This window comes from Strigops habroptila, chromosome 16 (genome assembly GCF_004027225.2).
Source record: "Strigops habroptila isolate Jane chromosome 16, bStrHab1.2.pri, whole genome shotgun sequence".
NCBI lineage: Eukaryota > Metazoa > Chordata > Aves > Psittaciformes > Psittacidae > Strigops > Strigops habroptila.
This window is the reverse complement of record NC_044292.2, coordinates 5,626,743-6,127,911: the sequence shown is the minus strand read 5'-3', so window position 1 is coordinate 6,127,911 and position 501,169 is coordinate 5,626,743. Positions and strand designations below refer to the sequence as shown.

General features: G+C 45.6%; 21 protein-coding genes and 1 long non-coding RNA gene across 59 annotated transcripts; 14 read left to right on the top strand and 8 right to left on the bottom strand.

The window, feature by feature from the left end:
- Nucleotides 1–22,316: 22,316 nt before the first annotated feature.
- TMEM88B (transmembrane protein 88B) lies at nucleotides 22,317–27,431 on the bottom strand. Its single transcript, XM_030507752.1, has 2 exons — nucleotides 27,162–27,431; nucleotides 22,317–23,989 (listed from the first exon to the last, which is right to left on the bottom strand). The coding sequence occupies exons 1-2, from the start codon at nucleotides 27,429–27,431 to the stop codon at nucleotides 23,723–23,725; spliced, it is 537 nt and encodes a 178-aa protein (XP_030363612.1). The 3' UTR covers nucleotides 22,317–23,722.
- A 5,145-nt stretch (nucleotides 27,432–32,576) lies between these two features.
- Nucleotides 32,577–36,264, top strand: MRPL20 (mitochondrial ribosomal protein L20). The gene is made up of 4 exons (XM_030507591.1): nucleotides 32,577–32,738; nucleotides 33,857–33,967; nucleotides 34,251–34,328; nucleotides 35,801–36,264. Exons 1-4 carry the CDS (start codon nucleotides 32,652–32,654, stop codon nucleotides 35,975–35,977), a joined length of 453 nt encoding a protein of 150 aa, XP_030363451.1. The 5' UTR covers nucleotides 32,577–32,651; the 3' UTR covers nucleotides 35,978–36,264.
- Nucleotides 36,265–36,493: 229 nt separating this feature from the next.
- Nucleotides 36,494–47,076, top strand: CCNL2 (cyclin L2). Of its 2 annotated transcripts, XM_030507586.1 has the most exons (11): nucleotides 36,494–36,872; nucleotides 37,817–37,891; nucleotides 38,173–38,282; nucleotides 38,559–38,679; nucleotides 39,885–39,949; nucleotides 42,736–42,835; nucleotides 42,920–43,024; nucleotides 43,243–43,384; nucleotides 44,149–44,266; nucleotides 44,351–44,443; nucleotides 45,715–47,076. In XM_030507586.1, exons 1-11 carry the CDS (start codon nucleotides 36,549–36,551, stop codon nucleotides 46,067–46,069), a joined length of 1,608 nt encoding a protein of 535 aa, XP_030363446.1. In that variant the 5' UTR covers nucleotides 36,494–36,548; the 3' UTR covers nucleotides 46,070–47,076. The 2 variants fall into 2 exon arrangements, with proteins under 2 accessions (XP_030363446.1, XP_030363447.1); XM_030507587.1 differs by lacking the exons at nucleotides 36,494–36,872; nucleotides 37,817–37,891; nucleotides 38,173–38,282; nucleotides 38,559–38,679; nucleotides 39,885–39,949 and adding exons at nucleotides 41,194–41,535; nucleotides 42,064–42,392.
- Nucleotides 47,077–50,321: 3,245 nt separating this feature from the next.
- On the top strand, nucleotides 50,322–64,670 carry LOC115617289 (C-factor-like). 3 transcript variants are annotated; one of them, XM_030507590.1, is made up of 8 exons: nucleotides 50,322–50,800; nucleotides 52,291–52,389; nucleotides 60,711–60,953; nucleotides 61,806–61,857; nucleotides 62,140–62,327; nucleotides 62,714–62,869; nucleotides 63,702–63,812; nucleotides 64,022–64,670. In XM_030507590.1, the coding sequence occupies exons 3-8, from the start codon at nucleotides 60,942–60,944 to the stop codon at nucleotides 64,133–64,135; spliced, it is 633 nt and encodes a 210-aa protein (XP_030363450.1). In that variant the 5' UTR covers nucleotides 50,322–50,800; nucleotides 52,291–52,389; nucleotides 60,711–60,941; the 3' UTR covers nucleotides 64,136–64,670. The 3 variants fall into 3 exon arrangements, with proteins under 3 accessions (XP_030363450.1, XP_030363449.1, XP_030363448.1); XM_030507589.1 differs by lacking the exons at nucleotides 50,322–50,800; nucleotides 52,291–52,389; nucleotides 60,711–60,953 and adding an exon at nucleotides 52,405–52,794; XM_030507588.1 differs by lacking the exons at nucleotides 50,322–50,800; nucleotides 52,291–52,389; nucleotides 60,711–60,953 and adding an exon at nucleotides 53,821–54,201.
- Nucleotides 64,671–66,179: 1,509 nt separating this feature from the next.
- AURKAIP1 (aurora kinase A interacting protein 1) lies at nucleotides 66,180–69,565 on the top strand. Of its 3 annotated transcripts, none has more exons than XM_030507583.2 (4): nucleotides 66,180–66,227; nucleotides 66,679–66,767; nucleotides 67,281–67,723; nucleotides 68,633–69,565. In XM_030507583.2, exons 2-4 carry the CDS (start codon nucleotides 66,716–66,718, stop codon nucleotides 68,738–68,740), a joined length of 603 nt encoding a protein of 200 aa, XP_030363443.1. In that variant the 5' UTR covers nucleotides 66,180–66,227; nucleotides 66,679–66,715; the 3' UTR covers nucleotides 68,741–69,565. The 3 variants fall into 3 exon arrangements, with proteins under 3 accessions (XP_030363443.1, XP_030363445.1, XP_030363444.1); XM_030507585.2 differs by lacking the exon at nucleotides 66,180–66,227 and adding an exon at nucleotides 66,274–66,595; XM_030507584.2 differs by lacking the exon at nucleotides 66,180–66,227 and adding an exon at nucleotides 66,281–66,580.
- MXRA8 (matrix remodeling associated 8) lies at nucleotides 69,471–99,456 on the top strand. 6 transcript variants are annotated; one of them, XM_032920317.1, is made up of 13 exons: nucleotides 69,471–69,562; nucleotides 69,648–70,338; nucleotides 72,407–73,144; nucleotides 82,125–82,257; nucleotides 82,636–82,716; nucleotides 88,995–89,015; nucleotides 89,414–89,725; nucleotides 90,224–90,325; nucleotides 91,542–92,000; nucleotides 96,174–96,332; nucleotides 96,714–96,744; nucleotides 97,575–97,651; nucleotides 98,115–99,456. In XM_032920317.1, exons 4-13 carry the CDS (start codon nucleotides 82,161–82,163, stop codon nucleotides 98,309–98,311), a joined length of 1,536 nt encoding a protein of 511 aa, XP_032776208.1. In that variant the 5' UTR covers nucleotides 69,471–69,562; nucleotides 69,648–70,338; nucleotides 72,407–73,144; nucleotides 82,125–82,160; the 3' UTR covers nucleotides 98,312–99,456. The 6 variants fall into 6 exon arrangements, with proteins under 6 accessions (XP_032776208.1, XP_032776210.1, XP_032776211.1 ...); XM_032920319.1 differs by lacking the exon at nucleotides 69,471–69,562 and having other exon boundaries at nucleotides 69,658–69,798; nucleotides 70,199–70,338; XM_032920320.1 differs by lacking the exon at nucleotides 69,471–69,562 and having other exon boundaries at nucleotides 69,658–70,338; nucleotides 98,115–98,192; nucleotides 99,070–99,456.
- Nucleotides 99,457–109,506: 10,050 nt separating this feature from the next.
- Nucleotides 109,507–186,356, top strand: DVL1 (dishevelled segment polarity protein 1). 6 transcript variants are annotated; one of them, XM_030508275.1, is made up of 16 exons: nucleotides 109,512–109,892; nucleotides 136,978–137,047; nucleotides 148,407–148,528; nucleotides 153,052–153,164; nucleotides 164,091–164,229; nucleotides 169,986–170,079; nucleotides 171,065–171,134; nucleotides 171,888–172,027; nucleotides 172,329–172,405; nucleotides 172,877–172,944; nucleotides 174,229–174,378; nucleotides 177,118–177,249; nucleotides 178,098–178,265; nucleotides 178,741–178,947; nucleotides 180,273–180,319; nucleotides 181,844–186,356. In XM_030508275.1, exons 1-15 carry the CDS (start codon nucleotides 109,723–109,725, stop codon nucleotides 180,281–180,283), a joined length of 1,731 nt encoding a protein of 576 aa, XP_030364135.1. In that variant the 5' UTR covers nucleotides 109,512–109,722; the 3' UTR covers nucleotides 180,284–180,319; nucleotides 181,844–186,356. The 6 variants fall into 6 exon arrangements, with proteins under 6 accessions (XP_030364132.1, XP_030364131.1, XP_030364135.1 ...); XM_030508272.1 differs by lacking the exon at nucleotides 180,273–180,319 and having other exon boundaries at nucleotides 109,507–109,892; nucleotides 174,229–174,306; XM_030508271.1 differs by lacking the exon at nucleotides 180,273–180,319 and having other exon boundaries at nucleotides 109,507–109,892.
- LOC115617579 lies at nucleotides 124,852–131,992 on the top strand. Its single transcript, XR_003994635.1, has 3 exons — nucleotides 124,852–126,334; nucleotides 128,090–128,096; nucleotides 131,982–131,992. It is a non-coding gene; the product is annotated as an uncharacterized LOC115617579 (long non-coding RNA).
- A 4,455-nt stretch (nucleotides 186,357–190,811) lies between the features above and the next one.
- Nucleotides 190,812–216,226, bottom strand: TAS1R3 (taste 1 receptor member 3). 3 transcript variants are annotated; one of them, XM_030508270.1, is made up of 8 exons: nucleotides 216,215–216,226; nucleotides 215,771–215,776; nucleotides 196,377–196,405; nucleotides 195,769–196,069; nucleotides 194,285–195,064; nucleotides 193,657–193,860; nucleotides 193,234–193,354; nucleotides 190,812–192,708 (listed from the first exon to the last, which is right to left on the bottom strand). In XM_030508270.1, coding segments are annotated over exons 3-8 (2,343 nt in total). In that variant the 5' UTR covers nucleotides 196,379–196,405; nucleotides 215,771–215,776; nucleotides 216,215–216,226; the 3' UTR covers nucleotides 190,812–191,773. The 3 variants fall into 3 exon arrangements, with proteins under 3 accessions (XP_030364130.1, XP_030364128.1, XP_030364129.1); XM_030508268.1 differs by lacking the exons at nucleotides 196,377–196,405; nucleotides 215,771–215,776; nucleotides 216,215–216,226 and adding an exon at nucleotides 197,068–197,421; XM_030508269.1 differs by lacking the exons at nucleotides 215,771–215,776; nucleotides 216,215–216,226 and having other exon boundaries at nucleotides 196,377–196,436.
- CPTP (ceramide-1-phosphate transfer protein) lies at nucleotides 199,529–201,794 on the bottom strand. Its single transcript, XM_030508286.1, has 2 exons — nucleotides 201,552–201,794; nucleotides 199,529–201,467 (listed from the first exon to the last, which is right to left on the bottom strand). The coding sequence occupies exons 1-2, from the start codon at nucleotides 201,668–201,670 to the stop codon at nucleotides 200,945–200,947; spliced, it is 642 nt and encodes a 213-aa protein (XP_030364146.1). The 5' UTR covers nucleotides 201,671–201,794; the 3' UTR covers nucleotides 199,529–200,944.
- INTS11 (integrator complex subunit 11) lies at nucleotides 201,691–214,003 on the top strand. The gene is made up of 18 exons (XM_030508278.1): nucleotides 201,691–201,752; nucleotides 202,028–202,208; nucleotides 203,142–203,239; nucleotides 204,167–204,240; nucleotides 204,434–204,662; nucleotides 204,781–204,879; nucleotides 204,966–205,000; nucleotides 205,641–205,779; nucleotides 206,366–206,430; nucleotides 207,063–207,252; nucleotides 207,618–207,701; nucleotides 209,524–209,613; nucleotides 210,230–210,392; nucleotides 211,262–211,369; nucleotides 211,972–212,033; nucleotides 212,307–212,449; nucleotides 213,108–213,237; nucleotides 213,823–214,003. Exons 2-18 carry the CDS (start codon nucleotides 202,181–202,183, stop codon nucleotides 213,886–213,888), a joined length of 1,803 nt encoding a protein of 600 aa, XP_030364138.1. The 5' UTR covers nucleotides 201,691–201,752; nucleotides 202,028–202,180; the 3' UTR covers nucleotides 213,889–214,003.
- LOC115617576 (lysophosphatidic acid receptor 6-like) lies at nucleotides 213,957–221,546 on the bottom strand. The gene is made up of 5 exons (XM_030508279.1): nucleotides 220,539–221,546; nucleotides 220,131–220,375; nucleotides 219,539–219,702; nucleotides 216,319–217,575; nucleotides 213,957–215,588 (listed from the first exon to the last, which is right to left on the bottom strand). Exon 4 carries the CDS (start codon nucleotides 217,386–217,388, stop codon nucleotides 216,345–216,347), a length of 1,044 nt encoding a protein of 347 aa, XP_030364139.1. The 5' UTR covers nucleotides 217,389–217,575; nucleotides 219,539–219,702; nucleotides 220,131–220,375; nucleotides 220,539–221,546; the 3' UTR covers nucleotides 213,957–215,588; nucleotides 216,319–216,344.
- A 94-nt stretch (nucleotides 221,547–221,640) lies between these two features.
- PUSL1 (pseudouridine synthase like 1) lies at nucleotides 221,641–250,455 on the bottom strand. Of its 7 annotated transcripts, none has more exons than XM_030508280.1 (8): nucleotides 249,205–250,438; nucleotides 246,585–246,642; nucleotides 239,436–239,623; nucleotides 232,972–233,121; nucleotides 230,622–230,795; nucleotides 226,030–226,084; nucleotides 222,343–222,505; nucleotides 221,641–221,779 (listed from the first exon to the last, which is right to left on the bottom strand). In XM_030508280.1, exons 1-8 carry the CDS (start codon nucleotides 249,369–249,371, stop codon nucleotides 221,748–221,750), a joined length of 987 nt encoding a protein of 328 aa, XP_030364140.1. In that variant the 5' UTR covers nucleotides 249,372–250,438; the 3' UTR covers nucleotides 221,641–221,747. The 7 variants fall into 7 exon arrangements, 5 of the variants coding, with proteins under 5 accessions (XP_030364140.1, XP_030364141.1, XP_030364143.1 ...); XM_030508281.1 differs by lacking the exon at nucleotides 249,205–250,438 and adding an exon at nucleotides 247,840–248,003; XM_030508283.1 differs by lacking the exon at nucleotides 249,205–250,438 and adding an exon at nucleotides 247,879–247,982.
- Nucleotides 250,456–250,560: 105 nt separating this feature from the next.
- ACAP3 (ArfGAP with coiled-coil, ankyrin repeat and PH domains 3) lies at nucleotides 250,561–329,570 on the top strand. 5 transcript variants are annotated; one of them, XM_030507729.1, is made up of 26 exons: nucleotides 250,561–250,787; nucleotides 285,542–285,599; nucleotides 289,213–289,332; nucleotides 289,827–289,880; nucleotides 297,449–297,507; nucleotides 298,959–299,142; nucleotides 299,753–299,797; nucleotides 300,241–300,336; nucleotides 300,667–300,741; nucleotides 301,225–301,236; nucleotides 308,696–308,808; nucleotides 310,883–310,934; nucleotides 311,403–311,503; nucleotides 311,583–311,694; nucleotides 312,260–312,468; nucleotides 312,780–312,849; nucleotides 312,983–313,077; nucleotides 313,457–313,671; nucleotides 314,255–314,359; nucleotides 314,756–314,857; nucleotides 317,440–317,532; nucleotides 317,679–317,899; nucleotides 318,049–318,158; nucleotides 318,516–318,626; nucleotides 318,731–318,792; nucleotides 328,173–329,570. In XM_030507729.1, exons 1-26 carry the CDS (start codon nucleotides 250,741–250,743, stop codon nucleotides 328,277–328,279), a joined length of 2,628 nt encoding a protein of 875 aa, XP_030363589.1. In that variant the 5' UTR covers nucleotides 250,561–250,740; the 3' UTR covers nucleotides 328,280–329,570. The 5 variants fall into 5 exon arrangements, with proteins under 5 accessions (XP_030363589.1, XP_030363591.1, XP_030363590.1 ...); XM_030507731.1 differs by lacking the exon at nucleotides 314,756–314,857; XM_030507730.1 differs by lacking the exon at nucleotides 314,756–314,857 and having other exon boundaries at nucleotides 317,431–317,532.
- Nucleotides 329,571–331,404: 1,834 nt separating this feature from the next.
- On the bottom strand, nucleotides 331,405–358,683 carry SCNN1D (sodium channel epithelial 1 subunit delta). 4 transcript variants are annotated; one of them, XM_030507845.1, is made up of 15 exons: nucleotides 358,297–358,683; nucleotides 357,090–357,276; nucleotides 340,788–341,119; nucleotides 339,737–339,989; nucleotides 338,375–338,568; nucleotides 337,493–337,596; nucleotides 336,943–337,106; nucleotides 336,231–336,329; nucleotides 335,500–335,617; nucleotides 334,895–334,973; nucleotides 334,188–334,245; nucleotides 333,362–333,417; nucleotides 332,990–333,065; nucleotides 332,682–332,725; nucleotides 331,405–332,594 (listed from the first exon to the last, which is right to left on the bottom strand). In XM_030507845.1, exons 3-15 carry the CDS (start codon nucleotides 341,102–341,104, stop codon nucleotides 332,315–332,317), a joined length of 1,842 nt encoding a protein of 613 aa, XP_030363705.1. In that variant the 5' UTR covers nucleotides 341,105–341,119; nucleotides 357,090–357,276; nucleotides 358,297–358,683; the 3' UTR covers nucleotides 331,405–332,314. The 4 variants fall into 4 exon arrangements, with proteins under 4 accessions (XP_030363705.1, XP_030363702.1, XP_030363704.1 ...); XM_030507842.1 differs by having other exon boundaries at nucleotides 331,405–332,725; XM_030507846.1 differs by lacking the exon at nucleotides 332,682–332,725 and having other exon boundaries at nucleotides 332,386–332,594.
- A 52-nt stretch (nucleotides 358,684–358,735) lies between these two features.
- On the top strand, nucleotides 358,736–366,173 carry UBE2J2 (ubiquitin conjugating enzyme E2 J2). 2 transcript variants are annotated; one of them, XM_030507738.1, is made up of 7 exons: nucleotides 358,736–358,954; nucleotides 360,599–360,729; nucleotides 360,940–360,980; nucleotides 361,810–361,912; nucleotides 362,027–362,165; nucleotides 362,427–362,507; nucleotides 362,863–366,173. In XM_030507738.1, the coding sequence occupies exons 2-7, from the start codon at nucleotides 360,599–360,601 to the stop codon at nucleotides 363,145–363,147; spliced, it is 780 nt and encodes a 259-aa protein (XP_030363598.1). In that variant the 5' UTR covers nucleotides 358,736–358,954; the 3' UTR covers nucleotides 363,148–366,173. The 2 variants fall into 2 exon arrangements, with proteins under 2 accessions (XP_030363598.1, XP_030363599.1); XM_030507739.1 differs by lacking the exons at nucleotides 360,940–360,980; nucleotides 361,810–361,912.
- A 2,038-nt stretch (nucleotides 366,174–368,211) lies between these two features.
- Nucleotides 368,212–390,394, top strand: C1QTNF12 (C1q and TNF related 12). Of its 6 annotated transcripts, none has more exons than XM_030507787.1 (9): nucleotides 368,212–368,747; nucleotides 368,982–370,225; nucleotides 378,452–378,571; nucleotides 379,647–379,758; nucleotides 379,990–380,219; nucleotides 384,739–384,847; nucleotides 385,468–385,558; nucleotides 387,382–387,460; nucleotides 388,049–390,394. In XM_030507787.1, exons 2-9 carry the CDS (start codon nucleotides 370,055–370,057, stop codon nucleotides 388,145–388,147), a joined length of 1,011 nt encoding a protein of 336 aa, XP_030363647.1. In that variant the 5' UTR covers nucleotides 368,212–368,747; nucleotides 368,982–370,054; the 3' UTR covers nucleotides 388,148–390,394. The 6 variants fall into 6 exon arrangements, with proteins under 6 accessions (XP_030363647.1, XP_030363646.1, XP_030363649.1 ...); XM_030507786.1 differs by having other exon boundaries at nucleotides 368,212–368,775; XM_030507789.1 differs by having other exon boundaries at nucleotides 368,212–370,225; nucleotides 379,990–380,171.
- Nucleotides 390,395–441,416: 51,022 nt separating this feature from the next.
- Nucleotides 441,417–447,885, bottom strand: B3GALT6 (beta-1,3-galactosyltransferase 6). The gene has a single exon (XM_030508255.1). It carries the CDS (start codon nucleotides 447,566–447,568, stop codon nucleotides 446,525–446,527), a length of 1,044 nt encoding a protein of 347 aa, XP_030364115.1. The 5' UTR covers nucleotides 447,569–447,885; the 3' UTR covers nucleotides 441,417–446,524.
- A 987-nt stretch (nucleotides 447,886–448,872) lies between these two features.
- Nucleotides 448,873–462,238, top strand: SDF4 (stromal cell derived factor 4). The gene is made up of 7 exons (XM_030508254.1): nucleotides 448,873–449,123; nucleotides 449,845–450,211; nucleotides 454,991–455,127; nucleotides 455,574–455,687; nucleotides 457,888–458,046; nucleotides 459,122–459,297; nucleotides 460,867–462,238. Exons 2-7 carry the CDS (start codon nucleotides 449,904–449,906, stop codon nucleotides 461,041–461,043), a joined length of 1,071 nt encoding a protein of 356 aa, XP_030364114.1. The 5' UTR covers nucleotides 448,873–449,123; nucleotides 449,845–449,903; the 3' UTR covers nucleotides 461,044–462,238.
- Nucleotides 462,239–462,508: 270 nt separating this feature from the next.
- TNFRSF4 (TNF receptor superfamily member 4) lies at nucleotides 462,509–476,296 on the top strand. Of its 2 annotated transcripts, XM_030508258.1 has the most exons (9): nucleotides 462,509–462,593; nucleotides 463,253–463,312; nucleotides 467,594–467,716; nucleotides 468,057–468,158; nucleotides 468,591–468,657; nucleotides 468,827–469,056; nucleotides 469,362–469,487; nucleotides 470,199–470,281; nucleotides 474,956–476,296. In XM_030508258.1, the coding sequence occupies exons 2-8, from the start codon at nucleotides 463,288–463,290 to the stop codon at nucleotides 470,267–470,269; spliced, it is 744 nt and encodes a 247-aa protein (XP_030364118.1). In that variant the 5' UTR covers nucleotides 462,509–462,593; nucleotides 463,253–463,287; the 3' UTR covers nucleotides 470,270–470,281; nucleotides 474,956–476,296. The 2 variants fall into 2 exon arrangements, with proteins under 2 accessions (XP_030364118.1, XP_030364119.1); XM_030508259.1 differs by lacking the exon at nucleotides 470,199–470,281 and having other exon boundaries at nucleotides 462,509–463,312.
- A 483-nt stretch (nucleotides 476,297–476,779) lies between these two features.
- TNFRSF18 (TNF receptor superfamily member 18) lies at nucleotides 476,780–484,910 on the top strand. Its single transcript, XM_030508256.1, has 6 exons — nucleotides 476,780–477,359; nucleotides 479,379–479,513; nucleotides 480,013–480,100; nucleotides 480,582–480,670; nucleotides 481,611–481,751; nucleotides 481,970–484,910. The coding sequence occupies exons 1-6, from the start codon at nucleotides 477,023–477,025 to the stop codon at nucleotides 482,119–482,121; spliced, it is 942 nt and encodes a 313-aa protein (XP_030364116.1). The 5' UTR covers nucleotides 476,780–477,022; the 3' UTR covers nucleotides 482,122–484,910.
- A 2,328-nt stretch (nucleotides 484,911–487,238) lies between these two features.
- Nucleotides 487,239–500,895, bottom strand: TTLL10 (tubulin tyrosine ligase like 10). The gene is made up of 10 exons (XM_030507987.1): nucleotides 500,875–500,895; nucleotides 499,721–499,874; nucleotides 498,651–498,771; nucleotides 497,959–498,044; nucleotides 497,579–497,750; nucleotides 495,529–495,700; nucleotides 493,760–493,900; nucleotides 492,416–492,532; nucleotides 487,823–487,916; nucleotides 487,239–487,640 (listed from the first exon to the last, which is right to left on the bottom strand). Exons 1-10 carry the CDS (start codon nucleotides 500,893–500,895, stop codon nucleotides 487,414–487,416), a joined length of 1,305 nt encoding a protein of 434 aa, XP_030363847.1. The 3' UTR covers nucleotides 487,239–487,413.
- Nucleotides 500,896–501,169: the final 274 nt, after the last annotated feature.

Here is a 501,169-nt window from a genome sequence, read left to right as displayed (position 1 = left end):
TCTGCATTTCCCTGGATGCAGGAGACTTGCCAGAACAAAAGATGGACCAAACATCATTCCCATTCTCATGGATGTCATAGAATCATAGAATGGTTTGGGTTGGAAAGGACCTTAAGATCATTTAGTTCCAACCCCCTGCCATGGGCAGGGACACCTCACACTAGACCATGTCACCCAAGGCTCTGTCCAGCCTGGCCTTGAACACTGCCAGGGATGGAGCAGTCCTGCTGTCCCTGTATCCACTTTTGGCTCCTACTCATCAGGAAGAGGAGACAATAATCCCTTTCCCATTTTTCCTACTTTAGGCTTTAACAAGTGCTGCTTCTGGACAGATTCAGGCATTACTAGTAGGAAAGTTGCACCCAGTTGTGAAGAGACTAATCCATTGTCCTCTCCCCTAACATAAGGAGTGACAAACAAGATAGGCTAGAATACAGCAAAGGAGGAATGTTTAGAAGCCTGTGGGATTTCTGGAACCTGTGAGCAATATTTCCTCCAATTTGATTCTCTCTCCTGGGAACTGTAAAGAGTGAACCAAGGAGCTGTGCAGGGTGGGGAAAAAGTTGTATCCAAACTCATCAACTGAATGGAAAGTCAGAACAGGTCCAAGAAATCAGATCCCATTGAGAAACCATGGATTCTGTCAGCTCATTAAGCTTCTTGGGCACTTGTCTGGGTTTCCCCTCCCAGGCTGGTACCCAGCTGCATCACCAAGGAGCTTCACAACAGCAGGTTGATACCTCAATGTGATGAAACATAACCCTACATGAGGGACAGCCTCACCCACCCATTCATGCAGGCTGCAATAAGCATTATCCCAGAGAATTAGACACTCTGCTCTCCTACCAAGAGCATGTAACTTGTGAGATCCTCCTCCCTGTCAGAGCCGCGCTGATTTAGCAGCACTCATGGTGAAGTGCAGGTTCTCTGGCAGTGAAGCCCTCAGTTTGGAGTCTCATTTGGCAAGCAAGCTTCCAGGGAAGAGTTACACAGCAAAGCAAAGCACACCATGGTCTAATTCACCAATCTGAGCAAGTCCATTGATTCCCATTGCACAGAATCACATTCCATGCAGCTGCTGCTGTATTGACCATGACAGCAGCCAAGAAGGCAAAAGGCTTTCCAACCCACTGCTGAGTGAAGTGCTTGTTCAGTCACATCCTTGTTCTCTGCTGGCAAATGTGTCCTACTTATTGTTCTCACACTGGTTGTGCTCTGGAGCTGGGATGTGCAAGGGATGGGCTGGAGGAAGCAAGTATTGCCCTACTGCAAACCATCTGCTTCTCACCAACTAACCTAGACCTCCATCTGCTCCTGTCCTGTCCCCCTTCTGCCCCTTTGCCCAACAACCTGTACATGAAATGACAAAGACAGTGAGCTAGAGATGCTACAGGTCTGGTTCCCTGGGCTCACAGATGCATGTTCAGAGCCCCTTGGTGAGGGCTGGTAGGTACACGGAGGTGATTTCCTTCCATTACTCACTTCCCAAGGAAATCTTTCCACGGAAGGGTTGCTCATCTTAGAATAATTCCCTTTTTTGCCAGTTTATCAGTGTGAACACCATTCACACCCTGCAGCCTGCAGACATTTCAGCCTTTATCTCCCTGTGAGCCCTGCTGGGACAGGTGGAAGCAGGAAAAAACAGCCTGGAAAATAATTAGATCTTACACAATTTGGTTTTATTTTTAAGCTTTCCTGTAACTGAGAGATCCTGTTTCCAGTAAGGCTGGTGCATGCACATGCTGACTCTCGCCTAGTGGCATCCTGCACTCTGAAGCCTGCTGTACCACTCCAGGTTTGCTCCTGCTTAGATGGGAGCAGAACCTGGATACGGACCTCAGCTTAGGCTCAGCTCCCTCTCATGTTCTTCACCTTTCATTGCCTTGACTGGAATTCACTCAGGATCTTCATCATCTCACCATGGCCACGTTACAGAACAGCTCAGGAACAATTAAACACCGTAAAAGTAAAACCAAAACTCAAATGAATGCCAGCACTCCCCAATCTACTCTACTTTGAGCGTGATATTACCGAGACTCAGACATGCCCACACGTATCCTGCACAGCACAAGCCTCAGTACCATGGTGCTGAGCTCTGCTGGCATGCTGCAGCTGCCCTGACATTCCGGCGATGTCAACAATACACAGTTTCTGAAGAGATGCAATATCCTCTTGGAGACAAATTCCTGCAGCTGGAACAAAGAGGCTTTTGGGAACACAGCCTTTTTTCAGCTCTACACAACAGTTTTTGTTTGGAGGGGCTATTCTATATATGGCAATTTGGAAAATCCCTGTTTGGAAAGGAAGCAAAGCAACACAGGGAGAATGATGAAGGAAACTCCCCCTTGAACTCCGGGGAAAGTTTGTGCAGCCCAACATGGGTGGGAAGTCCAAGGTGCCTGTAACCCAACTTGAACACATGCACCAGGGTCTTGTGCTGGAAGGCAAGACCCCTGCCAGCTCATGGTGACACAGAAGATGCAGATAGCAACTGAATCATGCAGGTTTTCCTCCAAACACTGACCACGGGTGGCTCATCTGACTGCCCCTCCACGTCACACAGCATTAAACAGCTCCAGGCTGCACGGCTGGAGGGCACGAGCTGCCCTGACTCCAGAAATGCCTCTGTGTAAGTCAGCAGAGAGGATCAGGCCCCGTGTTGTCAGGTCTCAGTTAACAGTGTGTCACGCATCTCCAGCCTCAAGTCAGCTCTTATTTTGGTTTGACTTGGAAGACAAACTACAAAAATAGACATGTTTACTCCCTGCATTCACCAGGTTTGTGTTTCTCAAAAGCTGCCCAATGACTGGGAATGACTCCACACTGAGGTAAGGTCTAGCTTATAGACAATCTCTTGCTGCCCAAAGCATCCTAAAGAGTCATCCAACGCAAACATACAGCCACTGCTGGGGTGCAGTGCAGTAGCTTGCAGCAGTGTTACGCTAAAACTCGGGATATGTGAGGAAAAACTTACTCTGGAGTAATGCAACCACCCAAGCTAGTGTCACTATACTGGGAAAGGCTGCTTCCCATACTAACATTGAAGGAACTGGCTGCAGGATTATCAGGACCCTTTTAAAAATAGCCTGATAACACCCAGCAATAAGAAAATACTTCAGAAACAGTGCCATGGGTGGGCACTCCTCCTGTTTCCCCTCCAGCATGGGGTCATGCCAGCACACAGCATCCTTATGTCTTTGGTACCCATTTGCAGCAGCCTATTTCAAAATGAAGGTGTTTATGTTTGTGTCTACCTGTGTGTTATTTCCATGTCTAATGGACAAGAGGGATGAGGTTCTCTAAGCAGCTGCCTGCTCATGTGAGAGGCTTTAGTTCCCTCTGGCTGTTGGGCAGCAGACAGTTTGCTCCTCAGGTTCTATGAGATCTGGACAACATGTGCTTGATTGAGCTCTGAAGGAGCTTCAAGTGCTGCCTCTTGTGATTTCAAACCTGCGCTGAGTCCGTGGGTAATATTATTGCAGAGAAATAATACCATGCAAAAGGAAATGGTAATAACGCTGAGTCAATTCACCCTGACAATTAGCATCAGTTAAGCTGAGTGGGGAGGGAGCAGTTTGAGCAGGATGCCAGAGAGAATCCTGGTAAATCCAAGGTAAATAGTGTCTCTTCACTGCATGATTCATGCCAGATTTCCCAGCTGTGCAGCTGGCATCGCTCTTGGGACTCAATCCCATTTGTCTGCTCCCTTCCTACATTTTCACCCCTGCTTTGGTTCTGCTAACATTCTAGACAACTATAGCAGCCCACTAGCTCTTCGCAGTGGCATTTAGAAAGAGCATCAGAGAATGACTGAAAGGGCACACATTTGAGTCATAGCCCAGCATTTCAGGAGCGGAGGAGCATTTATAAGTGAAATGCCTTTTCCTTTATAAAAAGAGCCATTTTTTCCACTTTTCACTGGGATTAGGTAGTGGCTGTTCAGCGCTGGAACATGTGAGCAAGCTGCTGCAGAACATCTTGATGTAAAGAGCATCTTGACTGCAAGGGAGTTTTATAGCTGGGGGAGGGCTGGGTGGTGTGTTGATCCCAGCCAGCAGCTGAGCACCCACCAGCAGCAAGGAACTTATGGGTCAAAGTAAGGGCAGTTTAATAAAGCAAAGCAAACTAAGGACCTTATTCACTACTTCCCATCAGCAAACAGATGTTTACCCACTTTCTGGAAAGCAGGGCCTCAACACAAACGTACTTGGGAAGACAAATGTCTTCCCATTTCCATTTTTCCATAGTTTTTATTGCTGAACACATCGTATGTTAAGGAATATCCCTGTTGTCAGCTCAGGCCAGCTGTCCCAGCTGCAGCCCTCCCAGCCTCTTGCACACTCCAGCCTACTCAGTGGAGGGGATAGTGGATATAGATGGAAAAAGAAAGCCTTGACAGTGTGCAAGCAAATCAGGAGATTGCCAAGTGCAATAAAGAGCCTACGCAGGATGTTGAATGGAAGTGATGCCTCTGCACCCTTTTCCTCACAGCATCCAAAGTGTCAGGCAATAAGAGCAGGACTTCAGATCCTATAAGAGCAGTAGTTCAGCAAGAAGACCATCTTCAAGGCAAGTCCAGAGGGAAAGCACTGGACTTGGCTCTCCTCTGTCCATCTAATCACCTGTCCAGGACCAGAATGCTCTGAGCACTGCCTCAAAAGTGGGCTTATGATGCTACAGTTACAGTGAGCACTGCTCCTTTACCACTGTTTTTGTTTGATCACCTTAGTGAATATGAGCAAGAACAACAGGCAGCAAGGTAGGACTGCAAGTAAGAGACAGGGCCAGCTCCAGCTGGTAGGTCTTGGAGCTGCTGCGTTGCTTCAGAGCTGGTGCAGGGTTGTGACTCTGCAAACTCCACCATGTGCTGAAGTTGTCCCAGCACAGCTTGTGGAGCAACGCTGCTGATAGCAGGAAGCTTATCTGCATGCCAGCTCCCATCACCAGTCACTAACATTGTCCCAGGCCTGAGAAAGTGTGCCCTCAATGAGTGCACCATTCCAAGACTGAGCTGCATCTCGTGTAATCCATACAACAGGGCAAGAGATCACATAATTATACTGTAGGATGTACAGGAACCATGCTTTAATGATACAGTGCTCCTATTGTCTTCAGAGCAACTGGCCCAGAACTAACAGCAGCTGCTGCTGCTTTCTCATTTGTAAAGGCATTTAAGAACTGCAGTGATGGGCTGGTATGGGGCTTTGCACTGTTATTTTGAGCCAGATATAAAAGCAGATGTGACTGTTAAGAGCTAATACACACAGTTTGCTCATGTGCTGAAAGGGATGATAGTAGGAGAGAGGCATCTGTACGCAGCTCTTTAAGCTTATGATGTAGCCGTGCAGCAGCCTGACTCTGGACTGCAGCTGGGCCAGTTCTGTTTACAAGCTCACAAACTCCCATGGAGTTCAAGCAGCTTCTTGCTCTCACCTTACCTCTGGGCTCTGAACTGGTTTAAATCTGTAGGAACAAATGAGATCATTTGCAGAGTCCCAGGAGCAGGTCAAAGAGCAACCTGATACAGAGGGGGGGCAAAGCAGGAGGGCTGGATGCCAGCAGTGTAAAGCAGAGCTGTGGCACTCGGGCCTGAGTGGTCTGCCACAGCCCAGCTCACTTACCCATCCGAACCCAGGGTACCACAGGCCCAAAGACTGCATCTTCTCCTTGCTCCTGCCTGTGATTCTCAGCTGAGACGGGTAGTAGTGAAGGGGTAAAAGAGGAGAAACAGAAAAAGACAATGTAAGTGGTTCACTGCTCATTGAGAGGCTTCTGGATTGCTCCTTTTGTCAGGTAGGTCAGACATAGCTAAATCTCTGGCACCTTCTGTCCCAGTTTCTGCAGAGGCTCCTCTTGTGTGCAGCAGGCTGAGTTAATATCTGCTGGCTTGTCATAAAGCATCCTCCATCCCATTGCCAGAGATAGTAGTGGCTGTCCACATGCATCAGCTTCCGTGCCAAGGAACTGCTGACAGAGAGAGCTCTTTGCTTCACTGCTTCAGTCCTGGGCTTTCAGCTCACGTTGGAAATGCCCTTCATTCTAGATCCAGCACTTCCAGTAAGTGGTCCCTGGAGAATAAAGCACCCTCTATATGAAAGTGAAATCTGGTTTTCCCCAAAGCCAAGCTGCACTGCAGCCTTTTGGTCAAATCCAAGCCAGCATCCTTGCCAATGGGACACGCTGACAGAACTGACTGAAGTGCAAACAGGACTTGGGGCTGGTTGTACAGGACTTGCCAGCATGCTCAGACTCAGCTTTACATGTGGAATCACAACCCAGAAGTCTCCAAGACCGGATTCCTGCCTCCTTTTTCCCAGCTGGATCAGACTATAGCACACTTTGCTTGCCAGGAAGCAGAGTAGCTCTGAAAACTGGAGCCACTTCTAAGCAGTACAGACAAGGTCTGGATGTAGTGGTCAGTTTTTAAACCAAAGGATATTCTTTGGAGTGGATCATTTTCCTTATTGCTCTACTTCCATCCGCTATCTCTATCCTGCTAGGAAAGCCCAGACAACTGGGAAAAGCCAAATTTAAGAGAGCTGGCCTGAGGAATTTCCTGAGGAATTTCTAGCTACGCAATAAGCTGCTGTTTTCCATTGAACAGCAAGTCCTCAGCCTCTCCATATACTTTGTAGTCTCTTCGCGTGTCAGCCCAAGAGCAAAGACAACCTGGAGCAGCCTGCAGGCGCACACGGGAGAGCAAGGCACGGCAGAGGAAGCGTTCTGCACGCACACAGAGGAGACTCATGCCTTTGGACAGTCTTCCTGGGCCAGTTTGTCTGCAGGGTGTCTGAGGGAGGAGCCAGTAAAGACACAACCAAGCCAAAGGTTCAGCTTCTCCTCCCCAGGAGGCTATTTTGCTTGTTTCACCTTCTGTACCCAGTGTCTTTGAGTTGCACCAGGAGTTAAGGCAGTTTTACAGCCCAATACCTCATGCAGCTCTGCAGGCTCTGACACTGCTGTGTGGGTTTGTGAAGGTCTGAGTTAACTCTGTCATGACTTATAGCAGCTAACTGGGACAACAGCACTGTTCCATCCATCTCTGGCTCTCATCTCAAACAGTGGCAAGCAGTGGTTGCAAAAGGAGAGGCTATGAGGATAGTAGTCCCCCTCACAAGCTCATGCCCTGCTGAAACCCGTTCATAGTAGGGAATGGAGGGAAACAGCAGCACAGGATGGTTTCTGTTCCCATCAGCAGTGGCTGTATTTCAGGTGTGCTCTATTTTTAGAGGCTTGGCTATATCTTGCCAGGTTCTTAGTTTGGTGGGTGTGGGGAAGCAGGCAAAGATGCTGGTGAGCACCCATCACACCCGTATCCAGTCACAACAGGAAGGGGAAGCAGCACATGGCTTGTAAGTTCCTATCAGGAGAGATGCTGGCCCCCACTTCAGGCACAGCTGCAGGAGTGCTGGCCAAGCCGTGCTCTCTGCTCACAGCCTGGGAGCCAGGCGAGGATGAGGCTCATTTTCCATCAGGCTCAATACCCAGGTGACAGCCAGAGCCTCTCCACTCCCAGCCCTGCAAACCTTCTCTGATGGAGGGAGAGGAACAGAGGTACCAGTCTTTCCACCCTCATGGCAGCAGCCTGGGAGAACAGAGCAGCTTAGTTCCAGAGTGAGTAGTCTGGACACTGGTGTGCTGGGATGGAACAGGTTCAGCATGTCTGTGGCTACAGCCAAAGAGCAAAGCTGGGCCACTCTGGGACAGGGATTTCCAGACTCTCACTGTAGATGTCATTTCTCTGGTCCAGGCTGCCAGTAAGGAACATCAGACCTTCGGTTTTAGGGCTTAGGACTAGACTCTAAAGCTAGACTTTGCTGAGGGCTCATTTTTCATCTGAAGCTTTTCACCCCCTCTCAACAATAAAGCACAAACATGTGAGCAGGAACAAAGCCTCCAGCACAAAACACAATCACCCTTTTTGTGTGAACCCAGCAAAGCAGCTGGAGTGTGAGTGGGAGGGAAGGGAATGAGTCCCTGCACTGCCAGCAGGGCTCCTCCAGCCCAGCTGACCCTGGCGGGTTCACTCTGTGCTCCTCTAACACTTGGAGACTTGTCCCCCCCATGCTGGGTAGTGTCAGAGCAGAGCACGGGATGAGCTCTGAGTCAGGTCCGAGTTTCCCCTTCAGGGCACTGGTTCTTCATTTTCCATGTGTTCAGCAAGTTCTAGAGATGTCCTGCCTTGTGGATCCGGGCTTTGGTGCACGCAAGCCACAGATAGGACAGAACAATCACACTACTCCACACAGTAAATGCTGGAGAAAAGTCTTATCTTCTGTCACATTAAAGCCAACACCACGTTGAGCACATGGGGTTGTTTCTTCAGTCAAGAAAGATGTGATGTGAATGCAGAGTCACATCAGGGGGAGCATCATACACTTGCTCTCTGCAAATGTTTAACCAAAGCTTCTCTTGTTTAGCTCTATCTTTGGAGCTTCACATCTCACACCCCAGCCTGGTCCCTACAGCAAAGACAGCCAGCACAGGGGGCTGGACCACAGGCTTTTCATAAGCCACCAGTCCTGCACAGAGGCCTATGGATGCTGAATTTAAGGGCAGAGGATAACTGTCATTGCTCACCAGTTTTCCTATGGGATGCTTGTAAACACAGGGGCACACATTAACATGAACACTTGGCCATCACATGGCTTGGAAGAACCAGCACTGGGATTGCAATGTGTAGCAGCGAGGACTGTGCCAAGCTTGCTGCTCTCAGCAATGCCAGGAAGTTATTTACCTTTCCAGGGCTTTCTAGTTTAGTTTTTCCTATGGGCAGGGTTATCCAGCCCTAGTCACACCCCTTACATCTATAATCAGACCTTGCATATAGTCAGCTTTAACAGCAACTGACCTAGAGCTCTGCCACAGATAACACTATCTCCATGCCTTGAATTGGGACATGGGGAACTAGAGAAGTGCTGCAGGTATATTTCTCACTAGATTAGTCAGTAAATAGATGCTCAGAGCCACCCCAAATCACCCTGGAATAAGTGTATTTGTCTTGGTAACCTCTCTGGGTGAGCGCTGACTCACTGCTTTAGCCTTTGCAAATAAATACACCTTGCTTTCTACACCATCATCTGCTTAAGTCACCTGGGGACTGCCACTGTCAGCTCCTGTCCCAACAGATGCATCAAGTAGCATCAAGTGGCACTTTAAAGCTGACATCTGGATCTGTGACTACATTCCTCAGAGGAGAAGAAAGAGGAATCGATCAAATAAGAAGCATTACCTGAGTTGGAAAAGCAGGGAAGTCCATTGTGGGGTTTCTAAGCAGGTTAGCCTTAGGGAAATCTGCCACTGCAGCAAATTCCTAGAGAATGGTCCTAGAAATTCCCTAAGAAGGTGACAGGTCACTGGGAATGCCACTAAACTCTCAGAGAACTAGCATACCAGGAACAGCACCAGCTAAACACTGACACAGACCCACATCTCTATACACACTTGTACCAAAGCCTGGTCTTCACTGAAAACATGAATGATCACCATTCCAGCTACTCCTCCCCTTCCCAGCTGCAGACCTGAACCAAGTAAGAAGTGAAGCAACACTTACCACTGCCACAGCTATTTTCATTCCCAGTTCTCAAAGGATGAGGCTAACCAAAGCCGCATATACATATATATAATATATATATGAGATGTAGGGTGGAAAAAAGGGAGGAAGTTCTCACCCTTAGGCACATTCAGCTGGTAACTCGGGTGCTGCTATTGCTGTGCAAGTGGCAGGGAGGTTCTGCTGCCACTGGGCTGCTCTAAGTGTGGGGCCTGCCCTAACCCCTCGACCTGCTTGTCTATGACACAGAGGAAGCCTGGTAGAGCCTGTTCAGCAGTTCTCCCACACACGGGGCTTTTCTGCCTCTGCACCACATCCTGGCACCTGCCAAGGATGTCTCTGTTCTGATACTTCCCCCATGAAAGACACCCAGGAGTCAGTTCAAACTTCTATTTTCATGTGCTCTGTCTCTTCCCTCTGCTCTGTGACTGACGAGCTCTAGAGAGGCCATTGCAAGCTTGTCAGAAATGGAAATGATGCATGAAACACGATGGAGAGGTGTCACAGAAGGGGAAACAAGAAAAACAGATGCAGGATTGAACTGGGAAGCTCAAAAACAGGGGCCTTTTGGGTGCAGCCTCCCCCTGAGGCTGTTTATGTTATCACTTGCATCATTGTGCATGTGGGCAACCTTCTGTCCTTGTACAGAATTCCCTGCACATCTCCAAAGCAGAGGTGAAGTTCTGGGAGCTCTTCACTCTTCTCTCCTGGGCCTTCTGACTATGCCTATGGCTACATGTGAGGAGACACTGCTTCAGTCCTCATCAGCCTTTGCTAGCTGGAGAACACAGCAAAATGCATTCTTTTCACTCCTATATGTTAGACCTCTGACTCCAGCTGGAATCAAACGTCTTCCAGGATTTCAGATCAAAAAGCAGTTTCAGTGCAGTGATTCCTGGGCTCTTTCTTGTTCCAGAAATGCTCATTAATCAGTGATGACAACACTTTCCTGTGTTGCAGTTTTGGAAGGAGCACGAAAGCTGGAGACTGTATGTCATGTATGCTGCAATACGTATCCTAAATCCTTCTGTAGCAGATATAACCGTGCTAAAAAGGGTGCCAGCAGGAATGCAGAGACAGGTACATCCTACGGCAGACCATGGTAAAGCACCCTGCACATGAGGGGGCTCAAGCCCAAAGAGAAAGCTTCTCATTTCTGGTTGTGAATGATGTAGACAGCGGGAGGAACTCCAACAGTGACCTCATGCAAATGTCTTGTGGCAGAGAAACACTTGGCCAGGCTTTGGAGAGCATTTTCTTGTCTCCAGAATGTTCATGGGGTTTTGCTGAGCAGCCCATCTGCAGCAGGATTGACAGAGAGATGGAGCATCTGTTCTGAGCAGCCTCTGTCCTGGGGGACAGAGAGTTACACAGGAGAACAGCCACTGTTTGTGTGAGCCTCAGTCCTGTGGCTTTCTTCTATCCTTCTAGTCTGTCTTGGGACAAGAAAGGGGACTTGCTGCTCTCCTGGTTTTCACAGAATCATGGAATGGTTTGGGTTGGAAGGGACCTTAAAGCTCACCCGGTTCCAACCCCTGCCACGGGCAGGGACACCTTCCACTAGAGCAGGTTGCTCCAAGCCCCTGTGTCCAACCTGGCCTTGAACACTGCCAGGGATGGGGCATTTCCTTCTACCCACTGTTAGTGGGAGCCTGTGGCATGGCTCAGAACATCTCTATTGCTCCAGAGAAGTGTTTCCCTCTTCTGGAAATGGAGTTGTTGTGTTCATAATAACAACCACTGAAGTGCCAGCATCTGCCCCAGCATCCCTCCCAATTCACATTCACAGAGGCAAGAGAACCTGCTGCTGTAGCACTCACAAAGTGCTTGGAATGCTGCAAAACATAGTGTACTGATTCCAGATGAGATTGCCGTGTACCGTATCCTTCTACCAACACCAACAGCCTATAAAGAGAGAAAGCTGAGGACACCAACATTGTTGCCTTGGGATTTGACCTTTATTTAAGCTCACAAATCCACTATAAATGTCCCTTTTTTGCATCCACCCCCTGCATTGAAAAGCCAGCAGCCATGCTGGGATGAGGGTTAACTTTCCCTCATTGGCAGGAGCATGACCCAAAGCATCCTTTCTGGCACCAATGAGGGAATTCTGCTGCTACAACCTTTGTATTCCAAGAAATCTCAAACTGTATGTTTCCAGCTCATGTGTCATAACAAACTTTGTTCTCCATCTGTCTTGATGAGACAACCCCAAAGGTGCATCACACCCTTTGGCAACCACATCTGTGTGGTTAAAACCATGACAAAGAGCAACAAGAAGTTAAATGATCGAGGCAAACACCAAGCACCAAGGCAAGGCCCTCGATGAGAGAAAGCAAGCAGTTGAGGTGAGTTCCACCCGCAGCAAATCCCAAGGAGAGCTGGTTTGCCAAGACAGGAATGGTCTCGCCCATGCAGGCAGGCAGGCACAGAGTCTGGCTGAGAGCACACTGGAAAATAACACAGCTATTTTATCACACCCTTACCCAACTGCCTGACAGCCTTAATTGCAACAAGGCAAAAGGGTTTCTGTCTCGCTCTATTTGTGCAGGCTAGGGAGTATTGTATTATTAATAAGTTAATCAGAAGGTTGAATGAACTCCTTCCCTCTAACCTGAACTAAAAGCCTCTTGCGGTCTGAAGAAGCCTGACTGATTGATTTTCTCTCTATGCTTCTTTTTCCCCTCTGGATTTCTAGGTATCTGGAGGCCAGTTGTGACTAGAAAGCAAATGCCAGAGTGTAGCTCACAGAGTGTCTGCCTGGTGCCTTTGGCTCAGATGGAGTCAGGAAGCAAGAGCAAATTAAATGGCAACTCCATGTCAGCAGCAGCGTGAAGAGCAGCTGGTGCCTGCAGGAAAAGTGGGCTTTGTAAAAGCATCTGGCCCCAAAAGCTGGTACAATTCCACCCTCACTGCCCATGGTTAGGACCTCAAGAGGGGAAAGGCAGTGTGAGAAGGGAAAGAAGAAATAAGAGATAGCAAAAAGCAGGTTGCAGAAAGCTGGTTGGGTCTCTTCCCCCCTTCCCATGTGCTGTTGTGGTAAAGCCGGAGTCTCCGGGAGGAAAATCAGCCCCTGAACGTGGCTGAGCTCATTTCAAGAGATAAGGACATTTATTTTCCAGCTGGACTCAGCTAACACTTGTTCCTTTGACACACTGAGTGCTGTGTGAGCGGAGGGACTCTGTTTACATCCCAGCAGCGGATGATTTAGGAAGGCTTTGGGATCCAGGATGGCTGAAAGGTGGGACTCTAAGGGCCGGTAGCCACCATGGAACCACAGTCACTACAGCTAAAATAGAAAGCAAAAGGCTAAACCCTCCCTGGTAGCAGGCTGGGTCACAGCAGTGTGAGGGCTTCCCAAAGCCATTGGTGTGGAGGGGCTGATCCAGGCCCCAGGTTCTCTTTCAGGACAAGCATTTCTGTGTTCTCCCCAGCTCAGCTGCAGGGGCTTTGAGGAAGTTTCCTTTCGGTCCCCCCCAATGCAGAGCTCCCCCAGGCCTCTGCTCCTCACACGTGCAGTAAAATACTGCTGCAGACCACGCACTGTATTTGGTACTGATAAACTAGTGGGTCATATCAAAACCACATCCAGAAGTTGCTTGACTATCTCCATGTACATCCCCACTCAGAGAGCCACACGCAGCAGGAGTGAGACTTGGAGGAGCCCAGTTTCATGCTCGAGTATATGGCACCAAAGCTTTCAAACTGGACAACAAACACTTCCATAACTCTGCTGATGCCTGTGGGAATGGGCTGTGACCAGTCTGCTCTGGAACACTGGCTCAGCAGGTCTTTCCAAGGCAGACCCCCAGCATCACAACTGGTGCTGAAACAGCCAGGGGGAAGCTGGTGAAGGACTCAGGGGGCCTTTCCAGGAGCCAAGCTATTCTTGGCTTTCAGCAGCAAGATGCTGATGTCTGGGAGGAAGTCTGCTCCCCTGGCTTCTATTTTTACTTCTGTTCATCTGTTTAGGGTCCAGGGCTTGGTTTCCTTAGCTCTCTGCTCTGTACTTGGGAAACAATGAAAGCAGGCGCAAGCGAAACTGGCAGCATGTGAGAGCAGAGAAGCAAACCAGACAGCACCACTTTTCCTGACTGGGTTGTTTGGGATTTGTTGTTTTGGCCTTGCTTCTTATCTCTCCTTGAGCTTCACACAAACCATTGAAAGCCAGGTCCAGCCCTGCACATCCTGTCTGCTTTATACCTGCTGGAGGATTGCCCACCAAGTCTCAGGGGGCAGAAGCACGTCGGTGTCTTCTGGTTTGGCCCAGCAGCCCTTCCCAGTATGGTTTGACCTTTAGGATGCTGAGCCCACCACTTGTGTCGACAATGGAACAAAGTGCTTCATGCAGTGATGTCCTGTCTTACAAAGCAGCCCCAGAGACAGGATGTCAGGACAAACTCCAGCACCTAAAAGGGCTGGGAATGGCTTTTTAGCTCTCCCCTATGTATCCAGTAAGAACTTGTGCCAGTAGATCTGGTCAAAGTCCCAGGTTTCCAGAGCCTGACATGTATATGCTGAAACACCCCAGGAGAAGAAAAAGGACAACTCTGTTTTTCCTTCCTCCTTCCCAAATGTCTGAAACAAGTTACCTTCAGCAGTATTAAAGGTAATTTCAGCAGTATTAAAGGTGGGCAACAAGTAGTCTGTGTCTATGGGGAATCCTCCACAGCCTTTGCTTGTATCCCACGCAGTCTCAGGCCCTGGAGATGGCAGGGATCTGCTAAGCAGGTCACCAGCAGCAAGGCTGTTAGGAACACCAGATCCCAAGCGCAGATTGCTTTCATAGTGACACCCACTAGAGCCAACTGCCTTCCCATGTTTTCTCCTGCAGACAGGGGACTCGGAGCCAGCTCCCTTCACACTCTTGGCCACCATCCCTTTCAGTTCCCAATCCAGGCCCAGTCACTTTCTATTTGCAGTTTTCACTGTGTTATCTAAAACCATCTTCCTTAGGGAGGTTCTCACTCCTTTACGCTCACTGGAGAGGGACGAGGTAGCTGCAGGGGCTTGGAAGTCGTGCTCGCTCCCTTGCACTGGTAATCAGATGGGCAGAACAGTCATAAACAACGTGATGGGGATTGCAACACTTCACAAAGGCTTCAGTGTGCTTCAGCAGCCTCCTGCTTGGTGCCGTGCAGATGGAAGTGTTGATAAAAGAGTAATTTTACCACATTGGGTTATTAACCCTGCTGCTGAAGAGCAGGAACAGAGCAGTGCTTGCAGGTGAGCAGCAGGAATTAACTCTCCTGTTCAGTTCCATGCCTCTGCTGCCATGGAGTTACAGAGCTTCCATGCTGGTTGGCTGGGAAGCTACATACAACCCCTTAAATGCTCCTCAGGTGGCATGGCTCAATGGTGGGATGCTCTGTAAGGGCCAGTGCCCCCTTCAGCAGCTCTCAGTCATCCCACTGAATGCAGGGAATGTCCTGGGCAAACATCTTTTCACTCCTCCTTACAGCTGGCTCAGGAAAGAGGAGTCCTTAGACCTGGGTTCAGGGCAGGAATCCAAGGACAGGTCCCCTGGGCAGCGCTGCCAGCAAACCAGCATTCCTGGAGCACAGCTGGAGGTTGCACTTCATTTGGTGTAACTAATGCAGATGCTGAGTGTCCTCCCTCCATGCTCCTGGTTACAGTCACTCACACCTCTGCTGCATGGCCAGGGAGGAGCTGGCTTGGAAAGCAGCCTGGGATTGAATTGCCGCTGGCATTCCAAGGCACCCACCCACCCCGTGGTCTGGTCCCAACACCCTGCGGGCTGTCCTGCCTGCCCACATCCACTGCCAGCGTTTCCATGAACTCATGTGCTGGCATGAGAGGAGAAATGCAAAGCAAAACCGTGACAGCAACAACAACCCCTGCAGCACTGAGCATCCAACGTGGACAATTCAGGGCTCGTCTCATGAAAAGTGCCTCTTTTGTTGCCCTGATAAATGTCCCTATTTTCCCACTGGGAGCAGGCCCCAGCCAGGGAATGGGGTGTAGATCCTGTGCTTGGGTTGCCACCACACACCCCGGGAGCATTGCCCAGCCTGCCTCTGCACTGCTCTTTCACAAGGGAGTGATGGCAGCGGGTAGGCAGAGGGATTATTGCCCTCGGCAGCTCGGCTCTGTGGGAGTCGGGCTGGTATTCAGAATGTGGTTGGGGTAAGGTCAAAGGGAGAGCAGTGACGAGGCTTGGGAGGTGATTGCCAGCACTGACACAAAATGTGTTCATTGTGCCAGGACACACTGATCCCCTTGAGCTTTCTGTTGTGAAATGACACTAGATTCCAGGAACAGATCATAGGATCATGCCATCATGTATACATATATGGGATATACCATCATATACTCCTTACTTCACCAGCTAAATAGGACCAGATCAGGCCAAAACTCCAGTGAGAGATGCTGTAAACCAGAAGGGATTCAAGCAGAATCAGTGCCCAGGTGCAGGGCTGGAAGGAGAGCCCACAAAGTGGTGATGCTGAGCCAAGGCTTGTATTGAGACACCGATCCAGCCCATGCTCTGTGCTGCTTCCCCCCAACCCCACGGCTTTGTGGGTTCTCAATCTGGGCATGAAACACTCTGAAGCCAATTGTGTCTTGCCTTCTTTGTGCCGGCTGTAGTCACAGGTAACAAAGAGCACAGTGTCCAGGACCGGCTGTCCCAAAGCAAAACGTTTCCCTCGGGATGCACCAGGCACCCCCATGTTCCAGACTCAGCCCCGCAGCACCACCTTGAGGCCTGGGCACACGGGGGAACTGCTCCTCCTGCAGGCATAGAACAAGCCACATCATGCGTTTGCAAACAGTACATGAAATGAGGGGAAATTCCAGCCTGGGAGATGACAGCTAAAGGGGAACCAAAACACCAGAGGCCAATCCAGCTATGAGCTTCCAGGCAGGAACCCAAAACCACCATGGTCCTGGTTGACCCAGTCCTGTCTCCTGGTGCAGCAGCTCACACTCCTCAGGAGGGTTGCTGCGCATGGTTCTGTGGCACAGAACACAGCAGCTAATCTGAAGCTGTGAGGCAAAGTGTCCTTTAAGACAACGCCTAATGGTGCACAATCCCTCCCTCCACAAGAGCTACATAAGCTGATAGATAAACACATATAAATCTGCTTTCCTTGGAAACAATCCGCCTGCTTTCCCCTCGAGAAACAAAGGGGATTTTTCCCCTTTAAGTTTCTTATGATGAACAAACATAGGATGAGAAGTCGAATGGGGACAACTTCCAGTGCACGGAGGTGCCAGGCAATATCCTGGAACACAGCAGAGAGCCCCTGGCATTGCCTGCTTGGCCCTGGGAGCCTGGTTATCAACATGATTCCTCAGATATGGAAACAGAGGTGCTGAGTGACTTGGGGCGACATTTGCTTGCATTTAGTTTCCCAAAGGAAAGGTTTGCTTTTCAGAAACCTGTACATGTTGGTGATGACCTTCTCTAGTCTGTCAGGTTGAAAGTGAAATCTTGATTTCTGGCCATCCCGGACTCCAACAGCCTCTTTTCCCACTTCTTTTCCAGTTTGGTTTTAACATGCAGACCTCTGAACAGAGACAAGTGATGGTAACTGGTCGGGGGGTTCTGAATTGCAGTCTCCAGGTCTCAAAAGGCCTGGGAAGCGCTGTGTACGATGTCAGATGTACCCATCCAACCCTTTGTGTTACTATTGACTTTTTAAATGAAGTATATTTATTTTCACATTCTTCTGCAACTCTAAACCAAGAGGCCCTTTGGCAACGTGCGCCTGGCAGATGGCTTCAGCGTGCTATTAGCATTTAACAAAGCCGGGTGGAAAACACACACAGTTTCCCTGTTTCCTTCAGGACTTCCCAGAACGGGGAGAAACTGTGGGTATTTGTGCTGTGAGGGACTAGTTTGGTGTAGGTTGAGGCTCAGATGTACCAGGTTAAATCACCACTTCATCCCCACCTCTGCCCCTTTCATTTGGACACCAGCTCCCACAGCTCCCCAGGCAAGTCCCGGTATTCCCAGGCCAGGGCTGCAGGCTCTGACCCATTCCACAGGCACTTATGTCCTCAGAGGATGAGCTGACGAGTGAAGGAGCCCTTGGCAGGCACTCCCTGATTATTCTTTCTTTAATCACTTCCATTCATTCTAAGTGAGTTTTCCAGCAGAGCTGGAACAATCCGCAGTGATTTGTTAGCTCGGAGAATGAGAAGGGAGGTGAAGGACTATGGAAATTTCCCTGCAGACATTTAAGTTACAATTAAGCAGTTAGCAACACAAATGTAAAGAGCAAAAGAAATTGTTCATGATATATGTTATTGGAATTATGTTACCATGCAGATCCCTGCCAAATTACCCCAGAGAGTTATTCACCGAACACTAAGCACATGGAGTATTGAACTGCCTGTGGTGAGATTGAGAGGAGTAGCCAACCTAAGAGCACTTTGCAAGAGACGAGTAACTCTTACTCTTAGGAAGACGCAGCGTGAGTACTTGCAATTCACATGGAATTTGGTTCCTTTTAATACATCTTGCTGTGCTCTGGGTGCTGGAGGAACTATCCCAACAAGAGACACAGCCCTGGTCCCTTCTCTTTGCTACATGCTGCATGGCTCTAGCTGGGATCATTCCCACCACCAGACTCTAACATCCCTCCCAGTGCGGGCAGAGCTCCCTTGCGAGCAGGAGGATGCTCAGTTTTGGGTCTCAGACAATAGCCCAGGCAGCAATAACCTTACCCTTGGAGCTAACAGTCTGCATTTGACTTCCCCTCATGTATGTGGAAGGTTCCAGCTTCCTTCCCGCTAGTCTCCCTCAAAGGAGGAATTTAGCATCCTTCCAATAAATGCTGTGTTGTCCTTGGCTCTCAAAAAGATCTTCCTGATTTCAGTTTAGCTTGACAGATGGTTCTTATTTGCTCTACCCCCAGCTGAGCGCTCCAATAACTGAAGGCATCAGAGGACCAATACCCAGCTGAAAGCACTGGGAAATGGCTTCAACATTCCAGCTTCAACTGGCAAAAGCAGGGAGCAGGGAACTGGTTATTCAGTTCCTGGTTTCCTCTGGCTTAGAATTTCCCTGTCATTTACCCCACTGCACATCTAGAGTGTCTCCACTGATTTCAGCAATGCTAAGCCAGATCTATGCTTGTGGGAGAGAAGAGCTTGTTCTTTATTTCAGGAATGCCTTCACTTATTCATCATGAGCTCTTACACAGGACAAATCAGAGAAATTCCTTAGTAGGCCTCTATGCTGAGAGCAGCTCCTCTTCTTACATATTAAATCCATATATAATCTGTATCTAGTTTCCATAAACACATACCCACAGTGATGCTGAGGCCCATGACCAAGTCTGCCCCTGGAAACGGAGGGGTGAGGTGATGAGCTCAGTGTTGTCAGCACTTCCTTGTGAGGAGGAAACTTTCACACACTGGACTCATCCCTCCCTTGCAGCTGCAGTGAATTTCTCTTTCACCTTCCATAAACCTGGCTCAGAGAGGCTGCTTCATATTGTTCATATAAGAATCTATCCTGCTATGGCTTGAGGTGAGTCGCCTGCTTGGCACTTTCAGTTCTTCCTGGGTGATTTTCTACCCAAGGAATTCACAATGAAATGCTGCTGCAGATCCTGGTTCCTTTCACACGGAGCACTGGTCTCAGCATGCCCCTCCGGGTGTTTTTCATAGCCTCGAAGAGCTCTTCATGTCTTACCAGGCATCAGAGGTGATGAAGAACTCTCAAGCTGATGCTTATAACTAAGAGGAGATTTTGTGCTGAGAGTGAATGACTTAATCACTGGGAGGCCAAGCTATGTGCCCTGCAGCAAGGGCCAATTCAAAACCCTGGTACTCTCTCATCACACCAAATATTTGATCAGAAAGAAAGAAAAAAAGGGAAAAACAAAGGGAACATGAAAATCATGTGAGTTAAACTGGAAGGGACCTCAAGAGTCTGCCTCTTAGCACCAGGAGAAACCCTGTGCCACACACAGACACGTATGCTGAGCCCTGGGGTGCTGAGCCTGGGCTGCAGGACTCCTGAAGCCCTGTCTAGGTGTAGGGAAGCTGGTCCTTAGGTGCTCCAGCTGACTGCAGCAAAGCCACTCAGGAGCAGTGTGAGCAGTTGGTACAGAGGAAAGGGATAATAAATGAAATATGAAATACTTGTAACCGAGAATACCTTTCTGTGGTGGAGAAGCCACCCGGGAGGGTGAAAGGAAGGCACATGAGCAGCATCAACACTCCTAAAGAAGCATTAACGAGAGAGACAGGGAAAGCCTGTAAAAAGCTCCTATATTTTGCTCAGCTGCATGATCCCCCCCTTGTGTACATTTGTGTGTGTGTGCATTTAGGAGCCCAGCTCTGTATTAGCACCATGTTCACTGCATGTTCCCAGCCCTGACACAGGAGTGGCCGTGCAACTGTGTCTCTCCTGTTTTCCCCTTTGCCAGAGCAGCTGCTTCCAGCCCTGGTGTGAAGGGTAAGTCATGATTAAACACCCACTGAGACATGGCATCTTCCTCGTGATGCCATCAGCTTTGGATCCGGACCATTCAGTGATGACAGAGGAGCAGGGAAGCACAAATAAACACTGCACCTTGTTGGGTGCAAGTATATTTTAGTGCCTTCTGAGGTACATCAGTACGAGGTTAATGTGATGGCTTTGAATTATGGAGAAGATGCTGCAGGGAAACGAAATCTATACAGAGTTGGACTTTAAAATGAAGATGCATTTCTTTCTGTCCTCCTTCAGCAAAGCAGAGCGATGGGTGAGCTCTGCTCTCAGCTGGGAGCTCACAGGACAAAGCCCTGTGTGTGAGGGCTCAGAAGAGGCAGGCATCACTTGGTAGCACCCTTTTCCCCCAGCATCTGCGGGTGCAGTCCCTGCCTGGCACATCAGCCCTGCAGAAAGCAGCCTGGAGCAGCTGCCCTCGGGATCTGAGCCAAGCATGAGGATATTAAGGATGTCTCTGTACCCTCTGCAGGAAATTTAGGCTCAAGTTCACATCAGAACGACAGCACTGCTTGCAGCGTGTTGTGCACAGGGCAGCCCTGAGGTACAGCCTGAGCCATCTGACAGGAGCTCTGTTGCTGCACACAAGTGTGCTTGCAGGTGGATTCATTTCCCCTTTGTTATTAAAACTCTCTGTAAGGTAAAAGACCAAATTCAATCAATTCTTGTTTATTAGGAAGGCTGTTGCCAATAACTGAATTCTTTCTGCAGAGGCAGCAGTGGGAATGGTTCACCTCGATACTTGCACCACAGGTTTAAGAACACTGTCCTTGGAAAAGCAGTTGGATTAAGTGATAGCTGAGCCAAAGGAGCAGCAGCTCCTGTCAAGTATCTGTAGCCAGGCACCAAGCATCACCTCCAGCAAAGCCTTATTATCCTGCAGCACAATATCTCCTTTTCAGGAAACAGAACTTCCTTCCGGTTTTCCATAGTCCTGTCAGGAACTTCCAGCTCTTTTTCTCCTTTTAACTCTTCAAGATGAGAGACACTGACAGCAGAGGTGCAGGGAGGAAACAGAAGGCCACAGCAGAAGGGAAGAATGGCAGCGAACACAGTTGGCAGATGATCAGTTGCCATCTCTTTCCTTTTGAAGGCTGTTTCACTTCTCATGGGCTGAGGCACGACATGAAATGATCCTGTGCTTCTGACTGTGCTGGCTCTTTATTAAAGGAATGAGTTGAAGGGCTGCTTTAGTAGCCCTATGGACCAGACCAGCTTGCTGATGCCTGCTCCAAATTTATCCCCTCCTGCGTGTGTCTCTCCCACCATATTCCAAGCACATCAAAGGGGAATATAGCTATCTGCCAGGATTTTGTCACTGTAGAGACTCAAATGCAGTGCAAGCAGCTGTTAAAGCACCTTATGGAAGAGCATCACCTAGAGCAAACCCACTCCTGTCACCCAGGGGCTGATCCCAGGCAGATGAGGGCACATCTATCAGATGAGCTGCAGGACAAAGGAAAACCAGCAATGGATATTTGAGCCTGGATCTTTAGTTTTAATGAAGGACAAGCCACAGACAGAACATTTACTGTTTCAGGGACCTTTTAGAGGGTGGTATTTGTAAACACTGGATGCAATAGTCTGCATGATGCTTCAGGAAGCTGTACAGAGGCATGTGTCACCCTCATTGTGGTTTAGGTTGTTTTTGCTAGGAGATAATCAGCTAATCCTGTGTGATCTGTGTCCCAAAATGAAGTGGGAATGCAGAATAGTGCCTTAGCCATCCACTTCAGCTGTCAGCTTCAGAGAATCTACAGAAAAGAACCTTTTTCTTCTTACTGCTTCAAAGCATCCGAAGGTATAACAGTAATCATTAAAGCTTCAGAATAGACATCCTTTACGGAAGGACAGAAGTCTCTAGTTTAAAAGGAAAGCAGCTCAAACCAATTACTTGCTGCACTTTCGTTTCCCTTTTGAAGCCAGGCAGTTCATTATAGTGATATAATGGGCATTCCTGCTCTCCTGAATGGCATCAGAACAATTCAGTCAGCACTGTCACCCTGCAAAATCCTACAGGAAGGGAAAAGTATTAAAATGCAAACTCTACATTCTTTCACCCACTCAGGTTCTGGGATGGAACAATCATGTTCATTCCTCTTTGGTACACAGGAAAAGCAATCCTCAGAAAGAAAACAAGTTACATTTTACCTTACAGTGATATGTAGTGTGGTCCAAGAGACATCACTGGTGCAGCCAGTGCTTCGAGACAGAACAGAAACTCCCTCAGTGGAGATTTTGCATGATCTTTATTTATACATAACATTTAAAGAGGTTATATTTGGGAGCCAGGGGAACAACAGCCAGTGGGAATACACAGCTTGCAGTGACCAGTAGCACAAAGACTCTACCGAGTGAACACTACAGAGACCCACAGTGATTTGAAAGGGGAGAATCATGCATCAAGCTGCCAAATCTTTTCCCTACCTGCCAGACCGTCTCACTGTGCTTTCCACTCAGTTGCAATTTATGGCATGTCGTATGACAGGGGATCTGTGGTGTTTCTTCAAGAGATCACTGAAAGCAAGAGGGAGATCCAGCTGACTCAGCCAAGCATCAGGTCAGGCCCTGTGGGAGCTGTGCAGAGTCACAGGAGGGAACAGAAGTTGGGCTCCCCTGCTCAGCAGGTCCTCAGCAGGTCCCCCCAGCTTTACTGGGGCACCAGTTCATCCACAGTATTCAGAATCCTTTCCAGCTCTCCACTCTTAAACTGCAGCACTAACCCTAAATCTAGGTATCCATGACCCTCAGAAAACAACATTATACACTGTCCTTCACAGGCATAAGCTCTTAGTGCAGATGTGGGAGAACGTGTAGTGCTCAGCAGCCACCATGAGTCTTCAGCTCCTCCTGCCAGGAATCCTACAACTGACTTGAACCCTCAGCCAGACTTAGCCCCAGACAAAACAACCTGACCACAGCCTAAAGGACAAGGAGCTATTTGCTGGTGAACAGCCATCAGCCATCACCAGACAAGCATGTTTCAGCAGCTGGCAGGGAAGAGACCCAAAGATCAGTATTTATTTCCACAGCAAACCCAGTGACCTGAGTCAGGAACAGCAAAAGGAGCATAAACACTGCTACAGGCTATGGGAAAGAGGGATTGCTAAGCAGGGGAAGAATATCTGATGTGGAGGAAAGTGGCGGGTCCCAAAAATCACAGAGGCAATGCCCTACAGACACCTTTGCCAGAGGCTGGAAACATTGGCAGCCCAACACTTGGGAAAACCACAGTTGCTTCCTCTTGGCTGGATGCTTCCCCAAAGGCTGCCTTTCCCAAAGAGACCTCTCCAAGGCACGCAGCAAAGTCAGCAGCTGCTCCCACCACTGTTTAATCCTATGCACGTGGACTCTACATCCCATGTGAGGCAGAACATGCTGTCAAGACTGGAACCAGTGCTGTGCTCTGAAGGCAGCAGGCACTGGGAGCAGTCCCTGTTCTTTTCAGGGCTGAACATTGTTTTTACCATCAAGAACTTGTGTTTTCCATGTTTCCCTCATGGTGGGCAGAGCCCTACCCACTTACAGACAAAGCTGTAGGAGATGGCTCATGGGAAGCTCTCCCTTCCTCTCACATCTAGGTACTACACAGCCCTCATCTGCAGAGACCTCAGGGTGGTGGTTGTGGGAGGTGATGGCGGGGAGGGACAGGGCAAGGAGAAGAGTGTGTTGGCTATGGCAGAACCTCTGGTGCTGCAAACTCATACCCAGGCCTTGACTTGAGTGTTCCAGCCCCTGGCACAGCTGCACAGGCCTCCCTCCTCGTACCAGCACTTCACCCCCTTGTACACAGCCCGGCTGTACGGCTGGAAGCACAGGAAGAGACGGAGGCGCCTTGCCAGGCTGCAGTAGATAGCCATGGCCACCACAATGAGAGGGGACATGATGACAAAGCCAAGGATGATGAGGGCAGAAGAGCTGTTGTCATCCAAGAAGCTTTTGCAGTAGTGGGCAGCTGAATGCAGAACCTGTGGGAAGAGACAGAGCTTATCACACACCTGGTGGTGGATAGGAGAGGTGACCAGAGCACCACTGAGCTGCTTGAGCTTTCACACACGTCTTCCCTCTCTCTGAGCTGAGCTCTTCAGGCTGCACTATGTGACTGATGACACATTTTAATCAAGCTTTCAATTACCAGCATCACTGTGAGACAAGAGCATTGCACACTGATCCTAAAGCAGGAAACACTCATCTTTATTAAGTCATCAGAACAGCACAGCTTAGCTATTTGATAGGCAGAAACCAAATAAAGAAGCCTCCTGCTGCTACATCGATGTGGGTGGCACAAGACACTGCAAATGATAACCAAATCAATAAGATAGAGCAAGATGGTACATCCTGCAGACAGAGGTTGGTCACCCCATAATTACCTGCTGGCTGGAGGCTCTCCAGAGTCCTGCCCTGGCACAGACCCCTCCGTGTTGTGCCTCCTGTGCACACACTGTACTCATTCCTGCCTCTTAGCATCTCTTTGTACTGCAAAAGCAGGAAAGCCCACTCACCCCACGGTGCTGCAAAGCACCCAGCACACTAAATGGTCCTCACTGAGTGGTATTTAAAGCCCTCCCTTCATCCTGGCAGCAGATCTGAGTGGAGCCACTCGGTGGTTCTGCATTAACGAATGCCCCAGGCAGCCTCCATGTCCCCAGGCTTTCCTTCTCCAGATTCTTTCAGCAATACAGCAAACAAGCCATCGTGCTAAAAAAATCCATCTAATGGATGTGCAGTGCAGAAAGCAGCCTCTGGTTACCAGGAAGGCATTGAAAAGCAGTAGCCCAAAGATAAAGGACTGCTTTTGTGAAGCCACATGCCTATTGAAGCAAAGGGTCTGTTAAGACTCCTTACAGCAACAGGGCTGCTTTCACCTCTGATGTACTTGGCTGCACTCAAACCCCTTTTGCATCCTCTCAAAGCCTTTGCCCAGAGAGCACTTTGTGTTCAAGGAGAAGCTGAGGTTTCCCAAGGTGAGGCTCAAGCAGCAGGAGGCTGGAAGGGTGGTTCTGGAGGCAGGCCTCATACTTGTTCCCATTTTAGGTCCAATTTGAAGTCCGTATTTATGACTTTCAAGGAGCAGTTTCAGATCATAGGAAAAATTGATTTAAGGGCTTTACAGGCAATCTCCTATTAAACCTACCCTAAAAAGCCTCTGATCTGTCAGAATCTGCATCCACACTATACTTGTGGAGGCAGAGCAGGCATGTTAACAAAGCAATTAGACTGCACATTCTCCCAAGGAGAATGTATTAGGTTATTTCTTGTTATTTCTTCCTCTTCACTAAACCAAAAGTCATCCTGCACACTTGCCCTTTTGTAAGGGAAAATCCTACCATCTATGGACTGTAAAAGGAGCGTTGCAACCCACAGTGAAGAAGGGTTGTGTGACTATTCAGGTAGATCAGGACCCCTCTGACACACTTTTGCTCTCTGTAGGCCCTCCAGAGCCTCCCTCTTTACCCTGTGAGCATCAAACACACTTGCATCCCATAGTATAATGTTTCCAGAAGGTGTCAGAGCCACAGTGGGAATTGCCTGGCTCAGAAGTACATGATTTCTCTTTGAATTATGCTTCACTCCAAGTAGCAGCAGCACTGCCCTGTTCTACAGAACAATTACCATGACAGATGTCTCCCTGTTCATTAGTCTGCAGGATCAGGAAAAGCTTTTCAGTAACAGCAGTTATGAACTGCCATCATTTCAGGGCAATAAAAAGCCAAGCCAAACTTCTCAGACCAGCAAATACATCAGTACTGAGAAAACAAGAACAGGCCCTTTGTCAGGACCTTTGAGGCTGGGAGCTTGGTGTTAGATAGGGTGCATAGGTTGCATTAAAAGGAAGGGGAAAGCTTTCTCCTCTCAGTATTTCCCAGGTAAATACATCAGTGAGGATATTTAAACTTCCATTAGTTCAGACCCTGTGGGGAGATGAAAAGCATCTGTGTTTTGGGTCCATTCTCCCTGCTGGGAGAAGGTACTACAGTGTGTCGGGGTTTTCCTCAAAGTGGGAATTAAAAGAGCTCTTCTAACTTAGGATAAGCAGCAGGAGGAGTCATATGGAGCTGGTCTGACAGTTCCTGCCTGTGAGGAAATCAGAACTGCTTTTTCACATCCACACTTGGTCAAGTAATTCCAAACACACTTATAGAAACAGACCAAGAAGAAATGTATAAGTAATGAAACATGAAATGCAGAGGACAGCAAAAAACCTGGAACAAACATTACTGACAAAGCAGGCTCATTTGCTGGGGTGAGAAACTGCACAGCACATTTGGGAACACATCTGAATGGGAGATTGGCATAAGAAGGGGATTACATGTTCTGTTAGACTTTACTGGTTCTATAACGAGTCATTAGCAGATCAAATATGACACTCGAGAGGGCTTACTTACAGGAAAGTAACAAACCCTCTGAGAGCCCACGTAGGGCTTATGTGAATTATGGAGGAGTTCAGGTTGGCAGTAATAAAGGTCCCAGAAAAGAGAGAAGTATTGTGACATTAAATGAAAACAGCAGCTCTGTCACACCAGGGAGTGTATTTACCTGACACAGCTGCTTGGTGTTTCCATGGGAATACAACTTTATTGTCCATTCAAGCTTCTATTTCCCCCAATACTGGCAGAAGGGAAGGGTAAAAATCCTTCCTGCCAGCACTCAGGTGTGCCCACGAGGCTGGCATCTCGTGCAATCTGGTTGTGAAGTGGTGTAGCTTTCTCTCTGATCACTCTACACTTGAACAAGCGTACCAAGTGCAGTGTGCAGGGGATCAGGACCAAGGGGTCCCATGCTCCCCGAGGAGCTGAGCAGTCACAGGCAGCTTCTGTCCCTGTTCTCCTCCCCTCTCCCATGAGAGCCTTTCTGTGCTATCCCACTGACACTGAATGCATGGGTGCCAACCAACACTTTAAGACAGTTAGTCCAGAAACCATAAAGCCTGTACTTCCCTAGACAAATGCACATGGCAGTCTTGCCTGTAGCTGTGTCACAGGCACCAAGCAGGAGAGACCACTCCTTTGCACCACCAAGAACCTGCAGGTCAGCATGAACCACCATAAACCTGTTCTTGTGAGCCCACCCATAAACCCTTATGGATGGCCCTGCCTTGGAGGTGGCTGGTAACATCCAAATGGAGCAAGGCTTACTTACTTGAGAGTGGCATTGGAAGCCAAAGTAAACCACCACAATGGTAGGGAGCAGCACGATGGTGAAAATCACAAACATCAGGAGCAGATTCATGAGAAAGACCAAGAGGTTCATGGTGGCAACCAGCAGGGTCCAGGCCAAGCAGCACCAGGCGCTCCGTCGCTCCCTAGGAAGGAGCTGGTCATCCATGTCATATGGTGGGAGGCTCGGAAGCATCCGAGACTTGTCCGAGAGCTTTCCTGCTCCAAAGTCCTCAGTGTCCTGGCCAGACATTCTTCAAGAAGATCACTGATCAACCCACTCTCTTATCCAAAAGGGTTTCTTTGCTTTTGGCCCCAGACCTGGCAAGGAATTTGCAGAGGCTTTTCTTTCCTCTTCCACAAAGGGACAAGAACACTCAACCAGAGCTCATAATGGAGCAAGGAGGAAAAGGCCTCTTTTGGCCACCCGCTTTCCTAGCACCCAGCACAGGTTGTTTCCTTTCAGAATGTTCTCCAGCAGTGTCCCAACCTCAGTTTCAGAGCAGATGTGGCAGCTGGAAGTTTGGTGATAGCTATTATTTTGCTTTCGAATCCATAGTACTACTGAGTTTGTTCTTCTTCCTAGGATTATGATCCCAAGAGGTCCCAAACAGTTGCTGTCTTAGCTTGGATAGGCTGCTCGCTTCCAGAGAGTGCCTAGCTCTAGTATCCTCCTCCACCTCTGAGCATAGCTCTTTGCTAAGAATATCAGGCTTAGGCACTCTCAGACAGTTCTTGGACTTCAAATCATCTTTCCGTGCTCTTCGTCCTGTACCCAAGTAAATATTCCTGCTCAGCTTTCATCCAGGTGAAGTGACCAGTGAAGATGAACAGCTCTTTCTCCACACTTTGCCTTGCTAGAGTCCTCGTCCACACCTTGCAGACCTGGACGCGAAGACTGGAGTGTGTGTGGTTCCAGTGCTCTCAGCTGCCTGCAGTCCCAGCACTCAGACACGAGCAGTCTCTTCCTCTCTGAGCTGGCTCTGAGCTTTGCAACACTGCTTGTTTACAGAGGAGATCCTGAAGCTGCTTTCTGTGCTAGCCAATCCTTTACATCTGTCTCACTGCTGGAGCGATTTAGCACACAGTGCCCAAGAGCCACTCTCAAACCATACATTCCCAGGTCAAGATGGTCCCTTTTCAATTATAATCATTCTGCCTCTGATTAATTTTCTGGTTTCTCTCCAGAGTAAAAAACCTCAGAGCAATGGATACTAATCACAATATACCTCAGAAATCTGCTCTCTGCACTCATCACTGTTATTGTTTGCAGAACAAATGAGTATTCTTGTAGTGAAGGCACAGCAATTATCAATTATTTCATCTGCCTCATGAGCAATATTAGTGAAGAATTTCAGTAATACCTGCACATTTATGTAGCCTTTTAGCTACATTCATCTATGCATGATCATAGTACTGCAGGAGGGAGAAAACTTCCTCATCTCCAGAGGAAACTGAGGTAACATAGGTCTTACCTGAAGGCAGAGCTCACCTATGGCACAAGTCAGGGAAGGAATTCAGGAGTCCTGTGTCCCACTTGATGCTCAGGAAATTCTGCCCTGGAAAAAGGTTATTAGAAAAACAAGGTTCACACAATGCTAAATGTAAAGTGATTTTGTAACACAGACAAATGCTACCGTTCCTTCATTAAATTGTTTAAAGCTGTACATTTTGGGTGCCCATCTCCCTGCTGCTGTTGGGTGTTTTGGTGTGTTTATCTGCCTTATTTACTGGTGGCCCATTAGAAGAGCTCTAGCAGATGATAACTTCGGGCTAGCAGACCACTGGGCAGCTGTATCCAAACACACCATGGCTTAACAACAGCCTCTGACAAAGCCATTTCACTAGCAGGAGGTGATGAGAGCAACATGAAATGCAGGCTCAATATCCATTGCTCATGGGTGAAGAGAGTCCTGAACCATCTGAACCTGCCTCACCAGAGAGAAGTGAAACCAGAAGCACAGAACTGAGCAGAAGGGGTTGAAGGAGCCATGGCATAGGCTGAATTTCCCTGTGGAATACTGCCCTGAGGAGTTCTATTTCCTTGCACTGTGAGATTATTCTTGTGTTTGGTTACCCCACCTAGCTGAGTGCTAAAGAACATCTTGTGTACCACCATGTACTGCACACTCTAATCACAGGGAATAATGGTTTTCCTTGTTCTTCAACCTGAAAAATGTGTCTGAAAATTACTTCTTTAAACTGATTATAAATCCATTTACCACAGCTCTGCATTGTAACAACCGTCTCCCACATATGAAGGTGTCCCTCTACTTTCTCATTTTCAGAGTTCAAGCACTGCAGCATCATTTTTGTGTACTAACTAATCCCAATGTTTACAATTGATTTCAAAAGCCCTTCAGCTGACAGATCCATTTGGGTTTTAACAAGACTGCAAACCCCAGGAGCAGCTCTGCTTGGACAGCCACTTTCCTGGGAGAAAGGGAACAAACTGTGAAAAGGGTTTAGTAATAAATGCATGAGAGAGAGATTTAAAAAGCCAACAAGGAACAACCTCATCAGAGGATGCAAGTCCATTTTCATCTCGTTCCACCCATTTTCTTCAGTGCACTCTCATGCTGAATGGCTCCTAGGGGGGAGTGCAGGGCAGCAGCTTTCTCTCAAGCTGCAAAATCTCTTCACAGATCTATCCAGACATCCAGAGGGAAATAACAATTGAATCTGTCCTGCTTTCAGTTGTTGCCCAGGCCAGTCGCAGTGTTAATAAAGCCCTGAATCCATGCAGGAAAGCAGATGGTGCTGGATGTAATAAATGTGACAAATCGCATGGAGGCTCCTAAAGAGTCTCGGTATTTACTCTGCCTGATTTACCAGTGATTTAAATATGTAATATTTTTCAAGCTTGATTTATATCTTCTAAGTGGAGAAAGGACAACACACACACACCAAAACCAAAACCATAGGAGGTAGAATCAAAGTTAGACTTCAGCTCTATTAAGATTGCTATGTAGGTGCTGGGCAATGAAAAATTCTGCCCAAAATCACTTCACTGTGTTGTGCTGGGGCAGCACACAGCTACTCCAGTTCCACAGAGAGCAGGGTTGGCTGCTGTGTGCAGCTTGCCATCCTGCAGGTCTTTCCTCACACAACATTGTGTTTCTAACCAGAGCCCAAGAGCAGGATCACGTCTGGACTGAATTCAGTGCTGGCATTTAACCTGCACAAGCCTGATGCAAAGGAAGCCAATCCTGAGGGTTCTCTAAGAGCGTGTGCCTGATTCTCACACCCTGAAGGGCACAGAACAACCCAAACTCCTTCCTCCTGGCTGTGTTTTGCCTGCCTGATACCACATAGAAGCTGTGTCAGTCAGCTCTGCGGAGTGAAGCTTCCCTTTGGGAGTCAGAAGTGGTGAAAAGAAGGGATGAAATGTGTGCAGACGACACCTCCTTCCCACATCTGTGCTTCCCCATACCAAAATCATTCTCCAGCACTAAACTCCCACTAAAACAGACAAACAACCCAATAAACCATCAATAACGGCTACTGAAACCAGCTTGGCTTCACCAGGCTGATGGAGCCACATTGATCTGAGGAATGTTTTCCATTCTTTTTAAGCATTTTGCTGCTATTCTGATTCTTTGCAGATCCAGTGTGCTCTGTTCCATGATGTCCATTACAAGCTCTGCCAGTCCCATGGGCTTCCTGCTGATCAGTGCGACTGTTCCAGCTTACAGATAAATGCTTCAGCCAGGAGGAAGGACAGGAAAAGGAAAATGAAACAGTTTGGTACTTGTTGAAACAATATAATATTGAGCCTGTGTTCCTTTCTTTTCCACACAGCTTTTACATTTGAAAGTACTCAAAAATCTGGCTTTTGTCTGCACGTATCAGTATAAAAGCAAACCGTGTGCCCACATGAAAAGAAAATGCAAGTTTATTATCAAAACCTTTCAGAATAATATTAGTTTTAGAATAATACTTGTTTGTATGCAATTAACAACAGTGAGAAGCATAAAAAGATACTAATGCAGACAGATATTCAGGTACTTGTGAGTGCTGATAGTACTAAAGTTGCTAAAGAAGCTGTAAGTAATGCTTAACTCTTCAGTAGCACTTTCATCTCTAGAAGGCAGCCTGGACACATTATTTTACCCACAGCTTCCTTCATGGAAAACCATTGTTTCATTGTCCTTTTGCAGAAAACACACATTCTAATGATTCTAATAACCAACTTAACTTGGTGTCAATCCCGTGACAGTAAGAAATATTCCCAAGGCCTCTAACTGTGTGGAATTCCCATATCCTTTACAAGCACCTGCCCAGAAGTGAGAAGGACATCTTGAGGATGAAGAAGTTATGGACCAATATCTGACAGGAGCATTATTGCTTTGAGATGCTGAAACTAGTAATGATTAAAGATGATCAGGCAAATTCATTGGTTCTCTGATGCCAGGACACTGGCTGCTAAGAAATCATTTTCCTCTGTCTATAATGACAGCACCATCTTGTGGTGTGGTACAGGCCGTAGAATTCCATTTCACATCTCACAATCTCTTGCATCCAGAAGGATGCTGTAAGATTTGCTACCCAGTATGGAATTCTGGTCACTGAAAACAGCACAAGAACTTTTCACGTTGCTTTAGCATTCCTTATTTGAGCACTCCTAGGTGCTGGCATCATGTAACAGGGCTTTAGCCTGCAGACAGGTCACTGCTTATCAATACACCAACAGTTTTACAGGAATATCACAATAACCATTCTCAGCCTAAGCTGTGCCTGGGTTTCTTTGGTTGATATTCACCTCAGCAGTGGATCTAGAGGATTTAGTGGATATATATATCTCCACTATATATATACATTCGGGTATAATGTGCAGTAGTGTTTCTTTGTACTTTATTACCTCATTTTAGAAGGAGGTGTACAGGCTCTAAGAACACAGTCTTTGCTTTCTCTCTTTAGCATGATGCCAAATGCATTTTACCGAGAGACTGAATGAATTGTGGTCACTCTTAGTATTTTCTGTGGTTAACAGTATGTCTTCTATCCACAGAATCACAGACTGGTCTGTGTTGGAAGGGAGCTTAAAGCTCCTCCAGTTCCAATCCCCTGCCACGGGCAGGGACACCTTCCACTAGAGCAGGTTGCCCCAAGCCCCTGCGTCCAACCTGGCCTTGAACACTGCCAGGGATGGGGCAGCCACAGCTTCTCTGGGCACCCTGTGCCAGCGCCTCAGCACCTTCACAGGGAAGAGCTTCTGCCTCAGAGCTCATCTCAATCTCCCCTCTGGCAGGTTAAAGCCATTCCCCTTTTCCTGTCCCTACAGGCCCTTGTCCAAAGCCCCTCTCTAGGTTTCCTGGAGCTCCTTTAGGCACTGGAGCTGCTCTGAGGTCCCCGGGACCCTTCCCTTCCGCTCTCAGCCCGGCTGAGGCCCAGCGGAAGAGCCGTGGCCGCGCCGCCTCCTCCCCGCCCCGGAAGGCGCAGAGCACGGCGCTGCCGCGAGCGGGCCGAGGAGATGGTGGTGCTGAGCGGGGCGCGCTGGCTCCGCTGCCGCCTCACGGACCGCTTCTGGAGGGTGCAGGAGGTGCTCAAGTATGCGCGGGTGAGTGACCGACTGCGGGCGCCCCGCGGGCACGGGCGGCGGTGCCGGTGCGGGGAGCGGGCGAGCGGCCCGTCCCCTCGGTGGGTGCCCACAAGAGCGGGGCCAGGCAGAGAGCGGTCCTTGTCCCTGAAACGCCCCGGGACCGGGAGCTGGCTGTTTAGCCTTATATACGTGTGGAAATCTGTGTTTGATGCCCTGGCAGTGTTCAAGGCCAGGTTGGACACAGGGACTTGGAGCAACCTGCTCTAGTGGAAGGTGTCCTTGCCCGTGGCAGGGGATTGGAACTGGAGGAGCTTTAAGGTCCTTTCCAGCCCAAACCAGTCTGGGATTAAAGCTGGAGGCCATAAACATGTATAGTGTTTGGGGCACAACACAGCACACATGTGCCAATGTGCTTTTAACCTTGGCCTTCACTGAAGTGCATTTTGCAAGGTGAAAGAGGCTGCTTCACAATGGGATTTCAGCTGAAGCTCAAGCTATCAAGCCTGGGCTCATGAAGAACCTTTCTTTTTCAAGGGTAGGCTGTTAGCACCCAGTAGTACATCTTGCTGTTGTATTGAGATGGGAAACGTTGAAGTAAATGACAGTATCTTGGTGGTGTAGTGCCTGAGCTGCCCACAGAACCAGTAGTAGTTACTAATTTCTGTGCAGCACTGGCAACTTCTTCCTGCTTTGTCTTAGATGGATGTCAGTGGATCTCCAGAAACTCCTTTCATTATGCTTTCTGGTGGGGCAACTGCAGTAGTTTTGATGTATCAGAGTGTCCCATCCCTGTGTTCATCCTGTCAAAACTAAGGGAGCAGCTCAGGAATGAGAATAAAAGCATGAGTTTAGGGGTTGGGAAAGCACTGGAGGTGACTTTGTGGTTGCCTCCCCCCCAGCCTAAAACGAGGTCTGGTTTTGGCTCCCTCCTGCTGGACTGAAATGCTCCAACTCCCCAGCTTCAGGAAAGAATATATCCATTGCATGCCAAACTGAAGGCTGGGCTGATGTTTGTGAAGTATTTAGTGATCCTTCTTAGGAAGAGTTGTGGAATGCAAGTCAGCACATATTAAGCATTAAGTATTAAGGTTTTAACAGCTTTAAAGATAACTGAGAACATGTTGGGTTTGTTTCAGCACTTCCGTGGCAGGAAGAACCGCTGCTACAAGCTGGCAGTACGGAGCGTCCGGAGAGCCTTTGTGAAGTCCACCAAGGCCAGGAGAGAGAAGAAGAGATTCCTGAGAGCGGTAAAGAGCAACGTGTTAGATCTATAATGGGGGAAGAGCAGAACTGAAAGAGCTTACTGGGGGGGCCTCTCAAAATGCTTTAATAATGGCTTCAAGATAAGAGTTTGAAGTAAGCATAATCCCTCTGTGGTCTGAAACAGCTCACATTCTGAAGTTCATACATGTAGATGTTGCACTGAGAAGACTGTAGGCCTGAAAATGTTATATGTGAGCAGATTAGCATAACAAAGAATTTCCTTTTAAAGGATTTTATCATCCAAGATGTTAATTTTTACACTTTCAGCTCTGGATCACTAGGATTGGAGCAGCTTCTCTGGAACACGGTTTGAAGTACCCATCGTTCATAAGCAATCTGTTTAAGGTAAGGATGGTGCTTGAACAATAACCACTTTGAAACAACACATTGTCTGATAGAGGTCTGTTGAAGTGCCAGGCAAATGAACTTCCTAAAACTCTGAAATCTTTCAAGTAGATGCAGTCAGGCAAAGCAGATCAAAGGGTTGCTGATTCCTGTGTATGGATTCAACTGCCAAGAATTGCAGCTGCAGCCTCCACTTGCCAGTCTTTGAAGAGCAATGGTGGGGACTTCCTAATAGTGGCACAGGGCATGATGGAGGGATGGAAAAGCTCCTTCTGTCAGACTGAACTTCTGCCAACATTGCCCTGCTTCCTGCTTCTAGTGATGAGTGGCATTCTGCTTAGGAGAGCAGTTTGTTCACTACAGGAACTGAGTTCTGCCCTAAACCTGTGTACAACGTCCTGGTGGACATTGTTGCTTTTGTTCTGTCCTTGTTCTGGACCTTGTTCTGTCCCCAAAACTTTCACTGTGCATCTTAAGAACATGGTTGTAGAATGCTTTTACGCTTGGTGCTACTGCATACGTTAAGGCCTTTCCTTTTACTTCAAGAAATTTAAGCATAGAAAGCTTGGGTTAGCAAAAACAACCCTAAGAAATCCCTATTCCTTTCACTACTGGCTTTGTGTTTTGGTGAGCAGGGGCAATGACTTGGTGCCATTGTCTCTTGTTCTTAAACATGCCAAGGATTGGTTTTAATTTGTTGATACTGGAACTGCAAAATGGCTGTAATAAAAAGGTAAGGTTTGCCCTTAAAGTGGAACTACACATAAATTTATAGCATATTTCAAAACATTTCATCTGTATTTCAAACAAATAGATAACTTTCTAGGGTTTCTGACATGGTTCCTGCAAAGTAATGTGAAATTCATACACTTGTTCTCCTGGTTACTCTTGTCACAGTGTAACTAAAGAATCAAGCACTACTAAAAAGCTAACTTAATTTTTCCTTCTTTCCCCCCCCCTTTTTTTCCCTGTCCCTTTGGTTCTTGTCTCAGAACAATGTATTTTTCCAAAGTTCTCTGTTAAAAGGTCCAAACTGTTTTCAGTAATACCTACCTTTTAGGATATGCACTAACTGGCCAGTATCTAGTGTTGTTAAGGGTATTTGATCGTGCAGTCTGTGTTTCACTGCTCCAGGACACGTTTTAAGGTTCCAAGCAGCTTGCGGACAACAAGTAAACTTGAATATGTCTAAGAACTGAAACAAATGCCATGGATTAACCTGTACCATGTGGCCTGCCACAAAATGAGAGGTTCTTCAGTTCTTGGTTTCTACTTTGAGAAAGTCAGTGAACAAATGTTATGGTTTAATGAGACATCCATGGTTGGGTAGTTATGTGACAGTCTCTAACAGTTCCAAAACTGAACAGCATACAAAAAAGGCCATTTGCCTAAGACCTGAGGTAATCGTTAAGCATTCTAATGTTGTTCCTATAAATTACAGTACTTAACCAACAAATTCTCTTTGTGTTTAGTCCCAGGTGGAGCTGAACAGGAAAGTGATTGCAGATCTGGCTATTTACGAACCAAAGACATTCAAGGCCCTCGCTGCCTTAGCCCAGAGGAGGAGACAAGAAGGCTTCCTCGCCGCCCTGGGAGATGGAAAAGAACCAGAGGGGATCTTTTCACGCATTGTACACCGCCAATATTGATGGGAAAGAGGCTGCAGATACGTGTCATGAACAGGAACTTGTGCTGCAGGGTCAGCTCGCTCGCTGCCCGCTGCTGAGAGCCTGGCTGTGGAGCACAGTCCTCATAGATGGTTCCAGAAGGAGGAGGGGAGGGCCCGGGCGCGCTGTGGTGACTGTCCCCTGTGGTGTTGTGACTGAAACCGCGGTTTGAAGCCAGGGCTGTAGAAATCCCGCTGTTAACGCCGCATACATCGCGCACTTGGCTTTCTGTCCCGTTACGGGCTTAATAAAGGCGGTTTTGGTTAATTCCCAGAGGGAAAGCGGTGACTCGGCCGCCCTCCGGGCGCTCCTTCGCTCCTGAGGGAAGCTGCGCGCACCGGAAGTCCCGCCCGCTCCCCCCTGTTCGAATTTCCAACAGCTGCGTCACGCCGCTACGTTCAGCTCCGGGGCCGTGCGTCAGACGTCGCGGCCGCCGGACCAATGGGTGAGCGCCGCTTCGCTGCGCCCCACCAATAGGCGACGATCGGAGGTGGAAGAAGGGAGGGGGAGCGGGGAAGGAGAGCTCGGCCAGGCGAGGCGGCGGCACCACAAAATGGCGGCGGGGCCGGGGAGCGCGGCGGCGGTGGCGGCAGTGGGAGGCAGCGGCCCCGCGGGGCCTCAGGCCGGCGGCGCCATGGCGTCGGGGTCCGCTTCGGCGGGGAGCGGAGCGCCGGTGCCGGGCCCTGGAGCGGTGCTGATCGGGGACCGGCTGTACTCCGGGGTGCTGATCACGCTGGAGAACTGCCTCCTGCCCGAGCACACGCTGCGCTTCACCCCATCCATGAGCAGCGGCCTCGACCCCGACACCGAGACGGAGTTGCGCGTCACCGGCTGCGAGCTCATCCAGGCGGCCGGCATCCTCCTTCGTCTGCCGCAGGTGGGGCTGGGCCGCGGCCTGGCCGGGCGGGGAGGGGAGGCCTCTCGCCGGGGGAGAGCTTTGTTTGCCGGGCGGAGCCGGCCCTCGCCGCCATCCGCAGCCACGGATGTGGGGGGGAAGGTGGGGGGTTGTCCCTTTGAGCTGGGGTTTGGGGCCGCGGGGCCTGCGGCCTTCCCCGCCCGGCCGGGAGCAGGAAGCGGGTGATGTAACCGCCTTCCTGCGCCGCCTCCCGCGGCCGGCCCGGGCGGTGCCTGCTTAACGCCGGGGCTTGAGGAAAGAGGGAGCTTTTCAGGCTCTTCTGGAGTTGTTGTGGCCTCGGAAACGGTTTGTTTCCTGGCGAACTCCAATGGAAAACAGCCTCGATGCTCTCCGAGTGTAAAACTTTCCAGCTGCTGAGTTTCAGCTGCTTAAATTCGTAGAATCCCAGACTGGGTTGGGCTGAAGGGACCTTAAAGCTCATCCGGTCCCAACCCGCTGCCGCGGGCAGGGACACGTTCCACTAGAGCAGATTGCTCAAAGTGTGTTGTACGTAAACGCTAATCATAATATGATTAGATTTCCCCCCTCCTTCCAAGCCAAAAAAGTAAGGTTTTTGTGGTTACTGCCGTAACTCTCAGTTTAAGTGGGTTCTAATGTTTAGGTTGGTGTTGATTTTTTTTCTTTTTTAGTTATTTGGAACATGTTTTCACCCTTCATAAAAAAAGTTTGCAATTTAATACATGTATTTGACTCACAGGCTATTTGTGGTGTTGATAACATTTTGGGCAACTTACTTCGTTACTGAGGTAGGGTGCTAGTTTCCTTTAGCTACCACTAAACTTGCTCCCATATTAAGTGTAGCTTAGCTAGTCTTCTGGGTCATTGATCTGTTGAAATCATTGTAGGTAATTTCTCTTTGGAACTGGTAGTTTTGTTAATCCCTGTTGTGGTTACTCCTCTTTCAGGTGGCTATGGCTACAGGACAGGTGCTATTTCAACGCTTTTTTTATACCAAGTCTTTTGTGAAGCATTCCATGGAGGTAAGAAAACACTAAAATATATATATATAGCTAAAAATACTACTTTATCTCTGATCTGTTTTGGCAAGTTGTCATCTTAAATGTGATTGGACTGTTAGTAACTAGCTTGTAGCTTTTACTTACTGATCAACATGACTTTACAAAGCTCCATAGCACTGATTTTGCCTAATCTTTAGTATTTATTTGTTTTACTACTACTTGTTATCCCTCCTTAAGCTGTTGGAGGAGATCAGTTCCTGAGTTGAGCAGAACATCAGTATCTTGCAATACTTCTATTTCAGCATGTGTCAATGGCCTGTGTTCACCTGGCATCCAAAATTGAGGAAGCCCCAAGACGCATAAGGGACGTGATTAACGTGTTCCATCGGCTCAGACATATACGGGAAAAAAAGTAAGCTCAGACTTGGACGTAATCTGAAGTGTTTCTGTTGTATTTTAAGTATGAAACTTCCTGGGCTGGTGATAGTATCATTCCCTGTTCCATAAATCAGGGAATGTCTTGAAGAGATCGCTTAAAGGAGAAAAGTGAGATGACCCATGTTATGAGGTGAATATTTTCAGTGTTATGAATACTGGTGTCCCTTACTCTTACATAAACACAACTTAACCTGCTTATGAGCACTCTTTGAGATCAAGATCATCTTCAGTATTTGAAATTATCTTGCAGAAAACCTGTGCCTCTAATACTGGATCAAGAATATGTGAACTTGAAGAATCAGATAATTAAGGCAGAAAGAAGAGTGTTAAAGGAGTTGGGATTTTGTGTTCATGTGAAGCACCCTCATAAGGTTTGTACTGTATAAGTTAACTTTATAATCAATGTTGCATATGCTTATAAAAGCTTTGAATAGCTGCCTAACTGCATGGGAAGTGTATGGTTGCAATGATAAAGCTAGTTAATTCAGTAAAGCTAGCTTCTTATGATCCCAATCTCTTCTTTCTCATTTAAGAGATTCTTACTAATTGGTCTTGTATCACTGCTGAATGACGACTGGAGGTGGATACAGATGTTAAGTATTCCTTGAAGTCAAATCACATAAGTAGGTGTTAGAAAACATCAACTAAACATAGGTTCTTAAGCAGAAAGGAGTTTGGAGACTTAAGGTTGTGATAGTCTGTTAGCCCCTTGGGGAAACATGCTGAGGTTATGAAACCCATATGAGCTACTTAAGTGGTTCTTATGTTCTAAAAAGTTCACTCAGGTGTGAAGGGCTTGATAGAAATGAGACAGTTCTCATACTTAAGTATCACATGTCAGATCAGGATGATAGTTGAGGTGCAACTACTGCAAATGTTTAAGTTGGTGCTTTAGTACCATGAGCATTATGCCTTAAGTAGCTAAGTGGTAAAAGAACCTCCTACTTCTGTGCCAGCAGAACTTGGGTTCTTGCTCTTTCTTCCTCTAAAAACTATCACTGTCCACAGTCATCTTTTTAAACCTACTTGACTTTCAGAATTCACTCATGTTATCAGTACCCCAGAGGACAGTTGTACTGGTTTGCCACTTGGTGTGATTTTTTTGCTGTTAGTCTTTTTATCTGCATCCTTGGTTTCAAACCTAAGAAAAAAGCCTAGAACTGAATAAACCAGTGACGCACAACATGTTAGATCTGTTCTCTGCAAACGCTGTTCTACTTCTTTACTGCTTATTGCAGCTAGCAATACTTTGTCCCAAGTTACAGCTAAAAGGAATCATGAGTTGTATAGGAGAACATACCTAGCTTGAAAACAGTTGAAGAGGAGACATCTAGATGAATAGCATGGTGCCTGAGCACAGAAGATGGAGAGCTAGGAAGGTCAGATCTGGTCGAGTGGCCAGCTTTTGCATTGGAGAGCAGAAGCTGTGTGGAGAAACACTGGGAATGTTGCAAACACACTCATGTGGAGTGTTTTAGAACTTGAAAGAGTTACAGATGCCTCATGGATGTCCCTCTGAAATAAATAGGTGGCTCTCAAGATGCTTGTTAATAACTCGATAACCCATATCTTCCAGATAATCGTTATGTACCTTCAGGTATTAGAATGTGAACGTAACCAACACCTGGTCCAGACATCATGGTAAGTTGATTTTCTTTGTTATAAGAGACCAGCAGGGGCAGTAGCAGAAATATGTCACTTGAGGCACTCTGAGCAGCATTGCTCAGAAATGATTGTGGGCCACACCAGACAGCTCCACTGCTTCTTGGCGTGCCCCAAACTACTACCCAAATGTTGATCGGCCTCTTAAGTTAGAGGTGCTGTTTTAATGGTAAGGTAGCTTTCCACCCTGACTTCTCACTTCCCTCCTCTCTGCTTTCGCTTTTCAGCTGAAGGGAAAAGTGTTGGGTGGGTTGTAGAGTTTCCTTGGGGTTTTTGTTTTCAGACACAACTATGTGTAGTTAAAGTGCTGGGAACTGGCTTTTTCCAGGGCTTGAGCTTGATTACAGGTGTATCAAACACTCAGCACAGATCCATTTCATTAACTATATGGATAATGCAAGATGTCAGCTTCTAAGACTGGATAAACCTTTTCATGTTTGCCAAGAAATATCCTCTGCCTCATTGCTCTCATTACAATAGAGATTTGCTTGGGGATGGGAAGCTTATGTAAAATTCCAGGTCTTAAACTTCACAAGTAATGCTTTTAAACAATAATGCTTTTTAACAATAGTGTGGTTTTAAAAAACCTTTAGTGAATCCAAAGATCATATTTCTGCTGACTGAACTGTCTGGTACTGTAACCTGCGTGTAGAGAACCAGTTTTGACTTTTCTTTTCTGTACTCTTTTAATCAAAGGGTAGCCTCTGAGGGTAAGTGACTAAGACTTCTCCTCTGCTGCCCAAGCGCTATGGTGCAGGGATAGCTGCCGTCTTCAGTCAAACCAAAGCAGGCTCTCCAAAGAGAAGGCTGACTCTAGACAGGTGGTATATACATGATAGTATAGTAACTGGCCAACTGCTTCTTGTGCTTATCCTTTTTAACTTTTATTTTTATTGTGCCTTTTGACTGTTTTGTATATTTTATAACCCAATTGTTGAAGTTCTGAAAAGATATTTAATGTTCTCTTTCGATAACTGTTAAAACGGTGTATTCTTAAAGCAGATTAAGGTGGGATTTAAGTCTTTAAGGGATGAATTAACACAAACTGAAATCTAGTTTCCATTTGTAAACTAGTTAGAAAACATTTGAGTACATGTGTGAAGCTTGGAGTCAAATGTAATACTTGGAGAAACTTCCCACAACCAGATCTCCCAGTACTGCTGCAGGAAGTACTCAATGTGAGTTGTGGACTACTCGTTGCCAGTTTCCTACTTGTTGTGAAAGAAGGGGGTAGGTGAGGAGGGAGGGAGGAAATTACCCCGATTGAGAAATGGCTTAGGTGTTAAAACAATACATTTATGTGCTTATCCTTCCAGTACCTGAGAACTGGTGGGTATCCAGTATCATTGGTTTTTGAAATGTGCTTTTTGACAAATTACCTTTTTTCTTAAACTATTGTGACAAGGATTCATTTCCTCATGTGTCCGAATCTGAGCCCGCAGGGAAGATAAGCAGAGGCCAAACTTGGAAGCAGGCATGTTTTCAGTTTGGCACAATAGAGAGAGGCTCCGTGACTCCCACGTGTTTGAAGTACTACTTTTCTTCATCACTTCTTTTGCCAAAAGGTTTGTGCTCTCTTTGTAGTGGGGGGGGGAAAGTAGGTTTTGAAGTTCCTTTCTCCCAGAAAGATGAGCTGATATTTAACATTGCTTCTCTGGGGCTGCAGTTGTTCTTTGTATAAACAAGAATGTAAGACAACTGGGGCAGGTGGGAGCTTGATACTCTTAAGACAAAAAGAACTTTAATCCTGTCCTGTGTTAAACTAGGTTACAGGTGTCTGCACTGCGGTCTCTAGTTTGGATGTCTTGGAGGATAGTGAATCCTTGTATACTGGGTACCCACGTGGTTAATTACTGCTTCCAGAAAGCATATTATTTTGAGGACTTTCTAATGTGTCTGCTTTTAGCTTTTCCCCATCTGATATTTTGCTTAAGTGCTTGAAAAAAATCTAGATCTCTTTAAGCACATCAGCTGACAGATTCAGAGGAAGTTACTTTGTGTATTTAAGATTTAGAAGAATAATGCTTAATGTTACTGACTGGAATATGTGCAATATTTTACAGTTTTCTCATTCTGTGAACATTCATTTTAAGCAACCTTACTGAAATGGGACAATTTGGAAACCTTATTTCATGTGCCAAAGAGGAGATCTGCCTGAATACTGACTATTCTCCTGAACTGATGTTCCAAGCACCCCGATTTCTTCTGTGGCTGCTTTTTGCATCAAAAAGAACACTGTTCTGGATGGAAAATAATGCTCCTGGAGGAAAAGGGACACCTTAAATCCCCACTGGACCTTGACGTGTGCTGAAGTGGACCACGTTTTCATGGGAGACCTACGCCAGGAGCTGCAGCTTTCAGCAAACCATCTGGGTTCAGCCCTATTGCAGTGAAACATGTGAACCTAAAAATCTATAACTGAGTACTTCAGATTATATTGTATGTTGTCTTGGTGAAATGTTGATTGCATGAGAGCAGGCCAGTAGTGATCCAGAAGGAAAAGTGGAGTTAAAATTGGTTCTCTTTTTCACAACTGAATTTTCAGCAGTCAGTCAATTCAATGTAATTTGTCACACATCCCTCCCCTTGAGGGATTTATATTTTATTTAGTGAAATGATTCAATTTTTCTTTAGATTTACAGGAGTATAATGTTGAAGTCTAGTAACTGCAGACATAAGTAGCCCTTATAGAAGTAAAACCAAAAGAAAACCACCCGAACACCTTTTGCAGTGCCATGCAACTTTGCTGCTATCCTGTCTTTCAGGAATTACATGAATGATAGCCTGAGAACAGATGTCTTTGTAAGATTCCAGCCAGAAAGCATTGCCTGTGCATGTATTTACCTGGCAGCTAGGACACTGGAGGTGAGCACACAGTTCCATTCATGGCAAGTTTGTTAGGTCTTTTATAGAAGCAGAAAACCGAGTGTGTCTTCCCTTCCCTTTCAGATTCCACTTCCTAATCGTCCCCACTGGTTTTTACTCTTTGGAGCAACAGAGGAAGAAATCCAAGAAATCTGCTTAAAAATCTTGCAACTTTATACTCGGAAAAAGGTTTGTTGCTTTTTCATACTTTTCATGAAAGGCTTTGGGTTAGAACATGAGTTCTAAGAGAACGTGGGAAACCTTATCCCGTCCGAAACTAGCTGCAAGCCTGGCACGTTAAGTGGAACAGGATAGTAGTCACAGTGTCTGGGACTCTTTACCCCCTGTGAGTAAGCACAGTTTAGTTGACTTGAGTTTTGTTATAAGTGGTGCTCCTGTGTTCACAGGTTGATTTATCTGACCTGGAAAGTAAAATAGAAAAGAAGAAATTAGCTATCGAAGAGGCAAAGGCGCAAGCGAAAGGTCTAGTGCCTGAGGGAGCCCCAAGTTTGGATAACACAGCAGGATTTTCCCCTATCCCGAAAAATGGTAAATAGTGGATAACTTCTTTTTAATGACTCTTTCTCATCTTAGATGTCTGTTTACCCTTTTGAGGTGCATGTGCAGTGTGGTTTGCTTTTTTGTTTGTTTAAGCTGGCTTCTAGCAGCTATGCAAATGGCAGTTTGAGCAGCAGTATAACTTTGTGATCTCTTGAGACAGATAAAGGTGAAAATCAAATTAGTCTAAACTTAACACTGGTTTAAACTTGTGTAGCACAGGGGCTGGCTTTTATGTGGTTTTGGCAATCAACTTGAACAAATACTTGCAATTGGCATATTATGCTGAAGCAATATTAAAACACAGGTATGACCAGGAGCTCTGGCAGGAGCGGTTTGGGTGTTGGGAGGAATAGTCTCCTCTCTACTTGTTTCCAGTCCAGTGCAAGTCTTGCCTAGAAGATAACTTTAACCATCTTCTTTCTCAGTTTACCTTTAAAAAGATACCGAGTAATTGGCAAGAAGAAGCTGCTGTTCTGCCTTGAAGTGGCTTTGAAAGCAACATGTTCCTATCAGTTAACTCCCTGGGGTTACTTGAGTGTTTTGGCAGAAGTGTTTCAGGTTAACTTCTGCCTTCTGTGAACTTCTTCAGATCTTCTTCTTGTGGCTGGTTGTGTGTGCACACATATGCAAACTGCATGTATACAGTGCTGAGTATTGCAAAGATGATGAGGTGGGGTGAGGGGAGGCTTCAGTCCTCCTTTTGGTCACTACTCATGCCTTCAAAATGAAGTAACAAGAGCTTGTTTTTCCAGAGTCTCCAAAAGAAGTTAAAGGAAATAAACCTTCACCGCTACCTGTTCAGGCAATGAAGAATGCTAAAAGGAAAACAGAGGGAGCAAAAAGAATGAGTTCAAATAGCCCTGTCAATGGGTAAGGCTTTGATCAAGAAGCTTCTTTCTTTTTTCCTTATGACTACTTTAAGCAAAATAACTTATTGTTTGTTGTCCCTTACAGTGTTCAGAAAGGAAGGGAAAGCAGAAGTCGAAGTGGAAGTAGAGATCAGAGTTATTCAAGATCACCATCCAGATCTGCATCCCCTAAGCACAGGTATGCACTCTGTATAAGAGCAGCAAGCTGTGAGGAGCTCCCAGGCTAAAATCTTGCAGACTGAGCTTTGGTAGTTTCTCATCTAAAGGGGCTGTGAAAGAGCATAGCAGTATGTGCTGGTAGCTAAAACTCCAGAAGCCCAGTGGCTGAGAGTTGACCTGTCTTGGCTCACAGGTCAAAGGAGTTGCAGTGTCTGACCTTGTCCTGCCTGTGCCAAACAGACTGAAAAGAGAGTGTAAGCGTTTTGGGACATTTCTGAATGTCAGTGTGCTTGCTGGTGACACTTGTGCCCCCCTAGCAGCAGGGGTGGTTTGTTGGTCTGGAGGCTTTATATTTAAAGTTGAGCGTTTGTGGCTACAACCTTCAATGAGTTCTGTTCTTGCTGAACTGTGCTGGAGTTGGGAAACCATTTTCTGCAGTGGATGAACTCCTACTTCCAGCCTTAGTCCCATTGGCAGTTGTCCCTGCAAAACCTTAACTTATGAAATATGAAATGATCCTGTTTTGTATCTGGTTGAGAGCAGGAGCAGAGATTCATGCCCCTCGGTCAATGCAAGTTTGACTTCTTATTCCACAGTCATGCCATTGGGTTCGGTTGTGAACTGATAAAAGTCTGCCTTTATATTAAAGCGTATGTAGAAAAGACCAAAGCTAAAATCTGCTGATTAAAATTCTTCAGTGTTGAGTTCAAAATTGTGTGTTAGTAATTATGTGAATTTAATGAAACATCTGTAAAATCTGTTTCTGTACTGTCTTTGACTTTGAAGTTCAGCAAATAACTGTGATACCTATAGAGGGGAAAACGGAGCCAGAAAGGAGCATTAACTCCAAACTTGGGTGTTTTGGTGACTGTAGTTCTATAACTGAAGTAGAATAAGTAGTTTTACCTTTTGTCATATTGTTGGCAGCACTTCACGTGTAGTTACTGATGTGTGTTTTCTAAATAGCAAAGGGAAAACCCATAACTCTAAAACTGAGCCGTGATGCTGAACTCCAAATGGATATGGATGTCTAAAAATCACTATTTCTACAGTCACCGGATGTGCTCAAGTCTAGGAGACATTAGTTTTCATGGGATACTGAACAATGGAATACAGAATCAAGGACCTGGTCTCAAACTATGCTTGCACGCCTTGGCTCTATAAGGGAGAAGCATTTGTCTATTGGTAGTTTAAAGTGTGTATTATGACTATATTTAGGTGCTAATAGCAATGTAGAGTAATTCTGTTTAGTATTAAGGAAGTAACGTGTTTTCTCTCCTGTTCCCATAGGAAAAGTGAAAGTTACTCCACATCAAGCGGCTCCAAATCCCACAGCCGTTCCAGGAGCCGCAGTGACTCTCCCCCACGACAGTTCAACCACAGTTCCAGCTACAAAGGTTCTAAGGTGAGAAGTTACAAGAAATCAAAAGACTACAAATACTCGACACACAAGCCCCGGAAAAGCCGCAGCAGGAGCTCGTCACGTTCCCGGAGCCGATCCCGGGAGCGCTCCGACCATTCAGGGAAGTACAAGAAGAAGAGTCACTACTACAGGAACCACAGGCACGAGCGTTCGCGCTCCTACGAGCGAGCAAGTCACCGCTATGAGCGAGAGCACCCTGGCCACAGCAGGCACAGGCGGTGAATAAAGCAAAACCTTCCTTCCTTTGCCATTTAAGCATTTGGTCTTTGCAGTATAGGGTTAACCTGGCTTGTAACCCACCCAGCTTGAGTCATGTCCATTCTGCTGGCAGTTCTGTCCTTCCCGTCATGAATCCAAAGGAAAAAAAAAAACACTTAATGGGACAAGATGATATGAAAGACTTAATCTGGTAAATGTCTTTTGGTGATTGTTCTGCTGGAGTGTCCCCTAAGAACACTGCAGAACCTGTCTCTGGATGCTCCTATGCCTGCTCTTTAGTAATTCCCATACTGTAGTGCAGTGGAGTGTTACTTGGGACTTCCAGTTCTGCAAGCAGGACCTGTGTTGCTCAGTAATTGGAATACTGTGCTGAAGAGTCCTTTCCTGTGGAACTAGAAGGTCCAAGACAGCTCATAAACCCCATTGGAGTGGCTTGGTGCTAACAAAGCTGTCTTTTCATACTGACTCAATTATGTTGTACAAATGTAAGGTGACTTTTTTTAGACCTGTTGCCTATATTAGGTTATATATGTGTATATATATTTTGCAGTGTTACAGTACAGTATGGGAATATGGCCTTACTAAGCCTTTACACTTTATCCACAATGTAAATAAGCATTTGTTTAATACAGGTGGAAGATATATACAGAAAACTCAAAAACTTGAACTCTATCAAAAGACTTGTGTAGAAAATTCTGATAAATGTGAAAGTATTTAGCTCTGTGTATTGAGAGTAGTATATTTTTATCTGTGCAATGCTGTGTGCAGGCCACCAGCTCCTAAGACATTTCCTATATCTACATTTTAAGTGGTTTGGAATTCTTTACTCAGGATCTTTGACACTCTGAAGAATTAGTAGTTTGTCAATCTGCATGCTTGTTGAAGAACAGAGCATTTACAAAACCAATAGCAACCCCCCCCACAGCCCAGTAGTATCAGTTCTAGTGGTATATCTGAGCTGTTACTCTCATGCTCCCTAATTTCATTAAAGTATTTGATTTTCTATTACATTTCCTTGATAGTAGTTTCTTATGAGCTTATACCACTGTGCCTACTCATAAGGAAAGAAATCTGGTGCTGAATGAAGAGATGGTCAAATTGGAGTTAGATTTAAGACTAGCCTAAGCTGTTACACCCTGCGTAGAGGGATAGAAGATGTCATGCTGGGCCCATCCTGGAGGAGCAGACTGGTGCACTGTGTGAAACAGGGTGCTGTTAATGGAGCCTTTAGCTCTGTGAGTAGATCTTGCTAGAACCACTGCCTGCTGCTTAAATTTCCTCTGTCTGCTCTGGGGGAAACGAGATGCCTGAGGGGTTTTGTGGCTGATGTAGGTGCCTCAGTGTGACAGTGACTCCTCTAACACTTCTTTTAAATCCAAACCAATCTCATGGCAACTTCATTTTCCATGGGGGCGAGGCAGCTGGAGGGATTTGCAGTCAGCCTTTAGCCAGCCTCCAGTTCCATTCCTTGAGCTGGAGGCTGAGCAGGGTTATTCTGTGTAATTACCAGAGGGCCTATTTGTGAACTTGCTTCATCTTTCTTTGAATCAAGTGGTGCTTTTGACCTCTGCAGCTCGCTCTGACATTGTGTTGTGTAACAGGAATTACTGCTTTACACAACAGTTACCTGTTCTAAATGCATCACTGCTGGGTAGTTTCACTGGGTGCCCTTGTTTCTTGTGCAGGGGGAAGACTATTATGTCCTGGTCACCTGGCAGTAGTGATTGGTTTGTACTGCTTTAGCATGGTTCTGATTGCATTTCAGTTGAGAAAAGACAACTGATTGGGCCAGGCAGCAGATCCAAGGAGAGCTCCTTGGAGCTTCAGCAGAGCACTGCTATGGAGCGTGAGTTAATCTGTACCAACCTTAACTCAGCCTTTGCACACAAATGGCAACTTCATTATTTCAGACTCGATGTATTAAATAGTTGAGTGCAAGCCAAGGTATTAACACAGCTCACAGAGAATGATACAAAAAGTTACTTTGGTCTGTTAAAATATGAACAACCTGAAGAAATAATGTTCTCTAGATAGCTCCCATTTAGTCTTTCTAATTCTTACTACCTGTGTATTACCTGTAGCAGGTCAACTTCAAATCTCTTTTCTAATTCCAGTTCTCAAAGATAGTCAGTATTTCCCTGTTTAATTACTTTGTTCCGCTCTGCATGCTTTGGAATTGCCTCTTGTCCAGTTCCTAAGATAAGCAACACACGGAGGGACAGGTTTTACAGCTGCAGCCTCCTCCTGGAAGACTTGAAGAGGAATTACCTTAGTTAAGCCTCAGTTCTGCTAGCTACAGATGTGGCCTTCCTCCAGTGCAGGTTGCACAGACAAGGATAAAGGTAAGACCAAGGCTACATTCACTTCTCTGTATGAACATAATGTCACTTGGCATAAAAATAAGCATCTGTTCTATAAACTACTGTGCTCATGTACAGCTCTGAGTAAGGAGTGGTTGCTTTCTAGTACATCTGTTAAAATCTGGAGAGAAAAAACCAAGGGAGGAAGTGTGGATATTTTTACATTAAAGTTGTTCTGTTCCAAAACAAAAGGGATTCTATTGCAGGGTTAAAAGAGATCCTGTTGTAGGAGAGAACAATCTGTCTTTACCAGCAAAAAGCCTGATAGAGCTGCACAGAATGTCTTGGCAGTGAGGTGGGCTGGGGAGAAGATCCTTACAGTAGCTAGGGGGGAGTGTAAGGTGGAACTGCTTGGAATGACTAAGATTGAAGAGCTATTGCATGTGTTTGGTAACTGCGGGGGGATTTACAAACAAGTAGTTGTTCAGCATTTACTGTGCTGAGTGCTAATACTGAGTATCTGTTACGCTTTGCTAAGGAAATAAATGGATCACCATTCTGAAGCAGTCAGCAGAGCCTCGGTTTAAGCCCTTTGCAGCAGTCAGCTTAGGAACCTTTGGATTGAATTCCTTGAAGTCAGGAATCTTGGGCACCTCTCCAGCTGATCCCAAACATAACATCCACCAATCCTCAAAGGTTTTGCGGGCTGGAAGGTGCATTTATCCAACTTAAAACATAGCTGGTGGCTGAATTTCTGGTCCTGTTAACCTGTATGATAATGAACAAACCACAGAGGTGCCAGCTCCAACTGATCGCTGGGAGATCGCAGAGCTGAGGTTCATGAGAAGCTCAGTTCCTTGGCACGTGAACTGAAATGGGCGAGCTGCCAGCTCCTGGGGTGTGAAAATGCTTCCAAATGGATGAACATCTGTGGTGGGTTTGATGTGAGTCAGCCACAGGGAACTGTTGTGACAACTCAGGAAGTGTGTGCTGCTGACAGGCAGCAAGCCACAGGGCCCAGGGATGGAGCAGAGAGATCATTCCCTTCTCTTTGGCACCAGTTAGCACTTGTTCACTTCATCTTTTGTAAGCACTGCTCTTGTGGTAGGTGTCAGGTGGATGATGAGGCCCAATGTGGTGGAAGAGCCTGCAAGAAACAGGAATCAGCCCAGCCTGACAGTGCTAAGTCATTTGGTTGTTCCTCACGTATCCTTGGAGCCCTCTTACACCCCTGCTTTTTGTCTCCACATCTGATTGTTGGTTGCTTTTTCCAGTGCTTCCTACAGAGCTGAAAGGAACAGGGGCTGCCTTGCATCTTGCTAGAAAAGCCTCCTTCACGTTGGGCACATCTGAGGGGGTAGTGATGAAAACCACTGGGGTCTGGCAGGACTGTGGTGCTTTGTGTTGCAGCCTGTGCCCTAACCATGACATAGGAAAGCATCCTGCACAGGAGCCCTTGTGAGCCTATGGTGAAGAACCTGCTTTCTGAACCATTTAGTTCTTTGAGTTCTACTCGTTTTCCTGGTAAGTGGAGCTGAGTGTAGGATAAATGATGTGTGACCCTGCTCAGATACCATTTCATCATGTACCAAAACTGCTCTTTTCTAGATACCATTTGAGCTGGAGGAGCTGGACAAGTGAAGGCCTGTCCTTAAATCCAGACATAGTCTTAAGTTCTTATAGCTAGAAGATCCCACAGCCTCTGACCAGTTCCTCCAGCTGAAGCCTGTGCATCATGGTTGTGCTGTATCCATAGTCTTGAGGACAGTCTTTTTTCTTTGGCTGCCCCCAGCTACCAGCATTTGTGACTGTATCACAGATGATAAAATGTTGAGAGTGTTTCCAACCTGTGTCCTGCTGGGTAAGAAATGGTGAGAGAATCTACGTTTTCTCTTTAAGAAGACAAAAACCTCTAGTTCTGGTGGTTACAGAGATTACAACCCACAGCAATCTGAGTGTATGAGGCTGGAGCTGAGTTTACCTAAATTAAGTTTAAACAGCACCATGTTTTTATGTCTGTGCATGCATATACAAGTCTCAGCTCTTAAGATGAGTTATGACTCCTGTTTTCTGAACACTGCAACGTGGCTCTTACCCATCAGAACATCTCTTGGGTTACTCCTCTGTGATCTCTCTGGTGTTCACATGTAATTCCTTATGGCTGGAGAGAGGTTATCTCGCTTTGAAGGGACAGTGCTTACTGAAAACTCTGACTTAGAACCAGGCTGTGGTTCTCTTTGCTCAGATAAAGCCATCTACCTGTGCTATAACACAGCCTAGTCCTTCCTTCCTTCTGGGAAATAGCCCTCTAGGCTTCCTGGCTAATGTTTCCTCAAAAAAGGACCCCACAGCTATGAATCCAGTGGAAGGTCACACCTTCAGGTCTGCATTTGTATCAGCAGAGGGTCAGCCAACAAAGCTCACCCTTTCTGAGGTGAGAATTACTTCCTCAGATATGGAACAACTTCTAGCACAGCTCATGCCAGGCAGGTGATGCCCAAGAGGGAAAGATCCCCCACTGGGTGAGCCAGAGATGGGAAGCTGGTGGTTCAGGTGCCCAAAGAAGGGTTGGAGTCTCTTGCTACCTCTGATGGAGCCAGGTCTGACGTGCCAGAAGGGCTCATGGCTTTGGCTTATGGCAGAGGCTGCTGTTCTCATGTCCAGCTTCCCAGAGTCTGCTCAGACTGAATCCTGCTGACCCGAACGCTGTGGATTGGTGATTCAAAACCATTTCATTAGAGGGAGTGTCTGGTTTGAACCTTATTCTGCTTGTTTTGCCTACAGCCTATCACTCTAATAGTAATTTATAGTTTTGCAAACACTATATTCTGTGATGTTCTTGGATGGAAGAAGTGCCAGAGACCTGAAAAGATGATAAAAACTAGCTTTGCATCATCTCTGCAGAGACAGACCCCAGCCAAAGAGGGGCTGAATCAAGGGAGCTCCCTCTAGTACGGAAACTCCAAGTAGCAATTACTGGGCATTGCTTCACCCAAGAGGAGTATTCTCTCCATTGTCCTGCTGGGTAACTCCCCTCTGAGAGTTGCTGAGCAACCCTTGTTTTTATTGTCTTGAAATGTGGGTGAGAAATTACTAAGCAAAGCAATTCAGCCTCTGGTACATCCAACTCAACTCGGGTTGAGATAAACAGCACAAGAATTTGGCTTCTTCAAGTGTGGTTAACAGCCTGCTGAAGTCTGGCCTTGACTTCAAGAGTTAGGCACAAGTTGGGCTGGAGGAGCTGTAGTACGCAGGGCTTGGTGCAAAGCTGTGGCAAAGGGAAAGGACATGGTGAGAAGACATGAGTGGGGCTGCCCAGGCTCAGCTCCAGCTGGTGGAAGAGAATCCTCGTCCACTGTACACTGGGCCTGGTTGGTGTTTGCCATCCCCAGCACAGCAAAGCAGCTCTGGGCACTGTTTCTCTCACACATGCCTTGCTATGTGTTTTAACTTGGATGTCTACCTCGTATTACTCAGGAAAAATGCCTTGTTCACCTGATGGAATCTGTGTGACCAGCTCTGTGACCATGGGCTCTATGACTGGACCCTGTCCCAGTTTCCCTGTCTATAAAAGCAGAAGTTGTTCTTCCCTGTGAGGGTGCTGAGGCGCTGGCACAGGGTGCCCAGAGAAGCTGTGGCTGCCCCATCCCTGGCAGTGTTCAAGGCCAGGTTGGACACAGGGGCTGGGAGCAACCTGCTCTAGTGGAAGGTGTCCCTGCCCGTGGCAGGGGGTGGAGCTGGATGAGCTTTAAGCTCCCTTCCAACCCATTCTATGACTCTATGAATAAGAGCTTTTAGGAGAACCTTGGAGCTTTCTAAAGCATTACATGAAATCCCATATGTGTCAGTTCTGCATCTTGTGTATCCAGACAGTAGCAGGGATTTTAGGTTGCTTTATTCACTCAGGAAAGCCTCTTCCTGCAGTTTGTGTTTCTTCCCCTCTGAGGAAACTCCGAATCCCAGTTTGCACTCAGAGCACCAGGCACAACCTGAAGAGCCAAACGGGTGACTCCAGTGTCTTGGGTGAGTTGGTCCGACTGTTGTCCTCCCTCATTGTTGCAGGGTTTGTCCCTCGAAGCCGGGTGTCTGCTGCCAATCCCAGCACTGCTGCTGCTGCGGGCTTAACTCATGCCCAGAATTCCAGCTCCGCTTGGCAGCGCTCGGATGTGCTGACAGCGAGGGCTGAATACATTACAGGCACAAAGAGGTTGACTGAGCAGTCTTATGCCTGACAAGGATTTCTTTCTGGTTTAAATTCTCCCACCCCATCAGGACGTGGTAGGTAACGCACAAAGAACCGCTCTGAACTGAACAGTGTGCGCAGGGGAAGGGAGGTAATGGATGAAACCACTTGGGAAAGAAGAGAGTGTTCGTGTTTGTGAGACAGAGATGGCTGGAACAGAGCTTGCTTTGGAAGAGAAAGCCCAGGTATCAGTGTACAGGGCAGCCCTGCTGCTGGCATGTTGCCACATCCCATCTTTGCACAGTGAGGAGCTTTTCCCATGAGAACAGTGGAATCTAATTGTGTGACTCCACTTGAAACAAAGGGTGATGGATCTGCACGTTCATTCCTACGTATGGCAGAGCAACAATCAGACATGTACTTGGTTGGATGCTCTGGATCCCCTGGGTTTCATTCAGTGAGTTCTGTGTGTGAGCACGAACAGCGTGTGCATGGCTGGATGTGTTAATTCGGGATGTGAAACCGGCCTTTTACCCACAAGGCTGAGCTAAGTGGCAGCAACTGCTCGTTGCCCATCACTGCTGGGAGAAAGGGAGGAACAGACTGGCCCGACTGCACTAACAGTGTGTAAGGAGCAATGAGACTTCAAATTGAATGCAGCTCCTCCAGTGCCAAGGACAGAGAGAATATTTCTATGGGAGTAAATCAGGGAAAGGCAATGGTGTTTTCAGTGTCTCCTCAGCAGACCTAAGACAAAGCCTACTCAAAGCAGAAGGTGCTGCGAGGGCTGGAGCAGCTCTGATCTGGAGCCAGGCTGAGCGAGATGGGCTGGTTCAGCCTGGAGAAGAGAAGGCTCCTGAAGGGGAGACCTTAGAGCAACTCCCAGTGCCTAAAGGGGCTACAGGAAACCTGGAGAGGGGCTTTGGACAAGGGCCTGTAGGGACAGGCCAAGAGGAATGGCTTTAACCTGCCAGAGGGGACATTGAGATGAGCTCTGAGGCAGAAGCTCTTCCCTGTGAGGGTGCTGAGGCGCTGGCACAGGGTGCCCAGAGAAGCTGTGGCTGCCCCATCCCTGGCAGTGTTCAAGGCCAGGTTGGACACAGGGGCTTGGAGCAACCTGCTCTAGTGGAAGGTGTCCCTGCCCGTGGCAGGGGGTTGGAGCTGGAATGAGCTTTAAGGTCCCTTCAACACAAACCAGGCTGGGATTCTGTGATACTGGAGGTGCTGTTGTGACAAGGGGGGTTCTAGTTTTCCCCACAGCACTTTGTGGAGCGGAGCCTCCCGCAGCGCCCGCGCAGGGATCGGCTCAGTTGCGACCTTTGCGAGAGAGGGAGGAACCAACCGATCTCTCCCCGTTTGACCGCCCGTCGGGGCTGCGGGGCCGGGAGGCAGCGGTGGGAGGCGCCGGGCGGGGCGGGACCGGGGCGGTGGTGCCGGGTCCGCGCCGCGCAGGTTGAGAACCGCGTGGGGCAGCGCCGGGAGCGGAGCGGAGCGAACCGAGCCGAGCCAGCATGTCCCAGCCGCGCTGCCGCTCCGTGCTCATCACCGGCTGCAGCCGGGGCATCGGGCTGGGGCTGGTGCGGGGCCTCGCAGCCGCCAGCCCCTCCCCGGACTTTGTCTTTGCGACCTGCCGGTACCCCGAGAAGGCGCAGGTAAGCGGGGTGCGAGCGCCGGGAGGGGTCTGCCGCCTCCCCTCCGCCCTGCGGGGACCAGGTACCGGAGCCCTCCCGCCCTGGAGCGGAGGATGCAGCCCGGGGGCTGAAGTCCTGGCCGCGCCAGGCAGTGGTACCCTGGGCGGGGGGGGAGCAGGTCGAGCATCTCTGGGACCAAGCGCCGGTCCCGGCAGCAAGTGCGGGGATGGATGGATGGGATGAATGGATGGAGCCGGTGCTGTGGGAGCCTCCGAGCTGGTGGGACGCTGCCGCCCGCTCCCGGAGGCAGCAGGAATCCCCGGCCCCGGGCGGGCACCCCAAGGGCTGCTTCTTCCACTCCTCCAGAATCCTTCCCAGCAAAACCCGTCACAGCTTCCATTGTCCCTTCTGCGCGGGGTCTGTGCCCCAGAAGGAGCCGTGCCCTGTCTGACTCTCCCCTTTCTTCGCTGGACTTACAACGAGTGAGAACACCCGAATGAATGACAAGTTAAACACCCTTTTTAGTGTCTTTCTTGGCTGGGCAGGGACCAGAGCCGTCTGCTGAAAGCGTAGTGGCTTTTGTTCCACACTGCTGGTGGATTCACTTGCAGCCCCTTCCCCTTTCATTCTTGCTGCTACAGCACAGCAGTAACGTGTTCGGAGTCCTGCCCCATCCCTAGGCTGTTATAAACGAGTGTCAGACGGATTAGAGGCACTCCCGGAGCCTTTGGGAGGCAAATCAATGAGGGTTATGGGTCTGCTCACTTTGTGGCCACTCGTTTGCTCTGTTACATCTCTAGTGTGAGCCTGACCCTCCTCGGTGAGGCAGGATGGTGCAGGGCAGCACGGCCGTACCCGCAGGTATCACCCTCCTCCTTTCTGAGCAAAGCTCTAGTGCTCCAGAGCCGTAGGAATCTGAGCTCTCAACAATGACTCTCTCAAAGACCCCAAATCCATAGGAATTCAGGAGGAAAATTGATACCAAAAGCCATTAAAGTGAGAATCGATACCAAAAGCTTCTGCATTATTTCAAGCACGGCATGAGGCTGCCTTAGCAGAATTCCCTGGCATGAAGGGATGTAAACAGAGCTTCTCTGTCTGCTCCCTTATGGTGGGTTTTATTCTTTTCAGAATCGCAGTGTGCGATCGCTCCGATCACACCATGCTGGCAAGGGAGAAAACGTGACAACTTTGTTCACTGCTGCACAGAAGTGTTAAGAGATGGTGTGAGGCTCCCCCTTAGAATCACACCATCACAGAGTGCTTTAGGTGGGAAGGGACCTTAAAGCTCATCCAGTTCCACCCCCTGCCACGGGCGGGGACACCTTCCACTAGAGCAGGTTGCTCCAAGCCCCTGTGTCCAACCTGGCCTTGAACACTGCCAGGGATGGGGCAGCCACAGCTTCTCTGGGCACCCTGTGCCAGCGCCTCAGCACCCTCACAGGGAAGAGCTTCTGCCTCAGAGCTCATCTCAGTCTGCCCTCTGGCAGGTTAAAGCCATTCCCCTTGGCCTGTCCCTACAGGCCCTTGTCCAAAGCCCCTCTCCTTCACGGGTTATAGTGCAGGTCATGCCTGTGGTCCCACCACTCCTCCAGCAGCGCTGTGCTGCTCTGCAGGTGCTTACAGAGCTGAAGGGAGAAATCTCTCTGCAGCACAAAGGCACATTTAGGATGTTTCTGAATGGACTTGCTGAGAAACAGCCCAGCAAGACAGAGAGCTGGCGCACAGAGCTGCTGGCTCCGGCAGCCCCCCTCAGCCCCCCTTCTGTGCTACATGAGCCCCTGGACAGGTATTCACCACCATCCTGGTCACTTCTAACTCCTGTTACAAGAGCTGGCATTTGTCCCAGATGTATTTCCTATTAGTGATTGCACAACAGCACGGAGCAGTCGTGCTGCAGGAAACCAGCAGAGACATCTGACCTGTTGTGAGATAGAAATCTCCCTGCTCAGTTGTTTGTTCTGAAGCTGCTTTAGTGCAGAGGGAGGTTCTTTTCCACCAACTGGCCCTTGTGTTCGGCAGTGATTTCTCATTGTAATGGACATGGACCAATGACATAGAGAAGCAAAATAGTTCATAGGATCCTAGACTGGGTTGGGTTGGAAGGGACCTTAAAGCTCATCCAGCTCCAACCCCTGCCACGGGCAGGGACACCTTCCACTAGAGCAGGTTGCTCCAAGCCCCTGTGTCCAACCTGGCCTTGAACACTGCCAGGGATGGGGCAGCCACAGCTTCTCTGGGCACCCTGTGCCAGCGCCTCAGCACCCTCACAGGGAAGAACTTCTGTCTGGTATTTAATCTAAAGAGCTTCCTAGGAAACACTGCATGGGCTTCACGCAATGTTGTGAGGGGTTTCATTGCCAGTGCTTAAAAACCTTGAGCAAAAAGGCTGGCAAACCTGCACAAGAAGCTGAAATAACCTTCAAACAGCTCAGTGTGCTTGGGAAGAGGCTGGGTCACCCCTCGCTAGCAGCAGGAGAAACCTGGAAAGACTCTGGCAGCCGTGTCTCCTGCAGGCAGGAAGCTGGCCAAGAGCCGCATTCCAGTAACCCCAGTGGCGATTCTGCAGGCCACATGGGGTGCATCCCAAAAGGGGTGTTTTTTGGGGGGGATGAGACTTGTCCTTGGTGGATCAGGGTGGGTTTTTGTTCTTTGTAAGGACCTCTAGGCCATGTGCTGCGCTTTGGCAGTACATCAATAGAAACCTCTGCAGCCAGCTGAAAGCATATTTCTAACAGATGGGTTTGGAAGCTCCGCAAGGAAGGGAGATCTTTACTGGAGGTGCTGTGGTTGTCTCGCTGGTGTTATCTGTCCCATCTGCAACGCACAACGTTGGCACATGAATTCCACCTTCTGAGGTGTTTCCACCATGCTGCTAGTCCTTCTAGCTGGCAGAGGGCAAGCACAGGCGTGCTTGAGCCTCTAGCCACGGGAGTCTTAGCACCATATGCAACCACTGTCTCAGAGCTTGGATCCCATCTGGCAATGCTGACTGTGGGATGGTAAAGGAAAGGCAAAGGTTCAGCCATCTTCTTTCTTCTTTCCCTTCACTGACTTCCCAATCAAACCTTGAACCCCCAGAGTTCAGGTTCCTGCCCTCCAAGGCACTGCAGATATGTCTTGGTGCACATGAAATGGGCTTTGCCCATTTAAGACCTGTTTGTTGACCATGCAGACTGGGCTGTAAAGTTGAGGGACTTGTTCTTTCTCTGCACACCTGAGCTGTCAGTGCTGCTTTTGTCTCTTGACAATGATTCAAGCAGTTTAGTTTGGTTTCCTCCCATTTTTCTTTGTGGGAAGTGACCATATATAAAATCCTGCTTAATATGAATGCCCTCTTATTTCTCCTGGATTTGAGGATGAACTTGGAGCACAACAACTTGGGACAGTTCTCTGAAATTCTGCTCTCACCTGGTTTGGTACAACAGCATTTTCCTATTGCAGAACGCAGGGAGGGGGAAAAGGATGGGCAGAACTGAAATGAAAAGCCTTTTACAAGCAGAATTCCAGTTTTTAGAGGGAAAGTGATTAGATATACTTAGCCACTGGCAAACCCAGTGCCCATTGAGGGGACGATAGCAGTAATTCCCTGGTAGCTGAGAGTTATCCAAAGAATCTCAGGGTGTAGCTGTTACACAGATAACGGCATACTTCAGAGTCCTCCAAACAGCGGACAGACAAGAGCCCCTGAGGACGTGACTTCAGGAAGAGATGCTGGACTCTGCTTTCCCCTGCTTACTACGGAAAGCAGCACTCCTGTAACTTGCTAACCCTGGCTAATGCTGAGCAGCTGCAGGCTCTTGCATGTGAGTGTGCTGGCAGGAGTTGCAAAAACTTGACTTCTTGTGCTGAATAGCTCCTAGGTGGCCTCCCCAGAACATTTGCTTAACAAATGGCTTTCAGATCACACGATAACATGCAGCAGGCCTGCGGGCGCATCTAGATAACCGATGCCCCTCCTTGAAAAGTACCATACGAGGCTCCTCCAGCCACTCTTTGATTCTGAGCTGCCTTTGGGCCGCTCCAAGAGAGAGGAAGCAGCTACAAATCTCTTGCAAAATAATCCTGATGTCCTGTCTTTGCACTCCAGATGGACAAAACCACAGCACGGTTATTATTAGGCAGATGGCTCATGGACCCATCTGTATTCTCCCCCCATGCTGCTTTTCTTTCTTGTTCTTTTTCCCCCATCCTGCTTCCCCATAAGTGGGAAAAAACCCTCTGACCTAAAGTCTCAGACTGCACCTGATACACTCTGACTTGCTGAGGTATAAAAGGAAGAGATGGCTTTCGGGGGAAGTCAGGTAGCTGAAGGGATCCAAAAGGCCACAGTGTCAATCTGTTCGCAGTGCTTTGTGTACTCAGCTTGGCTGTGCTGAGAGCTGAACGTGGGACCTCAGGACAGGAGCATCTCTTGTTCCTCCTGCTCTCCCCGCAAGCCCAAGTGTGTTCCCAGGTGAACAAGCAAGCGCTCAGTTCCTCGCTGCTGCAGAGTCCTCTGCTGGGCTCTGGAAAGCTTCCAGGGCTGAATGTGCTGTTTCCCTTCCTCTGAAGTAGGAGATAGTGTTACCAACAGCGCTGTGTCTGTTCCCTTGTCAGCCACAGAGCTCTCACTGAAGTGCTCCTGCACACTCTCAGGTTTTGTTTGTGTCTTTTCTTTCCCACATATTTAAGCCATGTGGCTGCTGTTGGGAAGAGCAATCTCTGGAGCAGCGCTCTAGCGAGATCAATGTGCTGTATCAGGCAAAGGGGGCATTCCTGAGGCACTTCTAATTCTGGGTTATTGCAGTGTTGCTTTGTTGCTTTATTCTGGAAGTGTTTTGCACTTCCTACAGCATTAAGGTCTGGCGCTTCTGGAGTCAGAAAGGGCTGTGGATTTGGGGCAGCCTGCGGCAGCTCGGTGTAAGCTATTACACAGCCAAACAGTGAGTTGGCTGTACACCGTGACACTGAATAGCCTGTCTGAGAGAGACATGAGCAAATATGATACATCTTTGACTTTGTCCAAGCAGGATGATGTGAAGGATACCCAAGTGCCCTCTGTCTGACAAAGCTGCTTATAGGCTCTGTTAGTTTGGCTTGATTGCTTCCAACTGGCCTCATATGGCCAGGTCCTTTCCAAGAGTTGTAACCGAAGTGAATAATGCTTTCAGAAAGAAGACAAAGTAAATCTTGCTAAATGACAAAGACAACATTCCTGCTTGAAATCCAGCAATAAATACCCTGTGTACTGATGGAGCTGTATCTGGGAAAGCCTTGTTTAAAAGTGGAGCAGGCTGGCTGTTTGTTAATCGTAATTAGGATCAGCAAGCAGGAAACAAGAGATGCTAATCAGAGTTTAATGTTTTCTTGGAATCCCTAAGAATGGATTCTCAGGGGTCACTATTCAGGTGCAGAGCACTTGTAGAGCTAAAGATGCTAAACACAGCATTAGGGGGGTTGTTGGTTTTGCCTTGCTTGATTTCAGATTGGTTATCACAGTTCTCCAACTAAAAACGACTCAGCCTGGGATATGTCAGCTGTACTTACTGTCTTTAAATGAAACTGCATAAACTGACATTAAAACACAAGCTGCACCTCAGACAGCAGTGCCAATGAGCTCCCTTATTCTTCTCTATGTGTTGTCATTATGGGCTGCATTGCGTTGCAGTAATATTTTCAGAGCTCTCTGGACACAGGAGGCTTTTGATGTCTTTGATCAGAACTACCTGGGGTGGGGGAAGAGGAGAAGCAGCACACGTGGCTGCGGCTTGAAACAGCTGTATTCAGACATGCTGCATTCATGGCAGTGCAATGTGTCTCAGTGCTCCTCTCTGCATGTTCCTTCTAGGCACAGCAGGGAAAAGAAGAGGCTTTTCTGCAGTGTTTAGGTTTCCTAACTGGATATTCATCTTCTGTTTCCATCAAAATATAAGGCAGCATAATGTTCTCGAAGACCAAAGCTAAGTTAGTTTGATGCCTGGAAGCTGTTTCTGAGAAACTTAAACCACTGAAGTGGGAGTCACTTGTTAACTAAGTAATTAACTGAATGGAAAAATCATTGAATTTTAAAGCTGATTTGCATCCAGCAATTGTAATTTCATGCTGGTTATGTTCTGGAGAATGCTTAATCCTACAGTGTTTGGAGTTGGTAATTGAACATATTGCTTTCTCACTTCAGAAGCCGCTCAGTTGCTGTCACTACACAAAACATCTCTGGCCTTTTAGCAGAAGTTAGTAGCTTGTTTCTGTCAGAGAGTAAAGCAATCTGACTATAAATAAACGAACAAACTTTGAGAAGCCAGAGCACTTCTGGAGTTTCTTATCGAGTAAGTGATGCTGTCAACCTGAAGTCCAGTCCAGAGGCACATAATTATTGCAGGCCTTGACATGGCAGAACTATTTCATGCCTGACTATCAATAAACAAGACAGTGTGTTCTGAGCCTTTCATCTGTTGAAAACTCTCCCATTAAGCCCTATCCAAGGGAAGGAATGTCTTCTGGTTTTGTGCTTCTGACTCGTTCCCCTTCCTTTCCCCTCCCCTTAATAGCCTTAACTGCAGTTGTAGATTGTCCTCAGTGGGAGAACAAATTCTCTAAACAAACCTGGAGAGAATCCTGCAGAGTATGAACTGAGATAAAAGATGTAATGCATTACAGCTTGACAGAGGACACCGAGTCCCTAAGTGTCTCCAAGTGGCAAAGAAGTACTCTTTCAAAACCAGCCCTCCTGACCCCTATTCCCAAAGGGCTCCTAAAGAAATGGATCTGCTTGAGCTGGAATGTTTGGCCAGGTTGCTCAGTCTCCTAAACATAGCTGGGAGTATGTAATCCATCTGTTACATTTGGCTGCACTTCCCACTTGGCTACATGGCACAGAAACTTCAGTATTCCAGCTGGGCTTATAAATCCAATTTGGACACACTTTGTCCAGCAGCAACACCAGGATAGCACTGATTTCCTCCAAGAACACCAGTCATTCCTCTACTAAGAGGTAGTAGGCAGATGAGTGAATTACAGCTATCTGGCAAGGAGAGAATTGTTCTTGTGGACAGTTGCTGTGTATGTAACTGATTTCATGTGTGCTTTACCTTCAGGTACAAGAATTGAAGGTAATGAGAGTGCAGGAAAACAGAATTTCCATGGGAAAACTGCTAGGAAACTTTACTAAATTCCACTAATTTAGTAACACTAATTCCAAATGGCTTTTCTTAAGCATTCCTGTAGCCCCGAACTGATGTCTAGCACGAGCTGAGCTTCAGGAGACTTATGCTTTTCTTAAAGAAGTGAGGAATTACTGTCCTGGAATGCAGCCTGGGCTCTGGGTCTGCTGTAGAACTGGCACTGGTAGCTGCTTGACCAAAGACCTTTGGTTACCCTGCAAGCACACCTTGAGCTCTCCACACTGAGACCTCTCTAATCCAGTGTGCTGCTGTCTTGAGTATGAAGAGTCCAGTTTCTTGAGGCAGTTGATCTTGCTCTCAGGAAAGCTGCTCAGCAGGTTGGAAACAAAGTAGAACCAGTGCCTTTAGTCCATTTATTCTGAAAATAAATGGCAGTTTCAATCTGGAGGTGCAGATTTCAATCTAGTTTATGTAATAGCCATGGATATACAAAAGATAACCCAAAAGATTTCTTCTTTCTAGGAACTCCAGCAGCTCAGCAAGCAGTACAGCAATATCAAGCTCCTCCAACTGGGTGAGTAAATGGCTTATACAGACTTATAGTCAACTAAATCAGGTGAGTGCATCTTAAGGAACTGGTCTCTTGTATGATCAGTTGCTGTACATGACCTCCAGCAGCTAAAAACCATCACCCTCATCTCCAGTAACACTGGGGAAGCATAATCTATGTGAAGTCCTCTGTGCATTGTCATCTCGGTGTGTTGCCTAATGCCTTGGCTTTGGTTTAGTACGTGTTGTATAGCAACAAACAGCATTTGAACCGCACACTGTGGCTGTTCTCGGCTCCTCTGTGCAGATGTGGTCTGTGAAAACAGCATCAAGAAAGTAGTCAAGGAAGTGGAGGAGATTGTGGGCGACAAAGGCCTGAACTGCCTCATTAACAACGCTGGCATCAATGTGCTTGCTTCCTTGGAAGAAGTCACAGCAGAGACAATGCTCACCATTTATGAAACCAATACGGTTGCCCAGCTGATGGTCACCAAGGTAAGAATTGTGAGGAACGTGCTTAATCTATGGTACTATAAGAGACTTTTCCCCTTGTAAACAAAGTATTTGTCACCCTGGGACTGCACAGACTCAGTTCTGATATCAAACTGTGTGCCTAGAGAGCAGCAAGGGATCCTTTTTATTAAGGATCTTTTCATTTAAATCCACCTGATATGAGGTCACTTCAGTGGGTTGGTCGGGTTAGGAGGTGATCAGAAGAGACTGAAGGTCCCTGCTACCTACAGCTGGCTGTTATAGACAGGTTTCCTATGGTCAGCTTATGTGGGGAGCCATCACCATTCTTCATAGAGCAGAACCTGCTAGTTCGGCTCGCCTTGGCCAAGAGCAAGCTGACCAAGTTAAACAAACTCTTGTTTCCACAGGCGTTTCTACCCCTTCTGAGGAAGGCAGCCCAGCTGAGCACAGGAATGGGCTGCCACAGAGCTGCTATTATCAATATGTCCTCTCTTGCTGCCTCCATGCAACTCGTCCAGGCAAATGAGATGTTCCTCAAGGTCTACCCCTACAGGATAGCAAAGGTTTGTGGGCTGTGCTCACTGGGTGAACACGCTGAGCTTAGGACGATGAGGTGAGGTGTGCAGCACCTCCTGGACGGGATGACACAGGAACTGTTCTTTGTTCTTTATGTGGGTGGAAATGTGACCTGTGAAAACCATACATCTGGAGCAAACATGCCAGCTTCTGAAGAACAGGCTCCAAATGCTCCATCATGACTCTGATACAGATCCATTTCAGAGGGACTTGGCATTCAGGGAAGAACTGATGCCATCAGGTGTGTGTCCTATTAGCTGTGTTGCTCTCCAGTCCAAGCAAGATAGCAGGCACGGAACTCAACAAAAGGTGTGCTGACCTCTACCTGGCAATGCTTGTTAAGGAGAGGTGGAGTTTGGAGTTTTGTCACATCCAGGGACTGAGTTTGTACAAATAGCCAAGATCAGACATACAGTTTCTCCTACACCACCTCCTCATAAGCTGTTAGTATGCTTGTTTTCCCTGTTCAGAAGTAAAAACCGGAATGTTTGTGTAGTGATTACTGCAGAAAAACAGAGTCCTTATGTCAATATTATTTTCTCCACAGCTCCTTAGGAGTTTCACATGGTACTTTATCTTCCATCATAACTCAGTTTCATCTTTGGGCAGTAAGCTTATGGCAACAGAGCTTTCACAGTGCTCCTCTTAAAAGGCATCTCTGAGAATGGAGCCCCACCAAGTCTAGATAAATTACTGTGGTACTGTTACTGCCCCTTCCTTTGGCAGGATGGTGGAAGGGAGGTGACAATTAGCTTGGCTTAAGGACTTGCTCAAGGCTTGTAAAACTAGCACACTGATCAATGGTTTCTGCTCCTGTAGACTGCACTGAACATGATCACCAGGTGTCTTGCTGCAGACTTGAAATCGGATGGAATTCTCTGCATTTCTTTGCATCCAGGCTGGCTTCAGACAGACATGGGTGGAAACATGGTAAGTGACATCTGAAATGTGACAGCATGACTCCCTTGTTGTCCCAACCCTTGAGCAAGATCCCTCTGCTCAGTATACACTTCCATGTGCTGCAGAGGCACATGTAACGCATGAAAATACATCCCCCTTGATTCTAGTAACTCCTTAAATGCCTTTGATTTTCTTCTGTAAGATATTCACTGTAACAATCTAAGCTTGATTTGCTGTAGGCTCCCATGCAGGTGCAAGAGGCTATCCCTGGTATCCTCTCTGTTCTGGACCGCCTTGGTGAAAAGGAGAATGGTTCCTTCCTGGACTGGCAAGGGGAAACGCTACCGTGGTAGAAGCGCACAGTCCACTGCAGAAACAGCACATCAGCCACTGTTTAACTGTGCCACTATTGTCTGTGTCTCTAGGGTTTTCTTATACACTAGCTGAAATAGCCAGTTTGATACCAGCCTCTTTCTAGGTGTATTTGGGAAGTGAGGTGGCTGACTCTTCTACTTGGTATTGCTACTGCTCTGTTCTAATGCTTCCTGCAAATACTACTGTGCTCTTAGTGATGGAACCATCTAAAATAGATCGAAGATAAAGCAAGTTAGATCCAGGGGCTGGTTCCTCATCACTTCCAAAACCAAACTCTTTGCAGAAGTAAATGACCTTGACCTCAGAGTAAGGCCAGTGTAAGCTGTCAGATTTCAGGACATACAGTCTGCTGGAGACATGTCCCTGGAAAAGGTTCTTTGGTTTCCTTCAGTCCTAACTGAGCCAAGGCTGAAATCGCCCAGCTCTAAACTACATGAATTTGGTACTTCTATAAATTCCTCAGCAACCTCTGCGTGTCCCCAGATTGACAGCACACACCAGGCACTTGCTTTGTTCCCAGTGGGTGACTAACATCCTGATATGGGGGTGGGAATGTTGTTTTGTACATAAACTTCTAAAGTGTCTTCAATAAAGTCCTGTTTAAACAAATAGTCTGTTTACTGAACCACTTTAGTTAACTTGCCTGTATATAGGTTTCTCTTCCCTGACCAGAGAAATGTACTTGCGCATTGCAGGAAGAAACTCTAACCCCTGCTGGCTGGCAACCCTTGGGGCTAGATGCATTTAACATGGTGGGATGTACTTGAAGCTGAGGCAGACCCTTGTTCTAGTCTAAAATCCCAAAAGCAGCTGGTGAAAAAGCACTCTGTGTTCTGGCTGAGAGTAAGGTATAAAAGCAAAAACTTCTTTGAAGTCTGGGATTGGCTTCAGCATCACTCCCCCCTGCCAGCTGATTAGGCACTTTCATGCTGTGCCAAGGCAGTGGGTTCCTGTACCAGTAAGAGAAGACAAACAACAGGCAGGTAAGTGGGAGAGACAGGCGTGGCTGTTCCTGGACAGCAGCCACCCTCAGACCTGCCCTTGGATGCAGCTGAGGATACATATGGGAGAGGTGTCTATCTGCCTTCCGTGATCCCCGTGTTGCCAGGCATATAAAGTCTCACTAACGACTGCTTGTCACGCCACGCTCCTGCGCTCAGACCTGGGTTTAGTGACGTGCTGCTGTGACTATCAACAGTGCTGTCAACTGACAGCCATGGACTTTCCAGCTCAAAGGGTGCTGTAGGATCAACACAAACCCGGTAAGTAAGGGACAAGCTCTGTTTTGAACAAGTTGAACTGTTCAGTTTGAATTGAATGTCACATGCTGGGTGGGGAAAAGGAGTCACTGTAGAAAGCCAGACTGGTTTGGGTTGGAAAGGACCTTAAAGCTCATCCAGTTTCAACCCGCTGCCACAGGCAGGGACACCTTCCACTAGAGCAGGTTGCTCCAAGCCCTGTCCTTGAACACTGCCAGGGATGGGGCAGCCACAGCTTCTCTGGGCACCCTGTGCCAGCACCTCAGCACCCTCACAGGGAAGAACTTCTGCCTAAGAGCTCATCTCAGTCTCCCCTCTGTGAGATTAAACCCATTCCCCCTTAAATGCCCTCTCCCCATTTCTCATAGCTCTTTTATGTACTGGAAGACTGCTGTATCATCTCTCAGGCTGATCAATGCCCACAGCCGGCTGACAGGAATGCTGATGGGAACACCCCTTGCTCCATGATGCAGATGGATGGGAGCAGGTGAGGACACATGGCTGAGGGGAACGCCATGACCCGTTTGCGAAACCCTTTTAAGCGCTCCTCCTGGTTGCTCCAACGCAACCCGAGCCCTGCTGCCTGCTGTGAGGGCAGGGGGGCTGCGACACCGCCCCGCTCCAGCACCTCCCGCGGGCCCCGGCTGCTCGCACAGCACCGGGAACGCAGCGTGTGTCCGCTCATCCCTCCGCCCCGCTAAATGGCCGCCATACCCGGCCCCGTCCCACAGCGCCTGTGCCGCGGCGGCGGGCGGAAGTTCCGGGGCAGAGGCGGGTGGGAGGGTGAGTGATGGCGGCCGCAGGCTGAAGGGTAGGGCCGGGGCTGGGCGGCGGGAGCTCCGTGCGGGACGTGCCCCGGGAGCGGGGCTGCAGGACGGGCTGAGGAGAGGGAGGTGCGGCCCGCCTCGGTGACGGCCCTTCGCTAGGCCGCGGGGCTGTGCCTCACAGCCTGAGGGCAGCGGGCGCCTCTTTTCCCCCTCCGGTTTCTGGTATGGAAGCAACGTTTCCACACCGAGCCGGGCAGATGTGTGACTTACGGCTGAAATGACCTTATTGTTAAGCCTAGAGCAGCTGAAGCTTTATTAATCATCCCTGCAGCTCGGATATAGTGGTGCTTGTGGGCCAGGTCGCTACAGCAGAACCCAAGAGTGTGTTGGTAAAGCGGTGAGGGTGCTTAAGGTGCCTCAGCCCGTCGTTTGGGGGAGTTGGGGATAATATTTGAACGTATTTACCTCATTGAATAAATGTTTCTATTTTAACAGTCATTACTGGCTCTGACAGTGAACAAAGGGAAGCGATATGTTGATATCACAGGTGGCTTCCCACTTACTGAGGGCTTCACGAACTGCAGGTAAACGGGCATTGTGTGATCTAGTTTTCTCTATTATCTTTGTGTGTTGGTTGTGGGGTTGTTTTGTGTTTGCTCCCAGAGATTCCTTTCCCAGCAAGCAGCACAAGAGTGGTGAGGTGATTGTTGATTCAGTGGTTGTCAGCTGGTATTATGTCTCTGGTCTGTCAGTATTGTGTAGCTCTGATGTGACTTCTTTTAGGTTTAGGAGGCAATTCCTTAGCAGCAGAAAGGCTTAATACAGCAAACTACCCAGTTCTTACCCATTCTGAACTGCATTAACACAGTTTACACAGTAAAATATTGTATAATATAGTTCTAGCAGATGGTATTACAGTGATGCCATAAAATTAGAAGACTTCCTTGCTTTTGTGATGGGAATGCAATTTGAAAGCAGCTTCCTCTATTAGATGATTCTGGCCACAGTTCTCTGATGGTTTTAGAGCTGGACAGAGCTTTTCTTAAGGTACTGTTTGAAAATTCTGCCTTTTAAGTGAAATTCTTTTCTCCTCAAAGGCCACCGTTTGCCAAGGTCAGTGTCTTCCTTTCTTTGCTATCATTCTCCACCTGCACGCTATTGCACGCAGCCATCTAACAAGAGTGGAGCCCAACCTCAGCAGTCGCATGACCCTGAACTGGAAGAGATTCTGATCCCCAGAAAACTTTCCATCAGCCCTTTAGAGAGCTGGCTGACAGTTAGATACTTCCTTCCGAAAGCAGAAGGCCTTAATTCTCAGGAAGAAGCTGGCCAGGAACCCCTCCAGCGATATGACTGTCCCCCATCTGATGAGGGAGGTGATGTGGAGGAAGGAGAAGGAACACCTAACAACAAGGTTCAATGTAAGAACGTTTTGAAGATTCGCAGGAGGAAAATGAATCGGCACAAGTTCAAAAAGCTGCTAAAGAGAAGGAAGTTCATACGGAGGAGGATAAAGGAAGGTCGCAAGAAGAAACGTCAGGTAAGCTCAGGGTAGAGAGAGCTTGACATAAATGTGTCTGCTTCTCAGACTGGTTCAGGTATCAAATGATGGTCTTAAGTGGAATTGATTGAGGGAAAAGTGGCAGCAGCAGCTCAGGAGCCGTAATGAATTCAGCATTTACTGCTACAGTAGCTTTTTCTGGTTAGTGTTTGACGTGCATCTTCAGAAGCTGTAATTCACGCTATGGTTGAAAACACGTATGTGTGATAGTTACTAGGCATAATTTTTCTTCATGACATTAACTTACAAATATGTGGCTAATGGAGAGGAATTTTAGTGTTTGTGTGGAAGATTAATTCATGGGTCTGCATTACATCAGGGAGACCGGTTTAATTTCTGTCCTGTCTTCCCAACATCCTCAAGTGCTTCCTAATGTCTTTTTCTATATAGAAGCCTTTTACTTCCCTTAATAGAAGGGATGAGGGAAGACATAGGACTTCATTCAAGCTGTAGATGTTCTCATTCACCACTCCCTTTCAGCAGTGTGTTAGGTTTGCTGTGATACAGTTTAGTTCATTCTCTGGTAATTTTCACCTTGCCTAGATGCAAATTGGGGTTAATTGTAATTCCATTTCTTCAGGTTTGTAGGTGGCAGTGTTGAACCCTTTATAATGAGGAAATCCTCTTGATTTTCTTAGTTTCATTTTCCATCTTCTCGGTTTTCCTTGCACAGGACTTTTAAAACAATGCTACCAAGATCCTTGTGCATTTCAATGTATTTTCTTACTTAGAAACTTACTTAGAACAACCTGCCTACTAAAAAGCACTTTTCCTTTGTGTGTGTGTTATACCTAGATTCCCCTTGGCACACGTGGGCAATGGCTGAAATCTTGAGTGTTGCTTCTGAGCTATGTTACAATTTTATGTCTGTTTTTATGTTCTGTTTAGGTAAAGTTTGAGAAAGATTTGGAGCGCATCTGGAAACGAGCTGGCTTGAAAAACCCTCCTGCAGGATGGCAAACACCCAAGATATTCCTGAAAAGCTCAAAGCAATAAACACATTTGTAATGAGTGTTCACCTGTAATTGTAATTAAAAAAGGAATATTTAAGTACATGGATTACATTTAACTTTTTTCTGAGTGTGATGAAATTAATAGGAGGAAACTTTCCATCTCAGTGAGCAGTTTTCCAAGGACAAACCTGACAGCAGTATGATTTTCCTCCCCAAGGGAATGGTGTGAGCTCTTGTATAGTGACTGGGCACTGCTGTACAGTCCTGTGCTGCTGCTGCTGCCCCAACTGAGTCTGAGCAAAGGGGTCTGTGACTGCAGCTGGATTTCTGAAGTTCCTATTTACAGTTAGCCTGAAGGATGTACTCCAACAACAAGCAGTTGTGGCAGATGGGATAAAGTGAATTCTTCTGATTATCCATGACACAAGCATTCTACCAAGTTCTTTTCCAAATCTCCTTCTTTCATAGGCTTACTGTAGAAGGCTGGTCTTTAAGAGTTGTGGTGAAATAGGAATTGGATCAGAATATATCTGCAAAAGCTTTAATTCCCCCTTACCTGGAGCCTTGGTGTGCATGTGCCTTGGGTATTGCATGAGCATCCTTAAAGGGCACATTTGTTTGTTCTGTTTTGTGCTAATAAAAATATGGGTTTTGTTTTTTTTTCTACAATTGATTCTTGTCATACAGAACATCCAACATTACCAATACCATGTTGGTAAAAGTTCAGAAGCTAATTATTCATTAACTACAAGACCTGTTTTGTGCCTGAGACAACCTCATTGTAATCAGGTTTTACTGAAGAGAGTCATGAAAGCTGTGAAAGATACAGATGTTTTAAATAAACCCTGGCAAAGGACTTGATAATGTACGTTCTGCTTCTGATTTTTCTGTTTGAGGCAGTTAACTTCTGTTCTATGTGATTTAACTCTTCCTTGTCTGTATTCGAGCAGATAGATGGGGTGGACTGGCCTCTGAGAGAAAGGAAGGAAAAAGAATAGGCCTGTCATTCTGCAGCATACAGGGAAGCTGCCCTGAAAATGCATTCCCTTTTATCTTCAGGAGCGGAACACTTGCCTAAACTGAAAGGGAAGGAAACAAAAGGTAATCTGTGGAACTCGCTGCCACAAGGTACGGTTTAATGTTGCTGCAGGAAGGACGAGGGGCTCCTAGCACAAAGAATGTGCCTGAGGTTCTGGGTATGGCTCATGCTCTTGTCGCTAGATGGCAATAAACTCAAAGCCTCTGGAACTCCTCAGCCACTCGTGTGGAAGTTGGCTGGATCTTTGTGCTGGTATTTTAAGGAAAGAGTACGCCCACATTTAAAAATCCATTAATCTCGTTGGAGAACCGGTGGCATTCTGCGAACTATTGAAGTCCTGTAGAAACATGTGGTTAGCACATTTTTATAGTGCTTTTTTTTTCCCCAAACCATATGTTAACAGTAGGCAACTTTGATCAAATGTATTAAAAATGTGTTCTGTCCTTTTCATGCTTTAAATAGGCAGCAGTTGCTTTTAACCAAGACCAGTAGGACTCTCTCTCAGCCTATTGTCAGGATTTGGAGGAGGAGGAGGATGTCTGGCCATGAGCCTTAGAAACTCACCAAGCAAGAGAAGAATGAGTGTTGATTCTGGCTTCCAGGTTTGTTAAATATGCAGAGTGCATCTGGGTGTTTCTAAAATAGCAATAAGCATTCCTTGCACAAAGATGCACAGATGAAAGGCTGAGGCCTGAGAGGTTTAGCACCTTTGAAGTCAGTTACATGTCTTTTTCCCTCCCTCATCACATTTGTTTTAAGAGTCCGTGCCAGTGTTCCCTATCAGCCCTACAGCTTCTCTTTCTGACTCTCAGGCCAAGCTTGCTGGTTTCCTGTCTAGGGAAGAATGGTAATCAGTTTGCATATTTCCAGGAGATTGCTGGCTGCCGAAGGGCTGGGATGCCTTTGGAATTACACAGAGAAAAAGACTTTATAAAGGACAGCAGTAGCATGCCCTGCTAAATTATCAGTGCTGTAGCTCTGATTCCAGTTTTGAGGCTTATTCTTTGATTTTTGTCTTATTTAATCCTACAGCTTGCATCTCTCTTGTAGATGCTAAGTACATGAACTGCCCAAGGGTACATTACCCATTTTTATCCACTAAGGCTTAGGTTGGTTTTATCTCCCTCTAGTTTGATATAAAACCTCTCTTGCTCTTGGGGACCATGATGATGGGACTGTAGATCACTAGCTTGTCTGTTGTGCGCTGGGATCATGCAGGCAGAGAACTTTGCCACTCTCCTGGATCAGCATCCCCACCTTGCTCTCTAACTTGTTTTTATATTGGGATAGTAACTAGAAAAGAGAATCTTTGAAATGGTGGGAATTGCAAAGCATAATAACTCAGTAGCTTGTGATGTTCCAGTGCAAGTGAACTCTTGTACTATGGCAAGGATCATGTTGTATTAGGGTGCTTGTGTGTTGAATTGCAAGTCTCCATGAAGTAACTTATTAAATGGTATGCTCTCTAAGTAGCAGTACAAATCACAGTCCGCCAAGAGCAGTCATTACTTTCACATCTATTAGACATAATTACACAAGCATGTGTAGAAGTCTGGAACAACTGTGTAATTCACAACAGTGTTTAAAAACCATCCATGTCTCTCCTATAAATGCTATGTTCCTTTTTGCTGAAGTACCTCCAAGCATGTCTCAGGATTCCTATTTTCTTTGTAGCAGGTATTGCACAGACTGTGTCTTACGTGGCACTGATCAGATAATATAAACCAGGGTTGTATCGACTTGCTGTAACTCCCTTGACCACAGGATGCAATTTTAAACTGGCTCACTTGGCTAAAGAGAATCAGATGGCTGAAAGCTGCACCTATTTTTCTATAGGGGGAGCACGAGTACAGAATATACTGTTGACTAAGCTTTATTATGGGATGCTGTTCCTCTCCAAAATAGGTGTATACCAGCGTACCTGCACAGTTAGTAAATGTGTATGTGCAGATGTAGCTGTGGTGTGGGCTGCAAACAGGAAAGGCTTGACTTTTATAACCTCAAAATAGTAAAGACTTGAAGATTTTTCCTTCATCATCTTATTCTGCTGAGAGGAAATGGTTGAAAGTCAGCAAGTGGTTGGTAGGTGAATTCATGCTCTCTATTCCAGAGACTGGAGATACCCAGTGAGATGGAGGCTTATGTTTGAAACTGCCTGATAGTCATTGGGCTGGAAAGGTCCAGTGGAAGTATCCATTCTTGCTTGTCTTTCCTATAAGATAGAGGAACAAAAGTGAAACAAGGAATTCTGTGAGTCAGAGAATTTAAGATGACAATGTGATAGATCACTGCTGTGTCAGTTCCCTGAAATCAGACTGAATTTTTTAGTGTTGCTCACTGCATGGGTACTAATGCAGCTTTCCTTTGTTATGCTAGTTACAAAACGTGTAGGAACTGTGAAACTTGTCCCCTATTCTTGATTGTAGCTGAAAGTGTCTATTGTGTTTCAAAATAATGGGAAGAAGGAGGAGGTTGAATGGACAGTGGGATCATAGAACTGCATGTGCTGTGTTTGCTTAGGAAATGTGGCTAAAATTTTGTTTAAAGTAGAAAATTAACATAAAATATTGATCAAAAATGAGTGTTTTTTCACTTGTTCAATGAACAAGACGTGGTGCTGAGCAGACAGGTCTTGTGCTGAGGGAGTGTTGTTGCCTTTGGTATATATAGGTCTGGAGGAAACACTCCTGGAACCTCTCAGCAGCTGTGCTTCAGAGTCCTACAACCACTTGCAAAGTGATTGGTGCTAAGACAAGGATGTGGAGTCCTGAGTGAGGAGTCAGCACATCAGGTAAAAATCCAATAGCTTGGAATTTATTGGGTTTAAGGGAATTAACAACTCACGGCCGGATGCTTCTGGCTGAGTTTATCACCAGCCAGTAAGGAATTGGTTAAACTTGAGGAATAAGCAGTCACAGAAGAACATGCCAAAGGAAAAAGAAACTGGTAGAAGAAACTACAACAGTTGTAGTCAGCAATGTGACTGTGTGTAAACAGCACCACGTTACTCACCAGCTCCATTCCCTGGGTGCTTTTGAGTCAGAGCCGTTTCCTCCACCGATAAAGGGTTTTCTGCTGTCAGCACTGAGGCAGCGAGTTCCTTAAGGAAGAGCCAGCTGGAGTGTGTTCAGCAGCAGAATCAGCAGGTACCTCCTGAAGGCAGGCTCTGTGGCTGGTCACCCAGGCTTAGCAGGCCTCCTTTTGGCTTCCCTCACCATTCATACTGTTTCAGTTACTGGCCAGAAGATGCTGCTGCATATGGTCTTTTCTTTTGCTTCCCCCAGGTCTGAATGGGCATCCTCCAGGGAATTCCCAGTGCCTCATTTTGCTGTCTGTGATGCAGGAGGATGGCCCATACTAATATCAGCATCCTGCCATCTGTGAGAACTGCTCCAGGCCCATCAGAAGGTAGGACAGAGCCAAATGTGTCCTACTTTCTGATAACATCATCCATCCCTTGGGGAAGGGAAGAGGGTTGTAGCCCTTGGAAAGACAGGAAAGGCTTTCACAAGTAATTGATGTAAAAACCTGGGACTGTGGAAAGAAAGTGAGTGGAAAATAACAATCTTGAGATCTGTGCCTTGGGTGCAACACCTTCTCCTTGGGTGATCTCTGATTGTGGAAAGGAGAGCAGATAAAAACACACATATATAGCTTTCAGTGTAGGGACGGCTACTTCTGGAGTAGGGCTGTAGCAAGCAAGCAGCACTCTGTTTTCTTTAGCTGAAGTTAGGCTTGCCAGAGTCCTCTTGCATTGATCTACAGCACATACACAGTTCCCACAGATTATCCTTAAAAGTTAGCCAGGCTCCATGTTTGTCTAAATTTGGCAGCAGGATTATAGTGCATTATGGAAAGCAACCTCCTTTCCAGCCAAAGGATTTAAATGAAATGGCCTGCAAACCTGAGGAAATAGTAAAACTCTCTGGGAGACAACTTTTGAGCACCCTTTCCAGAGCCAACCTATTCATTTTTCCACTCTTTCCCAGTCATTTCTGATCTCAAGATGCTGTGCCTGCTATCCCACTGCTTCATTATTTTAGGCGGGTGCAACTCATGGGCTGCAATTAGTGTGAGGGATGGAGTGTCCCTTCAAAAGCTCACAGTACCAGAACACTGTTCCCATGTGCAGAGAGTCCAAAAGATGTGGTTTGAGGCACAGTGCTGATGGTCAGAAGGGGGACACTCCCTGAGTATGCTCAGAACTTTTTGGTTCTTTACAGAAAGAAACTGTGCTGTGTGCTTGTGGTTTAAGCTTTTCCCATGTTGGAGAAGCCTGACCTACTGCTGTCTGTGTGCTCTCTGTTCTCATCCTCCTTCAAAGTGCTTTTAGGTTCAGACCTGGAGGTTTTTCTAGTCTCTTGATAAAGGAGAGCAGAAGCACAGGACTTCTCATTGATGTATCTTGCAATCAGGGCCTGAAAGCACTGTAACTTCTGGAGCACCACCAGCCTTGTGTGCAGGGACACCTTCCACTAGAGCAGGTTGCTCCAAGCCCCTGTGTCCAACCTGGCCTTGAACACTGCCAGGGATGGGGCAGCCACAGCTTCTCTGGGCACCCTGTGCCAGCGCCTCAGCACCCTCACAGGGAAGAGCTTCTGCCTGAGATCTCATCTCAATCTCCCCTCTGGCAGGTTAAACCCATTCCCCCTTGTCCTGTCCCTACAGGTCCTTGTCCAAAGCCCCTCTCCAGATTTCCTATAGGCCCCCTTTAGGTGCTGGAAGACTTCCGTGTAAACTGCCTTGAGATCATGAAAAAGCATGCAAAGTGCAGGCCATTTCTTTACAGAGGAGCGTTGCTGAACTGAAAGATGGGACCTGGGTCAGCCTGTCTGGGTGCCTCTTTCTGGGATTTAGAAAGTGGATGAGTAAGAACCTGGTGGGATGGCACAGTGTGAGCTGCTGCCTTCTCTCACATTTCTTAAGGCAAACACACTGGCTGAATAAATGTTCAAAGTGGTGATTTGATCCCTCAATCATTTCCTCCTGAATCTCAGTGCTGTCCACCTCTGCCAAATTGGACCAGTGCTCTGCTTCTATCCCCTAGAGCGGAGCCTAATGGTTTCATCCTGGATTTGAACAAGCTAAGATGCTGTAGAACCACAGCTCCCATGGGAGTGAGTCAGTCCCAGGTCATAGCTTGGCTCCCTTCTGTCTTGGGCACTTGATACTCAGCAGTTAGTATGTGGGGATCATTTGTATGGATGTAGAAGTTTTGGGGTACTCAGTTGCATGTGGTAGCTTGTTAGGAGCCCTGAAAATATCCCCCTGCTTCCTAGGAACACACAGCTGCTGCTGTGACCCTTAGAGGAACACTAATAGATGCATACACATGAATAGAGCAGCTCCTGAAGTTATGATTGATGGTAACTCCAATTCAGATTTGCATATTTTTCCATCCCCTCAGGAGCTTCATGGTTCATGTACTGATTTTGAGCTCATACCTGCATCTTTATTTATTCTTTTAATTCTGTGTGTTGAAGACACTAGTGGCTCTCCGAATAGATTTAGGAGATAATACTTTTACTGGCTTTCAGAAGAGACTGGGAGTTAAGTACTTGATATTTTAGACAAAATACAATTTTAAGGATCATAGAATCCCAGCCTGGTTTGGGTTGGAAGGGGCCTTAAAGCTCATCCAGCTCCAACCCCCTGCCACGGGCAGGGACACCTTCCACTAGAGCAGGTTGCTCCAAGCCCCTGTGTCCAACCTGGCCTTGAACACTGCCAGGGATGGGGCAGCCACAGCTTCTCTGGGCACCCTGTGCCAGCGCCTCAGCACCCTCACAGGGAAGAGCTTCTGCCTCAGAGCTCATCTCAATCTCCCTCCTTCAGTTTAAAGCCATTCTCCTTTGTCCTGTCACTGTGGTGTCCTGAAAAGAAGCAGCAGGTAATGACTCTTGTTTGCCCTAGGGAATGAGAATACTGGGATGCAACAGGCCATTGTAAAGCTAAAAATCAGGGTTCTGTCCAAATGATGCCCCAGCTCCTTCATTCTGGTTCCTTGTCAGCTGTGTGTGCACACTGAGCCTTCACACAGTGCCAGGGCTTCCCAGACTCCCTGAGAGGAGCAGCAGCAGCAGCACAGCCCAGGCAGTAAGGAAGGTGCAGCAGGCTGACGTGCAGCTGGTCTGGGCACTATTCCTAATTCTGCCCCTGATCCGCTGTGTGAGTTTAGGTGAGTCATTTCCTTCTGTGGTGTGTGTCTCCCTCCTGCTCCTGTGTGTTTAGACTACAAACTTTTCCTACCAGAACCTGCTTGTGCTGCATCTAAAACCTGCCTGCGTGCAACAAACACGAGTGTGATGCCACCGATAAAAAGACCCTTGCACATGTGAATGAGGGACCAGAAAAAAACACTTAAGGTGGCTTTAGGTTGTCTATTTTTAAAGGCATTTTAATTGAAACAGTTATGACAAGCTACTTAAATCCTTTTTTACTAAACTGAAATTACTTTTATAGGGAACTGATTTTCCAGATTTCCTTTTCACCTTTGGTTTATGCCAAAGATATTAAACTTAAGAGAAAATTATAAAGTACCTCTCTGCTTTGTGGATGTCAGTGAGGTGCTGCTTCGTCTCTCTTTCCATTCCTGATTTGCTTGCTGCTTGTTTTGGGATTTCTCATTAGTCAGTGTTGTTTGGGGTGAGCACTTTGATCCTGTATGGACCTTCTCTATCACAAAGGATAATGGTTGGTGCTATTGGATATGATATGATATGTGGATAACATGAAATACAATAATAATATTGCTGCTTGATACCTGAGAAAATGCTGGCTGCCCATGTGGAATTCTGTTGCTGTGCTAGCCTAGATGGAAGATCACAGCCTGTTTTTGCTGTCATCTACTGGAAGCACTCCTTTAGCTGTACCAGGAGGCACTGCCACAGTGCAGGGGACTGTAGATTGAAACCCCAAATAAGATTTGTACCTAAAAATGAATTCAAAAGAAATGAGTAAGGAGATAGAGGCCAGTACTCAAGTGTTCCCTGGATCAGGTCTCTACACAAAGTCTTTCCCTGCTGAGATTGAGCAGGTTGTGCTTAAATTAAACACCATTTAGACAAAACCAAGCAAAAAAACCCCAATAAAACCACCTCAGTGAGAACACTTATTGATCTGTTAGGATTTAAACAACTTAAATCTTAGCCTGACTGCATCTGCTTCAGGTCCTTATTTGGAACAACGTGGAATCTGATGCTGATGCAAAAGAACTATCTTTAATATCAAATTGTTATTGATTACAGGGTTTTGACAGTGATTTTCACAGGTTATGAATGGCAGGATACATTTGTGAATAGGCAAATCTGTTCAGCACCAGAAAAACCCTCTGGTGAAGCACAGGTATGTGGGATCCACAGCAAAGACAAGGTGAAGAAGAGTCTCTGCATTCTCTTTTCTTTTAGAGGAACCAACTTCCAGCATTACCTACAGCTGTAGTGGTAGGATACATGATCTGATGGGTATTTGTGGAACACAAGGTTTTATGAGGAAGATTCTTAGCAGGTATAAACTGACATAGTGTAAGTTTGCTGATTTATACCTGCTAAGTGTCTGCATCTGATCTTTAGGGGCACATTTGGCTTTTCTCCCCACACTGAACCCAGCTTTTGGGATGTCATGTTGTGGAAAAATTACCCAAATGCATTTTTTATCTTGGAAAAATACTCTTCAGGCTTCAGTGTGGAGGGGAAAAAAAATCCATGGTGGTTTCCTGGGCAATTCCTCTGTTTTTGTAACTGGTTTCTATTAATGGTTTTGAGATGAATCCCAGGAATCTGAAGCTGACTGCATTCCCACAGAAGGGGGTGTTTAAAGATTGTGCCATGCTAGACCAAGCTGTAGAGATGCCTTAGGGCAAAAGATGCAGACAGAGCTCTCTGACCTGTACAAGGGCAGTGCTGGACGAGCACAGAAACGTTTATGCACACACATTAATGGATTCAGTAGGAGAGCAGGCTCCTTGCATGCTCCAGTTTAACTCCTTTGTGCATGCCTAAGTGTCTCCTAGGCAAGCTGCAAAGCTCAGTGCATTAAGCAGAAGATCAAAACCCTCTTAAGCTTCCATCTAACTAAATATCTGGCATACCTGGACATTGACATTAATTAATTTATGCTTTTGGCACATAGGGAAGCAGAGCCTTCCAGCTGGAGATCAAAGACAGGAAGAAGTTGAGGAATTGCCTGCAAAGGACAGCCCCTAAATAACACCTACTGCTCCTGGGTAGCCCTCTCATTCTGCTTCAGGAGTGCTTGGGCATAGCAGAGCTTACACCACTGCAGTGACTACCACTGTGGGGTGGGTTTGTGGACTTCACCTTTCTCTTTGCTGGAAACAGGTTGTCCCAGGGCTATTATTAACTATTTCCATCATATTATTTTATACATACCTAGTATAAATGGTGCCAGAGATGTGCAGTTCTCATACACTAGGTGTTTTTTCCTTAGCTGTTGGGTTGGTATCTGCATCACAGGCTGGTGGTCACGGTGGACTCCAATGAAATAAAACAAAGCAGAAGAACCTCTGGCCAGCCCCTCAACTTGTCATTCTGAGTTTGTTCTTCAGAGAAGGCACAGCAAGGGCTTTTAGTACTTATGGTGAGGGAACAAACATTGTAATGCTGGGTCTGAAAGAGGGACACAGCTTGTTACATCACTGGGATAATGACAGGCTTCACTTCACAGCTCTGTTATTGTGGTTGGGTCTCAGATTTGTCCTTTCAGTTCACAGCTCTTGCTGCAAGTTGGATTATTTCAGGCTTGCTTCTGGGATTCATTGCAGCTGAAAGATTTATTGTAATGAGAAAAGCTTTGCAACCAAATGAAACCTCCCGGGAAACACATACCCTCTGGTGATCCTCATGGTTCTGTGTTACATTGCTCTTTTCCATCAGCTCTGAAGGCTCCCCTGATCCACACCACCCCTTTCTTAGACAGGGGGAGTGAATATGGGTGCGTGTTTATCCCTCTGAGTGTTACGGGTTGGTCACTATTGGCACAACAAGGGTTATTTGAGCATATAGATAAATGGTGTGAGTATACATCAACCCTGACTTGCAGTACCTCTGCCTTTCTCTCCTGCTGTTCCCCTGCAAAGCTCTATTTCTGCTTGTGTTTTAGCTTTGCAGGATCCTTGCTCCCTTTGCCACTGTACCTGTCAGTTAGCACTCTTTATTCCCAAGTTGTAGCATTCCCTATTCTTTTTCAGTTCTAGGAGTTATCCTTGCTTCTGCTCATGGGTACATATTTTCTCCTTTGATCATGGCAGAGTACTATGGGTCCTGTATGTAAAGAAGATCTGAAGAAGTTGTTGGTAATAAGCATGGAGTGCTGACAGATCCTGTCCATAAGGCCTCGTGCTGTGATTTGTATCTTTGTGTCAACAGAACATTAATCCTGGCATTCCTTTTGAATACATTCCATATATTTAGAGCTCTGAAAATGGGGCAGAAGTGGCCACTTCCACTCCTGCTTCCCAGGGTTAATGGTTCTCAAAATGGCAATAGAGGGATGGCATCAGACCTTCTTCCTAATCTCATACTTGCTTAGTATTTCTATACTGGTAGTTTTCAGTTCAGATTCACAGGGAGGTCTTTCAGTGCAGCCTGCAGCCATGGAAAACAAAAGTGTCAACATGGAAGGGATTGGGAAGAGGAAACTTCCTGGCAGACATGGCTTGCCCATCATTGTTTCCCACAAGCCAAACAATGTTGTGACCCTGCACTGTTTTTGGGCAGGGATGTTTTTCCACCTGAGTCACCAGCATTTCATATCTGAAATAGATATGAAATATCTATTATATGATTATTATCTCTTTCCTATCACCATGTATTTCATACCTGAAACAGGGGTGACTCTGGAAACACGGGAGCCTTTCTTCTCCCTGTTAGCCTGCTCTGTGATGAGCTTGGCAGGTGCAGAGCTCTGGGAAGCAGAACCACTTGGTTGGTGCTGGAAGGTTCCCTCCCCTTGCATGGATGAAGCTGCTTCCTTTGGGCAGGATCTGTGGTCGGGGTGCACAGCTGTATGTGCCGCAATGGGCAGCTGAGAATCCATCCCCAAAGTACCTCAGGGAGTGAGGAAGGAGGAGGGCTGGGGAATGCTGGCCAGGTCTGCCTCTATGGAGAACCTAGTTAGAAATACAGCTCCTGATGGGGCAGTGTTGACACAGCTGCCTGTGCAGGAGCTTTTGGGCTAGCAAAGCTCTAGAAGACAGGGCTGAGTAGAGAGTGTGCATATTCAAAGTGAGGAAGAGGCAAAGATCTATGAGAAAGCCTCCTGTGTCCCTTGCCTCCTCTCCTTCTAAACCCTGAGAAGCTCTTTGCTCTTTCAGTGCATGGTTTTCTTTAGGAGCCTTCAGTGGGTTCAGCCTCAACTTGGCTTCTTTCAGTCAGGAAATAGCCAATTCATGACAGCAGCAACCACAGCAATCTGCATCCATCCCAGAAGTCATGTGAGAAACAGGCTGTAACCTCTGCAGTGCCAAAGCTGGGAGGCAGAAAGGTGGAAAAGCAACCTGGAATTGCAGCCTGGAAGGTTCTGCTTGTGGGTGAGAGAAACCAAGGGCAGGAGAGGGTGCTGTGTGTGCTGCCTGCACAATGGGAACAGCTTCTTGCCCCCAAGCCAAGAGTTTTCCAGCTTCTGCTGACGCAGCTGAACAAAAGGCTGTCAGATTTGAGCCTTTCCTCTGGCTCCATGGCCTGACAGAGAGCAAAGGCTCCTTTTGCCACTAGACTTGTGGCTCAGCACCAGCCCAGCACCTCAGCTGCATTGATCATATTGTCTTTGTTGTGATGGCTGAGAATCTGGCAGCAGGTTTTCAATTGAGGGACACAGTAGGAGCCTTTGCTGCACGCAGGTGTCTGTGGAATTGGGCTAATGCAGATACCTGAGGCTTGCAAAGACAAGCCCATGTTTTGCATTAGGGTTGTAACTGGAGTGGACGTGTGAAGATCCAGGCTGTTGGCATAGCTCAGGTATGTGTGAACTTGGACTGTGAGTGATTGTATCTAAGTACCCACAAACTTCCCTGCTTCATATAAATGCCAGAGTTGAAGTTTGGAGTGAAATTCTGTGGGGTTCTTACCTGGAGATGATTTTAGAGTTTTTGACCAGAAGCAAACAAGCAGTTACTGGATCTGTTCTGGATAGTGTGGAGACCTGCTGGAGCTGACAGCAGGCTTTTGCATGGTCAAATTGTTTAATAATAGCTCCAATGGTTTCTTGGAATTCCTTAGGAAGTGTCTGGTTCTGTCTGCTGTTAACCATAAACAACCATCACTTCACAACAGAATACAAGCAGAAAGCTTTCCCATAGCTCATTTAGTACTAGCAGCAGCTACACTAGTTCCTGACTTTATATTCATCCAATCTTCCTGAAGTCTTGTATTAAAAGACCCCTGGCTAGTTCAGTCACCTACATGGATTAGGCTGTTAGGTCTACACAAGGCTGGATTCAGATGGAGCCCTATTCCAAGTCTAAAGCAACATTTACACCTTTCATACCCATATCCGAAGGCACTTGGACTGCTCTCAGTGTCTTTTACCATTTTGTCCCACTTGAAATAAACTTTTCCAGTGGAAATGAATTGCTCTTTTCAGAACTTGGATTGCTGTGGAAGAGAAATGTCTTAATGCTTATAGTCAGCAGAGGAGGCTAACTTAAACCAGTTCTAAATGGTTTATGAGGCTGAAGCTGCTCCCACTACCTGGGAAGGTTGCTGCCCTCTTTAGGTTAAGCTGGTAAGGTTTCAACTGTTCAAACTGAGCATATACACACAAAGGGGGGGTGTAGATTTGCATTTGTGAAGCAGAAACTTACTGCTGCCTTGTCTGCTGTTTGTCATTGGCTGTTTTCAGTAAGTGACTGCATTAACACTCCTAATCATAGTGGAACGCAGTGCAATGGGTTATATAAACACAGTCAAACACATCAGTTCAGGCTTTAGGAACTGGTAGATGTAATTTAACAAGTATTTCCCTTGAGCAAAGACTGCTGAAGATTCAGTTGTTGGTTGACACTGTTGCTCTGTCTTGGCACTGCTGTCGGGGCAGGTATTATCTTATGAGTATGCAAAGGGGAAGAGCAGCAGTGTATCAGGTCTTGGCTGTTTGTCTTGGTGCCAGCCAAGCAGCTACTCACATAGTTCAGTTCTGTGTGAAGGGCAGGAAGCAGAAGCTCTAAATCTGACCCAGCTTTTCCTCTGTGACAGGGAAACTTGTTCCCCCCATTACAGTATTTTGGGGCTCTTAGTTGCGTTCTAGGCCCTTTTGCCTGCACTGCCCTAAGATCTCACATATCCAGTCTCTGGCATTATTTACCCTTTTGCTGAGAAAGCTGCTATTAAACCCTTGCTTGCAAATCACAGGACAGAGTATTGTTTTCTAGGTTGTCTTTGGTGACTGGAGCTCGAAGTAAAACCATATGAGGAGACAAAGATCAAAAACTGAAGACAGAATCAATCCAGTCTCAGGCAGACAGCTGGAGGAGTGTCAAACAAAGGAAGGAACAGCTGGATCAAGTAAAGCACAAGGAAAATGAGCTCCATCCCTAGGGGGAGGGAGAAGGATTGTTTTGCGAGCCAGAGTTGTGTGGGACCAGCTCTACCCCATCAAACTTCACATCAAAGCCAGGGGCAGATCAGAAGGTCCCAGAGGGAGGGGAAAGAGAAGAGTGGGTGTTTGTAGTAACTGTGTAGTACGCGTTAGGGAGAGGAAGGAGGTGGAGGGGGAGAGCAGAGTGGGGAGGTGGGGAGTTGGGAGTTGGAGGTGGAGTAAGTGCAGAATATGAGCTGCTGTCCCCAGCTTCGGGATGTGAACTGATGAGGTCACAGTGTTTTCAGCTCCCAAAAAAAGAGTTAGGGAAAAAAAAAAAAGAAGCCTTCAACTTGTTTTTCCAGTGAGACGAAAACACGGAGACGCTGCTGGAGAAATGGAGCAGCTCGCAAAACTCCTCCTGTGGCAGATGGTGCTTCAGCAAAGTAAGCTCCTGGTGCTTGGCGTGATGGGCTGGGGTTTATTTCAGCTGCTGGGTTTGAACTGGTGTCTTTGTAAGGGGTTGTGCAGATTTAGGGGAGGGAATCATGGGTTTCTCATGCTTTTTTGGAGAGGAGAGGGGAGAGAATGGAGAAATATTGGAGGTGGTTTAAATATGCTCCAGCATGTTTGTGCAGTCTCTTTTTTCCTGTCAGTTAATTGATCAGCAAACTCAAAAATACTAAGCTTGAATGTGGGTACAGTAAAGCTTCTGTAGTGAGATTTCCATGATCCGGGGTTATTTTACACTTTTGAAGAGGCAGAACCAGCTGATGTGTGTGCGAGTGTTCAGGATGGAGGAAGAAATCAGAATGTGGGTTTTCTGCTTGGTTGGTTTGGCTTTTTTTCTGGTCAGCATAAAGTCAGGAGACATAGGAATTCACTTTGGGGTAAGGTGCAAGAAAGGGATGAGGACAAGCCTGATGAGTAACATAATGAGTCTCGCAGTAACAGAATGGCTTGTACCTTTCCTTTAATCACAGAGTTTTCTGTAAGAGCTGAAAGAAGCTTTAGGGTCCTGAGAGCTTCCCCTCAAGCTAAACAGAGAGACCCCAGTAAGGCTTGGATGGCAGGAGAAGGTTTGAGGATTAATGCCAAACCCCAGCAAATCCACACTTTGGGCTCTAAAGCAGCACCTCTGAGCAAAGGACCAGTTGCAGCTCCAAGAACTGATGGTGGGAAGCAAGGAGCACTGGTGACCCCCCTGCTCTTCCCAGCCCTGCTAATGTAAGCCTGTGGCTGAGCCACCTGAGCCTCTCAGCATTCCTCAGCAGGCAGATGGAGCTGAAGAGTTCCCAGTTTGGTCCCTAATTAGTTTCCATGTCACCACATCATTCCCAGTTTTGCAATGCCTAAGGCAAGGTTTAGCAATTGACAACATATGGGGTCAGTCATAGGGACAGAAGGGTTAAAGTGGCTCAGAAAACTGGTGTGTGGGGCTGGGTTAAGCCTGGAGGAGGAGGAGAGGCCACATACTGTATTTCAGAGGCACCAACCAGTCCAGCTGCTCCCCAGTGTGGTTTAGCACATTGGCAGAGCTTGGGGAGCACCCAGGGCAGGAAGAGCAGGTTGGGTTGCTGTAGAGTAGTGGGGAAGCTGCACAGAGGCAGCAGCATCCCACCCAGGGATGGGTGATCTCTGACAGGCTCTTTTGAGGTGTATTTTAGAGAGAAAGCTGTCTGTATGCCAGGCAGCCCTGATGTTTGAGTGCTGCTATCCCCATACAAGCCAGGTTATAACATAATGAGCGAACACAAAGAGGGGAGAAGGGAGGAAATCTGTGCTGGTCCATATTTGATCCCTTCTGGAGAGAAACCACACCCTCAAGTGTTAATGTCGTGCAGGGAGGAACAGCACTGTGTTTGGAATGGCTCTGCAAACTAGGCTGTGGGCTTCGAGCCAGCATGAAGTACACAAAGTAGAGAAAGGTTTCTGAAGCTGAGCTAATATCTGAACTGTCTGTGAGAAAGTTAGGGCAAAGCTGTGAGGGATCCTGGTGCTGCAGTGGCCAAGATGGAGATTGGTTTCTTGTCCAGGCAGCAGGCTTCCTTTCTGCTGAGGTAGCACATTCTTGCTTTCTGCCAATTCATGGGCATGTTCCTACCTGCACTGAGGTGCTGGAAGTGTGGGGATTAGATGGGTAGTTAAGGGCTCTCCAGTCCTGACATCCTTTATGGAAGCAGAAGACTTGAGAAAGTTGTTCAGGACAAACATAGAGACTTAGATCAAAGCCTGGCTTGACCATCAGTTGGCTTTGTAAGGGAAACCTTGGCTGGAAAGCTTAGTCTTGCAGTCCTAGGCCAGCAGGACTGGTGGTGAGTGAGAGATGTCTCGGTGGAACTGTACTTCTTGCACCTCCCTCCTTTGCCTCTTCGAGATGGGCCCAGATGTTATTCCTGGTTACTGGTCAGTGGGGTTTAAAAACATGCCAATGAGAGGAGAGCTGAGGCCATTTGTGTAGCTGTCACCTTGATGTCACTGCGTCCTGAGCCATTATGGCCTCTTAGATGTGGGGTCAGCTCCCTCAGGAGCCAGCATGGAGCCACTGCCACTCTCCAGAAGTATTTGGAAATAGCTTGGTAGCACAAGCTGCTGGTTTTGCAATAACTGTCTAATGGCTCTACAGAGACCATTAAATCCCCTGAGTAGCTCTCCCATGGGATTTATGGGAAAAATAAAGAATCTGACACAGGTTTTGTGAAGAACATGTTGTTTCTCTAGGACTGGACCGTCCCTCTGTGCCCCTAATGTCAAATGATGTCTCTTCCTTTTTCAGAAGAGGAAAAGAAGTTGAGACAGACCAGGAGGTACCAGAGAAGGTGTGCAAAGGAATAGTGAGCTGAGCTTACTTAGGCAGGCAGCGTCAGCCTCACAGACTGCTCTTTCAGCCCACAGACCTGGTGGGTTATGGCACTCATTTCTCCAGTGCCGCCTTTGTTTTCTTCCCTGCTCTTTGCTACAGTTTGGGCTTCAGTGATGCTTATTGCCTCGCAAGGCTCAGTCCAAGCAGCTTCTCCTTGCTCTGCTGGCATCAGAGGCAAGGATCCTCTTGAGCTCAGCAGGAGCACTCAGGTAGAGCTGGTGCTGAGTCCCCATTGGCACTCAGGCAAGCATTTACAGTGTTTGCACTTCCCTTTTCTGCTCTGGTAGTCTTTCATCCTCTGGTATGAGACAGGAACTTAGTGGTTTCATTAGCACATGCATCTACCTGTGAAGCAGGCTCTCTGCCAGCAGCTCTCTCCAGGAGAAGTGGTGGCATTGTTCAGGCAAGACTCAAGGGACAGTTTTGTGTTTGAGCTGTTCCAAGGACACTGCCTGGAGAGCTTGGATATGTCAGATGTCTTTCAGAGCCTGAGGCTTTTCCTTCTAGTTCTCCTGCAGTTTTTGTGGCTTAATTCTTTACTTGAAAAGTGGATGGGATTCAAGAAGTAAGAGCTGGCTCTGCCTTTTACAAGGGATTAGGAAATGCTTTTGCAAGCTGCTTTCCTCTTCCTATATGGTGGAACCAGCAGAATGCCTCTGGGATCCTGCTGAGAGGCGCGCTGAGTGCACAGAGCATGTCAGAGCACAGCATCTAGATGTCTTTTTGCGGGTACATCACCCAGAGAGGACAAAGTGATTATGCAAAGCTACAGTGAGTTCTGTGCTGGTGACTATTAAGGCATTTGGTGGTTTTGAAGCTCTAGGTCCTGGAGTCTCGTGATTGCAAAACTCTGAGTTTTCACTTGGTTTTACAGTTGCAGGTGACTCACCAGAATAACTGCTTCCAGTTTTCCCCAATCCTGTAGTTCATAAACTGTCAACTTTGCTGGGTTATGGATATAACTCTGCCTTTGTTCTGTAGCTACTGGGTTAGACAAACAATAACTGTAAAAAGCATGGCTGGGGGACATGTCTCCTTTGCTTGTCTCACATAGCAGGGCGAGGCCTCACAGCAGAGAAAGGAGACTGAAAAGGGAAAAAGGCTTATTCCTGCTTTAACCAGTGCTCTGTGTTCAGGTTATTGAAGGTCACTTGTTTTCAATTGCATTTTCTCCAGGCATACATGAGATCCGAGACATTCCAGATTCCTTAGATTTCTAAGTGATCTCATTTACAGCTATGTCAAATAAATTTGAGTCTTACCCATGACCTGATGTATGTGTGCAGATTGCCAGCCCTGCTGGGGAATCAGAACAGTCAGTTCTTCCTTCTTTGTCTTGTGGAGCTCCCATGCCTCTTGTAAAGACTTGTCCTTCCTTTCCTTTCTAGAACTTTGCTTGTTGGCTCCTCTACCACTGTCTTTCTGATATTTGCACCTACCACTATGTCTGAGTCTATGAATGATACCCTAAGGCAGGTTTTAGACCTAAAGCTGTCCAGAATCTGTGTGCGTGCACAGACATGCAGTGAAAACCTCTTTCTCTTCCATCTCTTGTCTCTGAGCTGAAATCCAACACAACACTTGACTACACCTTCACCTTGCATGGGTTTTCTTGTAGTGCATAATGTCACTGTAATCTTGAGCTGTTCACCTTTGTGTGGCAACACTCAGCAAGTCAAAATAGCAGTATGGTAAAATGCAGGCAAGGCATCAACGGTCTCTTCCCTTTTCCCAATGGGAAGCAGCATCATCTGGTCACTGAGGGGCAGACATAGAAGTGTAATTGTCAAGTAAGTGACAGTGCTCCTGCCCTGCTGCTTAGGGAGGGAAAAAGAAGCTGTCAAACCCCACAAGACACAAGCTTTCCTTATCTAAAAGCTGTCACATCAGACAGCTTCACTGCTTCCTTGTTTTACAGGGAGTTGTGTTTGGGAGCTGCTGGAGAAATGCATGTAACTGAGCCAGCCCAGTCTGGCAGAAAGCCCCTGTGGGTGGGATAGGGTTAGGACTGGGTGGTCCTCACCGTGCCAGTGGGGCCAGCTAGAATATATAGATGCAGGGGTTAGTGCTAGTGTTAGTTTAGGGCTGTGACAGGCTGCTGAGCAGAGCATATTGCAAGGCTTAGGTGGATATTTTGGTTGTTAGATTTATGATGCTGCGTTTGGGCTCAATGTTTTTTACATTAACTTCCAAGAGGAAAGGAGGAAAGTGAATGCATTCCTCTGCCCGAGCCAGGAGAGGATGTTTCTGTAGCACCAAATCAGTTTGCTGTTCATGAGCAGCAATGCAGGACTCTGGAAGCTGTGGCTGTGCAGCCAACAGCTCTCACACACCACTCCCTAGCACACACTCACTGCTCGAGTCCTGATAACTGTATTCTTCCCTTGTCACAGGGCAAACACCAGTTCAGACACATTTGTCACACTGATCCAAGTGGATGCTGTTGTGCTGAGAGCTGGTTGTCCTGTTGCAAGTGAGGCTGATTTCTCCTGGAGAAGGGTGGTTTGGTGTTGTGAAAGAGCTGTGTATCATTCCTTCATTGTTCTAAGCTAAATCTAAATCCTGGCTTCCAGAGGCAGAGGTTGGCAGCTTGTATTTTACCATCAGGCATTTTGCAGCCTGTTAGGAGAGACCATCAAATGATGGAATTATAATGTCTTGTGTATGATGTATCTCTCTCTCCTATCCAGAGCAGCACAGACTTTGGCCAAGGTTTTTATTTGTCATGCTGAGATTATAACTCCAGGAAAAAGAACTTCACATTTGGAGCGGCTTTGAACTGGCAGCTCAACAGACAGTGCTGCTCAATTCTGTTCTCTAGTGTCGCTGCCCAGTGCTTTGTGATAGGAAAAGGAGAGGAAACAGGGTTTATTCTCAGCTCGTGCACTGGGGGTGGTGGTTAAAAGAGCCCCAGTTTGGAGTGAATTTATTCTCTTTTGGAATGCCTAAATTCCCGGGTTAAACAAGAAATGCAGCCTTTGTCTGGAGGACACTGTGCCTATGACATTAGCAGGACAAAACATCTAATGATCTTGCTGGAAACCGTTTGGGTTTGACTGGTTAGAGATGAACGATGTCATTGTGTTGGGAATCTGAATTGTGCCCTCAAAGCGTGATGCCAGGAGACCTTGTCACCTCCTCCTACACACAGAGCAGGAGGGACTGGACCAGAGAAGTGCAGAGACAAAGGCATGAGTTCAGTTCTTGCAAAGTTCTTCCTGCGTAGATCCAAGTCACATGAGCTGGAGAGAGTTGCAGTTGCATCCAGAGCATGCTCCATCCCTGGCGGTGTTCAAGGCCAGGTTGGACACAGGGGCTTGGAGCAACCTGCTCTAGTGGAAGGTGTCCCTGCCCGTGGCAGGGAGTTGGAGCTGGATGAGCTTTAAGGTCCCTTCCAACCCAAACCAGTCTGGGATTATAGTGGTAACTGTACAGACCAGGAATGTGAGCAGAAGGGTCTCTGGGGAGGATGCTCCCAAATGAAGGATGTGTTTGCCCAGCATGAGTGTCATGTCATAGTGTGAAGTGAAACAGCCCAGTCATAGCACTCCTCACTTGACTCGGCATACTCCAGAGTTACAGAATTCCCTCAATGCATTAATCCCACCATCAATTTTACAGGAGGTTGGTTTGGAGTCTTGGAGATTAAAGTTGTCTTTTGGCCTTTTCTCACTACAGTGGCTGCTGCAGCATGGGCTAACCAAGATCTGAGCCTCTGGACTTAACCGTGATACGCAGGTTAAGTGTATTAACAGAGAAGAATAGATGGAATAATAACAGGAGGTAGCTGCTGTCTGTGAGGAGATTTGGAGTTTTTCTTCTATTTGTTGTCAGTAACACTCTTTTTTTCTGTTTTGACAGGTTCTGTTTGTTTATACTCAGGTGAGTGACCTCTTTGTAACTTGCCTGGTTTTGTGATCAAGAGGAGAAATGAGGGGACTCTGATTCCATGATATGCAGCGGGGGTTTCACTACTAACGGCATGAATCATGCATCCCATGAACTGGTGTCTCTAAACCTTGATTAAACTGGGGGTGAGCATTAGGAAGGATAGGTCAAATCTACAATCCTGATAGCAGCCATCATAGACATTGCTTTCACTGAATGAAATCAGTGGTTTTAAGTGGCTTTCTATTGTATTTCTCCATGAGACAGCTCTGTGTTGGTCTTGAAAGCTCCTTTCTTTTGGATAGAAGGTGTGCAGCGATTCTAGGACAGGTCTAGTGTTGTCTTCACATGCCATAAATCTGTTAACTCTGGTTTTTACTCCTGGTTTTCAGTCCCAGCTGATGCCTCAAACCCCCAGGACAGTGTTGTAGTGTCAGTGTTGAACATCAGTGCTGCAGTGGGCTCTCAGGCTGTGCTGCCCTGCAAGAGCTACCGCATGGTGTGGACCCAGGATCGCCTCAACGACCGGCAGCGTGTGGTGCACTGGGACGTGTACAGCAGCTACTATGGGGACAACAAGATGGAGAGGCTGTGTGACATGTACTCTGCTGGAGCTCAGCGAGTCTACAGCTCCTACAACCAGGGGAGGATATTCATGCCCCAGAATGCATTTACAGATGGCAACTTCTCCTTGGTGATCAAAGGTATTAAACAGCATCTTTTCTCCTCATGCGATCTGCAGAATGGAGGGTTTGTCACTAAATTAACTTGGGGGCTTTTTAGTGAAAATGGCTATTTTACAGAGCATTTTCTATAAATAAATAAAGGTAAGTAATAAGATTGAGGTTCTCTGAAGCACTGGCAATAGCATTTTATTTCCCTTTGAAACAGTCCCATTTTAAAAGAGAATTGATAACAACTCGTTGCCTGAAAGTTATGTGGGCTTCTCGGGGACCCTTCTCTTTCCATCTATTAATACAAATATGTTCCACAGAAGAGCAAATAACTTGAACAAATTATTATATTAGGTGAGGTGATTCTTCTCTGTTTAGCCCACCCTGCTGATAAGGATGGGTTAGAACTAAGTTACATAAAGGCCCTTTTGCATCCATATAAGCTTTCGAGAAACAGTATAAATGACAAAAGTAATCATTGCCTCAGTATAAAACATCCAACTTCCCCTCTCTTCCCTGTTATGCTAGATGTTGCAGAGAGTGATGCAGGCACCTATTCTTGTAACCTTCACCATCACTACTGCCACTTATATGAAACTGTGAAAATCCGACTAGATATCACCAAGAAAGGTAAGTGTGGCAGACAGCTTGGTGTTCCTTTCTGCAAGGGACTGGCAACTGGAGTCCGGTGGCCACCAGGGCTCTGTTGAATTGAGTTGTAGCTGATTCACAGCAGGCCTTGCATGCTGTTCTCTTCTCTGTGTCAGAGAAGAGCAGTGTGGATGCAGGGTTTTGCCCACCTCAGTTACAGGTTCAGGGCAAAGATGCCTCAGGAGACTTGGAAAGCATTGGAATTGTGGTGTTCACTATGCTGTTTGCTGTCAGATTCCCTGAGTTTCAGAAATGTTATTCAGTGTTTATTCAGTTTATTCCTTTCTTGCCATGTGCCAAACAATGCGTGGAGCCTGGTAAGTTAAATATTTACTCTAAATGTTTACTGCTCCAGCAATAGAACATCCCCAGTAACAATCCATCATCAGTCAGGTTAGCCACAAAGATCTGCTGTGTACATTGGTTGGTGAGCTTACCCTGAGAAGCCCGTAGTTAAAAAGCCTCCTCAAGTTACCACACCTTAACTCCAGCTCTAAGAGTAAGTTTCTAAGGGCTGTTGGCAACTGCCAGTGTGTGCCAGCCATGCCACACGTGCATCACTACCATGCCATTTAAATCTGTATAATGCACAAGAGAAACTCCTGGGGCTGATTGTGCTGGGAAGCTGTTGGAGGGCTGATGGGATGGTAGAGAAATGCATCTCTTCTGCTGTTCTCACAGCTTCTCTGCAGTAAAAACAACCAGACAGGCCTGTGAGCCCCAATCTGCTCATCTGTGTTTTGGTTCTTCTGTTATTCCTTGTCAAGAACAAAGTACTGAACACTGCTTCTTGAACTCCTCCAGTAATTAGGGCATTTGTGGGTAGAGAAGCATTTCCTGCGTGGAGGATTGGGATACAGCATATTGAAGATGAAATCTGTTATTCCTGTTCCCTTCTTAGTCTGCAGAGAGAATATACTTCCTGCTTTCTGAAGCACAGGATTAACTTTCACTTACAAAGAAAAGAAAGTGGTTTTGCTTAATGCATTGACCTAGAATGTAGAAAATAAAGGTGTGTTTCTTTACTGACTGCTGACATAAGTGTGAAAAAGGCACTTCCAAATCTTTGGAGGGGATGTGTTAGAGGATTGAAGGGTCTGAGAGCAATCTTAGGTGAGCTTGGAGGTCCTTAAGAGTAAGACAATCAATAAAGATGCGTGTAGCAAGGTTGCACAAGCTTGTCTTGTCTCCACAGCCAAGGATGCAAACCAGTACTGGGATGGGGAAATGCAAGTGATTGTTGCTCTGGAAGGCAGCACAGTGATGCTGCCCTGTGTGAACCGTAACCACATCTGGACCGAGCGGCACAGCGAGGAGGAGCAGCAAGTGGTGCACTGGGACAGGCAGCCCCCGGGCGTTCCTCACGACCGGGCCGACCGCCTCATTGATCTCTATGCGTCTGGGGAGCGCCGCTCCTACGGGCCTCTCTTCATCCGTCAGAAGATGAACATCACTGACACAGCCTTTGCCCTGGGAGACTTTTCCCTGCGGATTTCACAGCTGGAAAGTGCAGATGAAGGCACTTACTCCTGCCACCTGCACCATCACTACTGTGGCCTGCATGAGCGCAGGATCTACCAAGTCTTTGTGACGGAGCCGGTGAGAGAGAAGAAGGTGGTGAACCTCACAACTCACAACGTTGCCCCAGCCATAGGTAAGTGGCTGCCAGAAGTGGTTCTCCTGACTGAGGAGGAGATAAGTATCTACAGTTGCACCTTTGATCTCTAAAGAGCTCAGTAAGCCACAGGAATATAACACATCACTCCTCATCATCACCTCGAGAGGCCTTTGCTCCAAATGCCAAAGCATCCTTTCCTTTCCTGTACCTCCACAGTGGTCTGCAGGGATCCCTGAGTGCCAGCAGCAGGGAGCATGGTCAAGGCAAACCTCTGCCCTGCAGAAGTGCCACAGACACCTGAGAAGTGAAGGTGCCACTTAGAGCAGCAGTGAGGTTTCCTTTATGAAAGTTTCTCACATTTGAGCCAGGGCTATTCCTACCCTCAGGGTTAGAAGAGTAGGTGAGGTCTTGCCTCCCTCGCTACTAGTGTGTGGGCTTGGTTGTTTCTGAGCTATTTCCATTGCTTTGGTGTAGGAACTGCATGTGTAGGATACTAGTGAGGATCCTGTAGAGCTGCTTTAACACTGCTGCACCAAAGTGGGTGTCAGGGTGTCACCCATCAGGGTTAATTACCTGCAGTGCCATCATGTCCAGCTCCTGTTTTCTTTGCTCCAGGGCAATTCTGCAGCCTGTTCTGCTCCTAATGCTGACATGCCCTAAGGCAAACAAGCTGTTTTTCTAACAGCCTCCTTTTCCTGGTTGCTCTTATGAAGGTGTGGGGCTGGGGGGCCCATTCTGCTTGCCTTTGCTGTTACAACATGCCACTATTCTCACAGGTGTAGATTGTTCCTCTCCCTTTTGCACAGGGTTTAGGCTATGCACGATGCCAGACTGTGCAGAATTGAGCACCAGGAATTCTCCTCCTCCCTTCAGCTTTGCTTAAACCAATTTTCCAGTGCAGTGAACTCTCCTTTGAGCCTGCCCAAGCTCAAACCCATCAGGCTTAGTTAAAGCAGCAAAAAGAAAACAAAGATCCCAAGTTTAAGTCTTTTGGGTATAATTCCTTATTACCATTTTGAAACATTCATTGTGGCTTAATATTTATTGGCTGCTTAATAGAGAATTCTGACTTGCTTCAGACATGTTTAAATAGGTCTATTCTTCTGGAGCAATTGGCTTTCTCAAGCCACAGAAACCTAAACCTGCCCCGTGGGACTGAGCTTGGTGTCCAGAAAAGCCAGGCAGTGCTCAGGGAGGTGGTGCTGGGGCTGGGCTGACATGGGAGCCAGGCCATACAAATACCATTCTCCCTGCCTGCTGCCCAGATCCCATTGTGCAGATGGAAACTAGATCTTGCGTTCAGAGTTGCCCACCCAGGAATTGATTCCTCCCTTTCCTGGCTGTTGTCCTGCTGAATAGTTACCTGCCTGCTCCGAAGTTAGAACCTGCCAGGGCTGTGTTAGGTGGGAGTAGTGCCCTCGGTGCACGAGGAACTTGGTCTTCTTGAGAAAAGCCATTGCCACTGTCAGAAAGAACAGCCTCGGAGAGCTTTGTCCCCTGAGGGCAGTGAACCCTCAGCTGCTCTGAGAGCACCACACACAAGAATGTGCTGAGTCTCTGGGAATGAGAAAGAAGCTGAGACATCCGCAGTGCCTGTTTCCAACCCACTGCTGATGGGGAGCCTGCTGGGACATGTCCTGTTTGTGTATAGCAGAAAGGGCTGAGGTGCTGCCCCGTTCCATGAAACACCATATAGAATGTGGGGATATAACATGAAACCAAAATGAAACATCAGGAGATAACAAAAGCAAAACAAAGAGCTTTTTTCAGCAAGCAGCTATAGCTTTTGGCCTGTCTCCAAGGCCTGGAGCCATTTTCAGACAGGAAACTTCATCCTGTTTTGAATATAAGCACGAGCTCAGTTCTGCTCTCAATCTCAGTGATCTAAATATGGTGTATGTCTACTAATTCAGTGCAGTTTTACTCTGCCTTTGCTCTGGAGCAAGTGATAGGAGAATGGTATCTGTTGTGTCTCATGCCTATTGCTGAAGTATTCTTAATCCTTTGTCAGCCTTGAAGAGAAATTGGGCCACATAGCCAGCATTTGGGAGCTCTCTTGCTGCAGAGCTCTTTACTTTACAGAAGAATCCGACCCTTTACACCTCAGTAATGTTCTTCCCCCCCATTAGAACTTCTTTTCCAGTAGCTAAGCCAGATCCCATGAGTGAACTGGAGGCAGATGGATGTGCTGTGTTGAGATGTACTGGTCAGATCATGGTTACAGAACAAACCTTCATCAGGGTAAGGAGCAGTGTCTGTTGCCTTGGTTATGCTGTTCTAAGCACTGGCAGCTACTGGGAGCAACTCAGTCAACTGCTCCTCAGTGCCTCAGTTTCCCCAGTTATGGGATACATTCTCCTGCCTCCCTGGTGATGCACATTGAAGTGCAGCAGTGATGCCCTGTCAGAACATGAGCATGACATGTATTTTTACTATTACTTGATTGAGTAAACCCAGGAGGCCCAAAGATGTTGAATCTCTGTTTCCACTGTTTGTTGTTACAGTGACCTCTCCAATGTTGACTAAAGTTTAACTCAGCTCCATCCCTATCTTGCAGCATGGTGGGAAAACAAAAAGCCAGGAATAGAATGTATTTGTGTGTGCTGACTTCTGGCTCAAGTGCTGCTCCAGTGGCTGCCATCTCGTTGTGGCAGCTGCTGAAGGAGATCCAGAGGTTTCTTAAAGTAGGACTGTCACATACACTGTTTGCAGCCTTGCGAGTGGGTTTGTTGGTTTGGGATGTTTTTAGCTTAGCAGTGGTGAAAAACACATGCCAGTTTCCAACACTACGGCCAGCAAGCACACAGCATCAAGCAGTCCCAATATAAAGTGGAATATTACTGGAGTGGAGGACTACCAGAGCACAGCATATGTAAAACCTCTCAATGCTCTAGGACTGGTGTTAGCATTAGCAGTTCTGGTTTCAAAGTATGTATTTCAATCCACTATTGTCCTACTTGAGTTTATTGTTGGTGGGTTGGTGTTTTTAAAGGCTGGAAACAAACTACCTGACAAAGTGGAACCAGTCACTCTGCCACGTCAGCATTCCTCCCATTAGGACACATCTGGTAAATGGTACTGTGGGTTTGGGGATATTTCCCCCCATCTTTCCCCTGATTCCCTCTGACCAGTTTACAGGATTGAACTCCCAAGGGAGCGGTAGAACTCCGCACTGGTTCCTGCCTGGTGGTCCGTGACTGGTCCCTGTCATGGGGTGAGGGTGTCACATTCAGCTCTGTTTTGAAGAGCAAAGCACCCCAGCGCAGGGGTTTGTCTGTGCCTGGGCTGGATTTGTCCATTCCTCCGACTGCTGCAGGCAGAGAAGTCGCTTCCTCTTTCTATGTGTAAAACATTGACCTATTTATTTGAGATCTCCAAAAATGTTCCACGTAAAGAGTTTTGAGTTACCCTTTCCTGCGCTGCGGAACTGAAGCGCGGCTGCACCCACAGATGGAATCTTGGCTTTTCTTTGGGGGATTTTATTTATTTTATTGATTTTTTTTTTTTAATATTTTTAATTTTATTTCAAAGGAAACTCATTCTTTGGCATTGAAAATTCCTCCCACTCTGTAAATTATAACCCTTGGCAGGGAGGGGCTGCTTCATACTTCAGCTGTCTGGAGCCCAAGCAACGTGGTGTGTGTGATGTGAGGGACCCAGAGGAGGGTTTTGTTACCCTGCAGAAAGACCTGGGGCTGTTTAGTGTCACTTCTTGCTGGACTTGCCCTCTGCAATGAACAAGGACATGCTCATAGCCAGGCAGCAGGAAGGGAATGTGCAATAGTCACTGTTAGTATTTCATGCTCCTGGGAAGTATAATGTTCCTGCGAAGAGCAGAGACATCTTCTGACAGAGGTGCAGTGTGTTGTGAATTAGGCTGCATTTGCCTTTTTCTTCATGCACTTAACATGCTTTTTAGGTCCTTCAGGGTCACTACAGGTCCTGATAGTGGCAGGACAAGGGGGAATGGTTTTAAACTGACACAGGGGAGATTGAGATGAGCTCTGAGGCAGAAGCTCTTCCCTGTGAGGGTGCTGAGGCGCTGGCACAGGGTGCCCAGAGAAGCTGTGGCTGCCCCATCCCTGGCAGTGTTCAAGTGTTCCATTCCAACCCAAACCATTCCAGGATTCAGGGTCCTGCATGTGCCCATGCTTTGCCTTGGATGCCCATGACAACTATCAGCCTGTTTTCCTTTTCCTCTGCCATCAGATCCAAACGTTGTCAGGGGCCACAATGTGATAAATGTCATCATTCCCGAGAGCCGGCTGCACTTCTTCCAGCAGCTGGGCTACATCCTGGCAACTCTGCTGCTCTTCATCGTCCTCCTCATCATCGTGGTGCTCATCACCCGCAAGCGCCGGCAGAGAGGTGAGTGCTGGAAAACACCAGCCCTGGTGGTGCCTATTGAGATAGCTCCTGGCAGCAGAGCTGGTTCTGCAGTCACTGCACAGCTCAGTGCTGAAGGCAGTGATGCTCTGCTGGAAACCAGCACCATACACACTGGGGAGGCCTTTGCAGGTGCTGGTGCCAAGAGAGATTCATGAGTGTGGTGTAAAACTGCCTGGTGAGTAAAGGGAAGGGTGGTATTGGAACACACGTGAGTTCTTGTTGATTGGAGGGACTGTGGAATCAGCATCACAGATAAGGAGCGTTGTGAATACGTCCTGAGTGTTCTGGTTCTCAGTGCTCTGTGGGAGGGCTTGGTTGGAATGGATGCAACTGCTCATCCTATTTCTTCTCCCTTTTCAGGTTACGAATACAATGTGAAGAAATATGGAGAGTAAGTATAATTACAGCATCTATTATCTAGGCTTAGAGTGCATAGAAATGAACTTTTGGGCCTCAATCCTCAGGTGTCACTTAGAGCCTGAAACAGCTGAGGATCTGGTTAGTAGCCATGTAAAGCACAAGCTGTTTGATAGAGTTTATTCATTGCTTTCCCCCAATTCTTTTGCAGCTTTATACTCCAGTTAGTGTAATATTGCCAGGAATATACACTTGCATGATGATTGCATGTTAGGGAGCAGCTTCCCTGCTGTCAAAGTACTGGAGGGGAGAATGGTTTCTAGGGCTGATTTGGCAATTGCATCTCCTCTTGTCATACTTTGGGAAGTGATTCACAGATGACATTCTGTGAGATGTCATCAGGAGTTAGTGGTGAAGGGGTAATGCACAAATCTACTGTAAACCCTGCTGTGAGATGGTTCCTTTATGTTTTACTGTATATTATTAAAGTGGAAGAGATGGGGAGTTTCCAGTGCATATAGGTTCCTCGTTGTTCTAACCTCTGGACAAACATGTGGGGAAAGAAGAGCCACAGCCAGAGATCTGGAGGTGTTAATAGAAAAGACAGTAAAAGGAAGAGAGAGGAGAACCAGATTCACTAGTAAGCAAAGTGACCTTCTGGAATCTGGCTGATACCTTAAGGGCAAAGGCAGGAAAAGCACCCATGAACAGTGGTTGCCAATGCTGTTATCTATCTGTCATGCTTCAAATAAACACTGTCACTTAAATTCTCTAAAGTAGATTTGGAAAAGCCATTGGTGAAGAAGTGTGAAAGCAGGCAGTTGTTAAAGGATGTGCCCATTTTTCACTGTTATTCCTTTTCAGGAAGGATGTCAATCTGAAAGAGTTTACAGTCGACACAACAGATCTGACTCAAATCAGAAGTGAAGACGTCAGGCTGGGTATGCATCAACCAGCAGCCATTCTCCAAACCAGGTCAAAACTGGTTATAACTGAGGCCCCAGAGGTGTATACAGGATCTGAAGTAAAGAACAAAGGGATTGCAGAGGGTGGGTTGCAGAGGCCAGGACAGCAGCATCCTTGTCTCTGTCTCAGGAGAGCTCCCCTAACCAACTGCATCAGTCACCTTCACCTTCCAGCATTGTGTTACATGCTGGAAGACTCTGTGGTACCTGTGAGGAGCAGGAAGCTGAAGTCTGCATAACTGATTAGTGCCTGGGGCAAAATTAAGTCATAGCAGCTTTCCTTTTCCTGCTGAGTGCCGGAGTAAGTCCATGAGTTACTCCTAGAGATCTGGAGATGCCAGACCCGGAGTACTTCAAGGAAGGACCCATTCACTTGGAAAGTGTTTGGTTGCTTTTAATGTTCTAATGGCTGTGTGAACTATACTCCTCCCTTACACAGATTACAAAAACAACATCCTGAAGGAGAAGGCTGAGCAAGCCAGAAGCTTCCCAGCAAAGAACATTGATTTAGACAAAGGTAATAACGACTTGCTTCGCCCTAATTGGTGGCTGCAGGAACCTTCTGATGGGTTGAAGGAGGGAAGAACACAGTTTTGCAGTGAGCTGACCAAGCCACAGCCGAATGAGGAAGGATAAACATCATGACAGATGGTAGGAGGAATGAGAACCTAGTTGCCTTGCTATCCTTTCATCATGGAGCCACAAGATGCAAGTAGTGATTAGGCTGTTAAAGACTTTTGGCGTGGCATACACAGATTCTTTTCTTTATTGGAAAACGAATGCCTGGAAGGGCTGGAATAGTGCATTCTGTAACCTCAGAGGGAGGTGTAGCTCAAAAATGTCCTGGCATGGTGTTTGAGATGAAAACACTGTGCAAAAGGGAGTGTTTAGAGCTGAAGTAGTTTATGGGTAATGGGCAGGCACTTACTTCATCCAACAATAGCAAACAACTCTCCCTCTCTAGGGGCTGAATCTCCCTTTGCTTATCCAGTATTAATCCTGAGTATTATGCCTCAGTTTGTAGAGTCACACTTACGTCAAACAGTGCTTCTAAGCTGTTGTTCAGTTCCATGACTCTTCTCATATGAATTTAGAATATAATAAATTAGACTGAAATGATATCAAGAAGGGAATGGTGTGGAGAGTCCATGGGTTGCCTTAGACCTTCCTGATGGAGTTCTCATGATATTTTTGCCTATATTCTGCAGAGATGATCTGTGCAATGGTTCTTTCACAGTTAATCTCACTGGGGGCTTTATGAAGAGGGTACTGGGGACATGGTGGACTGCAAATGGTCACTTGTCACTGTGTGGCTGACTCCATATTACAGTGTGCTGCTTTGGATGGTTTGGAATATCTCTCCAGTTACTGACCTCCTTTTCATTTGCTTTCAGATTTCAGGAAGGAATATTGTAAATGAAGACATTCCCAAGCTGCTGGCTGGACCAGAAGCTTCAATCAAAGATAGATAAATGGAAGAGAGATGCCTTTTCTTAATATCGTGTCTCTCCAGTTACCATAGATCTTTTCACATAGACTTCTCCCCACTAAGCACAAGGGTATTTGCAAATGCTTTTTGAAAGAGTTAGACTGTCTTACGTGCACTTACGATGGGTTTGGGTTGCCTTTTCTTCTTCTGTTCTCCCAATCCTCTATTCCCCTTCTTCTTTCCTGATATTATTGTTGGTTTTATGCATCAATGATTTTTATGAGCTGAATCAGCAGACCTTTTGCTTTGATGTTACTGCTTTAAATAAACCAACCTGCATCACTCATCCTGAGCCATCATTGTATCAGGCATTTTTCCAGGCAGTGTATTCATCAGGAAAATAATAGCAAAGCCTGATTGTGATCTCTCATAGGGTGGTATAAATCAGTGTCACATAGCACTTTATATATTCCAGGTCAAGTACAGAGAGTACACCCCTTCATGAATGACAATGTAGATACCTCATTTTGTGAATGGGGAAAAGGGAGGCACACAGATAACCAAGGGTAGGGTTGGGATCAGCTCCAAAGAGCTCTGGAAGCCTCACTCTGTATTGCTCACTCTAAGCTTGTTTGTTGATTTGTTTTTGTTTCAGTGCAAACCAAATCAAATTTGGCATGAGCAGACACACTCAGCTGAAGCTGATGGAGTTACAGTGCTGTAATACCAGTCTCAGTTAGATCAGGACCAGGAATGTTATGGAGAGGGCTAAACTGCCTGTGTGGAAATCTGGGATGTGATTTTCCTGCAGTCCTTGGGTGGATCCAGGCCACACAGAGCTTGTGTGCACATCAAAACCAAGGTATGATTACAGCACAGGTAGACAGGTAAAAGGAATAGCTTCCCATGAGGAGACCATAAGGAAGAAGAGTAACAACACACTCCACTAAATAGCCTGTCAGGAATGTTCATGGGCCAGGGTCTCACAAGGGCAGTTGAGGAGGGAGATGAATTCGTTCTTGTGGATTTTGGCGTTGTTTTGGGGAGCAGATACTCAAGATAGTGGGGCTGTGGGCTGAAGGGGAGTTCTACATCTGAGCACTGTGTCAGGTGGGGATGTCAAAAGATCAGAAGTCAGTAATTCAGTGTTATAATCCCAGCAAGTTAAAGCATCAGGAAAGCTGGAGAGTGTCAACAGTTCTACACAGCTCCTCTGACTACTTGGGATATTCTGTGGCACCATTCCCAAACCAGGCACTCCTGTGGTCCTTGGGGCACAGAACAAAACCTTTTTCCTACTGTTGTGAGCATGATGACAGTGGCTTGTGTTCTTGTTGTGTAAGGGTGAAGGTGGCCAAGGATTGTCACTACTCTGGTGGTCTGAGGAGAATGGCAGAGGGAGGCTGGTGGCTGAATGGGGCTGGGGAGGGTCTCCAGGATAATGTGGGTGGTGGAAGTGCGAAGAGGACCTTATGTGGAACTACTGTGAGGGTGAGGGAGGATGTGAGGGTGATGGTGTGGCTTCAGTGTTGAAGTAGTATCTGGTATCTCAGTGTGATTTCTTCTTGGGGATGGAGAATTCTGAGGTCTTTGCAGATGATGAAGTAGCTGTGGTCCAAGGAAAGCATCCCAGTCTAACAGTTAACAATGAGGAATGTGACCTGCAGCCTGGTATGTGTCTTGGCTGTTGGTCTTAGACACCTAAATCCCATCTCAGACCCCCTCTCCCTCCTCCCCCAAACAGCACTGACCTCAGCTGTTGTGTGACAGGCCTCAGTTACTCTTGGCAACTCAGAGGTTTACTACTGGGTGTGATGGTTGTGAGTTACACTGAAGCTGAGCTCAGCTCCCAGCCATGCCAGAAGCACGGGGTAAGGCCTCCTGTGTACCAGAGGGAACTGAGTTGCCTGTTCAGAAGCTGGGATGTCAGTGCTTCAATGCACACTTTCTACAGGAGTGGAAAATAGACCATGGCATTTTGCATAGATATTAATACTTCTCTCTGTCAAAGAGTAAATATATTGGGGACCCTTATTTTTAATGCCTTCAAATATTACTAACAGAATATAACAGTAGAGGTGGAGGTTCCTTAGCTACAGCTGGGCAGATCCCGATCTTTTAGTTTGCTTTGCTTTTCACTGCTCTCTGGCCAGTTTTTCTGGTTGGTGATTGACTTTCTTTACCTTCACTTATTCACACCTACAGAAGTGCTCAGATTGGGCAGCCCCTTGAGTGATGGAGTGGAAGGTCCATGTCCCTGTTTGCCTGCTCTTCCCCCAGAGCAGACTTCAGGCTGCCTTTGGCTGGATCTGATTGAAATCCCAGCCACATTCCTGCAGGTGTGTAAGGCTGCACTGGTTATTCCATCAGGGTGGCAGAGTCTCAAGTAATTGTCAGTAATATCTTTCCCCCTCCCTTTCATGTCTGCGAGTCAAAGGTTGGAGATCTTCACTTGCCAGTTCACATTGCTTAGCACAGCTCCTATAGACACCAGCTCCAAGTGGGGTTACTCATAAACTCCAGAGGCATTTCAATATTTGATTTGACTTCTAGGCTGCAAAATAGCTTAAGGGGAAAAAAACTAATGTGTTCTCTGAAACAAGTACGAGGAAGAGCTTTATGAGTTCCTCAGCCCTGCTTTGATCCCTGCTTTGAATTTGGGTAATGGTCAGACACGCCAGTATAATCCCAGACTGGTCAAGATGGGAGTCCAAGCTGAGATTATGGCCCTTTCTTCTTCAGGAGAGACATACGTTGTGTGATTGGACTGATGATCAGAACAGTGGTTTTCAGAAGCAGCCTGCCACATCCTGTATGCAATTTAGTATGTTAAAATTGCGGCTGAGAGGCAGGGCTGCTGGAGAGGCAGTTGTGGTTCCAAACTGCTGAAAAGAGAGAGGAAGAAAACTGAACACTAAACTGAAGAGTTTTGTTTGTTTATTTCTTAATACAGAGGAAGTATCAAAGTCTGTTTGCCCTTAGACACAGGTGAGAAGCCATTTAGGTCCTTTACATATGCACTTTGTATTCTGTCAGGCTTTGGCATTGGCATGAAGCTGATCTTGCAGGTGAAAACAGAAGACACAACTTGCAGTTAACCACTAGACTAGGGGCAGGACCCCTCTTTTCTGCTCCCACTCTGCCATAGGCTCAGTGCAAGTCCAGACAGGTTGGTTTTCTCTCCCTTTCTCCCATCTCAGCCTTTCTTTCCTTAACACAGACAGAGGCAATAACGTTGCCTCTCATGGAGTAACAATCTTTAGATACGTGGAGCACTTTGGTAGATGTGCTTTGCTGGGTTATCCAAAGTCATGTTCCCACTGTGCTAATGGAATGCTGCTTCTTGACAGACTTCTTTACCCATCACTTTGCAGGCTCTTGGCAGGCTTTGCCTCATTGTAGTCTCCTTGCTTTCCTGAGACGTGCATTTTATGTTCAGTTAGTTAAAATACTAATAACAAGCCCTAATATTTTCATACCAATTACTTCTCAGTGAGTACTCTGTGGGCAGAGAAATGAAAGTCTCTATTAGGGCAATGCATGGACTGTAAGCTCTTGTTGTGGGACAAGGAAAGAGTGTGTGGAAGTGACCTTAAAAGGGGTTAAAACTGAGACTAGAACTACAGCCCTGTCTTTCCAGCTCTGTGCACACTCTGCTTCCTCTCAAGACTAAGAGGACTTGTTCCATAAGGTTGGGTTTTTTGTTGTAACAGAAATAATCATTATTATTGTTACTTTTACCATTTATCATTGCTGTGTAACTCTCCTGACATTTAAGAAATAAAGGAGACTGAAGTTTCAAGTTAAGGTTGATTCTTCTTTCTTGCTCTAAGCTGTTAGCCAGCATTAGCTAATTCTTCCCAATAGCTGTGCACTGTGTTTCATCTCAGAGCATCCTAAGGTGCTTGATGAAGTGCAGATGGGATGCAGTTGTTCCAGGGATTTCAATATGGTTTCCACATGGGACATCATCATGTGCCTTGGTCATGGGGCTCACAGACAAATTTTAGCCTTCTAAAAGCATCATTTGATGACCAGATCTGCAGCCGTAAATGGAGTTCAATCCATCTATCAGAGATGAAGGATGGCAGCTCCTTCATGGCACCTAATTCTAACTCACAGGTCCAGAAGGAAAGATAACATATCCTGCTGGAATAGTTAACTTCCCAGCCCAAATTCCTCTTTTCCTTGCAGAACTAACACCTTGCTGCACATTCTGCTCTTGGAGGGCTTCCACCCACTAAGTAGTATCCCAGGTGGCATGACAGAGTTCTTCCAGGGACACTGGTGGAAACAGCTTGTATTGCTGCTTGGAGGGACAGTGAAGGTGCAAGAATTTGAAGGATCAAAAGCAGCTTACAAAGCTAAGAAGTGGCAAAGAATAGCATTTAGCAAACTAAGATTATGGACCAGCTTGTCTAGCTCTGCAGAAAGTAGCATTTTCTCTCTTACCTGGTTAGAAATCATCCTACAGCTGGTCTCCTCCTATTTCACACCACTTCTTCACTGAGGTGAACCACCCTGTGGTGGCTGCTTGTGCTTTCTTAGATACCAGAGGGGAAAAAAAGAAAGAAAACCAGGTTAATAGGGTTGGAGTTGAACACTGAGAAGTGGATGGGGAGTAGTTCCTTCTCTTCGGGCTCTGCTGAGAATGAATGATGGGTTCTTGAGCAGATGGGGCCATGTACAATGAAGATCTCATCCAAAGGACCCTTTACTGGTACTGTGGTGGGACTTCACTGGTCTGCCACTGCTATGCCCTCTAAGTGAGATTCCTTACAGTGAGGAGAAGCCAAATGAGAACTACCAAAAAAGATACTTTGGGCAAAGTGAGGTCATCCTGGAGCTGGTGCCAGTCCCACCGGGAACATCTGATGCAACAGCATTTTTCTAAGGTTTAAACTTATCTTTTTTATTCCCCCTTAAACGCCACAGACAAATTAGAGCTGTAAGAAGATAGCATTCAGATTATACTGTTGATGTTGGAGCCAGAGATGCCACCATATTGCTGGACAGTTGTTGGATTGGGTTTCTATATTTGCTCATTGTTGGGAGAATACAGAGCTTGAGTGGAATATTTTAAGGGCTTCATAAAACAAATGCAGTGTGTACATCCTGCTACTTTGTACTTGCAAGGCACTGTGCATGTACAAATTGCTTGGTTCCCTCTTGAACCCAGTTGTCTTGAAGAGTGAGGTGTTCCTGCATAGCTTTAGCTAGTGCTGGGTGTGCTTCATGCTTTAAGCTCTGCTGGTACTGGGCTTTGCTGGCAGGCTCCAGCCCAGAGTTTCTTTTCTCTGTTCCTGTAGGCAATGGATGTGATTTTCCAGGAAGGCAGCTGGGAACAAGGAAAAGCTCATTTAGCAACCACAGGGCCTGCTTTGCACACCACTGAAATCAAATATTTGCGTTGTCTTCAACTAGTCTAAAATGAATCCAGATTGTCCCCGTTTCCTTCAGCCTCCTGCTCTGGGGAGAGTCTTTACCAGGGCAAAAATCTCTCTCTGAAGAACCCATCTACAGCAAATGCATGATGGAGAAAAAGGTAGTTCCATCAAAACCAGCTCGATGCCACTCAGTGATTTGAAATGCTCAACCCCTTGCCTTTTGCAGTAACATTTCCCATCTTTCCAGACTCATCTTTACTGTTTTCATTGTTGCTTTAAAATAGGGTCGAGTGCCAAGATATAGGAGCATTTCAGCAGCTGGGGTAGGGAGGCTGATGCCATTCTGTATGAGTATCTGATCTTCACTTGAGGTTTGCTGTTGCTGGGAGATCTTGAAAGGACAGGAACATGGTTTGTGAATATAAAAGTACTACAGGATCACACTGTAACAGAACTGAGATGCATCAGACTTTGGTAGCAGTAACTGAACAGTCATCAGTAGACTCAAGTTAGATGAAAAAGAGACTGAAATTGGAGGAGACACTCTTCATTCCTATGAATCCCATAAGCTTTGCCCATCTGCTGACAACATTGCTTCATGTTTTCCATTACATTCTTCTAATTTCTTTTTAGCAGTTCCCGTGGAGCACCAACATGAATGTTGTCCTCTATTCTCTATACAGAGCCTCATTCTTACAGGCCTATAGGGCAATATCCCTCCGTAACACACATTCCTCAGTGAAGAGGGGTTTGGAAATGTCACTGAAAATCCCCCCTGCCATTTTCCCCCAGGTTTATCTGTATTTGAATCCAATGGCAATGAAAACCCCCAGGAGGCTGGAGAGCAGATTGCTGCACTGCAAGTCTTTTGCTTCCCTCTAGTGTTTAATGTCTTTATTTTCTTCTAAACTAAGCAGTCTGCGTTCTGCCGTCACCTGACTGTGCCCAAGGGCTGCACAGGGCAAGAATAAAAGGAAATAAACCCTGCAGGTCTTTTAGACCAGATGCATGGGTAGCACAAACTGACTTGGACTGCATCCTGCTGACATGTACCACCTTAGGAGCCAGCCCAGCATCTTAATATTAAGCACATCCAAACTGGGTGGTTGCAGTTCTCTTTCTCTTTTAGGATCATTTCCATGTTTAGCTCTTATTCTGCAGTGATGCTACTCTTGCCTGTGTGAGTTGGTAGAATGAGATGGGATCTTTGCCCCGGGGATGAAGAGTAGCTGCAGAACTTGTTTTTGAATGTGCTGAAAGTCTTCACAGTGTGAGGGAATTTAGGATCTCTGAAGAGGAGGAATAGGCTGGGTAACAGTTCATTTAGACACCAGCTTCTGCTACATCCCTTCAGTGGTAAAAGTCCAAAATCCATTTCTCCTTTCATTTTCAAACGGTGGTTTTGGAAGAAATACTTAAGGAATATAAATTGAACTGATGGGGCTTAATGCTTTGCCAACCCAGATTTTATGTCTCTAGGTTACTTCTGTGATCTCAGCCTGGGAGGAACCTTCCCTGGCTAATGGGTGTTGTCAGTTTAGTTTCTAATACAGCCTTACTGCTGGCTTCCTGGTAGGTACCATCAGTCCTACAAATGGCATGGATAGCTGGCAGTAAAGGGTGGGAAGCTTGCAGTGCTGCTGACCACACTGATCCTGCTGTGTTGCTGAAACAAATGAAAGCAGGTCTTCATTTCCCAGGGTTGAGCATCCAAATGGAAGTACTCCTATCAAACCTGATTGCATTGTCATGAGCAGCAAACCTGCCAGCGACTCACTCTTGAGACAAAATAATCCCCAGAGTGTGATGGGCTGTTTGAATTCACTGAGACAAGCAACAACCATCACTGTAATTCAAAGGATGGTGTTTTAAAAGAGCTTGCTCATTCTCTGTGTGGTAATGAAGTGCACTGCTATATAAATGAAGAAAAGGGTGAGCAGCTTTTATGCCTCAGGACCCTATCTGCTCCCTGCAGGGGTCAGCAAGACTATTTGCTCTGTCGTGGAGAGCACAGCTCTAATAACAAGAGATTTTATGCCTTATATTTATTTTCCACTGAAGTGTTAAGGCTTGAGCTCCACAAGAAGCAAGGTATTAGCCCTGGTGGCCCAGTGAAGGTGGTGTGTTCTGCATTCCCATGTCCACTCTTTAATTGGATTAGCTTGGGGTTTGACTGCAACATGAAAGTGGGTTATCTGCTCTCTTCTGTGCTTTACGGGGACACAGAAAGCTTTTTGTGAGTCAGAGATCCAGTCTTATCATGTCTGTTCCAAGGCAGTCGTCTGACAATTATACAACCCATTATCTTTTCAGTTGTCAAAAGTAAAAGTAGAGCTAATAGAGCAAGAGCAGAGCTCTCTGCAGATTCAGGCTTTGTGTGGCTACCACCTGGGTCCCTGAGGAATTCAGGAGGTCATTAAGTATGAACTGAAGAGACCAAAGGGTTGGATGTTAATATTTTGCCTGAACTTCATACTGCAAAAACTACATAAAGCTCAGTATCTCAGAAAGTACAGCTTGTGCTTGGGTTATCTCATAGTCCTGCCAAAGGAAGCCTTCCCCTTTCTGGCTCAGAGACTGCTGTATGTGGTAGAATTCATGGATTCATGGCATTCTTTCCATACCAAGAGTGCTCTCAGGTGCTTGCAGACCATAACAGGACAAAGTTGAGGGCATGGTTTTACAGAATTCTATGATACTTTATGTCTTACTCTATCAGAATTCCAAAAAGGAAGGAGTGACAATGATTAACCAGTGGCTATTCTTTGAGGTGTACCAAGTTGGTCATTCCTAACTTAAAGCAGTACCAAATCACTAGTTACGTGATGAAGAGTAAGGCCATACCTTTGCTCTGCTCTTGATCTTATCCTGCCTGATGATCACACAAGCATTCAAGTCCAGCAGTGATGTGATGAGTGGTGGGAATGTCAGCAGATGAGCAAATCCGTGGAGTTGGAGAACCCCCAGTGAATGTGATTTTGTAGTTGCTTCTCTATACCAGAAGTGACAGCAGATAGTGGGTGATGTTTTGATTTCTCAGTATTGTTAAGCCTTGTTGAGTTGTGGATTAACTGTGCTACCAGATCTGGTTCTGCATAGAAGAGTTTGGCGCTGGTGGTGGTATCACAGTGTTCATGTGGTAGTGCTGGTAGGACCTGGGCACTGGTAATGATTAAACTTTCAGAAAAGGGATAATTATAATTATAATATTATATATTATATATTATATATTATGTAATTATAATAAGAAATAGCAATAATGAGAACAGACCTTTTGGCAGCCTCTCCCCAGCCAGTTGGCTCCTTTGTTTCATGCTGGTAGAAGAATCATTGAGTGCCACAGGTAATTCAGCCACTGAGCTGTGATTTACCCCTTCACAGAAAGCAGCTCAATATAGAGACTGAACGTCCTCTTTCATTGAAAGGGAAAAAGAATGTCACTAGCTTGGGATTTTCCTGGAGAAGTCTTGTTGAATGAACAAAGGATTCCTTGAGACCTGAGCACTCTGTTCTGAGATCTGCAGTTACTGGTGGGCAGTTTGGGGGATTTCTAGAAAGAAAGGGGAACTCTTCCCAAATACATCACCTGCAGAACATGGTGCTCCAAAGATTTTTCTCTGGACTGTGTGCTCCAAAACGCACCTATCTTACCTGGAATATAGACTCTTGCTGTCTGTGGAGTTCAAGAGGTGACAGGTCTAATGTTTCTCCATGCCATGCACCTCAGCAGGCTGTGCACCAAACAGGCTTCTGCTGCAGCAGTTATTAGAAGCAGTTTCTTCTGAGCCACAGAGGTGTCTCTGCTCCTTCATTAGCACAAGCTGCAAAGCCAACTGCTGTGGAAAATGTCATGATGGGCAGAGAACCCATGAGCTCATTGTGTAGAGAACACATCTGATTCTCATGAAACACAAAGGGCACTGTGGCCACTGGGCCAAGGGAGCCTGAATTCAGGAGGTATCCAAAATACAGTGGTCTGCTCACCAGTAGTCACAACTGCCTGACAGGAGGATGGAACCAGGAGGGGGCTGGTCTCTGCTCCCAAGGGATGGGACAGGAGAAAACAGCCTCAAGCTGCACGGGGGGAGGTTTAGATGGAGCTGAGGAACAATTCCTTCCCCAAAGGGTGCTCAGGCATTGGAACAGGCTGCCCAGGGCAGTGCTGGAGTCACTGTCCCAGCAAGCGTTCACCATGTAGCTAAGGCCCTCGGTGACGTGGGTTAGTGGTGGCCTTGGCAGTGCTGGGGAACGGTTGGACTTGATGAGCTTAAAGGTCTTTTCCAAGCTACTTGATTCTATGATTATAGTAGCAATTAGTGAGTTCTCTGCCCTGCCCATCTCTCATGTAATGCATCGGAAAGAATGTACTTTGCATTGTAGACTGCTGACTTAGACTAGAGAGATTTACTAACAGTGTATGCATAGTAACGTGCCTCCCTTTCCCTGCTGTCATGTGAATAGGGATGCTGAAGGAGTTTGTACGATGCTGAGGGGTCTGCACTGGGAAAGCATTTATTAACTCCTAAAATGAGGAAATCAAGAGAGAGCTGCAGGGGAACAGACGGTGTTTATGTGATGTGCTGGGAATATTGACTGGGATTCTGAGTGTTTTATCTTAAGCCAAAGACTGGGCTGTTCATACAAACGGAGCATCTCGAGTGCTCGGATAAATTACTGCCCCCTCAGAAGCACCCAAACCCTGTTCACCTGCTCGGTTTGGGTGCGAAAGATGGTTTTTAGGGCAAAAAGGAGTGAACATTGAGCCCTTTCGGTCCCGCTGAGCCCCTTCGCCGTTGCGCCGCCGCGCCGGCAGGGGGCAGTGTGCGCGGGGGTCCCGCGGGCAGCGCGGCGGCGGCAGGAGGAGGGCGAGCGCCCCCGCCTCCCCCTTCACTCCCCCGCTCCCGCCGCCTCCTCTCCCTCATCGCGGGGTCCCGGGTTCGCGGCGCTCCGCTGCCGGGCGGCGCGGGGGGGAGCGGCGGCGGCCGGAGGATGCAGGCGGGGCGGGCGGCGGCGGGCTGCCGTTCCCGGGTCGGGCAGCTAGAGAGCAGTGCAGGGAGCGGAATCCCGGCCGAGGAGCCCGTGCGCGGCGGCGGCGGCGGCGGCGGCGGCAGCGGCGGCAGTGGAGCTCCCTTCCTGTCGGGGGCGGCTCTGGGCCGGAGGCCGTGAGAGGAGCCGAGCGGCGGCGGAGGCCCCGGCCGGCTCCCCTCCGCTGCTCCCCTCCTCTTTCTCCCATGGCGGAGACTAAAATCATCTACCACATAGACGAGGAGGAGACGCCGTACCTGGTGAAGCTGCCGGTGCCGCCGGAGAAAGTCACTCTGGCCGATTTCAAGAATGTGCTCAGCAACCGGCCCGTGCACAGCTACAAGTTCTTCTTCAAGTCCATGGACCAGGATTTCGGGTGAGCGGCCCCGCGCCCTGCCCCTCCTCTGCACCCCCCCACTCCCCGGCGCCCCTTCCCGCTGACAGCCCGAGGGGAGGGTCTCTCCGCCTCGCTCGGCCCCGAGCGGGAGGCACCTGCTTCGCTGCCGGCGCCTGGGCTGCAGCGCGGGGCCGGGCGCTGGGCTCGCCCTGCGCGCTCGGCGTTAGGCCCCGCCACCCGGGGAAGCCGGCAGTGCCGCCGCTAACATGGCGGCCCGGCCCGGCCCCTGCCGCCGCCGCACCCCGCGGTAGCCCCGGGAGCTGACAGCGCGGCCGGAGCCCTCCATCCCCGCCTCCCCGAGGTCTCTCTTGTGCGGGCCGGAGGCTGGCAGCGGGCGGGTGAGGCCCGGAGGTGTTTGGGCCGGGAGGGGGTTTGTGGAGAAGCGCTGGAAGGGGAAGCGTTGTGCGGGAGCAGAGAGGCCGGTGTGAGCAGCGGGTTGTTGTGTTGGGTGATCAATGGTCAGAGCCACCACTTCTTGACAGCACCACCGAGGTGTTCTGCTGCAGGGAGAGCAGGAGGACACAAGGGCCAGGCTTTCCAACGACCTCTGTGACCGTGTAGGCCGGGTTCCCGGCTGGAGCTTGGGATATGTGACATCGATCTTGTCTCCGCACAGCGCTGTGGGTTCTGTTCCACTGGGCTTATTTACAGCCCTCATAAAATAGACCAATACAACTGCGTTTGACAGCTGGGCCAGTCACTTCCAAATGTATTAATCCTTTTGTAGCAAATCACTTCTCTTTGTACTGGCACCCGTCACTGGCCAGACTATTTTACATATGTAAGTGCCTTGTCAGTGAAAAAGAGCAGGTTTGTGGGACACTAATACAGCCCTGACTAAAATAACGCTGTGGTTGAGGTGTGGATTTTATATTTGGTGAGATATATCATCCCAAACATTCTTTTACATCTCGTGTAGCCTCTGTCTTACCCATGAGACTTTAATGTTAATTGTGTTTTTATCCATGGTGGAAAGTGGATATTGTTTGTTGACATGTATTTCTTCTGCGGCGAGCTGTTGGTGTTGGCGTGTTGCTGTAGGAGTGTTCATGGATGGTGAAAACAGTTTCTTGGGATGCAGCTATACAAACTGTTTGTTTTCAAAATAAGGGCTTTGAAATTGGCTCTCCATAAATTTCTCCGCTTCATCCTCCAGTGACAGGGGCACATACCCTGCTGTGGTTGTGGAAATTCAAGCTCTTCGGTTTTTGTGGTGCAACCTCAATAAAGGATGTTGGGTTTGTTGTGCTTTCAGTGCCACTGCTACAGAGATCTAGTGCTAGGAAACATAAACTGCGCTGAGGCACGTGGAACACACTAGGAAGCTCTCTAATGCCTTTGGGCTGCTCTTGAGCTTTGACCAGGCAACAGAGTCATGTAAATCCTCTGGTGGATTCTCTGTTAGTCTTGAAACTGGGGTGAAAATTGTCTGTTATTCCTGTGTTGCCTTGGAAATGGAGATGGGAGAAGGTGAAGGGCTGCAAGTGGATGGTGAGGATCAGGACCTGCACATTCTGTTTCTCTTATTTAAACTATAATCTCAAATATAGGTGCTGAATATCTCAAATACAGGTGCTGAATGCATTAGGGTGGTGATGCACTGTCTTGAGACAGGTAGAAGTAACTACACATGGTGACTCCTGCAAGTCAATGAGCTGTCAGTCAGATTATCTTTGCTTTTGTTTCTCAGCCACATTTCTGTTCCTCTCTGAATCCTGAATACTGCTGAAAAACAGGGAATTAGAAGAAAACTTCCATGAATCTTGACTGTCTCAGCAAGTGTTAATAGTAAATATGGTTTTCGTCATCGTATCTTCAAACTGGCTTTAATTGTTGTTGCAAATAGGTAATAGTATAGTTGCCACTAACCATAAGAGAATTGTGTATCTGATTTCTACTCGTGCCTGGAAACGTCCTCCACAGAAATTCCTTCCTGTGTGTTCTCTAAGTGGTACTTGGGCATGAACAACAGTAACGTTTTGGTTTCAAAGGCAGCACAGCACAGTTCTGCTCTCCTCTTCTTCCCGTTGCTGCTCCATGGCTGTGTGGAGCTGTGTCTTGGCATGGTGAGCACTGCTTGGCAGCGTGGTTTGTAAATCCCACTGTGGAGTGAAAAGTACTTCTTGTGTTAGGAAAGCAAATGTTTTCCTGGAGAAGTGGAGCCTCCTTGAGAAGCCAGTGATTGGGAACTGGCTTTGCACTGCTGCACATGTTGTTGTAATTAAGGCACAGCCTTTCCTGGACCCTGGAATAATGTAATAAATAATTGTGTTCAAAAACAGTGGATGTGTTGATTTGTTTCTAGCTGTGAAAGATAGAGCTGCTAAGGGTTGGGATGGAGCTGGGTTGGGGACGTGGAGCTGTGTCAAGCTGCCTTCTGAAATGAAGCAGTTACGTGTTTTGTGTGCCTGGGCTGAGCAACCTGCCTGCTTTCAGCTTTGCTTCTCAGAAGGTGAAGAGGAAAGGTGTAGGGTGACATATTTCCTTCTCAATTTCTGTTGTCGTTTAATTTACTGCTTTGCCTTTCAGTCTTAGTATTAAACTAGCAGTAAAGCTGTGAAAAGTAGACCCAGTGGGGAAGCTTCATCTTGATTTTCCTGGTAGCATTACTTTGACATAAACCCACTTTTCCCTGCGCCATTTCATTCTCAAGGGTGCACTAACACTTGTTAGAATGGATCTGTCTTGATTCTGAAAGCTCATGCTTTCCTACCGACTCCATCTGGTGATACGATGATGTTTTTAAGATGCAGGATGTCCAACTGTGTTCTGACTTTAAGGCTCAACTCTTGGAAGTGCTTTGTAGCTTCTGTTCTTTCCTAGTAGGAAATTAAGAAGGGATATTACAGGATCAGACTCACGAATGTGACAGCATCCAGCAGCAATGACATTGAGGAGAGGTGATGTTTGTGAGATGTGTTTTCTAGGCAAGGAGCTGTGTCATCAGTTGTTTAGTTGCTTATAGCAACTGATTCCTTCCTCTCAGGGGAAGAGCTCAGGGGTCACTTCCCATCACTGAAACTGTTCATTCTGGGGTTACAGCCACACACAGCCCTGCAGTAATGCATAGGACAGTAATGCATATTGCAGGTCTGCTGGTTCTTTGGTGACTGCAAAATGACACTAAAAGCTATAGTTTGTGATGCTGAGGCTGTCAGACTGAAACTCCGACAAATGCATAAGGTGTGTTGGATCCAAATGATACAGAATGACTCTGTGTAAGATCATTAATCCTCTAGAAGAGGAATTCCTGCCTGTGTGCTCTTAAATATTTGTGATTTCCAGAGCTTTTCTTGTAAAACACTATCACTAACTGCCAAAAATGCAAAAGCATCAATGTACGTGATCTGTTCAGTTGAGGTATCACCAGGCCAGGAACTGCTGATGGTGTCTTTCAGTACCGTGGGATGGGAAGAGCAAGTCAATCTTAGACTCTGCAGTCTTTAACCATCAAACACCACAGTCTGTGCTGCCATCCTTCTGGGTGAGGTTCAAGTCCTCATTCTTTCCATTGTGTGAACTAATACTCTTTTGATTATACTTCTTTAGGGAGTACTTTGAGGAGTGGCTTTTTAGGCATTCCTTTGGTATCAGCAAAAGAACTTCCTTTTAAACTGCACTTTTAGGTGCAGCTGTTCCTTGTGCAGAACTTGATTTGCTTGGTACTCTGTGTGCTGAAAGCCAGCAAGTAAAATGTGGTTTAAAGCAGTAGGAGGCAGGTTTGGGATTATGAGCTGAAGGAGGCAATTTCAGATAGAAGAGGAACATGAGAAGCGCTGTTCTGTGTCTTTTCTCATGGAGGCAATGTACCATCGCTGTTCTCACCCTTGCCTTAGGAGGAGCCCTAACTGAGAAGCAGAAGTCCTAAATTACAAATGTCTTGCTATGGAGAAGGTTTTTTGGTTGAGTTCTGTGCTTGGAAAAGGTGTTTCCATGCTTATTCAGGGATAAGGCAGCACACTGGATGGAAGGGCCTTGCAAGTAGGATCCTCCCTCTTAGGAGGACTCTGCTGTGCAGTGGAGTAGTAAGAGCATAGTATTGGGATGGGGGTTTTTTGGTAGTTATTGCAACCAGGATTTTAATGAGGTATTTTTGCTGGTGTTTTTAAGGAGATCCCCTCAAGACTAAAGAGCAGCATGAAAGGATGCCCACCTCCATACTTGTTTGCAAGCTGAACAAGCAGGTGACAGAGGCTCATATAGGTCAGTTACAGGTAGGAGTTTGTCTTTTTTGAAACAGAATAAAACGAAGGCAAGTGGCTTGTATTTGCATCAGGAGCTATGGAGCTGGCAGGCTAATGTGCAGAGGGGGCATGTGCTAAAAATAAGAGCTTAGGAAAATGATCTTTGCAGCTCTGTGACAAGGACTGATGCCCGCAGAGTGTGGATCAGAACTAGGCAAGGGGATGTTGAGGCAACTACTAGGATCAAAGCTCTGGCAAGAATTTTAGCTGTGTGAATGGAGAGTCAGAAATACTCCACAGACTGCAAGACCTAAATGTAGGGTGGATGTGAGGGTCTAGAGAGCAGTCAGAGGATTCAAGATGATGTGCAGGGTACTGACCTGAATGATGAACAGGTAGGAAGAGCTGTGCCATATAACTTTAGGAAATATAACCAAGATGATCTTTACAAAGCAACCATGTAGGATCTGTGTGCTTGTTTCTTCATGTGCATCTGTCTCCTCCCTGTTTAGTCTTCTTTTACCCTCTATGTTATTGAGGGAACAGGGTGTTTTTAGGAGGGGTGAATGAGTAAGGAAGTAATTCTGTAAGGGTAGAGCTAATGGAAGCAGGTTTCCTGAAGGTTTGTGTCCTTGCAGTGTTAACTCCCTATATTTTCTCTGTTATCTCAGGCTGCTTCATCACTCAGTAGATGCTCAGAGATCTGAGATACAGTCAGGCTGAGAAAAAGACAGCAGTTTACTTAGGCACAAAGTTAAAAGGGGTTGGCAATTACTGCTGGTAATTCACATAATTCACCATATAGATCCTCACAAACGCCTATGGCATGTTTACTGAACAGAACTATTGGATAGCAAATGTGCTTGAACAGATGGAGCAACAGTTGGGTTTCTTCTAAAGATGTCTCTTATCCTGCACCCTTTTTGGCCAGGTTTGCCTGTCTGTAGGCTAGAAAGGGATGATTGTGTAAGAGTCAGAGCTGCCTGCAGGTCAGGCTGGGACAGCTCTGGTGTAAACAGGCATGGCTGACCAAGGAAATGCATGCAAGGCATGTTCCAGCCCATGGCTGGGATTCGTGACCCTTCTCTCCTGCTGCTGCCAGCTTTGCTCGGGAAGGCTGTAGCAGGGTGTGTGGCACCACTGGAGCTCTCCTTGGGGCTGAGCCAAAGCCTGGTCAAGTCACTGAGACTCTGTCTCTGAAATGCACTGCATCTTGAGCCAGTTTCTTGCTGAGTTCTGTCACATGAACAATCCTGGTCAGGATGTGTCATTCATAGTGAGTGCAGTGGGAAGAGGATGCTTTTTCATGAAGGCTTTCCCCATAAACCCCACGATGGTGAAGTAGATTGAGTTGAGAAGATGGTTGGGTTTTTATTAGTTCTTTGAGCCAGCTAATGGTGACTCTGACTTCACAGTTCAGTGGGTTGGTGATGGTTCTTTCCAGCTTTCATTCCACTTAGCATGGTCTGTTGCACACTTAAATCACAGAATCAGATTAGAAAAGACCTTCAAGATCATTGAGTCCAACCATTAACCTGGCGCTGCCAAGTCCACCACTAAAACATGTCCTTGAGTGTCCCAAAGTTCCCAAATTTCAGCTTGATTCAATCAAATAGACTTGGAATAATATTCTGAAAACAGGGAAGTGTTCAAGGCCGGGTTGGACAGGGCTTGGAGCAATCTGCTCTAGTGGAAGGTGTCCCTGCCCGTGGCAGGGGGTTGGAACTGGATGAGCTTTAAGGTCCCTTCCAACCCAAACCATTCTATAGGAGCAGGTCCTCAGCCCTAGTGTCTGGATCAACAACAACCACATAGAGGCCTTCAGGGGGAAGGAGAATTCTTAAGACTGGAAGGGAGCTTTCATTCTTACCTGCAGAAAGTTGCAATCCTGTTACCCAGTGGAAGCAAATGGAGAGTTTCATAGTTAAAGCACTGAATTGAGACTTGGGAAATAGCAAATAAAATGTATTTCAGCTCCAGATTTAGGCTTGGACACAGTGAAGTGCTGAACCGAGGCCTGTGTTAGTCACTTGCCTGATGAGAATAACCTTTATTTCTCCCAGCTTTTCCCCATTTTCTCTGCTGAAGCTTATGAACCTTCTGCAGACTGTGCCTCTTGTTCCTGCTGTTTATCCAGCATCAAGCACTGTGCTGCTTTTCTGTTTGCTGACATCAGAAAGCACTGTTGTAGCATCAATAATATCAATAATATAAGAACACCAACCTAAGAGACCTCAAGGCTTGTACTTTGTAACCACACTAGGTTAGCTCAGACATACTTTGCCAAGCTGATCCTGATAGCTGTGTACAGTACAAGTCACTGCTTATTTTAACGTCCCAACTGTAATGTAATCTAAATATTTAAAACAACCCCTGTTTTCTGCTGGAACCTGAGGACTGCTCTGCTCTCGGGGTGGAGTATGTTCTATTTATTAAAAGCTAATGCTATGAAAACATGCTAAAGGGATACATCAGGTTTGGGCTGCTTCCTGTAGCTGGTGATCTGCAGCGGGACAAGTTAGAAAAACAAGTTTCCTACTGTTCAGTTAATGAACACCTCCACGTAGTGTGTGCACAGTTTTGTTTCTCCTCTTCTTTCCAGTGCTCAGGTAGACTTGGTTTGGCTTGAGAACACACACACAGATTGTACAGCTGCTGGAAACATTAGCCATCTCTATAGGATTCATGTGCAGCAACTTATCTATGGCCTTGCTATATCTCTAAGTAAAACGTGCCCATGAAGTAGGTTGAATTAAATGGGATTTGTTTAATAATAATAATGATTTTTGGAAGATGAACACCGTTCTGGCCTGCCATGGGAGAGTGAGCAGCAGCCAGGAGGAGATCCAGGTGCACAGGGAGGAGATCCAGATGCACAGGGAGGAGATCCATGCTCAGTGCTTTGAAACCAACCTGAAATAGCTATGGAATATGGAATAGATGAAAATTTGGAATGAAGGAATTAATTTACATACAGCATTAAATCTTGCAGAGATTTCCGTGGTATATTTGAGCTCAGCACAGCAGCTCCTTCCTTGGATTCTGCTCACCTCCAAGCACAAGCAAGCATTTTTGCTTGCATTTCAGATTCTGCTTTAAATGCAGCCTGATAGGACTGTGTGCAACCTGGGCAGTTACCATTCTGATTAGTACTGTCAGAGAGTCATTGAGGAGCTCCAGCCATCTATGTCAAGTGCTGTTCCACCGTGTTAGGTGGACAGGTTGACAAGGTGGTGGTTATGAAACAAGACACACTGGGAGCTAGATGAGCTTTAAGGTCCCTTCCAACCCAAACCATTCTGTGATTCATTGTCCAAAATAGTCTTGTGGAGAGTGACTTGAGGTGGTGCCAGGTAAGCATTACCTGGAAGTGTTGTGGTTGATCCTTTCCCTGATGCAGTGGGCCCTGTGAGGAAGCAGAACTGGAATAGAATCAGCCCTACATTAGCATGAGTATAAGCCTAAGCCTTTACTTCTGCATGCTACAGTGCCATGATAGAGAGACTTAAGTTACCTTCTGCATGGTGCGAAACTGCTTTAGATGTAGCCCATCAGCAGCCAGTTAAAGTCTTTTGGAAGCTATTTTCTCATCATCATTTTAGTTGGCCTAAAAATCAATGTGTAAAAAGGTAAATTCATAACAGATTCTCAAGGAAGCAGCATCTGTTGTTGTAACATCTGATATTTTGGGTTTTTCCCCTCTGAGTTCATGGCAGCTCCCACTGTTTTCTGACCTCCTTTTACTTTGAGAGAAAATTCCTTTCCTTACACACCCTCCAAACCCTGGCAGGATGATCCTCTTCTGGAGGAAAACAATGAAGAGGTCATTCTGCTCTCCACAAACCTGCAAATCCAAGAGCTGCATCCAGCTATCTCTGGAGAAGATCCTTTTACATACTAAATTCTGCTTGTTTTCCCAAACATGATAATAACCTTGTGCTGAAAGGCACCACTTGGACTGACCTGCCACCACAATGCTGTTTTCTAAAGTAATTAAGCACCAGCTCATGGTTTAATGAGTATTTTGGGGAAGGATGTCACTGGTGATTTTGCTGATGCTGTTTCGGGGTCCCAGTTCTCAGAGGAGACTACTGGAGGCTTGAACTCCAGTTTCTGCCAAGGAGTTTAATCAGTTGAGACAAGCTGCTGAGCAAATACAGAGGAATTTACAGTGCTTGAGGAAGGAGCGACCTAAATATTTGCCTTATGATTGTGTTGTGGCTTATTTCCATGTGAAATGTAACTGAGGGAATAATGATCATTTTTGGTTATTTCAGTGGCCTGGGTAAAATAAAGTATGAAAAGAAGATATTCAAAGCATACAAAACATGATCTTTTCAGTTACTGGAGTGAAATGCTTGAGGGTAGTAAGAGAACCCCTTCACCTCACCACTGTGAGGGTGCTGAGGCGCTGGCACAGGGTGCCCAGAGAAGCTGTGGCTGCCCCATCCCTGGCAGTGTTCAAGGCCAGGTTGGACACAGGGGCTTGGAGCAACCTGCTCTAGTGGAAGGTGTCCCTGCCTGTGGCAGGGATTGGAACTGGAGGAGTGTTAAGGTCCCTTCAGCCCAAACCAGTCTGGGATCTGTGATTACGCCACTGACTTGCTATGGATCACTTGGCTCTTGGGTTTACTTTTCCCTGTTTCATCATTTCTGAAGAAGATAACATCTCCTTGTTGAAAAGTGCTCGGGCTCTTTCTTTTTACCAACAGGTAAAGTGAGGATCAACCTTCTGGGCTTTGGCAATAACAGAATTGGTGCAGACCACGTGTGCCTGATCAGTGTGAGAACTCGTGATCTGGATGGGATGTGTGTGTGTCTGCGGCAGGCAGAGGGTGACGTGATGCTGATGGTCCATCAGCTGGTTACGAACCAGAATGTGGCTTAGGGCTGTGGTACAGGAGATGCATACTGGAGCTCCTCAAATCTTACAAGGATGCCATTTGCACAGCAGTGTGCTGTCCCAGTTGTAATGACTGGGGTGTGGAGTGCATCCAGTGCCATGGAAAGCTGCTGGGTTTGTGTAATTCTACTTTTAAGATATCTCTGATTTTGGAAGAAGTGTCTTATGGAGGTTGTTCACAACTTGTGAGGAGCAGCCCTAAAAGGGACCCTTCAGATTTTGAGCTATTTCTTTATTTTTAACCTCCCTTTGCATTTCTGAGGTGTAGAAGTAGATGCATTTGGAAAATCCTTAGTAAGTAAGTGTGCAAATACTGTTTGTTAACAGCTATTTTACTATGGGGAACTGGGACAAGAGCTCGTGTTTTAACAACTGTCAGGCTGCTAGAACCAAGCATTCATCACATCAAGTTTAAGAGGAACAGATAGATTTGAAATTGTCTCCAAGTAAGAGTTTTGTTAGTTAAATCCTGTCTGAAACCTGTGATATTTAAATGAATTTTCTCTGCCTTCCCTCTGGAATGTGAAGAGGAGAATGACTGTGTGGGTTGAAGCACTGGTTTGGGATTTGAGGTCTGAGTCCAATTCTCCCTCTTCCAGCTACTCTGTATTTGACCTTGAGTAAGTGATCTCGTCCCTGATACTACAACCAGTTCAACTTGTGCCTAGTTTAATTTATGGACATGAGTTATGCCTCTGGAGGAGACTGTAAATATGTTAAAATTACACGCCTGGGAAACTTGTAAATAGGGGCTTTCATTTGGGGTTTCAGCTCTGAGTTGTAGATCAGAGTAAAGCTCAAGCTTGCTGCACACTACCATGAATGCCGAGAGCTTGCACTTGCACAAGTGTGCCAGTGCAAATGCAAGGGCTCTTGATCAGATTTTGCTTTCCTTTCGTTGTGCTGAGTCCAAGAGAGGCTCTTTCTCCCCTCCCTGCCCATTGCTTTTTGGCACTGATTGCAGTAGAAGTTCTTTGCCATGACCGGCTTCAGTGATTGTTCCATGTGTACCTGCGTAATATTTTCCATTGAGCTTACTATTGTGTTTGAATTCTTTAAATCCTATAAATAAACAAAAATGATTTGCCAATGCACAAAGAATGGAAGCGCCAAAAGAGTGGGTTTGCAGGGCTTTGGGAGCTGCTTTTTAAATAGACGTATTTCCAGTTGTAATTTATGACCTTTTCAGCTAGAGACTGAAAAAAGGTAAATGGAACAAAACCGATTGAGGCCAGAGACTTGCCTGGTACAGAGATGAGGAGGGAAAAAGGATGCAGGACAAGCTTTATGTGAAAGAGAATATGCAAAGAGGTGTCTGACTCTAATTACATCTTGCTCTTGCTGAGGAAGAAAGCTGCCCAGTGGTAGCAAGTGATGGCAAGATACAAGTGCTGCAGAAACATGAATATTCAGGACTCTCTGGACCAACCATGCTGTTTCTAACCAGAGGTGCCAGTTAAACTGCTGGATTCAAGGGAGAGGTTGGATTTCTGATGTCATGGGGAGACGTGTGGGGATACTTAGTCATTGGAGATGGTTGAGCAAGTGCAGCGCTTGTAGACGTGCTTGACGAGTTCCCCGTTTCAGTCTATGCAAAAATCCTCACTGGCTTCAATGGAACTAGAAACTAATCCTGAAATGGTACAGAATGTACCTTCCAAAGAGCTTTGGGGATTTGGAATGAAGGTAAAGTAAGTAATGGCCCTGAAGCCTGTGCGAATGTGTTTGGTGTTACTTGGTTCATGATGACTCTTGCACAGTGTGCCCCGATCAGCCTGGAGTGAAGGTAATAACAGTTTTCAATGCAGAGTGAATTTATTTGCTCTTCTCAGAGCTGTTTCAGCTTGTGCTAGAGTCTCTAGCTTGTAAGGATTACCTATAGGGGAGATGGAAATCCTGTTCCTCACGTGATACTGGATAGATGCATCTGAAGCAGGGCAATCAAATAGTTAACGTTAGGAAGCCTGCCTGCCTGTCTTTCAGCTTGTCCCAGCAGGGGTTCCATTTCATGGTTGACATTAGCCATGCTGTTCCAGCTCCTGCCTCTTTCACATCCTGCTTTTCATCCCCCCCTCCCTCCTTATGTTTTTTTAATACATCTCTTATTCAATGTCGTTAATAAGCAAATTTGTCATCTGCTGAGTTTTGTCTTTGCTAATGCTCCCCCCGCCTCCCCTTCAGACCGAATGAACAGTAAGGCAGTGAATTGCAGATAATGTTGCTGTGAATTGTCCTTTGCTGCAGGGCAGCTTTGCATGTGGGGTGCCAAAGTGACTCTGGTTCCTGTGGCTGAAACCAGGCAGTGCAAAAAGAACTGGGAGTTTCATTCCTGACAGGAGGGGCTCACGGGTGTTGAAGGGGAATGACTGAGCTTTAGGAGGCATCTCCTTGACAGGCTCTTTTGGGGGGACATCTTTGGCTGCTCTGTCTTGGCCTTGTCCTCTGAGTTGCTGCATGAATTGCTCTTCATAGCTGTAAAAAGGCAACAGAGACACATCCAACATGGTTACTTGTTGTTTGTACAGTGAGGGATCCTTTGTGAAGATGGGTGGCATGTTTCATAAGGCATAGTGTAAGTTCCTAGTAAGAAAACAGTCCTTATTCTGAAGAACTTAACACTACAGGTAAGCAAAAAGAAACAGGAATAAGGACAGGCAGCATTGGAGGGGTTTTGTTTTTGGAATGAGAGGATGGTGGTACAGTAAATAATGGGCTTAAAGTAAAACTTGTTGGAAAGAGAGAGGTTTGTTCCCCACCTTTGCATATTTTGTATGCACACAAACGATCTCCCCTTGGGGGGGGGGAAAGGGTGAATATTCGTGTTATCTTAGTGGGATAACATGAGCTTTCTTTAGAAGAATCACTTGTGAGGTGGCCAGAGCATATCCGTGAGCACAAGTGCAGTCCTCCCACCTAGGTATTTGTGTTTGGGTTAAGCAGTATAAACCCTTCTGCTGTAGCAGTGGCTGCTTTCTGGGTCTGTGCAGTTCTGTGGCTCATTCTTTCTGCAGAGGCCTTAGCAGAGTGTGTATCTTATACGTAGAAAGAGAAAGGAAGAGAGTAAGGTCAGTGTGTGTCTCTATTATTGTGAATCAGGCACTCTGAGAGCAGGCTCAGCTGTGCTGTTGTTTTGCGTTCCCACTCCTGACAGCCATGGAGAAAGGGAAGGGTTAGGCAGAACCTCTTCCTATGCTTGGCAATTTGGCTCCTATTTACTCCAAGCTTTTTCAGACTGTTGTAATTATCATGGAGACACGGATGTGATAAGTGTCAGCTTGTAAATAAAGCAGTTGGAGTAAACACTCATCTTTTTCATCTAGTGAGTAAAGAAGTTCCACTGTGCTCTTGCTTCCATTGATAACTACTGAGCACTAGTAAAGCTTTTCAGCTGGGTGAGGGCAGTCTAGAGAACCAAACCCAGTCTGATGTATTTAGGGGCAAGGATTAATGTATTATACTAGTGCTGGATAATATCCCAGTCCTCCCTCTGGAATATTAGAAGTTTTGCAATCTTGATGTACTAAATGGGAACACATCCCCTCCTCGCACACACGAAGTAACAAGCTGTCAGGAAGCAGGGAAAGCATTTAAGGTGTTACAGATGTATCCTTTTTAAGGAAGAGTCTTGCTTTTTTCTTGACACGAAATAAAAGTGGAAGTAATAGAAAACAAATGAGTGGAAATTATCATTTATCCTGGGACTGTGGCTTGGGATATACAGGATACAGGAACAAATTCATGGCATAATTATCTAGCGAAGCCTGGCAAAGTGACTGAGGGTTGCTTCCAGTGAGTGCTTCTGGATGCAATTGGTTTTGACAACCCTGAGTCTATCACTGTCATTCCAATAAAATGTGTTGCTTCAAATTAAGCAAAATAAGACCTTTCTTCTTTTTTATAGGCCCAGAAACTCTTGGGTCTTATTGTTCCTTTCTCCTTTTATCCTGAGGGCTTCTAGGAGCAATAGCAGTGGTGATTTGTCTCTGGATTCCAAGCTGACAAGAAGCTTTACAATATGTCAGTTAATAATTGGGGCGCTGTGAACTCGCAGCAGCAGAATGAACATCAGCATTAGAGCTCTGTTGGTTTTATTTCTTTGGAGTCATGTCAGACAAATCAAGCAATGGCTTCATAACTCTACACAAATGGGACATTGTTGTGAACCTTCCTGACCTCAGGGGTCTGATGGTGGCTTTTGGGTGGGCTTCTAGGGTAGAAAATCATGATGTGGATGCGTGAGCCGTTGGTTCAGCTTCCAGTGCCTGGGAGTTTAGTAGCAGACACACCACCACTGTCCCTTGCCCCATTGTTGAGAGGCTCAACAGAGAGGCAAAGGTTGACTCTGTCCCTGAAAACATAGAGAATCCCAGCCTGGTTTGGGTTGAAGGGACCTTAAAGCTCATCCAGTTCCAACCCCTGCCACGGGCAGGGACACCTTCCACTAGAGCAGGTTGCTCCAAGCCCCTGTGTCCAACCTGGCCTTGAACACTGCCAGGGATGGGGCAGCCACAGCTTCTCTGGGCAAAACATGTCTGTTGGCAATAAAAGGTTCTTCCGAGGGTTAAGGGTTGAATCATATTGTCTGTACTTGCTTGTTGGCGGAGTGGAGGGTTAGGAGGGTTCTCCAGGGTTAGGATTCTACTTAAACTTCCTTGGAGTTGGTAGTTTTCTCCTTCTCCTTCCTGCAAAGTCTCCTTTCATTCCTCCCTGTCAATACCTCGTGGCTGTTTTGTCCTCAGAGGACACTGGATGTCACATTGGCCTCAGCTTAGCAGTCCTCCATGCATCCAAAAAAGGATGTGTGGGACAGACATGTGTCCAGTGCTGCATGTGTTGAATAAATGTGTTTCTGATTTTCAGCAGTTATTCTAAGAGTTTGCCTCAAATATTTCCCTCTTAACAATTGAATTTTGGTCTTTAACTCTTTAAATCTTAGGCCTTTGGGTGCAAGTTCTGAATGTTACCAACTCTCTCCAGTTGCTCGTGGAAAACCTGGCTCTTTAAATTGCATTAGCTCTTAAAAACTTATTGTAAGTAGCCACAGAACTGCTTTGACTTTTCCTTTCTAAGGCTGCTGCTTTCTCACATTCATATATCCTTGTGCTTTAAACTACTTAGAGCAGCCAGGTAGAATAAATCAACCCGATAGAGACCTGCACATCTGTCAGCTCAGGAGCTCTTAAAGATTCTTTTCTCTAAGGATAATAAGTATAGAAATTTAAATGCAAAACAAAAGCAGCTCTTAAATCTATTATTCCTTTCCTAATATGATTCACTCTCCCGAGTGTTCAACTGGAAGTGCAGGTGTCAGAGAGCATTGCAGAAGTGTTCTGTGCAAAGCTGAACCTCTGTTAAACCTGTGTTCTCAAAAGAAGCTGTTTCCTGGCCTGGAGGCCCAGTGCTGCTGGAGAGCAGTGTCTGCTGGGGCAAAGTGAAGGAACTATCTGACAGCACCTCCTCAGTCACTGTGTTTTCTTATGGACAGATTTCCTTTTGACTTGGGACAAGGTTGTATCTGTCTTAGGAAGTTATAACAGATCCTGCTATGGTGTCCAAAACTGTTATCCCTCTTTAAGGTTCTGTAAAAGATAGTTGCTTCATGTGTATTTCTGATTTCTCCACCAGACAGACTGACTTTTAAAAGGGTTTTTGATGGCTTATTGGATGCTGGTTTTAAAAGCGACAGCCAGACCTTCACCTGTGGGTACTCCGCATGTGTCTGGGCAAACTTAAGCACCTAATCTATGTTTTAAAGTTTAATGCCCATCCCTGCTGCCCTCCTTCTTATCCACGCTGTCTCCTTTATTTAATAGCTTCTTTTCCTCTCTTCAGACTCCAGGGATCAGTAATTAAGAAATCAGCCTCTGGCTGCTTGGATCACCATTGGCAAACTGCTGCAGTTACAGAGCTGCTGGTGTGCCCCAGTCTCTGACAGCAAATGAGTAAAGAGAGGAGCACAGCTGTAATAGAAGAATGGACAGATTACAGACCTTCTGGGATTGGGTTTCTTCTTATCTGGCTCTGCCAAACACCAGGATATATGTCTCAATGAAATAAAAATTAGGAAGTGACATAGTGGAGTGTTACTCTTGAGAGATGCTATTGGTATCCTTCAGCAGAAATAGGATTTGGAAAGCTCGAGCAGCTATTCAGGATTTACAGTGTGAATTGGTTGGGTTGGAGCTCTTCAGCCACCCTTTACTGTGTAACAAAAGCAGCAACAAAATCAGACTTTACCTCTTCCAGTGTTACCTTCTGTTGATGCTGAGTCAATTGAAAGTCTGAGCTGTGGAAAAACTGCTTAACTTCTGGATTGGAGCTCAGTAAGTACATAGGATTGTGGAGCTTGCAAACACTCTGATGTGAATTTGGGGTCTTCTTATTAGTGTGAACTTGATGGGGCAAACAGCTTTTGCTTCGCTAACAGGATTTGGAAGAAATCACAGTCCTGCAGTGTGTCCCAGGCTGTGTATTACACAGCCAGATTCAAACAGAGTCTGGCTGCATCTGCCTTTTCAACTCAGGTTGTTCCTGGTGCTCTGCTTGTTCTTTGGGGAGAAGGCAGAAATCTCAGCTGTGCAGGGGAGGCCTTGCTGTAGTCAGAAGCCCAATGGCTTATGAAGTTCCCATGACAGGAAAATAGTGAGTTTGATGGGAGATGGATGATGCAACTCTAGTAATATTGATGAACTAAAGGGCTTTAAATGCTGGCTTGAGCCACGTTTCCCTTCTCTTTTCCACACTAATACAGTGGTAAAGTCAGGCAGAGGTTCTGTTGGATTCTGTACTTAAACCTACAAATACTCATTTAGAATTCAAATGTTCTTGGGCTGTGCAGGTTGGGAATGAAGGGTTTGCATTTTGCTTGCTCTCCCTTTGCATATGGAAAAGGTTCAGTTCTCTCCCTGCAATGCATAAAATGTGAACACCTTTTATCTGAACTGTTTCTCTGAGCAGCCTCTGAGGTTGCTGAAATGACTCTTTCGTAGGAGTGGGAGGTGGGAACCAAACAGGCAGAGCTGGGCAGGTACAAAGCAAGAACCACCCGAATGAATAGCGACCCTTCCTGGAACAGCTGCCCTTTGTGCAGGTTGTAGTTGCACAAGGGCAGTGTTTGAGGAGCACCATTTCATCGTGCATGCGTGTCAGTTCTTGGCAGGCTTGCCCCTGGCTTTTGAAGGGCACCTTTGCTGAGTGGTTCAGTGTTTGAGACCCATCTCATTTTTATTTGCCTTACATGAATGGCCTGAAGAGCTGTTGGCAAATGTTTCTTGCTGTATTGATGAAGGACTGGGTGATGTGATGGGAAAGCCTGTGGTGCGCTTGGGGAAATGGTGAAATACAACATTGGGGCTCTTTCACTGCAGTGTTTTGTTTGTTCAAATCTCCGTCCTTCAGTCCTGCTGTACATTCAAGTAAGGATGCACCACACAACAACAGCAAGCTCAGGTCTAAACACCAACATGGGGCTGGGGGTTGTACTTGCTATCAAGAACCTGTTTCTGTGATTCTGTGTTTCATTTCTCCACTGGAACACCTTTCCAGTGGTGAAAAGAAAACTTCCTGACTTATTGGGGTGCAAATCTGTAGAGCTATCACCATCCCATATGGGCATGTGTCCAAAGACTGCCTGTTTCTTCTGACTTGGGATTTTCTGACAAGCTGGAAATCTCTCTTTCAATGCCTAAACAAACTTGTAGGTCCAGTTATACTTTGAAGATGAAGTGTGGGTGGAATTTATTGCTAGGTCTGAATGCAGAAGGTCTGAACCCAGCTTTTAGTTATGCTAGAAGTTAGTCTTGCAGTGTTGCTGTCCCAGGAGAGCATTAGAGGGCTGTGTCTGTGCATCCCCTACACCAGTAGCATGTTGTTCCCCATTGGAGACTAAACTTTGAAGGGGTGTAGGCAAGGACAACTTTATCTTGTGATCTGGATTCCAAAATACTTTGTCCACAGAGACTGTCCAGGCCGTGTGTTGAGCAGCTGAAATGGGTTCATGTTATACCCCTCCTGGTTGCCTTTGAGACTCAAAGATTCTGGGAATTGTGCCTTCAACTGATCTCTGTATGATGCAGAACACTTGAATCTTGTACAAAGAACTGGCTAGTGGAGGCTTCCGGTGGCTTCCCACAAGGGAAAAATAAGGATACATGGTCTTTTAGTGTTCTCTGTGTAATCCTGTGGGAGAGCTGGCATTTTGCATGTGCTTTGAAGGTAAGAGAGATGGCAGCCTCCACCTTTGTGCCTGGGTTTTATACAGGTCTGGAGGCAAGAGGCGCTATCGCATTCATTGCAGCATAGGTCTGGCTTGTCATGGGCTGTGAGTTATCCTTCTGGAAGCTGGAGTGGTGTGCACCAAAAGACCTTATTAAAACAAACCAAATAATTTGCACCACATCAGTGACCAGAATTATGCCATTTAATTAAAATATGTCTAGACAAATAACCTACAGGGAGAGAGATACTATCTGTAGTAAGCGTTTGAGGTTTCTGCATAGGGATCATACTAAATACATTTATGAATAACTTCTGTTCTCTCCCGAGTACCTGGAGTCCTGGAGGACTGTAGCACTGCTGGATAACACGGTTGTTTCTCCTGTGACTGGCATTCATCTCTTGGTTAGCAATTATTTAACCTGTCCATAAAGAATATTTCTGTATTGATTAACACTTGTGGCTATTTTTTGACCTACCTTTATTATTATAATGAAGTACTTTTAAGAGAGCACAAAAGGAACATTTCACAGAGGAATAAGGATTGGTTCTTATCTTGGCCGCTGTGCTGTGTGTTTAGCATTTCTTGGTTTGTGTTGTTTGGCAGCTCACGCTGTATCTGTCCTGGCTGTGTGATGCCTTTATTGAAAACTAATTGAGCAGTTGTATTAAGAGGTCCAGTGGTTGCTTAGAAGGGTAGAAATAAACTCCCTTTACTTCTAGTTCATTAGGAAAAATGCCCTACGCTCTAAGGCTCTATGCTGAACTTGTTTCTTGCTTTCCTTGTGAAGGACTGAAAGTCATTCCCACTGAAAAGTGAAGGGGTTGGACACGTTCCCAGGCAGCTCATCCTCCCCCTGCTGTCCTTCAGAGAGTGATTGAGTGGACTTCTCCAGAAGGGTGCTTTGTTCCATATTGAGAGTAGTGGACTTGATGGAATATGTGGGATTAGGGTCCTTTGGCTTGTTGCTGGACTTTATTCCTATGGAATTGATTCCTGAAGGATAGCTCAGCCAGGGTCATTCTTCATCAGTTTAACATTGCACCTGATCTTCAAAGGAAGATCTCTTCTTCTCCTTCCTTCTTCTAGCAGCAGAATGGGCACCTCTCTCCTTACCATGCTGAAGGTGGGCCTCTAAATAGTTGCAAAATGAATATACACAGTTACTCATTTTCCAAACTGAGGACTTGGCTGTATGTGGGATTCTTGTTGTACCATGCATTGGTATTCAGAGACTTTGGGTTTAGATGAAAATATAGTTATCTTTAAAATGGTGTTTGGGTGAAGAAATGATACAGAAAAACTCCTGTCACACTTTTAAAGGGTAAATACTGTGCATTTTCTTTTTTACCACGTTCTGTGAGCTGTGCTGGCACCACTGATGCCAGAATAAGTGCCCTGGTGCAGTGGAATGCTCTGGTTTGTGTGATCATGCCAGCATCAGCAGTGACAGCAACTGGATTGGGCTGAGATGGAAGTAACATGTCTCTGTACATGTATATTGTTTTTCCCTTTAAGACAGAAAATAGATTCATAAGGTTACAAGAGAGGATTGGTGGTATTGCCTTTGCAAATGGGCTGCTTGTCATCTAGTGATGCAAATAGAGTGTGCTGGCAGGAGTCTTGAGCTGAGAAGCTGTTTTCTGCTGTTGAATTGTGAAGGCAGTGGAAGAACATGTGACTGTGCTTCAGCACAAAACTTCACTGTGCTCTCTGGCATTAGTTGCCTCATTTATTTGCTTTTATAGATGCCCACACGAGATGAGATTGGGATTGTCATGTCTGCGTGTCCTTTCAGCACCGGCTGTTCTTGTGGCCCCTTCCTTCTGTGGCTGCAGTGTGCTGTATGTAAATGCCAGCCTTTACACTGAAAATACTCTGTCCCCAGAGAGCTTGCACCTTGCACATTTGCTGTTAATCTTGCTATGAAACAAGGTCTTAACTCAGGGCAAAAATAACTGCCTGGGCCATGGTGAAATGTGTGCAAATACACCGAGATAAGAGACATCTGGTGTCTGTGGGCTCAGACTTATTGGGGGTTCATGATTTGAATAAGAATAATGGGATGTTGCAAAGTGGTCTTGTGGGATTTGGGAACAGGACCTATGACACAATGGGCTGGATATTGCTCATTATATTTTCATAGCATCCTTCTGAAGTATTTATGATGCTCTTCCTCCAAATTACCCTCCTTTATCAGCTCTGCCTGGGTCAGACCCATCCCTCTGCTGAAGCATCTGCTTGACTTGCACGCTTTGGAAACCTCAGCACTGGGACAAGGGGCTGCCTACGTGCCATTGTGGATGTGTGATAGCAAAGAGTGTATCTGTCTTCTGTTTGAATCCTATTAGTGTGGGAAGCCCTTGGAATAATTAGTGGCAGGAGGCTTAAGTGTGGTCTGGCAGCCAGAGGAAGTACCAGTGTCCCAGGTGTAATCCGTGGCCTGTAGTGAAGCTTGTGTAACTCCATCACTGCCGTTGTCACTGCTTCAGCTAGCTGTGCTAAAACTAACTTGGATTTAGTACCTTGAATTGCTTCTTTGTCCCTGTTGACACTGAGCAGATGAATTTCAAGGCTTAAGCTGAGGCATCCACACTCCAGGCTGGAGGTCCAAGAATACTGGCTGCAAAGTGATGCTTTTTGCATGTTGATGAATTGCGGTTATGTTATCCCAAAACAGCCTTAGGGAGGATGTGAAATCTTGGGCTCTTAATGCTTCCCAGGTAGCTTCAAAAGGACTGGAAGCGTAGCTAAAAGAGTCAGTTTGTGCTGAGGGAGGCTGTGTTACCAAAATCAGTGCTCCCTTTGCACAAAAATAGAGAGTTTATTGGTAGTATCTATCTGTTGGGTGGAGTGGGCAATAAACTTACAGGTTGTGCAGCCTCTTTTGCTGTTTGTCACTGATCAGCTAAAAGCATCATGAACTTTCCCTTTCAATTCCCAGCTTCAGACCTGGCTTGGAGAATGGCACTTGGGCTGTGCATTAGAAACCAGCTCGATGATTTGGTATGTAGCTCTCCGTGTGCCAGGTCATGACCTGAGTTCAGCTTGCAGAGGCTTGGGTTTTCACCAGGTTGCATCTCTGCCTTGACTTTGTGTGAATGTCACCTCAAAGTGCTATTTTGAGTGTCCTGCACTGGAGTTCTGAAGCTAATTGCACCCTGGGGAAAGCAAACTCGGAGCCAGCTGTTTGAAATGGGCATTCCACAACCAACCCACTGCTGGCAGCAGCCTCCCTGACACTGTTTTTCCTAGGTTGTTTTCAAGAATTACTTAACTTTATGGAGGGCTTGTTAATATTTATTGTTCTGTAGCTAAGACATTGGATTGGGACTTGGAAATGTGGGTTCAGGTCAGAATTATGCTGACCTGTCCCTTTGTATTGTGACTTGCTTGTCTTTGTGGCAGTGACAGTGATTTGTGGCTGCCCCTTGGGACAGTTGCAAGAATAGATTCATTAACACCTGTGAGATTGTAATATAGTCACATACATAATTTAGTGGATAACGTAAGGGTGGAGGAAAAAGGAGAATAATAGGAAAGGCAGAAGACTGTCAGTGTGGCTAAAATGCTTTGCTTGTTATGAACGGTTTGGCCACTTCTATTCCAAACCCTTTCCAAGGGGATATATGGTATTGTTGAAAACAATGCAGCTGGGCCTGTCAGTGCTAACATAGACTGATTTCTATAGATGTCAACTTATAATGCCATAAATCCTTGTATGTCAGTGGCATTTTCACACCCTCAGCATCTGCACCACCGGTGAAATATTGTTATTTCAGGAGTAGAGAAGCAAATCCTATTCCCTGGATGCCATTGCTCTGTAACAGTCAGTCATTAATATTTGAACGCACTTCATTGGAAGCCATTCCTCAGAGATGCTCCAAAGTGCACTATATTTGGAGACTCTTTCAAGATAATGGGCGAGGGTCTGTAGCCCAGCACAAGCTGGACTGAGCTGCACTGGACTGAAATGGAAGGATGAGACAGATCTGGGCCGGGAGCCCAAGCACCAGTTGGTTCAAAACATGTGAAACCTTTTAGTATGAGTCACTGTGTCAGCCTGTTGCACTTGGTAATGACTGATGGGCCTTTAAAAGTGCTTTGAGTGTGATGCAGATGGCTAAACTGGATTGCTGGAGATCAAAATTCCCCTGTTTGCAGTCTGGAATCTCTGCTTTCCTCCCTCCTTTCCATGCTCTTGTTGTTCTTTTTGGGTTCATGTGCAGGGATCTTGCTTAAGGAGAACTCTGGACTTCTCTAACCAAGGAATGAGGCTTTCTATTAGTCCAGTGTCTATCTGAAACATTCATTAAGGAGCTTCTAAACATGTGGGTCCCATAAATTTCTTGCAGTAAGACAGGGTGTAATAGGCCAACTGGCCTCCTCAAGGTCATACAGTCGGGTGGTGCCAGAGTGGAGCCTAAACAAATGGAGTTGTCCTTGAATCCCATCTCATTGCTATAAAAAGTGAGGCTTTATGTTTGAAATGAAGAGCAGATTGAGGCCGATTCTCTGCTGGGGAATGCAGTGGTTCTTACTTCATTGATGTGCTTAAGCTTAGGTCAGTAGCTGGTATAGGATCTAAGTGCCCAAACTTTTCCAGTATCATGCAGTTCTCCTGTAAGGTGATAAATGATCCCTGCAGTTCTTGAAGGCTGGCATGGAAAACTACTGGCTGTGCCTCCAGGAATAAAGGTGGAGTGGAAAAAAACAGGGAAGAGGCAGTTATGTGGGCAAAAGTGTTCAGTGTGGTGATGATAAAGATGAGATGTGGCAGAAGATAACTGGTGTATATATATAAATACATGAATGCATTCACTGTTAACTGCAGGCAGAATCACTACCACTGTGTGCTTAGATCTTTAAAAGTCATAAGAATAACATGGGACAGAGCAGCTGATTAATAAATGAAGAAGAAGAGAGTGTTTCTTAAGGCATTTGTCACCTATGCAGGACGAGGTGACTTCCCTAACACCCACTGCACAGTTTCTTGCTGCTGCTTTGTATGAGGAAGGTTTTGTTCCATGGTTGGGTGTGTCACTGATATCATAACTGTGGGCAGCATGTTCATATTCATTTCTGACAGGTTTATGTGGCACTTGCTGTATAAAAGTGCATATATGGAAAAGCAGAGCGTTGTCAGTGTTGTTTGGGAATAACAACCTAAAAAGGAGAGCCCTGGTTCCGCTCTGACCCTGTGGTATGTTGAGGAGTGATTGGCATGAGCCTTGCGTAGGGAAGCACCGTGGCTCTGCCTCGGAACGCTGCAGCATCCTTCCCTGCTCACCAGCTCAGTGGGGTGCAGGCAAGATCTGAGGCTTTCAGCCATCACAGGAGGCTCTGGATCTTTTGCGTTGAGCAGAGCCCTTCTGTGCTGCACTGCATTGTGGTGTTTATCTGCTCTGCAAAAGGATTTCTCCTCCTCTCTTGCCTATTTCCAGAATAAACCTTCTATCCTTGCCGAGCCTCACCTGCAAATCCAGTGGGTGGCTTTATTTTCATTCATTTCTCTGGGTTGGAAGGCTGGCTACAAGCTCTCTTGTCGTGACCTCAGCTATGAGAAGCCTGAAGGTTTAATTCTGCATTAAAGATTCAGACTGAAATGTTAATCAGCCCCAGAAAGGCTATTTTTAGAGCCGCAGCCTTGGCTTCCAGTTGGGTTGTTGCAATTAGGATTACTTATAGTTTTACTAATTTAAACAGCTTTGGGGGAAACTGCTGCTTCATAAGGAGAAGCAAGTTGCCTGAAGAGGTGATGAACCTCCATCACTGGAGATACTCAAAACTTGACTGGACATGGCCCTGAGCAACCTAAACCTGCTGTGAGCTGGGGGTTCATTAGATGGTCCCTGGATTTCTCTTCCAACCTACATAATTCTGTGAATCAAAACTAACATCTGAATAATCTATTACCTGCCTCTGTGGTGATGGGAGTCATTGAAGATAACGTATATAGGACAGATGACTGAATTACTTTGCCTTCTCTCTATAAGGATCTCCAAGCAAGTTATAAGAAGTAGTGAATGAAGCTCCTCTTCCCTTTCCACCATCAGTAAAGGACAATAAGAAAGAGTTAAGAAAAGACTTGGTTATGGTCACAGTGACAAGATGGGATTAATGTGGTGCTGAAGTACATTAGGATGTGCACTTTGTGGCATGGTACACATTAACCTGGAGTGAATCTGTAGGGGCCATGCTGCTGTCTCAACCCTGCATTTCCCATGCTTGGGGCCTTGGAGGCTTGGGCTTGCAACTGGTGAATCAAGCAGAGAATTCCCTTGTTAACCTCATTTTTCTGACTAGAAACCAGAAATCATCTGGCTAATTCTGGAGATTGAGTCTCCCACAGGCACACATGATGCAATCAAAGTGCAAGTGTGTGCAACGCTATCAACCCCGTGTTTAATATCCAATTGCCTAAATGCTTATGAATCAGAGTCATTAGAGGCTTGTGGGGTTCTTAATAGGGAGTCAGCATATATTCTGAGGCAGCAGACAGCTTGGGAGAGGGATGAGAGTGAGGGTAAGGATACACAATCCTTGGTCTTTGGGGCTAAAATCCTCTTTGGAGGAAAGCAGGAAGTCAGGATACTGGGATGGTGACCAGAAATGTAAACCTATCGTAGAAGCAGGTGAGGTGTGAGACAGTCAACAGGACTGGGTTTGGTAAATGCAGAAATACCTATTTGTGCAGAGCAGGGTGGAAGCAAAGCCAGAGGATCCAGACACAATTCCAGGAAGCGAGAGGAAGGAGGGGCTGTTACCAGCAGGGATTGTTTCATTTGGTAATTAGTTCTTGAATCTCCTCTAAGTCAAATAAAGCAGAGGATGTGAGCTGCTGAGAACTGGTCCCTCCTCCCCTTCCCCGCGCATCCACACCCTTTCTTGCACACACTCTCCCTAAGTGCAGACTGTGGTGATGGGAGATTTGATGGTGGGGGCTTGCTGATGATGTAGAGCAGGTACCTGGGGGTATTCAAGAGTGTGGGGTCTTCTTCATGGTCTGGCACTGATGAACTGGGTGGCCTTGGATGAGTTGTTCCCCTGCGTTCTTCTTTTACCTGGTACATGCATTTGAGGGATGAAATAAAGGGTCTAATATCTCGTCCATCAAGATTTTATGGTAAAGAGTCTCTGAAGAAAAGTCTCTGGGTAAATTGTTGGTGTGCTGGCAGAGCCTCCCCTCCCTCCCCTTTGCAAGGGGACTCATGTACAGCCTGAACAGATCATGGCAATACAGGCAGACCTGCTGCTGGGAGGTATCGTGACCCAAACGAGGCTGGAAATGACTGGTTTGTTCTGTTGCTGTTGGTGTTCATTGAGTGGCAGCTTTGTAAACGGCTTTGGGGATAGGTGTTTATTTGCTCTTTTCTCTCTGACCCAGGTTAAGTGGAAGATTGTATGTGCTGGGATGGAGGCTGCATGTGTTCCAGCCCTGCCAGCAATTACAGAGGCACGGTGCTGCCAGGGGGCAGGATGTGACCTAGCAAACAAATATCCCCTCTTCTGAAGGGAAGCTTTAATTCTACGATGTGTTTCTTGGTACCAGATGGTCTTTGTTCTTATTATCAAACAGCACGTCCGTTAACTTGTGTTTGAGGGCACTGGTGTCCTGTCCCCACAGTGCACCACATCCAATACCAAGAGACGTCTTCATGTCAGTAGGAGGTCTCTGGCAGATCAAACACATCACCTCCTCTTCCTTGCCATGCTAGATGGGTTGGTTCCAGGTTGTGGATCCATTGTTTAGGGCCTTATCCACCCTGGTCTTAAGCTGCTGTGTATATTAGTTCCTAATGGACGCTGTGTGTTCCAAGAGCAGACAGTGGCCTGGGTCTCCCTCTGCCCTTCCTTCTAGGTTCTTGCAGAGCAAAAGACATCTTCTTGAATAGAAGTTGTCCTCAAACTGCAGTATGTGGCTGCAACCATTCATATTCCTTTCTGTTTCTTCCTGAGAATTGAAAGGAGCTGCCTCTTAACTACAAATAATGATTTGTAAAACAGTGATATTTGAAATTAGTGGCTGCTGCTGACTTTGATGTTCTTGGCACCGTTGATTGCTACCCAAAGCAAGCTGGGAATTACAGTCAGTCATTCTCTTGCCTCATAGCTCAAGGCTATATTTAGTAGTTCAAGTTGCAACAGATCTGGAAGTTGTTCCCTTTAGCAGGAGGCTAATGCAGTGATAGCGCACGTTGCTTTGGAAGTGGTGACTTCAGCGCGCTTGTCTTCCACCACGAAGACAACTAAACCAGTCTGTGCAGTATGGCAGGGTTATCCTGACTGCCACTGTGTGTCACTGTATGTGTTGGCTTTAGAAAGACCCCCCCCCAGGTCTTTTCTCTGGAGAGAACCTCAAAATCAATATGTTTTTAGTGCTAGACTTTTGTATAAATCTTAGAGCTTGGTGCAGAACTTCTGCATCCGATTTTGGGATGCAGTAAGTGGCATTTCCTTATGGAGAGGGCAGGGAAGATGCTGTCACTTAAAACATACAGCTGTCAAGATAGTGTTACTGCAGCATTTTGTCTTTGCTGGTTCTGCAGTTGGGTCTGTATTGAGTGTTCTCTCCAGGGTCCCTGAAACACAAGAGGTGATGTCTGAATTCGGGTCAGTGCATTGGAGCTGGAGATCCAAGCAAACATGGAAATCTCAGTCTGCACACAGCGTTTGCAGCTCCAGAATTACAGGTCTGAGAGCTTCATTGGGTTGTCAAAGCTTTTGAAAGCTTGATTTCCGTGGAGTTTACTCCTAATTGCCTCTTCAGAGTCTAGGTATAAATGACTAGAACCAGTAATGGAAGCATATGATGTGTTTCCTGGAGGACAGATGCATTAGGAGTGAAATGAATATTCCAAACTGTTTTTCTTTCCAATAATAGGAAAGGGGTGAAGGCTGTGCTGCTAGCCATTAACAATGCAAATCCATGTGGAGACAGAAGAGAATGTTCATCCCTTGTTTTAGTGCAAATGCAGGTACTACTGGTGCTGGTAGTTACTCCTAATTTACCACAAGTAGGATGGAAACTCGTCTGTTTGCTCTCCTCTCCTCTCCTTCCTAACCAGTTTTTTTCCCCCCTCATAATATGACACTGTTTCATGCATAGTCAGTTGCTTTGTGGCTATTGTGGGTTTCTTTACACAGCAACAAGAAACACAAAAACATAAATAAAGGAAAATGTGGTTGTGGAACCACAGATTTTCGCTGAGTTTGACTAGACTGCAGGTTGGCTTTCTTCTTAAAGTTTAGAGATTGTCAAAACCAAATTGTCCCTGTTCTCCTGTGCAGGGACTTGAGGCCAGAAGTCTATTTCTGCTGCACATCTCCTGTTTGACTTGGTATAAACATACCACCTATCCCCTCTTGACCAGTTTAGTCCCTGTCTGCAGAGCTTTCCTCTGTGTTTGTACAGTGCCTGGTTCAAAAGGTTCCCAAGTCTGGTTGGAGCCCTTAGGTAACAAAAAGAACGTCACATCAATGTGTAGTAGTAAAGCCTTATATTTAAGAGCAAACCTGGTGGTTTCGCAGTTGAGTGGCTTTCTATTAGTTGGCTAATACACATAACAAACATCTTGCTATCAGCAAGTCTTTAGAGTATCTATTCTTTAAAGGCAGAGTATCCTTTAAAGATAGAAGATTTACTGATAGCAAAATAATATCAAAACCTAGTATTTTTCCTGGCCCATTTAAGAAAACCTCTGTCCCTTCTGAGCTGATGTACTTTCAAACTCTTGATTTCCTTCTTATTTCGTTTTCCAGGGTGGTAAAGGAGGAGATCTCGGACGACAACGCAAAGCTCCCTTGCTTCAATGGAAGAGTGGTGTCCTGGGTAAGTTGGCTTCTGTGTCTGTGTGCATCTGTGGTTTGATACAGTGGGCACAGTGGTAGGGTAGCTGGTTACATGCATCCTGGTTTTTAGAAGTCTCAACAGAAGCAAAGACTTACATTTTACATGAGGATTACATGTGCCTTCACTATAAAATCAAATACAGTATTGATTGCATGCTGCTGCTCACAGTAGAGTGCACGTGTGCATGCTACTGTTGCGTAAGGAAAGTGCAATATATCTTTCAAACATCAGTTTGATTGGGAGAGTGTTCTTAAGTAATGATGCCATGTGGTTCATCACATACAGCCCCTGCTGGGTTCTGAGCAGCTGAAAACATTGCTCATGTGAGGGCAAGGGCTGGCAGATGAATTGAGCTCAGCTTTGTCATCCAATATGATCATTTCTCTCTGCTCTATTGATTGCTTTTAGTTTTAAGGCACTCTGCAACTGGGTATTCCCAACAGGGTGTTAGTGTTAGGCAAGTAAAGCACAGAGCTTTCTAATGCATGGACTTAACCTGAGTCCTGCACACTTAAAGGTGTACAGAGCATTAAGCACTTCCTAGGTTTTGTATTAAATTGAGGTCTTAAAAAGTTGGAGAATGTTCTCCCTTTGGTTTGTGCTCTCTTCAAAGTGATCTGTTTTGTCACTGGGAAATGCATTCAGATGGGAAAGGTGCTTTTTTGGCCTTTGTGCTCCAACCTTTTGACTCAGCAGCAGTAGCTGACTGATAACCAGGGTGACTTCCAGAGCTGGTCATAGAGCTTCGCTGTGTATTTCCATTCAGCAGTGGGTGTTAAGGCAACTAAATGCCTTGGTTTGAAAATTAATGAGTGTTTCAAAGCACACTTATGCTGATAGAAACCTGTGCTGCTGGGCAGTGCTCAAGGGGAAGAGATGAACACAACAGGGATCTGCCTACTTGCCCTCACAAAGAAGGGATGATTCCTGGGTGTTGTGCTCCATGGAGGAGTAAATTGGTTGTCAAAAGAAGTGTTCATTCTCTGGAACAAAATAACTTGCATTAGAGAATAAAATAATGCTTAAATATAGAGACAAACAGCCGTGGTCTTTGAGACCTGATGCTCCCTTGAATGCTGTGGGAGACAGCACAAGGCTCTTTCTTAATGAGGTTGTTGGCTTATGGCAGTTCTTGTGCAGGAACTGGACATATGATGGGGTTCACTTCGAGCCATGGCAGAACATAGATGCTAATGGCCACTGGTGTGCTGTGAGCTCCTTCTTTCTCTGAGGGGTTGGAGATGGCTGAAGGGCTCAATGCTGCTGAATATGCTGCTTTCAGGCTGTGTTTAAGCTATGAATCTTGGTGATGCTGGGTTTGTATTCAGCCTGAGGATAAGTGGGCTATAGCTATAGCATGGCTTTCTGATGGGATGGGAATAGATGGTTCAAAAAGGGATCTCGTGTGTAATTAACAAGCCTAAGAGAGCATCCTGAAAGCTTCAGATAATAAAGGCTATGAAGATGTCATTTATGTTGCCATAGCGTGAGAGCAGCGTCTGTTTTAAAAGCAAAGGGATAGAAATGAACAGTAGCTCTTATCAGAGGAGCAAATTAATCCTGAGAACCCCTTTCCTCCTCCTCAATATGTAACACTTGCACTGTATTTGCTCCTCAGTGTCATTCCCTCCCTCTTTCTTCCCCTTTCTCCCATGCTTTTGAACTGATATTAATGCAAAACCTAGGCTGATATTCAGATTGCCTTCTGCATCCCTGAGCTGAGTCTCTTCTTCCCAGTGCACGCAGGAGCACGGTGGTGTTTGTTTTAATCTGTGCGATGTAGTTAAAGAATGATCTTTTGCATTGGTGGTTCAATACACTGATGATTGATTCTGAACCTGTGCACACTATTGGGGCTCTTCTGTGCAGCAAAATATGACTCAGGTTGTTGCAACAAGACCCAGTGCTCTTGGAGTTTCAGCAAAACCAAATCCCTAACCCCAAACTGTTCCACATCAATAAGGATATGGATTATTTCATTCCCCTTTACATCCCAATTCTTTAACCTCTTCCTCTTTCCTTCTCCCAACTGAAAACCTGAGGGCATTTGATCTCAAGTTGAGAGCTGAATTCTTTGCTCAGCTTCTTAAATACTAGGAAGTATGAAAATACATTCTTTTTTTATAAAGGAAGATATAGAATCATAGAATAGTTTGGGTTGGAAAGGACCTTAAGGTCATCCAGTTCCAACCCCTTGCCATGGGCAGGGACACCTTCCACTAGACCATGTTGCTTAAGGCCCTGCCGTATGAGTAGTAAGATCAGAACAAGAATATATATACATGTACACACACACCCAAGTTAAATGTTGTTTTAGTTCTGTGACTGTTACTATTCTATTTTCAGAGAAACATTACAATTTCTGAAGTGCATGTTAAGAATGAATTCAGTTCATTGGGAGTCCTGTTCCAGCATAGCTTGCTGGCTGCTTTCCAAACGTCGGAGAATGCAGAATCCTTACTCCAAGGGTTTGTACCTTGTTTCAGACCTTCTCACTCATTCCTACTTTTTACATTACAGTTTTGCTTGGAGGCTGCAGGCAGGATCAATGTCTCCTCTCTTTCTCCTTCGGCCGTGCACATGTGCGTGGTGGGAGACACGAGTGCTGCTCCAGAGCCCTCGATCTTGTGTTTTCTTTATATGCCAATATTTAGATGTGTGGCTTTAATTGTTTCAGGGAATTAGTGCTGGGAGCCTTTGTGAGTGCTCTACCAGTGTAGGCAGATGCCCTAACGCATTACAAACCCATTATAAACCCATTTCTAGGCAGAGCCAGCGAGCACAGATTGTTGCAGGTAGTATGGATACACTGCTTCAAACGACTCAGACTCTTTCCTCCCTTCCCACCACCAGCTTGTTCCCAGATTTCTCTGCTTATCCCACTAGTTTGGATGCAGTTTGCAGCTCTCTTCTCAGAGATCATATAGTGCACCTTTAGCAGATGATGGTGACAAGGGCTTCTGTTCAAGCATCAGCCGAAACATCTGTGCCTGACCTGCATTAGGAATTGCAAATGACTGTTTCCACACTGAGACCCATGACACTGCAGTGCTTATCTGCATCTATGTGCTGCTAATTACTGGAGGAGTTTTATGTCAATCTTACTGTAAGTTAATTGTTCACAGCTTCAAACCCTTTAAGAGCCTGTTCACTGGAACTTCCCAGGTAATTGCGTCTGTGTCTTTCAGGGGAGCAAAGCTGGTCTTCACCTTTTGGAACAGATGTGGTTTGGACAGGGCTATTTCCTCAGCTGGTGTTTAACGTGATGGGCCTGAGCTTGCTTTGTCTCCATGTTCTAACATGGGCATCAGCTGGTAGCAGCCAGCTTGGGATTCTTGCACAAGCCCATCTGTGATAAGTGTTATCCTCACTATAAATGTATATGTGTGTGTTTCATATTAGGATTGAATTAGAATCACTGCTCCTATTTAGCTGTTTAAACCTCCTCCCATCCCTCCTGTGTCCTGCTTGGTTTCCTCCTCCTCTTCTTAGGTCTCGGCCTTTTGATTTTGGGGTGGGTTTGTGTTTGGTTTTTCTCTTTGTGGATTATTATTTTGTTGGTTGGTTTGTTTTTAAGGATTGAATGGTTTGGAACAGGGGGCTGCTACTTACTAGATTCATTTGCATTTAGGTTTGTCATATAGAGACTAACATTAATTGTATGGCAGAGTTCATTTAATAGCTATTACTGGAAATGCATTACACAAATGCATCTTCTACACGAGATAGCTGCTCCATGTGCCTGTTCTGCTCACACACACCCCCTAGGATCCAGTTTTTCTCAGAGGACAACTTGTTTTGAGCTTCCCTGAGTGAAATTATGAATGTATTTCTGATTTTCCAGGTTCAGGTCCTTGCTGGGCAAGTTGGAAATACAGCTTGTGCGGAGGAGAACACATCACCCCCGGGCTTTTTGCTAGAGCTGGAAATGTTTTCTCTTCTCTTTGCACTGTCCAGGAGCAGTCTCCCTGGACTTCCAGCCTCCCAGTGGAAGCTGGGAATGTGGAGAGCACTGGCTGGTGGTTGCTGCCAGCCTGGAGCCAGCCGCTTGGCTGGTATCCGTGGTTTTTAGGAAGGCTTTGCAACATCTGGGAACGATTCCCTGGCTGGCTGCTGGGATGCTGCGCATTGGCTGGCAGTGATGTCAGTGCCTTGTGTGAGGCTTCCTCTTCTTTTTTCCCTTCTCTGTTATCTGGGTGCCAACAGATAAGACTCGTCTTGTTTGTACATCAGCTTTTTAGACACTATATTTGCAATTGCAGTTAATATCCTTTAGTATCCTGCAGTTAATTGGGTAGAAGCGTTCAGTCTTCGCCCTTACAAGACAACACAGGAGCTTCCAGAGTGTTAAATGATCCCCAGCAAAGTGCATTGTTGCCTTTCAGCACAGAACTCAGGCTGTGAATGGAAATCCACACAGGCAGGTGCTTGTTGATTTCTTACATTTGAAATGAACTGCTTTCAGGACCTGTTTCGTCTCTTCACAGTTTATATGTACCCTCATTTATCTGCTGATAGACTGAGTTATCACACAGGAGAAACACACAGAGAGCTGTGTGTGAAATCTGACCCAAAGTAAAGAGGATATTAACACAATATTGTATCTTCTTCCCTAATGGTTAGAGCTTAGAAGGAAAGGAGGCAGAAGCACTGAAAACATTCCTAAGCTTTAAGGTACCTGAATGAGTTATCAGGCAATGAGCTGAGCCTTAGTATAGCGGAATGAAATTCCCCTAAGGAGCAGCTGGGGCTGGAGTGGTGGGATCTCTGTAAGAAAGAGATGGAGAAGAAGCAAACAGGTTAACATGAAGGGTGGGGGACTTGGAAAGAATGTGCTGAATGAGGAAGCTTCAGAGCTCTACGATCTTCCAGTCTTCTCTTTGCTCAAGTAATGTTGGGTGGTTCTGATCTGATATGCACAAGAATGCTCAAATTAGGTTTAATCCAAGTTTGAACTGAAGGATGCTGTCCTGTTTCTAACTGTGAGCAGCACCAAGTGGAGGAAAGGCCTGTGAGGAAATCTTACTTCCATGGGGCAGAAGTACTTGCTATCATGGCAGCACCAGGTACACTCAGCTCAGGGCTTTGCATTGCCTTAATGTACACAGGAACCTGTTTTTGGCTGGGGTGAGGAATGTGTAAGCTCTCAGTATCACCAACCTGCTGAAAAAATCTGGAAGAGTGAGTCATGAAATAGGATTATAGGATTGCAGATCCCTTTTCGCTCCTCTTCTTACTCCACATGTTCTCCAAGAGGCAGGTAATCCTGTGCTTAAAGAGAACTTCCTGCAGTGTCAGTCAATGAAACTGGATTTGTTTCACAGCTAACCTGTTGTACTGTGCCAGAAAGAAACACCTGGGATGCTGAACAGAATCTGGGAGGAATCTGAGGTGCTATTATTTCATGAAGGCACAATATCTTCTCTAAATGTTAGAAGGTGGCAGATGATAAAATTGCAGAGAGAATGGGCAATTTGATTTTGAAACCCAGTCTGCATCTTTCCATCTCTGAGCAGTGAAGTGGGTCACCCTTTACCTGGCAGCCACAGGTTTCTTAAAGTCTTTTAGCTTCTGATTTCCAGGCTATGGGAGATTGATCCTGTATTCTCTGAGTATCTGGTCCATGGTTGGAGCAAACCCCAAGCAACTGTACAGGCAATGTGCAGGAAGAAAGGGGGAAGCCTAATCTACCTGGCATAGACAATTCCTTGTTACTAAAATAAGCATCACATTCCCAATAGGCTTTTTCAGCCCTTCCAGCAATGTGGAGTCCTGTTGTCTTTTGACAGAATTCCTAATGGAATAAAGGGCCTCATCAGTAAGTCTTTCAGTGCAATTGGTCCTTCGGGAGCAGCCCTCGTGTGGATAATGGGCTGTGCCTTTGAAGCTTTGACTTGGGATTTGAGATGGCTGTGGCTTTATAGGAAATAATGACTTTCAGCTGTAGATGAATGTGGCTGTTGTGAAGTTGTTGTCAAAGATACAAATGGCTTTTGGAGGTATTGCTTTAGTTACTGTATGAGAGATACCAAGAGCTGCTGCTGCGTGCAGTAACAGAACTTCAATATTGTAGTTTTCATGCTGATAGACTAATAAATATTTAGCCAGATGAGAATATGAGAGCAGAATGTACCAGTGTTTGTCTTTCCCCTTCCCAGACTGGTTCTTGTTGGCTGGTGCCTTCAGCCATCCATGTTGAACAGACTGATTCCTGGAGCTGGCCTAATGCCTGTGGGTTTGTTGAGATGTCTGTGAGCACTGTAAAAGGCAGTTCTTGCTATAATTCATAGAATTCCAGACTAGTTTGTGTTGGAAGGGACCTTAAAGTTCATCCAGTTCCAACCCCCTGCCACGGGCAGGGACACCTTCCACTAGAGCAGGTTGCTCCAAGCCCCTGTGTCCAACCTGGCCTTGAACACTGCCAGGGATGGGGCAGCCACAGCTTCTCTGGGCACCCTGTGCCAGCGCTCAGCACCCTCACAGGGAAGAGCTTCTGCCTGAGATCTCATCTCAGTCTCCCCTCTGGCAGGTTAAAGCCATTCCCCTTGTCCTGTCCCTACAGGCCCTTGTCCAAAGTCCCTCTCCAGGTTTCTTGTAGCCCCTCTAGGTACTGGAAGACTAAGTGTGGTGTAGAGGAGAAAAAGAGAAGTGGACCTATGGAGAGATGAAGCAACTGATGTGAGGACTCATTGAAGATCAGCAGCGATAATGAGAAGAAATCAAGGCCCTCCTGGCACTGTGAGGGTTCTCTGGCCTGGTGCCACTGTTAGGCTCTGACTGGGGAGCTTCATTCTTGCGTGCATTTGAGACCCATCCTCCTCCCAACTGTCCTTCCATCCCTTAAATTGGCTTACAACAAGCAGAATGGGCTGGTGTGAAGTTTGCTGCTGTTCCTGTGCTAGGGCTTCAGATCAGAAGTCTAATTGCTGAAGTGAGCAGTGTCGACAGAGAGAACTGAACACTTCCTTCTGCAAATGACTTCCAGGATAACTGTTCCTTAGCAGATCCCTGGCAGTGCTGAGCAGCATTCCCTGTCTAACACAGAACGCAACATGCACTTTTGTCACCATGAACAGGCTGCACGTTCTGCTACTGCAGCACAAAACTGCTGTTTGTGCTGTTGTGAACTGGAAATGGCTGTGTGGGAATCACTGGGGATATCAGAAGAACACGGGATTCCTTTCTAACATGCCAGGGCTGATGCGCTTTCTCCATTTCCTCGGCAAGATTTAGTAGGGAATGTGATGGTAGGACCTCAGTTGAGAAAACAAACAGCATTCGGTATGATGGAATGAACTGATTCAACAGTTGCAATTAGTTCCACACTTCTTTATTAAGTTCCTCCATGTGTGCCACACAGAAGACATCCACATTTCACGCTGAAATGCAGTGGGGTGGAATCCAGCAGCTGGTTTACAGCCGCAGGCACGCTCCTGAACAGCACACGCAGCACCAACACAGGGCAAGAAATGGATTAAGAGGCTGCTGCCAGTCAAAACTGCAGGGAAGCAGATGGGTGAAACACAATTATCAGGCTGGCTCCTGGCCAGGGAGCTGGGGTTAACACTGCTTTTCTCACGGAAACACAGGGAGAAGGCTGGAATGTGGCCGCCCAATAGCGCATTATCTGCTCCATTCAAAGCGATGTAATATTGGAGTGGTTTACTCCTACCATAGCTTGTCAAAGACAAGGACACAAGTTACCTCAAAGCTGATAGAATACGTAACGTAAATCATTACATATCCTCCTTGTTGTTGGAGGAAATGGGGAATTCCTCCTAGCACAGCAAAGCAGGGAGCAGGAATTGTGTATACCCACACATGTAGCCAGGGCAGCGACGCTTATTGTGTCAGCAAATGTACACCCCACTGAATTACTCCTCTTCTGTCAAACCTTCATCAAATTGGAGGTGTTTTGTGAGGTGCTGGAAAGAGGCAGGGCTGCTAACTCATTATGAAGCTCCAGCTGAGTCTGGAATTCCACTGTGAGGTGTTACGCTACCTTTCTGATCCTTCTGATGCTGGGGAAGAAGCAGCTAGGCCTCCTGCGTAACAATCCTGCTGCCTGTGCCATCTTCTACTGCACATGTTCTTTTCTAGCACAACAAATGTTTTTGTAATGCTCTTTTGTGGTGTTTCTGTTCACTTGGTCTGCAGCCATTCGTTTAGATTTTAGTGCTCTTCACATCAAGAACGAAAGCTTTGATGAAGGGGGAGTGTTCCACTTGTAACCAGACAGATCTGGACAGTTTGTGTCTTGTTTTAACAACAGAATTGCTTCAAGCTCTCTTGCTTAAATCTCTGAAGTCCTCTTGCAGGAGCTCCCAGGTCCTGGTTATCCCAAGAGTAAGATCATGTTGGGCAACCTATTTAAACTGTTGGTTTATTTAGTTCTTGTTATTCCTCAGGGGCAAAATTTCACCCCAAAGGATGTGTCTAAGTTACAGTAAGTGTATTTGGTGTGGAAATGCCTGATCCTCACTTGGGAAGGTAAACACCAGCAGTTCTGCATTGGCCACTGCATTATCAGAGCTGTTGTGCTTATTATTTACTACTTGAAATCTGAAAGACTTGTATCTAGGATTAACAAGCTACTTGGAAACAAGAGATACTGCTAGTATCTTATCTTGTGTTTGAATATATCTCACATTCAGTGTGTCTGACAGTGAACTGATCCAAGTTTAAAGTGGTGCATTGCCTGAATGCACTTGATGGATTAGTATGGCTACTTTCTGCAGCCCTCTTCCCTTTATAGTGGTAATGGCATAGTCTGAGGCTGTTTATGGCTCTAATCCCACTGAAGGTCTATAAGAAGTGGGTACCCAGTGCTTTATCCTTCAGGAAATCACAGCCCAGGGGCAATGTTCACTAAGGAGTTGCTTTGTTGCACTGGGTTTTGCTTTTCAGCAGCATTCCCGAGATGATCTACAGCCTGCATCAGTGTGATGGGTCTGCCTTCATAATGGGTTCTGCATTGCTGAGATTTCCTCCAGGAGCAGGGAAACACTAAAGAACAAATATCCACATGTTTTCTAACCATCTCCCATCAGCTTCCCCACCTGAAAGAAAGAAAGAAAGAAGCTTTAATTAACAAGTTATTAGGAAAGCTCATGTTATTTTCCCCTTTGGTGTTTCCTCTGTCACTCTTGCTTTGGTGATAAGAGTTTGAATAATGCAGCTGGCTCCATGTGGTGCTGCAGAACTGTTTTGTCTTCAGGCAGTTCCTTTTTGACAGTGTGTTTGTGTGCCTGCTCACATTCATGGAGTAATATACTCTTAGGAGTAATATACTGTATCCTGAAGGCCAGTCCGCTGCTATCCTGTTCCCTTTCCTTCTACATCCCCTTCTTTACCAGCTACCATCTGTGTGATGCTTATATTAGAATTAGTCCTTGATAAATTAACCAGTTATGGTTGGAATCTCTTATTAGGGCTTGTTCTTCACAGCTAAAAATAGAGGGAAGCTGACACCTAGTTGCCTCTTAGTGAAAGGTAATAATCTATGTAATTATTTGAGCATTTATTTAATTAAAGACCTTATAATCATGTTATTTAAAGAGACTTAGATGGCTAATTGGGATTGGTAATAGCATATATACCTTTCTCACCTCTAGGTCACTAGTTGAAGTCTAACTTCTGTTGAGAATGGCCCAGAAACCTCCTTCTCCACTGTTACTGCTTTATAATAAAAACTAACCACTTTATCTAGCAAGTGAAGCTGAATTAGAGCTGGAACTGCTACTTGGGAGTCACCACATTCTGTTTGCAGAGATAAATGAGAAGGAATGTTTGGCTTTCTATAGTGGTGCTTTACCCAGTGGCTGGGTCTCCTCTCCTAGGATTTCAGTTGCATTTAGGTATGTTAATAGTTTTAATCTCAGTTGTGCAAATTGGGTCTTATCCTGCCTTTCTGGGTTAGGAAACTGAGGCACAAATGATGATTTTCTTACAAAAGATTTACTGCATCATTGGTAGAGAAGGGACCTGCTCTGTCTGCTTCCTGGGTGTGCACTTCAGCCTTTTTACATACAGGAAAGTAGGTAGTAGCCTGGAAGGTAAGTGGGTAGAACCAAACCTGAGTTAAACATTAGATCCTCTGTCAGGTGGATGTTACAATGAGCTACAAACCAGAAGTGTGGGGATAAGGAGAGAGCCTCCTTCTTCTTCCTCTTGTCTGTTTATCTGCTGATGAAAGATGTCACAGAAGGCACACTGAATGGAGATGGTCTTTACGTCCTGAATTTATTGGAAATAAGATGGAGTATAATCACCCTCTCGTGTGCCATGACCATGCCTGTGATCCATTATCCAGGAGCATCCCTATTAATGGCTGAGGATGTTGATAGGAAATAGAAATAATACGTGCTGGCATTAGTTGTTATATGAAGAATTTGCACCCTGCCTTGGAGCAGGACTGGAATATATAATGATTCCTGAGCTCAGGAGGCTGCGTAGAGATGCTTGGTGTTTGTAATGAGAAGATTGGTTGTTGCAGCATATCTCCAGTTACCTATTGCCATGTAAGTGCTGTGTTTTGGGTTCCTGCTACCCTGCTTGCCAGGCACCTTTGGCTTCCATGAATGTGAATGGTAGTGTTAGAGGAGTTTTGAGGGTGATGGTTACAACAGTGTGGTTGTATAAAGGTTCTCAGGACATTATGAGTTGCAGAAGAGTGCACACTGCACATACACACCATGGCATGATTGGAAAATGACTTTTTCTACCTGCAGCTCTATGTTAAGAGAACATTAAGAGACAAAATGGGCACAAGAGAGTATGCTGAACATCAGGGATCTGGTCCTCCTCCTGAAGTATGTGGCTGTTGAGATTTGATGGATTTTGGTTTTAGTTCACTTAATAGAGATGGCAGCAACTCTGAGATTTGGTGCTTGGTCCAGCCCAGACTGTGAATTTTCGGGGTTTTGAAGCTCTTTGTACAAGAAGTTATGTGATCGAGCTGTCATACTGTTAAGTTTCAGCTTTTGCTGTTTATTTCTGCCATGGCAAAACCAAACTGAGTGCAAAGTGGACACTTACATGCTTAGGCAACTGTAGAAGGCTGTAGTGACAAGTCACAAGAAGAAGTGCACTCCCTGCCTGGTGTGCTTGTTTGTTCTGGGATGAGAAGCATTTAGTGGTGCCTGCAGGAATTCTGTGCGTATGATCTCATGTTGAGATTGAATTTAACCTGATTTCATGGAAGTTTGGCAGGAATCCATGCAACCGGGCACTAAGCACTTCCCTTCCTCTCAGATCTCGGAGCATTTAGCAAAGCAGTGGCTCAGCACCTTAGGGCAGAGCGTACAAGTGTGTGTAATTCTCTTCTTTCTATTGACAGCTGGTCCTGGCTGAAAGCTCCCACTCTGACACCGGCTCCCAGTGCACCGAGAGCCACACAGACCTTCCTCCTCCCATTGAGAGAACCGGCGGCATTGGAGACTCCCGACCTCCCTCTTTCCAGTAAGAGCAAGTTGTCACCTCTATTTCGTTTCACTTTAAACCCAAAAATGCAATTCCTGCCTGTTTCTTCCCCATGTTTCTCCCTGCTGCTGCAAACCAGCTATTGTTATTGTATACTTACTAGAACTGAGGAATTAAAAGGGGGATGGAAAAAACCCCAACCTATCATTGTTAGAATGAAATCTGTAGATCTCATTTTGAAGCCCACTGTGGAAGAATTAAGTAGAGGGAGCCCAAAATGCTTTTCATAGTGTACAGATGATAACTTCTAATTACTGTGTTATGTGTAATGATGTAGTATGCAGAGCCAGCACAACACTGATCTCAAAAGAAAGCATTTACATAAGGAATAATGCCTCCTCCATGTGCAGCTTGACCTGCAGATAGCCAGACTGGGAGTCATCTGATGTAATGATAGCTTTGTCATTTCCTGGTACGTGTGCAGAGCCAATGTATATCCTTGGAATACCTTCCTTGTCAGGGAGACCCTCTGAATTTACACACGGAGGATTGATTTAAAGCAGGACCTGGTTCTAGCTGTGATCTTAGTATATGTTTGGAGAAGGAAACATGGTCTTGATTTGCCTGGTGGCGTGTGTATCCATTGCTTTCTGGGCTTTCTATTGCCTGGAAGAGCTCTTAGTGCTGTCTGTGAGTCTTTTACAGATAAATGCCTTCTAGAGGGGACAAGAAATCTTGGGAAGTCCAATCCCTGCCAAACACTTTGTCTTGCAAGGGCTTTACTGCCCTCCTGCGTTCAGCAACTGCTTTCTGCTGCCTGGGAGAGGCCTGTGAGTGCTGTCACGTGGCTGCAAATATAACTAGTTCTTTGTCTCCCTGACCTATACCTGCATTACCAGCTGCAAAATCAAGCTTCAGTTAAAAATGTCATTGCATTGTCAGGTAGGCACCAGCCTGTGTTTGTGGAGCCACTCGCTGCTATCAACTGATGTGCTCAGGCTGATGGAATTGAAGCTGTGCTCTGATCATGCACCTGCTCTCCTCCCCAGTATTCCCAAGATCTTGTCTGTATCCTCATGGCATCAGTCAGTGCTGCAAGTGATGGTCTCTTCTTAGAACACAGCAAATCTGGGACTCCTCAAGGGGTGAAGTAACTTACACAGGTCGTGCTGAGTCAGGAGCAGCAACACGGGAGGTTGTGCTTTCTGACTTGTGTTCTTGTTCCTACATAAACCACCTGCCTGCCTTCTCTCTCTCCTCCACCCCTTTTTTCTTCCTTGTTTTAAGTGGAGAATCTGCCTTGTGGGGAGGTCTGCTCTAAAACTTGTTCTCCCTTAATGCCTTTTTGGTTCTTCCCAATCGAATTTCTTCACGTTTTGCAGTGGGTTTTAGCTGTTGTGTTTTATTTTTTCAATCCAGAAGAGAACCTAATGATCACCCAAAGTTATTTCCATAACACAGGGCACAGGCTCTCAGTTATTCTGCATGAAGCCCTTTATTCTGTTTTGCTATTAGAATTTCACACTTGCTCTAGGTTTAAAGATTCCAAGTGGTAAAGAACCCACTGTCTTTTGAAATGACTTGCTGCTTTTGGATTAACTAAGTTGAGCTACTCAAGCCTTTTCATTGTGCAACCCCGTAACTTTTCCAGCTGTAACTTCAGGATTGCTGTATACTCACATGTTATCTCCCCTTCTGTCATTGTGATTTACCTTCTTGGCTCCTAAATCCCTGCGATGTTTTTAAATGCTGTTCAAACTACCAGAGATCTGTCATCTCCTGTCCTCCTTCAGTGTTGATAGGGCGCTTATTTATAGAAGAAGCTCCAGCTGAGCTGGGTGTTGTGTGATCGTACAAACAGAAATGTTGCTGGACAACAAGGAATACAAGAAAGAGATGAAGCAGGTCACAGGTAACACCATCCAAGGGAATGAGATCCTTATCCAAGGTTAAGCAGTAATCTCAACTACCTGCCTTGACGGCATTGGTGATTTCCTTCATCATTGATTAAATCCAAAGAAAATGTGCTTTTTACCCTCCCTGATGAGGCTTCTGAAGCTCATCCTGTATTTCATGCTCCACTGCTTCTGTTTAGGTTGCCAAATCCATGTTCATCGGAATGGGTGAGGCTGGTGCTGGTTTAGTGGGGGAGGCCCGTGAGTGAGTTGAGAAATGTGACCTCCCAGCTCTTTCCTACACAGCTTTTGGGTATGTGCACTGAAACTGAATTGAGTTTAGTTGGCTCAGCAAGGAGAGGGGAAACAAGGGAGCTGTGAGGTTCCTTTGCACCCTTTGTTAGGGTATAAACCACCTTTGGGAGGCGGGTTTAGCCTAGGAAGCAGTGGGCAGTATCAGCAGGAGTCACCAGATGGTGCTGCTGAGATGTCTCAGAGCCTGGCAGGGGGACCTTAGGAAGCTGTCACCCTCTTTCCCCCTTCAGCTGTACTGGACTGAAACAAGAAATGTACTTGTGGCAACACTTAAATACTTGTGTTTTTGTAGCTTCATTAGGGCTTAAAGTATGCAGTCAAATATTCTTGAATAACAACCTGGATTTCCTAATTGCTGTGGTGGGCATGTCAGTGCATCTCATCAATGCAAAGGAAGAGTGTGGGTGTGTGAAGGCTTTTCAGCACCTCTGGAGCATAACACTGTACAGATGTGCTCACACATACACCAGTTCTGGGTCTGGCTTCCACAGAAGCCCATGGGAGCAGTTGGTAGTTTAATTCCCTGTGTATGTGTGGCAACGTATTCTGGCCTCATGGAGCTCTAGGACAAATCCATTAATGACTCTGATGCTTTGGTGTAAGCCTAATGTGCCATTATGCACTCTGTGTGCAGAAGTAGGACATGCCAGGCATAACTAAAGGTGAATTGGGACTCCCTTTTAAACGGGAAGAGTATGACCAGTAACTTGATAGAGGAAATCTTTCACAACAGAGCATTAGCCCACGTCAGATCATGCACTGTTATAGATTCAGGAGCTTTAAATCAATTTCCACTATTTAGTCCATTAAAATGAGCTGTGGCCTTTGCCAGCACTGCAAGAGGCTTTTCTTATTTCCTTCTGGGTAGCTTACTCAATGTCAAATCAGCAGAGATACATAAAGCAGATTGAGCCTGAGGGGAAGGCTAAATAGCTGAGCTGGTTCTGTTCAGTAGGGGAATAAAGAGCACCTCCATCCTCCCCTTTGCTCCAGCCAGCTCTGCTCTAACATGACTGGGTTTTTTCACTCAGCAGAGATCTTGAAGCAGATGGTTGCAAATAAGGGGTCTTACATATTGAGTGCTCTATATTACAGCCACTACTCGTGGTTAGCTGACTTGTCCCTTGGAATTAGAAGTGAAAGGCACTCTGGTTTATATGAGCTGAGCAATGGCCCTTCCTTGGAAACTTCCTGCTTGGAAGTTCAGGAGTATGGAGCAGTCGTTGCTGTGTGTTTAGATTCATCCCAGGAAGTGGCCCTAAACCACAGGAACAAATTCTCTGCTGCCTCTTTGAAACCTTTTGTTCTGGTTAATTGTAGGAGTGAGAAGGTGACTCTCAATAGAGCCCTCAGAGAGAAGGAATCCTTCATGGAAGAGATCTGTCCACTCAGTTTGTCATCAAGATCTTCCAGCTTTTTGGCCAAAGCTCACTCACTTGTAATGGCCCTTCTCTGGGCCTTACTACCTTAATACTGTGCTGCTGTATCTGTGTGGCTTTCACATGTTGAGAACATGAGGGAAGGACTGTGTTAGAAGTGGCCATGGTGAGCTATAGCTTTTGCCCTTTGGCTGCATATCCAGCTTGGGTTATTGTCAGGAAAGCGAAGCTGTTCGGGGTGAACCAGCACTTAAGGAAGCGAGCTGAAGCACTGGCTTTGGTTTGGGTTATTACAGAAAAGGCAATTCAATTCACAGGTTTGAGAATAAGCCCCTGGTAGAACACATTGTCTGTTGGCATTGCTAGGGGAGCACATACACATGTGTATTTCTTGGATCTGTGATCTTCAGATTGAGCATGGGAGGGTTCGATTGATGCACAGGAACCTGTGGGGTGTTTTGGAGGCTGAGATGAGTGTTAGGGTCAACAAGGTTTGTTCTTCCAAACACCAATGTTATCTGTTTGTTCCTGTGTTAGGCAGATAAGCTGCAAATTTATGCTGTTAAAATAGCTTTAATATCATGAATTTGAGACTGTGCTGAAATCCCATTTCCTCTGCAGGTGTGTTAACAGCTGAAGCTGTCTTGTAGTCAGTTGTCACGTCAGCACATGCTAAAAAATCCCTTCTCTTAGCCCATCAGTAGGCTTTTTCCTATGGAAGTTTCATGCCACAGTCTTGTGACGGCCTTTTCAATGTCATGCTGGCACTCCCTGTGTCTCAGGGCACTGATACTGAACTGTCTTTTCACCCTTACAGGTGGTTTTGGGGCGAGCAGAGCTTGCAGTGCTGCAGCAGCTAATCTGTGTCATGGTTTTGTGGCTTCTAAACCAACCTGCTCACGACTGCAACAGTTTATATCAGAAAGAAAAGAAAAGATGACTCCAGTGTTTCTTCCTCTTTGTTCTCTAACAGCCCCAATGCTGCCAGCAGCCGGGATGGCCTGGACAATGAAACAGGGACAGAGTCAGTTATCAGTCACCGGCGAGAGAGGCATCGGCGGAGAAATAGAGAAGGGCACGAGGATGGTGAGTCCTGTTCCATTTTCCCTCTTTTTCATTTAGAAAGAACAATTTTTCTGCTCTTTCAGAGCAACAACTCCTTCTGCATGAACGCTGCAGAACTGTGCCTGCATTCTTGCTGCTTTCTTGCTGTTATCATTTGAATGGAATAGCTTGATAATTGCTTTGGAACTCTTTGAAGCTCAGTGTTTCCTAAGAGGTCTGGGCAACCTACAGGAAAGTGGCAGAGAGATTCTTTTTGACTACAGGACTTTCTGTAGCGTTAGAAGATGATTAGCTTGGAGAGGAATAACAGCACCCAATGCTGAGTCCAGTACTCTCATGGCTAGGCTGCCTTCATTATTGAAGTTTGCTCATGTAAAGGTAGAACAGGTTATCTGTAGGATGTGGTGGGAGTTTGCAGTGTAGGCAGTGTGAGAGTCTTGGTATTTTAACATTGCAAGATCTGAGCCACAATCCTCTGAAATAATTCCAGTTGATTCTCTAGGCTCGAATCAGCAGCAGTGTTTTATGCTGGTAGAACTACAGCACATTGGCTCTGAGGATCTTCTTTTTATACATAAGTAGACCCAAAGCACACAGGTAAATACAGAACTTCATCTCTTGCCTTTAGTCTGCACATCAAAGTAAGCTTGGTTTTTCATTTGTTGCCAGACAGGAATTTCCAGGCTTAATGAAGAATTAATAGGTGCCACCCATTGAGTTTAAAATGGTCCAGAATATGGAATACTTGGGCCCAAGAGATGCCATCACAGGCTTTATTCTCCACCCACCAAAGTATTTGCCTCCAGTTAGAAAACCAGAAGTCACATATATACAGTGGGTTAGAAGCAGGGGTCTCTCTGTTCATTTAACCCTTCCAACCTGTAACTGGCTCAGAGTGAATGAAAGTTGCTCAGTGGGTGGAGCAGGGCTGTCTTTGCATGATCCTGGCTGAAGATTCCTTTAGGAAGTCGCAGAAAGAGGCAGAATCTTCTAATGGTGTTGTGTTAAACACTTGTTACAGGAAGAATGTTAAAAGGTGATTTGTTTTTAACACTGAACTAGTGCCAATGCATGTTTTACCATGGGCATTCATGGCAAAAGAGCTGGTTGTTGAATGGCTGCTCTAGGACCATAGTCTGGATTGCTCATATGGAATTGTTCAAGCACAGGAGTTTCTGCTGTAGAAACTATGAGGCTAGTTCTGGAAAACCAGGACTCAAACTAGTTCATACTTTTCCCTTTAGATAGAAATATTCTCTTTCTTCTGTCAGTCTAAGCTGTGCTCAGGCAAGAACATGTCTCTCAGTAACACAAACATTACTTGTTCTCCAAACAATTTAGGCCTCCTACCTGAAACAGGCTATGTGTATGAGCAAGCAGTGAGGTTTGTTAACCTGCATAAAGCAAGGACAACTGCTGGATCATTTTGGTCTCATGAAATATATTATTTAATGTCCATAGTGTTTCTGTGGTCATAATAATACTTTATTTAAAATCCCAAACCACCAGCGTGTTATTTTCAGTTGAAAGCATGTCTCCAAAGTTCACAGCTCAGCACTGTGTCCTGAACTGCCACTTAAAAAGATTAAAAGAAGTGAAATACCCTCATCCTGGAGGAGGATTTTAAGGCCTCTTTAACATCACACGTTAGCAGAGCTATTCACTTCTTGAGCCTTCATGTCTTCTTTGTCTGGAGCACATTTGGATGTAAAACGGGGGCACAGTTATAGAGACAAGGGTGGGAGAAGGGCAGCAAGGTTGTGACACCCGGTTCATAGGTATTTCGGGGGCAGAAGCTGTGTGCTCACTTGTCATCATGAAACGGTGGTAAATCTTCCTTTCCCTGCAGAAGAAGGAAATGCAGTTAATGTGTTTGATCTTGTCCTGTAGAGACTTGCTTAAATAACACCAAAATTACAGCTCCCATAGTTCACAGAGAGGCAGGATGAGGGATCTTTGTTGGAGCACTGCATTACTCAGAGGTTTGTTCCATATGAGTTACTATACAGAGTAACCAAGGCATATGTGTAGTAGTGTCAGCTCCCCAACTGTACAATAGCATGTACCACGTAGTGTTTGTAACTGAGCTCATTCAGTTTTGATTTTGTTTTGATTCACTTTTGATTTTGATTGAGGTGTTCAGTTTTGATCTGAAGAGTGTAGGTGACAATGAACTAACCAGACTGTGTGATGGCTGGTAATTAACAGTGTGGTACCATGGGAGGATTGTTCACAAATGCTAGGCTGTGTGCTTTGCTTCATTGTTGCAGGATTACTCATCACAGGAAAACTCTTTCTGCTGAATTGCTAATGGGCAATTACAGACATACACACAAAGGCCATTGTGAATATTGATGGCAAACTGCAGGCAGAAGATGTGGGACACACCTGGTAATCTGACAAAGTTTTCACACCTCTTCCCATTAAAAATGCAAAAGGATTTTGTAGCAGAGAGGCTGTGATTTACTGGAGCAGGGATTCACTGTGATAATAACACAGGCAAGGGAATTTGCAAGCTCTTCCACCCAGTTCCCATAAGTTATGCTTCTATATGCAGAGGCAGCGAATAGCTGTGGATGCTTTTGTGCTTGTATCTCTGACTTCAAAAATATACCCACAAAGAGAATGGGATGGCTTCAGGCACATAATGAAACTCCTTCGTTCATCAATGTGCAGTTGGAGGTATGTGACATTCCAGGTACAAGCACTAAGAAAATCATAAGGAAAACTGGTCTGGAAAACTTAAAGCTTGTGGGTGAGCTGTCTGCCAGAGACAGGGAGAAGAATGAGGAGGGATGTAGTTTCAAAAGAATTGCTACCCTGGATCTTACTATACTTAAGAGGAGGAACTTTGTAACTGGTGTTCATCTGTCCCATGCCAGTGTGCAGAAGTGGTAGCACTGTACAGCTGATGGCATCAGGGAACAGAAGTGACTTGGCTGGACAAATTCTGCTTAGCATGAGTTGTCCTTGTACAAGGAGAATGGGAGGAAGGCTAGCCAGAGGGGCAGGTATCAATCCATCTGGAATTTCCTTCCTTTCCTACTGCAGATGTCCAAACACATAGCATCAGCAGAGCCTGCTCCCAGCCTCATCAGCCATGGAATGCTCTTGGGTATGTTGTTGGCTCTTTCATCACTTAAGCACCTGCTTAACTTTAAGGAAGTGCGCTTAAATCCAAGTGATTTGGGTTAACCTCAGTTATGTAGTTGAAGTATGTGCTCAAATTGAACTGAATGCCTAGTAGGTGCTAGGGGAAGCTGCTTCCTGGGCTTTGCTCCGGGACCTGACCTACAGCTGCATTGAAATCTAAGGAAAGCTTTACACTTAGGTCATTCCTCTGCCAGAGCTTTGGTTATTTAAGCACCAAACCTGCTACCTGTAGCAGAGCACTTGTCTGCAGGGTCTCCAGCTTCTCATGGTTTACAGCTTACTTCATGGAACACAGCTTCCTGTGTTCCTTTTTGGTAGGTTTTAGTAGACCATTCTCTGCTAATGGGAACCAAAACGGTGCATGATGTCCCATCTGCAAAGCACACCGTAATTCCCATCCACAGATGCTCACTACAGCTGGGGGAACAATGAAGGATCAACAAGCAGAGATGGGATTTTTCTCCAGGGAATTGCCTAAATTTAAAGCCCCTGTATTATTCTCATACTTAAAGCAGGAAGTTTCACACCAGGAGTGCAAGTGAAGAGAGTTTTTGTTCTGACGCTGCTGTTGTATTCTCACTGAGGTTAATAAAGTGAAATAGCTGAGAAAGATGAGCCCTGTGAGGCGAGCATGGACAAAGTTACCTTCTCTATGTGTGTGTGTATATATATATTTTAAGGTATAATGATGTATATTGTGGAGGCTACATATGCAGAGAAGTGATTGTGGGGGTTTTCTTGGCTTGGTTTCTTTTTGGAGAGGCTTTGTATCCAAAGATGCTTTTGTATGAATTGGCGGATTTGTCTTTTCCTGATCACCCTTCACCCTAATTATGAGCAAATCTATCCCTGGCATTAGCTTCATATAAAATCAGTCTGAAAGAGTTGAGCTGTCAGAATGTCAGAGCTCCACAACTGAAGTCCTCATTGCTTTGGAAGGTTGACAAAGTCCTATTAAGTGAACGTGGAGTGAGGATCTTAATTAGGAAGGTGGGAGGTCTGCCTGGCACATGTTCCTGGGACCCTTGCTATGGGGAACAAAGCTCCCACGTCAGTATCCCAGGGAGGAGTGGGGAAGGGGGCTCTGGAGGCTCTAATTAGGGATGTAATTAAGGGACAACTTCTCCTTGGCATTGGAGGATGTTTTATAGCTACTGGTTGGTTTCTGACAAGTCTGCAGATGTCAAGTGTCGGCACCGGTGTTTCAACACTGAGTTTGCTGTGGGGTGAACTTAACTGTTGTGCAGGCAGCTGAAAAATGCTGGATAATGACCTGTGCTTTGAGAAGCTCTTAGTGTGGACACACTTGTAGGTCCCTAAATGTTTGGGAAGAGGAGCTGTTGCCAACTTCCACCCGTTGCTGTGGGATATGTATGCCAAGAAATCTGAACAAAAAGGGCTAGGACTACAAAAATGGGAGCTTTAGCAGTGGTAGCTGAAAATACAGCTCCAGCAGTTGTTGCTCTTTAAAGACTCTGTCATGTATAAACAGTTATGAGGTGGTTGGTGAGACCTTGAAGGTTTGAAGTGACCAGATGGCTGTGCACGGGATGCTGGCAGCGTGAGACTGTGTCTGTGAGAGCAGGAGCTTTGTTACTGGTTGTCATCTGAAACTGAAAGAAGGGAGTTTGAGATAAGATAGTAGGAACTCCATGGCAGGGGGTTGGAACTGGATGAGCTTTAAGGTCCCTTCAACCCAAATCATTCTATAATGATTCTATGATCTGTCCTATGGCAGTGTGTAGAAGCCTCTCTCCAGTAGTACTGCAGAGTGGTTAGAGATGCTGTTTAAGGGTTCCTTAGAACTTCAAGCACAAATCAGGGTATAGGGATATAGCACGTGGATGGGTATGAGCATAAAGCAGGAGTGGACAATGTTGTACTCATAATTCTTCCCTATTCCTGTAGCAAGGACTCTGGCCCCTGCACACAACAGCGAGTGCACAGATGGGGTTACCAGTAATGTATTTCCTGTTAATAACTGGGACAGCCTTTCTGCACTGGTGGGGATTGGAAGCTCTGTTGTTTTCTCTGTTAACTGGGAGCTTGACTGTGACTTCGTCCCTAGATGCTCTCACCTTTGTTCTCAGCAGTGTCACGGAACCCTCTTTACAGCTTCCTTGAGCAGATGCTGCTCTACTCTCTTCCACTCTCAAGGCTTATTTGATTTAGCACTTTGATGTGCTTTTGTCCCTCAGGCAGGGCCTACTCTGCTGTTGATAAAAGTCAAGGAGGACATATTTTACCCTCCTAGGCTATGCTTTATTCTAATCTCTGTGACACATTGAAAGGCTTTTGTCAGGCAGTCTCAGTGAACTCTGTCATCCTCTAATGAAGAAACAGGAACAGGGGTTGGCAGGGCAGAAAGTCCCCAGTTATTAGTGGGACAGGCATTGAACCAGAGCAGAGAATGGTTCTTGTTTAGACCAAGGATTTGGATACCTGGGAGTGTTTTATGAATAAAACCCTTACAGTTGTGGTTTGTAAAAGTACTCACTCAGTTATAATGGTTCCTGACCCTCAACCCCCAAAACAAGTGGCTAAATGAGACAAAAAAGCTTAGAAAAGGGGATTTTAATCAGGTAGAGAGATGACAAAAACTTTATGGATTTAAATGCACACCTTAATTACGCAGGAAACCTTACCTGTGAACTCAAGGCTACCTGATGCTGGTTGGGAGGTATAAAACGTTGTTCAATTGAAGTGTGTTTGCATCTTAAAAGAAGATTTAGTTCAAACAGAAAATGTGAAGTTGAACCCATTTTTTTCTGTTTAAAATCGAACAGAGAAGCTGTAGCTGGAAAAAGGGAAGGGAAAAATGTAAACAGGAGGTATTACCAGTACAGGGAGCTCTTCTCATCCAGTGTATAAACCAGCTGTGTTTTAGTTGGAATATCTAGAAGCATGGATGTTGATCTCAACTCTCAGTGCCTCTTCACATCTGCAAAGTGAGACTAAAAGCCCTTCACTTCACCTCACATCTGTTCACCCATTCCAGTTCCGGCTGAATCCAGCTGTGCACTGGCTTTTGGGGAACCAACAAAGTGAACCTTTTACAGTGCTCAAAGATTTCACTTCCATTCTTGGTTTATATTGAGTGATAGAAGAAAAGCCATAAATTGAAGTTTTGGTTTACGTAGGTAGGCCAACACATTGCTAATCAAAAGCCTTTAAAAATATATCTTTGTACAATAAATGTATGTAATTATAATGATGTAATAATGATAGTATGTTTAATTAAGTCTCTATAGAAACATGAAGAGTTAAAGAGGAAAAGGGAGGGATTTAGATCTGGGTTTTCCCTTTGTTGGGGTCTTCTCTTTGCATCTCTGTAGCGGGACCGAGTTTGGTAGCTTGGGTGTACCAAGCAGACAAGAACACAGAAGCTGACGCCGTGTTTCTAAAGGCACAGACATAAGGTCCTTTTCCATTTCCCTCTGTAAATCCATCAGCAGTGGTTTGGGCGTTGCTTTGGCTGTTTGGAATGGGCTGAAAGGTGCCAAGGAGTTTCTGCTGACGTGGTGTTTGGACCTGGCAGCAGTGTTCAGGTCCAGGCAGCAAGATCACGGGTCAGACTGAGCCACGGCAGACAGACAGACAGACCATAGGCGCTGCTGCCATGCTCCAGCTTGCCCCTGCCTTTCACTTCTGTTGTATCTAATGGGTGTGAAGAATCCAAGGACTGTGTGAAATACCTTATAAACCTGTGTCTTCTGAGCAGTGTGTGATGCCTGCTGCTGTGATCTGATTTCCCTGGCAGTGTTTTACACGTGAGAAGTTGCTTTCCTTCCCCATTAGATGCGATGGGACAAAGTTATATTCACTTATTCTTGCTGGCACATATCCTGAACTAGCAACCCTCAAACACAAGCTTTGTGTGTTTCCTTTGTACACTGCAGACGTAACACTCTGCATCCCCACATCCCCTGTCAGTAAGACCATCCCTTTTGATTCATTTGTCAGGACAGCCTTGCTTCCACTCGGATAATTTATCCCAGCTCATTGAAGGCGTGGATGTCACTTGCCCACCCCTTGAAGGCATTCATTCGAGGGGGGGAGGATGTTGCTTCTATGAGCTGTTTCCAGTCTGGATGGATCAACTCTGGGATCGGGGCCTGAGGAGGGGAAACCCGGGTTGGGGGGAGCTCGGGGGTCCCAGAGCTGGGGTGATGCCCAGGGGCTCAGCAGCGGAGTGGGCCACGGACCGAGGGCCGGGCTCTGAGGTGAGTATTGCCCATGGCGGAGCGGGAGAGGAGGAACACCGGGCTGAGGGTGGATGGCGGCGGCGGGAAAAGGTGTTCTGAGGGAGAGTAAGGGTCAAAGTGGTTTCTGTGAGGCTGAAGCTGACCGCAGTGTGGGGAGAGACGGGGTGAAGAAGATCATTTGGCATTAGGGCAGTGAACGCTGCCAGGAGCAAAGGTACATGTTCAAAATGCTGCTCTCTGTGAAGCATTAAACTTCATAGAGACTTGTTATAAACCACCGACTCATTTATACCAAAGTAGTCCATAATAACCAAGAAAGCCTCTGAGTCGGGTGACCAAACTGACCTAGGTGAAGTTATGAGTGACTTTTTGAAGAGCTCAGGTCAAAATCTTGAACAAATGTGGTGAATCTGTATTAAATTTAGCATTTGAGGTGCTAATTTAGCATCTGTGGTAACACCACATGAGAATGCTGAGACCATTGTAATATTAAACCTGGCTGCTGTTAATGACGCTAAAAGCAAACACTCATTTACACGAAGTATCATCATCTTAATCCCTTGGGCTTGTGAGGAATAACTCAAGAAACGCTAATGGAAAACTCCCAGGGAAATGGGGAGTTGGAAAAGGTTTATGGCACCATCGTAATATCGCTTGGAAGGATTATCTTTGTACATGTCCTATCTTAACAAATTAATGCCATGTGGTATTTGGTTTGTGCTTGTCCCAAAGACCCAGGTTTTTTATTCTTGGGTGAAAAATTCCTTCAATTCTATCTCCAAAAAAGAGGAATTTAATAACAAACTGTAAACCCGTGTATTTATATCTGAGATCCATTTCTGTAATACATGAAGGGATAATTTAAAAGAAGCCCCAAATCAGTATAATCTCTATTAGCCTGACTCCATTCTAAAAAGTAATTATACAAATTCCAAAGGTCTATTTATGTGTGGTTTATTGGGCTAAAGAGAGCCATGTCATATTACAGGATCCCATTAAAATGTGGCTATAAAATAGTTGGATTTTCAGAACTGATCCATAGAAGAGAGTGCCTTGTACCCAGCGGATATGGTTACAGAGCGTGTTGTGGAAGTGGCAAAGTCAGTGCAAATGATTTTTGTTCTATTTCCCCAGTCCCTCAAGATGCTTACGAGATGTGCTGCCTCTTGGGCACAGGCTTCCTTGGGATTGTCATGGAGGAAGAGCATGCTAAAATATATATGTTTTTCCTAATCTTTGAGTCTTCAGGAATGGATTTTTCCAGTGTCCCAGCAGGAGCCCTGGTCTCTCTCTTTCTTTCATACTGTGCATGAAAAATAACTCCTTGTGGGAAGCTCCGTGTACATCTAGATGTGTTTGTTGGACAGAGGGATAGTCACAGTGCACACTGGGGATTCCCTGAAGCGGGCACAGTGTGGGCAGGGAGATGGTCACTCCCACGTTGTTGAAGTGTTTTGGTAGGAGCCAGTCGCAGCAGGAGAGGCAACAGGAGCTCCACTCACAGCAGCGTTCCCCTCTGAGACCCACTCCCAGTAGGAGACACTGCCACAAGTGGTGTCACCCCCTGATGAGGCCATTGGAACCAGTCAGATGCTACCCAGAAGCACAGCCCCACGGGTATCACTGTAGGTATTAACACTCATTTCAACTGAAGTTTCTAAGCAGTCAGTGCCCTTATTCTGTGCAGGGAAACTGAGGTACTTGGTGTAAAAATGAGGTAATGCATGCTGGATATAAAGGGTATGGGAAAGTCTGGGTGGTTTTTACTGGGTTTGGGGAGTTTATGTCCATACTAATGTATTGCAGCATTGATAAGATCCTCTCTTGGATGCTCCCCAGTCTCTTGAATTTGGATCCTGCCTTGTCGGACCTATTACTCATGAGTGTTCCTTGGGATTTATGGGCTGCAGCACTGACTCTGTCCTTGATTTCTTGGGCACAAGCTCTGTTACCATATGGAAGTAGGACCGTGCATCTCCATTGCCCTCAGGACTGGTGTTCTGTAGACCCTCAAGTGGATTTTTATGACACAGTTTGCAGTGTTCCAGCCATGTGAGTCCTGAGTTAGTAGTGCATCCCTTGGGGTACAGCCTGGGTGAGCAGCTGGGATTGAACATTCAGGGATTCTGTAGAATGGAACTTGAATGTAGACTCGACCTTGGCCCTCAGAGGTCAAAGCTGCCTTCCACAATGAGAAGGAACAGTGCAATATAGCCATTATCTCCTCAGTTATGATGCCCTGAAGAGCTGTATCTGTTTCTACACCCTCTGGTTGAGATACTTGATTATTTCGCTTTGCAGAAAGGAATGGTTTAGATATATGTATGAAAAATTGAGATGAGATCTTGTATATGTGTTACCTTTTACTGACTCTCTTAAAACCCTTTGTGGACATAAATAATCAGGCCCACATTCCTCAGGCAGGAAGAAAACTAATCAGTTATTTCACTGCTGAGCAGTTTGAAACAGAGGAGTGAAGGCAAACCATGGAGGACTTCACAGCCAGGTATTTGGGGTGGCTCTTGGTTTTTCAGACCATATTACTTTAATAGTCAATTAACTTTCAACGTGAACATGATGCACAGCATCATGTTTAATTCCTACTGCAGACATTCCTCCTGTATGAAGGTTTTCTGTTGCTAAAGAGCAGTCCCCTGGACCTGGGAGGGAGTTGTGACATTGCAGAGTGTGTTTTCAAATATCAGCCTGTCTTTGAAGCCTGTTATGTTTATTTCTTAACCAAGTGCCTTATCAAGCTGAGCCTTTCTTGGTTCAGGGAAAGGAACATTCTTGGCAAAATGGAGCACTTAGAGATTATGGCTCTTCTAATGAGAGGTCCCTGGAAGGAGGCAGGCAGAGGAGTTTGCTTTGCAAAGGGAAATACATAAAATAACTACAGAAAAAGATGAATCACTGCTGCCTTCAAGTAAATGGCATTCTGTGCCAGATTATCTGCATTATGATGTTTGCATGTCTGACAACATTTGCTAGGGATTAATAAGAAATTGTTCTGAAGCGTCTTATGCATGTGGAATGGTCAAAACAATGTGACTTTGATATAGCTGTACTGCCCAGACAACGTGGTGTAGGTATGGGACAGGAACACAGAGCACATGCTGAGGGAAAGGTGATTTTGTGGGTGAGATATTAATAGAATTCACCAAGGAGTGTTATTTAATGTTTTCTGCACTGCTAGGCCTGTCCATACCAAACTCAAACTGTGTTATCTGCTGCTTTTCCAAGGTCTTCATATGATATCAACCTCCCAAGGCCATTCCAATTGATGTGCTGATTCCATTTCAGTACTTGTTCATGCCTGCTACTTCTTCCTTGATCTGCTTATGGTTTACCCGTGAACTGAGCCATAGACAAATGAAAAAGGAAGGTAGGCAGGCACACGGCCAGCCAGAGCAGTAGGCTTTCCAGCTGCTGAATGAAATTAGGGTCTGCAAAGAGCTTGGTTTCAGCATAAGGATCCTCCTGCAGAGTTGTCTGCAGCTGTCAGTGTGAATGCCGTGCTACTCACAGTGCCACTTCTTCCTTGCTCTGCCCCTTTCCCTAGTAATACTCCATTTATTTTGCCTTACAGTCCCTCGGATCAATGGCCATCCAAAACTGGACCGGCACCGTGAGCACCCTCCTGGCTATGACAGCTCTTCGACCATGATGAGCAGTGAGCTAGAATCCAGCAGCTTCATCGACTCTGATGATGATGACAACACAAGCAGGTAGGGCAGTGGCACAGTGGCTGTTACATACTGTTTGCATCCGCTTCCCAGCTGACAGCTTTCCTGAAACATGCTGATGAACATTCCCCTTTTTTCCCTGCTACATATGATCTGAGCACTGATAATTCACCAGTAGCATCATGTCATATACAATCACTGCTCTGAGAAACCAGTTAAGTTATTGGGGTCACTTTCTAAGCTGCTATTAAGAGAAAAATTCTGTTCCTGTTCTTTCCTTTTAATAGCAAGAATGATCACACTTTAAGATCAAAGCAATGTGCAACTGTCTGCCTATTTATAAAGTAAGGGTGTGAATATTGTAACAAAATACCTTCAGCAGAGATTCCTAATAAGTATACCCTTCACTAAAGCTGAATGGTAAAGGAGTTTCTATGTAATTGTGTAGTCTGAGGCCTATGAGCAGAACAGGAACTCATCCAAGTTAATGCCATTGTAAAGGCAGGCTGGGATGCCATGTATTTATGACTTCTTCATTATTGTTTTCTTTTTGTGCAGACAGAATGTGAATTATTCCTTGCTTTTTGCAATAAAAAAAGCTCTCCATGTCAAGACATCCTTGTTAATCTCTACAGATATTTCTGTTGTTCCATAAAAGGTTAATAAGCCAATATATTTCTCAGCTCAAAATACCTTTTAAAAGATGGAAACTCAGTCAAAATGGATATTCTTCCCTTTCCTGGCAGCAGTGACAGCATTTCTCTGAACAGTATCTCTAGAACTGTTGTTGATCCAGATGAGCTGTGAAAACTTATTACAGATTCCTGTTGTCAGAGAACAAGATTACAGATCTCTGGTGGTTCAGAGAGATCTGTAGCTGAAGCAAATAAGGTGCAAGGTGATGTTCTTAAATTGCAGGTAGAATTGAAACAGCAAAGAACAACTGGTCCTGGAGATAGTTTAAGTATCCAGCTTAAGTATCTGGAGATCCTTAAACACTCGCTGTGTTTACCAACAGATTATTTAGCTTATTGATCTCAGTGGATCTGTTTGGGCTTGCAGGTAGTCATAGCTTAAAAACCTGCTGAAGAACAGCACTTCCTTCAGATTCTGTTTAAAGCCTGGGTATTTCCAAAGGGTTGAGAGGGCAACTAAATGAATATTTAAGGTTTGCTCCAGACTTAGTTTCAAGAGCTTATTTTGCAGTTACATTGAAGTTGCCAACACCTGAAGATACAGAAAAATTACCTTTCTGGATGCTTTGTACTTCACTTGGATCTTCATGTGCATGAAGAGTTGGCGAGATCAGTAGTTAACCTGAATGTACTCTAAGCCTTCCTAAAGCCTTTAGGGCTTCTAACCTTCCTTCCCTCCCTAAAATATCAAGCCCACAAAACCAACAACAAGCCTGCAGCTCATTGAGTTTCTTGGTAAATAAATTAATCATTTCCATGGCAGCAAGATATGCAGTAGGGCAGGATTAGCACAGTCAGGGTGGCCTTTGAAGCACATTATACCAGACCCAGCTAAATCTTTCTATATTAATAAAGTAAAGCTTCCTGCATCTGACCTGAGAAGAAAGAGACTCTTCGGAGCTGCTGTGCAGGCCTTTTCCTTTCTAGGTGAGGGCAGAAGCTTTTGGCACATGGAATAGCTGCCAGGCCAGCTAGTCAGGAAGAACAACTAAATGGAATGCTCCAAGGTATGCTGTTGTGATGATGTTCTCAAGCAGATGAGGTATTGTGCTGGCAGGGAGAAGTTTTCTTTAGAGACAAATACAGCCAAATAGAAAATGGAGCATGCTCCAGATCTGCTGGAGACAGCGGCCTGGGGAAAAAGAGGTTGAAGGGGGTAAGTTTGTTTGATAGCAGTGGGTGAATTCTGGTGTCAGAACCTGCCTTGTAAAGGAGATGGCACGTGGAGGAGGTCACTGAGAGAAGAAATGGGGTGTAGAGGATGTTACTGTCTTGGAAGTGAAGAGGTTGCAAGGTTGAGGATGCTTTTCTAACAGTGTGTGCTTGACTTGGGTTTGTTTTATTGTTAACTGGGAGCAGTGCAGCAGAGCTGGGTAACTTCCAGCCCAATCCTGTTGGATTTTGTTAGGAAGAACTTTCTGTTTCAGTGAATGACTCTGTTCACAGATCTTACAGGACAGTACAGAACCCTTCAAGTGCCGTGAGTGCAATAATTTATTTCCTTCGTTTTCAAAGTATGATCTATCTGAACATTAGTGCTATTTGTGGGAAGTAGATGGGATTTTGAGCACAGATTGATGTAGGGAGCTCATAGTGAATGTTGCAGTGAGTCTTATTGCTGCTTCTATTAAGCAAATAAAGGCAGCTCTGACATCTGTACCTGTAGATTATTGGCAGCAACTTGCAGTTAGTGTTGTTGGTTCAATGTAAGTAAAATAATTGATTACATTTATCATTTAAGAAATTAACATTAGTTCTTTTTAAACTATCTGGATAAGCTTTCTTTAACAAATTGTGATCTTTTTAACTTCCTTTGGGGAATATAGGTTGGACAAATTCCTATTATTCATTCTAAAAATCTCTTCTGTGGGATTTATTATCCAGTAGCAAGCACAGGGAGATCACAGTTCTGCTTCTGGATTTGCTTTCCGTCTTTGCACTTTATTTGTCCCAAAAGCTCAAATAGACCATATTGTTTTGCTCATCAAACTGTAATAATAACTTTAAACTCATTTCTGGGGATACTTCAGAGACCAAATCTTAGTCCTCATGAGAATAGGCTTGAGCTGCTGTTCAGCATCCAGGTAATCCTAGAAAACAAGCTATGCAGTGTTTATGTGGGATTCAGCCAGGGAGCATTAAGGCTATGGATTTATAAGAAGGGATGATGGAGTGTATTGTAGCTACATGAAAATACATATAAACACCAAAACCTGTTTCTGCAGTGCCTTCTGATCATTGATTCTGTGCAACTAATGTGAGAGTTTTAGCTCGAGGAGTTTCTTCTCTGAAATATTGTCCGTCCTCTTGAAGTAAACCTGAGCTGTGGCTTTCCTAAGGAACTGATTCCAATTCTTCCAGTCTAATGCTGAGTAGAATGAAAATAATACCACAGAGAGAACAACTTCACTCACATGTTATCATCTGGTAACAGACGTTCAGAGATTTGCCAATGAACTCTGGGTTTGCTGGTTTCATTTAAAAGAAACAGCCAAAATATTCCCTGCTTAGAGGAATCTAAACTATTGGTGTTGAAATTGAATGAATTTAGTCTGACTCCCAAGTAGTCAAAGTAAATAAGTGAAGAAGGAACAAGCTGCTGATATTAGCATAAACCTATTGTTCACCTCTTCATCACCTCAGATGTGCTCTGTCTGCCTTTCTACAGTGTCCCTAGACTTTTCTTCTTCCTTTCCAGTCCATCTTTTTGAGCTCAACCCTGGTTATCTCTCTGAAGATAGTAATGAAAATAGTTTCATGTCCTGTACTTGATGATAGATTCAACCATCCCTTCTAAGGGCTCGGAGTCAGACAGCAATTCTGACTTCTACCTGTGCTCAATGCTACCTCAGACTAAAAGCTGGGAATAATGGTTCTTTGTTCTGCTGAGCAATGCCATATTGTGCTCTGGAGCAGGAGGAAGGAATTGGCATAACCAGTCTGCCCTGGCAGGCAACAGGTCTTCTGTGCTCTCTGTGATCAGGAAGAATATTAATGGAGGAGTAAACTAATGTATGAATTTAATAAATCCTCTTTATCCCCAGTAACCATTAGAGGATGCCATTCAAGAAAGGTTGGTGACAGGAAGTCTTGCATATTCCTGAAGTGATGCACACTGGGAGAAAGCCAAAAAATATGATATAGCAGTAGGTGAAATACATGTGTCAAATGCCAGGATGCTGTGAATGACTTTGAAGTGTGCTTATAGTATCCAATTTTAAGGTTTTGTCTTTCCTGTTATGGACTAGCTCAGCTGTCTCCAAAACTAGTAGAAAGTCTTGCAGGGCTTTCACAGCCTTGTGTTGTGCCTGCAGAGGGTTTGCTTGCAGAATGGAGCACTGAATTCATGCTCTATTCAGTGGGAGAAGGGCACTCATGTCTCCTTTGAAGGTATCCTGTTGCTTGGCTTGTGTTTATGCAGAAAAGCTCCCCCAGTCTTTGGCCTCTTTCCTTTTTGCCGTCCAAAAGCAGGGCAGGTTCACTACGATGAGCCACATGCCTGCCTTCAGATTCTCCTCAACTGCTGTGTGCTGGGAGGTTTTAGCTGAATCCTACTGATGAGACATTCTGGGAGAGAAAGGAGGAGAAGGAAATCAGAGAGGAGATAGGAATAGGGAGAATATTGATAATAAAACACAGGAGGAGGGGTTTGTGTCAATCTTTGCCAGCACTTTCAAGAAGAGTGGTGAATGTTAAATCCAGTTTTGGGATCCCTGCCTCTGAGAGAGCTCTGTATTTTTCCTCAGCAAACCAGGTGCTGTGAGCTGTTTCTATAGATGGAGAACTATCAACTTGTTGATCTCTTTTGAAAATACCACCTCTTGGCTCTTTAATTTGCCTTGCTGGGAGGGGAAAAAGGAGTGTGTGAGGTTAACATGCCTGAAATAGTTTAGCGAGCTCAAAGAGAATGGCAGGAGATTCACACCCTCTGAGCAGTTCCATCATCTATAATATTCAGCTCAGTAAATTCAGCTTGACTAAAACCCACCTAGTGTAGGTAAGATGGGTTTCCCAGTGTGGTGGGTTGTCTTCTCCTTTTTGAAGTTGCTGGTGTCAAGTTTTGCTTGAGGTATTCTCACATTCTTGCACGTGGCTCGACCTTTGAAGACAGGGACATGGAGACTAAGGAAAAAGACTGGCACTGTTTGCTTTGTGACAGTGCCAGTTCAGTTACTTGTGTTGTATAGGGGTGGGTAGTTTTTAATCTTAGTTAATGATGGAGCATTACTGTGTCTTTTTTTGCCATTCTTAACATAATAGATAGAGCTGTCTCTGTGGTGTTACATGGGTATATCTGAAATCTAGGCTTTGTTCCAGGCTTCTGAAATGAACTTGGGCAAATCCATTTATGTCTTTTCTGTGTCTCAGTCCACTATCTGCAAAATGAGAGTGATTAACATTCCTAAATCTTAGGGGGATCTTAAGCATTTATCTGTAGAATGTGGCACATTGAAGTTCTACAAGTTCAAAGAGCCTGAAAAATAACCCACAACAAAATAAACCTGACAGAATATGTAAAGGTAAACCTAATCACTGTTCCTGTCACTATTTGGTAGTAGCTATTAGCAACTGCTACTTTATTTCATTGAAATCAAGCCCTCCCATTAAGTTCCCATTGACAGGGTAGATTCTTTGTGTTGTCTGTTCTTTCAGAGCAGAGACAAAAATCACTGTTTAATGTATGGCTGTTCTTAGTGTGCACTTTCCTTTGGGCCTGGACTCAGGACCACCTTTCAAGTAGTGGAAGATGGCAACCTCTGCCCTTTGGGTGGTTAAATCAGGGCGATACATGCCTCTTAAGGTGTGGATTGCACTCAGTCTTGCTCCCAAAAGAAAGTAAGCCAGTAAATTATACTCTCTAATCCGTGCTGTAGTTCAGCTGGTTTCTTCTCTGTGCTCCTAGGCGGAGGCTAAGGCACAGCACACCGGGACTGAGCAGCAAGGCAGCAACAAGCACAGCAACACCTTGTGAGCTGGGTTGATGGTGTCTGTCTGGTTTGCTGTCTCCTGCACTTGTAGGAAGCAGCCTTCTTTTAGCAGAGTGCAGAGAAATGCAAATGGCTCAGCTTTACAGAGTTGACATTTGCTCTCAATTTCCCTCAGGTTGAGTAGCTCCACTGAGCAAAGTACTTCATCCCGGCTCATCCGGAAGCATAAACGCAGGAGGAGGAAACAAAGGATGCGGCAGATTGACAGGGTAAGGTTGGCATCATCATTTTCCAAGGAGGTGAACTGTGCTTTTTGAGTGTAGCATGTGGATTAGGAAGGGACCAGAAGAGGTCTGTGCCTTGTTGAATTCATTGGAGAGGCTTCCTTTGGCTCCAATCTATCCTGGGTTAAATCTCTAACATTTGAAGGTCTGCAGCACTAGAGTCAAGACTCATTTCTCCTCTCCCTTTCTCCTTTTCCTGTTAAGTGATCACATTTCTTGTTGTCTCTTCCAAGACCAGCCTCTGCAGGAAAACCTCCATTATGCTACTGGCTGATGTGGGCAGGGGGTGTCTGTGGTTTTAAATGTATAAATTGCTGAGATTTGCACTCTGCTGGAAGGAGAAATACGTTTATAGGAAATCACAAATCTCTTTTCTTGCCCTTTCCTGTGCTAGTCCTGTGGTAGCAGAGTGAGGATGGTCCAAATGACATACTTCTTGAAGTAACTGTTTTGTTCTCCTATAAATATCAGTGTTTACAGATGAAAGAATGAGCATATATATGTTTTATCACAAGAACTGATTTAAGGTATTTGATAAGCACATTTATACTTCATATTGGAGGGAGGGAGTGTCTGTCTTCTCACTGCCTGAAGGATCATGTGTTGTTCTCTCCTCTCTTCAGGGAGGAACTGTGGATGTAGTAATTCACACTACATTGGGCACTTAGGTATTTAAATGTCTGCCTGTCAGTCATGGAGTGAGGGAGCAGAAATGATGCAATGGGAAGTGCAGTTGAGAAACCTCAATGTAGGAACTTAGTCTGTGTATTTTTAAACAAATCTTTGGAGAAAGTGCAGATTGTGTTCAGATCTTTTCCTTACAGATTCTAAATGAAGAACAATGGTTTCTGGATACCTTCCAGATGGAAACCTAGAAATCAGTTCCCACTGAATTAATCCTCAGTAGTTGTTTTTATTGTCTTTATTCTGAGCCATTTAAAACCTTGAGAATTTTTGTTGTATTTTGCAGTCATCTTCGTTCAGCAGCATCACTGATTCCACCATGTCCCTAAACATCATCACTGTCACCCTCAACATGGGTAAGAGGATAAGCAATGTTTTTTAATGATGAATTTCAAGTGACACAAATGTATTTTGTTATGTAGTGGCCTTTGGAGCCAGTAGAAAGCTCCTTGATTTGAAAGGATGCCAACTGAACTAAAGGGAATGGCAGCTGAGAGTTGCTCCTGGATTCCCAGTCCAGTACTGGGTAACTCTGAGCTATTTGTAGAAGCAGATTAATTCTTCCCAAGAAGCCCAAGGAAGGAGCTGGAACTCCAGGACATGGAGCTCTGCTCTTGTTTCTAGGAAGAGTAAAGTGTCAGGCATTTAGGAGCAAGAATAGAAGGTTTGCATTTCTGCTGCTCATACGTTTCATTGTTTAGCCAGATAGAAATGTGCAGAGCTGCCAACTCAGCACCTTTCAGTAGCGCCAAATCCTTCCAGCCACTCTGACGTGTGGAAAAAACATTGCCTAATCTGACGGGGTGCCTAATTTCTAGGTGTAGACATGTCTTTTCAATGTCATTTCTCTTGCTGATCTTTTGACTGTAACTTTTCAGTGTCCAGTATGGAAATATAATGTCTTTAGCAGTGTTTTCCTGCTGCCTTTCCCTCAACATGCCAGGCAGACATATGCCAATAGGGCAACCTAAGTGTAAGTCAAACAGGGCCCTGCTGATGTGTTGAGAGAACTGACTTTTCAAAACTGAAGTAGCCTGGTGTTAGCTCTTCACTATCAATCACTTTGTTTGCTTTTTCCCCCCCCTCCCCTCCACTTTCTATCTGTATAGAAAAGTATAACTTCCTGGGAATCAGCATTGTAGGACAGAGCAATGACCGGGGTGATGGTGGCATATACATTGGCTCTATTATGAAAGGAGGAGCTGTGGCAGCAGATGGCCGAATTGAACCAGGAGACATGCTTCTGCAGGTTGGTCCGTGTCCAGACATATGTGCTGAGGGCTTGTACGCTGGTGGCTCAGCTCAGTCATCCCACCAGATCCATGGGTTTAGGGATCAGTTAACAGAATTCATTCGTACTCAGAGAAATGTGGCACAAAGACTGTTATCACTTAACTCTGTAATTCCTTGCAAACTCCTTGATGTGCTCTGAGAAGCAGCATTTCTGCAGCTGCTCAGAGGAATGGGAACAGTTCTAAGGCAAATAACATTGGAAGCAAGTAATGAAAGTGTCTTTCACTTTCTGACCTCTGCTTTCTGCAACATTGCAGGTGAATGATGTCAACTTTGAGAACATGAGCAACGATGATGCAGTTCGGGTGTTACGGGAAATAGTCTCCAAACCAGGGTGAGCATCTTCCCAAATCTCGTGCTGCTTCTCCTCCATCTGCAGCTATTGGTGTTGGGCAAACCTCAGAGAAATCAACATTTTGAGCTCAATAAGCAACCAGCTTATCTCAACTCTGAACTACTCAGTGTAAGTGATGAATAGGTGAGACTGGTTCCAATGTGCCAGCCAAAACCAACACAAACTAGGAGTTGCCTGGTTTCAGTAGCACTATTTGTTTATGTGATGAGTGTTTTAATATCTCAAGAGCTGATCATTTGACCAGATTTCAGCAGTAGTGCTCATGATCTATTCCAAACCAGCAACATCCTGATACCTGTTCATACTGAAAATACTTGGACAAGCATCTCAAAAGCATCCTGAGAATGTCTTTGGCAACTGTTGGAATAAGTTTGGTTTAGAGAGCTCGTTGTAGCAGTTCTAACTTCTGTAGGGAGAGTTGAGAGTCATCCTTGTTTTCTTTCTTTCTAGACCTATCAGCCTAACAGTAGCCAAATGCTGGGACCCTACTCCCAGGAGTTATTTCACCATCCCCAGGGGTGAGTACATACTTGTGCTCTTTGCTGGGTTCCTGTGGAGCCCTCACGGTCCAGAGTATTTTCAGCTATTTTGGCCTCTAACAGATTGCCATTCCCTACAAGCTTGATACTTTTAAGTTGGGTTGTATTTGTTTGCTTTTTGTTTGGGAGGCAGGGGTTTGAGATACACATTGCTTTGGGTCAAGCTTTTTAACGTCATGGGTATATACTCATGATCTTAACCTTGCAACTGACAGAAAATTTGGAGGATAACTATACCTAAGTGTTAAAAAGCCTCATTTTGTCCATGTACACTTCTTAGAAAGCATTGAAACTGGGTATTTTTCAAATTAGAAGCAAACAACATTGTTTGATGTACACAAAACCTCTTGAAAGTGATCTAGTTTTAGAACTTGTGGCTTCATAATCCTTTCAGTAGCTATAAAAGATCTGTGCTCAAGTGTCAAACACAGATGCCTCCTACTGGTGAGTGCTCTGCTTAGGATACTGAAACCAGCCTGTTACCAGTCCTTCCAAGAAGATGGGGATAGCATTGTCCATTGAAATTAGTGCAATGGACTGGCGCAGACTGTGGGAGCTCACCCAGTTGCAGTCCTTAGGAATCATAAGAAAAATCCCAACTTTAAAAATTACCTGCTCTGTGGCTCTTCTTAAGGTCTGAGTGTAATTTTCACTCTTCAGTGACACTCTTCAACTGGTCTTTATATGTCTTGCCTATTTATTGTGAAAGACTATTCCAGTCCTAAAAGGTTTCATTGTGGCTGCTGAAAACATTGAGAGGGGAAGTCCATGATGCTTCATCTCTGCAAATACAGAGCTCTAGGGCTGCTGTTCTCATTCACCTTCAGCAGAAGATTCACCTTCTGAGTGGTTATTCTGGATCCAAGACCCTTAGAAGTAGGGAGAGAACTTCCCATCAGCTGGGGCAAAGCATTTGGTAGTACTTCACGTCATGGCAAAATGAGAATCTCTATCTCATTGTATGGAATAATAGTGAAATATTAGTACTGGACTCATAGCTTCTTTCCCACACAGGGGAATACCTCACTCCTACTGCAATTACAGGAACAGGAGTGTCATGGTTTTATCCTACTATGTTGTATCCAATTGGTAGAGGAATCCAGCTACTGCTGGCAAGGTGCTTTTTGTTCCCTTGTGCTGGGGCTGTTTCAGTTGTACTATCAGGACTTGTGCACCCTAAACCATTCCTTCTACTCTAGGTCTCCGTGTTTACTGCTGAGCTGATTCCATGTCTCCCTTTTTCCCTTCCTGGTTGTTTTGCAGCTGAACCAGTGAGGCCAATTGACCCTGCAGCGTGGATCTCTCATACCACAGCCATGACGGGAGCGTACCCCCGTTACGGTATGAGCCCCTCCATGAGCATCACCACATCTACCAGCTCCTCACTAACAAGCTCAATTCCCGATTCGGAAAGTAAGTCACACTGCGGCCAGCACAGGGCAGGTGCCTTCTGCTCGGGGCCAGCAGTGCAGAGCTGTGCACAACCCAACCCCGGCCACAAGCACCATGAAAACGACAGCACCACACAGCTCTTGAATGCTTTCTTAAACCTGTGATTCTTATGGGGAGCATAAAACCTTTCTCTAAAGGTCAGAAGTTAAGGCAGTGGTGTTCTGCCAAGGTTCACATGCAGGATTAGGTGGCTTCTGGTCCCTTTTATAGTTACAAGGCAGGTCTCCAACTTTATCCCCTTAGATGAACGGGAGAGCTTCCTCCTTGCATTTGACTGGTTTTTAATGAATTGAAATGATTTACTTCAGGTGGATGTCACTGGATAATGATGGTAGTGGTGTGTCATGTAGGAAATCTTCCACTGGTATTCGCATAGCCTTCTTTTATACTTTTTTTATACTTTTACAATTAATTGAACAAGGAAAAACCAAATGTAATGTCCCCCTCAATCATACTTTAAAAATAAAGGTTATTTGGGAGCAGAACCACATTTTGGAGACAGCTTCTCATTTCTATGCCAGTGACTGACAATGTTTCCTTTCCTGAATGCAAGAAAATGTGGAGGACCCCTGACCTTTATTGTGACCATCTGCTTAACACAGTTCAGTCCTGTTACCCCCCAGACAGGGCAGGCAGCACCTCAGGGCCCCAGGTACAAAGTGTGCCTGTTGTGTGAACCTCTTTGGCAGGAAAGGCAGAGTTGGGGAGGAATGGAGGAGAGGTGAGGAGAGGCTGTGCACTGATATCTCAGAGAACCAAGAGATGGGGGTTTCTAGCTTTTCATGTTCAGTGCAAGATTCTCTGTTTCGGATCCTCTGAGGCCACAGTCACTGGTATTGGAAGCAAATATCATATCTGTTCTGCAGTGTCTGGCTGTGAAAGGGAACGCAGTGAATTAATGGAGTCATCTTAGAGAAGTCTGTTCCATGGGTCCTTGTTTTAAGTATTGTGAATGTCTCCTGGTTTACTCTGTATAGCAAGGCCAGGATAATGGAAATGGACTAAATAACTGCTTCCCTTCTGACTGGCATTCCTTTGCTCTCTAGCCTCTGGATCCAAAGTGAAGTTATATCTGAAGCCTTTGCACAGCCACCATCACATTGGTGCTAGTGATTAAAGTAGCTGAGATTTTGGGGCCTTCAAAACCAGGACTATGGAAACCAAGGCAGACTGAGGTGTTTCATAGTAATTATTGCTTTAAGAAGTATCTTGTTCCTCAGCAGTGTTCTGGCTGATGCAGGAGAATATTCTCTTGCAGTGGTTTGTGAGTGTTGGACTCTGCCTTGGCCAGTGCTGTTCTTTACATGCAGATCACAGGTCTCCAAGAAAATACAATCTATTGCTCCCCACATACATCACTTGAATATTGGTGTGTTGGGTTTTTTTCCCCCCCAAACAAACATGTTGCTTTTTGCCACTAACCAAACTAACTTAAAGCAAAAGCAAACTGTGTTTATTCAAGCTTTGGAAGTATTGAAACTGCGTGCAGAGATGCTCTGGGATATTTTCATGCATTTTAGCAGCACACATATTGAAAGAAGCATTTTCAGCTCTCATTGCTTCATGCTTGTGCCTCTTATCAAAGTTTTGAGTTGCTGGAAAAGGACAAAATTGGTTCCTTTGTGCTTTTGAAAGGTGGGTGATATGGGGAGCTGGGAGAAGGGAGGGGAGGAGGGCTTCTGAATTCCTGCTGGAAGGGTCTGAACTACAAACACAGGACACACATGCTCAACATGAGTTTTCTAGGGCTGAGAAGATGGGAGCAGGAAGGAGATGCTTTATCCAAAGAATATAGTCAGGATGATTGAATACTGTGCAGAACACAAGGCTGGTGGGGTCTTGAACTGGGCTTTCAATATTAGATGCCACTTTGCCTCTGTGGTAGAGAAGGAGTTTCTAAAGGGACTACACTCCTCTGATAGGCACCTTAGTTGAGCAGGGTGAATCTCAACCCTGTTGTTCTGGTTCTGTGATGAAAACTGATAAGCAAAGTATGAAGCCTCTGCTGAGGCAGCTCTGCCCTAAGAGTGTGTGAAATATGGATAGAGCACTGACGGCTGCTGTTGGGAGTAGCAGTATTTTAAGTGTTCTGCAAGAAAGATGCAGGACAAAGTAATGCTGCACTAAGTGAGCTGTTACCTTGTAAAGCTGCCACCATTGGGATCCTGGAAGGTTTATTTTGGAGGAAACCACTAGCCTTTACCCTGATGATGGAAGCTTTCTGTTCTAATTTCAGTTCTCCCCAATTATGCTGATGTCCAACTCGTAAATGGACATTGATTGAGACAGGGTTGTCATCTTTCTCCATGCAGATGGGCATTATTCCTGGCAGTTCACCCAAAAGCTAAACAACAAGCCAGAAAACCTTGTCCTGCAGAGTTTTGCATTCACTGCACTGGACTGTTGGGTGCACAGAGGCTGTTCATGGCATTCATGGGTTGAAAGAGTGCAGTGCTGATCTGAAGTCAAGGCATGTAGGGACTCAGCATCTCAGTGACTGAACTGGTTGCACTGAGCACAATCTCTGAAGAATTGGTGTGAAGTTTATAACTGATGCCATTGATGAGGGTGCATTTGGGAGCCTTTGGGTCTGGTTTTGCATCTGAAACGTCTGGAAATGTTTCATCCAAACCGGGAGCTGAGAAGTTGTTTTCAGGCTTGTTGCATTTCAAGGAAGCATGTAACCTTTCTCTCTTTTAGAATTAGAAGAATCTCCCCTAACTGTGAAGAGTGACATGGCTACTATTGTCAAGGTGATGCAGCTACCAGACTCAGGCCTTGAAATTCGGGACAGGATGTGGTTGAAAATTACCATCTCCAATGCAGTGATAGGTAAGCAGCTCAAAGGGATGCTGGGGGGAAGAAACCAGTGGGGGTTTTGGAAATAGGCTGAAGAAACTATCTTTAGATGAACTTTATTTTCCCTGTCTATGACCTCTTGTATTCCCTTGACTTGGTATTTGTGAACAACTCTTAAGTGTGGTAGAAAAGAACTAATAGCTCATGTTTGAACCTGGATAGCCAAAACTACTGCACGTTTCTCATGCCCACACACTGCTGGTCCTTAACCCTTACTTGTTGTATTACAGGTTTTCCATTTGTGGCTCTAGCAACTTGTGCCCAAGTTCAGCAAGGCAACAAGCCTTGTAATTCCAGTTCCAGCCAGCCACACAGCCTTAATAAAGCATCTTAATTAACATTACCACAAGTCTGCCTTTGATTCTGACTGCCCTATGACCTGAACTGTGCTAACATTTAGTCAGTCTGGGTTGTAGTTACTTTTTGCTGAGAAAGGGGTTGGAATCCAGGTCTTTGGAGGAAGGTGACTCTCCAGTCACTTTTGTTCTGTAAATCCTGTCTCATTTTCATTACTGCAGCTCAGAAGGGGTTGAACAGTGAAACTATAACATTTGCTGGGTGCTTATTTGGTGTCACTGTTAATGTGGTGTTCAAATGGATGCAAGATAATTCTTTACTTTCTTTATTGATGCTTGGTGGTAACTAATACAGCAGTTGGGCTGAGTCTTTAATATATTTTAAGTTCTTTGCAACAAGATTGTTGCCTGTTCACATTTACATTCAGTACTAGTGAGCTATGTGATAACGTGAACATTAGAAACCCAAAAAAGCTCGATTTGCCTCCGCTGATCCTGTGTCTCCTCTTCCTGTTCTCATTTTAGGAGCAGATGTGGTTGACTGGCTTTACACACACGTGGAAGGCTTCAAAGACCGACGGGAGGCACGAAAATATGCCAGCAGCATGTTAAAACATGGCTACCTCAGGCACACTGTGAACAAAATCACCTTCTCAGAACAGTGCTATTACGTCTTTGGAGACCTCTGTGGCAGTAAGTTCCTCATCTGTGAAGGGCAAAGAGGTGTGTGTGGTCTGTTCTGTGCTCACAGGGTGCACGGAGGAGAGAGAATCCTATAGGAGTTCACAAGTGGGTGTTCTGAAGTTGCATGGTAAGTGGTTGATGATTCCTGTTAGACCACTGGGAAGAGAAGGATGAAGTTGTCAAACAGGGCATTGCACTGAGACTCGAGAAAGCAGGATTTATTTCTGGTGACGCCACAGACTTCCTGCTTGTCAGTCACACTCAGTTTCCAGGCTGTAAAATGGGGATGATTCCTCCTTGACTTACAGAAATGCTGCAAAGATACCTTGGTATCAGTGGTAGATACTGATGTGTGGCAGTATTTTGAGTGATCTCTGGAGGCTGAGTCCCTCTGGCCCCTCACCACACTGTGCCAGCCACTGTTAGTGTGCAGGAGCCAGCTGCTGGGTAAGGACAGAACCTTCACCTTTTCTCTCTTTTCCAGATATGGCTGCACTGAACCTTAACAATGGTTCCAGCGGAGCCTCGGATCAGGATACCCTTGCTCCACTTCCACATCCCGCTGCTCCCTGGCCATTAGGCCAAGGATACCCCTATCAGTATCCTCTGCCCCCTCCGTGTTTTCCACCAGCGTACCAAGACCCAGGCTTTAGCTATGGTAGCGGCAGCGCAGGGAGCCAGCAAAGTGAAGGTAAGCTGGTTCATCTGGGATTTATTCCTACAGCTATCATTATCCCTAACCATTTGCTTGAGTTCCTTTGTGCTGTCTGTGCTCCTGTCTTGTGGATTTGTGTGCTACCTGCATGGATTCTGTGTACGTGGTGGAGTGGGTAAGCCTTTCAGCTCTGTATTGAAACTGCCAGCGATGCTTTAACTGAGTCAGTAGAACAGAATAGGATGGGAAAGGTGCTGGTTATAGTTGTGCTGTAATTGTGAACCCCATGCAAAATGCCTGTGGCAGCTAGAGCCAAGATGTCATGTCCCTGGTGGCATGGGCATCTCTGCTTTTCCTACCCAACAGCACCACATGGAAACTACTGCTTAGGTAAAGCTGATCGGGCCAACCTTAATCACTCAGTTGTCCACCCTGGTAAAACAGATACACTATTGCTCCCCTTTTAGAGGTCAGAGCCATCAGTGGGGCACTTGATGTTGCTAGAAATTAGACCTTTTTGTTGCTGATGGAACAGGGATTAGAACCAAGGGGCTCTTGGCTTTCACTTCAGTGCTCAGTACAAAAGGAAAATCACTCCTTTTTCTTGTATGAGATGAGTGTGAGGTGGCCAGCAGATGGTTTACAGGGCTGAAACACTGCTCACAGGGAGGAGAGTCTCTTTTGTAATACATGACAGGGCAAAAAGGGTAATACCGCATGGATTAAAAACCTGACCTCCTCCTTTCCTGCCCTGGGATAATTTTTGGTTCATTTTTAGATGTCACTAAATAGAAGTTATGTATTTTTTTTGCTGTACAGATGTTTTGGGTTTTTTAAATCATCTCCAGAGTGAGTTTTGCGTTTGGAAATGCTGCCATTACAGCAAGTGTGAGGATTCTCTGTGTTTTTGTGGTGAACATCCAGTAACTTGGATGCAACTTCTTCCTGTTTACCACAACCAGTTAGATTTTGCAAAACTCCACAGAAGACTTTCATAAGAGGAACTTGCTCGCAAGATTTTAGCCCTGTTGAGCCCACTTTACCTCAAACTAAGAAGTGTTTATGAGGAAACTCACTGGGCTATCCAAAGGTTTTAGAACTGCAAGCTGATTGTACTGAGAAGAATGTGATTATGTGTTTCTGTGGGCAGTAGAATATGAGATCTCTGCTGCTGGAATAGGAAAGGTTTGGTATTTTATCCATGCGACCTGTGTTACTCCCTAAAGAGAGCCTTGTGAAAGGCACCAAGGTGTTCAATTTTGAAGGGTTTCAACACTTTTCCTTGTTCTTCTTTTAGAAACTACACTTCTGTGTTGTTTCTTGTTTTGTAACTGTTATTCCCTTGTTTTGTTCTGAGCAAGCATTAGACTGAAGGATTCATAGAGGAATGGCTGACTCTAGGGGATTGGTAAGCCTCAAATGCCTCCATAACAATGAATTCACAGCATGATCATATAGACTCTTGTGACCCAAATGTTCAGCTGTATTTTTTTCTTATTTATTCTTTTTTTTTTTTCCTTTTTTACTTGTCTTGGACCCTCAACCTGTCTGAATACACAGTAGTCCAATAGTGTGGCATTAGCCTATCAACCTATCTGGCCCCTGTGTGACTGTGCTGCAGCAGCTGCAGAGGGAATGGCATCAGGTACCTCATCTGTCAGTCAGAGGGGAAAATCCCATCACCACTCTCCTCGCTGCCCTTCACACAACGAATAAATGAATAATCCCAGCTCCTGATTTATTAGTGATGTCACCCATATGGATTGCATTTATCTACCAGTGCCCTTCCACTGCTCATATACTCAAAGACACTTGAGCACTGCCCAGATGTCTCAGACAGGTATTAAGGGTACTGGGACATGAGGTTGCTCTGGGCGCTCTCAATATTGAGTGTTAGAATTGGGTTTCTTCTAGAGCCTCTCTTCTACGTGCAAAGTTAGATCATAACTGGATGCATCTGGTGAACAAGAGCCCAGCTCCAGAGCCCAGTGGATGTCATATGTTTGGAGATGAATGCAGTGTTTGGCAACAGAATGCATCAAGAGATAAAGGCAGAGGCATATTTGCTGTGGAAGGGTTAAAATGTCTATTTTCTTCCACTGTGAACATGTGCCACACTGGAGAGCTTACAGAGATGCTTCTTGGAGGTAATCTCTGTGTTGTCCTTTGGAGCAAGGCTGTAACAGTTGACCTGCTAACAAGTAGTTTCTCCTCTCTTCATTGTTTGTACAAGATTGTTATGAGACATTTGAATTGACAGCTCAGGGAGCACCTTACCTCTTCAGAAAGCTCACCTTAATGAATCTTTATAGTGGAGACAGCTGGATCCGTATTAATATCTCCAATGAAGCCAACAAAAGTCATACTTTGCTAAGATAGAGTGGACCAGATGATCCGTGAGGTCCCTTCTAACGTGGATTCTGGGATTCTGTGATTTGAAAGGACATCAGTTAACCTCAGGTGGTTTGTCCCTGCTGTGACCAAGGATGATAGAGAAGGCAAATGAGTTTCCTTCTGAAAAGTTTTTGCCAATAGAAGGTACCAGAGACAGTTACAATACACTGAACCTCCTTTCCTTGAGTCAGACCCCAAATGCCTGCTTCTCCTTTCTGTTTCTGCTCCTCCCCTCTGTGCAGTCAGTGGGGTGCAGCAGAGCAGATGGTTTTCAGTTCTGGTTCTAGGCTAGCTGCTGCTTTCACTGCGCAAGCTCTGAGGTGTCTACGTGTACCTGTGCATGGCACAACCTTGTCAGCTTTGTCCTACCAGCCGTCATTGCTGAATCCCATAAGCCACCAACAGCACGTTCAGACCTGGTTTTGTCATCACTGTCGCCATTACAACGCTCATACCCGCATTGATCGATGCAGGAGCCGCCAGCGAACACGAGCTAATTCCTCCTTTTCCCTGTATCCTTTTCCCTCGCGGCCTTTAGGAAGCAAAAGCAGCGGCTCGAACCGAAGCACCAGCGAGACCAGCAGGAGGGCTCTTGGCAGGGAGAAGGACCGCAAGTCCAACGGCAGCGGCAGCGAGTCCGACCACACCGCGCGCAGCGGCGCCAGCGGCGTGCGGCGGGAGCGGCCCCTCAGCCAGCTCAGCCACCGCAGCCACGGCTCTGCCACCCACAGCGAGAGAAGCCACCACAGCCACCACTCGTACGGGCCTCCAGGAGTGCCACCCCTCTACAATCTCCCCAAGCTGGGCTCCAAAGTCTACGGGACGAGCGGTCCCCCCGGAGGGCCCCCCGTGAGGGAACTGAGCTCCGTGCCTCCAGAGCTGACGGGGAGCCGGCAGTCCTTCCAGAAGGCTATGGGCAACCCTTGTGAATTCTTTGTTGACATCATGTGAGAGGAAGTGCCTTCAGACTCTGCTTGGGGAAGGGCTTGGTTGGGGCGGGGCGGGGGGGGGATTGTTTTGGGGCTGGGTGGGCAATCTGGTCATTGTCGAACACTTTGATGGAAGAACCTTGGCTGTCTTGCATGTCACACCTTCCTGGGTTGCAGTTGTGTTGCAGAAAAATCAACAAAGCAAAAAACCACACAAAATCCCCACCAAAATGAACAACAGCAACAAAAATATCTCCTGGGATTGTTAAGTATCAGCAACTCGATGGCATCTGTTCTTCATCCTGGGTTTGTTTCCCCCCCCTCTTGTTTTTGGTTGTGAATGGCTGGTGTATATTCACATCTTAATGAGCTTTGGTAATTGTGGCACCTACTTCAATGCAATTAGTGTATCTTTTGGGCTGATTCAAGGACTGTTCTTTCACATGACTTCTAAATTTCCAGTAATGCATAGGAGCACTTTTATTTTTCCCTGCTTTTTCCTCTTACAAGGCAAAAACTGACCGCTGGCTGGTATCTGTGATACTGCCTTGTCATGCTCTTTCTTGGATGCACATCAGCACTCTACGCAGCCGTGGCGCCCACAAGACAACACGTGCTTGGAAAGGAGCAGGCTCAAACCAATTCCTAGCAGAAGGCAGAGTTGTGGCTACCTTCTTCTGCTGACTAGGGAGTATAAATCGATCTATCTTTCTTTTTCTTTGGGGTTTTCTTTTAGATATCCTATCAAGGGAGTGCTGGAGTCTTGCTACTGTATGTGTTCATTGTGCAGAACTTGTAAAGTTATTTCATTTAGTATCCTGCTAGTGACTTTGTAGCTGCAGTCTGGGCATTTCAGTCACATCCCTGCTGACAGATGTGGCTGTTTCTTCTGGTTATATTATGCACTTGCTTACAGGTTGTAAAAGTTGTTTCCACACCAATAGGACAATTGCTGCTACACGATTCTCAGTGTAGCTGCAGCTTTTCCCTTTTGAAGGCAGATATTTATCCCACTCTAGCAGAGACGTAGGTAAATCCTGGCTCCCACTGGGACATGGCTATTCATTTTGATCACCTCTTTTTCTCTTCTTCATTTCTGAGCAGTATCTTTCTCGTTTGACATAGAAACCTGGAGATGTCTAATCCCAATGGCAGTGTTACCCAAGGGATGGGGGCTAGCTGTTAGCAGCAAGGTGAGAGGGTGTTTTGAGAACAGTTCATAAATGGTACCATGAATGAATCTTTATACCTGACACAGAGTGAGCCCCATGCTAAAGCTCCTGCTGGGGAGCTTTGGCTTAAGCAGCTGCTGCTGTGTATCCCCATTACTTTATTTTTCACTCTATGGCTATGGACGCTTGATAAAGGATGTTGAGGAACCTTCACTGGTGCTTAAGAAGCCTTTTTAAAGTATCTGGATGAGGGCATGGTGAGAGCACACCCACACTCTGTTCAGTGGCTCATCTAATGGGAAATATGTGTTAAGCTGCAGTCACTAAGTGGCATTTGACCATGGGGCCATGCCTCAGTTAAATCCTCTTTTGTGAGATACCTGCTTCTGGCAGGTTTTAGGACAGGTGCTTTTAAATCAGTCTTTACTGTATATAAGCCTTTTCTTCACTGGTAAGAAGCTTCTTTTTGTTCTATTCCATGCTTTATGGGTAGTGTGAGTATCCGAGATGAATGTCAAAAGAGAACATGTCTCTCTCGCTATATACATGGAGTTTCATGTTCCTTTTTCACCCTGAAAAATTACTCTTCCAACTGTCCATGTTGTATGTTGTCAGATTTTTCACTCCTCCTTTTCTTCTTACAGGTCTGTGTGTAAACACATCCCTTTTACAGAAGTCAGAGTAACAGTTTCAGGTGTCTGTGTTAACTGGAGGCTGATGTCTGACTTCCAAAGGGATCCAGGCATTTAGGAAGCTGTGTCACTCAGGCTGGGTGCTTCAGTTACTTCTAAACTAGCTGAGTGCTTTTGGGGCAGTTTGCTTTACAAAAGCTACATCGTGTTTCTGAAAATGGTGCTAACACAGATTGCAGAGGTGGTGATGGCTTATTCAAAAGAGTGACACTACCCAAAACTTGACTGGGCAACAGGATCCTTCTTTTCCTTTCCTCCTCCCAGTAACACAGCGAAGACGCTGACTAAACTCAGTAAGTTATTTTGACAGATTGACACTTAAAGCAATGAAATAAATCAGGGTAAAAGAGTTCTGTAATTTGCTGTGTCTCCAGGAGACACTGTTAAGGAGTCTGTGACTTTACTGACAATCACTTGTGGTTCTACTCTTAAATGAATTTAAACTTCTCTCATCTCTTCTATATTAAGATGTTTCTGGCCCACTTTGTCTTCAGGCAGAACTTCCAGGGCTGGAGGAAAAGTGTCATTTTAATAAGATATTTCCAGCAGGGATTAAAGCTGGGGGCTGAGCTTTCACCCATGAAGAAACATTTAATTTCCTTATGTCCTTGCAAGAGTTTACACACCTCCTGGGGTTTTATTTGTCTTCTTGTTGTTATGCTGTTGGCAGAAACTGTTCTGTGTCTTGCTGGTCTTTGCTGCTACGTTGAAACGACTGTGTTATATACTTGTGTGTTTGTGGGTAACTCTGGGATGAGGCTGGCAGTCCCTAACATAGGGGTGGGAAAGCTGAGGACATCAGGCTGCTATATCCAGCCTGAAATAGCTTCACCCACAAACAGGAATCCATTTCAGGCAAATACTGAGTGCTCTGAATGTACTGACAGATGTGCTGGTTGGGTAATACTGTGTAGTGTGTAGAACCTGCCATTTACAGAGAGCAGTAGGAGAATGTAAATGACCCTCCTGTGAACAGTGCAATACATAATGGCCACTGTGTGTTAAAACAAAAGCTTGATTCCCCTGCCCTGTAGTGTACAGTGGAGAGGCTGGTTTGAGTGAATGGAAGGTGAGGCCTGAACCATTGCTAGCTCTTAATGTTCAGAAGTGAACGGAGACAGGAGATATCCCAAATCCCACCCTTGGCTTTCAATGCATGTGCATGTGTCTTTGCAACAAGGGGGCTTAACTGTGCGAGTTTCTCCTATTGGGTACAGTACTACCTGTAGAAAAAAGTGCCACTGATGCCCACGAACTACTCACAATAGGAAGTACTGAGCCAGGTGGAAGGAAGTTTGAGGGCTGGACTCCTGCAGAACCGTCTGTTTCTCTCACCAGGACCTAAAACTTTGCTCTGCTTTTGGTGTCAAGTAACTGGCACTGGCTGGGCTCTAGAGTTTATGACCTGTGCCTCTAACTACAGTGAGGAGTTGTGGGTCTGCTGTACAGGGCACTGAAACAGCCTCAAAACAGGAGCCTTAAATAGTTGCCATTCTTATTCTGGAAGTGAGACCCTCAACATCTGCCTGTGCTCTGCATGTGTTGATGCCAATAACTTTTCACAAGGACTAACAGGTATGTTTGGAAGATTATAGAAGATGATGAGAAAACAGTTTGGGATGATGTCTCCTGTCCAAAGGAGGTAGTACTATAAGGGTAGTTGTACCCACCCAGTATATTAACTCTGAGGAGTAAGTTGTTTTGGCAAATAGTCTTAAAAGCACTGCTATTGTCTTTTACCTCCTGTTAATAAACCTACTTCTCCAAGGTAAGAATCCCCTGGACACTTTATCCAAAGGTCTATCGGATGGCAAGCAATGATGCACAGACATTGACTTTTGCTGTTCTTTTTGTTCTATTGAAATGAGCAGTCCCACCTGGAGACTTGACAGCTCATGAGTTGATGTAATTGTTTTTGGTTTGCATTTAACTGGATTGTAATAAGATTGACTTAAAATTATTAATTCTAATCAGTGATTAGAAATACATGTAAAGAATTTTCTGTACAGTAGAGGAACAAAGTTACCTGATTTTAAATAATGAAAACCCAGACTATCACCTATTCTAGAATTGGTTCTACTCAAAGAGTGACCTCTTATTAGCATGGACTGCACTGTTCCTGTTAAATGTCTATTGCATAATTGAATTCTTTTTTGTAGATATTGTATTAAAACCCAAGTGTCTGTATAGTTAATATATAGCTGCTTATGTGTAAATGCTATTTTAAACACTAAAAAGCTTTTAATTTTATGTGATAACCACAGTGTATGTCTTCAGTTATTTGCACTACTTTGCATTATCTTTTATACCAGAATGATGAAATAGTGGTTGAATCTTACTCTTTTTTCCCTGCCACACTGAAGTTTCATCCTCTTGACAGGAGAAGATTGTTCAGGAGCTAACAATAGACAACTGGGAGTTCTGGGATTCCATGGTACTTCAGCAGTGCTTCCAGTTCAGAGTATGACAGGAACCCTGTCAATGTTCACCACTAAACTGGGTCACAGATGATTGAGGTGCAGAGGCCTGGCTCTTCCATGCAGGTTAATGACATGTGGCACAAGGCCTTGCCATTCATCAGAGCTATAGCTTTGAGCTAATGGCTAATACATTGGCACAGAAGTTGTGCTTTCTCCTTGAATTGCCCTTCTTAATATTGAGCTTCTCCCTCTCACAGCTTGGCAGGAGTAGGTGTGCAGGAAAGGCTGGAGAAAGCCTGGAAGTAAAAGAGAGCTGGAGGATACATCCTGTTACAAAGACATGAGCTGGAACAAGTTTTCCTGCCTGCAGACCCAGGAGATGAATCTGCTGGTAGAGCCCATCAGTGTATTTCATGTGAATATTCCCTTTTTGTGGACTCTGCACACACACTCCAGCAGAGACAAGCTAGGATCATTAGGACACCACTTTGCAGACTAACTGGTAAGCCTTAAACCACAATGTATTTGTCATGCAACATAAGGACAAGGTCTGAGTGGTTCATGTACAAAGAACAGCTTGATGAAGCACATTCCCCCTTCTTAGCTGGCAGAGATCAAACAGCAAAGGGAGACACACAGTAGCAGTTATGGAAGCACCCACTATAAATGGTGCAATTCTGCAGCACATTTATATTAAGAGCCTATGAGAAAGCCTTCAGAGTTCCCCATATTCTCCCTTTCAAACCATATTTATTTACGTAGGGTACAAAAAGTTCTAGCCAGCGTTTTCCCACTTAATGTGAAATAATCAGAGTTTTGGACATGTTCTTGCAGCATTTACTGCAGGGCCTGATGGACTCCAGCTGACCTGGTATGAATTGTCTGCAGGTGACTGCAACCAGCTGAGCACTTTAATCAACTACTTTGCCCTTCCTCCCTCTTCCTTTGCCCCCTCTCCTTTCCCCCTGAAGGAAAACTCAGTCTGTGATGGCTGTAGCTCTGCTGCCAGAAAGAAGCAATAGAGCTAAATTTGGTGTTTCCCCTTCTCTATTTCTGGAATGATCATCAAAAGCTACTTAATGCTTCTCTGCTATGAAATCACAGCACTGGAGGGAGGAGAACTGCTGAGATTCCCAGGTGCAACAACGTGCTCATGAAGACTTGCTGCAGTCTCCAGAAAGAAGGATTTTCAGTCTTCAGGTGAGATTTTTGTTATTTGTAATGCGTCTGAGCAGTATTATTGTCAAATGTTTCACATTTTTCCTCAAGTGTATCAGGAGAGTTTTATCTGCAAGTGGCCACAAAACTACCTGCAATGCTCTGCAGCGCACCACAAAGCTCTTTAGTTAAGAATGAAAATATTCCCTGGTTTAGATTAATTTGCAGGTTCCTGAATTGATGAGCAAACTTCCAATACCATGTAGCAGATAGATGGACAAGCTTTAATGTGGGGAATAAAAGAGCAGTCTTAATTGCTTGTCAAAGTGAGTGGGGGAAAATAAAAGATCTTGGTGATGTGACTTGGTATTTCCTTGCTGCTGTTGGGCAATACTGTGAAATAATGTGGCAGTTTCTCCAGTTTCAACTTTCATGGTTTGCCACTTTACATCTTTTTGCAGGAGTGTGGAATAAGGGTTGTTTAAAGGATAAAAAGTCACTGTGAAGAGCCTTTTGCTAAGCTATTTCTGGTTTCACTTGGAGGAAGCACTTGTCCTTGGCTAGTTGCTTCATTTCAGTAACATGAATATATGTGTTAGAGTCCAACTGTGCTTTTAACAAGTTCATGAAGGGATAAGTATGATGGCATTGGTTAAAAAGTGTTGGATCAAGTTGTGTCCTTTGCTTTTGAACTGAAGGAGAGATGTTGTCATCATTCCTCTGTGATACAGCATGATTAAAGATAAATCTCTACTGTATTGCATCTGCACTGTTAGGAAAAGTAAAGGCTGAGTGGTGGCTGCCACTTTTCTTGACACAAAGAGGTGCTAAGTGACTGATACTCAACAAGGACCATTGGCTGATACTTGGTAGCAGTGTACCTAATGAGCCACCTCATATTGCACTAGTACATGTGGCAACCTTTGTGGTATATAAGTGGACATTGACACAATGTTGATTATTACTGTGATGCTGTGTAATCCAACATACTGTCTCCTCTTTCCTTGCTTGGTCTCTGCCACAGGTATCTGCTGTGGGCTGGTTGGTTTCTCTCCAGCCTTTTGGAAGAGCTGGGGGGGGCTCTGTTGGGCAGGGGTTAATGATCCTGCAGTCATGAAGGTGAGCAGAGCAGGCCCAGTCCATCAGCTCTATCACCTGTGTGCACAGCTGCATCACATAGGCTCTGATAGTCCTGATAAAACACTGTAAGAGCTAGAAAGTCTGGACAAGTAAAGCAAAGCAACAGCAGCTCTGTACAGCAGTGTTGTGAGGCTGACAAGTGCTTCGTGATCCATAAACATGCTCTTGGTGAAGCATGAAGAACCTATAAGTAGCAGATGTAGCTTCAGACTCACTGGTGTTAAGTTAAATGAGATTTTGCTATAGGCAGCAATAGTTGAGTTGGAGCCTTTTCCCTTAGTGATTCTAGAAGTAGCACTTTCCTAAGTAGCTGCTAATGAGCTGGGGGTGTGAGCTGCTGTCTTAAATGGGGCAACCACTGTCAGCTGGTAGCCACATGTGGGCCACCAGTGGTCCTGTTGGTCCCCAAAGTGTTAATGTGGTTGGGCTGTTTCAGTCCTCTCTCCTCCATGTGACATGGTGGTTACTGGGGATGGAGGTATGAGCTGAGCCTGAAGGGACTTGGAGGGGGTCCCTAGAGGGACTGTGGGTCTGCCCAGCTGCCACAGCTCAGCCAGACACCATCAGAAACCTCTGTACTGCAGAAAGAACCTGCTGTAGCTTATAGTTGTGAATCTCTTCCCTTGCTTTAGCAGCCTTTAGGCCCTGATTGTGACACGCTGAAGAAAGGAGAGGTGCCCAGTGTTGGGTGGAAGGGCCAGTTCCATTGCTGGGAAATGTAAAGATAGTCAGAGACAACAGCAGTGGAATAAGGGGTGGTTTCTTCTGCCTCTTTGTGCAGGTTTGATTTTAGTAATTCATCTCTGCAGAAATCCCTGTCCAGAGGATGTGTCTGTAGCTGGCAGGCAGTGAGGGGGGTCTCTCTGGTCTAAACAGGTAGACTGACAATTAGAGATGATTTTTACACACACAGAAATAGGCTGGATGTACAAGATTCCCTAATGGCAAAGAGCCTGCAGCAGAGGGTTAGATCCATCCCCTTCATTGAACTCAGCCTTTCATTTGTCCACTAACTTATGTGTAAACCTTCATATTCAGAGCATAAACTAGATATTAACTGCTAGCTATAGCTAGCAAGCACCTTCTGTAAGGGAGCTATCTATGTTTTTCTTGTATGAGTAGTTCTCTGTCGTGCCTTTGGAAACTATTAACTATTCTTGTAAATCAGATGTTTAATGGGGCAAACCCAACTGCTGGTGCAGTCAGGGACCATGTTACGTGTATGAAAACAGGTTAGAAACACTTCCTTGAGGAATAAGTGATTTATTTGGCAGACTGTCCCCCTGGATCAGAAATGCTTCTCTGTGCTGATCTTTGCATGGTTTTAGAGGTGGGAGGAACTTCTTGCTCTGCGTTTGGATAGTGTGATTTGCACACTTCCTTTCCGTGTGTCTCGTCCTCATTTCCATGTTCTTTGCAAACACATGTTAATGAAACACAAATGAGTGAAGTGGAATTTGAATGGGTGATATACTCTTTATATCGTGCATACAGCTGCCTTTACATATCAGAGTGGTTTCTGTGAATTTTGTGACAAAGCAGTCAAGAAAATACAAAAAGAAATCTTTTCCATGGAAAACGTAACAGAAACTTAAACACTGAATTTGGAAAGTTCAGCTTTTTGTCTCATGACAAAGAAATCAAACTGAATTTCATATTGTAAAGGACAGGTGAAATGATGATGATTATTTCCCTTATAATATCTAAACTTTTACAATACAATTTCTCTGACAAAAACCTCAGTTTTACTGAGATTCTGACCTGAATAACTGTAATTGTTCCAACTTGGAATGAAATCTCTTGAGAAATACAGGTTCTTTCTTGTGTTTTGTTTCAATGGTGATATGTAAGGACCAGTTCTCAGTGAATCTGCTGCAGTGGGGTGTACTGATGATACCATGAACTACATGAGCAGTGGTTATCATCAGAAGCTTTGCTTGGCCTTTCCAGCTTTTATTTAAGGGTAAACCCAGGGAGACTCCTTGATCTGAACACAGTTGTTTCCTTGTACCTCAGTTTGTGTGTGACACACCAATTTCTTTGTGTACTCTTCTCCTATGTTCTTCCTGTGTACCTTTCCAGGTATCCTCTAAACCTCAATCAAAATGAGCAGAACTTACTCAGTACCAACCTGATAACTTGTAACCCCTCTGTATAAATAGAGAGGGCAGCCCAGAGGATCAGTGTGTTCTGTCACAGCATCGTATTTACAGGGACAGTGGGGAAGGTTGTATCAAGGATCCTGGTGGTCATTAGAACCAGTTTCACAGCCCAGGTGGTGAAAAGTTTGCATTGAGTGTAGCTGGTGAAAAAGGGACCCAGAGCTGTAGGATGTCATTGACTCCACTTTTAATAAAGCAAGTGCACAGACACACGTAGATGTGTACAGACTGCAGTGATAGTGCGGGACCTTTTGGTTCTGTCTGTTACCTCCCCTCATCTACCTCCTGTACCTAACAGGAGCAGACCTGCACAGGAGCTGTTTTCTGCTGTTGTTTGCTAGGAGAGGGTCTTTATAGAGGATCCTGCGTAGATAGGTACTCTTAAAGCCTCGTGATTAATGATACTCTATTTGTGGTCTATAATCTCACACCTTTTCAGACAATTCTCTTTTAGTTTTCTAGTTACTGTGTGGTTGAATATCTTTGAAAGTTCTTTCAAGGCCTGGGAAAGGATGCATGGATATATCTGGAGCAGTTACCTAGCCTTGTGGGTGGTGAAACAGGCAGTTAGCTACAGAGGATGGATGCTGCCCTGCTTGGGGTGTTTTGCTTTAGCTCATTGATTAGAACCCTGTGCTTTGCAGCTTATAAGTTCTGCTCTTAGCGTCCAGCCTACTGGATGAGGCTGTATTTTGTGTGGCGATTGTGTCTGGGACCATAGGGTCATCATAAACAGCATTATCTCATTCAAATACAGGCAGCTTCTATCGAGGAGGAGGTGATGGTGGGTCTGGTTTATTGTCTCTTTACTGAGGAGTCCTCTGGCTCCTCTTCGATGGAATTCTGGAAATAATCCACTGTGTTGAGATGAGGCTTAAGCAAGATGATGTAGCATTTTGGGGCGTAGTAGGTCACCAGGATATCCAGACTGGTTATCAGAATGGTACTAATCTGAACCACAGATCTGAGCACTGTCTTGAGTGTGACAAATATAGCAACGAAGAAGATAGAGATGATGAAATAGATGAGGAAGGCAAATGTGATCCCTCTGGCAAAATTGTACTTGTTCCCAGAGGCTTGGACCATGAACGTGCACAGGAAGCAGACAGAGCCTAAGCAGCCGTTGTAGCCGTGCATCAGAGCAAAGGCAAACCAGGACTCTGTGTTACACATGAGCATAACTTCGGTGGGCAGCGACTTGTAGTCAACCACCAGGTAGTCAGGGCCCAAGTGAAAGTAGCCAAAGCAGAACAAGCACTCGGGGAGCAGGCACAGGGCAACAAGGAGCCAGGCCCTCCTCTCGGTCATCCAGTGCAGGAAGGCGGGGGCACAGTGAGGGAACTCTGTCACAAGGGCGATCTCAAGGGACTTGATGAAGAAGGTGGAGAAACAACCGCTGAGGCACAGGGTGAAGGTTATGGGCTGGATCATACAGATGTTGCTGCTGGGCTTCCCTATGTAGAGACAGCAGCTGAGACACAGCAGCAGGAGTGTGAACAAGGCAAAGAGGCTCAGTTTGCCTCCAGAGGCCTGCACAAGGGGAGTCTCAAGGTTCTTTAGGAAGAGCACTGCTGCCAGACAAGTCAGAGTCACGGTGATGCACATCAGCGTCAGCAAGGCAATGGTGAGGGGCGCATTCCAGAACAGGTACTTCTCGCTGCGGTCGTAGCATCGCGTGCTGCGGGCAGGGGACCACTGGTGCTGGAGGCAGGCAGTGCACGTGGAGCTGTCTGCAAAGCAGCAGTGAGAACCTGGTGACCACCTCGCTGCAGGGAGTGCTGCAGCCTTTGAGGATGGAGCAGGCAGGAATTGGGTGCTGCTTTGCCTACTTCCCCCCTTCCTAAGTATATAGGATCTCCAAAGCTTGTGATGGTTTAATCTCTTTTCCCCCCTCTGCTTCTCCACCCTCCCCCTGAAAGGACCCACATATTTCTTGGCTCTTTTTTCCTTCCCCGGGAAGGATCATCAGCTTCCAAAAGATCCCAGAATTTCATCATAGGCCTCAATTCTACCTATGACCCCAGAATTTCATCATATACCCTTGTCCTACCTCTTGAGATAAAACATAGTATTGTCCTTATACATTCTCTTTGGGATCAATAAAGGAAGGTGCCCCTCTGAAGACCTGTAGAGCAAGACTGAACAAGATAGGCAAATGTTCTGTTCTGTCCTTGCCAGTTCTGTGAACCTGTGTGATCTCCAGCAGTACACAGACATAATACACAGTTAAATCCATTGAGTTTCTCAGACCTCACCTTTAGCGCTCCAGAAGCTGTTCTCTGGACAATCTGCACAGTCATAGCAGCAGAAGTGGAATCCTTTTATTTGTCTGATCTGTCCTGGTTTACACTGTGTGAAGCACTCTGATGCAGGCTCCTAGACAAGAGGAAGAATGAACGTCAGCCAGATGCTTTCAGAAGCACCATATCACCAAACGATAGAGGCTGACTGTGCTGGGATCAAACCTTGGCTGAAATTTAAACAGGTCTGGGAGTGCCTTTTCATAGTTCAGCACAGTGGAGATGGATTACATGTTTGCAGAGGAGCAAGAGCTGGGTCCCACACAAACCTTGTGGGAGCAGCGTGCAGGCAAAGAGCTCCTTGTGAACAGTCCTATGGAAGTGGCAAAAGAATTTACTTCACTTTGTGATTGTTTATGCTTTTACCCACTGCTTTACCTTTTGATTCTTAGTGTGAAACTGAATCTGGGACTCATTGATGTACAAGGACTCTTCATAGTCGCCCACAGGCAGATACTGAAGGGTGTCATTTTTCCAGGACCAGAATATAAGCTTGTAGCCAGTGTTTGTGCCATGGGATTGATCAAACCTGATCTCATGGCCATTCACCTTGAAGGGGAAGGTATTCATGAACTGCAGCAGCTGAGGAGAAAGTGAAAATGGACAGTAAATACTCATACAGTTGATGTTCACAGTGCAGTAAGCTAGCGTTTGGTTGAAATCAGTTGGCCCTTACATGGGCCGTGATTGCTGTTGTGGGCCTTCTGGCTGTATTATCAACCGTTCGATTAGTGGGAGCCAGAGCATAGCTTAGAGAGGGGGGAAAATTCTTCCCTGTGAGGGTGCTGAGGCGCTGGCACAGGGTGCCCAGAGAAGCTGTGGCTGCCCCATCCCTGGCAGTGTTCAAGGTCAGGTTGGACACAGGGGCTTGGAGCAACCTGCTCTAGTGGAAGGTGTCCCTGCCCGTGGCAGGGGGTTGGAGCTGGATGAGCTTTAAGCTCCCCCCCTTCCCTGTCTGCCTGTGTGCAGACTGGGTGAAAAACTGCAGTTTGTCTCCTTTCCTCACCTGCCAAGACCTGACGGGTGCTCTGGGACACGCGCGCTGGGTGCACCCCAGGGCTCGGTGCAGTGCGTGGGCCACGCTGTAGACAGCGACGTACACGGGCTCTACTTGTGCTCGGCTCAGTGTGGACGACACGTCCTGCAGTGAGATGTGGTCGCACTGCCTGCAGTGCGTGTCCGGCGTGTCCGGGCTCAGGACGTGGTTGAGTTCTCTTGACTCCTGGCAAAACTTCTCCTGCTGAACAGAGGTAAAGAGGTCAGCAACGTATTCCTGGAAGCCAGGGAGGGGGCTTGTTTTCATAATAAAGCCTAAGACTGTCCCAATGCTCTGAATATTTGGGATGGAGGTGGCTATGTCAGACAATATCCAGGTTTCAGTGCCAATCCAGACTTTCTTGCCCAGTCTCAACCTGATGCTGTGTTCCAGCAAGGCGTGAGCTGACGCACTATGGGCAAAAAGGACAATGGTGTTGACTTTGGTCTTGTTAATTAAACTAATGATGTATTCCAGGTAGTTTTGGGCATCGGGGTCTGCAAAGCGTGTAGGAATTATCCCCTCAAATGCAACGCAGATGCTGTTATTTTCAGCTATGCTTAAAAATTGCTCCTGGGCTCCTCGGCCATATTCATCATCACTTCCAATGGTGGCAATCCAGTTCCATCCAAACTTGTTCAGTAGCAGGACTACAGCTTCCACCAAGTTCTTATCACTGGGAACAGTACGGTAGAAGGATGGGTACTGCTCCGTGTTGCTGAGCTTCTCAGTGGTGGCTCCATAGCTGACCTGTGAGTTAGAAAACAAGGCAAAGAGTAATGCCGAGGGAAGTGTTCACAGCCCAGATCACTCTCCACCTTCTTTGCTTAGTCTTGGTGCACTAGATTCTAAACAGTGATGGGTCAGGAGAGTAGAAAGGAAGAACTCATCTAAAGGGATAGGTCCACCATGGCTGCATTTACCAAGAGAACCATAAACTGGCCCATCACTTGTCTCCGGTAGTGCTGTCCCACATGGCCGTCTCCTTCCACTGCCATTTGTGTCCATCATCACAGCACCAGCCCTTATCATTAATGACAACAGTAATTGGCTGCTTTGTACAAAGGGTGATGCAGCCGAGGTTCAGGAATATCTCAGCTCAGGGCTGCATTTACCTGACCATTCTAGCTGGCTCTGTTGTGCGAACTGAGAACTTGCAGTCACAGAGGTGTTTTCATGGGATCCTCCTGGTTTACACTGGGGGCTCCGTTATTCCCATTTTACATGGATCACGGAGCAGACCAAGTTATCCCTCTTCTCTCTGGGAAGTTAGACACTGGAGTGTGTCCAGGAGGGAAGTTTAATGACCTCCCCAGACAATCTGTAGCAGAGGAAAGACTGGAATCTGCTTTACCAGTCCTAGTTCAGAGACCTATAGCATCAACAGCGTTGTTGATCCAAACCCTTCCCTTACCTAAAAGGGGAATTCCTGCTTCTCCAGGGAGTCTCTTTACCTGTGGGATCCAGAAGAAGCTGAACAGCTTGGCTGTTAGTATGGAGAGATCTGACTTGTACGGCCCGATGACAGCGGTCACTCGAGGCTGGTAGTCGCTGTAGTTGCAGAGGACCCCGATGCCCGTGGTGCTGTTCTGGGTCAGGAATAGCAGGCTGGGCTTCAGGGCCACGGCTGGCTCAAAGCACGTGTCGTACATGTCATAGCCCAGCTTTACTCCCGGGAGAAGGGAGGTGGAGTTGTTGATCTGATCGATAGCAAACTTCATCCCAAGAGCCCATATGAGCCCATCTACATGTAACCTGCAGTGAGAGGAGACAGGAATGATGTAGTCTGTCAAGGCAGTTACAGTGGTGATCGGCTTATTCCACGTTCTCTGGCACTTGAGCATCCTGTCTGTTGCTAAGGCAGATGTACATGGCACTGTCAGAGCATCCCTGTACCCAGAGCCTTTTTAAGTCTTGTGAGTAGAGAGGCTCTGAGCACCTTCCAAAGACACCTGTGCTTCATAGGAGAAGAAACAGAGGTGCAGAGAGACCTATAGTATGTTTACTGCTGCTCTTAGTTTTGTTTACTGCCATGAAGCCAGTGGTTCCCACCGTGGTGTGCATGCTAATTCAGGAGAGGTGTCCTTCTTCCTGTCCTTATTCCACTGTATAGCTCAGTGCACTGGGCATATTCCCTGCCTCGTGGCCTGCAGAGATGGAAAGATTCTTGGCCCATGTTTTTCAGTGCTTTGTTGCTGCCAAAGAAGCAGGTAGGACACTAGCATGTCTTTTCATTCTCCTCACGAAGAGCTGGAAGTAGCTTGTAATGTGATGGTGTGAACCACCTTGGTGTAACTGAGTAGGAAACACTGATCACGTACTGGCAAGCCTGCAAGCCAGGTGGTATTGTGACCTTGTGCACAATATTGAGTGTCCTTTTGCCTCATAAAAGGCAATAAATAGCACAATCTCACCATGTCATCTGCCTGCAGAGTACAGTGCATGCTTCTCGTTCCATCTGGAAGCAAAAGCAACCGTGTTAGATTCCCAGCACTAAGGAAGCCAGTGCACTAAAAGCTTTCCTCAAATTGGTGTTGGTTGTAAGTTTGACTGCACAGTAGCATCAAACACAAAACCAGATTCCAGTTCAAGAAATGGCACAGCTCCAGCACCTCAGAGCTGATCTCTGTTCCCATCTCACCTTTAGTGATCAGCTGTGGGACCATCAGTCACTATCAGAATTACTTTCCTTTCTCTTCCCAGCCCAGGTGACCAAACTGAACATGTACTAACGAAGCTGATGTTCCTCTTACCTTTCACACACAACTAAGGTGGGCTCCGATCGTGCTGTCAGGTTTAGGATGTCCCTTCCCAAAGGGAACAAGCCTCCTAGGATATAATCACCAGGCCTTCTAAACTGAGCCGAGAGGCATGTGGGTTCGAGGGCTGCTGCACAGCCAAAGCTCCAGCACAGCAGCAGGTCAAGGACCATTATTTGTCTGGTTTGGGGAAAACCCATCACAGAAATGTGGGGCAGGGGATCCAGTCTCATCAGCTCCGGTTCGGTCTCTTTAAATAGAACTTGGAGAGATGAAAATGTCAGGGAAAGAATTTGTTTAGCAAAATGCATTAAGTGTGTCACTCCATGCTTAGTGGGCAATAGTCAAATATGCAGCAATACCCTGTGAGTGTACTTGGTTGCAAATCACTGGTTTCCTTTACTCAGTGAGTAGCCTTTACTCGAGCAGTGACTTGTTGAATTCACTGTTGCAGCTCTAGATGTTGGACTGTGGTAGAGTAGGTGGTAATCCCTAATCAGGACACACATCTTTTGCATTAACTGCCCCCTGTCCCAGCCAAACAAGAAACATCATCTTTAATGGAACGTGGTTGTAGAAACTGTCCCTGTTGATGGTTTTCTCAAACAACTGGGTTTGTGACTTGTGTAACACTGGGAGCAGATCTTAATCCATTCAGGTTGCTTGTCTAAAAGCATTGCCAAGGAGAATGAGCTTTGGCAGGAGCAGAATCCAAGTGTGCTTTGTGGAGAATGGGGCCTGTTACCATCATACAACCATTACACGTGGGGAGGATGAGCAGGAAAACATTCACTTGCTCACCAGCATCGCTTCCTGCTGTTACCTGAAGCTCTCTCTGATCCAAGCCTTCACTTGTGTGCTCCCTACTTACAAGCAGCCTGCACTGAAAGGGTGTCACATAGTCTATTTCTAAATGCACTTCAGAAAATGTTACGTTGCCGGAACTAAAGGGTGGTGGTAAGAGACTTACCCAGCAGTCATTTTTATTATTGCTTTGTTTAAATTCAAGGTCACCTCCTCACGGGGACCACCAGCCCTTCCTCAGAGCACTGCAAGGACTCATCTGGAGCAGGCCGGCCCTGGGCTGCACGGTAGGTGAGCATCAACCATCCTGCTGTTTGTAGGAACTTGGTGTTGCCTCATCTGAAGTTTTCTCACACTGAGCTATGATGGTAACTTCAGTTTAAACCCTTTGGTTTGGGTACAGATTCCACAGTGTGTAATTTAGGTTGCGTCATGGTTTGCGTTTTATCAGGTTTGAGTTTCAGAAAACAGTGGCTCTGAATTGGGAAGTTGAATTCACTGCATTTTATTGGCTTGTTTTATATTTACACTGTAGGATAAAAACTGCTTCTACTGGCAAAGTGATGTACCTCTTCTGCCACAAGGGTAGAATGTGTATGAAGAGTATTTGAGTACTTCAGGCAACAACAGTTGTAGGTTTCTATATATGTTATATAGATATGTTTATAGTGACATCCTTTCAGGGTTATCTTCCCCTTAATGGAATATTTAAGTATTAACTTTAACTGTATAACTTGTAAAAGGTTCTAAATACAAATTCAGCTGTGTAGAGAAAAGGAAGTGTAGAAGTCACACACAGGGAATTACTTGCTGCCATCCGTACTTCCATGTGAAATCAAGTGGCACAGGAGAGAGTTTATGTGATGACTTTTGTGCAGAATATTCCACCTCCCTCTAGTGAATCTGTCCCTTGTTGCAGCTCTCAAGTAACACCAGTCACTGCCGGGAAAGGTTTTACTCTTCTGGATTTGGTCCCATTAATGAAAGCTCCAGACTCTGAATTGCCCAAAGCCCAGTGCAGGACCTTTAGTTTTACTCAGTGGTAACTAACTGGGGCTGTTAAAAGGGTTTCTGTTGTTTGGAGACAGAGCAGGACACCGGGGAAATAAAATGAGTACTAGGCAATACCTGGTTTAAACGAGAGCCTGCAGCTGATGGAAAGCTGTGCTTTACTTTGCGCAGAATGACTGGTTATAAACTTACAACGAGGTTTTTTCCCTAATGAGAAAGTTTGATTCTTTAATGGCAAAAATCAAATTCATCTTGAACATGAATGTTTATCTCATAAGAGGAATAGTTGGGAGAAAAAGTAGTTTTCCCATGTGGCCATAACTGCCATTTCTGCATTAAACCTAAAGAGAGCAAAACCATTCTTACAGACATTATTCGACATAACTTAAGGCTTTTAATACATGACACAGATGAAATACCAGCTGTATCTGTATCAGACAGCAAGGGAGGCCCAGCATTTTGTAGTTTGTAACAAAGAACTGCTCCGTTTTAATATATGGATTTATCCTCTGGAGCTATTTAATCACTTTAAGGCAGTCTCAGCAGAAAGGGAGTGATGTTTGTGTGTTCACAGCACAGCAACTAAAACTCCACTTAGGCTGTTCAGGGAAATGCTATTTCCTATCTTCAGGCAAAAGACAGTGTTGGCAGATGTGAGCTGTCAGAACAGGAGCTCAGCACACAGCATCTAACTTCATCTGGGTTATTCCTGATGGCTGGTTTCACATCTGGCCACGAAATGAACAGACTTTGCTAGTGAAAGACAAGGCATGAATAGGTAACACCAAGTCATGCTCCTTCCAACACCACAACCCCAGCTCCTAGGAAGGATACTCTGCAGAAGCACGTTATAATTCACATAATTTAATGTCCAGTTAGATTAATCTCCATGAGGTAACAGTGATTTCCTGAATCCTGTAGTGTTCCATCAGGCCAAAATGCCTCTACTGAGATACAATCAAATCATGTGATCTTCTCCCTCCTCCCCCAAATAATCATGACATCCTGAACTAACAGTGTAGTGCATTTCCAGCTTTCAGAAAGCTCAAGTAAACTCCATTTTACACACTTAGGGCGTGTGTGTCTGTGAACACACACGCACTGGCTATTACATACAGTGATTTGCAATAGAAGCCCCGCAGAGCAGTGACTCACAGTACAAGTTTGGATTTCTCCCCAGACAGGCAGAGAAGTCATTTTTGTGAGCGTTTGACACATTCATTAAACAAAATTAATGAGAGCACAATTCAGGAGCATGGCTGGCTGGACAGGATTGTGCAGTACGTAGTAAAAGCTGTTCTATATCCCAAGGTGCACAAAGCAGAGATGAATGAGCAGGGGAAGCTACACAGAAGGTCCTGCTTAATGCATCCATGCACAAAGGAGGAACAGTCTCTCACAGTAATGACACACAGCACCGTTTCCTCCTTCAGTTCTAGGGAACACAGGATTAGCAGCAGTAACCAAATGAGTCTGTGACCACATGGAAAAGCGCTTCCTTTCAGCCACACATTGCTCAGGGTTCTATTTTCAAGGTTAAAGCAAAACAGGGGGCAAAACCCCCCAGATCTGTTCAAGGAACAGCTTGTAAACAGAACTGGCAGCGTGTGCTGAGATGTAATGTGTGTGTTCAGACACCACACCTGACACTTGTGCCGCCACACAAGGGCCCAACTATTGGTGTGAATGCACAGAAGCTGCTGCAGTTGCAGTTTGGCTTAAAGAAGAATCAAACCCAGCCTCGCTGGAGACTTGAACTGAGGGGGGTTGGAACCAGATGATCTTTAAGGTCTGTTCCACGCCAAACTATCCTGTAAGTCTATGATCCCATAAGCACACTGTGTTTCTCTTAGTGTAGAGCCAACACAGATACACATAAAAAAAAGTAGGTGCATATTTTTCTCTTATAAAGTGAGGCATCCTGAATAGCTTTGCCAGCTCCATACTGGAAAAGGAAAGGGAATGTGACCACGCACAGAGAACCAGACCCTGTGTGCCTGTGAAAACACCCTGTTCGCCCTCCTCCTGTCGGGACGTGGCTCCCGAGCATCCCTCCCTAGGGAAGATCGAGCAGCTTGTGGTGCGCGAAGAGCTCCTGGGTGATGCTGTAGACGTTGCAGATGTAGGGCAATGCCTCCCCCAGCATCGCCACGGCGTCCTCGGCCGTGCCCACGTTCATGATCTCCAGGAAGGCGTTCCGCGGCGGCAGCGCGCAGAAGGCCACGGTGGCGGCCTTGCGGATGACCCAGGGGTGGTAAGCGGCCAGCGAAGCGTTGTACGAGTCCGTGCAGATCACGGATGTCCTCGAGTCCTCCCGGCCCGTCCTCAGCCCCTCCAGGAAGAGCTGCAGCCAGCGCAGGGCGCGGTGGAGCCGCAGCACCGTGCGGCACCCGGAGTCGGGCCGGCCCGAGCGCTTGTGCAGGTCCACCAGCCCGCTGGCCAGCTCGTACTCCACCATGGACTGCAGCGACACGTACCGCTCCCGCTGCTCGCCGCCGCAGTACCCCTCCATGATCTGCACCTTGGCCACCGCGTCCTTGGAGACGAAGGAGAAGATGGCGCCCAGGCTATGCAGGAACCTGCAGGGGGGGGACACACACGGGGACCCGCGTTACCGGACAAGCCGGGGCCGGACCCGCCGCCGCCGCCGCCCGGGCACTCACCGGATGAGCCCCCGCCAGCCGCGCAGGTAGGGCCCGAGCAGCACCTCCCGCCGCTCCGTCACGCACCCCTGGAAGGCGGCCAGCACCTCCCGCAGGCTGAACGCGGCCGGCGCCGCCATGGCCGCCCCTCCGCGGGGCGGAGCCCGCGCCGCGCCTGCGCTGCGGGGAGCGGGCCCGGCGCCGCCGTGAGGGCCCGAAGGGGTGAGGGCCGGGCCGGGCCGAGCGCTCCGGTGCGGGGCCGCGCCGGTGCTGCTGACACGGGGCAGGGGGTGGCACCGCGGCGGGGTCCGCCCTGACGGGGCAGCGTCGCCTCAGCGGGCGCGGAGCGGGCGGATACGCGGTGCAGCGCCGGGCGGAGCGGGGTCCGCCCTCCCCAGCGCCTCAGGGGCTTCGCGGCGGGAGGGTGGCGGTGGAGCCAAGCGGGAGGGATGTCCAGGGGCTGGCAATGGTCTGAGTTGTGTTTTCTGACTCTCCAGGAAGGAGCTGGGCCCCTGCGGGAGTGTTCGGCCTGATGCTGAGGGATGATTGAGATGGCGGCTGAAGAAGCGCTGAAATCGTCTTTTCGTGGCCCCCGTTAAGCTGTTTCTGAAGTGATTTGCTGTGAAGTTGGAGGCTTAGAGTTTGTTAAAATGCCTGAGATAAAAGTGACTCCTCTGGGTAAGTCCAGTCTAAGATCATCCTGAAACGGGAATGCTGGAAAACCTTTGGAATTTAGAATCCAAAGTAATACATGTTCGGCTGCTGGAGCCCGATGTGCTGTTCCATGCCACAGGAACCAGTCATGGGGATACGCTGCTCTCTGTGTCTCAGTGGTGCAGTGGCCTCGCTTGATGTCAGTGTGTCGTTGTCCTCCTTTTGTCTTCCAAGCAAGTACGACTCAAACAGTCCAATAACCCTATTTTAGTCACAGGATTCATTAACACGCACTAGTAATTATATTTTGTATAATTGTATTTTTAATCATTTGGGAGGTGTATTATACAGAACAGGTAATTCATTCACTGAACAGTGCTAAAGATCCACAGGAAACAAATTTCTCTCTTTTTCACCTCCTTTTTTTCCTTTATGGGTTGCACAGAATGTGTTTGGTTGCATTTATGTACTGAGAGGGCAGAGGATGTGCTGAACAGAACTGCTATATCCTGACAGTTTCTGGCTTGGTATGGACTTAACTGGAGCTTAATGAAGGTCTCTGGTGCTTGCACTGAGAGGCAGAGTACTTGGGGAAGCGCAAAGCCCCGGGAACTTCAAGCTCTATGCTATAAATCCTTTCCAGATAAGAGATTATGTTGCTCTTAATTGAAATGGTGTAGCTGTGAGCTGTGGGCTGCATCTGAACTGCTCCGGGTTTGTATCCAGTGCTGCATTTACTGCAGTTTTGGAACTGGAAGGTCTCTTATAAGTTCAGGGAACGGGATACGTCAGTTCAAATTTGCTGCCCTCTGGCAGATCTGCTGCTTGGAAGAAGGGATGTGGCCTTTTCCTGCGTTGGGAAGGGGCTACAAGGTTTTCATGGACCTTTAAATGCTTCTTTCTTGAAGTGATTGTAAATACTCCCAGAGGTTTCTTACTTGTGTGTCTCTGGTCCAGGAGCTGGGCAGGATGTGGGCCGCAGCTGCATCCTGGTGTCTATTGCCGGGAAGAACGTGATGCTGGACTGTGGGATGCACATGGGCTACAACGATGATGTGAGTATGGAGAAGCCTGGATGCTGTGGAGAGCTGCTCTCAGGGCGCATGTGCCTGGCTGTTCCCAGCTCCTGGTTCATTGTTCCGCTGTTGTTCCCTTCTCTTTGAACACTGCCCGGCTCATCTTACATTAGACACAGGGGTGGCAGTAGCAAGGTGGGTGTTACCGGGTTGTTATCAGCCACTGCTGGAGCTGGATTGTGGCAGAGAATCAACTCTTGCCCCTTCAAAACCTTGCTTTCCTGAGCAGGAGGTACATCCTCTCATGTATTCCTGGGCTGTGAAGTGCCACCATCCAGCCATCCTTTCCCTGGGCTGTGGACCGTGGAAATACATGAAGCAAGCTGTGCATGCTCCATTCCAGGTGGTTTGGGTCTTTCTGTATTTCACATGGGCAGGTACCTTCTATGCTTTAAAGCATTAATGCTGCCACTAGTTAGACTGCTCTTAATGTGCTGCTTGGTTTTGGGCAGTGAATTACTTGTGGGATCTGCACCACCATCTCTGATGCTTTAGAGAGAGCAAGGAATGATGTTTGGTCACCTGCTATTAGAGGAGAGGAATGATGGCAAAAATACTGTGTAAGATAGATAGGAAGAGTTCAAGTGTGATACAGCAGCTGTGCCACTATAGAAAAGGTTTTGATGCTTCCTGCCTTGTTGTCACGGGTGAGCTAAAGCACTGCTCACCTGTGTTACTCTGAACATAAACCTGGCTGTGATTTATGTACAAGGTCAGTTTCTCTGTCTCTCCTCTGGCTGCCCCCCTCCTGTTCTTCATCTCTTTGACTTTTTCTGCACATAAATGCGACATCGAGCACGTTTCCAGTGTTTCAGGTCGTTCACACAGTTGTTTTGTTGGGTTAGTAACGTGGTAGTACCTGGCTTGGTTTTGTAATGGATAACCTGGTTTTTCATGTCTCTGCAGAGGCGCTTTCCTGACTTCTCCTACATCACTCAGAATGGGAGGCTGACTGACTTCCTAGACTGTGTCATCATCAGGTGAGACAGCTTCCTTCCTTCCTTCCTTCCTTGTCAGAGCTCAGATGGGAAATGGGAAAGCTTTGTCCCTAGCAACCCAAACATGTTGTACGTTGATCATTGACATTTGGCTATTTAAAAACCTGAAGATCCAAGAACCAGGCAGGCTGAATCCTGTGCAGCATCACCCTTATCCTTGTATGTCTTCTTGCAGCCACTTCCACCTGGACCATTGTGGAGCTTTACCCTATTTCAGTGAGATGGTGGGTTATGATGGGCCCATTTACATGACACATCCTACCAAGGCCATCTGCCCCATCCTCCTGGAGGACTACAGGAAAATAACTGTAGACAAGAAAGGGGAAACCAACTTCTTCACTTCCCAAATGATTAAAGACTGCATGAAAAAAGTGGTTGCTGTGCATCTGCACCAGACAGTGCAGGTGAGTGATCACCTCTGCACGCTCAGGGGTCGTACCAGCGGGGGGGTTGTTGAAGGCAGAGCAGGTTTGGGTTCCTCCAAGGTGTTTGCACTAACACAGTGCTTGCCTGTTGGTGCAGGTGGATGAGGAGCTGGAGATCAAGGCGTACTACGCAGGCCACGTGCTGGGAGCAGCCATGTTCCAGATCAAGGTTGGGTGCGAGTCAGTCGTGTACACAGTGAGTATGGACAGCCGAATACAGACACCTTCTGGTGGCATCTCTCATTCCTAGAGAGTATTAATGCATTTCTCCTCTTCCATTAGGGTGATTATAACATGACTCCAGACAGACATTTAGGGTAAGTCGCAAGCTGAGTTGTGGGTATTTCTGACAGGAGGATTTCAGCACAGCTTCTGTCAATACCAGGGGCTTTCAGCAGTGATTCTTTGTCAGGAGACGGGAACATTTAGTGATGTCTTTGCTGGGAAGGTAAATGCAGCTTTGAATTGTGAGAGTGAACAGATTTACATTGAGTCTTCCAGAAAGACCTTAACGTAAGCTGCTCTATACTCACATAAATCTGTTTTTAAGGCTGTGTGACAACAGGACTTTGATGTTTGAAATGTTTTCTGCTCGTGCTATCTTCTAAATGTATTTACTTTCTAAGAGAGTGCCAATCACAAACTTTAATGTTCATTTTACTGGTAGATATGAGACTTCTTATAATATTAGTGCTATTTAGAATAATATTTCAGTGCATTTAAAACAAGTAATAGCCTGGAGAAGAATTGCTTTTCAAAACCTGCAATCTCTGTTCTAAGCTGGATTAGTTTGACAAAGGGGTGGCCTGCAGAGAGGGGTCCTGGTGCTGCTGCAGAGCTCCAGGTGACTTTGGGCAGGCTGATCACATCTGGGAACCTGTTTTCCTGTCTTTGAGACTTGCAGCTCAGAACTGCCTGACACCATCTCTTCAGTTGATTTAATTCCTCTTGTTCTAGTGCTGCCTGGATCGATAAGTGTCGCCCGGATTTACTGATCACTGAATCCACCTATGCCACAACCATCAGAGACTCCAAACGCTGCAGAGAAAGAGACTTCCTGAAGAAAGTTCATGAGACTGTAGAAAGAGGAGGGAAGGTATGGCCCTTCCATAACATAAGTGGTGTGGGTTTTCCTCTGAGAAGCTCTCGTTGGCTGCTGATTAATTTGGGCACCTACATGTGATCACTGCATGAAACTGAAGGCATTTTTATATTCCTCCATCTATACTTTAAAAGAGAGACAATTGAACACTTAAACTACACCAAGGAGAACCCAGACAGTGAGTTCATGAGGCAGTCAGGGAAATGCTGTGCTTACGGTCTGCAAATAGGGAGGGTAAAGGTAAAATTGGTCTGTATCTGTGCACTGAAACATCCTCTTAGTCCTGTAAATTAAGAAACTGACTGTTCAATTACTGCTTTTAAACTTGATCAGGAATGATTTCCAGTGTAGCCAAGTCTGTCTGTTCAGTATCCTGCCGTGTGCTGTATCTGTTACCATGAACCCCTCCAAATGCAGGGAAGACACACACTTACCACCCAGTAAATGATGTTTCAGTACCTCGGTTGTGGAAAGGAAGGTCACCAAGAGAGTATCAGAAAGTGAGAGAGGCTTGTTCAGAACTGATACCCATTTACATGCTGTTTGGTTTCACAGACTGTAAATCATCCCTTAATTGCAGGTTCTCATCCCAGTTTTTGCTCTTGGACGTGCCCAGGAACTTTGTATTTTATTGGAAACCTTCTGGTGAGTGCAGTCTCTTCTGTGCATGTCCCACCTCCTTTTTTTTGTCCTCCTCAGGTTGTGGCCCTGGCAGGTTTCTCTGCCTCTTCTATGTCTGTTTAGCACATTAGCATTGCTCTGCATGTCAGCCCATGCTGGTGATTATGGAATTACTTCTTTCCATTTCTTTCCCAGCATTCCTGACTAAGCAGCAAACTAACCCTTTCCTTCTCCCCAGTCGTTCTCCACTCCTCCCCCAGTCACTCAGGATCAATTAATTGCCCTTTAAAATACTGATTTTCTCTTTACCACATTGTAAAATTGTTTTCCAGGAGGAGGGATGAACAAATATTAAACTTGGATATAATATGTAATTATAAGCAGTATCATGGGGTATTATTCTCCACAGCAGAATGTAATGGAAGGAAGTTGCCTGTAATGGGTGGAAGGAGAATTGGATTAAAGCTACTTTGTAGTAAGTCAATGCACAGTGATGTAGCACTGTTATAACCTGTATATAATTTATTGTGTAGCTCATAGAGAGCAGGGTATGTGCAAAAACTCTGTTGGGACTACACAGGTTTATGGACTGTGAGCATGGATAGCTGGGATCCTCATTTGTCCCTCACAGGTATCTGGGACTCTTCTTCCTCCAGGGAAAGAATGAACTTGAAGGCTCCCATTTACTTCTCCACGGGCCTGACGGAGAAGGCCAATCACTACTACAAGCTCTTCATCACTTGGACCAACCAGAAGATTCGGAAAACCTTTGTGCAGAGGAACATGTTTGAATTCAAACACATCAAAGCCTTTGATCGGGCCTTTGCAGACAACCCAGGGCCGATGGTAGGTGGGCACAATCCTTTACAACACCCAATCTCTTAGTACAGGCTTTATTTCTGACAGGTTTAGTTGGCAGCAGCTGAAAGAGGAACCTGTTGAGCATGATGGTACCAACCTAAAACCATTCAAAGTTTTTATCGCACTGTGGATGCTCACAGAAATCTCCTAAAAAGCAGTTGAAGTGATGTGAAATTAGACAAAGTGGGAGAAATAAAATAGCAAAAAACCCCATTACAGCTTTGATGTAGTTAATGTGGTGTAATGGGTATTACTGGAGATTCTCCCCAGTTTCAGGGTATTTCTATATTATAAATAATGGGGAAACCCCTGGTTCCTGGGGTGATTCTTGATGTATCTTTGAATTGCAGGTGGTGTTTGCAACCCCAGGTATGCTCCATGCAGGACAGTCCCTTCAAATCTTCAGGAAATGGGCTGGGAATGAAAAGAATATGGTAAGAAATCCTGGTTCCTTGAGTGATGGTTTGTATTAATACGATAACATTATATGCATTATATTATCATTTTATAGATAGAATCATAGAATATGGTTGGAAAGGACCTTAAGATCATCTAGTTCCATTCATCCTGCCAATGGGGATTATATACAATAGGTATATATATCTCATTATATATTATATGTTATATGTTACATTATGTTTTATACTATCATAATGCAGTGGAATGTAATAGAATATAACGGAATGTATTAGAAAGTAACAGAATGTAATAGAATGTAACAATATAATAAATATAACAATGATAGAATATCATGGAACATAATAGAATTTAATATAATAGACTGTAACAGAATGTAACAGAATATAATAGCATAGACTGTAATAGAATATAACAGAATATGATAGAATGTAATAGACTGTAATAGAATATGATAGAATATAATAGAATATAACAAAATATGATAGAATAGAATGTAATAATAGAATGTATCAGAGTATAATAGAATGTAATAGATATGAGAGAATATGATAGATTATAATAGAATATAACCAAATGATAGAATGTAACAGAATATAATAGAATACGATAGAATATAATAGAATGTAACAGAATGTAACAGACTAACAATATAATAAATAGAATACTAGAATGTAACAGAATATGATAGAATGTAATAGACTGTAATAGAATATGACAGAATATGATGGAATATAATAGAACAAAATATCATAGAATGTAATAGAATGTAACAGACTATAACAGAATAGACTATAACAGAATGTAACAGAATTTAACAGAATGTAATAGAATGTAACAGAATATAACAGAATATGATAGAATGTGGTAGAATTTAACAGAATGTAATAGAATGTAACAAAATATAATAAATATAACAATGATAGAATATAATAGAATGTAAACAGAATATGATAGAATATAATAGAATATGAGAGACTTTAACAGAATATAATAGAATGTAACAGAACATGATAGCATATAATAGCCTGTAATAGAATATAACAGAATATGATAGAATTTAACAGTATATAATAGAATGTAACAGAATATGATAGAATACAACAGAATATGCCTGTAATAGAATGTAGCAGAATAGAATAGAATGTAACAATATAATAGAATGTCACACATTATGATACACTGTAATAGAATGTAACAGAATATAAACTAATGATACAATATAATAGAATGTAATAGAATGTAACAGAATATACATACAACAAAATGATAGAATATAATACAATGTTACAGAATATAACAATATTATACAATATGATAGAATGTAATAGAAAGTAACAGACTACAATATGATATATAATGTAATATAATACATATAATGATATAGGGTAAGATATGATGTGGTATTATAGACTAGATTATATAATATAATGAATGATAGAATATAATAGAACATAACAGATCTAATATGGTATGATATGACTATTCTATTATATCATAGTCTATTGTATTTTGTTTTATCTGTTCTAATTATATATCATATGCTATTATATTGTTATATTCTACTACATTCTATTGTATTCTATCATATTATATAATCTCATTCTATTGTAACCTATCATATGATATGATATCATATCATATATTTTATCATACTATATATATTATCATATGAGTGGTTGTGATAAGAACAAATGTTGCAGGAAAGCTTTTCCTGAGCACCAGGGTTAAATGACTTGGGAAGAACACAAACTTCCATCCACAAATGCACAAAGCTGAGGTATTTATAACACCACAGTCCAGGGGTAGAGTTGGAGGGATTTCTGCTCTCCTCCTCAGGTGATCATGCCTGGCTACTGCGTGCAGGGGACCGTAGGCCACAAGATCCTGAGCGGGCAGCGCAAGCTGGAGATGGAAGGAAGACAAATCGTAAGTTTGATTTTCAAGGGGGATCATTTGGAGGAAGCTCTTTAGAACTTCAGGTGGCAGTTAAACACCACGTAGATGTAATGGGAATATGCCACATACAACACTGAAAACAGCCAAGGGACATTTTCTTTGGTGTTGGACTAGGGGGGTTTTCCCCTTTGCATTGGCAACAGCGTGTCTTTTTCTGCCATAAGGTTTTGTCAGGGCATATTTTTAATGATTAAGATTGAGGCCCCATTAGTCACGTTAAAATGATACATTTTTAGGCAGTCGTAGTATTAAACTGATACCCACTGTCCTTAAGTATTGATTTGTTTTGGCAAATGTGCAACAATTTCTGTGCTCTGAAATTGGGTACTTTGAGCCTTTCAGTTATTAAAAGCTTTTCTGTTTATTAAAAGCATCACCTTCAGTGTGTGCTGACAAGCAGCTCTGACTCCAACCTCGTTTCATTGGGAAATGAGGTTCTTTTCCAATTCATTGGGAAATTCACTTTTGTTTCCTTCTTTAAACTAAATCCAGCAGGAGCTGGGGTCTGTCTGTGTGTGGGATACGCACTGTGGTGAGCCAAAGCACTTCCAGATGCACAAAGCCTGTGCTTTCTGCTCCTCCACAGCTGGAAGTGAAGATGCAGGTGGAGTACATGTCCTTCAGCGCGCACGCAGATGCCAAGGGGATCATGCAGCTGATTCGCCAGGCTGAGCCTCGCAATGTTCTCCTGGTCCATGGGGAAGCAAAGAAAATGGAGTTTCTGAAGCAGAAAATAGAACAGGAATTTCGTACGTATGGTGTTGGTACTGAAGAGGCAGTGGTGGTAGAGAGCAGGCACTAAAGTTCACATAGAATCCCAGACTGGTTTGGGTTGGAAGGGAGCTTAAAGCTCATCCAGCTCCTGCCACAGGCAGGGACACCTTCCACTAGAGCAGGTTGCTCCAAGCCCCGTCCAGCCTGGCCTTGAATTTAATCCACTGGACCTCTGCGCACAGGAGGCATAATGTAATCTACAGGACCAGTCACCCCCAAAAAACTAGTATCCATAACATCTCTTATTTAACAGGTTAAGCCCATTTAATTCTAATGCCCATTTGGACTTGAAGTGTCAGTTGTTTGGTTCTGTTTGTATTGTTATAGCTCAGCACTTACTGAATTTATATTAGAATCATAAAATCATAGAAGCTTGTAATCATATTAGAAGCTGAGGCAGGCAGGGTACATCTGAAATTGTGCTTTAGCAACTTCAGTTAAGGGGACTGAGCTCCAGGAAAAGAAATAATTCCTTGAAAGCAGCTGACTCTTAACAGATGAATAGAGAAAGCCTAGAATTCATTTATGGAGAAAGCCTGGAATTCACATTGGATGTTTACTTACTGTCTTGTTTGCAGTATTCTATCAGCACTGGAGGGCAGGCAGTTCTGTTGCAGTCTGTTAAGGCTAGCCAGGCTCGCTGGGGGTTTGATGGCTCTGGTGAGGTGTCTGAGCAGCAGTTCTGCTTTCCAGCCTCTTTCAAACAGCTGCAATATTCTTCTGCCAAAATCTGAGCCCCATCTGCTCAGGGATCCCTGCAGTCTGCTCAGGGTGAAGTGCTGGTCCGGGTTTGGAAACGCTGCAGCAGTCGCCATCCTTCTGACACTGGTTCTTTACATTGCAGATGTCAACTGCTACATGCCTGCCAATGGAGAGACCACAACGATATTTACCAATCCCAGCATTCCTGTGGATATATCCCTGGGACTCCTGAAGAGAGAAACAGCAATAGGTGACACACTTTCAACCAAGAGTTTCATCTGTTGGGCCCTGCCCCTGCATTGCGTTGTACTTAAATTAGGTGGAAGCAGCTATTTGTGGCAGTGGTGACTTACAGCAGAACTTCCTGCACAAGAACAGGTTTTATCAGCATTTAGAGGTTGGGAGGGCCTCTTGTGCCATGGCAGCAGCTGCTGTGCTGTGAATGTGTAATAGCAAACATGCTGCCTTGTTTGCTACTCACTGCCCATTGCTATGAAACAAAACCCATGTAAGCTTTTGCTGGCTAGCTCTGAAAACTGGAAGTGCTTCTATAAACCAAATTTAAGAAGAATCTGAAACTCAGAGGTGAATGAATCAGAAGAATTTCTCAAATCAGGAGGTGATATGGGAAGAGAAGCAGTTGTTACGTAGCACTAAGCATGGCTGCTTCTGTGTCTAGATGCTTCTGATAATGGTTTAAGCACCGTGCACTTTAACAGGAGAACAAGTATGTAAGATACTTGTCTCTGAACCTCAGTAAGACTCAGAAATACAAATTATTAAGTGCTATAGCAGTTGCCTGTGTGAAAAGTAAGTACTTTATCATCAACCATGGTCTCTCTCTCCCTTTAGGTCTCTTACCAGATGTCAAGAAGCCAAAGCTCATGCATGGCACATTAATGATGAAGGATAACGTAAGTGAAATAATTCTTACATTAATTTTGGGAATTAAAGAATTGATACAGCAATTTAGGTGGACATTCTGCCACCATCTTACCTTTGCTGCCTGTCACAGACTCGTGCCTCGCTGTTACTGCTTGCCTGAGATGCACTGAGATGTTTCGGAGGTTGAAAGGGAGCGATCTTACCTGCTGGGGTTCACGGTGATGGACACGAACCAGTGTTCCACAGGGGAGGAGCAGAGCTCCACAAACACCTCGTAATGGGTTTGTGCTTTCCCTCTGCAGAGCTTCCGCCTGGTTTCCCCCGAGCAGGCTCTGAAGGAGCTGGGCCTGGCGGAACATCAGCTGCGCTTCACCTGCCGCGTCCACATCCAGGACCCGCGCAAGGAGCACGAGACGGTGCTTCGTGTGTACAACCACCTCAAAGGGTGAGGCCAGCCTCAGCTGTGCTTGTGCCTTCCCCCTACGGATGCACTTGTACCACCTATGTTAAGAACGATAAGCTCAAGTGTTCCCTCCTTTCTGGCCTTCCAGACCAGCCCCTGAGTTACTGGGAGAAAAATCTCTGCAGCCCAGAGGACACAAGTGCTCTAGATTTTAGTTTATGGAGCTCACAGAGCTGCAATAGCAGAGGCTGGTCATCAACCTACCAGCTCCTGGTCTTTGCTAAGCTAGGCAGAACACCCCAAATCTTTGTTCCTGTTGGCTTGCTGCTCTCATTGCTGATTCTAGCTAAAGTGTTTGGAGCGAGACCAGCAAGTGTAAGGACAAGACAGCTCTTAAAGCTATTCAATAGCTAGCAGCATGTGAACCTTAAATGCTTCCTACAGGCAGCTGGTCAATTGTGAGTAGTCTTTGCTTGGATGAACAGGGTTCAGCCTGGAGCTATGGGCATCATGAAAGCCAGAAATTCTGTAGGAAATGCTACATAATTAATACAAGCACCAAAATAAGCAAGTTACGAATCAGCCCCATTCTCCTCTGTGAACACATTGGTGTTGGGGATTCAGAGACAGAGGGGAGACCACCCTTCAGCCTTCATGCATGGCCCATCCAAACTAAATCCTGGGTCTTCTCTCTTACCAGGGTCCTGAAAGATTATTCAGTGCAGCATCTCCCTGATGGCTCTATAACAGTGGAGTCCATCCTTATCCAAGCCACGGCACACTCGGAGGATCAAGGAACCAAAGTTCTGCTCGTATCCTGGACCTACCAGGTAGGAATTCTTCAAGCTGTACTTACCACTTTAATTACAAAGTTAATTACAATTATATCTGTGTTTTGAGGACATTACAGACCCCAGCTTCTAATCTCAGCTGTACCACTACTGCCATAAAGAATTTGGAGGTATTTGTATTTCTTAGGTGTGAAACTTTAAACAACCACCAGAAAGCAGGATAACACAAACAAGTGCTAAGATCAGACAGTCTGATGTTTCTTCCTTTCCAAAGTGTACTTCCCTGGCTGCAGTTTTAAATGCTTTTACAGCAAGGAACTGCCTTCTGGAGGGTAAAGAAGGAAAAATCAATGGTTCTGTATTCTTTTTCAAGACAAAAGGTCATTTTCCTCAAAAGAGATACATCAGGTCCAGACACCTACTTAGACAAATGGAGTTTTACATTGATACTATGAAAGAACACCCAGAAATACATCTGTGCTGACTGGACCATTTCCATTTTCAGACACTGCTAACATTAGAATTACTTCAGTCTGTTTCTACGTACCAGAGTTGAATTTACTGCCCCCATGGCAAAGTCAAGCAGACGATTGCTTTCATCCCGTTTCTCTCTGTTCTCTCTAGGATGAAGAGCTGGGCAGCTATCTCACCTCCCTTCTGAAGAAAGGGCTCCCCCAGAGCACAGCATGAGCCCCCCCAGGGCCCCACTCTCAGGGGTGCTTCAGAGAGAGTCAGATTTATTTTGGTTACACTGGCAATGCTTTTTAATGGTTTTAATAAAGGAATTACAGTGTTTGTCCAGCGACTGCAGTGCCTGTGTACACCCTTCAACAGCACCACGCTGGAGACCTGGCCAGGGGGTCACTACAGCTTAAGAGGCATGAGGACAACTTTTGTGCTGCTGATGCTGTAAGAGATGTTCCTCATCCTCCCCTCAGCAAATTTCCCTTAAACCCTCAGCAGTGCCCAGTGAAACAAGGAGCTTTCAAAGCATCACAACTAAAATACAAACTATAATAAGAGGCAAGAGTACAACCCCCTAAACATGCTCTTCACCCAGCAGCATAACATTTCCTTATCCATACTTCCCTCTATGGCAGCCTGCAGGAAAGCTGCACTCCTGGATGGAGGCTCAGAATTCTTTGTGCAGAACATAAAGATTGTGCTTAGTTGGAAGGAACAGTGCCTCCAGTGCTGGGAGGTTTTCCCATAGCCTATAAATGGGACAAAATTAGCAGGCTCTCATGAAAGGTAAAAGATGAGTTTGTTCTGATACTCCCATGGAGGCTTTCCTCAGCTCCAAGTGCCAGGATTTGCACTTGTCTTACCAACCCCATCAGGCAGAGGAACGCAGGAATCCTCATTGTGAGCATTTTAGAAGAGTTTGAGCAGGTTTTCTACTGATGATACTTAATAATTCCTCCAAGCTAAAAGCAGAATGCAGGAAGGGGGAGGTCAGTCACTGACCCAGCATTACAACATGGATCCACTCTATGGGATTCAAACTGCAGGCAGCAATAACTAATGCAAGTCAGGCCCATCCCAGCAAATAAAATACTGCACCCACAAAAGCCATTTGCTACAAAGCTTTAGCTCTGTTACAGTGATTTCAGATCTGCTCTTGGTTTGCTTGCTGCATGCATCTCCTATTGCTGGAGTGGTTCAGTGATCAGCTTTAGCTGATCAACACAGCCTCCAAATGCAAACCCTTGCTTACCACCATCGTGCATGGGTGGTTTCCCACCAACCAAGACCCCAACACACTCCTGCACTCATGCTGCTTATTTTCCTCTTACCTCTGTCCTTAACCAGAGCAGCAGCTGCCATCAGAGGATTGGCTGAACATGGGCAGAAGCTGCAGCATCCGTTGTGCAAAGAGAAGTTACAACATCATACAGAGACACAATCATTGATCTCCCCACACCATTCTGCCCCATGATCCTGCTCCCTCCCTCCTTTACGGTCCATGGCAGTTCCAATAACACAGCATAACCCAAGAACCCCAATCCTGCTGCAGTGCTGCCAGGTCCAAGTGTCACTTTTAACCTGCAGTTTGCACATTTGGAAATGGAAACACGGATTCAGCATGTTGCCAGAGCCAGGCCCTCTTCCTGCCCTGGTCAACAAGCCCCAGGACACCTTCCCTTTGCCCTCCTCTGCTCAGCAGTTGGTACCATACACACACTTCATAGAGTTTGGGGGTGGCGTGGGAAGGAACAGAAGAGCCAGTCTGTATCTGTTACCAAATCACATCATCTTCAGTATCTTTTGGCTTTTAAGCAGTTTATCAGCCAGGCCAGTGGTTTCCTGGTGACTCTGAAACCTCAGATGATAAATTCTCTCCACAGTCTCACAGGGTGGAAAATGCAGTTCTCAGAAGTTGCGTGGTGCTGTTAATAGAAGGGGTGAGATAGGTTAGATATTGTGTTTAGAATCACAAACTGATGTTTGAACAGGACTGCATTGTGTGAGGAGCTGTGCTGGCTCCTACGGGGACTTCCCTTGATGACCATGTGGCCAGAGCAGCCTGGTCACCGCTGGTCCTGCACAGGGTTAACTGACTGATCAATACGTGGATCTACCATCAGCTAAACCTGTGTTAACAGATGTCCAGCTTGAATCCATGGGTGCACAACACTGGCAGCCCTGTGCTCCTTGAGAAGCCAGTCGATGGATTCACAGGAGGGATGAGAAGCCCTTATTTGGCTGTGGAATGTAGGCAGAACGCAGTTTGTGAACCCAGCTGGCTCTGGTGTGCCCCCGGGGAGGGAAGATCCCTCCAAAATGGGAAAAGCCAAGCAGGACAGCCCTATCCACTCCAGCAGGAGGCTGGTTTCCTTCACATAACCCTTTCCTAGGCTGTATGGCTTTCCAAAAGAGCCCTGTGTTCTCCTACCAACCCAAAGTTAAACAAAAAGGAGACCAAAACATCAGTGTGTGCTAGCCAGGACTACAGAGAACACAGCTCCCAGGTACCCTCCTGGTTGGCTAATACAAATATTAAGCTGTTAGGCACCTCCCTCCAGTGTGGCCTTGATGTAACAGTCACTGTATGAAGAAAGGGTAGGTTTACAGCTTTGGTTTTGAAGGGACAGTTGGAGAGATGAATTCTGTACTTACTGTAAGTAGCTCAGCTGATTCCATCTCTATTTTCCATCTCCACATCTCTGATGCAGTTTATAAACGTAGGAGCACTCCCCAAGTTTCTGGCCGCAGATGGTGTACACCACTTGAGACCTGGATCTGAGCTTGAAGTTGCAGTGCCACTGCTTGCTGGAGGAGTTGAAGTAGTACAGGAGTGGGTTAAGGCAGCAGTTGAAGCTCACCAGGGCCAGGGTGACCTTCCGCATCTTGTAGATGAAGCTGGCGAACGCCTTGTTCTGGATGACCTGGATTCTCATCAGGAAGTGGAGCAAGTGAGTGAGGTGGTAGGGGAGAAAGCACAAAGTACAAATGACCAGGATGATGTAGATGGTGCACAGGGCCTTCCTCTTGTGAATGCTGCTTTTGGTGCGGGAGATCCTCTTGGCAATGAGAGGGTAGCTGATGAAAATGATGGAAAAGGGGATCACGAACCCAAAAACCAAGGCCAGGATGTTGTAAGTTCTCATGCGGGAAGTCCAGCTACTCGTGGCAAAGTTCTCAAAACATGCTACTGTGTTCCCCATGCCCCTGTTGTGGAGGGGACCTCCGAGGACGAGTGGAACCATGATGCTCAGAGCGACCACCCAAAGCACTGTGACCACCACCACGTAATGCATGGCCTTGATCTGGATGTAGGTGAAGGGGTGCAACACTGCGATGTAGCGGTCCACGCAGATGCAGGTGAAAAAGGCGATGCTGAGGCAGATGTTGATGTAGTACAGAGTCCCAGTTATCCTACAGGCTATGTCCCCAAAGATCCAGTTGTTCCCATTCAGGTGGTAATGAATTTTGAATGGCAACACACACACAAACAAGGTGTCCACCAGAACCAGATTAATCATGTACACATAGGAATGAGAGGTGTGCTTTACCCTGCAGGACAGCAGGTACAGAGCCAACACGTTCTCTACCAGTCCCAGCACAAAGACGAAGCTGTAGATGACAGTAAACAAGGAATACTGGAAATCTGCTTCCAAATGGAATTCTGCATTGGAATTGGCAGCTGTCTCATTGGAGGCTCCTTCAGTCCAGGAAATGCCTTCCATGATTTCTGCTGGAGGGACACCTAACACAGGGTACGAGTCTTAAGCCACCCCTTACCTCAGGAGGTTCTTGTGTCTGATTTCATCTTGAGTGGGTAAGAGCTGAAGCCTCTCAACAGCGATGTGAAGCCTGGTACTGTCTGTGCTTCAGGGGCCTGTGCTCAGTGTGTTCAGGTGGGAAGTGGTGATGCTGGAAGGGAGAATAAATCATTTAAACCACAAGCAGTTGAAGTATTTACCAGCATTAAAATCATCACAAGGTGGCAATACTGAAATACCAGAGGCAGCAATGCTGAGATGTTTTACCTTGTGCTGCAGTTTTATAAAGAGCATGTGTGGAACCTTCCTGCTAAGAAACAGTATTTAAAGCACAGAACAGAAACAGGTAGTTGGCGTAAAGGACTAGTTTGTGTGTCTGAAATACAGGAGAGAGGCGCTGTATGAGCAGACTCCTCACCCAGCTCACTCACATCACATAAGCAATAAGCTGCTCCAGCAGTGCAGCTTCTCTCCATCAAATATAAAAGACATTTCAGTAACTGAGCCAAACACAGACACCTGAACAGAGGCCCCTAAAGGCCTTGGAGAAATCAAACCCAGCTACAATACACACAATGTTCCTAAACTGAGCCACGGACAGCACAAAACCACAAAGGTTGCTGGGTGCTTTCCAAAGCAAATGCTGAACTCACACTTCCTCCCAAGAGTTGTTTATCTGGTGAAGTAAAAAGCACCCAAAATATCTGGAAGATCAGAAAGGGAAAAAATGAGGTTTCACTTTAAGTAGGCAAGTGTATGTATGTGCTTACATGGGTCTTGCACCTAATAGCAAAGGGGTTGTATGCACACAGGAAAACTAACACAAAACCAGGCACAGGTAAGCTGTAACATAAGCAGCACAGGACGTGAAACAACCTTTATCTCTGGGTTTTGCCAGAGCAAGAGCTACTGAACATCCATCTTATCTAGTGCCAAAGTAAAGCCTTGCAACTGGGGAAAGAGATGAAACCATTAAGCCCACAAGACAAGCACAAGTCAGTTACAAGTCACTCTTCTACCCTGTTGCAAACAGTCACATACACACTGCAGGACCCCGCCATGCACATCCATCTGTTTGAGAACACTTTCACTCTCTCTGAGAGACAACAGAAGTGACAGAGCCTACAATAAGCATGTATTTTCCAAGTACAAAGCCACTTCCACCTCTTATAGTAACATACCCCTCACTCACCATGGTAAAAACTACTCTGATCCGCCCCAAATCCAGCTTTGCCTCCCCAGAGCTGTTTTGGTGGGTTTTGTCTGGGTTTTTTGGGGCAAGGAGGGCTGTTATTTCTTCCAGACAACCCAAAAGCATCACTGAACTGTTTCTGCACAAAGTTATTTGATTTACAAAACCACACAAAAGCCTACATCAAAGTTTCCACTGGATTCTGAGTGCATTAAATTATTAGACACGTTTGCATAGAAAACCCAAGCTTGAGTCTTTGAACTCTGCTCAAGTGTGAGGTTTTTCTGGGTTTAATTTTAAAGCATCACTGTCAACAATCAGACAGAGAGATCTGCCCCTGGACTGGATGTCCAAATTGAATCAACTGAATAGAATTAGTAATGCAACATAAAACGGAGAAGAATGCCAAATGCTCCTCAATAATAAGTCACAAGTATTAATGATGGACATGACAGAAATGACTCTGAGTTTGCACAGAAGTTCCCCACTGCTGGTACATTCTGTGATGCTAAAAGAGCATGTTCTTTAATTAAACATCTTCAGGTTATTTTTAACAGTTGCTCTGGGATTTAAAAAGCAAAGCAAGAGCTGACAACGGCGCTGTGCTAACTGCAGAGTCAGCCAGCCTGCGTCTGGGCCACTGCCTGCACAGCTGAACCTGATGCTCACTCACTGGATTTGGGAACAAGCCCAAAGAGTGACAGGTTTTTATTGTAACCAAAAGCTGGGACACATTAACCAAAGGCTGGGACACATGTGTCTGGAAATGTGTCCCCCACAGCAAGGATTTTTGCACCATGACTATCACAAAGCAGCCATACCTGAGCCTGCAGCAGCAGTTGGCTTGATTAACACCCAAACAGCAGGAGGATTTGGTTTGGTTTTCTGCCCTATGATAAGTTTAGTTAGAAAGTTGACTTACCAGAGCTCAGATCGTCTCCTCTCACACCAAAGCTGCAGACGAGCATGCTGGGCTCTCCAAAGAGTCCTCACAACTAGGAGGTTGCTGCTAAGCTCTTCTGTGGCAGGTTGTAACACCAGAGCACGCTGCCCTGCAAGATGCACTGCAGAGCTCTGCTACGTGCTCTAGAGAAAGAAACCACAGGAAGCAAAGATGAAGAGGTGTCACTCAGACCCAAGGCAGAGCACTTGCCCTGTTAGTGAAGTGTCCCCCGTCCCAGAACCAGGAGGGCACACAGCCCATGGCCAGCACCAGTGTGGGCTTTAGTTCTCTCCATATAGTGATGCTGCCACGCAAAGGCCCCCCCAACACCTCCCACCCACCCTGCCCTCCAGCCTCTGTGGAACCAGGCACTAGTGCTTTCAGACATCTGAAATGGGCCTGGAGCTGCACTCTCACTTCCCTCCAAAGGGAAGAAGAGCAAGACTTTGCTGCCATTCCCTTTCAGGCAAACTGCTGTCTAAAACCACACATGTACATTACGTTTTGGAGCTGGCCTTATGTTGGAAAATCACTGCAGTGTATTACAGCATCCCCACCTTTGGGTACCTACCCAGCAAAGCTGGACCAGAAAAGCACAAACAGGTGCCACTCCAGCAATAGAGCAGCCCCAACCCTCCTCTTCCATGGTAGAGACCCAGGACTCCTCCAAGGTTCTGTTGTCTTCTTTGGGAGTTAGTCCCTGAGGGAGTAAAGCAGCTACCAGTTGGCATCCTCTGTGGGAAGGGAGGGTAACTGGAGGTTATCCTGCCTTGCCTTCCCACGCTGTCAAAAGCAAGTCTTTGGCAAAACTGCTACCTGGAACAGAGTGGAAAGAGATGCATCACTTCTCACGAAGGGAAACCCAGAAACAGGCTGTCCTTGTGTTCTGTATCAGGACCACTAACTCTACCCCCACTGCCAAAAGCAAGGGTGGCTTTAAGAGAGGTCAAAAAGAACCACTGCCTCCCCCTCTGCTTACCTTGTGGCTCTCCACCATGCAAAGAGACTCAAAAGTCCACAGTCCTCAAGTGTGCTGCCTGCTCTGCAATTCTTCTCCTCCCCTCATGGACAAAGGGGAGGCCAGTTATGGTGGTACCAGGCACCCCAGCTGCACATTGCTTCCACTGCAGAGTGCTTAAACTAGGTATTGTTTCTTCTGTGAGCTTCAGAAATCAAAATTATCATCTTCTTTCCTGCAACTGGCGCTTTAAAAACAGTCATTTTATAACCAAAACACAGATTCTGGTGTCATTTATGAGAAGAACAACCCACAAGTTACCCAGTGTGTGTTCTATTGCTTGGGCCAGCAGGCAAGAGCTGAGGTTAGAGTGGTTTGAGAAGAAAAAGGGGAAAAAAAAGGAATAAAAATAACGAAATGTGGCTGCTCCCTGCTCCACACCATGATTCACCCACCCTTAGCTCACCAACTGTGGAAGAGCAGAAAGTGGCAAGAAGCAAACTGGAGCCCAGCAATGGTGACAGCCACTTTCTGGGTGCTGGTCCCCCACTGCCACATAGGTTTCATTTCATGGTCAGGCTCATAGAGTTGTTCCTGTGCTATTAGCCCAGGCTGTGACCATTAAAATAGGTTTTAAGTGACCTCAAAGGAACTTTGGTCTGTAACACACCACATCCTCACTGCAACAGACATCTCTCTGTACCACGATAATGTAAAAGCCACTACAGTTCAGCACGAGAGTGACTGCTGATGAGGAGAGGAAATGGCAAGGACTTTCAAAGGCTGTTTCTGTAAGTCACTGCATCAAACAGCAACAGTTGTCCCTTGCACTATGCTGTACAAAGGCAGGGTCACAGAGGAGAGGGCCTGAGAGGAAATGCTACATTCTCGTCCGTTCTAAGCCTATTCCTCTCACACACACCACAGAAGGGATACAAAAAGGAAGAGAAATCCACACACAAATAACCTCAAACCCCACTCCTTCCTCCTTCTGTTTGAGAGACAAACATAGAATCAGAAGAGAGAGCAAAAAGGCAGTTATCTGAAAGCAGCATGGAGTTGTTCTTCCTTTCCCCTTGGCAGTCTCAGAGGGCAAGAACAAACGATAGGAAGATGCCCACAGTCACAGTCAATGGTTTTTATTGAGACAAGATTGTGTACTGTGTAAAGAGCACTTGGCAAACCTCCATCCCACATCCTCAGCAGACCTTTCTGTATCTCACAGAGCTGCTATTCTCCTGGGGCCACTGTAGTGTCCAAATCTGAGAGGAAGAAACAGAAAACACTGATTTAGGGAAAAGGATGGCACTGGAAGCACCTGAAAGCACTTCACATCTGTGGCCTTCCCTTCCTGCCTGGGCACAGGCACAGAGAGCCACCAGATAAGCAACAGGATGATCTGCTCCCTGTCCTCCTGCCTCTACAATCCCCCCATACACACCAAGGGAGAAGGGAGGGAACAGGAATGGATCTATAGGTGCCCAGATATCACAGAAGGTTTGGTCTTTACACATGGTCAGGGACAGAACAATTTATGAGAATTGAAAGTATAATCCATGTGAGATCTCAAAGCCATTGTCAACACAACTGCTCTTTTACTACCCTGAAACTAAGAAGCAAAAAAACCTACCAGGAAGAAAACACCACCATTTTTCCATAGCAACTGTGCTGCACACCTCTGCAGCCCGGGGTGCTCGCTGCGATGTGGGTGTCAGTGAGCGAAGCTGTGAGCCACAGGTCAGACAGCACATAAAGGGAGACTGTGGGTGTTGCAGTGTTAGATCTGCCTCCTACAGAAATCATGCCATTCCCTGCATCCACCTACCTGCCTCACTGTATTCCACGGATTTCAGGAAGAGTCCAGATGGCGGAGCCATGGCATTTGGTGGAAAAGCCAGGGAGTCTTTTAACTCCAGTAACTCCTTTATGCGATGAGGTGTTAGCTTGCCCTGGCCAACTGCAACTAGAGCCCCAACCATCCTTCGGACCTGGAACCACAGAGAACACAGCTTAAGAGCTGCCCTTGGAAAACTGAAAGAGATTGGGAAATTCTGTCCCTATCAGACTATCAGCAGTACTGGGCTGTTTAACAGCCCACAGTTAATACTGATGGCAAGTCAAGCTAGAAACCTAATCAGAGATTTCAGTGCCTGTCACTCAGGAAAGCCTGACAGCACTATGCTTTGTTAATATGAGTTTGCTCCTCATAGTGAGTTACATCACTATTATTACACCCATAGTTCCCAGAAGACCTGATTTCTGGTGTTCCTCTACTCTTCCTAGTACTACCATTTGTGCCCAGAACCATGCACTTTGCTCCTACTCCAGCTGGGTGTTAAGAAAGAAGCAAGCATTTCCCCACATAACATTCTGACCCTTGTTTTAGGTGCCATTATCTCAAGAAATATCCCAAGTCTCAGCCCAGGCTCATTCTCATCAGGGATCAAACCACTCCTGGCTGCCGCTTGTACGCCTCTGGTATCACAGACTTCCAGGGAGCATCTCCAGTGCTCACTTTATTTCTTTAAGATCATCATAGACTCCCAGGCTGGTTTGGGTTGGAAGGGAGCTTAAAGCTCATCCAGTTCCAACCCCTGCCACGGGCAGGGACACCTTCCACTAGAGCAGGTTGCTCCAAGCCCCTGTGTCCAACCTGGCCTTGAACACTGCCAGGGATGGGGCAGCCACAGCTTCTCTGGGCACCCTGTGCCAGCACCTCAGCACCCTCACAGGGAAGAGCTTCTGCCTCAGAGCTCATCTCAGTCTCCCCTGTTTCACCTTTATCACACTCCCTTAGTCCCTGTCATAGTCACCCCACAGCCTGCACAGGAAAGGTTTTCCTTCCCCTTTAAGCAGGAATTGTGTGGACTACCTCGGGTCCATCACAAGGGGGTGATTTGCTAAGCCTGTCTGCAAGGAGCAGTGGCACAGCATCTTCTAGTGAGCAAAGCTGGTGGTAGGGAAGGGACAACTAAAGACATTTGTAAGACTAAGACGAGGACCTGCAACACAGTGGCCTCCAGCCACACAGCACTACCTTGGAGCAAGGCTTGTTCTCACCTCACGTGTGAAGCTGAGCAGGGGATGGTTTCCATTTCAGAAACAACAGCAGCACCCACACATCCGTCTGTGGCAGGAAGCTCACATACATGCTGGGAGAGCTGAGCTCACAGGTTCTTAACACATAAGCAACTATGTAGGGGCTCTTGCTTCTCTCTCAGAAAGTACAAAAAGAGAGAAAACCCCTAAGCTAAGTAGGACAGCACCAGACAATACCTCCCAGTGCAGCAAATTGGTATTTCAAACACCTCTGCATGTCACAACTTCCCTCCTTCCACATGCAGCAATTCCAGACCCAGTGGGTTAGCACAAGTTTCACACCATGGCCCTCACCTCCTGCATCAACACCCCTTGTACTTCAGCATCCTCCTGGCTAAAAACACCCTTTCCTTCTGTATCCACAAGACATGCTGTTCCAGGAGGGCCAAGACTTGTATCTGTTGGAGGTACCTGGCCAGGCAAGAGCTGAACCTCCTAGAACCTGCCAGCACTTTCCTTGGGCTTGCCTGTACCCATTTCCACAGGAGAGCTCACACTGCCTAAGGCAACATGCTTAGATTTGCTGGGACCAAGTGCTATTTGACAGAGGAGCCACACTGAAACTCAGCCCTTGCCAGGGGCTGATCTTAAGCCACCCCAATTTCACCATCTCCTTGTTACTTTTCTCCATCCACACTGGAAGAACTCTCCTCCAGGCAAAGCATGACCTAGACTAGATGTCCCAGCACCCTCTCCAGCTGAATCCTAAAAGTAGAAGCCACCACTTCCATGGGGACATTATTCCTAATGTTCTCCTTGTGAAAAGTTTTCCTCTTAATGACCTTTCAAAGCACATCAAGCTCTCCAAAAACTTAACGTAGTGCTGTAAGGAAGCACTGGTCTAAGCATCTGATCAGTAACATCTACACCAGAATAAACCCAAATCCCCTAAGCAACCTGACCGTGATTACCACTGTCCATGAGAAAGGTCCAACAACCAGGATACATTTATCCAAAGGCAAGCACTGCCTCTCCCTATATGCTCTGATCTTACACTGCACCGTGGAGTGCCAAGAGCTTGTCTTTAAGCAGATGGCACAGAGAAGCAGCACAGATCCCGGCCGTATGTTGTTTTATCCATCCCTCACTAGAGGTCACCGTATGCTGTGACTTTAGCTTTGATGGCTCCACATTTGGGATTAGCCAGCATAAACGCAGCCTAATGGTGCGCATCTGAAGTAGCCATGTGCTTGGTGTCTCCCCTTCTGCATGCTGGGCAGCAAAAACAGAGAGAGACAGGGGCTGGGGCTGTTTACTCCTGTTCTCTAACAGAAAAGTCCAGTGCCAACACTGACAGCAGCTATATGAAGTGAGACCAGAGGGCCATCTAGTCTAGTCTCTTTCTGATGGAGGCAGGAGCAGATGCTGAGGCAGCAGAGTGCAGGATCAGTGCACACAGCCTGTTCCTCGCCTGCCAGCTCCCTGAACGAGGCTCAGAGAAGGCAGGAGCTGAGTATTATGGGTAACTGTTCCCTCTGCACAGTGTCATTAAGCAGCATTTCCATTTCTAATGCACTAAATGGGTTACCTGCATTTTCTCCTTGTCACAAGAGCATCCGATGGAGCAAATCCCTGCTGTATATCAAGCCCTTCTCAAGCACGTTGTTGTTCTTCCCCTGCTCACAGCCAGACACTCACTGTCAGGGAGCTCAGAGAGCATTACTTGGCACAGGATAAAACCAAATTTGGTTTGTCAAAACAGGATAAAAAATAGCTGCTTGCTGTTCCCACAGAACACCCCCTCTCTCCTTCAAAAAACAAGCCCTCTCTTGCCTATTCTGTCTCCAGAGTGTGACCATGGCCAGGATAGGCAGACTGAGAACAGCCAACTCTTTCCTAATGAGGTGATCCATTAAGTTGTGGAGAGCTGCCTCCCCTGAGGATAGCAGCAGAAACCCCACTGGAGCTATTTCAAAGAAAAGCCAGCAGAGACTAGACACCATGGCAGAGGGAAAGATCCTGCAGCCATGCCTGCATAGCTGAATCAGGTCTTCCCATCTCTCCTTTGTGCAACACTGACAATTACTTCATGCTCCAAAGCCAGAAAGTAAAATTCCAGGCAGTCTTTGCTGGGCCCGGTGCCATTCAGCAGAGCAGGAACATATGTCTGTTGGGTTTCACTGCTCAGACTGCAAGGACAAAGATTGTAGAAAACAAAGAACTTTCCATCCTCCCACACGATTCTGTGACTTTGGACATTCCTTGTAGACACAGAATTAAGAGATTCTGGTTCTACCAGATCAAACAAACAACACAGAACCTCACCTCTCCTATGCTAGATCCCTGTGTGTGTCACACAGCTACAGCAATAGAGATGGCACTCTACAGGGATGCAACGTTGCTAAACTGATCAACAGTTGCAGGTTTGGTTCTTGGAGGCAACGTGTGTGCTGAATCCAGCACCAAACAGTACCTGTCGGTAAAGAAATGATCTGCTCCTGAACTTCAGCTCCCAGAACTCCAGTCCCCTACAGAAAGGAACAAAAAAAGCATTTAAAATCACATTTCAAATGGCTCTTCTACCCCCCAGAGAAGTATAAATCACAGGTGAATGCGAGTACAGTGAATGAGAAGCTGCACAGCCCCCAATTAACCTGAACCAGCATCAGGAGCCTTTGCACATCAGACTGCTCATTTGCTACTCAGCTGCAGACAGTTTCTGGGGTGAAACAATTCCTGCCTGTTTGTATGTAGTAGTTTTATGGGGCTTGATCTTCTGCCTCACACCCAAGTTAAAATCCACCCGAGTAAAAGGGGAAGGGCAACATAAAACAAGGTGCAACTTAGCAATCTGCTAAGGTGCTACTGCTTTGAGGAATGCAGTCTGATGCCTCCTGGAGAAAGGAAGACCCAATCAACCATAGAAAAACAACTCTACCATCTCATTTGGAGCTGGTTTGAGAGAGTCATGTGGTCCTAACAGGCTTTGCAGGCTGAATTTCAACACCCAGCAATGCCTACTGTGACATCCACATGCTACTGCAAAGGGCAGGACAAGCAAGCCAGGAGCTTGGGGAATCCAGCTGCAGCATCAGAACACAGGCAATGGCAGACAAAGAGGCATTCCAGGCTAAGAGTGAGCAGGAAACAGCAGTTGAGTATTTGGGGATGGATGGATGCTGCAATGCAAAAAGACACCCGTCCCCCTCACCAAATCTGTTCATATAGATCCAGAAAGTTCTATGGTAGCAACCAGTATTCCTTATCAGAACTCTACTGAGGCTCACTTCAACTTCACTCTGCTAAATCCTTACAAGCTGCTTTTGAAACATTTCTGAGGCTTTGCTGATGTTCCATGACCAGCTCTAACACTGAACCCCAATGCAACCCCCTTCGCAGGAAGAGTCCTGCAGGAAAGAACCTGTATGCACATTTCCTTCCAACAAATACAAACAGAAGTCTGCTATGCACATCAGTTATACATAAAACCATGCACACATGGGTTTCATCCATCAGATATACAAGCAGGGCACAGAAATGAGCAGGTTTTCACTTCAGTACCCGTGTGCCCAAGCTGCCATGCTACGAGCAATCCTAAAATTACTTAAAGTAACAAAAGAACATAAACTAACAGCTTAGAAGTGTTCCTTATATCCCATATCACTCCTAGAGCAAAGAAAAGCAAAGCTTACCTTGCATAACCCAGAAAAGCAGGCATTTTGGTGCAAGCCCTCTCCTCTCCTGCCTTACAATGAGCCCAGTAACTGGGCTCAAAGGGCTGTGGAGATTTCCATCAGGTGTGAGAAAAGCCCAGCTCCAAGATGTTTGTCTGGGCTTCAAATGGACAGGCTGAGATTGCTGGAAACACCTGAGTATGGAGAAGGGGCTGCCCAGTCCCTGGGAGAGGCCATAGAAGGAAGGTGAAGCTGGGACAACCTGACTCACAGGCCCACATGGGGCATCCAGGCAAACAGTGACTGCAGGGAGCAGCTACAAGCTATTTTCTCCCAGGATTTACAGATAAATTACTGCTTTTAGCCCTCCCTGTCACGTCTGTTGGCATATGCAAAGGCAGCTCCTGCCCCCAGATTCCTCTTTATGTCAGGGAATGACAGTGTCTCTATCACTTACCTACACTCTGCTCTCCCCCAGCTCGATGCACATGGCACACAGGCATGTGCATTGCTACACACGTGCAAACACCCAACAAGTCAAGGTGACAATTCAGCTCAGCTCTTCTGCAATGCACAAGAGACAATTCACAGCAACAAATCCCCCTCTCATCAAACTGCATGCACCTTCTTTAGCCAGGATTCTCCTGCTCAGTTGTCTTGACAAGATATATCAAGCTACAAAAGATGGGGGGGAGATACTTAGGAAAAACATCTTGTAGACTCTGAAAAAGAACAAGATATTGTCTTAAAGAAGGAAACTTGGTTTTTCTTGACAATCTTGCAGATAATTTTGCTTACCAGCAAAAAAATCCAGCTGTCTTTTTCCACTTGGCAGCAGAAGCCAGCACCTTGCAATGAATAATACATATTCTGCTCAAACACAGGTGACAGAGCAATAGCTCCCAAGGAAGAAGCGATGGGGCTGAGCCTCTGAACACATCCTGAGCATTCAAAAGCATTTGGTATGGATGGGGCACTAACTCCACTTCCACTGTTGCTGAGCAACTGAGTTTGATGGAAGGAATCTTTTTAACAGTTAGCCTTTTAAGCAGACAAGTGGTCAATTCAGAAGATTGGATTAAGTTCAGAAAGAAAGGAAAGAACGAGGAAGAAAAGCTGCATTATTGGACTAAGAGACCATAATTCTATGGATTCCTCCCTTCAAAATGGAAAATAAACCTCCTTAGATTAGGCTAGAAAAACAATAAATCTCTATTTGTAAGTTTTCAATGCTACCCCAGCCCTTTCATTGCAGTAACAGATCATTCTGCTACTGCACTTGAGGCGTATTTGCTGTCGTCTTTGCAGAACGGGCAAACAAACACCCAGCTCCATGACTGGATCTGTTCCCACAGAGAGAGGTTTACAGATTAAAAGTAATTAGGACACTGTAATTAAAACCCCCCAAAGAAACCCCCCCAACACCACCTCTCCTGTCACAAGGGCCAATCCTACAACTTTCTTTCTCTAGAGCAGAAAATCACAGTTGTGGTTATAACTAAGAGAGCCAAATGCCATTTTAATGCACTGAAATTAGGCTTCTCACAGCCATCCCTTCAGCCTAAACATACATTAAATCAATTAATATTGACACATTATAAAAATGACTCACTATAAAACATAAGTTGGGCTCCATGTGCCACCAAAAGCAAAAAGATTCCATCAGCAGCTTGATGCTTTGGATCCAGATTTTAGGTTTGCTCCCTCTCTCTCATGAGCTGTTTTTGGCCTCATGTGGGATGGGTTTATGCAGCAAGTTATGCAAAGAATGGCAATTTCTCTTTTTTACAGGAAAATCAAAGGGATGAAGGAGCAGATCCATATTATATCTCAGAGATCAGCCAACTGACAATAGCAGGTCTGGATTTGAAGGAAACCTGGCCCATACACACTCGCAGGTGATCTCAACGAGATTGTTAATAGTTATTTTCAGCTTAGGACTCTGCCTCTTACAACACTTCTCATTATAAAGGACAAGATAATCTTGTGGATAAAGGATTTCACTGTCACTTGTGTCCCTAAACACAACCACACTTGATGGAGGGAGCCCAAGCTCTCCATTCAGCAACAGCAACCCAATAACAAACAGCAGGAAGGCAGCCACAAGACAGCACCCATTTTTCTCTCCAGCCTTCCTTACCCCACAGGGACAGTGTTTCTTAGCTGCAAAGTGGCAAATAAACATTTACATCTGGCATTAACTGCCACATCCTTGTGCTGCAACATTGGAAGTGCCATATCCAACTGGGTGGCTCTTTATAACGTGGCTGTGTATTGATAGGCACCAGCACTGAGCAGGAAAAGCAGGAATCCGAGAGGACAGGAAGAACTAAAAGACCAGGGTTACTCAGAACAGAGAGATCTGTGTTTTCCCAGCTCCCTTTCAGCTTTTATCTTACACCACTGATGGTAAAATAAACCCTTCTAAGACATGGGGAAAGAAACAGTAGGCTATTTGCAAGCTGCAGTGAGGCTCTGCTGAAGCTTGGAGCATGGTACTTGTTGTTACAGACAGCTCAGTAGGTATTCAAATGTCATGGAGGGCTGTGGGGGAAAACTACAAAGAAAAGGGTATTCTCCTAACCAGAAAGCAGGAAAATGTGGTTTGGAGACAGACAAGAGCAAGGTTTAGCTTTCAAGCTGAAACACAACAGCCATAGCTGTGAGAGAAACCAGCATGAAAGCAAAAGCCACGATCAGATGATAAATAACCATCATCTTTCTGGGAAAAAAAACTTGATTTACTGCTAGAGAAAGAATCCATCCAGCCACTTCATTTCAATACTTGCAAGACCTGGTCCTGAAGGAACCCGACACTCCACGATCTTTTGTTTATGTAATGACTGAGGAATATTGGACTTTCCTTCATCAGCATCCCCTGGGAAGACAGTAGGAGTTACTGGTGTGAACCGAGTGGATCTGCATAGCTCCAGCAATGACTTAGGTGTTGGGTGGGTGTTTTCCATCTATTTGCAGCCCTTAGGCAAAGCTAGGACAGAAGCAGAGGAAGAAAAATCCCATTCCCTGGAAGAGCTGGTCTTTAGCAACCAAAATGAGTGTAAATGCTGGAAGCACCTCATAGGAATTGCTCTGTGCCAGATTCCATACACCAGTTTATAAAATCCTGCCTTTTAACATACAAATAACTGGACTAATTTCCCCTGCCCTGATTCCTGCTCATCTTTTTCCCTGAGGACATCATGGAGGAGAGGGAAAGAAATGTCCTTTCCAAGCTGTCACTGAGCAGAACCCTGCTGACACCACCACAGTGCTGCGAAGCAAATGTACAGCAAGCAGGAGGTCAGTTCCCCACTGCTGGAAAGCAGCTTTTGAGACAAAAAGAGCACTAGCTGAGCAGAGCAGCTCCTCAGCTGAGTATCTCAGCTCTCACCTGTGTTCATAGTGGTGGGACAGGAAACCAGAAGAGGGTTGGATGTCCACCTGGAAGATGGTTCTGACTGGATTCTGAAAAGGTGTTTCAGAGTTAAGTGAGCGAAAGGTGCTGAAGTCGTGGGTTCCCACCAGGAACTGAGCTGCCTCCTGCATGGCAGGAACATTCAGGTAACTGAAATGAAAGGCAAAAGGAAAGGAGCATCAGGTGGGACTGAGTACGTTATGTGGGTCCAAGTCCAATTTAGTTGTTGAGAGGCTTAAACCTGGCACACAGATTTAACATGGCAGCATTGTGGAAACTCATTTTGCAAGATGGAGTTTGTCTTCTAATGGCCCAAACCACAAGCCAAGATGCCAAGTGACCTGAGGGCTGAAGGTATTCCAAACCCCAGGCTGGATGAAGGGTTGGCAGGCACATGCTTCTACCCAAATCGTTACCCTGCTGTGCTGCTTGTAACAGTTCAGTTCAAATAAGTCTATTGCTGGCTGGAGTGGAGGGCAAGAGAACCAAAATCCTTTGCAGTATCTGGATCTTATAAAGTGAGGATGATGTTGCCAGGTAAGAAAATACCACACACTATGATGGCTTTCCAAACCTTAGATTTGCAACAGCCAGAAGATGAAGTTAGGAAGCAACAGAAATAGAATGAGTGAACTGTCAGAGACGAAGCCAGACTAAACCAGAGGTGGAGATGCAGAAGAAAAGGCTAAGGGTAAAACTCAGAATGTCAAGTGTCATTCAGATTTCTTCATTTGAAGTATCTAGGCCTGTTCAAAATAGCCTCAAGCAAAGGAATTGAGACAGATTTCCTGACACATTTGCTGAACAGATGCTTATTTTTCTTGGTTTTTGTAAACTTCTAAGAAAAGCCTGAGCAAATATGCACGATCCATGGCTTCAGTTTGCCAGGTCTTAACAGAAGTCAAAGTGTTTCTGAAGAAAACCAAAATTCAAGATTACATTTACCAACATCATTCATTTTTCACTGTGTTCAAGCAAAATGACCAGCACTTAGGGAACCCTGGTCACACTGAACAGCACTGATGACACCCAGTTGGCAACTCAGACACCCACAGAGGTTTAATGCGTATTATGTGGTTTATACACCAGACGTGCTCAGTAGTGCACACACTACGAGTTTCTCCACTACTAACAGTCCCAATGTTCCACCTTTTAGTGAGACACCTCCCATTCAGCATTGCTAATGGGCTCACTTGATCGTTAATGTGGTATTGCCATTAACTGCAGTGTCTGGGCTAAATTTCATGCCATTTCATAAAGATTAATGGGCCTGAGATTAAGGCCCATTGTACACATAAATATGAAATTGCAAAATTAGCTGTTATTTTTCCCTTCCACAGCCCACAGAAAGGAAAGTCAGCAATTTAATGTTAGCACAATGTCATCTTCATCCCTCTAAGACAGTTGAGATTACATTTTTCCCCTATTACCCACAATTGTTATTCCAATAGTGGTGATGAAATTGCCGCAACTGGCTGCAAACCTGTTTTTCTACCACGTTGTGGAGAACTCCACTTTCTTGACTGTATCTTTATCTCAGTACAACATAAACTAAAAGGACAATAACAAATTATCTTCTGGGGTTTGTTTGGTTTCTTTCCTCACCCACTGTTTAACATGTCCGAGGTTGTTTGTTTTTTCTTTCTAAATGGCACTGAATTTGTTTTTCTTCCCTTGCATATACAAGTACTGATCTGTTATGACTCAGTGGCTACTCCAAGAACACAAGTGAACACTGAGCCAGATACACCGGTTTGTTATTGTAGGGTTGCTTGGAGTCATTGGTCTCCCTATTCAAACATACACACAGTCAACTACCAGAAATAAGACTGGGAAAGCAAAAATAAGATTAAAAAAGAAGAATTCTCAGCCTTCACTCTTGCCTGCCTGTATGGTCACACCTAAACTCTGAGATCTGCCAGGCAATGCACTTCTGCCTGTCTGCATCATGTCAGAGCACTGCTCCTCTGGCCAGCTGTCTGAATGGGTTTGCTGTACGAACTGACAAGGTCATCTGAGGAAATGCTTATCACTTCCATTAGGGAGGGACACACAAAGTTGTTGATGGACTTTACCCGAAGCCACTGAGTATTTCAGCAGTGCTAAGCATGTTTATCACAGGTAAAACCATACAGTTCAAAAGGACTGTAAGGCTCAGTGAACACAACTCAGTGCACTTGCATCCATTTCAACAGAGAAATCTTGGCCATATGAACAGGGAACATTGGTCTCATGTGGAAATTACCCATTCCTACTTCCCCCAAAAGCCAAGCCCTTCTAGAGCGTTGATGAGGCTCCCCAGGGATGTTTAATGGGATACACTTACCCTCCCACAGGAGCCCAGCAGAGATCCCTTTCAAACACTGGTATTTCAGAATGATGAGAGCAGCCCATCAGCAGCCGATAGATGTAGGTTCTTGACAGTGCAGAGAAGCGCGCGTGGAAGCTGCTGGACACCCGGTAGGCATTCAGAATGCTGTGAGGACAGAAGACAAAGAGGGAGATGCAGAGAAATGTCATGAACTAGTTCAAAAGCTTTTGCCTGGTCACCACATAAATGGGAACTGAAACATGCAATGGATTCTTTGAGAAACTGCACTTAACATTCATTAAATCTCACTCTCCTCACAACCCATGACTAACCAGTGACCAAGGATTTGCATCTCTAGGCTGCCACAGGCATCTGTCAACTGGAAGAAGACAGATGAGACTTAACATCACCCCTGTCATCAAATACACACTGACTTTGGGTCATCTATCAACACATTTTGGGGATGCTCACACCATCACAAGAGGCTAAAACCCTTCAGCTCAGCCCTTCAGCTGAGAAATGGCAATTGGTGGTGTGTGTTCTTTGGTGCACAGTGAGACCAAACACCTCACCCAGCCCATCAAATCATACTGTGGATCTAGCTGAGGGCACATGTGTTCCCAGCCATGTTTAAGGCAAGAGGCAGCAACTTCCCAAGGCAAGCTGCCCCCCTCCAGCTGAGGAGCACACCTTACAAACACCGTGCCCTTCTGCTGCTGCAGTCCCAAACACGAGTGAGAAGGATTCCCCCACCAACGGATACCTCTGTGCTCACTCTCAAAGGTTACACAGCTCATTGTAACAGATGGAGATAGCTTTAAATCACTTCCCTCCCACATCCCCCCACAACCTCCAAGACAAAGAGGACTTTGCTGCAGCAATGAAAATAAAGGTGCATCCCACCATCACCTACATTGAGTTTGTCTGGAAATAGAATGTTGCATGCAGGAGACCTCCTCACATCTATTGTGTGCAGAAAATGGCTTTTGAGAATGTTCATGTCTATTTATCTTCCACTGACTCCGGGCAGTCAGCGCAAGGAGCAGCTCTCTAGGCAGCTGATCTCCCCTGCTTTCTTCTACAAGCAATAGGGAGAAATTGCCTTGTTTCTCTAGGCCAGCACCACCATTACCATCAAACACAGACAGCTTGGTAGCCAGAAGGGAAGGAATGAAAGCTGTCAGGGAGGAAAACACCCTTTTCTCTAGCAAGGGAGAAAACAGAGCTTCCCTGTGTTCCTGCTCCTGCCCCAAAGCATTATCACTGATTTGAACATATCAGCACAGTTTTTACAGGATTTGATTTTCCCTTATCCCAGGTCACTGGCTACTCACCACACTGCAGGGAGCACACAGCAAGGAGTCCCTGTTACACAGGCACCATCTCCCTGCAGGTGTTACTTTAGAGGATCTATTTTCTTAGAAGGTATTTTTCTCCTGCTGTGTGCCTTTCTGTCTCTGGGGTTTGGCATAGTGAGGAGAAAGGACCCAGGGCAGCTAAAACATCCAATACCATTTGGGACCAAGTAATGGAAAAACCTATTTATTTACTTGAGAAAGGTTGGTGCTCCAGGGATTTTTGCCAGCTCAAGTGCCTCTGGCTCACATCCTTTGACTGCAAAGGCTCAGACCACAGCAGAAGAAATTAAAGTTGAGCCACAAAGATTTGCAATAACAAGCCCTGGAGATTGCTCCACTGCTACAAACTCTCAGTAGAAATGCAAACTACATCCTCCAGGCCTGCGATGGAGTTTGAACTGAGGACCTCCAGCTTCTTCTAAACACAGGAATATAATAATCACCTTTATTTTCCCTTGTTTACATGCCTCCACAAGCATTTCATCTATCTTGAGCTTCTCTTATTATGTGATTTTTATTCAATAACCATCCTTTTACTCCTTCTGATAGAGTGGTTCTTTCAGAAAAGCCTCGTTTTGCTCACATGATCTTCCACACAGGCACCTTTCCTGCCTCTTCCAGCAGATGCAATTGCCACCAGAAGCTCTTTCTAGCTAGGAATGTCTTTCCAGCATTTCTTCCAGCAGCTGCATTTCAGGCCTTGTTAAACTCCCATTATTTGAAAGCCTGCTGGTAAATACAGACTCATGGCATTCCTTACCTTTTCAAAGGAGCCTGAATTTCAGAGGAGGTTGAAGGAAGAAAAAGCCCAAAGACATCTAACTAGCAATGGTAATTTATTGGATACAAAGATGTTCTCCAGAAGTACATCCTACAGAAGCTAAATGGCAATTTGCAGACAGTGGGAGGAATCCCAACTCTGTCTTCTTGTCCCTCAAACAGCATTTACTGTGTGCTTACAAAACTGACACCAGAAATAGAAGGTGTGAGTCTACTGTATTACCATCCCTTCTTAAGGGGCCAAGTCCTCCTGAAGTTACCTCATCTATGAAATACACTCTGATCTTTGTAGACAAGATCCTTTCAAATATGCTTTGCAAATATAAAAGACAGATCAGGTGATAGAAGAAACCCATCATGCTACAAAAGGTTATTATTACTGCTGATACAGTCAGCCAGCTTGGAATCTTGTTTCCCTTCCAAGCTCTATCACCAATAACGTGTTCTCACAAAGATCCCTCTCTCCATCACCCCCTGCTTGCAACCACATGAAAGTGCTGAGTTTTCTCTTCAACATTAGGAGAGAATTCTTCTTGGCAAAGTCATATTTACAGAGGGAGGGGATGGTTGCTGAACACACTCAGGCTTGTGCCCATCACCAAGCTCTTTAATGGAAAGCAGCTGAACCATTTGCAGACCAAGGGAGGAAGGAGAAGCAGAGCTGAGTGCATCCTGAGAAACCCAAACTCTAACTGATCAGGACTGGACCGCATTTGATCAGAAGATATCACCCCTGATAAGGTACCTGTCAGGTCTTAGTGTGAGACAAAAACCTCCCATCTGTAAGATCCCACTGCTGCCTCCTTTCAGAGATGCTTCTTCAGCAGCAATCCTCTTTGCTCTTTGACTAATCAAAGCATCACAAAGCTCACTATAACTATGTATCTATAGGACTACTAGTATGGGAAGTGGCAGGTCACAACAGTAGTTTTTATTCTCCAGGACAACTCATGCCATTAAAGTCAGACAACACAACTCACAAGTTCCAAGCCTAAACTCAGGGAAGAGACACTCAGATTCAGTGGCTGGTGACACACAGAACAGACCAATTATTACAGTGGTACCCTCTGGCTGTAAAATCACCAAGTTTTGCCTCCCAAACAACTGCTTTAGTCCTTTAAGGAAGGAAATCAAAACTATGACCTACTTCATGCTCCCTGTTACAGCTAAAACATCCAGAAAGGGTTTGACTTCCATTGATTCTGACCTACTTTTCAGGCTGAGCAAAAAATAACAACTAAAACCCTGCATAAGTCAAATTCTATTTCAGAATCTTTTCTTTTTCATTTAATTGACACAGCAGTCTGGAAAGAAATCACCCCCAGCCCCTCAGCAGCTGCATTAGACTCTTCACACATACGTCAAAGAAGGTGAAAGCTATGGAGGGACATAACTCTCAGATGTTAAGCATGCAACTTAGCTATCTTGAGAGAAGGATTTGCTTTGTGTTCTGGCTTCTCAGCACACAGGAATCTAGCTGTTACTTTAAGAGGCAAATGGAGGAACTGGATTTGTAAGTGCAAGTCTGTCAATCCTCTATTATCATGCTAATATTCAATCTCAGGTTTGGGATGCATGATCTGACTTGTTACTGGATGGCCGTCCATGGGCTGTGTAGTAAAAGCAGTGAAGTCAGTATTTGCTTTGCTTTCAGGTACCCACTGTGAAAAGTTTGCTTTCAGGGAGACTCCACCAACCCTGCAAACTGCTAAAACACATTTTTGCAAATAAGGTTTGGGGGAGAGCAATTTCCTTTACACATTTCTGGGGACTGACAGGGATACATTTCTAATGGCAGTCACACTCTGTAACAAGCCCAAGCAGCATTAACAGTCATCTCACACCACGCTCGGGTTGAGCTCACCTACTCCAGGACATCACAAGAGGGTTTTATGGAGGGACAGTAACAGCGAAGCCAACGTGGACAGTCAGAAGACTGTTAGGAACAAAGTGGTGTGGCCTTTTACTGTTCCCAAAACTAAATGAGGACTGTTAAAGGAACTGTAAACAGCCAGGGGAAAAGGTCAGCTGAAACAACATAATAAACAAGCACTAACAGGAACTATGTGCCTCTAGTAATAAGGCTCTCACAGTGCCTTCCAGCCCTCTTTCCTGAGCTCGGATTCCAAGGATTTTACTTCCTCTTCCCCTTCACCCTCTGATGGCTCCCTTGGTACTTGTTTGGAGGTGAAAGAACGCAGCTAGCTCTGAGACAGCAGCTGCAGCTCCTGCTCCAGTCACTGACCGGGATGAGAGACTGCAGATAAAAGGTCCCACTATATTTCATAGAATGGTTTGGGTTGGAAAGGACCTTAAGATCATCTAGTTCCAACCCCCCTGCCACGAGCAGGGACACCTCACCCTAGACCATGTCACCCAAGGCTCTGTCCCACTTGGCCTTGAATACTGCCAGGGATGGGGCATTTACCACTTCTTTGGGCACCCTGTGCCAGCACCTCACCACCCTACAGCAGGTTGGAACGTTTACAACATGCTTTGAAAAGGTCAAAGCATGTGACTGAACTGCAGATCAGCACCTTCTGCAGAGCATGTCACAGCTCCAACCAACCCATACCAGCTCCCTGTTTACACAGCATGTGGAACATGCAAGAAAGACCTCCTGGGAAAAAAGTAACACCATCATTCACCTCTCCCTCCTTCAGACCCCAAACTATTCGAGCACCTGCACATTAAGAGCCGGATTCACTGCTCCCCAAGCTGTGGAGAACTAGAATCTTCCATTGCAACACCAAGAACAGATGTAACTACAACGTCAGTCCTCAAATACCAGGCCTTGCTATGCCAGCATTTGTGTCAGGCCCTGTTTCACAAAGAGATTACAAAGTAAAGCAGACTAGGTGAAGCATGAAGGGGGGAGTGTACTTCATAGTAATGTTGCTAATTCTTACAACAATCCTGCACTGGGGTGGGGAGGGATGGGCTTTTTGGTCCTGGGCCCTTGCTCTGGCATGGGGAATTTCCTCCATAATCTTCCTTTATGCGCATGCCACCAGACATCAGAAAGACTGAAGTCTGGCACCTTGCATGACAGTTCTTCTGCTCATCTAAATACCTCCTGTAGATTTACCCACCTTCTTGCACAACACTCTGAAATGCTTTGACACACTCTTCCATAGGGTACCTCTCAGAGATTCAAATCCTACTGGACCAAATCCTGGACAGACACGGACAATCTCTGCCATCAAGAGTTTAGTGTATGCAAATCAGACAAAGCAAGAGAAGGAGGAATAGACCACAGCAGAGCAGCTGCTGGCAAATGGCATGTTGATTCTATGACACAGCACAGATTTGGCTTTTAAGTCTAAAAACCCCAATGTTTCATTGAATTTATCCTTTAACCATACAAATGCACCCATATTTAGGGAAGAACACAGAAACTGTTTGACAGCTGACAGAGAAACTGCACAACAGCTTGAGAAGAAAAGCAAAGAACATTGAAATTCAATCCACCTTCTGAAAAATTCACCCTTCTGAAAGGGTGTAGAAACTACTCATCTAATTGATGCAAATTCTAAACAGAAACTGTTGCTTTAATGATCATTTTTTTCTTCATTTGGGGGTGGGTATTTAGGCTTTGCTTTCATGCAGAATAAACTCACTGTGACATTCTTCAAGAAGTAATAACTCTAACAAGAAGAAAGAAGGAAACAGGGAGAAGAAATGGCTGTTCTGCTCTCTGTAGATTGTTGTATCAACATTCCTATGCAACACTTCCTAGTCATTAACAGTTGGGTGTAGTATGAAAAGGACTTTATCCCATTGAGTAAAACAACAAATCTTGCTACAAAAATATTCAACTGCAGCTTTTAATGTAACTTTTCTAAACCACGTCAAGCAGTAGCCTTGGTCTAGCAGGGAAGAAAAGGGGCTGAGGACATGGGAAGGGAGGAGGAGACTGCCAACGCTAACAGCAGTTTTGTTTGCTTGTTCTTCATCTTTTTGCATAGATACAGGTGAGAGGCAATACTGCAGCCAGGTTTCTGCTAAGTGCTAATTCAAGAAACAAAGGAAATTAGGGAGTTTGGGGAATAAAGCAGCACTGAAAGTTAGATACTAGTGTTCTAGCTCATGTGGGAAAGTAGAGTCATCCCAGTGGATTCAATACTTACATGGTGACCCCAGCCTCTCACAACTACTCGTTTTAGGGGTACCAGCACAGATGATCTAACAACAACAGGGGTCTGGTGGTAGCAGAAATACACATGTGCAAGGGAATGGTTTGGCAACATATATAACAGGGGAAAATATATCTTGTGGGTGAAGAATGAAATCGTTGCATTTCCTCCTTTCTCCAAGAAGAAGAAACTGCCACCAACTTACCAGATTGGCTCAGGCTTCAGGTGGCGATTAAGACCATAGACGAGCTGTTTCTCTTCAAAAGCTGGCTTCCCTGGAGCCCTCTGGATGTCGAGGTGAGCAGAGTTGCAGAGTGCATGGACACCAGCATCTGTGCGGCTGGAGATGTGGAACTTGACAGGAGCAACGGGCTTCAGGTTCTGCACTGCCTTCTGGAAGCCAAGATGAGATGGGATTTATGAATAGATGACTTGCTCCAAGCTAGCTAGGAAAAAACATCCTCCTCTTTGCTAACCATATGTCTCCTTATTACTCACACAAAGAAGTAATTGGGAGTTTTACCGTGGGCTGCAAAGAAAGGGATGGAGAGGAGCCTGTTTGGGGGACTTCTAGCACCAGTGGCTCCTCACCTTTTGTCCTCAAATCACCTCAGACAGAACATGCAAAATGCCACATGAACTTCCTTACATGTACTAAGTACAAAAATCAGGCTCCCCATCCTTACTGTATATCTTTGAGTGAGTAGGAAACAGGACAGAGAATTGCCCATTTAAACCTAGACACCATCCCTGCAATTTACTGCCAAGAACTGGACTCAGATTGCAGAACCCAAGCCTTAAAGGGATGGAAACAGCATGCAGGGATGTCTGAATGATGTCAGCCAAGACACCTGAAGGAGCTCAGGCTGCATCCTTCACTTCCAGTGCAGGCCAGAATAGTGTCAAGTACTGCAGCTTACCGCTGCAGGCAGAAGTTCCTTCCCATCCACAATGGGAGCAGGGCTACAGAGAGCAATATGCTTCCATTAACTGTTGAGAGCAGAGGAAGAGCCAGGGGACCAGAGGAGTAGTAGCCCAGCACTGATGTAATGCATTTATTAGTCCCACTGAGAAATATAAACAGATCTAAGAATCAGGACACAGCTCATAAAATACATGAGTAGTTGAGGAGCTGACACTGAGCTATCCCAGCAGGTACAAAGAACCACAGGACAGACACAGGCCACTGGCAGTCACAAGGTGGGATTTCCTTATATTTGCTGCTTCCGTAGTTGCATTAATGCAGGACTTGGCTAATTCTTGAGTACTATTTTCCTCAGGAGCTAGAGTTGTCTTAATATTCAGGTGATGTCTCACTCACGCTAAGACCTCTGCCACAGCAAGACTAAAGCAGAAAACAATCAACATTATTTACACCATCACACTATTCAAGTTTTACAGTCACAGAGTTCAAGCTTATTGGAGCCAAAAGGCTCTAAAGTTACACTGCAGCTGAGATGTACTTTAAAACTTAGTTAGCAAACTGTACTGCAACAAGCTGAAACTTACTATTCTTAAGGCAAGGGGAAGGACAGACATTGAGATCCTCTAGGTTTTGCATATGGATTTTGGCACGGATTTGCTGGAGAGCCCACCTGTGGCTTGGCCTGTTGTTTCCCTTTCCCAATTGTTCCTGTCCACGCAGCTGGCTTTTATCTCCCCACCCTGTTTCTGCCTTTCCATTCTGCCCACTAACAAAGGACTGGAAAAACAACTGGGTGAATTACTACACATTCCTGCTGGGAAAGTAAATAAAGCCCTGCTAAATGAGTCATTAATATGGTGTCTTTTAATCAAGATGCACACACACAAGAGGGAGAACAAAAGAGATACTAACATGGTTAATTAGATGCTACATACAGAAGGGTCTGTCTAGACTGGCCTAAGTTTAGTAAAGCCAGGGTGGGTTTTGGTAAAGGACAAGCACTGGTAGGTCAGCAAGTTCATGGAATACTGATGTTAAAACCATAGTAGGTCTTACCTACAGTAAGGTTTTAAAGTAGGTTGCTGGACCACTGCAAATTACAACCTTTTTCTTTGTGAGGACAGGCCCTTAGAAAATCCAATGTAATTTGTTACAAGGAATGAGTGAAGCAGATCTGAAAGACTGAAAAACAAGAAGAAAAGGAAAAAACCTGCTGAATGACTTGAAATATCTTTCCCTTTCCCATCTCCACTCCTGAGTAGTGAACCAATGGTCTTTATTTGATTTTCATTTGGTTCCTAGAGGCAATAGTTTGAACTGCTGACTCACAAATACCTTCCAGACTCCTACTATCGAGCAGACAGGATTCCGGGCTCTCGGAAGTATATCCTTAAAATGCATAGGGAGGTAAAGGAAAAAGTGCAACAGAGGTGCAGGGGAAGGCCTGGGAAAGAAAACAAAATGACCCTAGCTTTTCCTCTTCCTAATCCTTCTATTTGGAGTTCACATGTGGTTACAATTAACAACAACAATCTTTATTTATCACCCTTAAGCAGAGAGAACCAGACAGAAATTAAATAGTTTTCTGCAGTAGACCTTGGCTTGTGCCTCAGCAATTTGTCTTAAAGCAGAAGCTGCATTTTAAGAGCGTGGTTTCTGCAAAGATATGTTTGGGTTTTGCAGGCTCCTCCCTTCTTCCACCCTCTTCTCCCTCTCCTTTCCCATCAAGCAAAAACCAGCCAGTGGAAACACAGTTGAGTGGGGTTAGAGAAGGAGAGAGAACAGGAGAGAGCATGGAAAACATCCTCCTCTCTTGTTAGGGGCTTGGAGAAGTTTGGATGCAGCACGCCTTTGGATCCCACCCGGCATCCAAAGAAAGCTGGACAATAAGAACACTGTTTGGATCCCATCTCCTTTGCCAATAGGAGCTGAGCCCTACTGGAGAGGAAAAGAGGATTGCAGACTCCAAGGCAAATCTGGTGGTTTCCCCCATTCAGGTCAGCCAATGAGTCCACAAAGGTGCAGGACTGAATGACAGCTTCAACAAATGGTATTTTCACAGCTGCCCTTCTCCAGTTTTCTCCTGGGCAATGCTCTCTGGAGAAATGACTGAAGGATGTATGTGCTGGGCATCCAAGGAGGAATACGACCACCACCACCACCAAATCTCAGTTTGTGAAAGCTAAAAGCTTTGTGGATTCTTCCTCCAGCCTAACAGGCATGCAGCTGATAAGGTACTATCAACTGCTGCCTCCAGTTTCAATTCTAGTATTTCATTTATATCCAACCCTAATTAATCTCCTTAAAAAGAGTTTTTATGAACTGATAAACTTCTTTGCGGGCAATTCAGAAGTGACCCCTTCACCTAGGCAAATGTCTCCCATCTTTACCATCTTGATGCCCTTTGAGCTTACAGGCAAGCTGATGGTTTCCTCCTCTGGTTCCTGTATACTTTCATCTATGAGTATCACCCACACTGCTAAAAACCCCACATTATTTACATTTAGTAACTGCTTAGATAGCAACCAGTTTTTCCTGTCCTTTCAGAAAAAACAAGCAGGCCTTTCATCTGAGCAACTCAAAAGCCTTTACTGCTATTAATCCAGACCACTACCCTGTTGGGTATCATCTATGGATTCCTATGGGGAAACCAAGGCAGAAGTTAAGCCCTTTACCCATGGGGCCCCAGGTAAAAGGCAATAGAGAAGATCAGGAATAAAGAAGCTGGGTTGTCCTCCCAGTGCTCAAAGTTCTTTAAGCCACAGAGCATGCAAATACCCTTCACTTTAGCAGGTGTAAGAAACACTGAAGTCTTGGCTTGGCACCTGCTGGAGGCCTTTCACTGAACCAGATCGCATCCATTTTCATTCAGCCTTTACTTCCTGAGTCACAGCATTTCCAGACAACCATATTCCTGGAGCAGCAACAAGCATCCCAGAGTGTCAGTTTATCCTCTAACAGGCTGCATACCAGTGATGCAGGGGAAAGCATTACTTGCATGTAGTAGGTCTGTTCTGCTAACAGGTTTCATTCACTAAGTACTTCCATATTTTGAATCGTGCTGAAATTTCCACTGTGGTGTGCCAGAATGATAGGGATCCACATTCCAGATTGCTATTCCTACTCACAGCTCAGTTCTCACTCTGTACAAATGCTGGAGAAGGAGGATGAAGAACAGGCCCATTGCTGTATATCACCTATTGTGCAGAAGCAAAAGGTCACCTGCTTCTCTCCCTGAAGTCTACAGGATAGGATACTCGGGATACTCAGCATCTATCTCTACAGGCATTAGGAATGTTTTTTAATACTAAGTACCTATTTCTCTTCCTTGGCAGCTGAATTGCACAATCCATCAGTTGCACAGACACAAGGGGTTGCACTGCATTGCCAGGGATGCTGCACAACTTAAGTTACTGGTTTATAATTGATAGTAACACGCAAGCTTCTGGTTGCAAGTCAGCACAGCCTGGCTGATTCAGTGGGTGCTATTTCAACTGAAATACTAATTAAAAATCTAACTCATTTTTAGTGGAATAGATAAAAGTTGAAGTGAAAGCCAGGACGAAAAAGCTGAGAAAGGGGTTTCTGCTAGAAGAAAGGGTTTCCAAAGCAATCTCCTATGCCACTGGAATTACTATTGAAACGGGGGTTGGAGAATAATAATAGTTCTCTTGGTCCATTTTCCTTTCTTCCTCCTCCCCCCCTTTTTTTTGGGGTGTTGTACCAAAGCTGCCTTTGCATAGGAAGGAGTTTGCATATGTTCTCTTTCTTTCCTCTCCTACTCCCCCTTTTCCTTTCATGAGGAGTAATATCTGGCCTTAGCACAAGGCTGCTGGCCAAACAGAGCTTCGTGTGGGGAAGATTAGTTCTGGGCAGCATTCACCAGCACAATGGGAAACAGCACACTCAGGAGATGTTCAAACCAAACATGAAAGGGAACTTAATTCTGTAGATCCTAGCAGGCCTTGCATACGGTACCTGTTAGCACAAACAACATGTTGCTACTCACTTCAACAAAAGGTGCTACACAGGAAATCTTCCTTTACAGTAAGAACTGAGACCAGAACATGAAGTCCTGCATCTTATAAGTTTCCACAAGGAACTTAAGGGAGCCAAGTCACAGGACTCAAATTTCCCCATCTGGGAGGCAAGGTCTGGAATTTTGTTTTGGACCCATCACTAGCAAGCTGGGCTTCCAAGTACTTCAAGACAAATACATTGTCTCCAAGAAAGAACGAAAGTGATGTCTGCAAAGCTTACTCCCCTCAAAGATATATCAAAAGATCTACATCTGTCCCTGAACTAGAACAAGTCTCCATTTCTTCCAGACAGCCCCAGAGCTCTGTTACATAGCAGTACAGAGGGCTACAAAAGCTTGTGTCCTGCAGAATACAGCACTTTACAGTGACAAAGGGTTACGGGCAGGCCTTCTGCTCAGCCCCAGTGCAGCTATTTTACCTTACCACACACAAGACTGCAGCACCACACTCACAAACCAGCCCATTACACTTCTAATGACACAGTTGTTGAAACACAAGGTCTGCACCTCCCAGGTTATTTGCTTGCCTGCAACTGCAGACAAATGTCTGAACATACTTAGAATACAATAAGGATCTCATTAAACATTTAATTTTGCCCTTCCCTTCAGTTGCCTCCCTGGCTTTGGAAAGTTGTGAAGTTCAAGGCTGCACAGAAATGGAGGAAGGAAGATAAATTCCTACAGGCCCCAGAAGTTTTCTATTAAAGTTGCTTTAAGACTTCCCATGTGGTTCTAATAGACACAGCTCTGCTCAGCAGTGCCCAGCATCAATACCACCACATGAAAGCAAAGCACATATCCCAGAACTGGCCTGCAAAGTGCTGATACTGTGAAAAGACAACACCAAATAAGTTTATCTTTTTCTTTTTTTCTTCTTCTTTTCTCCTTTAATCACCCATCCTACCCATTCTCCTGTTAAAACAAAGTTACTTGGATAATGCAAAACAACTGCTGGGCTCACCCAAAGTCCGGTGCCGGGGGCTGAGACACTGGATGGTTCAGAGCATTAGATAAATGAGAGAGAAAATCCTCTGGGGCTCTTCTTTCAAGATGCGCACAATATTTATACACTTTCTCCACAATGGTCACAGGCAAAAAGCCATACAAATATACCCTGAGAACTCTTACTCAAGCCATAATTCATCACACTTTCCTTCTGCAGACTGTTTAGCAAGAGCTATCACCCTCACTCAGCAAACCAAGGCATGGTGTGGAAACGTCCTGTCTGCTCCCAGACCAGCTCTTCCACAACTGTCTTCCTTTACCAGACAAGGATTGAAGCTAATGCAGAGCATAGACTCACACAAACAAGGATGGTGCGTGCACCACCTTCAATCTGCTACGGTTTGTGATCTTGGGTTAGAGAGTCTGACTGAAAATGAGATCTGAGTAACAGAAAGGTTGGTATTAATATATAGGTGTGATCCCACCTAAAGCAATCTCACAAACAATCTTTTCTGGACAGGCACAGGCTTCATTTTGAACTACATGATGCTTCTAAGACAAGAGAAAAATAACACATCCTCCTTTCAATTCCTGCCCTGCACAGAAACATGGGTCTCACCAGCACTGCTCAAATAAATGCAGCTCAACAGCAGCTTGTAATTAAATTACAAGTGGGTTACACAAACATCCAGGTGTGCTGAGCATTCACCCTGTGCAAGTAACCCACTTTCTACTCGCTGGTGTAACAGTGGGCCTTTTGCACTCCTATTGCACACTCACTCCAAGCCCAAACAGCACTCACATCCTGAAAGCCATTCTCACATTCTTGAAATCCCTGGGAGCTGCACAGGAACAACAGTGATGACAGGACCGTACCTTTTTTCCCCTGGCATATTAGAAGAACTCCAGAAGAATGGAAACCAAGCATTTTTTTTTTCTTCCATTGCAATAATGGATATCCTGGTGTGCTTTGTTCCAAAAATATCTATCAGAGACATCCTTTCCCGAGAGGATGCAGCACCTAGAAGCAGCACAGCTGAACCTACTCAAAACTGAGGCAGTTCTGAGAACGAGTGAAGGCAAAGCCACAAGTGCTCATATAAAGCTCACAGGCTTAAGTCCCTTCAGGTGTGCCAGCACCTGAGCAGGGGCTCTCAGAATCAGAGTTCTGGACTCAGGTGCCTCAATTTCAAGTCTCATTAAGGGGTTCACATCTTTATCAGGGTCTAGATGTGTCTGACTTCACCCTGATCTATTTCTCCCACCTGTACACTGACATAATTTCTAAAGCACTTTGAGTGTTTTGAATATTGCAGTGTTTAGCATTATGCAAGTGTCTCTTATTGTCAATCTAAAAACAATAGTTATCTTTGATAATATTTGTAACTCAACAATGTGACCCTAGAAGTTTCGTTTTAATGAAAGGATGATTAGCAAGGACTTACCTCCAAATAATTCTGGACTCCAATCAATGACTGATTACTTGAAGTCTCCATGACCCCACTGCAAAGCAAAACAAATGCAACAGTTAGTGGTATGTGTCAGGACCCAAAGACTTCACAAAGCACACACCAGCACATCCAGAAGTTAATGGGGGACAGTCATTGAACTGTTTGCTATAGGGAGACCTGGATCTTTTTACACAACTTGCAGGGACCAAACACTGATGAATGGAGGGGAAAAGGTGCAGCAGTTATTCGCAAGAAAGGAGGTTGGAAATAAAAATCATCCATCATATATTACTCTCTGGACTAGCCCTTGAAATGAAGACAAAGCGGACAAATTACACTAGAAAGAATTTGCAGATAAACTATTTCAGAGCCAGGAGCTGGTTGCCAGTTGCAGGTCCCTTTCTTGCAGGCTCTGCAGATGTCATAAAGGAACTAAAAGACCACAAAGACAGTTTGTGGTGAGCTTCCTTCTCTACTGCAGAAGTCACAGCCATTCACAAAAGCTGCTGAAGTGCAGAGAGATACGTCCTGAGGCTAAACTAAACCTACCTGTAACTACTCAGAGTAATTTAGGTCAGTACCCACAGCGATACAGACCATGCGCTGCAAGAGTTGTGGGTTTTGGCATATGATGGTATTATTCTGTAAAGTCCTCCAGAAAATAAGCACAATTCCATGAACTGGAGCTGTGCAAGTTTTCCCACACACTTTCTTTGCCAGTAAACAGGCACAGCTACACATGTGGGATGTTTAAGGCCTGGGGAAACCCAACCTCAGCTACCACCCTGCAGGACTCAGCCTCTGGAGCAGCACAGGCATCTGCACCGCTGGGAACCGGACACACCACCGGACACCCAGCAAACCACCATAACCACTACAGGAAACACAGCAGCTTGCCCTCCCTGAGCCCCAGCCCGAGATCACAAGTTTGCCTTCTTCTCCATCCTTTGATGTTTTCTCTTTGCCTATTCTATGCATTTCCTGCCTAAACCATCCCCTTCTTAACACTTCTGTGCACAGCGGAAAGGAGAGACCAGCTCTCTGTCTGCTCTCACATCTCAGCATGGATTTAACCCTCACCAAAAGCACTACATTCACCCATCCCTTCCCCAGCCACCTCTTTGTAGCTCTCCCATCACCACCCATGGCTGGCCCCCCTCAGGGCTGACCCCCTTCAGTGACAATCGCCCCTCAGCAGGCGCTGGTTCACTTCCACCGCTCACAGCGAGGAGGCAGCTGAGGCACCTACCTATATTTAGTGCCAAAGTACTGAAAGAACACTAGGTACCGGGTTGGGGGACAAACCAGCATGGCTGCGCGGCGGGCACCCCCCGGGGGCAGCCCTGCGGCCTTCTCGCCCCTCTGCCCGCCGCAGGGCCGGGCCACAGCGCCCCGCTCCCCTCAGCCGGCTTCCCGCCGGTGGCCCGCCCACCGCCGCCCGCTTCCGCCGCCGCCGTGTGGGGCGGGCGCGCTGAGGCGGCGCGGTGGCAGGGCCACAATGGGGTCGCTTTTGCCTGAGGGAAAGCGGGTGAAGGTGGCCCAGCCAGCGATGGCAAGGGAAGGAATCCCTCTCAAAACCTGTGTTTCATCTTCCCAGGGCTCTTCTGCCATTAAGTTTTCCTGCAGGCAGCTTCTTTTGGCTTTCTTGCCGTTCGCCATTAGAACTCACCCGAGCGGGACTTATGTTTGGGGTTTTGTGTCCATTTCTAATGAAATTGAACCTTTGGGCTATTCTGGCACGGTTGTGGGCTGCCTCTTGAGTTAGATAAGCCATCAAAAGTGGCAGAGCAAGAAGGAAACTCACACAGAAAATATGGTTTATGGGGGTGTCAGTGTACAGTGTGAGCAGCCCTCCACACTCTGCACTGGAGTTGATTTTCTCATTTACAAAGGATTATATTTCATTTTGTACTTCCTTGTCTCAGTTGTGAGTTTGGCACTGGGGACTCAAAGGCTTGGATGTTCCCAGGACAAGGGGGAATGGCTTTAAGCTGTCAGAGGAGAGATTTAAATTAGATACAAGGAAAATATTCTTCGCTATAAGGGTGCTGAGGCGCTGGCACAGGGTGCCCAGAGAAGCTGTGGCTGCCCCATCCCTGGCAGTGTTCAAGGCCAGGTTGGACACAGGGGCTTGGAGCAACCTGCTCTAGTGGAAGGTGTCCCTGCCCGTGGCAGGGGGTTGGAACTGGATGAGCTTTAAAGTCCCTTCCAACACAAACCATTCTGATTCTATGATACAGTGAACCTTCTCCACATGAAACTGCTCTCAACTCAGCCAATAGCCACATTAAAGTCCCTGCAGAAAACATCATGGGCATTTCAGGCAAGCCCATATTCATCTATTTCAGCCTGTGAAAGGATGTGTGTGGGCTACCATTTACTGAGGGTAAATAACAGCTACAGGGACAAAAACAGGCCAAGATAATGATAATAAAACAAAGGCTGCAGATGTTCTTCATGACTTTGCTCTGTATTTTAAAATCTTTCCTCATCTTTACTGAAGTGCTGTATCTGTATGCACGATAGATTGCCCAAAACCAGTGCAAACAATAGCCCAAACTCATTAGTAAAACAGGGAGAGCGACAGAAAAATCCCTGCCTCCCTCATACAAACCTGGGATCTGTTTTGAATAGGAAAATCCAACTGGCTTTCAACTCGCACAATGGCCTCCAGAGTCTTTTATAATGAAACTGATGATTCTCAGCTTTAAAGAGGAGGGTAATTTGTAATCCCTGAGCTTGTGCATATGCACGCAGGCAGAAACATCCACACGCTTTCATCTTGCTGGAAGAACCAAAGAAAATGGAAACTGTGTTGATTTGACCTTATGGAACCACATAAAACAGAGGCCACCAGAGGTCACCTTGCCCCTTCTCCTGGACTGAGGGGATCCAGGGGCTAATTCCTCCTTCTGTGTTCCTCAGAACCCTCCAGCATCTGATCTCTCTGTTAAAAAGTCAGATATTTGCCCACACACTGATACTCTTGGCTGGGGCTGACCAATTGGGCAGGTCTGGGAACTCAGATGGAAATGGGAGCCTGGTCTAGGGGTGATTCTTGGCTGTAGTTTGTGTATAGAAATGGCACTGAACATCTCATCTCATTTCATCATGGCTCAGTCTGTGCCTGTGGCAAGGCCTCATTTTGCCATAGATTCAGATGCTCTGGCCCTTGTGTTTTAGTTTAGGTCTGTATTACACAGGATGCACTCTCCTAAAAGGTGGAGATTTACACTTCGGGCCCTTCTCTCAGTCTTAAACTCCTATAAAACTTGCAGTGGATGATGTGGTTTGTATTGTTCCATCTGTGGGTGGAGGATCAGACCTAAACCCATCATAATTAGCCTCGTTTACCCATGCCACATTACACTGCTATTTCCTGCAGCAAACATCATCTCTTCAGCCGGACCCATAGGCCCAGATATCTTCCTTCCTCAAGTGATTACGTTGGCTCCAGAAGAGTTACTGTAGATTTACTGGTGGCAGCAGCAAATCCATTGTGTACAGAAAATTAAAACCTGTATTAAGTACTAACAGGATTGATGCCAATCCTCTGGACACTGCCCATATCAGATCGCGCTGGACACCCCAATCTTCTCCATCAGCGCACTCAGCCCTACGTGCAAATGGCGGCCGCACCTCAGGCTGATCACTTGGCATGAGGTGATGCACAAAGCGGTGGTCGCTGCCACGGCCACAAACACGCTTCAAACGGTGCCACGAGTGTCCTGTCAGAGCCCAAGAGGGGCGAAGGCGGCGGGGGAGGGTTAGGAACGGAGCCGCGCTTCGCAAGGACACGGACCCCACCGTCCCGCCCGCTCGCTCCAGGACTCAGCGGCCACCCGGGAGGGGACCCTCGGGCTGACGGCACAGCGGCCCTGCCCTCCGCTTCTGCCCGCCGGCGGCCCCAGGCTGGGCCCGGGCCAGCGCGGCCTTTCGCGCCGCTGGGCGGCGTTCGGCGGCGTTGGGCGGCGTTCGGCGGCGCTCGGTGGCGTTCGGCGGCGTTCGGCGGGCGCGCTCATCCCGCTGAGGCGGCGGGCGCGGGGGGCGGGCGCTCGCTGCCTCAGTCGGTCGCTCGCTCGCCGCGTCCTTGGCTGCCGGCGGGCGATGCGCTTCCTCCGCTGAACGCGCCGCGGGCCGAGCCGGCAGGATGACGGTGGAGTTCGAGGAGTGCATCAAGGACTCGCCCCGGTTCCGGTAAGCACCGCGAAGCCCCTGCGGAGGAGCAGCAGGACAGCGGGGCGCTCCCATAATCGCTTTAGGCGGCGGGGGGCCGCGGTAAGCCGGGGCGGAGGGGGGCACGGGCAGCGGTGGGGAGCGGGGAGCCGGCCCTGCCACACGCCGCCGGCGGCCCTGCGGGCGCTGCCCGCCGGTGCCCCGCATCCCTTCCTCCGCCCCGATCCGCTGTGCAGATGAGAAATGACCGGTTGTAGCACGGGCAGGCAGCGCCGGACCCCCCGTTCGTGACCGGGAGAACGGGCAGCAGCCGCGGGGATCAGCTGGAAAGTGCTGAGAAACAGGCGTTTTCCCGGCAGTCGCATTCCCATCTCTCGCAGGGTGGATTTTTTTTAGCGGTCTTGAAGGAATCCGGGCTCTGACAACAAAGACTCGGTCTTGGCTGTGCTGCGTTTAAACCAGGCCGGTTCAGAAATGCCCAGGGCTGGAGAGGAGCCTCCACATCCTGGGTGCAGATGCTCCGTTGTGCCAGGAGCATCCTGGCTTGGTGTCTGGATGGGCTGGGATGCCCTGCTGCTGTGAAGGGAAGATCAGAGCTCCCATGGCAAACAATCCCCTGCTGCTTTCAATGTTGTGTCTGGATGGGGACTGAGGGAAGGAGAGACAATAGCCTGCAGAAGCAAGTTGGTTTTGTGTGTAGAGGAAAGAGTTATCAAGGGGTTTCTCCTTCCCCACAGACAATTCTTGTTGCTCCTTCTCAAAACCTTGTTGTTTAGTAAATAGAGCAGTTGGCGTTTCCCTTTAAATGTGTTTTAAAAGAATTCCTTGGAGTGTAAGATGCATGTGGAAGGCTGCAGCAGTCTGTTGCTGTGGCTACTCTGAACAACTGTCATTTTGTGTGTGTGGTTGTGTACAGCTGCAGGTAACACAAACACCCGGGCAAGTGCATCTTCCTTAGCTCTGCACATGGGAATGAAGAAAGGGCTCTCCTCCGCATGTTTCCATTCTAGCTGTGTGGCAAGATCCAGCTCGCTCTTGTTCCAAAGCTGGTTCTGAACGTCTAATGGACAGTGTCAAGCGAGATGACAGGCTGGTCTAGCGTTGGAACCATGGGAGTTTTTCAACAGGAAGAAGTTAGATGTTAGGTTTGCAGAAGGTGTGCAGCTCCTTCCTTAATCCTCCTCTCACTCAGCATCAATTAGAATTCATCCACCCCCTTTTTTTTACCTTCTTTTAACTGTCATGTTATCCTATTGTGCTGCAGAGCATGTGAACAGTTCAGTGGCATCCTTCCAGAGCAGTGACTTCACTGGCCAGATGTCTCCTTCCACATGGCAGTGACCCTTTTCCTGGTGACGTCAAGATTGATTGAGATGCTTATTTATTTATTTTGCCTTTGGTGTGTGTGGGCTTCAGGCCAAGTTTCTTAGTATGCAGGCAGCATCATTCTGCTCTGTCTGCTCCATCCCTGAAAACAAACCAGCTCTCTGAGCGCACTCTTGGACCTTTATCAAAAGGCAGTTATTTAAGCATGGAATTATGAACTATTTCCCAAATGGCCAGACACAGTCTGCCTGTTACAGGGAGAACAAGAGATTAGACCAGAGAAAGAAGCTTGGCTATTTCAGGAGGGCTGAAATATGTATAGCAGGGGAGTACGTAAACTATGAACACCTCAAACAGTGAGAAAATACTGACATTAGCAGGACTATGGCAAAAAAAGAGAACAAAATAGAATTCTTCAGACTTTCTCAAAGGGTCCAGATTTTAGCCTCCTTGGATACTTTTATTGTCCCAACTCTTTAATTAGTTCTTCCATTGCAATTATTTGTTTGCAATACAAGGGAATCCTTAGGTGCTGTAAGGGACAGGACTTCTTCCGTACTGCATGGCAGAATTCTTACTACTATGTCCCTAAAATCTTACAACTATCAAAAAGAAATAAAACACCATACAAGCTAAACTATATACAAAAATATAGATAAAAGTGAGGTGAGAGACAGCACATAATCCTGTGTCTCAACAGACTGAGGCAGCAATAGGTAAAGTCCCTTACCATAGGAAGCATCTGTGGAAGAGACAAAAATTGAATCCGGATTTCCCATACCAGTGCTTGCCTAGGATCACCCTCCCTTTCCCACTGGCACCCACTGCTGCACAGAGCCCCTTTGCTTCCCAGTGAGCTTCCCAGTGAGGGGCTGTGCCCTGTGCTACAATTGCCTTATTCTCCTCAGCAGTGGGCCCTGGAGATAATCAACTTGTTTTCTCTTATACACAGGGAGGAAAAAAAACACCTCCAAAAAAAATATTGCACAGGCATTAACAAACTCTGTATTAAGCATCCCATGATAAAGCTACCAAACTAGTTTAGCAATCAAATCTGATTACATGTCAAAACACTCTGAATCAATACTCAGTATACACTCAATCCATCATTGCCTCCTACTTTATAGGGACTAGTTGCTACAAAGAAAACTTTTGATTTTAGATTTTGTTGCTGAAATGTGTACAGCTCCTCAGATGGGTAGATAAGCCTTATTTCTGTGAGGCATCTTGTAGGGACATGTATATTCAATTCCAGTAAACAAGTATAATTACCTTGAAAGACCAGTTCTGGTACATTTGAATGCAACCCCAGTAGATACTGTGGCTTTCATCTCCCTGCCGTGCCGTGCCGTGCCTGCTGTGGAACTAGCATTAGCCTGGGAGATCTAGGAACACGTTTCTGACTTGTTCTACTCAGTGGTCTGGAGTGATGCAAAGAAGAACCCATGACTGCCCTTTCCCTTGCAGATCTGTTAAGCAGCAGTGTTAGAGGAGTAAATTGGGCTCGTTCTTGCCAAATAGAAGTCCTTGAGGACACTGCCAGCTCCTAAGGTTACCCCCTATCTTCATTCCCTCCTTGCTCAGAGAAGATTCGCTTGGTACTAAGGGATGGGTAGGGACGTCGTTACTTATTCTGGGTGTAAATATACTCTAGGAACGACCAGGAGGACAAGGGAAGAGTAGGAGCAAATTGCAGAGGTTGGACCCGGCTGTAGCACTCTGTGGGTCTCAGAAAACCCCAAATGCCTCTGTGGTAATTCCCACAAGGGAGGGAAATAAGCAGTTACTTCCTTAACTAACATTGCTATTGTAGTTGTTGTTGCTATTAACTAACCTTATTAATCAGATTGTGAGGTCAGGGTTACCCGCTGCAGAGCGGGGTGAGCCAGGAGGTGCTGTGCTCTGACCCGAGCAGTGACTCAGGTGCTGGAATCTTCTCATGAGGAGCCCTTACAGCTCCCATGACCTAAGGGAACAGACAGCTAACAGCATCCCTCCTTCCCCATCCAGCCCCAGGCCACCGAGGGATCTCAGCGCTGCTTAGCAGGAAAGGGAGACCTACAATTGAGGCACAGGCTCCACAAGCCCATATAGGTGCCCAGATCCGAGGGTGCCAGGGTTCACTTCCCCCATGCCTTGCAGCCTCTTGGCTGGCAGGAGTTCAGAAACACCCAGGACTTCCTGGAGCAGCGCTGCCATCAGGCAGAGACCCAGGGACATGGGCAGGGGTGTTTGTTCCAGCAGTGTGCAGCACTGTCTGCACGTTATTGTGGCTCTCATTAGGCAGAGTAAAATGCAGGCATGTCATTCTAGCTCCACTGAATATACAAGGAAAGAAAAATTGTCATTTGCCACAGGAAAAGAAAGTGGAAAGTCATTTAGAAACTATCTTCTAACCCTTACGAGGGTGTTTCAAGCAGAGTGGGAAGAATTAGAACCCTTAGTCAAACTGATCTTGCCAAGTCTGATCACAGATTGAATTAGACAAGTTTCAAGCTAGCAAAACCAGTTTTAAGGCATCCATTCTGTATGAATGCACAGAAAAAAGCTTTAGTGGCTTCTGTGTGACTTGGGTCAATTGGCACTGCAGGCCACTGACCTGCAGTTTGAGGAAAGGCAAGCTTCTTAGCTGCAGTGACTTAAAAGCAAATTTAAATTGCAGCCAGAATGGCCAAAGCAAGACTCTTCATGTGCTCAACTGAATCACTTGAACAAAAAGAGCACATGTATTGATTTGAAATTGGTTTTTGTTGCACAAGGCTTCTTATGTAAGCAAGATCCCTGATCCTGATAGCTGTTGCATGAAGATAGGAGCTTCTTTTTGAATTGGAGACTAATGAGAACAGTTGCAATCACTTGCTGGTTTAGTTGCATGAGAGAGTAGATACTATCACAAAAGCAGCATGATATACATATCAATCGTAATACCTGTCTTTATTTCTTATCTCTTCGTCGTTGCGCTTCAGAAGCCCAAGAGCCTGAAGTATGTAAAGGGAGAAGTCAGAGCAGAGATGTCACCATATAGTTACTTCCTCTCACTGTCCCAGCCGTGAGATGCTCTCCCAGTTACAGCGGTCCATCCGGTCCCTAAATATCTGTACATCAGTGCAGTGTGTTCTGCATGCAGTGAGGCTCTGTTTCCTCTCCTGGCTTCCAGCCTCCCTTGTTTGGCATCACTTTAAAGTCAGGAATACAGACCCAAACCTGGCCTTTACCAGTGTTGTACTGGGACATGGTTTATGGTGGGGTCCATCCCTAACCTTCTCACCCCAGATGTGTATTTGTGGCAACTTCACCCAAAGGGCCCTCCTTTGCCATCGAGGCTGCAGGACATTTCAGCTGCCCTTGTGTCCAGTGAATCCCATTCACAGCAGATCACAGCAGAACCCTCACGTTGCACAGGGCTTTTTCCTCCATAGGTGGTATCACAGAAGTGTATGGAAGCAGAAGCCCCTTAATCCGAGGTTCCCTGTCACCAAAACTACCATGTGAATCCCGAAGTACTCAGGAAGAAGCTGCAGTCCTTCAGCCTGCATTAGAAGAGAAGTGGGCAGATCTGAAGGTATTTATTCAATGTGCAGTCAGGGAAAATCCCCTGGTATGAGAAGTGACTGGGTGGCAGCTGACTCGAGATCTCTGGCTTGGCTTCATAAATAGTATTTGATGCCAAATTTTTGGTGAGCAGTTTCCTTAGTAACTTTGAATTGTGAACTGCGTAAGAGGGTATCCCAAAGGGCCCACGTTCTGAAGCTGAAACCCCACTGATCCATCCCAACTTTCCAAAGCACAAAAGGATTTTGAATTCTTTTCTTTTCCCCAAGATAAAACTACCCAGACTTAGAAGCTGGGAGTTAGCAGTGGATGATATTTAACTCTGAAATACAATCTCTCAGGCTGCTCATGGGAGCCATAGCTCATAAATTTCATGCTTTAGCACACAGACAAGGATATTTTGTAATTTGACAATTGACTTTGTTACCAGAATGACACTCCTGTAACACACCTTGCTTTGGAGTAGAATGTACCCTGTAAGAACATCTGCAAAATGTGACATGTTTCTCACCGTTTAACAGAGCCATTTCTGAGTCAAAAGGTGCTTTCATTTTCAGTAGCTGTTCCTCTCTGTTGTCTTTCTGCTGGCTGGGATGTACATGGCTACCCAGAGATGAAAATCATCTCTTTTGTCACTCATAGTCTTCTGACATTTCCCTCTCTCCAGGGCTCTCCTTCTGGTTGCCATGAGAGAAGTGTAAGGAGAAAACTGTCCAACCTGAATGGTTGGAATGGTCTTGCTTGTCATTCATTCGTGAGGAGAAGTTTTGCCAAGTGTGAAACTCTGGCTGTCATGTGCTAAAGGTGTAAGGTGAAAGAGAGAAGGTTTAAATTAGACATTAGGAAGAAATTCTTCCCTCTGAGGGTGGCGGATGAGCTTTAAGGTCCCTTCCAACCCAAAGCATTCTAGGATTCTATGCTGTGAGTCTGGACTGCTTTCCCTCAAAGCCCCCCAGAGGGCAAGACCACAAGGAACCATAGGCCTTATCCTATTAGGATGGCCGAAGCCACTGAGAAAGCCAAGATCAGGGGTTTGCTAGCTACTCATTTTCTAGCTGTAACCAAGAATGTAAGAGGGTTGGAAGTTAGATGACAGAGCTTGCTAGGAGGAAAAAGAAACCCAACAAAAGAGCAATCACCCTCTTTAGCCCCAAAGGTGATGTGGCTGAGAGATGCTGATGCTGGCTTATCTGTGCTATTGAAATATCTGTGGGAGAGTCATCCACTCCTCCTTGCAGTGTGCCACATGTCTTGATAATTGTGCTTTGCTGGTTGTCTTGGCACCACGCAGTGTCTCTGGGTTCCAAGCCTGGTCCTCAAAGGACTGCAGCATGGCCAAGTGAGCACGTAGAGTAAGAGCTCAGTGAGACATCATTTGGCGTAACCTCATTCATGTGGACTCTAGAGATGTGTGTTACTGCAGAGCCAGGAGCTTTGTGTGCTAGGGATAAGTCAGAGTCCGTTGTCACTGCAGGAGCTCAGGAAACTGGAAAGGTGCCACAAAGCCAGTTCTGTGGTGATGGGAAATAATGGTATCAAGCCTTCATCTGAAGGGAACCCAGCAATCCGGTGCAGACTGGGGAGTCCAGGGGCCGAGGGCTGCTGCTTGCTGTGGCTCTCAGTGATTGTGCAACTGGGGAAAGTCCCTTTTAGTCATTTCAACAGTTCTTTTGTGTCATTTTCTTTAGCTTAGGGAGGGGGCCGGGGTGGAAAGGTCACACTGTGTATCTAAGCCAAGAGCCTGTGAGATATATAATTACTATTTGTGATGCCAAAGCACCTTCGATAATGTGATGCCATCACTGGATAAGGAATAAATCACTGTCTCATCTGCTAATGCACAGATTGTAAATTCTTCTACAACTCCTGAGCTAGTTAAATCCATGGTGGGGGATCCTGCAAGTCCGTTTCCCTGGTCAAACAGTAGTTTCTGATTTGTAGGGCACATATCCTGAGGTTGCTAGCACAGGTACAGTGTGTTGAGACACCCTATTCAAGTCTTGCAGTGTATATAAAGAGGCTGAATACTTTAAGTTTGGTATTGGGGCTTGACAGGGTAACAGATAGAATGGAAAGTGTGTGCAGTGGATTATTTGAGGTTGGGAACAGCGTGAAGGTTGGGGCCTGTAATCAGAGCTACAAGAGTGCCTTTGGGTCTGGATGCAGCTGTCTCTGGGCTCTGTCCTTACTGTTTCACATAGTTTGTGGGGTCAGACACACATGCCTAGCCTCTGTTCACATACATGAGGTTGCTGAAAGAGCCAGTTTCCCAACCACCCAGCGTTTTCCTGTAGCCACTGCCAAATAAGTTGATGTTAATTCCTGCACTTGAAACTGCTAACCCCATAAAGCTTTGATTCTAAGCATCCTAAACTCTGTTCTCAAGGGGCAGTGGAAGAGCAGGGATGGGAGGAAGCAGTGAAAATCAAGCACAAGAGCTTTGGAATCTCAAGCTTTTCTGAAATGGCAACAGTCCCTTTAAAACCTGGTTTCATAACACTATGAAATTTCAGCCACAGTATTAATTTTGCTGCAGCAGGAAGGCCAGTGGAACCATGAGGTTTTCTGGCTTCTTAAGCACTGGCTTTGTTTAAAAAAACAGGCTACTGCTAGCATTCGAAGTTTGGTTATATGGGATAAAGAAAGGAGTCCTGGAAGCAGACCTGCAATCCAAGTTGGTAGCTCTTCCCATCGTTAATGTGGTTCCTGTCTAATGTAAAGCTAGATGTAAACTGTCAGCCTTCCTCTCTGCAGGACCCCATAGGAAAATGAACAGTTACTCCTGTGCACTGCAAGGCGGGTGGAGGCTGATTTCCTGCAACTCCACTGCATCCATGCCCAGCTGCAGCCAGGCTGGCCTCAGCCCAGGAGGAGCTGCCCACAACTGCAGTCACAACACCCATCCTGGCTGGCCATGTACACCCTTCGTGCCTCACGTTCTGCCCGTTGTTGTGTGAGCTGCTACGAGGGAAATGTGCTTCTAGTGCAACAGGTTAGAAAAGAGGAGAGACTGTTCCTGCTGAAGGCTTAGAGAAGAGTCTGAATGTGTTTCTTTCTACACATGCTTGGTGGTGAGGAAACTGGCCGTGCCACCAGTCCCGTGTGTGTGAACAGAGCCTAGGCATGCAAGTATCTGCCCTGACAAACCAGGTGAGACAATAGCTACACAGGTCAAAGTAGCAGTGAGTAAGCCACACGTGTTGCTGCAGGAGCTCATTCTCTGAGCCACTGCACCCAGAAGAAGATGATGAGGAAAGATAATTGCCCCTACACAAACCTCTGGGCAAAATGTTCCATTCTTTTCACTTGGTGGGTGCGTGTTTTGGCTCACTGGAGAGGGTTTGTTTCAAAGCTGTGCATCCGCAGGTCTTTCTGTTCTTCCATGTTGCTGTCTCCTCTGGTCTCTTGTTTTGTAAAGGAGGGAATTTAGTTCAGAGTCTTTGATTTATAAGAAGGAAGAAAGGACCAGGAAGAGATAATGGTGAGGTTGTATGTGTGTTCTCAACAGCCCATAGCAACCCTCTGAATACCAGGTTAACCCAGTGCAGCACAGTGTGCCCACACACACGTTACGTTCTTATCTTGCTTCACCTTATCTATGAGAGAGGTTTGCTTTGCTCATGTGCCAGGTCTCTTCTTGAGGAAGGCAGAGAACATTCTGTTGCTCTGATACAGTTAACCATCACTTAATTCCCTATGGAACACACACATGTACGTGGTCTCTGAGAATGAATCGTTCCAGTACAGAACTTTTGCTGGATATAGTAAGGAAATAGCTAAAAGCAAAGCAGTAAATTCATTACAGTGGCTTAAAGGGATGATGTCAGAACTCACGGGTGGCACATCCCAGAGCAAAGTGCTCATTCATTCCTTAAATAAGCAATAGAGTGGTACAGTCTAAACAGATTATATAGTATCAGAGAGTGAGCTAATCCGTTCTCTGCATACCCAGTCTGCTTCATCACACCACAGCAGGGCTTAATCATTGCCATACTCTTCATTAAATTCTACTGCTAACAGAAACAGCACGTGTGAACATGTGTGTGAATGCATATGTGCACATGCAGTGTTTCCATGGGTAGGTTACATCTGCCTGTTGATAAGAGAAAAGGGTATTTTATGGGAATAAAATGTAGCTGTATGGCACAGATAGAGACACAGAGCTTGGAGCTCTGCAGATGTAGTTCTGTAGCCTCAGCATCCAGGCAGCTGTGCCAGTCGTTACAGCACATAGAGGAGACTGACGTGGTTTTGTCTCCTAAATCTCTGAGCATTGGGCTGCAAATACAGTGTACTGCATGTGTGTAAATTTACAGGCATGGTCTGCATGTGTTGCTACAGTAAAGCATCTGCACAGACAGAGGAGGTTTATCTGTACTCCTACGACAGGCTAAGCAAGTGTACACCCTTGTGGTTTGCTTTGAGGCCACTTGAGAAGAACACCAGCTAAACATCACCATGAGCCGGCTACATCTGAGTGTTGGGGTGATGCAGGGATCCCCACAACTGCTTTGGAGAACAGCTATTGAAGCATGTCACTTGTTCCTGCTCCATTCCAGCTCAGTGAAACAATGCCATTTCCCACAGCTCAGTTTCTTTGCAGAAGATCACCCCTTTGTTCTCTCTGATAAACCCAGGTTTGGGCAGGAAGTATGGATTTGTCCCTGCACCAGGATGTAGGAAACGGCCACTGTGATAGCACTGACATAACAGGAGGTCTCTATCCCCTTCCCTTCCCTATCCCGCACTTCCCACACACTTCCCAGCTTTTCTTGCTTCCACCATCTGGAGGCTGGCACTTCAGATGGTGCTCTGGCTTTGCAGAGAACAGCCTACCTGAAGGCTGGAGGAGGAGGAGGAGGCAGCCTTAAGTGTTCCCAGAGTGCAATAAAACCAGTTCTGCCAGATTGAGTCCAGGAGTTTGGAATAGCACAAGCTCTTGGAGTGCCACTGACTCATCTGAATGCAGAGAGAATGCATGAAACTGGGAGACAATGCCAACCTAGTAAACAGCACTGGGAGACTGGAAAACTCCAGCTGATGGATACATTGGTGGGATGGGAAGAGGCTTCTCTCAGAAGTCAAAATGCTGTAGCAGCTCCTCAGGGACTTCAGTCTTTGCTTGTGTGACACAATTACTCGTAGTTAATACTCCGTACTTCTCCTTTACAGCTCTGAGCCGTGTGGGTTGAGCTGAGCTGTGTGAGATGCCAAGAAATCAAGAAGTGGAGGTTTCTAGCTAACTTTTCAGTCCGGAGGATAAATGCAGGGCTGAACCCTGTTGTTCTGACCCCTGACTTTGTGCTTCAACTCTTTTTATGCTGCTGAGGCCTGGTTACTACAATGCCAACTTTGTTCTCCCTTGCCTGGGCCACATCATGCAGTACAGAGGACGTATTAATTTTACTCCGAGCAGCACTGGTCCCTGTTTCCTGCCCAATGATTCCCTCTACCCCCAGCACACTGGCTTTTTGTGTTAGCTTGGGAATTTCCTCCTTGTATATGAGCCTAAACCATCCTATCTCCTGAGCGGGGTCCATGACAGCATCAGGTAGACAGCAGAACAGGAAGGTTCATCCTGCAGGGATGATTTACTAGCTCTAACGGTTGTGACAGTCCATCCTATGGGCACAGAGAGCAGATAAGCAGTCAGTAGCTGGTACAAGTCCTGCTGCCTGCACCCAGAACAACGTCCTTTCCTAAAGCTTGATGACTGAGACATTAATCCATTACAGGAGAATTGATTCCCCAGCCCCAGCCTGTCACAACAGTTCTGTTCCTTCTGGAGAGGTGCAAGAGGAAATCAGAGCTAGAAAATTGGGACCGTACTCAACCCTTGAGAGTAGTAAGATGGGACTTTGGGCAACCTGGTCTAGTGGAAGGTGTCCCTTCTGTGATAGGGGTTGGAACTGGATGAGCTTTAAGGTCCCTTCCAACCCAAACCATTCCATGATTCTATAATGAAAAGCAAGGGATGAGCAGTGTCTAGGACTCATATTTCCCCCAGCAAGCTTCCATGCAGCACCAGCTGAAGAAGCACAGCCATGGATTCTCATCCCTTAGGAAAGGGTTGTGCTGCTTACAGGTATCAGGACTCTACAGGGGAAAAAAAGGTGTTTTGTGGCACTGGGACACAGCAAAAACCATTTGGCACCTCTGGAAGGGTGCAAAGAACACCCAAGTCTCCCAGAGCAAAGGAAGGGACAAGGGCCCTCCCTGATCGCCCCCAGTCAGCACTTTTCAGCACTTCTGCTGCCAGAGAGGGCAAGACCTTTGCTGTGTTTGGCAGGACACGACACAGGAAAAGCCTTTCAGACAGAGACAAAGGGAGCATAGAGGTTGGGGAGCTCCAGTTCTGAGCCAAGGCCCAGGGGAGGGAGAGTAAAAAGAAACAAGGAGCATTTAGTGCTGAAAGAGATCCCTGCTGGGGGAGGGTGGATTGAGCTAAACTATGGACTAGGGGAAGTCTCAACAAAGCCTGCTGGAGCTCGGCCAGTCCTGTTGGTAAACGGATGCTGCTGAGTTCACCCGGGGAGAAGACTGAACTGTTTGATAGAAAGGTTTTGATAAATCTATTTTGCTTGTAAAAGAAAGCAAACAAATGTCATCTGAAGAGTCACATGCGCACATCATATTTCTTTCCTCAGAAAAGAGTATTCCTGTATTCGGTCTTTGCTGTGCACTTTCCATCGTGCAAAAGCTCAATCCTTGCAACCCACGAAGGACAATGCCTTCTGATGAGCAGACAAGCAATCTTGGCTCGTCAGCAAGCTGGATTGAAGTCTGTAGGGAAGACAAATACTCATGAGAAGGTGCAAATGACCTGATGAAGTCTTGAGGAGGGAGAATGTTTGGTCCTTAGCAATGTGTCTCACTGGAGTCCTGTTTGTGGCACTTGTCAGATGGATGAACTAGCTCCAGAGGGTCAAATAAGGCAAGTTACCTGTGTCTGTGGGAGACACAAGAGGCCCAGGACAGCATAAGGAAAGAGCCATAAATTTGGTTCAGGAGAAGTCATCTTCTGTTTGCACAGTGCAGTTGGATGGGCAGGAGTGTTGTGGTGTCTGCTGCCTCACCTAGTTTGCTCATGATGAGTCTCTGGATGACATTCTAATCTCCAGAACTCAAAGCTCTCTCTTGCATCCTTCCTCTGAGTGACATTCCAGGATCTGAACTGCAGTGTGATGCTCAGAGGGGCCTGGAGAATACTGAAGGGCAGGAGTGCCATTGCCCATGCAGATTTCAGGTACAGAGACCTGTATCTCTTCCTGGACTTTTCTCAAAGCGTGTTAGAGATGTGGTGTTAAGATCTACTGCACATTGAACCAGAGAGGTTGAATCTTGTGGTTGTGTTATTCTTTTGCAAAAATATTACTCAGAAGAGAAAGGAATGTAGAGATCCATCCAGTTTGATAGCCAGAAGAATTACCAGCTATCAGTAGAAATTGTGCTATGCTCTGATGAGCTGGAGTTTGCTGTGTGGTACGTACCAGCTGATCTTTGTCAGTTGTTCTGCTAATTCATCAGCATTAGTGCCCATGTGAAATGGTCTGCACGGAGAATCCATCACTTTGAGGTGCTCAGCTCGTTTTAGCAGAGTAGTGACTTTCAGTGAACTGAAGGGGACAAGAACAATGTTGAATAAGAAATAATGGGTAGTTGTGGCTGCTCTGGCAAGCGGAGAACCTCCTTTGCCTGAGGATGGTGCCTTTTTAAAGTCACCTCTCTGATGTGCTGTCAGTCAGATGTGGAATCCCCAAGAGGTCGATGTTCTTTACTGGTTTTACCAGAGTTTGCACAGACATCCGCATACTGCTGCTCTGAAAGCACCAAAAAGGCTGTGTAGAGAAGAGACATGATCCTGGGGAAGCACTCTAGTTCAATGCTGTTTCCTGACCTCATCTACCAGTCCTCACCAAGTCATTTTTCTAATGGGATTTTCCTTTTCACACACTGAAATAGCAGCATTGGAAGATTAACAGTGCTGCTTCCCTTCTCTCTCAAGGCTTGAGAAGATGCTCAAGTACTGTGGGCAGAAGTAGGAAATAGTTGTGTCAGACTTTGCTCCCTAGGCTGTGATGGGGAGTGGTGAACAGTACCCTGCCTTGTGTACAGCCTTTCCTCTCTGCTTTTTGTACATGTTATGATCTGCAGATCAGCCAGAGCTGGACAGTGAGAGATGCTCAAGTTGCTATTGTCTCCTTGAACATTTGGCTGTGGGTTGGAAAGGAGAAGCTGGGGGAAACCTGTGAACATGAGATAAATTACATAAGGAGTGCATTAAAAGAGCTAAGGAAGGATTTAATCTTTAAGCTATGAAATCCTAGAGCAGTTTAACTTGGAAGAGACCTCTGGAGGTCACCTAATCCAATGCCCTTCTCAACACAGGTCCAACTGGATCAGGTTGCTTTGTGCCTTGATTCTACAGGAGCTATCAGGAAGTAGTGATGGAAAAATCAGTGTATGGGAAAATGATCTTGGTAAACTCCAACACTTTAATAAATTCCAATGGGCCTTTTTATGATTTGAACATAAATGAGAAGCTTATACTTGTGTATGTATAGCAGAGTGCTTAAAAGCCGTATCTGTCATTGTGTGTCTCCTGAAGAGAGGTGTCAGTTTTTGCTAAATATTAATGTACTGCTCGAAAGTCAATGGAACACCATGCAACCAAAATACAAAGTCTTATTCATCTTGCTTCAAAACTCTGTCTAAACATACACCTCCAGCCTCTCAGTAGAAGGAGAAGAGCCATAAACTGATATTTAGCACATTTCAGACAAAGACATGGATATTTCTATAGCTGTGCAAAACATGTACAAAATGTTATGAACACTTTTACCAAAGCTTAAACTGAGCTAAGTTTAGGCACAGAATCTCTTCACCCATCAGAAAACATACTGGAAATGGTTTTAGGGTTGTATACATGGATAGATAGATAGATAGATAGAGAGATAGATACATAGATAGATAGATAGATAGATAGATGTGGGAATGGCTTTAACCTGCCAGAGGGGGGACTGAGATGAGCTCTGGGGCAGAAGCTCTTCCCTGTGAGGGTGCTGAGGCGCTGGCACAGGGTGCCCAGAGAAGCTGTGGCTGCCCCATCCCTGGCAGTGTTCAAGGCCAGGTTGGACACAGGGGCTTGGAGCAACCTGCTCTAGTGGAAGGTGTCCCTGCCCGTGGCAGGGGTTGGAGCTGGAGGAGCTTTAAGGTCCCTTCCAGCACAAACCAGGCTGGGATTGTATGTACCCTCCATGAAAAACATGAGAAAATAGAGCACCAAATACCAGGAAAACATCTGTATTCAGCTGTATTCAGCTGCCAGTGAAAGACAGATTTGGGCAATCTGTTTTTCATGTCTTGATGTACTTTCCCTATTTTAATTGTTTATCTACTTGGAGGTTCTTGTAGCATTCAAAAGCTGTGCTGAGACCACCTCTGACTGCTCTTGGCAGCAGAAGCTGATATCACTTGCTGGCTGCACTAGCTTGCTCTTAGCAAACCAGTGATCCAAACCCCATCTTGCAGCAGGACAAGCCAGCAATCTCCAACTGTCCTGTGCATTGGGACTTCATCAGGAGCAAAGAGCTGAGTCTTTTGGCTACTTGTAGTTCTGTAGCAGGAGCTGAAGCTGGTAGATTTAATGACAAGTTCAAGTGTTTGAGCCATCACTGGGCTCAAAAAGGGAAGAGAAACTCTTTAGTGGAGCCTTTGGAATGACTAAATGAGACTAAAACAGTGAGGAGAGAGGTGAGGACCCTGCCATCATGTCAGTGGCAGTTACATGTTCTGAGCTTCTGCTGTTCTACCTCAGTTTTTTACTATGGAAAACTCTCTCATGCTCCCAGGATCAAAAGGCATTGGCACAGCCTTCCACATCTGCATCATGCTTATAGCCATCTGCAGAGAGATTTTAGTCAAGATTAGAAATACAGCTTATTCCATTATCCCACAACAAAAATAGGAGAGTCAACCCACTAAACCCAGCTCTTCTATTGCCATTTCTCCATTAAGCAATTGGTGCATTTTATCCCAAAGACAGAGGCATTTTAATGATGAGGAAAATCCCCTCCACACTCCTGAGTTCACGAGAGTGACAGTAAATGAATTACTCTGCAAAACACAACACAAACCTCAGAGAAGGTAATAAAAGCAATTAGTTTCTTTTTGGTTTAAGTGACTTTAAGTGACTTGCATGATTTGTTTCTCTAGGTTTCTCACATTTATTCAAAACACAGTGTACATCTTAGATTGAACCAGCAATTCCCAAAGAGAAATCTGCAGGGCTGAGGGAAATGGAGTACAGTGGAAAAGGATGCAAGGGAAATACACATCTACCTTGTAGTAAGCACTGATTTTCTGGGGCCAGAATTACTCCTGGCTGCACAAAGTGGTTAAAAAGACCAGGTAGGAGGAAGCATTACTGCTGCATTGAGTACAAGTGGATCAGACCAGAGTACGGAATTAGCATAACACCTACTATAAATAGATTTATCTGGGCCAGAGTAAATCTCAGCTGTTTTGACCAGAATGACAACTCACCTCTAACTGAAGCAGATTCTTGCTGCATTCAACCACAAAGAAGTGCTTCAGCCTAAACCCCAGTCCTCAGGGTTGATGGAAGGAAGATAGAGCAGGTCCTGTCACAAAGCCAGGGAGATGTGCCAGGCACCTCACTTCCCATTACCTGGCTGCACATTGGGTTGATCACAGTGAGGATGCAGAGCTGTAACAGACTATTTGCAAAGCAAAACCAAACTAGACATCTGTGAATATAGATGTATGTGCATATATGTATTTCTTTGAAAGAGGGGAGGACTTTTCAGTTACCCTGACCCTCAATTTCCCTCCATCCTTTGGAGCAGGAGCTCTCCCATCTAAGTTGGAGCTGTGGGTTAGTGCTCACCTTATGGCTGGTTTTACTGGTTCCCTGTTCCCGTTCCCCAGCCCCTCAGCCCATCCTAGTGCTTGGCCTTTTGCAAGTTCTCTCTGGATGTTATGCTTGTCTTCTGATTTATGGTTTCCTGTGGGCTTGGAGGAATGTGAGGCAGGAGTTGTGTTCTGCTTTGTCACTTCTGAGCAGAAAGGGAAACAGAGATTAATAGTAACAGGTCTTGGGTTTTGGGGAGGTTTGCAGGCTGATAGCAAAGCTTTAGGAAGGATCAGAACTACCAGGCCAGAAGTGCTGAAAGCACAACGAGCCGCAGACCAGGCAGAAATCACTGCAGCCATTGTTCCCATTGAGCAATAGCACTGACATGGGTGATATCAAATGCAAAGAGCAGCCATCGATTTCTGATTCCAGATGATTTTTATTTTAGGGAATCTGAATGTGCAGAAACCCTCCACAAAATGGAGCAAAAGCCATAGTTAAGACTTGGCAAGCAAACAGTGAACCTTCCCTGCTGCTGCAGAAGGGAATGTGTCTAAGAATATATATCTGCGAATAAACTAGTCACTGCACAAAGACAGCCTTAGAAATGTGAAGATAAGGAACCCAGAAACCAGGATACTGTGTGTTATTCCTGCACATCCTCCAGGAACGTGTGGTGGTTTTGCAGTGCTGTTGGATCATCCCTGTGTCTGGGATGGAGCAAAGTCCTGTTAGAGCGTTAACCTGTGAGATGATTTAGGGTATGAACTGCCGGATCAAAGCCCATTTGGTTCTGGAATTCCCATCTTTTGGGGTTGGTTGGTGTGCCACAGTCACCAGTTCGGAGGAAGCTTTGTGAGTTGTTTTCCAAAGTCAGGCTTGGGTGATCTCAGTGATGGAGAATCCAGGGCTGTGGCTTGGCCTTGACTCAGCCTCAAACCAAAACCAGGCACTCCTCCCCACGTGAACTCTGTCTTCTTGGCCTGTTTCTTTCCAGGACATCTCATTCAGGGCTCTGCATTCTCATCTTCCCTTTGCAGCGAGAGCATGTTGGCTGTGTGGAGGATGCTGACAAGGTACCTACCTCTATCAGTCATACCTGGTGGGCTCCCTGCTTTTTGGGCAAGCATGAGGAATACTTGCAAACAGGGGTCTTCATAGACTTCTCAATGAGCTGGCCATGGGTCAGGGCCTTTAAACCCAACCTGCCTGCTATTAGAGGCCATAAAGTCATCCCTTGCCACCATTCACCAAGGCCAAAAGTGTGGCAGGTAGCTGTGTCTGAACAGCATCCTTGGCCTGGCGCATGGTTAGCCTGTGGGTCACTGTTGGATGGCCGTAATGGTTAGCACTACAGGTGGACATCCAGCTTGTAGTTACATCTTGTATTAGCTGAAGACTGGATGTGGTTTTATTTTACCTCAGTGCACAGTTATACTCCCTCTCTTTGAACAAAGCACGTGGTAAAATATTTCCTCTATTAACCTGCTGTGTGAGGCTGTAATGGAATGCTCAAGAGCAGAAATGCTCATGTATGGAAGAAAAGACCTTTTTACATGATGTACTGACAAGCAGTGGTCCTGCTTCCCAAGGCAAATGAGGCCTTCATTAATGAAATGAGAAGCAGTTGAAGCTCCATTCCAGTGTTCAGAGATGTTCAGTTAAATGATAGCTGATATAAATAGCATTCTCTGCCCACTGCCTCTCCTCTTATGGAGCTCCCTCTGATGGGAGAACGTGACTGAGCAGAGCATCTTGGACGTGCTGTGGATCTGCTGCTGGGGGGTGCCTGTGTGGAGGAGGCAGCAGCTCTGTCAGGGCTGACATCCTTTCATCCTTTCACTCCAGGTGCTCAGCCAGTTGAGAGCAGAAGATGTGTCACACAGTGTACTGGGAACCTGTGCCAGCATCTGGGGTGCTTTGGCTCCAGTTCTTGCTGTACAGGCAGAGAAGAGAGCTCAGTGGTCAGCAAGGACTTGGAGGCATGTAGTTAAATGCTGTCTCAGTTCCAAAGCGAGGACGATGCACTGCTATCATCTCGCTCTACAGAGGGGTTGACAATTCCTCCCACCTTTGGCTCTTCTCCTCTTCTCTTACATTCTCATTTAAAGGCCAAAATCCAGATGTGCTAGGCACAAGGTAGACAGGGAATAGGCTTCTCCTCAGCATCCCTGAACTGCTTCACCATGCCATGTGTGCCTGCTTATTGTTGGGTCCATTATGGACCAGCTGCAGGCTTGAGAACATCTGGCTTTCTTCGCAACTTCCAGTCTTGTTGCAAGACATACTACTTCCAGCTTGCTTTTGATGATTGCCTTTCATTTTTAACAGAGGTTTTGAGTTATGTTTATGTGACAGGTATAAAGTGCTGGGTGAGGGATCAGGCAGATCAATTCTAGTCTTGGTTTGGGTGTTGAACTTTTGGTTTGACTTCCTTCGGTCGCATTATGTCTCCAGTGCCTCTCTTTACTTCTCTTGTTCTTTACCTGCCTTATCTACTTAAACTCATTGGAGGTATGAGTCTCTTCTGTGACATTGTATAATATCAAATCTATAAGGGTTTCAGTACGCCTGGAGAATGCAGTTGCTACAACAAGTAATGCCAACAACAGCATCCTTTTCTTTCCTGATTTTCCTATGGGTGTGACTTCTCTCTAGATTTTGGAAGCAGTCAGCAGTAGCCAAAACGAGTACAGAAGAACGTAGCCCCTGGCTTGAATAGTCATGTAGAGATATTAATAACCATGCACACAAAGGAAATGATTAAGGAATAGGCAGTGTTCCTAATTGAATGCTTCTTCCCCATTCATGGGAGGAAGGGTGTGAAATCTTTCTTACGCTTGCCAGAAATCAGTCATGAGCCCATTTGTGGGACAGGTTAGTGTGCAAAGCAGAGCCAGTTCCCAGGGCAGGGCTGGGCTCTCTGGGGCTGTGTGAGGAGCTGGGAGTGCAGGTTGGCAGGACGTTACCTAATTTTTTTCCCAGTTTTTATTTCAGAATTGAAATGGGCTGAAAAATTGGTCAAAGAAACTCCTGTGATATGAAATGCCAAAGTAATTTTTCATTTGAATCCTGTCATTCCATTTCCAGCTGGATTCCGATCTTACTGTGAACCTTAGATGTCAAAGGAGCTTCAAAGTGTGGAAGCAGAACATATTGGTCCATCTTTTCCTTCCAGAACGGAATATTCCCAATCTCGACATTGTCCCATGAAGTGTTTCACTCTGATAGATCAGCACTTCCCAATGCCAAAGCATTCCTTCAGAAGGTACTTCTCTCCAGAAAATTCCCAGGCAGCTCTGCATTTCATGTAATGCTTCATGAATTCTGTGCCACCCCATGCTGCAGTGCCCTGAGTTAGCTCTTGGCCCTCATGGTTGCATAAGCAAAGCCTTTGATGTGTGATCACTCCTACTCAGCCCCGAGCAGGAGAACCTGTTTCGCAGGGAAAGGAAGTGTTTGTTAAAACACATCAGTTACATCCAGCTCTTTTCAGAAGCTTCTGCAGCCTTTCCTGTCAGATTAGTGCATCCCTTAAATCCCAATATTGAAGAGACACAGGCTGAAGTACATAAAATATCTCATTGAAACAATGGCAAAGGTAACTTTAGGTGATTCTGCTGGATTTTGCACTGAAGCAGAGTAGATCTGGTGATGTGGTGATGCCAAGATGCAGAAGTGGAGGGTTGCATGGCTGTCCTGCTAGTTGCCTTTCAGAATAGGTATCTAGAGGGATGCACTGCATGTACTACACAGCTAAAAGCACTGAATAACTCTGGGCTTTTGAGCTTATAAGTCTGTCCTCACACAAAGGTCAGTGTGTTTAAAGAGTTGGAAAAGTTGAAGTTAAACCAAATTAATCAGCATTGGACCGAACAAGAGCATTAAGATTTGCTTTTGTAGATCAGTGTGGCTCCTGCAATGGTAACTAAATACCAGCCAACATTTGGGGTGTGTTTACACTTGTGGAAGTTTGCTGGGTTTATGGGGCTGGTATAAATGGAGGGGATTTAGGCTAGTGGGAAGTGAATGTCCGAAAAGAAAGGCAGAACATCCACAAAACCAAGTGTCATTCAGTCCTGAGTTTGCTTTGTGGTTTCCTTGTGAATCAGAGAAGAAAAGGGGAGTGGGAAGAGGGGAGAGAAAAGACGTGCAGAACCCAATCCAAAGCCAGCCCCCTTCTCTCCCCCCAGCCAATATCTCTCATGTAAGACATTTGTTTCTTCTGGCAACAGGAGGAAACCTTTCCAGACATTGTCCTCTGAGAACTGCTCAGTATTTGCAGTTAAAAGGGCAGTGCACACGTAGACGTATGCCCTGAGAAAGAAGGAAGAATAACTGTTATTGTAACACAAAGGACAGGTTGTCTTATTGTTTTTAGCCCCAAGAGTTCACACTGCATCACATACGAGGTTTGATTTCATGGAGCACTTCCTGACCTGCAGGGCTTTAACTGCCTAAATCACCAGCCCCCTGCAGTTAATCCCTGCAGTGAATTCGCTGTTGCTGGAGGACATGATGAGGGCTCATTTGTTACTGCTTTAGGCTGCACGTGTATCCCAAAAACATTGGATAAGAAGAACAATTGTTTTCTTATCTGTCTTCATGAATCAGTAAGGACATTTCTTCCCACTCCCACTACAAGAGGCCAAGCCAGTTTCTTAACCCCCATCCTACTTCTTCAGCCTTGACAGGGAGGATGGAGCTTCTGGCATTGAGGTGATTTTCCTTGCAAAGGGTGCTGCCTGCAAGCTGTTCTTAGGTGCCAGCATGGAATGTATCTGGGAAATGCAGTGTACAGTGTCCCTACAGAGCTCTTGTGGAGAAACTTGGCTTAATGAGGGCTGAGATGGTGCAGCACAAACATGTTCCTCAGCAGATCCACATTAAAAGCAAAGCGTGGGTCAGAAAGACTGGGAGGCTTGTGTCACAACCTGATTTAGCAGATATAAAAAGCCAATCAACTAATACAAAGCCACCTAAGGGTGACATACCATCCCTTACCCTGGATTTAGGGCATGGCTTGTTTTAAACTGTGCTGTGTGTAAACCCTTCAATAGGATTGTTTTGGAGGCCACAGTAATTAAGGGATTATCCGTTGAAAGTGGAAGATGCTCTCTCTGTTTTGGATAGCAGGACACTGCTTCTGTGGCTGGGATAGAGGTTCAAGGACTGTTTCTCTGGCAGGAATTTGCTCTGAAAGTGGTGGTTTTAACTGGAAGCCTATGTGCCAAGGGCACTGGTGTCATGAAGAGATGAAGCATGGGTAGTTTGTATCTGTGCAGCACTTCCCAGGCTGCACTACCTCCCAGTGGGTTGTGGGGGGTTTTAATGTCAAATTTACTGTTGTCTTCCATGGATCCACTTGCAATAAAAGCTGTTGTGCTGAGACAAGCTGGAAGTTTGGGTTTGCTGCAAAGGAGATGTGGAAAGAGCCGTAAGGCAAGGTGCACAGAACAGGGCATCAGTGTGTGTTCCCAGGAGAGTGTACTTCTGAATATTGCTGCTCTCAGGGGCAAAAGGGTTCCTTCCAGCTGGAAATAGAAACATTGAACACTGGCAAACATTGGCAAGGTAGAATCAATGGGCAGGATCTGTGTTTTGTGGCTTGGGATTGAGGAGGAGGATGCTCTGCTCTGCTGCTGGCCTTCGGAGGTGGCAGCGTGACTTTCATCCCCATGTGTATCCCTGTCTGCAGGCTGGAGGAATGCACTGACCCCCTCTGTCACTGCTTGTCGTGCTTTAACCCACGCTGGCAGCTAAGCTCACTCACTTCCCTCCCAGCAGGATGGGGGAAGAGAAACTCTTTCAAAAGCCTTGTCTAAGTGTCACAGTGAGGAGTGCCAAGTGCCAAATAACTCCTGCAAACTGGTCTCCTTTTGGGGAGAGATCTGGGGTCCTGTGGGGGTCAGGGCCTGTATTCCCAGCACACTGGGGCCACTGCGGCTCAGGTGAGCCCCGGCTGATGGAGCTGCACTGACAGTGATGCCACACTGGGAAATGGAAAGCCAAACCCATCACTGAAAAGGCCAGTGAGGATCTGCTTTGGCAGAGGGTCGGGAAATCTCACGGAGCAGGGAGAATGGTGGAGAGGCAGCCAAGAGGAACACAGCTCCAGTGTTGGGGCTCACAATGGAGTTCCTGTGGCAGCGGCCACAAGGGAGGGCTTTGTCTGCAGCCCGTGCTCCACGTGCAGGGCCATTAGCAGCTAATGAGTTCAAACCTCACCGGGCAGGCAGAGGACAAGCAGGAGTCAGTGCGAGATGATCCCATGTCCCTGGAACAGGCCCTCTGTGGTTGTCTGTTCCGGAGCTAATGGGAACAAGAGACGAAGTGTGTGTGTGTTTGTGTTTAGGAGGTCAGGGTGACATTTATCGCTGCCATCGCAGCAAAGGGACACCTGCCACTGGCAAACGGGACTGTCTGCCTCGCTCTGCATTTGTGTGTGTGTGTGTTTCACATCACAGTCCCTCTTTCTCTCTCTTTTGGCACTTCAGAGGCTGCCAAGGGATGGGAAAGGTTCAGAGCCAAGGCCAGGTGCACGATCAGTGCCCCTGGTTCTGCAACACAGAGAGGCATGGGAAGCAAAGAACTGATGTAGTGAAGCCTTATGGCAAAACTCTCTTTGGCTGCAAGGATGCAGAACCAGTGTTAAAGCCTGTATTCCCACTTGGTGCAGGTCAGCAGTGCTCCACATCAACTTCATATCAACTGGAAGACCTTATAACACTCTTTCAATAGGTAAAGAGGCTGACAAGAAATCTGGAGAGGGGCTTTGGACAAGGGCCTGTAGAGACAGGCCAAGGGGAATGGCTTTAACCTGCCAGAGGGGAGATTGAGATGAGCTCTGAGGCAGAAGCTCTTCCCTGTGAGGGTGCTGAGGTGCTGGCACAGGGTGCCCAGAGAAGCTGTGGCTGCCCCATCCCTGGCAGTGTTCAAGGCCAGGTTGGACACAGGGGCTTGGAGCAACCTGCTCTAGTGGAAGGTGTCCCTGCCTGTGGCAGGGGGTTCGAGCTGGATGAGCTTTAAGGTTCCTCCAACCCAAACCATTCTATGATTGTATGATTCTATTAAACTGCCTCTCAGAGACAGCAGAATCACTTTTCTCTTGCTTTCTTTCACTTCCCTTTGCTAATCTACCCTCTGCATCATCTTCCTGACCCCTGCCCTGACTTGCAGCATCTCCTTTTATTGCCAGTGTGTCTTTTCCCCTCACTGTTCTCTGGCTCCCATTGATCCCTCTGAAATTCCTTCATATTCCAGTTTCAAACAAGCAGGCTCTGCATCTCCTGCCAAACTGTGTGTGTGCATTGTGGTTCTGAATGTGTGTGGGAGAAGGAATATTTAGGAGTAAAACAAAGTTTTCTCTGCAGCAATAACCATGATAGACTAAACAAAACCCTGCACACATCTGCAGTCCAGCTCTTTCTGGTTGGAGGCAGAAGGCTTGTGCTGCATAGCAGAGTCCACCTAACATCTGCCAGTGGGGCTTCTTTTCCCAATAGAGCTTTTCTATGGAATTCTACTGAGTCACAGGCCCTGATTCTACCTGCCACCCCACACCATTGCCAGCAAGGTGCAAGACAGCCCTGTTCTGCATGAAATTCTTCATTCACATGAAAAACCTGGTATGAATTTGATGTACATCAGTGACAAGGTATGCAACCTCCATGTCAGGGTTTAATTCATCACTTGTGCAGGTTTAGTGTGTCATTTAAAGCCTCCATTTAATAGGGAGACATTCAGCAGTCAATCTGCCATTCATCACCCACCTACAGTGACTGTACATGCTGATTCTGCATGTATCCTGGCTTAGTATTAAGGATGGTGTTTGTGGCAGCATGGGGGGTGTGTTTCAGTGTCTCATGCTAAAAGATCCAGCCTGTGTGCTTCCACTTGCTGGCCAAATTCACCTCTCCCACCATAGCAACCATTAGGTTGCTGAGCGTTAGGAGTTGATAATTGCTTTGTGAGATTTAATTTGTCTTTAACTTGCAGCTTCTGGTACCGGGTGATCCCATGGGACCCAGAGAAATCAAAGGCTTGATGGTTTCCATAGAGAAATGCCCAGTAACCGCAGGCAGATACAAAGGATTTTGTGATGCTTATTTTAGGATATTGGTTTGAAAGTATGATTTGTGGAGGCACAGAGCAATGCACTTCCATGGACAAGGACATCTGCGGTGTCCTTGCGTTAGGCAGTATCAGAAATGAAAGAGACACAGTAGTCATGCAGACCTCCAAAATACCTCACCCTCAGTTCTGTGCCTGGTTTTACTGTTTGCTTGCATAAAAGCATCTTTTTGGATAGAGAAATTTAGCAACCTGCAGTTTGACCTGCTGTGGCTTGGGGCAACAACTGTCTTCACTTTGTCTAGGCTGGCCTGGGATGCTCACTGGGATGGAAACACTCACTTTGTGGCTGGCATCTTTGTGGGGTTCAGTTTGTTCGTGCACATACCCACCTCTTGTGCTCTGTGCCAAACTGCTCTTTAATGCAAAGTGAGGCAGGTGGAGCAAGCCTAAAAAAACCTCTGAGTGCTTCATATACCCAGGTGAGCAAGAGGCACTCCATGTCTTCCATCTCTCGCTGTGGGACAGTGGGGCACCCAGGGGTGTAAGCGTAGCAGCGGGTAACATTGACTCCCTAGTTTATTCCTCTCTGGGCATACCTCTAGGTCTGGTTCATCCTGATAGCTATACCAGTGCAACTAGTTTTACAAGGACGTTTCTTCACTCTGATTCCTGTTCCAACTTTAGCAAGCTGGGTGAAGCATGTGCTTAGCACTAGGCATATATGTGAAAACCCATTGAATTTGGTGGGAGTGAGAGACAGGTTTAAAATCAAGTGTCTGCTTGAGGACTTTGCATATTCATGCCCTTTAAAACCTAGCTGGCTCCCGCACTTCTCCTCTGAGCCTTTGCCGGTGAAGACCTTGATGTTAACCCACCTTTGGTAGCTTTCTCACTGGCTTAGCTATTGCCAGGGAGCCTCTACTGCCCTGTGGTGAGACCTCCAGTGTCAAAGGCAAACTGTATCCTCAGTGGGTCTCTCTCCTTCAGGTACCATGGAGAACAGTTCACACGTGTGCTATCCATTGAGAATTGAGCTACAGCTCCATGTTTGGCTCTTGTGAAACACCGAGCTCCCTCTTGCACTGTGCACTGCTGGCTGGGGCTGTTGTACCAAACAGAGGTGAAGCTGGAAGTTCACACCTTTAGAGGAATGATGGATAGATTAAAAAATCCTGATTTTTTTTATTGAAGGGATGGAAAATGGGTAAAAATTCTCACTGTCAAGATGCTCCGTACTACGTGGGTGTCCCTACACTCAGACAAGGTAAGATGAGGTGCACTAACACCATAGTTCCTACCAGCTGCTCACTGTAAGGATTAGGAAAGAGCTCTTTTCTCCTCTTCTCCGTTGACAATTGATGTGCTAGGGGAGTTTCTTTCACCTAAGCTGTATGACATGTGTGAAGCTTAGCATCATGGAACGGTTGAACACTGCCAGGGATGGGGCAGCCACAGCTTCTCTGGGCAACCTGTGCCAGGGCCTATTTTTCCCTAATATCTAATCTCAATAAGGCTCCATTCATGTTGTCAGAGAGCTTTTGTGTCTGGGAATGGCTGGCGTTAATGGAGGGAATGTATGTTCTCATGCAGGGCAGCTCTTCAGTTGCTCCTCGGATCCCTCTGGGAGGTACTCCTGTGGGATTGTGCTTGCAGAACCAGCAGAGTGATTGGAATCTCCAGTGTTTTAACAAGTGACACTGTGTCTAGGTGGCAGGTTCCTGTCAAGCCTGGTGAACTACCAACTTGTGTGCCTGTAGCCTTGAGAAAGCATCTCACCTGGGTTCTCTTCTCTTCCCAGCCGAGGTGGGATGCTGAGCTGGTGGTTATGACACGATCCAGTTTCATTACTCCTTAGAACTCACATCTCCAACACTCTCCTGTACTCTCTGCTCGTTGTCCTCAGAAACCTTTGGCTGCACTTAACCACGTCCTAACCAGTCCCCTGCTATTTCCATGAGCAAAAGCCAAAGCCATGGAAATCAGGCTCTCGTTTTGAACGGGAAGGCATCGCACTTGCAGGATCTGGTTGTCATGGATATTGTCACCATGGAGCTGTTGCCATGGTGCTCTCTGCTCCCATGGACAGAGATGCAAAGTATACTTATTCCTTTGAAGAAAGGAGGAAGAACAGTGGATGCTAGAGGGCACAGGAGCTTTCAGATAGGGATTTAGGGAGATTGGTTTAGAGTTTTGTTGACTGGTGTCTGTCTATGTAAGGTTCCTTATTTCCTCTTTTATATCTTATAATAGCAGCCAACAAAAGGAAGTGGGATGTGATGGACTTGCTATAGCATCAGCCACAGCAGTATTTCACCGTGCAATGAAAACAGCACCTTTCTCTCTGGCAAAAAAAGTCCAAAGAATGACCATGAGTAACCCATGTTTGGCTTTTACCCCATCTGAGTTTAAACCTCCAGAAACACAGTATCTTGCAGAAGATGAGGGTGGAATTTAAACCCCATCTCCCCTGCAGGCCCCCTTTCCTTGAAGGAACACACTCACCTCATTTTAATTTCTAGAGAAAGTCTGTGCTCCTTTGGCAAGTACTTTGGCAGCTCTTAGTGACCTTGTCAGGCTGCTGATGGTTCTGGAAGAAGGAGTTGAATAAGAAACGACTTGTGTCTGTGCCAAACATCCTTGTCTAGTTAGGGGCAGAGCTGTTCGCACCAAGGCAATGCTGGTTTCACTCAATTTCAAAGAGAAACCACTCAGATTTGATAAATAATAATACCAATAACTCCACTTTGCACACCTACAGCTCCTCTCTGAACATTCTGCCACTATTGTGGATGAACCCCCCAAACACTCCTGAGAGAGTAGGAAGGATTCCTTTTTCCCAGTCTATTAGTAGTGATAATGGAGCACAGAGACTGTGGTAAGTGGCCTCCCATAGATGCTGTAGCCATCAGGAACAGGATCCAGGAGTTCCTGTTTCGTGTCCTGAGCTCTGGAAAGCCCACGTTTCATTCTGTCCCACAGCATTAAACTAAGGGAGACCCTGAACATCACTGTAGTGACATATAGTGTAGGGCCCTTAGCAGCCTGATTTGGAGCTATGTTAAACAGAGAGCTGAATGCTCCGGGTGGCTAAACATTGTCTTTGATCTGAATATGCCAGTGGCTCACTTCCAAACACATTAGGCTCAGGAGGCAGTCCCTTTCCTAGCCACAGAGGATGTTTCTGTGGAGGAGTTGTCACTGCAAGGCATGGATTAGCTGTTTCCCTGCATTTGACAGGCACTTTTGTTGCTGCTAGCAAAGCGGGGTTTATGCACATGTAGCTATTCCTGGTGCAAGGTGGGTTTCTAGGAATCTCCCAGCCCACTCGACATGGTGATCAGGTACAGCACAAGGTATAAAAGCTCTCTTTGAATGTGGTGCTCCTGTTTCATGTGTGACTCATCCAAGGCAGGAGAGATTTGAGATGGAGCAAGCCTGCCTGCATCCAAGCCCACAGCTGGGAACAGCTGGCCTGCAGGTGGGTCTGTTCAGGGTTCAAGGGCTACAGCTTCTCCTTCTCTCCAACTTGGGAGGGTTTTATGCACAGCAATCCATTGGGCTTGTAAGGGAGTGCTAACACCATGTAGCAGTTAGATCACATATGTAAGAGTCACAAATCAGCCCGAGTTGGAATTGGCACCGGTGGAGGTAGAGAGAGGGATACAGGCTCTCCAGCAGCATTCCTGCTCTGCTGAGCTAAGGGAATATCTTCACATTGGCTTCAATAGAAGCTGGCTTGAACCCCATTTGTCCTGCTGGTACACTTGAAGCAGGATCCGCTCATACAGTGCAGAGCTGGGTGCTCCCAAGGAGATGTACCCACATTTGGTGGGCACCTTTGGAAGCAAAACCCTCCAAGATGCTTTTTAGCTGCTTGACTGTAAAGATGCAGCTTTTTGTAGGTGGTGAATGAGGTGCCCTTTGTATATAAGTGTTCCTTAGGGACAAAAGAGCCCTTTGCTTGACCGGTTTAACAACCTGTAATCTGGTGAGCGCATGCAGAAAATAGCCTGGAGTTTTCCTGAACTTCAGGATTGAAAAACAACCTTGGTCTGTGTATTCCTGTGCCTCAGTTTCCCTGCCAGCAAAGCAAGGGCAACCAAATGTGCTTCCCAAGGAAAAATAGAAGTCAGCTTTGTGAGTTGCTTTGACAGCTGCAAGTATTAAGTGCTTGCTATTATAGCAGCTAATAACTTGGAATTGCATTTTATGTTCTTTCGGTTCTCTTCTTCATAAATTTGCCAGAGGTAACCGAGCAGTTTTAGGTCATTTTATGACTCTTTAATGCTTGGTTTGGTGTTGGATTTCTGCGTTCTTGCCTTCATGTGTATGTTTGTGTCAAACAAACACAAAACAGTCAAGAGAACCATTACCACTGTTCCACCATGAAGCAAAAGAAATGTGAAACGTGCAGAGAGGCCTCTCTGAGAAGTGCCTGTGGATCGCTTCATGCCTAAGCTGGTTGGTAATGTGCTATTGTTTCATGCTCAGGTTTATTAATCAAATACATGACTGTTCTTTGCTGTAGTCAGCTAGTCACCTGAGGATCCCTGGAGCTTGCCAAACACGGATTAGTCACTGAACACTCAGTGTCACTGTGAAGCAAATGTTTATCGATGTAGCAATGGGGAAACCAAAGCTAAGAGGTGACTTATATGGCAGCTAATAACTGCTTTGATAGGCCTGCTCGTTGCTCCAGTCACCATAAACCCTCTCTTTTGTAAGGCTATTCCTCTGCAGAGTCAGAAGCAAATAGTGACTAATTGTAATTAACTAAAAATGGGGCTTTGTGGTTGACCTGTCACAGCCAGTGCCCCGCAGTCAGGATGTCATTTACCCTCTGGGTTTGACCATAGTCCTCTACCAGCTCTGTCCTAAGTGCACTCTGAGCACAGCTTATGAAATGCAGTTGTAGGCACCCACACAGTCCCACTCAGCTTCAGCTTGTAGTGATGACAACAGTGATCTCTGCATCAGTTTCCCAGTGGGCTTTCTTGCTTTGATCGCTTTTTGGATGTGGGTGATTATTCTCTTGGTGCTTGGCTACGACCATCTAATGCAAGTCAGTAGAATCAAGTCACAAGAGCTGAAAGGCAGATGTGCTCTTGCTGCAGTCTCTATTCTCTGATAGCAGTCTAGCTTATTATTCCTGTCCCTGTGGGATATAAAGATGCTTCTGGGAAGATTACTTTATCATGCTTTTGAATGGCTTCTTTAAAGGACAAATTAAAATTCACAGCGCAAAACCTTCTGGACTGTGGGGAATTGCTGATTTCTCTGAGCAAGGCAACTGGAGCCTCATCTCTGTGGTTGGAAGGGCTCTGCTTTGCACTGAGCCACCAGCAGATGAGCTCGTGGATTGTTTTCTCTCCCCTCATGACGGAAATAGCCCAAGGCCTGGAAAAGCATTAGCAGGAAGAGCACAGCATCAGGAAACACAAAGGGCACCCAGCCAGCACATGACTACACAGCTTTTAGCTGCCCAGCAGTTGGGACATTGCGTTTTTGGGTGAAGGGATTCAATTCCCTCTTGTCGGAATTGCTGTTTCCCAGGCAGATGCTTCCAGCTGGCTGAGTGTGTGAGCCCTGAGTGCTGAGCATCCCTGTGCACACACTGCAGCTGCCCCTGTGCCTGGGCTTTTGTGTTCGTGGCAGAAGTCACAAGCACTGTAGACGTGGCAAGCATGTAGGTTCATATGTAGGGATCATATGTGCCACTTGCCATGCTTGTTCAACCCACCTCTGTGTTCCTCCAGGATGGAGCAGTGGAGCTCAGCACTGCTGAGGTGGCATTACTCATCCCTATGGAGTTATTCCAGGTTCCCAGCTTGCTTGTGTAACTGAAAGGGTTTTGCCTTTTATCTATGACACGCGGGCGGAGCAGTGGGAGGATTTAAATTTGGGAATGGAATTGGCAGAGAGTTTAGCCCAGTGCTTGTGTTCTGCAGTAAGCAGTTGCAATGAAACCTGTTATTTCTCTAGGGAAGCATCATCACTGGACTCTGGAACTGCATTAGCGAGAAGGATAAAGACATTTTGAACCTCAAAAGCCATAGAATAGACTTAGACCCAAAAGAATAGACTTAGGCATGCTGTACCCTTGAAGGATGAGAAATCAGGTGTTAAAAGACCTGGTATAATCTCTTTCCCCAAGCTTTTTATATGGGAAAAGACACTGCAGGGAAGGAGTTAGTTAGGCACTTGATTGAGGACTGAGGCCTTTTTGTCTTCCGCTACAGCTTACCCAAGATGAATGCATGGCCGCAGTACCCCTAACCACATCTTGGCTTCCTAATTCATCTCCCCAAGGGCTTCATTCAGACATAAAAGCACCATGTGACTGGAAAGGATGGATAAATGTTCACTCTCACTTCCTGTAATGAAGCTGGAACTCCATTACAGTGCTGGAACTGAATAGGTCCCTGAGATCACTGTCCTTGAAACCAACCAGTTGGAACCTTTTATATCAAGCCTGTGCACCAAATATAAAGCTCAAGTTTCACGCTTTCCTAGCCACAGTCAGTTGTATTCATGCCTTAGTGGATACCAGACCCAAAATGTCTTCCTCCTCCACAGAGTCCAAATATATCAACTCCTTTTCTTAGGTTACCCTAAAAATGGGGAGTAAATTATAGATGCTTTCTCCACCTTCTGGCAGGAAACAGGCTGCTAGACCGCCTTGCTCCACCAGCCTCTGGCTGATGTGTGCAGGTTAAACAATGCTCTTGCCTTCCTGAAAAGGAAAGCATCCCCACAAATGCCAGCTCCCTTTTTTTAGCTGGTTGTTATGTCCAGCTATCAGAAGCCCAACGAAACCAAGTGGAAAAATTGAATCTGGCAGTAAGAGTGCAATGCATGAAGGCACACGGCTTCCAAACCCAGAGAGCAAAAATAGCTGCGAGAGCAAAAACTGGCCTGAAAGAAGCTCTTTAATTATTCCCTCTCTTTCAAAAGCTTTGCCCCCGGCACAGCCAAGCTGCCATTTGTATAGGGAAGCCGTATGTGTTGTAGTAAAGCTTGAGCACTGCATTATTAGAGAGAAAGAAGCTGCTTTTTTGGCTGTGTTTTCAAAGAGCTGGTAGCAGATCGATTGTGGGCAGAGCCCTGGGCATGAGGGAGTCTGTATGTGCCTAATGAGTCACCAGGATTTCAGTTTCAGTCCGGCTGATGTGAGGGTGAAGGGGTTTAGGTTTCTGCTTGGATTCTAGAGGCAAAGCCATTTAGTTTTTAGCTGACACCACAGTAACCAGCAGCCTGGTGAGTCTGTGTTTCAGGGCATTGACAGAACACCCAGTCTTCTAGAAGCCACCTATTCCACCCTGTCTAAGTCTTTATTTCTTTCTCCAGCACTTGCCAGTTGACACTTTTGAAGCTATTGGGGAACACTGAGCATATTGCAAAGCTTTGAAATACTCTTGTGTGTGTTGTCTATGCTGAAGATGGCATCTGAGTTTGCTCAGATTAGGGAGCAGATATTTGGTTATTGTTATGTTGGAATTCAATCAATAGCAATTGTATGAAGCCTCCCATTTGGCTGAGATGTTCAAATGAACACTGCAGCAGGACTGGAAAGAAAAGGAATTGCTAAACACCAATAACCAATCCAGTGTAATTTAAAAGCCAGTGAAAAGACCACTGTTAAATACACCAACTAAAAGAACCTTTTCTGAACTGTCAAAGGGGCTTTGACAGTAGGATCAGTTTCTTCTTCTTTGGGCAAGTCCCTCGCTGCCCACTTGGGTACCAGGACAAGAAGAAGAAGAAGAAGAGAGGGATGCCAGGTCAGGTGAGCACTGCAACACAGTAAGGGAACAGAGCATGACATTTCTGTTGGGCTGAAGCAGAGGCTGTTGTCTCACCCTTCTGTTAGAGTTTGCAATGTCCCTTTTGGTTGTGTGGATTGAGAGAGCAGACAGGAAACCATGGAGTACAATGGATCTTTCTCTGGTAGGTGCTTGCCTAGCAAGACCTAGTCATCCATCAGTAGCATTGCAGCTTCACATTATAGCTCCTAAGTCAGGCCAGAGCTTGGAAAGTGGTGGCAATGCTGCGGGCTGGCCATGGATCTGTGTTAGTCATTTTCCTTCATGTCTTTATTGTATTTCCTTCTTTTCCAAGTGCCTGTGGCAGGATGGGGAAGCAAAGGCTGGCATTACAGTGTCATCCCAAGACAGAGCTTATTCTTTAAAGTCAAAACTAGAAATAGATGCACTATTCTCAGTGTTTCTGCTGTTATCATAGAAGATTATACGTGCTTGTAAACCTGCAGTGACCGGTTCCCTCCCTTTGCATCAGGGAAACTGAGAGCCCTGCAGGAGCAGCAAAGGCAGGCTTTGGGACTCTGCACAGAAGTATTCCATGCTGGGGAGTTGTTGCCATGAATTCCTACACAAACATGACCTACACACAGAGACTGGCTCCTACCATAAGTGGGTGCAGATTTAGTCTCCAGCTCTCTGCAGTTTTGAGGAACTGCTGATGGAAAAGGTCATTTTGAACATATATCATTTCTTCTTGTGTGCTTGCTCTGTCCTGTTTTTTTGCCAGCTTCCTTATGGATACAGGAGAAGGCCAGGGATCGAGCACACTCCTGAGCAGCCGTGCTGTATAACTGCAGATTCAGAGAGCCCAGGGCTTGCTCTGTTCTCCTTTCTCGGGGTGGCTTTAGATGGAGCATGTCTGAAGCTTGACCTCGCCGTGTTTTACGTGGGGTGTCACGGCAGGGAAAGGCTGGCTGGTTATCAAGGGAAGAGAAGCTGATGCATGTGGCGAGGGAAGGTGTATCACACATGCTTCATTTAAAGTCCTCAGCGGGTGTAAACTTCTTGTAAGTGGGTGTTTCTCTTTGCATGGCAGCAAATAGAGGAGCCAGCTGTAGGCAGTGGTTGTGTTTTCTTGCATCCGGTACTTTTGAATGAAAGCAGATTCCAGGCTGTCTTCTAGGATATCTAATGGTGATAAATAACTTAGGCTGTTTCCTCTGCATTTGATGTTCAGCTTATGTTAAGATGTAGGGAGTATTGTTTGCTGAGATGACATCAAGAGCTCTTGGATGAGGAGAGTGGAGACGCATCCTCTCCTCACACAGGGTTTTGGTTCAGCTCCCATTGCTGCAGAACATCACAGCTCATTTAGGAAGAGCAGATCTACCCCTTTCCTTTGTTAAAAGAAACCAGATGAGGAAAGGGCAGCGGTGGAGTCACAAGTGGCCTGTAAATGGTCAGCATCCCCTTTCTGCCCTCCCTGGCTGGGAGCAGCATGGGCAAACCACAGGCTTGAAGGAATTTTGACTGGGAAGGGATATTGATGGAGGAGACACTCCTCTGCTTGTAAGTAATATCATCTGGGAGCAGGAGAGCAGTGGAAGGGGAGGACAGGAGTCTGAAGGAAAGTTCCAGCTCTTACATCATGGTTCTTGAATATGCTGCCAATTCAGATTCAACAAGATCCATGGACTTTGAGGCCAATACTGCATGAGGACAGACTCTTTCCTCTTTACTCCATCCAAATTACACAGAACTATAGCAAATGTTGGCTGTCTCCTAGCTCACAGATGGGGACTGCACTGAGCTGTGTAAGCTATTGTGCATATTTCCCATTGAAGAATGCTTGGAATAGATGTTACTGAGTGTACTGGGCTAATTTGGTTACGTGTAATCCTTGTAAGGTACATACAAGTACCATGCTGCTGGCCTGAACCCTTCCTCAGCTTGGCAGCGAGTTAGATTTAGACCTCAGGGGCTTTCTTCTTAAACCTGTCCTTCCTTCTCTTAGAAGCGTGTCCTGTAGTGAAGAAAGTCACTGTTTGCATCCCTCTCTAATTCACAGGGGACACCAAGAGCCTCAGAGACACACAGTTACTACATACTCTAATGGTTCCTTCAGGACTTCTGCTGTTCCCGTTGGTTTGTGGGTGTTCTACCCTTTTGCTGGGACAACAGCACTGATTCATGTGGCTCTAAGTCACAGCTCTCCCCTCCTGTTCTTCCAGCTGGCACACGTTCAGAAAGCCTGTGTGTAACATTCCAAGAACCAACCTTTTCAATTACAAGCCCACAAACTTAAGAAGCTCCTTGCAGGGAAATTCGGATTGCTTATCCTTGGTGTGTAAGGGTGGCATGAGGCTTACCACATTTCCAGGTGTGTGGTTAAAGAAACATCTGTCCAAGTGTAGGCATCCTACAGCAGCAAGCAGCTCTGCAAGGGAACGCTCTCAGGTTTACAGTGCTTGCTGTTGGCCTCTGGCCTCCAAAACGTCATTCCACAGCACATGCCTCAATCTGGGAATGCCTTTTGCAAATGCCTGATGTCACGTTAATATTTCACTTTGTGAGGGAGGCCCCGTGACCTCTGCAGCTGGATTCTAATGGTCTCTTAGTGTCACATCTGCCCAGTGACGTGGAAGGAAAACAGATCCGATAATCGCGGAGCTGATTTATCCGTATGCAAGCAGAGCCCACGTGAGTGAAAGAGATTCATGGTGTTAAGGGACCAAGATGTGTTTCTGCTTGAGTGATGGCTCCTAAGGTTCAAAGGACGTATAATTCACCATGTGGCTGCACTTCAGGCACAATTATAGCCTGGAAAATGGGGTTTGGTGGTACTGAACAAGCAATTTGTGACTGATAAGAGTGGATGGTGAGGGTGTAACAGTGGTTATTTCTGTATCACTTGGCATTACTACCAATTAACAACACTGCCTGCAGAATCTCTTTTCCCAGCCCCGTGGAATTCATTCCTGATGAGGTGTGATCCTTCTCTCGAGTAAGTCCCGAGTTTACATGGCAGCAGGAAACTCCAAAGTGGGAAGCGTGAGTCCTTCCTCCTGTCCGCCACCAGCACACATACCTCAGTCCCTCTCATTTTTCCTCATGGGACTTCTGGCTTCTTTCCCAGTTGTCATAAGCACTGGATTAATGATTTCTTTTTGCTGTTGTCATTGCAGGGCAACCATTGATGAAGTGGAAACAGATGTGGTGGAGATAGAGGCAAAGCTTGACAAGGTAAGAGGGGGCAGCTCAGTGCGCAGGTTTGAAGAGGGGCTGATGAGTTTCCTGCTTAGGAATAGGGCTCCACCAGTCACCTCTAAAACATGAGCCCATCTCAGCCTGTCAGGAAATTAATATATAGGGTACAGGAGTTGTCAAGAGGACCATGACTCCCTCTACTGACAGGTACCTGCCAAGGCTCCTTTGTGACTGCCAAAGGATGCAGAACAAGAGGTCCAGGCGGGTTCCTAATGCTGAATGAAGGCCTTCTTGTTCTGGTCCTGGATCTCAGGGGGCTGACACTGTTGCTCCTGCTGTGGGGATTTATTTTGGTGCTGTCTGATTCCCCTCTCCATCATCTTGCTTGTGACGTTAAGGAGCTGTTACATGTCTAGACAGCTCCAGCAACACTGTGTCAGCTCAGGGATGTAAAGAGACCCTTGCAGGTAAACAAGGGGCCAGATCCAGATTGATGATGGTGGTTGCTCTCTGATGTTCAGCCAGGCTCTGCACCACAGCTGCAATCTGGCGCTGGAAATAGCCTCTCAGGGACCAGTTTGGCTGTTTTGCTTTTATGCTGGTGATTCTTTACATTCAGTTGGTAGTTTGGATCCAAGTCAGAGGCTTTATGATGGAAGGCGGCTTTTCCACCCCCACTTCTCCTGATGTCTGAGACATCAGCCAAGTTGTTTCTGAACAGGAACAGATTAAAATGAAGAAAAGGAGCCAGAGGAGCTGTGGGCTTTTTATCTGTGAGATTTCCCAAAGCTAGCAAGGGATAAAGCTCCTGTGTCTGATGGAGAAATGGGCTTTGTTGAAGTCACAAGCCTTAGGCAAAGCTGTGTCCTATAAAACCTATTTACTAATCAAGCTGCTTCAAACAGTTATCTGTACAAGCTAACTAGTGTCACTGGTGAAAGCTGCAGAGAGATTTAGGTTATCTGTTTTCCTCTAAGCTAAGGCTCTAAAGCCAAAGCATGGGGTGAAACTTGCTCTGATTCTACCACTACTGCTGTCAGTGCCCACCGTAGTTGGACAACTTGGTGTGCCAGGAACAACCCTGGAGTGAGGAGGATGGGCTGGAAGTACAAGAGCTGCTCAGGGCTCTCAGCTTTTTATTGTTCAGTGCTTTGTTGTGAATTGATTTGAGCTCCTTTGGGTGAGGACTGCGTTATAACAATAGCCTCATGCAGGTTTACCTTCCCCTGACAGCAGTTATGGGGTGATATTCTGGTAGGTGGCCTTTTCATTCTCTTTGCATGCATCACTGCCCTGCCTGCTGCAGGGATGACCAGTCACACAAAGTGCTGCCTCAGTCACCATCAGCAACAGGATATCAGCCCTGGGTGCAGGGTGAGTGAGGCTGGAGGTTGCATCTGAAGAGCCACTGAAGTTCAACTTAATTTTGCTGAGGGTAACTTTGGGCAAGAATCAATCACCCTCATTCCTAATAAATCAGTATCTGATGGCCCAGCTCCTCTCCTTCAGCCTTTCGAGGGCTTGGTGTCAGTGTTGTGCAGTGGTACCCAGGCAGCTGGCATCACTAGTTCTTAAGGAGCAGCAAGCTGGCAAGGACTGAGTGTTTCTCTGCCTTTTACTCTGCCCCTGAGCACTTAGTTTATAAATGATAAGCCTTTTAACACCTCTTTAAGATAGAGGTAAAGGCCAGTGTAAGAGATTCATCCGAGGGAACACCAGAAATTGGGGCTTGTTTTGCTGTTTCAAAGAGAATTCCTTCATTCTGCCCTGTGCTCCATCTGCAAAGCCATCACTGCTCCTCTTGGGAGTGTGTTTGTGCTGAATGGCCTTCAGCTACTTGTAACACAGCCTTGGCCAGGAGGGTGTGCACGGAGGCATGCTAGAAACCGCCACGTTGCAGAACAGGCTGGGTTTCCTTTCCAGAGGATCTGTCCAAACCTCTAGTGTATGTCTGGGCTCCAGATGTGACAGGAACTGCATCTGTTTGCTTTTCTTCTCTGGGCTTGGATGGGATAGTACAAACGTGCTAGCACCAATGTCAGATTGAGTGGACAGGAGAGGATGTGAGTGTGAAAGAGTTGAGACTACATGTTCTGTGTATACACAGATAAACCCTGTGTGACAATATATATATTTATGCATTCAGATATGTTCTTACAGAACTGCAGACGGAGGCAAGCCAGCTTGTTCTGCAATACATGCATAGAGATTAGACCCTAAAGCCTGTGGCTGCATAAATAGAACAAGCACCAAGCTCCAAACCAGCACATGATGCTTCGGTGGGGCTTTGGTATCCAGCCAAACTGGAAAGCTGCTCATTCCCAGCCTGGAGGTGAGGCTGGTTGACAGGACAAGATTTCTAAAGCCATTTGTCATAAGTAAGATTAATATCCCTAAAAACCTCCTGGATTTTGAGAATGGAAAACTTCAGTTCCAAGTAGTGTTCATTGTCAGCAGTTAAAGTTTTGCATTTAAAAGGCCCAGAACAGTGATGATTTAAAAATAAACCAACAACCAAAAAATGGAATCATTTTGCTCAGTGATCAGCCATTCCTGATGCAAATCTCTTGGGCTTTTGGTTTAGGGATTTATCTGAAGTTGTTTAACATAACCTTTTACAAGGAGCTTTGGCTGAAAGGAGATAGGCTGATAGCCAGGAATCCTGGCTAAGCTAATGCTCCAGCCTTTACAGTGAGTTCCAGGCATGTTATAGCAGTTTGGTGTGGCTGGGAAGTCTGGGAATGTTCTCTGCAGCTGTTACAGTATCAGAAGTTAATAAAGGCTGCCTGAAGATGCAGCAAACTAACCCTAAAGTGAGGAAGCCACCCCATTGTGCTGCAAGCTCCAGGTAACTCCTCTATACCAAGGCTGGTGATGAGATTCGGAGCATGTGTAGCTTACTTGAAGTTGATGTTTCTCTGAACAAAGCTCTTTCCAGGTCCATCAGAAAGAGATACATGCTGGAAGTGCACCAGCAGTTTCCTTGGGCTGCAGATTTGTGGGAATTGATTCATGGTTATCTACAGTCTTGATGGTTTTCACTGGCTGCACACAGCAGACACAGCTTAAGCAGGCCTGGTCAGTTGGTTTAAGGAAAACATGATCCAAAACCATCAGGCTCCCCTTTATTCCAAGGTAAGAAGAGCAAGCCAAGTCTCCACAAGTATATGGAACAGGCAGCTGGGCTCAGAGACTTGACAGTCCCAAAGAGCAGCATACTCCCAGCAGGGAGATTCTAGACAGCCCATCACTTCCACCCAGCACCAAGGAGTCTTTACCTCTCTGCAGTCAATCTCTGTGATCAGGTTCCTTTTACTGCAGTCCTGATGCCTCAGGATAGAATGAACAGGAGAATCCCACTGGAAAGAATAGGCTGTTCTGATTCATCTGTCCTCAGGAGTAGCCTGGAACTGTTATTCTTATGTGACAAGTGAAATGTTGACAGCATGACATGCCCTGAGAGCTGTGATTTGCATCCCTGTTGCTGCCACGTGCAGTAGGGTTGCTGGTGCAGCCACGCCAGGCACGTGAAAGGCATCCTGTTCTAAAGGTCTTGGGCTGGGGTGGTGCTGCACATTAAAACCAACCTGGCTGCAGTTCAGTTTGATGTGATCACTCCATATGCACTCACACCTCTCTCCTCGTGCAGCTGGTGAAGCTATGCAGTGGGATGATTGAAGCAGGCAAAGCCTACATCACCACCAACAAGCACTTTGTCACCGGAGTCCGGGACTTGTCACAGCAGTGCAAGAAGGATGAAATGATTTCGGTAAGTCATCCTGTGGGATGGAGCATGGGACACAGTGAGGCCTGGGCAGTGTTAGCCTTCCTGATGCTGTGAATGGAGCAGATGTCTAAGACCCTTATATTGTTTAAGGAGGAATTTAGTATAAGATTTTATTTTTGGAGGACTATAGAGACCATCTGATAACGCAATGCTGAAAGGTAGAGTGAGATTCATTGTTTGCAGGGAGAACTGGACTTTTAAGGAGCTGCAGTGCTGGAATCTAGGTCAGTAAGCATCAGTGACTTAGGAATGTGGGTAACCAGCCTGCACGAGTGACAAGTGACATCTTGATTGCAGCACTGAACTGGAGAGGACAGGGAGCCTATGGCTTCAATGCCAGGCATTTTGAAACGCCTTCTTGCCAAACAGCACAGTGGCTCTTTGGTGTAGTGAGGGTGTCTCTCAGCCACTGAACCCCGGGGAATGAAGGGCAGCTGCTTCTATTCACTGCCAGTTCTCTTCACCTTTCTTTGCAGGAGTGCCTCGACAAATTTGGAGACAGCCTGCAGGAAATGATTAACTACCACATGGTAAGATGCAGCTTCCTCTTGTCTTGTTGTGTGCTGATGGCAACCTTTCTCAAGGCACTGATTGTGGTCTCCTGAGTTTGGCTTACCTGGCACTGCACAAAGGTGGGGTCCACAAAGGAAGTGTCTTTCAGGTTTCAGTCCCTGCTCACTGCCTCGAGAGCAGCAAAGGGCTGGGAGTCCTTGTTGCCTCTTGCAACAGTATTGGATGAGCTGTGAGTCTGCACTCACAGTGATCCATCCTGATGCATCGTGTATGCTAGGAAATGGGATTTCCACGGGTTGCAGAGGAGGTACCACTGAGTGAAAGGGTATGTACTGCTGCACGGGTGCCTTTTGGCTCATTTCAGTCAGAGATATACAATAAATATGTAGGAGGGTGAAGTTAGAGACCCCTTCATCAAAGGAAGAGGAGAGCTTACAAAGGTCCCACATTCCATGTGCTTTGTTCTTCTTTTTGGTCAGAGCAGGGTTTTGTAGTGAGGACAGACAGGTCCTGGGAACCTCAGACAACTCAGGACTCTGGCTCTTAACAGCTTGCGTGTATAACCATGTTGCTGCAGATCTGGAATACTCCGAAGCTTGGCATTCACGTGTTTGACATTAGGGCACCGGCAAGGCTGTGAATGGATCAAACTGAAAGGGTTTCTTTGTTCAGCTGATGCTGGGAGCAGACTCAGTGCATTGTGTGCAGCTCCGTGGCTAAGGATAACACAGGACATATTAATGATACACTGAGATGAAAGGAGGGAAGTGTCCAGACAATGCCTATTCTCCTGAGCTGACTTTATCTCACTAACAGAGCCCAGGAAGTTACAATCTGCCCTTTCTCCATCCCGAACATCCAGCCATGACATCTGTAAACCTCATAGAAGAGGAAGGTGCTTCATGCTTGGTGGCTCCATGCCAGACCTACAATTTGAAGTCTGTAACTCAGCTGGAGCTTAAAGCACAAATGCTTTAAAGCTTCAGGGTGCCAGCACTGGCCTGACCCACTTTTGTACCACAGTGCCCCTGTCTAAGTACGTTAGATGCTTTTGCTTTTGGGATGCAAGTTAACCACATGTACCTGGAGAAGAAGCTGCATCAAGTCCTTGTGATTATTTCATGAAGCAGGTGGGAAAGCTGTTTCCTAGTGAAAAATGACAGGGATAATAGGTACACATGCAGCTCTCTTAGGAGTTAATGTTTGGGAACAGCCAAACAGCAGTGTTGTTGGTGGGGAGAGAGTGAACAGATCAGTGTGAGCATCAGAGAAAAAGGTGAGAAAGTCAAACCCTGGTTTCCTGATGCTGCTTAAATTCCCTCTGCAAACATAAGACCTTTTGGCCAAGGAGCAGAAGAACCCCTGAGAAGCTGCCCCTTCCTCCCAGGGATCACATCACAGCAGCACTGGTAGGGGCTGGGCTGAGCAGTGCGTGCAGCCCGGGCAGGAGGGAGCAGTCCCAGCCAGGAGCCTCTGGCCGCAGGATGCTGTCGGCTGTGCTGCTTCCCTGGCTCCCTGCTCTCTGCCAGAAGTGGCACTTCAGGGATTGCTCTTCCCTCAGCCAACTAATAAGCAGAAAGACCCTTCCCAGAGCTGTCAAATCCCCACTGGAATAACCCTTCCCATGCACCCCACCCTCGACACTCCCCACTACATCTGGGGCAGCATTTCCCTACCTCCGGCTGCATGCACAAGGGAAAACGTGCTTAAATCCTCCCTCCCCCCAGCCTTTGGAGAGCACCCTCCTCCCTTGGTGCTCAGCAGTGTGAATCCCTCTCCAGGAAATGGCTTTGGAATGATGGCTGCATCTTGAGCCCTTTCCGACGGCTGTTCAGTTAATGGAGTTATTTTTAGTGCCTTCTGCTGTCTCCTTTGTGTGTGCTGTGTGCGTGTGTGTGGATGTGTATCTTGACTCACCCGTGCCTGAGGAGCTCAGCAATGAAACAGTTGTCAGTGCTTACTCCAGGAATGTGGCCAGGACAGTATGTACAACTGGAACAAGTTAAAAAGAAGGAAAAATATCCCCCAAAAATCAGTTGCAAAAGCTTGTTCTGTGATTTTATTGCTAGAACAATGAATGTCCCGATTCTAGATCAGCAAAATCCAGGCATGAAACCTGCTTGAACGTAGAAGATGAACACACTGAGCTCCGGACCATTCCCACCTTATAGTGCACAAGGAGGAAAAAGCATCAATGCAGCCTTAGAGGAGAGATGACAAAAGACAAAGTTGTGTTCAGAAGAGCTGCAGTGAGTGTCCTGTGCCTTTTGTGCTCTTAGCCACATGCCTGTGGGCTAACGCTCTTTCCCAGGCAGTTCCCTTTCTCTGTGTGATCCGAAAGAGAAGAAAAGTGAAAGGATGCAAGTGAAAGTGCTGCTGTGATCACTCTGGCTGAGCCCCTTAAGTGCATCTTCAGCAGCATCTTCAGGAGCTGTAACATGAACATTGCCCTCATCAGTCGCACCCCAGACAGCGCCACGTTGAGCTTCGTTATGTCCTCAGCTGCCATAAATCACTGCAGCTGCGTCAGAGGGATCCTCCAGCAGGAGCAGCAGCAGCTTGCAGGGGAGATTTAGCTTTGCTGGGCGAGCCAGGAGGCATTTCCTGCTGACAAGGAGAAAAGCCACCCATGCTGTGATGAGTCAGTGAGGCAGATGGCAGATGTCATGGGTGGAGGGTAGCGGTGGAGTGCAGGGGGAAGGAAGGAGGAAATGAAAGTGGAGAGGGCTTCCACAGCCTGTTCTTCACAGGGTTGGGTGGACCACCTGCACTATCTGACAGCACTTGGGAAGGCTCCAGGGGCATCATTTGTGGATGCAGAATGACCAGCAGGCAGGGGAGATGCTTTCTGTCATCTCATGGCTTCACAGTTTTGGCCATCCTGTCCTAGTGCAATGACATTATACTAGTCCAAAAGACTTCAGTGAGCTGCTGCTCTTGAAGTTTGATCAGTCTAGCAGTCACTATGAGCTCAGTGCTGCAGCTGGGGTTTCAGAAAGACCAGGGTTTTGTCAGTGTCTGGAGTATCTTAGGATGTCTCCTTTCTAGTTAGGGGAGAGAATCAGCTTCAATAACATCTAAGGGGCAGGAACAAATGTCCTTTGACCTAAGCACAAACTGGAGCTCTTGAGCTTTTTGTGAGCAACTCAACTTCAACTTGCTTCAGAAGTTAGGCTTAGACTGTTGACATCTGACATGTGTGATAGAAGTAGTGTTGTCATCTTGTTTTCCAGAGCACAAATCCTCAAGTGAGCTGTATTACAGAGGCATCACAGATGGAATGCTGTTCATGGGTGGCATTTATCTGGTGGGCCATTGCTCAAGAGATGAAGGACCGAACCATGGAGCCAGACAGGAATAAAAGTCATTTAAGCATCTCCTGCCAAACAGAGGATGTTTGAATTCTGCCTGGCCCTTCTGCCCCTTGGGTTGCTGCATTCAGCTGTAGAAGCTGCAGTGGAAGAGAAGGATACTGTGGGAATATGAACTCAAGGGGAAATGTACACTATGCTGTCACTGTTGAGTTTTAGTTATTTGACAAGTGCAGTGGCATTTATATACTCTTTTAGAGCTCTGTCAGGCACACATTGGATAGACATGCCATAGAGCAAGTAAGCACCAGGTCTTGGAGAACCTCTTTGCAACTCTGCAGCAGGACAGGTAGTTGAAGAGGAAGAGGTGGAGAGGCCAGGACAGACTTCCAAAGCCACTTCAAAGTGGTTGAGAAGGGGCAGAATGGGCCATCTTTGGGGAGCAGGGTGCCTGACAGCAGGTTATGGGTGGCCAGGGAAGGGGGGTCACTTTTGTTCCCCAGCAGATGCTCAGAGGTGGCTGATGGAATCCCACGTGGGCAGTGCTGTACCTGGCTGTAGCTGCCTCCTTCTCTCACAGACACGCTGCAGTGTTCCTGCTTTGGGACAGCATTCCTGAGCCCAGATAAAAGCATCAAGCTCTGATTCCCAGGCCCCCAGACAAGCAACCCTCCTTTAAACACAGCACAAACCAGTCCCCAGCCTGTGTCAGGGCGGTGGGAACGAGGCCTCCAGACTGGCCATGAGGGAGATAAGCACAAAGATGAGTCACGCAGCTCATGGCTGGGTGGTGGAGCTGGACAGGGGAGAGCTGCTGCTGTCCATGTGTCAGGCAGCTGCAGAGGAAGCTCCACACCCTCCATCCCACATCTGGAGCCAGCTCTTGCAGGATGGCTGATGTGCTTAATGAACTTCATCCTATCCCAGTATGGCTTTTAATGCACTAAAAGACCTTAACTAACAGACCTTAACCTGACCAGCTTCACCTGGGGCCTCCATCCATCCCCTCCACCCATGGGTGGGCCCAGGCACTCCATTTAAGCTCCATCTAGGACAGTCAGTCTTGGTTTGAGCTGTGCTGTAGGAGCACAGGTCTGCAGCTCAGCTATAGCCATACCCAGCTTGATCTTGGTCTTGGCGGAACCTCGCCACCATCTCTGAACCAGCCCTGCTTTTGTGGTGGAGCCTTGGCTGGTGAGGTCCTTGTCCTATGTGCTGTACTATCCCTCCTCAAGCTCCTGGTCCAACAGCCTCTGTTGCTTCCTGACAAATTCCCAGCACAAATGCTGTTGCCTTCCTTTAATCTCTACTCAAGCACTATTCCCATGTGCAGTGGTGATGTCCTACTTCTGAGCTTCATGCATGTAAGTGCTGAGAGAAGCAGTTCACAGCCAGGTGATCTCACTTATTTTTAGCTTCTGCTTTGCTTTGGAGCCTGATGGGATCTCCTCTTCTCTTCTAAGCTCTTATGGGACTGCTCTAGCAATGGCATCCCTTTGTATCTGTGATGTATCTTGATTTTAGGCTTGCACTTCCAGGATTAACATCCTGTGCTGCTGATCTTGCTTCCATTTCTTGGGGGCATGAAATTCCTGTCAAACACAGGTTTGGCTTTATCCTGTTGCCACAGAAGCCCGTGCTGGGAAAGGGCAGCGTGGGACCTAGCCTCTTGCTGCTGTTGGGTGAGAGCTGTGCTTAACTCCCTTCTTTCACGCTGACCCTCTTCAGGCACAGATGTGTGTGAGTCATGGGCTGGACTTCCCATGTCTTGGTGGAAGCTGGGAGAGAGGGTGGGGTGATATTTGGTCTGGAAAAATCTTAAAACAAAGGATTCGTTCCAAGTATGTTTGGGAAAGGGGAGGAAGCCAAGGGATGACTTTAGGTTTGAAACTCTAGCCCTTAAAACTCTGTAATTTGTGTTGAAAATTGACTGGAGGAGCCACCTCAACATATTCCCCTGGTGATCCTGCCTGGCAAAACTAATGCAGAAGCAATCAAAGCAATGCTGGTATCATAGGATGCTTCTCAACAGAGATGCTGCTGGCAGGAAAAGCTTATTCATTACCTGGTGTTCCCTCACAAACCACTTGGCAATCCCTGCTCCCTGTGAATCAGTGCAGGCTGGAAGGAAGGACACCCTCACAGGGATATGGGGCTCAGTGCACGGATAATGGGAGCTGGGGAGAGTACTGACAGAGCAGGAGGTGGAGCTATATATATGTATATGGCCTGTCTTCCTCATTTGTGCAGTTTTCCCATTTGGATACAGATGCATTTAAATAAGCTTCCACGTAGCAATGTCCCTGTACCACAGGCATAGCAATACTGCTTATGTGATCACCTCAAGTTCATTTCCCTCTCAGTAAGCAGCTTCAGTAAGGAGCATTACACATAGGCCTCAAGCTGAGGAAGCCCAGTTCCTTTGATTTTTATGTATCCTGGAATCTTTTCTTCCCTGAAATGTCCCAGGGCACTTGTCTCCAGTCCCGAGTATGGCATAATGGTGTCCCTTCCTTTCCCTGATCCTAAGCAAATGTGTCATCCTGGTGGAAACCAATGATGGAAGCTTTCCAGATGTAGGTGCAGGTGGGAACCAGATGGCTTGCTTACTGCCTGCCTGTCCCTGCGTGGTATCAGACATTACTTTGGGAAGCAGCTCCATGGGAACAGTTGCAGACCAATGCCTCTTGGAGTGGTGTTGGAGAGAGTGAATGGATGCCAAGAGCAGTAAATAATTTACATTGGTAAAAACACAAAGCTGGGTGGTCTTGGGTTTCTTTCCTTCCCCTTTGCATTGCATCTGGTCATATTTAGAGGCTGTTCATGGCTGTTTATACTCAGCTAGTCCTGGCAGGTCCCTTGCTTTCTCCTTGGCTGCAGCAATACACATGGTGTTGGAGGCTCTGCAGCCAACGCTGCTGCTTCTATGCAGAGAGCTTTGCATTCTGCTGGGAGTGCTGCACCTGGGCAGTGTCCTGCTCATCTCCTGGGTGGGGAGGATGTCTGTTCAGGCTGGGAATGCCAATCCCAGCCTGGTTTGGGTTGGCAGGGAGCTTAAAGCTCATCCAGTTCCAACCCCCTGCCACAGGCAGGGACACCTTCCACTAGAGCAGGTTGCTCCAAGCCCCTGTGTCCAACCTGGCCTTGAACACTGCCAGGGATGGGGCAGCCACAGCTTCTCTGGGCAACCGCATCATGCTTCAGGGGGAAGGTGTTTTTAGTTCTGTTCTTTATCACACTATCCTCTTTTTAATTGGCAATTCATTAAATCAGTATTCCCCAAGTCAAGTCTGTTTTGCCTGTGATTGTAATGTGAGAGATCTCCCTGTACTTACCTCAACCCATGAGCTTTCTTACCTCATTTTCTCCCCTGTCTTATTGAGGAGGTGTAGTGAGAGTGGTTTGGTGGGTACCTGTGAGCCAGACAAGGTTAACCCAGCACCTCCTCACAAAAAGCTGCTGCTTTAGGCAGTGTCAGCTCTTTTGCAGTGTAAATGGTCTGACGGAGAAGCTCCTGGCCCCTGGATGATGTGTACTTCCCGCTGCAGTTGCTATGTGGTCTGGGAGCATCTGCCCATCTGGTCCCCATTAGCCAGAGTGCTGTGTCATCCCAATGCATGTCTGAAATATGGAGTTGTTCGTGATCATGCCCGTCAGAGATGGATGGGAGGGAGCTGAGCAGCCACCACTGTTCAGCATCTAGCTGAGGGTGCAGGGAGAACATCTCTTAAGGGAAGGTGGGGAGGGCTGGAGATGGGATGGGCAGAGGGTGTAGAGTAATGAATGGGCTTGGGACCATTTTTGTTGTGAAGGACAGATAGGAGAGTAACATTTAAAAGACTTGTAAGAGCTTGGTCTCTCTTTGTACCGTGTGCTTGGACACCTCATGTTCATCAGCGTGTGGCTGGCTGGGATGTACCTTCAGCGGTGGTTCCTGTCTGCTCTCTGAGGAGCGCTGGGGTGACAGTGCCCTCCGCTGGCACAACGAGGAATTCCACACTCGGGAGACAGGTCAAAGTGGACACTGTGAAGGCAACTGCCCCTCTGATGTTGGTGGCATAGGTCTCTGTGCTATTCAGAGCCCTGGCACAGGCTGTGGAACCTGCAGCACGGGAATTCTGTGCTTGTAAGGGAGTGCTGGACACCACCGAGCCCTGGAGTAAAGCTGAGTCCTTCACACTGGAGCTTCTAGAAAGCGTTCACGGATTTTCTGGCTCCTCAATCTTTCATGTTGCAGAAACATTTGATAGTCTTTTCCTTCTCTTCTCTTGCAGATCCTGTTTGACCAGGCTCAGAGGTCGGTCCGGCAGCAGCTGCACAATTTTGTCAAAGAGTGAGTACTTGTCCTATCAGTTTGGCTTCAGCTTCTTGAGCTTCCACTGCCCCTGTCCTGTGTGCACTGGGAACAGAACTGAGACCTCTGCACAAGCACTGAAGCTTTGGGGCAGGAGAGACACTGAAGGGCAGAGGAAAGGATCTGGTTCGTGTGCTGTCATCTTGCAATCATTTGGTTGCTCTGTTGTCAGCCAGATGTCTTTGTCCTGTTCCCAGCTCCTAGTTAAAGCTGGATATGAGACATAGTTCCAGATCAGAGCATCATCATGAAGTTCATCTGCAGAGCTGATCCTCTAGGTCAAACACATCTCAGAGTTCAAATCCCTGCAGGGTAGCACCAGTTCTATATCTTACGTATGTTCAGTGCAGAGTTTCCTTAGTGCAAGCTTGCAGAAGGAAGGAACTTCGCTGCCAAATGACTTTGGGGTCCAGTAGAATCATTCTGCTCTTAGCTCCCCATGTATCATGCTTAGTTGCTCAAAACTACAGCAGCCCTGCTCTTCTGGAGTAACCTGAGCATCTGTTAGATGACAGGAAAGCCTTTCTTTGTGTGGAGGGAGCAGCTATCATCACTGTGCCTTCAGCTTGGAGCTTGCTAATGAAAAGCAAGTTTACAGTGATGTGAACAATGCAGAATATTGATATTAAGGATGTTAACTTGCACGTGGCAAGGCTGAGGTGCAGAAGAACTGGGCCCAGGTTGTTAAATGGGTGGGACAGTGTGTTCCTTGGATCAAGGCTCTCAGGAGGCTGTCCCTGCCATCGCTGCGTTGACGTGTTTCCCCCGAGTGCCTCTTTCCCCAGGGCAGGTACCGGGTGCAGCAGAGATCCCAGTGAGTGAATATGGGTCAGAGAGGCAGGAGAGGCTTGAGCTCAGCAGGAGCTGGTTGCCATGGGAACTGGGAATTGTGCATCCCTCAGCAGCTGGGTGTGTTGATGGAGGAGGGAGTCCCTGCCTGACCCCCTCCCTTCCTCATCCCCATCTTCTTGCCTCGCGCTCACCCTACCCCTGCTTTCTCCATAATCATTTCTCTGATGAGCTCAGATTTAATCTGCTTAAGGCTGGCAGTCAGGAGGGGGAATTTCACCTTCCTTTTGGGTCTGTCATCCTCCCAGCATCTCTGCAGTTTACTCTTTTTTCGCACTTGTACTGCTCAACCTCTGTGCTTGCAGGCCCTGGTGCTTTCATACCTGCACTGCTCCTGCCCTTGGTCCTGTGTCTTTCCTTACCAACTCTCTCTAAAGACTGTCTAGAGTTAATCTGGCATTAGTCCAGCTGAACCCAGTGGAGCTTGGTGGGGGCTGGGTTAGGATCTCAGTGGCATCCGGAGCAGGATCTTGGTGATTGTGGTGTACGTGATTGCATCCCTCCATGTGTTGCTGGTATCAGCAATATCCTGGCTGCTTTGTAACAATGATTCTCACCACCTCATCTTCTCTGGGTTCCAGTGATGTCCGGAAGTTCAAGGAAACCAAGAAGCAGTTTGACAAGGTGCGGGAGGACATGGAGATTTCCCTGGTGAAGAATGCCCAGGCACCTCGGCACAAGCCCCATGAAGTGGAGGAAGCAACAGGCACCTTGACCATAACCAGAAAGTGTTTCCGACATCTGGCTCTAGACTATGTGTTGCAGGTTGGTGTCTGTGCCCCAGCTCTGACTGGATCTCCCAGTGCAGAGCAAGACATCACAGGGGAATTGCCAAATAATCTTCTCCATCACTATGAACACAAACACACACACACACGTTTACATGTACACAGACCCAGATGTTTGGCCTTAAGGACGTGTTCTACGTGTAGGAGCACGTAGAGAACACTTGACAGTGTTGTCTGTGGTCCCTCACTTTCAGTAGTTTCATGACACTGTTTTGCCAGACTCTCTGGAGAGTTGTAAAGATCAAAGCAGCTAAGGACTTGGCGAAGAGCCTTCCCTCTCTTACACCACTTACACTGACATCCTTTGGCTATTCCAAGCAGATGTGACCAGCTACAGAACTCACAGCCCCACCAGTGAAGGTCCTTTCAACCCTATCACAGCCTACTCTTTCATAAAGACAGGCTGCATTATGCCACAAGGCAGCTCAAAGAATCTTGGGACCTACTGCAACACAGGGCTTTGCTCTCCTTGAATAGTTTGTGGTTTGCTACTTGGGGTATTGCAGCAAGTTGTTCATACTTAGATCTCCATGCCCAGAGTGCTTGATGCTGCTGGTGCTCAGGGTCTTCTCTTCATTCCTTCACAGATCAACGTCCTGCAGGCCAAGAAGAAGTTTGAGATCCTGGATGCGGTAAGGGCTCTCTGTGTTCTCTGTGGCTGCTCTCAATGACTCAATGAAAGGCAGCCCTCTCCATTTCAGGTTGCATGGGTCGACATACCGACTCCTCAGTCTGCCCTGGAGATGCTGTCTGGGACTGCTCTGGGGGCTGCAGGTATGCCAACAAAAGGGAGAATGAAGGACCAGCAAGATACCCCACAGGCCAGGCCTGGAGGGAACTTTTAGGGGTGAAGGACACTGCTGTTACTGCTTTGAGCTCACAACAGGGTTACCTGACAGTGTGGAAGGATTTGTGAGAGGAAGAAAGGAGAAGAGGGAGAGGCATCTAGCAGATAGATTGCTTTGGGAAAGGAAAGGGTTAGACCTTGAAGAGACTTGTTTGTGGGTGACAAGGACTTTTCACACTCACTTTGTCCCAGAACCTGTTCTGACCTTGCTGTTGTTTCCCTCCCCAGATGCTGTCCTTCATGCATGCCCAGTACACCTTCTTCCAGCAGGGCTACAGTCTTCTCCATGAACTGGATCCCTACATGAAGAAACTAGCCACAGAGGTGAGGGGACAGGGAACACATTGATTCAATCTGTTTGTACCCCTTCATCCTGAAAGGACTTACTCTTTCCTATTCAGCTGCCATACGTGGTAACCTGGGAGTGGTCAGAGCATCATGCTGCTTGGGTGTTGGATCAGCCATGCTGCACTATGGGGTGGCAGCCAAGAGCCATGGTTACTTTCAGTGCACACCCAAACACAGCCTTTCCCCTCTTCTGGGTACTTATGATGTTAGTTAGAGCTGGTGTAATCCCAGAGCAGGGAAGGAGGGATGGGCAGTGGTGCATAAACCTCCTTCTTTTATACCTGATGTTCTTTTCCCTGCCTTTAGCTGGACCAGCTGGTGATTGATTCTGCAGTGGAGAAGAGAGAGATGGAGCACAAGCACGCACTGATACAGCAGAGGGTGAGTCCTGGGGCTGCAGCTTGGTGCAAGCAGCACTTCTCTCCATCAGTGTGGTTCTCTGCATCATAGTGGCAACTGCCATCTGATGGGGGTCTTGCTGGGCTAGTCCTTCACAGCCTGGAGCAGCAGCATTTGTGACATGACATGGCTACAGCCTTGAGCAGCATGACTTTGGAAAGGTCCATGGGGACCCAAGGAATAAAGCTGCTGTGGCTGAGCAAGCAGTTCTCAGCTGAGCTGTGATAACCCACTGTGTGTCTTCTCACCTGCTATAACTGGGATTAACCACCATGAGCTGGCAAAACAATAGGATTTATTATCAAACAAATCTGAGCCTTCAGTAAGGAGGTGTCTTTGATTAATGTGGGCTCTGATTTTCCAGACCATTTATCTGGGAATGATCCCAAATCTGAAGTTTGCAGAAACATAACTATTGTTTTTTCCTTTCCGTTCTCTTCATGGATTGCTGACCTGCCCCTGCAGACCCTCCTGCAGGTGAGTACCCACGTGTATGTCCTTCTTCTGGCATCCTTATTTCTCAGAGTTAGCACTTTGCTGGTCTGGCCTTTGAAAGCAAAACACAGAAACCTTGCCATAGCAATAGGGGTGTAACCTGAACACTGAACATGTCATTTTAAAGCCCAGTTTCAAGTGAGTTTGGCTTCATCCTCATCAAAGTTGGTTTCAGTCCAGTTCTAAACCAAGATTTCCATTCCATGTGCTCTTCATGATGGTCATTCTTGACTCAGAGCTCAGTATTGCAGTGGCAGCAGTACTTGGCTGGCACTTAATGCATGTTTGGTACCTAAGGAGCCTTTGAGGACCATGGGTCTGGTGGGAAGTGAATTGGATGCACAGGCTCTTAACAGAGGCTGTTGGTGGACTTTAAACATACACACTCATGCTCTGTGGGCACAGTAAGCGTGGATTTCAGAGAGCCCTGAGGAATAGCTGTTCATGAACCAAGCCCTGAGCAGGAACCACTAAGGAGTCTGTATCTGTCAGGCACTTGTGTGGATCAATAACTGTCAGCAAGAGGAATCTAAGTGGCTGTTGTTTTCTTCCTAATGCTCTCTCAAAAATGTCATAAGCCATGAAATGGAAACGTAACCAGATTTGAAGGCTAATGACAGACATTCCCTGTGAATCAGCCTGTGCATATGCTCCCTTAGGTTAAGTGTTCCGAGGGAGGGGTAAATTCATTTGTGATCTCTCAGCTCCCCTGGGACTCTGCTGGAGTGATGACTTCATTCAAGGGAAAATGGAAAATCTCTCTAGTGTAGTGCATCAGTTAAACCTCTTTATGTGGCTTTGACTGGACTAGCAGGGAATGAAGCAGAGGTCAGGCTCCTAGAGGGAAAAGAGCAATTAGTCTTCATCAAGGTACATATGCATAGAGCTGTGACTCTCTGTGTGCATAAGCTTGAAGGAGACCTGAACATCCCTGCTGCAATTTAGGATTTAAAGCTTCCTGCCTGGAAATACTAGGCTGCTTTTGAGCTACTCTGAGTCAGTGATGCTCATCCTTTGCAATGGATCATGGCACTCTGCAGCTGGTGAGCACCTCACACATAGCTGGATCTATGTCTTCATGCTGAGCCCAGAACACCCTCTGGTCTCTCAGAGATTTAGTTGTGCTTAATTAAAGTGTGATGGCAGAAATACCCTTTTTCCCTTAACACGGGGTTTTCCCAAGCAGCCTGTTAAGGCGTGGCAGAAAAGGAGGGTTTCCAGTTTAAATATAACACATTTTGAAGTGTTTTTGGGGAGGGGAAGCTGTGCACTTCCTGAAGACAGGGAGTTAAATTGTCCTTGGGCAGCTTTGTGAGGCAGGGAGAGCAGCCTCCTGAGAACCAGATTCACAAGGAAGGGGTTTGTGGCATTTTATGTCATTACTCTTTTAATTAAATTTGGTAGGAAAGAAAAACTCAGCATAAATCTTGACCATTTCCTTTGATACTCTCATTTAGGTGCCTTTTTCCTATGCCACCCTTTCCCTATCTTCCCTCATGGAACATCTGCCACCTTTGGGGCAGCTTCCTAGGACAGCTGTCAGGTCAAGCTGTCATTTTAAGTGCTGCCCAGCTCCAAACCCTTAAAGATCTCCCTTTGCAGCTTCACACTTCATATGAAATAATGCTCACTTATACAAAAAGGGTTCTAATAAATCAGCAAGAGGAAAGGAAGAGTCTCAGTTCTTATGGGCTACATTAAATATGTGAGTTATCCTCCTGTTGTGCAAAGGGAGAGGAGAGCTTCAGCATGAAGATGCCTTTCTTCTGCCTGTGTGTGGGATGCTTGTGTGCAAGGACATTTCTGCAAAGGCTGAGGCAATAGTCCTGCTGCATCCCACATTTCTCTTGTGTGTTGAACGAAACTGTCTTAAACCACACATGTAATGAGCTTATATATTTTTATGTGGGTTTAGTTGCTTTATATAGGTGCACAAAGGCATGCAGGACCTGGTGTAGGTTGGACCACTTAAGACAAAAAATCTGCAGCATTTAGCACTGGAACACACAGACCTAAGAATTCTTCCCAATGGGAAATGGGTAGAGAAATGGTATCGTTTAAACCAGTCCTGCCTTGCAGATCATGAACCCTCCATCTGCACCAAAACTGAGAGTGGAAGAGGACAGGGCTCTGTAAAAGCTCCTTTGCATCCTCACACCTTTTTCGTGGTCCAGAGTAGCAGGGAAGCAATTGTGCTTCTGTTGCCCTTTTGCATGGGGAGGATGCAGTGCCAAGGCAGAGCTCTCTGCCTCATTTAGTCCAGCTGGTAGATAACAAACCAGGGGCCATATGGCACTTCAGCACCCTGATTTCTGTGGAGCTGGAGTGGAATTGCTGGCCAAAGGGTGGCTCTGCTCCAGGAAGCTGGGGGAAGCAGACCCTGCTAAAGGCAGACAAGCCTGGCTCTGTTCAGGTCAGGGAGGCATTCGGTGAGCATCTTCCTGTCAACTTTGCTCTGTGTTGCCTGGTTTCTCCTGCTCCCTCTGTGCCTCTGTGGCAGCTGTATGATAATCAGCCCTTGCTCTAAGCTGATTGCCTGTGAATAGAGGCGAGGAGGGGGTAGGCAGGTGGTCCCCAGGGGCCAGCAGACTTCCTTCGCCTGGTGCCCCTTGCTCTGACAGGAGCCAGTGGCAGAGCTTACAGCTTCCCAAAAAGGAGTAGGAGGGGTAAAGGAGAAAGGGCTGAAAAAGAAATCCCTCCTTCCCTGCCAGCCCACGGTGCTCAGCAGAGATGCTGCTCTAGAGAGCGAAGAGAGAGGACACACAGAGCTGCTCCCTGCTCTCTAGGCAAGAGCAGCAAAACCTCCCTTGGAGCTGGCATCATGAAGATCTTCGGCAGGCTTGAATACCTCCTGGTAAGGAGACTGCTGCAGGGTTGGTTTGATGTGGGGAGGAAGTTTAGAGGGCACTTTTCCCTGGGGGAGCAAGGATTGTGCCTGTAGGATCTTGCTTGCTGACCCCAAAGCTTTATTACTGCAGGAGAGCAAACGTGTTTGGTTCTGTTTTGGGTTGGAAAAGCTCTGGGGCAGGGCACAGATCTCTGTGCATCGTTTGGCATTAGGAAATTCAAGAAACAAAAGGTCTGTAAATGGGATTTGGCCAGAATGGATGAAAGCTGTCTACACAGAATGGGAATGGAGGTGGTGGAGCCCTCCTCCAAATTCCATCTGCCTCTGAGTGCCTTGGGTTGTACACAGTATATACACAGAGGTAAAAATAGCCAGAGAAAAGCTGGAAATCTATTCAGGCACCAGAAGTGAACAGAATGTGCGTGCCCCAGTGTTTGTGTGGAAGGGGGGTGTGAGCATCTTTAATGTATGTATTCATCTGAGTTATCTTCTCTTTAGAATCAAATAGTCAAACTAGTTACATACAGCTTTTAACTCGCCTCCAGGAGTTCTTTTCAATGCATGGATGGATACGTAATGCTGTTAGAGTGTGCTTAAGATTATGGTTCAATACTGAGCATCATTGGTTACTTAAGAGGGCAATTTTGGATAAAAACCTTTGTCTTCTATGAGGGACATCATGTATGGCATGTGTTGTGCTTATCCTAAGTAGTATTGATTGAAACTAAAATAACATGAAGGTTTAGTAGTGAGATATGTTTCTCTATATCTAAATATATAAATGTCTAAACCCTGACTGAACTGAACTAAACACCTGGACTGAACTGATTCACAGGTCAGGATTGCCTAGTTTTGATAGTGTTTTCTACCAGTAGAAATCAAAACATCGTACAGAAAAGGACAGTGTCATTATTTCCATGTTGAACTGATACACTGATGCTGTGGCTTTTCAGGCAGGGCCATTGCCATAGTGATTGCATTTGAAAGAGGTTTAAGAAAGTTTTGGTATTTTAGAGAGAGGTTCTGCGTGTCCTCAGCCAGATTGGGATAGGAATGGAGCTATAAACAAGACTTTCCTCTTTCTGTGGTGGTCAGGCAGTGCTCCTTACTCAGAACAGGATTCCAGGGTGATGAGGAGCATCTTCACTCTTCATAATAAGTCTGTTCGCTGAACCTGGAGGGTTATTTAATTTCATCAGCCATTTTCTCTGCACGAAATGCTTCACAGGAGCAATTGGGAGAGCTTGTCTGGCCTCTGCAGTGCAAGCATGTGTGGAGATGGGCAGGGAGCTCTTAACCAAGTGGGCTGCAAAGCAACCTTCAAGCAAGGGTTTACTTCTTTCTTCTTCCATGGGTCTGTCTGTGCCCGTGCTGGGTTTTCGCTTTCCATTTTCTGGTTTGAAAGTATCTGCATTAATGTTCTTTTCCACATCCCAACGGCTGTGTCTCTTGGAATGTGTTTCTTCATTGTTGCTTCAGCAGCATTCAGTGTGCTCCCCTGGAAACCATTGTGAGGTCATGTCCAAAAGAATAGCAGTTCCCGGGCAGCCCTGTGTGTAAACTTGGAGTGACAGGACTGGGAAGGGGAGAGGACAGTGAGACGAGGTTGCTGTGATCTACTGGAAGGGAAGCAGATGATGGCAGAGATCTGGCTTCTTATTCTGGAAGAATTCATTTTACCAATGTGTGATCCAACATGTCACTGCTGTTGCTAATCCATGCTGTAGCCAGAGCCATCCAGATCCCAATCCTAGGCAGCCTTTTCTATGCCCACCATCTTTTCCTGTTACAGAGACAAGGAGGTGCTAAATGTAGTCTTAATAAATCAGTCCAACCTCATTTAGAGCTGACTTGCCTACTCTGTGTACACTGCAGTGATGGGAAGAATTCAGTAAAAGGTAGTTTATTAAAATCCTGCATTAAAATCTCATGTATAGCAGGAAATGGAAGAAAAGAGGACAAGAGAAAGCATATGTGTGCACTCTCCTACCCTGCTGTGGCCACTTCAGCACCATTGGCAAGGTGATCTCCTCACACAGTTTCTAAGCCAGCTTCGACCTGGGATCAGGTGTCCACACATGTTCTTTAACTCTGTTTCCAGAAGTCTATCCTCTCATCACAACCATTGATAAGAAGGTTTCCTGCATGGGCTGCAGCAGGAAGATGTGCTTAAGAATCCAGTGTTTAAGCCCATAATTTAAGCTCGCTCTGGTGTGCTGGAAGTTTCACAGTTGCTCTTGCCATGATTTTGCCTTTCAGCTGCCTAAGCTGTTTCTGTACGTCTCCCTTTTGGCCTTTGCCTGGCTGAGGAAGGAAAAATGATACTGATCAAGGGGATAACTTCTGGATTTCTTTCACTCTCCCCCCCTTCAATAATTTATTAGCAAAGACTTTAGTCCTTGCAAGCAGAGTGCAATGGAATGAAACAAAGTGCCCCTGAGGATCAGACTGCCACAAGCTGCAGGGATAAGAGGCAGACTGGTCCTTATCCCTGGGATCTCTCCCTTGATTTATACCTACTTTACAAATCCAGCTTACAGCTCTGGTCGATGTGTTGTGCCCTTGACTGCCCTTCAGTACTTCTGCTGAGAGCAGTGGAGTTGCTCAGGAGTTACACCAGCAGAAATACAAGCACAGTTTAGCCTGGGGAATGTTTCCTGACTAATGAGAGAACAAAGAAGAGAAATATCTTCAAAGTAATGTGAACACAAGCCATTCTTCCCAGCAATGTTTCTGTGTTTGGCCATCATCCAGATGGCTCTCTGTCATCTTAGCTGTACATGTGCTTGGTGGTTTTGTGTATGACTTTCTCTTCCTACAACTGGGCTTGGTGCAGGTTAGAGTCCTTTCCAAGGCAAGGAACAACTCCATGTGCCTTCAGATGTTTTGCTTTAGCCATACACATTATAGAGGTGTAATACAATACAGACTCAATGAGCTTAACTTCACACCTGGCTTGACTCCACTGGTTTGTAGTGGATTTACTCTAGTGACGCATATGGCCCATCTGTTTCCCCTGCACTCATCAGCAATCACTGCTTCTTACCATCACACTGCTCGAGCAGATAAGGACAGCTGAGGAAGTCAGGTGTTTTTATGTAGATACCCCCCCTTATTTTTACCTCTTCTACAAAGTAAGGCACAGCTTAATGATGATTTTAAGATGTGCTTGGAAGGGTTTTGCCCTACACTTGTGTGTGTTTTCAGCAAGGTCCAGGGTTTTGGCTGTTTGCATTATTTATTCTAAATCTCTCATCAGATGTATAGAATTGTCACTTTGGAGCAGCTCTATAAAAATTCCACGTTCAAATATCTATGAGTTAGAGGAAAATTCCCTCTGGCCTTTGTTTGCAGTATGTACATGAAAGACATCTGCAGAAGAGGACCCCCCCTGGGATTCACCCTCTTCCAGCAAGGAAATTTAGGGCTGAGCAGAACTCTTAATTGGGTGCCTTACAGCAGTTTCTAGTGTGTAATTGGGCATCCTGCTGTCTTTCCAAGGAATGCCTCAGTCCTGTCCCATTATATCTCCTCCTTCTGTACCAGCATTAGTCTTACTATGACACCTCCCAGGCAAGCTTGCATCCCTGAACATGAAAATAACTTATCTTAATGAGAATGAAGTGCATGTTGCTTAGCAACACAGCAGCACTGGGGTCTTCTGTGCTGAGCTGGGAAAGGCACCACTTAATGGGGCTGATTTCACTGCACTGTTTTGTCTTTGAACCAAATAGTGTGGGGGGGAAATAGTTGCACTCAACAGAGAGGGAGCTGTGGGTAGAATGCATCACTGGAGTGGGATCACTGTGCAAAGAGACAATGTGCCTTAGTTCCCAGGTTAGAGGGGAAAGTCATTTGGCTTTCCTGACCTAGTATCTCTTGGGAAGGAGGCAGACGATGGCCCAGGGAGCAGGATCCTGTGTTCTGTGAGGGCAGCTGCTATTCTCTCTGCTCTGTGTCTTGCTCAGCAGCTGTCAGGATCCATGAGATCTGGCTGATGAATCAGTGCCAAACCTGACAAATCAGCTCCGACTGGTAGCGTAGTGTAGAGAATTGAATGAGCACAGATTGGAGATGGCACATGATGATTCCTAAGGAAAATGGAATCGATAAGTCTTCCTTCCAGAAATCACCATGCCTGTTTTCCCTGTGTGAAAAGGGGTTTGTTCTGTTCCTGGCCACTTGCAGAACAGAGAAGTGGCAGCAGAATTGCTAATTCAGCCAGTGAAAAGCACCTCTATTGCTTTATTTCCCATTGCAGACTGCCCCAAATACTGGGAATTTTTAGCCCTCACTATTAGGAGCAACCTGCCTTTCTTGTTATGAGCTGCCAGAGGGGAGAAATACAGCATGTATAGTGCTTTCCTGCAAAAAATAGGGTCACATAAGCTTACTGGAATGAGAATAGCTCATGACTGCTATTCATGGCTGCAGCCCACTAAGGCACAGGGATATGCTGTGACAGATGGCTCTGCCTGAATCTTAGATTTTACATAGATGTTTTTCCCTTCTTGATGTTTTTACTAAGCTCATCTTCATCTTGGTCCTACAGAGTGCAGTCGTGTTAGAGTCTCAGCCTCTTTCTGTTCGCAGGACTTCTCCTATGATGACTCGAAGGTGGAGTTTAATGTTGATGCCCCAAATGGAGTGGTGATGGAAGGCTACCTCTTCAAGAGAGCTAGCAATGCTTTCAAAACATGGAATCGGTGAGTCATAACTCATATTCCATTTGATATTTGGGCTGAGACTTTGAATGCAGCTAATACTGCCTGCACAGGAGCACACTTCACTTTTAGTGACATCTTAGCAACTGTTGTTATCACTGGAAAGATTCTAAGCTGTGTATTCCTCTGAGGCTGCATCATAGAATGAGCCAGTTCGTGTTCTGCATCTTAGTAAATGCCAGGAAACAAAAACCCAGGAGTGCTTTCCACAGTGGAAGAATGGCCAGGTTCCATGCAGGGAAGATAAGGCACAATGCAGTTTGAATATTGCCCTAGGAAAGCTATACATTTATAACAACTAAGAGAAATACCCTATTAGCAGGACATGCCATGAGAATCAAACCTGTCTGTTTTGAGATAGGGAGGTATGTGAGAGTGGAGACACCAACTGTGCTGCTGGGAGCTGGGAAATGGCTTTCAGTGCCCTGACCCTGCTCTTAATAATGCAAAGTGTTTCATCTGATAGGTCACTGGGAATGCCATGTGCTGCCTGCACTAGTCAGGAGTGTCTGCAGCTGCCAGAGACCTTGGGGAAGGGGAAGCAAAGGTTTCATGTTCTAGCCTTGGTCGATACTGATGCGTTTAGCTTCCCGTGAGAGAGTCAATGGGTTTCATACACGGCTGTGCAAAAGGATTCAAGCCCTTCCCATGAGTTTCTAGTGCATGAGATCAATGCCTTTTTGACCTACATTTCCTCCTCTCACATAATAGGGAAATGATACAATATTAAGAGGTCTTTTACTTGGCTATGAGATACATTCAAAGTATGTTGGGTTAATATCCAGGCCTGTGCTTGACTCTTGTGATAGAGAGGAACGATTCCTCCCTGTATCCTCCTACATCCCAGCCATACAGAGTCTGTAGCCTCCCCTCAGCCATCTCTGTCTCCTCAGTCCCACCCACTCTGAGCCACTCTGCCTGCATCTGAGCTATTCACAGCTCCTGCAGCCTACTCATCACCTTCTCACTGTCACTTAGCTACTCACTGTTGGTGCCTCCCCCTCCTGTGAGCAGGAGGGGGGCAGGCAGAGAGAACAGCAAAATCCACATTTCGGGATACGGGGCTGGGAGCCAGCACCAGGCAGAAATGCATGCTCTGGGGTGGCCTCCAGGTACCTGTATTTTCCCATTTCTCCCCAGATATGTCAAATCCTTTTGTTGTCTTTTATCTATTTAATATTTCAGCAATGAGAGAAGAAAGAGAACCCTGTCTCATCTCATTTTCCCAGGGAACCTAGTTCCTTTGCAAGCAGAGTATGTAGTACATGCTCTAAATAACATCTTGCTGCAAGCCTCTGACTCTCTATGCTCAGGTATTCCAGTACCTTCTTCCTGAAGCTTAAGAGATGGTGATGGTTTCCGTTGCCCTCCATGAAGATGACCATGGAGGCTATATCTTAGGCTATATCTTGGAATGAGGAAATGACCTGGGGTTTGGGATTAAGACACCAGAGAATTATCTCCACTGTCAGCATCACATGGACCTTCTGTCACTTGTATTGTAATGGAAAGCTGCTAGCTGGTGATGTGTTGCCTCCTAAGAAGGTAGACTTCCTTCACATGTACCTGCCTGTAGAGGAAACAGGAGCTTTGGCATTGTTTGACCAACTTCCACAGTAAATGTCAATATCCCCACTGAGCACCTATGCAAGTATGTCCTAACCAGTGCAACGTGTCCCACAGGCACTGGATTTACTGCCTGCCCCAGTGTGCACACACAGGCTGCTGCCCCAGAAATCACAGGCACTAGCAGAGGCTCTACTCCTCGGTTTCTTCCTGTCTTTCCTTCCTCCTTGCTATCCACTGACGTATCTAGAACACTTGCCATCACAGCATCCTGATGCCAGGAGTCATTCCTTAAGGCTGGAAATCCTTTTTTTGTTCTCTGAGGGAGGGCACTGGAGAAGTGTGAGCTTTTCTTGTGACATGACTTTCCAGCTTCTCAAAATAAATCGCACTCTTTTTAAATGGAAAGATAACCTGCTCTGCCAGAACAAACTGCCTCTCTGTAGCTCTGCTGTTCACTTCTGATGTCTGTCTGTCTGTCTTCCCTCAGGAGGTGGTTCTCCATACAGAACAGTCAGCTGGTGTACCAGAAAAAGCTAAAGGTCAGTGAGGCTGCCCCAGATGACACTGGCAGATTAGCCAACTCGTCTGGTATCCTGCTTTGCTGGGGACTTCCAACCACGGTGGGGGAGTGGGGTGGAAGGAGTGGGGAGGGGAATTGCATCAGAGGGACAGGAAGACCATTTAGGCATTATTGTGCTCCAAAGTTAGACCGTGCTGAGAACTCAGTGGCAGCAGATGGTGTATGTGGCAACCTAAATACCCCTGTTCAGCAGAGGAAGTTGAAGTCCCCGGTAGACCTGCCACTTCAGGTGCATGTTGTCCCATGCTTTGGTTCTGTATAACCCCTTCCTATTGCCCTGGAGTTATCCAGTGGTGGGCTGGCTCTGCTCTTCTGGACTCAGCATATGCTAAAGCAGCAGGGTTTGGGAAGGAGTTTTCTGAGAGGCCTGATTGTGTCCTACACAGATTGAGGGAGCCAACAAAGCCACCTCTTCTCACCCTTTCAGGATGTCCTCACAGTCGTGGTGGAAGACCTGCGGCTCTGTACTGTCAAGCCATGTGAAGACATCGAGAGGAGGTTTTGCTTTGAGGTCGTCTCACCTACCAAGTAAGTCTGTGGAATGTCTATGCTGAGGAAGTGGAACTCTGTCCTTTTGCTCTTTCCAACTCATTTCCTTCCTTCTCAGGAGCTGCATGCTGCAGGCTGACTCGGAGAAGCTGCGTCAGGCCTGGATCCAGGCTGTGCAAGCGAGCATCGCTTCTGCGTACCGGGAGAGTCCCGACAGCTACTATATTGAAGTGAGTGAGGGGGTCATGAAAGATCCAGAGTTGTGCCTCAGAGCTCTGATAGTGGCCTTCTGGGCTGTGATAGGTCCCGTGTCTATGTGAACTGTCGGGAAATACTTCTGCCCTCAAGGAAGGGAGCTGTTGTCAGTATGAATTCAAAGGCAACAATTATTCACCAACCAAAGCCACGCTTATAAAGCTGGGCTGGGGGAAAGACAAGGCTTTAAATCAGTGTCCTGACATCTTCACTTTCTTGTCATCCACGTGGATTGCTGTTCACCTAGGAACTGTGTTCCCCTGGGAAGGACTTGCTCCCTAGCTGGGACAAGTGCAAGCAAGGCACAATGATAGCAAGTAGCCTGCCAGACAGTGGTCTGTGTGCTGCCAGAGCAGGGATGGGGTGCAGCACAGCCTTGTGGCAGTAATAGACATTAGTGAGGCTTTCCCTGTTCCTTTCTTGGACTGGCCTTAGTTTATCCTTCTTCAGGTAACGCTTCCTATCAATGCCTCTGCTTTGCAAAGCTCTGGTTTGTTTCACAGTGCTCTGCAGAATCCTAGACCCCTTTTTTCCCTGCAGAGACTGGACCGGACTGCTTCCCCATCAACCAGCAGCATTGATTCTGCTACAGACTCCCGGGAGCGCAGTGTGAAAGGAGAATCCATCCTGCAGAGAGTGCAGAGCATTCCTGGGAATGACCAGTGCTGTGACTGTGGTCAGCCAGATCCTCGCTGGGCCAGTATCAACCTGGGCATTCTGCTGTGCATCGAGTGCTCCGGTATCCACAGGTACTGGGTGCACGTGTGCTCTGTGCTGCCAGGCAGGGATGGACTGCAAGCTCCTGGAAAGAACAGTGGAGCCTGAAGTATAACTGATCATAATGTTGGTACAGATAAATTCCAAAGTGATTTCTTGATCTGTTTGTACAGATCCAAAAGTGATGCACATCTGTGTATGCATATGCATAAAACTCTGCTATAACTATATCTGCATAGATAAACACATAAGAACTGGATTAATCTTGTTCATCTTATGATGCATGAGAAGTTCTGTTTTGAGGCATGTAACCATTTCAGTTTTCTTCCTTTTGGATAAATAGGAGTCTGGGTGTTCACTGCTCCAAGGTCCGATCTCTCACACTGGACTCCTGGGAGCCAGAGTTACTGAAGGTGAGTGTTGGCTTTTAACAGCAAGAGATAGATAAATGCTGGACATGGAGGGAGACTTACTTGGTGGCAAGCTAGACTAGAGGGAAGTCAGCTCCTCACCTGAGGGTTTCATTCATTCCCCGTTGTATTGCAGCTGATGTGCGAGCTGGGGAACAGCACCATGAATCAGATTTATGAGGCACAGTGTGAAGAGTTGGGACTTAAGAAACCAACATCAGGGAGCTCCAGGTGAGTCCAGTCCCTCTGTATCTACCCTGAGTTTGACTCTCAGGAAGGTCAGTGGGGCATTACCAGCCAGCAACCTGGTGAAACATGCTTGGGAACCAGGGCTTGCTGGGTTTCCACTTGCTCTGAGACCTTGCAAATACATGTATTGAAGCACATGGTGTTGCCTATGGTTGAACGTCTCATTCCACTCTCAGATACACCCTGCACTTCTTAGCTTTGCTTTGAAATAGCAGATATTGTTAGGTTTGAGAAACTCTCCTTTCTTAATACAGTTAGGACTCAAAGCCAGGTTGATAAAATGACCCAGAGCAGCTCCATCTCCTTGGGGCTTTAGGTGAATCATGATGCTGTGCACAGCTTTATGCTGCTCTCCTCTTAGGCAGGACAAGGAAGCCTGGATCAAGGTGAAGTATGTGGAGAAGAAATTCCTCAAGAAGCTGCCAAATGGGGAGACTCTGACAGAGAACGAGCGGAAGCCTCGGCGCTGGTGTGTGAAGAAGTGCCAGAGGCACAACAGCACCACAAAAGCACCCACCGCTCGTAGGAAGTACCGCCACGACGCAGGCAATGCATCCCCAGCCATGTTGTCCTCAGGTGGGAACCCCCCTCGCCCTGCTGCCCATGCAGAGCAGGGCCTGCCCTCCACTCTGTAGGTGTGTTCACAACTGCCCTTACAACACTGTGGGGCCCTGGCTTTAGGACCTGCAAGCCTGCCAGAGGTAGAAGCAAAAATGCTGTTGCACAAACTGTGTTGACACAGGTCTTTAGAGCCATTTCTTAATGTTTTCCATCTGTTTAAGGAGGTTTTGTGGCTAAGGATATCCAGCATAGAGTGATACATATATGTATAAGACCATATATATGCTTACTTTGTGCGTTTTCTTTTGTATCCCAGTTTCCTGCTTTGTAATGAGTTTCAAATCCTTTTTGTTTTACCTGGTCTGTAAGAGAGGCCATGCTTCTAAAGGGTTCTGGCTGCTCAGGATGCTCTTGGTCTGCAGTGTATCACCTGTGGTCAGCTCTTTGTTGTATTCTGATAGTGTAGTTCATGGGCATGAGTATGGCACTGGGCAGTGGGTTGCCTTGGACGTGCAAGCTCAGCCTGTGTAAATACAGCTGTAGGATTCTCGTTTGCATGTTATTAACCATGTGTTTCAAATCTCTGTGTGTAAAATAGCAGCTACGCTGGAGAGGAAGTTCCGCCGAGATTCCCTCTTCTGCCCTGACGAGCTGGACTCTCTCTTCTCCTACTTTGACACCGGTGCTGGCTCCGGCCCACGCAGTAAGTACAAAGAAAGTGTCCCTGCTCCTGGCACGCTTCACCTCCAGCTCTGCCAGGGCACGTGCATTGCACCAGACCTAAGGGAAGGTATCGGCCTCACTGGAGAGAGGGTAAATATTTCAGGGGAGTGATGGGGAGTTAGTTACACAAACTCCAACCCATTGCTCTGTTGTTATTTTAATACCCAGTCAGTCCCTGGTGTTTGCATTCTGATGGGATTTTTTTCCCAACATCTTTTGCATTCCATCAGCCTTTTTTTTTTTTTTTTTTCCCCTGGTTTTCATTTTGGCTTTTACTTTTTTTTTCCTTTTTTTTTTTTTTAAACAAGTCCTACTCTGGACAGTTTTTGTGTTTGTGACGATGAACTCCCCTCATGTTCCGTCCACCTTCCTCTAGGTGCCAGCCACATCTCTATGCAGCATCCGCTAGCAGCTGGCCCATGGAGTGGCAGTGGCATTGGTCCCGGTGGGAGCGGTACGCCGTTCCTCCTGGACGGAGGTAAGGTGACGCTCTGGCAGCTGGCAGCAAAAGAGACACCCAAATTTTACTTGTCCGAACCAAGCTTCAGAAGCAGTTATGTGTTTTCTTTCAGCCAAATGGTTGGAACCTGTACGTAGAAGCATGGAATTATCAGTCCCTTGTGGGGAAGACAGGCTTGGCAGGCTTTTGAAAGGCAAGAAAGCTTCCTAGGGTTTCCTGCATAGAATCATAGAATGGTTTGGGTTGGAAAGGAGCTGGAGGTCATCCAGTTCCAGATGGGGCAGCCAAAGCTTCTCTGGGCAACCCGTGCCAGGGCCTCACCACTCTCACAGTAAAGAATTTCTTCCTTCTATCTAACCTAAGCCTTCCCTGTTTAAATCCATTGCCCCTTGTCCTATCGCTGCAGTCTCTGATGAAGAGTCCCTCTCCAGCATCCTTGTAGCCCCCTTTAGGCACTGGAAGCTGCTCTGAGGTCTCCACGCAGCTTCTCTTCTCCAGGCTGAACAGCCCCAATGTTCTCAGCCTGTCTTCACGTGCTCCAGCCTCCATATCATACTCATGGCCCTCCTCTGGGCTCGCTCCAGCAGTCCTTGTCCTTGTGCTGGGGACACCAGAACTGTACACAGTGCTCCAAGTGGGGTCTCACCTGGAGAGGGACGTCACTTGACTCAGGACTCAAGTTACTACGTCCTAAAGGAACAACTATCCCTCAGATGAGGTAAAGGATCCAATCCTCTGCAGGTGGGATCTCATGGCAAATAGGAAGTGAGAAGTGTTTACTTCAAATGCCCCACATCTTCACAGGCCAGTCGTGTGGTCCATTATCATACTTAGCTGAGGAGTGGTAACTTCTTACAACTTACCAGCTCAGTTGCTTGTTATTGTATGAACTTCTGAGAAATATTTAGGGTCCTGAGTCAGCACAGCAGGAAATGAGAGGCTTTGCTACAAGTACGTGTTATCTCTTGAAATCAAGAAGATGATGCTTCAGTGCTTGTCTGAATCAGGGCCTTAAGGGCGCTTCCTGTTTCAAGGAATTTAGGGTTATTAGTCAACAGAAACAACACTTGAGGGATGCAAAACTTCAGAATTGCTCCACAGCCTTATCTTGATCCTGTAGAAGAAAATAGGAATTTTATCACTGATTCAGTGGGAACAGAACTGGGAATTTGATGTATTAATGTTTGTGTGATATGAGCCAGATCCTCCTTTCTTGCTTGGATGTAAATGTAGACTTGTTGGAGTCACTCTTTGCTTGTCCTGACAATGGAGAGCACTTTCTACAAAAACCAGCAATGATTTTTCTGACAGCAGATCCAAATATGTGCCACTTCAAACCTGCCCTGTTGTAGCTTCATTATCTCCTTTGGCTGTTGATCAGTGCTGAAGGATCACTTGTGAGCCATGATGCCAGGACCACTGATTTAGGTAACGTTCTTTATCTGGGACCTAGCTGTAGCTGCTTGAAGATTTCAACAGACAGCCTTTCAGGTTAAGGTGTCCTGTTCTGCTGTGCTTTTCAAGGCTCAGATCCTTAGTTCTTGCAGCCTTCCCTGCTGTTACTCTTTGCAAAGACTACTCAGCTCGTACTTTAGAAACCTTCTGTCAGCTTGTTTTAATTCCTAATCACAAGGGGTTGAGGGTAGGTCTTGGGGTAGATCATGGGGCCTTAACCTCTTGAGTTGTGGGAGGACAGACACCCCCAGCTCTTACAGCCATTGGGAAGTTAAAAGCAGCAAGAAGCTGAATCCAGATGGAGTTCCCAAGAGGTCCAAGCATCCTTTGGGACAATGGTGATGTGCCATCCCTGTTCCCACAGCAGCATTCCTGCCTTTCTGTCATTTTCTTGACTGCTTTTGGGTGCAAGCTGGAAAGGTGCAACATTTCTCTGCCACTGACACATTGTGTGTCCTTGGGCAAGTCGCTTCCTCTCTTCCTGACTCCATTTCTTGTGTTGTAACATTCATCAGCTAAGCAGGGAAGGTGGGAAGCACTGTGGGGAAAGGGAAGGGATATCTGTGAGGGTGAATGAGCTAATGGACTGCTTTAGGATTTTGGCTTGAGATACGCACTGTTGATAATATTTGCCCCAGTCATGGTCAGTAATCTGTCACAAGAGCGATGCATTGGCAAGTGCCCCAGTGACAACTGAAAAGCTCTGGGGAGAGCATGGATAGAGTAGAAACTGAGATTATTAGTGGTAAAAGCAGAGGGGTGTCTGTTTGCTTCTGACACTGCATTACCTGCTGCAAAGCTGTCTCTGCTGCTGCTCTGCTCCAGTCTACGTCACGGCGTCCCTCATGGATTGCAGCAAGGGCTGTCCTCAGCAGTCCGAAGTGCCATGGCAGTGTTGGAGCATCCCTGCATGAAGGGCAGCGTGGGGACATGGACACCATAAGGCTTTGCAATTTCTCCTTGGGCAGTGTTATTGAGTGGGGCTAAATGGGATAGCAGTCCCCCTCTCCCTCGCTGCAGTGCCCGGTGCAGTGTGTGTGTGACGTTCTGCGCAGCCCTTTTCCCCCCTGTGGTCTCAGCTGTGCCTGGTACTGGAATGCCAGGGTATTAAAATGGGCTTGGTTTGTCTTCTGTTGGCCCTGCAGGTCTGAGCAGTGACAGTGGACTTGGAGGGAGCACAGACGGCAGCACTGATATCCTGGTGTTTGGCTCTGTGGTGGACAGCGTGACAGAGGAAGGTGGGTGTCACAGGCCACAAGTGTGGGGAGGCAGCTAAGGCAGGATGGGTGGTCAGGACTGTCTGGTGCTAGAACAACAGGAAACATAAGAAATTGGAAATACGAAGCTTTTGGGTCACCTCTCTCCATCCTTTTCTGCCTCTTAGAGTGCGAGGTGTCAGAGGAGTCAAGCGGTGAAGCAGAGATTGAGCAAGAAGCATCAGATTTGGAGGACCTGAGGGAGCTGCATCCTGGCTTGTTGATCTACAAGGCAGCACAAGCCCGAAACCTGCCTCTCATGGCAGAAGCACTTGCAAATGGGGCTGAGATCAACTGGGTGAATGATGAAGATGAAAACAAAACTCCTCTGATTCAAGCTGTGATGGGGGTACGTTGTGCTGGTGGCTGGGAATGGGAGGTCTTGGCTCTAGTTCAGAGTGCACTGACCACGGCCAACTTAGAGCCTGGTATGTGCTCACACATCCCCTCAGTACTGGGGGGCTGAATTGAGTTAGAAATCCCTCTTTCTTTTGCCAGGGCTCCTTGATAGCCTGTGAATTCCTGCTGCAGAATGGGGCAGACGTTAACCAAAGAGATATCCGAGGCCGAGCTCCCTTGCATCATGCCACGTACCTGGGGCACACTGGGTAAGTTCTTTGCACGTTGCTGTGATGGGCTCCATCACCCTTGGATTGAGATTCATCCTTAACAGTGGGAGCCATGGGGTGAGGTGGGCAAGGGAGGTGGGGTTTGGTGAATTGGTTATTTGCAAAACATGCCTTTTTGGTTATCTTTAAGGGTGTTTGTCCCCATATAGATGGATGGGGGTAATTTGGCTCCTATACACCCATTCCTTTCTCCATGCCAGTGCAGCATTTCCTGGTTTAGACCAATATAAGTGAAGCTGTACCTGCCTAGGGAAGGACAGTGCCCTCTGCTCACTTCAGTGTGGGGTGGGGGAGCTGGAATTTCTGCTCTGATGGTCTTTTCTTTCCCTTCTACAGTCAGGTCTGCTTGTTCCTCAAGCGAGGAGCAAATCAACACGCAGTGGATGGCGATGGGCAGGACCCGCTCAGCATTGCAGTCCAGGCAGCCAACGCAGACATTGTCACCTTGTAAGTGCAGCCAGGACTTTGCAGTGCATGTGTAGAGGAACATTGCCTGTAAATAGCCATGGAGAGGAATAACCAAACCCCTCTCCCTTGTGCTTTCTCCCTAGGCTGCGTCTGGCTCGGATGAATGAGGAAATGCGAGAAGCAGAGGGGCCCTTTGGACAACCAGGTCAATATCCCAGCAACAGCCCTACTGAGCTGCAGTACAGGAAGTGTATACAGGAGTTCATCAGCCTTAATATAGATGAGTGTTAGTGACAACTCCCCCACCTCCCCTTCGCTGTCTTGAAGTTGGGCTGAACTTCTAGAAGCCCTGAGAAGCCCCATCCTTGGTATCTTGGTGTTTCTTGCAGATTGGTCTGTTTTTGATGCCTGCACTTATAGGTTGAGATGCACACAGGAAGGAAAAGGGATCTTTCCTGTTAGCGTTAAGTTCTCATGCTTGACTACTGGATGGTTGATTTTGTATAGGAGACTCCTAGGGCATAACCACAGACCATGGCACGTGGACTTGAGTGTGTGAAAAGTATGGGAGGTGAGTTTAGCATTTAAAAAGAAAACAAGAAAAGGAAACCCTCTGTCACCAGGAGGAACCCACCAACGATACAATCAGACCTGTCTCTGCTTCAGTGTGGTTGCCACGCACTGAGTTCTCATCTGAACAGTTTGGGAGGGATTCTGACGTGGAGCCCTCTGTCCTGGCAGCATGACCAGCAGCCTGCTCACCCATGGGACTGCTGCAGCAGCTTGTAAAGCTAAAAGATGACCTCGAAGTCAGGACCAGGCTGTTTTGAGGGGCAGAGAGATATTTTGCTCCAGAAGGCACGACGGAAGGGGTAGGATTGAGAGCGATGGCTCCTCACCTCGATTGCTCTCAGGACTATACCAGCCACGCTCCCCTTATTTTGCCCTTGGTGGTTAGCTGGTCAAAGCCATAGCTCACCTGCTTCCAGGGCCAACCTGCATATAGTGTTATGGAAGCAGCAGTGCTAATTTGTTGAGGCTGGGAGAAGCTTGTCGCTGGCGATGGGCTTTCTGTCAGGGAAGAGAAGCCACGTCCAACTCCCACTGCCCGAACGACTGGCTGCACGATGCAATTGGACTTTGGTTCAGTTTGTTTCCTGCTCACTTCAGATTTCTGACTTAGCATCTCTGTGAAGGAGACTTCTACTTGCATGTGTATCCATCCCTCTGTGCTCTCCCCCCGCATGCTGAAGCGTGTGAGATGGGCATCTCAGCAGCTGGCCCAGGGGCTTTTGACTTCCCCAATTCCAGTGACCGGCAGAACCTTCTTCTTTTTGTTTCTCTCCTCGTATTATTCCTTGCTGGAGTGGGGGAATGTGGTTTCACTTCGAGCACTTTGTTGCTGTGTTTGTGGTCTGCGTTATGGGGATCATGCTGCAGTAGCTCTGCAGAGATGCCGCAGCCATGTAGTGCTGCCTCAGAGCACCATGTACCACTGGCAGCTTATCCTCTGGCTGGGATTTTGGGTGCCAGGCTGAGGTGTGCCCCTGTAAGAGCCTCTGGGAATGCCCTCAGCTGCAGTTGACATCAGTTTTTCAGGGCTCGTGGCTGTCAGTCCACAACTGGTATTTACCTGCTTGGGCTCCCAGGCTGCTGGCTCTGGGCTTGGGCCATTGTGCCTTATGGATAGTGCTGGGATCTTGAGGGGATCAGGATCTAGCAAGGAACGCAGGAATACCAGGCAGAGTTCCCCATCCTCCTGCATTACATCAGCAGTGATACACAATCAGAGTATTTTTCATCCAATACATGTTTGAGTCCTTTATATTGTTTTATTCTGGCTGCTGTTGTGCTGTGCCCCTTATAAACCTTCACGGGTCTGTTCTATTGACGTGTGTCCTCAGATACTGAAGCAACAGTGATCCAGCTCCTCACTCGAGATGCTGCCCTCAGACTGAACCAACAGCACCCAGTGTCCATGCTCACATCTAAAAGTGGAGCATTAAACTCCACTTTAGTCTCTGGTAGGGTGTCCTCTCAGTTCATGGGAGAGTCCCTTCTTCCTTAGGAAAGTGCTGTCCCAAGCATTGCTGCAGCCAGAGCGCAGTTTTCCACCTGTGCAGTCTGGGTTTTGAAATCCATCTTTGCCTTGTTGCTTTCTCCTTGTTCCCTTTGGAATGCACGGTGCTGAGCACCAAGTTCTGATCTCAGTCCCAGTTGTGGATCTGGAATGCTCCCGGTGACCGTGCTGGAGCTGCTGCAGATCAATGGCAGTGCGAAAGCTGCCCCAGGGCCTTTTGTGCTTCCATAAGTAACAATCTCCTTCCATCAGTCCTGGAAAATAAAAACTAATGAGCTTGGCCCCATCAGCCTTTTCATCATTGACCTTTCGTGGCATTTTCTCCTTCAGCCCACTCCTTCTGTCCGGGGGGCAGAGCTCTGCACACAGCAGTGCTGCTGCTGAACTGACTTGCATGAACCTCCTGGTTCACAGCACACTCCTGGGTTAGAGAGGGATGCAGGATGCAAGTTTGCTTTCTCCCTCCTTAGTGGCTCAATGCCTGATCTGAAACTATCCCATAGCCTTTGACCAGGCAATACTCCCTCTGAACTCTGGAGTAAAAGTTGGCAGAGCAGATCCCTTGGTTATATTCACATTCTGTTCAGCTGTGGCACCCTCAGGAGTGATTCAGGATGGGTGCATGTGGGATGAAGCAGTGTGGCATAAAATGCCACTTAAAATGCAATTCAGCTTCAGAGGAAAAGTAGGATGTATAAATGCCTAGTTCAGAGGACAGCTTCTTTGTGAGTAGGGACAATGTCCTGATTGTAGCTCCCACATGTGGCTCTGGAATCCTGTCACCCATCCCTGGCAGTGTTCAAGGCCAGGTTGGACACAGGGGCTTGGAGCAACCTGCTCTAGTGGAAGGTGTCCCTGCCCGTGGCAGGGGTTGGAGCTGGAGGAGCTTTAAGGTCCCTTCCAACCCAAACCGTTCTATGATCACTGAGTGCAGAGGGCTGGCCCCAGGCATACAGCTGTGTAAGTGACACCAGATGCAGGCAGATGTGCACTGTGCATAGCTGTTGCTGCAGTGCTGCTACATGGTCTCCTTCAGTTTGTGTTTAATATGCCCTAGGTTAAATATCTTTCTTCCTGGTATCCATATGAGGTACAGCTGGCATTTCTTGTGCAGGATTACAGAAGGTTACTGCTTCGTGTTCTCATGGAGCTTCATCCCTTGGTCCTTTGCATTGGCCTTTGTCTTCTTTCTGGTCCAAATCACCCTAAATTCAAACGGGTGATGCCTTCACTTGTCATTGCCCCATTTGACACCCTTCCCTTCCCAGTCAAGCCCACTTTGCAGCTGGTGCTGGTGTTGCTGTCAGTCTGGGTGGGCTCAGGAGCAAGTCTGTCGTGTTACAGATCACCCTGCAGAGCTCACTGCTCTCTGCAGAGCTCAGCTGGTGCTGGAGGCTGTTGTCCAGCAGAATGGGTTGTGGTGCTGAGCCTGCAGCAATACAGCAAAGCCCTGAAGCTGCCTTCAGCAGGACTGTGCTGTGCTTAGGTCATGCAGATCACCCTGCAGCATCCGGATCAGCGCTTAGTGCTCAGTACTAACCAATATCCAGCCAAGAACCCGCTCTGCTTCCTGGGTCAGGGACTGAGAGATTCTGTGGGATGGATCCTCTTTGATAACCCTGTCCCATTTCGTACCGATCTGCACCAACTGAGGCTTTGTCAGTGCTGGTGTCCCCTCGAGCTGTGCCCTTTCCTGGGGCACTGAATCAGAGCTGGCATCTTTCAGGGTACTTCAGAGAGCTCAAAAGTGAAATGGGTGTTTCACCACTGCCATGGTCCTGCTCTCTTCATGAGTTTCAGCACGGTCATTGCCCAGCAATGGCTGTTTTTTACATGTACAGCAACTTCAACCACCCCCATCGGTTTTCCAGCTTTTTAGGAGTTAGAAATGACTGATCCTTGCTGTAAGCCAGTGAGAACTGGAGCCACGGCTTCCCCTTTGGGTCATTTGATTTCACAGTCAGCACCAGTGGCTCAGGAGAACAAGACAAAAGTCCTGCCCGGTTGGGCCCACTGAAGCTCTGACTCACTGCTGAAGTACATGAAGTCAAAGCATATGTAAATACTGATGCAAAAAGCAGTGTCTTGCAAGACAATTTCTCTATTTAACATGTATTGGTACTTTATTTAGACTCAATGTATAAAGCAACTTTGTGCACTTTTCCTACATACAGTATTGGGGGGGGTGTTTATGTTCTTTTTGTTATGGGTTTTGTGCTGTCTTTTTTTTAAGCAGTGAACTTGTTTGTTAAGTGTTTAATTTATTCTTGATGTGCCCAGAGGATTAGTGCAATTTTCTTCAATACAGTTGGTCTGTATTTAATGTCAGGATTTTTTTGTAGCATTCTTAGGGAATATCCTTCAAAACCTGCCTTTTCCCCCCTCACACACACAATTCCTTCCCTTTTCCTCCCCCCTTTTCGCTCCTGTTTCCATTATACACATCATAAATGCCTCGAGTTCAAAATACGATCACTTTAACCCATCCTGCAGTTTCTAAAGCAAAAAGGTTCTCCAGGAAAAAGGCACTTCTCAATGTTCTCTGTGTTTCCTTGCTTTCTTTGGGTGGGTGCATGTGTCTGTGTGTGTGTGCGTAGGGGTTTGGAGGGGAGAGTGGGGAAGCTGTACAGAGAGTTTCTTTTCAGCAAAGCAAAAGGCCAAGCAGGCTCCAGGGAAGGGCGGGCATCATCCACCTTCCTTTTTGCCGCCTTCAACTACAGCTGGGTTTGTGTTGTACAATCTTGTTTGAGGTATCGGAAGCCAAAACCCCTCTCTTTTCATTCTTCCTTTTGTTTCAAAGAGCGCCTATGTTATCCATCTGACTTGGTTGCAACCACAGTTAACATGAGGAGAGTTGCCTTTGTCTAGAAAGCAACATGCCAGGCATTGCCAAAACACAAATGGACCCAAACCATCGCCTCAGCCATGCGGATTCTGTCACCTTTTGAGTTTTGGGGGTCTGGGTGAATAGTTACATCCCTGCCCTAGCTTTTGTTTGACTCGACCCAAACCCTGTACAACCAAGTGCCTGGACAAGGCAGTCTAGGGTTGAATCTTTGGGGTCTGCCACATGTCTCTGATTCCAAATGGGATGAGTTCAGGTTGCTGGGATGTGGAGATGATGCTCTCTGTGTTCCCTCTCCACACGTCACCCAGGGAAGCCTCAGGTTATGTTAATGCTGTTGTCTCTGAGATGGTCTCTGCAGTGAGGAATTCCTTTGAGCAGTCCAGAGGAAAACCAGGGAATTGGCAGAATTTGTCTAGATTTGAGAAGCTGAGACCGTGCTCAGCATCAAGGAGATGAGGTGACATCTCAGACCAGCCAAAATGGCCATTATTTATGCAAGAGGAAAAGCAGGACCTCCTAAAGAAATGCACTGATGAACTTACTGTCCAGTGGCCACAACACAGCCGGTGTCTAATGCTGAGCTGCTGTGTTGGTCCTGTGCTGCTCGACTGTCCCTGAACCCACTTCTCACTGCCCGAGCATTATTGCTTTCAACCAAAGACAAAACAGGCTGAAGGGATTCCGTGAGCTGATGCCAAGTGTCTGTGTGAGTGCCCGTGTGTGTGAGAGCGTGTGGTGCTGTTCCGTGGAGAAGGGGCTGAGCAGGAGAGTTGGGAGCTCTGAAGAAACGAGGTTTTTCTGTGAGATTCCAGAATATCGAGTGCTGTTTCCATAGGAATGGGATTCACATCCAACTGCCTGCTGGGTCCTCCTCAGCCTTGGAGGGAGTTTGGGCTGGGGTTACTGTAAACCCAGTGGGAAGACAGAGCCTTTGAATGGTTATGGGAGGGAATGAGGGGTAGAGGTGGGAATAAGATAGTTTCCAAGGCATGAGGAGGACCACGTGTGTTTGGTGCAGCACTGAGGAGGCTGAAGTAGGAGCATTTGCTCCACAAACACCCCTTAGCACCAACTCACACTGAGGGCTGGGACGGGGCATGTTCAGTTTGTACATCCTTGTGCTCCCATGGGTGACGTTGCCTTTGGGTTGTCAGCACACCTGTAACCTCAGTTGACTTGAATCCACGGCATCCCTCTATAGCAGCACATGGGTGTTAGTGTGGATTCCCAGGGCTCAGTTGATTTGAACCCATTATGCCCCTCTACCAGCACATGGATGTTAAGTGTGGATTCCTCATCTGGGATCCACCTCTGTGAGAGCTGTGGCTGCTGAATCACAGAAGTAAAGTCTTTCTTCCTATATGGTTACATGGGTGAGAGCCTTTGAGCTGAGAAAGCCTCCTCCTGGCCATGAATCCCAACGCTTCCTATTGAAACAGCCCCGAGAGAAGGAAGTTCTTTGGGCAGTGGCAGCTGCCCCGGGGGGTTGGCTGCACACTGGGTGCTGGGCTGCTGCGCAGGGGCTGCCGCGCTGTAAATACGCTGTAACCTATTAACCCCCTTCACTTGCCTGCTTTCAGTACGACTTTGTACCACGTTTTTTAATGCCCCCTTTCCCCGCACAGCCCGTGCTGACTGTAACTCTGGAACCACATACTCTGTATGTTATTATCTTTGTACTATTTTAAAACCATTGCTGTTGTGTCTGCCTTTTTTCCCCCCTTCCCTTCTCTTCTATTGTCTCTTGAAACACTCTTAATAAAAAGCTAGATAAACTCCTTCCCTCCTCCTTCTTTGGCTTCGTTTATTTGTGTAGGGTTTCTTGCCCTGTTGCCTGTATTAACTGGATCTAGAAAACCAGCCCCTTTTAACCTGTTTTCCTTCTCTGCTTGAATTTGCTGGCAGTGAATAGACTGGAATGGCACATAATGCTCTGCCTTCTTGTTTGGGTTTCTGTGATGCTCTCTTGTGAGGCTGTGATTTCAGGATGCTTTGGGAGAAGGTTGGGGTAAAGGTGAGAGGCTCAGCTCACCCTCCCCTGCCCCAACCCACCCATTCACGTTTCTTCAGAGCACCTGCATCAGTCAGTGCTTGGTATGTGATGAGCAATCCTGTAAAAGGAGACCTTGGAATCTTCTGCACATGGACCACCCTTTCCCACGTATCTCAGTGCAATCCTTCCCCTTGGTTTCTCTCACACTGTGTGTCTATGGCAGAGAAATAAAGGAAGAAGAAAAGCCTGGCCTGGCCTCATGATTTCTGTCATACTTGGCATGGAAAACAAATGTAGAAAAGCAGAATTGTGGAATAACCTCTGTTTTCCCGTGGAGGGACAAACAGATCCCAGTTAATGCATCCAGGTAGGCTCGTGAACTCCGTGAAGGATACTTGGAAACCAGGAGTCATTTAAGGCATTGATAGGAGAGCTGTGTGGTCTGAGAGAACGTTTATAAGCACAGAGCTTGGGGGACCCGTGCTTTGCTCCTCACCCTGCTGCTGCCTCCCACTTCACCCCTTTATTTTAATACCTGTTTCCTGTCTAAAGCAGAGCGTGGTGTCCCCAGACCTCACAAGGATAAACACATTGGAGACCGAAATGTGGCTGCAGAAACCCAGATCCCCAAAAGACTCTTTCTTTAGTTAATGAGGATTAAATGCTTAAATACCTTCAACAATCTGGGACTAATGCTTTACTAGAGCAGTAGGATCCTTGTAATTGGAGTTAAATCTCAATGGTACCAGAATAAACACTCCACCAGTACACGGGAGGATTGGTGATCTCACTCAGCAAGGATATACTCATGATTTTACCAACATATTCTGGCAGGAGGCAATGGGAATTCTGCATCCCACTGCCTGAGGGTGCCACTTTGACACCATCCCACTGGTGTCAAAACTAAGTCAAAGAGAAGTAGTGGCTGTTCCCTGGTCTCTACATCAGCCCATTCAGTGCTTGCTGGGTGTTCTTAACATCTCGAGACTCATCCTAGAGAAACCCTGGAGAGATGAGTCTTGTCCTCACGGCAGTTACCTGTTTGCTGTGTGCAGAAGGGGATGTGGGAGCGCTGGGTTTTTCTTCTCCTGGAAAAGGAGGAGATTTTATATAGGGAAGGAAGGTGGGGAGCAGGTGGGAATGCTGGGAAGCTGTGTGATGCTCCCAGAGAAGGAAAGGCAGAGCAGGGCATGGAGGGTCTGTCACTGGTGGGAGGGGATGGTGGTTGTCCAGGTCTCACTGTAGCATCAGGATGTGCCTGTAGGCACAGGACAGCGCTGGTGGGGCTGTGGGGACAGGCTGAGTCCCACTGGTAAGGAGAGGCTCAAGTGGCTGTAATCAGGAGCTCACAGGTAGGTCAAGGTGGGTTTGAGGCAGGCACAAAACCTGACATTGCCTGAGCATCGCTGTGCCTGGAACAGCAGATCCTGGTCAAAGCCTGCCTGACAATGAGGCTCATGCTATAAGCCTTTGCCACCCCTATGTGGATAATGCTGCGGACTGTTGCTCTCAAGATCTTTTGGGCTGGACACTTTATAGACTGCAAAGAGACAGTGGAAGAGGACACCACGGTCACACTGGATCCTGCTTGACTTGACTTTGTGGAACCAAGCTTGTGTATTACCCTCAGCACTGCACCAATATGGACAAGGATGTGCCTGGGAGCTCTGCAGCTGTGGATCTACCCTCCCAGGGACTCTCCAGGACATGTCTGGTGTTGAACAAGCAGCACAGTATGAAAGTATGAAAGACTAAAGGTAGCCATCAGTGAATATCTGAGATCTTTCCACTTATCTTCTCCCCTGTGGCTACATGAGTTCATCACCAGGTAAAAATGAGCTCAGTAGCTCAGACTGTGGCAAATACTGCCCTAGAATGTCAAGCAGCAAACATACACTCAGAGATACCATTAAGGGGATGCGGGTGCCCAATTATCTGTACAATTGCAGCATAAACCTGAAACCATCCCCGCACCGAGGAGATCCTATCAAGAACCTCTGCTGGGACACCTGAACTCTCTGCCTTCACCTGTGATTCGGACAGAGCCCTGCGTCACCCAGCACAGAGAGCTGTTAGTACCTGATAGTGCCCCTTGACGGGTTGTTGTTTTGTTCCAGTACAGGCGGACTGATGCTGTACCTGCCACAAGCAGCTCTGGGTAGTCTGGCTGCTGGAAGAGAAGCCAGACACGGAGTAAATGCCCTTATCTCTGTTCCTGGAGCACTGGCTCCAGCAAACTGGTGCCAAGACTGCATGAAGCTGTTGAACAAGTGGCACGAGGAGTGACCTTTGCCTTCCAGAGCACTCAGCTCTTTCCTTCCAGTCTCTGCTGTCTCTTGGGCTCTGGAAAAGAAGTACCAATATTATTAAAAGGGAGGAATTATCCCAAATCTGATTGTGAAGCCAGAGGCCTGGGAGCAGTTTGCATAGTTCAAGTTCATGAATAATCCTGTTGTTGTTAACAACAGAAGAAAAGGCAAACCAGGACCCTCCGAGGCAGTGCAAGGCTCTGTATCACATGTAGAGCTGCCTCATATCCAGGTGGAAGTCAGGAGTTCCGAGTGAAAATGGCCCAAAACACCGTGATCTCCATGGGGGGGGAGTAGCAAAGGGGGACAAAGTGGAACTATGGGGATTAATGCTTCTTCCTGTGTATCTTTGCAGGAGATGCCACGTACCTGGACATCTTCCGGGAGTTCTCTTACATGGCTTCAAACAACCCTGAGAAGCTCAAAAGGAGAAGCCTGCACTTCAGCCACTCCTGCAGATAGCCCCATCCATCCATCCATCATCCATCCATCCATCCATCCATCCATCCATCCATCCATCCATCCATCCATCCATCCATCCATCATCCCTCCATCCATCCATCCATCCCTCCATCCATCCCTCTGCTGAGAGCTGCTGGAAGCTCGCGCTCCGAGCGGCAGAACACGGGAGCGAGCTGAGCTCAGCTCCTGAGGAAAGCTCTTCTCTGCTCACACACGCTTCTACCAGGAGCCTGTGTTCTCCCTGGTGTCTGCTTTTGTGTCCTGACCGGGACAATGACAGACCTTCCAGGGGTAGTTCCAGAATAGGGATGGATTCAGACTGTAGGTTTAGGTCCCAGCCTTGCAGTACCTGACTTAACTAGAGTTAAGGTGATCTTGTAGCTCTCTATGCCCTTTCTGCATTGCTATTCCTGGAAAAAGCTCCCTTTCCTGGGTGGATGCAGACACTGGCATTTGTGGTACTGCAGCAGCATCATGAACCATTTAAATGGTTGATCTTAAATCATTTATGCCCCTAAATGGAGCACTTCAGTGGTCCTGAGCACTGACTGTGCCAGAGGAGACCAGCTCTGAAGTGCTCTGAAACTGAGAAGTGAGTGTCCCACCCTTAGTTACGCTGCTCTGTGGCCGTGTCACTGGAGCTGGACACTCTATTACAGCCAGCACCAGCCACTGAGGTGTCACCAGCTTCCCACAGTGGCTACAGGACGCAATTCCCTGTGGCAGGACACCCTCCTTGCACCAACATCCCATCCCCTCAGAGGAGAGAGGCCACCCAGGACACAGCTGAGCTGTAGCGGGGTCCCAGCCCCACCAGTCCACCACAAACCCCTTGGCAAAGCACTTCACTGGGTAACTCTCCTCTGAGGATACCTCCACGCTGAGCGCTTTGGGGCGTTTGGTTTAACATGGACCAGGAAATACAACACTGATTCCATGGAGACTTCCCAAGCAATATGAGACCAGAACCTGGCTCTTCCCCTGCCCATCTCCTGCTGGTTGTGCATCTGTTGGGAGAGTTGTACTCTTCCCCAAGGCACAGCTTTCAGTATTATTGTTCTCATTTTTAGTATTGTATGTACCAAAACTAATAAGAGGTTGTGTGTGGACTATACAGGTATAGGCACCATGACATAACAAAGTGCTTTGTCAGAATGATCTATATAAATTATGACATGTAATATATCCTATGGCAGAAGGAATGTATGTGTTTGCAGAGGTGGGAGTGAAAGGATCTCCCACACAAAGTGTCTATGAACTGAGAATAAAGACAGGGATTGTGAAATGCTCATTTCTGAACTCTTTGGGAGCTGGTTTCTGGGGTGCCTCGACACAGGGGCAGTGCACAGATGGGGTTTTAGGTGGCAAAGCGAGGGTGGATTCCCACGTTGGTGGCACGGCTCTGGAGCTCACCATGTGTACATGATGTTTCAGTCTTTCTGGTTCTAGATGCTCACAAGCCAGTGAAGCACTTTAATAGGAGAAGGTTTAAAATATGAAGTTTATCTGGCGCAGGTTCATGGCTTGAAAGAGGAAGGAAATGAACTTTCCTCCAAAGAGACACGAGTCAAACTCTCCTGGTGGCCTTCATCCGCTTTATCTGATTCAGACACTCTCTGATTTCACTAATGCTATTAATGAAACCCTCCAGCAATGGGGCACCTCAATAGGCATCTCAGCCCTTCTGACAACGTTTCTCCTAAGAGACAAACTCCAAACCTCTCCCTACCAGAACACAGCCTGCACAGGCTGCCACAGACACAGGGACCCAGGAGCAATGCTCCGAGGTGGGCACGGGGCTGCACAGTGAGATGTGCACACAGTGAAGGCTTTGGGCTCCCCTGCCCTTGCCTGGGCAGTGGTGCAGGGGGAAGGGCTTGCAGAAGAGCTGCTGCTTGAGCTGCTGGCAGCTTCCTGGTCAGGGAAGAGCTTGTCATGGAGCTTGCAGCAGGAAAGGAACAATTCAAGGCCAGGTTGGAAGAGGCTTGGAGCAACCTGGTCTAGTGGAGCAGATCTGGGGACAAAGGATCAATCAGCAATGTCTTGTCTGGTGCCCAGGTTTGGAATAAGAAGGATGTGGCAATACAGGACAGGGATCTGTTGGCAGGGGTGTGTGCTTTGGTTTGCATGTGCAGACCCAGAGGAGCAAGGGGTGTTGTAAGCCAGGAGGAAGATGCCTTGGCAGCCTGGTATGCGAGCGGGCAGGGAATGTCTCTGGAGTATGGAGACATAAGACTGGAAGAACAAAAGGGTTTGGGGTTCACTATGGAGAAAATCTGCTTCACACCAGCTTGTGCCACCTTTAGTAGAATAAAATAATGGTTTCTAAGCATAATAAGCACCAGTCTGAAGGTAGCTTAGAGCAATCTTCTTGAGGGTGTGGGCTCATTTTCAGTTTAGCAGCTACCTTTGTATCACAGAACATTCCTGAGCCCTGCTGGAGTTGAGAAATCAGCCCCACACATTCTTCACTGGGGTCATACCTTAGTGCTTGTGGTATCATCCCTGAAATATCTGTCCCATTTGGAGCTCCTTCTATCTGAGCTGTGCATTGCCAGTGTGGAGCACAAATCGAGGCACAAATGGGAGTCATTGCCTGAATCACCCAGCAATGCCACGGAAAGGCATAAATCCAGAGTGCCAGCTCCCTGCTCCAGCTGCTGGTCCCTGATGGAAAGCTGCTGTGATAGCTGCCACTCTCCCAAATGAAAGGGGAGCAGTGGGAAATGGACTCACCCACTGCAATGGAGCCCTCGTGTTCCTGTTCACTGTCACTTGGCTGGTGTTTTACAGCCCCTTTCCTCTGGGTTTGCTCCATGTCTCTGTAGATTCTCCTTGTGAATAAAAGCAAAAATAGTTAAGAAAATCAAGCAAAAAAGTGAGACTTCAGAAGCACCTTGGGGTCAGCAGCACACTGAGGGCTATGGGGATCTCACCTGCGTGCCTGGAACCAAACCTCTTCTCATGATTTGAGCCTGTGCATTTAGGCTTCTGCAGGTAATGTACAGACACTCTGAAGAAGACTTTTCCACACCCAACACTGAGAAGGAACCATCAGACAGTAACAGACCCAAGCATCAGTTGAAGGCAAACCAAAGTCAAACTGAACCTCAGTCACAGTCTGTATCCAGAGCATTTTATTACTTAAAAAAGTTACAAAACAAAAGGCAGGGATTTCCTGTTAACTCTTGTTTTCCACAGCAAGTCACAAACAAGATCATAACAGTAAAATGCTCCTGTGCAAACATCATCAAAAATAAACGTGTTCTTTTATGTACACATAAATTACTGTCAAATATTAACATTAAAACAATCTCTATTTATAAATGGACTGCAACAAAAGTGCAGCATTTTAGTCTCTTAAATAAATCCGATGCTTTGCCTGCGACACACAGAAGTTTTCAACCCTGTTTCTTCTCTTTCCTTACCTGCAGGAGAGCAAGTCTCATTTGAATTAATCTAATCTAAAAGCATCTCAGCAGCAGCATCCTGTGCATTGTCCTCAATACCCAGGTTAAGGACAGAGAGGTGTCTGGGAAGCAAAGCTGTGATCAGAGCCACCTCTTGTCATTACGTGCTCTGTCATCCTCAAGACAACAGTGAGTGACAGGAGCACACAAGCCTCAGCCTCCCCTGGAAATCTTCCCTTTAACAGCCAGGCTGACTTCTCCTTTGAGTACACGTGTGAAATGTAGATGGGCCTGTCTGAAGCCACAGGCTGATTTCCTCACAAGGCTTTAGAAGTTAAAAGCTATGAATAGGCTTTTATGAGGATTCCACGACTGTCCCAGAGAGGAGAAGAACAGTTCTCCCCTCCCTGGATACTCATTAGGAACAAAAGAACATTGCATGATGCCTGAATCCAGGCCACATGAATGGTTTAATAATGAACTTGTAATAGCTGGAGGAGGATTGCCAAGCTCTCAGTGTGGTGTTTAGTGCTCACAGAATGTTTCTGTTTGCAACTTTTCTGACAGCACCTGAGCATTAGGGGAGCTCCAAGTCTCCCACTTCCCTGTGCACACAAACATACCCTTAGCTATTCACTTCCCCTTCCAAAGTGCTGTCCTTCATGTATCTAAATCCGTTAAGCACCACATCTGGGCAAAGCTCTGGCATTTCCACCTTGCTGGAGAATGGATGAAGATGCAGGTCTCCCTTGTTCATGGCAACAGTGACTCCAGAAGGGTGAGGATGAGCAGAATCATCACCTTTTGCAGCTTCTTCTTGCACAACTCGGTAGTTCTCCAGGGTCAGGCTCACGCTGGGGATGGCAGGAGTGTGAGCTACATTCATTGTCTTCCTTGACCTGAACCTTTGGTAGCAGAAAAGGAGAGACAAGACGAGTGTATCTATGAGCAGCTCCAACATTTCAACTACAGACAACACTGAGGATCCAAACCAGAGGCTCCACTGGCTTCCCATGCTGGACAGAAGGAGATTCTCCTGTGGAAAGAATCAAAAGGTTGTGTTTATCAAACACAGCAGAGCTCTGGGAACGTGGAATTACTGCATACTGCCAGCAGGTCAGTTAGCTGCCTGCCATTTGGGAAGGAATTCTGTGTGACTGTGTAAAATGGGACATTTTCAAGTCTCTTCCTTAAGAAGAATAATCTCAGGTGGCTGTAGATAATCCCCCCTCCAACCCCACACAGCACACCGTAACTAGTGACAGGTAACAACGTTTTCAGCTGATGTATTGCAACCTACTGTGAGTAAAGGAGACTCGTTCACAGACTGGTAGTTCAGTTGCTGGTAGAAGATTGTCACCTTGGCAATATCCTTCCTGTATTGGAGAAAGGGAGCAGTTAGCAATGGTGGGATGTCCACGTCATTCACCTGATGGAAGGCAGGTCTGGCATTCTCATCTCACCACTCAGGCTTTCTTCCTGAGGGTGTTTAACATAAGCTTAGGAAAAGGTTACAGAAGTGATTGTCTCACAGAGCTGTGAGCAAAGATGGGAAATTCATTGGATGACCCTGTCCATTTTCCTCTTGTCTGCCCTTTCCAGTCTACACATTCTGTAAGGATGAAGAGTTGATCCATAGCTTTAAGAGGAGCACCTTCTCACAGTGACTGACCTGTTGCTGGTGGAGTTATATCCATTCTGATGCCTCAGAGCTTGGCGGACCCAGTCCTGCAGCAGAGTGGAGGTATGTTACTCTCAATCTGCCTTCTGAGTTTGGGTATGTTTAATACTTTGTAAATGTAGATTTTATAAGCAATAAAATGGCTATTGCAAGCGATAACAAAGGATGTAATTGATTAGTTTATAACATATAGTGATAGCTATCAAATAGTAGCTGTATTTGCCACAATAGCAAGGGAATACACACTGATATTTCAGTTGTGTGTAGTACTCTGGTTCTTAAATTCTGCCCTTAATGGCAATGCCACCAAATCATTTCCTCTCTCCGAATGTATTGCTTGTACTTACATCTGCATTATCACCTCTTTCACAGGAATTAATTACCCAGTCCTACAGCCTGAATGCCCATTTAACATTAGAACATGAGAAATGGCAAGAGGTCATGTGCTGACTCACAGAGTTCCCATTGTAGCCCTGCAGCACCTCACAAGCAGTAATGAGTTGTTATACCACAACACCCACTGGAAGCAGAAAGTCATTAACACCAGTTTGTAGGTGGGAACTGAGGCAGTGAGATGAATTGCTTAAGGACACAAAGAAGTTTGGATTAGAACTGGAATTGAATGTACCTCTCTAGCATCTTAGTCTGGCATCTTAACTACGAGGTCATTCCCTTGGGCCCAGGTTTTGGACCAGTTTTTGCTTTATTTGCCACTTCCATTGCTGTGGCCTGACTCACTGTTTGCACCCTGAATGTTCCAGCAGGCACAGTAAATACAGTATCCCCTCTAGACACAGCAGTTGTTTGTATGGACTACCTGAGACTTCGCTGATGGCCATTTAGCTGTCCCAGCAGATACCTTGTACAGTGATTCCCTGATAAGATAAAAATGGAGACTGTGATCACTATGACTCTTGGCATTTAAAAGTGAATACACGAAGGGGTTTGACAATGGGAACTACTTGCTCAAAGCAGAAGTCCTGAGACTCTGGGAGAAGCTTGTAGGTCAGCTTAGAAAATAAACCCAGAGGTTGCCTGCATGTTCAGGTCAGGAGGAAAACCAGAATGGTTTCCAAATCCTGACAACTTCTCTTTGACACATTCAAAACCCAAGTATTTGATATTTTGCTTTAAAATGATGCCTTTCCATTCTGAAGCTGACCTACAATAAAAAAGGTGAAGCAAGAAAAGTAACACAGACCAAAAACCGACACAAACAATCTGGTTTGGGTTTGATAAAACATCTCAGTGTGATGAAAACGATTTCCTTCTGCTGTCCTGCACTCACAAAGCTCTTATTTAATTTGCCTCATGTTGTCATCTTTTTCCTTTCTCAGCACTGGAGTTCAAGCTTCAAACTGAAATATCTGCTTCAGAAAATGCCAATGGGTCCACATATTTTCCACTAAATTGCCAACATTTCCACTGTCATTTTCCTCTGGCAATTTATTGCCAGAATGCTGGCAATATTTAATATTTAATGCCAAAAGCTGGCATTTATTGCACTCTGCTTTTGTGACCTACCGGCAGGGCTTGGGACACTGCTCGAAACAATTGAGGTGATGGTTTCTGAGCCTGTTGTACAGCTGGTAAAAGCAGTGACCTGGTGAAAGAAATGGAACACACTCAGACACTTCCTCAGGAAATGGAAGGCTACCAAACCCTCTGCCCTCACCTGGGCTTTCCCAAGCACACAGCACTCTCTGAGAGACCTATTTTTGGCTCGCTCTCACTTTGGAATGGTTCCAGATGGCTGAGCTAATCACTTGTGTGCAGTGGAGGTGCCGCCCCTGTAAGGGGGAGGACAGGCCAACCAGAAAACCAAGTGAAGTTATTCAGAGCTTTGTCTTACAGCCACCAATACTGGTAATGCAGAAGAGCTTGACCCTATATTAATGTTCTTAATAAAAGGATTCCTGATAGCATCAAGATTTTTATGCACTAACTCGATATCCACGCAAATACATGGAAAGGGGTCTGCCATAAGGCTGGATTCTGTGATGTGAGGAATTAGTCTAAGCAGGAAACAGGCACAAAGTAGAAGGGCAAATCTATGGACTCATGTAATCAGTAACTACTGTAGGAAGGTGTTCTTCCACAAGGACAGGGCACCAGTCTTCTGCTCTTACCCCATGCAGGCTGCTTGTTGTAGTCACAGTACTCAGCACCAGGAGGCAGTGGGTAGTAGTAGTAGCCACAGCCGCATTTCCGAACCATTATGTGCTGAAAGCAGGAATGCAAACAAGCCTGGGAAATGGAGAAGGCACAAAAAACTGGATGAGGCAGAAATTCTCAAGTGTCCCAATCTCCAGTAGGAGCCTGCAGCTGGTAGGGGACAACGTGCAGTTCTGTCAGTGCAAAAAGACACCAGCCAGTACTGGAGTGTGATGATGCAAAAGGTTTTCACTTTTCATTCCTTGTCTTTACCTCTGAGAACAGTATGGAGCTCCAGAAGAAACTTCCTCAGCTCCCTTTTTTGTTATGGGAATAACATCTCACTTAAACAGCCCAAATATCTAGAGCCAAGAGCAACTACTTACACAAATAAAGACCTGATGGCCCAGGAATTTCCTACTAGAGCAGTCCAGCTGCCTTGACTGGCTCACTGCCTGATCTTTCTTGTGTTACAAGGAGGGAAGAGCCCCAGTGCCTAGGACTGAGTATCCCCCACTCCGTAAAACACATCCCAAGTTGTTACACCCTGTTTGTGAGCTTCTTTTCAGAGGGGCATGAATCTCTCTGTTATCTCCAGCAATGAACCTGCTGGTTTATAAAAGCTCTCTGGAGAGCAAGGTATGACTTGTTTGCTATTCATCCTCCGTGAATAAGCTGAGGCCTCAGCCAGCAGCTCTGACAATACCTGCAGGGTGTAGGAGTTGTTGTACAGGAGTTTAACATTCACATCATCACCATTAGTCGTGCATTTCCCATAATTGCCACCCAGGCGATTCACCTCATCCTGTGGACACAGAGAAGAGGCCCGAGTGATTAGGAGCTGTAATTGGACCTATCCATCACCATCTAATCTTAACTGGATGGAGCATCATATACAGGACAGGAAATGTAGTAATAGACATGAGCAGCCGAGCTATACCTTGCTAATAAAACACACACAACACCAGGGCAAAGGTAGGAGAGTGCACGTGGTAAATCACTATGCTTCAGCTGACAAGCAGTAACTCATCATGTCAAATAATCATTACTGAATGCTCTGATCCTACTATACACATGCAGTCCCTGTGTAGAGCTGGAATGAGATGTAAAAGGTGTAAGAGCCCTGCAGACCAGGACCTATATATTGAGGACCAAAAGGCCACTTGTACATTTAGAATAATTTTGTTTCACTCATTGGAATGTGAGCCCAGTGAAGAGAGAAAAGGGGTTTGCATACATATATATACACATATACATATACATATACATATACATATACATATACATATACATGCACAGTCAAAAAGTGAACCCAGGAGCCCCACAGGCCTGTTGTATGGGTCAGTGACAATGTTCAGTCCTCACAGCTCTCTACAATCAGAAAGAAGAGAACCAATGCTCCTGAGCAAGTGGCTAACCTGCTGAATGCCTATGGTAGTTGCAATGCCTGGTCTGATGTCAAAGCCTTCATGCTCCAGGAATGGTGTCTGATTGTGGTTGTGTATCATCACTTTCACACCTGCTACTGTAGACAAGAGTGGGATGTGATCCTTCTGCTCTGCTCTCAGGATAAGGGAAAGTCCTGTCAACCAGAGAAAGGGAAGCAGATAACTCATTCTGGGCCAAAATAGGAACCCCACTAAGTCTTGAATTCTCAGCACTGATGGAATTGCTGTTTTAGCTCGCAGAAGAGCCATTCTTTTTCTTTAAAGTCCCAGTAAGTGGTCAGGTAATAACTGCACCAGCCTACTCCAACACTGGTAATATTCTGCTTGCTGTAAGTTAAGATATTGCTGACATGGCTATCAGGTACATGTGGCTAGCGAAGCAAGCAGAGTACACCATTTGTGCCACCAGACTAGAAGAGAGGGCTGTATGTCAGTAAGTTATGTATAGGAGGTGTATTTAATCCATAGCCAAATTACATTAATTTTACCTTGTTTTCCCACCCTTTGCCACATAACATACCGTAAGGAATTCCTGGTTTTGTAGCTGTCCAAAAAGAGTCTGTTCCCTTGCTGTTAAAAGTATAGCAGCTTCCAAAGACTGGGTGGTGAAAGTGAACATAGTCACTGAAATCAAGAGAGATGTTCACGGGTTTTAATTATGAGAGTAGCAGCACCTTTACTTCTATGTAGGATGTGTTTTGTGTATGTCTGTGTGTATATATGTACAGAAGTGCCTATGGAAAAGAGTTGTTAACTCACTGGAGAGTATATGAAAGCATCAGAAACAGTAAGGGCAGAAGAATTGAGAGTCATTTGCCTCCAGGAAAGATAAAACAGGACCTTATCTCATAAAATGAGCCACAAAAACCTTTGTAGACCCTTTTCCTCTTTGCTGGAAGCGTTCAGAAACACTTATATTTGCCTTCTGCTTATTCTGTGTCACAGATGAGTGCATTGCTGTTAACTTTGGACAAGTCATCTGCTGAAAACCAAGTAGGCCAACAAAGGGCTCATGTGTGCCTGAGGCACAGCATTGCCTTGGGTGGTGTATGTCAGTTACATGTGGAAGAGCGTCCAGCACTGGAGACCTTAGGCATGCAGGAAAAAGAAGGTATACCTTTGCCTTGGGTATGTGCAGCAGGCTCATGTCTCTGCCTCTATGGACAAAAGGATGCAAAAAGACCATCTGACCCTTTTGGTGTTCATTGAATTTCTATTTCTGAATTTCTGATCATGAAAGGCTGTTCTTTCTTTCTTTCAGCTGGATCTCCAACCAGGGCTAAGCCTGGCAGTAGGCCATGAGGTGCAATGTCTGCACTGCCTGGAAGTGTAGGCTCAGTTTCATCTCCCAAGTCCTCGACCTCTGCTGAAATCACAATTAGCACCTCAAGAAGTAACATACCTGGGTCTGCAGGGCTCCCCATCATACTGACAGGAGTAGACCATGTCTTCTATTTGCTCCTCATGATCAGAAATGTTGATTATAACGGGTAGCTGGGACATGATATTCATGTAGTGAAACCTGTACCACTCAAGAATTGCATCCATCCCAGATGAATAGGTCTTGTAGAAGCAATTCCCACCTGTGGCATTGCACTAGAAGAAGAGAGGAAGCCATTCAGCACAAACAGGACATGACAGCCTGAGGGTAACAGACAATACTGGATATAGGAACAAGGGGAATCTCTATTTTTTTATCAGGAATTGAAGTTTCTGAGTATTTTAGTTACCACAGAATGGTTGAGGTTGAATGGGACCTCTGGATATCTTGTTATGTGTGAAGCACCTTCTCTCCTTAAAGCTGAATTAGGTGTGCTACTTCATCTCAACGTGGGGGAAAGGAGGACGAGGCTAGTGGGAATTCTCTACAATCCATGAATCATGAGCCAAGTCCTGAAACACTTTCTTTGCTCTTACTCAGGCCTCAGACAGGTGAACACTGCAAATTCTGGTGGAACGGGCCTGGTGAAGGACTTCTGGATGGGGTAAAATGATGATACTCAGGCAAAAATTGCTGCTCTTTCAAGCCATATCAGTCTCTCTTTGGCTCCTGCTCTTAGATCTACGCTAACCTTGGTTTTGATATGAAGAATCCAAACCATTTGTGCTCTTCTCCAGAGTCACAGATATACATTTATTGTATTCATCCTCTTGATTTTTTATTGCCATCTTTTGTTTTATTTACAACATTTTTCGTGCCCCAGTACCACAGCATTTAGACACTGAGGGGACCCTTGCACGTTGTCTCTCTCATTTCCTGGCTCACCTGCTCAGGCTACATGCTTTGTACATTTTTAGAAAGGGGTACAATGATTTTTTCACTCATTTTTTGGAAGAGAGAGCTTTGTCAGGGCCCTGAGAGCACTGTTAGGCTTTAACAGCCTCACCTGGGGCCTTCAACCACACCCTCTGCCCATGGGCTCAGCAGCATATTTAAGCTCAGCCCAGGGGGTTCAGCTCTTCTTTGGCCTGGGTGTAGAGTTGCTGCTTTCCAGCCAGGCTGCTCTGTGCTTCTGCCTCACTGTGGACCCTCTTGATCCACTGGGTTAACTTCATGGCCTGATCTTAAACCTGCCTCATCACCATGAACCTCCCTGATGAGTTGGAACCTTGGTTGGACCTGGATGCCACCTGTGAGCTTTCCCTGCTTGCTTGCTCAGGTACTGTGGGATGGGCTCCCCTGTCTCCTGCCCTTTAGGGAGCAGCCAGTTCTATCTGCTGTGTCTGTAGCCAGGTTAAAATCTCAGAGAGGACATGCACTTACCAGCCTGAAGCCCACACTGGAATGCTTCTTCCCTGACCTGTTATTGTGGTCAGGCATTCTTAAGAGTGAGAAGTTTTGGCTCAGCTTGAAGGCAGATCTGCTGAGATTGCCTGTGCTTGACAGGTCTTTTATGTGGATGTTTTTCTCATTCATGTGGAATAAGCTGGCTGATGTGTTGATGCCATACAGAAAAGCAATTGATTTCTCTGCCATGTGGTCCAGTTGAACCAAATGTTCACTGACCAGTTCAAATCTGCAAGGAACAGAAATACTTGTGAATATCCACATTCCTATTAGACAAAGGCTTTCTATTTTCTGTACCCTATGTAGTTTACGTATCTATGGAAGGGCTACTCTGCTGATCTTTGCAGACCTTGGTGTCTGTGTGAGAAGTCAGCAGTTATGGTGCCTATACTTAGGACACAACTTAAATCAACTATTAGTAGCAGCTGACTTTCCAGTTGCTGGATCCTGCACTGAAAACCTCAGAACTTGTAGCTGTGCAGCATCAGCAGCACAAACTGTTCTTCCTGTCAGCCAACTAGATAATTATTCTGAGGAAACTACGTAATTCCTTTACTATGTCATTTGAAATGTCTTGATAAGTTGCCACTACTGTGTGAGCCTTGTTTGACAAGCAGAGCCACACAGGCTTCTATAGGAGTTAGATTCTTTCCTCAAAGCCATACTGTAGTATGAAAACCCAAGCAGAATCAGCTCTAGCATGCATCACTCCAGAGATTGGGAGTTTACTTTAGAATGAATGCACACAGTAGCCATGTTTTTATCAGAGCACAGAATCAGTTAGCAGCTTGAACCAAGTCACAAGGTGAAGTTCCCTCTATCCTGACTCAGTGCATGAAACAAACTGCTACAGGCTGTTGCACAATTCCCAACAAGATCTTATCGTAAAACCAGTTTGGAAGTAACAATAGTCCATTTCCACCTCTGTGAGGTAGAGAGGCTCCTGCAGGCTGCAGTCATCACCTTGCTGACCCTTTCTGAACCTTTGTAGCTAAAGACATGACTACAAGGGGAAAGCAGAGCTTACCTGTATGGGTCCAGGTTGCAGATGGTTATAGCTGGGAACATCTTGGGCCCTGAATGCATTGACATGGTCAGGACAACAGGGTAGGCCCAGTACTGGCTGAACATAAGTGCAAACTGCCAGTATAACATGCCAAAGCTGGCAAGAAAAAGCAGGGTCCAAAAAGCTGTTTTCATTCTATTGCTGTCCGAGCACACGAGGCGGATGGTGCCGTGGATTGTTGTGTTCTTACAGAAGAACTCAAACATATCCTTGAAGGAATCATAAAACTCAATCAAGCCTTCTTTCTTCTCTTCTTCTCTTGCCACTTCCTGCTCCATCCTCTAAGTCCGCTCCTGTTCAATGCAAAAAGAGAAGTATCTTGTTAGAGACCATGGCCAATGTATGGACTGTTCCAAACAGGGTGCCAATGAGTTTGTTGCTAGCAAAAGCTGAAAATAACTGTGAGCTGAGACTCATTGGACACCAGGAAGTAGCACAAGGTTCAAATGGCCTTTGTAGTGCTGCTGAAGTAACTCGAGGCGCTCTATCACACTGAGGCTGTGACTTCTCTGTTAGTATGGATATGCAAAGTTAGTGACTAATGCACAAGCTGAGAAGTCTGCAGCCAAAGGGGTGTGTAGTTTTCTTTCTAAGAACACTAAGGATCAACTTCTAATTCTGAAACACTGTCACTGTGCATTCATACAGGTCTGTAACTAATACATTGTTATGAGTGTATTGCTAGAGGAGCACGCTGGCCTATAGCCTGAAACAAACCTGTCTCAACTAGCAATGTGGTTTCATCCTTATGTCAAGGAATCAGGATAAATCCAACTTTCAAGTGAATGAAAGGGACAAATTAGAATCTGGTTTTAATTTTTGCTGCAGAATGGAGGTTTTAATTTTAACAGGATTAATTTCTGCCATCCCTGAATTAGAGCCACTTCCAAGGTGAAATACAGTAGGTATTCCCCAGTTCAGATGAGCAGTATCAGGTATTTAGGAAAGGAAGCGAGGAAAAACACCACCTTGATTGAAACCATAGAGGGGATTAACCAAATTAGGATGTGTATGAAGCATTGCAGATACTACTTGAAGTAAAATGCTGTTGGGTTGTTTCTGAAGACCATAGAAATATTAATTACTGCTATTAACAGAAATATTTCAATCTATCACATAAATAGTTCATTTCAGAAATCTAAGAATCATCTTCTCTCTGTTTGACAGAAGGGAAAAGGAAACACAGAAACTGAAAATCACTCACGAGTGGCATAAGTGGAAGTCAAAATCCATCTCTCCTTTGTCACAGTAAGTAAAACATCTTTTGTGCTACTCTAGATGATTTCAGACTTCATGCTGACGAAAGTGTGAGCATTATTTATGCTCATATGTCTTAGCCAGCACAGACTGAGGAACATGTCCCAAACCGATACTAAAAACTAGGGACGTGAGACTAATGTTGACAGACTTCCACGTACTGAACATGACATCAAGTCCTGCAATATGTGAGTTCCCAACATTACAGCACCCCGTGAATCACTCTACCTATTATGCTATTAAGAGAAGTTTACTCAGTACAACACTTTGGTACAATCTCAACTTGAAATAAAAATCTTATAAATACAGTAAGAGTTTGAAAGCAAGACAAGGATTGCAGGAATAACTAAAGAGTTGTTGCAAGTGGGTTATGTGATAATGAAATGAGCTCAGGTCCTTTACTGAGTTATGGGCCTTGAAGTGGTGGTCTGAGGTGCCACTGAGGTTACCACAGCTCAGGTGATACACACAGCTGCAGTGCCTTCATCCTCAACCAGACCTCTCCATTTTAAACCATGGCTTGATTTCAGAGGTTCTTGGCATAGGATACTTCATATGAAATCATACCTTGAGAGCTGCAACCTGCTAAGTCAGTCTTTTCCGTGTATCTATTGTCAGAAAGATTAGGAATAATCCTTAAACAGTGAAGAGTACTCCAAAAGCTGTGTACCAGATTAGTTTTAAAATAGCCCACAAAAGCATATAATCTGACAAGGAAACCCAGATTATCACAAGCTGTTTTCCCCACAGACCACCATATACACCATGTTAGTATTTTCTAATGTATTGTTTAACAATAATACCAAGTTAACTCAAAGGCATCTGCTCCTCCTTTATACTTCAATCATTAAACATGACATGATTTTTCAGATTTTAGATGTACTTGCCATTAAACAAGCACAGGAAGCCAAAGCAAAGCGGAATATTAAGAAACAGGGCATGAACAGTTAGAAGAAAAGATGTGTGATAAAGAACTGAAGTGGGAAATGAGCATTTCCATGCTCTGCTACAAAGAAACACAGAGTACACAGAGCACTCTGAATCACTGGTTACCAATTTTACCAACCAGATTTACAGCTGAAGGCTTAGAACTGAGGCTTCTTTACACAAAAAGGACTATCAGTGGCAAGCTCCAGAAACAAATTCAACATGGTCTAGTTACACATTATTCAGATTAAACTCTTATGCTAAATTGCATGTTCAACCTTTACCTTACTCCTTTCTTTCTCATTTTAATTGGATAAGAATACATCAAAATAAGCTTGCAGTGTATGTTAAGAAATGTATTGAATGAGTCCTTAAGTACTTATGGTATTTAAAGATAGAAATGAAAATGGTGGGAGACTAAACCAGGAAAATGGCATTTGTTGCTGTTGTATTAATCTCACTTGCTCTAATGAGAAAAAAAGGTCATAGTTACCAAAAGTGAATGCTAAATGAAATCTATTATGCACACTTTTTTCTGTATACACACTATACAAAACTATACACACTTGTATAGTTTTGAATCTAAAAAACCACCTCTAACCACTCAAACTATGGTTTTCAGTGGCAATCCCCAGTTTTCAGACACTCTGACTGGGCTTTTAGGGCTATGGCTAGTTAGTTCATACCATTTGAATCTGCATTCTTAAAATAACTAGAATGAAAAAGCATTTGATAATGCAAGAAACCCCAGAGGGAAGCTTTCAAAACACACGTGTGTACAGGCAACGGAACATCCTCTCTCCACTGGTTTCCCAGAGCAGCCTACCACTAATTTATTTAGCATAGCAATTGCAGTCAGCAACTTAAAACACATAACAGTGACCAGTTGCCTTTCTTCTCTGTGGTAAGTGCCTGGAGAGAAGCTGCAGGTTATAAGAAAGCCAGTGGAAGTTACAGAGCAGTGGCAAACAAGTATATGTTCATGTATTATCACAGCAACTCAATGCTCAACACCTACTAAACACTTACACATGCATGTAGTCAAATATTTAACCATGTGTATCAGTATCTATCTCTACATATCAATCATACACATATACAGAAATACACAGTAAAACAACTAAGACCAGATTGAAGAAGACCCACTGTACCTTGGCAGAAACTCTATCTTTGAGTGTTTGAGTAGCCACTAAACTCAGCCTCCAGCTTTGTCCTGAGCAGAAGACAGGTCTTGGTCCAAAGCGTGCAGGTTTCCTTCCCTAACTGGAGATACCCTGGGAGCTGTCCAGCCTATATGGATTGTATAGATGACATCAAAAGGGGCAGGACTTAAACAGATCATGGAAATTATTCAAAGCATGATCCAGGGAATAATAGGAAGTGAATGAACTGGACAAACAAGTTAACATGAAGGCTATGCTAGAGTTAAAGTTGGTTTGAGTGGTGGTGGTGTGTTCTTTAATGGCCAGAGCAGCTTTTTAGCCATAATTTCTACAAATGCAACCATAATTTCTACACATACCTAGGGAAGTAACCATGGATCCTATAAGGTTCTTTCAGCTCTAAACTTTCCCATAAGGAACTAGCTTTCTGCCTTCTTTCCATGGTTTCCGGAGGTTTGCATGCTCACCAGTAATTGAAGCCATTAAGGTTTCCACAGGTGTGCTTGAGGAATTACATACCTCTGTAATCTGAAATGATCAGCTACTCAGGCGAAGGCACACGTGGCAGTGGATTTCTTCCTGCTTCTCCAAGAATATTGCTCATCTGTAGTGGGCTATTCCATCCCCATTAAATTCTTACTGCTATTCTTCTCTTCAGATGTTGAGACTTGAATAGACTAAATCAACTATGACACTCAGCTGAAATGAGAGCATCCTGGTTTTGTAATGCTGCTTATTTAAGGCTTGCAAAAGGCTGCATAAGTAACGCAGAAGCAGATTGAGAATTCTGGGGCTGCAGAGACACCAGCACCTCAGACTGCTTGCACAATTACTACTGCCACTGGCCCAGTTGGAAAACAGCTCCCCACTGGTTTTGCAAGCAGCTTTGTTATATGAAAATATGAATACTCTGGATGTGGATAATATTTAGAGCTCCAGAAGAGCTTTATAAGATTGGCTGGAACCAGATTTTCTATTACCTTGGAAGTGTGAAACACTGTCATTTGCAAAGACAACTGAAATTTCCTACTACATTGAATACAAAAAGAAGGGGGAAAGGACAAAGATCAGGGGAAACATTCTCTTCTGACTTTGATCTAAATCTTGTTCACATCTTTAGCAATTGCTCTATGCTGGATTCTGCTTTAGAAAAGCAGAATATGTAGAACATGTATCTCACATATTAAAATGATTGAAAGATGAGGATCCTATTAAACAGCTCCTACTAATATGGTTTGCCCCTCTTTGAGATTTAAAGGAAATGTCACAAAATATTGTGGAAAATGTTTTAAATTATAAAAAGCCAGGGTTTTGGGGTGTAAAAATTAAACTTTTGATTAAAAATATAATCCAACCGGCTCTTGAATGAACAGCTACAGCAGAGCCACTTGGCACTGGCTGATGAAGAGGTAAGTAGTTAAATTCTCATTAAAGAACTCAAAAGGCTGAAACCCAAGTTCTGTCATATCCATTTACTTGTCCCCCACCCTTCTTCCTCTCTTCATTCTACGTTGTGCAATAGAAAATAGCAACAATAAATCCTTGACAATGAAATTATTGCACAACGACCATACACAAGACAAAGTCTGTTGCTTCATTATGGCTGCAGGCCTCAGTGTAGAGATTCTCTGGAAACACATCAGCACAATACCTTCTGAGCCAGCCATGAATTTTTCCTGTAGGAAATGGAGAAGAACTGGATATGCAGACAACGCTGTCCCTCAAGCAAGATACCATTTCTGTTTGCACTTGCTCATTTGTCATCCTGTATCCTGAACGGGGAGGAGAGGGGAAGAGAACTCTTTCACCGGTTAAAAAGTAAGTTGGTGTTTCTTTCAAAATACAGAGATTATGGAGATAACACGAGAAAGTCCTTCAGGGCTGCAGAAAGGCTATGCCAGTATTACTTTGCACTGGGGCAGAAAGTGTTTGTTAGTACTCATAGTACCGTGGTGGAGGGAAGGAGTAAGTATATTGCATGCCCCATAGAGCAGCAGCAAATGTCAGTGGTGGAATGCACCCCTTGGCTGTGTTACACCTGGCACAGAAGGATGCCTCCTACACTCCGAGTCTTCAAACCCCTTTCCCTGAATTACACTTTCTTCCCCAGTTGATACTGATGGAATTGCATCCCGTTTAGATGATAAAAACCATACAGGTAAATAAAATAAAGGAATTCTGTCACTTTGCTTTTAAGCTGTGACATATTGAAGGAACTGTCCAACTTCCACTCTTCCCTCTTGGCTCTACACTAGCCTTGATTATTGTGCATACTCAGCTCAGGTGATGATGCAGTTCTCGCCTATCTGACAGACTGCTGAAACAAATGAAAATCAGATTGTACAAACATGCCATCAAATATGTCCTTGTCTTAGTATCAGCACCAGCTCAGAGTAGAAGAGAGGTACAAAGAGTATCCTGCAGGCAGAGAGAAGAGACTTTAGCTACTTCACGTGGGCAAAAAGAGTCAGTGAATTAACGTTCCTTGTGGAATGGACTCGGGCACTTAAGGAAATCTACCACCACACAATCATTTATCCTTGAGTACTTCCTTGCAGCTAGTGCACATGACAAGAGTTTTGCTCTCAATAGATAACACTGACTTTGGTTGCTATTAGCCACTAAGCAGATGAGAAGCACAGGCAAAGTTCTGCATGTACAATATCCAGTGAACCTGCCCCTTCCTACATTTGCTGTTGCTGTAGGCTTGAGTGAGAGTCAGAGATTAAACTGGAGCAGCTTGGTGATGATCTCTGGCTGGTCCTCTAGAGCTCAAACATTCATCTTTTGTCCAATATAATTTTAAACGTCCCAAAAAAGAGGTGCCACCATGTCTGAACTTCTTGTGAGAACACTGAATTGTGGTGAGGTGGGTCTGACCAGACAGAAGAGTGCTTTTGGCTTGCACTAGCTGCTCACTCATGAAGACTTTCCCAGTTGGTTGAAAATCACTTGCACTGAGAGACCTAAAGCAAGCAAACCGAAAGGACACATCAAAATCCCCTCACTTCCAGCAGCTTTCCCTGCTGCCATTCCACACTGTAAGCTTCACTGTAATTTGCTGTTGCAAACCACAGAAACTGTCTTTCAGTTATTAACTTTCTCCCTTGTTACATCTGTTTCACATTATGTGTTCTCACTTTAGAGTTTCCTTACTGTCTATTATGCCTCAACTGGTCTTCCAGAGATTCCCCACTTCTCAGCATATTGTTCTTCAGTCTGTGAGCTGAGAAAAGCAGACTCTAGCATCCCCTTCTGCTGGCAGTGGCAGGGATACAAGCAGATCCTGCACTCTCCTGCTTTCAGCAGGCTTTGTAGATCTACAGTTTCACCTTGATTTTAGCAAATCTTGCTTTACTCACGTCACTTGGTCCTGCATGAATGGCATTTATTCTCCTGGAATGCTCCAGGTTGCTCTGTCAAGCCATCTTCCCACATTTTCTCTCGTTACACAGGACACAGCATACCAACCCAGCTCTCCTCTCGCGGAAGTCGGCGTGACTTGTCTCCTCTGGCTTTGTGGAAACTCCCTCACAGTGCTTTCTTCATGGCCACTGGATGAGCCAGTCTACTACTCCTCCCACTCAAAGGCAGACAACCTTCTGTGGGCAACTAGAGAAAAAGGAAACTCCCAGTGCTTCCTTTTTGCCCTTGGTTGCTGTGCTGTGTGTGGACTTAAACTAGCATGCATCAGGCTCTGCCTCCTGAGGTTTTTTTCCTAGTTCTTACTAGTCAGAACCACTCTGTCATCATTTCAAAGTCAAATATGAACTCATTTCTCTGCTGTCCTACTGGAGAAAGGAGCAGTACTCAGAGGTATTATGGATGTGCTGACAGCTTGTTCGGACCTATGCAAGAGGCAGAACAAAGGCAGTCCCTGCCCTGGAGAACTTCCAAACATTGCTTAATGTCTACTTTAGATCCTGCTCTAAATGGTCCTGAACTGACTCTGGTTTTCAGGTGTTTTCCTCACTTCTGGAATCTGCGTTGAAGCTCTGCTCACCACAATTTCTTCTGAGAAGCCCAACGTTCATTGCTTTGCTTGTGTGATGCTCTGAGCCGTGGCTGAGGCGATCTCTATCTTGAAACCACAGTGAGCTATGCCTGCAGAAATAGGATAGCATCGGTGTACCTTGGTGTCCCTTTTGCACTGGTCTGCATCTAGCCAAAGCAGCTCTGAGCGCTGCAAAGGCTGCCAAACCTGCTCAAGGATGTAAGGAAACACTGCTTAACTTGTGCTGGGCTCCCAGTGCTCTGGTTTTACCACCAGCAGTGCCTGGGTTGGCAAGGCTAAAGCCAGCTGGCACATCCTTACAAACCCCAGAAATCCGAGCACTGAGCACATGCATGCTCTGCTAGTCACCAGCCACTTAAATATTCCTTAATTACACCCCTTGCTATGAAGAGGCCCGACGTAACCCCTGCTTTTCATTAAGCCTCCACCAGAGGCGCAGAGGGTTAAAACTGCAGCCTCAGTAGCACAATCCTGCTTGCTTCCAGTATGACCAAGCATTCATTTCTACTCACTCACCTTTCTGAGTAAGATGTCTGTAGCTGCTCCTGTCATGCCTCTGGGATAACACCTGCCTTCTTGTTTCTCTTCCTGTTCTCTGTTCTTGTTTCTTTAGTCACAAGCCTTCATAGATGTTGTTCCACTTGTTCAGACCTGTCAACCCCTCAGCCAATTCCAAAGATTCACGGGATGGTGAAATCCTGCTTGCTAGTGGTTTTTTCTTAATCCTACTCCAGCTCAGTACCTGTAGGAACGCTGATGCAATTAGGACTGGCAGAGGTTGAAGGACATCAGTAAAAGCTTCATGTACTGTGGACATGTAAAACACAGCCATCCTGGAATCACAGATACCATAACTCCGTCATAAATGAAGCCCAAATCTCCCCAAGCAGTTGTCCAAGCTCCTGGAGAAAGCGGTAGATGGTACTTCTGGCTCCTGTCTTCTGGCAGCAGGCAAGCAGGTCTTCCCTGGTGATCCCTATTCCTCTTGGTACCCAGGAAAGAGATAGCAATGCAATGTTTAGGAGCAATTTACTGAGGTTAATCAATCCAGTAACTCCAGGCTTTCCTATTGGGAACTAGCAAAGATGTCAACAAGAGGAAGAGGTACTACAGTATGGCAAGTAGGAAGGAGGGGAATGAAGAAACCGGGAACAAACTGCGCAAGGGCAAAACAGTCATTAGCGAATCAGTAACTGAAACCAGCTATTACATAAGTGGCCGTGTCAGTGTCATACCTCTTTAGATGGAGGAGTTTTGGGTTAAATTCAGGTACAACACTACATTTTCCATCAGTAACCTCTGAAGGATTCCTTCATCTTCTTGTAGAATAGCTCGATCCATGCCTGAGTCGGTAAATGCAGTCACAGTCTTGGTGCCCAGCACCAAACAGCTCCAAACAGGTTACCAGAGCTGAAAACTTTAAAAAGCAGAGTAATGATGCTCCGAATGCAGGTGAAGCCTCAGGGAAGCAGCATGGCTGAAGAGAAGACCTGGCTTTAAGAAAGAGATCGTTTTGTAACCTTTAAACACCGCCGAAGGCAATCTGAACCGCTAGGCCGATGTAAGGATTCCACTGATGACTTGTTTTTGATTCATTCAAACTTGCAGAAGATTATCTGGGAGACCCATGAGCGTCCCCGTGCTCTGGGTCTGTTTGTTCTGATGCTTGGGGTGTGCTCATTCACATGGAAAGCACTGTACTTAGCCAGTAAGCCCAAAGATTTGCTTATTAATCACTTGTTTTTCAGTGTTTTTTCACGGCCAGGAAAGCTTTATGAGCCAATCCAAGAGTTAAAACGCTGCCATGTGAGTTCCACGATCCATACCTCAGCATGAGTAATGTGGAGTGAATAGTCCACCTGAAGAGTACAAATGTCCCTGGTCTGACCTGTCTGTTCAGAAACCCTCCACAGAAACCCCTAAACAAGCCCCAAAAGCCAGATCAGGGATGGTGTGTAACCAAAAGGAGTTAAACTGGCCTAGTGATGTCTTCTAAGTGAATTTATCCCATAGGCACCATATAAAACCCTAGTAGAGGCAGAAGTCTACAAAAGGGTCTTTTCCAACCTAGTTGATTCTATGATTCTAACTCTTAATAAGTGTTTGTTCAAAGTCTACATCCTTTTTGCTGGAGGGTCCCTGCTTGCCAAGGAGGTTTTGTTCAGTCTCTAGCACATTTAAAACAAACAGAAAACCACCCAACTAAAATGAAAAAGAAACTCAAGAAGGTAACGTTCAATTTTCCTCATCCACCAGAACAGTGAAAGCAATGGCAATAAATTCAATATTCCACGCACAGACAAAGTTAGAGTCTGCCACAAAGAAATACCCACTTGAAAGCCTTAAACTCTTGAACTTTTCTCTTCTCTGCTGTGCAATCTTGGCCAAATCTTCCTGCCTGCCTCTCTCTGTTGCCTCATCTCTGCAATGGACATAATGACACTTTGCAGCACTGTTGAGAGGGTTAATTGGTGTTTGTATAAAGCTTTGGTGATGTAAGCTGCCATGTAAGCATGATGATGAGTACTGCTTTGATACTACTCGCTAATTGCAACAGGATGGGCTGTAGTCATGCTCTAGCATTTAAAAACATGTTTTTAAGAGATATTCCTAGATCTCATCTGCTGTTTTACGATGATCAGTACTTACTCCTGTATTAGACAATCAGGTGACAGAATTGTCCATTTAACAAAGTATTTGTTTTGGAATTAACTTCCCACATAGGGCAACGGGTGCTGCCTACATGAGATCCCACGTTTTGGCCTTTAGCGTTCAGCCTCATCAAATGCGCTCCTTACAATGCCTATTGCTTAACATAACAGCCTTTCCTCTCACTTCAAGGATAAGATCTTGAGATTATTTTCACTATTTGTCTAGATGTCTCTAGATCAAGAACACCTGTAATTTGTATTTGCCATGCAGGCCATTGAATATGCCTCCAGACAGATGTGAATGTACATCATGAAGGCTTCTATTCTTTACCTGATATTCTTTCTGCAATCTCTCTCCTCTGTGAGAGAATGCATTCACTCCTCACACAAGGACTGACAGTTACTACAATGCAAGTAAGGCATTCTGTATTTCTTTGAAAAGTGTCTTAGCAAAAAATACCCTAATTTTCCTCATTATCCTGGCATTTTGACTGGAATCTTCCAGCAGGTTTTGACAGCAAACATCAACTTCCTATTCTATTCCATTCAAAACCTGAACATTGACTTTGACTTGCTGCATCGGCAGCAATTACTTGTGGAACTCTGTTCAAGACATTTTCTGCTTCCCTGGGCCCTGCTTTGTCACTGCAGCGAGGTTAGTTTGTTAAACAATACTGGATTCTACACATACCTGGGTACTAAAGACTAAACACAACAGTGGAGCTACATAGAGGATAAGATTAGGGGTTTACCTTTGATCTGTCACAGACTTCAGAACATGCCCTGAGCACCCCTCAGGAGAAGACTCTCTAGGACATATTGTCATGAATATTCAGTGTAAATTGTGAGACGGAACATCACTGTTACTCTGGGTGCCACAGGAAATCATGCTGCCTTGCTCTTTCTGATAATCTGCCTGACATACATTTATTATTAAGTTGCCCAGAGTCTATGCTGGCAGACCTCAATTCGAAACATTATTTGTACCAATAGTTCCAAAAGGCTTCTCTCCTCTTCTTCAAAGACATGTCTTCCTGCAGGGCTAATGCACCTCCAAAAGCTTGTGTCAATAAGTGAACTATTTATCTACCTGAACTGATCAGAATGTGGCTGCAAGACTGCACGTGTTTTCACACTGTCTGCTCCAACCATCCTGGTGGCATTCAGTGCGTGCCCATTTCTGTTCATGGCCACAAACAGATCAGAAGGTGCAGTGGGAGAGTGAGGATTTAAAGCTCAGGTTAAGTTTAGCAGATACTGTCTTACTTTAATAAGCTCTATAAAGGAAATGTTTTATCATCGAAAACACTGATCAGCTCAGCCAGGATCTTCCTGTAGGACTAAATTAATATTTTAAGTAAGAAAAAACATTGTCACAAGAACTTGCTATGAAATTGCAAATGATCTTTGTGCAGAATGATTATCTGGAGAGATTACCTGGCTTTAAAGGAAGTTCAGCAGCAATGAAACCACAGCCATTATAATGGCTTTTGAAGGCAGACATCCATCTTGCAAGGTAATAGCTTAATAACATTCTAATACAGGCATGCTGTACTTTGGATATAAAGAGCAATGTAATCACACAAATGTCAAATACTAAAGAGGAGCACGGGGAAGCAGTGAAAGGCTCCGAGAGAAAGTGATGAACAGCAAGGAGAAACTGGCATGTCATGCTATTTGTCTTTGCAACTTAAGGTGATGTCATTAGAAGGTCACTTATGGCCACTGATGGCTGTGTACCAATTATCGTTTGGGAAACACAGGATGGAGAGGTAAATGGGAACTGGATCCTGGAGACGGAGCTCCTTTCCTAGTACCTGTGGAATAAAGGAGGAAGAGAACTGACCTTCTCTCTTTCTGACTCAGAAACATGCCAGAATCATTTTCTAGTAGACAGTAATACTATCTCCTTGTCCATCATCACAAAGGAGGTCACACCCGACCTTAGCCATGCAGGAGAGGAAATCAAAGAGAGAAAACAGCTCTTGTTTCAGCAAGTTTATCAGGGATTTATCAGTGCTTAGGTTAAACTGCCTGTCATTTTATTTGGGTCACCTAAGGCTGTCTGATTGCCTGCTGCCTCTCCAACTCAGACAGTAGAAAATGTAATAAATCACAAGAAGTATGATGCCTGGAAATATTAATCTGGCCTGCAAATGAACAACATTGATTGTTATCATAACAGCAGTGATTATGGAAAACCCAGATTATGATTCATGCTTGGCGCTTGCTGATGTGAAACCTTTAGTCCAGAGAGCTCAAAGTAGGTGACACTCACCAAATGATTGTGTGTGCTTCCAGTAAAGCTGTATAAATATTATCTTTTCATTATACAAGAAGAAAAATGGAATGATGGAACAATGGAATGATTTCCTCATGATCAACAATGAATCAGTGAGACTCAGGAACCATCACAGCCCTTCTCTGGATCTCAAGATAATCACCACATTGAAGCGATTTAGGCACCAGTTATCAGTTTCCATTTAAAAAGAATGATGAGAATCAGTTTCCCAGGGAATCAAAGGGTTTGGGGAGTTCTACAAAATCATGTAGTTCTCTACTAGATAAAAATATACTATACTTCTGTAATACTATGAAGCAAACATGCACTATAGTGACACAACAGTCACTGAAGGAAAGCTACTCTGTAAGAGCCAGTGTGGCAGTTAAAGCAATAAGCCCACTCAGAAGGACAAAGTACCAAAAATAAGAAAGCCAAACACAAAATACCTCTAAAATTGCCTTTGGGCCAAAGATTAAGAGCCAATTTAGCAGCACTTTAAGAGACAACCAAACCAAAACCCCCCTATGTTGTTTCATCAATGAATTGGAATGACTTGGAGATGGGAAAGCAACAAGATGTTCTAATGCAAATGACCTTGCTCATAGTTTAGACCTGGAAGTGATGCATCTCGCATGCACTTGAAATTGGAAGGGAATTCAGGAAGGCAGGATATAATTACTTGAACTAAACCTGGCCAGGACATTAGCACTAATGTTCTGTACCCTAATAAAAAGATCCCTGAAGGAGTTTTGGTCAAGGGTATCTCCTGGTTTGAACGCAAGCTCAGACAGTGGAGAGCATGTGATCAGCTAGTGCTCTGAGACATGGCCCTGGGACAGTGATTTATTGTCTCTGTCACTGTTCTCATCTGCACACTGGTAATTAAAACTGCAGCACATTCAGTGACGGAGATTCACCAGATTGAACAGCGAATATCCTACTGCCTTTAATAAGGTTCAGGATTCCAGATTTCTTTTGGTGAAAAAAGAAAGAACCCAAAGTCATAAAAGCTTTGTATTGCCCCAAACTGAACAAATACATTTTAGAAGTTAAAAGTAAATACAGCTCAGCAATATTTATTAATGCTGAAACACAAAACCAAAGTCCTAACTAAGGCCTTTCAGGTAACAGTGTCCAGAGCACACATTTTATGCAGGCTAAATGAAAAATGCCTTCCCCAGCATCACTGAGCTCCTTACAGCTGTGCCTTGTCTTTGGCAAACACTGACAACAGCCTTGCTACTAAGTGGTGCTCCCTTGCTCAATAAGAGAAGGTGTCACTGCAGCTTCCTGAGCTAAATCACCTGTTACTCACAGGATGAATTCTTCAAGGTGATTGTTCAGTGCTACTTCTTCCTTAACAACATCCTAAAGATTCATTCTTTCTTTCCCCATGGCTTTGCAGTTTCAGCCCCATGCCTGACCGACTTCCAGCCCATCCAGACCAAGGTTGCCCCAGCCCCATTTGCTCTGAGCCCCTTGAGTATTTTTTCCTCATTTGTTCTCTTTTTCCATCCCAGCTTCTTGCTCCTCTGTCCAACTCCATCGTCAATTTACTGTGCTTGGCAATCTCCACTCGCCTGGGAGAGAACACATCATAACTGACTGATCTTCCAATTCCACACGCTACAGAGACTGAAAAACTAGTAAAGGGCTTAATGGGTAGTTCTCTGTGTTCAGGGTAGAAGTAAAGATTCCTGGTTTATTTTCTTAATGCTTAAGCTGAAACCTATCCTGGTTATCTGAGGCAGCAATGGGTTCAATGGTCAACCCATGAGGTAGCTAAAGAAAAAACTTACTCATTGAGTATTTATGAGAGGAGATCCTCTCCCGATCCCACTGTAACACGGCTGTTGGTAACGGGATTTGGGGAAATTGCTTCCCCAAGGATATATCAAATGTCTTTCTGGGATACAAGAACTTTCCCTTTCACCAGCTCCCCAGTACTGAGCAGCCTTGAGGCTGTTCTTCCAAGCATTCTGAGTCCTTTTGGACAATCTAAACAGAGAAGCTGAGCAGCCACAGCATTGCCACATTTACTGGACAAGATTACGTTTGAGTACATGTAAGCACTAATTACCCCTCACTACATTCCTCAGGGTGCATTTTCTTTCTCAAATTATTTCTTCATCCACCAAGGTCAGCCTCAAAATACTCATTTGACTGCATGTGGGGAGCAGTGCATGAAGTACCACTTTCATTGGGAGAAAATGAAGCAAAGGACTTACCTAAAGGGATCTACAAATAGAACAAATTCTGATTCCTCTTATTTGTATCTGTCCTGAAAATTTGCAATGCTTTTCTTATGATTACAATTGAAGGAAGATTTTCTGCAGTATGAAAGTCAGACTCCTCTGTACTTTAAAAGAATACAACAGGTCTATGTTCACAAGCACATACAGATGTTTTCATGTCCTGTAACCAGCCATGGTCCTGCTGAGGGGCCCATATCAAGTTAAAGAACAACTCCAACCTTTAGGAGATAGTGAACTGTCCCACTTGTCTCTGTCCTGGAGTTATTCACCTTCTAATTTAGCAGCAGATACTTATTTACTTGATGCACTTAATGATTTCAGAACATAAATTTGGAATTTCTGTTGACTTCCCAAGCTCAGGTTTATAATATTCCTTGCAGACATGAGAGCAGTCCACCAAAGATACTTTACAGAGAGGAAATTCTCTGGTGTGATTCATTTGCATGTTGGAAAACAACTGGGAAGAAAGAAACTACCCTGAAAGAGAAGTGTTGAGAATAACATACCAGAGAGATGAATGGAATGTGAATGACAACACACTTATGTATGAAATACTTTGGGGTTGGGGAACATTAGAGAGAATGACAGAGGTGTAAATATGAGCTCTGGAATCCCTTTGGCATTCAGGGGCCTTTATACAGTCTCCAGGTTCACATGGTTCTCACAGTTCTAGACTTGGATGACTCAGTAGGAATTCCAGTGTAATCACACCAAAAATCCCCAAAATGGTGCAGCAGAGAGAAAAAACCATGTAGTTGTCCTTGGGTTAAAGGGCGTAAGAGTAGGTATGGATCACACTGCACGAGTTGCCATGGGGAAGTTATTAGGTGAAATACATGTAGGCTAATACAGCATGCTAATAATACCTTGTATTTATACAGTGCTTTAAATCTTGAAGTATAATAGTAATTTATAGTAAGGAATTCCTTCTGTTCTGCAAAACCTTCAAGCATTTGTAAACTGTGAGCTCAGGTCAGATATAAGGATGAGTTAGTGGAAGAGATTAAAACAAAACAGATCAAATATGCTGCTTTGGTGTATGAATGATCCTGTTATTGTGATTAAGACTGAGGTAATAATGGAAAATATTAGACATTTCAAATGAAACTACCATGAAATGATATTCTTTACACCCCTCAGCTAACTGAAACTCTTTCTGTTTGGTCAGGTTCTCTCTTCACAATTTCAGATTGGCTTATTTCCCCCCTAAAATCTCTACCATTTTCCCACTTCTGGAAAAACAATTCTTGTCCAGATTTGAAGCCTAAGTTACACAACTTGTTCCATCTCTCAGTGGGGCTCTGTAAAGTCCAAACATCATTTCAGCTTGTGGCACAACTGCAGCTCTCTCTGGGGTCTAACACAACAGCCACTTTACATCAATTACCCTGCCTCAGTGCTTAGGACATTAATGAGAACTCCCTAGTCCCACTAAAACTGAGCAGACATGCTTGAGTGAGATCTTCTGTGAGGACACAATATTTTGCAATCCTCAGTTTGTAGAAACAACGTGAAATTTAAAACTTATAGGTGGTTTCGGATCTGGATTTTGCCCAGAGGTACTGACATCACAGCCAGTGTTTTTTCTCCCCTTTCTTGCTGTTGATTAACCCATAACAGGCCGTGCAAGTCTGGACAACAGCCTGTGCTGCTCTAAGAGACAAGTAAGAGCTTAAAAATGATGTGAGCTACCACTGCCCTCTGTTGGTACCTGCGCAGGGGAGCTCCAGCACAGAGGAGATACATGGTCACTGCTGGAACTATCCTCATGGACGATGCCTCTTTTGGAAGGGTAAGAAAAATTCTGGCTTTTATTGCAGTCCTGTGGTCCCGTCTGTGAGTCTGTAGCAAACTCTTCGGGCAACTCATTCATTTTCTTTTCTGCCTTTTCGTTTCACCTGAGCAATAAAGGAAGATTATTAGCCCTGCAACAGAGGTATGCTTCCCTTAAACTAGTACCTACGCTGATAACGAACACAGGACAGTGGCTGTTCTCTGTACCTGGAGCGCTGAACGCAGATCATAGAATCCTAGAATGGTTTGGGGTGGAGGGGAGCTTAAAGCTCATCCAGTTCCATCCCCCTGCCACGGGCAGGGACACCTTCCACTAGAGCAGGTTGCTCCAAGCCCTGGCCTTGAACACTGCCAGGGATGGGGCAGCCACAGCTTCTCTGGGCACCCTGTGCGAGCGCCTCACAGGGGATAACTTCTTTTTAGTATCTAAATCTTCCCCTCTGTCAGTTTAAAGCCAGTCCCCCTGGTCCTATCATTACACATCCTTGTGATACATGTCCAGATGTATTGCAAATTTCAAAACTCCCTGAAGCAAAGCATTGGAAGGGAGCGAGCAAAGAATTCCTCTCAACTGGGTACAATTCAGTGTATAGGTGACAACCAAAGTGCAAGAACAGTGTTAGCCACAGATAGGTTATTTCTTAGTTTTTTGAACCGGAGTTTTCAATTGTTTGGTGACTTCTGTGTGTGAAGAAGCACAATGATGAATAGAACTATTCAGATTCAATACAGCTGAAAGTCAGTCTCACACTGGACTCAAATCACTGGAGAGATCAGCATGACCCTGACAAAAACGCTGGGTGAGAGCCTTAGAATGAGGACCATTGTGACTGGTGTCACTAAACCCTGTCTTGCCCAAAGTGGCATGATTTTAGTGTTAACATTCAACTGCTTATTGTGGCAAGAATGGTACTGAGGCCAGCTGGAATCTTCTGTTCACTTCATGCAGCAAGGCTTGTAGGGTCTGGATTTGCAGTTAAATGAAGAGTGAACAGCCACAACATCTCCCTGTCACATCAGGCTTCCTAAATTTAAGGGACTAACTTGCTTTGCTCTTCACCATTCGTGAAGCAACCAACACATGAATACGATACAAAAGATTTGCTGTATTTTAACGGACCTACCAGTGGAATCCTGGGACAAAACCCATCTCCTGTGTACTGAATGACTGAAAACGAGTTTGTATTTATCCATCTTATGAACACCGGGAATTCGAAGAACAGATTCAGATTTATAACAAAAACCCAAATGTTTTTCAGGAAGGTAAACAATCAGACAACGCCGCGAACATCATAAAGTTGTAACAGCTGAAGGGTGATGCCAAAGCACACCGCGGGTCTGAGATCGCTCCTTCTTCCCTCACGGTTGACTTTCAGCCTGCACAACGCCGCCATTCACACATATTCACGCTGGGCCCGGGTCCCCGCAGCCGTATCCCGGGCGCTCCGTGCTGCTGGGGCCCGCTCCCTCAGGGGCCCCGGCCGCCATCGCGGGCACGGGAAGCGGAAGCCCGCTGTGGGCAGCGGGGCGGTGCCTTGCCGGAAGGAGACGGCGGCGCTGCGTTAGCCCCGCCTCGCCGGGCCGCCATCTTGGCTGGGAGCCGCGGTCGCGCCGCAGCGGGTGGCGAGGGGGTCGCGGCCCGGCTCTGCCCTTGTGGCCGTCCCTTCCTTCCTCCCTTCCTTCTCGCCTTTGTTCCGCCCTCTTCCCCCCTCCTCGCTTGGCCGCCGGCTGCAGGCAGGCGGGGCGTCCCGGCAGCGGAGGGGCCTGCTGTAGCACCGAGAGGTGAGTGGGGCCTGGGCCGCTGAGCAGGGAGGGCCGCGCCGGCTCTGTCCTCCCTCCGCGCTGCCCTTGCCGGGGCTGTGCTGGGCTGTAGCCGGGAGCTCCCCGCTTGTCCTCTTGCTCCTTCGGTTCTTGTCGCTGCCTGTCTCCTCAGGCACGCCGCGGTCGCGCTTCCCCGCGGGAAGAGGCGCTGGTTCCCGATCCTGGGGTCGGTGCCCTTGTGTTGGCTCCTGGTGCTTGGCGGGTTGAAGGCGGGCGAGGTGCTTCCTTGTTCGCTTCTGGTAAACCGGGCTGTGGAGATGGGAAAATGGCTTTGTGGTCGTGGCTGCTGTGAATGCTGCCGCGTATTGTCTGTGTTGAAGATACGAATGGTCTTTCAGATGAGGCTTTGGGGGGTGTTAAAATGCCAAGAACTGTACAAAGTGCTCTGTTTTCCAGTGCCTAGTGAAGGGCGCTGTTAAGACTTAAGAACAAATAATTGTGTTAAATTGAACCTGTTTTAAAGTCAAGCATGCTTCGTTAGAGAAAAATCCTTAATGTTACGATTTCAAGAGATGGCTTAAAAACGTGTGTATTTAAGAAAAAATACTGTGTGTATTATATTAATACAATGATTTACAGTAATTCTGAGCAAAGCCAGACTAAACGCATTAATGTTGAGTAGGGTTTGAATATTTATCCCCATAAAATCGTTGCTCATGGTTTAAATATTATTTCTTTAATAAACTCTACTTGTCTATGTTCGAAGCAAAGGAATAGAAAGGGTCCCAGTCACTTAACATACTTCTTGTGTCCAGTGCTGCTCTCGTTGTAAGCAGTAACTTATCCCTTTGTACAAGCTGTTTGTAAAATGTCCTTTTTGTTCTTGCCTGAATTTCCATAGTAACTTGCTAAGTTTCTCGGAGGAAAGTGAGTTAAACAGCACTTGCTAATTGGTGTGTGTTCTGTAGGTGCATTGTAAGGGCTAATGCTCGCTTTGTCTGGTAAGCAGCATGGAATTTCCTTTCTTCACACGGACTTGTCTCGTTTTGGATGAGGTCTTTGTTTCTCTGGAAGAGAATAATCTGGCTCAGAAGTTCCCTTCTGTAAACTCAACTGACTCTTAAGCAGGCAGCAGGTTTAATGTAAAACCCTTCACCTCAAAGGAATGAGGTTATTGTGGGTTTTCCTTTGTTATTTATTTCAAATAACTGGATGTGTAGAGACACCAAACGAATTCAAAACATGGGCAAAATGTATATAGTAGATATTAACATGGAATAGGGAAATTAATTACTCAAAAAGACTAAGCACTTTAAAACAGTGTCATAATGATGTGTGTTCAGCCTAAACACAGGAGTAGTTATTAAAGAGTTCAAGTGGGTTCTATAGGGCAGCATATTTCCTGGTATTTAAACAGTGCTGTTCTGGAAGGAGTATTTTCCCATTTTGGCCATACCAGAGTCCCTTGGGAGCATGTTGGTTGGTGTCCTGGTTAGGATTTTGCATGATTCTTGCCACTTAGAAGTTATGGTAACTTATATTTAAATAAATACTCTGTAAAGCAGCTTTTGTAAGTATCTGGAGCTGTGTTCAATGAGGCATAATAGCCCTGTATCTATTAAGACTGTATTGAGGTTGTCTTTATATATATTTCTTAACAACTAGATGAGCAACAACAGTAATAAGAGAGCACCAACAACAGCAACACAGAGACTTAAACAAGACTACCTTCGAATTAAGAAGGATCCAGTGCCTTACATCTGTGCAGAGCCCCTCCCATCTAATATCCTTGAATGGTAAGAATTCAAATGTTCTCTCTTGTGGAGAGAACAAGATTTTCCAGGTCATCAAGTCTGGCTCCCTCACTCCTACAGATTGAATGGGAATCTGGGTTTTGGGAGGTGGAGTATCGAACTGGAAGTGATATTGAACTTGATTTTACTAGAGAAATGGTTGGCTGGTTGTGGGATGGTTTTAATGCTGCTTAAATGTTGTCTTTGTCTTAGGCACTATGTTGTACGAGGACCTGAGATGACTCCCTATGAAGGTAAAAGCTTGCATGTAGCAGAAGTGTGTTGTGCTTGGTTGTGATTGGCATGCCTGAGTGATTCCATGGCAAAACATAACTGCTGGAAAGAGCCCTAAAAACTGTTAGTGCAGTTTCAAAGCTGTCTGGAACTTGTGTGGTAGCTTGTGGAAGAGTTGGTGGTACTGCTGTCTGTTAGTGGGGTTTCTGTTATCAAGGGTTCTAACAAAACCATGTTTAAGATAAGCTGAGGACAGATAACTTCCTATTCAGTAAATGCTAAAGGTCTTGGAGCTTATAACTCACTTTAGATACTATGTGGCAGTCAAAAGATAGCTTAAAAAAGTTCCATTTTGGTACTGCATCAATGTTCTCAGTGAACTCAGACACATTCTCTTTCTGAATGTCTCTGGAGAAAGTGAGGAATGTAAAAACTTCTTAATTTGTTGTAGTCACATATTTCACAATGTCTTCTGGAGCCTCTCACAAAATGCTTTTTGAGATCAGATTCCTCATAGGATTGTTGTTTGCAGTTAGCTGTGTTTCTGGGAAATGAACCCATTTGTATTGTGTTAAATACACTTTGGCTGCTTTTCCTTAAATGCGTTATGGACTTGACAACAGAAAGTAGTTTGTAATATGCATGTGAGAGGATTGCTCCAAAGTAAATGTGCTGCAGATGTGGATTATTGTTATTGCTGTGTTTGAGAGGCACAAGATGATGACATTGATCCCTCTAGTGTGAGGGGGGGGGAAAGGAGACAAAGGGTTTTATTTGGCCCATTTTGAGTAGCAGCTTAGGAGTTCATCTTCATGCAAAATAAGTAATTCATCTCTCTATGTAATGCAGGTGGCTATTATCATGGGAAACTAATATTCCCCAGAGAATTTCCTTTTAAACCTCCTAGTATTTATATGATTACACCTAATGGAAGGTTTAAGTGTAACACAAGGTAAGGATTTTCTTCTAACACTTAAGCAATTAACACCATGTTAGCAATATGTATAACGTGTAATAATTTGAATGGCAAAAAATAAACCACGCTGCCTGTCTCATCCTTTTGAAGGTTGTGTCTTTCAATCACTGATTTCCACCCGGATACATGGAATCCAGCTTGGTCAGTCTCAACAATCTTGACGGGCCTTCTTAGTTTTATGGTGGAAAAGGGCCCCACACTGGGCAGCATAGAGACATCAGAGTTCACGGTAAGCTCCAGGACCTGTGATGTGCTTTTGGTCAGCTTAGAGAATGATGGATGTGACCTCAAAGTTAAAACTCCAAGCAGCAGCTGGCATTTTGGTATCCAGAAATGAATGTGTTGCCGGCTGCAGACTAGTACGGAACACTAACCCCATAAGATAAAGAGATGAGAACATAACTTGTGTCTAGAAATGTCTGTTGTAGTGAATAACAGTATATTAACTTGGTTGACATGCAAGTGCTGATGATTTTTGTTTCCTCCACAGAAAAGACAGCTTGCTGCACAGAGCTTAGCATTTAATTTAAAAGATAAAGTCTTCTGTGAGCTCTTCCCTGAAGTGGTGGAGGTAAGGGAATTCATCCATGCAATAATTTGGTTTCCTGTAGTTCTTCCTGCTTAACTTCTGAGAATGGGGGATAGCTTTTTAGGGTATATAACTTCCCTGCACAGCACTAATACTGTAGGTGTGTTGGCCAAGTGATTGTTAGTGTCACTAGGTAGGTAACTCTGGAAGGAGTTGGAAAGACTGTCCAAATGTATGTAGTGCAGTTGAGTTAGTTTAAAAGACCTACAGTGTGAAGTGTACCGTATCCTTTTCCTAGATTTAAGTAAGAACTCGGGCTCCGAAATCTTCTCAAAGCACCCAATAGCTTCACCACTTTCACTTCCAGCTATTCAAGTTTTCTTTCTTCTTTCTCCAGGAGATTAAACAAAAACAGAAAGCACAAGAAGAGCTCAGTAACAGACCTCCATCCCTCCCTTTACCAGATGTTGTCCCTGATGGGGAAGCACACTACGGGCAGAATGGAATACCCCTTCTGAATGGGCATGTACCATTGGCACCTGCCAATCATCCAGGTCTCCAACAGGCCAATCGTAACCATGGACTTTTAGGTGGAGCTTTGGCGAACTTGTTTGTTATAGTTGGTTTTGCAGCCTTTGCCTACACAGTCAAGTATGTACTGAGAAGCATAGCCCAAGAATGAGGATAATAAAAGAAATCCAAGACCAAATTAGTGGTAGTTGCAGAATGAGCGGGACTCTTTGGGCATCTGACACTGGGGGAAATACTTGTTTTACCACGTTGCAGGTAAAACATTGGTTGGCTCATGGGTTATGTTTGGGAAATGGAGTAGTTTTGATTAGTCAGAAAACTAAAAGAAGTTCTGCTCACAGTTCCTCTTGTCCTCGCTACTGTCTAGTAGTGGCTCGCAAAGAAGTCAAAGCATTATTGATGAGACACGACCATTTCTAGTGCTTTGATTTTTGTAGCAGTTCTCCATCTGTTCTTTGAAATTTGAAAATCTGAAGCAAATGAAGCTTTTTACTTCATGGAGCAGTTTTTAAGATGTCACAATTCATGCATATCGTCTTTTATTTTCCTTAGGGGAGAGTCTGTACAGGGCTTGACATGATTCAAGTAGAGATTCCATGTGGACTTGGTAAGGGTTGGGTTCATGCGAACATCAGAAGATTGCTGGTTTCTTTTATAAAATAGAATGACCATCATTTCATACCTAGTCAGTAGTGATTAGATGAGTGGGACAGTAACACCATGTGTGTTAAATGTGTTGTCTAAATTGTCACAATGTCATTGAAGGTTTTATTTGGGCTACAAGAAGTGCAGTTGTCGACCTTTAGGCATTTGAATTGGTCTTTAATGGGGATACCCATCTCCAGTGTTGTTTTGGGATTTGTTCACTGACAGATTTCCATCTGGGAGATGTTACATTTGAAGCTGTAATACTTAATTTTGAGCACAAGGTGCCACTGGTGAAAAGAATAATAAAACTGCACACACCAATGGAGAGTTGATTGTGTGTTCAGCAAAACTTCTCTGGATTTCTTGGGCTCTGGTGAATGGAGTAACCCAAGCCCTTGTGAAGATTGAAAGACCAATGAGTGAATAACAAACCAGCTTCTTCAGAGTCAGCTGAATTAATCTGAAGTGTCACTAGCTGAAGTAAACCCTTAAAGTTAGTTCCACTTGCTTACTTGAAGACTTGCATAAACTCTTAAACCCCACCACCAAAAGCCTGAACCCTTCTAATTCATCTGAGATTCCAGAAGCTTTTTGCTTTTAGGTATGAGTGCATTACTCTTCCCCTTCAGATGACTGAAATACCCATGTTTGTTCATGGGGTTATTTGTGGATAAACACTAAAGCTCCTACAGTAGTTCAAAGGTCTGCCTGAAATTACTTTTTAAACTCAGTTTGCTTGGTTTCCCCCCACCCTGCGTAGTTTTATCCGAATACTTTGTTTTATTAGAGGCAAATTTACTGTGCCTTTCATAATTGACAGTGATGCCTCATCATCTGGGGAAGAACACACTGTTAATGGGACAACAACCTGTCAAAGGTGATGGCAGGGCAAGCAGCTCTGCATCTCACTGGCTAGTCTTACCTATTCCGAAGAGCCCAAATAAATATTACCTCATCTATCTTAAGAATGTTTTCAAAACTCTCTTATTTTCCCTTTCAGATTTGTTCTCTCTCTGCTCCTTGGTAGCTTGAATTGTAAGCAAAACTGTCTTGTTAACCCATGAGCCATGCAGCTTAGAGCATCGATAAATGTGACCAATTCCCTGCATTAGGTAGGAATGATCAGGACTAGCAGAACAGCTCTGTACTAAAGAAATCTTAAAGCAGTTCCTATTGAGGTAAGGAAGGAAAGGAGGTGGGGAAGGGATGTGGGAAAGGCTGGATGTTGAAATGTGTTTATAAATCTTTGATTTTTTAAAATTTTGTTGTTTTACCAAATCTTATTTATAACTATTTTTTAATTTACCTCTTCTATGTGCTTCATCAGCTCTTGTGGGAAGAGAAGCACCAGTTGGATCTATCTAGAAACAACTGTGTTCTGTCAGTCTGGGGGTGTCCTGTCTCTCCTGCCTCTCCTGCAGTGAGAGGATTTTCAGGATGGCTTGTCAGGCTGGTGTATCTCCTCTCTCAAAGCACATGAACCTGTAGCTGAGGCTGTTGAGCCTCATAGATTGTAGTGTCATTCAAACATGTTTGTGTTCTTGCAATGCCTTTTATTACCATGGACATTGCCTACAGGCAGAAGGTTAGAATTGGTTATCTATGTTCATCTTCTTATCTTGTGGAAGTTCTTTTGTCCACATACATGAAGGCAAAGGCAAGGAGACCTTGGCCATGGTGTGGTTGCATCTTCTGATGTTTTGCATTTACCTAACCAAGGTAGAAGAACTAGCAAAGTCTGGAGATGTTGAATAAAAGGCATTTTATTACGTGGCAAGAAGGTGGCCTTAAGCCACAGCCAAGCATTTGAAGGTGGGTCTCCTGTTTTTTAGCAAGTGCCACACTGGAAACAACAAAGCTTCATTTAAACCGTGAACATGCTGCATTTATTTTGAGGATTGGTTGTATTTAAAACCCAAAACTTCCAGTTGCAGTTTCTCTTCAGAACCCTGGGTTCAGCCCAAGACTTTGACAGTCCCTTCAGGTGCCATTTCTTGAAAGCTAGGAGCAGTAGCTGAGTGAACCCTTCCTGATACGTCTCCTTGCTCCTTGCCTTTGGTAACAGAAGATTTATTCCCTTCTGTGTAGGTTTTACTGTTTTGTTTGGTTTTTACATTCATAATAGTATGCAGTATCTGATCTTGTTGTTACCAAAGTCATCAGATGGAGGAAACCATTCTTTGCCATGCAAAAGCTATTTCCATGCCCTGAAGCAGTGCATTACTTAAGGTGGTACAACCAAAAGCTGTCCCTCAACAGGTGATATTGGAACAAATGTCTGGCCCTTTACTTTCGTGCTGCAATTTCTGTAAGATTCTTACACATGGATGGGAGGGAGGTTTTGCAGCTTGAATCAGAAGCATCTCAGTGGTCACCTTTAAAAACCTGGGTTTATGTCTAGTCAGAACTTTTCACCCCTCTAAAGTTTCAAGGTCACGGGAGTTCCCTTCCTTCAAGCATGTACTGAGGAGTAGAAATGACTGCATTGTAAAGCTGTTTGTTCATAATAAACATTCATGATAAAATGGATACTTTCTGTGGGACTGTTTTTGGGAAAGGAATCGTTGGGAAGGAATCAAGTGGATATGTATATATGGACTAGAAAACAAAAGCCATGGCAGAACTGCAACAGGAGGACTAATAATGTACGAGATGCTGCCTGGCAAAGGTCAGATCTTACTTTTCAAGGCAGAAATACCATGTTTTCAGTGGAAAAATAACCTACCCACATGCACACACAAAAGGGAAGCTATTGAAAACAACCATAAATCATTCACATCTTATCGAAAAGACTTTTCTGGGCGACAGCTGAGGATGTTTTACTGGGATTTACCAGGAACCTGTTATTGTCTGTGCCCCCAACAACGTTATTTCCCACTTTGTCACTCCAAAGAGCCTGTTGCAAGAGAAACCTGACGATGTTTCCCCAGAACGTTTCCAAACATCTCGGTGATTCCATGGATTTGCCGCGAGGTGGCGGAGCGGTCCCGCGGTCGCTGCTGGCTGGGCCGGGTGGGGAATGGGGGAAAGCGGGCCGTGGGGTGCAGGAGGCAGCTGCAGTGGCCCTAAGCTCTTGTTCTGGCTTCCCAAAGCTGCTCTTACATCTGCTGGCGTGGTTAGGTCTGTTGTAACAGCTCGTGTGTGTATTAACCTGATGAACAGGTTGAGTTTGGGCTGTGTTGGGAAACTTCACGCCAAAACCAAAGGGATTTATCATGGGAATACTCTAAACCTTTATCTGCCATAAGTGGGAGTGTGTGTGTCAGTGAATGATAATGTGCCTTCTACTGTATTAGCTTAAAAATCACCGTCTGTACCAAGGCTTAGGAGTTGTTCAATATATGTACAATGGGCAACTCTGGGAAAATCCTAGCTTTTGACCTTTTCCGCTTTGGATATTACCCTTAGTTTAGGTAAGGTTTATCTTGAGTAAAAGGGGAATTGCGTAAGTAGAGATTGACAGATCAAGTCACAAGTTTGTTGCCCGACTATACAGTTTCCTCTCCAGCTTTACGCACACTTGCAGTGTTTGCAAACGCTGTATTTGCCTTCTTGGGTCCAGTTTTGAAACGTCAATGTGGCTTCTTATCATACCTTCCCTGTGTCAAATCTTTCCTCATGCAGAATTGGTATTGTTCCAGTCTTAATTATTCCCATTATTGCTGCGATGGTGCTGAGCTCAGAGAGGAAACTCTGTGTGTTTTCAGTCACTTTGAGATCTTGGTTTGCTGTGCTGGGAAGTACAACGTCGGCCTCTTCCTGTTTCTAGTTGTAAACGAGAATGGATGGGTGGAATGTTGTTCCTGGATTAGCAAGAGTCGGGTGCTTTGGAACTGCTGCAACTTGGATGTGAGAACAGCAGCAGCAAAGTGTGGAGTTATCTACAGATAATCCAAATGCTGAACTGAAGCTTGGACGAGAGGTAACAACTGTGCTGGCACTTGGTTCAGCCCAACAGAGAGAAAACTATGCAGTTGGGAGTTAGATACAGCCACTTCACCCTGCTGGGCCATCAAGTAACCTTGTGCTTTCAAACATAGTTTGGATTCATTTCCCTCAAGTGTGAGGATCTAGGCTTGGGATTTGGCTCTGGGAATGGGAGAGGAGATGTTGCAGACCAGCAGCCCAAGAGAGCGATTGCCCCATTCCAGCCTCGAATGTCATTTCTTGCCATGGTGTGTGGATCTGTCAAGCTGTTTAGCTGCGATATGACAGATTGTCCTATTAATGTGTCATCAAGTGCACTTTTACAAATTCATGGCTTGTCTACAACTAACCTGAAAAAAAGAGGCTTAAGTATGAGAAGGCGCCAAAGAAAGTTAAATATTATTAACAAATAAAGTCTGCCACGTAGTTTTGATGGAATGTGAGCTGGTTGGGGGAGGGGTGAGATGCTGTTAACTATTTAGGGTCTGTGTAACTTCCCTTCTTACTCTCTCTTCTCTTTCCCAAAGTCCGTATCTCTCAAAGGATGCTGTAAGACAAAACCCAGCCTGTATTATTCTACTTCACTTTGTGCTTGGGTTATTCATGCCTCAGTTTCCCTGAGCTTATAGATAATAGAGCTGTTGCTCCAATGAAAGTCCAATGAAGAACTGTCCTGGCATTGCAGCTTGGATTAGAGAGGTAAAGGGATAGTTAAAGCAAATCTGTTGCTTTCTGGCTGCATAAGGGACTTCAAACTATGTGAGCTTCCACCTTTTATCGTTCTTGGGCTTCCTCATGGTCCAACCTCAGAGACATCTTTGCATCATGTTCTGTATTTGTAGAAAGAACAGGAATGTTTGTAGGTGGTGGGGAACTGACAAAGATCTGCAGCCTGGCCAAGTGCTTCAAGATCTCCTTTCTGAAATGCCTGTAGGAGATGTATAACCTTTGGGTTTCTGTTCTATTTAATAGAGAGCCCACCCTCCTCTAAAAGAAATCAGCACCCACCGAGCCAGCATCTAATGAGGGTGTTGTGTGGGGCACAGCTAAGTAGAGTGTAAAGCAGGAGTAGCGATGTGGCCATGTGTGGTGCGATGCTGAGTGCATATTCCAAGCCACATATTTTCAGCTCTACCACACGCTCACGTAGAGTTTTACAAACTTCCCAGAAAAATGGTGATTTCTCTGCGATAATGAAGGGGAGGTACAGCACAGGGCTGAGGGGAGGGAGCAGGGAATGGGCATTGATTTAAATCTGCCTGGCACACAGGCCAGCTCCACTTATCAGTGAGTCTAATAGGAATGTGAAGAGAATAGGCTTGACAGCTCATTAGAATGTGATCCCTCCTCCTTTTTTTTTTTCCCTTTTTTTTTTTCCCCTTTCTTTTTTTTTTTTTCCCTTTCTTGAAGTTGATGGAAACTCATTCAGGAAAGAAGGACTTATTTGCTGAGGTAAAAGAGGGTTTTGCCAGTGTGCAGCCGGGGAAAGGAGCAGCGAGAACAATCAGATGTGATCTACAATGAGAGGTACCTGAAAGCTTCCCTGGTGTGAGGGGAGATGGGAGATGAGAAAGACACAAGATTCTACATCCTGACAGCTGCTCGTGGCATCGGGACTTGCTGCTCACCAAGGAAAAGTGAGGACAAACTCAGCTAAAGAGGGAGAGAAGCTTGACTTGGGAAAACTTTACCTGTTCCTCATGGACCTGGGTACATCCCCAGATTCTTTGCTTCTCCCTGTTTTAACTTAAATGATACAAGACATTTATTTTCTCCTCAGAAGGCTGAGCACTTGGCTGTGATGCTTTCAGCCTCCTCAGAAGAGCAGTGGCTGTAGCAACCTTGGATTACAGTTCCTCAGCATCTTGGAAGGGAAGGATGAGGACTTGTCGCTGAGGCAAGGGAAGTGTCATCCAGGAGAGAACGGGTGGAAGGACTGCAAGCCTGCTTTGAACAATGCTTCAAATGACAGAAAGTGAAATCTCCTGGTGAAGAGGAAGAACCTAACAACCCCCCTAATGAGTTTGTGTTGTCAGCTCCGGCCTGACCAACTCTTGCCCTGAGCAATTTGACTTCTCTGGGTTTCATAGTTGAGTGCATTTTAAACGAGTCTGAAGACTTATTGGGGGCGAGGGGGGAGCGCCACTTCAAGGTGGGTGGCAGGACTTTCCAGGGCCTCTTGTATTTATGTAAGCTTCGAGAGGCTGAATGGACTTACCTCTTTCTTCGAGTGAATCCAGATTTTTCAAACAAGTTTATCTATACCATTTCCATGTGTCCTGCTTGAACAGAGATCTCTCCAGCAACCAGCGCATCCGCCTGTGCTGCTCCTTTGACGCTGCAGAGCCCAGAGGACCATCTTTAATACTCCTAAACCTTTTAATTGTATTTTAGAGAGCAGCCTGGGTCTATTCCTCTTACTGGTGGTGCAGGTTTTTGTGCTTGGAGAGTGTCCTTCCTGCCTTGGCCCCTCCCTTTCCAAAATGAAGGGGTGCACCTGGGTATTCGTGGCAACTTTACTTTGTCAGCAGTTCTGCCTCTTCAGAGTTACGGCAGCAAAGAGAGAGAGAAAGATGAAGAAAGAGCCTAATCAGTACACGGAGCCCTTCAATGCCACCCTCTCAAACAGCGAGGAGCTGCACGGGCATCCCAAGGTAGGTGTTTCTGTGTTGTCAGAACTGCTTTCTGGCTCTCATGTGATGCTGGTTCCTTTTTTAACTGTGATTGAGGCAATCTTGCCAAATTCGACTTGATTTTAAAGAGGAATGTTCTCTCTTTTGCCTTTCCGTGATTGATTTTCTTGCTTCCTGGAGCAAACACTGGAATACACAGTTTATGATTAGAACTAATTTTAGAGTATGCATGACTCAAGTTCCGTAGTAGCTGATTAAGTGTAAAGACTTTTTGCAGTTCTAGTGTGTGAACTGTAGCCTGTGCAGAAAGAAGTGATTAAATAAAGGCAAATGGGCTATCAGTATAATAATGATACTGGGATATTAATGTATCTCTTCCCTTTGCTTTTTGAAATGCTATTTTAAACTTAGGTAAATACAACAGTACAGACATCTGAGCACACCTGAGCTTTCCCTGCACTGCACCTTCCACCAGAGAGGCTGTGGGGATTGAAAAGCAGAGAGACCTTTGTGCTGTAGCCAGGTGATCTGCTTAAGGTGACTGTGGCTTTTTAGGAGAGGATTCAGATGGTGCTGGGAGTGTGCAAGTGGCAAGTGTAAGACTCTGTGCAGGACACCTCAGTGCCTGTAGCTGATGACTTGCTAGGGTGTGAGCGAATTGCAGGGTGGGATCCTTCCAGTTACATGTTTAGGAGGATCACCCCAGGCTGAAAGCTGCAGAAAAAATCCAGTCAGTTGATCTGAGCCACCAGAATCCTTTAAGATGAACATTTGCTTGGGAATAGGAGAGGGGGTTTGGGAATTAAAAGCAGGATTCCGAGCAGGATGCAATGGGATACTACAACACGGAGAAAGAAGGGAGTCTTCCCTATCACTCAGCCCTTTCTCTCTGTCCCTCTCCCCCCTGCTCACACAAAAATGTCCCTTGTTTCAAATGGAGGTGACCCCTAAAGCATGACTTTGATCACAAGCATTAGGGCTGGCAGTCACTATAGCAATGGAGGAACAAACCTGTCAAAAAGTGGGGCATGGCAGAGGGGCATGGCAACTTAGAACAATTGGGCTGACATGGTAAATATCCTGTTCAAGGCTGTTGTGAGAGTAATTGGTTAAGGTTGGGCAAGTCTGGGAAACAGCCCCCTATAAAAAAGCTGGCTGCTGCACTTACAATTATCATTAGGGGACTGTAAGCAGCGTGTCTTCAGCTCATTTGCTGGTGTGTGGTGCAGGGCTCTGTCAGGACAGGTTGTCTAAATGCTGAGTTCTTGAGGTGCTTATAATCAATCACTTCCTTCTAGGCTCTTGAGAACTGCTGCGTTCTGCTTTTGCGGAAGGGGCCAGATATGTATCTGGTGCAACTAAATTTGTCTATTCTGGAATTAATTTGGCTTAATGTGAAGTATCTTGCAGAATATATTCTGAGATCTATATATGCAGAATATGTTCTGATTGCAAAGGCAAGCAGAAACCGGTCCTGGTTCACTCTGATGTAGCCATACGTACACGAGTGCTAGAAGAAACCCAGTTCTCATTCGGAGGCTTGTGGGCATTCATTAAAACAGACACTGTTTGGAAGCTGCACTTTCTGTGTTGAAATATTTTGCTTTACAATATCCATGGCAAAGGTTTGGCTGCAGTAAGAGTTGGCGAGTTCAGTGAAGGCAGGTCCTGTTTAAGGAGAGGATGAAACCAAAATCTTTGATGTAAATGCTTCTGAGGTCTGCTTGATATCCACCCCCAATTCTGCAGTGTGAACTCTTCTCCTTGGAATCTATTGGAGGTTGAGTCCAGGCTCTGGTTAAGTATTGCTTCTACATGTGGTTGTATTTTATATAAGCTAAGGGACTATTTTACACATCCTGCAAATGCAGTGCTTAAGAATTGCCACCATTTCTGGGGTAAATGACAGTTGCCATTTACACCAAAGCATCCTGATTTGTGTTCACTAAGGGAAGAAGTAAACTGGTAGTGAAGCTATCCTTACCTAACCTATCAAGTTGAAGGAAGGTTGGAAGCAGTTCTCTGTGGAAGACTGATCTCTGAGCCTTGAAGGTGCTTCTGTGAGCAGTTCTGTTTCATGAAAGGATGCCCTCCACATCACCAGCAGTGTCCCATTTCATTTCTCTACAGCACATAACAGGAAAGATGGAATTTCTGTGGCCCTGTGCAGTGACAGTTAAGGCTGTGTTTACCTTGGAAGACTCAGTGGCCAGCTGGTAGGTTTATGGAAGCAGAAGGAGCAGGGAATGAAATACTGGCTGAGAGTAGTGATTTTTATTCATACTGTTGAACAGGTACGTGTGTTTTCCTTCTAACGAAGCAAAGCAATTTGGGACACATTTCTCTTGGGAATCTTTTTCAAATAAGAATGGAGAAAGCTTCCCTTTAACATTCACAGTGCATGAGTCATGTGGTGACACCTCTACCTAAAACAGGGAAGCAGAAGTCTCAAATCTCTTGATAAATCTGATATGTCCATGCAAATAGAATGTTGGGTTTGGTTTTGTTTTTAAAGCTTTTCTCCAGTCTTATCTTTGCTGAGGTGCTGTCAATGTGATGTGCTTGTCAAGCACATGAGACATTTCTTCTCTGACAGAGATGGACTAAGAGAGAAGATGTAGTATTTTACTAACAGGGGTTCAGCAGTAGTAGATTGTCCAGTGGTTATAATAGGGTTGACACTGATCAAGAGTTATCATTTGATACCTGAGCAGAGGGAAGAAAGATAGAGTCAGGCTCTTAGCACCCAGTGAAAGGACAAGAGGCAGTGGGTACAAGTTGAAATATAGGAAACTCCACTTAAACATAAGGGAAAAAAGCTTCTTTACTGGGACAATGGTCAAACACTGGGAAAAGCTGGACAGAGAGGCTGTGGAGTCTCCATCCTTAGAGACAGTCAAAACCTGACCACACATGGTGCAGGGTAACCTGCTGTAGTTCACCAGCTTAGAGCAGGGGGTGTTGGACTAGGCAATCTGTGGATGCCCCTTCCAAAGGCAGCATCCTAACCTGAGGAAAGCTGTTGACTCAGCATCCCAGTGAAATTTCAGGGATGATTTGAGGTCAGCAGGATTTTACCTTCAGTGGAATCTCTGCAAGAAATAGGGTATGCTTCCTAGCACTTCCTTGTGGCCCATGTAAAATAATGCTGGATTCATACACCCGGCTCAGCATCTCAAATAATTCAGTGCTTGGTCTCATTTCTCAGAGCTGTTTGTAAGATTTTTAAAGCTCATTATTAAATGGTCCTACCTCAGATGTGGTTTGTGTGTCAGATGCATCCTGCTACACCTGCTCTAGTGGTGCTCTTCAGTTACCTTTTAATGGTGTCCCTACAGACAGAACTCTACTGGTACATCCAGGGGTGGCACTGAGTAACGTTGAAGTACAGCTAACACAGCTACAGACACATCATTTCCTCACCCAGAGTAGCTCTTGCTCACATAAACTTGCTCACAAGTTCCATTAGGTTCATTAAATTCATTATGGATGTGACCACTGAAGGTAGTTTGTGTCTAAGTGGAGGGAAGTAGCTTTTTGAGATAGCCATTTAGAGGAGTGAAGGTTATTTTTTCACTCACAGCACATAGTGGGAATGTAGGTAGGAATTCCATTTGGATTTGGCTGACATACCAAACCTAACACTTCTGCTCTAGGGGAAAACCTTGAGAGATCTGTAAAAACCACAAGTGGTCAGGACCTTGGTTTTACATCTCATTAATAACCAGGAGTGTGTGTAACAGAAGCTATTAGCAGCTGACAGAGGACTTTTTAGGCTAAAAAGAAAAGTGGTCTGTTGCTTTTTAATCTGTTCCAAGTCAAATACACAACTGAACTAAAGAATCTGCTCCTAATCTCATAACGAAGCTGACAATACTCTTGCTGGTGTAAATCAGGTGTAACAGTTCGTGGATTAAGAGAACTGAAATGCTTTGTCAAGTCCATTTTATGTCTGGCAACTGCTTTGCTATTGAACAAAGAATTACTGAATGCAATTCCATCACAGATGGACAAATACATAGAAAACTGAGCTAAACGTGCAGGGATGTAACTTCAGGCATAAAGACTGTGGTTTTGTGATGCTTTTAGGTGCACAGACTTGCTCACAGTTAGTGTTGTCTTTATTCTTTATCCGTCCAGACTCTGAAAGGACTTTTGTCCATTCCGCTTTGGTTTTTAGCGGAGATGCAGACTGGATCCCAGTATCCCTGGATTTCAGGGAAGTTCAGCTACAGTTCAGGAATTTCTCAGGGTCCAAACTCTGCTACTTGACTGTAGATTCCTGCTGGTGGTTTCTTCCATGCTGGCTGACTCCTGGCCAGAGACTGTGTGTGTCTCTGGGCAGCGTGTGCTGTTCTGGGAGTTAGAGCCAGCAAGAACCACAGGTTCTGCCTGTGAACAGCAGTGAAATTCCAGCTCAACTTGCCTTTTATTGGGAGGGAAATAGGGATGGAAGGGGCTAATCTCTCATCAGTTCTGAAGGGGGAGATGTCATTGTGATTCCAAAGTGATGGCAAAAGGCCTGATTGAAAGTTCACTAAAACTTGCTGGCAAGGCTGCTGTGGATTTTGGAGGAACTGCTTCAAGTGTTAAGGAATAAACCTAATTTCACTGGAATTACCATGAGGATTCCTCCTGACTCCTGTAGGAGACAACAAACAGCAGCCCAGGAGGGACAAGTCCCCTTTGCTGGCATTCCAAGGCTGTTCTCGGTCCTCACTGATACCTGAGTTGGCTGCAAGGTCTCTCTGGCTGCTGGAGGCTGCTGCTGCCAAGAAAAATAGAGGCTTGCATGCTTATTGCTGGGATTGCTCATGCATGCCATAGTAATTAAATAATAATACCACAAGGATGGAACATTCATTTTAACTGTCAATCATCCTTGTGCTGGAGAAACTGGGGAGTGCCATGGCTGTCTTGTAGAGGGATTTGTAATTCAATCAAGCCACTGGAGAGGGATGGGGGGGATCACTGATTTTGCTGGGATGTACCATCTGGATTTCTTTCCCCCCCCTGACAAGATGTCTGCTCTGGCCTGTTTCTTCACAGCTGGAGCTCCAGAAAGGCTGGGGACATCTGTTTGTCTTCACAGTTAATGGCCAGAGCCTGCCCATGATTGCTGGCTTCTGCTTCTAGCTGGCCCGGTTCCTCGTTTTTTCAGTGGAGGGGAGTTCATGCCTGACTTGCAGCCTGGTGGAAACCAGGAATATTTGACTCGTCTATTCCACATCTGCAGCAAATGCTGCATCCCACTGCCTAAGACTCTCGGTCTTGTGTTTGCTGTGTTCTAGAAACTGCAGTTCTGAGTTCCTGCCACATGGGCCAGCCCTTTTTGAAGGACAAACTGATTTTATCTGCCTTTCCTCTGCTGTTGTTCTGCTGCTTCTGCTCCAGCACTGAGGGAATACTCCATCCTGCCTGAGATGGGTGATTCCAGTAATAAGTTGCTTCCTTCTGTGAGCTGCACTGCAGCTTTGCCACAGACCTGACAGTCCCACTCACTAGGACTGGGACATCTGCTTCCCTTGGGCAATGCACGGGTTGGCTTTTACCTGCTTTATATTTATAAGCTTTGGAAATTTAAATGCTCATAAACAGTGTCCTCTGCAGGTGTGACCTCCTGTGTGGTGATGCTGCACCCATCTGCTTTCAGATGAAGTGGGGTAGGAAAGAACTAGCTTCTTCCATCAGAAACCATTAAATCTCCACAGAACTGATAAATATATTTCATGTTTGTTGTAGCAATAAGCTGCACCTCACGTGCTGTTCTAAGGACTTGTCCAGACTTTAGGAACGTTTGCCTCTGGACTTGATGTTTGTGTGTTACAGTAGATGGAGAGGAAAGCACCTTCTCAGCCTGTCTTATGCTTCACACAGATCTGCAGTCGAGCAATCCGTGGGGAGATTATAATGCTTTATTGAGGTGACTAATCCCACAATACCTGGGATTTCCTACGCTGCTCCATTTACATGACTTTCCAATGGAATCTTGGAAAGCTATGTAAGTCCTGAGTGCAGTAAGTATAAAAGGCAAATAATCATTTAGCTAAAACAACCTACAAGAACCCCTTGACTAAACATGTGGTTTAGGGCTGTCTGTAAATGTGCTTCTAAACATAAAAAATCTGTCCAGGACTGATTTTGGTAGAGAAACGATGAACTATGTTGTTATGAATAGCTTGTCTTGCTCTTGTTTGCGATACATGCTACATTTGGGCAGGGGGAGTGTGCATGAGCATAACTCTGTCTCTCATTAACTACAGTAGAACGCATGAATAGTATGATGAGATACCTTGGGATGTCATTGCTGTGGCTTAGAGCACAGACACCAGCAACTCTGCAGCCATCTATCTGGAGGGGAGGATAAGGGGACTGCCTGAACAGAGCAATTCAATAGTAGCTCTTTCTGCAGGTTGTGTCTGAGCAGTAGATCACCTACGACTACTTGCTGAATAGAGAAGGTACGAGTTGGCTTCACAGAGTTTGAGATGGATGTTTAAGGAATACCCTTGCTCAGCTCAGAACACATCTGCTTTGCTGGTTTGTCAATCATTTGTTCACCCTGTTTGAAATGAATAGCTGTGATCAGGTCAGCTCAGAACAAGTGCCGTGTACTACCCCATGTGCCTGGAGAGAGGGAGCTTTCCAGGCTCTGCATCAGCTCAGAAGCACCAACATTCCTTATGACCTCAGGCAGAACTCCAGCAGACTTACTTAAGATTTAACTTCAAAACAATTTAAGCTGCATGGATTTTTCATAGCAGATCACACAGACTGAGGTCTTTCCTCCTCAAAATGGGCTTGCCCTGCTATTTCTACCTCAAATTTGCAGTCCTCCTTCTTTGCTGCTTCTAAGCGGTACTAGAAATGTTACTAAAACTCAGTGTGGTGCTCTGAGAAGTGGTAATGCTTCAGGGAGCCAAGTGGGACAATGAGCAAACGTAGCTGTGTTTGCTAACCTGGCAGCACTGGCAGCACCTTGCAAGGTCACTGGGACTGTTAAAGCCACTGAGCTGTGGCACAACTGCCTAGTGCTGTCAGACCTAGCAGCAGCTTAATACCCAGGGCAAACACTTTCAGACCTGCAAAGTGCACTGCTGACTGACTTTGCTTCTATGCTTTTCCCACAACTGTCTTGTTTTCTTCCTCCCAAACGGTGATTGATAGATCAATATTGACTTACAGAAACTTGTAATGGGCTAAGAATCATTTCAAATGTCATTCAGCTCTTGTGTTGTTTTCCTGCTGGAATTCTGATCTCTACCTGTTGTGTCTCACCAGGAGAATTAAAAGCAGGTTTATGGAGCGAATTCCAGAAGTTTTCACTAGGCACAAGGTGGAGGGTTTGTTTGCTTGTTTGTTTTAAGGATTTTAAGTGTTCATTGCAGTTTTTCCTCTCTGGCTCTTTCATTAATGGCTCTCAATACTTTAGCATGGTTCCTGGAACTCTAGGAGGGCTCTTGCTTTTATCCTCACTGTGATGGACATCTGGGAGGCTGATGTGTCAACAGATTGGAACCTGCAGAGTCAGCATTTCATTGCTCTTGGCAAGAGCATGGCAGGGCATTGGCAACCAATGACTTCTGGGGCCTTTTTTAGAGTTGAAGTTAGAAGTTCATTCTGACTAAGTTTAACCACTACTTGATCACTTACTTCTGGTTGTCTCTGGGAGGTGACTAATGGGAATGAGGAAGTCCAATAGGAAGTGGACCCAAATGCATAGAGAGATCCTCTCTTCTGTCCAGACTCTGTTTAGAAGGGATCCAGAAATAGGCAGTGTAATGTCAAAGCTTCTCTAGATGCTTTCTTTATGGCTTCAATATACATGCAGAACATAGGAATGGGCAAGAGAGTTACATGGGACAATGGACAAACTGGCAGTGACGTGGACTTTCTTTTCTTTCTGTGTGCACATTTGTCACTCCACAGCCTGTGATTTGAAAGTTCTGCAGCATCTCAAGGTTTTCTGTACATTCTAATCTCCCTATATTACTTGATTGATCCAACTGATATATATCAGACGCCAGTGGTGAACAATCCCTGGCATCTGGGCAGGTTTTCTGTGGTACATAAGAGGACTGTCAGAGGGCTGAGTCTCAGCAGCTAGAGAAAGGTCTCTGGGGTACATTGGCTCCCAGCTCCTTGCTCTGATTCCTTCTGGTCTGGAAACTTTGCATTCTCTGATTCTGTGCTACAGAGATACAGAGAGCTACAGTGATGAGAGTCTTTGTTCTTGTTTCTCTCTAGATCCTAGAATCTCCAGATCCTCGAATCACAGACCCACGGCGGACCTGGATCTCCTTTGTTCACCGCCCTGATGATGGCAACACGTCTAAAAGGAAATGCAAAGGCAAAGACAAGAAACTAGTAGGTTATTGTTATGTTGTCATCAGCTAATACCTGTGCACTGCAGCTTCCCTTCCTACTGCTGATGTGAAAGGTGTTTTGAATGCTCCAGCTTTTGCCTTCCCACCCCAGGGTGTTTTCATTTGTGTTTAGTTTCTCAATGTTGGAGAAGTTTGAGGCAGTAAGTGCTATGTATGCTTTGTAACATGAGGTATGGGAATTTCACTGTCAACATGCATTTTAGACTTTGGGTCTAAAAACCTTGGGTTTTTTCTTCTGCTCAGTGTTAACTTTATTATTTCTTCCAGTACACAAAGTCCAAATATCTCAAAGGATATTTTAGCCAAGATGTGGACACTTATATCACTTATATCAAATGAATGAATTACTGATCCTCTGCTGGGTGGTGATGGATCATGTGTGCACGTTTAATGTGCTGCTTAGACAACCTGGAATGCTTTCAATGATTTCCTTCTATTTCTCAGTGAGCTGCTAGGCAGGAGTGCTTCCATGCAGGTTTACTGCAGTTTAGCTGAGGAAACAGGAACTTCATGCATCAAAATAGCCCTGATAACACTGTTGCATGTTCATGCCTCTAGTTTAAGGCTTTGAATGAACTGTTTCATTTTTCCCAAGAGCTCTACTGTTGCACCAATGTTCATGTATGTGATCACTATGTCTGAACAATATATATTAATAACCTAAAGTGTGGCTAGATGGTTATTCTAGTTAGAAAATAGAATGAGAAGCTTAGAGGCTAGTATGATTTGGTGATACGAGAAGATACAGAAGCAGCAAACTTAGTGTTGTGCCTGTTGTGCTTCACGCTGTATAAAGGTACTTGAAGAACCAGTTGGTGTTTACCTGAGCAAGGTTTATGCTCCTACATAAAGATGTGAGTAAATTCCAAGTGCTGGAATTCGCAGCTGGCTGGAGAGTCAGATTAAGATTTACTGCATCAGGCCTGTAGTTGAACTGATAGTGTTGGGTGCTGCTCACCTGGCTGTAGGACTGGCTCATAGCTGAGACAGTTTCTGGTCTATCAGTGCAATGGCCTGCTTCTAACTCACCTGGTTTTCTTTGGTTACTTCCTTAGCGTGGCCTTGTTGGGCCCCCAGGACCTCCTGGTCCCCAGGGACCTCCAGGAGCACCTGGTGCTGAAGTCACTCGGGAAGTCCTTCTGCAGGAGTTTAAGGAGATACTGAAAGGTAAAGACTGTGTTTTGTGCCTTTGTGATCTGCCTCCTTTCGTAAGCACCATGGCAAGTAAAGAACCGGCTTTGCAAACCTTTACCTTAAAGCATTCCCCTATTTGGGAATCAAAAATGTGACTGTTTCCCCAGTGCTGCTTAGTTCAAGTTGGAGAGTTAAGTGCAGAACTAATGGCTTCATAGACCAGGCTCTTAAACTAAGCCTTTCCTATACCTTTTCTTTCCCCAGAAGCCATTGAGCGCCGAGCATCCCTGGCTATTTCAGCCCATCCTAGCCAGCTGCCTCCACTCCTGCTCTCCTTGGAGGAAGTTTCACCCCACAGACGTGTCGAGGAGGCATTCCATTGCAAGCTAAAAGGCCAAGTCATTGTAGATAAGAAGACTCTGGTAGAACTTCAGAATTTCCAGTCGGTGAGAAGGAATTACAGACTGAACCTGTGCAACTCCACAGCAGCCACCGTGCGTAGATCAGTTGTAGTCCCCCTTGTCTGCAAGGCTGCTGGGTGGCTCTGTGGATGAAGGTGCTTCCTGAAAGGGCAGACTAATCCCAGAAGCTCATCTCAGGCTTGGATACTTTGAATACAGTGCTGCCTTTTTTGTGATTGACAGAAGTAGGATCTCATATGGTGATTTAATATGGTTTATTAGTGGTAGACTTGGCAGTCCTGGGGTAAAGGGTGGACTTGATGATCTTAAAGGTCTTTTCCAACCTGGTTGATTCTATGATTTCAGCACTGAAGCTCACTGCAGTTAGATGGACATTTAGCTTTGAGTCCTCTCCTTCCTGACAAACCCAAGAGGCAGCCTCTCTTCCTCTCTAGCTGAATCTCATTACAGTTCTTCCTGAAGTTCTAACAGGTCTGTGCAAGAGAAGGCTGTCTCACAGGTCCAAATAACAGTCAGGTTTTATTTCAGTTAATGATGGAGAAAGACTTGGCCATGTTTGCCATTAGTTTGAAGGAGTTGTTTCTGTTTCAGTGCACACCCTGTTTAATTCCAGAGTAATGTTTAGATGTAGAAAAATGGCAGAGGCAGACAGAAGCCATTGGTTATGGATTTGTGAGCCCAAGTAAGAGGCCAAACATCATTTTGTTAGCTGGGCCAGTCCTGATGCTCAAATTCTTTACATAATAGTTTATAGCAGACTAACAAATGTTACCTCTACAATTTCATTATAGTCATGTCATAATGACAACCACACCATCATGGGATGCTGTAGGTCAGCATAAGCATGGTTACAAGCAAGCTGTTGAATTTGATATTAAACCTCTACTAACTAGTTGCAAATAGGACCTGAATTTGAAGTACAGATGTTAGACAATGTAAGAGCTAAAACCAAATAGTTCTTTGGTAATTGAGGGGAATTACTCCAGACTTCGCAGTCACAAAGACTGTCCAATAGCAAAAGGCCACCAGGTATGTGGTTGCTTTTATGATGTGCTAAGAAGAGTTTGAAGACTATGAACAGGGAATATGGCTTTCCTCAGCAGGGTTTGCTAACACTACCCATGTAGGAAGGTGCTGAGCTTCCTTCCCACTGCACTGAGTCCCATTTTGGAAGAACCTTGTCCAGCAGGTCCTTTCCTATGGAGTAGTTTTGCTGCTAGGATCTCTCCCAGCTGCAGAACTAGAGGCAGCGGTTATGTTCTAAACAGGGTGCATTCCTGGACCTTTCCCAACTACACTTATGGAAGCCTGGTTTGACAGCACTGTGGGTGCTGGCACAGAGGCAAGATTGTACTTGAAGTGTGGGCAGGGCTAGAGAGATCTGCTGCCTCATTAATGAGGAGGGAAAATGTGAATAAAGACATCTCAGCCATCAGTGTGTAGGCTGATGCTTCCCATGCTTTGTTATCCCATGCCTAGCTACTTTCTAATTGCTCCTGGCCCTGAAGCTGATGTGGGAGGGCTGGCAGGGCTCTGGATGCCAGCCTTTCATTTCAGCTTTGGGACAAGAAGTGTCTGGTTTTAGCTTGTGCTTTGATATAGGGGAATTTGCAGGGAGGGAGACAGTGGATGTTCTTGCAAATATGAAAACATTGTCTTGAAACAGTCCAAGGGGGAGCGAGAGATAATTCCCCTGCCTCCATTGTGTCAGTTTAATAGCGTGAAGAAGCCAGCAGTTTGCTACTTCTCAGTGCAATGATAAGGATTGACTCTAATTCCTGGATTTGGACCTTACCCAAAGCATTCTGAGATAGTGGAAGGACCCTGTGCTGGGAAACAGCCTATCACTTCTACACTGTCATTTGAGGATGGTGTCTAAGTCACTCCGACCTTGAGTACTGAGAGTGCATCATGGTTTTCCCATCCTCCCATGCTAAATTTCCTCCAAGAATATTCCCCCCTTCTCTTCCTCTTGGTCTCACAAATTCCTTGGTATCTGGAATGAAATTCCCCACACTTCTTCCTCCTGTATCTCACTGTTTGAGGTTTTAATGATTGCCTCTTGAAAAGCTTTCAGGAAGGTACTTTACACAGCCAGGATTGAAGTAACTGCAGCCTCTGACACACCATGGAAGCAGGGTTTGTCTGGAGCCCAGGAATGTTGCTGGAATCACATCATTTAAGGTTAAGGTGGTCCACGTGCTTTGCAGTGCTGGTTTCTCTAGTGCCTTAAGGTCAAGCTGAATGTCTGCCTCTGGCAGCTGAATGTTATTGCTGCTTCAGGAGGTTGGTGCATCCCCTGTGCGTTGTGGTGTGTTGTGCAGGCACAATTTAGTTGTTTCTTTAATAACAGCTAAGTCAGTGCATTGCTTTCCACAGTGTTTATCACTGAGAAGTGAAACTGGCAGTTCACATCTCAATGCTCTGTGCATGGTTCCTATTTTCCACCCAGCAGTAAGCTATGGAGTGTATGAGGAAGATGTGGGGGCAGGAGATGAACTGAGGAAGAGAAGCTGGCCTTGGTTGGTACAGAGTGGCTGGACACTGACTTGTTAGTTTGCTGTTGGTGGGCTGACTGAAACGACTGTGTGCAAGGAGTTAGCTCTCACTAGAAATCCCTGCAGTGTTTGAGGCAGCAAATGCAGCAGGAGCTCTCACTGGCATGGGCTTTAATGGAATCTTTTGCCCAGAGAACCTCACCCTGCATTGTCTATTTCTATGAGCAAAAGAATAACAAAGCCACAGAGGGCATGAAGAAACAGGAATGTTTTATCAGTGATAATTTACTGGTGCCTAAAATTGCCTTCCACGCTCAGCCAGTGGCTTTGGAATTATGTTGCTGATTCTGCTAATAGCTGTAACAAGAAAGGAATGAATTAACTATGTGGTGCAGCTTTGCACATCCAGGGCTTGGATCTACTCTTTCAGTGAGGTAAATGCAAAATACCATTACCAAAAAGGATGGTGTAGTGGTAGCAGAAGAGCAGAGTCGAGCACCTTCCACAGGCTTTGTTGTTAGGTTAGCTGTTACATTGACCATATGTGTATATATAAAGAAAAGAGAGCTCCTTCTGTGTGTATATATGTGCACACAGGCACACATCAGTGCATACTGATAAATATAAATATATATAAATGATTGTATGAAATGTAGTCGTTCTGCAGCTCATTATTACTGTTTTGCCATTATACTTTATGAGAAGCATCCCTGCTTGGGACATGGATATATTTTCCTCACCACCTGCATACATAAATCATTTCTAGTGAAGTTCTATGAAATGTAAGGCTCCAGCTAGATCTAGTAAATAAGGAATTTCTCTTAGAGCCGTGCCTGGGATTTGCTGACTCAAGGCAGCAATAGTCATTTCACTCCTACCAGGTAGTAACTCTGTAAACAACCACCACCAGACCCAAATATTTGGAGCTTTACTTCTTATCAAAGAGAAAGCTAAAGAAGTTATTCCTACCCTGCCCTGTGAAAGGCGGCAGTTCCTGGCTGTGCTGAACTAGAATAGCAAACAACTTCCTTCTAGTACTTGAACAAAGGTGTTCCACTACCTTTTTTAGCCTAACAGCACCCGTGGCAACACTGCTACAAACTTCACCCGTGTCTCAGGCCCCTTTCACCATCTAGTAGTGGAAAACATATGCAAATGTTGGGTTATTATGTGTCGTGCATGGTTTTGGCATATGTGCCTTTACAGAGTGAGCTTTGAACAGCTCTTCTGTGCCATTAAGCCCGAGGCAGAGCACGCCTCTCAGGACAGCACTCACTGCACAGAATGCCCTTGTGGTGGAAGCAGAGGCTGCCTAATGCGCTGCCTTGGCCCAGTGAAGCTGCTTCTCCCCAGCTCCAGCCAGCTTCAGCCAAGGCTGAATCTGAACCGGAGGCCAAAGCAAACAATAAACATTTCTCCTAGAGTTTATTTTAGTCTGAGTCAGATAATGTGCTGCGAGTTTGACTTAAAGCTGCTTCCTCGACGTGAGGAGAAGCTGCAGGGTTTTCACCAGGGTTTTGCTTATTCTGGAGAATCCAAAGCTAGAACAAAATGCAACTAAACATGGGATCTGGAAGGATCCAAGCAGTTGTTCTTTAGTAGTATCAAAGCTGTCTGACTTAAACCTCAAGTGGGTAGGAAACCTCTGGAGACCCATATGAGTGTGTCCTCTGTATTTGTGTCACAAAACCAGTATACAAGGTGCCATTTTTTAAGCCTTGACCCCATCTACAAAGTGTTTGGGAGTAGTAGGGACCTTTTGACTTGTATAATGGAAGATCTTGTGTATCAGAACATCAGTGGAGGCTAAAGGCCACCAGGACCAGCAGAGCATAGGGATGCAGTGAGCACAGCGAGTCAAGATGAGTTAGAAGAGCTCAGCAGTGAGCAAAAAGAGCATTTTTATGTCTCATACTGATCATTTTGCCTTCTGTGGGCATGAGATACTGAGAGAGACCCCATCTGGAAGGTGTGTGCTGGGGACACAAGGCAGTAGCTTTGTTCTCATGCACATAAGCTTGTTCTTTGCCATGGGCAGAGGTGGTTGTTGGGATGCTGCGACTTGTTCAAGGTTTGCTTTTCCTGTCTTACAGCCCCTGGCCAAAGGAGCTTTCCTCCGGGGGACAGGATTGAATCTGGCAACAGGCCGTTTCACAGCACCCGTGTCCGGCATCTACCAGTTTTCAGCCAACATCCACGTTGGTGAGTGGTGTCCACAGAAACCTTTCCTGCACTGCTTGAGAGGGGCAGGAAGGAGCCCTGGAGAACTCTCTGGGTCCTGTTTGATTTGAAGCATGGGCAATGGCAGCCCTTTGCAGTGAGCTCTCCCTTTGGCACCACGACCCAAAGCCCTGTCCTTAGGGCTGGGTACTTTCACAGGCTGATAGCCACAGCCATGCAAACCAAGCACGTAACCCTCCTTATGGATGATAAGCAAATATATTCATGTGTGGAAGTTATGCCTTCCACAGACTACAGGGGGACAGCCTGCCTCATCACCGTGGGCTGCAGGGGGTTGGATTAGATAACTAGATGACCTCCGAAGGTCCCTTCCAAGCCAAACTATTCTGATTCTAAATATGTTATCCCAAAGGTGCTACCACCATTGCTGATTTGCTTGGCCTTGGCCAGTGGTGGGTCTGTCTCGGAGACAGCTGGCATTGGCTCTATCAGACCCAGGGGAAGCTCACAGAAGCCCCCTCCCCAAACCTTGCCATGCAAAGCCAACCACAAGCCATAAGATTCGTGGTGTCTCTGCTAAGCCAAACACCAGCAACTGCTGCCTTGTGATGTGCTTATATTTCTTCCACTGCTTCCCTCAGATCACAGTGAGTTGAAGAGTAAAGTCCAGCTCCGAGCCAGAGACAACGTCCGAGTGCTGATCTGCATCGAATCCCTGTGCCACCGATACACGTGAGTTCCTGCAGCGCTGCCTTGGCAACTGGTTTCTCAGCTGGGCCAATGTTTCAACCAAGTGTGGAAATCAGGTTCACCAGCAGTGAATTAGATATGATAAATACTTGTAGAACTTCTCTGAAGAGAGATTCCATCTGGCCCTTAGCTTTTATGTGGGGGGGTTTATTCTGATTGGTAACTTTTCAGTGCCAATTGATCCAAATAGCTGAATATTGCAGATCTTGAGAGAACTGTGAATGAAACTGAATGTAGCTGAAGATGCTGAATGCTCAGCAATCATCACCAACACAATGGGAGAAACACTTCAATTTAGTGCCAGAGGTTCGATTTTGATGATTTCAGCTGCATTACAGCATCTCACTCATGTTGCCATGGAAGTGCTGCAGCGGTGAGGAGAATGAATAGGTGGGAAATGGAGGTGAATGACTTTAGTTTTGCTTCCTTGTTCTGGTGGATGCGAGCACAAGAGTTACTTGAATGGGAAGATTCCCTGTGGGCCATGGAAACTACTGCGCCTTCCTCATTGCAGGAGCTGAAAGCTCTTAGAAACTGTTGTGGTTCTAGCTGTCACATACAGCCTGGGCACATTTATTGGGATGCTTTGAGCTGAACTTGCCATCTGAAGACTTTACAGCTACATTCTCCAAAGGACAGCAAAAATAAGCCCATTTTTACCTTAGCCAGAACTGCCCCAGATGTGAAGTGTTTAGATGAAGCTCCCTGATGTCTGATTTGGAGCTTTCATCAGTTGTCCAGGGTCACAACTGGTGATGGGGTGTCCTGAGTGCAGCGAGTTGGACAGCAGTGGGAGTAAAGCAGAACCAGCACTGGCCCTGAGACATCCCTTGTGTGGTGGGTGAGAGTGTGACTGGTCTGTGGCATGGGAGGAAGACGGGTGGAGGGATGGGAACCTGTCTGGACAGACACTGTGCTGGCAGAGGCTGAGCTGCCTGCCAGCCGGGCTTGTGGAATTTCCTGGGGATGTCAGCACACACAGTCACTCACTGAGGGAGCTGAAAGAGCCCTGAGGGCTTTCGGCTGAGAGAGATGGAAACTCGGAGGCAAGGAGACAGTTGGAGTAGAAGAGATTAATGGTGGGAAGTTCCCGCCCAAGCCAGGCTTTTGGCAGGATATGACACATGGATTGTGCTCTTCAGTCAAGGGGGTGCCAAGTGGCTTGCTCTCTTTGGGCCAAATTCCCCTACCTCTTATGCATCTTATTTCCTTGCAAGGGGGCTGGAAACAGCACGTTTGCACTTGCTAGGTTTTGTCACCACCACTTCAGGGAAAAAAGGGAGGAAAGGGGTTGATTTTCTTGGGAAAACAACTAGATCTGCTGCCACTGGCTAGGCAGATTTCAGAGGAAGCAGGCACGGAGCGCTGAGCTTTCATACTGCTTTGGGACTGAGTATAAACTATGGTGGCAGTCAACAAACTGGGATAACTGGTACATAGGTAAATCTAAAGGGTGTGTTTAGCACCTCTTCAGGGATAGGGGATGGAGACTACAGGACCTCCAGAAAGGCCTCTGTGAGAGAAGGTGGCTCCTGGTTCTGTTCCAGCTGAGTTTTGCATTCACAATCCTGTATCCTCTGTAGGCCTTCCATTAGAGCTACTGTGAGGACAAGGTTCTACTGTTCTCTCTTCAAGGCAGTTATCACTGCTAGAATCAAGTCAGCATCCCACCTGCTTAGTACAGATGGGCACTAGGACCATTAGGTCCTATTTCTAGGGAGGTCATGAGATGTTGTCATTCCACATACAACTGTTGTGACTGCTTGGGCTGTTTAACCTGTTTATTTTTCTTTGCTACTCTTTAGGTCTTTGGAAGTCATTGCTGGTCTGGAAAGTAACAGCAAGATCTTCACCATCTATGTTCATGGCTTACTGCAGCTGCAGGTAAGGCCGTGCAGGCTGGGAATCACTGTGCTAGTTTGCTTGGCAGGCAGTGGAGCTCCTTACAGGCAAGGCTGAATTCCCACCTGGAGATGGGGAAGATTTTATTAACCTTCTTTCTAAAGTTAATGATGTTAAAAGCCTTACCTGGGGTGACCAGAGAGAATCTGTGGCAGGAACAGGAACGAAAGCCAGACTTGTGTTGCACATTCTGATCTTAAGCCACAGAGGTAACCTTCCCCCTAAGAAATGACAGTAAGTATTTTTCTTTCTCACATCTCCCTTTGCATTGCCAAGATGCAATTCTATTGCCCATCACATAGAAAGGAATCTGAAGCATTCATGACTATCTGAGTAGTCACCCAAAAAGATGCTGGTGCAGTAAGGCTCTAAGCAATAAACCTATAACACAGTTTCACTGTCTTCCACCAAGTCAAAGCTGCACTAAATGACCAGGTCAGATCCTGTTCCCAGAGCCACAGAAAAGGGCAGGAGGTCTCTGTGCTTAGTTCATGGTAGTGAAAGGCTTTCCCCCCTCATTTTTACACTGGGATGAACTGTCAGATACTTTCCCTCTCGTTCCCTCTGCAGGCTGGCCAGTACACCTCCATATTTGTGGACAACAGCGCTGGAGCTCCCATCACCATCCAGAATGGATCCGATTTCATGGGCATGTTAATGGGTGCATAGCATCACCTGCAGCAGGGAAGGATACGACGGAGAGCCTTGCGGTGTATATTTGACTGAAGAAACCTTTATTTTGCCTCTTGAAGACTGCTTCCTGTAACTGTTGGCATCTTTTTAACCAAGCAAAGAGCCTTTCCCTTCACAGCTACTTCAGCTTGCTTTAGGAGGCTACTGCTTTTCAAGGGCCACACCAGTTCATTCATCATAAAAACCACACTTTTATCCTTCAGAAATGAACTCTGTGATATTTAATTTGTGCTTCACCAGATGCTCACTGAACAATAGGCTGAGGTTTGGCATTTGTTACGTTAGAACTTTACTTCACAATAGCACTTGTAATCAGCGTGTCTTTTGGGATTGACTGTGGGGTGCTTGAGTTTGTAAATGAAGGATTGAGAGGGGAAGTAAAACAGTGACTATATTCTATGTATTGTGGGGGAAGGAGACAAGGGTTTGCCAGCAAAACTGCTTTTTTCACACAGTTGTAAATGGTACAGGCCCTCTCTCATGTCCAGAATTGGATATATTGACAAGTAGTATGTCGAATTCTCAGACAGTGCCTGCTTCAGAAATGGGAATCCAAGATCTGAACTCTTTAATTGTGGTTCTTTCTATCTCAGCATCGCCTTGATGTGATTGATGGAGTGAATACCTCGCTGCCTGTGCATTTTGGTTTGATGGAAAGATAGGGTCAATGGCACCAGTTCTAGCAGGAACTCCCTTACTTGTCTTCTTATGTTTTAGTAAGATATACATGTGGGTTTGGACTGCATCACATAAACAGCATCCTCTCGGGTGCCATCTAATCATTTGTAAATGTGTCAAATGCATTACACTGGTTGGCAAAAGCCTGGCAAAGGCAGTGGGGAGAGCAGCCTTGGCTCAGGTATGTCGTCTGCCTGGTGCTTGTTCAACTGCAGGCAAATAGTGGCCGGGGTCGCAGGGAGCCTATCTGAGCTCTGCTTGGGTTAAAGTGCTGGCAAAGACCATCTAAAAGACCCTCCAGTGAATGTTTCTGGATGTAAGCGTGTGAGATTGAGGCCCAAAGTGCTCTGCATGTAGCTCCAGGCTATAAACTCATTTTAAGAGAGTAAAAGAGTGTGGACATTTCGTGGGGTTAAGGTGCTACCCAAGATGTGGTAACATCCTCGTTGCTAAAAATCCCCTTCATTTAATGTACTTGTGTAGCTTGCCCTTCTACAGACACTTGATTCATTGATTCAGCTTAGTTTAAGGAAACGGTTGTGTCACAGTGTCAGAAATAGATGGTAGCAAGGCCCAAATTGGAGCCCACATACTTGTTCTGGAATGTTTGCAGGGAATGGAACACATCCCTTGTATCGTGTTCAAGTTTTGATCAACTACAATATCCTTGTGATGATGAGAACACACACTGCTGGGGACAGCAGGAAGCATCAAACCAATGTCGTCTGTTGCTGGGTCTTTTGTTCAGGTTGATCATCCATGATGTCTCTACAAGCTCCAGTAACACTGCTGTTGAGGTTGGTGGTATGCAAAGATGTCTTAGTTCAAGAGCTGTAAAGCAGGCATGAAACTGGCTTTTTCATCTCCATTATAAATACCTTGAGACAGATCTTTAAGGGTGCTAAATGGTATTTTTTTGTCCTTTGGGAAGAACATTAAAGTGATACCTACAGGAGGAGGAAGGAGAGGGTATAATCAAGGTACAGGGAATAATCAAGTAGTGCTGTTACACAAGTACACATGGGTGAATTCACTTTCTAGTCAATGGGATGTGGTTGTTCTAACTGGACCTGCGTGACTGTCTAAAACACAGCAGCTATCAGTGTTCATATATTCATCCCTGCTCCACAATACATGCCACAATTCCTATGGACTGCTTTTTGTGGTACACTTTGGGGAGAACATGCTATTGAGAGGCACAGCGAGTAGCAACAATCATCATTTCTGGAGCTTCAGGAAGCATGTAACACATGAATTCATCACTAAACCCTATCAATAAAGATTGGCTGTTTCCACTGGCTTTGATGGAGTAGGTGGAGTGAGGGCACACAGCCCCCATCCCAGCATGTATTACTGTATGTTGTACTGTGTATTTGTAATAAATTGGGCTGGTTCCTGCACGACTCGCAGTGACAGCATCCAAGTGGTGTGACATGCAGCATATGTTGTATATCTATAGGTGGTTTGAGCCAAGTCTCACTGTTGAGTAAATCAGAGTTATAATATTTATTTTGTTGTAGAACTAAAGCTGTTTGTCAGACTTCATTTTGGGATTTGTGACTTTTTTTCCCCCCCTTCTTTGCTGTGTTTTGCTCTCATGATCTCCTCAGTAGGAGACTAATTGTTCTGCCTTTAAACCTCTTCTCCCTTATGTATATAAGAAGCAGTGTCCCTACAGGTGTTTCCCCGGTGTACTAGGAGCTGTTGGAATGCCTGTTGTCCCTTAAGGAGCTTTCTTCTGCATCACCAAAGTCTTTTAGCCAAAAGACTCTTATTTCTTTCCCCTTTCTTTCCCTCTTCTTTTCCCTTTTCTCTTTTTTCCTGGTTCCTCCCCCCCATTTCTCCTATTCCCTCCCCATTTTCCCCCCTATTTTTTCCTTTTTCCCCTAATTTTTTCCTATTATTTTCTTTTCTCCCCCCTTTTCTTAAAGAGTCTTTTAGCTCTGAATGCTCCCAGGCCTCAGCTCTCTTATACCCTGGAGCCTCAGCCAGCAGTTGGCGCGAGCACGAGATGGTCTGACCAGCACTCAGATGGGGCAGACGGGGTGGAAAGAGCCATGCAGGGAGCTGAGGCTGGGCCTCCAGCCCCGTGACTGCTGTGGACACTTGGCTCCTGGCTGGGCTGTGCCTGGGACAAACACTGTGCGAGGCTTCCGTGCTGTTTGGAGTGAGGAGATTGATGGTGTGTGAAGCTGCTCCTCTCTAGGCATGAAGTTTTTAGGCCAAGAAACTGTAAGAGCTCAAGAGGACCGAGTTCAGGCTGGAGAAGTTGTTTATAACAACATAAACTCCATGTGCTTGAGCCTATGGTTTAATGGCCAAGTATGTTAATCCCACCCAGTGGCAGTGGCAATTTGTGGCGTGCAAGAGAAGTCTAAAAGAGGGACAAATGGCCTTTTTTGTTTCCTGGGTCCTTCCAGCTTGCTCAGTACTTTATGTATGAGCTGAGGCAGGAGGATATGATGGAAACATCTCACTATTGAGGCCCTAGCAGAATAGGAAACACAACTGGTCGCTGCCTTTTTTATGCCCTTCCTCTACAAAGGCCTCAACCCATCTCTTCAACAATCTGCACTGAGGTTTTTGCTGTGTGTATAGCTCAGATTCAGACACCACTAATGCAAATCAGCCTGGCTTTGTTAGGGCCAATGCTCTGTGCTGCTCTCAGATGAGGGAGATGTGTTCCCTATCCAGGGTTTTGGGATCTCTCACATGAATTTTTCCTACCTGAGAGCTTTTTGCTTCTAAGATACTGGCACTGAATTTGATGCTCTGGTCCCATATGGCTCTCTGAGCTCAATACTCTTGTTATACACCACATTGCTTGGGTTACTCCACCTCCCTCTTGCACAGGCTGCGATGTGAACTTAGCTTTGTGGCTTAGCTTGTATTTCGGGACCAATAAACCAAAGCATCCTCGATGAGCACTGACTGCTAATTTCAGTGCCTATAGAAGTGATTATCTTCACTCACATTTCCTCATTCTAAACAGACTCCAGCTATAAGTTTCCAGCTTCAAGCTGAAGTTACGTGCTTAGCAAGATGGCAAATATCACAGCTCTGTGCTTCTGGAACATGCTTGTGCCCTTGTCTCAAAGGTCTAGGCTGGGTAGTATCACTAGCAGGTATTTTAGCTCCTATGTTGAGTGCCCTCACAAAGCATCTAGTAACTGATTTATGAGCCTGACAGAGCCCACTGAGGCTGGTGGAAAATCTGGTAAAGATGCTAGGGATTCATCCTGGAGAGTAGGGATGTATCTAGCTCAGGGCTTAACTCCAGAAGTGCCTTTCAGGTGTGTTTCTGCTGGTGTGGCCACTAGAAGTTTTGTCCTATGGAGCTATAGTAACAAAAACCTGCTGGGTTGTCCCAATCCCTGCTGCTTCCCACTACTCTTGTATTTACCACTGTGCTATATAGCTCAGTGCAGTGCTGGACCAGCCCTTCACACATGGAATCTGCAGTGAATTCTTTCCATTTAATTCACACAGAGCCTTAAAGTAGCCCTTGGACAGGCTGTGTTAGTGTCAGGAGCTGAGCAGAGCCACACCACAGGGCCAGGGCTGTCCAGTTCAACCCTTGCTCTCTGTGCTAACTGCTTCAGACAAATAAAAGCCATGTCCCAGGCATGGAGATTCCAGTTGCAGGCACTCTGGGGCTGTTTTCCCTGGCTGGGAGCTGTGACAGGTCATGAGGGTTTAAGTTCTATTCAGATTTCAGGTTTTGTAAATGATTTCGATGCCACGCTCCAGACTGACTCCAGGGGTATTTATGTTGGATTAGCAGCAGATTCCCTGCCTTTCCTCACATGTAAACTCCCCTCGGATGGTGAGCTATTAACCTTCAAGCAGAATGAGTAGTTTGTCATATAAAACTCTTTGTTATAAATAGGTGCAGGTTATAAATCAGTGCGGAGAACAATGACAAAATCAGAGAGAGAAACCCTTTCTAAGCCTCTTCTCTTAGGGAGGCCTGCAAATAGAAGTGAGCAACATAATTGGGAGTTAAATGCTTAGTCTTTAAGGAAACTCAGGGGTAGTTTGAAAACTGTTCTGAGTTGGTGACTGTGTTAAAAAGCAGAGTAGAATTAGCCCTATAGAGCACTAATACCAGATGAGATTTAGAAATCAGTACCAGATACTTTGGCATTGTAACTACAGTGATGGAGCTCTAACAGCAGACTCCAAAGAGCTGAATTCCCACAGAAAGGTAGGGAGCTGGTGACCCTGTAACAATAGATCCAAGACCTTGATTCTTTATTGCTTCTTGTCCTGGCTTATACCTATACAAAGACAATATCAAACTCTCATTATTACAGAGCTGATTCTCTTTCAGCAACTTCATTTGATGCTCATATTAGGCTGGTGTCAATGAAGACTAAAAGGACTGGGGCTCAGGTGCAGCAAATGTCCTGCAGGATAGCTGGTTCCCTGCAGAGCTCCTGGGACTCACTATTCCCCTAATAAATAACCAGAGGTGAAGGGATAGGAAGGTGTTTATAATAATAGTGTTGATGAGCAGGTATTGGGTCCCTGTGGAGTGCAGGAGCTGCAGCTGCTGGTTACTCAGGTAAGTCTACTGTTTATTTGATGTTTGGGGGGGAAGTGCTTCCTTGGTATTACTTTAATAACCTCTATGCTCAGGCTTAGAAAGGGTAGAGTGCTTTTATTTCCCCTGTGGCAAGCAGTTCTGATTTCAAACAGCCTCTAGGCTCCCAGGTAGGCCTGAGAATAGAGCTCAGGCCATAATCTCCCTCCAGGTTTTGTGTTTAATTTTAAAGTAGGATCTTAACTCTCCTTTGAGGCACTTGCTTCTTTGTTAGATCACTTTCTACTTTGGTTCTTTACTACAGCTCAGGTTTCTGGCAAGGAGAGCGCTGTATTTGCTGTTTGCTTGGCATAAACATTGTTTGCATGTTTTCTTCTTGCTGGTTGCAGTGTTTATTGCTTTTCCTGCCCGCTGTTTGCTCTCCCTCTAGCTGTGTCTGGCCTGCAGAGCACTGGAAGAGCAATAGAGCTTTCACAGCCCTCTGGAAAGGAGGCTCCTTGTGAGTGGCCCTGGTTGGTGGGGTGGAGAGCTCAAGCTGGCAGGAGGCAGTTGGAGGAGAGTTTGTTGTCCTGCTGTGTTTAAGGAGTGCTCCTCTTCCCCAGGGGCTTCTGCAGAGCTTGTTTTCCTGCAGGAGCTGTGAGAAGGGGTGTTAAGGCCAGGCTGGCGCGTGGAGCTGGATCAGGGCGGCCAGAAAAACAGAGAGCTCAGAGCTTGGGCAGGAAAGGAGCAGGGCTGCATCCCGGCTGTTCCTGATGTCTCACTCATGGCTTATTTATAAATACCTGGCAATTTTTCCTAGTGTTTTTCTTTAGGCAAAACGTTGGGGATCTTTTAACTGAGATCATAAAGTCACAGGCTGGTTTGTGTTGGAAGGGAGCTTAAAGCTCCTCCAGTTCCAACCCCTGCCACGGGCAGGGACACCTTCCACTAGAGCAGGTTGCTCCAAGCCCCTGTGTCCAACCTGGCCTTGAACACTGCCAGGGATGGGGCAGCCACAGCTTCTCTGGGCACCCTGTGCCAGCGCCTCAGCACCCTCACAGGGAAGAGCTTCTGCCTCAGAGCTCATCTCAATCTCCCCTCTGGCAGGTTAAAGCCATTAGTAAGATACAGTGCTAAGACCCAGAGCATCCCTCTATGGGGCTCGCAGGCATAGGCAGCCCATTTAGCACAAGCTGGGCTTAAAGGTAGTTCTTAGCAGTGCTGGCTGCAATACTAATAGATGGGATGTTTGCATGGACAGGGAACCAAGTTTCAGTGGCTGGGAGAATGTTCCTCAGTGCAGCTCTAGTTGCAAGAGGGAAAGAAAAGCTTTAGGGACAGTTTCAGCCACTTGGAATGAGCTGAACTATCTCAGATTCTCCTCTGCCAGGGCACTGAATGTTTGCTCTGTGTTACACTTGGAATCCTGATAGAACTTCACAGGATGGTGAAGTCGAGGTTTGTTTGTGTGTTTAAAGCCAAGTTCTCCAGGGCTGTTGTAATTCTCGACCCTCCTTTTTCCCAGCAAAGGGTGCTGGAAGCTGCCAGTAATCTATAAACCAGGAATGACAGGCAGGCTGGTGGAAATGATCTCAAACAGTATAAATATCTCCAGCCAGGTTTGGGTTTTAAAGGTTTATGAAGTGATAGAGTTTCTGGGGGTGTTTTTACATGAGGAACAGGGCAGCTCACATGGGTGGCTGCAGTGTTGCCCTGAGGGTTGAAGTCTGGGTACTGGATGGAATTGTTTGAGCCTATGGATGTTGTATCCTGAGGGGACATGTACTTGCCTGTGGGAGCAAATATGCCCCGGAGCAAGAGAATGGCAAACCTGGGTTCTGTTTCCAGCACTTCCATTGGGCAAGTTCCCTTGTTCCCTCTGTGTCTTACCTAGTCCAGGCACTAGCTCTGCAGGAAAGGGTCTTGGATGGATCAAAGCAGGTCTGTGTTAGGCTCACACAGCCTAACACTGATTAACACAAGGTTAATGAGTGCTTGAGTTCTCTTACATTGACCTTAGATAGCACCTGGACTCCTGCTGACCAGTAAGAACATTGTCTTTGGGAAGAGTGGTAACTGGTCACACTGCCACAAGCTGTGAGAGCATCACCTTCCTCCTACTGCTGAGAAAGAGGATGGGCTGTGAAATGAATTCAGGGCTTCTGCATAAGGGTACTAGCACTGAAGGACTGATTCTTCCTTTCACTCGGAGAGTCATCAGCTTTCCTGAAAGCTCCTGATGAAAGTTAAATGGGAATTGCCGTGGGAGTGGGGGGAGCATCTTCTCTCAAACCTTTCTGGGTAACATCCCCCCCAGTGATGCTGCTGCTTTTGCGTTGCCAGAGGTGTTCTGCAGTCAGAGGTGAGGAAAGGCTGACCTCAGAAGATGATCTCTCCAGTTTCAACCACAGGCAGAACCATCCCTTGGAAGGTTCCAGTTTTCCTATGCTGTGGTTTGGATAAATCCATGCACCTAGATCTTCACCTGGGCTAAACCAGTGAAGTCGGGGGGGGGGCATACAGACTTTCAGTGGATGCCCAGCGAGATTAAAACACTTGGTGATCATTTGCTGGTTCCTAACCTTGTCATTGCCTTTAACTGTAGGGAAGCCAAAACTGGAATTTCAGACTTCTACCTCTTTGATCTCCTTCTCACTCTCTTGTGCTGTCATGATTAATGACAGACTATGTTAAAAATGCTGCAGTGTCTGACTAATGTGATGTGAGGGGTGTGCAGAGCTCCTCATTTCCTCCCGTTGCAGACCTGCTAAGTGATAGGAGAAGAGTTTATTTTCCACTTCAGCCTGTCAAAGCTTTGGAGTGCCCGGAGCAAGAAGGGGGTTAATATGCTCTGCTCTATTAACAGTAACTTCATTTTTATCAATTAACTCCATAACTTTCCTGGTCAGAAAAAGAAGCTGAAGTATGTGTGTGACATCCAAATTGTGCACATTAAAATGCCATTTTGTAATAATAAATTGTATCAGGTTACTTAGCTGGAGGCTGTTCATCTTGCACTAACATACTGTTAGCAAGTGCCCCCGTGTCCCTGCAGCACATCTTGTCACTGCAGTGATGGCTGTATCCCTGCTACGTGTGTTCTAACAGGCTTCTTCACACCAGGAGTGACAGGGGCCACGCAGCGTGCTCAGAAGGTGTTCACTCCTGTCCCTTTGGATCTCTGTACCAGGACAAATGTCCCCTGTCAGAAAAGACCACTGGCAGCAATTGGAGTGTTCTGCGTAGCCAAGAGCAACAGGGAAGGGAGCAAACTGCAGTCAGCCCGACTCCTGCAGATCTGGTATTTGTGGAATTGGTCTGAACTTACCCATTTACTCTTCCCTTTAAAGAGAAATGCCAAGGAAAGAGGGAATGTCAGACAGCGGTGCTAGACATCTCAGCACTGGATCTGCAGCCACTGCCCCTTGCCTTGCTAGGGCTCAATGGGTTACATTCTTCTTGCTTTCCCCCCTGTTTTAAACAAATAGGAGCTGGAGCCTTAGGGTATATTAGAGAGTGATAGGGATCTTCACTGATAAAACCATTCTGGGCTGTACCTGAGGAAGCCATTAGCTTAAAACTCCCAGTGAACAGGATCTGATAACAGAGGAGGTGGATGAGGGGGAGAGGAAGTGTTTGCAACTGTGCCAGGTAACTGTGCTCCCCTTCCCCAGCCACAGTGCCTGCCTCGGGGCTGAACAAGGCAAGGGAATATGTGGGAACTGCTGCCTATGCTGCTGTTTCATGCATGGGATGTGGGAGAAAACCGGTCAGATAGAGGTGCACACATGCGTGTCCATTAGATTTGATCTTGAAACTACAGGTGTATGTCCAGAGAACCCAGTTCCTCCTCCCAAGCTTCCCCCAAGCCATCATGAATGAGGCTATCTAAATGTCTGTGTTTTGACATTAGCTTTTGTTGCTTGGAGTAAAAATAGGAAGAGTTAAGAATCACTGTTTAAGTGCTGAACTCCAGCCGTGTGAACACAAGGTGCCATCCCCCCTCCACACACCACCTATCAGCATTGCTTCAGAGCAATGGATATCCATGTCCAAGGCTTCTCATTCACCAGGGATGCCTGTGGAGCTGCTGCTGTACAGGGAGGCTCAATCTCTACACACTGTGCAGAAGAAGCTGGGCTGAGGAGCCTGTTTCCAGCCCTGAGGGCTTGGAACCGCTGTGGTGCTCATGTCCAGAAAGGGCAGTTCCAAACGAGCTCTGTCTCCACTGGACCACTGAGACCACCTTCCTCCTTCCAGCTGGCCTCAAGGATTGCTCTTGTTTTCCCCCCCTCCTCTCATGCCCAGTGGAATCACACAGGCATTTGGGGTCATAAGGAATGTGCTGTTTTGACTCTGAAAACTCAGCGGGAGCATTCGCTAAAGACGCAGCGGAGTTGTAACAGGACCAAAGAAAAGGAGGTGTGGGGGAATGGAAAGAGCTCCTGCTTCCAAGTGCAGCCGGGTTCCTGCTCCATGTGTCCTCACCCTGCTCACAGCCTTGCCCAGGGCCTGCTTGATGACCCCAATGGAAAGCCCTGCACGGCAGGGAGCCCGTCTGCCTCCATTGAGGCTCCCTTGTTCCGTGTCACAGGCTCTGCACTGCTGATGAACCACTGCTTCTCCTCTTCAGTGGCAAAAGGAAGCTGTTGTGTCCTGTCTCTCCTGTTGTAACCCTCTGGATGGAAGTCACTACACACTGCCCTTGTTCTCTGCATCCACTTTTGGCCACTGGTGGAGGCACAGAGTTTGCTCTGACCTGGCATTGCTGTTCTGGTTTTGCTCTGGGCTTGGTAGAGCTGTGCTAGAATGGCTTTATTTAATTTGCCTTGATAGTAGTTATGAAGTTATTAGTTATTATTAATGCTGCTTGCATTACAGTCCAACTCCTGCAATGCAGATCAGCTTCTAAGTGGTTTTACTGAAGCTATGCAGCTTACTACAAGGAGCAAATCTGGGCCCTTGACTCCTTTAGAGCCAAGTTTTCTGCGAAGGTTGTCAGTTGTGTTAGAGATGAGACAAAACAGAATGTAAATGAAGTAACTCTGGGTGTAAACACCATGTGGAAAGGATTTGCCTTTCTGTCTCCTCAGACTCCACAACTCCCTTTCCAGTCTTGCCTAAGGTTAGTTGTGGGGAAGAACAGGCTGGATTAGCTGCAGGGTTGGTAATGTGTAAGTACAAGAGGTGCTGGTATGAATCAGACACTACACAGGATACCATGGCTTGTGCTTACATATAAACATGTTTTCGTGTGAGTCTAAGAGTGGATCAACACCTTCCCTTAAGAAGCTGTCTGTAACATAATTGGATATTTCATTTTAGCACATGTATTGAGCACTTGGGATTTGTCCTCGGGCTGTATCTTTTCCTCCACCAAGATTATTGCAACACATACAAATCCTTTATTTGTTTCTTATTTGTGAGCAGTTATGGGGGCAATTTAAGATGTGCTGGAATTACAGCCCTGAGCAGTAGAGGGAAAAGCCCCCAATAACCTATGTAAGAGCAGGAAGAGTCAATGGAAAATGGGTGGAAGATTCTGAAGGAAGGACAAGAGAGAGCTAAGAGCATCCATCTTTCACTATCATCTGGAGTGTCTTGTTTAAAACATCCCACCTGTGAAAATCTGAGTGACACCAGCCAGAAAATACTGGGAATATAAGTGTCATCTGTGCAGGTGAAGGCAAGGCCATGCTCTGCACAGAGCCCTTATCTCCTCCTCTCTATAGCCCTTTCTGAGGGACTGTTGACTGTTAGTAATGTACCCATCTGTATAGAAAGTGACTAAGAGCTTGGGTGGGACAATGTCACTAGAAGGATATCAAATGGAGAGGAGCAAGAAGAGAACATGTCACAAACGAGGGACAGACACCTACTGCAGAGCACTTTGGCAGGCAAAGGGAAGAACAGTGTTGGGCTGGTTTTGTGGGACCCTCTGAAATGTGTTCTTTGCCAGTGGGAGATGGAGTGCTATGGTGATGCTGGCAAAGTGGCAGCCAGGGAAGGGCTGGAGGGCACCAAGTGAGGAAATGAGATGCCATTATTCAAGCAGCTCTCAGCCCAAGGGAATTATTGCACCTTCCTTGATCTCTGAACTCACCAGCGTGAATGTCGGTGAAGTCAGTGCAGGTTGACAGCTCATCTCTCACGGCAAAGACAAAAAGGCTTGAAACGAGATATTGCACCTCCCCTGAAAGGTCATGCCCTGGGCACTGGTGGCTGGGGGTGCAGTAAAGAGCCAGGGAATTTGAGGACAACTTCTTTTGCTGGAGCAAGACCCTCCCTGGTAGCAGGGAATGGAAGGCTGCCTTTTGGGCAAATAGACAGCCTCTGTGCATCTCCTTCTGCAACATGCAGGAGAAGAGGATGTAGCATGAAAGGGGGCTGGAGGAGGCTGCTGGAAGCACAAAGTTGAGGCTAAGGACATAGGAATGAGACTGGCTGACTCTAGGAAAGTGCTGGAGGCATGGATGGAAGCAACAAGGACCTTACCTCTTGTTGCTAGTATCTAAATTATGGGTGACCCAGGAAGGTTTGAGATTGCTTGGAGAAAACATGAGTTAACTGATCCCTATGGCAGATCTCCTTTGAGGAGGCTTTGCTAGAGGAGCCTGGGGGTAAGGAGACAAAGCAAAGTTCCAAATCTGATCTTATACTTCCAAGTAGAAGCCTGTTTTCACTCTTAGCTGTGGTTGTTTTCTAGGGGCTGGCTGCTGATTTCCTGCAAACACATCCCTCCTAGAAAGAGTGAGTCTGAATCCCTCCCATTAGCTGTTTGTCTTGGATGTATATCCACCGGGTGTATATCCAGAAGGGCTCGTGCCTCTCGGGAGTGAAGCAGGGACTGCCTTGAGAGAAGCAATCTGGGTGTAGATGAGTTGGTTTTATAGTGAGGAGAGTTAAGAAGATCAGTTTTAATCATAAACCCTCACTTGAAACATTCCTGCCCAGGAAAGAAAATCACAAGAGAAAGAGTGAAAACAAAATGCTGTCCCAAGTGACATTTATATCCAACTGGGAATAGGCTGGGATATTTCTCAATCTACTTACCACTGGTTTTTCATTGCCAGGGAAAGCTGCCTAACACAACCCCATCACAAAGGTGGAGCAGTAGGCAGGGAAAGCAGACCAGCTTATTGACTGATAGGTTTGCAAAGGTATATTTCATTAGTTAGCTGGCACAAAAGGCCCTCCAGACCTGCAAATAATCACTGCCTGGCACTCCTCGGGGCTGCAGCTCCGCACCTGTATAAGTATTTGCCAAATCAGCACCTCAGAGAAGAGAATCAATAAGGGCTGCATAAAATATGTGTCTTTCAATAATCAGTTCGGTGGTATTTTAATGGTGCCTTACTCATAAAGGTGAAGCTTTTATAGTCTAATGAGTATTACCTTCATTTCAGCCAAGCCTTATAGCCTGAGCATATTTGCTTTGGGTAGAAACTGCCAAGGCCAAGGGGGAGTTTCTGAAAACTTGAAGTTCATATAATTCTGGCTGCTTTTGGCTTTCATGGGCTCCAATAAAAACAGAAGTTCTGGTTTCTTAAGCACCTTATTTAAAAGCTTGCACTGCTCTCAGACTGTAACAGGTTAATATTGCGATGCTATGGGCCACAAGAACCTCTAAGACCTGCTCTTCATTCAAGAGAAATGTAAGATGCTACAAAGCTCCTTTAGAAGATCAGGTCACTGGAACTGTAGGAAGCATCAAATCACGGGGACTGTGTGAGACGTACCAGTGCTGAGCTATGTCCACACAGTTCGGATGCAGAAGGATGGGTGGTGGAGTGGGGGGAGAAAAAGCAAAGGGGGAACGCTGGTCAGAAGGACCACAGAGGCAGCAAGAAGGCAGCAAGAACGTGTCAGACAAGGTGGTTAAGTCTGGGAAGAACTAAGTATAGATATTTGGGCAGAATGTGAGCTCAGAAGCAGAAAGAAACTGTCAGCAAAGACCCTGTGTGCTCCTGGTGATGTCTGCTGGTGCGTAGGGGTGCTGCAGAAGGCAGGCAGCATGAACAGGCAAAGCTGGGAGACCAAAGTCCTTGTCTTACACTTCAGTGAGCCAGTAGTGACTTGCTGAACACTTGCAGGAGTGTTTGCCAGGTCTGAGTGAGAAGCCTAACCAAGAAATACATGTATTGTTAAAATAACTCGTGTTAATAGAGTTGCATGAAGATGGTGCCTTCACGAAGTAAGTGGGCGAAAGACAAACAAGTGGACAAACAAATATCTTGCATTATAATACACACGAGTAATATTGTATGATATATTATTCCATCAGTATTATGTTGTATGAAAATAAGCTGGGTTATTAACTCATGCTTTACATTGGGAATGGAGCTGGTGGGGCACCAAGCTGTTAGCTATTGAGGTAAGAAAGGAATGGATTTTGAATGCTCAAGACACATACTTCTCTGAGACTGTGAAGCTGGAAGATCAATACGAAGTCCAGGCTGTATCCCTGGACAGGGTGCATGTAGCAAGCTTTTGAAGGGGCTTCTCCAAGCAGCTTTGTAAAGCTGTAACTCATAATGTGAGAGATTCAAGAGCAGAAAATGCAGATTACCCAACTCTGTATTTTCTGTAAGCAGCCAACAGGGTCGGTTTGGTATCAATAAACATGCAAGTATTTGATGCTGCTTCGTCTCTGGGGTAGGATCTCTAGGGCTGTGAATCTGCTCATCTCCCTTGCTGAGAATCCTGGCTGCTGCAGGGAAAAGCATGCAGGGGAGGAGGGATCACATGGATTATGTGTCAGGAGGGTGGAAAAAAAGGAGTCTCTTTTCCAAACCAACATCGTTAAGCAGAAAAGCAAATCACAGTGTCTGCAAAGAAGCCCTTGAGGACAAAGATGGGAACAGGGTTGGGCAATGCAACAAATAGACCATTTTTCATCACAATCTCATAACTGCTGTCTTGTTCCCAGTCTGCTCTTGTGATAGACTTTGCAATACCCACTGGGGACTCTTCTAGGACACAGCACTGGGAGCCAGAACCTCATTTTAGCATTATACCAGGGAAAATATGCTCGGCAAACCGGAGCCACGGAGTCAAGTCTGGATCCAAAGGGCTTTCTTCCCCCCCCCCCCCCCCCCCCCCTTTTTTTCCTCTTTGGCTCCAGAAGCCCAGAGCAAGGAATGTAAATTGGCTTTGCAGAAGTATGTCAATTTTGGTGCCAAAGTTTCATTTGATATCATCTCTGTCTGGCACCTCCACAGCAGGTGCCTCCCGAGATGACCTGAGGCACACCGGCACAACACAAACAGCGGCTGAGCTCTGCAAACCACAGCTCTTGTCTTGCACAACGTGCCACTGCCTCCCGGTGGGACTGTGTCCTGCCACTGTGCCCCCAGCCACAGCTACAAAGGGGGTTTGCAGGAAGGTTGCCTGCTCCTGCCTCCTGTACCCCATCCCTGGCAGTGTTCAAGGCCAGGGTGGACACAGGGGCTTGGAGCAACCTGCTCTAATGGAAGGTGTCCCTGCCCATGGCAGGGGTTGGAGTTGGATGAGCTTTAAGTTCCCTTCAACCCAAACCATTCCATGGGGTATCTTACTCAGGCAGAGTCTGTGCTTGAGTACCCCCTGGGTGCTAGTTACTGTGCTGGTTTGTACCTTGGTCTCTGCTAGTTCTCAATTGCAAAAGGTATTCAGATCCCATTTCCAAGGTAAGCAGAACTCACATGTACCAGGTGAGCTTTCTTCAGAGCTTGGGTTTGTTGTCATATTTGTCTGGATGCAGTAAAAGGAAGCACATGGGTTTAAGAACAGTTTGGAGCATCAACCATAGTTAGAAGCATCCAGGAAGATCCAAATGCTTCCATGGATTTGTAGTAAGACAAGACTCTTAAGTATCTTTTTGTTCCTTCAGCTGTGATGCCAGTTTTGTCACACTGAGTTGGGAAGGTATGGAAGGGACTTGGTTCAGCTCTAAAGCCAGCCTGCTTTTGTGGATGTTTCTGATCTGGAAGTGTTTGAATCCATTAGGATTTAAAATAAGCCAGGGTCAAATCACTGAGTGCCCCAAAGCTCCCCAGAATTTTCCAGGTGAAATGGAGTTTCAATCAGATTCCCAACAGGAGGAGTGTATTCCTATCCTGTCTTTAGCTGTTACTGTTTGAGAGAGTAAATTTCATGATGGGACAAGGATCCTCTGTTTCTCATGCACCTTCAGGATCACATTTGATAGCAAACTCCTATGGAAAGAGTGCAAAAAATTCCTTCCTGGAAGATATGATTAAACAACAGCCTTCTGGTAATCCAACAGGCAGATCTCTAGCCTGATTCCAACTCTCTGAGCTAATGCATGCTGACAGGCAATTGTTTCACCGAATTCAAGGTGACAGGAACTGACAGCAAAAGGCTGATCTGTCCATATAGGACATGTCCTCTGATGTACCTTTGTAAATAAAGCCATAAGAAGGAGGTTTAAACAAGAGAGCAAAAGATCTCCTGGGTAGGCATCTCCTTCCATCCTCAGCACCCTGCAAAGGGAAGCACTCCACAGCTGGCTCTACTCTTCCATCCCCAAATCTCCTGGATTATCTCACCTTTGTAATTGCTCTAGCCTGTTCTTGTTCCAGGTTAACAAACCCCAGTGAGCAACAGAACTGATGTTAGTTTGATTTCTAGCCGAGGCAGCTATGTTTCATTACTTAAATCCTGCACAAATAACCTGACTATTGAGTTCAACCTGGTGCTTTCCTGACTGAAGCCCAATGAAGCAGCCACTCTCATTTGGTGTTTTGGAGTGATGGGCCAGTGTGGCAAGGGGAAGCTGCTGCATTTCCACCTGAACTCATCTTTCCTGTGTTGATTAAAGTGGAAATTCCACCCCCTTCCCTACCGTGGGTGTCTATGAACTCATAGGAAATCAGGATTACCCATCTTCTGCTTACAGGTAAAATGTGCTCTCACTGAGTGCCTCGGAACTGCTAATGTGAGATGTGATGGAAAGGAATGGTGATATAATAGTGAAAGAATGTTTCTTTTAGCTAGAAGCAATCTTTTCTCGCCGTGCTTTGGTTTGTTTTAAGCAGACACAGCCCCAAGTGAAACCTTTTCATGTGACGCGGGGAAGTGTGGAGAATTAGTCACTTGTATTAAAAAGAGCAGGATGTAGCTTGGCAGAAAGGCATGAGGATGGCTGGGGGGAAAGCTGCAGGATTTACAAGGAGGCAGGTGAATTGTTGCAATCAGGTTTGGCTGGAGGGATTCTTAAGGAAGCAGAGAGTCAGTTATAGGTGCATAGAAGAGCTATGTGGAGTTTCATGCTGCTGGCAGGAAGCAGGATGAAGTGTGTGCTAGATAAAGATGCATTTAGCCATGCTGAGCAGGAGAGTGTTCATAGAGTCAGTGCAAAGCCAGGAGTTGCAAAAAGAGATTAAGGAGTTCGGAGAGAGACATAGAGCTGCACATGGATATAGAGAGGCCTGTTTAACCCATAAGATTCCCAGAGTACAAGGGAAGAAGAGCCCATTTGTTGCTTCAGCTTCTGTCTCTCTCTCCTTGGGCCCCGCAGCTTCCGCCTCAAGTGCTTAGTTCTATTTGAGGCCACATCCTGCAACACGTCCCTGGCTTCTCCTCCCTTGCAGCCAGACAAATTGGACCTCATTAAGCATCCTCCCCCAGTTGCCTAGGCGCCAGGGCTGACAGTGTTGTGATGGCTGAAGAGCACGCTGACAGGGAATGTGCCTGCTGCTGAGTGACAGCCCTGGCCCCCCGCCAGCAGCGTGATGAGCAGCGAGGGCAGAGCTCAACTGCGGGGCTGCTGCAAAACAGAGAATCTTCAATGTGTTACAAATGATGTGCTTGGTATATTAATAGTCACTGCTCAGAACCCGTAGCACAAGTGCTGGGATCCTGTTCTCAGTCTGGGAAGACAGAAAATCCCTTCGAGGACAGAGGAAGAGTTTGGGAAGCGTTACGACACCATGGAGATGTCCACATTGCTGCGCTGTGCTATTCCTCCTTGCTAAAACATGGATGCATGACAGAAGCAGCCCAAAGAAACCTCAGGGGTACTGCTTTGGGCATCCTTGGGCCTCGCTTTGGACAATGTTTTAGCTTTGTGAGACTTCTGGGTGTTTAATAGCAGGTTTACTGCAGTGAGTCTGAATATAGCAGTTAGCTTGGGATATTTGTCAGTCTTTTATCTGAGAATCAAGGAACTGAGCTGCATGTGGGGCCATCACAAGTGGAGGAGCAGATATTACTATTCCTTGGTATAAGTAGGTGTTTTCTTTTTCTCCATGTGTGCGTGTTGGTTTTCTTACTGTCCCCAGCTTGTGCTTTTTCCTCACTTTGATCTTGAGATCAAAGAGCAAAGGGGATGGGAGGTGGGGGGGGACAGGCAAGGGGCAAATTGGTCACAGAATATTAGATTTCCCAACAAACAACCCAGGAAGAAAAAAGGAGGAAAAGTGAAAATAGAAGCAGAGGGAAAAGGCGTGATGTTCTAGAGAATGGCTGTGCTCATTGTCCTGGCGTGGTATGTCTGGACTCAGATCAGACCATGAGGACTAACACAGTCACTGAACTGGTGCAGGTTCCAGCCCGTACAGAGCATCCCAGCCCTGTCTGCTCACATCTAGAGCACAGGAGGGTGCCAAACCTGTCCCACACAGGGCTGCTGCCACTCACATGGAGGGCAGCACGAGGCACGAGTCCCTCATGGAGCCTTGAGGCAAGATCTGCTGCTCAGCTGTGGTGAACAGACTTGGCAGAAGTGCCGGCTAGTTCATAGCCAGCGATGGCACAAGACAACTGAAAGACAAGAAGTGGTGGGAAAGGCAGCTTTCTAAGACTCCAAAAGAGGACGAATGTCCAGTTCCTTCAGGAGTAACTCCCCCTTTGGTTTTCCTATGGGATAAACTGGAGTACATGGGAGCTTTACAGTGGTACAGGACAGTGCACTGGCTACTGTCGCTCTGGAGCTCCCAGCCCACCTTTGTCACCCATCCCTGTGCATAACTGTGCCCATCCCTGCCTTTGGGCTGGCAGTTAGAAAGTTAGACAGTTAAAGTCACTGTGAGGGTGCTGAGGCGCTGGCACAGGGTGCCCAGAGAAGCTGTGGCTGCCCCATCCCTGGCAGTGTTCAAGGCCAGGTTGGACACAGGGGCTTGGAGCAACCTGCTCTAGTGGAAGGTGTAAGGTCCCTTCCAACCCAAACCATTCTAGGACTCTATGAAAGAGTCAACTCTGTCAGTCCCAAATGTCTTGTTATCTCTCAGTAATTTGGCTCATGGCTCTTGGGAACTTAGAGAGTTGATTCTTTCCACTTCCAGCCTGAAGGAACAGCTTTCTGGTCATGGTCTATAGAATGAAAGCAAAGCATGCGAGCTGGGTAGTTGTGAAACGGACGGGTTTAAGAAATATTGTTCATTTTTTCCATTGTTTCCACTAAAGCCAGTGGCTTCCCAACCCTGACCGTGGGCACGGAGCCAGGACATAGCATGAATTAAAATAATAAACCCAATTTTCACTGGGAGAGTTGGTTGCCTTCAAATTGTGTAAATCCCTCCCTCTCCTCTCTTGTAAATAGCTTTAATACACCGCAGGCGCCAAATCACTTGACCTAGGTTAGCCTGGGAGCTGGGCTGCTTTCTGCCTGGCTGGGTAGGCCGGAGCCTGGGTTTTTCCTCCCATTCTCTGGCTGTCAATCCAGGTAATAGTCAAAGGCCTTATCTGAAATGCATTAGACTTTCAGCGAATTGTCTGGGCTCCGGGCCCTGGGTGCTGAAGGCACTCAGGCGTGTAATGTGCACAAGAGGCGAGACGGTAGCTTTTAACACCCCTTGCCTCATCTATTTTCTTGGCTCGGGTTCAGCAAGTCTCCACAGCCTGCCAGCAAGCAGCATATCCCCCTCGGTTCAAAGCTGTAGGCAGCGGTAACTGATCGGCTGCAAGATGCTTCTTTGAGGGCTGCGAACACTCAGCACCCGGTTTTGAGGCTATTTTTTCCTAATATAGGAAAGTTGTTGCAGAGGGAGAGATGGCTTCCGCAGAGGCAAAGAAAAACAGGGGGAAAGGAGAAGGAATGTGGCCTGGGCAGCTGGAAGTGGCAGTGATGGGAAGAGTCCGGGAGTGAGGAGTTTAACAGAAGTGTCAGGGGTCTGAAGCAGCCTAATGTAGAAAGAGTCTCAGATCTAAGGCTTCATTTGAAATCATGAAGGCTGGAAATCAGACCATCTGTTTTGACTCCTTGCATAAAACAGACCAAGCTTTCCCCTTCCCAAGTTATTTCCAGATCTGACTGGAGCGCATGTCCCAGAGAATTCACATTCTCTTGAGCTAAGAGCTTTGAGGGTTTCTATCCTCTCCCCTTGCACCTTGTTCCAAAACGCTTTTTGCTGATGAATGTGGACAGTGAATATTTAAGCCCTTTCCCACAGCAGATGTCAGGGCACGATAGTTACATCTTCTTTGCTAACTGACATGACCCTTCTTGTGCACAGTTAGGGATTGAAACACACTTCAGTTAGTCCCAATAGCTTTTATTTATGTAAATGCATGTTTAAAGGCTAATTCAGTCTGGGAAAAGAGATAGTAACATCTAATCCATGGGATGTATCAGTCAGGAAATAACAAGTAGGTGAAGCTGTCTGAGTATCCTTGGTTGGAGATGGCACCCAGTGAACTCATGTGTTAGCATTTCATGACTACCTGCACCCATATTTGTCCTTCCCAAGTGGAAGAGAGGACCAAAATACCTCCTATGCTCAGCCTGACGTTGCTAAACCTCAAAGCACTTCCATGCCTGTTTCAGGCAGTTCACTTCATTGGGGTTCTTGTCTGCATCATTTTGGTCCATACGGATTCACATACAGATGTCAGTGAGGATGGGATGAGTGGTGAGGGAAAGTGTATTTAGAGCATTGCAGGAATGTTCCTTGTCAGCTCTGGAAGCCATCAGTCACTCTAAAATGAAGTGGCCATCATAAAGGTTATCTGGGCAGCATATGAACAAATGAGGAGCACTATTCAGGTCAGGCACGATTAAGACAGAGCAAAACCAGCAGCAAAGCATCTTCCTTATCACATTCTCTTGCAGCAAGAGATTTGACATTGATGGCCTATTGTTTCCTTGAGCTTTCTGCTGATGAGAGGCAAATCTGGTTACAAAGGGCGGTCTTTTGGCACGGTGGAAGCTAGTTAATCTAAGGACTGCTCAAAGTCCCATTTTCAGACAACCACTGAACAAACACATAAGTGAATCAAGGACCTCCCACTTCTCTGTGTAGAAGGAACAGACATGTCCAATTCTACTGATGACTGAGACAAGGTCTGTCATTTTCTAGGTGTTTTTGTGCAATCTCTAGCAAAATAAGCTGACTCTACTGCAAATAATGCTGTTATTAGTGGGTCAGCCTCGCTGAGTAGGAAGTCGTGATTCACGGATGTGTAACAATTGCAGTTGGCCAAAGGGAATGAAATGGAGGGAAAGGAAAACACATCAGACTGTCAATGCAGCAGGATCAGGGCCAGTTCAATATGTGTGGTTTGGACAGCAAATTCCTAATTTGCCATGGCATCCAGAGGAACTTTACAGGAATTTAGAGGTTTGTCACTTGAATCCCATTTCAGGCTTCTGGAAAATGACATAAAGAAGCTGTCAAAATCGCTTGTGCCTTTTTCTGAGCATATTAAGAAAACCTAAAGGAACATAAAGGACCAAGAAGAGCTGAGCGCTTCCCTGCGCCATCTCCTGCTCAGACTATTCCACCCAGCCAGAACCCATGGAGCCTTCTCAGGAAAACTGCGTTCAGAGAGTCATAGAATGATTCCACATAGAATAATCCCTGGACCTGTTTATTTTGTATTATCAACCAGACATGTTGCTGTAAGGAGCAATGTTCTACCCAGACGTGGGAGTAGGGGCAGACAGAGCAGGGGGAGGTTATGCTGCAGTGGTCTTGGTTTTGCCACAGACTTACTCAAACTGGAAAATGTGGTCATTTTTGATCAACTTGTGATGAGACCATTTGTCTAACATGAACACATTTGACCCTCTCAAGTGGGCAGAGGTTGTCCTTGCCCAGTTAACTGAGGTGGTATGAGATGGTACAACTGGATTAAGTTTCTCCTTTGGGTGTGATTTAAGCACAATAGTAAGGAAAAGGTTTGGAATTGTAGTGTTAGCCTGAAATAAGCGTAGCACAAAGGCATGGAGCTGGAAGGACTTGTATGACATTACAATTGGTTGAGTGCTAGAGCTGTTCAGCAGCAGATACCATAGCACTGTGGAACCAGAGCCAGCTTGCTTTTCCCTTTTCCCCTTCCTCTGGTTGGTTTTTCCTTTCAATTTCTACTGATCCTCATCAGAGGTTATTAACCACTTCACTCTAATCCTGTCAGAAAGTCTCAGTTTCAGAGCTACTCTTTTCACAAGCAGCAGGATCTGAAATGGAAGTAATTAATTTATCATTACATATTGCTATATTTATCCAGTGATATGAAATGCAGTAAGAAAGCTGCAGGGAACTGTGATGCTTTTGCAATGTGCCTGCGCCAGCAAAGGGAAGCTGGAGGCATATGGTGTTTATAGTCAGGATATGACCACAGGCACAGTCAGTACTGCCTACAGAGTGGGCTTTTGCATATTGATCTTTACCTAAATTGTGATGGGAGAATCCACATCTTTGGCATGAACTGGAGATTTCCTATAAAGAACCATCTATCTTTCCCACTATCCTTTCCTCTTAGCTCTTTGCTATGTGGATAAACACGCCATGATTTCAGCCAGTGCTCCAACAGGAGGACTTCAGTGGCCCACAGAACCAAGGGCTAACATGTGGAAGCACCATTGCCACTACTCAGTCACTTACTGTGAGCCTTAGAAGGTGATCAAAAGGGGCTGGAGAGTATGGCTAGAGAAGACCTCCACTACTGCCTGGAAGACATTAAGTCTTGCCATGCTCCCATAGCAGGCCAAAGCTAAAACAATTAGAACACTGCATGTGTGAGCTTTGCAGCAGGTTTATCTACTCTATTTTCACAGCTACCTTAGCAGTGGTGAGGTGATCTGAGTCAAGTGTGGGCAGAATAATGTCTTAGCATGGAAGGAAGGTGTTTTCCTCCAGTTTTAACCCTTGCTCCCTACATCAAATACTCCCTCGTCCTCCTGAGAAGAGTAGATGAACTGTCTGCAGACACAAAATAAGCAGGAGTGTTTGGGGCTGACATCTGAAAGGAGAAACCATTGTGGTGATGATGCTTGGGAAGTTGCTGTGTAAAGCAGCCAGCAAAGGAATCTTTAGGTTCTTTTCAGATTGCTTAAAATATTACCATTTCTTTTTTTAGAGAGAGAGAAAACAGGAAAGTCAGAGTTTCACAATGTCTGCGCTGAAAGAAACAAGAGACTAGGTCAGCAAGGCCAAGCCCTTGACTGGAAGTCCAGAATTTATGGTTTGCTAGGTAATCTGTATGGAATTCCAGGAGTGAAAAGGCATTCACTGACCCGTTCTGAGACTGCTTCTAATCCTTGGGCTTGATCAGGAAGGAAGTGAGAGCCCTTATACTTACAGTGATCTTGCCTGGGGGCCAGGGCTGAGATCCAGGCCACAACCACATCCTGGAGCCCCAGCCTGGGCAATAACCATTGTGTGCTCACCCCAAAGCTCTGCTGCAACTGGTGCAGCCTCACCTCGGCAGTGGAACAGGAGAGGTGCTGGGTGTCACAGGGAAGGTGTAGGCTTGGCTGTGGGACAACGTGAAGCATGAGCTATGTCCACTGTCCATTTGGGGTTGTCTTGGTTCCTATGGAGGACTGAGAAGTGTATTGTCAGGCTGTGAGCTTAGAATGGGAGAGAACAGGAGGGTATAGAGTGTTTTCAGCAGCTCCAGAAGGAATTCTCCGCGTACTCATTAGCACTTCCTCCCTCCCATGCTTTGAATAATTCCACCCATTGTCAATAGATGGAGGGTGAGGAGCAAAACACAATGCATGCAATAAAAATTGATCCTCTGATGGGAGAGTGACAATTCTGGGTGCAACCAGCAGGAAAGCCAAAGCTAACGACCCTTTCAAGGGATCACAACTGTGACCAACCTGTGTATTAGTCAGTGTTTATTAGTGGGCTTACTGCAGCCAAGTCTCTTGAGTTCCCATGCGGGCTCTGCTGTGAAACCTTTAGTTTCTGGATGGCATTAGAGAAGACACTTTCCTTCCTTTAGTGTTCTTGCTGGTAAAATAAGGAGGAAAGCTTCATTCATTTCCTAGAGGTGAGGTTGTGAAGCTAAATTGTTGAGAATCTTCACAGGCCTCAAGGAATTGAAAGAAAAGCAAAGCCCCCTTCGCTTCCAATGCATTCTCTTCACCAGCTCCTTCTTTCTTTGGAAGTCTGCTGCTGCCCCTTGCTGCATGACAGCAAGAAACCTTAAAGGCATGGGTGAGAGCACAGCTCTTGCTCAGACTGCAAATCTTCCAAAGGATTAGGGTTTTACTTCAAATAGAGGAATGTAAATGTGTCTGGCTCCATAGTGGCTGGAAATTTCTTGCTGGAGCCAATGTTGGGCCATACTTGGCGGTGACGAGACGTTTGTTTGCCCACCCTGGTTGGACTGCAGCTCTCGGGCTGGAAAATGTTAAAATGGGCTGTGCGTGCTTTCAGTGTCATAAAGCAGAGCTGGGGGGGAGGAACTGGATGTAGGTGATTATTCTCCAGTGCTCACAGTTGTATGTACTAAGGATGGCAAGCTGGGGGAAGAAGCAGGGTTCGTTTAGTCTGACTGCAAGGCTGGGAGTTTGAGCTCATCTATTTCCCCCCCCTCTGTCTTTTTGCTGTCTCTGGTTCTGGCATTTTATCCGCTTGGGGATTCACAAAGATATTCGGGGCTCTAAATCCCACTGAGGCTGGTGGGGATGTGGCATTTAAATACCTTTGTGGTTTCAGGTTCTCTTTACAAATGCACAAAGGTGGCATGGTAGTAAGTGGGCAAAAGAGAAATGTTAGAAACAAAAACAAGTTGGCCTGCATGTAATAGAGGGAAGCACATCTCTGCATGGAACCAGGCAACCTGTGCATGCAGCTAGTGGATCCTAAGGAAAGGTTTGAGCACACATAATGTGCAGTGCATGGCTGAGGAACTCCTAAGTCCAGGCTGACCAGCTGCAGCACTGTGTTAGCGTGTGGCTTTTGTGAAGGGCAGCAATGTAAAAGGCCTTGAATGTCTCCTAGGTGGATGTACCTGCCAAGGAGGACTCGGCTTTTTCTGTCCTCTGGTATTTCCACGGGGGTTTCACTGCCACTCTCCCACAACTGGGCAATGGGGGTCAGAAGAGAAGAGCTCTGTAAAAGAGTGAGCAGCTGATGAATTCTGCGCTATTCCATGATATAAATACCTGATAGAAAGGCAAGTCTTGTCTGCAGAGATGCACAGCATACTTTGATTTCTTCTCTTGTCGTCAGCAATATTCAGAAGCTTTCTTTTGACAAAGCTTTGTTCTGAAACCTACTGTTTATATCAGATTTATGGCAGTTATGAAACAAGCAGGGTTTTGGCTCAGAGCAGGGCAATTATAAAAGGGCATGAGACATGAAAAAGAGACTGAAATGAATGCTTAGATAGAGTAATGATGGGGCAAATGCAGCCAGTGTGTCTCTAATACTTCAAGGACTAATAAGACCCTGACAGAATTAATCTGTTCACTAGTAGGATCCAGCCTTCCCTCCTGTCTTGCTCTGCCAGGGGGACAAGGGCACTATAGGAAAGCACAGGACCGAAAGGCGCAGGTTCTACCTGTAGCTCTGAGTCCTTGGCTGATTCCAGGCATGCTGCTTTATTTTCCTTCAAGTCAGGGTCTCTTGAATGCAATGGGAAGAATAACAGTGCCTTCTTCAGACTAGGACTTGGTCATCAGTGTAGATGAAATGCTTTGGTCTCCATGAAAGACTAGATAGTCATGATAGGTGATGGGAATCCTATGGGCCAAGGGATGTTTGGCTTTAGTCAGCAGTTTGTGTTATCCCTTTCTGGCAAGCATTTCCCTGGAGCTAGCCATACCTCTTAACTCAGTTGGAAATACGATGTTGTGTGTTGTTCCCATGATCACAGATTCAAGTCATCATCAGTAATCTACAGCCCGAAGTGCTTTTGTGTTTGATTATCCACTCTGTGATGTGCAATGGGAGATACAAGTTATCACTCTGCTGCTTGACAAAGGGAAAGCCAACTCTGGGATGGATAAACTCACCAGAAATATCCACCTGCAGCTGATAAAGTGCTGGTGTGATAATAAGGCCAGGCTATGTTAAACAGCCTGAAAAATGAGATCTATCTGTCATATACTGGACCTTTCTGAGAGTATCTTATGCCTCTTCCCACCCAGGAGGCTGAAATCTGCTGCACTTGGCCAGAGTGAAAGAAAACAAGAATGCAAAGGCAGCGTGGTCACTGTTGGGTTGAAAAGGGACCTGATATGCCTGGTGGGTTTGGAAACCTTCTGTTCCCTAATGAAAAATGGAATGCTCTGAAGATCTTTTATGATTATGAATCATGGGTGCCTTTAAAACCTTAAGATCTGGCATTCCCAGAACATCCAGCTCTATTAAAAGTAGAAACAGCTGATCTCAATGGTAATGTGGTAAACAGCACAGTGTCTCTTCTTGCTACCTCCTTAGATAGGATGAGATATATACCTAGAGTATGGATGGGGAAGGAAACCCACCTCTCCTAGCTCAGGTATGGGAGGCAGTGTTGTCTAGAACATGGAAATCTGAATGAGAGATGTTTTGGCAGTGGGTACTATGACATTATCCTTTCCTTAGAGCTGGAATGGCTGCAAAGGGCGAGGACACTGTCCTCATCAGTCACCAGCAGGCATCAAGACATGGGGTAGAATGGCCAGAAGGAGCTATTTATTCAGGAGTAAATCAAGAAAACCTTATTTCAACCAGAGTCTCCCTTTCCTCTTTTCCAAGAGCTCTAGGATGAAGTTCTTATTTGGCTTTCCAGCAAAAGTCTTCCCCTAACTCATAGTGAACACCAAAGTATCTTTCATCCTGACCCTTAGTGTCCTTTCCAAAGAAATCTGTTCAGTGTGGGGTTTTGACAGGCTCAGTGCTTTAGCCCTCAATGGCAGTTTGTATTTATGTAAGTGGAACACTAATATTTACTTAAGATTATGCTGTATTTTTCAGGACTGAAGGGAAGATTATGCTGCATGCTTTTTATATTGAAGAGGTGGGGAAGAGGGAATGGTCCCGTGGCGTGCCTGAAGGACCAGAGACTGTTCTGCTTTGCATTAAGTATGAAAATTAGAGCAGCAGGGTGATTGGGACTAGCAAGACTTGTCCAAAAGCAGTGGAAATGCATGTTAACATGGTTTGTAAGGAACAGCAATGTGAATGGGGGAAGAGAGAACTTGTTTTGTGCAAAGTGTCATCCGTTAAACCCAGTTTGGGTTGCAGTCCAGTGACATGGGGATCAAATCACCTGTATATTTGACCCCAAAGACCAGCAGGAACTCCACTGACTTCAACCAGAACTGATTTACACCAAAGGAATATGTGATTACATACAAAAGAATATAAATAATGAGGTCAGTATTTATATTCTGTCAGTATCAGAGCATTTGTATTCAATAATATTATACTAATATTTGTTATCTATTGATTTATAACTTCATTACAGTAACACAGCAAAAAAGAGCTGTAGAACTATTAGAATAGTAAGGACTTGTAGCTCGGAGTCAAACATCTTTAACCCAAGCATCACCACTAAATGCAGCATTTTGAATGTACTGATAGGAAACATTCCTTCCCAAAGTGAAAATATGTTTTGAAATCTACTCAGTACCTCTTTAAATAACATTTATATAATCTAAGAGAGGAAATTCCCATACCCTGAGTGACGCAGCTATCATTTTCTTCCAGGCAAAGGCAGGAAATCCAATGGTAAGCCTGAAATTCTACACTTGGCCATTTCTGTAGTGCCTCAACAGTAACGTGTATTGTACAAGGAACAGCCACCTAGATCCAGCCCTCTATGAGCCACATCTGTGCCACATCTGTCGAGGTTATGAGTCTCAACACTGAGATGACTGGGCAGCTGCAGGGAAAGTGACTGGTGTTCAGTGCCTCCCATCTTTTTAGCATCTGGGCTTTGGTTCTTCACTTCAGGCTGCCCTGAGCATGGACCTTTTGTCACTTGCTGGCACTTGGTGGCCACTGCAAAAGGTGTCTCCTTGCTGTGTTGTGCAAAGGCAACTAGAGCAATATCCTTCTTCCAGACCTGTAATAAAGCACAAGCTCTATTTTAACTGCTCCCACCATCCAGCAGGCAGGGTTAGTTGCCAGGGCAAGGGCTGATGTTGCCACAGACACCACTCTGGGGATCTCACCAGCCAGGGAGCTGGACCTTCCAGGGCTAGCATTGCCAACCGAGCTGCAGGCATCAAACCACTGGCAACAACAGAAAAGAGAGGCTGGGGCTGTCCCTTTAGGAGAGAGGCTGTAGTGTTGTTCCATGTGAAGTGTTTTCCTTGCCCACACAAATACACTAATGACATTACCACCAGGTATTAGCAGCGCCTTAAAATGCTTGGGAAGAGACTAGGGATAGGAAAGCCCAGGCTGGTGTGTTTCTCCAGAGACCACACATGTGGTGTATTTATGAAGCAAAGAAACAAAACCAAAGTTGTCCCCCTTCTATATAAAAATACCTGAACACAGAGCTGTGTGGTCTGGCAGTGCCTCCCTATCCTTTGCTTAACCTACTGCAGAAACAAACACAACTTTCTCTATTTTTGTATCACTTTGCTCACATTTCTCTCCTGTTAAAGCTTTGGAGAGAAATCCTTGGAGGAAGCCTTCAAAAGAAGCACTAGTCCAAGTTCAAGTAGGACTGATAAAGGGCAGTACATGGTTTCAGTGCTTCATAGGTGGCCCTTGGCTTCGCAAGTCATGAGGTTTATCCTGCCCTGGTGATGTGTTGATGACCCCTCACAGTCACTTCCTTCCTAACTTGCTATAAGGCTAAGAAACCCTTTTGAATATAACTGGTGTGCTTCTATAGGTCAGACAACCTGAAAGAGTTCTTCTGAAAGTGATCTGAACCCCTCCAACACTCTTTCACCCCCTTTGGGCATTAACTTGCAGGGCGATCAAGGTGCTTGATTGTCATAGTTAACTGACTTCCTTCTGGCAGCCTTTACCATGAAGTATCATTTGGTTTATAAGGTCAGCAGGCAGAGCATTGGGGTATTCATCAAACCAGCCTTTAGCAAAACCTGTGGTACAAATCAGCCCTAAGCAGGGCAATGAAAAGTTGGTCTTCCTAGACATTTCAGCCATTTGGGTGCACCTGAACTAGAGGAAAGAAAGGTTCCAGGCTTTGTGATGGTTTTGGTTATGGTTCTCTGTGGGTCAGCCTCTAGGGTACCTGCTTTGGCTTTTCATCTAGGGAAAACCAGGTGTCTATACCTGCTGCTTTTCATTCTTAATCTTACATTAGTATCCTTAGATGAGGCCTCTTGGATAGACAGTCACTTCCTAATCTCCTGGTATGAAGGGAGAAAGTGAGAGGTGAGTGACAGGCTCAGCATCACTCAGGTGGTGAGTGACAATGGCAGGCTTTGTTTTCACTCAGTTACCTATTGATCTTTACACCAGCACTTAACTAGTCCCATTCAGGCTATGTTAAGACAACAGAGTCTGCCTGCCCAGCCTTTTGGCATGATCATGTCTGAGTAGTGCTAAGCCCTATCCATAACACTGGGTGCCTGCCAGCAGAGCATGGCTGGCAGCCTTATGAATGCTTCTTTAAACAGCTTGTGCTTTGTTGTTGCACGTGCTGTTCTCTGTTTGTCTCAGCAGACAGGGTTCATCCTTGCAAATAAGGTGGGTGATCCATCCAGCTTCCCCCTGGGGAACAAAGCCAAACTGAAGGTCATCTCCAAGTGCCAAGCTGTCTGTTCTCAGTGCACAGGGATTACTAAAGCAGCTTCCCCAGCTTCCAGCACAGCTTTGGGTACTGGGGGGATTCATCCGCAGGCTCTGTCAGGGCTCCAGAAGGACAATTGTTGATGTGTTTTTTAGCTGGCCTTGGTCAGATTTTGCAGGGGTGGTTTCCATTAGCCCTGCTCAGCTCTCGAGCACCTCTCCATAGCCCATCTGGCTGTGGAAAAGTGAGTTAAATGATTTGGGAAGGGCTGTGCAGTGCCAGCCAAGTCGCTGCTCATTAAATAAAGCACTTAGGCCAGCACTGGCGCTGCTATAAAGGAAAGCTGGTCCCTTTGAGGTCCAGGTCTACCTGCTTTTATCACTGCAGAATCTTGGGTCTGACTCCTTGGCATTTACTTAATGTGTTTGATGCTTCCCCAAAGAAATGATTTGAGCTCCAGAGAAGGGCAGTTCTTTCCTCAGGCCACTTGCAGACACATGAATGCAGCTCCACAGGAAGGCTGCAATCTGTTTAGAGCTTGGGGTTTGGAGAAGCTCCCCCAAACCTGGAGACTTTCCTGCCCTGAGCTCTGTGTGTCTGCAAAAGTAAACCAGAAAGCTTGTGAAAGCTTCTTGTGACACATCCAGTATTCCTCCTTTCATCCCATGTGTTAAATACCTTAGGAAGAACATTTCCAGAGCTCAGGCCTCCAGTGTGCAACACTGAGCTGAAAAGATTGCCTGGGATGTCAGATACCGCTGGGGTGACATGAGAAGGAGCCAGAAAGAGTTGATTCCTTGGAGACTGCCTGGGGCAAGCCACAATTCCCAGTGCAATAAGATTAAGAGTACACAGAGATATTGTCATGTTTGGCCCATGGCTTGTGATTCCAAGAGTGCTGCAGTCAAACTGCCAGAAACCTGATAGTCTGGAATGTGCACTAAAATAAATACTTCCTCATAGGTATTTCTTTTGTCTGGGGGTTACTGCTCAGGTTGACAGGCCTACAAACCAGCTCCCTGCTGCGGGAGTATCCAGGTTCTGACTCCTAGTCTTCTACGGTGGATTTTGTGGCTTGTCTGCTGAAGTCTTGGGTTTCTAGTGAGAGAGGAGGAGAGATGGAACTTGTGCTGGTCATGGCACATTGTAGACCCTTATCTCCAACAACAAACAGACAGGACCATTATAGAATCACAGAGGGATATAGGTTGGAAGGAACAGGGCCAACTTCTATACAGAAGTCAGCTCAACATCATGATGATTTTCTATGCTGTGTGCTCTTTCTGCAGCAGGCAATAAAAGCCATAGATAAATAGCTTTTTCCCTTTTTGATTTGAAAGCAGTTTCTTACAGCTTTTGGTGGGAAGAATACAGGACCCTAACATGACACCCACATGCAGCAGAGACAAAAGTGTAGGCTACAGTATTCAGACCCTTAACAGTACAATGTGGTTTTGTTCTGATACTGTGAATTAACTAATGTAAACTGATGGTTTGATTCCTGACCCATGGCTGTGGATTCTGTAATCAGCACCATCCCTAACTAAACCTTAAGATTAATTTCAGCTCATATCTCTCTTTATATTACCAAATGACCACATAAGACTTTTCTGCTTTTATCCTCCTAGATGCTGTAACCACTTTCTAGACATTCCAGATGACTATATGCTGGATATATGTGCAGCCTTCTGCTTCAGAAACAGGCTGTCACTTGAGCTAAGGGGCTGTCAAATCTAGCCAGCAGCATTTTAGGGCTTACGGATCCCGATGGGCAGTTCTGATGCTTCCCATCCCGTGCAGTGACATGTGCATAGTTAGTGTTCAATCTGAGCTTCTCTATTGACATTTCCACCCCTAAAAGAAATGTGTGTTCTGTCTTAATGGCCTTGATTGGGATGTCTTCAAGGAAAATGATCCGTTGGCATATGAGGTGTTTAGATGCGTGAGAAGAGAGCCAGTCACTGGCCTTGCAATTGGTTTGGAAAGGATTCACTTGGCCTTATCCTCCAAGTTGTGGGATGAGTGTGTCACAGCTCTGGGTTTTCACAAGTATTTCATGATTGGCAAAGGAGACTGGTCAGCAGATCCTGCTAAACAAATCTGTTATGAAATCCACACACATCTCGCAAGCTTGGACCGTGCAAAGGGAGTTCTCTGTGCTAAGGTGCCCTGAACAAGCAGTTGCACTGGAAAACTGGACTGGGAGAGGGAAGAGAAGACCTGGAAACAAATGTAATGGGGAGAAGGGGCAAATGTAGTGACGGGCTATAGGAGGAACTGTATTGTGTGTTTGATTTATGGCCTCCACACGTGGTCCATAGCTTTCATGCACGGTCTGTGGCTGTGCTCTGTGCTGGCTAGCTGTGCTGTGATTGTTGCTTCGTAAGGTTAGGAGGAATCTATTTCAGGTCCACCTGCATGTACCACCACCTCCTTTCTAACAGCAGTGCTGCTGCATCCCATGCAGTCAAGATGATCTTTTGGTTAGTGTGTTTTGTGCTGCTTTTTAGCTCCTTGTAATCGATGTTCTGAACTCTGCCGTGTTCATGGATCTCAGCAAGTGCTTCTGAACACAAATCCCAGAAGTATGCTGGTTTATAAAATAAAGTGCTATGCTTGGAAGCCTTTCATCTGTTTTATATTCAAAGTATAGAAAAATGCCTGGCATTCCTAGAGCTCCCTTCATGGCATAAATAAAAGCTCAGTGCTAGGAGCTGTACCTCTGCACAGGTTGGTTCTAACAACCATGGAGTTCACCCACTACAGCCTCATCCTTCATTTCCCAATGGTGTTCTCATACTAGTGCTTGTGGTGGCCAAAAGAGAGCAGGAGGCAGGTGTGACTTCTACCACACAGTGGCAGCCACGGGTTTATCATGTGCTGGGTTTTGTTCTTAAACCAGAAAAGCCTCAAACAGCCTGTGGTCATGGTGACACACGCAACCTGTGGCAGGGCTATTCCTCCCTTGCAAGCTGATGCAGCACTGATACAGCTTTTAAAGCCATGACTGTCTTTTCAACAGAAATGGTTTCATATCGTAGAGGAGAAAGGAGATGCAGAAGATGAACTGGTCTCACTCATTAAGGAGGAGATAAAGATTTGGGCTATTATTTTCCAGAGACTAACTCCATTTCTAGGTGCTTTGTGTAGCTGTTTTTCAAACTTCTCACTGTCTCTGAGACCCGTACAGGCTCCTTTCCTCCTGAGATTTCTGTGAGGTCTTGGTACAAGCAGAGATCTTCATTGCATTCTGAGATGCTTGAAGCTAAATCCCAGACAAACAGATAATATCTTCTGTTTGATGGGGTGAAAGATTAATGATGTAGGTTATTCCTAGCTCAAATCCCATCTACAGAAGTATCTCCAGGGAAGCAACAGAGCCTTTGTGAATGATACCTGGATCTAATTTATACAGGACTAAGAAAGGCTCATCATGAGGAAAGAGAAGATGCGGCTGTAGCAGCGCTGTTTGTGGCAGTCCTTTACTAGCCTACAGGTGCTCTCAGCTTTGCAAACAGCACAGATGGAATATGACCAGATTTTGAACAAACTTGTGGTTTTGTACAAGTTTTCTTTGGCAGACCTTTTGCAGAAAGTAAATAGTTGATATTCCTGTTAGATTGTTACTGCTCTTTGAACCAAGCAGGTTAGAAAGCAATTTTGGTTAAGTTCTGAGCTGTGAACGCAACCAACTTCACTCAGTCCATCATCTGAACTGTGTGAAGAATGTGAATCTTCACTGGAATAGCAGATAACTCCTTCCCCCAGTCCCAGATGTGGTTTGCATAAGAGGCAGAAAGCTTTGAATGTCTTTTGGAAGCTCATTAGGCATTTCCAAGTTAAACTGTGAGGAAAAGAAAATGGGAGGGCAGGGATGCAGCACCAACCACAGCAGTAAGGCAAAGAGCATCGGATTGAAATCACCCTTCCACCTTGGTAGAAGCTTGCTGGAAGAGGCATTGTCCTTGAGGGCTTAGTGTGCCAGTCTAGAAGCATATCAGACATGGTTTCTACCCTGCCACTGTCTTAAGTGGTCAAGTCACACAATTTCCTTGTACCTCAGAACACAGAAAACGAGCTATGAGTAACCCTCACTTTGTGATGTGCTTTGAGATCCTGGGAACCAAAGCACCATAGAAGTATCTGTAGCTCTTACAAAGTAAAGATGAAGTATACAGGTAATCAACCACTAGAAGGGATAACTCTTCCTACCATTCTTCTGCTAGTAATTTACAGCTTTCATAAACTCAATCCAGTTTGGATTTAGGGCTAATGCAATTGAGACTGGAGTCAAACCAGGTCAGAGCCAAAGCTACAAGCCAACAAATGCTGTTTGGGAGCTTGTGTGCTGAAATGAGCTTGTGCTTTTGCCCATGAGTTTACATGCTGCCTGTGTGGTTCTGTGGTGGCCTGAGTTATGACTTCAGAAAGGATAGCGAATAAGTAGCTGCGAATGAATAGTGTTATTTTTCCACAGCTCATTAAGTCCCTAATAAGTGACTTGCTGTGTTGCTTTTGGGAGGATGTTCTGTGGTTGCTGAGGAGAAGATGGCTAACGTGTTTATTTGTGTGTTGTAGCTTGGAAAATTCCTTCAGCTGCGTTTCTTTCTGTTTCAGTCAGGGCCTCAGTCAGAGCTGACACTAGAGGCTGCCAAAGCTGGTGAAAAGGCAGGCAGCAGGGGGCAAAGGCTTTCCCTTTATCATGGATACAACCCCTACCTCACCTTGCACAATATTCTTTATGCTTCACACACCTGAGGCCTCATTGTTGTCTTCTGACGGGGGAGTTAGGAGGGAAACAGCCTGGCTGGGTTGAAGGCAGCTTCCCTTACACGTGTTGTCTGGCTGAACTGTTTGACTCCCTTTCTGATAGGAGCATTACCTGTATGTTAGTGAGAGGAATCCTACCATGGGACACTGCAGGTATGAGTGGGGCAAACCCTGCTTTCCCCACAGATAATCAAAGTTCCTATTGTATTCAATCCCTGCCCTGCATGACAAGTGTAGCCAAGGAGTGGAATGGTGGTTTGTGATGAAGGTAATGCAGAGATGTCGTCCCACTGGCTTGTCACAGGAGCTGAGCAAGTTGTTGTGGTCACATATGGTGGTCTTAGGATGAAGGAGCTTTACACAGATTGTCTTGTTGAGTGGAAGAGATCAAGAGCCCATAGCTGATTCCCAAGACAATCCCATATCAATCCAACGGCAGTGCTACTTTGAGTCTCTGCACAGCCTTCAGTGTTACTCTCTCCTTACCTCCCCTGGCTCCACTCATCACAACATGGGTGGCAGATCCAATCCAAGTAGACTATGCTTTCCTGTTGATAGATTATTCTTGGCATAGGTTCTTTATAACTGCTTCTCTGAGAGAGCTAAGAAAGATCAACACATACTGTGTCATTTTGTCTGGGAGGCAATGTGGGGAGAGGGAGGGATGGCAGGAGAAAGAGGAGAGCAATTGACCTGGGGAAATATAGGCCTCGTGTCAGCCTGTCTTAGGAAACATTTCCCGCAGGGAATTTTAGGTTTAGAACAGCACAGCAGTGTGGAGGGTGGCTGCAGTCATTGCCATGGTGCTGCTTTGTGGCTCCTGAGAATCTCAGTTGACAAGATAGTTGTGGAAGATGCAAACTGAAGCACAAGCTGTGGCCTCCAAGCCTCATTTGAGCAGACACACAAGCTCACTTCTTGGCAACAGAAGGCCATGTATGAAATCAGCCTTTTACCCTCAGATTCGGCAGTATTTCATGGCATAATGAAGTGAATTGACACAGTAGAGCTGCAATTTCACACATAACAACTCACACGTTACTAGGCAAACAACAGGCATTCAGGAACTGCAGTTCTTACAAAATGAGATCATGTCCATCCCATTTCTAACACAGCATGTCTGTTCTCTGCTGGCCTGACAGGCAGGTGAAAACAGTCTACTTGTTTTATGTCATTTTAGCAAAGAGCTGGGTATAACCAGTGCTCAGCTTGTAAGTTAAATGTTTCCAAAAGACAAAGTCAAGGGGATTAGTCCTAAAACGTAAACCAAAAACCTATGCAGCATACTTAGAATTATCCATAATAAACTAAGATTGCGCATAAGGCCTAAGAAATGGTTTTATCTTCAAGGCAGAACTGATGTGGAACTGTAGTGCTAACAACCATCAATCACTGCAGCGGAGAAGAGGAATGATACCTCATTCCACTGAACTAGCTGATCATAGCCTCAACATGCAGGTACAACAGTTATGTGCTAACACAGCTATCTGAGATCACATCCCCAAGCTAACAGTCATAGTAGGCATCATGTAGATGTAGAGAAAGTAGACAGAGTATGAGTTCTGAGGCCACATCCTTGAAAACCTTGCTTCTGTTCAACTATGAAGTGTCACCTTGCTTCTTACACCTTGCACCTTACACCTTGCTTCTTACACCTTGCACCTTACTATTCAGTGCATGGTCCAAATCTCCCTTCTGAGAGGACAATGGAAATTGGGTGATAAAATGATCAACTGTAAGTTTGGAGAATGAAGTTTTCCAGCACGTGAGAAATGTGATGGTGTTTGCCATGAAGAGATGACTGGAGGCCTGTTGGACACAGAGTTCAGTGTTAAAAGATGGAGAACTGAGCACCATTTATGGAGGCTTTGAAAGGAATAAACAGGAAAGCAAACGTCAGAGAGGGAAGGAATTTGCCTTCAAAATGGATGGCCTCCAAAGCCATCTGCTCTCAGTCTAACCATGATAATGATTTATTGTCTCCTTTGGGCTGACTTTAACCTCACTTGACTGCCAAATGCAGAGTATAGACCTGCCTCGCCCCAGGGAACACACAGCACAAAATACAAGCTCACAGGGGAGATGACAACTGGGAACAAGCATAGGAAAGGAGCTGATTTTGCCAGGTATGGATCTTCATCTGCCCTGGGAGGAATCTGCCCCTCTTCAGTCCAAAGTGGTTTGTCAACTTGGTGGCCTTCAGCAAGTTATGAGCAACTTGCTCTCAAAACCAATGAATGTGATCATGCAAAAGGCTGCATCCCTCCATCACTGCAAGCTTAGAGTCACGTTTAAAGGTAAAGCAGTGCCATTTTCTTGAGCAGTTATTGGGGGGTAACTGGGGCACTAAGGACAATTCATTGGGCAACCATGCAGTGAACTGACATCCCGAATCCTGTAAATAAGAAAAGGGTTCCTATTTCTACCATATATATCCCAGTGTACTCACATAACTGTGCTAGCCAACCAGGACCTCGTGTTTAAAAGCATATAGAAGAAACGGAAAAGGTTCTGCAAAGACTAACAGGTATAGTCAGAAGTATGGAACCATGTGAGTGTTCAGCTTGGAAAAAGGATTAGTGAAGGAGGCAACAACAGGTCTATAAAATCACATAAAGCAGAGAAAGGGAATAAGATAGACACATTTCCTTGTAATCTGTGGCAAAGGAGCATGCGGACCCCAGGAGGAGATTATTTCCCTGCACTGTCATGTGTTGACAAGAAGATTTCAGCAATGCAGCCAACACCCTGCGAGAACAGAGTGGGAGAAGCACGTAAGGCTGGCTTTGCCCAAAGTGAATCAAGATGATATTCATTCCAGGAAACTTGTTTTCATTCACTGGAGAATTTAATTAGCCATGGAAGGAACTCTAATTACGCTGCAGAAAAAACCCTCTTGGGCTCCATGTGACTGCGAGCCAGTCATCTTCTATTGTTTTCAAAGTAAACACTGGAGGCCCAGGCAATTTTTAGCTCATCTGAGTTACAATGAAAATAACAAAGATGGATAAAGTTGATTCAAACTTGAAAAGAAGGCAGCAAAGCATTTCCCATCAGCGGGGTGCCTGCATCTCCTCACAAGAACACACTCGCTGAGCACATCCTGCACTAGTGATTTCCCTGGGACAGTCCCTCAGGAACAGGGAATCATAGCATCAACTAGGTTGGAAAAGACTTTTAAGATCCCTTGGTGTCTCTTTCTGTTTGGAAGCAGGTATTCCTTGGCTAGCAAATGGGCCAGACCCACACAATGAGCAGGTAGTGGAAACGTGAGGATGCTGCAGAGAGTGCAGCTTGCTACACGTTCAACTGCTTATTTTGAGTCTTTATATAGATTTGAATCCAATTTACTTTACAAAGACTGGCTTCCTCCTTTGTTTTCCTGGCCCCACAATTACCTCATTGCCTACTATAACCCTTCCAAAATTAAGGCCTGACACCCCAAAAGAATGATAGGACATTAATAATGTATCATAGAATAGTTAGGGTTGGAAAGGACCTTAAGATATCACAACAGTCAAGCTAATACCACAAGGCTCAACAACCCTGCCCATGGCAAGTCTCTTTGCTCTCCAATGCCTCAGTGTTCTCTTCTGTAACTGAGTCAGAAGAAATCCTTCTTTGCCTTACAGATGTGCATGTGAAGCTTAATGAGGCTTGATTAATGCTATCAAAGCACTTGGAGATCTTTTGATAGGATAAGAAGCTTCCCAAATGCCAAACAGTGCTCTTTCCAAATGAGTTAGGTCCAACTCAATCCCTGTGAGAGCACACAGATGGTATTTCCCTGGGTAATATTGTTGGATTTTGGCTATGAGGAGGGCTCTTTGGTTCTTGGCTACAGAGTTGTGTAAGACAAACATCCTGAGGCTGGTGACCATCTGGAAGACTCTGATTAGTGGTAACATCTGCCTTTAGTCTCTGGACACCAGATGGCAGAAACCAGCTTCGTATACTGTCCAGGAAACCCAGGTTAACCCAGAAGAGCTGTTGTTCTTGTAGCTAAAGCAATGTTTTCATGTATAGTGCCCTGTAGTGTGTGCTACAGGGTCCTGGGAATGGCTGTAACATCATCCAAGGTGAATACACTTAGTACGTGAGAGATGGAAAGTAACCTAAAGGAGACATATCTAGAGGGTAGACCTGTACCCTAAATTATTCCCTGTCATGTCTGTAGCATCATCTTTGCACTCAGAGTAGTATGGAATAGTGCAAAGAGGAGGGACACAGGACAGCGAATTCACTGGTAGCAGTGAAACATGTTTCTGAAGTGTGCAAATGCTGCAGGAGACGAGCACCTATTCAAACACCTTTTTCTCTTCAGCTTTCGGAGCTTCCAGATAGAGCTTTATAATGAGAGAATCACAGAATGGTTTGGGTTGGAAGGGACCTTAAAGATCATCCAGTTCCAACCGGTGAATGTATTAACCTCTGGAGCTAGAGAACATTTGCAAAGCTCTGTTGAGTTAAGAGCAAAGAACACTGCTTACCAAATGGCATTTAAAATCAGGTAAAAAGTAAATGGGAGTGGCTGGGGACAGCCAAGGTTCAGGTGGAAAGCAAACGGATTATGCAAGGAGATAAATTCTGCTGAACTCAGGTGCTAGTTTTTGTTTCCTGGCTACATTATGGTTTATTTTACATTCTTTATTCCCTTTGGATTAATCTTTTGATTCAAATGGCTGAATGTCTGCAGGAGGCAAAGCGATTTCTCTCCTAGGCTTGGATTTACCAGGCACTGTGTTATTTATAGCCTCCTCAATGACTTTATTTTTAGAGTGCAGATACCTTTATACTGTATTGTGTTGGTTTTGAGAGTCTGAACTCCAGAGTGTGTGCACAGGGCACTGTGTGCTTCCTCCACACCGACTATACCATTGCACTACACAACCCACAGCTCTTCCCTGTCTGTCTGGTGCCTCTTCAGAGCATTTAGAATCAAATCCATCCTTTCCTGTTCATGGGTTCTCACACTGAACAGATGCTTCTCTTGGGGGGCAGATTTCGCCCTAGTTTGATGTGACTTGTTATGAATTGCTGGGCTGTTGGATTTGAAGTGGCCTGATGGTTTGCTGGTTTGTTTAAAATCTGCTCAAGCTCCAGAGCTGAAGAAAGGAAAACTTTGCTGACTTCTTCAAATTCACCATTAAAACCCTGCTTAGCAGAGATGCTTAAATCTTCGCTGCAGTGCAGGGACATGGTGTGCTGAGATCACTTCTTGGCGTGCTGAGCCAAACTGCTCTATCGTGTGGTTAGCTTTTCTGTATCTCTGTGTTCATTTTATCTTACCCCAGTTTGCAGGTTTTGGGTGGAAAGAGGTTATTTTTTCCTCTGGATCTGTTCAGCACCTAACACAACAGTAATAATAGACAATACTGGAAGAAAGAGTGAACAAGGTAAAAGAATTATATTCAAATTGTGAGATGGAATGTAGCTATTTACAGTCTATCTCTCTATAACCCTCTCTTCTGCATCAGCTCTCCAGGACCCAATCCTAAGCTGCATTCATCAGGTGCCACCTTCCATTAATGGGCTTTGGATCAAGTAACGAATGATCAGTTTCATCAACTATTGATGCAGAAGCAGGTGACAATATGTGCAAAGAGGAATCCTGTGGGAAGCAGGAATGCATGAGCTGCACAGTGAGCAGGTCTCGGATCAGGCCAACGTGGCTGGAGATTTTCCAGGCCCCAAACCTGCTGCTTCCTCGCAGATTGGATGGGAGCTGACCACCCACCCTCACCGTGCTTTATTTACACAGGAACAGTAATCCGGATCGCCTGGGCAAGGATATGTGCACAGATACATACACTGGCCTCTGTCTGTGCTTAGTTAACCTCTTCATGGCCATTGCTGGGATTAGTTCTGCATCTTGGCGTTGAAAAGCCAGGGAAATACTTCTGCTGATGGGGGAGAAATCGAATGGATATGGAGGTTCCATTCTATCGGACATGGGCAGTCAGACCTGGGATACTGGTTGTTTTAGGATACCTGGGATACAGCCTTGTTTTAGGCCATTCAGTGTGGCAGAAGCCTCAGAACACTGAAATCCTCCTTTGGTATGAGGTCTGTAAGATTTCAGTCCTGCTGGGCTTGGACTCTGAACCAGATTTGAACACGATCCCAAACCCTGAACCTAACCTCAGAATCTGGCTGGCTCTCGGTCAAGAGGAAAGTATTTTTTGGCCAATTTCTGCTTGGACCAGTGACCTACATTCAGTTCTCAACAACCCTGGGGTGAGCTCTGAAATAACACCACTGACTGCTCAAGTCTGATTCCAGGTAGACATGGCAGAGACCGAAATCCAAATCTAACTTAGCTCTTCCTTGATGTTTAATCACAATCCTTCCTTTCTGAATATCTTTTCTGCCATATCTAGTGGGGGTTCACTAAGGGATGTCTTTGCTAGCAGAGTTTTTGTACTGTGGCCAGATTTAAACCTCTGTATTTCTTATTCCCTCACATCTGCTTAGGAGCTGGAGCTGAGAGTAAACCTTTTCCCAATTAAAAACACACTAGTGCCCTCAAACGTGAGCAGTGGGCACTACTGCAGGGGGAAACCTGCAAGGTTTGATGGGGTTGCCCCTCAGCATGACCTGGTTGCTCAGGCTTCTTATTCAGTGCACAAAATCCTGTCCCTCACATTCTTCTTTCTCTTACGTTTTGAAATGAGAGGAGTTTATTTCTGTGCTTATGGCCAAGATGAGTTCTGACAAAAAGGAGCTGAATGCTTTATGGTTTAAGTTTAGGAAACTCTTCATCAACAGCCATGGGCTTCCACTGCTTTGCTGTGGTTGGGCAGATGTTATCTTGTCCCCTCTTTGCCTATAACTCTTGTAACTGCAGCAACACAGCAAAAGTGGTTGTTCTTGAGTTGTGCGTTTTATTGTGGGTTTGGTTTCCTTTTTGTTTGTGCGGGCTCTTACAAACCAGCTTGCACACATGAGCATTATTCCATCCTTCCTCTGTGAGCCTGTGTCCTACGCAGAGCGTGCTGCTGCAGAGCTGGAGACTCAAAACCACAGATGAGAGTAGGAAATGAATGTATAAATGAGAGCATTACCACGGCGCCCGCCACACAAGACAGGGGACACTGCCTGTTGTTGTCTCACTCATAAACCCCACTGGAAGGGGCTGAGATTACTGCTGGAAGGTTCCCTGCTTTGGCCTCTGACTCCACCTCTGCAGAAGGTTTGGCTGAGCAGCATTGGAGAACTGGAGAGGGGAGAAAGCACACTAGGTTTGATGGCTGCAAGACGATCCTCTTTCATGCTCGCTGTTGGTTTACAGCTCTTGCAAGTAAGGAGGACAAAAATAATCAATTGGTTTCATTGAACATAGTGGAGCTTCTCAAAAAAATCAGTCAGAACACCAAGGGGATCAATCACTTCTGCTTCTTGGCAAAGGAAATACTAAATCAAACACTGATCTATTCCCTCAGCACCCAAACTCCCTGATAGCAAATTATTTCTTATCAAAGATAGCCCCTGGCCTAAGCACGCCCATGGTTGCAAAGTCAATTTTCATCCAGCATGTGGACTGACAGAATTTCTCTTCTTTGACTCCTGGTTATGAATTTTCATGCATTTCCAGTAGGCTTTGGCTCAGCTCAGAAGGCCCCACGTGTCAGCTCTAGGGAGTGGAGGGAGCATGGCATGAGTGTGATTAAATGGCACGCAATCTAATAGAGCATGAAACCTCTCCTACCACTAAGTAGTGCGTTCAGATCCAGCACAGGAGTACTGGGAAGCCATTGGGAAAGGAGTGAGCGGGTTTAGTCCATCCAGCATTTGCAAAGAGCCAATGTTTTTGCTTGCTGGTGGCCTTGGCAAAGCTACCCTGTTTTGAGCGGGCTCTAAGCAGTGGATTATCTCAGCATTCTTGCAAGGGGCCTCTCCGGACCTACATGGAGAACAGGGCACGTAGAAAGAGCTTTCAAGGGTGCCATATCTCAGCACAGGAGAGAAAGCAAATGGCATCTGTGCCATTTGGACACAAGCCAGGTTGGACACAGGGGCTTGGAGCAACCTGCTCTAGTGGAAGGTGTCCCTGCCCGTGGCAGGGGGTTGGAACTGGATGAGCTTTAAGATCCTTTCCAACCCAAAGCAGCCTGTGATTCTATGATGCTCAATCCCCTTAGAAAGAGAGTGATGGGTCAGTTTAGCAGAGGTGTTCAGCAAGTGCTAAGCTATGCTATTGAGGCTGGCAATGTGATGTGGGGGGTGGTGGTGCCTGGGGCGGCTCAGTCCTGCAAGGAGCAGGGTGAGATCCTAACCATCGCTGTGTTCACTGAAGCCTTTAGCCCTGGGGAGAGCTCAGCCCATTGCAGGGTGAGGCAGCATCTAGGATGCAATTCCCTGCTCTGTGCTGAATGTCCCAGCCCTCTGTGGGTTGGGCTCAGACTGAACATTGCTCTAACGTTGTCTTTGTTGGTTTAATTTTCTAATAACATATTTCACTGAGCAATGTAGCCAGACTGGAGCCATAACCCAGAACAGCAGTTGGCATGAAAACCTCTACTGTATTTCTGACACTGGGGTCTTTTATAGCCAGGGTATGATGGTTTCAGCACCAGTGCAATTGCAACTAAGTATTAAATATCCCAATTAGTGCAATTCACAGTTATCAACAACACTGTTTTCTTTCCAACATTCCTCAAGGACAAGAAAATGTTCTGTGTGAATCTGAAAGCTTCAGGAAGAGGAGGCAGTCCTCACTAGGATGCTGCAGTCTTTAACATATGGATCTTAGAGCTGATTCGGGGCTGGGCACAGGTAACACATGAGCTTGCTTAAGCAGCCAAGGTAAAATAGACTCAAGAGCCCTAATCCACCATCTGAGAGGGGCATTGTGGCAAGTGGCATTAGTTGGTCTCTTGCTTGCAAGTAGCAGAGCTGAGAAACGAGAAGACAGGGCTAAACTAGGATACGTTTGCCCAGCAGAAGCCTGTATTGCTTCAGCGTCACTTCAAGCCTCCAGATACAGGGACTTCTTTTGCATTTCCACCCGCTTTGTGCAAATGAGGAGAAGAAAGCTCTGAAAGATGGTTTGTGTAGTCATGAAATGTCCAAGGGAAAAGCACAACGATATTAAAACAGTTTCTCCAGTTTAGGCTGTAAGCGCAGGTGTGTTTCTGGTTGTGCCTGTGGGCTCTAGTCCCTGCCAAACCTATGCTACCATCTTCAGTTTGTGATTGCTACCCAGTGCAGCTGCATTAACATGCTGTTTGCCCAAGCTCATTTCACTAGTTCTAGATTTGCCCAGGGAAAAAAGCTGGGGGGGAAAGAATTCCTTACATTTCCTTCCCTCTGATCTACCTAATGTCATTCACACGTAAGGGCTCCATCCTGCAAAATGCAGGTATGTGCATTCATTAAGCTCCCTGCCAGTGAAATGCAGGGTTGGCTCCTGCAGGATTGACTCCCGAGATCAATGATTACTAAATCCTCATTTTATCCCTATTTTTTTTTCCTCCACCTTCAGTTTCTTGCTGTGGAAAGCCAGAGGGAAACCACCCAGCTGCAGAAAGATGCTGGATTTCAAGAGTTAAATACGACAGTAAGAAAGAAATAATCATAACCGCCTTTTAAATAAACATCAGTGTTACTGATCCAGTTGTTTATGAGTCTGTGTTCCAGCCCATTTCACTGACAAAGGCCAAGTGAAATTAGCATTTGATGCCTGAAAAGAAATGGAAAGCCACAGGCCTCGCATGAAAGGGGAAGCAGTGAAGTAAACAAACTCTGATTACATGGAAGAGGTTGCGTGTTTGCTTAGCAAGAAATCAGTGAATCACAGGTTGTTTTGAGGCAGGAGAAAGAACCCATTCTGAGTAATTCAAGGAATAGGGACACTGAGACACTTTGAGAGCAAGGAGTGATGCCACAGCAGCCTGGATGGGACCAAGAAAACGTGGCTCAGGGCTTTCAATTTGCTCCTGACCCACAATGTCAGCAAGTTCCTTGTGGTCTGTTAACTTTTAAGGCTTGATTAGCTCCAGTTCAGCATCATGCTAACGTGGTTATAATGTGTTCCTCAGACAGCTGGCTTGTGTCAAGCTTGTAGAGTAGGAGACTAAGCTTGGATCCAAGGCATGATGTATAGTTGTCATCTTGGTATCCCAATGCCTCAGCTCCCCTCCGCAATGACTCCATAGCACTAACCATTTTAGTAGAGATACTGTGAGGATGGGATGAGCTCTCTGGTAATGGGAGCCCTATGTGGAAGTAGCTCCCTTCAGCTCGCAGTGTTCATAGAACTGACCTAGCACTTCCCATCCTGTTTGCAAGGACAGAACCTTCCAACTAGCTTTGTACCTGTTTAGTCATAGCTCTGAACCAGCCTTTATTCGTTACTCTGCATAACCCCACACCCAACTGCTGCTAACTCGGCCTCTTACAATTCCCGAACCAAGGAACCTGCAGCACTTCCAACCTGCTCCTGGCTTGTGCCTGTTCTTTTGCAAAACTGCACTTCCTGTGCCATGAAGAAATCCTTGGTCAATACGAACCCAAGCCTGAATGTGGAAGGAGAATGCAGTGGGAGGAAAGGAAATTGGGGCCTTTGATCTCTTATTTCATCTGGAAGGCATTGAGAGCCAAATGCTTTTGAATAAACAAGCTGTCAGAGGTAGGGAGTGAACAGATCCACATGGATTGGGTGGGGTGCTCTCTGCACGAGCCGACATGGAACTGATGCAAGTGATGGGATGCTTCCCAAGCGTTCCCCTGCCTGCTGATGTAATCTCCCATTTGTCATGTGCCCTGGCTAGGGCTGATCTCCACACATGCCAAGGATGAGTGGAGGCAGACTTGCTGTCAATCCTAGGATAACTAACATTGGAAGAGACCTCTGGAGGTCTCCAGTCCAACCTACTGCTCAAAGTGGGGTCAGCTTTGGGGGCAGACCAGGGTACCCCAGGGCTTTATCCAGTTGGGTTCTGAAAACTTCCATAGTTGGAGACTGCACAGCCTCTGGGAAAGCTGCTCCTGTAATTCACTGTTTGCATGATGAAAATAAATGTCTTTTTACCCAGTTTGAACCTCTCTTATTTCAACCTGCCCATTGTCACTTGTCCTCCTGCCATACACCACTGTGAAGAGCCTGGACCTGTTTCTTGCTAACTTCTCCCAGGTATTGTAAGCTTGCTATTAGCACAACCCTTTTCTTCTCCAGGCTAAACAAGCCCTGGGCCCTTGACCATGTAGCTTCTCAGTAGCTTGTGTCTAGAAAGAGGCAGCTGAAGGCACCGATGTCCTTGGTAGCACAGGGAGTGTGTTCTTGGATCCTCAGGCAAGGATTTATAGGCCTATGGGCAGGTTAAGGCAGCTACAATGGGTGAGCAACACACCAGACAAGAAGTAGAGGAAGGAATTCTCAAACCAGGGCACCCATCTGCATGACCTGCAGGTGGTTGGGTGCTGTGTAACACCCAGGAATTGCCCAGCCTCTAATATGGGAAATGGGCTTCTGCGATCACATTGCCTTTAGTCACCAGCCTTCCTTTTTCTTCCCAGGGTAAGTATCTTCTCCAAGCCAAAGGAAGTTCTCCCTCACTCCCAATCCCACCGTCGCTGTGCTAGGATCATGCAACTTTACCCCTATTAGGCTCAGTAGCCTTCACCCTGGTTGTCTTTGAAGATACCTGTATAGCTCATTGGGAACCACTGCCTGGTGATCAGGTCCCCAGTGAAAGACGCTGCCTTCACTCCGGGATTGCTCCTACCCATCACCCCAGAGCAACTCCCTGGGCTAAAACAAGGCTCAGGGTCTTTTTTTGGTTGGGCCCTGCTCTTTTCCTAAAGCTAACAGAGCAAAGAGCTGTTGCTGGTGCACTCTAATGAGGATAAAGTTCCACTTGTCACAGCTGGAATTAAAATCAAGGTCATTTTACCCCTTCAAGTTCCTCCTTTTCATCTCAGTCCTTCCCCAAACAGGCATCTATCTCTTCTTTAGTGACCCCAGCGCTCAGGACAGGACATCCCTCGTGGCTGATTCCACCCAGTTGCAATATTTATGTATCTCTTGCTATCTCTTGCTCCTCGGGACCCTGCAGCTTTCTGATGAGTGCATTTCACTCGTCTCAGGTTTTAGAATGTATTTCGGTGACTCCAGCCCTGATGTCTGAGACTGGCTGAAAATAGTAACTCAGCCTGATCTTATCTGCAGCTATTAGAGACTCCAATTATATCCTCCCGGGACTATCTGTTACTCCTAAGAAATTAGATCTTGGTTATTGTTTTCTTACCCTTCTGCCTGTCCTCATAAACCTTCCAGCTCCGGGTTTTGCTTTGATGCAGGTTTTCAGGAGCCAGATTGGACTTTGACAAAGCGAAAGATAATCAGGCGCTTCCCTAAGCCCAGCCATGCCTGGATCCCAAAGCCTTTGAGAGCTTTGCTTCACAATGCCCTCAGAAGAGGTTACGTTGTTGTCAACTTACTGAGGGAGAAACTGAGGCACGGAGTAGTTCTTAGTTTCATTATAAGAACTATTTCCCCTGGATTCTGTTAGAATAATGGATTCACAGCACATTAAGATGGGGGTATTGCAGCAGTCCCTGTGAAATCAGGGAATCCGAATGGTAAAGAAAGACAGAAAGCTGTAACTTTTCTAACTTCTAGTGCACAGCACCTCAGATTTGGGAAAATCCCTTTATGGCTGAAGATTCCCCTAACATTCCCTGCATCCAAGCTCAGGATGCAAGGTGTTTTTAGAAAGGGACAGTGTAGCATTCACAGAGAAGCCTCTTGCTAGGGACTATGAGAGACTAGCTGCAAACCAGGGCAGAACCAGCTGAGGAAGTTGCACGCACAGTGTGTAAACATCTACACAGAGATGTAAGGAACTACAAAAGGTACCAAAATCAGTCTAAGTCTGGGTTAGCTCTTGGCCTCCTTAATCTCAGCAGAGCCACAGATCCAGGCCTGGAGCTCAGCATGGCACATTTAGAGGGCTGGTTTTCCAGTGCTTGTTTTATTGAGGTCAAGGCAAAGAAGAAAGACAAATATATCAGACAAGATAAGATCAGAAAGCTTAGCCCCAAACCTCCAGTTCTTAGCACCTCCATTGCTGGTATGTTTGCAATCAAGATCTACTACCTCTGGCTTGAATCCTTCCCTAAAGTAAATACAGAAAGTAAATATTTGTAACTCTTGTGGCTAGGATCTGTTCTGGAGAAATGTTTTTGCAGTGTCTTGTGCTATGATGCTTCAAAGCCAACTGGAGCCATTTGGCACTATCCCAAATCAATTGATCACTGGCAACAACAACAACCTTTTCCTTTATTTAAAGAAGAGAGTGTTATTAATTCTCCAGCCCCTCTGTCACTGACGTGTGGTGCACTCTGCACTAGAGGATCTGTGTGGAGCTCCTCTACTTGTGCAACACTTCAGACTTCAATACCGCACATCAGCCTGCTGCCTGGAACATAAACACATGTTGTCACAGGACTCACATTCCCTGGATCTTGGCTGTCAAGCACAGCAGGGAATGACAGGGACCACCAGAAGGTGGGACTTGTGGGCTTAAATGTTCTGTAGCCTCCCTGCCAACTTGCTAAAGCAGGTTGCTGTGCAGAGGTATCATAGATTCACAGACTGGTCTGGGTGGAAAGGGACTTAAAGATCATCTAGTTCCAACCCCCTGCCATGATCAGGGATTGCCTTGGCATCTCCAGGAATAGGGGTGAGAGTGATCATCAAACAGTGGGCAGAAAGGGATGGACGTGCGGGCTTGTGGCTTTCTGAGTTTTCATCAAAACATGAATCAGTGTCTAGATTTTTCCACATTCTTTCCATGTTTTTCATTGAAAGCGATAATACAAAAAGAGAAAGAGGACAGGATGTGGAAAGTATGGCTGAAACTTGGATTTTATGCAATGTTTGTGACCTGGGTATAAAAGCATAAGGCTGTGACAGCTTGATAATAGTGCTGGAACAAGCAGAGCTGTACCACTCCGTACCCCTAAGGCATGAAGAAGCATCCCTGCATCACTGCCTGCATGGACAGATACCCTGACTGATGTGAGCAGGACACGAGGCAGGGCCAGAACCGCAGTGGGACACTGGTGTGGAACCCCACCATGGCTTACTTGGCCTGGTGTGCTCTGGAGTTCCCATGTCTAGCAGCATAATAGACAAGTCCAGAGACACGGCTCAGATATGCCCTATATTTCCTTGGAAGTGCTCACAGAGGAATTACTTTACTCAGTGGGTGCTGTTCAGAATGAACAAGGATTTCGGAATCTGACTCAGAACAAATACTTATTTCCCTTGCTATAACATGTAAAGTACTGCTAACTCATTCCTTAATCCTGCTTTCACAGAATTCCTTTAATACTCCCTCAATTTCAGCCTCGAATGCCAGGGGAATGTTTTCTTTAAAGATAATGAGGAATTAGTTCCCTATCCTAGAAGATACTCACCTGAGAAGCTCCAAGATTCAGTCAGTGTGTTGATAATTTTTAATACATATTCTTTAATCGACCCAAAAGTTCCAGAAGGAGTCATACACAGACACTGTTTGGGAGTTAATTCTTCTTTGGGTATTTTGGGGGAGGGTTTCCCTTATGAAGCTAAATTTGACAACTCAAGTCAATGGTATTTTCAGCTGATGGAACCATGGAAAGACCTGATTGAAGGGGAGGGGATGGGGAGGACGGGGGGGTTGGTTTGTGCTATAAAAAATGTCCACTTCACTCAAAAGCTATTTCTCTTCTACCTGCCAGCGCTCCCCCAACAACAACAACGTCCTTTGATGTGGAATTTTGGGCCAGTTTAACCACAAACATACACAGACATGAAAAAGTCATCCAAAGACTTTGGCAAATCACAGCTGCATTTTTTTTCCCAGAACAGACACATTTAGTTGTCTTTCCATAATCCCAAGTTATTGCAGCTCCCAAACGGTGTCTGAACTTCACTGTCCCACTGGCCAAATCAGTTTTAGTTACTTTGCTTTCTCCATTGTGGGGGGCTTTGTGGGCTTCTGTAAAGGTTTGTCCTTAAAAGCAATCATCAATCACATGGAACAATATGTTGGCTCCAACCTCCAGAATTCCTTCAAAATTCCATCTCTGAATTGGAAAGCCTTTTTTCCTTTTCTCCCCGATCATCCATTCGAGTCTGTGTTAAACAGCAGATACTTATTAGAGAACATAGCTAGCTTTTAGTCATAAACAACTGTCTTTTGACACTGCCTAGTTCTGCTTTGATTCTTATTTCAGCAAGGAACACGTGTGTGTTAAAGGCACATGGTGACATCTAGTGACGGAATTGGATAGGGCAAGGAAACGGGAAAACTGGAATTCCAAAGAGATTACCTTGTTTCAAAGGTCTGCTTCACTAACAAATATGAAGGCTATTTTGAATTATTTGTGGGGAAAATAAGGGAAGAAAAGTCTTACTGTAAATAATTGGGGCAAAGATGTAAAAAGAAGTCGGTTCAGGATATGAATGTGGAAATATTTCACCTACATGGATAAAAATGTATTTTAAACAAATTGGAATACACATTTTAATGGTATCAGGGGAAATTAATGGACAATACCTACGAGGGAGTGTCCCTTTAAAACAGTTGGGCCTAATCCTCATCTGTATCCGATTTGCTGCTTCCCAGCTGATTCTCTGAGGTCAGTAATAAGGTGAGGACCAAGTGGTCTATAAAAGCAGCAAGAATAGAGCTATGGGGGTTTCTGGTGTGGAGTGATAGTGGATGTCATCTTGTGGAAGGCACGTTGGGTAAATGGCTTTTATTTGCAGTCTTCCTGGATGAAAGGTAAAGCAGATGAATTGAAAGGCTTGTTTTGGCTCTCGGGTAGATGGTTGTTGAATAATGCTGATCTAAGAGCAATTGGACTATTGCAGAAGAGGTTGGGTAAGGATTTAGAGGAGAGGTGATGTATTGTTTGCCCTGTGTTATGGGGAGGAAGAGGTGATGTATTGTTTGCCCTGTGTTATGGGGAGGAAGAGGTGATGTATTGTTTGCCCTGTGTTATGGGGAGGAAGAGGTGATGTATTGTTTGCCCTGTGTTATGGGGAGGAAAAACTCACACCGAGCCTCTGGTGTTGTGCATGAACTGCAAATCTCTAGCTGATGGGACCAGTTTAGCCCCATCTTACTTGCTTCTTTTCTGCTATGTAGGAACATGTTTTGGGGTTAGTAATTCCAGCACCTGACAGAAAGCTCTTGGAAGAGCTAATCCTTTCAGCCCTAAAAGCTGACAATGACCATTGCAACTCATTGACAAACTGCTAAAGAGCCTACTTATCTATGACTTGGGGAAGCTACAGGTGAAAACAAACCTGACTATTAAGCCCAGGTGATGGTTTGATGGCTTAGTTCTGTTGTCACAAAGAGGGTGAAAACATGTTGGATTTGTACAGTTCTGGAATGTTGCTTTGGAAAGGAAGGGCTTATGATCAGCTTGTGTGTAAGATTTGGAATGCTATCACCAGCCTCCTTAAGAAGAGGAGAGCATTAGTCTAATGGCACCAACAACTAGTTTCCAGCTTCCTATGTGATCTAGGACAAGTTACTTCACCTCTGAGCTGACTTGTTTTCACTGTGGAACTGAAATGTTGTGTGAAAAACTCAGACACTGATTGTCTCTGATTTTCTATAATCCATGAGTTCTGTTTTTAGGCAACTTTCTTAGTTACTGGCAGAAATCTTGATAAATCTCTTCTTTGGTTTATGATGCTCTGAATTGGCTCTTTTGACTTGAATTATTTGTCCACCTTATGTTTACTTCAACAGCAATTTGGTCGTTTGTGTTGGAACTAAAACCTCTAACATCATGTAGCAAAATAACTCATCCTAGACTCAAGGTTTTATATTTGTGCCTTTACTTTAGATTGCTTGGCCTTGGAATGATTTTTGCGTGAGCTTGCTTTGGAATTGGATGACTGAGTCTGAAGCAAACTCTGAGCAATGAAACCTTGCTGTGCCCAGAGACAATAAGTTAAAGCTACAGAGTGGTAGGTCCTAAGTAGAGCAAATAATGGATAATTCATGGTGCCTCCCAGCAAACTTGGGGTGGAAGAGCAAAACCACCAAATCTGGTCCAATCTATTTGCTCCTGGTTCCCTCCAAAACTTGTAGAAATTGATGGAGAATGATAATTAAAGATTATCAGAGAAGGGCCATGAAGATGTCCCGAGGGGTAGAGCAGCTCTGCTCTGGAGCCAGCCTGAGAGAGCTGTGCTGGGTCAGCCTGAAGACCTTAGAGCAGCTCCAGTGCTTAAAGGGGCTACAGGAAACCTGAAGAAGGGCTTTGCACAAGGGTCTGTAGGGACAGGACAAGGGGAATGACTTTAACCTGCCAGAAGGAAGATTGAGATGAGCTCTTAGGCAGAAGCTCTTCCCTGTGAGGGTGCTGAGGCGCTGGCACAGGGTGCCCAGAGAAACTGTGGCTGCCCCATCCCTGGCAGTGTTCAAGGCCAGGTTGGACACAGGGGCTTGGAGCAACCTGCTCTAGTGGAAGGTGTCCCTGCCTGTGGCAGGGGGTTGGGACTGGAGGAGCTTTAAGCTCCCTTCCAGTGCAAAACAGTCTGGGATTCCATGATCTCTTATGAGCTATTAGTGATGTCTTGATTTTCAAATGCAAAAAATGATCAAAACTTCAGTACAAGATTGACAAGTGAATAAAGTAATAAGGGATCTGCTGACTTATATTTGCTGGTCCCCAAGTCTACCCAGTGTAGGCAAGGTTACTAACAAGCACAGGTTAGATCTCTGCTCAGGTGTGTCCTTAATGTTTAACTACGGCATTTGTAACTGACAGGAGCTAACTTGATTTACCTTTGGACTTCCTATTTCAGTGAAAGAGTTACCATGTATTCTTTGGCAATCTAGTGCTTTATGAATTTTAATTAGAGCTCAATTCCACTGCTGCTGGAATGAGGCGAGTATGGAATTCTGAATTTAATCATGGCCTATGGGCCAAGACGCAAGTGTGGAATCCAAACCCCCTGCTCCGTGCGGTCACTTGGATTGCTTTAAAAATTCCAGGGCATTGAAATAGTTCCTTGTTCCAGTCTGTAGACAAGGAATTTCAGGCTTGCACTTCTCAAAATGAACAGGCACGTGTTTACTTACCAATGTATCTATAAATATCTCACAAGTCACAAATCTTACTATTTGGCTTGCCATGGTACTGAATTATACTATGTACATAAAATACCTGTTACTCTAAATGAGTAACTTACTGCCTGTAACTCCAGAGCTCTCTTTCAAGGAAATATTACTCTGGACTCTTCCTCCCTTCACTTGAACTACTTGGATGTGGCTTTCCAGGTATGCCAGATCTCCTGCCTTCTGCAGGAGTGTCAGGTATGACACCTGGGCACTTGAAAAAGGCTCATGTTCCTTATAGGCTTCCACATAGTGGAAAAAATATAAATTATAAGCTGCTTAAGATGTGCTAATTTTAGAAGCTCGATGCATCCTTACTGTGAATTGCTACGTATGTAGATCCTGAGATCACAGAATGGTGTGGGTTGGAAGGGACCTTACAGCTTGTCTAGTTCTAATCTCTCCCATGTGTCAGAGGTGACTGTGATACTTTGAGATCATAGTATTAAAAGGGAAAATCACTGTTTGTTTTCTGGTCAGAGTGCACTTGACTACAAACACCTCCAAGAAAAATCAGAGCAGGTAATTGAAGAACTGCTTGTGAGGACCACAATGCTTCTGATCCAAAGTAACAACTTGCTCTTACTCAGTGTCATCTTGTGCTTCTGGGTTCAAATGCACCAGTTTGTTTAGCTAAAACCAGAGGTGTTTCTTTGGGCTGGAGCCCAAAATATGCTTCCAAGGGTTTGGCAGAAGCAGCAACAACAGCAAGAACACACATTAAAGAGAATGGGCTACCTACTCTAGCACTAGCAGAAAGCCAGTGTTGTTCAAACTGCCTGAAGTGTTGACATGATTTGAGCAGATGTTCTATTGAAAATATTTTCAGTTCTCTGTCAGAATATTGCTAATATTTGGGGGGGTTACATCAAATGCGACTATAGCCAAAGGTGTTAATGGATGTCCAACTGCTTAAAACACTTCTTGGCTAAGGCCAGAATCAACATGCTTTTTAGTTAGAGAAACCCTTTTTCTGACTGCATTACAGTGTAAGTCATGCCTCTCTATTGCTACTAATGTAAACTCTGGATGAACAGGTACATTTATTTGTGTATATGTGTGGCCATGGCATTAACTTCTGGGCCAGCAGCTCCTGCAGGGCTCTGGCATGCTGATCCATCATCACTACTGACCTCAACTGAAGCATTTTTGGGCAGTTGCTTAAGACTGAGCCAATTCTCTGTGCCTCCCAATGGCATAAGAAACTGAAAATAACCACACTTGTATCTTTTCCTACACAGCACAAGCCATCACCTATACAGCAAAAGTCTTTTATTAAAAATCACAGCACACAGATCCTTTGGCCAATAAAGGCATACAGGAAAGGACATAAATACATACACAACACGCTTAGGCAATTACCAACAGTTTTCATCATCACAGAGAGCTTCAGGTTTCTAGCAGTTGATTTCCTATGGAAATGCTCAGCAGTGTGCCACACTCCATCCCCAAATGGTAAAGTTGTGGCTGCAAAAAATGTGCAATTTCATTCAACTGTTTAAAACATACTCAGCACAGTACCCCGTGCTACTTCTGCTTCATAAAGGCACATGGATGTAGTATCCTTCAGCTTCAAACAGGCAACAAGTACCAAGTGAATCTGTTTCCAAGTTTGACTAGACATTAAGTAAATAGCATTAGAAAGGAATAACTGGTGTATTATGTTGGCATAAAGCAGTTCCAGTTCCAAGGTAAAAGCATATCTTACACAGGTTGATGTAGCAAGAGATTTGAGTCTCACAGGCAGAGTGTTCAGTGGTGAAGGTGTTGACAGTTCGTCAAGAACAGAGCAATATCAAAACCATATTTCAGCTCTAATGCAGGAGCTGAGATGGACAGAAACTAATAGAAAAGCAACTCTTAAATGGCCTTCCCATGCTGCTGCGCTTTTTGCTGCAAAGCTCACATCTTGGCCCCCAAAATATTAACATTAACAGGTATGAAATACAAATGTAAGTGCAGAAAAATGAGGCATTTCAACTCCAGCAAGTGGAATGTTTGTTAAAAGTACGACACACAGAAGCTGTATTGGAGCAAACTTCCCATGAACAAGGCTAGACATTCAGAAAGGAAAGTGCCTACAGGAATAGTCATTTCTAATTGGGTTTGGCTTTTTAAATCTTTAACTGACTACAGGAATTCTTGGAAGCTTGAGGGTTTGAGTGGAACTGTTTGTCTATTTACTATGGCAATTCATGGTTTAGCTGCTTATTTTTACACACAGTCATGTTACACATAAAACATTAAAATCACTGGAAAATCAAATCAACTTCCTAGTTGAGTTTATGCCATTGTCAGCTTTAAATATTTCAGTATCAAATCTTAGATATGATCACAGCAAAGGCATGTCATGAACCATTAACTTCTCTATTGTATCTACCAGCTTTGTAGAATGATAAATGTGTAAATGATGACAAAAGGAGTGTTACAGATCAACTCACTGGCAGTCCTGAATGGATGCCAACACAGGCAACTGTGTCAAGTCTATATAAGCTTACCTTATGTAACACACTGACCTCTAGAAAAGCCAAAGTGACAATTTTTCCACATACTAACAATAATATTAAAAATGCAAAGTATTTCTGAAGGGAAAACTTGGAAACCAGAAAAAACACTATTTAAAGAAATATTAAAAAGCCCAACATATCACTAACCTGGATAATCTGTTTTCACTAAAGGCCCACAAGACAACTTTCCAGTCTAATATAGCTGCTATGAAGACCAAAACCTGCTTATTTCTCAGCAGCATTTAAATACCCCTTCAACTGCTGGACCCACTGAAGTCAGGCTCCTCCCCTGACTTTCAAGAGAGACAAAGATTGTTTTCAAGTATAAAAACATCATATATTAAACTTCTGAGATACTATCAGGAAGCATGGAACCTAGTGCTGAGCAGATATGAACACAGCCTTTAATACTCTACACATCTGTTGTTCAAAATGTGCTTTAGATTTTGCTTTAGGAAAAATGGGCTCAGAAATGAATTTTGGACTGAAACCTTGTTTTCAAACTTCAGAGACTCGCTCATGCAATACACAGATGTTTCTTGATTCCCCAAAATAACATTCATAGGTCTTTCACATGCAAATTCTTGCTAGTAAAATATATAAAAAATAATCCTGTAGCAGTTGATGTTTTTCAGGGTTTTTCCATGTGGGGTATCTGCTCTCTCCCAAATGTTTCAATTTATTTTTAACATAGAAAACAGTCTAAAAACTTAAATGTTTACTTTTGAGGAATTTCTCAATTGAGTGGGATTGAAATCTAAGTGCTAGGTTTGCAGTAAGGGAGCTGCTTAGAAAATGAAAGCCATTTACCAAAGGACAAGAATCTGTCATGTCTTCCATGTCAATGTGTTTTGCAACTTTTTGTAAGAGGAAGTAGTGACAGGACAAGGGGAATGGCTTTAACCTGCCAGAAGGAAGATTGACATGAGCTCTTAGGCAGAAGCTCTTCCCTGTGAGGTTGCTGAGGCGCTGGCACAGGGTGCCCAGAGAAGCTGCCCCATCCCTGGCAGTGTTCAAGGCCAGGTTGGACACAGGGGCTTGGAGCAACCTGCTCTAGTGGAAGGTGTCCCTGCCCATGGCAGGGGGTTGGAACTGGATGAGCTTTAAGGCCCCTTCCAACCCAAACCACTCCATGAGTTCAGGTGTGAACTAGAGCAAAACATGGGTAACCTTAAGCAGAAAATGGTGTAACGCAGCTGTGTCAGACCAAGATGTAAGAGTGGTCCCCATCACTTCTGAGCTGTGCACGGGGGAAGCGATGTGCTGTGCTGCTGTTGAGATCAGCTATACATTTTACGGTGCACACTAGTTCTGACATAAAAGAATTCCTTAACTAGTAAGTATTCATATGCAGTGTGTTTTCCATGGTGTCTAATATCAGCTGGAGATCCAGCATTTCTCTCCCATGAATTTTGCTAGCAATGAAAAACACTTCTTTCTCTGAGGAGTGAAGATGAGAGTTGTGGGTTAGGAGAGTCAAAGTCAACGATGTAAACAGCTTCTGTGAGCACAGTTCTTGATGGAAATGGAGAAACAGTACATTCTACTAGCTCCAGACACATGCAGCAGACTCTGATCTGCAGTTCAGATCCCAGTACTTTAAATGGCTTGTACACCAATAAATTCAAGCACTGCTTGATATGTAAAACTCCTGGACGTTACAGTACCTCCTTCAATTTAAAATTACATTTCTCTATCTTATTTTTCCTATACAGAATACATTTTCAATAATTATAAATAAATACTCATGTTACAAACATTTAATCACATATATAGACACACAATACTAATGAACCCCAAATGGCAAATAGGTCTTTTTGTTCTTAATGCTCAAAATCAATTGAAGTTTCCTGTAATCTTGTTAAACTCTTGTTTTGGAATAGCATACCTTGCTGCAAAGCACATCTGCCTAGTTCAATACAGAAGCATGCATTAGAATGGACACATGCTAAAATAATTTACTTTCTTTTTCAGTATCTTAATTTGTATTAGGTGAAAGTCAAAGATTTGTTTCAATTTGCAACGGAGAATTATCCTCTGCAGAAAACTTCCCCTAATCATCAATTATTGGATTAAAACAAGAGTAACAAAACCCCCTCATACTTGATTCCTTTGGTACGAATTGCTAATTTATTAGAGAGATATTAGCACCCCTTTTCTTTCTTTTAATTACTCTGCAATTAGTGTCTTCCTGCAGGTAGGAGCAGACACTGACCTTGGGGGAGAAGGAAATGGAATTGTATCAAAGTGCAGTGTGCAACGAACAGTAAAACTGATGATTAAGAATGCCCTTCAGGCATAAAAGTGAAAACTCTGCTTACACTGAAAGATCTGATGCTGACAAAGGTTACTGGAAGTCAGTAGCTCTGTACTAGTGCTGGAAAAAAAGGATTTCTGTGTGTTAGAGCACCTGCCACTCAAATGTTTGAATGAGAAACAGGGTTTGAAGATAAGTAACATGGTGAGATTGTGTGATTGTCCTGTCTGCATTTACTGCCCAGTACCGGATCTGATACCAACCAGCTCTGTCAGTACAAGAATGACTTGTAGTGTAGACAGGTCTCAGGGTCGTGATCCCATTTACTGACCTGTCACTTGAGCACTTAACTCAGAGCTCCTGCAATATTATTTTTAGTTCCACTAAAAGTTGGAGAGTTTGGAGGGGTTGGAGAGAAGGAGGGAATTCATAGAGCTTTGAGCATCTACTGGTGACTGTTGTTGGATTAGTCTCCTTAGATTGCAATGTATCTCCTGAAAAGAGAGACAAGGTTCTCCCCAAACAAGAATTTGGGTGGTGGAAGAACCAATTTCTCTTGACCACACACAGAGTTTACTTTCTTAGCTGCAGTACCCATGTCAGGGCAATCCTGCTTGAACTCTGAATAGCTCCCACTGATCTAATCCTGCTAATTTACATTTTACAAAAGTAACCCAGAACAATATAAAGCTGAAGCCTACAATGTCTGACGGTGCAGACATCAGTGATATTACTTACTGGTGGGAGAGGAAATGTTTCTTCATACACAGGGTGTTTGGAGGATAAGCAAAAAACAACACCTATGCCTAACAACTGAAGGCTAGCTTCACAGCATAACTATTTGCCCCCAAAATAATATATTCTATATCTGCCAAATACCATAACTCATCCACCTTCCTAACTACTGACTTACCCTGTAGCTGCCAGGTAATTTATATACACGATTTCTTTAAAACAACAAAAAGCTTAGAGACAAGTTACACAGGTCTAATAATGCCATTCTTGTAAACTGGAACACTGGCCAGAGAAAGAGGCTCTCTCCCTCCCTTAACACAAATATGCTGCATAAAATTGCTCCCTTCACTTGACTGCTTGGGTCAATCACCAGCCACCTGCTCCCACAGGCATTAGCAGCTGATTTGCAGCCCCACTAGAACCTTCAAACCTTGCCAAACTGCCACTTCTTCCTTGCCAAGAAATAAACAGCAGATGCTAGTTTGACAGTCTTATAGCCAGCATAAAGGCCAGTCATGATCTTTAGCAAATAAATCTTAGAATCCATTAAAAATCTTCCAGCAACTTTTCATTTGAGTTATATTCCCCCCCACTTTCTGTACTACGCAGATTTTGCAACCTGTTACTTGCCTTCAATCCTGTTATCTGAGCCTTTCCATGCCTTTTGTCATCTATTTCTTTTTTCTTTTAAGCATCTCTGCATCATCCCACATCAGTAGCTCTTAGGAGTTTCAGGGTTTCATTGATTGTGACATAATGAAACGTGCAAAATCTTTTGAGTAATCTTTAAGCCCTAGTTACTGGGATTCTCCTCAACAGTAACCAAGAGTCCACCAACATTCTGCCTTTTCCTTCCTCAGACTTTCATGGGATGCCATCCTTCCTTTGGCAACACTGTGAAGGAGGCACTCCCCAGTCATACATGTAGGAAAGCCTGAGCTTAACCTCCTCCTTACAGAGCTTTCCTTCTTTAGCCAGGGTCTGGTGCTTTTCCAGCATGTCCTCGATGCTTTGCTTATGAGTTACTATGTACTTATTGTTGCAACCTCGTGACTTATACTCAGTGTCAAAACGAGGGTCGTGCACTCTCTTCACATCAATGGGAGCCAGCCACACGCCCAGGGAGACATCCTCACTCTGCCACATGTTCAGGTAGTCCCTGCTAATATGTAAGTAGTGCACCAGGTCGGCAGAAATCACATAGCCACCACCCAGAGCATAGGGCAGGTAGTAGTCACAGAGCACCCAGGCACTCTCTTTCCATTTGCCACCAGATTTCACGCGACCACGGCCGGAAAAGAAGCCCCAATAGAGGCGACGTGGTTCCTTAGCTCTCAGCTCTTCTACAAGCACATCCAAGCGGACAAAGGTATCGTCATCGGCCTTCAGGGCAAACTGAAAGTCCAGGTGCAGATCCAGCCAGACGTACGTGGCCAGGACTTTAGCAGTCAGGTTCTCGTAGGAATCCCGCAGCTCCGGCAGGAGAAGGAGATCTCTGTGCCGGCTCTGCTCCAGCTCCAGGCTACGGAGCTCCTCTGCTCCGAGCCCCGCTGTGCCGATGACAAAGCGGCTCCAGACATCATCGTGAGGTGGGCGCCCGACGGCCGAGAGCCATGTGCTGCGGATGATGCTGCGCCGCTCGCTGTACTTAGGCCCGCTGGTGATGAGCACGGCCACGAAGGCGCTCTCCTGAGGGGAGGACGGCGGGGCTGCGGGGGGGTGCGGGCCACGGGCACCCCGCGGAGACAGGGCCGCGGGCTGGTTGTGCGGGAGCCCGCGGGGGGCTGGCAGAGGACGGAGGCCCTCGGAGGTGCACTTAGCCAGGTAGAGCAGGACCACGGCGAAGACCGAGAGCCCACCTAAGCCCAGGGCCGTCTTGTGGCGGCACAGCAGCCGCAGCGGCTTCATGGCCGCGGGGCCTCGACCTCCCTTCCAGGCCCCGTCCTCAAGGTTTAGGCGGGAACGGCAGAAGGCCCACCCCCGGGGGGGTGTGTGTGTGGAGCGGCGTACGGCCACCGGGAAGGGACACGCTTCCTACGGGAGCCCTCACCGCGCTCCGCCGTGTTTCAGCGGTGGTTTCATGCCTCTGTCCTGCCTTTTCTCCTTCTCGTCGGGAGACGAGCGGCTCGGTTCCCGCCTACCTGCTGGGCCTCCGGGCCGGGCTCGGTGTGTGCAGCCGCCGCCGCTCCGCTCGCCGCCGGCCCGCTGGGGGAAGGAGCGGGAGGCGGGGCCGCGCCCCGCACCACCTGACCGCACACGGCGGCGCCTTGCGGCAGCCATCCCGGAGCAGGGCATGCGAAGCCAGGGCGCTGCCATTGTGGCTCCGGGCGCGCTGTGGTGGGCAGGGGAGCAGCGGTGGCAGCCTCTGTGGTGGCTCGGTGCTCCTCGTTGTGGCACAGTAAGCACATAGTCTTGTGAAAGCAGTCGTAGTAGTGTTAGCTAGCTGTTCTGATTGCCAGCGGTGTTGTTAGGTACAGAAGGCAGTAATTTAAAAGCTCCCAAGGAGAATAGGTGAGCGGTACGCGCAAAGCTGGAGGTGGATGTGTAGCCAGGGAAAAGGGTCCTGACAGGGAATTACGACGCGTGGAGGAGTTCTGCTTTATACTTAACTGAGGTAAGGAAGAGCATGATTTGCTGAGGTAGCTTTGGATAGGATGTCTTCAGCACTGGAGCGGGTCCAGAGGAGGTTGTGAAGGTCTTGGAGCACAAGGAGCAGCTGAGGGAACTGAGGGGGTTTAGTCTGGAGAAGAGAAAGCTCAGGGGTGACCTTATCGCTCTTCTCAACTACCTGAAAGGAGGTTGTAGTGAGGTGAGGTTGGTCTCTTCTTGCAAATAAGAAGTAAAAGCCAAGATGAAACGTCCTTGAGCTGCACCAGGGGAGGTTTAGATGGAGATGAGGAACAATTCCTTCCCCAAAGGGTGCTCAGGCATTGGAACAGGCTGCCCAGGGCAGTGCTGGAGTCACCGTCCCTGCAAGTGTTCACACACCCTGTAGCCGAGGCCCTCAGTGCCATGGGTTAGTGGTGGCCTTGGCAGTGCTGGGGTAATGGTTGGACTTGATGCTCTTCAAGGTCTTTTCCAACCCAGTGGATTCTATGTGAGGAAATGCGTCCAGCTCTTCAGCACTCAGTGACTTCTCCCTGCCCTCCTCACCGCGTCCGGGGGTGCAGCCGCCGTGAAGCAAAATGGCGGCTGCCCCGGCTCAGGGCGCTTTCTTGCCCTGCTCCAAGATGGCCGCCCGCTGCCCCTCACGCAGGCGCCGCGTGCTGACGCAGTTCCCGCCCAGCGCCCTCGCTCCCCTCCCGCTCCCTCAGGCCGTGCTCGCTGGGCGGGAGCGGGCTCGGGGTCGTTCCGAGCGGAGGAGCCGCCGGGGCAGCGGGGCCGGGGCCGTCCCGCCGCGCTTCTCGGAGGCTGCGTTCCCCTCCTGCAGGAAAAGGGCACCGCGGGCGCCCTGGAGCTCTCGGTGAGTGCGTGTCAGGTTCCCCCTGTCCGTTTGTGGCTCCTGCCGCGGGCCGGGTGGGTTCTCCCCGCCCGGGGCTGGGCTGGGCTGGGCCTCGCGGGTGTGAGGGTTTTGTGGTCCTGTCTCTGTGTCTGCGAACTCTTTTGTGGCAGAGATTTCCACACGCCGGCAAAGCAGGTCGTGACAGGTCCGCCCCTTGGGTTGCTTTTCCTGCCGGCTGTTTCCTGTGTGTTTCCAGCTCCGCTTCATGTGATGGCATTTGTAACCGTGTGTCTCCCAGACTTTCCAAATTCATAGACTGGTTTGGGTTGGAAGGGACCTTAAAGCTCATCCAGGTCCAACCCCCTGCCCCGGGCAGGGACACCTTCCACTAGAGCAGGTTGCTCCAAGCCCCTGTGTCCAACCTGGCCTTGAACAGGGAAGAATTTCTTCCTAATGTCTAATTCAAATCTCCCTTCTGTCAGTTTAAAGCCATTCCCCCTTGTCCTGTCCGTACAGGTCCTTGTCAAAAGTCCCTCTCCAGCTTTCTTGTAGTCCTCTGACAGAGGTTACAATTGTGCAGACTGAAAACTAGCACAGTTAATCTCTTGTTGCGTATTTATTATTTAACAGGCTTTTCAGTTCTTTCACAGCAAATGTGTGTGTAGTTTCTGAATTTTAGAAGTTTTATTAGTGACATAATGTTCTAGAGTTTAATTTGCATGTTTTTCCTTTTTGTTTTTAGATCATTTAATCCATTCATAGAAATTTAACCAGCCAATACTTTGAATAAAAAGGAAGAAAATGATGTCAAGACAGGCCTTTCTCTGCAGTTTGGGATCTCTGTACTTGTCCCTTCTGTTTGTGTTTCTTCTAATGGATGTTTATGCGAGGCCTGCAAATAATTCGGCCCTCAAAGAAAAGCCAGCTGACAGTAAAGATGAGAACGAGATCTTGCCCCCAGATCACTTGAACGGCATCAAGATGGAGATGGATGGACATCTTAACAAGGAATTCCATCAAGAAGTTTTCCTGGGAAAAGAGATGGAAGAGTTTGAGGAAGATTCAGAACCCAGAAAAAACAGGAAGAAGCTCATGGTCATCTTTTCCAAGTAAGTTTATGTATGTTGACATGAACAGTGCAGCTTCTTTCTCTGATTTCAAGTAAAATTTGCAAGTTTTTCTGTAGTATTCAAAACCCGTGATGATGAGGGGGAAAGCATCATGCTATAAGCACTGCGTTCTTGTTACTAAGGTATTAACATACCTGTATAAACCATCCTCAGGAGTGAGAATGAGTATGATAAAACGTACTGACATATGGGTGAGAGTGTGGTAAATAAACTAACAGTTGCTTTCTGTTCATTAAACTTTCTAACAGATGCTGAGTGTCTAAAATGTCAGTGTTTGAAGTACATGAAGGTTAAAAATAATTGTGCCTAACTGCACATACCAAGAATTCAGAAATGGATGTGACAGCTTTCTGTGTTGTTAGCAGTGTTGTTAACATTTAGTTCCTCAGAATCTAGAAAAAGAGAATGAAACATGAGAATAGAAAGATCAAATTTTTCTTTTGTAGCCTTTTCAAAGCCTTCATCTATCTCTTTACTTGGTGTAAAAATATTTACTTCTAGACATTAAAGCATTTCTTCTTTTAGAAAGCGGTTCTTGTGCTAGTTAAGGTTTGTGTCAGCTGATAAACTGTCATGCTTGGAGGTCACTAAACGTAATGGAAATGAAAATCAATGTCAGTGCATACTTTTAGACAATAGGTGGCAGAATTTGCTTTATTTGCCTTTTTGCAATGGAGGATTAATTTTATCAGAACAGTTTAAATTACATTGGTGCTTTTAACGCTCATGATGGTGTGGGGATGCCTTAATACTTGAGATCAAACGAGAAGGCTTAACAAAGCTTTTTTTTCTGCAAACTTTTCATTAACAGGGGAAAAAAGATCAATAACAACATTGGTGTTCTCCTGAGTAAAGGAGCTAAATAAAACAGGCAAACCAGAGTGCCTTCCTCATGTAGAGCAGAATCCTTTATTACTGTGTCTGCTCTTCAGACCACTCGCTTCATTGGTAGGATATATCCAAATATTAAGATTGTGCTCAGGTGGTTTCATTTTCTTTATTGCTCTATGTTCATTGGAAACACGGTGGTTAGTGATCGTCATTCACAAATTGCAAACTCCATTTCTGCTTCTTTGTTACGAAAGAGTCTGAAGCAGCTTAAAAGCAATTGGATTCAAGATCAACTTCACTCAGATACTTACATTCCATCAGATGATCAGATTCGAAATGTAGAAGAGCATTCTGAGGAATTCGCTTGCTTTCTAGACATACTCTTAAAGGCTGAAAAGAGAAATAGCATGAACTTCCGTGAAAAGCTAGTAAGTCTAAATTTGTCTTCATTGATAGAGTTTAGCCTGGAATCTGTAGGTTTTCTGTTTTGTTGCTGCATGGTGTAGTTTAGCTTGTGCAGGTGGGTGTTGATGGCAGGGGAGGAGGAAGGATATTGAAAGCAATCAGGTGTGTTTATGATGATGCTGATTTTGTTAAATCAATGGCATTGGGTACTAGGCTTCAGTTTGGTGCTTCTGAGGGTCAGTTATCTTGTAAATTAAATTGCATGTACTGAACAAAACTGATGAATTGAAGAAGGCTGTAACGCGCGTGCTTTCTGCCAGGGTGTGTTTGTGGGGATGGAGTTACCTCTGTGAGTTTGAAAGTTGCATAGCCTTCTAACAGTTGCGTTTTGCTGATGTTTTCAGCTGCTGAGCAGCAGTCCTAGTGGTGATTTAAAAATGAAAAGCTTTGTGTTAGCTGACTGCCTTACCCTGATGCTCATTCATCGGGACACAGGCGTACATACACCTTCTGCTAACTACTACCATGTACAGAGGTTTTTTGGTTTATTTTCTTCCCCTTGGTTTAGAAGTCATGAACTTAGTCTTTCCTAAAGCAGAACTCCTTTTGAATCCCCTCATGCTTGTAAGTGTAGCTCTGTTAGACTCCACAGCTGGGACTGTTTGTGTTCAGACTGCGAGCAGGGAGTGGTTTGGGTAATATCCATGCCCCCTTGCTTAATTTCACTTTGTCTCATAGCCTACCACAGCATTTTTTCTGCTGGTATGCATTTTATCTGTGGTGGGAAGGTGCTGGTAAGGACAGCCACTGTTGAACAATAGCAGCTAGAATAAAGAATGAGGAGAGGCAACATTTTAAGTATTCCTGTTTTGATATCTGTGGTTTAGACTTACAGATTTGTGTTACTCATTTAAAAGCCTGTTTATGCTCTGTGCCATTGGAAGGTTTTAAGTAATGTGTGCATCCTGATTTGTGTTTTCCTAACCTGTGCATTTAAATATACATCTAATAAATTTTGCATACCCTACCATCTAAAGTAGAGCTTTGCTTTGGTTTCTGTTCTTATTTTCTGGATCTGCTTTTCATTATTTGGATGAAACAACCAATTCTAAAGTGATATGCATTAGATACTCAAGGAAATGGTTATCTTTAATCCTTTAGGTAAGCACACTGCCTTCCTGCTCCCTCCAATACCTTGGGCAGCATTACAGCATTGTCATTTAGGAACCTGAAAATGTGAATCTGAAAACCTGAGTGGGCAGCACTCTCCAACAGAGAAAACTGTGCTGCTTGTAGAAGAAGAGCAGTGATAGTTTTGGGGTTTTATTTGAGCTGGTGTATCATGAAGGTTGAAAAATCATCACGAGGTTTCTGAACATGAGGAAGGTTTGAGCAAAGTTGTAAACTGGCAAGATATCCCTGCTTGGATTCCTCTTCTTTTCTTGAACTTAAATTATTTCTTGCCAGCACTTGTTCTTTGGCATTTACTTTAAGAAGCACATTAGAATGTACCACTCCTTACTCACATCTTTTGTGTGCTCAGGCCTGTCTGCCTTGGAAAACTGATTGCCCATCACAGTGTTAACAGTTTTCCATGACTTTCCAGTATGAGGTTGTTCAGCCACGTGTAATTATCTAAGCTTGTCGTTATTAGTTGAAATGTTTTCAGTAGCCTGTTCTGAATGAGACAGTTACCTGAGGAAGCATGGCCAGTCTTTTGTTTTTATTGCTTTAGATGGTAAACTCACAACAGGACCATATCCTATATTTCATACAGTCATAAATATTCCTCTTGGAAGCAGAAGTGCTGTTCCTGACCACCAGAAGGATTTCAGCTCCCCTTGTACAGTGAATGCCTTTTAGTTCATGAAAATCTGAGTCACTGGAGACTTCTTGTGCCCTGTGGTAGCAGAACAAAGGTGTACTTTCATGAGCTAGAAGACCAGTAAATGGGATGTTTCTTACCTTTGTCCCTCGTTACAATGTCATTTATGTGGAAAGGACAGCTTGGAAGTAGTAAGTTTGATAGCTTTGATCTAAGGAAACTAGAATGTGAAATGGTGGGGGGGAAATGCTTTGTTTTCCCTGCTCATTTTTGATGGGACCTGTTCCATATCACACCCCACATTTATTCACCACTAAGTGCAGGGTGGCGTGAGTGGAATGTGACTGTTTTACTGGTCTTGTCACTGATACTGAAAAGTTGCTAATGCTGAGCCTGTGCATATGTAAGAGGAAAGACATGATACAATATTTAAACCCACTCATACTGCATTTATTCATGCAGCTAAGTGTTGTAGAAGATTAGGGTAGTTATTTGGCTTAGGCTTTTAACATTTAGTTGACATTTAAAGGCAAATCACATTTTAATAACTTGAATTTCAATGGTAGCACTTCAGTACTGCCAAGACAGCGATACAGACAGATAAAAACCCCAGAGTTAAGCTGGGGGTTTTTGTTGTGTTTGTCTTTTTTTTCTTCCTCTTTGTGTGTGTGTGTCTCTGTGGTGGTTTGTTGTTCAATTGAACAAGAGTGGCTTTGATATGCTTTAAATAGAATCTTGCCTCCTAAATGTAAGTGGTGGCTTTTTGATTTTAAACAATGTGTTGGGTTTTGAATAAATACTTAATGATATGCTCAAGAAAACCTCCCTTAAAGTGGCGTGTTATGGTTTTGTATTTGGTCTTCAACTGTAATTTTTATCTTCTTTTTAATGAAATAAGCAGGAATGGAATTGCTGGTGTGGCAGTGCATCTGAATACAATAAAGCAGTATGGCTAGGCCATTGAGGAGAAAAATGGATTGTCAGGCTGGATGTTTACTGATAGTTTAGTCAGGTAGAAAAAGTTTAGTTCTGTAGCTCAAGGTATTAAACAGTTTGAAAGTCCTTGCACTAAGGTTATTCACATTATATTTTCGTAGAATCACAAGACCAGGTTGGAAGGGACCTCAAGGATCATCTGGTCCACCCTTTTCTTGGCAAAAGCACCATTTTGCTTGTTTTTAATGGTCATGGCAGTTGTTATCTAGGCAGACACAGGGAGGCAGCTCTTGGAAGATCAAGGTAGAAAGGATTTGGAAAGATAAATTGAGATAATGTGAGAGAAGACATGTTTCAGTCGTGACAGCCTGCAGCAGCTGGCAGTTGGCAATTCTGAACTAATAAGAAATAATTTTGATGTATTTCTGGTTTCCTGAACTTTAAAAGTTTACTCAACAACCTGATATTGAAATGAGTTAACTTACACCACAGTGAAGTGTGGCTGAATGTTTTTCACTGAGTAGTTACCTAGGTGTTGTAGTTACTTAAGTTTAATTATGAAATAAAGGGCTAACTTGCTACTTGTTTACTCTCTAGTTCAAAGAATGTACAACTTCTCAGAGAGGGTTATAAATACACTCTTTTCTGTAGCAACCTATGTTGCTGTTGAATAAAGTCATTAAGTTACAATCTAAAAATATATTACATCTCTGCCCCTTCTCAATCCCCAAATCTCAATCTTGTTTGCTCTTCATCCATAGGGTGGATATAAATAATGATAAAAAGATAGGTGCAAAAGAGATGCAACGCTGGATCATGGAAAAGACAGATGAACACTTCCAGGAAGCTGTGGAAGAGAATAAAATGCACTTCCGAGCTGTGGACCCTGATGGCGATGGTAAGATGAACGATTTCCTCCATCTCGTGATGATATCTTGAGTCTATTGCTAGTAGCTAAACCTGCTCTTCACATGTGCTGTGCCAAAATGCAGGTTCTTTTGGTCTGCGTGTAATCGTGGGCTTTGATTCCTACAGAAGACAATAGAGCAAAGAAGTAACGTGCTCCAGTCAGAGTGGTAGTTCTGTGTTGACTGCTGTGTTATTGCACTTGTGGCTCTGCCAGGGATGGGGTGAGGATGGTGACAAAAGTGGGTTATTTTCACAAGGCCTGTGTGGTCTAAAGAAACATAAATCAGGTGATAGTTTTCATATTGCCGTTCATAAAGCTTAATGTGATGGTAATGGAGCTGAACCAAAGATTTTAGCACCTACTATTTTAAGTAATGAGAGCAAAAGTTTGTCATTAAGCATGTGCTATGTCTGAGATACAGCTCTTTCTTACAGGCCATGTGTCCTGGGATGAATATAAAATTAAATTTTTGGCAAGTAAAGGCTTTAATGAAAAAGAGATTGCAGAGAAGATCAGAAACAATGAAGAGTTGAAAATAGATGAAGAAAGTAAGTTCAGACTGTTGGTGTGTGTTTTTCTTTTACATGCCTAAAACCCGAATGTCAAAACTGTTCTTAATATGACATGAATGTTTCATTATTCTGCTTCTACACAAATACAGACTCTGTAAATGATTACAGAGAAACACTAGATTTCTTTCCAACTCAAATCTGCCTTCCCAACACTTGATCTACATATTTAACACTAAAAAAATTTGGTTGCCTATTTGTTATTGCCTATTTGAATAATTTGCAGTCAGTTATGTTTAACAGTCTGCTGAAATTTGTCAGACCTGTGTTGTCTGTGGAGCATTACATTGGTAATGGAGGAACCAGGTGCCCTCTTGCTCCAAATGAAAGGGAGCTGCCATACACAATTCTTGTTCTAAAATTGAGGAGGGGTGTATGTGCTACCAGTGTTGTGTTTAAATAGGTGCAGGCTTAGGCACTGCAAAGCGCAGTGGAACAGCAGAAGGTTACCTAACAGTTATTTCATCTGAGTTCTCTTTCGAAGAGAGGTTGAGTCTTTAGGTTAGTGACATTGATCATTTCTTCCTTATTCCTTTTGAAACTTTCATTTGAATCTGGCTTGGTATAAACATGGCAACAAGAGAGTCATCTCCCTGCTCCCCTCATCTAAAAGCGTTTAAACTTACTGTTAAGTAAAGCACGAAGCCTCAGCCTTTCCTTGCAGGAATTAGTCATTTTAAAATGGGTTATGTTATATTTTCCATTTATCAAAAAGCAACTAAAATGCAAATGGGCCTTTGAGTTTTCTGGCAGGGAAAACACCTGTGCAGAGTGTTCTATGGCTGTGTGGTTAACTGCAGTTTACAGAAATGCTCATCAGATAAACCATTTGCTGAATAAGGGAAATGGGCGCATAATCATTTTTCTTCTTAGGTAGCAAGCCTTGTTTGGGAAAGTCACATTAGTTATCTACTGCTTCCTGAGGAGGATAGGCACAACTTATTTTCATACTCTAGTGTAGCGTAAAAGTACTCTTGTTTTGGTCTGTATAATAAAAAAAGAACAACTTGTAGATCTTAAGGTATGTTCTGAGTCCTGCACAGAAGCCTGCTACAGTTTAGATGCCAGGGCAAAAGTAGGGACACAACTTTATGTAAGTTAGGGTTAAATAAAGGTTTTAATGATGACTGACAGTTGAGTTTCATTAAAGGCTAAGTAGGAAAGGTAGGCAAAGGGAGAGACTGACTTGTGACTTCTAACATTTGGGATTGGCTACAGTGGAAGACCATGAGCAAGTGGTTTGTTTATTCTGTGGTAACTTATGTCCTTGATGTAACTAAAACTTGCCCTAAGATTCATATTAAGAAACTCTGAAGGTTTTCTTTTCTCTTCACAAGAAAACATTCACTGAAAACTTAACTCTTCATTGCAACTGTATTATTGCAATTAGTATTGTAACTCAGCAACCAAAAGCATGCAGGAGCTATTTAAGATAGTTTATTAAAGTCATAAAAAAAGCTTATGTGAAGACTGTAGGTTTTCAGAGTGTTTTCAAGACTTGTGAACAGCAATTGCTTCAGCTTTGTGTTTGTTAGTGTATTTTGCAGATGTGTGCTACAGGCAGTATTTTTTCCACTGTGTCATTTAGAAAATGCCTACACCAGAAAAAGAATACTCTGCACAGGTGTTCTTTTCCTGTTTGGTTATGTTCAGGACCATTAGGTGTACATAATATAGAAATAATACAGAAAACAAAGATGTTTTGTTCAGAAGAAAGGTACTGTTGGTATTTAGGCAAGTGAAAGGTTTCTGTTGGTAATGGGCTTCAAAATAGGAAAATAAGAAAGGAGAACAAGTCCTGAACAAAGTTGGATTATTCATACCTCCTACCAGAACCAGCTAACAGTACCGGTAGGACTATACTTTTCACTTGATATGCTGAGGCTTGATACAGGAAAATAAAGCTGATACAGAGGAAAATAAAGCTGAATCTTTATTTTCCTCTCCTAATTCCAGTTTGGTTGTTTGCTTAAAGGACCTTTTGTGGTGTTTCAGCACAAACTAGACTAAACTAGTTGTGTTTTGTTTCCCCTCAGCACCTGCTTTCCCTGGGAGTTGAACTGTAAAAGAACAGTCCATAGGTCATCCTTGCTTAAACAATTGAGTGTCAAGGGAAAGGGGTATTTTAAGAACTTGAAGTAGATTGAACATGATAGCTTTAATCTTCTTACGTTTCTAGCACAGGAAGTTTTAGATAACCTGAAGGATCGGTGGTACCAAGCTGACAACCCACCTCCTGATCTGTTGTTGAATGAAGAAGAGTTCTTGTCCTTTCTTCATCCAGAGCACAGTAGGGGAATGCTGAAGTTCATGGTGAAAGAAATCATCCGAGATTTGGGTATGCCATTTTAAAATATCTTTCTTGGGAGTTGTTTAATTGCGATCCGTTTTATTGGGTAGGTGTTAGGTCACTGCACTGTCATGGTTCTCTCTGAAATCTTGGCATATCTGGTTGCTCTGTTCTACACGTTTTGTAATGTGGTCAGTAGGAGAACCAAACCGTTAGCATAAATGCTGACATCTCTGTGGAGTTGTGTGTGCACTGGATGTTAAAGAACAGCACAATGTTCATTATATATTAGAAAGATAAACTGAGTGCTTCATCCAAAGAAGAATTGCTGACACTATGCCACACTGAAGTGCTGCTGCACTGAAGGGTCACTGTAGTAATAGTAGGAAAGGTTTTATGAATAGTAAAATACTACAAAATACATTGATGTGAGTGTTCCATGAGGAAGGCACTTATTGCTTTGTACTTCCCCAGCCCAGCAACTGAGTAAGAATTGGGATGTACAGTCCTGAAAGTGGCAATTAATGGTTGAGGTTCCTAAGAAAATAATAGTTTTTTCTTCCATTCATAAGTATTGGCACACTTTCTTTTCTATTGAGTCACTAGTGGTAGGTATTTAAAACTGCTGGAACACCTGGAGTAAACAAGAAGAGAACGATGACTTTGCTAGTTGTTAGCTTAATAAATATGAAGAGTTTCCAGTGATACATATGTGACACACAAGCCAAAACAACTCCAGTACAGTCTTTTGTGAGGGGTAATTCATGTGAATGTTAAGGGGAGACTGGATAAACTGCAAGAAATGTCTGTTGCACTGATTGTAGATTAGAAAGGAAAAAGGCTCAACTTGCCACCTGGTGTGTCCTTCAGGTCCAGAAAAACTCTTTGATTTGTATATTGATAAGTGTATGTGTTTTAGCCTTCTAAAGCACTGTGTGTGTACCATAATACAGAGGTTTCGGCTAACCAAAGCTATAAATGGTAACTACTCTCTGCTGCAGTCAGGACTGTGGACTGCAGGAACCAGCCAGACTGTACCAGTGGCATCTCTGACAGGAAGGAATTTCTCATTTTAATGGGCATTCAGCAGATAGTTCTCAGTTACTCTGTGCTTTTGTTGTAGATCAAGATGGAGATAAGAAACTCACCCTTTCAGAGTTCATTTCATTGCCCGTTGGTACTGTAGAGAACCAGCAAGCTCAAGATATAGATGATGACTGGGTAAAAGACAGGAGGAAGGAATTTGAGGAGGTCATTGATGCTAACCACGATGGTATTGTCACAATGGAAGAGCTGGAGGTAAGTCTTCAGTTCTAGTGCTTCTAAAACCAATAGCAGGGTTTTAAATACAGGGTTGAAACTGCTTTAGAGAATATGAAGTCCAAAAATACTCGAATTAACAATACAGTGTGTGCGTCTACTACTACTTTGGAGTACAGTATTGTTCTGTAATACTTGCAGATAGTGTTGTTACACTTTTTATTAAAGCAGAGGGGGGAGTTTTCCTACCATAACTGTTATTCACAGGTATGCTTTTAGGGTTTTTTTTATCACAGAGACACTTGTATGGGTATGGAGCACATGAAAGCAAGTCACAGCCTTCATTAGTGTGCTGGTTAATAGGACAGTGAGTCATACTTTCAGTTGCAAAAGGAGTAACTGGCAACCTATGTATTAATTAAACAAAACAACCCCAAAATAAACCAAAAAAGCCCCAATGACCAACAAACCTTGGGGCCCAGGAGCCTAGAAAATAACAGAGATCTCTTTCAGAGTGTTTTTCATTTTTTAAAACCACAGATTATTCTTTTCAAGTGTGAATTCTGCTTTATGGCCTTTCTGGACTGTGGCTTGCAGAAGAAAGGCTTTCTTCTCTTAATTCTGCCTGCAGAAGAGTCTACCAAACAACACAAAATACTTTGCACTCTGTAGTTGTGGCAGTTTTTTGGCCAGTGGAAGAGGCTCGTGGCTCATTTCTGGCTTGTTTCCCTTGCTGTGGATGTAGGTATATACTTTGACTAGCAGAATTCAAACTGCAGCATAGGCAGGTGAAAGCAGAACCTCTCAAATTTGGTCTTCTCCCTGAAACAGGGTGAATGCCGAAGGTCATAACCTCAGGATGCAAATAATGTGGGTATGAACATAGTGGTAGTATAGATAAACAGTTATTTTGTGACATAGACAATGTTAATAACCTTTTAATGGATAATTTTCTTCTGAAAATAGCCATTTTATCTGTGAAATCTTTGTATCCGTGTGCGCACATAGACACACGCATGTAGATGTCACACCTGGGAAGAACTGAAGAAGATCTTGAGTCTTTTACATCATGAGCTAAAGTGCACTGCTTGGAAACTACTCATCTGTTTCAGGTTAAGTGAAGGAGCAAGATGCTTTGTTTCTGAGACTCCTGACCTCAGAATGTCTGCCTGGGAGGTTAAAACGAAACAAGAAAGATCTAAATCCAACATTGTTCGAAAAAGATTATGTCCAGAAACAAGAAAATTTGGTCCTACAGATCTCTGTTTCTCATTTTGAATTGGTATTTCTTCACAAAACCCCACCAGATTTGATAGTGAGTTCAGTTTGCAACTGATATGTCAAAGATATTTTTGTTGTAGACACTGACATAAGCTGAGAAAATCTGGATTTCTGTTAGGACAACCAAGGGAGCAATGAATGGAAAAATAGCAAAGAGAATGGATGTAAGCCTGCTAAAAAGCTGTGCTACTACTTTTTTCCATGACTTATGTTCACTTTGGGATGGCTTATGTTGGTCTCCTAATTGCTGAAGCTTACATAGAGCCAAGGTTCATCATTCTAATGTGTAGAAATGTGTGTCACTGACAATCATTTTCTTTGTTTTAGGAATATATGGATCCTATGAATGAATACAACGCCCTAAATGAAGCCAAGCAAATGATAGCAGTAGCAGATGAAAACCAAAACCATCACTTAGAGCTGGAAGAGATCCTGAAATACAGCGAGTACTTCACAGGCAGCAAGCTTATGGACTATGCACGTAACGTCCATGAGGAGTTCTGATCCCGCTCGCTTTTCCAGAGCTCTGAAGCACTTTCTTGCTTTCAAAAAAATAAAACACCAGGAAAAAAAGGAAAAAAAAAAAAAAAAAAACCAAAAAAACAAAACCCAACTCCCAAACAGACAGAAAGTTACTTTGCTGCTATCTGTGTTCTATGCCTACAGTGTGTTGTCCTAGACTAAAACATAGTCCGTCCATACATCTACAGCGCTGTTGCCTTCGGTGTGAGGGAAGAAAACCTGTCCGTAAATGATGGGGCAGGTCCTGGACTACATGACTTCGCCCTGGTTTGTACAGTTAATCCAGCTGAAGTTTCAGCTGCTTTTGGTTAATCATGTTTGGTGGAGGCTTCTTAAATACTTAACTCTTCTTGTTGCCCTCATAGCTGCTGATCCAGGGAAATCACAAGTGAACACTGAGAGATGTTGGCTTTGGTAAAGGCAACCGTGGTTCAGATACGTGTGTTCTGACCTCCTGAGGGTATCCATGCGTAGACTGATGAGCTAGGATTTTTCTCCGTGTGTCTCAACCTACTTATGTACTGTTGAGGATTTAATACTTAATAAGTTCTCCCTCCATTGCTAAACTATTTCTAGGAGCTGTGGGGAAGAACTTATTTTAAATGTTGCAGAGAAGCTCTTCTGCATCTGGTAGAAAAAGAAAACTGGTTATAGAGTGACAGGTTTTGTGTTTGTGACTACACTGGGAACGTGAGAGGCTGGAGATGGCTTATGTCTTTAAAAATCGGATTTCATTCTAAAATGAAGCAATGGGGAAAGTTTCTTTGCGGACTTAAAGATGTTGGAGAGAACGATGGGATTCCCCAAAGTGCATGGTTACTACTTAACTAAAATTCATTGTTAAACCTAGTAAACTCACTTGCCTCTGTGCAAATGATGCCGTTGAACTCATGAGTGATGAAGCTGGCAGAAATACAGGCCTTGCTTTTGAACTGTTCCCGCCAGGGCAATGTACAGTCAGCACTTGGGAAGCTTTTTAATCAGTCTGGTTTTGGGTAATCTCTGAAAGCGTCTTGCAACACAAGGGTCATATCCACTACTGTCTGAAATAGAAAATGTATTTTTACTCTGGTTCCATCTTTACTGTAACAACTCCTCTTTCAGAAGGGTTGCCTGAAAATCCAAGTGAGATGTTATATTTGATTAAATTTATTCTCTTAATATAATGTAAATATAAGTATTGCTGTCTGTTTCTGTTTCACTATTCCCCCCCCTCTTTTTTTTATTGGATTTTTTTGGTTATTTTTGTTAAATGGCTTGTATCAGAGTCCTTTTATATACTTATATCTTTTTCTCATTAAATACTTTTCTCTGTGCTTTGGAAACGTTGCTGGGTTTAGGTTTGTCAGTGAATAGGAAAAACTGGAATTCTCCAGAGTACAAAATAAGGCTTTTGAAAGAACTATAAGAGAGGGATAAATGGGATAACTTCAGCTGATAACCTCATCTTCAAATAGGCTCAGAGCATCTGCCATGTAAGTCAGTGCTCCCTTCCACCCACTTACCAGCGCTCCACATGCACTTGATTGCAGGTTAGTGAGATTTTCATATAGACAATCCCTTGTCTAAAAACGTGGTGCTTAACACAAGTCATAGGGAGGGCTGGTTTAGATTGTCTGGCAAAAGGTCTAGTTTTTGCTTGCTGTTATTTATGAAGCCTTCATTAAAACAAGCAGTGACCTGCACTTTGAACTAAACAAAATGAAACGTGAAGGTAGTTTTGCAATGGGGTTGTTCACAATCTAATCAAAACAAAGGTTTTTAGCAATATTGGTTGATAATTGTACAAATGTCTGGGCTGCATCCTTGTGTTATACTCTAGTTGTTTGTACAATTCAATTATTTAGATATCATCTGAGTGGGCAAGTTCTGTCTTGTCGCACTTGCTGCTCAGCGAGCAAGTTCCAGTTTGCAGCTGAAATACGAGGATGAAATTTGGAACTTTATCTGTCAGTAGAGGCAAAGATTATACATACACAGTCTTAAGTTTTAATCTATTGATAATGGGAGCATGGAATCCCTTGGAAAATACAAGCTAACACAGTATTTAGCGAGCAACTGCAGAAGTACTGAGGTGTGTAGTGTTGTTGCAGCTGATAAATCTGAAGCTCGAGGAATAGCTGCCAACCTCCCCATTTTTATTGTATGCATGGAGTTCTGCACCTTAATGTGTTTTGTTTTTCTCTGCCAGAAATCAGGATCACATCTTAACAGCTCTAAGGATAAATGGACTGCATGGTGAGATTTGGAGGTACATGAGATTTATTCCTGTCTTAGAAATTCAAACTATTCCAGTTTGTCTGTAGACTTATTTTTAAAAACCCTTCAAATATTTTATATGCTCTCATGTTCTGGTGGGTCCTTCCCCATAGGAGCTCCCTTACTTGCTTGTAATCCCTAAGGAATCCAGTGGCTTTCTCTTTAGAGCTTTTTATTAAGGACTAGTTTTGAGTTTCATGTTGTTTGCTTGAGTACATAAAGAAAGATAATCTGCCTGCTGTTAATAGGACTTGGTATGTGAGTGCTGTGATCTCATGGATGTGTTTCATCTTTCCAGAATTCAAAAGCTTGTATAGAATAGCTAGAATAAGTATCTATAGTCAAAAATGTTGCACATATATTAAATAAAAGTAGAGAAGGGTCTTCTTTCTGACCCATAGCATGGCTCAAGTCACTACTATGAAGCTCTTTTCTCCTACTACAACCAGAGTAGCTGCATCAAGGCTCATTTTTGAGAGCAGCCTGTGGTACACATGATCCCCATGGGAATGCCAGGCAGCATTTGGCAGAGGTTAACTTGCTTTGGTGAAAATCCAGCCAAGGAGTGTGCTAGATGTGAAATGCTATGGGATAATCACTGTGTTCTCTCCCTGTTTTATTTACTTGCATATTATGGCCACATAAAGGAATCTGGCAATATCAAGCCTGGTAACACTTAATAATGCCATACATAAAGGTTGAATTCTCAAGAGATGGAATGTAGCCAACTGCTTTTATTAAATGAGCATTTAATTTGTATTTAAGTATCTTTAACAAGAATATCTGCTTCATCATCACTGCTCTAGTTTGGGGAGTTTTCAGTTTAAATGTATACAGCAGATTTTTAACCTTATCTTGTTTGTGAACATCATAGGAGTTTGCATTCTCAGGTTCTTATTCAATAAGTCAGTAATTATTCACTAGGTAAAGTCTGAAAGAGAGTTGGGGGGAGGTTAAATATTGCTGGGGGAATGATTTGAGTAATGAGGTATAAACCCACTTAAATGCCATTGAGTGTGATACTGCAGTGGGCAGCATGGGTCTGGCTGTGTTTAACTAAAGTAAGTAAAACATCTTTGATCACTGTAGGATGTCTTGTTAACTTGGGCCTTTGCATAGAAGTTGCTCAAGTCTCTTAGAACTGGAAGACCTAAAATTCAGATCTGAGATCAATAAGATCAAATGAGTAAAATTATAGTAGTGAGCCTGGAAAGATAAACCCCCTAGTTCCTAGTGTGAGCACTACTTTCTCCACGTGCTTGTGGTAGCTGAGGGCAGGACTGCATTGCCAGTGCGCTCTTCAGCCTCCTCCCTTGCTGGCTCGCGAGCTGGATAGAGAAGCCTTCTGGGGTTTGGATTCCAGAGTTAACATGCTTCTGTGGAACAAAATAGACATCAGAAGTAGCTGGTATGTGAGTATGGCACCCTTTGCTGTCGTAGAGCACACCTCTGCTGGAAGCTTTTATTTCCATGGGAGGAAATAGTGGGGGAAACACAAAGTCTCCGTTTTGGAGTCGGAGCTTCCTTTTCTGTTGTGGCAATGCAGGGAGTCTGATACTGAGTTGAAATGGAGACTGTAAATGCTGCTTCTCTGTAGCTTTTGCTAGCTCTGAGGGCAGTATCAAAATGACTGACAATTTGTGATTCCACACTCTTCCTGAGAAGAGAAACGTGTTAACAACTTTGGGTTTTATGCAGCAATGAAAGTCATGGGTCTACCTTAACTGTGAGAGCAAGGGGAGCAAATCTGTGCTTTGCCTTTTAAGGAGGAAGCCCATGTGGGCTCTGTTTCATTTTACCTATGGCTTTCATCTCTGAAGGTTTTCAGGCATTACCTCTGTATATTGCTTTAATACTCCTCTTTGCAGTCAGAAGGATCATCTCTTTAGTCCTCCTGGCTTTCAAGGCCTGTGCTTTAATCCTGTTCTACGTAGAGAGGTATGTACCTGGCTGAAGGCTCTCTGTTTTAAAGCTACGAATAGAAATCCTTTCCAAATGCTGTTCACCATATTGTCTTTTTGCCTATGAATATTTTAGTTGTGAATTGCCAAAAATAGGTGGGGGGGTGGGTGGGAAAAAGGTTGGGGGCGTGGAACACAAGCTGGGAATTTCCCAGCAACTGATGTATGAACTTGTTCTGAGCAGCAGCAGTTTAGAATCACTTCTCCAAGAGTTTGCAGCTATCAGAATTCACCTGGGACAATAGGGCTCTGCATTATGGTAGCTGTAGGTTTTTACTCCCATTTTTCTACTGTTTGGTTCTTGCTGCTGGCCGTCACTATTAGCCACTGCTTGGAACTGAAATGCAAAGAACATCAACATCCTTTTGGTGAAAAATGCTGCAGGGACTGTGCCCCTGGTAAGTGATTTTCACTGGCTGTTGGTTATACTTGCTCAATATAATATCTATCAGTTAATAAAATACAGCTTGGTGGAAATAGCATTCAGATGTAGGAAGCATAACATGGAGAAAAAGCATCTGATGAGCATACTTTCAATCAGTCTAGACTGACAGATTATTTCCATAACATACTAAATTTAAGAACCCTCCTCTTTGGAAGAGGTACATGTTCTTTAACTTCTTTTATGTGACTCTGCTTCCTTAATGTGTCAGTCTGGTGCATTTTATTGTGGGAGTATTAGCTGAGAAAAGATGGTAGCATTTATGGTGCTGTCTTTTACCTATTGCATAAAGAAGCTCAGAAATCATGCATAATAACGGAAAAGTTTAGGTAGTTAGTTCTGTTGCTGCAGATGTTTTTGAAGCTTTCTTTTGAAGCAAAGTTTATGCTGCATAAGACTTGGTGGATTTGCAAGGCAAAAATGTGCTTGATTCATAGCAGAGATTAGGAGAGCATAACTTGACAGGAAATGTGAGCTTCATCCTTTCTTGTTGTAGAAACTGTACAAGGCTGAATTTTGGGGGTTGCATGGTTTTTTTCCCCACAATCTGAGTAGCTCTGAAGGCAGTGCAGTATCAAGAAGCACAAATGCAAAATATCAAACCTCAAATACTTTAATAATTGGGATTTCATTATAGAAATGACTTGGTGATGAAGAGTGACAAGAGTTAACAGGTAATACTGCTCTTGGGGGGCAATCCCCTTAAGAAAAGGGATTACTTGTAGTACCATCACTGTTGACTGTACTAAAAGAAGGGTACATGTACGTGCCTAGAGGGAGCGTAGATCGTGTCTGTTAGCAAATCTGCTGCTGTTGGGGAAACATGTCTTCATAGTCTCTTCCTGAGCGTGTAGAGAATAAAAACGTAGAAGTGTATTGCATATATTGTGGTCACTAAAAACCTCCTGTGCTTTGCCACTGATAGTACTCACTAAAACACAGGGAAAATTAGAGTGAGCAAGAGACTTGGTGCTCGTTGTTCACCTGCAGAATGGGGAAATGGGGAACCAAAATGAAAGGTCTGTGAGAATAAGGATGTATTTAAGCTCAGCTGTAAAACCCCACGTTATTAAAGCTGGCTGTCATTCCTGCATGGAGAGAAGCTAGTGAGATAGAAGGAATATGTCCAACTCCCTTCCCAAAATCCGCTGTTAACTTGCTGTTTCAGTTTGGGCACACAGACCTTGCCATCCTAGCACATCAATCTGAACCTCCGTGTAAGTAGTGAGTATCATACAGGTTGGAAGTTGTTGGTGCAAGCTCTCAGAGCTCGTTTCTAAATGCCTCTTGTGACACACACATACTGCCTGGAATGGTAACGAACACCTTGCATTGTGTCTTGCTGTTCATGAAATGGAGCTAGTAACATCTTTGATATTGTTGGGTGCCAATACAGATGCGTATCAAATATAACCACATTCTTTCATGCCTAATGGGCTTTCAGAATGTCAGCAGGAGCTTCTCCAACCATTTATTCTTGGCTGCTTCACTAATGAATGTTAACTGCAAACCCGAGCAGTCCATTGCCATCTTTTGTATCTGTTTGGGAATGCTTTGGGTTGAATTGCATGATTTATCTTGTAAGGGAAGGTAGGGTCTGTCATAAAGCCATTGTATTACATTGGAGATCAGACCTATTTCTATGCTAAAAGCCTGTCATCAGGCCCTTCTAGTCCCTTTTAGCTGCTTAATTTGCAGTGATGCAATGGGTCAAAACTTCTGGGGATTCCAGCATATCTAAATCTGCCGAATGTTTTCAGCCAGAATTGTAAGTGGAACTATTACTTTCTGGGCACTCTTCCATTCTAATGCATGAAAATGAAGAGGGTTTCCTTCAATCACTAATCACTTTTTCCTTGTCCTTGTTTAGGTGAAAGAATGAGAAGCCGCTGCACTGCAACAACAGACACAGTCTGTGCCCCCTGTCAAGACGAATACTTCAGTAGTGAGCACAACCACAGGTTCTGCCAGAGTTGTACAATCTGCAACACTAGTAAGTCAGCTTGTAGTGGGCACCTGGTAGGATTTTGGGAGGCAATCAGGTCTTCCTGTGCTTTCTTATCTTTGCATGCTCCTCAAAGGCTGATGACGCCATAAAGCCTGTCACTTGAGATGACCAAGTCCAGAACTGGGTTATTGTTTCAATAGCTGATGGTAGAGCCTTCAGAGAGAAGCAGGCTTGTACTGCCTGAAACCTGGTGTCTTCAGAATTGTTAATAAACTATTCTCTGCAGTTGTTTCTACACACAGCAGATAGACACTGAGTAATTCTATTATTTAATTCCTTAACTTGTTTCTTGTTTCTCACTTGCCCTTTATTCCACCGTTGCTAGGAAAGGGGAGTGTGGAAGTGAAGAAGTGTGAGAAGACCTCTGACAGAATTTGCAAGTGTGTGGCAGGATATATGCCAGATGCCAGATACACACTGGGAAGTGGTAAGTTGGTGGCCTGTCAGACTCCAAACTCTTGCTCCCACTTCAGATGAGAAGGTTGCTATTTCTAATGTAAAAGCTATTGTCACTTGTCTCATTGGTATCTCCACACGAGCATTAACAGCAGGGTCGTTGTGCAGGCTGTTGCTCTGTGATTCCTGAGCTTCAGAAATCTTAATGCTCTCCTTGTTAATACCCATAATCAGCCAGTAGAGAGAACAGGAAACCTTGCCAGTTGCAGACTAAAATGAACCACTGAGCACGTTGCAATACTTCTGACTCGGTGGCTATAGATTTTAGAGGCTATGTGGGTTTTCTTGGGTCTGCTCTATAAGCTACACTACTAGTATAAGCTATTAGTGTAGTTACTGTATAGCTGTCACACAGTTATGTTGCTAACTGAACTCAAATTCTGCCTCTCTCTTTTTTTTCCAGTATGCTCACCATGTCCTGAAGGGTCTTATTCCATAGGGGGATATGAGAAGTGTCAACCTTGGACCAAGTATGTATCACTGATCCAAATACGTTCAGAGCAACATTTTGTGCTTACTTTCATAGACTTATAATTTACTTCTATAGCAGTTGATGCCCAAATCATGGTGTGTAGAGTAAACCCGCATTGAAGTCATTACTGCAACTGAAAATGACACTGATTTATTTTACATCTTTAGCTGCAGCCTTCTTGGGAAGAATACTCTTCAACCAGGGACAAAAACAGGTGATGCTGTTTGCAGCAGCCATGTCACACAGCCGACTACTTCTCAGAGTGCAACACCTACTTTGAACCTTTCCACCACACCCCACAAGAATAATACCTCGACTGCAGTGTTCGCACCATCCAGACCCAGCCTGATTCCTTCCATTTGTTCGGACACGAGCAGTCCCACAGAGACTAACTGGGGTAAGGAGAGGGAATGACTAAGTCTATCTCTCTATTTATTGCTAGAGCTTGCAGGAATTTCATGGAAATGAAACCACACTCTTTCTCAGAAGCTGTATCTGTATTTTATACAGTCTTCAGTGAGACATACACAGGTTTCTACATTAGTTCCCAAGCCAGCTTGGCAGCTGGGATTTTGTGTAGGCTGTGTGGTTCAGCCTAGAACTTCTGGAGTTCTAGGTTCCCTCTTTTGAATCTAGGAAGCCATGGAAACTCCAGCTAGAGCCGTGAATCCTTTTCAGTGTTGTGTTCTGGTTTTCTTCCAGGGTCTATATCACTTATCCTTATTTGTCTGATACTGCTCATGGTGAGTGGAATGTCCATCCTCCTGTTGATTATCCAAGCAGCCAAAAAGGAGACCAAGAGGAGGCCTCATAGAAACAGCCATAAGGGTGAGTTTCTTTTTATGTGGAAACATGTATAGAACAGAGAATAATCAGGGTCCTCTGAACTTTGCTAATTGTTTCAGTCATAATGAAGTCTACCTGGCCAAGTAGCACAGTGACATCCAACAGTGGTTGATCCTCTATGTAGTCCTAATACACTGGAGGTCAGAGTGTCTCAAGTTTGCATTCTTATAGAGCACAGATTCCCTTGCTTGTTGCCATGCAGAAGGATTCTCTCTCTTTCTGGTTTTAACTCTTCCTAGCTTTCTAAGCTAGCCCTTAGTCCTTGCAAAAATGGTTTAATGATTTTGTGCAGGGAAGTCTATTCAGTACAGAGAGGATCCAGGATCAACAGGCTTTAAAAGAGTGTATTGTGAAATCTTTTGCCAACGTAGAAGTGAACTGTTTTAAAGTATCTCCTGCAAAGAGAGGAAAGGTTTGACTGAGATGAGCTGACCTCTATATTCAGAATTAAGTGGCAGTTTAGCTCTTGAGTCAGCCTGCAGCTGCCTTGTGTTCTATTCACAGAGCAGTGATAAAGTGTATTTTCACTGTTCCCGACACTTGATGTTCCCTAGGCCTGACTGGAAAGACAAGCACTGACCCAAATATCATTCATAGGTGCCTCGTCATCCATGAAACTAGGGAAGTCCCTGGCTTCCCTTTTCCTGCCCTTTCTACACTTATTTATTTGATGTTTTATTACCTGTCTTTCAGAAGAAAACAGCTTTCGACTTCCTATCCAGGAAGAACAAATTGACTCCGATTCTAGTCTCATCAAAAACTGACTCCACGTTCTGTTACTGTTTCCTGCGTTTCTGAGCCGATGGATTGTAGTAACAAGTGATGTGAAAGTGGTCTGTGGCTGGATGTGTGGGGTGTGTAGCTGTTTAGTTGTGCTTCAGCTCCTCTGGGGCTCGTTGAGTGCCCCCTTTGGTGTTAGGATCCATGGGAGTAGCTGTTCTTGGTGGAATGGTGGGGGTCTTTCTCTTGGGCCGATCCTGTGCATAGCATCCCTGTTGCCAGGACTGAGTTGGTATAGTCCTCTAGTGCATTTCTAGCCAGTTCTGTATGTAGGGATAGGGAATTGTCTTTGAACTGAAAAAAGTGTTTAGGAAGCTGTAAGAACTGATCATTGAGCAGACAGAAAACAGGGAAATCCAAAGACCTGCTTTATGACCGAGTTTATATCTCATCTTACAGCTCTGAGATGCTAAGCAGAGCCTGTCTGTCTTAGTGCAGGTATCTCCAGTATTTCAGTTTAGTTCCCAAATGAACTTTCCTTACTTTAGGTGGAGAATCTCCCTGATGAACCTAGCCAGCTTCCCTTTGTGCTTCCATTTCTTCAGCTTATCTCTTCTTGGTCAAGTGGAGTAGCACCACGATCCTGGTGCTAGCTATTGAGTGACTATTGAGAGATGGCTGCTCAATGCCACTTCTCTCTTCCCTGCATGTCTTCAGACACCCATTGAGACAATGTCACGTTACCATATTGAGCAGTATCCCCACTGTCAGCCCAACAAATGGAATGACTCATGATCACCAAGTAGCTCCAGATCTCCAAGTGTTTGGAAATCTCCATGGAGATCTTCATGTGTGTGTGAAGTAGAATACGTGGATTGCCAGAAGGCAAAGGGAATGGTCATTTCTGATGAGAACATTAGTAGTGGAAACTTGTTCAAAATAGGAGGAAAGGCAGAGTACTCGCTGAATACAGGTATTTTACATACACAGGACCAAAGCATATGCCAAAATATGCAGCAGGAAATGTATTCAAGAATACAACTGGTATCTACAAACATGTTGTTAAACATATGTTTTCTTATATGTTATACATATGGTATACTTAGCAATGATTTCCTATTTTGAAGTGCATATACAATGTATATAAACATTTGTATTGTATACAAAGCGTGATAGTGACTTCTTGAAATAAACTGTAGTAGCAGCTAGATGTGCATCTTTGTATATGATTGGAGAGTACAAATAAGCAAAAAAGTTACTACAGTGTGTATAATTCCAATGTGTGTAAGTCAGTCCAGTGGCTTAGCAGGGTTTGACTTCCATGCTGCCTTTAGAGTGCTGTATGTAGTGGTTTTCTCTGTTATCTGGCCAGGCGGCAGGGCTGAGCGTTGCTGGGATGTTCAAGATGATAAAGCTCCGCCCCTTGAAAACACAGAGCCTCTGTGGTGAATGTAGAGATCTTTGAAAGTGTGCTGTGTCCTAAACGCTGTCATCTTGCAGCGAGTTGGATGGCAAAGTGCAATGGATGAATCAGAGAAACGCATTCCAGGGAACACCCAACACATTCTCAGAAACGATGCTTATCAGAGGCCAGAAAGCTCATGTTGTGCTCGTAACTGAGCAAGGTGCAGATAACTAATGAGCCACCTGAGGCTGTGGGTTACGTGGTGAAAATGCAGCCCACAGGAACAGATGAGCTGTTGGCTTGACACAAGTGCTGCAGTGGCAGCAGGGCCTCTCTGTGGTGTGGGCTTAGCAGCTCATTCCAAGAATCTCACTTGTTTCCTGCCCTCTGGCTCAGCTGCAGGAGAAGATGCCCGAGTGCACTGTTCTTGTGCCTCCCTCCCACCTCATCAGGAAATGAGGAGATTTCCTGCAAACCAGGGCACGGGTTCCCTCTGGCTGAGGAGGGAACCGTCACTGGCCCTGGAGGTGCTCAGCAGAGGTAGGGGAGCTGAGGACACGTTGCATTTGCTCATCAACCTTTGGGAAATAGGCAGACAGTGCCGAGTGGCTGGATCCTGTGACAGCAAGTCATCCCAGGCTGGAATTGCTGGCTTTTGTGCTACTGGGAGCCAGGCTGTGCTGCTTTAGAACTGCATCCAGTCACTGTGCCAAGATGTATAATCCTATCAGAAGAGTTAAGCCATAATAACATTTGATAGGATTGGAGGCATTTATGATTTGATTTATTTTTGAGGATTTGGGTAGATGGCTGGTTTAAGTAAACAAATGTAGATATTTCACTCTAAATAAAGGCATAACAGTGTTGTTTTAATTGCCATGCTCAGACTTGTTACTCATTTGTGCAAAACTTGCTTGGATTTTGTGTTCCAATTCTCCCTAAAATGGCAGGAAATAGTTAAAAATAGGCAGAGAATCTTGAACAACTTGGTGCTGCCTCCTGCCCACACTTGTCTTCCTACGTGCCAGAAATGAAACTTTCCCTTCTCAAAGGTATGAGCCTGTGTCATGAAGCAAGTTCCTGTTTTTGAACCATTCAGATTTCCCCTTTTTCAGGCACTTGAAAGAGACCCAGTCAAAGTTGTGCAGCTTCAGCTAAGCTGATAAAGATAAGGAAACATTTTCCAGTGTAGTGCGGTAAGCTGAGGTGTCAGGTCTTTTATTCTGCAAACCAGGGGTAACTCTGGGTTTAGTGTGACCTGTGCTGGCAATGGGAATACTTGATGATACGTGAATTAAATGCGTCTTGGTTGCCACAGAGCCTGATTCAAGAGGTCACTTAAACACATGCCAAACTGTCTGCATGAATGTTGTTGACAAATTTGGGCCTCTGATGGCTTTAAGAACCATCTGTAAAATGAACTAATAATTCCTTTTGTGGTTTTGGATGAGAATAACACCATTTATTTCCTGAATAACTTCTTTTCAGCTGCACTAGCCATGAGTTACAGGCCACAGGGCCAGCCTCTTACACTGTTTCTTTAGAACTACTTAGAGACAGAGGTTAGGTCAGATGGCCACAATGAAATGGGAGGAAAACCAAACAAAAACCCCAACCCCTATGGTCTTCAGGATTTCTACCTACAGTATTTCTTCTCTTACATGTGAGGCTCTCACACATGCCTGCTTGGAGTGTTAACAAGGCTATTTGTTCAACATGGAGGTTTAGTTTGCTTATTACTTTGCTGCATTCAGTTTTGGAGAAGAATTAGGACAAGAGCAGATGGAAAAAACACATAAATGGGCTGGGTTTGGAGTTCTTGAACACTCCTTTCAGACTGCACGTCTGGCAGTTAACGTGTATTTCGTGTTTCAGTAGGTATTAAAAAGACAAACCACAGGTCTGTAAGTTTATGCTTTTCATGTTCACTTCCTCCTTGGTCTTTTTTGGTTTTTTGGTTTTCCTCTGCGAATACATGGCAAGTTTCCTCTGCTGCGACTAGGCCAGGTCTTTTATCTCCTCCTTTTTCTCTTCACATTCTCCTGTGGCTTAGAAGCGCATCAAAGTGACTCAGGTTTGCCATGAGAGACTGAGAAAGGTCACAGCCACTGGCAGACATCGTGCCGGGTGTGAAGCTGGGAAGGAAACACACAGGTTGGTACCGTCAGGGAGTTGGTGGATTTGCCTTTGTCTGCTTTGGTTCCTGTCTCTGAAATGTCAGTTATGCTGCTGCCTGGCCCCTGTGCCACTGGGATTGTCCGTAAGGAGTCACCCCTTTGGCAGCCAGGCTCTGAAGCACCCCAGAGGTGACTGAGCCTTGTTCCACAGGCCAAGGCAGAGCTGCCAAGTGCATGGTGCAGCATCCTTAGCACTGCTCAGAGGATCCAGGGCTCTTTGCAAAGCCCTCACTCTTTCAGGGTGAGAATGACTTGCCTTGAGAATCCACATGTGGCACATTATGTGTGAATGACCCACTCTTCTGCCACATTGTTCGACTGCTGTGGTCCCAGCCCTACCTGTGTCAGGTTTGCAGGGCAGTAATTCTCCCTGGGTGCCAAAAGAAGGCAGGTCACGGAACTGCAAATACCCCACGGGCCCATGGGGTAGGCAATCCCAGCCCCTGCAAAACCTCAAGTCTGGCCTAAAGGCCAGCAGAGCTGGAAGGAACACACCAATTTTGTCTTCTAGTTTCAGGCTGCAGATAAATTATTTGTCCTTAAGGGGGTTTTTTACTCCAGTCTTCTCATAGTCATATGTGAGCTGTCACTACTTGTGTGGTATCCTACAGAGCAGGTGATGTACTCATGCACGTGCCTGTTGTAGTACCAAACTGCACCCCTGGTGTGGCAGGTCACTTCATGTTGTGTAACATCTCTTGCAGCTGTCATAATATAAAGGCTCTTTAAGTAAAGATTGAGTGACACTTGTTTCCCAAGAGCATAGACAAGTTCTGTACAACAGAACATGAATCTTGCAGCTAGCAATGGAGTATTTTACAGTGGGATGAAAATGATGTAAGAGCTGGAGCTTACACGGCAGTTTATACATCAGTTTACCAAATATCATTAGTCATTCAGAAATTACATAGAATTCATGTGAACCTGTTCCTAGTAGAACTGCATGGCTTCTTTGGTCACCCATTATGGGTAATCAGCAAAATCTCAGTGTCAGGAAACCAAATCCTCTCCCTGATAACAAAGCTCTCGCATGGATGATGTTAAGTCCGAGGAGTGCCAGTAAAGCCGCTGGATGTGCACGAATTAATGATGTGTTTGGGAAATGGTTATGCTCTTTTTTGTCTTCTTTATTTTGTTCTTCTCAAAAGGCTGGTAATTGGGACAGACAAAGTGGTGGCTCCAGTTGCCCCAGGCAAAAAGGAAACTGAACTGAGGCGATGTGCATGATATTCAGCTTGTGGCTGGATGTCCTTAAGGTGGGCAGAAGTAGAATTCACAGCCTGTTCTGCACGTACTCGTAGGAGTTTGTGCCCTGAATGCAGAGGTACAAGCTGCCACATTGGTGCACTTCAGTGGGTGGAAGAATCCACTGGTTCTTCCTTCAAATCTCATCCCTAACACTAGAAGTGCTCCTGTGTGGAGATCACGGTAGCACAGAGGAAGGAGAAGGGGTTAGGAGATGTGTAACATCTTTTCTTCTGTTCCGTCACAGTGTGTTGTTTCAGCCTTGATTTGTTCTGAGCTTTGTATGGGTATGGGCAGGTATGGCTGAAGATAGCCCTTTCTTCTCTGTTTGGGGTGTTTCTGTGCCTCTCTGCTGAAGGAAGGAGAAGAAACCCACCTTTTCTAGGTCTCTTGATATAGTGAGGCTGCATGCTTAGAACTCTGAGGTTCATTTCTTTGCGGCAGTCCTCAAAGATTCTCAAAGATGAAGACCTTTTCATCCAAGACTGAGGAACTAGAGCGTGGCATGTAAGAGGCTCTTGGATCAAACTCCAGCACAAGCCCTTGCAGAGCCTTTCTTCAAAGAGACAGTTTGGATGCTCCTTTTTAGTGATGAGTGGGGACTCTGAACCCTGAGGTGTTTCTGAGCACAGCTCCATGTTCTTCTCTTTGCCTGTTTGAGACTCTGCTGTGTCTTCCTGTTCCATGCGAAGGAGAAGGCACTTTGTGGTGTGTGTTCTCAAACAACCCTGAAGACCACATTGCTTCCAGTGGCCTTTCAACCCTTGGGATTGTAACGTTGAATACAGGCAGCAGTGTGGAACCTGCCAGCAGTGATATGTATCGCACACAGGACTGAGTGAGAAGAGGATTGACAGATGAAATGTCATTACCTTACGTCAGAGACAGGTAAGATTAGCTCTAGAAAACCCCCAAAGATTTTAAAGCCGGATAGTCAGGTCATTTCTGAAAGGTCACTGCTGACTTCAGAGGTTTAGACTTGGCATGTACAACTATTATCTGTGATCTGACTGTAAATGTTCCATCACTTGGCAGTGTCTGTGCGCGACTGTAATGCTTGAACAAGAAGGAGAACATGTAGAGACGAGTTCAGAAGAAAAACAAGATTCAAAAAAGGTAAGAGGAAATAAATTGTTAGTTCCTACTCTGATAAACACCAGGTATCACATGCACTAACTGCCTCTATAGGGTTCCCTTATGTGCCACCTGCCAGTTGTCTCCTTAGGCCCTTTGGAGGTCCCTTCTCTATTGCTGTGTTCATGATGTTGAGCAGAAGTCTGGTTAATGTTCATATTGGGTATTTAGGCAGTGCTAGTTGTTAATGTACGTCTCTGAGCTTTGGAGGAATGGCAAATTCCTCTATCTGGAATGACTGCACTGTCTTTGTCCTGGGCTGCTCTGTTGCTAGTGCTGTACTTGTAAAGATGAGGAAAGGCATCAGGAGAGATGGAGCAGCCACAGCTTCTCTGGGCAACCTGTGCCAGGGCCTCACCACCCTCACAGGGAAGAACTTCTGCCTAACATCTAATCTAAATCTCCCCTCTTTCAGTTTAAAGACAGTTATGTATACAGTTACATAGTTAAATCCTTGAATGTTTCAAAATTCATTAGGATAGGAACGGGATTAGGAGTTAGATTTGATTTGGAAGCTGTGGCTGCCCCATCCCTGGCAGTGTTCAAGGCCAGGTTGGACACAGGGGCTTGGAGCAACCTGCTCTAGTGGAAGGTGTCCCTGCCCGATGGGCTTCATGGTCCCTTCCAGTCCAAACCATTCTCTGAGCTGTAAGTCAGAATGAAACAGTCTGAGAGTGCTGATGTTCACGCACTGATTTAATTTGCTTTAATTTATATAAACTTGCAAAATCCTTTGAAAACGGGATTATGTGATGCTACATCTTGCTCTTAACCTGCTGCTTCCCTAATGGAGACACTGGTGCATGGTTGCTTAGCCCTGCTTTTTTAAGACTTTGATGACATCAAGCAAAATCTTCTCCCCGCCCCTGAAGAAACAGGAAGAGTGCAGCCACAAAAAGCACAGTGTCTGCCCACAGTGTCAGTGGGAAGAGTGCTTTTGCAGGGAAGTCCTGATACAAGCCCACCCTTGTGTGCTTTTGGGTTGTATAGCTCAAGACATGGCTGAGCAGACAAGTGAAGTTGGTCGCCTCAAGGTTCGAGCTTCCTTGCTGGTGGTGATGTGCCTATGGCAGTGGACGCAGCAGACTCTGGCAACAGCATGCAGTGATGGTGAACTGAGAGTCGTCAGTAAGGATGAAAAGAAATGCTGCCCCAAATGCATCTCAAACACAGGTAAAGGAATGATGTGTCTGTCCTTTTTCTGTTCATCAGTACTGTTTTATGTCAACCAGGTAATTGAGTGTGGGGAATGTGTATGTGAATGTATCTTGAGTAACTCTATATGCAAACCAAAATGGCAAGGACTTCCTTCCTGCCCTCTAAATTGGTAATGTGTCTTAGCTATAAACTTCAGAGTGGACTCAGGTTTCAGATTTGTTATGTGCTTATACTTGCTATTCTGTGGCGGGAAAGGGAAAGTTGAGTTTCTGTGGGCTGATCTTGCTCACAAGGAAAGAAGTTGTTCACCTAACCCTGACTCTGAGCCATTCAAACCTGGTTTTAAAGTCTGTGCCATTCAGACTTCGGAGAGAACACAGGGAGTGCTGCTCTCTGTAAGGCTGCCCTTTGCAATTTGTGGTCCTAAAGAGCAGGAAGCATCCCACTTTTATCCTTCCATTCAGCTGACCTGTTCGTGTCCCAGAAGTAAATGCACAGGCAAGCTCTCAGGTGATCATTAGTTTCAACAGCCTGTTCTAACCTGTATCCCTGCCTGATCTCAGGTTGGTGGTGAGATGGTCATGGATTCTCGCTTGTCTGTAATTTTAAGTCAAATTAGAGTTGCATGACCTACAGCAAGGAATGCTCCTTCCTTTTCCTTTGTCTCAGGGAAGCCTTGTCTAGCTAGTGTGGTAGTGCTGTTGTCCTGCAGGTTAGCAACAAGAGCAGCTGAGAAGTTACATCTTTCGTTGGTGCTGAAGTAGGAGTCAGCCTCCCACCTATTAGTAGCTTCCATATAGCTGCCTTAACCAACAAGGACATCGAGTTCTCTGTGGAAGCAGTGAGTGGGCACATGGGATTTGTGGCCATGAGCAACAAATAGGTGAAGAGCTAGAGAGTCCTCAGTAGTGTGGAGACCCATGGGTATTTCCCTTCCCACTCAGATAAAGTCACCCAGCATGAGGGAGGTGAGTCATTGCTTGGTGGGATCAGCTCCAGGCTCACCCACTGGCAATACACATAATGAAGCAGCCCCAAGCTGTTTCCATGTTGCCAGACTTCATGAAGTTTGGAAGCACAGTAAGAGGAGGCCAGTTGGCAGAGGAAGATGTGGGCAGTTCCCTGGTAGCCCTGTTCATTCCATTACCCGCCTCAGGAAATCATCTGTGCTTGTTCTTTGCTCCTCAGTGTGGGTTTTTGAGCACACTAATGAGCTAGCCAGCATTTCCATCTGGTTTTTTCTTTCTTTAAGGTTACACAGCTTCCTGGCTGAACAGCACTTTTCCTTAACTGGTCTCCAACTGCCTGAAGGACTGCTTGATCCTGTTTACTGATGGGATTTGTATATATGATCAGTCTTTGCTTTCAGGAACCCAAGAGCCTCTCAGAATTAGAGGTGATATTTTGAGTGCAAGCAAAATTCATAACAGAACTCCTCTAGAAATAGAAGGACAGAGGATAGGAAGGGTGCTGGGTTTATAGCTTGGATTTAGACCCACTTCTGCCAACAGACTGTAGGAAGCAGCTGCTGTTGTTAGGAAAGGCATGGAAAAGGAGCTCTGCTTCACTGGCCAAGGATCTTTTGGGCATCCCTCCTCTAACATGGCTGAGCCTAACTCAGAAGAGCTCTGGAAGTGTTCTGAGAGCTGACCGCATGGATAGTTAATGTGTGATGCTTTGGGGCAGTAACAGTGCCCTCCTCATCTCACAGTGTCTAAAGCTGCACACTGTAGTAAAGCAAACCTGCTGCCTTAATTCTGTCTGCCATGACCTATGCTGGTGTTCCAGGTAAGGGAGAAGGGTTACAGTGGTAAGTCAGATAACCATGGTGTAGGAATCTGAGTGGTGCTGTATTTGAGTACTCTAAACTTTATCCACTAGGCATGGATAGAGCGACACCTTTCTGGTACCCACTTTTTCCACCACAGCACAATAAGGAGCTACTTCCCCCGTGTCAAGCCAGTAAGACTAATGCTGAAGTTAATTTCTGGCCTCTATGACAAAGGCAAATCTTAATTTCTTTCCTCTTCACAGGAGACAACAGCACATGCCAAAACACCCAGGACCATGACTGCAGATGTCGTCAGGGATACAGCTGTGTTGACAGTGCATGTCTCTACTGCCAGAAACTGCCTGAGTGTGCAGAGGGCGAGGAGCTGGTGAAGCTTGGTAACTAAAGAAACACTAATGACTCTGGGAGACAGAGTCCTGTATAAGTGGCTGCTGAGCAGCAGCTTCCATCACTTATGATAAACTGCTTTTGGAAAGGCTTGTGATGCAGAGAGAAATGGCATTTATATACTATGGTCTCTGTGACTAAACCCCTTGCTCTCCTGTTTTATAACTCTTCCCTTCCGAAATTTGAGACTTTAACACTCAGACCGTCAGTATTGCTTCCAACCTGCTAGAACTGTCAGTAGAAGACTTTTACTCTGTGTTGCCTCTTATCCTTACACCCTCTGCTGTCAGATCAGACTGTTCTGTACCAATTCTGCAAGGGATCTGCCCATACATTTCCCAAACATAAAGGTGGCAAGAACTGCTTGTGCTTTTCTGCATTCATAATGCAGAAAGAGTGCAGAGGAAGTGCATTGTTCTCTAATCTGTTGCATCTCCATCTTTCATAAGGGCACTGACCACTAATAATTCATGTTCTCTTTTCTTATAGGCAATTTAGACTTCACATTCAAATGTAAGCCATGTGAGATGGGAACCTATTCTAATGTGAAGAATGGCTGGTGCCGTAACTGGACTGAGTATGTATTTATTGGTTCTTTTCCTCTTTAGAGAGGCATGATAAAACTCTCAAATAATTAATACTTAAATTAGAAAATAAAATGTAATCAAAGATGAGACCACTGATGAGATTGAGGTTTTTATATTCAGCAATATATGATGTGTCTCTCTCCTTGGCTGTATAAAGAGTTGCTCTCAAAGCAGAATTTAAGAGAAACTCCTGTGTATTCAGCTTGCTTCCAAGTCCAGCTCAAAGTGATGCAAAATTATTCCACACATAGCCATCACTTGAAAGAAGGGACTAAAAGAATATGTACATAAGCAATTGTAACGGAGTGTTATCTTGTTGGGGGACAGCCTTAACTTTACCTGCACTGCTATAAAAAGGGAAAAAAGGAAGAGTGGAGGGAAGGAAGAAAGGGGGAGCCAAGAGAAAGGCTGGAGAGGAATGAAGGGCAAGGCAGAGGCATTCTAAATGTGACTTTTTTTCTCCTCTTCTAGCTGTGAAAGCACTGGGTTTCTAACAATCAAGCAAGGCAACAGTACACATAATGCAATATGTGGTTTGCTTACTAAGGAATTGGAGCAAGGTACTTTCTCACCATGATTTGATTTTGTTAAGCTCATAACTTTTCTCTACACTTCTTCAGTTGGTGACTTGCTGCGTAGATACCATCCAGAGCTGTTGTGTTTCTTGCAATATTAATATAGGTAGAATTGTTGACCTGGGCAAAGATTCCCCCATTAAAGCACTGTCAGGGCTAAAGGCAGAGAAAAGCCCAACAATTGTCCTTGAATAGAGCACAATTATTTGGCAAATTATCAGTTTTCCATTGAACTGCTCTTACTGTTTTGCAAGATTTTCTTAGGAGGACAATAGCTTGGTTAGTCATCCACTTCCTTTACAAGTATTAATTGAGTCCACAACACCCAGAATTGAAACTTCATCTCTTATCATGGATCAAATTAGATAGGAGTAACTTTGCAGGTACCAAGTATCTTGAAGCCAAGAAGCTGCGCTGCTCCTGTCTCTCCCCCAACCCTTTTCCCTGCAGTGAATTGGTGCCTTTCAGCTCTGGGACCTTCATTCAGAGAAATTGAGAGTTCTACTGAGCCAAACTGCAGAGAGGTGCTACTTTTGACTTCCTTGAGAGAGACAAGTGTGAAAATTTGGCTTGCTGTAATGCTGTTCAGGGAGACAACAAACCCAAATCCCCCCAAAAAGCAAAACCCAACCAGAGTAGATAGAACAAGTGACAGCTGCAAGAGAGGCACTGAACAATGAAGAGATCAGGCACGTGGGTTTTTTGCATGAAGGCTTCTTCCCACAGACAGTGATCTATTGCACCCTTGACTTTGAGCATCTCAGTTTTATTATTAATGCCTGCACTGTTTTCTTTTTCCCTTGGAAAATTATTTTCCCCAGAAAGAGGAAATTAATCTCTCAATTTCCTTGGAAGAACTGCCTTACCTTTAACAATAGGCTGGCCACATGACTTCTTAACCTTTATTAAATACATTCAATTGCAGCTCCTGTTACAATTGACTCTCTCTATACCACCATCCTGGCCATCCTGACTGCAGTGGCTGTGTTTGTTCTCATCTTGCTGACCTTCATCTTGCATTTCTGCATATGGTCACTGAAGAAAGAAAAATACCATGCAGCTGATGGTAAGTGCACTGGTGTGGACTTGTGTGTGGCTTTTCAGTGGTGAACAATGTGTCAGAATGGAATCAATTGAGTTGAATAGATAGAGTAAATACAGATTTACTCTGATTTTGGGCCTGTATCTTTGTCCTTTCCTCAGAGAGGGGCTGTAATGGGCAGCTAACTGACATGTATGAAGACCTCTTGAATGTACCAGTGCTTTTGCTTATTCTCACTGCAGATCTGGAACACATCTACCCTAACCAGCCGGTGGCTCCACAGATGTCACACCACAGAGAAGAGACTTACAGCTGCCAGCTTCCAGAAGAAGAACATGGAGACAAAACACCAGAAGAAAAGCATTGCTATTTCCACCCTCAGAGCCTACAGTGAAACAGATGAATCGCAGTGTGCTGTGAGAAGGGGGAGCTGAGCTCAGCTTTTCCAAAAAGACGGGAGGGGCTGGGTACATAAAGCATCATTATATACCTAGCAATAAGGAATGGGCTTGGGGGAGTTTTGCTGTGTTTCTTCTCAACAAACCTGATGTTTAGAAGCGGAAATACTACTCAGGCTGACATTCAGTTCAGCAGCATTCCATTAGTGCCAGTTACCTGGGTTGTTGGGTTTTTCATTGATGCTCTTTTCAGCTTCCTTGCAGACCAGGCTCCCTTCTTGTTGTTACTCCCTTTTGCATCTCCTGCACATGTCTCTGTGGTGCTCCCACAGACTGCTACACGTGTAGAAGGCTGGTGTCCCACCATCAGTCCCTTCAGTGCTATGGGAAGTACAGTGGGACCTACAGCTTTCACAGGCTATCTGTATTTCCAGGATGTGTCCTGATGCTCATACTAAGGGAATAAGGGGTTGTTCCCAGCAAGCATATCTACTACTTTTCTCTAAGCAGGCAGTGCTTTTCATTCCTGCCAAATTGCCCTCTTTGTCATAGGGGAAAGAGCCATTAGTCTTAATCCATTCAGTCCTTTCCCATCACAACAGAAGGTGTTGATTAAGCCAGGCTCAGTGCAGAGTGAGACTGCTGTGGCCACATCATTTGTGCTTGCAGGGATTTTTCTGTGCAAGTTCTGTGATCCCCTCATCCTCTCCAGGGAAAGGAGGGGAGAAAGGAGTGACATTTATCCTCCTTCTCTTCTCTAACTCAGCAATCCTTGGTACCTGGGATACTGAATTACGAAAGGGAGACTCAAATGAGGATCACGCTGTCTAGAGAATGACATTTGGTTTAATGCTCTCTTCTCACCTAGTTTATAGACTAGGAAAAGACAGTGGGAAACAGAGAATAGCCCAACATTTGTTCCTGATGCTTTTTTACCTCATCCCAGAAGAAAAAGAACTGGAATGTCTGCTGGTGTACACCTGCATAGCTCCAGTGGCTTGATCATCAGCTGGAAGGTGTTCCCCTTACAGAAAATTGGAGGGTTTTTTAATGTCACATTAGTGCTCCTCCAGCTTCATAGAGCTCTAACATAGCTGGAATGAATTGTGTTGCCTGAATTTAAAGGGGCAGGCTTTCAGCTGGGCTTGCTTGCTTGCAGTGAATTGATACTGATTTCAAATAAGAATCTAGCCTGTGGCTTCAACTGGTTAAAACTTAACTAGTTAAAACTCACTATTACTGCAGCCACATGTGTTTTGTGGCTGCAATAATAGATTCAAAGCTCTGGATGCTGCCTTGGTTTGGCTTTCTGGTGAAAGCTGCTTGGAGTCAACCCTTATGACCAAATCAGCTCCAGGCAAAAGTGAGGTTTGAGTTGCCGTTCACATGAAAGGTTATAAATCTCTCACAGTACAGCCATTGCATCAGCTTCCTCACAGTGTCTTACAGATAACAGAAATAGTACAGGGCTTCAAAATGAAATCCTGACAGAATAATGACATTTCTGTTAATCACCTTACTAAATACTTAGAGGGGATTATTCCAAGTCTAATATGCTGGTTTCAGTAGGGCTCTGTGAAATTACAGCAGCTGTGGAGCAGGAGTTATTGCCTCCACAGCTGTGTGATGCAAAAGCACTTGAAGAGACAATCCTAAGAAGTGGGACAGTGGGACCTGGGTAAGCTAGTCACCAGCTTCTGTGCTCCAAGCCAGGCTTAGTGAGACTGGATAATGATCTACCTGGTGGACTTTAACTGAGGTGGCTCCATGACCTCTCCAGGCAATCCAGTCCAGTAACTGATTTCAAGTCACAGAAGGAGAGAGGTTCTGTTAGTTAAAATGTGTATTAGCCATTATGGTGAAGAATTGACTCTTCAGCACCTTTTTAAGCATTTATAATCATCTCTTCTTGGTTTCTTTAGACTCTCATCCTACTTTACAGTAGGAAACCACCTGCTTGTGGTTTCTAGACCTCTTAGTCTCTCTCTGAGCTCTTTCTGCTTGGTCTTTCTTGAAGCCTTCTCTGGAGGAAGTCTTGGCAAGCTTGAATAGAGCTGGAGGATTAATTGTATGATTCATGGACATGGCTTTATTGCTGAATATTTCTTCAAGAGGAGTTATCCTGTCTTTGCTTTTTTTCTTTTGTGCATCATAGAATCTTGCAAGTGGGTGAAATAACTGTAAGGGAAAATGAAGTGCAAAGGGTTGTCCTTGTTCACTAGAACGTATTCCTCTGTAGTTCTAGCTTTAATCTTCCAGCTTCTCTGTGACTGTGTTTTCTGCATCTGGCATCTCTATACCTTCACTTCCCCTTCATGTAGAGTGGGAGCAGAGATAGTGTGAGACATAATTAGTACTTTCAATGTATTTTTGCCTTCTTTGATCCTCTCAATGTTCATTCTTGTGTTACTGATAATTTTTCCCATAGGTATCTCTGTGAAATGTGCTTAAAAGGAGTGAGTTTTCCTCTGTTGCTTCAGGAAATGTGCAGATTCTTAATTGAGGTGAACTGGAGATTCAGCCAAGGAAAGGTGAAAGCATTGGATTGGATTAATAGGATAACTTCTTTAAAGTGTGAGACTCTCTCTGCCTTGTAAGCAGTTTGCTGTGGGATTTAATATACTCAGAAGTCTAAACACTGGCCAGGGAAGACACTTCTTACTGCCTCTATGCTGGCCATATATATTCTTGGCTCTGTATTGGCTCTTCTTGGGGTTTTTTTTAATGTTTTCAGCAAGATTTCTCATTGTGACCTTTTGTGAAGGTAAAATAAACTTGGAAAATGGAATGAAGTGCCTCTGTGATATAATTAAACAAATAGGAAAGGTAGGGGTTTATTCTTTAGCTTGTCCCAGTGTTCTTGAGCACCCTTAGTTTTACTTTCCCAATTCATCGTCTTTCTGACAATGGCAGAGAAGCAGCAACATTTTGGGGGCAAAAAAAACCCCAAACTATTTGAGGAATGAAAGGATTTGAATGTCTGCCTGTGCCTCTGGCAACAGGCAGCAAGTCTTGGTGAGGTGTACAAGGCTTCCTGGGCTGTGGGTGTTGAATAGCTGACACTGCTGCCACTTAATACTGAAAAAGATGATCAGACCCATATTATTCATTGGAAACTTGCACAGTGGCCTTTGGGGTTTCTGTGTGCCTACCTTGCAGAACAGTTCCACTTCCTGCTTACCTAAACCACCTGACTTCAGGGCTGCTTTTTGATGGGAAAAGCAACCAATTTCCTGACTTCTTAAAGCTCCAATTCAGAGGGAAAAACCCAAAGTGTGAATCATTGGAGCCCGGGAGAATTTCAGTGAAAGAGCTCTTCTTTACATCAAAGGAAATGAAAGCTATTGGCTCAGAACAGCGAGCTTGTAAGAAAACACTGTACTTAAGTTTCCCTTCAGAAAGCAAGCTTTATTTTATCAGTGTGCAGTTACTGCAGTGTTTGAACCAGATCATGGCTGAATTTTCAGCTCAAATCCTAGAGTATATGGGGTTTTTTCAGGTTCTGATTTAAACTTCAGGTTGAGCTTTGTATATGGACTGTAGGTGAAAAGAAGCTTCTCATTCAAGGAAATGGGGATAACAATATTCTTTTTTCCTTCAATCTTCAAAAGAGAAAATAAAATATCCCTGAAAAATATCCCAAAGTTCCTAGAGATTATGTCATCAAGCAAATTTAGAAATATGATGTTCACCTCTATGTAGGTGAAGCTTAAAAGGTATATGTCACGCTTTTAAAGGTATGTTTTCATGTAATTTTTTGTGGGACAGTTGGTAGCACTTAGTCCTTGTTTTATCAGGAGGTGTCCAGCACTTATCTTAAGCTCGTCTTTGGGTTGTCCTATGAGGAATCTAATTGTAGAAGAAGTTCTTGAGCTACCAGGGATGAGTAAAAGCTTGTTACCATTTCATGAGAATGGAAGGTGTCCCTGCCCGTGGCCGGGGTTTGGGACTGGATGAGCTTTAAGCTCCTTTCCAACCCAAACCACTCTGTGATTCTATGAAATCCTATGAAGCCTTAGGAGTCAGCTCTTTTAGCACGTGTGCTTCAATAATATTTAAAAAGGAACACCACTGACAACTTAGGCAGCTATTAATGTAACAGATTTTGTGGTTTCTTCAAACCTGACATCACTCAGCTGTGTGTGAGAGTCACTTGTCTTCCCCCGGAGAAAGGGGAAGTGGTCAGCACAGTGGGAATCGAAACCGGCTGTCAGGAGGGAAGCCTCTGATTGCTCTGAGTTCTGGCATCTTCCAGTGACCCATCTCTGATGTTAGAACCTAATTTAGAAGCTTTTCTCTTCAAGGCCAGGTTGGACACAGGGGCTTGGAGCAACCTGCTCTAGTGGAAGGTGTCCCTGCCTGTGGCAGGGGGGTGGAACTGAATGAGCTTTAAGCTCCCTTCCAACCCAAACCACTCTGTGATGCTATGGTTCCTACTCAGTACTACATATATGTAGTGAGGTTCAGTGTGGGCTCATGGAATGCATGGCTGTGCTGAGTCCTGGGTGGATTTCTGCAATCTATATGGAATCCTTAGAGCAGAACCACCTGGGCTAAGTACTGTAAAATTAGCTTGTACCCACTAACTACAAACAACGATGTGAACTTTTGGGGACATCAGAAATCAGTAGCTCTTAAGGGTAGATGCTGCCCCCAAACTGAAGTTGTTGGGCACAGCCAAGGTACAGTGTTGTCCAAGAGTCTGTGCCATGCTAGACATCAAGGAGTGGATGGGTGAAAAAGGGGAAACTTTAGCAGAACTGTTAGTAAGTAACATTAGGGAGGGCGGAGAAGATGAGCTGGCTTTCCAGCTGACTTTCCCTTCAGGAACCTGGGCATAAATAGGACATAGGCAAAGGCTTTGGGAGACTCATTGTGGTGCTGCCTGTGAATTCCCCAGGGGACAGGGAATTCAATGCGTGTTTCGCTGTTATATAGGTGTTTTCAATGGCAGTGTAATCCTGCCATCTTGTGACCCTTGTGGATGTTGCAGCGCGTAGCTTGTGCGACAGAGTCTTGATCTCTGTAACTAAGAGGAAATTGAGGTTTTCCCACTGAGGTTAATACCTCTTTATCTACATAAGGTGAAAAGGAGCTGGACATGCACAGCACATTCAAGTTCAGCTTTTATTTTCGTTTTGTATCTTCTGAACCTGTGAAAACCCTTTTGCTCTGCAATAGCTCAGGACGGGGTTTCTGTGACAGTTGAAAAACCACATGTGTGCTGTAGTCAGGACAGCGTGTTGATGATGTTTCTTTCTGGCCAACAAGGCAACCTTTCTCCTAGTTCAACCAGGCTTCTTGGGAGAGTTCTCCAGCACTTTGGCCAGGCTGGCACTGTCTGTGTGTGGCCGCATGTATTGGCCCTTATGCAAGTCACTTTGGAGCTTCAAGGGTTGTTTTTGGCCAAGGTCTGCATCATCCTCGTGATAGAGAAGCACAAAATGACAGAGCGTCTCTAAAGGCAAAATCCTGTGGCCTTTGAGGCACTTGTTGAAAATCTCAAGGACCAAATCTGGAAAAGAAGATGCAGTTATGGGATGGTCTGAGCACTCTGATGCTAAAATACGCCCAAGCCACCATGTGTAAGCACGGAGCAGCTGTGTGTCAGGGAAGAATGAAAGGTGCAGAGGGGAAGAGGTTTCCAGCCTGTGATCTGTGGACTATAACTATTAAGACTGTGACTTGTTCACTTACCAAGACTCTCATAGACTATAGCTGGGATGATGTCTTTCAAGACTTCACAGTTGGTGTGTAGTGCTGGGTTTGCATTCATCTCCAGAAGCCAGACCTAGGAAAGATGAATGCCAGTTAGGACACTGGGCTGGATCTCCTTAGGGGCAGAGCAATGCCCTCTGGATGACTCAGTGACCACCTGGAGAGGTAGGAGCACTAATAAGTCCCAACAAAACCCCGAACATAGAATGCAAGCAGGGCAGAATGGATGAATGAAACAAAATCCCATCTTTGCATTCATTTACTTACTTGAGTACAACCCTGCACATTGTTCTGTGTCTCCAACTGATGCTCTTTAGATTAAACTCTTGCTCTGTAGGAGTGTAAAGGCACTTGTGTTTCTTAACATACCATAACAGTTTGTAGTTGAGTTGTTTGGATACCATGAAATAGAGTTATAAGGAATATAGGTCTCATTTTGATTTAAGGTGGGCATGGGATCAAACCTGAGCAAACGTGGTACTGAGTTTTCAGTGAACCCTTGGCTTGATTTCCTGGCTTTAGTTTCGAGTAGAAGCCACTTCAGGCACTAATTTTACATATCTATACTAGTGCCATCTCCAGTTCTCTTTGAAATGCCAAGGGCTGAAGCTACAAGCCACAGAATATGATGTCCACTTACAAGCCTGTGTGAAACCAAACAACTCACTTGCATGTAATTCATTTACTGTTTCTTTTCCTTATAGCAAGAGAAACTGTTCACTTCCTGCCTCCACCATATGGTGCTGCATCCTGTATGTAACACATGCAGGAACTATTCAGTGTTTTGTAAGGGAGGATATTTGATCATGTAACAGCTCCAGGAGGATTTTTCTCTCTTTAATTGATTTAAAATATAATTGAAAAGGTTGGTTGTGTGTTTGCTGCAGCAGCAGTGAGATTGCTTTGGCAACGTGATGGCCTTCACTTTGGCCCTTTATTTTGCCAAGAATAAAATACAACAATAATCTTCACTTCTTTGAAATCCTTCATTAAAAGACTGGCAAGTGAAGGCAGTGACATGTCTTTGTTGGTGGTTTGATTTTCCAGAGGAGAACTGGAGCTGCTGCTGACAAAACCCTGCTTTGCAGATGCCAACAGAGGGCACCGAAGTTGCACGCATTTTTCTTGGCAAACCTATTCTCAGTAAGTGTTCTTTTTCCTCTTAAAAGATTTTGTGCTAACAGACAAACTCAATGAACCTTCATAATTGTCTTGATTAGGGTTTGGTTTCTTCTCCTTCAAAACAAATACAACTGACAGGAGGAAGAAAGCTCTCTGTGATATCTGTCACACTGTTCATTTTCTACATTCCCTATTACTGTATTGTCTGAATGTCTCACAGTTTGGGAATGCTCTTAACCTCTCCACAACCAAGGCAAGTTACTAAATGCCCATTGTTCTATTCTAGGAAAAGCAGAGAGAATAAGGCCAAGATTCACCACATCTATGTGAATATCCATAACTTCCATGGGAATTTCATGTAAATGAAATTCCTGTGCTTCTTCCTACATCTGCCATGCAGGTGCCTTGCTTGGAATTTCCTAGCAAACATATGATAAAGAAAGGAAACTGAAACCTGGAATTGTCTGTCCTTGACTTCTTAAGCATGGATCTTTTTCTTTAGGCTTTTCAAATGATGAGAACAATAATGAGTGCCCTGTGGCTCTGGTCGGAAGTGCTGCTCGGGATGTTTCTAAGGGATGAAGAGGTTACTGCTCCCTGCAGCCTGCCACTGCAACGTGTTCTGTCACATCAAACTTGCTCTGTCAAGACATCACAGGCTTAAAAACTTTAAACAGGATTTGTCCAAAGGTTCTTGAACAACAGGCTAACTGCAGCCAGGTCCTGCATTACACCAGGGTCTGGGGGCTTGTTTCTTATTCTTTGTATAGTGCTAGATGCAGTGTTACTTTTTGTTTCCATCTAGTTTCTTACTGTTGTAGTCTCATTGCTGTAGAATCAGCCTTACAGCAGCAGTTCAGTCTTTCAAAGGAGCACTGCATGATGAGATGAGGTTCATGCTAATCGGCAGCATAAGACATGTCAAGGGTCCTTCCCTGCTGACATGGGCAGAGGCAAGACTTGGTGTGCAGGAAATGCATGATTGAGACAGAGTTTTGTTTTGTTTCTGATTGGAAAAACCCATTTAGTTCATTTAATCCTGTGGGTCTTCACTAAGGTGGAGGCTAAACATGCTACTGGGGTGCCAGGGAGGGAGAGAGCATTGGTCCATGCTCCCAGAGGTTACAAGTGACTTGAGAGCCAAAACTCAATGGGAATGTATACAACTCTACCAGAACTTGTTCTTAGAGAGGATGGCTGTAACATGCTTCAAAGCCCAAAGTCCACAGTCTTGTTCTGCATTTGTGTAGCAGGAGGTGTCCGGGGAGCCTGGCCTCTGCCTGGAGCTTTAAGCAGCACTGAAATAGCAGTCAGAAATGGGAATAAAATAGCTTGTCCCATGTCCTGCGTGGAAATAGCTGAAGCCACATGCACAGTCACAATCCAAGCTCTGGAAAGGCTACTCAGATGTTGCTGACCCAGCAAGGGACCTGCTCAGCGATAGTGGAGACCACAGGCTGAGGCTGTGGGTTCTCTTTTCCACAGTCTTAAGAAGCTTTTATCAGCTTTTTCTACCATCATGACCTGGGGTGGACACAGCCAAGTGTACAGTATCCACATGGTACCTCAGACTCTGGAGGTGAATGAAAAGCTCTGTCACTCAAATCAAAGGAACCGTCCCTGCTGTAACTGGGGATTTGAGTGTTATCTTCATTTGGGTACACCTCTGACAAATTGGCAAATAGCTTATCTGTGTTCAGTCTGTTCTCTGCTGATAAAGAGCTGAATCCCTTTATGGCTGATAAAAAACTTACACATCTGCCTTCCCAGCATACCTCTGGAGAGAAGCCCTTCTGCATGGCTGATGCAGTGCTTCCTGAGAGCGGGTTCCTTGAGCATTTCAATGTCACTGTCCTAAGCTGTGCAGTGACTTAAGCATTTACAAGGCAGCACAAGGAAGCTTCAGAAAACAGTAGGAAAAAAGCCAACAACAGCAAAGCCCCATCCATTACCTCAGCTCCCTCTCCTCCTAAAGCACTTCATTCTCTTCTCAGCTTACATATGAATATGCAAAGCTCTACAGAACGCTGTGGTTTCTCATCAGGGCCTGCTGTCATAGCCTATGCTTCTAAGAAGTCTGAGGGAGGAAAAACACCTTCCAGAATCAGGATGCTGCAGGGCCTTCAAGAATTACTAGGAATGATGCTGGGGGTATTTGTATCTCAGACAAATAAGGAAGAGGGAAATGCATGATGAGCTGTAGGACTGAACGTGTAAGACCATGTTAAATCAGCATAAAGGGAGAATAAGGCTATTTTTACGTTGCTGTCTCTCAAAGGGAAGTTCCAGGTTCCAGCTGACTCTGTCTCCACTAAGTGTCCAGAAATCCTCATCGTTCTAGTAGGTAATATACGTGGAGAAACAGATTCTATTTACCTCTTCATATGTGAAATACATGGGGACATAATAGTCTTTAAACGCTGAAGCTTTTAAGGAGCCAGGTAGGAATTACCACAATAGAGTGATACTGGATCTTCTATTCTACTTAAAGTTTACACAGCCAGGGCTTTGCATGCCAACCTTGCAAAAGACAATTCCCCCTGAAATCTGAGAAGCACCAGTTTCTGTGTCTTTGCCATCTACCCTCCCTTGCCATTGACTTCCTGTACAAAGCAGTCTATTGTTCAGGTGCCTTACCCACTGCTGCATACATTAATTCCGTTCTTTCATAGGGTTTGCTGTTCCCACTGCCCTTTGCTGGAATATGTTTGAGTTCCTTTCTGCTTTAGCAACAGCAGAATCTGCCAGATGGCTTTCTGTTATGTTTAGGCCAGGTGGTTTTAAAGGACTGTGCTGCATTGAAAACACCTCAATTGCTTTATTTAACATTTCCTTTTCCCTTTCTTCTGGCTCTTCTTGTCTGTGTTTTACTCGCTCCTTACAAGTTTGAGTTGTAATTCTAGCAGATTTTATAGACTCGGTGGCCTGACCTATAGCTAAAGGTGGACATGGAGATGCTGATGCTGACATCTGAATCAATAATGATTGATTCTTCAGCATGGGGAGGGCGAGTTCTTCAATGCCTTTGATGGATACTCAGCTAGTGTAAATGAGTGTACTTGATGTGATGATAGAGGCATTACACACTGATTTATGCTGGCTGATCACCTGGCGTGTTCTGGAGAAAGAAGAAACTGGGTGGGCACGAAGATTTCAATACTTTTCATTATGAACTGCACTTTGCTGTGAAAATAATGCACACAACAGCTTTACCTGCAGTGAAAAGTGTTCTTCCCATCCTGAGCAGTTAATGCCAGGGTTTCTCTGTGCAGTGAACGTGCAGGTGCCGTGTCTTGATGCTGGGCAATGGAACTGGAGAGAAAAATGAATCCTGCACTTGACGCTGACTGATTCGAAACTCAATTCCTAGCACCAGAGCCTGTGTTAACTGTGCTATATTGCATATCTGGCCAAAATCATACTTAGTATTACAATATATTGTGTTCATACCTTAAAGTTTTCATCAATTAGAAAGTCACAACCGAGGAGATCGAAGTAGCCCAGTTTGCGATCCAGTTTGTGCTTGGCTGCCAGGAAGCACTGCAAAATGATCTGCTTCATCCTTTTCTGAAATGCAAGACAGGGAAAGGTGGTAACTGATCATTGAGAAGGAGTCAGTGTAAGTCAGAGGTGTCCTTTTGGTTAAGGGACATTTTTCCTTCCCCTGCTTCCTGCAGAGCTTCTCTCGAGACTTGGAAGGATGCTGCATTTTGAGTGGATTGAAACTCCCTCTTGAACTTGGTTCTCCAGATTGCTGCAGTGGTGCATGAAGGAATCTCAGCCCTTGTCCCTTACTCAGAGCAAGCTGTCTGTCTAATGTTTAACAGTGTTCTTCATTTACTCCTAGGGGGCACCTGGATGTGAGCTGAACACAGCCATTTCTGACAGTGGTGGCTCAGAACTCCCTCACAGCCGTGCTGGACATCGTGTTTTGAGAAGCCAGGTGAGTCACTGCAACTTGCAGTAGGGGCTGCTAAGCTTCACTCAGTTTGGAGTTGAAATTCACAGTGGGGAATTGCTGAGTGAAGAGAGATACCATCAAATTGGCTGAAAAGTTTCTGATCCCCTGAGAAATTTGGCAAATTCAACTGCATTCGCTTCTGAGCCTTTTTTCTGAACAAAATATTTTAACAAGGCTTTTAGCTTTTGAATTTTCTTTGTATTTGGCTTTAAACTACCATATTCCCAAAGTTAAGCTGAGAAGGCTGTCTCCTCTGTCCTTTTCCCCCAGCAAGTCATGTAGGGAACTGATGCATCATTAAACTCAGGCTGATGAAGTCTCACGGACTCAGATAATTTCTTCAGTGAGACAGGAAGATGGTCAGAAATCAAGCCAGTCTAGTCTTCTAATCTCTCCTCCATGCTAGAGAAGATCTAAGGCCCTGACATGATTTTCATGGGGCAAAATCAGACAAAGTGAATGGTGAGACCAAGTTAGACAGGAAAGAGACCACTCAAAGTCTAGTCCCTTTCCAGACTAAGACCTGCCAGGCTGGAGAGCTCTATGATATGTACTTGATGTGTTAATGCAGGACCACAGCATTGACCAGGAACATGAAGACCATAATAGCATTTTTATAGCTAACATTTACAATCACGCTCTTTTTCTCAGCTGTTTGTTATTAAAATTAAACTCTGGGTCTTCACTTCTGTGTTTAGCACCTGCAGATAAATGGGTACCATGGGACCATCAATACCTTCTCGCTCAGTGTATGCGTTTCCTTGGGGGAAGTGATGTGTCTTCCTGCTATTCCTGTCACCCTAATGAGGCAGATGAGCACACCATCCACTTACAGTAAACACAGTGAAAACCCAGTCTTTGGGGAGCCCTTTGGGCTTTCTGAACTTCTCATTAACGTAGCTGTTGAAATGCTCCATCCGCCAAATGGTCTCGTCTTTCAGCTGGCTGTACAGGGAGTTCTTCTTCTGCATGTACTGAGAGGTGGGGAAACACAGCAAAGGGAGGATTAGATTTCTGGCAGCGAAGAGTAACTGCCTTGCACGGCAGGCATCCAACTACCCTGAGCTGTTCCAGGCATCTGGAGTTGGGATGAACCCCAGGATCAAGCCGTGGAGGTGGAGGGAATAGGGCCCCTCACTAGCCCAGTGAAAGCTGAGCCAGTGTCCTGGCTCCCCTTGTACAACACTGCCACAGGCAGAAATGTGCCTGACCCACGTTGGATGCTGTAGTGACAATTACCCAAGGTCAAAGCACTGTTGTGTGACAGGGAGAGGTGCTTTCAAGTCACAGACATGATATTCTTTGGACTAAATCCAGTTCCAGTGCCTGGAAGTCTCCTACATCTGGGAGAGATGTATGGATGTATCCCCAGAGGGAACCAAGGTGAGGGCTTCTCTCTTCTGTTCATTAATCCCTTTTGTCAGCTGGAGTTAAGCCTTTCAAAAGTCTTTTTGCTTCCCAGCTCCATCTGTGGGACCTTTACTGTGAGGCTGCAAAGCTTCTGGTTAGTGATGTGTCTCTTGCCTCTTGTCTTTTGGAAAGACACTAGGAAAATGGCTGATTCCGGGTGGGATGACAGGGCAGGAAGGGAAGGAGAGCAGAATCAGGTGTCATTTGAAGAAGTCTGGCCTATTACCAGCTGCTCCTGCAAATTTCCTTTCCCTCCTCCCAGCAGGAACCCAGATAATTTGTGTTCTGCTAATAAGCACCTGTCCTCTGTTTAATATCACTTGTGCCCTGGGATCCTACCCCAGCACCTGAATTCCCATAGGGATAGCTCTGTAGCTGAGCAAACAAACTATTCCAGGAAAACAAGTGGCACACTGATAATAGCATATATTGCAGGAAGCAGCTATTATCTGCTGTCCTGCACTGCACTTCTACAGGAACAGTGAAACTCCAACTGAAGTGGGCTTGTCTGGTGCCTCCCTAATGTGTATTTTGCTAGCTCTCAGAACACAGCATGATTCTGGGAGGACAGAAGGGCTTTAAAAGCAAACTGTTTTCTTCCTCCTTTTAATTCTCTTTCATCAGCATTAATTCTAACAGCTGACAGGCTTCATTTGAAGTAAAAACTGAGGTAGATCTGAGCAAGGAAGGCTTCAGTTTTGTATGGGGGTAAATGCCAGAACAGTTTTATTCTGTTACAGCTCACATTTGAGAAGGAGGACAAAGCAAAGATGAAGGTTTAAGAATGATGGCTCTCGAAGAACACATCTGCATCTTACATCATTATGATTATTGTATTTCAGCACAATGGGATCAGCAAGATTAAGGCTCCTTTGAGCTAGGTAGTGAAATCAAAGGCTTCTTGCCCTAAGAAGCTTATGGTCTGCAGATAAATGAGAGAATAATGGCAGGAAAAAGAAGTCTAGAGAGACAAAGCGTCAGGTAAGCAGGGAGCTGGTCCATGGCAGAGACAGAACCTGCTCTGTTAAGGCTTCTGTTCTGCCCTGTTGCTGTGCCTGACCCTAAGGCAAAGTGCATTTCCTGGCTGCAGGGATTTTGCATGCATGAAACCCTTATATTTAGCCTTTCAAAAGTCCTTTGTGCTTCCCAACCACACCCTCCCCTGCTGCTGAGCTGAGTGACCTCAGCTTACCTGGTTGGTCAGATGAACAGTCAGATCATCAGAAGCAGCATCATAGTTGACACAGGTCAGCCTGACATAACCCTGGGCAAAGAATAACACGTATGGAGCCGTGCAGGCAATGAGGAGGTAAGAGCGGACATCAAACTTCTTCCCTTCCAGGAGCAGAGGCTGCTGAATGTACCTGTGAGAGCAGTATTTCAACACGAGTCACAGCAGGCAGCTGTAATCCCTGACACCTCGGAGCTCACACAAACCCACAGCCAGTCCACTCACCCCCGAAAATTAATCTCTTTGTCCCTGTCTCCCCGGTTTTAAGGAGAATGGCAGCAGAGGGCGCTTGTAGGAGAGGATTGAAATGCCAGCAGCAGCTTCTTGTAAGAGGAACAGAAGCTGTGCCGAGTTCAGGAGCAGGAGGTAATTAAAGATTTACTAATATTTACTGGAGAATATACAAAGTTTATGTTTGAACACAAAGAGACCTTCATACAGCACCACTGCTTTTATTGCCAGAGTGATGTAATCTGGGAATTGCTTCCCTTTATCATCAAAGGTTGCTGCTGGTTGCCTACAGAAATAACAAGGATATGCTGTTAAAACATTGCTAGCAACAGTTTTCAAAGGTGTATGGAGCCCCTTCCTTCAGAGCATAAGCCATTCCTCACTACTAGAAATCAAGATGAGATCTAAAATAGGGTCCAACCACTTTCTCCCTTGGCATTCGTCCATGTCAAAGCCCACGTTTTGGTCTAACTGAGGCCCTTGGTCTGATTTTGTCAGGCAGATGTTGCAGATAGCTGCTGCATAAACACAGTCCAGCCTGTAAAAATCATCATTTCACAAATCTCTCTTACCCTTTGCAATGAAGCCAACCATTCCTTTGTTACAAAAAGACATGTGTGGATGAATGTAAGCAGAGAACATGGCTTGCTTTGGCCAGGGAAACCCTTGGAAAGGTTGCTGTGTGCTGTGTTCTCTTGCAAGATAAGGATGCCAAGCCAGGAGAGCAGAATGTCGGGGATATGGCACAGGGTCAGTGTAAGGAACTGGTATCACCACTTCGCCAGGACATGCAGTGATCACTCCATAGCAAAAAGTGCTTTTGCCATGCCAATACTACAGTGTTGTCATCAATCACATTGTCTTTGCTGGCATGTCATGACAATGCCATGCATGGCTGGGCACCATGAAGTTTAGAGAGCCCTGCATGCCTAGCTGTGCACACCAAAGGCAGCATCAAAGGCAGCATCAGCTCCTGGGATAATTGATGAAAACACCTTTTTGCATTCCTCTTTGAAAGTTTTATTCACTCATCTCAAAGCAGTGAGGTGATTTCATTATAATGCATTCCTCAGCTGAGGGAGGGACACTGAGGCAAAGGGAAATGAAGTTAACAGAACACAAGTAATGTTCAGTAGCTGAAACTCTCCTTGTGACTTCTGCTGCCTTATTTTTCCCTTCCTGTTCCTGCTGCTGTTCTCTACAAAACGTTCTAGTAGTGGCTTGCGGGGTATATATTGTGCAAAGAAGGACCTGCACAATTCATTTATGCAAGGACTGAAATATAATACAACCCCAACCCAAAACGTTAGCGACTGGTAGCTTCTGCCTATTGATTGAGGTCTAGACTTTTGCAGCATTGAAGCAGAGTTAAGAAGGTATTTGGGAGGCTTTATTATACTGCGTGGAAGAGATACTGCAGCTGTACCATTTGTAAAATGCCAGCTTTGTATAAGAAGCTGGGATTATATCTCATTTAAATTGCTTTCCACAAGGCTTTATGTATAGACCTCCTGTCCAGACCCATAGCATCTGGCCTTTTGAAGCCATTCTTAAACTTCCAGACAAAGGTAAACTCCAGTCTTTCTGATGACAAAGATCTACCTTGAAATGACTGAAGTGCAGATGCAAGACAGAGAAATAGCCTCTATTCCACAGAATGAAATCTCAAGGGCTGAGGAGATGTGGTGTAACCACATGAAATACCTATGGAACAATCCAGCTCTCTGAGGCTCAATCAAGCACACTACTCACACGTGACTTTCCAGGTTTCAGTCTCTACCTTTGCACTATTCGTGCCTGGGGAGCCCTGTACAGCACCCTCTTACTGAGCAGGTATTCCTCAGCCCTGTGGAACTTGGCTTGGAGGGTGTTGACAGCAGCTGGATTTTTAAGCAGGAAAATTCCTCGACCTTGGTTAGAGCAGCTTGGTTTGCAGATCCAAATCTGTTCATCTGCAGAGAGAAGGAGTCTGTTACAGTAATGTGTGTGGCATGAAACACTGAGGTGCCCAGTGGTGGGCTCTGAGAACCACTCACATGAACATATGTGTATATATGTACATATAGACATCAATTATTACTACTGGGTATACTTCTATGAGTGTTTCAGAGGATCATGTAGGTATTTACATCGATTGCCACCATGATAAAGACAATTCACCTTTGCAAAGGGCAAAAAAGGCATTTCTCTCATTTTTTAAGTCCAGGCGAAAAGATTCGGGGAAGAATTCTTCCATCTTCAGTAACCTGTGGGAGAATCAAACACAAGTTGAAATCCCTATCCAGAACAGTCATGCCCCTGTTGCTTTCAGAGAGGATGGGGGTTTTTTCCTGCTTGTGGACACTTGTGTGTTTGTTGTATGTTTTTCCACAGCTCCTCATTCCATCAGCTTTTAAGAAGATATTTTATCCTTAAGACATTCTTCATGTGGTCAGTGTCTGGAAAACCAGTTGAAGTGGCTGCAGTGACCATGGTGCAGGATTGCCAGTTGGGTTTCTTGGTAGGTCAAAAATAAAGGAGCAGAAATGGCAATATGCTTGTTTTCTATTTACAGTGGCCATGGCCACAAAGTTGAGGTCTTTCCAGTAGGACCCAAACCAGGGGAATTACTATGACACTTGTCTTTGGGCACTCCCACAGCTCCAGACATAGAGAAAGAAGAAATTCAGTCTCTGATGTATGTACTTGTGGCAAAAAAAGTGATTTTTCTAGAAGATGAGAAATAAACCCCCATATACTTTATACCCTCCCTTTACTGTTACACATCCAGGAAAAAATGGTCCTTTGTTTATGTGCTCTCCCTTTCTGTTGGCATGTTTCTGGTCGAGGTTCAAAGAGGTGAGAGTTCTTACTTGGAATTGGGGTTCCTGCTGCTGGTGTTCATCACCCGCTCTTGCTCCCTCAGGCAGCACAAAAGCCCTATCTTGCTGGTGAGGACTCCGTTGTTGGGAATCTGGTAGAGAAGCTGTTCACCTGTATGAGAAGAAACATAAACCTTGTCCCATGCTGCACAATCTGGAGGATGAAGCTGACTTTGTCACTGTCGCTTTAAGGCAACACACAGAGCAGTGAAAACACTTGCTGTATGTTTCTGTCCAACCTTGTAGCAGAACAAACAGACCTGATGGGGCATCATGAAACAGTGCATCCCTTGCTCACTCAAAGGTGCCACTGCTGCCACAGCATTCCAGCTGCAGAATTGCACTGAAACATACCCCTTCTGCACTGCCAACTGCTGTCATGGGGCAGCCTGACAAACAGCCACCAAAAGAGCTGGCAGGAAGGAAAAGGGAAAGGTGCTGCTGCATATGGAGTGGCAGGGCAGTGATACGACTCTCTCTACCACAGGGAAGCCTACAGCAATGTGCTGTGATGCTCAGGCTTGCCAGGGCACAGGTCTTGACCAGCTCCCAGGAGTAAAAGAATTGCCCCAGGGGCTGTGCTTAGGGAGTTTGTGTTTGTTATGTAAAGTAGTGCTCTGAGGGTGCCAGCCAGAAGTGTTGCTTTGGGAGACCTTGGCTTTATGCTTTTCTGGTGGGAAAGCTGGGAAGTCAGGATGCTCCCATCAAACTAAAGGTAAAGAGCAATTCAACAAGCCCATTTGCAGCCTGTGCTCCAATCCAAGGAGGGAGAACTGTGTTTCTAACACAGCCTTGAAGGTTTATGTTCAAATCTCTACTTCTCATTTCACTCTCCTTAGTTCATTTCAATGGTATCCTTTCTCCCAAAGCTGTTTTCTCGTCTAACCCTTTAATCACCATGGCAATCCAGCTCTGCTATCCCCTCCAGAGTCTGTCAAGAAGTCGAGGTTCCCTGTTTCTCCTACCCCCAGGTGACCTCCTTTGCCCTGGGAATCCCAACTCCAGCATTCCCAAGTTTTTCCCACCACCCTCTCCCGCTCAGGGCCCACAGGCACCTCTACCTTCTTTGAAATGGTAATAGGTCTCCTGGCACTTGATTTCACACCATTTCAGTGCATAATCCTCTCGTGTGTTGTCATAGATACGCTGCCAGCCTCTGCGCTGGCAATAGATGCTCACGCTGCATAAGGAAAACAAAACAGAAAAGGAGCCTCCCTTCTAATAACAAATACTTACTTAGCTCATATCCCTTGAACTCCCAATAATTTTCCCTGGCAGCCTGACCTAACATGCCCAGGAGGCCCTGAGTGGGGGATAAGGTGGGAAGCATTCATTAGAACTGCTGCTAGTGGACCTGCTGCTCTGAACTTGAGAGGGGGATCCTATTAACTGAAGATGCTAAAGAACATTATGATTCAGCAGCTCTAACGAGAACTTGTACCATTTCAGCAGGGTTTTTCCAATTAGGATGCAGCTGGTACTCATGGAATAGCAATGTTCAAGGTCCAGTCTTAATAAGGAGCTTCTCTGCTGAGGAATATAGGGAGACATGGCAAGTAGCCGTAGAAAAAGCTGTTTGTAGGCAAAACTATGGAAACATAGCAAAGGAAGTGCTGTTTGCAGCAGAGATTGTGGTGCTCGCTGGTGACAACATCTAGAGAAGAATGCCAACATGCTGGAAAGAGCTCAGAAAGGAACGAATGGAACTTCTGACAGTTTTTCTTGGGCAGGAATCTCTTTATTTTTTGCTTGTTCTGCATTTAGCACAACAGAATGTTGATCAACAACAGTGGTTGCTAGCTCTCGTGGTGAGGCTAGCAGCTTTCCTACATGGTGTAGCTAAGTGATTTCTGCACAGCCCAAACAGAGAAACTTTCATAAAACAAATAGAAGCATTTCATTCCTTTGCAAAGATACAGTTAGCTACTTCACCACTAGTAGCCTTCCTGTGGATACTTTCTGTTTGATTTATCTTTAAACGGTCCCCAGGTTTACCACTCCAAAAAGATAGGAAATCAAAGGAAAATTATTTAAGGCCAATGGATAATGCTGCATCACTTCATATCTGGTCATACTACTGTTCATATGAGTCTGCTGAGAGGACCTACTTACAGCCCAGCTCCATTAGATCCACTGATATAAAAATATGGTCCTGGTCCCACTGGTACTTTTAGTATCTCTTCTTTTGGCTGTTTTTCTTGAGAGCTTGCCTTACCCTGTGTTCTGTTCTCATCATTCTTGGCTTTCTCAAGCTTCACTTGAAAAGTAGCTGCAAAATTGGAAATTGAGAAACTTCAGATGAGCTGGGATCTTCTCCGTAGAATCCATATCTAGAAAGACAGCTGGCACAGGAGAAGATACTGTAAGGTAACTGCTTCGGTTGGGTTTATAGCCCATTGCTGTAAAACCTAAGCTGCGCACAAATCATTCCAAATGGAAAGCTGGGGGTGGCTATGGCAGAGTCTGACAGACTGCAAGGTCTAAAGAGGTGTTGATGTACAAAGGGAAAA

Excerpts from the sequence above, each read along its gene's own strand:
- TMEM88B (XM_030507752.1), bottom strand. The coding sequence starts at position 27,431 with ATGTCTGGCCAGGACACTGAGGACTTTGGAGCAGGAAAGCTCTCGGAC. Across the intron at positions 23,990-27,161 it reads GCTTCCAATGCCACTCTCAA|GTTCTGCATTCAGCTGCCCA; the intron begins GTAAGTAAGCCT and ends CTCTTCCCACAG.
- MRPL20 (XM_030507591.1), top strand. The coding sequence starts at position 32,652 with ATGGTGGTGCTGAGCGGGGCGCGCTGGCTCCGCTGCCGCCTCACGGAC. Across the intron at positions 32,739-33,856 it reads AGGTGCTCAAGTATGCGCGG|CACTTCCGTGGCAGGAAGAA; the intron begins GTGAGTGACCGA and ends GGTTTGTTTCAG. Across the intron at positions 33,968-34,250 it reads AGAAGAGATTCCTGAGAGCG|CTCTGGATCACTAGGATTGG; the intron begins GTAAAGAGCAAC and ends TTACACTTTCAG.
- CCNL2 (XM_030507586.1), top strand. The coding sequence starts at position 36,549 with ATGGCGGCGGGGCCGGGGAGCGCGGCGGCGGTGGCGGCAGTGGGAGGC. Across the intron at positions 38,680-39,884 it reads ATGTGAAGCACCCTCATAAG|ATAATCGTTATGTACCTTCA; the intron begins GTTTGTACTGTA and ends CATATCTTCCAG. Across the intron at positions 44,444-45,714 it reads TCTGCATCCCCTAAGCACAG|GAAAAGTGAAAGTTACTCCA; the intron begins GTATGCACTCTG and ends CTGTTCCCATAG.
- LOC115617289 (XM_030507588.1), top strand. The coding sequence starts at position 54,061 with ATGTCCCAGCCGCGCTGCCGCTCCGTGCTCATCACCGGCTGCAGCCGG. Across the intron at positions 54,202-61,805 it reads GGTACCCCGAGAAGGCGCAG|GAACTCCAGCAGCTCAGCAA; the intron begins GTAAGCGGGGTG and ends TCTTCTTTCTAG. Across the intron at positions 62,328-62,713 it reads CCCAGCTGATGGTCACCAAG|GCGTTTCTACCCCTTCTGAG; the intron begins GTAAGAATTGTG and ends TTGTTTCCACAG.
- AURKAIP1 (XM_030507583.2), top strand. The coding sequence starts at position 66,716 with ATGTTGATATCACAGGTGGCTTCCCACTTACTGAGGGCTTCACGAACT. Across the intron at positions 66,768-67,280 it reads GAGGGCTTCACGAACTGCAG|GCCACCGTTTGCCAAGGTCA; the intron begins GTAAACGGGCAT and ends TTCTCCTCAAAG. Across the intron at positions 67,724-68,632 it reads GTCGCAAGAAGAAACGTCAG|GTAAAGTTTGAGAAAGATTT; the intron begins GTAAGCTCAGGG and ends TGTTCTGTTTAG.
- MXRA8 (XM_032920317.1), top strand. The coding sequence starts at position 82,161 with ATGAGGAGACAAAGATCAAAAACTGAAGACAGAATCAATCCAGTCTCA. Across the intron at positions 82,258-82,635 it reads GGAAGGAACAGCTGGATCAA|TGAGACGAAAACACGGAGAC; the intron begins GTAAAGCACAAG and ends TTGTTTTTCCAG. Across the intron at positions 96,333-96,713 it reads CCGCAAGCGCCGGCAGAGAG|GTTACGAATACAATGTGAAG; the intron begins GTGAGTGCTGGA and ends CTCCCTTTTCAG.
- DVL1 (XM_030508271.1), top strand. The coding sequence starts at position 109,723 with ATGGCGGAGACTAAAATCATCTACCACATAGACGAGGAGGAGACGCCG. Across the intron at positions 164,230-169,985 it reads GATGATGACAACACAAGCAG|GTTGAGTAGCTCCACTGAGC; the intron begins GTAGGGCAGTGG and ends AATTTCCCTCAG. Across the intron at positions 178,266-178,740 it reads CTTTGGAGACCTCTGTGGCA|ATATGGCTGCACTGAACCTT; the intron begins GTAAGTTCCTCA and ends TCTCTTTTCCAG.
- TAS1R3 (XM_030508268.1), bottom strand. The coding sequence starts at position 197,384 with ATGCATTTTGCTAAACAAATTCTTTCCCTGACATTTTCATCTCTCCAA. Across the intron at positions 196,070-197,067 it reads ACCTTAGTTGTGTGTGAAAG|GTTACATGTAGATGGGCTCA; the intron begins GTAAGAGGAACA and ends CTCTCACTGCAG. Across the intron at positions 192,709-193,233 it reads CAGCTTCTGGAGCGCTAAAG|ACAGCTCCACGTGCACTGCC; the intron begins GTGAGGTCTGAG and ends GCTGCTTTGCAG.
- CPTP (XM_030508286.1), bottom strand. The coding sequence starts at position 201,670 with ATGGCGGCGCCGGCCGCGTTCAGCCTGCGGGAGGTGCTGGCCGCCTTC. Across the intron at positions 201,468-201,551 it reads GGCTGGCGGGGGCTCATCCG|GTTCCTGCATAGCCTGGGCG; the intron begins GTGAGTGCCCGG and ends CCCCCCCTGCAG.
- INTS11 (XM_030508278.1), top strand. The coding sequence starts at position 202,181 with ATGCCTGAGATAAAAGTGACTCCTCTGG. Across the intron at positions 203,240-204,166 it reads ACATGGGCTACAACGATGAT|AGGCGCTTTCCTGACTTCTC; the intron begins GTGAGTATGGAG and ends ATGTCTCTGCAG. Across the intron at positions 206,431-207,062 it reads ATTTTATTGGAAACCTTCTG|GGAAAGAATGAACTTGAAGG; the intron begins GTGAGTGCAGTC and ends TTCTTCCTCCAG.
- LOC115617576 (XM_030508279.1), bottom strand. The coding sequence starts at position 217,388 with ATGGAAGGCATTTCCTGGACTGAAGGAGCCTCCAATGAGACAGCTGCC.
- PUSL1 (XM_030508280.1), bottom strand. The coding sequence starts at position 249,371 with ATGAAAGCGTGTGGATGTTTCTGCCTGCGTGCATATGCACAAGCTCAG. Across the intron at positions 222,506-226,029 it reads GATCATTTCTTTACCGACAG|GTCCGAAGGATGGTTGGGGC; the intron begins GTACTGTTTGGT and ends CTGTGGTTCCAG. Across the intron at positions 221,780-222,342 it reads CGTGGAATACAGTGAGGCAG|ATTTGGACACTACAGTGGCC; the intron begins GTAGGTGGATGC and ends TCTTCCTCTCAG.
- ACAP3 (XM_030507729.1), top strand. The coding sequence starts at position 250,741 with ATGACGGTGGAGTTCGAGGAGTGCATCAAGGACTCGCCCCGGTTCCG. Across the intron at positions 297,508-298,958 it reads CTGCACAATTTTGTCAAAGA|TGATGTCCGGAAGTTCAAGG; the intron begins GTGAGTACTTGT and ends TCTGGGTTCCAG. Across the intron at positions 318,159-318,515 it reads ACGTACCTGGGGCACACTGG|TCAGGTCTGCTTGTTCCTCA; the intron begins GTAAGTTCTTTG and ends TCCCTTCTACAG.
- SCNN1D (XM_030507842.1), bottom strand. The coding sequence starts at position 341,104 with ATGGAGCAGGAAGTGGCAAGAGAAGAAGAGAAGAAAGAAGGCTTGATT. Across the intron at positions 337,107-337,492 it reads AAAACCAGGAATTCCTTACG|GACTTTCCCTTATCCTGAGA; the intron begins GTATGTTATGTG and ends TCTGGTTGACAG. Across the intron at positions 334,974-335,499 it reads CAACAAGCAGCCTGCATGGG|GTCACTGCTTTTACCAGCTG; the intron begins GTAAGAGCAGAA and ends TTCTTTCACCAG.
- UBE2J2 (XM_030507738.1), top strand. The coding sequence starts at position 360,599 with ATGAGCAACAACAGTAATAAGAGAGCACCAACAACAGCAACACAGAGA. Across the intron at positions 360,981-361,809 it reads TGAGATGACTCCCTATGAAG|GTGGCTATTATCATGGGAAA; the intron begins GTAAAAGCTTGC and ends TATGTAATGCAG. Across the intron at positions 362,166-362,426 it reads TAGAGACATCAGAGTTCACG|AAAAGACAGCTTGCTGCACA; the intron begins GTAAGCTCCAGG and ends TTTCCTCCACAG.
- C1QTNF12 (XM_030507787.1), top strand. The coding sequence starts at position 370,055 with ATGAAGGGGTGCACCTGGGTATTCGTGGCAACTTTACTTTGTCAGCAG. Across the intron at positions 370,226-378,451 it reads AGCTGCACGGGCATCCCAAG|ATCCTAGAATCTCCAGATCC; the intron begins GTAGGTGTTTCT and ends GTTTCTCTCTAG. Across the intron at positions 378,572-379,646 it reads AAGGCAAAGACAAGAAACTA|CGTGGCCTTGTTGGGCCCCC; the intron begins GTAGGTTATTGT and ends TTACTTCCTTAG.
- B3GALT6 (XM_030508255.1), bottom strand. The coding sequence starts at position 447,568 with ATGAAGCCGCTGCGGCTGCTGTGCCGCCACAAGACGGCCCTGGGCTTA.
- SDF4 (XM_030508254.1), top strand. The coding sequence starts at position 449,904 with ATGATGTCAAGACAGGCCTTTCTCTGCAGTTTGGGATCTCTGTACTTG. Across the intron at positions 455,128-455,573 it reads TGTGGACCCTGATGGCGATG|GCCATGTGTCCTGGGATGAA; the intron begins GTAAGATGAACG and ends TCTTTCTTACAG. Across the intron at positions 459,298-460,866 it reads TCACAATGGAAGAGCTGGAG|GAATATATGGATCCTATGAA; the intron begins GTAAGTCTTCAG and ends TCTTTGTTTTAG.
- TNFRSF4 (XM_030508258.1), top strand. The coding sequence starts at position 463,288 with ATGGACTGCATGGTGAGATTTGGAG. Across the intron at positions 467,717-468,056 it reads TTGTACAATCTGCAACACTA|GAAAGGGGAGTGTGGAAGTG; the intron begins GTAAGTCAGCTT and ends CACCGTTGCTAG. Across the intron at positions 469,488-470,198 it reads TCATAGAAACAGCCATAAGG|AAGAAAACAGCTTTCGACTT; the intron begins GTGAGTTTCTTT and ends CCTGTCTTTCAG.
- TNFRSF18 (XM_030508256.1), top strand. The coding sequence starts at position 477,023 with ATGACATCAAGCAAAATCTTCTCCCCGCCCCTGAAGAAACAGGAAGAG. Across the intron at positions 480,101-480,581 it reads TGGTGCCGTAACTGGACTGA|CTGTGAAAGCACTGGGTTTC; the intron begins GTATGTATTTAT and ends CTCCTCTTCTAG. Across the intron at positions 480,671-481,610 it reads TACTAAGGAATTGGAGCAAG|CTCCTGTTACAATTGACTCT; the intron begins GTACTTTCTCAC and ends ATTCAATTGCAG.
- TTLL10 (XM_030507987.1), bottom strand. The coding sequence starts at position 500,895 with ATGATGAGAACAGAACACAGG. Across the intron at positions 498,045-498,650 it reads AGCAGGAACCCCAATTCCAA|GTTACTGAAGATGGAAGAAT; the intron begins GTAAGAACTCTC and ends ATTCTCCCACAG. Across the intron at positions 495,701-497,578 it reads CAGGCACGAATAGTGCAAAG|GTACATTCAGCAGCCTCTGC; the intron begins GTAGAGACTGAA and ends CTGCTCTCACAG.